Source organism: Zonotrichia leucophrys, chromosome 1A, assembly GCF_028769735.1.
Source record: "Zonotrichia leucophrys gambelii isolate GWCS_2022_RI chromosome 1A, RI_Zleu_2.0, whole genome shotgun sequence".
Lineage (NCBI taxonomy): Eukaryota > Metazoa > Chordata > Aves > Passeriformes > Passerellidae > Zonotrichia > Zonotrichia leucophrys.
The window spans coordinates 43,707,891-44,115,166 of record NC_088170.1 but is presented as its reverse complement, the minus strand read 5'-3'; the positions used below and the strand labels follow the sequence as shown (position 1 = coordinate 44,115,166).

Genomic DNA, 407,276 nt, shown 5'->3' with positions numbered 1-407,276 from the left:
CACATTGTTTTACTCTATTCATTGCATTATCAATTAAAAAAAACCTTCCCAGGAGGACAACACAGACCTAATCCTGCCTGAAGACATTTGTGGCAGTTGCTGATTATAATGCCAGCAGACTGGGACTGAGTTGCTTGTGGAGGGTGCATACAGCAGAGGTATGAAATAATTGCTTTCCTCTATAAAATATTTATTTTCTAAATGTTGTGCTATTTTTATGAATCTCTTCTTTTTTTTTGTTTTTGTTTTTGTTTGTCATTGTAATGTCCCAATCTTTGCACCACAAGCCCTTTCTGGGTAACTTTAAAAGTCACAAAGGAGTTCCTAAATTTTCATTTTTGCCATGCTGCACTCCTGGACAACACAGAGGCACAGGAGAACCTTGAACCTAACTTCTCTCCTGTAATGTGTATCAGGGGAGTTTATTTGTCAAACCCTGGTCTATTTAACTTTGCAATGAACTCAATAAAGCTGGCTTTCATTCCAGCTTGATTGAATCTACCCAAGAGCCAGGGAAGTTGTGATCCCAGCTGACATCTCTCAGAGCCTCACCTGCGAGGCTGGGGAAGCCTTTGCCCTCCTTTGCCGCCCTCCTTTGCCACAGCTGAGATTTGTTGTGGGATTCCTCTGTACCTCCCTGAAGACACTTCTGTAGGGAGGCAGAAGCTACAACAGGGAATAAAGCATGACTGAAGCATCAATTTGCCAGAGAATGGGGTTTGTTTGGCATTTGTCCAGGGAATGACAGGCAAAGGTTTCCTGGGAAAAATCATCATCCCTCCTTCTGGGAACTCTTCCTTGTAAGCAGCAGTAGCAAGCAGGCTCACTCCATTGTGCTGTGCCAGTAAATGAGACAAAAAGAGAGGTCTGTGTTTTCAGCAGAAGGAGAAATAACCACTAGGGCCTGCTTTTTCCTCCACTGAAGCTGCTACCCCGCAACACATGCACTAGAGACAGCTCTGCACATCCATCTGCACATCAGGGATTAGCTTTCATCAGCTTGAAATCTCCTTACCTTGGTAGCTCAGCGCCTTTCAGTTGTGCTCAGAGATCTTTGATTTTCTCATGTATGGTTAATGAAATTTAGCAGCTACACATTCTTATGGAAACCATTAAAGCACATGTGGAAATTCTAATTTTCTATATAATTTTGATTGGTTTGCAATATCTCAAAAGAGCTAAAAGAGTAAGTGAGCATTTAGCTGGAATAATTTTTTAAACCAACTAAATTAATTTTAGTGCTGCATGTTCTGTTTACTCCTTTCTCTGTGTAAAATTTCTGTCCTTGTTCTTTTTTTTTTGGATCAAGCACAACTGGCTGAGCTTAGAAGGTATGCTAAAGACCTGAACAACATGACTGACTTGTTTAAATCCAGTCCTCAAACTCTAAAAACATCTTTCTTCTTCTTGGGGCTGCTCAGGTTTCCAGGTCCTTCTGGAAAGATGGGCAGGGGCCTCTGAGCAACAGCTCTGGCCAGTGTACACCAAGATGCCTCCCACATCCCCCTCAGACAATAGCTGGAAATGGGAGGAATGCAGGATTTTTTCTGTCACTGTATTGGTCAATGTCCCCCCAGTCTGTCACAAGAGCAAATAAATTTGGTGGATTCTTTTTATTTTAATTGCTCTGAGTTTCAGATCACAACTCCAACTCCCAGGGGACTCAGCAGGGTGCTGACCATTGCTATTGTTGTGAGGAATTGCAGTAGTGATGAGCAGCAGCTTTCCCCCTTGGAAAGTCAGCAGCACTAGGAGAAAGAGAAAGGGAGGGCAATGGAATGCTCATGCAAAGAGGAGACAGTGAGTCAGGAGACACAGCTTTCAGGCACTGCTGGGCTGCTGTGGGCAGGCTGACACTGCCCAGACATGGCTGCTCCCCTTCTGGGAGGCACAGAGGGTGCATTGCCCTGGCCAAGCTAAAACGTCTGTCTTTCTGCTCTGTCCTTCCTAAAATGTCCCTTAAACTGAGATTACCTGCTACCTAACTGAATGTGCAGGGTTCCGGACATGGGATGGATGGGAAATAGCCTCCCCAGGTGAGAAAGGACTTCTAGCAGCCAAAGTCCTTGCAAAAAGACAGTGCTTTCCCCAGCCAAAATTGCTTGCTTCTCTCCAGCTAGGCAAGCACATCCTCTGCAGCTCCACGCACGGTCCCGTGAGCTGAAAGCCAGCTTTTCCAGCGGTGACACAGTGGGGACCCAGGAATCTGAAATTGACTAAGGCCTCAAATTGGCTCATTAATTTGTAGGATGATGTCAGCAAACCCTGTTTATGCCTACTGAGAGAAATCAGACACCTACCAACTAAAGGAACAGCTAAGCAATGCTTTTTTGAAGATAGCAGTGGCGCCTAACTGGTGGGATCAGGCACCTACATAGCTTTGAGGTACTTGGCCAAGGAGATCAAGTGACTTGCCCACGGTCACACAGGAAATCTATGGCAGAGCCAAGAACTGATCCAACTTTCAAATTACTTAACCACAAGATTATCATTCTTCCATGTATTAAATTATTAATTCTGATGCTTGTCAGGAAGCCTGAGGCATAGGACGGGTGCTTATTAATTGGAGCCAGACACATAAACATGCACATTGATTTATGTATTCATATATTTAAAACTGGATGAAAGAACTATCTGGTATCTCATTTAGGATCTCTCTTTAGTTGCTCACCTCCTGGTTTACATAGAGTTGAGGATGCACTGGAGAACAACCAGTTTCCTCCCATATACGGAGCACTTGCTTATGGGCCTATACATGCGGTAGGATTCATTGGAAGTCGGGGAGTTTGTCTTTACTGTGTATCATCCATGTATCATCCCAGTCTTTCAGATTTAGACATTGCTGTCACACATTCCTGGCCAGGGCTTGTTTCTCCATTAAGCCAATGTGGCAACAGTCTATTTTCTCTAGTCTGGGTTTAGTTCAAGTGCTTGTAGTACCTGCAGTTCTTTCACTATTTTTTATTCCCTTAAGAAATTGAAATAGAAAATATCCAGCAAAGATGGAAAACAGTAACACTGACAAGGTTTATGCACTCAACTGGGATACCTGCATGGAGAAATAAGTCTCCCTCTCCTCCTTCAGAGCCAGGGGATGAGGGTAACACCTCTGGGGGTGACTCAGAGAGGAGCCTTGGATATACGCTCTGACTTGCCCGCTGGGGGAGACGCTCTGTCTGCACCGACTATCAAGGGAGGCCAGGGAGGCAAGGCTGGCAAATGCAGGCATTTAGGCATTCAAATATATATGCTTTTAATACATTCCTCACACCCTGCACACCTCCTACTTATGCTTGAGGTACAGTGCTGAGCACTGTGGAAATACTGGATTTCCATGAGATGTTGTACTGTGAGCTGATACGCAGATAGAGGGGGATAAGCCAGCAAGATTAAACTTACCTGTAATTATGTTCTTGTGAACAGCTAGAGGTACATTCCTGTTCTGGTCTCAAGAAAAAGAGGACAGTCTAGGCCTTGGTAGCATCTAACCAGAGCCTCTCCCATCGACTCCCAGCAAAGAGCAGAACACCAGCCACGTGCTGGGCAGGGAAGGGTGGTGGCAGTGGGAGAATTCCTGATGTGGAAGGTATTAAGGAAAGCAAAGGTCAGGTGCGTGAAACCAGAGCTGAACTTATATCTTACACTACAGGGACTGTAAACTTCTGCCAGCAGCAGTTCACTGTGTCACAGTCCACTCCACAGCACATCCTAACAAGCAACCAGGAGTTGTATGTGGTCTTGAGGTAACATCAGACACTGATCTTAAAATATCCAGAGGCAACACATTTTGGGGTTAAGTTATATTTTCATCAGATTATAGTAATCAGATAAGTAGGTTTGGTAAACCAGGTTGGTGACTTTTAACTTGTGTAACCTGGTAACGAGTTACATATCTGGGTGTTTGTCATTAGTGTTTTACAATGGTATGGAAGCACTTCACCATGTGTAATGGATTTCAACCTGCAACAGTTCAGTAATGCAAGGAATTAGAATTATTATTCCTCATAGATAAGGGCCTGAAAGACTTAAAAGCATGGGAATTACTTCTAAAAGATGGAGATTGTATTTTGTTTTCCCTTACACAGAAGGATAAGAAAAAGTACCTCTAATATACACATTGCATAGAATATCTCTTCCTTGTGCAGCTGGCCAACAAAACACAACAGGCTCATGCTTCAGCATCTGGACTATTTGAATAACACTGTGTGGCAAACACAAACATGATATGCAGAAGGAATGAGTAATCTATAGATACAGTGACAAGAAGCAACAAATAGTGACTGAGGAAAATGAATTTAATCACCTTTCACATTCAAAGCTGTGTAATCTTGCCTTTTTTGTGTCTGTCTCTCTTACTGGAGTTTGTATTAAATACAGCCACAATCAGACAATAATTCTCTTGGTCTCGGCGATGTTTGCTGGGTACTTGATCCTTCTGAAATTTAAGCTACTTACACAGGAACCCAGCTTTTGGTTTCTCTTCTAGACACTCTTCTCTTTCACCTATCTGTAATGTTACTGGCGGGTATTTTCAGATATCAGGTCTGCATATACATACTAAATCTTGATTTTGGGTGTCTGTTCAGACACTTTTGGGTGCTAGCTAACTACTCTACAACCATCACTTCTGCAGAAGTTTCTAAGGGAGATCTTTGGAAAAGTGAGAAGGGAAAGGGCTCAAATTTGGGAACTTTTTCAAAAGCAAGCAGCACAGCTGTTAAAGAAGAACCTGGAGATTAGTTTTGGGAAAAAAAATGTTCCTAAGAGCCAGGACGGAGAGAAGCACTAGGTTGTGGCACTGGTCTAGTATTTAGCAGTAAAACTGAGACAGGAAGTTAAAGTAGTGGAAAAGCAGAAAATGGCTGTCAGAAAAGGGCATGGTCAAAGCTTTCCTTTTTGGAGAAATTTTAACATTTTTCAGAACCTTGAAAGTCCAAATCCACCTCCCTTCTAATTGATAATGACATAATTTTATTCTGGAAAATCCTAGTCTTTAACCAATTCATCCAATTTATCGACCAGTGTGGTGTGTAAGGAGCAATTTTGCCCAGGCCCATAGACACTGATGCAGACTAACCTGGCATTCCCAATCCCCTCAGGCTGGTCATATGTAACCCAGGTTTGGACTGAGAGCTCTCATCACAGCTGCCTTTAAGTATGAGCACAGTGCCAGGCTAACACAGCTCTGTAGCACTTGCCTGTGCTTTCCTGTCAGGTCACTGTGGACAGCAGAGGTCACACTTGCCTGCCCACTGGGTGGCCAAACCTTTCAGGTCCTGGTGCTGTGATAGCTCCTCTCAGAAGAGTCATTCCCAATGCTCAATGACTTCAGACTTGTTTCTAAATAGTCTTCTCATTTTCTGATCTACTTGCAAAATCCTTTGGGTTTTCTATGTGCATGTGTGTTTTTTTTCTTTCCTTCCTCAATTTCTTGTGCTTTTCCCTATGAGTACCAGCTCTCTGTGTTTATCCTTACTTGGCAGCTGCCCAAAATGCTGCTGTCAAAACAAATCTGTAGAGTAAGTGGTGATTTTTTTAAAGGAATGTAAACAGACAATAAATTGTTATGGGTTTTGCCCACAGAATCCATGCATCTTTGATTGTTAGTACTTGTTTTATTTTATTTAATTTGTTGTTGGAAATGTCTTGGTTTAGTTTTTGCCATGTAACTGTTGGGCGCCCCACAGAATGAGTATGACAATGTAAGAGGCAGTTTTGGGTTACTTCAGGCAAAACTTCAGGGCTGCTGAGAAAGTCCTAAAGGCAGCAAACAGGTCAAGACAGGTTGATCTCTGCTTTTGGCTTCATTATGTGTGCCCACAAAAGTGTCACAGCAGATTCAGGCATGCAGATCCACTAAGAAATCTTGTGGTTTCTTCCACGTGGATTTCTGTAAAGGTGGGACAATTCACTCTTGCTAGGACCTTAGTGTTACTGACAGAGAGAGCAGGCTGCCTACCCAAAGAGTGACAGAGAGAGGAAGGAAGTGCTGAACCCCTGCTGGTGGTGGCCACTACTAAAGGAAGATTGCAGAAGGCAGGGAGGGAAGCAGAGGACACTGGAGGGACTCCAGCCACAATCTTCTCCATAATGCAGAGGAGTCATTTGTTCAGCTGCAGCTGTTACAGGTTCATTCAGATGAAGACAAGTGTATAATCTCATTCTGTGATCGTTCAGCTGTAAAAGGTGCTGTAAAGGCTGCACACTGTGACACAGTAGCCTGACTAAACCTTTGCAATGGACTTGTGCCACAGGCTGTCCACACTCAGTCATACACTCATTGGATCTACAGCTGTAAATTATGTGGTCACTGAGGCTGGACAAGTGGCTGAAGGCCATTCACAATGTGCCCCTGGTTTCAAAAAACAATTCATTAATCACAGTGGTCCAGCACAGGCTGGACTTTGATGCCATGACAGCCCCTACCAGGCCCTTGCTGAGTCCCTTCAACACCAGCAGAGTAATCCACCCACCAGCTGTGGCCAGCAGCCTTCATGTGCTCCCTGCAGCATATATTTGCTTGGCTAATTGAAAATTATTTTTTCATGAGAATCAAATGAGAATCATATCTGTGGGAAACTGCCCTCTTCCATCTTAATAATGCTGGTGGTAGTGCTCAGATAGTTGATCGCTATGGAGTATGAGACAGCATGTGTCTTTCCTCAGAGACACTTAAGGTGGGACAGGGAATATTTGCCCACAGAAAACACTTGATTAGAAAACTATGGTAAGAATCTTGCTCTCCTTTAGCTGCAGCCATACCCTTCTAGGAAAAGAGCCAAATTCTTAAATTTCTGTTGACAGGCTGAGGAAATTCAGATGTGTAACTGAGTGCTTTGGGTAATATAATGAAATACAAGAGAAGTGGGGAAAAGACCACTTCAGAACATGCACGAAGGTCAAATTTTTGCCGCCCCTTATTCTGCTATGTGTTTCCTGTTTCTGACTGGATGCATACCTTTGGAAGATGAAAAAAAGCAGACATTTGAGAGGCTTGCTCTCACTGCTGTGCTATAGGTCTTTCTTCTCCACCTGACATGAAATAATGGTGTGTTAGAAATATGTTTGTTTCCAACCAGTTGTTGACATAAAACTGGATTATTTTTCTTTTGCTGGTGCCTAAGGGCAAGACAGAGATTGCAACACATGAAGCAGACAGCTACAACAGGCAGAAAGAGATATCTGGCAGGAAAATCTAGACCACCTAAGTAAGACACAGATTTCCTACTCATGGAAAGATTTCTGCCTTAAAATCTTGATCGAGAAAGCTTTATATGTCAAGCAGGGATCAGAGAGAGCAACCATCAAGATATGATAGACATAGATGCACACCTGAATTTCTGCCACTGTTTTGCTCTGAAATTGTGCAGTGCCTACTTCAGGGCTGTGTTCTGTTCCTCTGTCCATGGAATGTGGAGGCTTTCAGGTTCATGACAGGGTTAATGGTCTTCTATGGGAGGAGAAGTGCTGATGTTGCTGGTGGTATCACCTTCTTCCTCAGATAGGATCTGATCTGCAACCTCTCTTAGAAAGAGTATCTGGATAATTTCTGTCTCCTAAGGGATTCTATGCCTCTTTTTAACCACCAGGCAGCAAAATATCCTCAAGAGGAGGCACAGGGAAGGATTGAGATCCCATGCTCCTGCTGATAGGAACATAAGGCTCATGGACCAGGAAAATAGCAAGTGATAGGGAGCCTGATCCCAAAGGCAGGGTCCCAGGGTGAGCTGGGGTGACACTGCTGTCCCTTAGTCACCCTCAGCCAAGGGGCAGGCAGTGGGACTCCTCTCAGAGGAATCTCCTTCCGTCCCCAGGGAGTGGGCAGGCACCGAGATAGCTCCTCTGTGCAGGAGCTGCACACAAAAGAACTGCAAGAGCAGCAAGAGCTCACCTCTCCTGGACTCAGCTCGAAATGGTAATTACACAGAAGAAAGACCCACTCTTCATCTATGGCCAGTGCCAAGCCTATATCCTACTACAACAAGGAGCTCCCAAGGAGAGACCTGGTGCTCTCCTCCACACCCAGCCAAGCCCAGATTATTGAGAAATTTTCCATGTAGCTGCAGAGCACCTGCAGAGCTGCACAATCCCTCCCGAGACGTGGATTCACCCAGACTGGGTCCGATAGGCCGGCCAGACCAGGACAGAGGTGAGTCTGATAAACAGGGTGGGGGGGGTCATAATGTCTGTTTGTCCCTCAGGAAAACCAAAGCTGTCCCAGGATGACCTCTGAAACATTTCTGGTCTCTGCTTGCAGATGGGCTGGCAGAAACCTTTTTGGGAAAGGTGATTTTGCTTATGTGGAATTTGTGTGCTTGTGCACCATCTTACCATCCTGCTTTTCTCCTTGCTGAGGCAGAAGGGAGAAGCAAGTGCACAGTGCTACACCTAGGTAGCAGAAGAAACATTTTTCAGAATATCATCTGCTGCAGGGCCAGCATGGGTGCTTTTGGATGTGGATGAGGAGGTGGAGGCTGGAGGTTGGAGGTTGGTGGTGCTTCCTGAACCTCCTTGGTGTGCCTGAGCAGAGTGCTGGCCACCAGGGTGCCCTGTGCATCCCCAATGCTGTCACAGGCCAATGCACCACTTCACTGATGCTGTTTTCTGAATACAGGTTTCAGCATTTATTCTGCAAAATATATCAGAACTACTCTTTCACCTTCCAGCCCTTTTCTGTCTCAATTCAGATCTCTCTCTCAGCTGGTTGGTGTGCACACCAAATGCCCTAAACAGGAAGAGAGACCAATTAAGTGACAATCTGCACAGGAAGATGTCAAACAGGACGCAGGACATGTAAAGAATTCTGCCTCCTCTTGCAGTGCATCAAAAGGTTAAAATAAAAAATTTTACAATAGCGGATGTGAGGAAGAGTTTGAATATTAACAACAGTCTAACAACTCCCCTTCTTGGGGTCCAACATCTGTAAATAGAAATACTCAGAAATAATCAGTAGTTTAAGCAATCTGCACCTGCGTGTCACATTCAGGCTCAGATTTGCCTCTTGATATCCTTTGAGCTTAAGGGTCAATAATTTTCCCTGTAGAAAATTTCTGTAAGACTTCTACCACAAATTATATCAAGTTCCATACAAACTAAAGCACATAAGTTCATATATTCCCTTCAGGAGTACCATTGCCTTACTCTTGCTTTCCTGGGTTGGTAGGGTTGGACCCACAGGCATTACAGCAATGCGGTTTATTCAGGTAAATGGAGACCTTCAGACTTATTTATGAGGACCATCCATCTTAAAAGTCTTTAAAATATTTTCAGCACTAGGTTTAGTTTCCAATTGGTCATATGAAAAAAAATGTGGTATTCCCTAGTTTTTCTGAGCCATTTCTCATTTTCTTTGTTGTGGTTTCAGGATCTGTGTATAATATGACATTTTTACTGTGATTTATGGCTTTAGATGAACAATATGCTGTATGTGGTCTTAATTGCAGTGGATGGAATCCAGAGGCATTAAAATGCTCATCTTCCTTCTGTGCTAATGAGCTTTGATTTCTAACCTGTCAGCAGGGATTATGTATTAGAGCATCATATTCATGATTCTTCACAGCAGCTCCAGTGTCAACACTGTCATCCAAGCACCCTCCATTCCCTCCTCCCCAGACTAGTTTTGACAAAAGGGAAAAATTGATTTGTGCTGAAACTTGGCTTAGACAGTGTCTGAATGTAGTAAGGGTAAAATGGAAATAAATACAGGAGCTCAGGAAAGGGTTCCAAGAGAACAACTGGTCAGTTTGGGAAAAAATGCACCTTTTAATGATATTCCATTCCAGAGAATAAGATATTAAGTATTTTCTTTGAAGTGGATGGGATAATTCTGTCTATAGATTTGAGCATGTGGTAATACAGATCTCCTAACAGCTAATAATAGAACTGAAGGAGTTTCCTTCTCTGGATTTATGGGAACCAAACAATCTCCCTACTTGAGCTTCCCATTTCTTAAACAGGGCTCAACGCTTCTTACTTCTCTCAGGGAAGAATAAGTTAATGTATTATTATCAATGGAAGAGACACACTAGATAAACTCATGTAGTGTCTTTCAGAAGACTGGATTTCCTTCTCAGTTAGTTAAAAAAAAAGAAAAAAATAGCTTTGACTTTTTCTGATCAATTTTGGCAGTACCTCACACAAGTCTATCTGATATTTCACAGTATTTCTATTAAACATTTCCATCACAATTGAAAACAATATATATATATATATATATATATTGTTTTCAATATATATATATATTCTCTGAAAAGAAACTGAAAGCCTAAATTAGTATGTCAATGTGCTAAGACTTCAAAAATTAAATAGTAAGACAGAAAGTGTCTTGCCGTTTAAAGAAAGAAAATATAATAAATGTAAATTCATCTGTCAAATGTTTCTGATGACATGCACTTGATATCATCAGATGCTATATGTTCTGCTGCACATGTAACTGGAAAAACAGGAATAAACAAATATTAATGATCAAGGCAGCTGCATCAGTGTTTCATCTGGTTCCTTATAGCATAGCTGATATAAAACTTTAGGACTGTTTTCTTATTTTTTTTTAATTATCTGGTTAATCCAGTAAGTCTTTCCTATTTTTTGAAAGCCTGAATATTTGTGTTTCCTACATTTTCATTTTTTTAATTCTCTAGCTACAATGTTGTCTTTTTAACAGGTCTTTTTATTTAATTGCCATGTTTGTTTTGAATTAAAACCAACCTGTCTGCACTTAATAATGCAAACAAATTAAATATTCTCAGCAAGATTCTCACTGTGCCAGCTGAGCGTCCTCAGAAGATTTTCTTAACTGCTTTATGTGTTGCTTTTAATTACATTCCTTTCCCAAACGATTATATCCCCATATAAGCCCCATTCCTGCAAGCTATCCTGGCACAGAAACAGAGAGTTAAAGACAGAAGAGTACTGGTAAGGACTGCTGGGGAAAAAAGGCCTTTTGGTCAAAGCTGAGGGCTGCCAGGAGCACTGTAAGCCTTGCAAATGCCTCTCTCTGGTAAAAAAAGCCAAAGGAAAAGTCAAGTTGTTTTGGAGGCATGAGGAAGCAGCAGTCTCTAGTTACCCACCTAGGGAACCTCCAGGAGGACCCAGGAGGAGATGCAAAGTACAGGAGGAGTCTTCCTTTTGGGAAAGTGTGTGCCTGATGCTGGGCCCCCTGAATTTCTTTTTTTTTTTTTTTAGCTCAAGTCTTGCTTGAGGAGAGAGGGGTGAAGGTGGCATGGTGACCCCAGGAGACACTTTGCAGAGAGGAACTGTGGTGTCCTGGAAGAGCCAGCACACATCACTGGCTGTGAGGCTGTGACTTGGAAAGAAAGCAAGGCTGGCAGTGTCACCCAGATTTTTCCTTAGAGGGAATAAAACTGCTGTAACCAGGTCCTACTCCATGCCAGGACTAAGTGTTGTGAGTATTTGAGGACCTGTTTCAGCAGAAAGAAACAGCTCAGGAGTTCTGGCCCCAAGTGTATCTTTTTTTAATGGCACCCCAATGCAGGCCTTGATCTCTGTGTTTTAGAAACACCAGCTGGCTCTAGTGGTTTGATTCACAAAAAACCTTCCAGGTTACAAGATTCAGGAGAGACACAGCTGACATACAGCTGACAAAACTGTAGCTGACAGCTGGCAAAACTGATTAATTACCAGCTAACAAAGAGGATGAACTTCCGTTATCCTACTGGCTGGAGCCAAGAAACCAAAGATGGACAGCTCCAAAACTTTAGAGCTAGTGGGACTATCCCAGTGTACTCACCATCTACAGACATACATAAACCAAGTCAATCCAGCCTGTTTGCTGCAGTAGTCTTCATTTCTCAAGTGCAAACTGAAGACAGAAACTCCCTTGGTAACAAAATTGTATCTTCGTATTAGAAACTGTCTTAATTTTAGCTACTCCTTGTTGCTGCATTTTCTAAAATTATTTTTTTTTTCTGTTTGGTGTATAGCAAGCATGGCAGGTCCAAGCATGATGATACTTACTTAAAACAAGGTTTATGTTTTCAGATCTTTTCCCTAGCAATCAGAACTGAGCAGCAATAGGATTGTTCACCTTTTAATACAAGTTGCAATTCTGACATGACTGCATGATGCTGGGAGGCCAGGCAAAGGCAGCTGACCATTGAGTTATTAATTTTTAAGACAATATGCTATTTAAAAACATTCTCATTCATTCCTGTCTTCCAGTTGGAGTTTCTACTTATTCAGCTAGACCTTAGTAATAGAAAGAGTTAATTTCAATTCTGCACAAATGCAGGGTGAAATCAGGATGAGCCTTGCATTAGGAAAGTATGATTAGCTCCCTCCTACTGATGACCCTTAAGTCCTTAACGTAGTTATTGATTTCCAAAACACAATCACCCTTCTGTAACCATGACCTACATTCTTATGTCAAGGTTAATGGCATTATGTTAACCATATGCAAGTGTGCGTGGTTCAAAGGAACACAGCTTATCAAGCAATCCAGATTGCTCCCAAGTGTCACCTCTTTATTTAAAGCTAGCAGTCATAATTGATTTTTTGTAATATTTTTAAAGCAAAGCTTCCTCATAAGCACTAATGGTCTTGGCTGAAAGTGGATATGAGAGTATACAAGGAAGAAAATTATGCAAATTTTAATTCTGTCTTTCTTAAATTCCTCCTTTGACTTTTAGTAGATGAAAAATAGTTCTTACCAGGTGAGATGGTGTTGCCTTTATGGAAATAATTCTTGGAGGATCTCCTTGGCATAATTTGTCCACCTCTTAATCAAGTTTTTCAACGAGTAGAGCCAGTGTTGTGATGATGGCTGTCTCAGGTTTAGTGTCTAGAAGGTAAAAAAGAAACCAAAATGAGCTGAGTTTTCTCGTACTGCAGTGGTTTTCTCCCCACTCAGTGGTTCAGTGAAGAGACAGACACTTTTGATTTCTTCAAGAGCTCAGTTCCTCTGCTAGAGCAAACATTAGCAAAAGTGCAGAGCTGCTGCACAGTATTAGAAATGGGGAAACAAATTTATTTTCTGCTAGTTGTTTACCACGAGAAAGAAAAGCTGTAGCACATGAATCTAAATGTGTGCAATCCAGGTCTGAAAGCTGAGGCAGATGCACCTCTTTCTTTATCAAAAGGTACAGGAGAGTTCAGGTCCCCATTCTGTGATGGCATGTGAGGGCCAAGGCAATGCTTCTAATAAAAGCTTTTTCTGAAGGAGTGAACACCAGTAAACAGAAGTAGAAGAGACTTGTCCTTATCACAACTGTTTTGACAGAAATGATGTAAAGTCTGTTTTTTCCATAGTGTCACTGTAATATGAACACAAGAATACATTGTTATTTCTTTATTCCAGTACACTAAGGCATCTTTAAAACAAGAATTTTATGAGTTGACATGGATGACGGGCATAGCTATTTATGTATCTATACCATGCAATAGTTGAATATATGCACCTACAAAAAAAGCATGCTTTGTATCTGGCTTCCACATTCCTTTTTACCCTTCCACATTGCTATTAGTTGTATGTGCTGTCTGCAGCAATAAGAGGAGAAAAACAGCTGAGTTGTTGCACCCAGCAGGTTTGTGATGCTGGGAACTCAAAAATGGAGATAACAGAAGTGTATTGGAGCAGAATCCTGAAAAAAATAAGCCCATGACAAACAATTCAAAGGCTATGTTTAGTTTCTGTGCTGAATCATGTATTTACCACACATTAATGCATAAAGAGTCAAAACAGGGAAAAGCAGGTCCCCCTGCATCCACTTGTATATGAATTGTTTTTTGTGCTGAATATATATGTCCTTTAGCCACATAAAAAATCGGGATGGGATATCTTATGTTTATAGCCTTTGGACTGTGCAGCAGTCAAGATTTTTAATTTTCTTCATTTGACTACGATTCCCAGACTGAAAAAGTTTCCCCTTGTAAATAATTCAGCTCCTCTTCCTGTGACTGCAACAGAAGCCTGCTTTTATACCTGCCATCACTTATGTGTGCAGCACAGTATGCAAAAGAATGCCCAAATTAAAAGATTTATTAAAATTTTTTGCTATGAGAAACTTATAATGCTGTGGGCACATCTTTGTTGCAAATGTCCTTCCATAACTTTATTTTGAAGACACTTTTTGTCCAACACAAGTCATCCATAAAGCTACAAAACAGACACTCACTGGCACTCAGCTTCTGCTTGTCTGGTGTTATCCAGAGTGAAAACACAACCCAGGGGGGACTCCAGGACAGCCACTTGGCAGGGCAGTGCAGGGAGTCACATATTGCTTTGTGGAAGGGCTGGCTTGCCCCAGGGAGCCCCAGGAGTGCACCCTGGGGTGGGTGGGTGCTCACAGCCCCCCTGGCAGTGCCCTGTCCCTCTGTCCTCTCTTGGGGACTGAGGGTGTAAATGTGCAGCCCAGAGCAGTCTCAGTTTCTGAATACAAGCGGCCAAAGACAGACAGGAGCACTCTGCAGGAGTCTATTGGAGAGCCACGGGAGCTGATGGGACAGTTCAAGTATGGAGTATGTCGTTTTGCTACAAATAAACTTCTCACTTTTTTTAGAGTAAAAGGAGGCAACTCCTATCCCAACTTCTCCTGCCTTCTCCTTTTGAAAGGAGCCAGTCCTGTAAGACATAATACTCCTCCAGCAGACAGAAGTGCTGCAGGGGTGCTGTGAGTGAGAACAGCTCTGTGGGATGGGGATCAATAGTCAATAGGAGACTGTGGTGGGGATGTAGCAGCAGCAAGTTTCAGAGGAGGAGTGCCAGAGGCACTGGTGTTGCAGGGCTGGTTAGCAGGTGAGGAAGAGCAGCTTTGGTGGTGGCAAATGGCTGAGTTTAACTAAGGCCATGAAGAACAGGAAGAAGCCATGGAAAGCATATTTAGAGACAGAGCTGATTGTGTGGGTCTTGTATCTAGAAACAGATGTGAATGCTTTAGCCAAATGTAGTAACAGACCTCATGTATTTCATATCCTTTGAGAAAGAGATCCTAAATCTCTAATAGGCACTGAGCTGTGAGTGACACAAAAACATATCTAACTGCTGCCTCACTGAAAGAAGCTGAAAGAAGCATTTCAGGGCTACTGCCAATACAGGTTGGAACAACAGTGTTTCACCTTGTGACACTTTTTCAGATTTTTCTAATTGATTGTTAAATTATTATTCTTTCCCAAATAAAAACTAAAAAAAAGAGACCTATTTACTTAAATCTTGCTTTCTAAACCTATTTTTTTCTACCCAAGAAATATCACTTATTCTTCATCCCTAATTTGGCTTGGTTATCTACATTTAAGCAACATGAGGAAGAATTTCAGTGTTTTTGAAATTAGGTTCTCTAGAAAAATGAGCCTGGCACGTTTGCTGTCTGACACTGCCTGGCATACATTCAGCTGCAAGGATACAAAAGGTTTTATCCTAGTGCTAGTAAAGTAGATCTCAATCCTTTGTCTCACTGAGCAGACACTGGGATTTGTCTTCATGAAGTTATTGGGAAAATATGGGGAACACATTTTAACAGATCTCTGACAAGACCTCTAATCTTGATGTTAATTGAATGTTTTTTCCAGGATATATTTTCAATGTTGCTTTTCTCTGCTTGTCCAATTTGTATACTCCCGAGAACAGGGAGATGACAGGAATTAATGCCTGTTTGCATTAACCCAAACTTTATTCTCACTTAATTAACTATGATTAATGTCAGGAGGCAAAGGAGCAGCATAGAGGTATTTTCAACAGCTCGGTCTGTACTGATGAGTTCAGGAAACAAAAAAAAAAAACCCAACCATCAAGTAGTGCCATTGAAATGTTGATTACAAAAAAACCCAGACAAAAAGATGAATTGTTTTAAAGGCAAGGTTTGTTCTTCAGCCTCAAACAATATCCTGGTAAGCTGAGAGTAACTATAAAACTTTGAAACCTCAGTTAAGAAGCATGAATCAAAAATACAAGCATTTCCCCCGAAACTAAAAACAAAGGAAAAAATATTACCCAGAATTTCTTAGTAATCATGAATCTGTGTAAACTGTATTTGAGTAATACATTCTCAGTGATTTCAGAGAAACAAGAGCTCAGTTTTTTATTGGCACTATTCCTTAATAATCTCACAAACTTAATATACAATTCTTATCCAGTGCCAAAAATAAATCACAGGTAGATTAGGACATCAGCTAGGTCTCACAAAGGAGAGCAAACAGCTGTAGGCTAGTGGGAAAGGCAGCAAATATGGCAGGCCTAGCGTTTGAACGATTTACTAGAAACATCCAAGCTCTCTAAGAGCTCTTTTTCACGTCATTGCAACGGTTTAAAAAGAAAGATGCTAAAATCAAGATGGATATTGTAAATTTCCTGAGCTCTTCATTGGAAACCTGGGATGCGCAAGAGCAGGGTGAGCTCCTGGAGGCTGCCTGTGCCAGGTGATGATCTAATCTGAAGAACTAAAGTAAATGGAGTGATTTGAAAATAGACAGAAAACTGATGAATTATTTTCTCCAGTGGATGTAACTGTGCAATATTTCTAAAGGTTGAGGGCAAACCACATCTGTTCTTCTTTTGCTAGAAGGGAGTGTTTCCTTTTCTTGATGTTCTTATGGTCTGGGACCTCCATGAGGGATCTCTTATTCCCTTATTCCTCACCTACAGGGATGAGGAAGGAATTAAGATTTTGTAAGCTGCAAGCCTTTGAATGGAAGCAGCACAAGGCAACAGCTAGGTGGGAGTTCTACTTTTCCCTGTTTCCCACAGGAGTTTGTTTTCTAAAGTGTTCCTGTCTCCCTTCTGTGGTAGGGAGAAGACATTAGCTCATGGCTCCTCACCAGCAGAGGAGGAATAGAAAAAATGACACAAAATGTAGCAGGTACAGATGACAAAGGAGAGGGATAGAGAATTGGAAAGAAGAACTGGGCATGTTGAAGACTGGAACAAGGATGGTCAGGGACTGGTACAGGGAAAGGCCAAACAATTAGAAGACAAGAAGCAAATACTAAAATCCTTGAGAAAATGGAAGAGGAATGGGAAAAATTTGAATGAGTAAAGGAAAGCAGAAATTTGTAGGCATGATTTCCTGGATCTGTGTTTCTAGACTGTATTTAAGCTAGTAGGTTGTGAGGTTTTTTTGACATTGAAAATGTTTGCTCTTGGTTTTTTGTTGCTTGTTTTCTTCTTTTTTTACCTTGCCTTTTTAAAACTGTCTAGGTGGCCTTGCAATACACTGAGAACTGGCTATTCAAAAACAATTTTTTGTTTATGGAGAAGACATTTTTACAAACACATTATAGGCTGATATTTTCATTCTAACATGGAATGGGGAGCAAAAGAAGAGACAAACTAATCAGGAAGGCTGATCTTTTCCAGCCAGTAAAACTAGCAGTTTGTGCTCTCCTTTTGTCCTCATTTGCCCTAATTCTTTCACATACAATAAGAAATTATTTTGCTGAAGAATCCATGCCATAACATTAATCTTGCTATGAATAAATCCTTCGAGGAATTTTGTTGTTTACTCAAGGAGTGTAAGTTCTAGTTTTAGAAAAGCTTCCCCTGGCCTATTCATTTCAAATGGAGTTTTATGCAAGGAAAGAAAACTTTTTCCTTGCAGTTGAAGTGATAGGAAATGGCTGAAGGAATAAAATTGTCATGGGTGACCACTCACTGATGTCACTCAGGCATTCAGCAGAGCAATCATTTTAGGGAGAAACAACTGGCAAGTAGCACTGTGTTTTAACTGGACTAGGGCCCTGCCACTTGTAATCTCTAGGTATGGTCTTTGGTTAGGAGGTCTACTGCCCTTGGTGGGTTTCAGTGGAGTCCAACAGGCTCCTTACATAGGCTTTCAGAGCATTCCAAGCTTGCCCACATAATTATAGTGTGCTTTGTCTTCTGGCCAGCCTGGGGAGAGTAGCTGGTATGAGTCATGTGGATTAGAACTTGATATTTCATAATAACATTGGTGGGTTCCAAACAAATTTCTCTCTTTCCCTCTTCCTCTCCCTCTCCCTTTGAATACTCTGTCAACCAGTTTTTCTTTTCCTGAAGATGAAGCAGTCTGTCATCCCTCTCAGTCCCCAGTATGGGTGTGGAAACCATTGCACAACATTGTAGTGGAGAGAAAAGGTCTCATCTGAGCATGTGGCGTGGCTTTGTGCAATTCTTAAACGCAACAGAAGGAAATTGTATTGCTTACTCAGCATTTATTTAACTATTTGGAAAATTATATCCTTGGTCAAATGATTTCTAATTTAATGATCTTATAAAATTTTAAACCCTCATTCTAAATAATTTTGCTGTTGTAAATATGTCCTTTCTTCGTCTATTAAAAAAAATTAAATAAAATACTGTGCATGCAAAAGTCTGAAATAACAAAATAGGACATTCAAATTTTATCTTTGGCAAACAAATACAAATATTAACACCAATAATTTTAATCTACTGAGCAAATCTTTGTCCCCAAGGCTTTCAAAGCCTCATTTTTCTTTCCAAAGTAAAGCAAACTGTGTTCTCAAGAAATGAGACAGTCAGACATATGTCACAGAAGCTAGGCTAGATTTAATTCAGGACTAACAAAAATTGTCAAAACTAACATGTAGTGCTAGCATTACACGTTTTAATGTGTCTGCATCTAAGCCGACTCAAAACATGATATATCAAATGGGACAAAACCACTAAGATTTCCCTCTCCTATATATATTTCAATATGTGACTGACAAAGGTGCTACACTTCCTCTGGCATCCTGGGGTATTTATTTTCATCTATTTCATGGCAGAGCCTGATATAAGGCTTCCCAAGACAGTTATTGTGAAAAACAAGAACAACATTTGTGGACAGGTATTGAGTGGACCACTGGCTGAAAGCACAGATACCTAAACAAGAAAGATGAAACTACATATCAGTAACTGGGCAAAGCAATCTTTTGATCCAGAATACCTTTTTTGCCTTTTTTTTTTTTTTTATTCTATGGTAATGAAATTCAGACGTTTTTTGGGCCTGCTTATCTCAAAGTGCCTACAACTTCATCCAAAACCTAACCCAGAGTATTCCTGGGCTACCATAGAAGTGGATAAGGCCCAACATGTTTTCTTCCCAGTTACAGGTTTTATAATATAAACAATGCTTTGAGTAACATTTGTTAATTATGAATGCAATTAGTCTCTAGATGTTTGTGTAGATGTGTTGTATTTACAAATATAATTTCTGTCACGGGTACTTCTGTAAAGTTTGTTTCACACATGCTGTGTTTCAGTTTGCAGTTATGTCTGGGTGCCTATTCAAGCCTGGATTAGGCTAGTTTAATGTCACACAAAAAACAAAACCCACAAAATGTGGTTTTCCCCTCAGTTAAAACATCTTAAGGTGTAATGCAAAGAAAATTATGGCAGTTTGGCCATTCTAACTTGATAATATTTTACTGTGTTCCCATTGTCATTGTTCTGCTCCAAGCTTATGAAAGCATCTTCCTTGTGGATCACAAATGTACTGTTTTAGAGACATCATTGCAAATGCCTGAGGAATAAAGATTGTAGAAAAAATGTCATTTTTGCATAATAATAATGATCTATGCTAGCCATTCATGTTTGTTTCTAAAGACACAGTAATTTTTCACATTCTTTTTCAGAAAAAGTTCCTTGCAGGCCGTAAATTGATGAGCACAACTTTTTTCCAAGAAATTTTGACTCCATAACATGAAACGTTCTTGAGAAGCCATGAATTATTATTACAAAACTCTTTCTTTGTCAATCATGTGCAAATAGAGCATATTTGCTTTTCACCATTTATAAATGGCCAGGTCCTCAAAGAGGCTAAATTGCCTTAAAATTAGGGCCTCTGCTGCAGAATCCAAAATCCTGTAGTGCCTGTGTTACTCCTATGGCGCATGGGGAAGACCAAACTCCCCACAAAGGACTTTGAGATAACCAGTAGAGCACACAAGAAGGTGATGCAATTACACACACACACCTTTGTTCTGGATTACCAGGGGGAAAAGTGTGCTGGCCAAAGCACCATGACAGCAGAGCTGTTTGGGATCCTGAAGGACAAACCCCATTGGGCATCTGCTAAGAGTAAAGTAATTTGTCTGCAGATGTGTTCTGGAGAAAATACAACAATCAGTTGTGGAACAAAAAGTGAACAAAACTTCCACAGGCCAGTACAACACAGCATTAGAAGAGCTGTCACATTTTCCTACCTAGGCCTCTGCTGTCCTTGCAGGACAGTCAGTCTCTCCATTAGAAGGAAGAGGGAAGACTTCTGGAGTGAGAAAAATTTGATCTAGCACATAAGCTGTTTCTGCTCAGGAATCAGTCAATCAGCAAGAAAATACCTAATACATAGATAAAAGAATTTCTGTGCATTGAAATGTATCTTAAATCTGGCATTTATGCTGCCACTAGAACAACCTGGTTGGCCTTTGCAGCCATTAACACTCTGTTACAAGGAGGCATCATGCATTATTATTCTTCCTCCCTTTCTTGGTACTACTTTAGAGTGATGAGAAAATAAAAGGCTCATCCAAATTTCTCCTAAAAACTTGCAGTCGTATGGCTGGTCTTCTTAAAGAGTGCCCTCACCCCCATTTGTTGGAGGTCCTAAGACCCAGACAGAGTCTGTTTTTCTATTGAAGCTGAAGACAAGGTCAGACTAATCTCATCCTTACTGGAACAAAAAAGAGGGATTCATTATATCTTGTGTTGCTGAAATCATTCACTTGAATAATTGCATTTTTTTCAAACAGTCTTGGGAAAAGCTAAAAATCCAAGGCACCTGAAGAACTCTAGTACCTACAGGGTATGAAGGGTCTTGGCATGGCAGTTTTGCAGTTGTGTTTATAAACTCACACTAAATGTCTGTGTGCTGCTTTCTGGGGCATTGTCATCTCAGCAGGGGCCTTTCACAATTCCATCTGGAACAAGGGAAACCTTTCACTGGAGACCCAGTCCCACATCAGTGGAAGCAGCAGCTCTTACTCATGTTCATGAGGAGACAAAGTGTTTGTATGTTTATGTTTCATGAGCTTTAGTTGTGCTGGTGGTATAACGGGGAGCTGGCCAGGTGGTCCCATGAAAGGAGGAAGAAGTCATAAATTCCTGGGGATTTGTGATTAGTGAAATCCAACTGAAATACAAAGCATGGACCAAATGCCAGGCATAATGCATGCACTGTTTCTGGCAGGCTTATCTTAGATGTATAATCCAGATATTGAAGATTTTTTTCAATTCTGATTTCTATTTTTTTTTTTCAGCTCAAATTTCCTTACATGGAAATCAGTCAAGTGGCTTCAATGTGAGTGAATGCAAATTCTAGTCCTTTGGACTGTATGATTCTGTTTATTTCTGCTTCATTGTCTACTCTGCAAAGCTCCTTAATACTTCTTTGTTTCTGCTTCTGACTGTGCTTTTATCAAATTTGCCTGCCATATAAAAATGTGGCTTTTGTCTGGACCTCATCCAAAGGCCACTGAAATCAGCAGGTTCACAAAAGTTTCGGAGCCAGCTGTCACTGGCGCTGCTTCCATCCATGTTCTTTTCATGTAGCATGTTTTGCTTTTATAGTGCTTTTCTCTTTCACCAGTACTAAAACAAAACCTCCATCACAGTCCAGTCTATTTAATATTCATATTTTGATTTTCCTTTTAATAAGTAACAGTTTTTCACAGCATTCCTTACCCACCTGGGATGGTATGTCAATCCAGTAGGTCTAATGATAAATTGCCAAGCACAAAAGGAACTTAACTTCTCAATGTCACTGACAAATGTTTTTCTGCTTAAATAAATATTACTGTGAAATGATTTACTAAATCTGTACTAAAATAGATGAGAAATGCTTTTCTGATAGCAATAAAAATGTAGTCAATCCATTCTCTTGGATGTAGGGAAACAGCATTCAGAGTGAATATATGTTTGGTTCATCCTATCATTAGACTTCATTGTTTTGAAACAGAATTGTAAAAACTTTGATTTAACTTCATTAAATGAGTAAAGGGAATTCTCCCATGCAAGATTTTTTCCCCTTGCCTTTAATCTTTGCATCTAAACCTAAGAACTAAATCTGCTCAATGTCTCATTTGAGGTTGCTGTTGAAGTTCCCTATTCCTCATTGCACTCTTCAGCTCCCACCTCTTACAAGCCATCATTCAAAACATTCTGCACTTAATGTACTAAACAAGTGGACTCTACTTCCTTCTGCTCCATTCAAAGGGAAGATGCCAAGCAAACCCATCTCCTGAACAGCCCTTCAGGGCTCTCCACATTTCCAGTATTTCACAAGAGCTTCAAATTTTACGGGACACAATGGGACAAAGACTATAGCCCATATGTCGCAAGAGCAGGCAGATACCCGGGGGGATGCCAGTACCACAGTGCACTGGCACTGGCTGCTGGGAGCAACATCAGGGCCAGCAACAGCTGTGTCCATCACAGGACATCCAAAACAGCCTCATTGTGCCCAGAGATCTGAGACCTCCCCATGCTGAACCTGGGTTTGCCTGTAGATCCCTGGGCTCCCACTGAAGTCTTCCCATTTGAAGCAACAACCAGTTAAAGCTGTGGAATTTTAAAAACACTTCTATCTTTTTTTTATGTACACAAGTCTACAAACCCCCAAACATTTTCATCTGCTTACTAGCCTTTAATTATACTAACTGCCAATAGGTTTTATTACTTGTCCAAAAAAAATGCTGCCTGTTGTGTAATTTTTTAACTGTGATTTATGAAGCATATTTGTGTAACATTAGGTCATGTTTGTCAGAGTTTAACTTCTTATTTGGCAACTACACCATTAATTAGCAATATTGCTGATAACCTCCATTTTGTATAACCAGCAAGCTCTTTTTCTGTATGAGCTGGCAGTGGAAAACAAGAAAAGGATTTTTTCATGGTGCCACAAGTCTGGGTAAGAATGACCAGAGAAATACACACAATATTCTATGGGATTACTGTCAAACATTCTTTATTTTTTGACAGGCATTATCTTCTTATATGTTCTTATTGTGATTTCCTTTCTTTTCAGCATTGCGGTACACTCTTTTTCATCTCTTTTTTGAATGCCCTCTGAGTTTGCATTGAGGCCAGTAGCATATTCCTGAGGTTGCACATTTCCTGTTGCAATACCCCACTTTTAGCTTCTCACAACTCTTCCAAACTTTTGGATGCAATTTTCCATCTAACTTCCATCTAACTTATTTTATTTTTCCGGAGCATATTTCTGAATATTTGGGAAAGCTAGAACTGTAGTGCCAGTGTTTTGGGGATAAAGAATATACTTCTACCTGTCTCAGAACTTAACACCTTCTTTTACTTTAAATGTAGTTTCTTTTAAGATTTAGTGCTATGATACAAAGTTTCACAAAAGGGTAAACCTTATAGTATAAGCTTATCTTTTACTGTCACTGCAAAAATTCAGTTTTGGTCCAAGAGACAGCCCTTTGAAATACCACATTTCTCTGGAGAAGTTCAAAACATCTCTGTAGAAAGTGGTTGTGATTCGCCAGTGAAAGCTCCCAGAGATGTGACTTCTCCCTGCCAGAGCTTCCAGAGCACATCCAAGGACCTTGCAGCCCTAAGCAGGCAGATGCTGTTCAGCTTGACATTAGTCACTCTGCACTGCACTTACTAACCTGGAACATGGGAAAAACACTAAGTCCATGTCTCAGAGGGCTTTGTGAAGCCAGGTTACAACTTACAACGAAGCACACACATGCTGCAATGAAAGGCACTGTAAAGAGCTCTTGAGGATGTGAATAACCCTACTTTCACAACACAGCTTCATGGAGAAGAAAGACAGCTTGGCCTGTTGCTGTGTTTTAACTCCAGACAGTTTGCTCACCTTCACACACCCTCAGTGGAATCAGGAGGATTGGAAAAATAAAGCCTGTGGGATTAGATAAAAAGAGTTTAATAATTGAAATAAAATATAATAATGATGATAATAATAATATTGAAAGGGAAGAGAACAAAAAGAGACAGAGAAATAAACCCATGAGAAACAAGTGATGTGCAATCCAGTTACTCACCACTCAATGAACAATGCTCAGCCTCTCCCAAAGCAGTGAGCGGTGCTTCCTAGATAGATCCCCCCAGTTTATGTACTTGGCATGATGTTCTATGGCATGGCCATACCCCTTTACCCAGATCAGATCAGCTGTGCTGGCCATGCCCTCTCCCAGTTTCTTGTGCAGTTCCTCCCTGTCAGGGCATGGGAAACTGGAAACTCCTTAATTCAGGGTAAGCAGTGCTTCATAATAACTAAAACATCACTGTGTTATCAACATTATTCTCATAATGATTCCAAAAACCACAGCACTGTACCAGCTGCTAGAAAGAAAATTAATCTCTATCCCAGATGAAACCTGGACAGCCTTGCACTGAACAATGGAAGGAAAATAACATTGTGTTGTTACTCATTAATTGAGAACAGTCAGGGTTCTGCACTAAGAAAGAACCCATGGAAAGGAAAAAACAACATGAGCACGGGATGAAAGATGGCATCCTAGGACATGTACACTGCCTTGCTGTTTCAAAGTTCCTGGTTATCATTCATTTTCTAACTCCTGAATTCTCAGTAATGGTCTTAACCTAGTCTCTGTTACCTACCTCCCAGCTAATAGGTGAAGAGAATGTCTTTGTAGATAAAGTGCTGACCTGGGACCTGGGAAGAGTAATCTCCTTTTTTGGATTCCACCATATGTTTTTAGGTGTTTAGAGTAGAAACCAAATCTATAAAATAAGTATGATTTATAAAAATATATAAATTTATACTTATAAATGGGAAGTTGATTTGCCTGTTGTCTATCACTTTCAGAACCTTTTGGAGAGTTCTTGACTCTTATTCAGTATTTCTCAGTCTCAGCAGAGGCCTCTAGCTGTTGTTTTAATAGTAACTTCATAAGCTCTGTTCAAAGCTCATTGAAACTTAAGAAAGCTTTTCCAGAGAATACAGGGGTGTTCACGATGTCTGTGGGAGCAAACCTCCAGCACTGCAAAAGCTCTTCTCAAAAAACATAGGACAAGAAATTGATCTCTTTATCCCAAGATGTAGTTAAGAGGTTCAAAGTAAATTAGATGTGCAGTCATCAGTGGATTGATTACATGATTACATTACAAAATACACTAAGGACATTTGCAAGGGACTGCCAGGCTTGGCTGCAGGCACCTGGGAACCTGCACTCTCTGGTGTGAGAGACAGACAAGGAACCAAGTGGGACATGGCAGGGTGGGCAAGAGGCACTAGATGCCTGTATTCAGGAAGTTTGGTTTGTTCTGTGCTTCTAAGATAGCATTTATTATGGATCCTTCTGTGCATTGTTGATGCACTAATGTTGAGTCTGCTGTGGCTTTTTGATGTAATAGGAAGCAAACTCAAAACTTTGTCTCGGAATGTAACTTTGTACTGGTGCACAAGGTTTTGCTAGTGAAAAACGATTGCAGTCCCAGAGATAAAATAGTTGCATTCATATTGTAGACCTAAACCAAAAAAAGTTTCTCCTCGTTTTCAGCTCCCCAGTTTATCAATTCTAGCTGTGAGAATTAGAGCAAAAAGCAGAAAGAGAGGAGTGTGAACAAGACAATAATAGTTATACAGAGATTCATTTAGAGTCTGACTTTAAGCAAAATTCCCCAGCAGCTTCAGCTTCTGCCCAGAAATCAGCCTTCTGACAGATACACCAGAAAGACTTTCTTGCAGCCCAGGTACTTATGAGAATGCTTTGCTCCCAAAAGCAAGGGAATTAAATCACTGAGGCAGGAGAAGGAGATGTGTTTTGATTAGGCACAAAGCCTTCCTCTGGCAGCTTTGAAGCTTTGAAGGCCTCCAGTCTAGGAGGCGGCAACCTAACAAGCAGATTTGCGTTTCTCTTAAGTTGCCTGATAAATTTGGTGCCCTTTGGTTTTGACTGTGTGAGATTTTCACGAACCATTATTTATTTTCCTTATACTGTTTTTATGCCTACTTCCTTTTACAAACTGTTCTTTATTTCTCCTCAGGTTCACTGCCTGTTTGTGCGAGGAGCAGGGCCAGAAGCCACCTTACGGCCCAGGTGGAGCAAGCAGTGTCTGAGGTCAGAGGCACAAAGTTGTGCCGCAGCACTGCTGAAGTGTGGGGCACTGTCACCACTGTGCAGAGCTGAGGCCTTGGCTCAGCCTCCTGCAGCCCCAGCACCCACCCTGGGCCCTGCTCTGTTTGCATGACTTCAGCAGGCATTTCAGTGTGCTCTGGTGGCAGTGCCTGTGCCCTCAGAATGATGGGAATTGCCTGGTGGTGGTGGATTCTGTGTGTGGATAGTGTTCTCTGTCTTTTGTTCTGGGCATGGACAGGTTTGTAGGGGGACACAATAGAAGAAAATAAAGGTGGTATGAAAAGTAATCTTACCCCCTAAAGAGCTGCAGCTGAGCCAATTATTAGAGAGTGGAAGCAGACCTGACTTTAACAGGCCGCAGCTGTAACCAATAAGCAGAGTGTTATAAAAGAGTGCATTGGTTGGTTGAGGGGAACTGGAGTCAGTTGGCTGCTGTGAGGACAAGGAAGAGTCAGTGCCTAGAGGAGATGCCTACAAGAAACACCAAGGAGGTGTGCAACTCTTATAATATGGAACCTTTCCAATGTAATGACAATAGAATTCTTGCCATGTAACTACAACACAGGTTTTCTTAAATTTTCTTTGAACATTTGGGTTAACACAGGAGAATGCCATCCCTGTCTCTCACTCTTTTTTTGAGTGACTGATACACATGTTTAAGATTCAGTTGGTGGCCTTTGGTTGATTCCTGCAAATGGTACTGAGGATGCAAGTATGTCACCCTCTTTAAAAAAAAAGTAGGAAAGCTTTTTCAAAATGTTGAGAGGGTGACATTTCTGAAATATACCCATAACAAAGAAAGATAGATGTAAATCTTCTCCATGATCTAGAAAATAAGGAAAAAAAAGAAGTTTAGCTTGAGGTTCCAGAAAACAGTAATCAAATTCCAGATAAATAATGTAATTATTTTTACTGCAAAAGCATTGTTTTATTATGATTTTATTGTAAACATGAATTTAAAAAGATTTGAAACAGGAGGCCTTTTTCAGGAGGTATACAGTACAGAAAGGAGAATGATTCATAGGAAGGGAGAACCAGATAAACAGCAAGTGTTAGGGTATCTGTCACATGCACTTGACAAACATTCCCTTGCACAGCAGTCCCAGCAGCACTGTGAGTTACAGGAGAAAGAAGTAGATAGTATCTTACCTTCAAATTTTGGTTTACAGCTCAGCACTGATGACAGGAGTTCTCTTTGCTTAAGCAGATGAGCCAGTAAAAATATGTTGTCTGTTATTTACAGACTATCTATTGCAGCAGTGAGACAGTGTCATTTATTGATAAGAAGAAAAAGTCTCTGATGGGAAAAATTCCTTTGTTTCTCCTTTTGGGAAAGAGCAGCAGGAGGCTGTCACTGGTTAAGCAGAGGTACGGTTCTGTTGACTTCAGCACAAGCTCGCTCATGCCTCTGTGTCAGACCATTTTTGTTGTGACTTGATGGTGCTGAGACACCTCTCATCAGCTATTCTGAGGATTTCTCGTTGTAATCCTTCACATACACCTCCTCCTTCTGCACACCCTTTTTGCTTTATGTAGCAGTTTTTGTCAGTGCAAAGGGGGCAGAAAGGAGGAGGTATGGCAGCATAGAGCAGCACGTCTCTCTTCTTTTGGGATACAGCCTTGTCAGGAAACAGTGGGGTGGTGTGCCATGCCAGGAGATCCACTGCAGCAGTTACATTTTTGGGAGAAATTATGCCTCTGTACTTCCTCAGTATGAAGTGGGGACATAAAGGTTTATCTTCCCCTGGTCCTTGGGGCTGCCTGTCTGCTGCCTACCATGCACAGCTGATTTTCCACTTGCACACCTGTCCCAAGGGCATGCTGAGGAAGCCTCCCTGAGCCTGTGAAGGCTTCTGACAGGGACAGCACAAAGGGCTCTTTTCCCATCCACGTCCATCCAAAAGACAGGAGCACATCAGGCTGGTATTTCTGAATACTTTATTGAAATATTTTCCTAATTCTCCTAGAAATCAAGAAGCTTGGACTTGTTCCCAACAAAACCAACGGCAAATCCTTATGAAAATAAAGTGAAAAGAGCAGTCCCTAAATAGGTGTCCATCTTCATTTCCGAAAGGAAAGGTGCAGATTGCCTTTGACAGTTTTTCAACTAAAATGAATGCTCATTTCAACTTATGTCTGAATGATTTAAAATGCAGCAACATCCCTTCACTCTATTGTAGTCAGACATTCAAGATCCCAGCAAAATATTTATTTTGGATAGTCTCTATATCCAATTCCTCTTTTTATCAATAGAACAATATTTACAGAGGTCAGGCTGCCAACTTTGCCAGACAGACGCCCTTAGCATTCAAGAGAAAACATGATTCATTGTAGGATCAGGATTTCAGCTGCAAATTAAAACTTTTCTTTGATAGACTGAAAGAGACAAGTCAATAAAGGAAAATTCTTGATAGCTGAAAAGGAATGTCTTCTTTGAGACTGCCAATATTCAGTTCTGATCGCTAATATCTTCAATGATGGATGAGATTTTTTTTCTTTATCTAATTATATCCCAGAGGCAATGTTTAAAAAAAAATCGAAAGATAGCTATAAACAACTGTGCTGTATGACACTGTCAGATTCTTTTTGTTACCTCTTTGAGACTGAAAATATCTTGTAATTTATTTGTACAGCACACAGGACAAAAGTGAGCAAGAGCAAGCTCTGACCCAAATCTGTGATTCTCCAGAAATTGCATATAATAAGTATTAAGCACAGTAAAAAAATAGTAACAATGAAAAAGTCAGAGATAAACTTACAGACTTGTGCCTTGTTAGTTTTCAGTGCCCAATCGTATCACATGTACGAAAATAGACTTATTCTAGTAGCCACAGTGTGTGACACAGTAGGAGAAGTAACTTCTATGCTGGATGAAAGACCAGAAGTTTTAGGTTAGTTAGTTAGTTAGTTTTTAGTGAACCTTGTTTTTCAGAGCTGTTACTCATGGTCTTTACTGCAGATATCCCACAAAGTTATTTCTTGACACTCATTGAAAATATGTAATATATTTTTCATCATGTTCCCTTTTAATGATGATTAAATATCACAACCCTACCTTTCAACTAATTGTAATGGTCTTGTTATTCTTGGTTTTGCCTGACTATGATTTCAAACTAATGATCATTAGTAGCAATAACAGTCCTGTACCCTTTTATCATGCCTCACATCTGTGGGACTCTGTGTTAAGCATTACTGCGTGCATTACACCAGTGCTTACTCTGAGTCACGGAGGTTAATTAACTTAATAAAGATCCTAAGGCATGTCAGAGGCAGAATCAGGGATAAGGAAAGTCAGCCCTGAGCTCTGATCCCTCTGGCCTTGACAATGTGACAGTTGTTACTAAAGGGTTAGACAGACTACAAAATGCTATTAATCTCTAAAAGCTGGATTTCTTTAGGAACAGATTATTTGTGTGGGAAGGAAAGGAGGGAATCACTTTGTTGCTAAAATGTAGCTGAAAGTGAGACTAATGGAAAAAGAAGCTCCTGCTTGTCTGAATCACACTGCTTGAAGGGTATTGCAGACAGCTGGTGCTATTTGTCAGGCTGTCTTGTTCATAAAACCAGCCTGAAGAGTGGGGTACTAAAATTCAGTTCCCAAACAGTACAAAATCAGATTTCAATGTCATTTTGCTAACCTCACTGAAGGTCCTCAATTGAGAACCTGAGAATAGGGGAGTTCTTAATATGCAGGCTGCCAAAGGATCATGTTCATCTAACTTTTGCCTAAGAGGAAAAGATTGCCACTTCTGGACTCAGTCCTAGTCAGCAGTGAATCACTGTTTGCTCAAACACAAAGCTGGATAAATTGTGATGTTGTAAAGAGTAAGAAACTTGGAAAGTTTTAAGTCTGATTACTACAGAAAAAAGTAGTAATCCTCTTTCCAACCACCATGGTGCTTTATTTTAAAGTGAGAATGTTTCACAGAAGCTGTTAATGCTGCTTCAGAGTCTCGTGGGATGGAGACTGGAATCAGTGAATTTAAAGTGCCATTTTATAATGATGGCATATTAATATGTATGATCTAGGAAGGACTTCAGCTTTTACTACAGTTTGAATCACCACTAATTTTGGAAAATTTTCTGGCCTTAAAATGAGATGTAATAAATTTCAAACCCTGCCTCTGCGTATAACAGATAACACACTTGCCATCTAAGTTTTCCCATTTAAGGTGAACTGCTAAATTGTCCCAAACCTCAGCTTATGTTTCTCTTTAAAAGAGAAAATCATGATAGCAAAATATAAAATTAATATAGAACATCTTGCTGTGCCTTGATTAATTTTAGAACATAAGCAAGGGCCGAATCCAGCTCACTTAAGTGGGGAGCCTCTCAAAAGTTAATATCAGACGCTTACACTACATTGTATGTTATTGATCTGAATCTTTGGTGATACAAGCAGAAACTGATGCATCCATAAACACCTCCAGCATGAAGGGTGGAAACATCCTAAAATACATCTGAGTGGGCTGAACAGGACAATATTAATAGGTATGAATAAAAGCATGTTCATCCTATCTAAAAACGCACCTGATTTGGACCTGTTTATTTCCTGTTGATGTCACTGAAGCATCCTGCTGCTCAGCATTTCTAAAACTCAGGCTTCTTTTCTGAAAACCTTTATAGGTTAAAAAAATAGCAATGAGGAAATACAGCAGGGAGGAGCTGCATTAGGACATTGACAAAACACTCCATAACAAGACTATCAGGCTGTACATGTCAATCCTCAGTGCAGCAGTGGGTAGTCATTAGAAAGTTGCATTAGTACACCAGAATTAACATTCATGAATCCATGATGATAGGCAGTTTAGGAAAAATGTAGATTTAATTTGTCCAAATATGCTTCAATGATCTCATCTCTGATCTTTCAGGTCTGAGTGTCTCAAAAAGAGAAGTAGATGTTGTTGGTCAAACTCAAAATATTTTTTAAATGTTTTGAAGCATCAGAAAGTTATTTCTCTTTTTTGTCCATTTTTGGGCTTGTGATGATAGAAACTATTAAACCACATAGCTGAAAATTTCTAATTCAGCACTCTTGGCATTTCTAGAAACAGTAGAGATCTGCTTCATTTGAGAGCATTCTTCCAGGAGATGTTCAGCTAAACTGCACTCCCTCAAGTGCTAAGATAATCAGCCACAAGATCTTTACTGTGGCTTTACCTGTACAGGCTGTTGCTTAGTTTGGTCTGTAAGAAAAGATCTGGCATTGGCCTTATCTGTGTGCATGCATATCTGTTTGGGTACCCTCTTTAATTATGCTTAAACTCCTCATTTCTTTCAACCACATCTTGCCAATATGTAGGAGACAGGAAGATCCTAGAAGTTAAATTAAACCTGGCAAACTGCTAGGGGAGAAAGCCCTTCCCTTGGGCCTTCCCACCAAAGGACACAACAACATGAACCCCACTGTCACTGAACATCAGAAAAACCAGACATGATCCATAACTCTTGGGAAAACCATGTTCATCTGTTCTGCCAAATCTTCTGGCAATCTTCTGTCAGCCTGGGGATGCCCTCCCTGCGTGAGAACACCAGGATGCCACATCTGTCTTTACTCTGACAGCTCCCAGGCACCACAGTTAAAGGCCCACCGTGCCCCTTTGCCTGGCTTGGGAAAGAGAGAGGGAAGGGAACAGAAAGCATGGAGGCATCAATAGTGGAGGCTGATCTGAGCTCCCTGCAGCTCCTTTAGTGCTGTGCCTTGCAGGTGTTACCCAAAATGCTTTAAAAAGTCACCATCTGTCAGAGGTCATGGTTTCCAGCCTTGCTGAGAGCAGAGAGGGAGGACCTGTGTGAAATAACAGCAGTTCTCACACACCTACAAGGAAAAAAAATCACAAACTGTAGCAAGTTCTCTCTACTTTTAGTGAGGGTGGCAAACAAGACGTTCTGATAGAAAGAATGAGATGTGTTTTTAGAATAACTAGTCAAGGTGGTCTTCCACATAAGACAAATACAATAAATTCTGTTTATAAGTTAAATAAAATACAAACCATTGAAATGATTTAAGTCTACTTGTGGAATAAGCAATTGTATGCATTTTAATTCAGACTCATTAATAGGTCATTTCTGAAAGCATAACTTCAGAAAAACAGGACTCAGAAGAAAAATAAGGCTAAAAAGATGAAGAGCTGGAAAAACTACAAAATCCAAACTCATTCTTTCTCCTTGCTCATAATATTTTCTTCTATATTGTGCTGACATTTCTAAAGATTAACTACTATAAATCATTACTGCATATTATTTCTACTGTCAAATGCAATCACGAAACTTCAATGTTGTAAATGTCTCATGGACAAAGTAAAATATACCTAGGAATCACGTTTGCTAGTGCACTAGAATACTTAATTACATGAGCAAATCTTTTTTACCACTGCATTATTTGTGTAAATGTAAGCTGAATCTCAAAGGAACTGACCTTGGGGTCAATTAAATATTTGGAGTATCACAGCTTTCATATTTGAGGAACACCAACAGAGTAAAGTGCTCCTTGGCTATTTCTGTTTAACCTATTTTGTGGATTTAAGAGGGTATTCTACACTGCATAAATTACAGTTTGTGTAACAAACAAATAGAACGTATAGAATCAGAAGCATATTCTTATATGCTTATCTTGTGGCCATATCAACAAGATATTTTTCATTTCATTTCCATTTTTTCTATTGCTTCCATATTTCTAACCTATTTTTTTTTCTTTTTTTCTTTTTTTCTTTTTTTTTTTTTTTTTTTTGTACTATATCATGCAAGACTTTAACACTGAAACACTGCATGGATTCCCATATTCCCATGCACTGATTACCATTGGCTTCTTTCATTTATGACTGTTTTTTTTTGACTTACTAATCGCTTTTTCCAATCTGTGTCATTTTAAAATGCATAAAGTAATCAAAATTCTCTGCGCACACTTCCTAGCCTGTTCACCGGGTTTAGACTAAGACCAGCCACATTCTGGTGGCAATGATATTTAATTTTAATTTCAAAGGCTTAAATTCAGGTATTGTTAAAATAAAAGTTCTGAAAATCCTACCACAAAATTCCCACATTTATTTATTTTTAGTTTGCTATATTTCACTCTGAACTTTCCACATATATGTTTAAATTTTTTACTTGTCTCGCCAGTTGATGGGTAAGTTAATACTACAAAAAATGCTTAGGAAAAGGCAGTTTTCTAAAGGCTGTGCAAAGTGACACTGGAAAGAAACATGGAAAAGGGTAGAAATACCCTGAACAATTAATTTTACTCTGAACAGCTGTCAAAGCCTTCACTGAGACATGCTGAGTTGGAAACTGAGGTTCTGCTTCTATTCCAGTTTGTGGTACCTTATTTTACTAATACTGGGGTGACTGTTTTTCCATCTTAGGTGTTTATGTTATTTTGCTTTGTGAAAAGGAAGCCCTAGGAACAGCCACTGGGTGTTTGCTGGTTGATCAAGTACTGCAAGGGCAAGAGGACTTAGCCCTTCTCAGGAGGGACTGTCATCAGCAATGAGGCGATCCCTTTCCAGTCCAGTCTCATAAGATTAGTGAGTGGCTCTTCTCAGTGACAGCAGCTGATGAGACTCCATAATGTGAAAAATTATCTTTTTTCCCTTGAGCTAATGGGTGCTAAAATAGAAAGCTTTTTGTATCTGCATACCATTAGGGAGCAGCTCTGTGCAGAAAGGAGATGTCTGCAGCAAGTGCACCGTGGACTGGCTCTGCAGGGACAAATTTAAAACCCGTGACGTCTGCAGGTTGCAACAGTTGGATTGGGAAAGGGAAATGAGGTAGAAATGCCCAAGGCAAGGCTCTGCTGTTCCCTTACCTTGATAGCCATGGCAGCAGCCCCACGGTGAGCAGGGCAGGGCAGGAGTGCTGGGCAGGGCTGGGCAGCCAGCACAGCCGGGCTGCGGGAGGGGGCACAGAGCTGGCAAGTAGCTGATGTTGAACACTGAACAAGAGAGAGGGGGAAAGGTAAAGGGGAATCAAGAAAAAGCAGTCTCAACACTCAAACTGTATTGATATAGGTCAAGTGCATAGCCTTCTCTGCCTGGGCTTCCAGTTTAGGAGATGGCTCTGCCTTGCTCATAGTCTGCTAAAGAGAAAGAGAAATCCCAGTTTCCTGTTCAGGCACATATTTCCAGTTTATGTGAATAATTCTGACCCAGAATCTAAAGAATTTAATTATCTACCTCCTCATCCACCAAATACGTGTAGGAGCTATTTCCTCCTTCAAATTTGTTTACTATTAAAATGTTCTGCTAAAAAGTACTATGAAAAAATCACATTGAAGTGCTCATATCTACCTTTGACTTGTACCAAGGACTCCAGTAGAAATGTAGTACTGAAAAAAACCCTGTTCAGCTGCTGGAGGTGTCCAAAGTTGATAGCATAGTTAATTTCTACCAGGTAAGTTCCTAAAGGGCTGAACAGGCATGCTTAGGAGCACTTGGCTTTTACAGTACTGGGCAGATTGACTCTAGATCACACACAGTCTCGCTGCTCCTTGAATTCCTCTCTCTGCAAGGTTCACACCTCAAGGGTGTGACTGCAGAGCACACCTCCCAGGCCAGGTACGTCCTGGAAGGTGCTTTTATCCACCTGTTCTTTTGGAAGGTGCATATTTCAGTCCTGACTGCCCTGAGGTGCCCTAGTGAGGCATCTTTATTAGCTATGGGAATTGTATAGGGACTTGACTGCTGTGAATTCTGCTGGGTAGCATTAGCAGTAAGTGAATAGAAAAGTGAAAAGCTGCTTCAGGACTTGCTTATGGCCACTTAGAGGCTGAAAGAGGTGGGTCAAAAATATAGACCTCCCATTTACTGATTTTTAAGACTTGTTCTCATTTTCCCAGTGGCCAGAGTAGATTGTTGGTTTATTTGATGTCATACATAGTTACACAAACATGGAGATCATACAGTGTCTTTGTGCTGGTGAATAGCATAGATTACAAATGTTTTCTCGATGTAATCTTTTTCACTGAATGTGTGCAGCTTAATTGAATTTTCTTTCCTTAACTGATGAATGCAAATACTTGCTCAGCTTTCAGCAAATATCTGTTCACTCTCATGCTTGGACACTTCCTCAAACACTTTTACTGTGCTCAGTGATAAACTGTAGTACAGAAAAATTGCTTGCTGACTTTGTAAACTTTCTGAGGCAATTATTTTCAATAAAACATTAGTAATATTGTCTAATTTTATGCTTATAATATTTTTCCAAAGTGCAGTGACAAAAATTATTTGCAGACTTCTGCTATTAAAATCTGATAACAGATTTTAATTTTAATAGCAAAGGCTCAAATCTAAGTTCTTATCTCAGTGTGAAATTGCTGAGTCTTCCTAACTCTAGATTAGTTACTGCATTTTACTAGTGTGAGTGGAAAAAGAACCTTGTTGTGAAATCCTATGGGTGAATAATAGGCAAAAATTTTTATGAAAATGAGGGGGGAAGTACAAAAATACATATTCCCACAGAAGGGAGTTGAAAGTTCACAGGATTTTCCCCTTTGACTTCAGTGGAGCCTGGAGCCTTACAGTTACCTTCAGTGTTTCAGAGCAGTAATTCTTACTTTCTTGTGATATTTTCATCAGAAGACTTGGAAACAGCTGTATAATTAATCCTTTAAACTGTAGATCCTCTTAGGATGAGAAAAGAGCTATGGGCAGATATGACCCTCTACTTAGAAATAGCTCTTCCTCCTGGCTCTGATGATCAGGAGCAGCTGGGTTTGTGTGCTGGTAAAGAATTCCCTCAGGGAAGTTACCCCCACCAAAATCCTCCCCCAAAGAGGGTGTGTGTGTCTGGGTACCTGTGACTAAGGAAGCAAATGCTTTCTTATCTCAAGTTACTTTTTCTGCCTTACCAAACACAGCCAAATGAATGTATTAGAAGCTGTTGAAGACATGGACTGACTGGGAGACAAGGCACTGCACATTTATTTGATCTGTGACTGGGTTCAGTCCCAGTGTGGTGCTATCCCAGCTGTCCCCAGTGTTCAGGAGAGCACTGCTGCTCCTATGCTCCTCAGCCTCTCACCATCTCCCTAAATCTGCATTTCCCTCTTTGACCACCTCCGTGAACCAGTTACTGGAGCGGCTATATAAAACTTGGAGCTGCAGGTGCTGAGACCTTGGAGAAGCAAAAAAAAAATTATAATTATGTTGTCTCTTTAAGAATATTTCAGGACAATATGAGGATTGTGTTTTTTGTTTCCTGATTACATCAGAACTAAGAGGACTAATTGTAGGAATCATCCTTTGTAAGCACATTGGTAACATTTGCATGTATTTATCCACGTGTATCCATTTCCATGGAGGTCTGGTATGCTGACAGCTGTTATCTTTAGATGAGTTTAGTATATTTGTCTGTATTACAGGTTCCTGCACTGGCAAATTGCTTCTGCTATAAACCCAGTTGCCTGTGCTTCCATCTGTGCTGACATCATGGCAAAGAAAGATAATTTCTTAGTCCAGAACAGACAAAGAAAATGTCAACTTCCTGGAACTGTTTTGCCAGTGCATTGACATTATATCAATGCCCAAAGTGGGCCAGAAAGGACAGAGCTGTTTTTTTCAAGTGTGCTTACCACAGGAATCCCAAACCATTGTTTAATTAATCACCTATCTAAAGAGAGGCAAAAGACTCCAAGGCTCAAACCTGGCTACCTCATTCCTATGACTGCATTGATACTGGTGAATAAAATGTGCCAGGGATTCCAGCAGGACTTACAGCCTTGCCCCTAAGCCTCCCCCTCCCAAAGAGGGCAGCCACCTCAAACTGTCCCTTGGCACTTGCCCCTGCAAGGCTAATGCTGTGTCCAGCTGTGGCTTGGGAGGCTGCTCACACGTCTCAGCCAAAACCATTTCAAGCATCACACTAACAGAAGCAATACCAGCTTAACAGGTAATGAACCAATGTCAGGGCCTTTTCTCTGCCCAGTTTAATTTAGGAATGAAGACATTACTGCTTGTGCTCAGGCCTGAAGTTCTGGGCCATGTATAATGAGATCAAAGAGATAATTGGGAGCCTGGGAGACAGAAGAGGACATAAACAAATAATGAGGCCAAATTAATAGTTAAATTAAAAAATGGAGAGGAGGACACTATTTAAAAATAATTTTCTCTAACATTTTGGATGACACTGATTTGACTCCATGAGCAAAGCAATTAAAATCAATGGATAGATGATTAAAACCAGTATGAATAGCACAATTAGTTACTCAAGGTGTCTGATTTTCTTTTTCATGTGGTAGAATGTGATTTTGATCTGCATTGAGATATTGGATGGTAGTGCATTCTCTTTGAGATGAGACACTATTTGATGGTGCAGTTCATTTTCTTATGTATTTCATGGCTGTGGTAATCCAACAAAAATGATGGGTTTCTCTTTGGCAAGTCAGAAAGAGTAGATTGGTGCTTCTCAACAATATTTGTGTTTGTAGATGTTCTGTGAGGCATTGCAAATCTTTTTTAAAGTATACATGAGTATACATAACAGATCTGCTATCCCAGATTCAGTTCTAGGGGCAGAAATGTGCAGAGTTTTCCTTCTGGCTTTGGGGGGGTGGAAAAGTCTCTACTGTATTGTCCTCATGATGTCTTTTTAGCCATAGAAATTAACCATTCATTAGTGGGTCTCAAAAGCTCCATGGCTTTCCCAGAGGGATGCTCCTGAGATTCAGAGTTTGAAGTAGAAATTGCAGACTGGTGAGGACACACCCTGACTCTACCTCAGAAGTTCTCAGCCCAGGAAATAGCCTGAGATCGAGCCTGGACAGACCAAACCTGTCATCCTTTCCAAAAAGGATGGTGTCTGATCCACACATGAAGGAGTCCACTGAAGAAACTCCTCAGAGTGCTCCATCCCTCTCTGCTCTGGGAGGTTTTCCACAGGGCTGGGGGCAGCAATCTGGCCTGTGTTTTCAATAGTGAAGTTATGTGGGGAATGTGTTAGGGGTTTCATGTTTCAGTGTATGTTGTGGGTTGTGCAGCAATGAAGGGGTAGAATCCAGGCAGCTATTGATCCTAACTAGGCTTTTCCAGATTTTGCTGTGTTTTAGCTTTTCTTTAAACGGAAGTGCTGTTTATACATATGCTGTAGTTTGAAGGAGCTCAACAAGTAATTTTCTTACCCTTATTTCCTTTATTGTGTGGCAACAAAGAGAGTGCTAGCACTAGGGATTTCAGGATTCTGTTCCCTAACGGATATCCCAAAACGGGAGGAAAAAAGAGGAAGACTTTTGGAGAGACATGAACCAGTCGTGCTCACACGTGCGCGTTATTTACCTGCACAAGTGTGCATCAGTCAGAGCCTGAGCGATTCGCTGTCCCGCAGCCTTTCAACTCCCTCCGTCCGTCCGCGGCCATCGCCAGCCCCGAGTGTCCCGCCGGGGACACAGCTCTCCGCCGGGACAGTGCCCGTGTAGGGAGGGCGGTGGGCTCGGGCTGGCGGCGCCGCGTCCCCGCACCTCGGTCCTCGCCCCGCCGCGCAGCGAGGGTGCCCCGGGAGGGCGGAGGTGGTGCCGGGGCTGGGCGTGGGGCGGCAGCGCCGCGGAGAGGGAGCTGATGCGAGAGGGAGGGGAGAGCCGCCGGGATCTCCGTCTGGGCGCTGCCGCCCGCCTCTCCCGGCGCAGCCCCGCTCTCAGCCCGCCCCTCGCCGCCGCCCGCCGGGAGCGGCTCCAGCGGCGCCGGGGCCGGGCCGGGGTCGCGGCGCCCCAAGTTTGGCGGTGCCCGGCCGCAACATGGGCTTCGACCCGTCGCGGTTCGCGGGGCCGGTGGCGGCGGAGCTGCAGTGCGGGCTGTGCGGGCGGGTGCTGGAGGAGCCGCTGTCCACTCCGTGCGGGCACGTCTTCTGCGCCGGCTGCCTGCTGCCCTGGGCGGCGCGGCGCCGCCGCTGCCCGCTGCGCTGCCGGCCGCTGGCGGCCGCCGAGCTGCGCCCCGTCCTGCCCCTCCGCAGCCTCGTCCAGGAGCTAGAGGTCAAGTGCGACTACAGCCCGCGGGGCTGCGGCAGCACCGTGCGGCTGCGGGAGCTGCCCGCGCACCTGGCGGCGTGCCGCTACGGCCCGCCCGGCCCCGCCGAGCCGCAGCCCCCTGCCGGGCTCCCCTCGGGCCGCTCGCCGGGCAGCGCGGCGGGGCAGCCGCGGGCGGGCGGGCACCGCTGCCTGCGGGCGCTGCGGGGTGGCGGCGCCCCGGAGCCGGGGCAGGAGCTGAAGAGGGAGGCCCTGCGCTGGAGCAGGAGGGAGAAGTCGCTGCTGGCGCAGCTGTCGGCGCTGCAGAGCGAGGTGCAGCTGACGGCGCGGCGGTACCAGGCCAAGTTCGGCCAGTACATGAGCCACATCAGCAGCATCGCCCGGGACCTGGCGGGCGGCCAGCCCGGCAAGGTGAGTGCGGCGGCAGGGATCGGCGGGGCAGCGCGCCCCGGTCCGCGCCCCTCCGGCTGTGCCCTCCTCCAGCCTGCTTTGCTTCTCCCTTTTCCGTGCCCGGCTTGTGAACCATCGGCCTAGTGAACTACGGGGCGGGCTGTGCCCCCGGGGCCGGCAGTCACCACCACAGCGGTTCGGGACCCAGCCCGATCCTGCTGTCCATCCCCCGGGCAGTGCGCCTCCTCTTTCAGGGAGATAGAGCCGCCGGACCCTGTTGCCAGATGAAGAGTTTTATTTTTACTGATTTTTGTAACACCTCCACTGGGGACACGCTTCTTGCCTATCCCACTTCGGTAGCCGGAACCCCGTTCTGCGGTGAGCCCAGCAGTGCTTGGCAGAGGCTGCGACCGAGCGCTTGCTCGGCCGGAGGGGATGGGGAAGGGGCGGGAGGGGAGATGGCTTCGCTGCTGGGCCGGCAGCTGGCAAACGGGTCCTGGCTCTCCGGTCAGGGTGTCCACATCAGACCGCTCCGCCTCCAGGCACCCAGCTGCTCCTGCTGCTGGTTTTGCTCCAGCTGGTACTGGTGGCAGCTCAGGGGCGTGGAGCTGGCTTTTAACTTTTATTTGAGCAGATGAGAAGTTGTCTTAAAAAACTTGAGTGTAAAATTATTGTCGACTGTGGAAAGGATGTCGAAAGGACAGCAAAGCTTTGGTAGAACGGTGTGACAGCTACCGCCGATGATAAGCAGAGGCTGGAGCAGTGCTGCGCCCTCCCCTCGGATCTGAGGGCATTGCCCAGAGACTGACACGCTCCTTAGGCAAAACAAACCATGCGAGAGTTGCGGTGAGCTGGCTTCACTTGCTGTGATGGAACTGGTTGGTTTTTGATTCCTGCCTGGGAGCTCACTAGCAGGCTCAGACATTGCTGATTGCAGCCTTGGTGAGAAGTATTTTAATGCAAAGAGTTGTTCTTTCTACCTAAATCTACGTGGGCTCTTGGGAAGCAAAATCCCAGGTGGAAAAGGTCTGAGCAGTGAAACTTACACCCGAAGCAGCAATGTAGTGTGCTAGGCATATGCCTGCTGCATGGAAAATGGGAAACAGGATGTTGTTCACAGGACACCAGAATGCCTCAGAATACAGGTCACAGGTCTTCGTGGCATTGAGGAACTCTGAAAACTTGAGTATTTTTTTTTTTTTAAGGTTCTTCTGGTTAGCTAGTCCATGAGGTTTAGAGAGGTGTGCTCATACACTTGCTTCATCTCTTGGAGATAAGGTCATGTGGAGAGGGCCAGCAGTGACTCCTAGGGTGGGGTGTGGGGGAAAGCGGTGGCAGAAGAAGGAAGGGGAGGTGTCGGGACTGGCGGTGAGGACCTGGAGCTGGTGCTTCGCTGGCCGAGGTGCGGGGCAGGCCGGAGCGCCGCTCCCCCCGCCGCCGGGAGGGGGCGCTGTGGGCGCTGCCGCCCGGGCATCGCCGCTCAGAGCCGGGGAGGAAAACGATCCGTGCAGTAAAAACACACGGAATTAAATTCACATCTATCGTCGGGGCATAAAACACCTCACACAATAAAATGTGTGTTTCAGAGTAAAAGTGCTGTGCTAAAGCCTCCAATTTTTATTTTTTTAAAAAAATTAAATTATTCACCTGGTGCACTGAAAGAAAAGATTTTTCTTTTTTCATTTTTGACTTTTACTCCGTTTATGCTTCTCAGTGTCTGCTTTATATTTTAAGCCTTTTTTCCAGAATACAACCTATATTTTTACAGATGTTTTGGATTCTTTTTGGAGAGAAAAAGTTTGGGATAAAGAGTTGTTTTTCAGCTTCTCTGTGTTCTTTGAAAGTTGCTTTAAAATGTGTACTGGTAGGACTTTGGGGTCTGAAAATTAGAATTTTGTGTATTTTAATCTGTATGTTTAATGTGTTAACACTTATAGCCATTTTATGTTTATAGAGACTTCCAGACATCTGGAGCTCTGACTTTTCAGTGGTGCCAAGCATTCCTCACACCCAAAACCTGTCCTTTTTTTCTGCTCAGCTGAAGATAACTGGAGATAATCAGGTGTTACCTGCTAACTTTTCAGTGAATCATGACTTTTCCTTTGTTTTTTTTTTTTTTCCTGTGCCAAGTCTTTCCAGCCTATTTTCCTTCAAGCCTTATCTTAATATATTCTCCAGCTAAAAATCTTCCATGCAGTAATGTTTTCATTTAATAACTTCTTGAGACTGTGTTCTTTATCAGTGTTTAATTTCTTGCTTCTTAGGGAGGAGTCCGCAAACCACTCATGATCATGCTACACCGAGAAAATGACACTTTGGGCTTCAATATTATAGGAGGACGACCCAATCAGGTAATGCAAAAAGTAACTCTAGGTGACACTGTTAATTAAGAGTAACTTTTGATCACAGTAGGTATGGAATCTGTTCTTCAGATAGAAGTACTGTTTATCATCAGGTATACCTGGAGTAATTGTTTGGAGGATGTTATCTCATGAGAATTGTGTTATTCTCATTTTTTGGAAGAGCATTCATAGTGTTTTTTTAGGCTGGTTTGCACTCAGTTCCCATGTGAATAATATGTATTCATGCAAACTGTTCAATGGAAATACTTGTAAAAGTCGTTGTTACAGGATTAAGCCTTTGGAATTTTGTGAAACAGCTTGCCTTTTTTTTATTTTTTTCATTTACAGGAGAGAAGAAAGTTTGCTTCTGTGGCTCAGATAGTTTAAGCACATCCTGTTCTCACATGCCTGCTTTCAATTTTTCTTTATGAACTGAAACGGTTTTCACCAATACTGAATCTTAATCTCATCAGTCTAGGTTTAGAAAGTTCATTGCAAACCATAGAACATGCATAAGGATCACTAGCCTCCACTTAGGAGGCTAGTACACATGAATATGCTTGCTTTTTTTTTTTTTACTTCACCTTTCCAAAAGTATTAATCAGGACTGTCATTGCATATGAAGGGTAAAGAAACCTGTTAAACTGGAAAATTAATAGTTGATTAAAAAGGGTTGGTAATAATTATGTACTGATCAGGTTCTTGTTAGGGGGAGAATTGTAGCCTTCTAGCGTTGTTGAGGAGGGGAGTAGGACCCTGTGTATTAGCTCGGCAATCTTCTGCTCTGAAGCTGTATTTAGTGGTGCCAAAGAGTCTGTTCCCATCAGTCCGCTCTCTGTGCTGCAGTTACTGTTCCCTCTGGGTAAATATCAAGACCAGCAGTTATCAGATGATGGGGCTGTAAATCCAAAGCAGGAGTTTCTTAGATTTTTCTAGTGGAAGGATGAGACAACAGGTGGCTGCAAGTTAAAACACACATGCCATGATTATGTTCATATTTGAGTATAGCAGTAACAAAATTCAGACAATCTTTAGTTTGGATTGCATTGTGATGTCTCTTTTTGGCATCTCTAGGAGAACAGCAGGGAAAAGGGAACATGTGTTCAGTTTTCTTGGGATGGCAACTGAGCTTCTTTAAAGGACTTAGATGCTGACAGTGCATACTGCAACAGTGATATGTATCACAAACTCACTTAATATTTTGTAGTTTTAAGGAGTAAATAATAAACATATGAAGGTCTGTACCACTGTGTGTTGAGATCACTGCCAAACAGAGAAAGGGAAATTAATTTCTATTATCACTCATATTTGGAGACAGATGGGTGAGGTTGTGAGGCAGGGGTGGATCTCAGGTGGTTTTGAGTCTTTGAAGTTCAGTTTGGAAATTCTTTTGTGTTTTTTTCTTATTTTAACAAATGTGACTACCACAGGCTTTTGATTGGCATTTCCAGGTATCAGAGTGAGACTCAGTGTATCTGGAGCTGAGGAAAGAACAGGAAAAAATGCTTAAGTTGATTCAAATAATGAAAACACCAAGTTCTGCTGGAAAGCTTAAATAGTGGAGTTGTTCACAAGACAAAAAGAGTTCATGAAGGTTCTCTGTACATTCAGGCTGTCCAGAGAAAAAGTGCTCTTCTTTGAAACATTAGCTCTTGCAGCAGAAGAGCCAAACAGCGATGTCTCTGTATTAGTCATCTGCTTGGGGGTGTGTTCTCCATCACATTGTGTTTTACAAGTGCAATGCACCTTTTTTCCATTGGAAAGCAGGTGACTCTTGATGAGTTGAGTAATGCATACTTTCTGTATGCATTTGGCTGTGTTTATTTTCAGCCCATAACAGGCATCACCACTGTTTGCCTTCTACCTAAAGGAAGGAGGAGAGGAAGGGAATAACTCATCATAGGATCATCTTTTATTTTGTCAGAAAGGAGCTTGCCTCTCATGAGTGTGCTCCTGAGAGGTGATTCATGATTCTGAGGGAGCAAGGCTGCTTTGATGGGCCCCAGCTCTGTCTGGCTGGGGGGATGCTTCCCTGAGGAGGGCACATCAAAGCCAGGCTGCAGGGAGGTGTGCTGCAGGCACAGGTGCTGCACAGCCCCTGGGCTGCCTGACAGTGCTGGAGCTCAGTGTGCCTTGTGCTGCTTTCCTGGCAGGAGTGGTGGGTACCAGGACATGCAACTGATGGGGACCAAAAACCAGACTGAAGTACCCTTTTATTTAAACAGGTCATAGATTGCTTTTGAAAAAGTCAATGAAATTTCTGATGGAAAGAAATACATTTTTATGTGGGTGAAGGTGCTATAATCTAGCTTTTTGTTTTCTCAGGTTAAAACCAAACGACGTCCCTCTTGTATTTTCACTAATGGCTATTATGCTTCTTTTATCAGTTTCATTTCTCACTGCTTAGATGGGAAATCAGTGGAAATCTATTTGCTGTAATTTCAAAATATTGCTAGAACTGTTACTGTGTTTCCCTTTTGCTTCTTCCCTGACATGTATGAGTCTCTGTGAAAAAGGGGGAAAAAAGGAATTTATGAAAACATAGTCTGACTAATATTTTGCTGAACAAATATTTATTGACCTTAAATCTACCTGGGTCAAGTCTCCATAGGAATGTTGCCACATTGTGTAAAGTATGTTTTACATGTCTTCACAGTTTCCTTAATAGAAAAAGTTATAAAGCATTTTCCCCATGAGTGTATAGGATCTAGACCTGTGCACATGTGAACTGTGCTATTGGTCAGGGATTCACCAGTCACAGAAGGAAAATAAGCATCATATAAACTGCTATCCAAAACATAAATCGGCTGGAAAAAGATTGCTTCAGTTATTGCTAGCTAGGTTATTATTTGTATAAACATTTAAAACCCTGTAAGTAGGCAGTGTCTGCTTGACATTAGTTATTTATTAATAATTATTTTAAAATACTTTTAATTATCGTGTGATGAAATAAAGTAATTCCAACATGCACTACAACATCAGTTATATTGTTGCAGCTGTGGTAGATAATTTGGTTTAAATTTGATCTCATGTGAGTTGTACTTAGTGTTGCATAGAGAGCAGCTGGAGATGGATTCTCTTTTTGTCCACAGCTCGTCTGTGTGGATTTCATAGTTGAGCAAGTTCTCAATCTCCCATGTGAACAGGATTTATGAGGTTAACCAGTTCCAGCCAAATCCTCTCACTGTTACGTGCCAGCTATCTCATGTCACTTTGTTCCTTGGAACTTTATTTTCAAATGCAGTAAGGCAGTTTGCAAGCAGCAGTACTGCAGGGGCCCTTTTCCTTCTGAGAGAAACACTTGTGCATCCATTTTTATGAGTGTCTTCCACTGTGCATTTATGTGCTAGTCACTGGCTGCTGTGTAGTCTGAGGTTTGCTCCAAGTATTTCAACTGGGATCAGATTACTGTTGCACACTGTGTCTCATTTAGACTAAAATAACCGGAAGTAAATGGATAATCTTATAAAAATTGCTGGAATAGTTCATTAATTCTGTCCTTTTGATTAATAGCTACTTTGTGTTAAGCAAGTTAAAAAAATCTCAAGGAGCTTAATTCTTAATTCAAGGAGCTAAAAAAATGAGCTGCATGTTTCAGATGGATTTACATTTTTTAATGCTGCTGATTTTAGTACTCTCTCAATGTTTGTACTAATGTGGACCTTTTTGCAATTACCCTGTTGCCTGATACAGAACAACCAGGAGGAATCTGCTGAGGGAATTTATGTGTCAAAGATTTTGGAAAATGGACCTGCAGACAAAGCAGAAGGCCTGCAAATTCATGACAGGATTATTGAGGTAAGAAAGAACCCACACCAATGGATTAGTCTGTCATATTATCAGATTAATAAAGGATTTTATGGTTTTCACCCTAAGAAGGTTGTAATTTTCCTCTTTTGCTGTGTCTGAACATGATTCTTGTACACTGAACTGCTTGAACATTTCTTAGAATTAAAGAACAAGATGGATTTTTCCAACAAGTAATAAATTTACTGGTATGGGGATTAAGCTGATCTAGGTGAATCAAAGGTGTCAACACTTAAATAGCAAGCGATAGAAGCATTTTGTGTTTCTTTTCATTAAGTTGAGAAAGAAGATGAATGGCTGAAAATTCACATGTTTAGTGAAACTGATTTTGTCCTGTGTAGGGACTATTATTTTCATGACTCTGGGACAAGGCAGAGAAGTTGGCTTGCTAATCACTGCTGTGAAACCTCTTTAGCAATTAGAGGAAGCACTTCCTGCTGTATGATCAGAAGGAGATCATCTGTTGTTCTCATCTGAATCACTAAAGCACTTTCATGGTCATGTAATATGCTAGCATAGAATTTTCGGTTTGCTCCTGCATTGTAAGCAGTTTTTCTCATAAAATAACTACAAATAATAAATAAGTAAGTCAGTTGGAAGAATAGGGTGATGTCTAGCCTGAATAGGGTGTAGCTAGCCCTGTAAGAAATCTCAGAGGAGCAGTTTCCAAGGGTGACTGAAATGGGATCCTTGGGGATTTCCCATCCCAGCTCTGACCCAGCTCACAGTGACCACACATTCTGCTGGCTGCTGGGTTTATTTAGGCCATTTCACTCCAGCTCTGCAAGTTCAGAGAAGGCTTAGAAGCATGGTGTGAACTTGCAGTGGGATGGGTGTTTGAACAAAGACACATTAAATAAGTGGATTGGAAGACAAATGCAGAATTCTGCTGCTGATTTCTTGTGTTCTGTACCTGCTAAGGACTAAAAGCATAAGCTAAGAGTGTTTGAATGCTGGCATTGCTTTTAATGCTGGGAGCCCAGAGCAGTGTGTGAAATCAAATGAATATATTTTCTTGGAAGAATAAAGCTTATGCTCTTGGCTGGCAGATATAGATGTATCTCTAGGAGACACCAAGTGGGAGCAGAACTGAACTTGCAAGATATCTCTTTCCCTAAGGTATACAAAAGCTTTGAGATCCATTTTTTTTTTTTTTAGAACAGCAGCCTTATGCTGTAAAGAACTATTTTCTTCTGACATTACTATTTCACTTACCACATTGTGTTTTGGGCTTTTTTTTAGAGACTGACCAGCTATGTAGTTTCATGCATTTGCTCAACTCTTCCTACTTTAATTTAATGTGCTTTTATAGTGCTTTGTTTTTTAAGACAAAATGAAGAGTTTTTGGAAGAAGGAAGAATAAAGTCACAAAGCAGCATTTATTATATGTGAGGTCAAATCTCAAAATTTCACCATAATTGATACTTGATTTTTACTTGTTGAAAAATTTTGGCTACATAAAATCATACTGAAACAGATTTTGGTTCTGTGTGATGTTATAGGTCCAATCTAGCATAAGTATTCATACAGCTCTAAATGGAGCACCATATTAATGTGCAACAGCTTTGTATATAATTCTTGTATTCAGTCAAGCCTTTAAAAATGTTTTGGGTTAGGCCAAAATTTCTAGTATATGTTTCAGTGTTTCAAAATTTATTAGACCAAAATAAACAGAGGAGGAGAAAAGAAGTAATTATTCCTCCATGCTAGATGCAGGAAACATCTGGAGTCAGAACATTGAATTTTTCATTGCCCATGCATAGCTATCAATGTCTTCTTGCACTGGGATGCCCTGCCAGCTCTGATGTGGTTTGTTGTGAAAGATCATTCTGAAAACTTTTGCTGTGAGGAAACAATCAGGGTGGCGTAACTATTTCAGAAATATTGGCAGGTATATGGAATATGAGTTTTGGTGAAAAGTTGATAGGAAGTGGGACTTCTTATTGTTTGCTATTCATTTTGTTTTGGTACTCTGATCTAATGGATGATATTTTATGAGGCCATTCTTCAATAATCAAGAGCAGAAGGGACTGATGTTATTTGAAGAGCCTTTGATAGCTTAAGTCATTTGTTTGGCAATGGGATGCCCAGGGTCCTTCTAGCAATGTGTATCTAATGGGATAATGGACAGAACTATCCCCTTAAACTAGAAAATCTGTTCTCAAGGCATATTGCTAAATAAAGAAGGTAATTTGTTTCAGTGGTTTATCACATGTTTAACAATAATTCACTGCACATGGCTGACTGTGGTGAGTTTTGCACATTTCAAATGACCATCTCGTGGGCAACCTAGTGCAGCAAATGGATTTCACAGTCCTATGGCACTGGCAGATAGAATTGAGAGCAAAGGCTGGTAAAAATAAGTAATGTTGCCTTTTATTTTATATATATCATTATCTATGCAGCAACATTGCCAAATAATTAAGGTATTTGAAAGAATGCCAAGAGAAGGAATCAGATTTCTTCCTTGAGGTATTTATTCTAAGTGTAGAAGTGCCACACGAATGACTGGAGTTGCTGGAAGTTTTTGAGATCCATATGCCCAGGATATAGACCCTCTGACACTTTCATTTGAAGAGGGTTGGTGTTTATTTGGGCTTTACCCTCAGGGGAGCATATTTTGTGCATGAGGACCTGAAAGCTGAAACAGATGCCTGTGTGCTGGCAGCGTGGTGGTGCTTGAGAGTGACAGGGTGAGAGCCCCAGATCCCCTGTGTCAAGGGACTGCATGGGGGACTGTCATAGGAGCCTTGCTGATTGTTTTCACTGTTCTGCTGAAGAACAGCTTTCAAGCACAGCATTACCCTCTTTATTAAAAGTTCAACTGTTTGTGAAAAAAATTACTTGTTTATGCAGTGTAAAGCTGACCTGCGACAGTGATGTGCACTTTGAGATATATATGTATATATTTCCAGGAATCCTATTATAAGCCCCAAATGATCATTACTACTTCATCAAGAATTAACCCTTATGAATTACTTCTATGTAGCAGGTTCCTGCAGATGTCATGGTCTTCTGATGCTTTCAGAAGTTTATATCCAAAAATCTAGTTCCCTTAAATTGACACTGCATCATGTTTTCAAGGACTACAACTGTTCACCTTCTGTAAAATGCATCTCATAAATCTAGATGCAGCACTGATATCTGTGACTCCCAACATGAAACCCTTGGATATGAGCAAATAACCGAACTCTACCTTTTGGATCTCTGCCTTCTTCCTTTCCACCCTGCCTCTGAATCCTGTCAGGAGGAGACAAGCAGCAAGCAGTGCACAGGGCTGTTTATTAGTCTGTGCTAGTTCAAAGAATTCTGTTTGCATCTAGGAGAAAATTATATTATTAAAGTATGTTTAGAATGGTTCTCATTTATATAGCTCAGCATCACTTTACCTCCCCTTTACTGCATGGTAATCAAACCTGCTGAGTAAATTGAAACACACAAATGTTTCACCTGCTGTTTTCTTATCTGTACTTATAGTTCTGAGCAGTTAATGATGAAAGCAGCTCTTTCCATATGGAGGAAAACTTGTACCTCAATTTGCAGACAGTTCAGCCTCACGTAAATCTGGCACCACACTGGCCAGGTCTCCAAGCACAATACTTAAAGCCTAGTTACCAGGCTAGTCAGAACTAGTTCTTTGAGTTGGTTTTTTTGTTTGTATGATACTGATTTTACAGATATTGGTGTGTGGTGTCCTCTCTTTTTAAGCCCAGCTTTAGAATAAAAAACAACCCCATGATTGTTTTTCTCACAGTCTTCCATTCTGTAAGTCACAGTGTCTTGCAGAATATTCTTTAATCACTTCAATGTTGTACATAAAATATATGACCAGGACAAAATTTACAATCCAGATAGAATTTCTAATGGTTTGGTTTTTTGTTTTTTTTCTTTAAAGGAACTTTTCTTCATCAATTTGAGGGAAAGGAGCAATTAACATTGCTCCTTTTTATTTAACTTTGCTCCTTGTTAATTAACATTGCCAAAGCAGGTTTGCCATATGACAAAACAGCAATGAAAAACTTTGTATGCAAATAAAAAGGGCTAGGTTGAAATTCAGAATATTAATATGTGGAACTGTAAGCACATCATCAACTGTAAGGCTCAAGTCTTTTTCTGTTCCTTGCACTGCAAGGAAAAGACTTCTGTTCTTTAACTGTCAAGTGAAACTCTCAAGTCCTGAATTTTAGTCAGTTGATTCTCATGAATTAAGCAGGCGTGATGGAGAAGAAGGGAAAGGAAAGCATTTTTAGTCTGGGATCTTTAAGTCTGAAAATAAGACAGATGCATTTATATATCATGACTGTGTATTTTGTTCATGCAGCCTGAGCTCCATAAGTGGATGATAAATAAGGCTTCATCCTGTATGCCATGTTTCCCTTTGTTCTTTCCAGTTTTTTGGAGAGTATTCACACAATGGCTTTGAAGCACATGTCAGCAAAGCCAGTTTCAATAAAGATGAAGTCTTAAGGCTTATCCTGGCAGAAGTAACTTACATCTGCTAAGTGCCTACACAGAGACTTTTTTAACTATTGCCAGACTGCTGACTGTGCTGTGTGTCAGTCTTGTGATGTTTTATCTTCTGCGTGTTTCTGTCATTACACTCACTATGTTGCTCAAGCAAAATCTTTGATACTAGTCATGTTTATTTGGCTAAGAATCTTCAGTGTCAGATTATGTCTGTAGAAGTAGTGAGTCTTAAAATGTCTTGCTGGGATCAGAGCCAGAAGATTGGGATGACTTTGAAATAAAGCTGCACAAGATGTGGCCAGTAAAATCTGTATGGTAGCTGAGAAAGCTTAATATAATAACTAATTTTAGTGGTGTAGCTTTCAGTGCATCAAAATATGCCTTAGCTATATTAATTTCTCTTAAATCTGTAACACACTCATAACATTATGTTGCAGGTAACCAGTTTTGGCACCTGCAATCATTAGATAACTCCTAATTAGTGTGGAAGATCCCTGGCATAATAAATTATTGAAACCACAGGCTTAGAAATGTCTGTAGAATCTTTTCACCTCTACCTCACCTGTTGAGATACAGGATTTTGGACACCTGTAATCCTTCATCTGTCTGAGTAAATATTTTAAGTCGGGTGTGACCTGGTCTGCATAACTTCAGTAGAATTGGAGCTACTGCCCCCACTGGCTTTTTTACTTAACAGAAAGCCTCCAAAAAGCAAGAGATCCTGGTTGTGGTCTCTCCCTGAAAGGGACTGAATTTACCTCTCCAGGAAATTACTCTTTTTGCTAAGGCAGAGGCTCTCCTGTGTTAGACCAGCATCCACCCATCCTCCTCAAACGGAGCTTGGTGCCAGCAGGTGTTTAGAGAGTCAGGATTATCCCGTGGTGATCTGGTGTGAAGTAGCCACTAGTTCAGGGAGCTGTATCTGTACACTCGTCCTGCCCTTTTCCAGGTAAGTGCTTGTGACAATACACACGAATTTCCCTCTTTCTTCCACAGTCTTGTGTCTTACATGACACTTTGTTTAATGATACTTGCATTTCTAACTTTACAGTGCCTTGACTTTGGGAGGGCAGGTAGCAAATGCTGATAACCAGGAAATCCTCTACCTAGGATACTTATTTTAAAATGTGATAGATGGGGTTCCCTGATTGAATTAATACCAGTACTTTAGGGTTTTCCTTCTCTGTGTTTTAACTCAAGCTGCAAGTGTTAGCTGGAAGATGGTTACTGCTGCTGGTGCCCTCTATCAAAAGGCCATGAGGGCTGGATCTCTTGTAGATGGAGGAATTTAGTGTTCGAGGTACAGTCTGTTCTGAAGTTGACTGTGGTTGTCCTGGAATGCCTGAATTCTGTAATTTGTTGCCTCAGTTCACAGTAGTCTGCATTTGACTGGACTTGCTACAGGTCTTTAGAGGTAGCTGCATTCCTCTCTATTCTGAACTAAAATTCATTTAGAGAAAAAGATTATGTTCCTTCCAAAAAAGCACTTAAAATTCTAGAAATTCACTGTGTTTAAAAAAAAAACACTTCTATTTTTCTGTGACCTAAAATATCTTGGGATTTTTTTGGTGAAGTATATTAGTCTTACTAAGACTTCACAAAATGCTTTCTGTCCCAAAGAACTGGAAGAAATAAAACAAATTATATTTAAGAAGTGGTGAAATTTGTCCAATATAAATAGTGAATGACAAGAATGCATGAACAGAAATTCACTATTTGATCTCTTAGTTGATTGAATGAAGTCTTGCATCCATGAAGAGGCAAAATATTATTTGATACTTTTTGATACTTGTGTAACACAGCATCATGAAAAAATTCTAAAATGCCTTGTTTTCTAAGAGGTGGGGTCTTTTCAGCTGACATACAAACTGAGAACTTGCTGTGAATGCAGCTTTAGAGGGGGCCAAGCCTGTAGGAGCGTTTTCCATCTTGTATTTGCTTGGTCTTGTACTCACAGAGAAACCAGGCACATGTGCAAGTATAATGCTGCATTTTTTATGTGAAAATATGTATGCTCACAGTGCTTTTATCTAAATAATGAGGGAAATGCCAAACGTGGTTGGAATATGACCATCAGATGAACTCCCCAACTAGTTTATTTGCAGAGCTGGTGTATTTGACAGATAAGGCAGTGTTGTCCTTTTCTGTAAGTCTGTTCAGATTGTGAATCATGGATCTTGGTCAGCAAGGTGCTCCCAGTAGCAAAGAAAATCAATGCTGTGGTGGCTGGAATGGCATGAAGCAGAAGTAACAGTGGGAGAGTATTTCTGAAATGTGACCCAGCATGAGGGAAGTCAAGAGAGGATGTGAAGTGGAAGCGGTGAAAATCATCTTCTACCCTGTTTTTTTATGCTACTTCTACCATGCTGGGTGTTTGTTTAGGCAACTTAGGTTAGGCATGATGAACAAGGCTTCAGGATCTTGCATGCACATGAATGTGCATAACCCCTGCTCTCCCATGAGATTTTTCTATTTTGCTCTGACTGTGGGGGATCTCTACAACAGATGGGTCACTGTAGGAGCAGAAGAGAAAGAGTGAAGTAGAATGTGTAAGAAAAAGGAAAAATGGAAATCTTTACAATTAAAGAGTACAAAGCACCAACCTCAATTTTCCACAGAAGTACTTTCTAGTGCTTGCTCATAAATAGGAAGTGTGGAAGAAATGGATGGCATGTAGGAATAGGGGCCACTGAATTGTCAAGTTAGATCATCTATACACACTGTCATGAACTCTGGTGGGTAAATGAGGGGGAACAGTACTGGAGCAGAACTATGATAACTGTACTGGGTCTGCAGAGTTAGGCAGTTGCTAAATGGGCAACTCAGAAATGCTGTTTGGTAGGAAGGATTTTGGTTAACCTGTGGAACAGCTGAGTAATGTAAGAACCTTCAAGATCCCATAAATGGTGTTGCTACCATGGGCCACAGATCCCTCGGCATCATGTGAAGGCCTGGTCACACCCATCTCCTTCAGAAAGTGTCTGATCTCACCCCTCTGGTATAATGTGTCAGAAATTTGGCAAGTTGAAGCTTAGCATCTTCCTAGATGCCCTGTTTGATCTTGACTTTGCTGTATGTCATCTTTCTCTTCCTTTCCATGAGTATTTTTGGGATTTCTTAATGGTTTTAGGTAAACCTTGCAGAACAACAAGACCTGGGCATCCTTCCCTCTTGCCCAGCAGCCAGAGCAATGCAGTTTTATATGTAGCTGAGGCAGTAGGTTTAGAGGAAATTTTGTTTGTGTGAGGTGTTCATTAAACACTTTCAGGAATGCATTAAACAACTTGTCTAACAGCTGTCAAATGCTGTTGCTTTCATCCCCTTCCCAGGAAGAGAAGGGCATATGCAGGGGAGTGTTTTGTTTAGGAATTTTCCAAATATTTGCATACACATATTTACATGTCAGTGTCTATTTATGTTAGAGAAGACAAGATCATAGAAATGTATCTTTATTGCTGAAGGTGCAAGGTTTTGTGTGAAAACCCTTCTCTTGGATCTTTGCCCTGGGGATGATCGTGGGCAGTCCTGAAGGAAGTGCTTTCTCATCCATTGATAAACCAAATCTCCACGACAACTGGGCTGTAGGTTGTGTACCATTGCCTTGGTCTTGCTCCAAGTCTGTCTTAGAGATGTGGTGAGCTTGATGGTTGCTGTGGAGCTAGGTACTCTAACCTGGTAAGCTATGGAAATCTGAGAGCAGGAAAGGCATTTTCCAGTGACTTTCCTTAACCTTGTAAATCACATAGAAAGCAGAAAAGGTCAGAAACTTCAGAGAGGACTTTAGGAGGTGTCAGGGAGATCTAACCCTTTGAGGCTCACGTGATCAAGACGAAGGGGAATAATTGATGGCAAGCCCAGCCATGGAAAGCTCTGATAAGTCTGAGACCATGCTGAGTTTGGTGCTTAGAGCTGAAGGATGTGTGAGGAAGCCACGTCTCTCACAGCACATGCTGCTGGCACCCAGAAGCTCTTGGCATTTTCAGAAAGTGAAAAGAGCCTTCTTCTGCCTTTCATGAAGGTTTCTCTTTATTGTGGTTGAGACAACTTCACAGTCAGAGGAGCTGACAGCTTACATGTGTTGTGTGAATGCAGAATCTTCTTAAGTCACTGAACTGATTGTTGCAATCCCAAGAATATGAGCTCCAAGGGCTTTGATCTCTTCTATTTCTTAATCAGCTAGTTATATTTTTAAGGAGTAGGTAATCACTGTTGTCTGTAATTGGAGGTTGAATGAAAAAAGCCTTTAGTGTCTTCCAGTGCTGAAATGCTCTAAATGAAGTAATTATTCAAGGATTTGCATAAAAAATTAATGATCCAGTTTTTAAGCTGTGAAATACAGCAGTGTGTTGAATGGGAGAATGTTCCTTCTTAGAACTTTTGAATAGGAGTAGTAAGAAGCATGTACAGCACTGTGCTTTCCAAATGCATCGAAAATAAAAGTGATAATGTTAAAAAAAAATATTTCTTTGGTAACTTCTCTCCAAAATTGAACATCCAAAACTTCTCTCTAAAAATTCTGCAGCATTTAAAGCCATACTGTTATAGAAAAACCAATTTTCCAATTGGCAAGAGCAGATGTGGTCACTTCAAATCATCACCAAAGACTATACTTAGTAAAATCAAATATGCTAAGCAAAGTAGATTTGTTACTAATACACAGACATTTTGGTAAATATATCTCTTGTTTGGAATTGCAAATGCAATGCAATTTTACAACGTTGTATGTAGACCCAACTTGATTGAATCACAGCTGCCACAGGAAAGGAGTGCAGAATGACTCAACACCGTTTCTTAATTCAAATTGTTTTGGAAGGCATTTTCTTTATGAACTATTGTTGACAAAATAAGTCATGGCTCCTATGTTTATTTACATAGAAAGTTTATGCATGTTATTTACAGGATATGTTTTTACATATTTTTTTCTTTGAGGAAAATATTTGTCTTTCAAGTAGCAAGACTGGGAAATAGAGAGGGAATGGGAGAAATGACAGGAAAAAAAATTAGAACTGTTAACATCCTGCTGATTTCTACTTAGTTAAGTATGGAAACCTTATTTGAAGTTCACTGTATTCCAAACTCCTGTTAAATGGTTTAACAACTTTAAAATTGGATGACTTCTGATTATCTGTGTCTAGAACACATCACCCAATGTGGGAGAAGTTCTGAAATGGGTTGCTAGAGAATATGAGGGTCTTTCCCTTTTTCTGTCTTTCCCTCCCTATTTGGAGCATCCAACATTTGAGAGACCCAGAGGCTCAGAGTTTGCTCATCTGTTTCCAAGTACAGTCTCTCAATCTTGCATTTGTTTTTTTAACCACGCTGATTGAGGGTAAATATCTGAAGTCCTTCCAGCAGTTTGTGGGAAGAAGGCATGCTATTTTAAATGGAAGGGATTTGCTGTCTTGAGTGAATTAAAACATCTGGATCCCTACACTTCTCTGTGGCAGTCTGATTGATTTAGGCTAGTCTTTGGCACATGGCAAACATGGAGCCACATGGTCTTCATGCTGTCAGCAAGATTTTTGAGCGCATACCTCTCTCTGCCTGGCCCCCAGCTTTCTCTGGTAGCTGCTACTGTGACCTAAAAGATAAATGCTTCAGGAGCTTTCAGGCTGTTGTGCCCCTCTTGAGCAGATTAGCTGCATTTTTTTGAGGCACACAATGTCCAGCATTTGGACTAGAAAGCTGAATCCTTCACTTCCCCTGCAGTGCTCAGAGCCCTGATCCAAATCAGATGCCTTATGCTGGTGCCAGATGTGTAGCAGCACTTTCTGCCTTACACTTTAAGTCTATAACTTACACTTCTAACTTGCACTTGCGTGTTGTTTTTTTAAATTTCTCCATAAAATCTCCGAGTGCTCAGCACAACTGCTTTTTGGTATGCTCTAAGTGTGTGATTATATGGAAAACTGGCTGTTATGAGAAATTTTTAAACAGAAATTTACTTTCTGGTAACCAAGAGAATGGTGTTAAAGCCATTATGCTCTTTCTAGCACACGTTTTAATTTTTTTTTTCTTTGAGTGGTAGGCAGAATAAATATGATATTTTTCAAAAATATATAGGCTCTTCTCTGTTTCCAAATACTCAAAATACCTTATTTTTTTTTTTAACAACTCTTTTTAATGATTTGTCTATTTTTCATTTTTATTTAAAAATATTGCTGGGAGAGTCTGAGTACTAGAAAGAATATTTCTATTTTTTTCAATATAAGAAGAAAATGGAAGAAGGAAAAATGGTTCATATAATAATTTTTCAAAAGAACTTTTATTACTGCTAGAATTTCTCATTAAATAAATGTAGACCACTGTTTTCAGCCTTCTTTTCTAAGTCACTTAAATACTGTGCCCTTGTACTAAGAGTGTGGGATTTTTCTGTATTTTTTGTTTCTTTCCTGCTATGGGGTAATGGAAATCTAAAGGATCACTATTCATCACTGAGCCCAGAGATTGAATCTTCTAATTAGCACTAACCACAGACAATATTTTAAAGATTAAAGAACACAATGACGTTTCAGAATACTTTTCACAGAGTTAACTGTTCAGACAGTGCTGTTAATACCTTAGCAGAGCAACTTAAGAACAAAGTTTTCATCCAATCCCTTAAACTCATTTTATGTTGGTCAGAGCCCTGCAGTCCATTACAGCCATTCTGCTGAGCGCATTACCAAGTGTTTCAGGGAGTTTTAGTAGAAAATGAAAAAATCTATGGGTACATTATTGACTTCTTGCATTGCATTTGTCTCTCTCTTTTTATGTACTTTAAAACAAAAAATAACAACTTCTGCTTTCTTAATCAGAGCTGCTACTTAGTGGATAAATACCCTGTCCTCTCAAAGAACTTTCTATTCAGCTTTAAGCCTTTAAAGATCTGTTCTGACAGGAGAAGCCTGAACTCCATAATCCAGTTGCTAAGTTTTTCCTTTGATTCATCCACTAAAAAATGAAATGAGACTTAAGAGACTAATGGATTGGATAGAGAAATGTGTGGTACAAAACAGTGGTGTCCAATTATAAATTGCAAGCACCATCATTTGTGCTACTTTTTCCAGTTTTAAATGAGTTGTTTTCCCTGAATTCATGTATTGTGCATTTTACCAATAAATGATTGGCCAAACCATGATTAATCCATGTTACTAAGTAGGAGAAAAAATAAAAGTGATGTTCACCAACTTGTGTCAAGCTATCTGCCTGATGTTTACTTGTTTGAGTGCTGATCATGTGTTCAAAGCACTGCAAAAAGCCCAACAAATTGATCTAAAATTGGAACCTATAGCGCGCAGGACACTTAAGTTGAGATTCATACTGCCTATGGATAAATATCTCAACATTTTCTCATTCTCCAAGTATTGAAAATGAGTTAGAAATATATTTTTTAGCAAACGTGATTAGTTCAACCTGAAATATTTCACTTAGTGATGTTTGAGTTAGGAAGAGATTCACCTGAAGCAAGTGTTTGATTAATCTTAAACTTTCTGGAATTTTCTCATGAACCAACATATTTTTAGTGCTTTTTAGTGCTTTTGAGGTTAGATTGTTGGGATAATGCTCTTTGTACAGAGGTCTTCACTATTTAAAGTCAGAACAAACTTTACTGAATCTTGTTTTGTTCCAGAATGAATAAAATTAAAGAAGAAATAATATAATTTAGTTTATTCTTCTTTATATGTTTTTTCTCACGTGGGTCTGATATTCCATTCTTCTGGAATTATATAATTCACTAATTAAATGGAAACTCATATGTAAAATGCCAACATAAGTACAAAGAGAGAAATTCAGGTACAAAACTGGGCTTAGAATCTACTTCCTATGCTGTGGTACTGTTTGAGGTGGCCTGCTCCAACTCAATAGTCCTAATGTTACATTTCTCAATGTTACATTTTTCATTAAACTAACCAAGCAAAATAGGCGTACAACAACAAGATCAAGATTTATTCCATGTTTCAGATATTTCAATTACTAAATTTTGAACATTGTTACTCAAAATCTGGCAGGAATTAGCTTGAAAAAGGATGCAACTTGAAATGCTCCAGTTAAACCCTCCCTATTTAGGGACTAGCTTTGAAATCACTTGACATATGGTTTCATGTCGTATCCAGTCCTGTTAATCTCTACATCTTTACTACTGGAGTGAAGTAAAGCCGAGTGCAGGACGGCAGTCTGTGTCCCCTGAGGGGATGGTTGGTGCACCTCTGGTTAGCTGGCTCTGCTGGAGCAGAACGAGCCCCTGTGTAGGCTGAGGGCGTGTGCCGGATCCCAGTTTTGACTGTTCCCTCTGCCTTCGTGGGAGTCAGCAAACTCTGACACCAGCAGCTTGTGGAGGAGTCTGAATGGGTGTTTGTGGAGCCTTGGTGATGGGATTTAGCAAGTGAAGGTGCAGATGTGTGTTTGAAATGGCTCAGGGCAGCAGCCGTCGAAAGCAGCAGAGCAATGCTCCATTTTTCAGCAGTCTTCAGAGAGATGGAGTTTGTTCAGAGAAACAGACTGTGCAAAGATTGAGAGGATGGTACTGAGATTGAGAGTCCTTTTGGCAAGAGAACAATAAAAACTATTGCTCAAAATAAGAAATTTTTATCTGCACTTTTGTTGCTTTTGGGTTTAATAATTTGTATAGAGGTCTAACTTACAAAAGGGAAGAAAGGCGGCATCTTTTATCAAACTAAGACAGTTGTAAAATTTTGGAAGGCTTTTGGGCAATTGTTTTTTTTATTAAAACTGTTATAGAGAGGTTTATTATGTATTTTTACTTAAGATAATTTTATCTGACTTTTTGGTGTGTTTTTTTTTGTTTGTTTGTTGGTTTTTGGGTTTTGTTTTGAATTATTTTGGGGTTTTCTTTAGACCAGCACTGACAAAATAAGAGATGTGGGGATTCCTTCCTGCAAAATAATATTTCCTTTTCGTAGTTGTCTTCATTGATTTTTGTATCCAGAGTTTATTCTGGAGTTTCATGGTTGCGTGTTTCCACTCAGTTTCAACAAGCATATTTGAGCACTGAATGAGCATATCAGGTTTTAGGATACACACATGGGAGATGCATTGGTCCTGAGAATGCCTCTGTGGGGAGGCATTAAAAACTACATTTGGAAGATGTTGGCTGTACAAGTACCTTAGAGCATTTGAAAGCTACAGAGAAAACAGGGAATGCTTCACAGCAAAAGCAAAAACACCAGTGTAAACTATGATCATGAAATAGCAATCTAAAAATGAGTCAGACTAAAAGAAAGGTACAAATGTTTAATGTTCAGTGTCAATATTTAATGTTCAGTATCAATTTCATATAATACTTTTTAATGGTAGGTCCTGTAGCATTTTATTTGATACAGTTCAGATATTAATGGACTAGCATGTCAGACACAAGGGAATAATATAAAAGCAACAGCTGAAGTTTTATCTATTAAACAGACTTTCCCAGTCTGATTTTCTTTTCTTTACATGGTTTTTCAGATGTGCACTCTGGATATTATTTAACTTCCCTTGCAACTGTTTTCCAGCTTCAGTCATTGTATGACTGTAAAACTGTGCTTTGGGCATGGGACTTAAAATTCCTTTTTAGAATTTGTGAGTTGTACCTTTCTGTGTACAGAAGGCAGCTGCTATTGTTTTTCAACTACTGTTTCACGTGTGAGGGTTTGGAAGTGTTTAAGATCCAAAGGCACTGTAAGTAACAAACTAGAATAGAATAGATTATTTTCAGTAGGAAGGGACCTACTGCAATCATCTAGTCCAACAGCCTGACCAATTCAGAGCTGAACAAAACCTAAAGCATGTAATTATTAGATTCTCTTTCTCAAAGTGTAAAACTGTAACCACTTTAAAGGATTTCTTTTTTTTTTTCAAGTGCCAGTGTTTGCATGAATACTGCAACACAACTTTCAGTCTGCATAAGGAGTGGTGGGGAGCAAAAGGGAGTGAATTAAATGCATGAACTCATTATTTCCTCCAGCAACTCTTCACAAAGTTGTGAGGTTTTTAAACTGCTTTGTAGAGTTCTGGTAATGTCTTGTCTTATTGCTCCAAACTGAGATAGTAATGCAGTGGTTAGAACTCTTCTCTTTGTGGATAACCAAGAAAATGTACGTGTTCTCCTGAGGTTACAGGTCTGTGTTGGTCTTTGAAAAGTTTTCTGGAGAGTCTGTGTGCATTTTGGTGTTGGGGACTTGCATAGAGAAGCAAACTGCAGTGAAATCATCTGCAAGTGTGTACCTTGAGGTGAATCAGCCACACTTTAACAATTATTTAAAATATTTCAATTGCTTTATCCATAATGACATGTAAATATACAACAGATGGATGTTTATATGTGTATATGTAGTTATCTAAAATCACCTGTGAGCTGAGGAAGTTCAGTCTGGCATGAATATTTACATTTACTTTTAAAGTTTATTAAAAATTGTTTCCAGGCAATTTGTGTATTAGGTGAAAGGGGTTTTTTTTTGTCGTCTTGTTAATTTTTTTTTCAAAAAATAACAATCAGTGCTTTTTATATCTTAAATAACATTGGTCTGTTAAACACAAATGCTTTATACTAATTGAAAGCCGTGGGCAAATGCAAAGAATAGTAGACCTATGTGTTTTCTTCTTACTTCATGCTTTTATCTGAAATCTTACTGGAGGAAATATTTCTTACTTGATTTTGAGAATAGAGAAAATATGTTCAGTATTTCTTCATAAAATCCTGCCGAAAATATTTCAACAACTTTGATTTCTTCTTGCACATCTGTAATCACTTCTGTTTTTCACATAATGCTCAGACCACTGCATGTTAATGACAGCTAGTTGAACTGAAGAAATAGTGACACTTTCATTGTATTTCTCTTTATTTCCTGGAGATTAACTCTGTTTTTCTTCCCTTCTGCTCATGCATCTGGCATATTTTCTCATGTTCTTGGTGCAGAAGCCTTCAGCTCTGAGTGAGGGACCACAATCATCTGAAAGAAACAATTCTTATCTCTTCTTATTTTTATGCACTTGTTTGCTGCTGTTTGCAAAGGCTGTTAGAGAAGGTATTACAAGTCAAGGGCCACATGAGTGAAGCCATGGGCTGCTCTCAGTAAGGTCAGTAGGGAGAGGAAGAAAGGTGGTCATGTTCCTGTGTGCAGAGTGGGGCAGGAAATGCTAGGAGGGACTGTGCAACAGCAATTGGAGAAGAGTCCAGCACTCTCCAGTCTTGTTATCAGCAGCTTTATGTAGTTAATTAATGACTTTAATTCTTGTCATCTCCTTATCTTCTGTGATCTTAGTTGTTTGGCAAAGACTTTGTTTAACTGTGTCAGGGTTTTGCATTGAGAACCTGGTTCATTTGCTTTTTACCATATTGTTTTCTCCCTTTTTACATAAAAAAAGTCAAAGTACAATTGAAAAAGGCTTCACAGCATTGCCAGGTGGAGAGGTCTTGGGTAGTTCCTGATATTTGAGTTGCTCTGTTAGTATAGAGGCAGGTTGAAGAGCAGCTGTTGGAGTCTGTGTCATGTAAACTTGTTCTGACATGATTCCTCTGAAGGAAACCCAATTGATTGGGACCTGGGCCCAAACAGTTGGAGTTGAAAGGCTGGATCAATGGATAAGTAACAGTACTGTGGAGTAGAGCCCTGGCTACTCCCACTGACTAGCTGGGTATTCTATTAGTGACTCTGTCCACAGAATGCTCATTTGTTCAAAATAGTCACACACAATCCTTGCTGTACCTGAAAAGATGCATTAAGAAACAGAGGCAATCAGCAAGATGAGGACTGTTGCAGGATCTGCCTCCTTTTTCCTCAGTGCTGTGGTACACACTGCTGCTTAAAGATATATAATATACTGGGTGCTCAGAGGCTACTGCTTATGAAAACATTTGCAATAGTTGGGAAGGTGATTCTATAAAACTGTTCTTGGCTCATTGTAGAGTTCAAAATTTGGTTGATCATTGCACAAGTTGACTTATGATAAAATGTTAGGTGGCTATAATAGTATATTTCAGTCATTCTGTTTCCTCATTTTGAATTATTAAAATAAATAAATAACGAATAAACAGATAGATAAATACTTTAGTATGATGAACGAATTTGCCCTTTCAGTAGGAGGCATTTATACTATTAGTAATTTTATTACCATCAAGGAACTCCAAAGGAAATATAAATATTTCTGCAGACATTGCTGTTTGATTTTCTATAAATAAGACTTGTAAGTTTATTTTTTTGTAGAAGCTTTGTTGAATTCAGAGACTTGTTTTAAAAATTATGACAAAAGTAACAACCTCCTCCTTCAAACAAACCAGTGTGCATAATTAATTGAATGCGTGTATTTGTATACACAGGCAAGCTGTATTATGTACCTTAGTTTTCATACCTGATTTTGATGTAGACCACCCCATTTCATGGGAAGTTGGTTGAGGTCTGTGTCATTTCACATTAGGTGCTGAGTGTTACAAATGACTGCCCTGCAGGAACTGCCTGGAGGTGGAAATGGAGCTGCTGTGGTGGAAGAGCTGGAAGCTGCTGTGGTTCTCTGTGGCAGCACCCATTGCCATCAGCGTCATTGCCTTTAGAGTCAGTCTGTGCTTGCTCCCAAGGCACTTGTATGGACAGACAAATCAAAATGTACAGATCCTTTGGTTTAGATATATAAACAGATTTGAGACTGGTAAAAGACCGTAAAAATAGAGAAGCTTGGTTAATGCACAAAACAATACTATTCAGATTGTAGTGAATAGTATCCTCTGATTTCATGTGCTGGGCTGCAGCTCTGGTAACCAAAGGATGATGGCTCTTTGCTCTGGCCTCCCATGCTTAGGTGTGGAGTGTAGCTCGCCTGCTAAATCTACTTTTGCAAGTGCTGAAACTCCTTGGGAGGCAGTGCTGTAACTTATGCCTTCCTGTGAGTCTGTTACTGATTAATTATTGCTGCTCTTTGTGTCTAATCAGAGCTTTCACTCCATGGATTTTGTCATTAATGAGTTCAGGGAGTTTTCAGAAGCAAGATCTTCAAGCCATGGTGCATAATGCTAATTCAACAAGATTGTGACTTCCTCACAATGCAAACATGCCTCCCTACCTCCTCTTTTTTGATTTACTTCATTCAATAATGTTAGCTGCCGGTGATGTTTAATTAGTTTAATTACTGTTGTTGATCCTGTCAGGAAGTTTCCTTGGGTTGATGCGGACAATTTCTAATCCAACTGCTTAATATTGGCTTATGGTTGATTATAAATTTGAAAATATTGTAAGAGTCTGGGAAATCCAGATAATAACACTTGATAATAGTTTTAATGCTTAATCAAGCTGATTATTTTAATTTACATATATTTCCTGAAAAGCCAGCACTGATTGAGAATGACAAGGGTAACTATCAGATCCTAGAGGTCCTTTGAAAATTAGGAAACAATTGACTTCTCTGGGAGTGAGCATCCAAAAAACTGGGAGACAAAGCTATGCTACTGAGTCGTTCAGTGAATCACATTTACCCACTGATAAGAAATGGGTTAATGAATGTGTTTTAACAAAAAGGACATGGGGAGCAAGGTGAGAGAATTTATCAAGTCAAAACCTCAGCTGCCTTCCCTCCAGCTGCATCAGCCTGCCATCAGTCAGAGGCCTTAGCTGGGTTTTCAGGGCTACTACCTGCAGTGTCTGACCTACATGGTTTGCCTGCAGCTAGTCTGCATCTGCAGGTTGGTGTGCAGCATACCAGAGTCCCACTGCTGGGCTGATCCGCTGCTCCTGGCCAGGGCTGTCAGTTGCTGGGAATGTGCCATTTGTCCAACCTTTAAATAGCTCTCATTTTGTGGAGGAAGCCCTGGAGTGCTCCTCTCCAGGGCTGTGCAGTCAGCTCTGCCTGCTGCCCTTGGCCTTGCCTGCTTCTCCTGAGCCAGGAACCCTGACACCTTCTCGGGGCCCATTCTCTGCCCAGCCTGTTCCTGTGCTTGTGCTTGCCCTGACCAGGGCCTTGCACTTGGCCTTGTGGAGCTTGATGAGGTGTGCACAGACCCCCGTCAATCCTGTGCGGGTCCCTCTGGGTGTCAGCCCTTCCCTGCCCCATGTTGAGCACAGCACAGCTTGGTGTCACCAGCAAACCCGCTCAGGTGCACTGGGTGCCACTGTCCATGTCACCAAAGGCATTAAACAGTGCTGGTCCCAGGACAAACACTTGAGGGTGTGTATTCACAATATACTGCATACGCACAGAACTTGTTATAAAACATGTGTGTATATGTATATGTATGTATATTAACATTTCTGGATCTGCCATGTAGAATCATTGTGAAAACTATGCAGTGTTAAACCTGTTATTGCTGATTGGCTAAATTCTGGCCTGTAAATGAGATTAAGAGTTTTAACAATAATTGTAGCTACTTTGAGACTTCAGCCTGTGCTTGTTTGTTAATATACTTCTAATCTACTTACTCATGTATAGCTTTTGAAATTAGGTAAGTGAAATTATAGTATTAGGACATGAACAATCTCAGTGTTAAATATTTCCACAGGATTTCTTTTTGCAAAGTCAGGCTGCCAAGCATCATTACAAATGATCTGGTAATGAAATGCCACCTTAAAAAAGATTAGTTTTAGGAAGGACAAATATGATTGGTCACTTTGTTCCTTCTGAAGATTAATAATTAAGTCTAAAGTTCTAATCACAGGCAAGCATATATGTCTCTTCTTTCTATTTGGAAATAGCAATATCTATTTCTCTTTTTTATTGAAAGACTGAAAGTGTTGTGGACTTTCCTCAGTTTTCATTTGAAGTAAATATTTTTTTAACCTGTACATTTTCCTTTTGGTCTGGTTATCCAAAATTTCAAGATTTCTGGAAGTTCAAAAAACCCCACAAAGAAACCAAGCTGCATCTTCAAAAATTGAATCTGAATACATTATATTTTCACAGTTGTTTCCAAGAAAGTCATTGAGCAAAACAGATCAGAAAAGAGCTGCTATATTTAAGATAAAGAAACCCAGAGAATAATAATGCATGGAAAAAGCTCCTCAGATCTTTTAAATATCAGAATAAAAAATAGATGAAATTGATTATTTGAATGTGATTTTTAAATTTCACTAGTTAGTTTTTACAAGCTTCCACCTATTGTGATTAGGCTTTACATTACCCGTTATAGTGAGAGAAAAGATTTTTACTAATGTACTTGAAAAACAAGATGATATCAATATCTTATGTATAGGTACCCTTCAGAATGTATTTTTGACTTTTATAATTGCAATTTAGTGAAATGTATTCTTGTGAACCATTCAGTAGGTTATTAATGGCACTTTTTTCTTGTAAAATGAGCCACAATCATATGTCTGAAATTTGTTTTCCTTTTTTTCATTAATGTTGTAAGAATAGACAATAGCCTGGACTGAAACAGAAATAACGGCATGGAACCAGAGAGAATGAATCCTGTGTTTGAGAGTGATATGAAAGGTTATTATCCACCCTTTCCTTAATCTGCCTCTACAGAGAGCACGGAGCGTTTTCAAGGTCTCTTCTCTCTCTGGAACAGTGGCAGGTCATCATGATCCTGCCATTTACTTTTCATAATAAGGGTCTTGCAATACATTAAGGAAATTCATAGTATGATGAATTTGCTTTTGGGTTAACTTTAATTACACTATATTGATGGGTCAAAAGTTTGACGGCATGCTTATAAAATAAACATTTTGAAAATATATGGTAACAAAAAGAAGTCATTATCTGAAGATCTTTATAATTTGTCTGATAATGGAACAAAAGATACATGCTGGATTTTTACATGCAGTGACATCTTCTAGCTGTCTGCACCTGGGAATGTGATTTAAGTTCCTAATTAACATGAAAAAAAGTTTTTTTGTTTTTGTTTTTTTCCTGAAATGTCTTTGCCTTCATCCAGACACACATATAGACTGCCTTTACCTGTCACATATAAGTTTCCATTTCATGACTTAAAAGTAAAAACTTTGCTTCTTTTAAAGTTTCTCAGTCTCAAGTGAAAATAAATACTAGAGAAAATAAATACTTCAGAATAATTGATTACAATTGGATAAATTGAATATTTGATTACAATTGGATAATTGATTATCAGAATAATTGATTATCAGAATAATTGATTACAAATGGATAAATATCTCAGTATTTATGTCATTTTGGAATGCATAGAGGATCTAAAGGCATACTAAAAATATTACTTGAAAGTTAATTTTCTTGAGGAAGAAAAACAGTACCCCACAAAACTAACCCTTAGCAATTTCCAGACCATTATATGTAAATTGATAGATGGGACCATAACCAGTGTGGAAAGAAGAGTGTGGACTTCTGTTTATGTCAGTAGTGGTTAAATCTGTGTTTTGACATGCAAAATGTAATTTGTAGTGAACATCTGTATTTTGAGGAAAAACATTCTAGCCATTTAGTGAGAAATATGAAGTGTTTCCCAGTAATCCTTCAGCTGAAAGAAGCAGGGAACTGAGTTTTGGTAAGGAAAACCTGAGGAGAGTTGGAATTTTGTTCTGCTGTGTCTGCAGTATCAAACATTACCTGGGAAGTTAGAGATGGAATTTTCTGTGCTAGTACTTGCAAATAAGACCTCTGATTTCTCCATGTCACTATTTCCTATTTTTCACCTACAGCATTTCTTGAGAAAAGAAGCTGCTGTGAGCACCTTGCCTGGCCTGAGACCATGACACTTGGTCATGAATGGACAGAAAGTGCTTTACAATTCTCTGTTTATAGAGTCTGCTTGTGTTGGAGATAGTTGCAATATTTTTTCGTGTTCATTTACTTTGCCTTTGAGCAGTGGATTCAGAGGAGCATTTTTCTGATAGCCTAAAAAGATAAATTTTCTTCAAACTCAGTGTTAAACTAGTGTTCCTAGGGAGGAAGAAGCACTGTCTTGGAAATTGTCTTTTATAAATAAAACCTAAACAACTCATAAATATAAGGACTAGTGACAATCAGATCCAAGTTCTTGTTTTGTCAGCACAGTATTGTAATCCATGTTTTGTCTGCGTTTTAACCTGTTGTGCCAAATGGTTCTTTTGCCCCACACTATATTGCTGTATGGAGCCACTTAATCTGTTTTGTGATTTGAAGTTCTATACCAAACTATAAAATTTAATCTTAGAAACACCAAAGACATTGTCTAGAATAAAACCAAAATTTCATTCCAGCCTTTTTCAAAACCACCATGATAAATTCCTTACTATGTTTAATTTCACTTGATATAAATGGAAAAGAAATTAACAGAGTAATAGAGTAAAACACCCTCAAAGGCTGTGATCTCCACTGTGAGCCTCTTCCCAGCAGAAGCTGGGAGAGCTGACTGGGAAGGAATGTGTTTGCTCTACTCTGACTTTTTGCCCTGCTCTGGATACTGATCAGCTGCAGAAAGGACCTTGAACTTGATGGTCCTTTGGCTTCAGTCAGTGTAGTGCAATCCTTATGGGAGGATTTTGTGTTTGCTGGGGTTTTGGTCAAGTCACGCTCATTAGCAGTCCGAGCTGCTGCCCAGGGTGTGTCTGCATCAGAGCCCAACATCCTCCTCTGGCAGCTGGGCTTCCTGCCCAGTGATCACAGTCAAACCCAAATGTCTGTTTTCCTTTTGTAAACCTATGATAACCTTGAAAAAAATCCGTGTTTTCTGTAGGCCACTCTTTTCAGTGCCAATGACTTAAATTTTTCTAGGGAAACCCGCATGATATCTACGTGGATGTTTGTTTGCTTTTTTGTTTTAAGTTGGCTAAAAAAAATACAGAAACATTTTCTCTCTTGGGGTGTTACTGAAAATATTAAAATGAGTTTGTGCTTTTTTTCTACTCTATCATGTTTGATAAAACTTCTTTTTAAGGCTTGCTGATTAACATATCCTCTTCTGAGGTTTTTGTGGGTTTTGTGTTTTGGTTTGTTTTTGGTTTTGTTTTGTTTTGTTTTTTTCTGGGTGAGTCTCCTGATTTTTTTGTGTGTTTTTTGTTATGTTTTAGTAGGGTCCATAGCATATTTCAGATAAACCAGGCACAGTGACTTTCTTCTGTTGAGAAGGCTACACTCAAATGATACTTTACATTCTGCTGAGCCAAATGTGCCAAAATGATTTAATGCATAATTGCTCTGTAACTTACTCCTAAAATCTTTACTGCAGATACTGATATTAAAGTAGATGTAAGGGAATTTTGTCTGGTGATAACTGAGAATGATGAGCAGTGGCAAAGATCTCTTATATATAAAACACCTGTTGACTTTGGAAGCTATCTTTGAAAGAGCCCAAGAGGCTCTGATTCTATGCCTGCTGACTTCAGCACACTTATTAAGGCTGATGTTTCACTGATACCATAGGCAAAACTTATAGAAGAAGGAGGAAAGCCAAAGGGGCTGCCATCCTGCAGCACCAGCCACTTTGCAGTGTGCACTGGAAAAGTTTGAGAAGGCACAAAAAATGCATAAGCAATGTACTGTTCACTCATGGGGAGTGATAGAAAAAGAGCAATGACACTGATTAACAATGAGGCTGATATTACTTTGTGTCTTAGGCAGGTGTATAATTTGTCATTAAATAAAAAAATCCTGGGAAACAGTTTATAAATTATGCCCTCAGATTCACTGGAAATGTTTTCCTCTGCTCCAAAACCCCTAAGTGTTTATGATGTGTTATTCTCACAGCTCCTGGTTAAAAATGGTATGTATACACTTCAGTGAAATGTGAGTATCAGGATCTGAATGGATGGCAAGATGTCTGTATTACAGAGCTAAGAGCATTTGTGTCTGTACTGGGATATCCAAGCTATTATGTCACTTAAGGTATGGAAACTTAGACTGATGGGAAAGTGCACAGTGAGTAGAAACACTGAAATATCATTAAGAAGAGACAGGCAAGTGGATGGTTTTAGGGACACATATCCTAACTCACCAGACTTGTGTGGTAAACATTTGTTAGAATTGCTATCTGAAGGCCTTCAGAATGGCTCAGTAGCCAAACACGTTATCAGATTTATGATGTTTCCTAAAGTTAGAAAAACATGTATTTCTATCTTGTAAGCAATAATTAATGATAGTCTACAGCAGTTAAAGCATTCTTCAACTTTCTTTTTCTAAAATAACATTTTGTGATTATAGGTTTTTAAGAAGTAGAAAAGAATGCTTACTATTTGCAACTCTCACAATAATAAATATTATTCTCCTTCTATGTCTATTGAAACTCAGGTTAAGTTCTGCTTGCCATTACCTTGGAAATGACTAAAAAAAAAAAAAGACCTTTTGAAAGTCTTGATTGGTTCAGGGCTCTAGTTTGCAGTTCATGGAATCTGCTGAAATCGGAGATGATTATTTAACCCTGTGACAGATGGAGCCAGGATGTCTGTATCATCAAAGAGAGGAAAAATGAAATGTGAGGGAGTAGAGAAGTCAGTAAATATGAGAATAATTGGAGTGGGCATGCAGAGGGGGTAAGGAAGGATACATTGCTGACACTTTTTTTTAGAAATCAGCTTTGAAACCAGCTGCTGGTCTGTGTAAGTGACCTTTACAGCCTAAGCCAAAAGAGGTTAGATAAATGCCCAGTTCTGTGTAAACTTTTCAGGAACACCTATCTAGAGCATTTTTTACAATGACAAGACAATTGTGCTTCTTACAGAGGATGAACTAAATTGTCTGAATTTGTCTTTTACAATTTGACCTTGGTAATATGCTGGAGTTTTTAATATTCTTTGAGGATTTCCTCTGGCTTTTGTTAGTAAGTACACTCATCTGGTTAGGGAAAAAAAAAACCCTCTTGGTAAAATTAAATTATGTATCTTTGAAATGCTGAATGTTGTTCATTATTGGAAACATGAGGGAGCTAAGACAGCCATGGACTCTACTCAGGCAGTCAGGTTATAACATCCTTTTAAACTATTGGAGATGGTGCCTAAAACTAATTACCTAGTCTACAATGCTCCCACTACAAACCCGTTCCTTGTTTTGTTGGTATGGTGGTCATGGATGGTATACCAGTTTCCCAAGTGATTTTATAGCCATTATTGTCAGTATAAGCCTTTTGGAGTAAATGATTGCTGTCTTTCTAGAGTTTGTTGCTACAAAGTAGTTTTTAACACTCAGAGCTTTTCTTGATGTTGGTGCATCAAACAAAGCAGGTTCTTCTGTTCTTCCTGCAAAATTTAGAGTTGGGTCTTTGTCTAGGCAAGAAATTTGGGCTACAGTAAAGCATAATGTTGAATTAGAGCAGGATATATAGGACAAGCTGAGTGAGATGTACTGGGAGCTGCCTTCTGCATGGTATAGCCTCTTCATCATCTATCCAACCTCCCTCCTTTCTGGTGTTTGGAGAAGACAGAGGATTCTGTGTCTTTCCATGACATGCGTGTCAGTACCTGTCTGTGAAGCCTCACAGTGGAGTGTTTCTGTTGCCCTCCTGATAATGCTATGGTGCTCAACAGCCTCCACTTGTCTTCAGCTAATCTTAATGAAAAAGATTAGTGTAATCAATCTAAAAATCACTGCTGCTAGTTACTGTGAAATACATGATACTAGATGATAGACTTTGAAGTAAGGTGGTCTTCAATTTCTTTTTAAACTTTTATTGTACCTGTTTTATACATTATTTATACTGAGAAAAGATGAGGGAAGGAAGTTGAAAACTCAAGTAGCCAGGAGTTAATTAATTGTCAGACTTCTAAATTCTGTGTGTGAACATGCAGCATAATTTGGCCTTTAGTTATAGGAGTAGAGCTGTGAGATTTTGGAGAAAAGGGCTTTTTGTCTGTAGAGTTGAACAGATTATGCTAGATTTCAAATTCATTTGAAAACAGAGAACTACTAAATTGAAGCTTTTTTGGACTGGTTTGGTTTTTTGAGCAGATGTTGTGTGTTTGTCCCTTGGAATATTTGCTTCAAAGTTTGCACCATATCTTGAGATTGCATAAAATACATCTTGAGAAACATCTGAGGGGACAGTCTTTTACCTAATTAGCAGAGCTGTTTTTGTTGGTTCGTATAATGACTTTCCAGTTTTTCCATTTAAATTGTCTGCTTCCAGACACCATCTTCAGTTTGTTGTGGAATTGGTATAATGTTGCTTTGGAGAGCACAAGGGATCTGGGAGAGACTGGTCATGGATGTAGTGTGGAAGGTGTGGTGTAGACCAACAGCAGGTGCCAGAGATCCTCCTGGGGCCATGATTTAGAGTTTGCTGCACCTTTTCCACTGCAGCAAGTTGGCTGAGTCACCTGCCTGTGTGTACAAGAGTTATATGAATATAGATGGTAATGTTTGTAAAGATGAAGTAGGCAAATTGCCTAAAGAGGTCTGGTAAAGGAAGAAGAATCTGGCAGCAGGTGGGAGGCTAGGCTACCTGGAACCACTTGTGAAGGAAAATGTTTTCTCCCCTCCCTATCCCAGCACATTAAAAATATGCAGTGACCATGTGCTGTCCCTGTTCACATCCTCTGTACCTCCCCCTATAAACATGTATTTAGGAAGATGGTTCCCTGCACAGCCTCTGCCCTCCTGATTTGAGGACTAGAGGTGCTCACAGGGGCTTAGTCAGTGGGCAGGTTCTCTGTCCTGCAGATGTCTTTCAGCTGCCTATCTGCACTTGTTTGGCTACTGCTGTTTTGATTAGCAGAAGAACGTTGCCTAAAATCAGGGCTTCCATTAGAAGTCAAAATTGATTAATGTTTCAAGAGCTAGTCAATAAAAAAGGAGCAAAAAATCAACTAGAAGGCTTGGCTGAATCACACAACTTTCACATAGATAGCTTTGCTCATGATGAACTGAAAAAATAGTTCCCTTAAGGTATCACAGAAGGTAAAGCTTGAGGGCTTTATTTTTCTTTTCAACAGTCAATCTTGAGTCTTTAAAGTTATCTTGAAAGAATGCATTTATTTTTCTTGTAGAACTTTAAATCTTCTCTACTAAACAAACATATTGAACAAGGCTACTTACATCGTAAACTTCTTGAATTACCAGCAGAGCAGCATGAAAGAGCTTCGTTCCTGCCCTGATAACACTGATAGATGTGAGAGACCCTAAAGAAAAGCCCATTATCTATCTTCCTCTTTTTATCAAAGAAGCAGAGTGCTCCGGGTCAATTCTGGAAGCTAAAAAAAGAGCAAAAAGCAATTAAGTATTCATTACTCATGTTTGAAAAAATAATGTGCAATATTTTTGTCAAAAGAAAAATGTTTTTGAAAACCATGCTCAGAAACAGGACCAGTTGCTGTGTATTATATTTACTAGTTTTAGGGAGGGAACTAAAGGGAAATATAGACTTTTTTCTTGGTTTTTTTTTTTCTGTATGTCTGTATGAGTATAAATGGTTATATTATTTCACAGAAAAATATATTGCCATGTAATCTTTGATTAATCAATATAGATTTATAAAGATAGAATTAAGTAAGTGAGAATTTTTGACTGCCATAAAAGCAGTGAAGGGAGGACCTGGCTATTGCATTAATTGCCATTTGAATTGGAACATTTATCAAGAAATATGTAATATATTTTTTAAATTCAGTGCATTTTTGGGGATTTTGTAATCACAGTAACATTTTGCAAAAGGCTAAAAGTCCAGCCAAGTAATGCTTAAGCTAACATGTAGCAGTAGCACTAGTGAACTCTTTTAATGAGTTTTCCATAAGCTGCTTCTTGATTTTTTGTGGTCATTGTAACTGCAGAATTTCTTCCCAGCATCCATTTTATTTTGAATAAGCGTCTTTAAATACTGATGAGTCAGTAGCAGAATTGTTTTAACCTCAGCAGTGATACACTTTCACTCAGGGGATCAAAAGGTCAGGAAAGCAAAAACTGTATTAAAACCAATCAAATAACACATGACTCTGCTGAATCTCTGAAAAAGCTAAAAGTGCTTGTAAGGGAAATGTACCCTTGAAATGATTTGCCAAGATCATTTCTTTCTCTGTTAAATGGATTTTATCATAGCTAGCCACCTCAAAAAAATTTAGTTTTTATGAAAATGAGATATGGTATCTGACTTTCATGGATTAGGTGAGACCACAGCTTTTGAATTTAAAGAACTGGTAACTGACCTAGGGCTACACTGGTAGAAGGCAAGCGTGCAAAGACACGTTTAAGTTTTAAGGTTCTGAATGGTATTTGAACTCTGTAAACATTTCCCACCATCTGAGCTGGATACAACTTCTGACTAGCAGCAATGTTGTAAAGTGAGACTAAAGATGGTCCAAATTAACTAATTCTGCCAATTCTAATTTTTCAACTTAGCACACAATTTTTGCCTTTTGACTGAGGAGACGAGCTGCTCTGAATTGATACCTTGCAGTTGCATGACACCAAGGAAGGGCAGGAATACATCCAGTAGAAGTGACAAGGGATTTCGGAACCTTTTAGCTTGCTGTTACAGACAGTTCAGGCTTATCTTCAACTGTTGCTTGACAAACTTAATTCCCTGTTCTAATGACAATCTTCTTCCCTCCTCTTTTATGATAATCTTGAAGGTTGGGCTTCTGTTTTTAAATAGAGGAGCTTGAATGGAGGTACCGTGAGTTATGGGTAAAAACATGAGTGTTATTTTCATCCTACAAGACTGTGTTTGAATTATTCTTTTCAGTGTTGGAAGAGATCCCTTTGAGACCCTGATGTAGACTAGAGCTGTGGATCTGCCCTCAAAGAAGGAAAGGAGACAGTCTCCATGTCCTGCAGTGTCTGAAGGTGCTTTGCCAGACATACAGACAGTGATGTTTTGCAGTCCCTACTGATATGTATTTATTTCACATTTGGTAGCTGTGAAAGGAGCAAATAGCATCCTGGACTCATAAAGCTTCAAAAATTTTAGCAGCCAAAAAAGGTCAGGAGAATTTAGATTTATGAAACACTGTTACTTCTCCTGAATCTCTGCCCTTTATTAAAGATTAATCTTTCATGAACCCTGGATATTACATTCTCATACCTTTAAGTCAGTGCTGCAGCTGCATCTGAAGAACTCTTTCTGAAAGTGAAATGATTTTTTTTTACCTTAGGTATTTTATAGATCTCTGGCATTCTCATTTTCCAGAGACTTGAAAGAAAAACTTTTCCTTCTGACACAAAATTTTTCCTGTCTAGAGCCTTCACTTTTTTAGGGTAGCTGAATCAGAACCCTTGTGCATATAATGGGCTGTAGTTATGCTGAGTAGCAGGTGCTCAGGGAGGGAGGGCAGCATCCCTATCACTAGATGGTGCAGAGGGCACCTTCACAGAGCTGCCAGTAATCTGGGCAGCCCATATGAACTGCAATTACAACCAATAGACAAATCCCTTGGACACTGTTGAGGCATGTGCAGTGTTACCTGAATGCACCATGAATAAATTGGGTGCAGGAGAGCAGCTGGGGACCACACATTTCTCATTTCAAGGGAAGGGAAGGGGCATGAATATGGGTTATTTGACACAGAAGAAACCTGCTAATGAGGCACTAAAATCTCTATGGGCTCTAGCCCATCTTTCTGCTAGGAAATTCATGCCTGTGGCAATAATTTGAAGGATCCTGGGATCAGATAGCAGCTGGAAAGTGAGCTGCCTTTTCCTGTACTGTCATTGTTGACTGTATTTTTGTGCCCTGTGCCATAAGGGGGGGTGGGGCCTGAGATGTCCTGCTATGTCTTGGCTCTTTTCATAAATTTTCTTCATATTTGGATGTTTTCAATGTGGTTTGCTGCTTTTGCAACTTTTTCATAACTCAGCGGCTAATTTTTCTTCATCTGTGCTTGTGTGGTAATCAGTTTCTTGATGCACCCATAGAAAAGGCTGAGCTCATATCTTTTGCAGTTGATTGACGACCCTTATTTTTTTCCTTAGGACTAATCCTGTTCTTTAATGAGTTGCCAGAGGATGTTTTAAGCACTCCTTGTGCCAATTTCTAATAACACCATGTGTTCTTTACTTGCAACAGCAAGTAAGCTTATCTTAATTAGTCATGAAAAAGTTAGAAATGTCCTAGAAATTAATTCCTACTAATACTCATCCTGCCTCTCCACCTTATTGTAGCGCTCTGAGTGTGCCTGTTCAGCCTATTCAGTTATTGCACAAGCTGCAAAAAGACACAGACTCTCACAGTATAGCACCATAATTATTATCAAAACCTGTCTAGGAATACGAGGGGGGTCTGTAGGATGGTAAACATAATGTTCATAAATCAGTGCTTGACTTAGCATTGTTGATATTAGCAATAATGTTCTCTACAGCTTCTTATGCTGTTCCCATGTTGTCTACATATTCCTCCATGAAGAAGATGAGAGGCAAACAAGAGATTTCAGTATTGTCTGCACACATCTGCATCTCTGCTCCAACATGATAATGCAACGTGTTGAAACACAGAAGTTATCCATGCTCCTATTTGTCAGTATCATGTAGTCACAGATCTATCTGTTTATTTTTAACTCCTGAAGTAGTGAGTTGAAAATACTTTGCAATTAGTGAAAATAACATACAATAATATCTTTTCATTCTTAATTTATGTTGATTTTTTGGGGTTCAAAATGTTCTAAAGGTTTGGAATGGTCTGCCTGCAGAAGTGGTGGAGTAACCATCCCTGGATGTGTTTAAAAAAAGACTGGATGTGGCACTCAGTGCCATGGTTTAGTGGAGATGTTAGGACATGGCTTGGACACGATGATCTTTAAGGTCTCTTCTAACCTAGTGATTCTGTGAAATCTTGGGTGTGAAGTGTAGCAGTCAATAGTGAAGAGTTTCTGCTATGGTTGGCTATGGTCAAAAGAACTTACAGGTCAGCTTTTAGGTACCACAATGCAGAGGATTAATGGTTTGGTTACAAAGAACATGTAATTAAACTACTAGAATGTTTATAGGAATCTATAAAGAAAGCACTGACATAGCACTTGTGTGTTTCTGGTGCTAACCCTGCTTGAAGGTCAGGGAGTACATTTTTTTTCCTCTTTTCTCAGTTCCTGTTACAGAAATTCCTGATTTAGTTTTTGTTACTTACTCCTCTCTTTTGTTACTCTCTCCTCTCTCTACACAATTGTGTAATGCGGCCTGCTTATTTTTCATCCCTGCTGTGAAGTTTTCCATGCCATAAAAGTTTCCAGGTGAAGACAGCAGCATATTGTCTCTCTACAGAGCCACAAAAAGTGCTTTCCGACTGGGGCCAGAAGTTGGTATCTGTGACTTGCTGTTACTTTTGAAAATCAAGGGATTGAACAGCCTGCTGGAGTAGGAGCTTTAGCAGAGTGTCCACCAGGACCATGACCCTGCCCTGCACCCACTCCCCACTTTTGTGGTTTCATTTAATACCTGTTGCTTTACTGTCTCTTCTAAAATGTCAGCACTGTTATGTTATTTTACGTAGTTTTCTGACCTCACACTGGAAAAATCTATTAATCTCCTGGTTATTATTATGCCCTGCCAGCTGCTAACTCACAGCAATTTAGGATATTGCTAAATCCTGATGCTTTACACACCCTCTGGACTCTTTTGTCTTGTTGTTGACCACTTCTAAAGGTGCTGGCTTCTTTCCCACTCCTCCCTTTTTGAGGGAGCGTTGATTTAGCTTCTCATCCACAAACATTGAACGGCTTCTCATCCACAGACAATCTTCCTTACTATTCTACTTGCTAGTAGCGTAGTTATATATATATATAACTGTTGCTATTTTACATCATGAGTTAGCATTTGAAAATCTGCAGGACATCTGTCATTCATGTCTTTGTTTTGGTTTTGTAATTAATTTTTTGTTGTAATATCCAGAAGCACCTCCAGCATGGTGGGGATTCCATGGCAAGGTGCGTAGAGAGTGTATCTGCCCACTCGTCAGCAAGGAGAGTTTTTCTTTCTGTATTCGTACAAGATCTTCCTGGCACTTTTTTCAACACCCAGTTGAAAACGGGTGTTGAATGGGTGAACTTTTACTGACTATTATATGAGAGGGAAGAAAGAGGGACCCCAAGATGTGGACTAGGAAAGAGAAGTTCCTGGAGCTGTGGGAATGGTTTTACTGTCTTCCCCTCTTTATGGTGTACAGTTTGACTGCGTGTGCTGGTGGAATCCAGCAGGTGACCCCAGCTGGGATGTGTCTGCTTATGGTACCCTCCTCCTGGCACAAAAATATATGATCATACTTTTCCTTCTCTCTTCTGTTTTTAACTTAAAGGTGCCAAACTAATGCAAATTGCTTTGGGCAAGGCACAGCATTTTGTGTCGGAGGGGGATGCAAGAAAGGAAAGACTATATTGGCATTCAGTATGTCATCTGTGATAAAGACCTCTGGCACATGCTGCTTGATCTGCAGCTGTGTTTCGAATGCCAGTGGCTGGGATGGGAGATATGGCAGAAGCACTTTGTCAGGATGTGACCCTACCTCTTTCTAGATGGTGTCTCTATGTGCTTGTTTCTTCTTTATCCTAATTATGTAAATGCAGTTGTGCAGGACAGGGAGCATTGGAGCTTCTTCTGCTCTCGCTCTCTGCCTCTTCTTCGTAGGGTTTTTCAGACTAATCCTTTGATCTAATACTGCTTGGATACTTTAGAAAGAAATCCACAAGAAAATCTCTGATTTTTCTCAAGGGCTCTGTGACATTTCAGGCTATTTTATCTTGAACTAGTCCCCTGTCTTCTGAGGATTCTTCACCCACATTCATTATTATCCATCATGTAGCACTAACCCTACTTCCTACCCACCTTGGTTCTCATGCTGTCACAAACAACTTTTGAGGAAAAAAATCCAAAGAATTTCTTAAACACTCTGATAATTTTATCCAGTTTTCATCTAATGAATGAGTTTCTTTTTTTTCCATTTTAAAGTCTTTTGCAATTATAAAAATGATCATGCAAAGTTCTCTACTCAACAGTGACGAGATTTTTTCCAAATCTTACTGAACTACTCAGATATTTTTCCTCAGAACAATACAGCAATAAATCTCTTACTTCACCACCTACCAGATGAAAATCTCATTGTACTTGAATGAAATAACAAAAGGTCCCTGCGTGATAGGTTGGTGTTTTTCTTCTGTCGGAGTTTGGAGACAGGCAAGCAGGATACATGGGGTTTCTGTTGTCTGCAATGAGCAATTAAGCTGTTGGCCTGCTCATGAGAGTAAAGGCTGTCTGACAAGTTTAGCTCTTCCCCAGCAGCCTTTGGAGGAGCATTGCTGGTTCAAGCTGGGGACATGGAGGGGCCGCAGCTGTGGCTGGAAATCATCTGGTTGAGCTGCACATCTCCAAGCCAAAGTAACCTTTTCTCTGCACCTGCAAAGGGCCTCTGGTTGGTCTTCATGAGCCTTTTTGGCCAGGACAAGGGGAGGGAGACAAACTGATGTGTTCTACAGCAGATATTCCCCTACTTTTACGGGTCAGGCAGGCCCTCTCAACCTTCATGTACTTGGAACACTTAAGGGTGTGTGCTGTGCTTTGTGTAACCTGTGTCGCGTCATCTGGCAAGTAAACAGCTGAGCTGAGCATTCTGGACTTTTGCAACTATCCTGTGCTGTAATTGCTGCTCATCACCGTGCCTTTCATTACTGGCCAAATCTGTAGCTTAAATCCCTGGTGCAGTATTTCTGGCTCAATTTTAATAACTTCATCTTTCTCTGTGAGTGTGAATCCATGGTCTTGTAGAGACTTTGAGGCTCTTGCAACAGTCGTCTTAAAGCCTAAAATGATTATCCTCAGTGCTACAAGTAGATGTTTTTCGTCATATATTGAGCAATGTGCCTGAGTCCTCCACATTCATACCAAGTCCTTTATGTGATATAATGCTGTTCCACATGGTAACTCTAGGACAATGCTTGTCTGGGCCCTGGAGAAGCCCTTGGAAAACAGCAGGTTCAGAAACTTGACTTTTCCATCTTGTTCTCTCTCACACATACTAATAGCCCTACAGCTTCTGCCTGGGTTTCTCTTGAAGTATCAAGAACAAGATGTTTTGTAATGTTACATTTTTTTCCTCATTGCTGAGCTAATTCCTAAGAGCAGATATGCAAATAGGAACTGGTCAGGAATTAAGTAAGCCTTTCTATTGCTTTATTTTATATAAATTGTTAAGGACTAGGGGCTATTTCCAGTACAGTGAGACTCTTGTGGGTTTTTGGTTTTTTTCAAGGAAATGGCATGTAATTAGAGTTTTGTTCACTGAAAATGTAGCTTCAACATGATTAACTCAGAGAGTTAATCTTACTGTAATTAAAATGTACTGTTGTTTTTCTTTTTTTAATCCAAAGTAATTTTGTAATTAATAGCATTGACCTCTGGCTATGTACAGGTTAAATGAAGGAGAAAAGTACCATAATCCTTGTAAAGAAACCAAGAACTAAGGATGCATTAGAGGAAGAAACAGTAACTCTTGTGCTGGCAGAAACTCTCAGGGAAAGGAATTGTTTTGTAACCCCTGGCAGAAAGAAGACTGCAGCTCAGGAGGTTTTACAGAGCTTGAACCATCTCTGGATATTTCAGCTGCATGAGAGGTTGGCATTTATCCATTTGCTAAAAGATTTTACAGATGTGAGCTACACAGACTGTTGTTTTAGGCAGCCAGGAAATGACCTGTATGGAACAGGCAGTTAAAGAAGAAAGATGTGAGTGAGCTACACTTCTCTGGGACAGCTGAGGGGCTGTAATTCTAAAAGTTAGACTTATCCTGGTAAAGTTAAGCAGATCGTCCATCTAGCGTTTGTATATGATACTGTGGAATTCTTGCAAAATCCTTTGAAAGTTGTCATAAGTGTAACTTTAAGCTGGATGAAATCTAAGAAGAGCTGGGTGATGTCACAGTGTTTAGATGAAATCTCTCTACAAAGACAGAGGTGCAGTAGGTGTGCATGCATTGTAGTGTACTCAGGGTGTAGGGAAAGTTGTACTGTGATACTGCTAGTCTATGACTAGACTTGACACATTTTAGCAAGCCCTGAAAATATTGTTCTGTATGTGTGTATAAATGCATACAGATGTTCAGGATGGAACAGCGAAAATGTAGCATTTTTTATAAATGGGCTAAAATAGTCTTAAGCAAGAGTAGATCCAACATTAAATTTATCACTGCCAATTTAGACTTTTTTTTTGTTGTTTTATACCATTAAATACCTAGAGATGATGAAAGCAGGTTGTGTTAAGGAGTGCAATGTGCACTTTTTTGATGACTGAAATGAGCTATAACACTTGATAAGCAATAATTAGCTGGAGATGGAAGAAAGTCTAAATTTTAACTGAAAGGCAGATCATAAACAGAGCAGAGACCACTAGAGTACTGTAAGGAAGGTATATGTCTATTCAGAGTTAAAAAATTTGGGGAAGTATAGCATAAGTGGCTAATATAGTGTAAAACTGTCCTCTGCAGGTTGATTTTCATCTTGTCAGTGGTAAACCTAACAAGAATTACATTCATTGGATAATGGTCAGGAAGTTTTTATAAGCCACAGTTTAAATACAGGGGGTGTGTTTACTCATGTGTTTTCTGGGAATATTTTGAAACATTTAAGTAATGTTAAAGTAGAAAAGGTGTTTTGCTGTAGGCTTTTTTGCATTCTTATCCCACATGACAAATTCTTTGATCACTTGATACCAGTAGAAATGATCTGCTCCATAAGGTGGGATGAGAGGGTACAATCTCATTGTCGTATTTAGAATGCACCTCAGCGATATCTCACCTTCCTTCATCAATAGTTTGCTCATAAGAAAAGCTGCTTTAGAGAGAGTGAGAGCATCAAGGCCATAAACAGATCTGTCACATGGAGTCCATAAAGCAGTGTTTGTCGCTTGCTTTAACTGACAGATTTGCTAAGTTTGGTGGTCTGACAGTTGTCAGTGTGATGCCTTCATACTCTGTCATGTTGCAGCATTGAAACTGAGCTAACGGCACAGGTTTTGTATCTTTTTTTTTTTTGTCTTTTTTTATTTACAGGAGAGAAATAAATGATCCAAGTTAAAATTTAAAATTCCTCTTTAAAGTATTTCCAGAAGTACAGAATACTAATTTTCTAACAGGAAAGGCTAACTAAAGGATTTCCTGCCAAGTAGGTAGCAAATTTTCTGCCTTGATTCAGTAATCCAAGGTAAACAAGGGATGTGCTACTCCCCCTGCATTAATTCAATGGATTTAGCAAATGTACCATTAAGAGTTGGTTGTGCTCTCTGTACCAGCTGTGTGGGTGCTCCCAGACTTCAGTAACTGCTTTTCTAGACAACCTCATGTGCTGCCTGCTTCTGCTGCAAGGCTTACCTTGGCTGAATTGCATCTGTTTGATCACTAACTGTGTGCCCCAGTTATTTTTTTTGTTGCTGGGCCTGTGTTCCAGAATTTAATTTGTTTCTCTAAATAGAGGGTCCCCCCCAAAGTCAGGGTCAGCACACCCTGGCAGCAGTTGCCAGAGCTTGGCTCATTATCAGTACTCTTACCTACAATGTGTATTTTCATAATTATGGCAGTCAATTAGTTATAGATACATCCTGTTAAATAGCTTGAGGAAATCCATGCTGTGGGCTTTAACTCAGAAACCATAATATGTTTTCACTTTAATGAGCATTTTTGGAATATGTTATGAAGACAGTAATAAATTAAGGTTTGTTAGTTTATAATTTATTTTTATTAGCCATTAGTTTTTATTAACTTATTTTTTGCACTTTACTACAGGAAAAATATTGTGTTTTAAATGCATTATGAGCAATTTAGACAGTATTATTAGTCCAGAATTAAGTAGTTTGGATTCATCAAGATATAAAATATGTGATGGTGTTTTGGTTGGTTTTTGTTTGTGGTTTGGTTTGGTTTTATTTTTTGCACATTTTAAGATGAAACTCTCTCTTAATTCCTAATTGGAATTCCTAATTGGAGCCTCTGGTCGCATTTTCTGCCGACTGTATGAAAGAAGTAACAACCAATTTGTGTCTTCTGTGTATCTGGTGGGAGTCTAGCCACATCAGGGGGCCCTGTTTGTCACCACAGTTTCATATCACTGAAGTTCAAAGAAAAATCAGTTAATCAAATCCCAGACCCCTGACTTAGAACTACTGTGTTCGATTTCCATCAGTATTTATGGTTATGCCATTTCAGTGGCATAGTGTTTCTTACAGCTATTGCACATTTTCCCAGTATTCAGTTACTGCAGTGACACTGGAGGTCAGCAGATAACCTTTCACTTATGTTCTCTAAATTGAGAAAACAAATAAGAGAAAGGGTTTCTCTCACTGGAATTGGAACATGCAAGAACACGTTGAATTAATTATGATATTATTATTTTATAACCTTAATAATGGGATTTGCCTTCATTAATTTTTCGTGAGACTCTCATGGCAATGGTTTTGTGGATGCAGGGAAAGTAGTTTAAGAAACAAGAAGTTGATGCCCCCTTGGGCAGTAAGTCTTATGGTCCCATGGTTGGGGTGGACTTAAGCTATCAGGCTAGATTTACTGGACTTAAGCTATCAGGCTAGATTTAAATGACAAATTCACTTCATATTTTCAATTCTATCTTAAATATTGTGCAAGGTTCTTACTTATAAAATGAGGCAAAATCCAACATGAGCATTTTTAAAAAGTCTTGCTGGGTTTCAAAAATATACTCAGGTAAGTGTACACAGGTGTGTGTTTTTTCTGATTTTCAGTTCCTTCTATTTGCAATGTTAAAGAACACATGTAGACATTTATTGGCTTTTATTTTTTTTGTTGTTGGGGCTTTTTGGGGAGAGAGAAGGCTGTGGTGCCTTTTGGGTTTTTTTCCCTCCAGAATTTACTTACAACATGACATTTCATCTATGCATAATAGCAAGTCTGAAATTCCAGAGAGATTGGAGGGTTAAGCCATGGCCCACATAAACAAACACACCACCTCTTCAGTTTCATGGCTATAAGTCATGCTGTCAGGTGTCTTATTTGCTATCTGAAATCACTTGCTCTTTATAGCATATGATGCCAGAAAAACGGCTGATATTCATGGCCAGAAATTGAAGCTGACAGAGTTTGTGAAGAAGGAGTGACACAAGCCAGGATAAGCCATTATAATGTGTTGTATTTGTCAATACTGCATTTGAAAGAAATATTTTTGCAGCCTGGTGACATGGATGATGAATGAGTGTTTGCTGCATTGTACCGCATGATCTTGATGAACTGACGCATCATTGGGAATTTGTATCCTTGGGGCAAGCTGCTAAGGAAAACAAAGTTGTTGAATGAAAGTGCTCCAGACAGTCAAGACAGTCACATCTTTTCATATGTGATTTGAAGTTTTCTTAAAGTGCTGACAAAACCAAAATGATAAAGTGACTGCAGTGTCTCAGTATTTGTGTTTCAGGGGTGTGTCTAAAAAGAGATATTTCCAAGAGTGTCTGAAGGTGGGACTGATTACTGCTAACTGATTTCATCATGGAAAAGCTATTCACAGCCAAGTAATTTCAAGACTTATCTCCTGCATACAAGAGATAACCTATATTAAGAAGCTGCAATGAGTAATGATACAGTGCTGTCGAAATCCAGCAACAGTCCACCTGGTCTTCTGTCTCCTCTTTAGCAATGAGATGTGGTGGGTGTAAGGTCCCTTTGGTTGACATGTAGTAGGAGGCATTTTTCTTCACTACACCAATTTTGTGAATTAATTTTTATTAATATTTTCAGAATTATTGCCAGGAACACTATCACCTGTAGAAGTATCTTAATTAATTTAATCAGCATATGCTCACTGACCTGTACCATTTTGGAAAAAATCCCAACTTGATTTATCAAGTGATTTCCTCAGAGTGAAACAGGCTTTCCTGATTTACTGCCAGTGGCCTTTTTATTGGAAAGGTCTTTTTGCAGGAGATTTAGGGTGTGTTTCTCAGAGTAGCAAGGGAGTGTATCTTCTGCACTTCTGAAGGTTAATGTGAGACAGCGTGAAGTTGCTCAAGATTCAACTTTGTATTGAATTCAGGTTTCAGTTCAAGTTGGTTTTGTGTTATAATGCTTTGTTGAGAAGAGCAGTGTTTTCTCTGTTGAGAAGAATATTTTCTGTAAAACTTTGTAACTAAATGAAAACAAATGAGAAAATATTATCAGAGGGAATTTGAAAGCTTTTTTTCTGTGTTCTGATTTAGATAAGTAGAAGAGTTTTGACTAGAGATTTTACAGCTTCTCTCCAAATCTCTCATTATCTCTTTGAACCTCAGGGTCAAAACCTGCCTGCAGCTATTTTGTTTTGTTTTGGGGTTTTTTTTTTGCTGCTTTGCAGTGCCTTCAGCAGCACTTCAGGTATAGGGCTTACATCAGAAACAATCCTTGCCTTGCTCGTGGCTGGTTAGACAGTCATTGTACCTGTCCTTGTCTCATGAGAGTATTGAGCACCTTCACGTCTCAAAAAAGACAAACCCCAAATCTGTCATGTCAACTTTAACTTTTACCAGAGGAAAACATTAATAGAAAGCTGATTTTTTTTTTTACTATAGTAAATACTGCAGGTCCACAGTAAATATGGACCCTGACTGATGTTAGCGCTTTCAGGGATAGTAAATGCATTAACACTTCTTCATTGTCACTAACAAAACACACCTGCTGAGGAACATCTCAGCTTGTGAGCTGTATGGTGCCTTTACTGGGAGGATTAAGTACCTTCAGTGTGGGGAGGCTTACATTAGGAACCACAACTTCTTCCATCAGATGTATGTATCTGCTTGCTCCTTCTTCCTTTGTATTTCATTGGGATAAATAATAAAAAAATACTTAAAAATCCAGGAAGCTTAAGATTAAGAAAACCCCAACAATTTTTCCCTATTGAAAAATGGACATTTTCTTCCTGGTTGTGTCATGTTTGCCCACTTAAACATGATTTCACCCAAAGGAAATCTCTGCATGCTTGCGTTACTTATTCAAATGTCTGAGAACTGTCTAAATGCAACTTCATTGTGGTTTTTCATGATAGACTGATACTTGATGGCAGTGAATTTACATCTTCATTGTATGTTTTATGCAGTTGTTGCTGAAATTCAAAGTTGTCTTTACTTTTCTGTAAGAAGTAGCTGTAATAGTTTGGGAAAATAGAAGTATTTTTCTTAATTGTTAGGGTTACTGCCTCTGATTTTCATTTGCTAAGCCTGAATTAGTGGGAGAAAAATCCTTACATACTATAAAATTAAATAAAACCTCTTAGTATTTATTACTGTCATTTATTGGAGCTAAAATGATGATTAACACTGTTGGGCTTGGCAATGCAAATGCAGAGCAAAAATATTATTTCAACTTGCAATTCAGGCATAAGCCAAATTACAGAGGATAAAAATGTTGAAGCACAGTGAAATAGATAATTTTAGGCTAGACATCTTACTCTAACTTTTGTGCTTTTTTTGTTTGTTTCTGTTTTAAGTGAGAGTTTTAAAGAGCAATTTAGAGAAAAAACCCAAATGCAGTGGGGTTGGAGAAAATACTGAAGCAAAAAGAAAGGAGAGAACATTTCTCCTCACTGGAAATAAATACAGCAAGCAGAAATTTAATTAGACTGATGCCATGGTTAGTTATATGTGACTTGTTCAATGCAAAACAAGTAATTCAAAAAGATTGTTCACAAAGCCAGCTTCTCTGGCTGAGGGTCCACACTTGCTGTGCATATACTTGTTGACACTTCCAGAATTGTAAGAGTTCATGCCCTTGGAACTGGCTAAAAAGCAAAAAAAAAAAAAAGAAAAAAAAAAAAGAAAAAAAGGTATTTCTATATACTTTAATATATTAGAGTCCAGAAGGTGTAATAAGCTTTTAACCAAAGCATTCCAATTTAAAAATAGTGATGTGCCTAAAAAAGACTTCCTTTCAAGCTTCATTGTCAACAGCTTCTAACACTTCTCTCCACCTCACAAATATGCTCAGATTTTTATTTCCTTTTAAATTTCCTGGCAGCCCTTTACAGGTATATACTTCTGTTGGCTCTCTCTTCTTTTCCTATAATTTATCTTTCATCACCTGATGATGTAGCTTTGTATCTTTGCCTGACACTTGCAAGAATTAGTGCCAGAACCGTAAGATGCTCCTTCCTATTCAGATACATTTCTTAGTTCCTAGGAATTGCATGACTGCAATATAATTTGTGGTCACTAATATTCACCTGTCTTGTAAAGATGCTCCAAGCTCATCAGCTGATTGAAGAGATAGTCCTTTCCCTTGCCCAGTCAGAACAGAGTGGCTGAGGTGAAACCAAATCAGATGTTCGCTCCCGCCCAGAGCAAGCCTTTGTTCTGTAGCACCCTCTTATGTCATCCCCAGTTTAACCCACAGGGATGCTGAAGCAATGGTTTGTTGGATCCATTAGATACAGATCTGGAAATGAGGTGGAAGAAATGTAGGAATGCATTTCTAACAGGAGAAAGCTAATGCACCCTGAACAAAATCTCAGAGATGGTATCTTCAACCCACATGTGGTGCAATTAGTAGTTTAGTTGAACACCTAGTTATTCTGCAGAGTAATTGCTTTTTCTGATAGAGCTTGGTGAGGAGAACTGTGACTTGCTAGTCATGCAATCTGCTTAACTTCCAGGCTGGGTTTTTTCCCCCCAAGTTACAATTTCCATCCTTAAGGCATTCACCCCTGTTTTCCTCAAAATGAGCATGTTGGGTTAAGAAATTAATTAGAATTTGTTCCCAGATTCTAATGGTGTGTCTAGTTTATTTTGGAGAAGAAAAATTATCTTTAGACTGTACTGCATATTCTCATTAATAAAATAGATATACAATTTCTGTCATCCCAAAACTGAACCAGATTCCATAGTAATCCATAATGGTTTCAAAAATGCTGTCTTTAGTTTGGAAGAAATATCATTAGGAGAAGTGAAGTCTACTGCTTAGAAAAAAAGACAAAAGGTGCTATAACCAAAAGACAATAGAGTAAAAATACTCCCTTGATCTGTTTACTTTATTTGCCAGTACTTCTTATGTCATGGTGTTTTGCTATTTCCCATGGAGTCAGACAGCTTCCTCTACTGTTTTCAGAGTAAACATTTCTGCTTCCTATTGGTCTAGGAAAGGCCTAGGCAATCCCTTTTTTTTTTTCCCCTTTTGGTATTTTCTTTTAAATAATAACAAGAAGGCTGAGAGACAGACACCTTTCTGCAGCGTTTTTAGAGCAGGTCATGTAATCTTTCCTGCTTTGTTTTGCAAAACACAGAGTCACAACCATGAGGTGACATGTCAGTTAGCATTGTGATACTTTTTTTCTCCTTTTCTTTACACTTCTCTGCCCTCTCTGAAGTTTGTACTAAACAATACCTTTCGTAGAATGGTTTGAGTTGAAAGGAACCTTAAAGATCACCTGGCTTCATGTCCCCTGCCATGGACAGGGATACCTTCCACTACACCTGGTTGCTCAAAACCCTCTTGTTTGCTCTCTTCGCATCTCTCCCTTTATAGTGAGTAGTCTGGTTTAGGGTTTGAGACGGGGTTTCAAACATTTTGCTGAAAAAGCTGACTGAGTTCTGTGTTTGAGATTCTCTCTTCACTATGGGGTTTTTCTACTCCTGATCGTAAACATACTTTGAAGATAGCTGTTTGGAACTGGCAAGTCAGCATTTATAACTTCTTCACACAGATTGGTTTTCTATGCTTGACAATATATTCTTTGAGCCTTTGAATATCCCTGAATAGAGATACCTGACGCCCAGCAAATTTTTTTCTTCATTAATTTTAAATACTTGTTTTTCTTCACAAGAGTAGAAATTTTTGCTTATGTTTGCTTTATAGGAATGGGGTTTAAAGGTTGTTTTTTCCCCAACTGCTTTTCATCTTAACCTCCCTGAATGACACTTTCCTTAGAGTAAATGTATTTTTGAGTGCTTGGATGTGGAAATATATATTGTACTCAGAACTTCAGTCGCTATTTCTGCTCTAGTCAGACAGTCAGATGCTGGGTGGTCTGGGTGGTAAAAATTGTTTCTGTGTGCAGATGCCAGGAGTCATTGTATTCAGGAGTATAAATTAGACCCAGTTTCATAGGTGCAAATGTCATAGCCAGTTTAGTGGACTTCTCTTCCATTTTTGTTTGTTTTAAATATGATCGCTCAAATCTCAGTTCAACCAGAAGAGGACGAGAATCATTACTTGAAATTACACAGCTTTGCTAAAGATGCTTAGCCTTTATAAGCTTTAGAGAACGAATTCCAAAGTGAGTGATTAGAGCTTTCGCTAGAAAGCTCTGTCCCACGGCACACTGGTTGGATATTATCAGAAAGCCTTATTTGTTTGTTTGTCTGTACATATATGTGTTTTCAGACTGAACTAACTTGCACCTCATTTTAAGAACAAAGGAAAATGTAATTTTCTCTGATATCATCAAAATCAAATAACTCTTGCAGCAAAAGAAACATAATTACTCAAACGCCTTTAATCCACAGTTTTTGCTACGACTTGTTTTAGTTTCATTATGTAGATCTAAGCTGATATTTTGTTCTTCCACTGTTGGGTGCTGACACTTCTGTGTATGTTGCTTTTACTTCATGAATTTAGCAATCCAGAAATGTCTCTTCTCTCCTTGAACCCCCTTTGTCCTGTTACTCCCAGAAAGGAGATCTCTGATTGAATCCTAACTTTCAGAAATTCGAGTTTCCATTTCTTTTGTGTTTATCAAATTTGATTCCCCATAGTTTAAAGATAAATGGTTTTAATTTACAGGTGATGGTTCTGGTGGTTTTAAGGATAAAGCTAGGCAGTGACAGGATGATGATTACAGTTGCTATGCTTAAATTTGTGTAGTCTTGCTCTTTGAATGAATTTAATATAGCATTAGTTTGAAATTTACTTGACATTTATTTGGGTTTTTTAAATTGGTGACATACACAATGAGTATTTAGAATTTTGAGAATTATGATAATTAAAAATTATTACTGGAGCAGCATTAAGATGCATTAAGCTACCAACACCAGCAGCAGCACCACCACCACAAAAAATTATCTTGCCTTTTACTTTAAACTGCAAATGCTATCTAGTGTAAATCCACATGCCTATTTTCTTTGGACATGACTTTTAGATATAGTTAGATGTCTTCACAAAGTTTTAGTTTTTTTGTAAAATATAGTTGTTTTCCATCTGGAAGAGATAAGCACTTTCTGGGGAGAAGAAAGAAAAGGGCAGAAAGGCAGATAGTTGTGCTGATGTCACCTTGCTGAGGCAGGAGGACATTGGTGGAGTTGAGAAATTTAATGTCTGACATGGGGTAGGTAAATTAGTTCAAAAGTTGAGTTGGAGTAGATGAAATTTTCTTCGAAAATCCTATGCTAGATCAGCCTCTTTTTTAATAAAGAGTTCTTTTACTTTAGATTTCAAATTCAACTTCAAGACCTCCAGCACATATTTCGAGGCTGAATACACTAAAAGGTTGAAAATTAAAATTTTTCATATTTTAATTCAAATATAAAAAAGATAATTAAACAGGAGCTGGAACAAAACAACTTTACTTTTCCCATTTCTCATGCAACCTTTTTTGCTTATTCAGGACTTTGAAAAGGAAAATAGGCCTGTGCAGTTGTGCAGGTAATCCGTTAGAGGGCAATGTAATATTGCACTGGAAAGAAAATGAGGCACCAGAGACCAGGGGAGATACAACAGCTCTGAGTTTGATAAGGTTGAACTTAGTCTTCTGTTTAAAATTAAGCTGGTGTAATTGTTGGATTAGCTCAGTAGTAGAATGAGGAAAATAATTTCCTTGATATTGTTAGGGCATTTTAGTGGATGCAATGGATTTGTTTTTATAAGAAAACTTCCTTAAAATATTCCTAGTTAGGGAAGTCGCAAAAGGATTTATTAAAGGAAATTCCATCAAGTTTACTTGCCAAATTTCTCAGGCAAGAATTTTTTAACCTTTTTGAGGAAAAGCTAAAAATATAAATGCTCTTTAAATAAGTAACTTCAGGTAAAAATTCTACTGAAATTGGAGCACTCACACTGTGTTTTCAACAGCTCAGACATATACTACCTTTGTTCTTTCAGATTTTAGAAAGATAGTAAATCAGAAATCCTCAGAATTATCTTTCCAATTTTAACACTTAAACAAAATATTGTCCCATAAACACAGTGCTATAAAAGCAGTGTCACTGCCTGCACTGTAAATGGAAATGGTTTCTAAACTTCACACATCTTGATCTCTCTGTAATCTCCTGATAACCACTTGAAAGTGTGACGTGTGCCAGCAAAAACACTGCTTTATATTTTCTCTATTTCTTAGCACGTGTTAGCAACACTGATGAAAAAAGAACCCTGATTTGGATCAGCTTTTGGACTGACACAACATGGTTTCTCTTATGCTGAGATAATCACATGAACTTTGTTTCCTATTTTCATTTTCATATTAGAGACCTATATTTTTGTTCCTAGATAGAACAGTGATTAACTTAATTGAAGTCAGTGGATTGGGATTATTCCTATGCAGGTTCAAAAGTGCAAATGTGATTATCAGACTTCAAAGGCAGTTCTGGAGAAGCTTTAGGTTGATAAATTCCCTAGGTGTGAATGTGAATATTTAGAAAGATTTGCAAGGCATCTATTACAAGGGAGCAGGCACAGACACGGCCAATGGTGTACTGCTCAGTGGTAATTGTATCATTTCATATTTCAGGGAAACATTTTATTGTCTGTTAATAAATTCAGTTTACGTGTTAGGCTTAAATGCAATATTTTCCATTTGGTAGTTCAGTAAAAATAATCTATCTATGCCCACAAATTTAAATATTTTTAACTATTAAATTTTCCTTTGCAAATATGAAACAAATCAGTAGTAGTGGTTATTATTACCCTAAATATGTATGTATGTATGTTTGTTTCTACAGCAAGTGGTGCTTGTTCCCTGTGGAGTGACACTTCAGAGCTGCTTTATTTTGCTCTGAAGTACTGAAGGGCATCCATCCAAAAGCCATGCTTGAATGATCCAGCGTTTTATTAATTGTACTCAGACGAAGAACTTACCCTCTCTCACATTCCTTTTTTTTCTAACTGCCTTTTTTTCCAGAGCTGCACAGAGACAACCCATATAAATAGTCCCAAAGCTTTTAACTTTCTCATCCATGCTATTTTTGTCCGTGGCCTCTGATTAGTGCTGGTTCCATTATGAAAATACTTGCCTGTATTTCCCAGAGGGTTTACATACTTAGAAAGAAGCATGCAGCTCTGGTGTTACCTTGTGAATATGGCTAAATATTCAACTAAAGGTAACATGTGTTTGGTTTTTTCTCCCTCAATTTTACACACACACCCCCACACCCTCTGCAGGACTGCTGCACAGGAGTGCTTTCTCTGATGAGAAATGTGAAAAGAATACTGAAATGTGAAAATAATGCTTTCTCTGTGGGTGAACTGGCTGTCTGACAGTGTCCCACCCTTTGTTTCCTGCGGGTTTAGGAGAGGAACTGCTCCCAGAAACACAGGTAGGAGAGCAGAGCTCTCATTCCAGGTTGGAAGGCCTGCTGCAGAGGGAGCTTTTTGTGCAGTTTTGCTTTTAAATAGATGAAACAGGAAAATAAAAAAAATATGTTTTGAACATTCAGTTGGCTGTTCAGAAAAGATCTGTTAACAGGGCATTTTGCTTTAGATTTTTGTTTGCCTTGAGATTTTTTACAAGATATGACTAGCTAGTTTGTATGTGAAACAGAGAATTTCATCTTAACAAAATAAACCACATTCATAACCAACTCAGCTTTTACAGTGGAAAATACTGTTTTTGGTGAGCTGTCAGAGGTTTCTAGTATGATTGATGAGCTGAGTTTAAGTATCTGAAAGTTAAAAAACTGCTATGTAAGATATGTTAGTTGTTTAGTTTTATGGCCCCTTTTCATTTCCATAAGTCCAGGCAATGCTGAGTTGTGAGCAAGGTTTAGTGGCTGCTGGTGGCATTGAACTTTGCAGAGCACAAGACAGGCCCCACTGCTGCCTGCCCTGAGCAAGGCTCCAGCACGTCCCTGTGATGCAATTTGGAGAGAAGCACAGCAGAGGCAGTAACTCAGAGCCTGGCGTTGGTGCTGTTTCCCTGCCATTCAGCAGTCAGTGGTTACCCCTTGAGACTGATGATATCACGAATGGGCTCCATCTTCTGCTTCAAAGTGGGTGGCCTACTTGGCTTGCTACTGGGGCCACCCCTGGGAATGGTTTTCTGAATGAGTGACTTTTCCAGCTGAGGAGAAGCTAGGGGTGGAGAGGGGAAATCTGTGGTGAATGACTGGCTCAGACTCAGACTGGGGCTTTGTTTTAGACAGCTATCGTGATGATTGCTGCTTTGGAAAAAAAAAAAAAAAAAATCTGAAGTATGATATGAAAGCTGCAGCGTACAGGAAAAAACTAAGTTCTTCCAGGAGAACACATCCAGATTATTATTTAAAGTAAGATAAATGTGTAATACACATAGCAGACTTTTTCCCCTCTGTTCGTTCAGTCATTCTGTTCTTCCCCACCCTTTTTCCTCAAAACAACTAAGGGAGGGGGGAAGGCAATTCTTGTGAAATGCACTCATGCTTGCTAAGTACCAAGCTTGATTTTCCAACCCTTCCCTCTTCCTGGGGATTATGGAGTGGGAAAATTGAAATTTGACAGTAGGGCAGCTTTCTGTAAGGAGTTACCTGTCCACACCATCGCTTTGCTTGGAGGACTCCACAATGCCACAATTAGAAAATGCATCTGGAAGGGTACAGTTGTTCATGTTTCTGGTTTCCTGGTCTACAGTAAACAAAATTGAGTGTGCAAAAAATGGCGACATTCAATCTAAAAGTAACTACCTACCAACTCTATAGACACTCTCAATATAGCAGGCCATAGAAGAAACTTGCTTCTCTAACTACAGAAAATACTTCTCTAACTACAGAGACACACATTTCACAGGTGTGCTTTTTTCCTTCTTTTTGATGGTTGAAAGTCATTAAAATTACTCGGGATAATGTTCTCAAGTTAGTGATTGCTTAATGGTTATACTCTTCAGGTAATCTGTTGATGTAAAAACTTACCTCTCTGGTCACATCGATAAAGTGGCTGTTTAATCTAAATTTTAAAATGATTACAACCAATTCACGCTTGAGAAAGAGCTACTGCATACTCATCACCTACAACAGTGAAGGGGGCTGGAACTACCAAATTTTGGTCTTGTACAGGCTGCCTTCTGCAAGACAGATTGCAGTTGCCAGGTCTGGTATCAGACTCTTGAGGGTCTTCTGAAAATTGTACAATTTATGTACCACGTAAGTTGTTAATGCTGTCTATGTTTTCTGTGTTAATGTCAAATAAGTTTTATAAGCATTTCCATTGTAATTACAAGACTGAAAAAAAAAAAGAAGTGCATTTGATCTTTTAAGCATGGCTTCATGGAGGGAAGTGCTGCTTAAAGTGTTGCAGCAGAGATTGTGGGTTTGTGGCAGGTGTGGCTTGGTGACAGCCCAGTGTGTGCTCCTGAACATGTTCTCTCTTCTGCTGCATGTCCTGCTAGACAGGTATAAGTGATATTCTGTGTGTCCACTGGGAAGCCTGAGGTATGTAGTGCAGGTCTCCTCCTCCTGTGGAAACTCAGAGATAGGTAGTGCACATCATAAACCATTTAGTTTTAAAATGTCTTTCCCAGCTGAATGGAGAAAAATAATTACTTCAATATCCGTTAATTCTTGCTTTGAAACCTACCCATTTCAGGCTTTTTGTTCTTGTTTCTATTTGCCCTACTTTTCTATATATGGGCATTGTGGGCACAGAATGAATGCAACTCATGATCATCTGGCTTATGCAAATCTTTTTTAAAAAGGCAGTTGTTTGGTAATTGTGTTATATACTGCAGATGAAAAGTAAGCAGGGCAGAGAGGTAAATATGTCAATGTCTAAATATCTGTCTAGGTAATGGAATACCAAGATTCTGTAAGGTATTTTGTCTCTTGTTTTTTTTTTCTTCTTTTCCCCTTGTGTAGTTTAATAGGCTTCCAGTTTTTTCACTGCTCAAAGCTTCTACTTATTTATTCGGAGAAATCTGCTTGTGTTTAAACTCTAATTGCTTGGTAAGATGTAATGACATAAAAACTTATCTAAAACTGACTTTTTACTGTTTCCAAGTCAGTATCATTTAATCATTAGCTTGTCTTACAAATTCATTCATGTCAACATTCAGCTGTATACAGCAATATGGTAATTCCTATATAATTTGCATCAGCATATCTAAAGGAAGGCAAGATGCAGATTAAAATGAAAGATTCCAAACAAGTCTTACAATCTGTTTTGACACAAGGTATTAGCTGCATTATCAAGAGGGGTGTGGCAGTACTGATTGAACTTACCCAACATTACTTTGCCATTTGCCAATGAAATTCGAGGTCGCTCCATCCTCTGCATGCTGCAGAGAAAAGTGTGCAATGTTTAGACAGATCAAACCAGTGAAGTGCTGAGCCTATGAAAAAGATGGTACTACAGAGCTGGTCCTTTCTTCATGGTGGTAAGAAAATTGCCTAGCTTCTAGGAAGTTTACACCATGGCTTATGTTTTGGTTGTCTAGGTTGAACAAATTAATGAATGATCAGCATTTTTCTGTAATGTACTTTTGTTGTCCTCTTTGATCATACAGTTGGTATCTTAGAGAGCCAAAGATTTGGATGTATGCGTCTATAGAAGTTAATAATTGCCATTAATGAATACCATTAAATGTCTTTTTTTTCCTTAAAAAAATTGAATGGCATTCTCCCCTGCTTCCATGGTAACTTCAATGAGAATTTTAAACCTTTGCTTCAGCCAGTGGTTACACTTGCAATTAGCAAAATGAGAACTGTGGCAATCCTGCAGTAACATTAATTTAATTGGTTCTTGTGTGCAGCCACCTCTGAAGAGCTGGAACCTTGGAAATGCCTTCGCTGTGCTTCTAAGTGTTTGGTTTCTCCTCTCTCAAAAACGTAAAGATTTTTCAACGTGTGGTTTGTTTGCTTGTTTGTTTGTAGGGTTTTGTATTTATGATATGCCCTACTTCTTTAACTCTTTGTTTCTTTTTTCTCATTCCAAACCAGCATCTCTTTTTCCATATTCTTCTAGTTGGATTGCAAATGCCAATTGTGATTCATCCTGTTCACAAACTGCAGCCTGGAGCTCAGGTCTGGGCTTACCTGCCTTTGCTGCTGTGATTAATGAACGTTCATTAGGGGTGACACAATCAGCTGGGATGCAGGTCAGGTGAAGATGACAGAACAGGGGGATCTGCTCTCTGTTTTTTAGTTGCATTGGAAACAAATTGAGATAAAATACTCCGAACCAATTTTTGCAGCCTGATGTATAAGATCAGTATATGTGATGCACTAAAGTTGATCAGTTTTTGTTGCTGAGAAGAAATAAAAGTGTGTTCGAAAGGTGATTTTAGGAACTTGATCAGCGGTGTGTCTGTTTTTGCTGGCAACTGAAAGATTGAAGATAAAATGAGTTCTGTTCAAATGTTAGTTTATATTATGCTGGGACAAAACCATGGGATATAAGCTGATTTCTTTTTAAGAAGGGCTCCACTGGGTTTACCTTTACTCTCATGACTGATATTAAGCATGGATTGATGAAATACTTACAGCAACATTGTTCTGGGATTTTGCAGGCTGAAGGTCATCTTAGACTAAAGACTACATGCATTATGATTTTTATAGCTGAGCTTTGTCTGTACAGCTCTTCCAGCTAAGAATTTAAGCTCATTATTTTGCAGTAAGATTGTTTGCTTTCTGACCCTCTAACCTGATTTACAATGCAGGCTATTAGCAGTCTGTTCCTTCTTAATGAATATAATCAGGCTGAAGGCACATGAAACACAATTGACAAATACTGTGTATTGATTTTAAGCCTGGCCTGATTGACATGCTAGAAGAATAGCCAATTTGCCAATAATAGGCTATTTGTCTACCAAAATAAATGTTAAATCTTGACAACTATTTGAAATTACATTAAGGGGTCACTGCTCTAAGTGCCTCTTAAAGAGGATCACTTACAAAAATCTATGCATCCCCTTATCACTCATATGCACATCTCCAAACATGTAAAGGAACTGTTACAAGACATGGAATGAGGGCAAGTATAGAAGAAAGCAAATGTCCATCTTGGGAACAGGAGTTAGCACTGAGTTCTGGCACCCTCCTCTTGGACATAGTTACTTCACTTCCACTGCCCAAAATTCACTTTCACTATCCAAAATTTGTTCAATGCAAAAAAATTCTAATTAAACACTTGGAGGTTCACATATATACAATGTATTAGAAAGTCACTGTGGGAAATACTTTGTGCACGTTGGTTCTTGTTTGAATTATTTCTTACTTATTGTTAAAGGTCCTGCTTGCAGTTCAAAGAACAGAGCATTCAAGCATTTTAAACTAGTCACTCAGTGAAAGTGTGATACTCTTTGTGTGTGTGGTATTTTTAGTTTCAAGAATTGATGAGATCAGTTTGTCTCGAGTAGCACTGGCCACCCGAGTGAGCGAAGTTGCAATTGTTTTCTGGTCTGCTTTTATACTGAACTTACTTGCAGACTGCATTTCTTCATCACTTTAAGCTTCATCTGTTAAGTTGCTCTTTTCCCCTATGATGTATTTATCTATAGATGCTTTATTTGTCTTCTTTTCGTTCTTGGTAACCTCTTATTGCCTACTGCTGGCAGCTCTTTCAAGTGTGATTTGAAGTAACTGAAAAATGCACAATTGCTTAGCACAACTTCAGCATATTCCCTTTGAAATACATTTCAACTGTTTACTTGCACTTAGAGTTTTGTGTATGTTTAAGCTTGGCACTTAAGCAGCCTTTCCTTTAAGCCATCAGGGGAGAGGGAAGCACACTGCTATTAGATATGCAACTTCACATGTTCTGTGTAAAACTGAACAGGGGACTGCAATGGTGATTAGTTCAGCAGCTTTCTCTGGACCATAGGCATCATTCCCAGTATCCTGGCTGGCTTCCAGCTCAAGCAGTTGTGCTCTGCTCAGCTCCTTATTTCCACTGAATCCAATATTTGAGTCCACTTTGCTTTTTACGCTGTTATTGTGTTACTCCCCAGTGCAACCTAAACTATTTTTTCCCTTAGTTGGCAGCCTTTCTGGGTGGATATGAGGTAATCACTATGAATAAATCTGTTTATAGTAGACTTGTTAAGTGGTTGAGGTTCTCTGGTAGCCAGGTTATTTGTAACATATTATGTGTATATGCATTATTTCCTCTTGAAGGTTAATAGAGGAGTGTGCATATTTACAGGCATAGCCCATAATATTTAATGGTGCATTCTTCTGAATAGACTAGTATTTTAAGAAGTATTCGAAATAACAGGACTATTTTAATATCCTGCCTTCCCTGATGTAGGCAGAAAGATTTGTGTGCCTTTTAGAGGTTTTTATTAAGCTAGAAGGAACCTATGTATATGCTCAGTCAGTCAACTGAGAACTCTGGTGTCACCTTGCTCTTTACATGACTGTTGCATTCTTCATTGATTATAAATTGTGCTTTTGCTGCTGCAGTGGGAAAGGTCTGTGTGTGTGTTTTGTTCAGTCTCAAAATTTTTTTGTAATTAGGAAAGTGCTAAGCCAACAATTTTTAATAGATTGGCATGTAGAGATAGTGTGCTTTTTTTCATATTGCAGTTTTTGGGACGAGTTTGTTAAATAAAACTGTTTAGGTTAGGAACTGTGTTCCTCTCTGCCTCACCCAACCAGCTTTCTGACTGCAAAATACTCCTGGACAAGTAGGTAGCATATTGGTGTGCTCTTTTCTCCCTGGGTTTTCCCCTTGCTCCTCATGCTCCATGCCTCTCCAGGCAGTGAGGCAGGGTGAATAACCTCCCTGCAGTGCTGTAACATCCATGAGTATCCCAGAGCTTGCTCCACTCAATTATTTCAGGGTGGCATGTGTGTTACCTGGCCTGCTGAGTTACAGCTGCCTTCAATGAGCCTGGAAGCATCTATTTGCAGACTTGCAGCACTGAGTGAGTACCTCAGCCACCCAGGGCTCCATGCCTGTAGCTGGCATTGTGTTGGAGTAAGCTAGAGTGGCCCATTGCTGTTTGTGTCAGCTCTGAGGGTCACAAGCTAGAAATGAAGCTCTTGGAGATAATTCAGTGGCACTAAGGATATTGCAGCCTGGCTGGTCTGGAGCTAGGAAGCTGTAATAAAGTTGCCTCGCTCCTGTCAATACAAGTAATCTGTATATACTGTCTTCAAATATATTTTCTGCTTTTGTTTCCAAGACTTTTTTGGGGGCCACTGGGGTGGGTGTGTCCCCTCCTTCCTTTTTGGTAGTTTTCTCAAACGTTTTTACTTGAAATTTGCTTGAAAAGAATTACAATGCTCAGATTCTTGTGAAACCTCTTGAATCCAGCATCTGGGGTTTTAACTGAAACACAGTCTACCCCCTAGCCCCCAAAAATACCAAAACATTTGGAATAAGTTTCTAAAAATAGGGAAACTGTTGATAGTTACAGAGTGGGAGTTTATCACCAAATCTTTCTAGATTACTGGAATTTTGAAATGTTCCTTTTATTATTTAAGTAATCAAAAAATTCAAGTTTGCATGAATTATTGTGTCTGTTAAAATTAACAGTGTTGATATTTCTAGAAGAAAATAATATGTTATTTTATAAAATGATGCATACCTGGAGTAGATCCTGGCAAACAAATATGTCTTCAAAGTCCATACAATAGTACATATTTCACAAATAAACTCTGTGACATGCAGAATGATTTGCACATTTTTCATAAGTTTATTTGGCGGATTTTAAAAGTCTATAATTACATATGTAGTGATAAAGGGGTTGCAGAGCTGCAGCAAACCATCTGCTCCCAGCAGATGGCAGGATATCCCAGTTTATCCCATCCAGCCACATACTGGGTGCAGCCCAGGCTGCCTTCTGTGCATTTATGCTTCTGATACAGTCTTTGATTTAATGTAGTGTATTTCCAATTTGAGCAGGTGCCTTTAAGGCCATTGAGTATTTCTGTTTGTTGCTTCAATGAAACTTTGAAGAGTGACCTTACTTGGGAATATTCTGAGTCTCAGACCTTTGTGCCAGGTTGAGGTGAGGCTTTTGGGAGCAGATGGTGCCCAGGCTCCTTCAGTGGAGAGAGGGTACTCTGTGCAGGTGGGTGGTCACAGACCTGCCAGGGCCACCTTGGCTGTGCCAGGTGTCAGAGGATGGCTGTGAGGTGAAAGAGATCCTGGTTCTCCAGATGCTGCTGAGACTTCCAAAGAGCTGAAGGTCACACCATGTGCCAGGGCTGTGTCCATGCCCAGTGCTGGTTAAAGGAAATCCATTTCCCCTTTAATGATTTAAACAACTGGCTGAGCTCAAGGTGAAAATTCCTCTTCATTCAGGGAGAGAGCCCGTTTTTTTAGAAAGACTGTTCTGTAAAAAGTGAGTAGTAGTTGGATATTTTAGCCTGCTGCTGGGATTTAAGGCAAGCAACCCTTCATCTGCTCCAGAGCCAATTATGTTAATGGTGTCGTAGATCTAAAAGCTGTGGCTGTGTGTCAGGCATGGTCCCCTCACACAGAATGTGTGTGTGCAGATAAAAGGCTGCCTGACATCCGAGATGTGCCTGCCACAGATTAAAGTCGTACGCTTTCCCTTGCATTTGTGCTGTGATCACTCAGCAAATATTAGCAACGTTTTAATGAATATTAGTAGCACTTTAATGAAGTAGCAGAGAACTGAATTGCAATGGTATTGATAGTTTTTGTTTCAAGTTGAAATCAAAAGAGAATAGTATAAAGGGTAGGGAATATTACAATTTAAGCCTTCCAAAAGAGAGTATAGGTTATGAACTACAGGGTTTTGGTATTTACAAAATCTGGGATTTTTTAAGTTAATAGTTTAGAAGGATTATACTCGTGTCTGCTTTATGTCTTATGTTATTAATCAATAGTTTTACAAAAATCTCACAGATCTCATGGTACCTTAGTATCTTTAGGGCTATCCCTGTTACCTACATTCTGTAGAAGGCACTAACGTCAATGAATGGTGCTAACATAAGGTCAAGACTGATGCAAAAAAATTAATAACAGGCAGATAATTCAACTTACATCTATCTATCAGTATAGACTATGCATTTGAAAATAACTGAATGAGTTTGAGTGAAGGGTGTATTTTCAGATTTTATAATATTTTTAGTGAGATGGTTTCATTATCAGGGCTGATGAGCAGTGGTGGAGGGTGCTCTCTGTGCTGTGTGCTCATGTTACCTGCAGGTGAGGAGGAAGAATTGGAAATCAGCCAGACAGGGAAGCTGAAATAACCTTTGTTTTAACCCCACCTGCATCTCTAGTTGTATAACTCATTAGCATCTGAATTAGCCACATTAGAAATTAAACTCATCTTGATCTAGGAAGTGATATTTATTTTTTGGAGCCACTCAGCTGGCAGAAATCTACCTTTGAAGTGAAAATTGAATACTCCTTTCTACTTTTGATGGCTTTTTTAATCCATTGTATTGTTCCATTCCTTGGCACACCTCAGTTCTGGTGGCACTGATTTTTACTTAGCCTTCTCTAAATATTAAACCACAAAAAATTAATGAAGTGGAGAGGTAGCTGTGAGTGGGAGCAACCTTTGCAGCCCTTTTGTTTCATCTCTGTTGAGGTGAACGTGTCAACAGTTGTCAGCAATAATGCTTATTTCTTCTACAGCAATGTGATGGATTGATATGTGTACCAATATATGTTAGAAATTGAAATAAAATATGCATTTTTTTATAATTTATCAGCATTATGATGGCACAAAAAAGCCAGTCTTATGAATAATACAGAGATCTGCAGAGGGCATTATGTACTGTAGGTAATAAATGCAACATCTCTCCTAGTCTACCAGGAGAGTTGTAAAGCAGAACACATTAGTTCTGCTATGTGATAATAAATCACTTTAGTTTGTCAGAAGGCTCTGGCTAACTTTTACTCCTGAGGTATGAAAGAGTGCAGTGCCATACGGCTCTGGATGGTTTCTGAAGTGTTTAGGCTGGCTCTGAATCTCCTGGGGAATGTTTGGAGTGAGCGATACGGTTAGATAACAAGTGGCAGTATTTCTCAGGTATCGATGTTGTGATGGCTCCCGTTGTTTTATTGCCTAGAGTGGCTGATTTTGTCCTAATTGGAACTGTAGCTCTTCTCTGATGTTTCGTGTCTCTATTTGCGACGTGGCCTCTGTGTCTCTCTGGAGAGTGTGTGAGAACACTGAGTGACAGCGTGCTCTGCTCCTCGGGCATTTTTTGGAGGGGGCAAATGTCAATTACCCTTTTATTTTCATTTTATATGCCTAAGCATTGTTGTAGGCCCTCACAGTAAAAAGCTACATTTCGCTATGCTAGCATGCATATCAGCTGATCATTTCTGCAAACAGCCCAGATGATGGCAACACAGAGTAGTAGAAGCAGACCTGGGCTGATTATGCAAGATTAGAGGAAAAACTACTTGTGTAAACTTAGTAGTTTACACAAGTGTGAGTTAGTGAGTTATCTTGAGTTCATTCATTTTTGTTTAATTTTCAGAGCATTATGTGCTGTGGTCTTCTTAGGAAAGATAGTCTTTCTAATCCACGCTTTCATAATTTGCACAATTCATTACTTAGATTTAAAATGATGGAGTCTTCCATTTCCTAGCCAAGAAATAACATCAGAAAGTATAGCAAAATGTCATTAAAAAGTTTTATCAGATGAACAAAATATGCTACAGTGTGTGTGTAGCATGTTACAAAGCATTATTATTAAATGTTACAAGATTATTATTAAAATTATTAAAATCTAAACTGCCTAATATTATGTGGAATGTGACTGTACTCTCTGCTATTTTGTATGCTTCCTACTTGAAGAAACATTTAGAAATTACTGGCTATAAAATACAATTTTTTGTTGTGTTTACAAAGCTCTGATGGATTTTGTAATCTCGAGTGATTACAAGACCAGTCCCATATTTCTGGCTATACCTTACAAAATTTTGGGGGGAGATTGGTAAGATGTGAATTTTGAGACACCTCAAATGAAGTTCCTGTTGCACAGGAGCAGCCTAGTAGCTGCTGCAGATACTCACATCTGCCACTGGCATTCTGACCACAACCTCCTTTCCCTTTTCCTGTTGTCAGCAAGAGGGAGTGAGATCTTCCATCTGCAAAGTGCTGGGTTTCCAGAGTGATCTTTTCCATTCTTCCTCATCCTTGCATGGGTCCTTTCATGGCATGTGATTCTCCATCGCAGAGTTTGCTTTGGAGACCTTGGTATCAAGCCTAGAGAGCTGTGTTTTACCCACTGTTGCTGCTGCAGTATGCCTAGGATGCTGCAGTGGCACCTGGTACCTGCCTGGTGGTCAGTGACACCGCAGGGGGACTCGGGTGTTTGCTTGGCCCTGTGTGTGGTGCCTCACACAAACCATCACTGCTCTGCTGTCAGCGGAGACAACAGAGTTTCTGCAGGGGCTGCACAGAGCATCAGCTCTTTCTGCTGTCTGTAGAAAGGTGGGAGGAGCAGGAAGCTCCCTGTGTTTACATGAAGACTTGGTGGTTCCTTTTGCCTTGCCCATGGTACTCCAGATGTTTCCCTGATCCAGGATACAACACTGTTCTTGGAGTACTCCTCAGTGCCAGTGGCCTCTGAGCCCATAGGGGTAGCTTGGCTCTGTACTCCATGGAGAGCAGCATCTTTTCTATGGGTTGGTACAATCAAACACACCATTCTGTGTTCTGTCTTCTCTTCTGATATTACATTGCCTCAGCTGAAATTTTCCCTGGCAGATTTTGTGAGTCTTGAATTACATCCATTTGGAATAATTGTTCTGTGCTTTCAGGGCTCTGAATGGTGTAATTAGTCTCCTATTTATGGTAACTGATCTCTAAACCTTCCATCTTCAAATAATGTAGTGACTTTTTTACTCTGGAATTCTTCACAGAAAGTATTGTGCACTTTAAAAGAGTGACAATATCTTTAAAAATATTGCTCTGCAAATTATTCAATGTTGTGACTAATATTCTTTTTGTTGCTAAGAAGTTAAATAATAATGAGCAGCACCATTACTGTATTTAACAAACAGTTGTGTGCCTTGTCTCAAAGAAAAGCAATCAAAATAAGGTACCTTTGCTATAACTCTTACTTTGCCTTTCACTCTTTTAACTTCTGGTACTGTGCTCTGATTCCTGTATTTTTCTCACCTTTGCCCCAGTCACTGGCTGTTTCCACAGTCCTATATTGGAATTTTATTTGAGGAGTCAAATGCTTAAACTGAAGTTCTTATTTCTATGTGGTCGGTGTAATTTTCAGAGGAGACTCTTATAGAATCAGTGAAATGTTGTAGCCTGTCTTGTCTGATACTGGAAATGAAGAATTTGCAGAGCAAACTTTGTTACTTCTTGCTGTGTGGAGGAGCTTCCTCTGAAAATAAAGAGAAGCTGATGTGCAGAAAAATTGAATGGTATTGCAAATTTTAATGATTATGTCAATAACTGTCAATCATAATTTCCCTCTTCTTGAGGAGATGTCCCTGAAGCCTCTAGACTCTGAACAATCCTTTGTTTCATTTTGATTTATCCTCATTCCAAACAAACATTAATTTCCTTGTTAACTGGGTCTGGGAAATGATGCAAGCAAGCTGTATTTGGGTTGGTTGAGAGAGCTGTGGGGACCATGTCGCTGTATCCTCCGTGTAGCAGCCTGGTGTGCACAGTCCAGTGTGCAAAGGTGCTTGTTGGCAGAGCCCCTGTGTCTGATGGCAATGTTGAGGTCCTGCCTGCACCAGCTGGTTCACTGCAGATCACGGCATCACTGAGCCTGCTTTGAAGCATTCATTAACTTCCTTAGAAACTTTGGCCACAGTATTTTGCATGACAGTTTCTAATTTTACTTTTTGGGACAACTTTTTATACTTTCTATGTAACTAATACATTGTGAAGTCTTTGGTTATGGCTGTGGGATTTTGGTGGAACAATAATTGATCTTTAAAATCAAGCTGACTTTATCATACATCACAAAGTGTAAGAACTGCTTCATCCCTGCCTGAAAGAAGTTGCTTTAGAAATTACAGCGGAATCTGACACAGACCATTTGATCTCATGGCTGAGTGTGCTTTCAACAATATATGATGTAGAGTCTGTCCTTTGATCTCATTTGTCCTCTTCAAGCACGTTTCTGGAGTGTTTAATGTACAGAATTCATTTTGTACAGAATAATGCAGTGCTGCAGAAACGAAGGCAGTAACATAAGTTTTAATACTGAAAACTGAAGCTGCAGAGCATTATCGCACATGAACAGCTTTATCACAGACAGACCTGTTCTTACAGGTGCTTTGCAAAGCTGTCATTGAGAATAAAACACACAGAATCTTCAAATCAGATCTTGAGGAGTTTGGCACTTGAATGCATTTGGTTTTTTCCTGGTGTCTGTATGGCATTTCAGCTTTTCTTTGTCAGGCTATACATTCTCTACTTGCTGTATATAGTCTTTACAAGTGTGAGAGGGAAGCAATAAGCACAAATAAAACCAGGGTCTTTCTATATGTCTTACTAAGACATCAAGTGTATTTGCTGTCACTGATGAGATTTTTCATTCCAGGAACTGCATTAATGCATTAGCTTACAGAAGCTCCTCTGAAAGCAGAAAAAATAACTCCTCCTCAAATTTAAGAGTATAACAGTGAATCATTAAGTGAATGAAGTGTCTGTTTGAAAGTTAAGGGGGGAGGGATCAAATCAAGGAATCCAAATACATACAAAGCTTCCATGTCCTGTTGTAAGTGGGAGAAATAACTAGTTTTACTCAGTAAAGTTTTCTGTTCATGCTACATACATGGAGGGGGAAAAAAGAAGCATCAGTCAGGAAGGAGGTTGGAGAGAAGGTGCTAGATTAGATAGTGTAAAGTGACAGAGACCGGGTTTATGTCAAAGTGAGGAAGAAAGAAGACCATGAGCAGGTACATAAAGTCAGTAAGGATTAATGAGAAACAACAGGGAACCGAGGCAGGTGCAGAGCCAGAACTTGGGCTGAGCTCCATTACACCAGGGGTTGCTGTAGTCTCCAGCTCAGTGCTGAAGGCAGGTTCACACACACAGAGCTTTCTTCATAGGATCCATAGCTGACAAAACCCACTGACTCTTAGCAGGTAAAAATGAAATGAACAAATAGAAAGAAAACTCCCCCCATGGCCAGCGATGATATTTAAACTCAATTTCAGAGTAATTTCATGGAAAATATTTTATCTATAGAGACTATTGTAAATTATTTCAGAATATTTCAGAGCACAACAAGAATGATGAATAGAGGATCTTAATGCTACAAAATCTGCCTTGCAACTTACCTTTCACAGCTTAAATGTAAATCTGGGCTTTGACAATGACAAATGCCCACTTCTGGCTTCCTGCTATTTATTTTCAGTTGGTCAAAGTTGTTTGTTTTATGATCTACTAGCCCCCTTCCTGCCTTGGAATTTTGTCCTTAAGCTTTCCATACAAGTTACCTGATAGTTATTTCCATGATAAAAAGTACCCAAAAATGTAAAACACACATGTCAAAATAAAGATATGCAACACATTCCCAACAGTGCTCTTTTGTAAACATTTGCTTTGTGTTGGACTAGACTGAGAGGAATTATATTGTGTGAGTACAATAAATATTTCCTTATTCCTAAACACTTCTAAATCTTCAGCAGGATCTTGGGAACGTTTCTATATAGCAATATATTAGTCAAAGTTTTAGTATAGAAAGTTGGTGCACTGTTGCCCAAACTACATGCACAGATGCAAGACTTCTTTGGGGGCTGTTCCTTCAATGGCATTTGCAGATAGGTAATTCAAAGTTTATCCTCTTTCATGTGCATGTTTACTAATACTTTAACATAGCTTCTTTTATCTAAGTGCTAGTTGATAGTTTATAGCCCACAAAGGGTCTGTTCTAGGCACCATTGATAGTAGAGAAAAATCAGATCCAAGATGGTTCTTGAAATTCTTGTTTGTTCCAATATTTTGGGTTCAAACTCTGAAAATTAAAAAATAACTTAGTTTTTTACAAGGTTAAATTTGCTCGCTGTTAGTTTACTGTTTCCTTTTCTTGCAAATGTATCCAGCTTATTTATGAAAGTGAATTAAATCACTACACAACTGGAGTACATATTTTGGATTTCTCTCTGAACTGCTGATTTCTGGCTATAGGTAAAAGGAGATTGACCTACAGGTGAAAACATTAAAGTCAATTTTGGCTTTAGGTTTTCTTGATTCCTGTGCAGATGGAGTTTTCTGGAAAAAGACATAATAATTACAGTATCTTTATATGTTCACTGCTATGATTCATTCTTCACAAGGTGCTTCCTGTTTCCTGTAAAGAATAATTAATTGTCCCAGTCCTCTTTCAAATATGTGGGTTTAAATCTTCTTCCATTTCTTTGGGTAAAGCCATTTTTAAAATCTTTGGAATTATTTCAAGATTCATAAATGTATCATACCACAAAAAAGAGCTTGCCCTGTAGTTTTATGATTAATTTCTGCAGCCAGATATATTCTTCCTTTTTCCTCCTAGTTCCACATTCTCTGTACTCTCTTGCTCCAAACTGTTTCACAAAGGCAGCACTGCCTTTGTGAAAACAGTGACCCAACAACCATGGCTGGAATTGTGTGTAAGTAGGGGGTAACAGGAGTTTCTTAAAGCTTTTCTTCATGTGAGACCCTTAAAAATGGAGTAGCATTGTTTATGTATATTTTGTATTTTGATAATAGATTTTTCTTAGGCTGAAAATGCCAGAGTATTATGACCTAAATTTCTGTGTAACTATGTTTAAAAACTCTGTGCTCAAAGGATTAATTCTTTGTAGTATACACAGTGTAGGGATTTTAAAATGAATGGCAGAAAATGCTGCTACAAAAAGAAGACTTTTCCATTTAAGATGTGTAACAAATAGAGATTAGACTAATTTTCGTTTCCTATATCTGTCAAAACATGTAATTTGACTATTTTTTATATTAGAGAAATGGACAGTTCTATATAGAGCCTTTTCACTTAAGACATTTTTTTATATTTTCATGTGTAAACAAAAAGTCTATGTTGCCAACTATAGGTGTAAGAACATTAATTCTAAATCATTTGGTCCTATCTGGTCTTGGTTCCAGTGTGGACATAGGCTCCTGAAATGGTTCAACTTGCTCTTATGTTTAAACTTCCCTGTTATCCTATTAGCCAAACCATCCTTTTTATTAGGAGCTTATTTGAGTTCTTGGGACATTTCAGTATTGCCAGGCCTGCAGGTGTTGAAGTTGTGCCCATAATGGCAGGAGTTCAAAGTCAGAGACTTAATTCTGTAACAAAAACAATCTCTTCTAACAGTGCTCAACATGGACAGTGAGCTGTCAATTGGTGAATCTATTATCAATGCCCACATGAAAAATATGGACATTTCTGCTTAGCCTGGTCCATCACAACCAGTTCATTTCAAATGGTTCAATTCTGCAAGGTAGCCAGAGCCTTGAGTGTCCACCTTCTCTGTGCAGACATGGGGACACATTCTTTGTCTTCAAAGATCTTGAAAGGAAAAGCTTCACGCATCTAAGTTTCAGCTCCAAAGGGCTAAACCAAATAACCACTGAGATGACTTCTGGGAATGTAAAGAATAAAAAACATGCATTGTTTACAAGGTCATGGTCTCTGTCATTTTTATTTTTTTTATTTTTAAACTGTGGCTATTAGCAGTATTTATCTGGTTGTCGTTCTGTTGGATTTGCAACTCAGCCATGCATAAGGTCAGCAGTTTTTATTGTTAGAGACCATTTAGGAGCTCTTATTTATTGATACCTTGCATAATTTATGTTTTCTGTCTCCAGATAGGAATAGACAATGTAGGAGATTGTATAGGTTTCTATTGATGTGGTGAGGGGGAAGCTGTGCAGAACAATGGGTTGATATTATATTAGCAAATGTAATGACTGGATGTGTATCTTTGTTTAATCGTTGAGCTGTTTGTTGTGACCCACCACTGACCTCTTTAAGAACAATTTCCTTTGCATATATATACATTTGGATGGAATAATACCTTTCCTAGGTAATTATGCCTCATGTAGATAGTATCTTTGCCAGGGAGATGGATGAATTGTGACTTGACTCCCTAGTTTCCAAAACCAGCAATCAGTTTTTAGTGAATGTTTAGAATTAAAATGATTCTCTAACTGGAATAGGAGATCTAGAAAACATTTAATCAAAATAAAAATCTATTATACACCCTTTCTGGTATGCAATATTTCCTTGCCTCGGGGAAACACCAAGAGACTTCTACTTTTCACAGTGATCATTAGGACTTCTTTGAAAATGACCCCCTAGAAAGATTCATTCAGCCAGGACCCATATTAAGAATATGAGGGGGTGGGAGGGGAAGTCATTAAAAAAAAGTTCAGAACCTATTAGGAGTCCCCATGAGCTCATACCTAATACCAGAAGGTATTTCCAGTAGTCAAAAACTACTGACCAAATAATGCCCCTTTTCCCCTAAGATCCAAAAGGCAATCATATTCACAGTGAGAGATAAAACACAGGATGCTGAACATGGGTTTACAGTGGTTTAACTGAACCTGTTTATTTAAACAGGTAAAAACTTGTGTGTGGGGAAAATCTTCCTAAACTGGAACATTTTACTTCATATTTGGAATAGTTTGCCTTTCCATCTGCTCATGTTTAATTTGAAAACTGGTCCCTGGGTACATTGAGAAATCATTACTTGATAATGTGCCTTCAGCTTATACTTGCAGTTTCACTGATGCTGATGTTAAGCAGATAAAATTAACACTTCTATTTTTCCCTGTATGTGCTGCTCCTTGGCTAGAATGGATATTATCAGGGTTGTGCACTATGCAAATTTCTTTGCACCAAATATTTCACAACTAAAGGAGAGTTTCTCCTGTTTTCATGAAAAGTAGGATCTCTTTGCAACTTACTGACTGCTTGTGATGGTTTGACCTTGGCTGGTTGCCATGTACCCACCAAAAGCAACTCTATCTCTCCCTTCTGCAGCTGGGCAGGGGAAAGAAAATACAATGAAAGGCTGATGAGTTAAGATAAAGACAAGGAGTCATCACTCAGTGATTACTGTCACAGAAACACTCTTGACTTGGGGAAATTAACAGAATTTATTACCAATCAAAATCAGATTGGTAATAAATTCAGTTAATTTATTTAAATTCAGCAGGATAATGAGAAGTAAAATAAACCTTCCCATCACATCTTCGGCCTTCCCAAGCTCTATCTGCTCCTGCCCAGTGGAGCAGAGAGACGGTGAATGGGGGTTACAGTCAGTTATGACATGTTTTTTCTGCTGCTGCTTCCAGCTCAGGGAAAAGAAACTTGTCCTGCTCCAGCATGGGATCCCTCCCACAGGAGATAGTACTCCATGGACTTGTCCATTCTGAGTCCCTTCCAGGAGCTACAGTTCATCATGAACTGTTCCAATGTGGGTCCCTTTCCACAGGGTTGGTCCTTCAGGAACAGATTGCTCCAGCGTGGGTCACAAGTCCTAAAGCTGCTCCAGGGTGGGCTTCTCTCTCCACGCAGCCACAGGTCCTGCCAGGAGCCTGCTCCGTTGCAGCCTTCCCACAGGTCAGCCTGCAGGCATCCACCTGCTCTGGTGTGCTCTCCTCCACTGGCTGCAGGGGGATCTCCATGGCTGCAGGGGTGCTGCTGCCTCACCATGGCCTGTAGGAGGATAGAATATAAGAAAATAAAGGTAGTGTAGAAAGTAATCTTACCCCTAAGGAGTTGCAGCTGAGCCAATTACCAAAAACCAGGAACAGGCCTGACTTTAACAGGCCACAGCTGTAGCTAATGAAAAGAGTGTTATAAAAGAGTGGATTGGTTAGTTGAGAGGGGAACTGGAGTCGGTTGGCTACTGTGAGAAGAAGGGAGAGTTAGTGCTTAGAGGTGCTGCCTGTGAGAAGCATCAAGGAGGTATGAAACTCTTGCAATAAGGAGACAGCAATATGGAACCTTTGCAATACAATGACAACAATGGCCAGTACCATGGACTGCAGGTGAATCTCAGCTCTGGTGCCTCCTTCCCCTCCTCCGCTGACCTTGGTCTCTGAAGAGTTGTTCCTCTCACTTATTCTCACTCCTCTCTTCTCTGGTCAAAATTACTTCTACGCAGTAACTTTTTCCCTTTTTGAATTGTTATCCCAGAGGCACTACTGCCATTGCTGGTTGGCTCAGCCTTGGCCAGTGGCAGTTGTGTCTTGGAGCCTCCTGGCATTGGCTCTGTGGACAGAGCAGTTTACAGGAGCTTCTCATAGGAGCCATCTCTCAGAAGACCTTGCTCCAAAATCTGAGCATGCAAACCCAATACGTGCTGTGAGGTGTATAGTGAAAGACAGTGCACTTTCAATTTTTTTCTTCTTTAGTTCTTTTCTCACTTCTTTCAAATGGTATTTGTGCTTACACAAGTTCCTTATAAATATTAAAACCGTCACAGTAGTAAAACTGTTGCAGTGTATAAATTAGTGTATTAGCACAGTTTAAATAAATGTGAGCAACCTCCAAATTTTGCCCTTGTTTAGCTGAATTGTTTTAAAACTTCACAGTCAGTTAATACCTCTTGGTTAAATTGGCATTACATTACATATATAAGAATATTAATACCTTCTTACAATTTCTTCATAAGACATTAAAGAAATTGGGATGGTAAAATATGAAGGGAATGCAGAAGAAAAGTGCAATTATCTTCTCCTGTGAATTTTTTTCACAAAGTAAATCTGACCTTGTGGATTGACCCACATCTTTATTCTGCAAATTCTATCTGGTAACCTACAGCAAAGGTGGCCAGTGATACTGGGTATGTGAAGCAAATTGTCTCAGGATCACATCAGCCTTTTGAAGATTATCAGCTTGTTTGACATTGTTTTGTGTGTCACTTCACTTGCAGATGCAGTGTGCTCACTGAATTTCATCTGAAATTCAGGATTCCTCCTGCCCATTATTCCATGTCAGTCACCTTTACTCTGGAATGTGACTGTGGATTACTCTAAATTCAGATTTGTGGCTTAATAGAAGATTTGCACTTTTTAAAGGTTTTCTTTTTAAGGGTTTGACTGTTAATCTGTCTGTAGTACTTATCATGTGGGATTTTCAAGTATTATAATCTATGGTGTATTGCAGAGAATGATCAAAATTACCTGTATAATTATTCCTTCATATCTTACAGTTAATGAATTAACAGCATCACACCTGTCAGTAAACTTGCAGGAAACCCTTCATTTCTTAATCACAGTTTGTTTTCTGTATAATTAATGCTGTTTGCTGCTGTTTTACTGCATTCTCTACTAAGACAGCAGACAGATGAGTGTTGCCAGGTCTCAATGTCTGCTCTCTCCCTACTATCACATTAAATGAAAGCTTTCAAACTCTATATTAATTAAAGCAACTGAAGCTTGAATTTAGTTCAACTCTTGCTAATACCCTGCTAAGTACTTAAGTCAATCTAGAGATTGCTTACTAAGTCTAATTACACTCTTAGGAATATATGGGACTGAAAGGTCATCTCTTGTTGACTATAGCTATAGACAAAGTGACATCATGGATCTTTAACAGATCTAGTTTATCTTTTGCGGTATTATCAAGTATGGTGTGATGTTGGATCAGGCTGATTAATATGCAAAGTTTAACAAAAAAATTAAAGGGAAGATGGTATTGCATGGTAAATGCAAATGCTTAAGGGTATATGTGAGTGTGGCAGAGGATGCAGCTGGATTTTAGGTACATGAACATTTTTTAAGTTGCATTTTACTCTTTATGAAGATAATCTTATTTGATAGGGACTATGGAATGTAATTTTGAAATCCCGTGGAATGTATTTAAATTGCAAATCTAAAATTTGCCTGCTTATGTCACTGAAGGAGGTGATGGGATTCACATATGCAGCAGAACTGCATAGGATCACTTGAGCAATTGTGTTTAAACTGTCAACCTGATTGGTTTTCCAGCAGCTAGCCCATGAAATTTTATGACAAAACCACTTAAAACATTGAAATAGAAGGAACTGCAGTTTTAAAACACAAATTATTTTTTCTTTACTTTGGTAAGAAAGAAAGCCAGAATTTTTTTGCTGTAAGCTCAGTTTCAGAATACAGTGTGTGCTCTGATGGCTGATGCATGTGGGTGTGGAAGTATGGTCATAAAAAGCAGGACCCAGTTGAGCTGCACGTATGAACTGCATTACTCTCTGTGCTATAATCTCTCCAGCAAAAGTCAGTATGACTTCAAGTCTGAAAACAGTGCCCTGTAATAATGCTGATATGACTGAAAACAGAAGCAGGGTAAGAAAGAGACAAAAGCAGGTTAGTTGGATGAAAACTTTTTCAATTTTACACATGGATTTAAGGCATTTTTCATGGGGAAAAAGAAAATAAACCTCAAATGTGCGTCATAAAATCTCCAGAGAATTACTCCTTAAAATCACCTTCTAAATTATGTTGCATCATATTTCACTGAAGTAACAATCAGCTAGAGGTTTATTGATTTATTGTCCAATTTCAACTAAGTCAGAAAATAGTGCGATATTGTGGCAGCTGTCATAAATGTATTAAGTCCTTTCCCTCAGTTCCTTGTTTTTCAGTATGTATCGATATTCCATTGTAAAACTACCCTGACAGGGAAAAGCTGTCTCCCCCACTCCCTGTAAAAAAGAACATTATTCTGGCAGGTGAGCGGCTCTTTGCATGTGGCTAGTGCAAGGTCAGTCTCACAAGCTGTTTGTTCAGAGTATAGTTTTATCCATCACAGAACTGATAAACACCCTGATGTTCCACTGTCAACATATTTATTATCTGGATACAAGAAGTTAACATAGATATTGTCATCTGAAAAAAACCCACAGTGCAATGCATGAATGTTGTGCCATAAGCTTTCACGTAAATTTTATGGAAGAATTCTTCTAGAAGCTTCAATCTGATACCCATGAAATCAAAGCCTTTTTCTAAGGATATGGTGAGTAGAGAAATACTGCAAGCTTCATTTAATTTCCTTGCTGACTTTGTACTTATTCTCTGTTGAAGGATTTTTGTGTATTTTCTTTGATTCTGCAGTCAAGTCTATTCATCCCCTCTTAATGCAAACCCACAACTCCTGATCTTCCAGACAGTTTTAACAAGTGACCACTGTGTTTTCTGGTGTTCTCTTGTGCTTAAACAGTGAACCTCTACTAACAGCTAAAATGGAATGAAGGTGCACATATAAATGGAACTTCTATTGTCTTGATTGGTTTTTACTAGCTTGTGGAGGGAAAGAGAAATAAATAAATAAGGATGACGATGATGCATACCCAATGTAAATGAAAGCCTAGTCAAAGAACAGCCATAGATAAATGTATGTTCTTACTTTTGCAAGACATTAGGATATGAAATCTGAGAAGAAGCCTCAAGATCTATTCTCATTCAAATCTGTTCTACAGGATGAGACTCATGACCATCCTTAACAGATGCTAAGTAATATGGAAAACCTCCTGTGTTGGTATTTTCCCAATCTCAAAAGACTAAAAAGCACTGGAAAGAATTGTATTATAGCTGTGGGTTTGTGTTTTGGTTTGTTTTCTTTTTTTACCAGTCCGTTCTCACAGAGCAGATTAGGATGATTGCAACTCTCTCTTATTCTCAGTGAACACAGAAAGCAATTAATGGTCACCTGGCTGTAACAATTTCCCATACTGGAAGGCTATTATTGTCTCTCTTGTTCTTCTGGTAAAATGCTATCACTGCAAACTTCTTGTCCTATTGGTGTCTAGTCAGTTGTTCCCAATATATTTATGTGCTTGTGCATTGTCCAGTCCAGATTTTTCAAAGTTGGTCTTAAAATTGCAAAAAATTTGTCCACACAGTGACATCTGCAGGGTTTATACACATACAAACTATTTTCATCTAAGCCATTCATAAAAATGGCAGGTTTTCCAGGACCTGAGACAAGTAATTGCAGATTTTCTTTATGCCTTTTCTCAGCTTGATGGAGAAGAGCTGATAAATCCTTTAAATTGAGTGCAAGTCTATCTTGACCATATTTCTCTCTTCTGCTTCTGGCAATGTCACGTGTGACAGCATCAACAGCTTCAGTGGTCAGGCTATATCACATCTACTGCCTGTTCCTTATCCAATACAGCAGTTGGTCCGTCAGAGAAGAAAATGAGATTGGCCTGAGTTCTTCTTGGAAAACCCAAATTGTGCGTTCCTTATCACATTATCCTTAAGGTCTTTAAAAATCGATTGTTTAATAATTTGTTTTATTGTCTTTCAAGTTATTGAAGGAGAGGACTGCTTTTCACTTCTTTCTGACTGCTTCTTCCATTTTTAAGGACAGATGCTATGCTTGATCTCTTGTCTCCAAATCCTTCATTCTCTCTAAATTCTCAATGTACTTCAGTTGTTTCATTATATACTGTTCAGTGGCCAACCTGAGAGCATATTACCTAGTAACATTATTTGACTTTTTTTGCCCTGAATAATATGAAGTCTATACAGCTACGCTGATTTTCTTTTCCTCTTTTGTGCCAATAATCTGCTACTTTGAAGGTGGTGTGGAGGGGTTTATCTAAAAAAAAAAAATTGTATTATAGCCCATTGAAGATGTTTTACTTAGATGCACTGTGAATTGCTACTAGTAATAAAACTAAAATTGACTATAAATCAAGCTTACAACAAGTTTAGGTTCTATTGAGGAATGATTCCTTTTGCATGGCTTCACAAGCCAAATTGAGGCATTATAGTTTTGAAATGTGTTTAAACCAGGCTCTGTGTAAAGTCTCTAAGGCAATGGCCATCTCTGCCAGAGCACTGTATTTGAGGTAAAAAACAAAAGGATCTCGAGAGATGCCTGTGTGTCCCCAGAGAGACTACCTGTGAAGTCTAGATGAGTATGTTTAGATACCTAAATGATAAAGGTTACACTGGAGGAATGGAGGTGTTTAGGGCAGGTGTCAAATGATGTGCTGGTACTGAGGGGCAGCTAGGTCATCTGTGATGTGTGTTCATTTCTTTGTATGCCAAAGAACTTTAAAACTAGGTAAGATTTTTGTGAGCCCCACTGTGATTGTATTAATGTAGCCAGTATGGCCTGAGCCCTGTGACATTTATTTTTTGAATGCTACATATACCTTCACTACATATATTATTACAGGGCACAACTTTGGCTTATATGAATTACCAGTTTCTCAGACCATCTCATTCATGAAGTAGGGCTTGGCCCCAGGAGTGGTGAATGAAGCCACTCTTTGGGGGATGGAGTGCATTTTTTGGATCTGAGCTGAGCCATCCATGCTCTTCATAATGAGGTGGAAGTGTGGGTCTGGGGTTTTTTTTAGTTGGTTTTAGTTGTATTTGGGGTTTGGGGGGCATGTGCATGTGGGGGTTTTTTGTTGTGTTGGTTGGTTTGGTTTGATTTGTTTGGGGTGTTTTTTTATGATATGTTTGTGGCCACAGCTGGCTTCACAGGGAGCAGCAGGCACAACCTTCCCAGGATTTCTCCTGGGGAAGGCAGTGAGAAAGCTCAGAGAAGGAGATGAAAACAATTCTTATCTCTATTTGCTGCTCTTGCTATTTGGCACATGAAGAATGTGTCATGGAGATTATTTACAAAAAAAGTGATTTGTTAATTGGACTCTGGTGATGGTTGTTTTGATTGATTGACCAATTGGATCAAAGCTGTGTGGTGACTTTCTGAAAAGGGTCATAGGTTTTTCTTTAGTATAGTTTAGTATAGAGTATAGTATTAGTATGTAGTGTAATACAGTATAGCATAATAAAGCAATTGTTCAGCCTTCTGAATCATGGAGTCAATGCAAGTTATTCCTTAGCTGGGGGTTGCCTTGAGACAGTCTGTGTTTCAGATATAGATGGTGAAGTTTGGGTCTTAGATTTGACTGCTGTTCATGCACTTTTGTAAATGCTGCCCTTTTGTCACATTTTACAACGAAATAAGTACCTTTTTGATGGAAATTATATCCTCATGATGTAGACTGGTCTGCTTTGTGAAATATCTCATTAAAAGACTTGGGCTGTATTGCATGCTAATAGCATGGAAGATGGTTACTTGGTAATCATTGGTTATGTTGATATTTTTACTGAGAAGTAATATAAAGTAGGGAAATACATTAGAGATGTTTATTACTTTGCTCTTCACCACAGAAAACCAGTTTAAAACTTGATGTTAAATAAGAAAATAGAATGGAAAAAAAAATTGGCCTCAGCAACATTTAATGCAGCACAGAGGACCAGTGGTCAGTGAAACCTTGTATTAACTTGTTCTTTTAAAGGGTATCTATTCAATCTTTACCAGGCCTTCCAGCCTTGCAGAGAAGCATTGGGCTGGAAGGGAATGTTGCTCCATTTGAAACAGCTATCTACAGAGTGTAAGTACATTATAACTGCATTGATAGTTCCATTATCACAGTGTGAGTCTATCAGCCTCGGTGAGGTTGCTAAGTAATCAGTCAATTGCAGGTCTTTCTTAAGCAGGGCTCTTGAAAATAAAAGGAATGCTGTATGGAAAAGTATTTCTCTTGGTGTTTATTTCCAGTGGTAGAACTTATTTTAGTAAAATACTGGCATATTTTATTCCAAGATGGAACTGTATGGCAAATCCACACTTACAACACTGATGCTTTAATGTGAGGCTCTGCCATACTGAATAGCACTAATGCACAAGGTTGCCTCGAGATGCAAAAGAAAAATGGATAAGAAGAAAATAGAGATGCAAATCTGATGGGCATGAGAGAATGATATCTATCACATTTGAAGCAGATCATCTGTAGCAATAAACTGCTAGTTTCAAAACTGGTACCTTTACAGATATAATGATGGCTCAGAAAATAGCCACCATATCAAACAGGAGTCAGATTGTCCATTACTGCAACAGCAGGATCACCTTTACAATTGCCTGTTGCAAGGTGTCATTAAAAAGATTAGTTGAATCGTTGGGCAATCTGAACACTGATTCCAACATGTGAAAAATGCAATCTAGAGCAATTTTATTTCCCCTGGAGTATTTCTGGTCTTAATATCACCAGACATTTGCAGTTTGGAAAGCTGGATTTCAAGCCTGTCTGGTAAATCTTAATTTCTTAAGTTTTTATTAGAATTTTTGAAGTATTCCTTTGTGTTGAATCTTAAGACAACAGAAAAACCTGGTAAATCTCTTAGTCCTATCTTTGCTAACCTTAATTTAATCTAAAAAAGTACAACGTAGACTGAAAGAGCTACCCAAGTGTGAGGAAAAAATAATCGAGTCAAAAGAATTGAGAAAGCAAATATTCTAAATGATATCCCTCTAAGATTTTTCTATTTAAGCTAATTAAACCTCTTAAAATAATGTCAGCTTTTTATTTGGTTATATGCACTCATCTGCAAGAACCTAAGACTTGCTAGCAGAAACTCCTTAGGGAACAAGGGGATCCAAGAAGTGAGGGTTTCTGTGGCCTTGGTCTGCTAAGATACTTGTAGTTTACTCACTTAATGGTCTGTTCAAGCTACAGTAATATCTATTTAATTGCATATTTACAATGGGTATTCACCAAGTAAGATTGATCTTTGTAGCTTCTCTCCACAGTGAGGAGATGGAGATCATCTCCTCCAGAAGATGTGTTAGAGGAGCTAAGTTTATCCTTCTCCTTGACCTTTTTAGGGGGACTCAGGAGACACATGCTCTAACAGCAGAATTGCTGGGACAGGTTCCTTCTCCATTTCAGCAGTAAGTGCTTGGTGTTGTTTGAGTCTGAGTGAACAGGGAGCTGTATTTGCCATTTTAGAAATATTGATTATTCTTAGAGTGGGTTATGGGAAGAGCATGTTTTCCCCATGTTTCTATAGCATTTGAGTGTGGACATCAGGAGCAGAACTGTGACTGAGATTTTTGATTTGCAACTGCATTTTTGCCACAACTGGTAGTGCAGACTCAGTCTTCAACAGTCTCTGTGCATCTTGATCAAGACAAAGATGTGTATGAACATCTCTGCCTTTGGTTCTCTGACTACACATAACCTTCCTGTAGCCCTGCTGCTGTATCCTTAAGAGATAAAAGTTCCAGGAGGTAAAGCTGCAGCACACTGGGAAGTTGAGTGTGTGGTGTTTTCTTTCAAGTGCCTCAAGAATCCAAGGTAGTTCTGAATCCCGAGCTGCTTCCCATTGTCCAAGCACAGACTTGTGAAGAACATGAGTATGGGCAGTTCAGGTGCCTTTTTGAGTGGACTGCCTGTGTTTCTGCCTTTCTAAACTGTCTGTGGATCTTATGGCATATGCTGGAACTTGCAATGAGAACGGTGGCTTAATAAAAACTGGTAGTGTGATTCTTCCAGCTATCCCTGAAAGGATATTTAGGGGCCTCATATTCCTAGACAAACACCAAATTAATCACAGTACTAAACTAGAAGTAAATCCCATGTGAAGTTTGCTTATTTTTTTCATAATTAAAAAAAAAATCAGTGTGCAGAATTGCTAGTGGTAGCCTCTGTTTACACTTGTGATCTAAGTTAATAGTGTATATCTATTTTTAATACAGCTCTACAACAATGTTTACTGCTTTAAAAAGAAAGGGAAAATGTGAAATTAAAAACCACTGAAGGAATTCATAAAGATAAATGCTGCAATATGGTAGAGTTTTCAAGGGAGGTGAGTATAAGGATCAGCCTTTAAATCCATTTAAGGGTTTAGAAGAAATATACATATCAGACAATATTATTACTACTTCATAAAATTTGGCAGAAGCCCTGATGCATCTTTCTTGTATAAAAACACTTCACCGCCCTGCAGTTCAGATCATTTGGCTGCTATAAAATAAGTTCAAATAATTTGCCTCCTTTTTATTTTATTTGCATCTTTGCTTAGAATCAAGCTGTGCATGTGTGAAAAGAGGAGTTGAAGAGGATTGTGTCACTTTAAAATTCATTAATAAATAATGATGCATTGATATTTTATGAATAATCTCTCCCAGCAAATTTTTGGTACAGTATTGGGGAATTGCATACTCAAGTGTTTTAGTCTTAGACAGCAGGCTTAGTTAGTTCCACTTAAAAATACTTAAGGATATGTTGGCCTAAGATTTTTTTTTTCTGGCAGATACTGTAAGTTCTAATAGTTTACAGCCATATGTTAAAAAAGTGAACAAAATGTACTGCAACTTTCTGTTCATGTTCAGCAGCTGTCTTATACTGTTTTGATATCAAAAGAGCATCAAACCTAGAAGTGGTATTTTTCCTTGATATTGCTTATGGTAAAAATGTCCTCTGAATGTCAGTCCCTCACCTTGTGGACTCAAATACTTTGAATGTAAATATGTGTATTATTTCCTTGTACAGTGCAATTTTGAACTCTATCTGTCCTTATTCTCACACATTTATTTTATTACAGTGAGAGATTCCTGTGCTAGACAAATTATTTTTTCTACTTTCATGGCCATAACAGTGAAATAAGCAAACTGACATTTGCATTTCTCATTTCTCGCATTACGAAGTTTTGATCCACCCTGCAGGCATCTGCCTTTTGGGTTGGGTGAAAGATATTTCAAGACTCAGTTGCTAAAAGTAGACTTGTAAAACTCTTGCAATCAAACATGGAAGCTTCAATGCCCTGTCCAGAAGACATGAAATTTCCTAATTTATTGTTGATTTTTCTAATTGTATTGAAAATGCAACTAAACACAATAACAGAGAAGACATTAAAATATGCTGTTTATTGTCAAGTGGAACCCTAAAAAATATAAATTCACCTTCATCCATCAAAACAATCTCAAAAAGTCTTGTGGTTGCATTGCTAGTACTAGATGAGTATTTTGAGGAATTTTGCATGAATTAAAATCTAGGTAAATAAAAAGAATAGTAAATGAGTTCAAGAAGGTTGGTCTGGGGGCTTTATTTTATCTCTGGAACCGGTTTTGTAGGAAATTGTGAAAACTGAGAGTTTAATGTAAGTTCAAAGTTCATTTTTTTTATTTAAGTCACTACCCAAAATATTCAAGTTGCTACTAATTATGACAATATACACTTGTGGAGGGTATATTCAAACTATGTGCTATGTTCTTTGTTCCACTTTTTAACACTGGGGTAAGACCAGATATAGTAATGACTTACCAGTGATACTCTGTTCTCCTGAAAGACCTCTTTAACCCATCTAGTGCTGTCTCCTAGTAGAGGTGGGGATTAAATTTAGGAAGTCCTTGTGACAATCCTTATTTCATTTGTGGGTAAATGGATAACTGTAAGCCTGCATAAAACAACATCGTTTCTCCAAATCCATTCAGAAATTAGTTTTTTGCTAACAATATTCAAAAATTCCTACCATGAGTGATTGTCTTGTACAATGTACGTAGACTTAGAAATGTTTTTGCTGAGGATTATAGACTAGACATGATTTAGAGTAGATCAGCTACTCCTTGAGCCATTGTTTCCTATAAATAGTTACAAAATATAAGAAACTGTGTTTGTAATGTGATCTTACATATATTTAGGAAACAAAATACATGAAGATAAAAGATACTGTATTTAGACTGCATGTATGTAAATCATCATGGGTAGAGATTTTTTTATTTTAAAGGTTTAGTAATTTAACCTACAGAAAGCAGAAATGGAGTCTTAAATTCATTGGGAGTTCCAGTTCTTTAAAAGATTTCTTTACTGCCTCTGGAGCCAAAGAGCAACCTAGTTCTATTTTTAGATTTATCCATAGTAAGGATAGAAACACTACTCTGCATGTAACCTTCTAGTTGACTGCTACCATGTGTGTTTAGTAAAAGACATGTAAAATCATGTAAAAAGAGATCAAAGGTATGGTCAGAAATCTTAGCTGAAAGGCATTTTTAACACTGCATGGGTTCATTTCCTTTACTGTTGGTATCTTGCAGGTACTTAGCATTTATAGACATCATACCCTTGTAATTGAACTTGCATGAATCATTTATTTACTACACTGCACTTACGGGTAATATATGTCAAGGGAATTCATTTTTTATTATAGCTGATGGAGCCATTATGATGTCATAATATATACAAGGGTAGAGGTATAGCTTGGGCAGAACTTCTGTCTCCTACATCTAGGAAACAACACTGTCTACATTTTCTATTTTCAAAGCAGAAGTGCAAGTTTTGGTGTTGTAGTATTCTTCAAACCCTTCACATCAGCTTTTTGGGGCAGGTTAAAGATATATGGCAGTGATAGTATCTGCACTTAATTTGGTATGAAAAAGGGAAAAAAAAAGAGGAATGGGCACATTCATCGGGAATAAAGGGTTTGTTATCTAAGAGTAATATCTTTATGTTAGCCAATTCTCTGAAGAAGCATTTCCATAAGAACAGCACATACATCTCTAAGAATGCTTTTGAGAAGTTTATTTTTGAGTTGTGGCTATTCTGTCCAGAGTAGCCTAGTGCTACTTGAGTTGTTTAGTCAGATACATCCTTTCAGCACTCAAACTAAACAGCCAGAAAAAAACCTGTTTTCTTTTGTCTTCAAGAGAACTGTATTTCACAGTTTAGGATTTAATGACTCAAATTTAAAAGCATTTTTTCTAGACTAGCATAGAAGAAAATCTAAATAGGAACTCTTATCAGTAATATTATTTGAATAAACCTAGCTTTGAGCTCCATCTCGTTTTGGAGGAAAGTTTGCTGCTCTGTTTAGTTATTTAGTATTCTGTATTTCATTAAAATTTAAAGCTTACTAGGAACAAGATGCCAGTTTTAAACAAAAACTCTATATCTGCATTCCCAAGAATCTATGATGCTCATACCAGTGTAGAGGTGTCTGTGCTGTGAGATGTCACAGAAATATATCTATTTCTCTGTGCACATAGTGGTAACATCTTGGTGTCTGTTTCAAGTCTGTGGTTGTCTAATATCTTTTTTTATACAACCTATAATGTTTTCTACTAAACAGTAGCAAAAGAATTGAAAGCTATATAAATATATGTGTTTAACAGAGTGTTTTGGAGCAAGTCTAATAGGGAATCTGAACAGTGTTTATGGTGACTGTGTTACATTCCAAAAATGCATCTTCTCAGTAACAATAGTAGATTTTGAAGCAGAAGCAGACAATCCTTTTGGGAAGTTTTGATGAAAATAACAGTTTGATAAAATTCTGTGTATCTGGATAGGGAGTCTAATAAGAAAGAAATGTCTGGCTTCTTAGATTTAGAAGACACTCTTAGGCCTTTCACTTCTTTATTACACATATTACCAGAGCTTAACCCCAATAAATATGTAGAATTAAAAGAAATATTTTAGTGCTATTTTAAAAGGGAAAAATCTAAAAAATCCTTCAGCTCTGTTTTTCTTTTATATGTTAGTGAACCTACTAGGTATGCTAATAGTTTATAAGAAGGGGATTAACACATCATCTGAGAAGATGAGGTCAAGCAAGTAATTACTTGATTTCACTAACAATCAAATCAGGCCCACAGGATATTTATAACCATTATTTATTTCCAATATCAGGTTTGATGATTTTTTTCTTTTATTTATGGCAGCTGACTATGCTAAAATTTCACTGACGATGTGTCTGAAGGAAAAATAAAAGCTGCTTTTTCTCCAGAGGAAGGCTAAATCTCTTCTAAAATTTAAACCAGATCAATCATATGGTTCATCAATAAATATATGCCATCTTCTGCAGTGCTGCCTGTGACCCACAACTTCAGAAAGCATGAGCTCACTCTGAGGTAGACAAAACACATTTGAGTTATGTTCTCTTTTTAAAAGCAAAAATTACTTCTAATTTATTGAAGCAAGAGATAATTAATTCACAGATTCAATACAAGGACCCAAAGAATTCCAGTCTGTTTTTAGGTACCCAAAAAAGGCTTAAAACTAGAAACTAAGAAAGTAAGAGGGTTTTTGTAAACAAAATCAGACATATTCAAAAATGGTCTGCAGATGGTCTCTAGCTATCACGCTAACAAAAATATAACCATAAAAGAATTTCTCATTTCATTTTTTTTTCCACCCTCTAGGGGGAAAGCAGGAGCATAGTTTTTCTTTCTCTTCCTTCCTTTCAGTCTTAGGGGAACTAGAGTCTTCTAGGTGATGACACTGCCAAACTGTGTTTCCACATAGCTGAACATCTTGATTGCAAAACAGTGCGGCTCTTATGACTGCAAACTTCACACTTCTCTTTCCATCTGTCTTGTCTTTTTGCCTGCATCATTGCTACTGCATACCAGGTTCCTGTGTTGGTTTCTTTTATCAGCTTAATGGGATGTTGTAGTTGTAGTGCAGGCACTCTTAAGTCTCCAGACTAAAGGTAATTCCTCCTGCTGCCATTGTTTTCTGTAAGGTAGAAATATGCAGAGGTTGCTTCTGAATTGTGAGAACTAAGAAGCAAAGTCAACTAACAGATCTTTGCCAGGCTTGCAGTTCTAAAACACTTTTATAAGCCTGGAAAAGCAGACTTTAGACCTTTTTGGAGACTTGCCCTGCACAGAAACACCTTCCTAACTCCACATTTTCTTTGCACAACACTAGATGCATGTTTTCTGTGTCACTCATATTTCATTTTGATGGAACAACTGGATGAGGGAAAATACAGGGCTCAAGCTTGGCTGGAAAATCAAGGTCAGTAGTTCAAGGAAGGAATTTGCAGTATTCCTAGAAAACCTTATAACAGAAAATTGTCTTCTGTGTGTGGACCCAGATTGTTTGGCTAAGATCAAGGCTCCTTTTTGCCTCTTCTTTTGGCGTCCTTCTTGTTGATGTAAAGTGTAGGGAATAACAGTGTGCTTACAAATTTCTCTCAAATGGAGTGGTTGGCAAGTATGAAAAATTGTATGCAAACATCATCATTTCACTCTAATTTAAAAGGTGTTTCAAATAATATGCATAGCTTGCATAGTTTAACATGATTCTGAATTGAGCTTTTTGTGTAGGAACTGAAGTTTCATCAGGCTTCTGCATGTTAAATGTATATAGATCTCCTTCCTCTCCCCCATTTTTAATTACCCATCCAATTGTTTTTAGCAGTCAATTCTCTGTAGTTTATGGCAGTAAATTATATCGGCAGTCATTGTTTTGTTGTGCAATAAGCTATTGCTAATTGGCATTTCCTCTTTAATAGACTCTGTTAAGAATTATGTTAAAATAATTGCTGCCAGAAAGCACAGTACGGAACTCTTAATTACTGGCTAACAGTTCTGTCCTTCAGATCCTTCCTCCAAGCTATGCTTTCACAGAGCATGTGCTTTTAATTTGAATTCAGCTCCATAAGACTCAGGAGAATCTATTGTCTATCAAAGCCAAACTTGTAATAACGAAGGATTTGTCACAGCAGATCAGACACCAGGTCTCTGTAGTCTGGTGCCATGCCTCTGGCAGTGGCTATTTCTTGATATTTTAAAAGAAGGTAAATCTCTTCCCAAAAGGCTAATGCATGTTACCCCTTTGCGTGACATTGCACATTTCTTTCTAAACCTTGCAATTCATTGTCTCATACCCTGAAGCATAAGATTTGATTACCCTTATTGTCTTACCTGGCATAGCTACAAATGTTATTATCAGTCACAAAATTATGCAGTTCTTTTTAAAACGTAGCTATGGTTTTTATCTTGATGACCTGAATTGACAGCCAGTTCCATTGCTGTGTAAGAGAGATGTTTTTCTATGTTGCTTCTGCATTTGCTGTTCTTTCATTTAAAACTCCTTTCATTTTATGTAATAGAGAAAAAAGTGGAACCTGATCAGATTTTAATATATCCTATTTAATTATGAATATCTGCATGAAATCCTCTCTATGTATCATATAATTTTGGCAGCTATAAAATTCTGAAATTCGTTAGTTGTTTTATTCCCTTCCATTTATTGGTTCAGCCTTAGAACCAGTCAGTTGTTTTCCTGTGATATTTTTCTTTTTTTTAGTCCTGAACACACTAATAGACATTCAAATGTACCCAGTGTATGATATGAGACCTATATTTTTTAATTTCATATCACTCATTTTCCCTCATGGTGTGAAGAAATTTGGTAAAAGAAAAAGAATGGTCTTCTGAAGAATTTTGCTTTTAAGTTAATGACCATGGAATAATTGTAGATTTTAGACAGCTAAATTTGAAGATCTTTCAGTCTTTTCAACAGATCTTCAGAGTTTGAGTAATCAGGATCCGATATGTTATGGGAATGATATAGAGTGTTTATGGACTTTATTTTTAATTTGCATCACCTTGTATCTATTTAAACACAATTTAGTCAATCCTTGTGACAGATGATTTTTCTTAGATGTTTCCTAGAAAAAATGTAGTGTCATATATCTGGAGGCAAATGGAATAATTTTATGCTGTATAGTATATGCAAAAAAAAAAAACAAACCAACCTTGCCCAGTTGTCATAGAATATCCTGAGGTGGAAGGGACCCACAGAGTTGAGGCCAACTCCTGGCCTTGCACAGGACAATCCCAAGGGTTACACCATGTTTCCAAGAATATTATCCAAACTCTTCCTGAACTCGGTTGGGCAAGTACTGTGACCGCTTCCCTGGAGAGTCTGTTCCAGTGCCCAGCCACCCTTTGAGTGAAAAACCTTTTCCTAATGTTCAATCTAAACCTCTCCTGACACAACTTCAGGCTGTTCCCTCAGGTCCTGTTACCAAAGAGCGGATCAGTGCCTGCCCCTTCACTTGCTCTTGTGAGGAAGTTGTAGGCAGCCATGAGCTCCTCTTCTCCAGACTGAATCAGCCAGGTGACCTCAGTTGCTCCTCATATGGCTTCCCTTCTAGACCCTTCACCAGCTTTGTGGCCCTCCTTTGGACATGCTCTAATTTCTTTTTGTCCGTCTTATATTGTGGCTCCCAAAACTGCCCCAGCACTCGAGGTGAGGCTGCCCCAGAGCAGGACAATCCCCTCCCTTGCCTGGCTGGTGATGCTGTGCCTGATGCACCCCAGGACAGGGGTGGCCCTCCTGGCTGCCAGGGCACTGCTGACTCAAATTAAACTTCCCCTCAACCAGAACCCCCAGGTCCCTGTTGGCAGCCCTGCATTCCAGATCTCATTCCTCAGTCTGTACATTCAGGGTTGTCTTGTCCCAGGTGCAGAATCTGGTACTTGTTCTTGTTGAACTTCGTCTGGTTGGTGATTGCCCAGCCCTCTAATGTCTCTCTGCTGGTTCTCACTGCTTTCACTTTTCTGTTTCAAAAAACTCTCATGGTGCTGTAGTGTACACTGAAACAGAAATCTGTTTCCTCATATTTATTTTTTCATAATGAATTTTCATTTTACTACTTCTAGTATCATTGGAGGTGTTTTCTAGTATCATCTTGGTTCTTTAGCTACTTGAAGATTGTAGAATTTTCCAGAATTTAAAAACCCAGTAAACTTCTGCTACTGTGTCACCTAACTTGTTCAGTCCCATTTCCAAGTTGTTAATAAATAGTGCTCATCTAAATAGCAACCCCAGGAGCATTCACTCCTACATTTTCTTCATTTTGAGGGGCAGCCACTTGCCATTAATCATTGTTTCCTATCATTTAACAGTTTTTCAGTCAATTCTATGACTCTGTCCCTTGCCCTACAGTTATTTATTTTCCTTAAAAGACTCTAATGGAGGCAGTTTATGAAAAGCTCATTGGAAACTCAGGAAAATTAAGTGCCTTAGGTCATTTATTCTGCTATTTCAGCAACTGTTTCCAGAAGAGCTCAGAAAGCCGGTCTTTTTTTGTTGTTGCTAGTGAGCAACATGAAGATAGCTCGGGTTATGCCGAGTGCCCGAATCCCCGCCTGGGCGCGGGTGGCGGGCGCTGTCCGCGGTGCTGAACGGCCCTGCCCGGGAGGGACTGCGGGGTTGTGGTCCCGCGTGGCGTCCTGCGCTCCTGCTCGGTGCTTCTGCTTCCTTCCTGCACAGAAGGGCCAGCCCGGGCTGGCAGAAAGCTGGGCTAGCAGCAGAGTGCTACTTGAAGTTCAGCAGATGTGCCCATCAGCAGCAATTCATTTACAAATAAGGGGGGGTTGAGATGAAAGGTGTTAGCAGAGATATGGAAATAATCAGTTGTGGAGATCCAAACACTGAATAGGGAATAATTCTGCCTTGGATCAAGTCCTAACTCTAAGAAATTCTTTACATTTAACTTATTAATTTTAAAAACACAGCACTGGATTCTTTTTCTTTTAAAATCATCTTGACAGATATCTTTCTACATGCAGGTGAATTGATTATTTGGTGATATTTTTCTATGTTAAAGGGCAGCATCATTGCTGTGTTATCTTTGAATTGGTCTTTCTGCCCAAACTGATGGCTGGAACAATAGAGATCATTCTGGAGCAGGAACTTCTCTCAGAATCCAGGTCTTATCGCAGTTTTAACTGGCAAAGGCTGCTATTCATACTGTCATTCACTGATGCTACATAATAGATGGTGTCTGCCTTGCACACCATAGATAACTCACCAGATTAGGAGCTGGATTTAATTCCACACACTCAACTGACCACAAAACCACTCAGTCTCTCCAAACAGAACAAAAAATCCAACAACAGCAGAAGATAAGTGATAAGTTAGGTTGTCTGAAAGCGTGACTTTCTTTTTTGCATCAATTGTCATTGAGAAAGTGGCATACCCGCTTTTGATTAGGCTTTTTATAAAGCTTTTAAATACTGTTTCTCCAGAAAAAATTATGACAATGTAATCTTATCTGTCGTTTTACCACAAGGAAGTACTGAACATAACCACAATCTGTGTGCACTCACACACAGTGATTATTTTATATTGAGAAATAATTATTCCTGATTTTTATTCCCTTCATATGTGTGAAACATGATATAAATTAACAAAATATATGAATATACTTGTTACAAACATTGCATGGTTTATAATGGTTTATGATTTTTCATGAGTACCCTGTAGAAATAGTTTGAAAGTGGTGTCAGTGCTTTATGATATAATGACAGGAGAAGTTATACTGCCAATAATAACTGCCATTCAATTGTCATCTTAAATAAGCAGGAGACTCCCCTTGTTTACACCTTTAAATAAATCATATTTCCTTTGATTTTATTTTTGTAATGTAAAGTATTGAAACAAAGTAGGACATGTAAGGAGAGCAAGTCTTCAGTATGTGATTCAGAGCTTCTCCTCTGAGTCATTGGTATTTATTTAATTTTTTGTTTTTATCAGGAACCAAATTGCAAAAAAAGCTCCAGGGACACCATTTTGTAAGGCCAAGGAGACAGAATCTTCCTAATACTATTCCTTGTCCTGAGAATTGAAATCTTGGGTAAAGGGTTGCATGTAGTTCTCCATCCAGCTGGGCAGAAGAAGAGGGGCTGTTGTCATATGTAGCTTTTATTCCCTGCACCTGCCTCAATCCACCAGCTCATAGAAGAAAAGAGAAATACACTGCAGTCTCTATTTAGTTGCAATTAATTACTTCCTTCCGCTGTCACAGTAATGGAAAGAGTTCTGTATTTGAATCACAGTTCCTTCCTAGGACTCATCTAGGACTGATGCTATAGACTGTCTATTGTACACTTTGAGTAAAAGACGCTGAAGTTCTCCATTAATTCAGTTTGGACCTAAAGGATCTACTTTTTCCAGCAATAAAAATAGTGTATATGTGCATCATCTAAATAAAGCCTTAATATTTTGTGTGCATAAAAATTATCAGAAATGGTTTTTATGTGATATGCAAGTGGTAAAGGGGAATTTTGGGTACATATTAGATAATTCTCCATTGATCTTTTCAAGTTATTGCTCCACAGCTAAATAATACAAGTAATTTTTTTCTTCTCTGTGTTCAATTTAACTGTTGTTTAATTTAATCATTACAGTGGTGCCTTGATTGGTTGCAATGCTCTCTGACCATTCCTATACACATAAATATATAATTTTTGTTCTGATAAATACACACGAGTTTAAATGAAAGTGCAGTGGCAATTAGTTCCAGTGTCTCTTTCCCACAGGAATACAAAGCTCAGCCTTTCCCAGGGGTTACTCTGAAGCCTGTTGGGGGAGAATGGTTGCAGTTCTTCCTTTCTTTGCTGGAAAACAAAGAGAAGTTTTCTTTGTTTGCCACTTTGGGCAGTCATAGCTCCCTCTCAGCCCATCTGTTGCCTTGCCAAAGGCAAATGATATTCTGTTCTCTATTTCAGGCTACTCTTAAGTACTATTTCCTAGAGTCATATTCTAGGATGTTTTTTCCAAAATATCCCATCATAGTATTTCACAAAACTGCCCTGATCAGAAACACAAGGCCACAGTTCACTTCCTCCTGATGTTTTCCTGGTGTCATAGGGGCTTAGGGACAGGGTTGTGGCAGCGCAGGCCTTGTCTGACAGAGAGGGTAGTATGGCCCTAAACTTGCCTTGAACTCACAGGTTTTAACTTTGGGGTGTTTATTTGGTAAGGTTTTTTAGTGGGTTTTTTGGTTGTTGTTTTTGGGTCGTGGTGTTTTGGGGGAATTTTGTTTGTTAGTTGTTTGTTTCAGGGGTTTTGCTTGTTTTGGTTTTGTTGGCGTTTTGTTTTGGTTTGGGGTTTCTTTTTTTGTGTGTGTGTGTGTTATTTGAGACCCATGCCTAACAGTGCATGCAGTACAAGATGTTTGAAGTCCATAGAATAGGCATTTAGACTATATTGCAGCATATTTTTCAAGGCCTACAGTTTGATCTGGAAGGCATTCTAGAGGTCTGTAAGGCCATCTTACACTGCTGAAGGTGGCAAAATATTTAGCAGAGTAATAAAAAACGGGCAGCAATGGGAAGGGGACAGGAATGCTTTGGTAATGACCTGCAACACTTTGCTTATCTGACTTGAGAAGAGATAAAATATCTTCAGTACTTCACTGCAGCCATCTCAAGTTGGGAAGGCTGAAGATCAGGTAGTCTGGATGTGTTGTGCTGGAGGATGCAATCTGTATACAAAGTTCAGTGAGCCTTTTAGTTGTAAGTGGCACATTCTTTTTTACTGTTTGTAATAAGGGTCTTTCTTCAACTTCTCCTTAATTTTAATTTTTTCGTTTCTTCCTTAGTCTTCTCTGTCACTCCTAAACTCTCTCTGATTAATTTGTTTATACAGAGAGTTCATTCTTTCCAGAGGTGACAGTTCAGTGAGTTGCCCACTAACTGTTCCAGTTTTCCAGTTGATGTCAACTTGATGCATTTTTTGATCTACAGTGTTTTTTATTTTTTTAATATCAAAAATTTCATTTACTCTGCTACTTTTTGAAAACAATGGGAAGTCATGATGCAAAGAGTAAATATCCTTGTTAAAGAAATGGAACTGGATGTGTTTCTCAAGTGTAACTGCATTTAGTCTATAAGTATTAAAATACATGTTTCTTAATGTGATCAGCAAATGAAAGGGACAAAAAAATCCCTGGATGTTTCTGGATGTTAAACGGCTTCCAATTATGTTCTGTTTTATACAAACTGAAGTTATAATAGGATGATTTACTATATGGTTAAAAAATCTACTGGAGAAAAGATCTAACAACTTGAAGAAAAAAGGCCCATTTAGCCAGGAATCTTACAATCAACTGAACTATGAGGCATTATTTTTGAAAATAAATACTATTTTCATCTATTCCAAGATGAAAAAATATATATAGAAAGAAAGAATATATGTGTGCATATGTATGTATATATATATATGCACATACATATACATGCCAAGAGTAGTCTCCCTAGGCTCTTCCTTGCTTTAAAGATGGAAGTTGCGTTAAAATAAAAATCCAATTCAGAGTGTGATCTCTCCAGCTGCCTGTGCAGACCATTGGGTTGGCCTGGGAATTTTCTCATTACATGTACTGAAACAGTTAGTCAGTGATTGATGCTGTATTAATTCACAGCGCTGACACTTTCCCTTTGTTACCGAACATTAGACAAATTAGTTCTAACAAATTCATGTCCCACCTCCACTGCATCCAAGCTCCCCATCCTGGCTGGTTAGTATTGCTAATAACCTTCATTCAGAGCAAACCAAAGTTTCAGGAAGGAGGAGTTTGCTAAGGGAAGGGGCAGAGAATGGGCAGCAGCCACTGGGATCTAACAATACAGTCATTTGCTGGCAGAGCTTAGCTCAGTAATGACAAATGATCTTTTCATTGTCAGACCCCCCAAATTAATTTTCCCTCCCACTTCTCACGAGGCCGCATTCATCACACAGATTGCGTTAAATGTACTTTTGACAGGACAGAGAAAGATGAGTAGTAAAATAATTTGGTTCTAGTAGCTTCTTATCTGGGGAAGCTAACCAATGAGATGATACCTGCAAAGGTAAATATTTCTGTAAATGTTCCTGAGATAAATTTGTGTTAAGATTTTTCACAACATTTGGGCAGAGAGTTAAGCACAAATAAATGAGAGAGAAAGCAGTGGAAGGAAGGTGGAGTAATATCTTTAGCTGTTCCCACTGACCTCAGAGTTAAGCCCTGCTTTGTATAGGGGGCACGGCAGCTGAAATAGATGTGTACAATTTATGTTTGAATTTATGTTTGTAATATTCAGTATAGTATAAAATTGGGTTTTTTTATTCTCTTTGAAATTAATTAGTCAGAGATGGTTTTCAAGTACGCTTTTATAACTCCCCATTAAGTTTTTGCTGTACACTGTCTCTTTTTGGCCATTTAAAAATATGTAGGAAATTACATTGTATGAAGGAGAACCAAGAGATTTGTCAAGGTCAGCAGAAGCACTAGAGCACAAGGAGGCAGGGGAATCCCAGCACAATCTGGTTTTCTGAAATATTCTGCTTATGGCTGGATTAAGTCACATTAATTGAGCATAAAAGCAGAATGTTTAGTACTTAAAATGTGACTGGAATTAATGTAAAGATTTTTGTGCAGCGAAGAGCAGAAAGTGCTCACTGCCAACTTACCTCTAGTATTTTCAGTATATGATTGGCTCTCTGTATTTTGTTTGTGCTTCTTTAAAATAACCATGATCAACTGAACTGAGAACAGTAGCTGTCTGGTCACAGATTGTATTCAGTGCATGATACCTTACTGTTAGATGAGGTTCTATTCAAATCTGAGACTTCATTTCCAACAGCGCTGGCCTTTGTTAAAGACATCCAAGATGCCTTCCATATTGCATTTGTTCTTCCTTGATTCACATGGTCCAACACCTATGAACATTCCCTGGAAGTGTTCAAGACCAGGTTGGATGGATCTTCAAGGAATTTGATCTAATGGGAGATGTCCCTGCCTGTGTCAGGGGGCTTGGAAAAATGTGATCTTTGAGGTCCCTTCCAGCCTAAATCCCCATCATGTGATGAGTTTAATATTTTTCAGTTGGCTTCCTGATCTACTATTGATATCCAGCATAGTGGTGTTGCTTGTTATTCACCTTTTTGCTAGGGTCTGCTGCTGATTGCTCTTGAGCTATGCAGAATTTCAGGTGTTGAGCAAATGTGAATTAAATATACAGATGCACTTTTCTTCAGGGAAATACTGCTCCCAGGTTGCACTGCTTCACTCATCTCTCACTACTTTTGCTCCTATACCTAGATAGGAGCAAAATTCCACATGGAGTTCTTTGGCGTTTTATATAACATGTTGGTGGTAGCATGCTTTCATAATTAATACACACGCACACAACTGAAGTATGGATTATGTCAATGTTAACTTTACACTGGTTATTATTGACACCTGTAGCCAGGTTCTATGTCTCTGGTAAATCTTACATTTCTCTTCAATAATGGCATCTGTGCTGCGAGAAAGGTGGAAAAAGGTGGAGTAGAAAAGTTCTCATGTGCAGGTTCTGTTAATCACTGGATTGCTTAAAACCCAAAAACTTTAAACTCTCATAGCTTCCACTTTTTGTTCAGGTACATTTGGAAGGACTGTATTTGTTATGAAGACCGTTGTATTTAATGGGTAATTTAGAAAGTATGCATATTATATGTATTTCAGAGATCAAAAAGATTTTTTTTGTTCACTCTATTTTCCTCCAGAGTTAGAGGAGGAAAAATCTGTTTTATTGTCCTAGAAAAACATGTATTTCAACATTACTTCTGTATTCCATTTTTCTTTCAGTGGTGGCAACTAGATAATACCACATTAGTGAATGCAAAACATATGTTTACCTTTATGCAGAGCTACAATATTAGACAATAAAGCTGGAAGTCAAGGGAATGGAAATGAAAATAGCTTCCAGGGAAAATTAATAAAGGGATGGCAAAGCAGAATTAGAGTGAGTTGCTTGCTTGCTTTAAAGGTCATTGCCCATCTTCTTGCCAGAAAAGAAGTGCATTTAGGGTTTATTTTGAGGTAGGAGGGAGCCTTCTGATATCTGTCTTGGAGTTCTCCTGTTTACCTTTTTCTGTAATTAGGCAGAGCAGATTGGCATTTAGTCTTATTCTGACAACAGTAAATTAGGCTTAACTCTTTAATTACAATGAAAAGGAAATCACCTTTCTGATATTCTTCAATTAGCTGAAACAGCTGTTAAGTTATAATTAAAATTTCACATGGATCATTTGAGATTTTGGGATGTTTCCATTTAATATAGAAAAAACATTTACATATATGCATTTGCTTTTCAACAACCTTTTCTAATCTGTCAGGGCTATAGTAGGAATACTGATGCTATATTGAGCAATATATTTCTGGCTTTATGAATAGACAGCTGGTTCTAGGAAAATGAAAAAAGGGATATAGAAGAAGGTGAACAGAAAATATCAAAGCTCGGAGGTGCACTGGAGCTATCTCAAAAGTAAACTTCTTTGTTTTTCTCATCTGCTTTCTCATTTCTCTTTTCTCATGCTCTTTGAGATTCTAATATTATCTTTAAAATGGGAAGCATGTTTTGGAGATCAGCAATAACCTCAACACATACCCATAATTCTATATACAACCTCTTGTACCATTTGAGGACCCAGACTTGTAGATATTTTGATTGAAATAATCTGTCAATAAGTATTTCATATATCAAGGAGAAATATATTCTGATCTTCTGCAGTAAGAAGTCTTGAAATACTACAGTTTACTCAATGAAGAAAAGTTTTCTTTTGTAGCCCCTCTTGCTTCTGTCTGTATCTGGGTGCTCAGCTGGTGGTGAGGAACTCAGCAGCATGCAGAAATGAATCACATCAACAATGGCAAGCACTGGTAAAACCTTGCAGCAAAATATGTTGGGTGTTTGGAAGCGAGTTGCTCAGAAAGTGAATTGAGCTGCTCAGCACATTAAGATAAGAAAAGGTTTCCATACAATTTGTTTCTTCTTAGTTAGTTAGAGCAACAGTAAGTTCAGAGAACATGACAGGAAGAGATATTTGCCAAGTATGAGATAAACAGTTTTTGTGATCCTCCTTTTTTCTTCTCTGCAGTCTCAGTGCTTCACTAATAGTCTGGTTATCATGGACCTAAATGGACTGCAGGAGCACAGCTTCCTCACCATGGTCTTCACCATGGGCTGCAGGGAAACTGCTCCATTGCCTGGAGCACCTCCTCCACCTCCTTCTGCACTGACCTTGGTGTCTGCAGGACTGTTTCTCTCACATGTTCTCTCTCCCTGCTCTGGCTGCAAAATGCACAGGGCTTTTTGCCCCTGCTTAACTGTTACCCTGTGCTACCACAGCTGCTGATGGGCTTGGCCATGGCCACTGCTGGGTCTTTCTTGGAGGTGGCTGGCACAGGCTCTCTCAGACATGAGGGAAACTTCTGGCAGCTCCTCACAGAAGCCATCCCTGTAGCCTCCTGCTATCAAAACTTTGCCTCACAAACCCAATATATGGCTCTGCAAGGTCTTCATTGAGTCAGCAATCACCATCTGTTTTCTAAAGATTAGGTTTTTTCATTATTTCGTATCTAATATTGGTTTGTCCACATGTCTTTATAGATTGTTCATGTAATTTCTCCTATTTTCACCAAGTCATTCGAGAATTCAAGGTTTTGTTCTCTTGTAGGTATGCGCATTGGGGATGGGAGGCTTTAACTAAGTGGTTTTGCCTTTTTACTCCTCGATGGAAGCAAACTTCTTTGATAACCAGGCTTTTTCTGAGCCTGGTTATTAAGAATAGGGAAAGTTTAGTGGTCTGGCCGTATGTGCAGTAGCTTGCAGAATTCAGTTTTGTTGTGCACATTTTCAAGGTAAAAGTACAGGCAAGTGTTAAAGGATGAGATTACTAGAACATTTATTCCTTTAGTCAGTTTCATCTCTGTTTTTTCTTCACTTGTTTCTTCCTCTTCCTGCAGCAAATGCTGAGATTAGTACTGTCTTAATTTTCTTTGAACAAATTATTCTACCATGGGTTGCTTTTTATTATAACATACTAAAAATATATTGGTGGCTTGGGCCAAGTCACATATCATCAAGAACTTCTACTTTACCACAGACGATAAAATTTCTTATGCCTTGCTTCTAGAAATTGTGCGCTGTGATTTCAAATTAATATTTCAGCAGTTTTGTAGTTGCCATTGGCTTTTTCACCTTCAAATCAATGGCTTTTTAAACTTCAGATTTTTAATATGTTGTGATGGTGATCTTTCTGTGCCTCTATTTTATTTCTGTTTGCTTTATGATTTTATTGTCTTCTTGAGAGTGCCACATTTAGCTAACAGGATTTTCTGTTGCTGTTAGGTTAATTTTGTAAAACTGTTATTTAGTTGTTTTAAGAGTGTTTTTCTCTTCAAATATATTTTTCATGATTATATGTGTTAGATTTTCTTAAATTCCTGGATTTCTGGGAGATCTGCAGAGATGTATATAAAAGTGGGTGCAAAAGATGAATTGGGGTAGCTCTAGTACAATTTTCAGGACTATAGAGGAACTGTGTTAATAGTTTTCAATGGCATTTTGACATTATAGGAGAAGAGTTTTTCCCAGTTTTTTCCCTAGTATATCTGCCACCTTAATTGATATGAATTCTTGCTCTCTGTTTTTTACCCTTTTGTGGTTTGGCTTAATTGTTTCAGAACTGTTGAAAGATGCACAGGAAAGAACAATTTGGCATTTGACATGGCTGCTTTTATGAAGTCTTGCAATTTATTTTCAAACTTGGGTATGGGCTACTGTGTGTTTATCTACTCAAGTAAAGGAGGAAAGCATAACTTGGATATAAGTGCAGGTGTCTTATCTTCAAAAGCAAAGTTTCTTAGGTACAGTTATGAAGAACCCATTCCTGAATTTTAAGCGGGTGAATTGTTGTGCAGTTTCCAGCTGTCATTATTTGGGAAGGGGGGAAAAAAAACCCAAGAGTAAGGTCTGAGAGAGCAAATGTTATTCAGTGAAGCATGAAGCCTTCACACACAGCTTTTTCTTTCATTTATCTGTAGTTCAGTAAGTTTAGATATAGGCAGACCCTGCAGGTGCAGTAAAACTTTTCCTTGGATTTTCTTTTTTTTTTCCTTTGAGAGCAATGACATTTTACATCAACTACAAGGATTGCATGGTTCGCTTTAGAGACATCTGCTTTCTTAAGTATTCCTTAGAAGCTCTGAGTTGATTTATGTTTTTTCATTTTCAAGTTTTGTAATTTTTACTATATTAAACAGTAGATTTTTATGTCACCTGATGCTTCTCCAAAGCTGGTACCATGTAGGCTCTTATGGAAGAGGATGTTGCTGTCATTCTGTCTAAATTAACTTAAGAGAGCAGTGTCCTTACAGACATGCAGGCTGATGTGTAGGCAAAGCCCCCTATTACCACTGACTGCTTAACAGAAAGCAGCAAGGTTTTCCTATGGAGATTGAGCATTGCATTCCCAGATTTAGATTTTTTGATGTTGGTGCATAAAAAAATACTTTAATACTGGCACGTATCAGTTTTAGGGTGGTGTAACATCATTATGACAAATGACATTAAGATGGACTAGCACAATGGAAGACCAAATGTGATGTATTTTGTCTTATTTAGTAAAAACATGGGCATTTAAAAACACATTTATCATTGTAATTCAGGAGCACGCACTGAGACTTTGTCATATGTCCTAAGCAGGAGATAGTTGAAAATGGTCTGCGTGTATATTGTGTGATTAAAGATTTTTAAAGAGACTGATTACATCTCAGTAAAGATCACAAGTGAGTGTAAAACTGCATATCTTCATTTTTCAGTGCCTACATTGCATTGATTAGCAATACCATTTGCAATGTGCCACACAAACTGATGCAACTAAATTGACAGAAAGGACAAAACAACGTTAGCTGGTGTCTTGCCGTATTCCACCAGACAAGCTTTTATATTTCTGATATCCAGAGTTTTAAAGTATTTTGATAGAACCCTGGATTGTAATGAAATTTGAGAGCCAGACATAAGTAATTATGTCTTATATTTACGTTAAGTTGTCAAAAATGCTAATAAAACATATTTGTGGGTTTTCTCTTTAATGAGTCTAACAATAAAACAAAATAATTGCCCAAGTTTCCACTAGCTTTAAAGCCCTAAAAGAGGAGGTTCATCAGTGGCTTGATATCAAGCTTGTTTGCTGTGATTTATGGCCATTTTCTGCAATAAAATTTGTTTTGGTGGAAGAAATGGATTTGCAGGCCTAGTTTTATTAGTGTGACTAAATATTGTGGAACTAAAACAAGGAAATTCTTGCATACTGTCACAATTTGCATCCATATGGATCATAAACTCCTCTATGCATATTTCACTCAGACTTCCAGTGGCATTATCTCATCACAGAGGAGGGAGCAAGGAATGCACTTAAATTTAGAAATTGTCCTCGTTACTGAATGTCAGATAAAGGCAAAGCCTTTAAATAGGAGTCTCCCTGATTTACTACCTTTAATGTGCAGAGGAAGGGATGTGCAAAGCACATCATTAGTGTGACAGGGTGAAAGGGGCAACATGTTTCTTCTGTTACAATGGAAAGAGGATGAATCTGGCACAGCTCTGATGTCAGAACCTCCATCACCTTTCTCACAGATGATGTAGATTTTAATTGTACTCTAGGCTGATTCACATCGCACCGGCTCCTACGTGACATTGAGATAGATGAAGCCATTTGTTGGCATTATCAGAGCCAGCTGTGTGCTTGGCTGCAGCTACAGTAGGCATTATATCTCATGCATAATCCTCTCATTGAGAGAGGATCACAAGCATCTGAACCATATGGCAAATAATTTTATTATGATCAAAAAAAGGACTCTTGAAGCTAGTTAAACAGAAGAGTCCTTGAAATTCAATCAGAGGAGGTTTTTATTTTCATGTAGCATTATCATCTTAAATTAATTTTTAGCTCTGCCATTGTCTGTGAAATACAGGAATGTTATTTTTCCCCAAAAGTAAGAAATTAATGTTGTGATTACAAGAAACAGCAAGCAGACTTGCATAGCTTGATTTTTTGATGTTTGAAGAGTGCCTTGCAGATGTTAATGCCTTTTTTCACTAATTACACACTTGTATCACTCAGAAGCCCAAACAAGAAGTAGGAAGTGCCTGGAATTAAAAAAGCTGGTGAAGGGGAGAGAATTGTGCACATTAAGCTATGGGGGTGCTGTGTTGATGTCTTAATGCCTCAGTTCCTGAGTGCTGTTACGGTTTCCTAGGGATGAAAACATACAGCCGTAGTAAAAGCTCATAAGGCATTGCTCTTTAAATGAAAAAAAAAAAAAAAAAAAAAAAAAAAAAAAAAAAAAAAAAGAGGTGATGATAAGGAAGAAGAGAGAAGCTTCAGCTCTGCAAACTTACTACTGGGAAGCTGGGCCAGGGGCAGAATAAGTATGGGCATCAGAGACAGCAGCAGCCAAACTTTTTAGCCTAGGAATTGGTGATAACAACTCTCAGCAGGATAAGAGTATTGCTTAGGGGCCCGATCCTTTTTTCCTTTTGAGTATACAAGGAAAACTCTTGCTGGTATCTTTGGACACCCTTGGGCATACCAACACCATACCAAGAGGCAGGCAGAGCAAGTATTGCTTAGTACAGGGGTCAGTGGCTGCTGGAGGATGCTGTGTTAAAGGGGAGGCAGTGTCTGCTCTTTCTGAGGCAGAAAGCAATAACAGGAATCACACCACATGTGAATAGGCTGTGTGTGTGCTGGAAAAGATGTGTGCTGTTGAGGACTTGTCCCTTGGGACACAAGCATTTCTGTGGGCCACCTGGTAATAACATGCATGGCCTATCAGCAACTTACATGCTGCAAACTTACAGAACATAAATAAAAGCTCACTAGAGCCAAATAGCAACAGCTGCCTTATCTGGAGGATACCTTTTTTATTTGGTACTTTATTGACAAATAATAAAGCCTTTAATTGGGCTGTTGGAGGAATATAGCCATGTAATTTACAGAACCTTTAATTTTCTAGTGCTGCGTGCCTGAAACAGATTGTGGTTGTTATTGCAGCCTCCTGAGTTAAGCAGAGGTCCTGGCTGAACTGCTGAAATACTGTGAATTGTGCATCTTTATTCTTACATTTAGAAAGTGTCTATGTGTGCCTTGGGGTAAGAAGAGGAACAGGCGGAGGAATCCCTGTTTCTTCCTCAATAAAGTGGTGATTAAGAATTTGTGACTTCAGTTACTAACATAAGAGTCAGCGAAAAAACCCCAGCCAGTCTATTGCTCTGGTGGCTTTCCCTGCAAACCACCATCATTCTCAGCAGGATGTGAAGCAGAGCTGTGCTCATGGAGCAGGCTAACAGGAAAGAATTGCCTTTGCTGCAGCAGCTGCTGAACTGAGACTTTCTGGATCATGAATGTATGTAAATATGTCCAACTGTTTGCCCTTCACACTTCTTTGGCAAGTTTGGAGTAAAAAATACTGCACTGCTCCATTAGTTTGCTTGCCTATTACCACAGCAGATGCTGTTAAGAGCACTGAGATGTGTTTCTGAGTGAGCCTCCCTGTCTAAAATAGGATAAAGAAATAAAGGCTAGAGAGACCCCAGATAGCATCTTGAAATGAATATAAAGCAAGCTTTGGCAGCAGGGCATGCCCCAAAGTCCACTGCAAAGACATGGGGCTGTTAGCTCTTCAGTCTATTAAGCAAAGCAGAAAGCAGTTGTGGCTTCTGCATGTTTGTTCCTTTGTGAACACTCTCTCTCCAGCAGAGTAACAGCTATTTTGGAGAGTTTGTGCAGGTTTGATTCCTGACTGTATCTGCTGAGTGACTAAAATGGCTGCATTTGGATACCAAGCTATACTTCATAGAGATTTCACTGGCAGTGAAGGTTATGTATAAATAATGGATGAAGAAGGGCGACAGGACCTGAACACTTGTGGCTTGACAGATTATCTTGTGATGTATTACAATTAGATATGCGTCAGTGTCACTTCATTTATTCAACTAGTAAGGGTGTGTAACTCTTAGATTTATTTGAAGGTGGATTTATTAAGAGCCTTAGACATGTCCTCTCAAAGTTCAGAATTGATTTTTAAACATCTTTATTGGCTTTCTAAATCACTTTGCTCTTAACAAGTTCGTGATTTTTTTCTCATCTTTTTTAAGTACTTGGTATTTTATTAGCACATATAATATAGAAGTTTGTTTATTTTTTGAAATCATTTACTTTGCTCAAGGTATGTACTTGGAAGGCAAGAGACCACTTTTATATTAGCAGGTCAACAGATCAATTTGGCCTTTGGGAAGGAGTTGTCTGGGTTGTTTGTACAGGAAGCTGGTAGATAAGACGATCTAGCCACCATTAAATAACGTTACCTAGAACTGGAACATCTAGTGACTAGGAAATAAGATGGGCAAAGATTTTGTATACCTTTTTGCTTTTTAAATAGGAGTAATGAAAAAGCCTGTCACAGAAAGATGCGGAATAAAATGCTGCAGGAAATGTGAGAAATCAAATCTGACTCCATTGCAAATGGAGCCTCTCAGAGTGTCAGGTTAAAGCAGAAAAGGGATTAGTATAACAGTCACTGTGACTTTCTGAACTACCATAATGCTTTTACCCTTTTTTTCTTCCAGATGTGTTTCTTTCTGTCATAAACACAGATAAAGAACAATTTACAACAAATACCAGCAGTGTGCCCAGATTTTCTGGGCTCCCGTAGGCAGGACATTTTTTTTCCTGTGAAGTCATAATTTATAAAACAAACTCTGTTTTTCTGGTTTTGAGTATTTCTTAGCAAAGGGAGTGGGTGTAGGACAGCAGGTGGCCACAGAACCCAGCAGAAGCTACAATCCTGCAGATAATCAACAGTGTCTCCCCCGCTGCCTCCCTCCCCAGTGCATGCCAACCAACAAACATGTTACTCATTTCATAGCAGCCTCCTTGCTCTTCAGATAGGAACTTAACATGGTTTGGGGATAAATTGTGCTCATAGCAAAGCTGATCCAAGCCAACAAGGTTTCAGAGCATTTGCTCTGTCTTGTAATAGCAGATGATAATTGATGGATGACCAGCATGCAGGACCCTGACAGGCTGCTTGGCTGCCCTTTGCACTCTGCCAGTTCAAGCCTTACAAGTGTGAAATAGCCAATTACTGGGATACCTATTGAAAGTAATAGGCCAATGAGCAAATGGCTACTGTGGGATGTGGTGGCGGTGTAGGTGGAAGAACGCCAAGATAAAGTTCTGCTCTGAGCAGCTGCTCCCACCACAGCTTGGTAATGCTATTGGGTGACCAAATGATGAGAGAAAGGTATTTCCCCATTTGAACTGCAAGTGTCCTGCCTTGTATTGACTTAAAGTTTATGATGCATGATACCGTCTTGTTACCCAGATCCTAATTTGCAGAAATAAATCCTCCTTTTAAAAGGCAGTTAAATAGGTAATAGGGATAGTCACGGCCATGGATTTTGTGAAAAAGCATTAAATACAATTTTTGCTTGGAATGAAAAGTCATATAGTGTGCAGAGTGTTAATACTTGCCAGCCATTTGCTATTGACAGAACAATTTATCTTGATAAAGGACAGTGAAAAATTCCAATCTATTCACTGGCATCACATTATCAGCAGTAATATATGACTGCATCTAAATATAAGGTTCAGATCTGATACAGCTGAGGAGTTTCTGGTAATTTTCCCGTAAATATATTGTGTACTGGACAATGAAAAATGTCATTTTTGCCATGTAATTGGATGACCTATTTTTATGTGGGATTTAAAGTTTTACTGTGTTTAATGGAATAGACCATAATATTTCCTTTTTGAGTAACCTGTTTCTTTTTATAAGACTTTAGCAATATAATGGATATTACTAGATTTGACAGAGCAGAACTAGCAGACAAAGAAAGAGAGAAGCTTAAGTATTAGTCTGGTGAAAGGAAGATTCTGTGACCACACAAACTTGTCACAGGGGAAAAAAAAAATCTATCTGAAAATATTATCATGAAATTGTCTGCTGTCAGTCATTAACTTAATGTGGATAGTATGTCTTCTTTTTGCCAGGATAGAAATGCTTATGGGTAATTTTTAGGCATGTGCTTCTTGACTTTCTTAATAAAAATATATGATTCTTAATTTTAAATTGTATTAAGAACCTTTCTTATTTGTTTCAAAATATATTAGAAAGAAAAGTGGCAAGAAGCTTTGGAGGAAGAATTTTAAAATTGGTTGGCAAATTCTTTTATCTTTGCTTCTATAATTGAAAAGCAACCATGGTGTAAAGACCAGAAGTGTAAATGAAACCAGTGTCAGTGCTCTGTATAATCTGTGGGTTTTTTTATCTTCCCAGTCACTTGTTTGGTGGTGCAATGATAAATGACAAATGACGTTTTGCTCTTCTCCTTTGAATCTTCTATTAACAATTACCTAGTCCATTTTAGATAGAAAGAAGATTGATTCATTTGATACTCAACAGAGATCAGCCACAAAAATAAGATTATTGTTTAACTCAGGGCAAAATTTACAAATAAAAGAATGAGGTAAAGACACAGGTATTTTGATCATGATTGCTTTATTACCTTTAAAAATGTGGAAGTTTTTACTTAATACTTGAAACTTTAAGGGGAAAACTATTTTCCATTTGTATTTTTTCACATTTTGTTTTCTTCTGAGTGTATCTGATTGTAAAACCCCTGTGTGCGGTGCTCTGCTTGAGAAAAGAGAACCTCTCTGCGTATCTCCTGGAAGGACAGTAGATACAACTCACCTTGTGAAAATTTCCACCAGAGGCATTGGCACTGTCCTAAGATGCAAAAAAAAAAATTAGGCATGTGCTGGGCAAAGAAATAAAGGTTCTAATGATTGAAGCAGTGAAAAAGCTTGCTAAGGAAGGCCAAATCTGAAAAAGTCATTTCCATTTTAAGGAATAAGATGGGTTCAGAAGTTTCTATTAAGTTTTCATTTATGGACTCCTGCAAGGCTAAAGAAATTGTATGTTGTTAGCAGACTAGGGACAGTTAGTCCTACCATGGTTCCTGGGAGAGTGGGAAAATGTAGTTATTTTCTCTTTTTCTTCAATCCAACAACTTTCTTTTAATATTTTACTTTCCAACTACTTGACTGCCCTGAGAGGAGAAACAGTCTGGTGTTATACCTCAAGCCATTTGTCCTTCCCCAGTTACTGTGTCTGCTGAGCACTGTTTTATTGAGCAAGGCTAACATCCCCAAATTGGGGCAATCCTTCTGCCATTCCCTTGCTTGTTAACTCCTCTCTGTTGTTCCTCTGAGAAGTTGTGAGGAGGAGCAGAGGTATCTCACTCGCCTGACTGCAGATCCAGAGGTGAATAGAGGCTCACATTGGGAAGGTTGTCTGCCTGGCCATGAGAGAAGGGCTTGCTGTTCCTGGGGGCATCTTTTCCTCAGCAATTGATGGCCTGGCTCTCAGCAGCAAGAGCTGCATGTTCTCTGGCAAATGGGTAGTTGGAGAACACTGGGGGTTTAAGGGCTTTTGCTGTATGCCCTCCTGCTTCTCCATTTGTTAAATCTGTGTGGGAGTTCAGTGTCATTATCAGGACATGCAAGGAAAGGGATAAAGGCTGCTCCATGTTAGCAGTCCCGTTTAGTGTTAAGAGCAGAGAGGGAAAATCTCAAGAATTCTTCCTTCTTGCGATCTTTTTCATTGGGGATCATATAATTGTGTTTTTTTCTTTTTTTTAGCTTTCTGACACAGGCAAGATAAATGGTCTCTATATCCCTCAAATGAATGTCCAGGTATGACAAAACAGAGGTAGTTCCTTTTTTCCTGGTAAAACTCTCAGCTGCCATCAAAGAAAATACTTTTATGCCTGTCAGAGAGTGAGTTCTGTAAGAAACTTTATCTGAGGAAATGATGAAGAACAGACAAATGCTGCAGCTAGTGCTAAAGAAAAAATAATTCCTTCAGGATTTTTGACTGGAGGATGAGGGACACTGAAGCTATTAGACATGGATAAATGGAATATCCCAAGCTGTGCATTTATGTTCCTTTGAAGACTTAGTCCTGGTAGTTGTGTGCTGGTTTCTCCTCCTACATTTGTAATGTTTTCTTTCTTGGGTTTTTTATTTATTTCTTCCAACTTTGACTTGACAGTGTCCGACAATTTTATTGAAAAGAGGAAAGTAGCACAAAAGATGGAAGCAGATATGTCAGTATTGTGTCCTTTTTCCTTCATCTTTCACCAAAAACTGTCCATTTATTTTTGTAACCTGTGAAACTGCATTATTGCAGTGGGTTTTAGGCAGAGTGATACGAGTGATACAGGAGAACTTCCAATTAGTTCTTAATGGCACAACACTGGAGTTGCAAAGTGAAGGATAAGACTTCTCCTTTTCAACATGTGAACTGATGACACACATATTCCACTTATTTTGTTGGTTATCCATTGTGCAGGTTCCATCTCATGCCTGTTCCACCTGGTCTCTCAGCTTCCCCCTGCCTTCTGTTTGTGTAGCACCACACTGTCCTGTTAATGAGACGCAGCCAGTTATGTGTGGAGTATTATGCTGATGGTTTTAATTCAAGCTGTGGTAAAACAGTCACCTGCTGCTGCCAATGCTTAGTGCATCATGTTTTACAGGAACAGAGCATTGGATGACTCTTTCTTCTGCCCCATAAAGGTGCTTCTTTGAAAGGAAGCCTGGTCAGGGCAGTAGGGTGTCTCCCAGGGCCTGGCTCCCTCAGAGGCTGGGCCTTGGTGGTGGCTGTGAGGCAAGCTCTTTGCTGTAAGGCTGGCACTGACTCAGTCTAGCTGGAGAGGGCTCCCTCAGGACTGCATGTTTCCAAGGTGTGTGTGTCACATGTGGTTAGCCCCTTGTAGGGCTTATAAGGCCAGCATCCCTTGATTTCAAGCATCTGGTTTTAAGACGGTAATATAGCTTGGTCAAAGGCAGTTCAGCAAGGATATGATTCAATCACATAATTATTTAGATTGGAAATGACCTCTGGTATCACTGAGTCCAACCATTAACCCAGCACTGCCAAGGTCACCACTAAACCATGTCCCAAAGTGAGAAATATGTGCACCTTTGAAATAGCTCCAGGGTGGTGAACTCAGCAGCCTGTTCCAGTGCTTGACCACCATTTTAATGAAGATTTTTTTCCCTAATATCCAGTCTAAACCTCTCCTGATGCAACTTGAAGCCATTTCCTCTTGTCCTGTCAGTTGCTACCTGGGAAAACAGACTGACCTCCACCTGGCTACAACCTCATTCCAGGTAGCTGAGAGAGTGGTCAAGTTTCCCCTCCTTTTCTTAAGGTTTAACAACCCCAGCTCTCTCAGCTGCTCCTGACAGGATTTGTGAGAGCAAGAGGCTTTACTTGGCTTGACCAGGGATCAGGCCCTCGCTGGGGCACGTGGCTGCTTTGCTGCTGAGGAGGAAGCCGGCCATACCACCAGACCCTTGTGTGTCTGTTCTGCCTGCACCCTGAAGAGCCTTTGTGGCTTTGGGAGGAAGCAAGTTGCTTTCTGATACAGAACCAAATCTAAATTGGGATGCTTACAACACTGATTTGGATTGCTCTTCTCTTCCAGTGATCCATCTAGTAAGCTCACTAATAAAAAATCTGCTTGATTTTTGGCTTTGGGGCAATATTCTGTTCAAACCTACTGTAGCTGTCTGCTCGACTGGTTGAAACAAAATGCCAAAATACATGACACTAAACAAAAATAATCCCCAATATTTTTAATTTCTTCATGGTATTAAATGATACCATGTTGAAATAAATAATTGTTTCTCATTTCCATTTTTAGCAGTGGATTTGTTGTGCTGAGATAATTTTCAGATACTGTGTGTTGGTTGGTGAAATCACTTTAATAGACAAAAGGAGAAATCATTTGGGATGATCAGCTACTGCTAAGCTTCTGCCTGCCTTCGTTTTTTTTTTTTTTAAGCCACCAAACACTTACGAAAGAATCTAATGGGAGAGGGGAAAAGTACCTGAAAAAACTGTTAATGCTTGTGAATTTTACAATCTCATTTCTGATATTATGTAATGAAGTACCTGAGCACATGAATAACAAAGTAGGGGAGATATTTGAATGGAGAATATAAGGATTTAGTTCTACCTAAATAAGAAGCTGCAAAAATGTCTTGGTTGATTTAAACATGTGTAGATTGAGGGAAAAATGCAAACTACATCCATATTCTGCCTTTCACCCTAGTGGCTTAGAATCTTCCTTTCAGCCTGTGTGGGTGAACTGATCATTCTCAAGCTACTGCACTGTAGCTGTTCCAGGGAGTTTTGGTTTTAGTACTTTAAGAGGACAAAAGAAGCTCATCTCCTCCATTAAAAAATCAGAAGCAAGTTTTCAGTGTTTGAGATTGAAATATATTGGTTTATTGGAAACGAAGTGGAGGTTGTTATGATGTGAATGTGCACCAGTCAATCTCTAACAGTGATAAACATGGATTTTTGCACTCCTGTGTACCCAACATGCCAAATTTTCTGCTCTCACTCTGACTTCATTTGCAACACTAATTTTTAACATCTGTGTCAGAAGGATCTCACACACTTCTTTGCATTTGCCTCCTCTCAGCCGCAACTAATTTTACCATAGCTGCTTTTACTCTCATTTACTCCGTATTTTGCCTGTATTTTTCATTTCAGTCAGTTTCTTTGCATATTTGTGTTTTGGTTTTTTCCCACTTCATGGTATTTCAAACTTTCCACAATGGAGTTCTGTCTGCTTTGACATTTAAAGGGATTTTCATTCTTTTTCCCAATGCAAATAAAGATGCCACTTTAAAAAAAAGTGGATAAAATCCCGCAATACTTACTATATTTATTTTCTTATTTTGTTTCCTTTTCATGTCTTTTTGCCCTCATCCAGTTTTTTCATTACATGATGTTCAGACCAATTTCAACATATTCCAATCCTTTATGCTGGCACATCCTCAAATCCTGTGATTAGGCTCCCTTAGATAAGCAAGAATGACAAAACAATTAGGCTTTATGCTGTATATAGAATTAGAGCAGGTGTTCATCAGCTGTGCCTTGACTGACAGGCTGCTGTATCTTTGAATAGAAAGTCTCCACTTACAAATATTTGTTAATTTTTAATTAAATTAATTGCAAACATTCATTTGATACAGGATGATACAATTTCTTTCTCTGTGTGTGTGCATTCAGATATTTATCACCCCTTAATTCAATACTTGGCAACTGACATCTTTTAAGAAAAAAAGATGCTCATCTATGGGCTTTTGCAAAGAACAATGAAACCTGAAAGAAATGTTTCATTCTTCATGTGATGAAGTACTTTTCCAGTTAGGTAAAGCAGTATTTTCGTTAAAAAATCTATCTAAATGTGGCAATTAACTTTGCACACACAAAAATAGTTCTGAATTTTTAAGCATCTCTAGATGAAATAAAGCTGGAGTCTGCATTCAGTAGCCTGAACCTCAAAGTGGCCTTTTGAAAAAGCTAATGCCAGCAAGTAGCTGACTGTGCTGTTAATGGGGTTGGTTTGACTGTCTTTGGGACTGAAGTGACCTTTTTGGAAACTTTCAAGCAAGTCCATGAGTGTCTCGTCTCACTCCAGCACTATGGGCATGTGTGTTACAGTTACCTGTACCCTTAAAACTTGCTGGAAACAAGCAACCTTGGCAATCTTGCCTGAACAAGTGAGATGGTTCAAGAACTAATGTAGATATTGGAGATTTGGTTCCTTCTGCAATCAATGGGAGAAGAGAGGCTTGAAGTAGATGTTGGAAAAGGAGGAAATTTAATCTGTTAAGTGGCTCATTGGGTCTTTTAACAAAGCCCTTTATTTGGAAGAGCTGGGCATGGCAGATCATTAAAGTACAACAGAAGGTATCAAGTAATAAAGAATTAAAAAAGATTGAAGAAATCAAGTAATTTAGCAGTTTGCACATCAATTACAGAACAGGGGCAGTAAGGGTGGAATAAATGAGTGACATTAAAAGCCCTCTCCATAGTCCAAAGTTAATTTGAATAACACTAATTTACAGTTGACAAATTGTGTCTTTTCAGCATCGGTAATCCAACCATTCATTAAACTATAAAAGCAATGGCAATTAAGTGTTACTGTCCAGCAGTGTTACTATGGTTAGTTGCAGGAGGAATAGGTCTGAAATAACTTGCCTTACAATGTAAGAGAGAATGCAAATGTTTGCTCTCCTAGGGAGGAAGGCAGGAGTGGTGTGGTGTGGCCTTGTGGTCCTTGCCATCTGCAGCATATTTATTTTATTTTACCTATGGAGTCATTTCTCAGGGAAGTGAGAAAGGAGCTTGGGGGGGGGGACAGGTGAACAGGGTGGGTGCTCTGTCTTCTGCTTGCTGCTGACTGGAGCATAACAAAACTGCCCTTGCTGCTGACACCCCTTCATCTCTCCAGTGCCAAGGGGTGAGGGAAGCCAGGAGCCCTCTCTGGACATCCTGTCTGAGTCTTCATTCAGCCAGCACTAAAAAGAGGTCAGAAACAAACACTGAGTGATATTTGCTTCCCTTCCTCATGCTCCTGACAAAGTTATGTTGGCCTCTGACACGTGGCATCCCCAGCCAGTGGAGGTACAGTCCTGACCAGGTGTTCCACACTGCTTTTCTTACGTGAGCAATGGTGTCACCTCTTGCCACTGCCTTTTGCTATCATGTCACCCTGCATTCCTTGAAAATTCTGTCTCCCATGTGAAAATGAAGTATTGGGAGCAGTCATGGAGTGAAACCTCCTGTGTCCTGAGGAGCAGGGATGGTTTTGGGAAGGGAAGGATTTGCAGACAGACGTCCCTTGTCCTTGCAGACATTTGTGAGCTTTTTGAAGGAGCTGCTGCACCAGGATGCTGCTGGCCACATGGCAAGCATGCATTGTCTGAGCTGGAAATACTGCTGTGGGTCTTCTCATCAAAATACTTGGGCTGAGGACTGTGGTACTTGGCATAGCACTGAATCTGAGCCACAAAGTTCACATTTTTTCTGATCGGTTCTCAAAAGTGTAGTATTTCTGTGGTGAATAGTAAGTGTCTTCACTGGCGTGAGCTTTCTGAGGATTATGAGGTCAGGGCTTGGCTGAATGCTCAAGGAGTCCCATGCCAGAGCATGTCTCACATCCCTCACATGCTTCAGCCTCTCTTCTGGCCACTTTGGCTGTGGGGAGCAGGCATTTACTTTGCTGTCAAGGAGTGTACCAGCAGGGACGACCATCCTCCTGCTTATTTAAGAAGAATCTTGTTCTCTGAGCTGCTTTTCTGACCCCAAGTATGATTCCATAAATAGAAATAAAAATTCTGATATCAGTCTGAGTAGTAAAGAAAGTTCTGTAGTGGGCATTTATGACTTCCCCTGAGAATTACCCATGGGCTTTATGAGCAGTTTAAAGTGACAGGAATCAGTACTTTAATTTCCATCCCTTTTATGCCAGTGCAGAAGCCCCTGTCTCTCATTAAAATTCTGTGCTTGCCTGCTGCATATTTCTTAGACCCCCACCTGTTATGTCACCCAGACTTCTAATAGAAACTTATTTGGATAATGTCTGCAAGCAAAGAATTTTCCCTGAAAAGGTTGAAGATGGAGACACTCTGTCAGGACCTGACAGGTGTAAATTTCTTAATGTATGAGAAGTATATGAAAATACAAATCATCACTGAGAGCCAGCCTGAAGCAGACTGAGAAGCTGTCACAAGCAATTTTCAAAAAGTATGAGTTATTTGGTTCTCTTCCAGAAGGAACAACTCCACAGGCATAAATTTGTGAATGGTACTTGACAATTTTAACAATTCTTCCTCTCCCAGCACTGAGCATGTGACAGAGATGTGATAGGGACTGTGTGCTCCCCTCTCTTCATCAGCTGTGGAGGAGCTGCCATAATATTCATGGGATGAACCCTGCTTTCCTGAATGTGAACTGTTCCTTCTTTTGCTTCCTCCTGAGGCAAATTTCAGGGAGCTGATTAATCTGACAGTTAGGCCGTGCTGGAACTTATTTGCCAAAAGAGGTTTCATACCTTCTCTTATTTTCCATTTACTGAGAGCAATGGTAGGAAAGAAAATGGAAGATGCTTTGTGACAGACACCTTGGCTGTTTTGTAAGCTCCTTGGTTTTGTAGATTTTTACTTTGGGCGCGTGGAAAGATCATTGCTAACTGGATGGGCCTATGCACTGGTGTATGAAAATGGACTTTAGGAAGCGTTGTGCATGATTTGCAAATCAGTTCTAATTGAATAAATGTCAAGGTCAAAACAAACAAGTGATGAAGATGAGAAAGCCCTGGAGTGGTATCTGTTTCAAATCATATTAAAGGCTGTTCAGTAGTAAAGTGCTTCAGGGGGACTATGTGAAATTAAAGAGCAACGAACATGCTGCACACTTTTAAAACTGAAGGATCTCTTTCCTTAACTGGAATTGGAAGCTGGTGCTTAGGAAGTATCCTGGTTGAGGGGCAAAGTTTATTTCTGTCTTGCAGGTGGACTAGAGCAGGTGGAGTTACAGATTTCTGACAGGTAGGAGGGTGTGTGGCACAGCCCTGCCCAGCACGTTGCTCTGGGATAGAGTGGAGTGCCACAGTGGCCTTGTGTGCCTCGCTCCAACTGCAGTGACCTGCATGCAATTAGCATGATGAACATCAGATCATGGTAAATATGGACATGTATCTAATACTAAAAACTTGATGCAACATTATATGTAAGCACAGTCCTATATAAGGATCTAGATTATTTTATCCTAAGTCTTTGTGAAACTTGCATGTAAATAGGCTACAGGAAACATCCAAAGTTTTTTTATGATTCTTTTACATCCCCATTAATTTTGACTTATTATGGAGGCTACCTTTAAACTAGAAGTGCAGGTGAATATAAAGATGTACAATAAAGTGCCCAACAAACTCCCTTTGTCCATGTGACATACCTTGAATAAAGTTTTATATGCCACATTATGTCACTAAGTGCAGTGTGTGTTTTTCAATGTCAAATCTAAATACTGAATCATTGCTGAGAGGGGACAAGAGAAAACAGTATTTGTTTCAGGTAGAATATCAATTGTAATTTTAAAGTATTGGAATGTTGTTTTCTAGGTTACTATTGTAATTTTTAAGCAGCTAATTGTCGTGGTCTGATTTCAGGGTTATTGGGATGCTGGGAGATGTTTAAAGTTCAGGAGGAACTGGTCAGGTACTTGAGGAACTTAAAGTATGTTTCTGAACTTTAAAGAGCCTAACATCTTGAAAAGATTGTCTTCCACATACCCAGAGAGGTTCTGGGTTTTTTCTTACCTCCATTCTCCAGGTTTTGTTTTCGATTCTGGAGAAGATCAGCTACTAAAAGTCACAATACCAAAATAAAATTAGGTATGAATAATATCAGCCAGGTAATGTCTCAGTGGTGGTTGACGCTGAGTAAACCAAGCTATGGCCTTTGGAACTTTTACAGACCAAGTAGAAGAGTTACTTTGTTGCGATGGTGGCAATTACGTGAAAAGACCTGCCTGCTTCAATTGAAATAAATCAGTCATTAATCTGGTTTCTTGAGGTAGTGAAATGACCTGTTCAATCTTGACTTAATTGTTTTTAATTTATTTTCCTGAAGCCAGATTGGTACCTGTGTCCGTATGAGAAAATGAGATGAGTTTTACGGCATCCAATAATCTGACTTTAGGATTTTGTTTGACATTATTTTGTGTCTTTACACAAAACATTGAAAGTGAAACGTCATCATTTCTGTATGGTTCTCAAGGACAGGTGAGGTGCCACAGGAGTAGAATACATCAGTTGTCATGAAAGAATTGAATGTTTCCAAGTGATCCTGAGAAATGCAAATTTTACCCACCCACAGAGTTATCCAGGATATAAGAAATAGAACAGATGTAGGTGATCTGTTTTAAGGTATTTTTGCTTTATGCAGTCCTGTGTCCTGGCACACTGAAGGCCAGCTGCCCTGGGATGCCTTCTGAACCAGCTGAGCAACTCCTTATCCATTTGTGAAGGACTAGCAGGGCTTGTTATTCTCATGCAGCATTTGCTATTGCACGTTGTATTGAGCTTACTTTCAAAAAATGTACATGACACATATAAACTGGATTTTAGAGACCTTCACGTGAGCATCCCTGTGTGACATTGTAGAATAGTGATGCAAATCTGCTCAGGAGAGTAAAGATTTCTGAGGTTGATCATTCCTCTTTCATAGTGATATTTGGCCTTTGTTAGTAAAGTCTATTCGTTCAAAGTATGATATAGAGAAAAGATTGCCAGGTCTTAATTTAGATGTTATTATTATCATTCAAAGTAGTTTATATTTTCAAAACAAGCGATAAGCTGTTGCACCTATCTTGTTCCTGTTTTCAGGTATTTTTATGCCAGACCTGGTCACAAAGGAAAGCTCAGTTTGTTTTTCAAATGAGTGAAAATCACTGCCGATCCTACTGTACCCTTTGAAAGTAATTTCTACCACTGTAACAAGCCAGAATCAAAATGACTAATCAGTTATGAGCCAGTCCTCATTAACTCACACTAAATTATTTTCATTTGGTAGATAAAATAGTCACTTTTCCACCCTTAATTAGAATTTGGTCTAATAGGATTGACAAGTCAATCTGGGGGGGAAAAGCCCTTCTTAATTGCTTTTAAAACAGAGTAGTTTTCTTAACAGCAGATTGAATTTGCTATTTATGTTATAGGAAAATTCTGCCTCATGAGCAAATGTATTCTTTTTATTTTTAAAGCTTGCTGGTATTGCCCATTGCAAAATAAGGTTAACTAGTGTTATCTTTAAACAACTGTGTTTATACAGGATTGCACTGTGCTAAGACTGTAGTCAGGATTTTAAAACTGAAGTGTTTGGAGGAAGCATCCTTTCACTTTCTTCATTCACTTTTCAGAGTCTTAATCACATGAGATCATTTCAAACAACTTTCAGGGAAGCAAAAAAGAGATATTCCTTAGCACCCACTTTCCCAACTTAGTAGTAAATTTTTTTTTTCAATTTAACAGCTTCAGGAACACACTAAATTTCACTTTTGAAAGCCATTCTCTGTACATTTTTTGCTCCACTAACTTGGCCAAACACTATCAAATTACAGTTTTCTTTCACATCCTTGAAAATCTTACTTCTAAAAACTTAGCAAAGTGAGGGTAATTGGTGTGTATCCAGACAGCTTCAATAATATTCTTCCTGCTTCCTTCGGCCCATGAATGGCCCCAAAATTTCTCATCTTGACAGAAGCAACATGCTCCCTTCTACATGAAGCCAAGGGGCAGGTAGTACAGAGAATATAAGTTTTTGGAACAATTTTTCATCAGGATACCCTGATGACTAGCTGGCCACTGTTGTCTTTAGGAAAAAATGCTGGAGCTGATCCCCTACTTTCTAGGACACTGACTATGAGCTACCTGCACTGACTTCAGTTAAAGATACTAGTTAGGTTGATTTGTTTATGTTAAGTTTCATTTCAATGCTGTACTCTCTTATACTATTTTTGTAGCATAAATCAATAAAGCAGCAATTGTTTTCCTGGAGATCACACAAATAAGAAATATACTTTTTATAAGGATTCACAGATTTTCTCTTTTGTAGTTTCTTTTTTTTTTTTAACTACAGTTTGCCTCTTCTATTTTGGCAAACAGTATATAAAGGCAGTACAAAACCCAGAATGAATGTGCTTGTCACCTCCCTCCCACTCCAAAATACTGGTCTTTTATTTAAAGGGACTTGCTTCCACCTTGAAGTCTTTAAGATATTTTTTTGTTATATGAAAATTTATATGAGATAAAAAATTCTTGATAAGAATTGAAAGATTTAAGAACGATTTGGCTGCTTATGATAAGGTGGAGAACTCCTATCTTGTTCCTAGAACAATTTCAGTGAAATCAAGGATAGCTTATGTTTTTCTCTCTGTTACTCATCAATCCCAAAGTAGCCAAAGCTACTGAATTCTGATACTGAATACTGATTCTCATTCAGGACAACATATGCAGTCCCCAAGTCCACTCCATCCTTGGCCTCTTTGCTGACACTCCCAACAGTGTTATTGAAAGGAGTGGTGTGTTTTAATGATGCAGACACCTGCCCAGTAGCACCTTGGCTGAAACTGCTGGATTGTTTCAGATAGAACATTAAACAGCTGTGTGGTCATAGTAAAGTTTAGACACTACCAGCTGAGCTTGAAGACAAATTTATGACCTGCGGGTGAGGGAGTTTGTACCATTACCTGTGCCTTTAACCATCTAGTCATTTAAATGTCTTCAGAAGGGACATGTTTTGACAATTTAGTTGAAAAGAGAGAAGAGGAAAGGGTTTTACTAAAAAAAAACTATATTTTTTTTCCTATTGATAATTACATGCATTTGGTACTGATTTTGTATTTGCATGAGAAATTTGAGAAAATCCAGATGACATCAATTATGTCTATGAGCTAGGCACATCCTCAAAGTTAGATCACAGTGTACTCAGAGAGAATGCATGCTGTGCCATTGGATGCATCCTTTGTAGCCATTGTTGTGCCTTTGGATGCATCCTTTGTAGCTCAGTCTTCACATATTTGAATGTCTCTCTCTGTTTAAAAATAAGAGTATATTGACATATTGTCTTTGTTTTGTATAGATCCTGAATCTGCAATTTCGTAGCAGCTTTCCAGTCCCTATAGAGCATTTAACTTAGATTTGACAGTAACCACAGAATGATTTTGTAATGGATATTATCTGTGCTCCTGGTCCCTGGAATGCCTTTTAGATGGGCTAATATCAGCAAAATTTTAGTTTGTAGTCAGGGAATTATATAGAAAACATGTAATTGGACTTCATGAGAAATTGTTGACTAATACCCTTCTGATGGTACCTTGGAATCATCTATGGCTGAGTAATCTCTGTAAAGTGATTTGCATCACAGCCGAGTTAGTGTCAAGGGTATACTTTGGACAGAAGGCACACTTTAGAAATTAGGATCTTCATTTTTTTTTTTCCATGTGAAAATACATTACATATGCTCCCTGTTTTTCTCAGGGACTATCACAGAGCCCTAAAACATTTACAGCTTTGCTTATGCTAGAAGGAGGGTATGAAAGGAGAGAAAATATGACAGTGGGGGCTGATGGCAGCATGAAGCTGCAGCTTTCCATGTGCTTTCAGTACCTTGTTTATTGCTTTGTGCAGCACAGCCTCAATGAGGCTCATCAAGAGCCAACTCTAATTGAAGCTGTCCTATAAAAGTGCTGCTAGGAGCAGATGTGGCTGTACCAGGAATATTTTTTTTAATGCACTTACAAGTATTTTAAGATCTAAAGTATTTCTAGACAGAAACAAGAAAGTTGGCACAGACTGAACATTTAAGCTTCATTGCAGACACATACCTCACTTTTCTCATTCCATAACTAGTCTTCAGTTTCTCCTGGGAATCTCATCAGTACTTGCCCCAATTAATGGTGTGTGCTTTAAAGGTTTTTAGTTGTACTTTTCCATCTTGACAGAAACCACACCTTTTGGGATAGATTTTTATTGGGGATTGGAAGAGAAAAACCCTCTCACTTATTAAGGATATCAGGGAATACCTGGGCATATTTTTAACTTACATTTTCACAATGGGGCCTCCTTCCTTCTTTCCCAGGGGTACTTTTTCAAGTAGTGCACCTGGGGAGAGGTAACTTGATGCCTGTTGAAAATGTAAGTAGATTCAATAAATCTTTTCCTACCCACTTATTGTAACTCAAGCAATGGCAGCTGAGATGCTGCTCATCTCACCCAGGCTGGGAAGAAAGTACAGCAAAATTCATTGTGGACTGAGACAGAGTGGAAAAGGGTGGTAACTGTGTGTGGTGAAGAGTAGTTGCCATCCTGGGCAGCAAAGCCCAGGCACATGAGCCTTTCTGGCTGCAGCTTTATGGTAGTTTGCTGCAACCAGCCTGAGCTGTTCATGCTGTTCTTCAGTAATTCCCTCTCCTGTCATTGTCTTTCTGAAAAACCATCAAGTGAATTAAAAGGGGGTAAGCCCATTTAAATAACCTCTTATTGCGTGTAATTTTGGATTTTTGAAACAGCTTTTTTGGGAATCAGAAGCTCAAAGGAGAGCCGTTTTCTGAAATTATCAGAAAGTTTGAGCAAATATGACAGCACTTGGAGAAGGTGGGTAGCTGGGTTTTATTTTAAAGTGTTCAAGTATTGTCCTGCTAGTAGAAAAAAGGCTTAAAGAAACCTCCAAGCAAAGAAAGAGTCATGGCTGGAAGGTGAAGAATTTATTTAACTTTTAACTGTGCAAGACAATGGCTGATTTGTGAGCATGATTCCTTCTAGGCCTTCAGTTGTGTGTTCAGATGCAGAACCTGTGTTGCCAGTGGATTCAGGACTGACCGACTTAATATTTCAGCTTAGGAGAATAGACATTATCACAGGCAAAAGTGTCATGTCTCATCGTGGGTAGGTTGCTCTCCTGGAGGACTAAAGGCTGTCAGCAGTGCCATACCCTGGCTGGTGTTGGGACAGCCAACTGGAGGCACAAGCTGGGGAGGCACTAAGGAGATGCTGGATAAAGCCAGGGAGGATATGATAGGAAGCAAGGAGCTCTTTTGTAGCCGAATTCTGAGCAAAGACTTCTTTGTCATAAGCGCTGTCAAACAGCCTCGTTGCCACGGCAACACTGGCTGGATAGCCCATTTGGGAAAATACTTGTAGGACCTAACACTCTATCATCTGTCATCCAATAATTCCATGTTCATAATAACTAGGAAATCAATGGCCATCCTCTGAGACAGTTTGCTGAAAGGGTGAGTGCTCCGTGGCCGCGTGCGGCCCAGGCCGCTCTCAGCTCACCGCTCGCGCAGGACGCGGAGCGCGGCGCTCCCATGGACCTGCTCACACACCGGGGCTTGTCAGCTAATTAAACTGTGCTCTTGGCACCCATAAGAGGGAGAAAAAAATGGCAGATAAGGCAGTTTAAGTAGTGTGAGGAAACAAAGGTTTGGGTAGAATTAGCTTTTCATATTTTAAAATACCTAGAGAAACCATGTACTCCAGTTATCACATGGCCAGCATGAACAAATTCTGTAACTTAAAGGCTTTTTTTTCTTATCTTGGCTTTCTAATTAAACTGCTTATCATCATAAAGGCTTTGTTACCTTTATGTTACGTATTGAATATAAAGCAATCACAGAACAGTAATTAAAATTCTTAAACATGCACCCATTGACTTTACATACAATTAGTTTGCAGTAGTGTGCCATTCATTAATAACACAAGTTTTCAGTACTGAGACCTTGGTTGGCTTTGCAGGAAAAGATGTGTTTAGTAATTATTTTGGCAGTATTTATCTGTTTTGAAAAAAATGTGCTAATATGTATCTCTGGAAAGTAATTCTGTTGAAAAAAAAAAAACTTAAATTGAAGCTCAGGGAGAGAGGGTAAGTCCTTGCTGATAGGAGTATTACAAACATGAATAAAAGGTAATTCTTATCACTCTATTAACAGTATTTGAAGGATTCTCATTCTCATAATTCACAACAGGAGTTTCCTTTTCTTTTAAAAATTCTTTTGGAGCACAAAGATAAGTTGGCTCTTTTCCAACCGACTGTTTCAGCACATCCGTGGTTCAATTAGCACACAGCATAGGGCAGATGCACGCAGGGCCGCAGGCTGAAGCTTTCGGTAGTTTGTGCTGGGGAATGTGGTGAATAATCAGGTCAATTTTTATGGGTTTCTGTGAAAAACCACATGCCTTTTGACGAGAGATTTGTGGTTCATTTTGCAAATAGTGGTAATTACATGAAGTGATACCTTAGGTATTAGAATGGGAATGAGAAGGCACACTGTCCTTATTTTACACCCAGAGGTTGAACTGTAAGTACTCAGGGTGGTGACTTCAAACTCTCAGTTATTTGATGCCCTACTATGATTTCTTGAGGTAAGCACTTGCTCTCAGCTTTTGAGAGCTTGTTTGATTACAGCACATTCAGTTACAGGCTCAGTGTGTGTTCTCCATGAAAATATTTTCAGTTGTTCAAGTCATCAGAAATACTTGCAGGTCCTAATTTCTGGCTCTGAGTTGCTAGTAAAGTCTCTGAAATCATCCACTTGCTGTTTAAGTTTAGATTGTATTCCAGTAATATGTCAGGTTTGGGAACAAATTTCCTGGAATAGATCTATTTGAGGCCTGTTTCTTTGATGTTCTCTAACATGCTGAGTTCAGAGAAGACAGACATTCAGGAGGTTGCTGTTCACTATCTGTCGAGAAACTCAGAACTCAGTTTTAGCAGAGGAGGAGTCAAGATTTCATAGTGAGGCACCTGATGAAAAAGGAATCCTTGACAGAAAGAAATATTTGGAGATATAGGAATGAGATCCCACAAGAGGTTTGGCATAGAAAAAAAGGAGAATGTTTATGCCCAAGTTAAAGATCTTCATAAAGAGCAGAAGAGAGATGAAAGGGGAAGAATGTTATTTATATATTATTTTTTTAAAAATTAAGTAAAGATGAGTTACAAAAAAAAGTTAGGAAAGATAAGGTAAGGGCTATGTAAGCAGGGACAGTGATAGGAAAGAATGACGGATAAACTTTTAATATCTGGGTCTCTGGTGGTGAAGGTCAGCACCTTGAATAGGAAGTGATTAAAAATATGTTATCTCAGCAACACTACTCAAAATTGAAATATTCAATCAACAGCTGTCAGGATTGACAATAGCCAAGCTGTGCTGTGGTTCAACCTTCCTTTGACTTCATATGGCAAAACAGTCGTGTCTATATGGAGAAGGCCCTAAAGGAGTCAGCAATAGACCCACCATTGAATAGAACTGAGAAACTGTTGTTGAGAAAACTGCATCCAGATAAGAAGCTAAGAGAGAGTAAGAGCAGGTGGCTGGAGAGGAAACCAGTAGGTGCTTGAAGTGGTAGAACTTTTTACACCGGGTTCACATAGGGATCCTTTAGATGTTGTCTTTGTATAAGAAGTAATCTTCTCCCCTATGTGACATGACAAAGCCTTATTTCTTTGTGAGCATGTCTGCTGGGTACCTCCAGTGTGGCACTGCCACGGCAATGCTCCCACAGCCTCAGTGATTGCCTCCCTTCCCATCTGGGCACTTGACAAGGGAAAGGCTGGCTTGTGTTAGCAAATGAATGGGTTCTGCTGTGTCCCAGTTGGCAACTTTTATTCAGATTATTAAAGAAATGTAGAGAAGCATCACGAAAATTCATTTATTTGCCTTTCTGAAAGGAATTGGCAGCTTCCATGACTTCCTCTGGGGATTCTCATATTTACTTGGTTTAGACTTGAAGGAAAGTTTTAGAGATATAGATGCATATAATATTTATTGGTTAGGTCTCGTGCTTTCCCCCAGCATTTGTCAGTAACTGCTATTTTCTGTCACCCTCTGGAAGATGGAAAGGAAACGAATTTCAAGAGTGCCAAGGGAACACGAACTGTGACTGCTCTTCCATACTTAATGAGAGTGGATAAATACACGACATTAGTTTCCAGTGCCGGCACTCACTTCAGCTGTGCAAGTCCTCCTTCCATTCCTCCTTCCCCTCCTCTCCTAATAGAAGAGGAAAGCCAGGAGGAAGTTGTAACATGACATTCCCTGTGTGTTGCAAAGGATAAATATTGCATCCCCCAGTGCTGCTTTGATGAATCTGTGTTTAGTCAGAGGTCAGATCAGTAAAGCTTGCAGTGGAGAGTGTGAAATAGCATTGATCAGACTGACTGAAGCAGGGTGAAAGACAAAGAGAATCAATTAAACCTGTGGCCCTGGCATCATGGTTTATTTTGCTGTGCACTGGGAAAACAGGTGTGTAGCTGTTACTTCTTGTAATATCCAAGCTGGCAGTCATGGGCAGCAGCCCCAGGGGCACGTGTAGCTGAGCTCAGGCTACTCCAAAGGTTTTGGCTGCCTCCCCTCTCCTCTCCTCCCCTCGCCTCCCCTCCCCTCCCCTCCCCTCCCCTCTGTTATTTTAGAGTTCAGCTCTTGGGAAGTGCACAGGAGGAATAATGCTGGGGAAGTTCTGAAGCCAAGGGTAAAGAGAAGCAAAGTAGAGAGGAGCTGGGAAGGAGAAGGATGTGATGAACAAAAGCAGTGCACAGCAGCAGGGACCTGTTTGGAGTCATGGATGGGTGAATTGGGAGATGAATGCAGAGCTGTGGCAAGGCATGGAATTTATGCAGGGTGTAGGAAAAAGGAAATACAAAGCAGAATATGCAAAATTAAAATCTCACCATACAGTAAAGGAAGGAAGAAAAGAAAAAAATGTGGTAAAACTGCATAGGTTTGTGTTGCTGGCTGGAAGCTGATATGAGTTTTATATGTGTTCATTGCAGCCTATTCTAAGAGCTCCCTTCAAAGAGTTTTTCGTTCAAGGTTGGATTTAATATCGTACTGGTTTTGTTTCTTTGCAAAGTATATAAAAATCTCAAAATGGTTTTGTTATCCCAAACAGCTTATTGGATGCCATCCCCTGGTGTGTGCCATCACCTGCCTGGTGCTGGGCAGCTCCCTCACTATGGAGTTTCTTGGTACTTTTTACACTGGTGCTAAGTTTTGAAAATCATTTGTCATATTTCAATGTTATGCATTACCAGATTTCTTCATTATTCACACATTATAAAATGGGGATAGCTTTTTCTGATTTTATGAGATACTTTGATACCTCTGTATGAAAAATTCTGTGATAAACTTGACTTCTGTTATTATGCAAGTAGTTAACTCCCAGGATTTTAAATTTAATTATTTTTAAATTATCTCTTTTACTTGCATAGAATTGTTTGCTCTTCTTCTTGCACCTGAAGGAATAAAAAGTATTTTCAAACAGAAAATAGATCTTTATATAAATCTTCACCTACAATACAGAGAGGGTTTAAACAAACCAGCTAAGGATAGCAGTTTTTCAAGATCCTTGCTTCTCATTCTTATTTTATCACTTAACTTGCCATCAGGATAGCACATGTTCAGAAAAGCTCCTAAAAGATTCATTTTTTCAGTTGAATTGTAACCTTTTGTAAAATGTTTATACAGTGAACTACAGTAGGCAGTAGAGAGATGACACAATTGCCTTCTGCAGTCCTTCCTAGACATACAGAAACTTGAGCATTTCCCATGGTGATTTTGATCTGGTCATAGCTGAGTCTGCTGGTGATCAATATATGGATGTCATAACTTAAAAGACATTCTGTAATCACAGAAATTAACAGCTAAATAATAGTTTTTGATTATTTGGCCCATCCTCTGAGGTCAGTGAGAACACACTTGTTTATGAGTTTTGTTAAGAAAGCTGGGAGAAGCGAATCTAGTTTGAATTTCTGGTGGATTTCTGGGAGGAGTAAGCAGTGAAGCTGTCAGCTGGCTTATTGCAAAAGACTTGTAATTTTTGCAGCAAGGGTGAGCCTGTCCTGATGTAGGTTCTGAACACTTTGTGTCAGGAATGTCTCTCCAGTGTTTTGGTCTTTGTGCGGGAGAGCTCTTGGTGCATTGTCATGTCTTGTTAACAGGAATAGCTTTTACTAAATTCTCACTGGGGTTTACTCCATTTCTTTAAATGTATCCCTAATTTTCTGTTTTAGGTGTTCCAAACACAGTTTTGGACGAGAAGTGTGCTGAAATCACAGTGGTTTGGAATCACAGATTTTTTTCCTACAATTTTAATTTCAACCAAAAGTGGGAATGTTTCTCAAAAAAAACCTCAGTTTTTACATGACAGCCCATTTCTGAGGAAAATATAACATCCAAAATTTTTGGTAGCTAAAATACTTGCATTTCCATTTAGATCTGTAGCTTGAGACAGGACTCTTGTTTTCCCTGAGCTGACACTGTTGTTGCTCACTGCATGAGTTTCCTAATTTGTTTAACCATCACTATCTGGTCCCTAAAGCATTATAATAAATCCCCAACACATCTGCTGAAGGGGCAAATAACAACCTTAGGGCTTCTGGCTAGTCACTCCAGTGACAGGGTGAGGTCACTCTTGAAGGCAGTAACTTTTGAAGGAGACCACAGTGGGACAGAGAAATATGTTCTGTTATATGCAGATAATGCTTAACTAGAGAAATTCTTTTATCTTCTGCTAGAAGCCATTGGCTCAGAAAACTTGTGATTCAGGTGCTGGGGAAGGAAAGACATTGCTTGCCATAGCAACCTTAACATCCCCTTACAGTATGTGTGTCAGTTGTGCTAGGGCTAATTTATCATGTGAAGTGTATGCTATGTATGTCACATTTTACTGTGTGTTCATTTGTTTTGATAATCAAGATCTTGACAGATTTGTCCCACATGGTAGGATTTATAGTAAGGATTTTCTTATCACTGAATTAAGTTGATACATATAATCCTAGTGTCCTGCACAAGAACTGAATAAAAATGAAACATATTCAGACTAGATGCAAAGGTCTTGCAGAAAAAAACACTCACCCTTTCCCAATCAGTTATTCTTCTTGATTTTTTTCCCTTTTTTTTCTTTATTTTGCTGTGATTTGTTTCACATCTTTGCAGGAGGAATCATAGAGAAGAGAGTAGACATTGACTTTGAGAAGGTTAAATATTTCCTCTTCTATTAAAAGTCCTTTCTTTTTTATAAGATGCAAAGTTTATGTCTGTAAAAAACACATTGTGAGTTTTGGAAATGCACTGCTTTTACCTCCAGTGAGGAAAGGTGCTAAGCAGCTCTTCTTCAGAGCACAGTGATGGTTTTTATCTGCTTCAGGCGTAGCAAAATGAATGAGACCATTGCCTCTACAATTCTGGCTTCCCATCCGAAGGTTTCTTTTAAGTGATTTTGATGTTTATTGTTGTATTGCACTGAGTCATTGAGATTTTCAGTTTATATTGTTTCATATGTTTCATGCTAAATACAAATTGACTCACTGTGATTTGCACCATTCTTTGACTGTAATGTGATTGAATTATCTTCCTCCACTTTATATTGTCCTTTGGATATTTTAGGAAGCTATGTTAAAAAAGAGTTTTAATGCCCCTGTCCAGAGGGCTCAGATGATCCAGGAGTCCTGGCAAGCTGCTGGAAGTAAGGCTGAAGCCCAGCACAGGGGTGGCAGCAGCTAAGCAGGGGCTGGGTGGCAGTGGTGTCCCTGTGGCCAGGCAGCAAGGGCTGGGTGGGCAACTGCCCCTGCAAACCACTGATGTGTGACAAATCTCCCCTCTGAAGCTGACAAGATCTTCATTTTGGCTTTTTATTCCAGGAAAAAGGAGAGGGGTTCAGACTAAGGATCTAAAATTTCTTTCAGAGATAAAGCAGGATTTGCTATGCTAATTTCTTTTCCACAGGACATTAAAATAGAAGAGGCGTTGTTAATCAGATTTCATTTGTCTCCATCCATGTAGGTCTGCAGGAGTTTGGGGGTTTTTTTCTACATTTTTCTCCTAACTCTTTATACCTGACATTTCTACTTCTTGATTGGTGAGAGTTGCAGGGATCTGGGGTTTGGCAGGGCACACTGGCAAGGCTGAGCTGTGGTGTGCTGCGAGGGCTCCGGGCACCCTGACACGGGTGGGGCGGCTGGCATGGGGCTGGGACCAGGCTTGTGCCTAGGCAGCCTGCCAAACCAGCATCCAGCAGAAAGACCCCTGCACCTCCCTGACAGCTGCCACAGTAACCAAACACCAGCAATTTTCAGGGAAAGACACATCTAATAACATTAATTTTCTTCTGGAGCAGACGGTGAGGTAACTGAAGCCAGTTTGATTGGGCTTTGCTGGGATATTTACCTAATGATCTTGTAGAACGCAGATGCACTGGCTGTGATTTTAAACTTTAGAAAGCCCAAACAGTGTACAGAGTAAACCTTTGATGCTGTGGGGATTTTCAGGAAGAGGAAGCTGCATTCGTTTCAAATCATTACAAAGCATTTGCTGACAACAACAGAATTAATGATGCTGTTATGGTGGTCAGTTAGTGACTGTCAACAGAGTTGACTGTAGTTTACATTGTTATTTTAAATCAATCTCGCCAGTCTAAACCAAACTCAGCTAGTCTGACTAGCTGACAGACATGGGAGCAGTGTAGGCAGTTGCTCCTGCAGCACTGTGTTGCGTACTCCTGCATCCATCATTCTATCAAGTGTGTGTTGGAAGCCAGGTTTGAGATTCAATCACATTCACCACTAATACTGTCTTTAGGGTGATGAAGACATGATTAGTTACACCAAACATCCAACTCCCCTCTGTCTAACTTTTTCTTTAGAGACATAGGTCATGTCTATGTTAGAATTTTTTTTTTCTATAGTAATTTTAACATCTGACAGTTATATTAAAACATCTTTATACTTTGGTGGAGGAGAAAAGAGCTGTTTTTATGGCCTGATTCAATACAGTTTGTCTTTTCAGCTTTGATACCATGAAAATCCATTCAGGGCCATGAAAACTTCCCTAATCCTGGTGTATTTTTCTAGGGCACAGTAGGCCATTTATATGGGGTAAGACAGAATTATCTGTTTTATTGCTGTATCCCTCGACACCTTTTTCAGATTGCCACTTGTATGAGCTTTGAACGTGAGTAGTGGCGTGTCCATATTGGTAAATGTATCTCTGCACTGGTTGTGCCATATTCATGACAAACTGTTCTTCTCAGCATCTTCACTTTTGAAATATTTGGGTCTACTACTCTTGTAGATTTATTGAACTAATGGCACTTACACTCAAAGGGTCTTTTTTGTCATGAGTAATTTTTCATTTTATACTTCTATGTGGATTAGCTGTATAAAACTTAAAACTTTTAATTGAGAAACAACACAAGACATGTTAATTAATTTGAGTGCTGGTGACTGCAAGGGTGGCCTCAGCAGAGCTTGGGTGGGTGTAACGGTGCTCCATAACACATTCTTTGAAAAGCTCTGTAAAGTCTTAAAAAGCTTATTGAATTGATGCCCTTGCAAGGCTGATGTTACTTATTTTATAAGGATGTAAAAAGGAAGAGCTTTTCTAATGATGCAGGTATCAGAGGAAAGAACAGAGCCAAGGAGTTCCTCACCACTGCTCTTGTCCTCTGAACCAGTCCCTGCAGCTTCAGCCCTTGAATTAATTTTGTACTGTGAGTTCAGTTTCTCATTGAGGCTTTTCATTGATATTTGCCGTTGTTTGATCTGGGCCTGAACTTGGCATATCTCAGTTCCAAATGGTCTTTATTTCCCACGCAGGTATAAAAAAGCTCAGATAGAATCTTAAGCTGTTGAGGAAAATCCTTTTTTTTTTTTTTTTTTTTAATTTTGAAACAGATGTAACTTGAAAAGCTTTGAAACTGATCAGGACAACAATAAAATGTACTTTTATAGATGTGTTTGAAGTTCAAAGTGATGTGATCATTAATGCTGTTGGACTCTTATGTTGTATTAGCAGCTAACATTAGCCAAGGAACTTTCAGTTAAAGAGATATTCTAGCTTTTTGTGCAAGAACTGGTAAATTTGGAGCTTTAGAATTAAAACAGTAAAAGATCCTGTTGCCAATATTAGATTTTCAAAGAGAAAAATGATAAACACAGGCAAGCTATCAGCAAGAGGATCCATGGAGAGAAATCTCAGAGCTGTTCTATCTCTTATAGCTCCCAGGAGTTGGTGAATTCTGAGCTTGCTAGGCAGGTAGATGACTAGTGAACAGTTACCTGTTGTAAAGTTGTCTAATACCTTTTTGAACCCTTTTCTGCTTTTTGTTTCCTTGAAGGTAATGCATTCCACTGTCAAATTTCTTGAAAAAAAAAATCCAGACTTTCTTTTACTGTTTTAAATGTATCATCTTATTATTTCATCATGAAATGTGAGAAGGAATGCGTTCTGTATCAGGAGAATACATACAAAGATGGAAGATGCAGAGAAAGTGAACCGTTATCTGTATTTCTCATTTATGCTTCATAGCTCTTCTGTTTTCTTTAAATGATTTAGAGGTGGAAAGACCAGGACTGCTGGCTATATGGATAAAATATGGATATTTCTGGTGTTTGTGCAGTTTCAATAGTTCCTGTTCCATTGTTAGTCTTTTCCTCAGGCAATTGGAGGAAACTATCCACAACTCCAAACCTATTTTCTGAGTAGATATAATTACTTTAGAGACCATGACTGAATATTTTAGCAGTGTTCCCTAAGTGCATTATTTAATGTTTATTGACATGGGACTTCACATCTAAATTTATCTATAATCAGAGCATTTTCCCCAGAACTTTGTTCATACACTTTAATCACTATCCTGATTAATCCTTGTTTCCTTTAAATCATTTAAATCGCTTATTTATGAGTAATTCTACTTTGTGTACTCCATAGCATTAAAACTCTCCAGTGCCGTTGAGATCCATCAGCCTGGTTTCACATGATCATATGGTTTAAAAAGCATGAAGTTGTGTGAGATGGTTTCCTTGTAACTAACTGATGAGATAGAGAAAGTCAAGAGAAAGTCAAGGTCCTTCTAGAAGATGTCAACCAAGTCCTGACACTAATCTTTATGTATTGCTAAGGCCTTAAAGTTCAGTATTAGGCATCATTTGGTTTTCTGCAACAGTTCCCTAATTATTATGACACCAGTTTAAGGGTGATAAGGAAGCCACTCAGAGTAAAAAACCATGGGGAAAAAATATCCTGGATGATTCTTTGAGAAAGAGACAAAAAGTTTCTGAGCAGTCTGAAGTAGATGTGGTAAAGGAGTTGTGCTTTTCCCAAAGAATGCTAGCCAGCTCATTCACATTGTATTGATAGATAAATGGGTTAAAACAGAGGGGTTGTTTCCTTTTTTTCCTGTATAGAATAAAAAAAACAAGTAGAACTTGTATTGTAAGCAATCGTGGCAGAGAGTTTTCCTCATATGCTTGCTTTCCGTTTCCCTTTAGACAGGTATTTGCATTTTTGACAAGGAATCCCATAAATCCCATGGGATCCCATAGTTCCCGTGTCAATTTAATCATGGATGGGGAAAACAATCAATAGATATCAATAGACTGGGCTTGTGTAATATGATGTTATGGGTGCTCCCTGCCTTCCAGGGAGGAAGACAGGGATTTAGGCAATGGAAAATTCCACTTATGGAGCCACTTGATTTACAGTCAGGCAGAAATAAATAGTCTTCAGAGAAATTACAGTCCTCCTGGGAAATACAGAACATAGGAATTCCATGTTCTCCCTCTTCTCTTGCCACCTTTAATTTTGCTGTGACTTTGACCAGTGCATGAAATCTTGGTAGCTGTGGTAAAGGATATGAGATTAAACAAATGTCTTTCCTAACTTAACGTTCCAGAGAATATTACATTTTGTCATAGATACAAATTCTTAGTTTTTATGTTCATGTTTTTTCAAGTATGGTCTGATGACTGTAGAAAATATACAGCATTTTTACTTTGAGTAAGGTTTTCATGTATCTTGTAGGGATTGTGGTAATATTATATTTGCAAAAATCCATTTTATTGAAGCGTAAGCCCATTTCAGTGACTTTGTACTTCCATAGTTTGCACCTTAATTTATCCCATTGGTTCATATATGCATTATGTTATTTTAGAGTTCAAGCTAGCTAGCTTATATGCAAATTCTGAGTCTTTGGGTTATATTTATGCAAGGTTTTTAAGTTTTTCTATGCAATTATAGGTCTGGAAGTTTCCTTGTTTTTCTAATACGCAAACTGACTGATGCATAAGATCACCTGATTCCAACAGCTGAGGCTTCATTACAAACATTAAATATCCCAATGGACTAAAAGATCTACCCAAACTGAGGTTAAACTTTATGAGTTCAGGCCTTTGTTCAGAACAGTGGGGATATGCAAAAGCTTTCTCCAGTTTCATTTTTCTTGTGATACTTCTGTTTTACAGCTATGCAGCCCTTAGACTATAAACTGCATTGCCATCTGTTCTGTGAGCCAGTTTTCTGGGAATTCCTCAAAATTTGTATAGTAGATGCTGTGAGATTGGTACATCAGGAGGACAGTGTGAATTCAAGGGCTTGCAAAGAAAACTTGGAATTCCACATATACTTCCCTGGGTTTCGTCACTTCCTGAGTTTGGACCAACAGTTTCATTATCCTTACTTAAAATGAACGTTATATTTTATTATGTGTCTTTGAGTGTGTGATAAAGAAGATATTAAGGAGTGAGTGGCCTTTAATTTGTAGTGTCATTGTCTTGAATTTTTTGCAATGATAAAGATTCAAGCATGGGTGCCTATAATTAGGCATTGCTGTACCTCAATGAGGTAACTTTATACCAAATATAAGTAATCTCCTAGATACTTGAAATTAATTAGGGGATCTAAACAAGGGCATGTTGTTTGAAAATGTCAACAATTTTTGTTGTAACTCTCTTAAAATTAAACTCCATCCTTCTGCATTATTGATTGCTGTTTTGACTGTAAATTATGATTTTAGTTTTTATGGTAAGATTTAATTGTAGGAAATGATCATAGAGAACTCCAAAATTAAGAAAAGCATTGAATTATTGAAATATCTATGAATTACATATAAAATAAGAGTGACCTGATTATGTTTTTGTACCTTTTTGATTCCTTTAGCTACAAAATGTTGGAGGGCAATAAAAATGAAGAAGAGGGAAAGAAAGAAACTGTTTTCTTACCAATATCAAATTCTTCACATAACTTGACCAAAGTACTTCACATAATTCTTTTTAGTTTATAGTTCTAGCAAGTTTTGCCTTGAATATTGTAATACACTGCATAAAATTTTGTATTTTGACTACATAGATGATCAAAGTTGCATATTTTGATGGAGCTCAGGAACCTGGGAGTACCCCTTTCCTTCTCTAATAAATCTATTCAGCCCTTCAGACTGTGCCCATTAGTGGTTGCAGAAGCAGAAGACAGAACCTTTTTACTCTGTATGAGCAGAGGGCAGGCACTTGATAAATTAATGACCAAGCTTATGTTGTCTCCGGAGAAGTAGACAAAAGAATCAGAGAAAGAACAAAATAGACACTGTAAGGGGAAACTGCTGAAAGCTTAGCTGTGGCTTTCTATTGCTTATTTTGTCTGTTGGTTTTTGTTGTTGTTGTTGTTTCTTATATATAACTGGAATCCTGTAATAATATGTCCTTTTTCCCCTGATATTTTAAGAACTAATTTTAAGAAACTATCGAAAATATACCAAGGTAAATAATGTTTCCTTTCAAGAATGTAGTTTAGCTTTCAAACTGTGTATGTGTCAGAGAAGGAAGTTGTGTCAGTGGAAGAAGAGAACACTTTCGTCAAAAGATGGCATGGGTGTCCTTGCATGGCTGTTGTCTTGTTCATTGATCTGACTTTCTTAAGTTCAAAATTTACACATCTGAGAATCTTTCTGCACCTTACAATACAGAAACCTTCAAAGACTGAGTTGATGTTTGCTACATGGGTTTAAACCTCTCAGCATGAACAGCATTTCATGTGAATATGGAGGAGTGGAACAGAGGCTGATTCTTTCCAACAATGATGAACCATGATGATGGTTCGTCTTTGAAATCCTTGGACTTTGGAGGAATTTCATAACCAAATCTTCCTGCTCAGGTTCTTCCACCAAATGAAAATTAATCTTACTCTTCTGTTTCAGAGCACTGCTGGAAGCTGGTATGTGAAGAGCCTGCTCTGTTAATGGTCATTATTAGATTCATCCTGACTCCGCACTTTTATTAAAGGAGATGAAATTTAATTAAGATTTAGTCTCAACCTATTTATAATTTACCTAGAGGTTTTAGCAAACTTTACTACTATGCAGAGTTTGCAGCAATGGCCCAGTTTTTCCTGTATGTTTCTCTGCTTGGCTCTCATCCTGTCTATTAGGTAAAATTAGGGCCCAGAAAATCGGATTATTATATCCCAAGGGGCTGAACTGATAAGCAGCACATGATTGTTGATCTGCTTGCTACCCAGTGTTGCTGATGTTTGAGGTGCTGCTAGATGCAAAGCCAATTTCTTATCAATTAGTGCTCATTAGAATAATTTACTGTTATTGATTTTAAATATTTGACAAAGCACTTTTAGGGAACTAAACCCAAAAAAATAGTAGCTGTACATAATTTCTTAGTAAATAAAACTCTTTAGGGCCCAGTGCTAATCTTAACTAACTGAATTCATTGGTTTTAAAGTAATTATTTCTGCTTTGGATTCCACCTGCTATCCTCTCCAGATTAAAGATATTTTTAAATGAGCACTTGATATAGTTCTTAATGAGCAAAGTTGCTGAGAAAGTAAAGATAAAAAAGGAGCAACTTTTGCTTTTTCTATCCTGTTTTGTTATGGCTTGGGCTTTTTATTTTGCATAACTACCACTGGATTATATGATGTACAATACAGGAATTAATGTCAGCCTTGAATTAAGTGTTATTTCCATTGGTTTTAATATTTAAGCTGTGGGTTTAGTTTAATTTTAAATTTTCCTTTATACACACATTAAGAATTGTGGCACTATTAAAATCTAATTTACAAATGGTAGAATTGTATATAATGATATGTTAAAATAATAGTTTTGATACCTGGGAGTCTGAGAGGGTGTATCTGTTGAGTTTCTGAGAAATTTGGCCTATAGTTACAATTATTCTGTTATACATGCAAGAAAGAGACTGGAATATGAGAGTTTTTATTAAACAGTAAAATGTGTGTCTATATGTAAAAAGCACCAGGTCATGCACACCTGCACTTCCACATATCCAACATACGCATGATAAATTGTTATGGAATTATGCCTTTTATGAGTACAGTGGAATTTTGGCTAAATTTGGCAGTGTCAGAGTTGGAGCTATCAGTATAGCCATCTGGGTTAATTTTCTCTTCTGCCTTCTTTAGTTTAAATTTTTAGCAACATCAGCTCAGGTTTCACAAGCACTCTCCTAAAATGCTTACAAATATTTTAAATGCATTCTGTGATCCCTGTTGCACAAGGTGGAGACCTAACATAAGACTTGACTTGTGCTTTTCCCACCTCCATTAATGAATTAGTCTCACAATTACTGTAAAAATTGAGATGAGTGTGGATGAAATGCATGCAGCTTAGTCTCTCTAACCTTAATAAACAGAGTTGGTATTGACACAAGTGAATTTTGTTTAACCACAGTACATTTGCTTCTTAATTAGTGAATATTCATCTGTCATCAGCAGCAGCTATGACACCCCTCCCTGCTAACACGTTCTGTCATAAATAATCAATGAGACGCTATTAATATTCATGAGTGGGAATCTGTGTAGTCATGTGCACTGATGCAGAGACAGGGGGAGTGTTGCCATGAACTGAGTCGAAACTCTGTGTGTGTATACGTGAGTGTAAGATAGTTAGGGAAAGGGAAGAAGAGCATGCTGCTACGCGCTGCCCTGCCTTGTGCTCCCAGCTAACAGTGCCTGTGCGCCGGGGCTCGAGTGACTGATGAAAAACAGTAGACAAGTCTGGAGGGTGATTCCCCGTCAGTGCATTTGCCTTTCAGTGCTGGGGAAATTAGAGGCTTTGCTCTTGTGCTGCTTATTAGGATGGGCTGCAATCTGTGCACTTTTCAGAAGAGAGAGGAGCACTACAAACTGCTCTATGAAGTTTCACAGGTGAGTGCAGAGGATATTGCCAGCATCTCCAGAGTAAAAATGTGTGTGCTTTACAGACAGTAAGTAGAGATGCTTTTGTTTTGCTTTGCCTTTTTTCTGTCCTTTGCAAAATTGCTAGTGAAATTGTTTGGGGGGAGATTGGTAATTATTAGTATTTTGGGTGCCTGTTGTTTTCTGCTCGTATGCCACTCCCCCTTCAGATGACTTCCTGTGGGATTCTTTTAACATTTTTGTGCATCTTCTGCCAAGATGTCAGTCATATAGCAGCACTCTCATTGAACCATGTCAGTGATGTTTTAAGGGAGCCCTTGGCTTGGGTAATAAGACTGATTTCAGATAAATCGCTCTGCTGCCTCTGAAAGCCTTAGGTCTGTGATCTCAGGTATTTTTAAGTTAAGGAACGAAGTTTTTATGGTATGTCTGTGCTGGGTGAGAAGTGTGTTAAATTTTCAGATTAATTAATTAAAATTGGAATAATTCTGAAATGTGTTGTCACCTTTAAACAGGTACTGAGTACAACAGGGTTCCATGGGTAAGGAGTGCTGCTCGTTCATTCATTGCGTGTTTTCTGTATTCTGCTAAACAAAGATCATAATCCCTTTTAGGTATTTTGGTGTCTCTTTCAGCATCCTAACAGTGTAATGCACAGCAGAGTAGCAGTCTGCTGCTGCTCTGCTCCCAGCTCCCTCAGAATAAGATGAGAAAAGACAAAACAAGTACTTCCCCATAATAGCCCATAATTTTTGCTCAGATTCTATTGAATCAGTATTTGATTTGCAGCTTTTTGTTTGTTTTTTTTTTCCTCTTGGCGTAGCAGACTCACGCATACTAAAGTTTAGTGCCTTTCAGCATCTGTTCTCTCCCTCTCTATAATTTGTTCTGGCTTTGACACATTGCCTTTGATAGAGGCTGAGCACTGGCAGTTTTGGACTGCACTGCTGCTGACAGGCAGTGCAGGGGAGAAAAAACAGCTTAGAATGTTGGTGGTCTATTGGCACAGCAGCAGCTAAGTGCCCAGTGCCGACTGGTTCCCTCCGAGTTCCTCCTGACGTGATTCATTTCACAGTGGGCTAATTACAAAGTGGATTCTCTACACATGAAGCAGCCTCCTCAGTTGTGGTGTTAATGCACATTTTCATGGTAATGTGATCAGAGCCTCATTAGCCAGTTTCCAGAATGATCCTCTGCATTAATTAAATATAAAAATGACTCTTTTTATCACCATAGAGAGGAAGAAGAAGATTAACATTGTTAATTACTACTGGGGGCCATACCTCTGCATCATTTTTTACCACAGAACCAGCAAGTGTATTCAATCCTAAAAGAGTGTCTGTTTGCAGGTAGCATGCCCATTGCCTTGCCTGATGAAGATGGTCTCTAGGTGGAACACTTCCCTTTAGTTCAATATTTAGTTGTAATCCCATCATCATTTTTTCTTACAGCAACAGCACAGGGAGAAGCATAGCAGCAGCACATTTCCCTCTCTTCCCTTTCCCTCTCCCCAGCTCTGGATTGCCAAACTGATCTGAAAGTGTAAAATGGAGTAGAGTAGGTCAGTGTCTGCATTTCTGTGCCAGGGAATAAGAAATGCAGGTTCTGCTGTGAAAGGAATCAGACATTTCTTAAAGGGCTGCGTGTGAGTATGGGATAAAGACTGTGTCTGGTTTCCTTGCAGTAATGTTGTGAGGTGGGGTTTTTAAGAGATTCAAGAGAAATTCTTCCCTCTATCTGTTGTCTTTTCTGCTATTGAGTTGGAGTGTCAGTGGATGTGAGCACCCAAGGTACAAAATTAACTAATGCTTCCACTTTTTACTCTGGTGCTTGCCAGATAAAGTGTTATCCCTGGGAGGATCTCAGGGATGTTCCTTGGGGAGTTGAAATGCAGTGAGCCTGGTGCTGCATCTTGTGCTGTTAGGGAAATGTCACTGATAAGGTGCAGAAGGAGAGCAGAGAAATGACTTAGTGTGCTCACTGCCACATCCTGTGTTCATCTGTAAACTCATTCCTATCTTTGTTTCAGTGTGTGCAGGTCAGAGCCCAAAGGATACTGAGCATATTTTTAACCAGGTGCTGCAGTAAAGATCAGGTAGTGTCTCACACCGTAACTGCTTCTGTGTACAATTCTGATTTGCTGCTGGGAGGGGGATAGCAGCAGTAGAATATGATAAATTAAATTAAGCCAAGGCAGGCATTACTACTTGATTTGCAAATCCCTTTTTAACTCTCCAGTCCTGTAATTCCTATACCACAGGCTGGGCTCTTTCATCTACATGATTTCTGGAGAGCTTGGGACAAGTTAGCCTGTCAGGGACATGAATTGACTGAGGATGAGCTGCGGCTCACTAGCATATGTGGATCAGATAGATTAATTTTTATTCATATAAAGAAGCAATCCTAGCCTCCTCTGCCACCTTTCCCATGCTGGGCTACCTGATACTGTGGGTGGTCTGTGCACTCATACACTTAAAAATACAGTAAACAAAGGAAAGCATGTTTGCAGAGGAAAACCATGCAAATGCTTGCAGTGGAGCAGGTTTGCTGTGACTGTTTTTAGTGAGGTCAGATTCAGCATCACAGGGATTTTTATTGAAGAGCTGCTGGAAAAGGAAGGCATCATTAGAATATGTATAATTTCTCACTCTTCCCCCATTCCTTCACTCCAGACTTGTCTTTTGCTTGGTAGCAGTTCAGAGACCGTGGGGGCCATCTCCAAAACCATTATTTGCTGGTATGATGGATATGTTTATTTAGATAACTGTGTTCTGCATGTGCAGATTGGGATCAAAATAAAAAGTCAAATAGTCATATTTTAAGAAGGAAAGATTTTGAGATACCACTGTGCATTGGTGAAGTACCCTCATGCTTCTGAGTGCCTCTTCACCAGTCCTCAGCATGGCTCAGGTTTATTTCTTGGCTTCACTGGGGGAAGGTATCAGGCATACCCCCTTCAAGTCCTCTTCTCCATATACCAGTGCAGAAATGAAAGATGTCTGAATTTGAAATTTATGGCCCTACATACTACTTTGTGGAGCACTTTAATATTATTTCCTGTGTGCTGTATAAGCAGGATTGAGCTAATGAGTGTGTATCCAGGAAGTCTATGTCAAGTCACTTAGAGAGGGTGGGATCTGGTGTATGCTCATGTCCATTAAGAGCAGACCTCTGCCATACTCAGCTGATTTTTTTCTTCCACTGCAGGGGTTAAAGAAGCGAGTTAAAGTCATTTGTTAACAGCATGGTGAGGATTCTTCCCATTTAGCAAAAAGGATAACAGAAATATGGCTAGGATTGAAGGGAATCAGCAGTAATCTTCAATAGCCTTGTCTGAGACTCAAGAAAATGCAGGTTTTCTTCAGAATATTGTGGCTGTCATAAAACCATTTCTGTTTGCTTGAATTTTTGTGCTTTGTTTTCAAAATGTGGAGTTAACCCAGGAAAAGTGGGGAAAGCTGGAGAGAGAACACTGCTTTTAGAAGTAAACCAAAGAATGGTGCAAACCTCTTTTTTCAGTTGCATGTTGAGAAGCAGATCTAGTTCAGATGAGCATAGAATTGAAAGGGAGAAAGGAGAGAAGCCAGAAGGAAAAAGAGGAGCCATCTCAGATGGCTCACAAAGCCAGTGGTGGAGCTGGGATTAAAACTGGAACATTGTACATTTATGTTTCACATTTGACCTGGGATAATAGTAGAGCTTGCTCACAGCATTTTTAAATCCTCTGAAGACTGATTATGCTGTTTGCTTCTCATGTTGGTTTCCATAATTACTATAAAGTTCAAATTTTTATCATTTTAGAGTTCTGATTTTATGTTCATTTTGATATCCCTTGGGCTACTTGTACGGAGTTCTAGTGGTACAGCTCTCGAAACGCAAAGCTGCTCACAAAGAGAGACATCAAGGCTGCCCACTGAAACAGCAGAGGCATTTCTGCAAGTTTCAGGAGATGGTGCTTGCAGCTGGCATTGGAATATGGAGGACTGGGGCCAAGCAGTGTTCCCCAGCACTGGGACCTGCCTTCTCTGGTCTTGAGGAAGTTTGGGGTTGTTCCAAAGATGAATTGAGGAGCTGGATGATGCAATACTCATTTTCCCCCTTCAGCCACTAATATTCTCTTTTGGTCCTTATGCCATGTGAGGTATTTATATGACAACTCCTCAGTGTGGGAGTTGCCATTATCTCTCATTCTTTTCTGTAGACACCTGCCACAACTTTTGTGTACCTTTGTTTGCTGTATATCAATGCCACCTCCAAATGCCCCTCATGAATTTCACCAGCTATGGGAAAGTACCAGCTTGTGTTGCATTAGCAGAAACACATTTTTGGTTTCTATCTAAGCTCTCATTTTATGAGAAATTCTGTAGCAGTACAGTTTTACCTCTGGAGAATATGAAAGAAAAAAAAAACTGAATTTATTTGTCTGGAAATTAGCTGAATTATCTGAGTTTAATTAAATCAGTAGCAAAAGTAGATCTGGTTTGATCTTACTTCATTACCTTTCTTTTTCTTCTTGCTCCTCTAAATTTTTTAAACAAACAAGTGATAACCCCCTGAGTCTTTTTTTTTTTCTCTAAGTAGCTCATCTGAATATTCATTTATCTATTTGAAAAGTTCAAAAATAAAAGTCAACAAACTTGCAGGAGTACTGTTTAACTGAACAATTTCAGAGATCTGCTTTATGTAATTCCCCTCTAAAATGCACTGTCTCATAGTAGTAATGTAATATTAAGATGTAATCAAGCAAAGCTTGCCATACAATTCTAGCCGTGTCCTAAAAACTTTCTTGGCATTTCTTTAAAGAACCTCTGCTGAACTGAAAAGACTGAAAAATGAGTTTAAAAATTTGACTTCTCTTTTAGATAAGAAGTTATCTTTGTGGTTAGCAGGCACAGATTTCCTGGTTCTCGTGTTTCCTTGATTATTTCCTTTACACCAATAATTAAGCGGCATGAAACAATAGAAATTAAATCATAGAATAATCCCATTACCATAATGTTTCTGCAGGCTCAGGAAGAAACAGCAGTGTCACGACCTTGTTAAAAACCTGTTCCTGGTAGAGGAGCTCACTCTCCCTCACTGGATACTGTGCCACAGATGCAGGGAACATTGGCTGCAGCAGTAATTGTCCCCAGAGCCCTGGGCACCCACTCCTCAGCTCTGGGCTTTGGGTCACCACATGCCAGCTGCCTAAAAGAGAAGAGACACTTTCAGGTCGCCTCTTGTGTGACTTGGATCTTACCACAGAGCTCTGTTTGGATGTAAAGGCTCCCTGAGGAGTCCTGGAGGGTTGGGATTTGGGAACACACAGGCTGCCTGAAATGACCAGCTCTGGCTGTCTGGTTGGGTAGTGGCTGTAGAGAAGACATCCATGCATACAACTGCACATGTTAGGAGGTTGTCATCTGGTTCTCTAAAAACCTAAACCTGTTAGCAGGAGGTTTTTTGGTCATTCTTTTGAACATGACACCTTAATTACATGCCAAGTAGCTAAGTATTATTTTTTATCTTGAACCAAGAAATTATAAAAAACTTTTTTTTCTGGTAAAATCCAGCAAACTCTGAAGTGTTACTGCTGACTTCATTGAGGCCAAGTTTTCATTTTCTGTCCTTGTTTACTGTCTTGTAAAAGACTTATAGTTCCTGTGCATACCTCAAGAGGAAAGATAAAGAAAGAGTCATCCTGAGATAAGAAAGCAGACAATAGTATGTGAGATAAGAATTCAGGGGATGAGTACAACACAGGCCCTATAAAAAGCTATACTGAGATTATATCTGTAATCTGCAGGGATATTCTTTGATTCTGCAATTCCACATGCAATGCCATGAAAATTTTTAAAAAGAAGTGGTTCAGGTACTGAATAGCATGATTTTCTCTCTCATTTTACTGTTTGTTCCTTGCATCTTGAATTTAGCAATGGGGATTAAGGATTCTTCTAATTACCAGATTTTTGTACATTGTTACAGAGCCATCCTTTCTTGAGGCTTTCTTCCTGATGTGATTTGGTGTGGATATAATCCTTAGGCCTATGGCAAAATGTATCTTTATGTGAGTTCTATACATCAGTGATGTGATGAAGCCAGTCTTGCTACCTTGAGCATTCTGTCAAAAAAGAAGTATATTTTAGAGGTTCAGTTTTGGTTTTTATTTTTGTGGCTCATTGAAGAGGAAGGGCATTAAAATGTCAGCCAAACAATCCACCATGGATGTGGGGTTAACTGACAGTAGATTGTTTCACCAGGTTTCTCTCAAGATCTGAAAGTTTATTGGGGATGAATGCAGCAGGGCTTGGTGAAAACTAGCAGTTTTCCACCCCTAGGGATTTGTTGAGGTCTTATCAAAATAATTTTTAAAAAATACTGAAAAATTCTTGGATCTTTGGCTTTAAGACTATTTAGCTTCAGATTATGTTTGACATGTAATTTGAAATGGCATGAGCTTTTGTAATAGTATTTGCTTTTCTGTCAACCCTGTAACTTTGAACCCACTGGTAATTTCAATCACTAAGGCTTTTCTCCTCTTTTAGTTTAATGCAAAGTAGTTTGATGACACTCCTAAGTAGATTTTATTTTTCAAGTGCAGGAAGATTTCCAGGTTTGCTAACATCACCTCAAAATATCAAGACATGAAAGAATTTAAGAATTTCTGTGCTGATAACTCTTGATACCTTACTTTGTGGTTGCATTGAAGATAGTTTCTTTTCTATTTTTGTGCAATAAGTTTGTTTTTTGTTTTACTTTGCTCAATAACTATAACAAAACCGAGTCTGTTAAGAGAGGATATTAAATCAGCTGCTGTTCAGAGGTTATCTATAATATAATAAATAGTGGAAAAGAAAGAGAATTTTAAAAATACTTGTATGCTATTTCTAGGACTGGACCTAGAAATGGAATTATACTGTCTTTATATATGTAATGCACTGCAAAGTCTCCTCTTCAAGTGTTTGTATTTTAGTTTAAAATACTGATGTGGAGAGGCAGAGAGCAGGGTGACTATTTGGCCATTCCTGCATAAGAGGATCATGTAGACTTCCATGACTCCCACTGTTGTGAGTTTTTATTGTTTAACTTTTAGGAAGTTAGGACATTTTACATATTCTTCTCTCTGGTGGAAAAAATAATACATAATTTTCTTCTCCAGTATGACAGTTGGAGGTTTTGTTTGTTTGTTTATATGTTTAACTGAAAAAAACAAACCCTGATGATAAGCAAAGTGCAGCGAAACAAACATTAATTTTTTTGTTTTCTGAATGTTTATGGTAATAGTTATTCTCTAGAGGTTTTAGCCATGACATTTGACCTCTGAAACAACATAGGCACAGTAGAACAAGTAATCTTCCAAACCACATCACACAAGAATTCCTGTGCTTCAGGTATATTAATGTCAGAGTTGAACCTGAGAGGATTTAATCTGCAAAAAGCCTACAAGTGTCTTTAATTTGTCTAGATAAAACTTAGTTTTTGAGTTCTTCACCTAGCTGGAGAATTCTTTCTTTTTTATTTCATACTTTTCAGTATTTGGGAGGGGGAGTGTGGAGTGTTTGTTTGGGTTTTTTCCTAGTTCTTGAAATCATAATGTTTTGTAAAAACTACTTTTCATTAGTAGCACTATCATTTATGATCAGTGAGAAAAGCTTGTAAGTTCCAATCAGGTTTAATAATTCACTTTATGAAATTTGAAAGGAAATGGGATGAACTTAATAGATAATGTTTAGAACCAGTGTTACTCTGGTTTGATATTCTTCTGCATATCTGTGGTTGGCAGCATTGCTCTGTAATGTCAGAAATAGGTACTGCAGTGCCAGAACCTGTGTCCTGAGGACCACAGGGAGCATGGGAAGGGGTGGATTTGGCTACATCCTTATGAGGACTCAACAATTGATATAAGCAGAGAAACGGATTATTTTTGGTTACCTGTAATATAACAGAGTAATTTACTGACCTGTGTTATATGTTTGATTGTCTTTTTAATGCGCTTTTTGCATATTATAGTGATGAATTTGCAGGGAAAACTGCTCAGGGAACAATCATTATTCAGATCTTTGACTACTTCCCCATGGCTAGAATGTGAAATATTCAGATTCCTCATGATATCCCAGGTCATATGAACTGCCAGCTCAAAATAAATTTTAATGGAAGAAAAGGTTGATTATTAGTAAAAGTTCAGCCTTTGGAATGCATTCTCAGAAGTCAAGGTTGCTGAAAGTATTCCACTACAATATAGTCTTTCACTTGAATTTGTCATGTAGCCTAATATTACAGTTGGGAAAGACGAAGACAGATAAGTTTATAAGTGAAGAATACAGTAAGTGTGAGTGGTATCTACATTGTTTGTCGCTAAGGAATATAATTTCATCAAAATCAAAATGCTTCATTAAAAATTTAGATATTTCTTTGAAAATGGAGTTACAGAAAAAACATGGGGAAAAAATTTCCAGAAATTCATGGATGTTATGTATATATCATCATAATTGAATATTTAGGTTGAGTAACTTTTGAAACGTATACAAGACTTTGTGAAACAGTGTGTTATTTCATGTATGAAATTTGGAAGCCAAAAATGAGTCAAGTTTTTCCTTTATCTAAAATTATTTTGCTCTTCCTGGAGTTAGGTGTACTGTTTGAGAAATCTCAGAACTTCTCTTAATGTGGAATTTCCATTCTCTCTGGATTTCCCATTCTGAAATATGTGACTTACTGGGGGGAACTCCTGTCTATGTGAAATTGTATTGACCAGCACACACTTGTAGAGATTTGTTTGAAAGCAGTCTCTGTCTTGTGAGAGAGGAGGAAAGTGGCAAGAACAGATTTAGTAGCTGTAAGCAACTTCCAATAAGGTATTTGACAAAAAAAGAATGCACCACCCACCATCAATGCATATTGTGCTGCTAGAGAGGAATTTTGCCCTGTTTAAGAGAATTTGCCAAAATCTGTCTTTCTCCTTTCTGGATATTGCATACCACTGGAAGGGTGACTGGAGTAAATTGAGGTATAGTATATATATATATATATATATATATATATATATATATATATGTATATATGTATATGTATATATGTATATGTATATATATGTATACTTGGTGCAGCAGTGGGACTTGCAGGTCTGGCTCTAATTCCTTCTCTTGTGGGTATATGTTAAGAGGTTCTGGTTTCTCTTTTCCTGTTCTGGTGTAAAGTTCAGTATTATTTAAAGCTTAAAGATTACCTGTAGAGATCATGGCAAGTGACTAATGAAGACACTGACTTAGCATTGCCTAATAACGATGATAGTGATCACAACAACCTTAGTAAAGGGCTGAATGGAGCCACTTGGCATTTTTTGGTAAAGTTATAGCACAAGTGGATCATTACAGGAGAGTGTAGGCCTGCCTGCATTTCCAATGCTTCCTCAACATACAGAAAGGGGGTTTGATTAGGCTTGTTGGATGACTGTTTTTTCTTTCACTGTACATTAAACTTCAATTTTGATATGAATTTTCATTACAATTTTCCCAGAACTACTTCACAGGCAGCTAATGGGATGTGCTGGTTTTTTATTCGTGTATTTCGTTGTAGTATGCACATCAGAGGCTTTTTTAGTGTGAAAGAATTTCTAATTGTTAATTTGTTGGTATTGCTTTCTTCAGATCCTAGTAGAAACAGGGGGATTTTGGTATTTTTTCATCAGTAGTAAAGTCCTGTTGCTGTCAGTTCCACAATATATTTCATATTTCAGGTGTGAATCTTACTAAACCATTTAATACCTTCTTGACGAAGTAGTTTGAAGTTCTTAACATAGGAGGTCATTCCAATTTATCTCCAAATGACCTCTTTGTCCCCAGATTTATGTATTTCCCTGATTTAAAAATGTCATTTGGTCATGTTCAGAAGGAGAATGTCTTTGAAAGCCTGACTTGTAGGAATATGATGAATAGTGTCAGGGAAAGGATTTTGTCCAGAGAGAAAATACCAAATCATGTAGCACTGGAGTTTCACTTACTAAATATTGTCCAGGCTCTATTGTTGAACCCTATGCTGCCGGTGTCACTTTGTCAGGATGCTTTCTGTCCTGTGACTAGTGGCTTCAAATGTACTCATCCATCTTCTTGTCCCATTACATTTCATGTGACTGATGTTCTGCACCTATTAAAATTGATGGGAAAGAACAAAGAAGAAAAATGTGCCCTTCAACTGATTATGCCTTTGAAAGAGCAAATGAGACTCCACTGCTGTTTAGAGTAAATGGAACAGTTATTTCTAGGCTTATCGATATTACTTTATTTTAATATTAGCAGTGGATTCCTTATTTTGGGTTGGGTTTTTTTCCCAATATTATATTGAGAGTAGTAAGTTTGCATCAATATTTTCTCATTTAATTTTGTGACAATAGGTGAACATACAAACTCTCTTAGATTTATCAACTGCCTCTGGTAATCCTGCCTGCGAGATATTGCTGCCATGCCTGAATTGCCCTCTAAGGGAAGGATGGAGGCATGTTTGACTAGGCTGAGCCTTTCCTTTGAGGATCAACCCATTGCTTGCCCACAGTACAGGTGTGCTGGGAGAGCACTTTTGTGGGATGTCACAAGGTTCTGCTTGGTGGGAAGTGCTTGCTTACCTTAAGTTCTTCAGGGCAATTAATGGTGGACTAGAAATTCAAAAGACTTTGTAGTGTTGGCTTTATCTTTGTTTCCTGGATAGAGATGGCTTCACAAAGTGCTAGTCCAATGTTTCAGAGTTAGACAAGGGCCATTAGCCAGCTCGATGGAGAGGACACATGTCATAGTTACTGACAACTGAAGGCAACACACAGAGGGAATTCAGAAGGAAAAACTCTCAAGTGATCAGTATGTCTGATTATTTATAGAATTATGACAGCCTTCTCAGCATAGCAGCCAACAGTTCTTTCCCATTTGTGCATAGTAATGAGATTGTAATTTCTTTTTTTTTCAAATTTGAATTTTGACTATGGGTATTTGCATGCCCCCAAAATGCAACATAATGGACCCCTTTAGGCTCCCTTATGTTCTTGTAGAGATTTCAGCAAGTGCTGTATGCAGTTCTGTTCCCTTTCCTCGTGGTACTCAGATGCATTAAAGTTTATTTCCATGCAAAGCTCAAACATGTTCTGGATTCATATATTTCTGTGCAAGGAATTTGGGTTTCTTAGACTTTGTCTTGATATTAATCCTTTGTTAATTCAGACTTAGTAGGGTATTCTGTCTGAAGCTCAAAAAGTGAGCTTGGCTTGTGGGCTGGGAAATGCTTCAGAGAGTTGTGAGTATTGAAAGACTGTTTCTTACATCATAATGTGTAATTATTAAAGCTTGCTGATAGTCTTCAAGGCATATTGCTTTGTCCAACATTTTTCTCAGTGTGAAGATGGTGTACTGTGAAGTGGATAATACTTTTAGGATGGGAGTGGATTCACTTGGCTTACTATAAAGACAATTGTTCCCATCTAGAATTCCTGAAGAGGAATTTGATTAAGATTAAAATCGGGAAATAAGACTTTAAGAATCTTAATTTAATAATTTCTCTGTGAGGTCTCTTCTCTCTTTAGTTACTTACTTGACCTCCAGCTGAGAGTGGATTCATGATTTTACAATAACCTTTTTACAGATAATTAACTCCTGAAATGAGTAGAAGTTAAGCAAAAATACAGTGGACCTGCAGTCAGATACTACTTAGTACTCTAATATTGACAGGACAGCTTTAGACTATTCAAAGCACATTCTCACCCTTAGCCTTAGAGGCACTTGAACAAGTAACCCCAGGGGAATAAATTTTACATTGCCTCTCTTTTACTCTGTGCTAAGATGACTTATGGAAAAGGGATTGTGGAAGAATGCACCCTGCAGAAGTGTGCAGCAGGTAGCTGATGCTTTGAAATTTGCACCCCAAAAATGGTTTCCCATGCATGTGTCTTCAGTGGGATATGAAATAGGTCGGAAGTGGGAGAGAAATTTCCGTTTACCCATCTGGATTGCAGTGAATGCAGCAGCTGCTGGGACTAGGTCCCAATTAATTAATTCTGTTGCCAAGGAAAACCAGTTCTTAGCACTATACAGAAAGGTCATCATGCAAATAGTAGTGCTGTTGATTTCTAGTATGACTTGAGAAAGAATAGGTCTCAGCATTCCACTTCCCCATGCCTCAGGAGATTTTAGTTGGAATCCACTCTAGGTAACAGATTTTTAGAAAAGCTGCTATTCCCACACTTTTGATTTTGAAGACACTGAGAATTACTTATCTTTTTTTTTTTTCTTTTTGTAGTAAATCTGAATGCAAGAGTGGGGATGAGACAATTGGATTTCCTTTTATTGCACAGGAACACTGAACAACACTGACAGAATATTTACTCCTGTCTCTTCCTTCTAATTTGATTCTCTGACTACCATATCAATCTTTGTTCATTGGTGAAACAAAATTAGAGTACCACAGGTGTTGTTGCTTGGGCCTCTGCAACAACTAAAAGATGTTAAAGAATTAAAGATATGAGCCATTCTGTAAGATTTATTTACCAGTTCAATCACAATTAAATGTGCTAACTGTACAAAATGTCATGAAAATATTCCTCAAGCCATGTCAAGCCAAAGGTCTTTTATGGTTCCTGTTTTTCTTCCTCCAGAGAGAGATTTGCTATGTTTGGTATGGATGTGCTCAATACTGGTAACTATTGAATTCTGATTGACCAGCTTTCTTTCTACTCCCCAGCACACACATAGTCATTTGAATCATACCAATTAGACTGGCATTAGTAGCATATACACCATTCTGGAGAAAAAACTTTACTATCCTCAGTTATAGTACTGTGAATAATGTTCCAGGGGTAGGTTGTTCTTCCTAGTGGGCAGTTAGGTCTTTTACCTTGCTATTAGAGAAGAAAGCACAGCATTGCCTTGCCTTGCCCTGCATGGTTTTTGTTCAGCCCATGCAGAAGGAAGCCAGGATCACCCTGGCCTCTGCTGAGCCGGATGTGACACTGGCTGTGCTTTCTTTTTTTCTTGGGGGATCAGAGGGTGATCCATAAGCAAGCTACTCTCATGGTTACCTTTGTTCAATAGGTCTGTGTTGGTCATCCCTTTCCAGATATGCAACTGTAGGCAGAGTGAAGTCAAAGATGCATGTCCAGTTGCTGTAAGATATTTTTCTCTTTGTCCTTTCAGCTGTCTGCATGCTTACAGAAAACAATATGCAGAATTAAAACTTCCAGTAAGGATACTTCTATAAGTGTAGTGGAGTTTTATGTTTAGATCAGGAAAAAAGTTATCCTTGTTATAGATTGGCAGTATGTTGAGCCATTTGAAGAACAGAGGCAGAACTCCAGAGAATATTTTCCTAACATGCTGCTGGAATCACATGGTACAATTTTTTTCCTCTTCTTAGAAACAGGCCTGTAGTTTTAAATCTGTTTATAGATTTATAAACATTATTCTTATTCACAGAATACCTCACACACTCAAATCTTTATTAAGTGAATTGTAGGCTGTGAAAATAAGTTAGGAAGGAAATAATGTACAAGGGATGATCACCTGGCTAAAACTGCAGGGCAGCATTTTTGCTAGGACCTCTGAGAAAGTAAATTCATGGGAAGTACTTCAAATCTCCCCAGTTTATATTTCATTCACAACCAGCTTCTAGAAAATACTACTTGACACAGATCAGAGTAAGATGATGCTGAAAATTCAGAAATATGTTTACGGTTGCAAGTGTTACAACTTTCAAAGTTGAGAGTATATTCAGGAATATTGTCCATATGCCTCTATTGGCTGCAAAGTAATGCAGCTTGTGTTACTCCAAATGAACATTCGGGGATTGGAAACTTGCTGTTGCTTGAGAATTTAGACCTTACTTGCACCTTTCTACACAGTATAAACTTCTGATTGTCCTTTACAAGTACTTTAGCTCAAGAAGCATTTTTTAAAATTGTTGATACACACTGTGTTCACATTTGCAACTAAATAGTTGCAGTAGCTTAGATTGTATGGACATAGCAGGATTGACTTTCCTTATTTTTGTAAACTGCTATAAAAAAATCCAAACTTTTAGAGCTGTGGTTGTTTATTGAAGAATATAAGTCATTTTACAGAACAGGAAAATTCAATTAAATATTACATTTTATGCCTTACTATATGTAACTGATTGATACTGGGAAACTGAGAAAGCAAAGTCCTCCATCACCTATATCCAGGAATGTGGAGAAAATACTCATTAAATTAACATTAGTTTAAGAAAAATGAAACTTCTGAGCCAATTACAGTTTACTGTTTAGACTGAAACAAAAATATGACCTTTGTTACAGAATGTGTGACTTGAGCAGGCAGTTCCATATAAAATTGAGAAGCTGCAAATGCTCTCTACTTGAGTGATAGTGAACGTGTGATCTTAGTTCTGCTTCATTAGCCCCTAGTGAATGAGTGGTAAATTTCTCCTATTTATACATTTCTGTCAGGGGATCATAAACATAGCCTGACTAGTGCATATTTTCAGTGTGGCAATTTATTTTTTTCCTTTTTTTCCCCCAGCTTTGATGAATAGTTTATATTCCACTTGAATAAATTTTTCTTCTTTTCAGATATTCAGATAGGTATTAGCACTGGTTAATTATGCACTCAGTACCTTTTCTAATAGAACTATCTGTCATTATGGCAAGCTTTTATGTTGTATTTGAGGTATTCAGTCTTTTCAGTAAAATACTGCTTTTGCAGTATGCATGGGAACGATCAATTTTATTTTCTGCTGATTTGATAATTTTCTACTGAAATTTAATCTTCTGTGCTATGGAGTCTGTGGCAAATTGAAAGATTTTTTTCCTCTGCTAAGAGAAAAGCATTGCAGAAAGCACACCTTTAGATTTTTCTGCACTATAATATGTTTACATCTCATTTTAAGAGTTAAAATTTTGCAACTAGATTGTTTTATGTGTCACTTAATAATTCAGTATACCAGGGTTATAAGCAGCATTTCCTTTTTCCTAGATGTTTCTCCAGTGGTGATGTTTTCTGTAGAACGTGTAGTTTAAAAAGTCACTAAAGTTGGTACAGACATGATGAATATTGTACAAGTTGATAAGTAGTTTGTTCTAGTCAGTGTTTTTTTATACAAATGCAAAGTATGTTGTTGGCTTTGGATAGAGTAGGTTTTGTGTGCTTCTATACCTCTATATTGTTGCTTTTCCTGTTTTCAGGTCATTTTGTCCGGGATTTTCAAAGACCCTTATCCAGAGTTAGGTGTTTGTCACAATTGAATTTCAAGCAGTTTCAGCAATTTTCTTAGTGCTCTGTGGACAATTCAGTCTTAAACCCAGTTAGATGGAGCCAACCAAATTTAATTGGAAAGTGGTATCTTTGAGATACACCTGAGTGATCTTTCAGAAATGCTGTGCTAGTCCTGTGGCACCAGAATCAGCTGTAGGGATGAAGCCTGTCACGTCTCCAGCCCCTGGCAGCTGACTGAAGGTGACAGTGGGCATTTGACACTTTTTTCCTGATAATGGTCAATAGACATCCTAGAGAAAGAGCCTGAAAAAGTGTCTGAGCTTTGGAAGGTGTTCTACATGGTGGTGAATTTTCCATGACTGGAAAAAGATGAGAGGACAAAGAAAGAAACTCTGTAAAAATGCATAGCAGGGTTAACACAGGCATGCCTTAAAGGCTGTATTTTTTGTCATTATTGTAAATTGATTCTCTACTACATTAAAACTGCTTTCCTAATTATAATAAGATAAGATCATAAATGGGAACAAACTTAGTAATAACAGCAGATATTATCAAAGTCAAGGAGACACTTTTAGAAACTGATTGCTGATTCCTTAATATTGACTATTCATAAATTCATAGAAGCATTTAGGTTGGAAAAGATCTTTAAGATCATTGAATCCAACTGTAAGCTTAACACTGCCAAATTCATCACTAAACCATGTTCTCTGAATGACATAGCTCCACTTCTTTTAAATACCTCCAGGGGTGGTGACTCCACCACTTTCCTCAGCAGCTTATTCCAATGCTCAGTAACCTTTTCTGTGGAGATATTTTTCTAATATCCAATCTAAACCCCCAGGGCAAATTTGTTACTTGAACGAAAAGACCGATCCTCACATCACTACGGCCTCCTTTTAGGAAGTTGTAGAGAGCAAGAGGTCCCCCCCTGAGCCTCCTTTCCTCCAAGCTAAACACCTCCAGCTCCCCCAATCACTGCATGCAGCATTTGTGCTGCAGGCCCTTCACCAGCCTCCTTGCCTTTCTCTGAAAAAACTCCAGCGCCTCAATGTCTCTCTTGTAGTGAAGGGCCCAAAACTGATCACAGCATCTGACATGCATCACTGAGTACCAGGGGATGGTTGCTGCCCTAAGTCCTGCTGGCCAAACTATTGCTGAAAATGCCAGGGTGCCACTGGCCTTCTTGACAACCTGGGCACAGAAAATGCATAGAAAGTTTAAAAGAAGTTAGAGTAAACCTAATTTTAGTTACCATTAATGAAGACTCTCGCTCCATTCAAGAAGCTAAGAGGGCTCCTGAAAATTTGAGAGAACAGATGACCAGAAGCATAAAGGATTCCAGTGAAAACAATCTGCATCAGGGTATTAAATAGCTCCCATTTTCTTTATTGCACTGATAAATTCCTAGTATTCTGTTCCTGTTTTAGCCTTTAACTTCTTCAAATCTTTGTGCACTCTTCTTTTTCAACAAGAAGATTTAGGAACCTTGCACTTGGTTCATAAAGCAACTGTAAGTACATTACACAGGGCAGACAATACTATTCTAGTCACCCTGTTTATCCTAACTATAGTATGAAAGCATCCATCAGCCTAACAGAGTAATCTTGATCTGTGACAAGGAAGTACCAGGGGAAAAAAATGTATAGGAAAGTTTTGTTCAAGATTATATGTAGTGCCAAGAATATGAAATCAGTGCTTCTACCTCTTCCCCTCCACACTCCAAAATAAAAAAGAACAACTCTGCTGAAGATAAACAGGAAAATAGAATTGGATTTGTTTGGGAACAATTTCTTATGCCTTGTGTTGTTAGACCTGTTTTTTGGCTAGAGAAATTGTCTCTAACCTAGCTTTTCATGGAAGGGTAGGTGTATGTAAAAATAATTATGCTGGTATCAGCATCTTCTCAGGTTAACAATCAACTGCTGATTCTTGCAAAACAGAAAATCTGTTCTTATACAAACACTAATTATGGAATATCTGCAGAATCATTCCAAACTAGCTTAATTATACACAGGTTTTTATACCCTGCTTAATTGCATTTTACACTGAAGAAATGTCCAGACCAGTCCTCTTACTGCTCTGGATCTTTCTGCAGTGTAAAATGCAATTTTATACATAAGCTCTTTTTACATCTTTGCTTTACAGGTTAAACTGACTGTCCCAGATGCTTTGCTGTTGTGGCAGGCAATTTTTTGAGAGGCTCCCCAACCTCTATTAATTATCATTTTGGGATGAACCTCCTGTACCACATCAAACAGATTGCATCTGTTACATCCAATAAAATTGGTGCGTGGTGGTTATTGACGGGGCCTCAACCATCCCAGTTTTATTAAAACCACTTTTACACCTAGGTTACGAGTTAACAGTGCCATTATCTTTCCCCAAAATCCCTTGGCAGTTAGTACTGCCAGCAGCAGTAGAAATTACAGAGGGATTAATCTCTGGCTCCATCCCCCAAAAGCTTTTCTCTGGAGATACAGAATGGTATGCTGAACTGTGTTAAGCAGTGAAAGATTTAATGAAAAATAAGCCCCCAGTGTCTGCCTGCATGAGAGTCCGTGTCTGTCCCTTTCCAAACCTGTCAATACCATTTTCCATCTGTGCAAGCCTGTTGGGCTGCCATAATGCACACAGGGACTGGGGTGGTTTTGTTGCTATAGTTGTTTCTAAAAGCCCAACCCTGCAGAAAGTTGGTTGGTGCAGTCAATTTCAGAGGAGCTGGGGTAAAAGGAGGGAATTACCCATCTCTCCAGAGTCTCTTTCATTGCAAATCATCCTTTCTGCTGTGGGAGAGGGTCTGGCACAATGATCTGACCAGGGGGAGACAGATCCTGGATGAGGACAAAGAGCAACACTGGGCACAAAAGGGTGCGGGAAGGAGAGGGGACACAGTGACTTGGCAGGTCACTCGGGTGGCACCCTGCTCTGCCTGATAAGGGTGGGTTTTACAGCGGGATGCTGCTGTGGACACACCTCCGTGCACAATGCAGAGGCACTGGGCTTTGGGAAAGGAATGATAAGGAGCACAATGAATAACTAACAAAGCTCATTTGATGAATGCAGTCATTTGCATTACAGTGCCAAATAGCTTTGCTCCTGGTGGCTGAGTGTCATACCCGGCTACAAATATTAACGTTGTTTCAATGACATCTAAGGGTGGCAGTAGACTGTATGGGAGAAAGGTTGTTAGGAAATTTGAAGATTTGCAGAAGAAAACCTAAAGAATAATGAGCTGCCCATCTCTTGCTTTTATTTTCTTTGGGGAAGTTAATGGCAAGATTGCTAAAATAGGCTTCTTTGAGCTTTAAAGTGTGTCTACAAGTAAAGGAAAAATACAAGACAGAACCGACCTCATGGTATATATCATGCCTTCCTATTTACATTCTGTGAATTCTTTCAAGTGCCAAATGAAGGGCATGGTAATTAATGGCTTGTCTGCATAGGTAATGCCTGTAGGTGCAGCATCTACACATCATCAGACCAATCTTTGTAACATTCTTGAAGATGCAGTATAAAAAGTTAGCCCAAATCAGAGATTTTCTTGTGTCTGTTTTTTGTCTTTTTTTCCCTTTCCCACAAGCTCAATGTTTTCCAGTGAAATAAAACTGAGTGCACATTGTGCTATGTTTTGTTCTTCAGGCTTCATTCCCCAGGAAAAAAAAAAAATTACTTCTAATGTCTGAGAGAGATCATACAGGTAAAGCATATTTCATTCTTTTATGTACTACAAGCAAAGAATATAAAAATCCATGACCCACAGACAAATGCAGGCTTCACCTTCCACTGAAGTTATGATCTACCACCAGATCCCCAATCTATAGATCATCTACAGATCATACTTTTGCAATGGAAAAAAACACAGAACATAGAAGACTTGTAGCATATTCCTGAATGTTAGATCCATTTACAATGCGTGGTCTTGGTCTTCAGACACAGAAGACAAGAACACCCTGAATTAATGAATATCCTTTGCCTTCTTTAGTGTCCTTTTTTCTTCCTGGTGTTTATTTCCCTGCTCGTTTTCCTTGGACATTAAGTTTCCTGAACACATGTGTATGGCACTTTTTATATGTCTGGTTCATATGTGTTTATATGCTCTGTATTTCCACTAGCTGATAATAGCTGATGGCATTACAAAAAATTACGTGGTAAAGTGTAAAAAGGTGGAAGGGTGGTAAATATTAGTAGAGCACCTGGGTAACTGTTATAAGGGGTCCTTAATTTCTTACTCTCTTGGGGGTACTTTGTTGCTGGAATATTTCTGAAAATTACAAGTGGAAGTTGAGAGACAAGGGAACAACATTTGAAGAGAGCTGAGAAGCATTTAAGAGCCTTAGACCTAAGAATTTTCATGGCTTCATCTTTGCTAGGAAAGCTGGTGATTGCAGACAATTCCCAGCAGCATGTAAGACATGTTTGCACAGTGTGATGAAATGGCCAAAATTTGCATTATCAGATTATGGGTAACCTACAGCAATGACCAATCCTTCACACATTTCAGGATCAATACAATAATTTTCTGATTCCGGTTTTACTATTGTGTGATCGGGTTTTGTTATTGCTGCTATAAAAGTTAATTAATTATTTTCTCCTCATCACTTGCAGTTGCAAAATAAAGGTACAGAAGAGCAAGGGGTTTGGGGTTTGGTTTTTTGGTTGTTTTGAGTTGGATTTCTCCTGATCATTGAGCACATATAGTTTATGGTTTGGATATTCAGTTAATATGTATAAAATGATATCTGAATCCATATAAAGTCAGTTTCTAAATTCAGTGGGTGTTTTCTTAGCCTCCAGAAATACCTAATGGACATAGTTGCTGTAGAATTTCAGTACCTGGTAAAGGAAATTGGAAGCATCTGTAAGGAAGCAGGATATGCTTCAATCCAGTGTTTTGTAGTAATCTTATGTCTTCAGATTTTTGAAATTGCATCTTGCATATATTTTCAGTTCAGTGAGTCTCCCAGTCACAGATGGGAGCACAGTAAGGAAATAATAGCAAAGCAGCCAGAAAAATCTGAATTATCCCAATCCTTTAAGAAACACTTTTCCCTTGACATAGTCTAGTAAGAAGTTTGTTCATTAGTAGCACCTCTTTCCTTCCATTGCTGTAACTTATTCACAGGCTTTTGTGGGACTCTCCTAGAGCTTAGAAAGCTAAGTACATAGAGGCAATTTTTCATTGTGGAAATTTGTTCAGCAACAACTGTTTTACAGTATTTTTGCAAACTGAACCTCAGTCTTACAGTTTTCCAAGGTCCTCTAGTACTGGAGAGTAACCTGCTGTCACTTCCTTCAGTTTTCTTTGTCACCTCTGTGTCCTTTTGTACTTTAGTCTACTGCCAGTGTAAAACCAAAATTGAGGCATTCTTGGTTATTAATATATTATGAATACAGTGCACCTCCAACAGAGCTTAATCTCTCTCACTGACTCCTAGTCATCTTTCAGAAGTGTACAGAAAGTGAAAATGGGCCACTTGAAACATTTTAACCTGACTGGAAAAAATCTGCTCTCCTTATCCTTGCAGCTCCCTGGTTACAATTGTGCAGACTGCTGAGCAGAGTACGGATGCACAGTGCGTTGTTCAGATGACCACCCGTCACTTTGTGCTCATTGACAGACCTCAAAGGAGACTGCTGTGTGACTGACAGATGCAGAACAACACATGCTTCACTCTAATTTTGACTTTGTCAAAATAGTGAAATACCCGTTATTGCTAAGGTTATTCAGCATGGCTCAGTATACAGCTTCATAATTTATAGGAAGGGGAAAACAGAGGAAGGAGGAAGAATAAATGTGCACATAACTGAGAATTATAGGGTTTAACATATATTTTTGAAAATGCAGCTTTACAGAGTTTGATTGCAAGGCTCACTCTATAACTTACTACACAGGTTAAAGCGTATAAAGGAAGATCAAATTAGAAACAATTTGCAATGATTTACATGGAAGCTCAAAATGCAAAAGAGGGTAAGGGTGCAAAGGATATGGATACACAGATAAGGGTGCAAAAGGGTTTAGTAGCGCTTAATCACTGAGTGCTTTACCCTTTACAAAGCAGGTCAGTAGGGCCAACTACCAATTATAACAGTGCCTTAACTATGGATTTGAGATAGTAACATTGATGCCACAATCAGTTCATACACACACGGGTAAAATGTGTGAGGTGCCGTGGAATACTCACATCAAATTCCTTTGCATTTCCCAGCAGGCAAGGAGGGGTTGCACCTCAAGGAGCATGGAATTATGTGTTGGGAGTAGTATTATCCTGGGCCTCATCATCAGTGACAGTTTTAGTATCAAAAGCTGGAGGGTTCATGAGCTCTGAGAGGTGTCCCACTCAGAGGGAGCTGCTGCAGTCCAGGAGAGCTCAAAGGGCCTCACTTACAAGTGCTGTTTATAGGGTTGCAAGGGGATTTAATCTGGTCATCAGTAAGTTTCCATTCTGGCCGTGACCCAAGTCAGGAACTACTGAGCTTTTATCCCAAAGTGCAGTAAGATGGTACCATTCCACTTGAGCTACAATTCACAATGATGCTACACCACTTCGACTAGGGTTCAAGTAAAGGGACAAAGACCAAGGGACCAAAAAGGGTCTTGGTTAATCATTTTGCAGTCATCATAGTCCATCATGGTCTGCATTACCTTGAGGATAGAATCCATTTAAAATGTTATGTATTTAAGTAGAAATTTTCTCCCTCTTGGTGGACTTTAACTATGACGTTCTGTGATCACTCTGCAGCTGTAAAATTTTATTATTTTAATGTAGCAGCTGACTTAGACGTCTCTTTAAACAAATGGGTCTTCTATTTGCAAAATATTTTATACATGGTAGTTTTGTCCCCACCTGATGGGTATCATTTATTCCTTTGCACAAGTGAGTGTGTTAATGCTGTGGTTTGAAATGAACACAATGGTCTAATTGCTTGTCTTATTAGCCCACTGGAAATAATTGAAGACTATAGGATTGAATTGCCATTTAGCTACCACAGCCTTGTGTGTACATGGAGCATGGCATAGCAGAGTTAATTCATTTATTAACTCCTTAACAACATATATTTAATCAGTTTTCTGGCGCTTCAGACCTTGCAATCAATAAGTGTCTTTTACTTTCTTGCCCTTAATTAGTGTATATTTGTCGAGATTGGCTAATTTGTAAACTGCAAATGGTACATGGTAGTGAATTCTTTACATCATTAAATGAGGCAGTTGTGATTTTTTTGTCAGGATACCCTTGTAAGATAAAACAAAATGAATCTCATTGCTTGACATTAATCCAGTGGATTTTTTTTTTTTTTTTTACCAGTGAGGGAATTATTAGGTCTAAAATGGGGAAGGGACAAATGTCCTGTAATAAGACAGCATTCATGGGTATCACTGTAGTTTTGTTTCCCCATGTTCTTAAATTAAATTAAAAACCTGCTATATTGGTGCAGTCATCTGTTCATACAGAATACTCTGCACAGGTGTAGAGTTTCTTAGGGTTGTGCCCATGTTTGCATTAGAAATGCTGTCCGCTGAGGCCTGAAAACTGGTTCCTTGTATGGATTAGGCAAGAGCATTTGATAAAACCTCACATGAGCAGACGGATCTCTTACCAAGATCTAATTATACAATTTTAGTCAAATCTGAAACAGATGCCCTTCTGCTTACCTATTGTTGAAGCCATTTGGTACCATTCTAATATTACACTGACACGGGGCAGGAAGGCCCCTTGTATTCCCTGCAGGCTCACATGCCTTGGGTGCTGATGTAATAACTTCACAGTCCCAGAAACCAAAGGCTTTTTTGCAGGACACACATGTGCAAATCCCCCTGCAAGGTGAGCTTGCTGCCATGGGGAAGAGGATGCATTTATTTATGTCAGTAGTATATGAGAGGGGAATTGACAAGCAGGAGCACCTTAATGGCTTCAAACTACCTGTTAATGATCATGGCTCTGGTGCCTGCCTGGCAGCCTCAGTCTCCAATTAAGCATCTGCCCAAGCTGGAAGCAGGTCTCTTAATTGGAAAGAAACAGATTCAAAGCAGGTTGCATCTTCTGCCAAGACAGATTTATCAGCGAGGCCATGCCTTAATCCATTGTGTCTCCTTTCCCACCCCCACCTGGCTTTCCTGTCAATGTTCTGTACTGCTGCAGGCACAGCCCTAGAGCAGGACAGGTAGCATGGTTGGACGCTCAGGACCTGGGGGAGGTTTGATTCCCCCCTAACCTTTTGCTGACCTGGGGCCCAGTGATGGATGCTGTCCTAATTGCAGACCCTCGACAGCACACATACATTCATTAAGATATATTGCCTAGTACACATTCAGGAGATCTGTTTGCAGCTATTTTTTACATAGAACTGATTGTTTAATTGCAGATTAAAGATTAATGCAAGTATAATGATTCCATGAGGACACTTCAGACAAAAGCATCCTGCATCAGGCAGCCTGCATCCATTTTTCAATTTGACCATAAATTTGGCTGGGAATTAAATAGTAAGTAGCCGTGATTGCAACACTGGTCTCTGAAGGCACTCACGGGAATGAAAATAAATGAACAGGCTCTCACACAAAGCATGTTTCATTATGGTCATTAGTGGACAGATCCTCAGCAGGGACTGAAGGTAAAATTGTCTACAAGAAATGTTGGCACATGTCTGATGAATTGAAATAGTGAGGAAGTGAGTATGAAAACGTTCAGGTCATAGAGCCTACAGATGACAAACTTATTTTCCCTGAGCTGTGGCATAGCTACAGAAGGTGCAGTTGTGGGGAGACCCTGGTATGCATTTCAGCATAGCTGTGTCTTCTTTTACAGAGTTTGAACATACTGGGGCCAATGTTTGCAATGTTGTGAAAGCATAATTGTGTAAGTTGTTTATGTACAGAGAGTTACTACAATTCATTACCCTGCTGATTTTGATGAATTGTTAACATTTTGCTTTCTCTTATGTTTTTCAGGTAAGGCCACTTTTTTTCCCTTAAAATGCCCAGCTGGCTGGTAAGTTGTTTATTTCTCTTCCCTTGTGTACTCATGCTGTGTACAGATTCATTTAGAACTGTTTAGGTTGGAGGGGGCGGCCAGAGGCCACCAGCTACAGCTCCTTCCCACAGCAGAGCCAGTTTTGTGCAGGTCACTCAGGGCTTTCTCCAAGGATTGCATCTGCACAGCCTCTCCTGTGGAACCTGCCCCAGTGTTCCATCATCCTTGTGGCAAGGCTTTTTAGCTGATGTCTGCCTGGGATTCCACTGGGTTTGGCCTGCCCACTGAGGACAGCCTGGCTCTGTCCTCTCTGTACTGTTGGTGGCATCGCTAAGGCAACCCCTGTCTTGAGAGACTGGACTGACTTTTCGGCTCTGGATGTAGAACAAAGCACTGAAGTTACAATTTGTCTCAGCTCACTTTGCTTAAAACAGCCTTTGGAGGACTCCCTGATGGCTTGCACAGCTTTTATAAATCTCAGCAGAAGCCACTAATTTTAAGGGACAGAACTTCATATTCTTTTTGTGTAAATAGTCTTTGCAGGATAATTTGTGCTATTTTGAGACTAACTAGCAATCCTAAAGTTAAAATAACTTTTCTTCTGAAAAAACAATACATTGCAAGAAAGAATTTCCTTCTTTTCCCAAGTAAATGAAGGAATCCACATGGGGTTTACTGAAATGTAACAAAAGGAATCCATTTGGGGATTACTGATATGTGTTTGACTCAGTTTTGCAGAGTTTCATGTAATTAAAATCAAAATCAAAGTGCTGACATCTTCAAAGATGTTCAGTATTTGATATTTTGTTTGTTTTCCATTAGCTGAAGAGTCAGAAGCATTTGTTTGAAAATAAGGTCCAGTTTCCTCCAGTGTTTAGAAGGTTTTCACCTTTTGTTGCATCCTTGAAGTTGCACATAATTCCCTAAATCATTAAAGGGGCACTAATTATAGTCTTATAAAAGAGATGTGATTTAACATCAGTAGTAAGTTACAGAAAGATGATGACATAAATAGTATGCTGATATAGCAAATTTCACAGACTCATTGCCAATCTGTGTTCCTCTTTTTAGTTTATTTTTTGCTTTTTTGTTTATTTTGCTTATATACTGATATACAAACTCTTCTGGACACAGACTGTTGGTTATGCATTCATATTAAGAAAGCACTTCAGTTTCCTGATAAATCCTCCACATTGTGTAGCTGTTAACATGTTGACATGCATTAATAATACTAATCTGTGCTTCCTTATGAACATGTCCCTCCCTGTATGTGTACAAGAAAGCAAATACTTCTGGGCAGTAGTGTCTGAGTGGGAGTGCAAGCACTTTTGGGTTTTCTGCAGTCCTTGAGAATAAGATAAAACAAAAAGTGTTTGTAGCAACCTGCTATTGTCTCACTATCTATAGCATCAAGAGGAAAGCATACTTCATGCTCCTTTAACCTATTTCAGTGTTTGAAAGGGACCTCCTCAGCAAAGCCCCTGCTGGCCCGTTCAGCCCCATGCCTTGTTGTCAGACCATCCTGCTCTCAGCAGACTGGTCTGCTCCTGCCTGCAGGATGCTGTGCTGTACAAATCCTCCCCTTTAGGTGCCAAAAGGGCCACTTAGCTTAAGCTGCATCCATTTAACCATCCCATACATGATGAACTTGGATAGAGAAGTGATGATCATGACTAGGGTAAGACAAATTATGTACTGCCCAGTGTTTTGTCAAAACTCTTCAAAAATCAGGCATGAAGGACTTCTATCAGCAAGAGAGGATGTCTGCCACATTGCTGGGGAAGGCTTCTGTTGTGGCTTTACTTGTCCTGGAGAAAGCTTGAAGTCTTCTTTTATTTTGATATTCCCAGCAGCATTGGTGTGGGTTTTTTTTCTTGGCACTGGCAGTCACAATATTGACAGCTCCAGCTCTGAGTCTGCCTCTTTTGCATGAGCAATTGCAGAATAAGTAGTGGAAGCCACACTTGCATAATATTTGCTTGGATTACAGTTTACATATTTATTCTGAGTTTAGAAATGCTTTAAAGTTTGGGATGAATTATGTTACTTCTGTAAGGGCACAGCCCTGAAGTGTCTAGGAAGACTGTGAAATTAGGGCAGTTTCTGTGCCAGCGGTGTGTAAATACTGTTGTCCTACTACTGTTCTTCTGTAACTCTAAAAGCACCTGTAGCAATGTGGGTGTGATAAGGATTCCACCTCTGTAGTGGGATCCAGACTGGCATTTATTTGTAGACTCAGGGGTATGTAGAATAAAGAGAAAGGTATCTTCTATTGAAGAGACTGCTATGTGAGTTGAAAGAATGTAAAGCTTGCTGAGCCTGGGTTATGCTCTGGAGAAAATAAAATAAACAGTAAAATACAATTGGTAATACTTTGTTGAGTTTCTAAGCAACCAACATCATGACTTAGTGAAATATGAGATTTGTGACACCTGCTAGATTTGACTAATGCTGGCTTCAGAAAGCACAATCTGATGTGGCTTTGGAGAAAATAAGAATGACCTTATGAATTCATGTCAAATTTTTTATTTTGAGTATTCACCAATTCACTTCTGGTCAGAAAGCTTAGAGACGTTTGTTAATAATTGGAAATTAGAAAACCAGCTACTTCATTGGAGTATTAGCCTTTTTCTTTTATGTTCTACACATTTCTTTTCTTAAAGACAGTGGTTCTGGTAAAATTTTAGGGACCACCCATGTCTACCCCAAATTTGGTGGCTTATTCAGTGAGTAAAATTCAGCTCACCCTTTAGTAGAGCAAAGTAAAGCAGCAAGCAGAGAAGACTGATACATCAAGTACTAGTGCCCAATGGCATGAGAAATAGGGCCTAGATCCAGCAAACTATTTAGGATCTTGAGTATTTTTTAAATTTCACATTTTCTATTTTTTTAAGGCATTGGAAGACTTTGAACCAGAATCTAAGTGTTTTCCTTCTGAGGAAGGAAAAAGGGGTCTGTTTGCTAATTAATGCTACAATGAAGTATGGAAATTCCTTGTGAAATTAGAAATCAGCATACTAATGCTGAAATATAGGTTAGCAAAGCTAATTTCTCAGGTACTGTGACTTACCTTACCTGACCTAATTTATTTCTTTTTAATATTCAGATGCCTTTGCTGAATTAGGGCACTGTAATTTGTATTGCTAGATAATTTAACTGCATTTTTTCAAGGATTCTTTGTTTGTTAAAATTACTGGAAGAAAATATTTTAAAAGGAGCAAAAAAGCAATTTGTTACCCTATTTGCCAATTATTTATGATTAGTTTTTTCAGAGGCATAGGTATTGTAGGGTAAACTTATTAGGAGTGTCTATTTTGTCAGCTGAGATAATAAAGCCTAAGGAAGTACTCTTTTTACTTCAGGAGACCACCAGCTTCTTAAATATTGACTTTGGGCTTTTAGAGGGTAGCCTTACTATAAATAGGTTAGTACCATGCTTCTAGTAGTGAATTCAGAAAGAGGAAGAGAGAAAGAAGATTATTCACCCTAGGCACGTTTTATTTATCTACATGATTTATTATAAGGTTTTAACGATTCAGAGTTGTTAGTAATCTGTTTGTAATTGATCAATAATTCAAGTAGCATAGGCACAGGCTCTTCCAGTAAATGTCCATGCCTTTAATGCAGTCACCTTGTATCGATGTGCAAATACAGTTCTGATAAGGGATGTTTGCGTGGAAGTGCTGGTACTTCATGTACAGTGGTGCTGCACTTGGTGATAACTCTGGTGATGCATATACAGGGCGAGTTGTTAGTGCTGTGAGCAAGCAGAGGAAGGCATCTATCTTGTTTCATAGAGAATGCAAGACTCACTGAACTACTTTCAGAAATATCAGTCTCTCTTCCATCCAGTTATTTCTTCAAGAAGCTGGTTTGAATATCCAGAGTGAGCTTTCTGTAATTGGTAGGATATTTCTTTTGTGCTGAGCCACAGTCGAGATTTTATAGAGAAACCCATCAATCATAGTCCAGCATTGCTTCAAGATAATTTACTTAGAATGGATTATTAAAGAAAGATTAAGGATGTGCTAAAATAGTTTATTTGATATTAATAGCACACCTGAAATATGTGTGGTCATTCCAAGGTGCTCCCATAGTCCATTTGTGTGAAACAAATGAACTCTCTGTAGTGCATCCATTACAATCGAACACGTGGAGATACAGAGGTCACAGAGGGAGTTCCTTGGACAAGAGATGGTGTGTTAGCTTGGGAGAAGAGATGGAGTTAGGACAAAAAAGTGCATAAAACGAAATATTAAAAAGGTGTGCAAGAGAAACATCTGCAGTTATTCTGGTTCTTGCAATCAGTGGGTGGAAGAGAAAATCTTCATTATGAGAATACTGAGGAGAGAAATTGTAATTTTTCAGCACGGGACAAAAACATCAGCAGTCCTGCTCTGGGTGGATATTGCTGAGTGAGAGGGATTAAGAGCAGTGTTGCCCAACCAGGTACTTGGTTTGCTGTTGATCCCAAATAGGATCTCAGCAGCAGCCTTCACAGTCTGCAGGAACTAAAGGAAATACTCCCTTTTCTATTGATGGCATCAAGAACTAATTGATGAGCGAGTAGCTATTGAATGGTCAGTGTACCTAGATTAGCTGTCCTAGTGTACCCTACCAGAGCATCTATGTGTAAACATTTAAATGGGATGGCTTTCACTACCTAGAAACTGCTTTCTGTGATTTTTCTCCCAGATGCATTTCTCCTTTACTGCTCTAAACCAACTCCTCAGGGCACAGGAAAGAGGACATGACTCCACTCTGGAATCAGTGTTGCTCAGGGGCTGCAGAGACTGAACAAGTCTCATACACAAGTTTCCTATGACCTCTGAGTCCACTTAATTCCCCTTGTGGTGCATGTGATCTGAGAGAGATACACGGGAAGTGGTTACTAGCTCCAGGAATGCTTTTGTGAAACTTCTGGCAGTTTTTAATTTATCATGTGCTGTGTGTAATCAAAACAGAAATTGCTCAGACGCTGAAAGATTGGTAGATACCAATTTAATTTGTGACAGGAAATACTTCTAGCTCTGATCTGGTGTTTGCAATGTGTGAGGAAGAGAAATCTGTTCTTGTGGGGTCTTTTATTAATTTTGTTTTCAAGAGCTGGAACAATCTGTCTCTGTGCTTATTTAATTAATGTGATGTCAACAGCAATAATGTGTTAAATAATATAGAATTAGTTGTAAACAAAGCAGGATTTGAATCTTCCAAATCAACCAAAAGTAATTGGCCAACCTCAGGGGATATTGTAGTGCTGAACCTTCTTCTAGAGCTTTGTTTCCTTTGGTAGGATGAGTGAATTGGTTTCCGTTTTGAAGCATCCTGAAATAATACTGGTTTTGTTGTCTCACTTTGAAAAATAGCTCACACTCATTCTCAAAAGAGAAAAGGGGAAAGAAAAGAAAAATAAAAGCCCTTGTGACTGAGGCATAGAGCCAAATCCTGAGTTCAAAATCTGTCTGAAGCGAGACTGGAAGTGGTCCTGTGTGAACAGTGACAGTATTTATATTAAGCCATTAAAACACTGATCTTAATTAGCAAGCATTTAGTTAGCAAAAAGGACATGGAAGTAAGACTACATGAATGAAAACTTCTGGTGGATTGTTAGTTAAGCTATTTTTATTTAATTATGCACTTGCTGGATTATTAATTGTATATTTTCCTCTCCATGGAGGCTGATGCCCATTTGCTCACCAGATGAAATAGTAACTCATAGTAACTGAGATCAACAGCCAAGCTGTCAATAAATGAGTGATGCTTGAATAAGATTAATTTTCCTTATTTCAACCATGTGTCTGTACTTGTGAAAAACAGGGTAAGAAACAAGCACCATGAGAGAGCAGCTAGCAGAGCTTAGCAGAGTTTAAATAGATCAGATGCATTGGCTTGAAGCTGCTCTCTTCCCCACAGACTTCAAAGGCGGCCTGCAGCCACATAGACATACAGCTTCAGATATCTTAAAGGCAGGTGAGGGGGATGCTATCCTGTGGTTTTGTAGTAGTACAAGTCTATAGTGGAATAAACCTGCCAGTCCTTCCGGCAGGAGGGACCTGGTGGCCCGAAGGAACCCTCTTTGCCCCCAAGCCTTTCTTATGCTTATTTATTTGACATAAACACTGCTATTGCCTTAATAATGAACACTGAGACCTGTACTCATGTTGAATTTTTCCTCTGCTTTGTGCCTGCATGGGCACATTTAGCCTCTGTTTATGCTGCCATGTTTCTGTTTTACTGCTCTGAAGCAACTGCAGACAAGAAATTAAGGAGAATGGGAAAAATTCTGTTTAATTGTACATTAATCTGGGGGTTCATCCATTCTGACTATCATTGGAGAAGAAAATTCCAGAACTCCTGAAACCTTCAGAGAAAGAAAGAAGGCACCCTTTGTTTTTATTTTTTTTTTCATTTTACTGTGAAAGAGTAGTCAATCTGTAAGATTAGTCCAAAAGGTACAAAGGAAATATGAAAGCCATCTGTGAGCTGGGCCTTTTTGTGTTGCTTTTTTTCTCAAATTTCTACTGTATGACAGGCTTGCAAAAGAGTGCAGAAACCCTCACATCTCACTGTCTTAGATAACAGTGGAGACAACAAAAAGACTTTTTTTCCTTTAGAGAGTTTAGGTGCAATACATAGAACAGATGTATGACATGCTGTTCCCTTGTGAAAGTACTAAGAATATTAAAATAGTCCCATTATCAGTGCTTAGCCCCAAGCTTCCTTTAATGATCCTACCACATCTTGTAAGAACTAGAACTAAATTGAGTATGTGACTTCAGAAGGAAGCTACACAGTGACAATTAATGGTTCTTGTCAAAGTCCTGCACAATCAGTATCCATGAATTATGACATCTAACTACTAGCCTTTTAATCTTGACTAAAGGTTTTCATGTTCCTTATTAAAGTATCAATCTGTGGCTCTGATGTGTTCCCTCAAAAGGAAAAATAAACAACTAATCAAGTAGACAGTGTTCTTTGTGGTTTAATTCAAAGGCTGCTGGTGTACATATATTGCATTTATATGCTAATATCAGTTCATCAGACATTTAGGCATGTATTCTTTTCATCTATATTTTGTGTCCTCATTATTATGTCAGTCTGCTGTTGAACTTTCCCCCATTCTCCATTCAGGGAAAGTGGCTAATACAGTCAGCTAAGCAGATGAAAGAGTTACAGAGATAGGAGTTGGATCCTGCTGTTCTTGTTTTACTCACCAATAAAAGTCGTGCAACTCTTAACAAAGATGTGAACACCAAAAAAAGACCTTGTAAGTGGTCTATAGCAAGAATGAACAAGCTTTGCCTTTCTCTACAGGGTTTCTTTTTTAATGTACTGTATCTGATCCTGGTGTCTTATCTAATTTAGAGAATAACTACAGATGTGCTTGAAACTTGTGAGACTTAAAAGCTGAAACACGTTTATTCCTGGATTTCATTTGAAGAAGAAAACCTAAAAGTTTGCTTCCCATTGCTCTCCATTGCCCTGCCTATGTACCAGCCAGGACATAGGCACCAGGGCAGGTGGTAGCAGGAGCTGGAAGTAGATCTTGTTCTAACATGTGCTATGCCCTGCTTTTTAAGTATTCCTCTGTCTTGATGAAATCCCAGTCATGGCAGATTTGAAGTTTGGGATACTTAGCCTGTTTTTTCAAGTGTGACTTGTAAAACTGATGCAGTGAATCCCTTGTCTTTTCTCTTTGACTAAAAAATGGGCTCACTGTGGTCCTGAGGGACAGATAAAATTGACTTGAAACCTTTTCCCTGGTGCAAGACTGTCATGAAGTTGTAGCAGATGCTTTGGTTGTTTTCATCTCTTTCCTTTCCCTTCACGCAAATCCCCCTTCAGCAGCATGATGGTACTTCTAGCCTTGACTCCCTCTACTGGATCTAATGGTGATTAATTCTGGATGATTTCAAGGCCTGGGTCTGCAGTTCATTATTTTTAAAACTTTTTTTATGAATGACAAAAGACTGATTATGCCCAGTAATTTCAATAGTGATCTACTTACTGTCTTTGGCAGAGGACATCTCCTAAGTATGGGACACAAGCTTCTATGAGCAAGACTTCTGTACAATAACTGGTGATAAAAAGCTAATACATCCTAAGCAGTAAATATGTAGAGGGTGAGATTTTCAGACATATCCTAAAAAGCTTTAAATTCCTTATAAGTTCCGAAAATTCAGTTCAACTCTAAATCCAAAGAATGCTTATGATGTTTTTGCTTCTCCAGTTTATCTGAGTGGGTACATTCCTAAACTAAGACAGGAAATTTCTCAAACTCAGGCATGAACATGTGATTTACAGTCTTTGTCATGTACTTGTGGAAAAAATGCATTGATACTCCAGAACTGAAAAGATGAATAATTTCTTAAAAAGTAAAATATGGAAACTCCTCTGCATAGATAAGGGAAGATTAAAGCAGTTCACCCTTCAATTCCTGATCTAATTTTAGCATCCTAATTAGAGGATTAATTAATTAATTAGAGGATTAATTATCTCTGTATACTTTGTTCAAGTTTTGCAGTTTTCTCTATTCTTAATTGGTGATGTGATTTGACATCACCTTGTGCCAATGTAGCCAATATTATTTTAGAACTTGTTAAATCCAGCTTTAATTGATATTGTCCTGTAACAGCAGCAGATTCTCTTTTTTTCCCATTTCATTTACACAGAAACTTCATTTTTAGAGTCTTAGAGGAAGAGTATCTAATTTTTGTTCCATTTTAATAATGAATCCAATCTCCATCAATTAAAAAAAACAACTACTATGATAGCTTGTTCTGCAAATACAATAAAATCTGTTGTAGAACTAGACCTGGAAAACGGGAAGCTCTGCATAGGAGATGGACAAATGTCAGTCATACCCCAAATAATGAACTAGATAGAGAAATTTGAGCATATCGTATTATTATCTCATCCTCTACATCTGACTGAGGTAGCCCTTCACTGTTCCAACCTGCTGATCCCTTGTTCTTCTCTCTGGGCTCCTCGCTTTCATCACCTCTTGCTCTACATGGGCTAACCACACTTTTGTCAGCCCTTGTATAATTAATACAGCTGTGTTTGAATCAGAGCAACTACTCCAATCCTCATTTCATTTAAAGTTGCTGGGCCTGTTTTGGATGAGGAGAGGCTTTCCTGGCCAAATTCCATGTATATTCCCTTTCTCTCTTGGGCTGAAATTCAGTGATGCAGTAAATGCTGCTCCAAGGCTCATAAATACAAGAGGGAAAATTCTGTGACTGCATCTCACATACCATTGACTGTGTTAAAGTTCATCTTTCAGTTTTGTGGAAAAAAATGTTGATTGGCTAATTTCCTAACAGCAGGCTTATGCTTAATACCAAATCAGATATGATCTGTCTGCACCATGATAAATTTATGCTGGTTCAACTTTTGTCTGTTCTCCCACAATGTCATGTAATTGGCAATGTGCCATAAACTTGCTATCGTGCACGCTGGCAATACGTCAGAAATGTGATTATAATGCAGTGTGATACAACTGTACATATATTTAGGATCAGCAAATTGTGGAAGTGCTGCATGACCTTTTCTTGTACAAGATACATTATCACATTCTATGTATTTTGCTCTGATGTCTTTAGATAATAGTAGCAATAACACCATGACTAGCATTGTGTTGGGTGTCACTGAAACAGAAAAATGCTCTATTATTAGATCATTTATTGAAAACAATAGAGATGAGATCAAGTACAACTTACTTTGTTACAGTAGAAATTAGACACTCCATATTCTGACCTACTGTGTATACGTGTTTTGTTTTGATTTTTTTTCTAATGATCAGTTGTTCTTGTATCTTCTTAAAGCAGATCCTGAAGGTATGTATCAGCAAAAGGACCTATAAAGCAGCATTTTGATTAGTTTTGGTCATCAATCAGATTACCACTTTTACTGTCTTGATGCACTTATATTTTTACTAAGACTTAGGTACAAAATTTACTCAGAGCAGAATAGATGAATGGTTTCTGCTGCAATAATGCCTATGAAAGCAAGAGCAATCCAATCTTTTTAATAGTTCCATTTATTAAGCACTCCTCTTTCCAGTCTCCTTCCCATGAAATATGCAGAGGGAAACAATTGTGTAAAGGAACAGAAGGCAATGCTCAAGGACATCCATAGTAAGTGTTACAGATATGAAGCTTTCTATCATTTCAGGATGTGAAATGTTATTGATACCATGTGTAGGTGAACATACTGTCTCATCTGTCTTTATTGCTCTTCTTAAATGCACAGTTGTTGAGCAATACAGCTAATTTTGACTACTTCAAAATATCATCCTTATCTTCTGATCAGTTCTAAGGTATTACAATTTGGCATAAGTGTCTTGTCCCGGAGGATTCACTGGTAGAAATGAAGGGTTTTATCCTTCAAATTCTGTGGTTATGATTGATTCTTGTTCAACGTCTGTCTTTTCTACAAAGACATTTCTGGCCTTTATTGTTTATAGAACAAACTGCCAGAGTAAGGCTAACATATCCTTGGGGTGACATCTAAAAATAGGGCTGGATGGAAAATACTAGGAAAGCCTGTCATCAAGATGGAGCCCAAATATGACTTGTTGTGCTTTTTTCTGCACATTCTTGGTGTGCAGAACAGACATATGTATTTATGTCTTTATTCCAAAGATATCCACTATCATATAATTGGACAATGTCTGGAAAAATAGTGATGATATGTTGGGCAGTGGAAAGTCCCAAACAAAGTGCAGCTAGCAACAGTGAGATCCAACAGAATGAAGAAACGTGGCTGGATACTGAGAATGGCTTGCTATTAGGAAATGCTGGTTACAAGGTAAATATGAGAGTAAGTTCCTTGGTAATTAGTTTGAAGAATCCTTTAGAGATTGTTTTGCTTGGACAAGAACAAAAGTAATGAGCTAGTTGATAATGACTAGGACTATTTGCTATGGAAAAAAGGCTTAGCTGTCGGTCTAGGAAGGCAATAAGAGCATTTCTACTTGTGTGTTTCTACTTGTGCATTTCTAAATGTGTTTCACACTTTTACTGAAGTCATTTAAATGCTATACCTTTGCAGTAGGTACTTTAGACAAAGTAAATCTGAGATGTAAACACTTTAGACAAAGTACTACTGAGATGTAAAGATGCCTTAAGAGATGCGTTTCAACTGCTTGACTGCATCACCAAAGTTTTTTGATGTATTGCTAGAAGAGCAGGCCATGAAAGTGAGGTCCTTGGGAAAGGCTTTCAAGAAGATTTCTGCTGCCAACTCAACAACTTAAATCTGTGCTACATGCTGATAAAGACTGCACTTGCATCAGTGCCATCAGGAAGAGCAGGTTTTGATTCTTAGATAAGAAAGGGAGAGAATATACTTGTAATATACACATAAAGTAGAAAAGAAGACAACAAAAGAGAACTGCAGCAATAGGTTTTACTACAGGCAAAACACTTAGAGCTAGTCTCCCTATAACATCTCTCCCAAAATCTATGCAGATCAGCTGTACTGACACATGTTTATAGTAAAGCAAGGATCTATAACTTTACTGCAATTCAGTCCTAATGGCCAGAGGTTGCAGTGTGTGCATATACACATAATATGTATTATAAATGAAACATTCATTTTCATTTCAACACTAATTCCCAATAAGCAGGTATTCATCAATACATATTTGCTAGCAGATCAATACCTAATCTGTTTGCCAATTTAATTGTATCAGGAGGATGCATCAGACCAATAATTTTCTAGTCAGTCTCTTGTGTTAACTGAAAAAAAATGGTAAGAAAGTATTTTGACAACTACAAATGAATGAAATATTTCAATGCAGGAAAAATGTTTTGTATTCTGACCCATCTAAGAAAGCAGAGAGTCAAAGCTGTAATTTATTTTAAAACATTAGGCATTTTAGGAGCAGAAGATGCATCATGTTATATTAATGTAGCTATTTTATTTAAATTTGCATCTACCCAGTATAAAGGAGTGGATATAATTCAGTGCAGGACCACATGAAAAACATGTTACAGCAGCGCAACTGGGAATTTGTATCATATAAATGAAAGGAAGTCTCTAGTAGAAAAGATGCTGTAGCAGCTCTTGGCTGTCACTGTGTAAGTAGATGGATGAGTGTTTTTGTGACTTGCAAAGCTGGAAGGTTTATATTGTATTAATGGGGCTGTTTTCATCTGATTGCATGGATCAAATCCAGCATTTGGCCAGGCTGGCTAGAGCTGGAAATCTGCCAGCTATTATACTGTGCTATGTAGAAACAAAGTCAAAAAGGCTGTTTTTCAGGTTCTCTGTGCAACTGACATTTTAAAGGATGGTCTGTAAGATTCTGTGAGTGCCTGGGAGGATGCATGGGGATGGGTTGCCAAAGTAGCTGCCTCATGTGGGGCCTCCCTCTGAACAGCATTTGCCACTGCCATCACTGGAAGTGAGCTGCGCTGGTGGCTGGTCTGAGCCTCTGGGACATTTCTTGCATTCTCTCCATGGTTCACTGGAAAAGTCAGCCTCATTCAAAATTACTGTCACCTTAGATTATTTTCCCTCTTCTGGAGGAACCCAAGGCACTTTGGGTCATCTTTTTCAGAAATTGCTGTTATGGCATAATATTTAAAGCTGATTTCAAAATAGTCTTACATATTTAAAAGGAAAGCAACCTGCTCTCTGAAGGTTGGAATTGCAATGATCTCTTTTCTGCATGTATCTTCTGTACGAATGAAACTTTGCAAATTATTTATTCTGTTTCACAGAATTACTCTATTTATTACCAGACGAAAACAGATTTTTATTACAGCCAAAGGCTGCTTTGATTAAATATAAAATTATTAGCTATGCTAAGCCCATCCCAAAGCTCCCAATATTTTCAGCTGGATGGTTTTTCTAGAACTTTTAATTAAAATTGTTCTAAAAAGCCACAAGTTAGCTGCATGTGTACTTAAACTGAAGTTAGCTCTTCAGTTTTGCTGGTTGCTGTATGCCATCTAATTAATCTGTAGTGATTAAATGTACATAAAATCATCTGAAATACAAGGTAATTTGTGCAGATATGGAACAGTGAAGAGCTTTTACTAGTCCTTGACATAATTGTTTTATCTTTGGAAAATAATTTCGAAAGGCTGCAGATGATAATTGTTTTGATGAAGCAAATGTGGAAAACAGCATAGCAACCACACATGGTGAAAAAGCAGCAGCGGAGACTTACAGAGATGGAGGTGTTTGCTTTTCAGTGTGCAGCTTGTCTTTTTTTCCAGAGGTACAAGCTCTTGTTGGCTGTCCTCAAAAGCTTGGGAATCTCTCTGTGCTGTCTGGCAGTTTGCATCCCACTCCTGTTTTGTTGAACTGACTGTTGTGTGGCTAAGAGGTGGCTTGGGGCTATGTTTTCTTTCATGATTTATGAAAAAATTTAGGGCTGAGTGTCTGCCATCAGTATTCTTGAAACTGCTCTTTCTCATTCCTGCTGAATTCTCAGCAAAAATCTTTGAGGGATTAATTTGTAGATGGTAAAACATTCCTTAGAGGGGACAGCTTGTCTTTTAAAGTAGAAATGCCTGTGATTTTTGGCAATTCCATGCATTTGCTTGGTCATGCAGGGGGGTCACAGACCCTTTATGTCTCAGTAGTGATAAGTTAAACAAATGAAGCCTGGTGTTGGGTCAGGGCTGCATTGTCACTGGCTGGAGCACCTGTCATTCCAGAGACAGGAAAGGCAGCCCCGCAGGTCCTGGTGGTGAGCCAGGAGGGAATTAGAGCACACACCCAAGGGCACTTTGCTCAGAGTGGTGTCTCTCACTTTGCTCATCTCATGTCACTCACCAGCCAATTGCCCTTTTCCTCTGGTGGCAGCAGAGCTGCCCAGAGCACGCTACCTCATGGCCCTGTGGTTAGAGCAGGTCCCACAGAGGCCTCAGCCCTCCAGGGCCTGGAGGGTCTCCTCAGGTTGTCTGTTCCTGGTTGCCATTCCAGCCATTGTATCAGACCATGCACCTCAGGTGGGTGTGCTCACTTTTCACTAGGTGTGTGAGCCACAGGTAACAGTCTTTTGCTTTGATGTTCATAGTTTATTTTAATTCTCAGTTGGTTTTTTCCTGTGGCTTCCCACTAATGAGATGGGGCAAAGTTGCGAGTGATTTTTTAATACTGAATATATCGATTATCAAAAAGGTCAGAGAGACATTACAAGGGAGGTAGGCAAAGTCAGCATGGAAGAAAATTTTATTTTGTAGCTGCAAGTGGAGAAAAACAGTGTAAAGGCAATCTCCATGTTGTCTGACTAAAGCTGAGTTTATGATTCTGGGATATAAGTTTCTTTTCCATCTTAATCTTTCTTTTTCCTTCTCTATGGCTTCAAGATTCCTCCAATTCCTCTCTGTGGCTTCAAGAAGCTGCTACAAGGTTAGGAATACAAGATCTGTCTTAGGGAAGAGCTGTTCATCATAACAAAATTATATATACTGACTCCAGAAGTAGTGCCTCACCTCTCATTAGGCCCCATGTCTTTGGGTTCTTTTTACCAACTGTTAGTTCTTTTCACAAAAATGAAAGAGTATCTTGGCTTGGAGTAATATTAGTATTCAGAAGGCTCATCCTAAATACGCCACAGGAGAAGCAGCAAGTTGCTTTCCAAGATCCTGGCTGGATGCTGGATCATCCCTATCATATCTGCACAGTTAGTTTGTCATAGCACAGTCTGTGTCCTAACCTCATGATTGTAATGTATATGAGCCTCTAGCTCTTAATGGTACATTAGCTTAATTTGTACTTGACAAAAACAATGTTCCAGTTTTGCACATTTTGGTCTGTAAATATCATTCTACTTCAGGCAACAATACTCTGGCCTCCTACCAAATACCCCTCTAGCTTTTTTTCACAAAACTTCTTTTTTTAAAATTAAGATTAATTTTGCATTCACCATCCTTGTTAAATGCGCATTCCAGGGGGCTAATCAGTGTATACAACTACATATATTCTAGTTTTTTCTATTTATCCTGAGGACTTCTCCACTTTACTATTTTGACACAAAAAGGAATTTCTGAATGTGTCAAACATCCTGTGAATGGTGGTTTAAAAGCCTCTCTCATGCCATCTGACAAAGAACAGACTCCAGGCACAAACAGGCATATGCTACACGTCACAAGTGAAAAGCAATCCGGTGTAGCAGTGTCCTGACCCAGCTGTACACAGAGACCCCAGCTTTGTGGTTAACTGTGCCTGTATCCACTGTGTTCCTGAAGCTGAGAGGCAAAAACCTGAGGGCAGATCTGGGGTTGGTGCCAGCCTGCTGCCAAGCAATGTGCCAGAGGCAGAGCTGGATGGAGCCAGGCACAGGGCTTGCAGTGGGAGCTGTTCTTTGCAGTCATCACATTTTCCAGGAGCTCTACCTGCGAGCCATTTACATCTGCATCTGCCAACTGAAGTGCACACCTTAAATGGAGTCCTTCAGCTGTCAAATGGATGGGAAATCCAGATATTCTGGCACAAGGACTGTCCTATTTCTCCTAACACTCCTGTGATTCCCCTCTTCGTACCAGTGTTAAACACTGGTGGCATTTGGAGATACATGAATGAGGGTCAGATATCAGTCATGACTTTTGCCTGGTTTTGCTTTGTGCTGTTGCTGCAGCTGTTATCAAATTTCAACATCTGTCCTTATTACAATTTGCTTTGTGAATATCCTCTTTGAAGTTCAGAAGTGCTTTGCAAACATGAGCTCAGTCACACTGCATTTCTGAGGTGTGATGCAAGAAGCATACATCATGTTTGGGGATGGTTGTCTGCAAATATGGAAAAATAATTATATTCTAGATTAAAAAAATATTAAACCATTTATTACTGAAGTCAGAGTAGAAGTCAACAATCTTCAGCATAACAGCAGCCAGGGAGAAATTTAAAATACAGCAAAGTATTAAAATGCAGTTAAGCAAGGTTAAGTTACTGTACAGCAGGGCTATGCCAGTCATAAAGGCAGAACTCAGACAATTCCAGTTCTGCCCCATCCAATTCACAGCTCTGCTTCCACCTTTTTTAACATAACTTTTAAATGAAAAAGCATTTATTGTCTGAGTGCAAGACCTGGCACAAGACATATCTCCACCATAGCTGTTCCAAACTTCAGTATTCAGTACCTTACACCTTTACAGTCTCTTTCAAACCCAGTTCATTATGATCTTTGTGTAAGTCTTTCTAAATTCACAGATAATTGACAAGACAGGCTCTAAGGGGGTTAGAGTGAACTATGTTAGTGAGGCTGCTTCAGGAAGTTCTAGTGCAGAGAAGACTAATATATTATGGGAGAAAAAATGATTGCCCATGCACAGCAACAGATGTAATAAATGAAATACCTCAATTGATTTCTATTTTATTTTTTCACAAAATACCCAAAGGCAATAATCCACTTTCTAGATTAACAGCCTGTAAAATATCACTCTAAAAAATAAAGCCATCTTTGAGCTAACTTACACCAACACAGAAGGCATCAAGAGGCAGCAGAGTCTCCGCTGTGTTGTACTTGTGTAGCTTGAAACCATGCTGAGTGAAAGATTTTTTCTGTTTTTGTAAGACATGAGAAGAATAATTTCTGTCCAAGACTATAAATCTGACCTCATCCTGGGAAATAGCTTTACAACACCCTGAATATTGCTATTTATAGAGGTGTTCTCCCTGGATTAACAAATGCCATAATAGTAAATCTTTATAATTTTTCAGCATTTTGAATTGTTCTCTCCCTGTCTTTCACTGATTTTATTTTCATATCTGATTTTTTTTTTCCTTTAAGAGACCTCCAAAACTGAGGTAATGTCATTTAGTAAATTGAAAGCACATTCACACAAATGTGAGTTATTTAGTACTAAAGAGCCATTCCTGTCCTCCTTTTCAACCTGAGGATCTGCCTGGCTCTGCTGCATATTCCCTGTACCTTGTGTCCAGGAAAGCAGTCATTTTATCACAGTCTGACCATTTTGAAGATTTTCTACCTTTCGGGGAGTTACAATATGTGTCAAGCAGAAAGGTTTAAAACCTCTCAGAAAGATTTGCACAGGTACATGTTTTGAGTGCGTGGGAAAAGCACCTGAAGAGTGAAGGGGTAGGAGAGAGGATTTGAGGGAAACATGGATAATGTGGAAGGAGAAGGCAATTGTCTGTAGGGTAAATAACACTAACGTTTTAATTGAGATGATTTTCAAAGCAGGATCTTTCAGTGATTCAATTTTTAGGGTAACCTCCAGAAGTAGTTATGCTGGCAAGACTATGAGGCAAGAGGTTCTCAAGTGTTGAGAGAACAGTAGTGAGGACAAATAAGAAGATTTGTTAATCTAGTCTAGCATGGAGAAGCTCATGGAATACAATTAAATGGTATACCTGTGCTTAGGATCATTATGGGATTTGCCAGTCTTTAGGTTCAGAATACATAGTGTGAAGGTGTTAAAGTACAATTTGAAGAAAAGGATGATTGCACTTAGGGAAGGCAAAGGGTAAGTGCAGCATAATGAATCACAGACTAAGCAGGTTGCAAAGCCAGGCTAACATGATAGTCTTTTTGATTAGCAAATGCCTTATCTTGATGAAGAGTCTGTGGTAGGTCCTCTTTATCTGGACTAAGATAAACAAAAATATCTGATCTGATACTATAAAGAAAAATACTAGCTAAATTGGAAGAGAAGCACTTAGACCTGGAGCTGACTCTGCAGGTATATCTAACTACATGTAGTGCTAAAAGGGAAATTGAAAGGCTGAGGAGGGGTTACTGCTGGGACTCCAGAAGACTTTGTCTTTGCAGTGATCTTATTTAATACTTTTATTGGTGTCATTTGTAGAAATATCAGCAAACTTCACCTGCCAATTCCTAATGACATGCTTAATGTCTTTTAAAATACAGACAGCTTCAGCAGGACTGGGAGGTTTACGTGGGAACCCTGGGGGGAGAAAGGAGAGGAGGAGGGGAGAAGGCTAAATGGTGAAGCAAGAAGGTGGAGAAAAAAAGAGACATGCCATAATGAGGATGAGACATGCCATGTTTTATGGAAGTACAGTAATCAGAGTGCAGTAAAGAGAATAAAGAGGCTCAGACTAGACCCATTATTTCTCCAGTTTTTTCCATTACTGGCAGATTTCAAAACATAGCTGTTGTACCTATTGGACTGGGATGGTGTAAGCATTTCAGAAGAGTAACCTCCATCTAACCACATACTTAACTCCTTAAACCCAGCCCTATTTGATAAGTGGTTAGATTATATTTTAAATTAAAGCTTCAGATAGCAATGTGTAATTTCTTACATTTCAGAATGTTCGGTAACCTGATGAAAAGATTGCCTTGCAGAGAGAAAGGTGTGATTTCATACAGTTATGCTGAGTTCCTTTTTTCCAGTTTTTTTCCAGGCAAATAACTTATTTGTAAGGTTAATGTGTCAATATGCAGCTGCTACTGCTCCCTATCCATACTGTCCTCATTTTTTAAGGGAGAGGGTAAGTATTGTGTTCTATTAGTTGACTTAGCTTTTTAAGAAGTCTGACCGTCCTGGGCCTGGAATAGAAGCATAGACCTAATGGGGAGATATGTCTGCTTACCTGCAAAGCTTTGATGGCAGCTCCAAAAGCACCTTTTGAGTTTGCTTCCAACCTGTTGGGCACAGTGGCTCTTGGCTTGCCCCATGGACCACATGCAATTCCTGCTGACACGCCTGGAGGGACCCTGTGCTTCCTCCTACCCAAATAATTCAGGGTGAAATGAGGACACCGATAACTTTTGGTACCTGTGCACCTTGGCTGCTGATCATGCATGAGGATGTCAGATGGGATGGCATTGCCCTCTGAGATCACAGTATCACAATCTGCTCCAGGTAATCCTTCTCGCTCAGGAGAGCTGTGCAATGTACAGGATGTGATGGCTGCCCTGCAGCTTATTCCCACTGACTGAGATGTCAGCAGGGGGAAGCTGGAGATTAAGATTGCATGGCTGGGTACCTGACCTCACATTTTCTGGGTTACTCTAAGGCTAGGGTTTGGAGAGGTAGGAGCGGGGATAAAAATGTATGTTCTGAATATCTGTGACCACTGGCTACTTTAGCTATGTTTTGGTGAGACTTACGCACTAACATCTCAAGAATATGATGATATTTCTGTTTGGTATTAATGAAGGCACTCAAGGCCAGTATGCAAATTCTTTCCCACAAAAATCTCTCAGAATCTCCATTAAGAGCAGATTTTTTCTCCAATGTATGTAAATATTGAATTTTCACAGAATTTTCACTAATTAGAAACCTGCAGTTCCTTTTCTCAGATGTTTCCTCTGTTGTCTAACAATGTAAATAATTAACTGCAAAGTAGCCAGAGTGAGAAACAGAATCATGAATGTTTACTTGACAGGTTTATTTTTAAACTGTCTGCCTGAAAAGCAACCTTACCATTTCAGTATTTCCCATCTCTTATATGAACAGTGAATCAAGAATTTGCTTTATTGTGGCAGACCTGAAACACAGTGGACAAAGCCGTTTTTGCTTGGAACACAAAGAAAAGCAATAGAAGGGTTGGAGACCTGCAGTCGGGTGGTTCACTCTCAGATGTGGAGGCTGGCCAAATTTCCCCGGTGGCCTGGCCTTTCTGCCATGGTTCTACATCAGCAACTGAGCCCAACAAGTGTCAGGATGAATTCAAATAGCAGAATTGATTGCTGGGAATGGTTTATGCCTGTCTGCCTCTCCTTAGGTGGGGAAGGTTTGTTTAAATTTTGCCCTGCCATTTTGGCTTCAGACATTTCTCAATTTATTGGAAGTCTCTGCTTTGCAGATGCGGTTCTTTTCACCAATAACTTTGTGCTATGACATTTTACTTTACTAGCTTGTAAAGCCAGCTTACCATGAAAGTTTAAAGAAACACGACTGTCTTAAAGAATATATCTATCAGCAGTAACAAGAAAGCTGCTCTCCAGTCCTACATGATGTGGGTTTTGAAATAGGAGCCCACTTGACTTTAAATTTAAGGGGGAAAATACACTTTTCGTCAACTGAGCCATTCTAAAACATAACCTTTTCAATAAATAAGCCAAGAAGAAACCTTTGAATCCAAGTACATCTGAGCTGTTAGAACACACAGGACTTGGTTGAAATTTGCACTTCACTACAATTTATCGATCCAGTTGCAAGCTTATGCTGCTCCCTGCCTGCCTCCTATTTAAAGAACAAAAATTTTACAAGCTGTGATGTTGCAACATCATTTTTTGTTTCTGTGAGAATAGACTAGAATAGAATAAATATTTACAGTTGGAGGGGACCTACTATGATCATCTAGCCCAACTGCCTGACCGCTTCAGGGCTGACCAAAAATTTAAGCATGTTGTTAAGGGCATTCCTCTAATGTTTCCTAAATGTGGACAGGCATGGGGCATGCCACACCTCTTTAGGAAGCCTGTTCCTGTGTCTGACCACATCTCAGGAAAGAAGCCTCCTGTGGTGCAGCTTTGCACAATTGCCATGTGTCCTGCCACTGCATGTGAGGGAGATGAACACTGCCCTGTCCCCTTGCCCTTCTCAGGGAGCTGTAGAGAGCAATGAGGTTAGCACACATCCTCCTTTCCTCCAAAACTGCTTCTCATAGGACATTTCTTCCAGCACTTCCACCGCCTTTGTTGCCATCCTGTAACACATGCAGGTACCTTCACTTCCTTTTCAAGTGCTGGGTCCCAGAGCTGCACACAGGTACCCAGGTGAGGCTGCACCAGCTGTGAATACAGCAGGATAATCCTGTCCCATGACAGGCTGTTGATGCTGTGTTTGAGGCACCCCAGGATGGGGTTTGCCCTCTTGGCACAATGCTGCTCTCACTGAGCCTGCTGTCAGCCAGCATGCCCAGGTCTCTTCAGCTGGGCTGCTCATCAGCCACTCTTCTCCTAGTCCATGCTTGTGCATAGCATAGGTATTTCTTCTTTTACCACAGTTCCTTGCCTCCTGCTGAAGAAAGTTGCCAAAGTTAGTGTAAACAAACGCTTCAATGCAGGAGTCATGGTAAGATGACAAATATGACATCTGAAAATCTGTGAGGTTTAGTTAAGTTCAGCTGAGAAGCATTTCAATGTTGTTGATTTTGGTGAAATGTCTTCATTTGCTCAGGAATTTTGTTTTTACAAACACTTTTATAACTTACTAAAAGCATTCCTAGATAATCTACTCATAATAATTCTATTATAAGCACATACAGAATTTATATCTCCCTTTATAAATTATCCTCTGTATATAATCTGTATATTGCTATGAGGAATTCATGTGCATCTTTTCTGATATATAATCTAGAAAAGAAGGGGTCTTATTTCTTCTTTCAGTGGTATCTATCTTTTTATGATATGAAATGTCCTATAAACTGCGAAAAGAAACCCTCATTTTTAAAAGGTCTTTCTTCCTGAGACAAAACAAAGATGCCACTGCCCTTGTCTTGATATCCCCCAGTGTGCCATGATTAAAGTATTTTCATTGTCTAGGCCATAAACTTTATTTTAAAGCATGTCTATTTTAATTCATGTCCCCTTATAATTCATTGTCTAAATTCTCAGCACAGATGTATAATCATTATTTTTACTACAGCAATATCTAGAAGGCTCTACTTACTCTGGGGCTCTGTGGTGCTTGATGCTATACACCAAAGACAGTCCTCCCCTAGGCAGTATTTTTCCAAATACGTAAGTATAGTAGGTTGCCATATTCTTTTTGGTGTTTTAATTAAGTTGCTTGTGCTGCTTTTAAGATAATCAAAAGCCTGTCAGATAATTTCATTTCATATTTGAGTACAATTCTGTTTCTCTGAGCAGGAAGAATTAGTCTGTTCCTGATAATTAAAGGTCTTTTCTGTGCTAAACTTCACCATCTGATGTGGGTGCATGGCAATTGAAACCAACAAGAACTGCCCACATGTGTCCAAAGGCCAGCTTTTTTCCTGAAGAGTTAACACAAGAGATTCTTCAAAATCTGTTTGTATTTCAGTGATATTTGTGATATTGCAAGGCAATGGTGCAATGTATTCAGTGACCAGTCAGCAGCACAGCCTTGGCTACCAGCAGTGCATAAGCTCACTGATGTATTTTTCTGCCATTTGAGCCTTAACAGCCTTGATGTGCCTTGGAGAGCTGAAATGGCAGCTCTGATATCCTTGCAATACACCTGGAATTGCATGGGAAAAGAAAATTGATGAGCAGTACATAAAGTTCCTCAGAAAATGCCCTTGCTGATTTTTGGAGAGTCCATTGGAGGAATGAGTCAGCTACTTCATTCTCTCCTAAAGCCTGTAAGAGGGGACATCCTGTAGACTTCATTCAGGGAAAGATTCCCTTTGCAGGTGTTAAATACTAAAGCCATACAGGAGCAGTTGCTGCTGCTTCTAACACTGCAGAGACCAAATCCCAGAAAATAAAGGGAGTCAAAGGAGCGAGTGAAAAATATGGGAGGGAAGCCAAAAAGGCAACTGGAATAAAACACAGGAAGGAAGTGGTGAAGGAAGGCAGAGATAGGGAGAGAGGAAGGAACAAGGCTTCAGAAGGAGGAATAGAGTTGGAAAAACAGGGACAGAAATAGCAGCTGTAATTGATTTTTAGCAGAAAAGGAGCTGCAGCTCTTAGTACAGAAAATGTGTACACAGTCATGGTGCTGTCTAAATAAGATAGAATTAAGCTGGTACTAATATTCACATCCTTTACAATTTTTTTCTGCTAAGAAGGAATGCAACAAATAAACTTTAGGAAGAAGCAACTTAAAATATTTCTGTGTCAGCACAGCAAGCCCTCATCACTCAGTAGAAAACTGAAGTAATCCTACATGAATAAATAGTCTTTAAAAGAGGATCAAAGTAGGAGAAAGAGAAACAAAAGGGAAGAAACAGTCACAATTATGTTTCATCAGATTCCTTTTCTATGCCTCTGCACATAGTTTCTTTTGTGTTTATTGTGTGTAGCCACAAGTTTACAGCTGCTTTCTCGATGTTCAATAAAAATTATTGCTAAGCCTTCCTAAAAGCTATGAGGAACTTTCTGGTACAAAAGCATCTGATGAACTTTTGAATAGCAGGTAAGGCCCCATTACTTGCATTGTTTTATCAAGTGAGTTGTTCCTCTGAATTCATTTTCATCTTTGAAAAAGAGGTCTAGGAAGTTGCCATGTTCCAGAGGCAGGATGAAGTTAATGTATCTGTTGTTTTGTCAGCCCATATGACTGAGAAAATCTAAATACATGTGAGCTTGTCTAAATTATTTTTTAAATATTTAGTCCTGTAAAACGTTGGAATGAATTTTTGAAAGTACTGTTATGCCAGAAAAATTTACCAATATGCTTGTTCTGGAGTAAAGCCATGAAAATCAATGGAGAACAACAGTGTCAGATTAGTTTCAAGACAGCATGAGAGAAGAATGAGAAAATAATGAAAGAGACTCTGCAAATTTTGCTTCCAAAGAGCAGGAACCTTTTCTGTTTCTTCAAGATAAAATTAAAACAAATGCTCAGTAAGAAATTAATATTAAAACAGAGATGGTCTATTGTACCTTCATTAAAAAAGCGAGTGCAGGTGCATTTAGGGGTCACTCTAACCTTAGCACCTCATGTGTGTGGCGCCCCAGTGGGGCATTGGGTTGCGCTAGATGTGTGGCAGAGCCCAGGAACTGACCAGGGTATCAGCCAGGGTCCAGGCCAGGCTCAGGGCTGTGATGTTGGGTTTCATGTCTCTGCAGTGTTGCAGTGTGCAGTGCTGGCTCTCAGAGCACCCTCCTGGCCAGGCCAAGCTCAGGTCAGCTGGAGGCGATGGGCTGCTCCTCCCTGCAGGGACACAGCAGCTGGCCCAGTGTACTGGTGCTTGCTGGTGAACGTGCTGGCTTGAAGGAGCTCCCTGGCAGGGGTGAGGAGCGCTGTGGCGCACAGGATGCAGGCTCCTGGTGCCAGCAGTGCTGTCAGAAGCAGGGTGGTGAGACCCAGCCAGCTGCCTGCACTTCCACAGCCATCTGTCCTGCTCCTGCACAGCTGGAGCGGCCGGGAGTTAGTCCTCCACGCTGGGAGAGATACAGGTCTTGCTGTGCTACCTTAAATTGAATTTAAAAATAAAAAAAAATAAAGTCTGCCTTGGGCTTAACTGCATGCCTTAAATGGGGAGTTTTAATAATGGGCCAACAGCAGCAGTTTGAAGTATCTTACTGAGGAAAAGGTCACTGTGCCCATAAGTTATCCCAGCATTTGATCAGCGGAGTCTTTTCCAAAGACTTTAAGACTCATTATTCACTGCTTATAAAGTCACTTGAGATATAATAAGTCTTTTTATAGTAATGAAAGAACTCCCACAATTAGCCAGAAGGCAGCCATCTATCTTTTTAAACTACTCGGTTCAGAGGAGACCAGGAGTTTCAGTCGTCTGTGTGTGGATGAATTGTTATGACAGTGATAAGTGTAACATTCATGTGGCGATGCCAGCCGTGACTGGGGTTTTTTTCTGTTAGTGAAATGTGGAGTATGACTCCCTAAAAGGAAAAAAGTGACTACATGTTATTTAGAGTCCTAAAATCTGCCATTTAGCCTCTTCCATTATTCTTTGGGAACTGCAGATGATTAAAGAATGTCATTAATTTGGTCTCCTAAAACTTTAATGGCGGTTACATTTGAAGAGCCTCTTCTCTGAGAAAAGTACATATCTTGTAAGAGAAATTGGAGAGTGAGCTCGTGGTGGAGCAGAGACACCATGAAGTTCACAGAAGACTATAGCATTCAGTGCAAAGGCTTAGAGATAAAAAATGTTCGTTCTGAGCACGCAGGCTGGCCTTTGATTGTATTTTTCCCATCATCAAAGGATTACTGCATGTGGTAGATCTCTTGAGAGATTTATTCAATGCCCTATCCCCAAACAGGAAAAGTTTGCAATGATTAATGTAATGAATGATGTTCTAATTATATCAAGAAGTAACACACGTATTTTATGCATGCCACAGCTAGTTTAGTCTTTATTGCCCTCAGGCAGAATCTTAATATCATCAAAAAAACTGTTTGTCAATATTAAAAGCAATTTGCATAGTAAATATACCCCAGCCTTGCAACACTACCATCTGGGTTAGCTGAGCATTCGTGTTGGTACCAGGAGGTGCTGGTGAAGGCAGACCTCATGAGTGCTCAGCTTTCCAGCTGTCACCCTGGGAGGATGACAAGTTCCCAGCCTGTGGGGAGGGGACAGGTTCAGTGAGAGGGCAGTGGGAGGTCTTTGTAGAGAAGAGTTCAGGAAAGGAAAGATGGAAGGTTTGGGAATCAGCAGGCGTGAGAGTCCTAGGGAGTAAAGAAGGGCCTGCACTGAAAGAAAAAGGCAGAGTGAGAACAGCCAACAGACTAAGAGAGAGAACAGAGGCAGCAAAGGGAAAGAAGAATGAGGCTGGGAATACAAACTGGAAGAGCATGCAAGAAAGATGGTGATTGCAGCTAATCACAGGTCTGCTGGGTAGATTAAGGGAGTTGGAAAAAGACAACAGCAGTTGATCACAAATACTTGTCTACCAGCAGTTGTCTCCAGGCAGCTCACTCTGAAACTAATGCAGTAATTCTTGAATTTAATTTGGTGATTTCATTTCACTCACACGGCAAATGCAGATAACACAAACCAAGAGAATTGCAGATAATTGTTATGTTCACTCTTTCAAAACTTAAATGAATTTTTCTGAGCTCTTGTACTTTTTGAGCTGAACTTTCTGAGCTGTTCTGATGTTGTTGGACATCAACATTAAAGGACTTGAAAGGATCTTTGTGAGATGTGCATTGTTCTAAAAGACAGTGATGATTTGGAGGAAATATTCTCCAGTTGCACCGACTGCCAAGCCTCATGCTATGAAGTGCAGAAATTAAGTTTGCATTTTGGCTACAAATTAAAGCTGCTGAGTAATGATTAAAAACTTGTTGGAGCAGTGATAGTTATCCTAGAGATGAGAATTGTAGCATCCAAGTCGTTTTTAAGAGATGTCCCAAGGTGAGGGCCCAGAACCACAAACAGTCTTTAGGAATGGAAATGTCCCTTGCAGTGTTAGGGAGATTGAAATGCTCAAAGGCATTTGTAGTGAATGATCACTGTACCTCACCCAGCCAGCTAGAAGCAGGCTGTAGGCACGCACCTTAAACACAATCAATTTCTTGTACTCTATACCATAAATGCATTTAGGCAGTCGATACGTCTGGGATTTAAAACCCCAAAACCTCCTCCCAAAGTTGGGGGGATCTTCAATGATTGCTTTGCTCGCAACAGACTTGAATGTTTTTTCAAAACATGGAGCATGATTCTGTGCACAATTTTGGGAGATGCTTCTAGCAGTGCTTTTGTTTTATTTAGAGGCGACTGAGTAGAGAAGACAAAATCACAAAGAAAAAAGATACTGAGTTTCTATTTGTTGGAGAGCCAAAGTTTCACAAGCACAAGGTATTAGTTACGTTGCTCACTAGTTTGCTGTATTAACTGCAGATGTGATGAGGACTATTTGTCCATTCTCTGTACATCTGCCTGGGACAATTTTTTCCATTCCAGTCTGAAAATCTTCTGAATTCCCTAGGACATCTTGTTGGGCAATACTTCCAGGCAGTGTCCAGCTTTTTGCTGGGGTCTTTCCAAAATATGTCATGTCTGTCCATCATAGAGAGAAATTCTAGCTGTCAGACCTGCCCTCGGATGCACTGATCTCAGTGAACAGCTCTGACAAAATGAAGTATCATCTTGAGGTCAGTTGAAAGGAGGGTGCTTTTCTTCTGACAATTGCTGTTTAAAATTATCAAAATTGCCTAGAAGTCACTGGGTTGTCTCGCTCTGAGAGGAAATTTTACAGAGTGGAAATAGGTACATTTTTATGTTTTCCCAGTTTTTGTAACCTTTATTTTGTCTTGCTCAGATAAAGACTTACCCACTGGCTTTTCAACCACAGTAGATTTCTGCTAATTACTGGGAAATAGAGGTGGTGTGCTGGTTACACACAGAGATGCACGGAAGGCTGTAGTACTGGGTGTTGCCTGAGCCTATCCAGTATCGTTGAACCAGCTATACAAACCAGCTATCAAACAGCACAAACCTCAGCTCTACAGGTAATAGAGATGTAATTCTTGTTATAAGCCTGTGGTTCAGCTTGAGGGAAGCAGCCGGAACCTGCATGTTCAGCAGCTTGTGTGGCTTTTAGGAAAGATGACAAGATTTCACAGTCAGGGCAGCAAAGGATCAAATTGGAACAAGAGTCGCTTAACTCATCTGGCCAAGGAAGAGAAAATGTCATTAACCAGCATAATATAAGTTGTCCCTTTACTGAGCTTGCATGAACTCTGACTGAGGTAGTGGTATTGGATAATGGCTGAATTTGCTGTCTTTCAGATTAACTTGCTGAAGAAATGCGGCTTAGTACTAAACTGTAACCTAAAATGTCAGTGTGTCAAATGCCCTTTCTGTAGATGAGCTATCACACGAGTGTTAGCAGAAGACTCAGTGTCCTCTGCAGCATGGGTGTCACTGGGAGCAGCTGACAGGCTGGCACTGTGACATGTGCAATGCCAGCCTGTCCTGCCCAGGGAGCCTCGCAGCTGTTGGCCCTCAGCAGTAGAAGTTTCCTAGAGTTTCTGTATGCCAAAAGCTGTAAATCTGGAAGGAAGCTGAGATGTTTTTGTTCTTTTTTCTCTGTTGCCTGCAGTTAGGAAAGGCTCAGATTCCTGTCCTAAAGAAGGACTGGTCAAACTTAAGGACAGTGTTCGATCTTTGTGCCAGTCTGCTGTCCAAGGATGCACCCAGGGAATGGTAGCCTGGGTGTATTTAGGGTGAGAGACTGAAGGTGGGGAGACTGCTGTGATGAGAGCAGATTTAGCACCTGTCAGATCAGGGGCATCTTCTGCGTGGGTGTTGAAATCTCCTAGGACAGTGAGCCTTGTGTGAAACTCCATCATCGTGTCAGACAGCATCTCTGTCATTTAGCTAGGAAAGCTGTGTGTCTAGACATCTCTGCTCTTGCAGAACACTTCAGTTATTCTTCCCATTGCCTCTGCTGAATAAATGAAGTGTCTCAAAGGATTTTACTTCAGCAGAGGTGATCTTAAATTTAAACTTTCATATGCCAGATATTTGCTGAGGGTAGGAGGTTATCTCATGAGCTACTTATGATTTTGTGATGATTGTATTCACATGACTATAAATACTTTTTCCTTTTTTTCCCTTTTTTCTGCTATTTTCCTTTTTCTCTTAATATGGAAAAAGTAAAAACTACTGAAAACATTTACGTTTCTGGCTATTTTCTTTCAAAAATTCTGCCCAGCATGAAATCAAGATCAAGAGCAGAAAAGTGTTAGAAGACAGACAAGGCAGTTTAAATTTTCAGTCACAGGCACTTAAGTCCTGGAAGCAGTCTTCATTGAAGGACTGATTTTTCTTCACCTTTTCTTTAGCACTCATAACATTAAGATAACTTAACAACCATTTTTCTACATATTTCATAGTCACTGTTTTGTTATTTAGTCCTGTCCTTCTCTGCTGCCCACCTTCCTGTGTGGGAACAGCCTGTGTACACTGGTGCTGGCATTAGAAGTGGCAGTTGGCCAATGTCATTTGATGTTTGCATGAAAGACAAAGCCCATTTCCTTGTTTATTTTCTGATGCTGATGAAGTTTTGCATGTGGCTGGGTTTAGAGCAAGAATCCAAAGGGGATGGCAAGGATCCAGGCAGTGGCCACTAGTCACTCTGGGGGAGATGTTGACAAGTGGCCCAGACTTTGCAGTGTGTCCAATAGCCGGGGATGGGGGAGAGAGCTTTCATTAAACAAAAGCTTAATCAAAGAGGGCAGGAGGATGGTTTACATGAGAAAAGATATATTCTTTACTTAACATTCACAACTAGCTTGTGGATTAATTAGCCCATCTGCTACAACAAATGTATTCCCTTGTCTTTGTGTTGACTGTTAAAAGTGACTGATTTCTCTATCCACTTAAAATAGTACCCTGGATTCCACTGAAAGTAACCTTTCAGAGGCGAGGAATTTATTTAATCGTCCGCTAAGAACCTGTAAATGGCTTGTTGTAAATAAGTGCTCAGCTGTCTTTAACTCCCAGGGTAACTGTGTGTGAGAGTTAAGTTGGGGGATAATGCAGGAAGAAGATCCTTAAAGAACCTGCAGGGAAAGTGCTTCCAACCCCATATGTAGTACTGGCTTCAGGGTTTTAAAAAATTCTCCTCCGCCCCAAGTGGGCAGGACAGCTGCCAGCATAGAGTAATTCAGCTATATATTTTCTTCTGAAAAAGGAGGCATTTGTAAATTATGTGACCTTTGTGCAGATCGACAAAGTGTGTTGATGAACTTCAAGTGACAGTTTAAACAAGTATTGAGTCCACTGTGCTTGTGTTTCATAAGAAACCAAATAAAGGACAGAATGTGTTTGAAGTCATCAAATTAAATAGGCATTTAAATGAAAATAGAGATCAGACATAGGTTCCCAGGATAAATGAAAATGTGTATCTTTTGTGATTTTTCACATTCATGTGATTTTAAAATATTATTATTCTTTAGAAATAAAATTTGCATGTAAATGGCATTATTGTGAATTTATGTCTATTTCCTCAGAATAAGTGATAAGTGTTGACTGATGTGAATAGACAGAGCTTCTGGTTTTCAAAAAAAAAAAAGGGTTTTGTATGCTATCCAAATGTCTTTTAGATTGTTGATATGGATCTGTGATCAAATGGTTATCTTGTGCCAATATCCACATGGTTCAGCTGGGATACAGAAGGATTGCATGTTTTATTCTTGAATAGAGGAAAAGAATTGATACATTGCTATGTGGTGTTTATTCTCAAACATGTACTTTTAGGAGAAACACCATATAGTTGTCTGAAGCTGAAAAAGTATTGAAAGGGACTGGGGAGCCAGGAAAGTAATTTTTCTATTCTTAGGGCCTTAGGTATGAGCGTCCCTCAGACAGCCTAGCCTATAGGCCACTCTTTTTATAAAAGTCACAGACACTGAAAAACTGTGACCTTGATAGGATCTGAGTTAGAAACAAGAATGAAGCAGAGACTGAAGAGTGTCAGGAAGACCCAGGCTTGAAGCTTTATCTCGAATTGCCTCCATTAGATGACGCTGAGTCTGAACACCCTGGCAGTGTCACTTGTGTTAGCAGGGAGGGTTTGCAGAAGTTCTCTTCTGGGGGAAATTTCTTTGGTTTTCTTATAACTTAATTTTTTCTTTGACAGCTCTGGCTTTTCCTCTTAGATACAACTGATATTTTCCCATGCAAATGAAATGATAATTAATTATGATTTTATGGATGATAGTCTAAATGATAAAATTATAGCATTAAATCTTAATTTTTCTGCTTCAGTTATCAGACAGACCAGAGATATGCATTGATCTTAGGTGACCAGCCTAGCTGCCATTTGAATTACCTGGTCACAGTCTAGGCTGCAGTGGTGTGGTACTTTTGGGTGCCCCAGGCACTCAGCATAAAGAGTTTTGAGCTTTTATATGTACAGAAATGTGTTCAAAATTTGTAGGCTTCTCATCAGTGCATCAGGTCCAGCTAGAAAGATCAGCTGACTTTTACATTGGTGGCTACATCACAGTGCATTTATTTGGCATGTCCTTGTGAGTGACATGGGTGTGAAAGGGCTGATTCTTTGGAAATTAAGTCAGAGGAAAGATGATGCTACCTTGTACTTTTGCATATACTCTGGAAATGTACTGAATTGATATATACTTGAAATTAATGGTAAGCAGTATGCTAGCCATACACATAAATATGATAGGACTATGGTTGCACAAGTTTCTTCAAAATGTTGCTGAAGGCTGCTGAGTTATTGAGGCTCTTTTGAGTTTGCTGACATTGTTCCTGTTTGCCTTTGTCCTTTTTGGCAAGAAATTTCCAAGAGTTTCTTGAATGAAGGAGTGATGTGGCAGAGAAATTTTCATTTCCACCGCTATTTGCAAACATTGTGGAAAAGTAATTTATGGGTCTGTCCCATTTCTGGGGAGGGTTCATTAAGTTTTATGAAGTTTTTATGACACATTGTCCATACAAAGAAGATAATTTGAGCATGACCTTGTGGCAGACTCCTATTTCTGATTTGCTGGCAGTGTAGAAGTTTTCCTGGGAATATAAATTTTAAGCAGGTTTTGGTGCCTTCAGGTATTCACATTTCTTACTAGAAAACCCTGCCTTTCTACCCCAGCACAGGATCATCTCATTTCCACAATATCTCACAACAGTTAGGTCCTGTGTAGCAGTCAACAGGGGCCCCACTGCTCTGGAACCAGTGGAATAGTATTTTCTCTGAAAGGATGTTGCACAGCCCTGTGTTCAAGGGCTTAGCTACTGACTGCCATTGAGCAATTACCCTTCGCATTTTTTAGTGGGCTGATGCTTGCAAATCTTGCCCCAAGCACCTGAATTTGTATAAATTTAGCATAATCAAACCTTGCAGTTACATTATTTTAGGTCTCATCTAGACCAGGAGGAATTTGCTGCTTTGCCTGTAGCAGAAAGAAATCTTGGCACAGTCTTTTAGTTTTGCCAAGCTATGCTACATTTGCAATGTAATTTTCTCTGGTTGATTATTTGTCTGTTCATAGCAAATTATTTATTGAGTAAGTTCTCTTTCCTTGAAAGACCAGCAGCTGACTGTGCTAGTTCAATCTTCCTATCTGTGGTCTTAATGGTTGTATAATGGCCGTAGCAGATAAGTGACAAAACATTGAAAATTGGCCTTGTTTCTTTTTAGACATCAGAGACATGTTTATTGACATCTGCATTAATAACAGTGCTATGCCAGAAATCCTTTAAAACAATTGCATACCACAGAAAATGCTGAAATTCAAAATTAAAGGCACCCTTCCTATTTTAGCTGTATTTTACAAAGTTAATAAAATAGGATAAGAGGAAATAATTTAAATTACTTTCTAAATATTGGGGGTTTTTTGCTGTGTTTGGATTCCATTGGGTGGGACACTTATGGAAGACTTCAAACCATTTCTAATTTCTAGGAAAGATTAAAGAACTTATTTCTCCTTCCATCTGTATATTCCCTCTTGCATGGATACCAAAATATGCTCATTGATGTCATCAGGTGACTTGATGTGCTGCACAAATAATTCATCCCCCTATATTTTACACCCATGTTTTTATGCTGCCTTTTCTCTCACCCTGGCTGTGTTCCCTGTTTTCCCTAGGTCAATGGGAAGGACCTGTCCAAGGCCACTCACGAGGAGGCCGTGGAAGCTTTCCGCAATGCCAAGGAGCCCATCGTGGTTCAGGTGCTACGACGAGCCCCAGCTGCCAAGGCTCACAGTGGCTCTCAGGATGTTCGGCTCATGGATGCCAGCACTCAGACTGACATCACTTTTGAGCACATCATGGCTCTGGCCAAGCTAAGGCCTTCCACACCACCAGTTCCAGATATCTGCCCTTTTCTCCTTTCAGATAGGTATGGTTTATCTTTTTCTGCTGTTTACCTGCGGGATTGAGGCATTGCAGGGATGATCTTTTAGCCTTCTCCTGAAAAATCTCAGGAACATTTTAAATAAATAATAAATGTTGTTGATAACCATTATCCCATACAGGCTTCAGTGACAGCTTTCCTAAACTCTGCTTGTAGATTAGGGCTACAGGGAGGAATCTCAGACATGTTTACTTTGTGTTTATGTATCCGTTCATCCAAAGCTAAGCCCTAGTCAAGAAGAAAAACACTTCTGTGTTCCAAAGTACCAAAAAGTCTTCTTCAGACCTAGAAAGAGCTTGTCTTGTTTTCTTTTCTTCCAATTTTTTTTACAAAAACAAATCAAGGAAACAAGTGATTTAATATAAAGTTCCCCTTATCAAAAGCAAAACAATTCCAAAAATATAGATATGAAAAAGTACCTTTTCATCTGTCATATGGCAAAATATATTAATTAAATTTTCTCTCCTTGAAACTGAATTGGATGCAAACTCCAGCAGGTGGTGCTTATACATAAATAGGGTGTAGGGTTCTTCCTCTTTTAACCCCACCTCATAAATAACATCATGTTGTGGGTGACCTCAGATGACCCTACAGACCCTCTGTAGCCTGCCAAAAAATATCATAGCCCTAGAGCCTTTTCACTGCTTTGCTGGCATGTTGTGTGGAGTTGCAGAATTGATGCTAATGCAGAACATGACACTTTTAACTTTGATGTAGGTCCATTTTTGGAAATTCTGGGCAAGATGGATTTGACTTACTGCTGACTGCTGCACAGCAAGGAACAGGATACATGTATTTCTGAGTTTTTACTGGGTATTTCTAAACTCTGGGCTACTGTGATTGAAGTTCCTGTGCCCTCAGAATGGGGAAGAGTTTTCAACCTCTGCTGAAATAGGTCCACCGTGGATACTACATGGTTGGGATCCAGCCTTGGGTCTAAAGATGCTGTAAAGACCTCATTCTTTGTGTTCCAAACCCATTTAACAGTACAGTATACTAACATTTGTAATTGTGCAGTTGCTCAAGTGCGCTTCACCATGTTGTTACCACTTTAACACAAGTGGATAATGCAAGTTATTTTACATAAATTCTTGAGCAGTTTGTGAGCCTGATATGGCCTGTAGATTAAGACTATGACAAGATAATTAATGAGTTTCCCCCCAGCCATGACACAGCACCTGAATCTGGAGTTATGTACCTTTATGGGTGTAAGAAATCCAAAATGTCACAGTGAAGCAGTTTGGTTCAAACCAGATCCTTATAAGAAATCACCCTGTGTAAATATGCCTAAAGATGAATCCAGCAAAATGAACTCAACCAGAGTATGAGCTTTTCAGGGAAAGCAGCCTGTGCTGCTTCTTGGTACTGGCTCTTTCAGGTACTTGGTTCTTTCAGGCTGTCCAGCCGTTCAGACAAGCATTTCTGAGATGAGAAAACTATGAAGTGAGACTGGGTTGGCAGCAGGGGGAGGAGGTGACAGTGGAGGGGGGTGAGGTGGGACCTTTTAATTAAAAAAAAACCCATATTTTCTCATCTATTGTTATTGTACTGCTTTGTTCCACATAGCTGCCATTCTCTTCACCCAGTGGAGCATGAATTTTATGAAGGCAATGAGTATCTTTCCAGCCTGCCTGCTGATGCAGATAGAGCAGAGGACTTTGAGTATGAGGTAAGATCATGGGCACACTTCACCCTCTCTTTCTGTTATTACAGATATGACATTTACACAGCTGATAGCAGGCTCCTCTGAGAAAAAGAAGAGTGGGAATACTTCTTAAAAATCATCACAAAAGGCAGTTTTGTGTTATACTTGTGTGATGTCACAGGATTTACTGGGGTTAGGCTAGGGTTAAGCTAAAGATGTGAAATTTGAAAGCAGAATTCTGCAGTCTAGGAGGCTTGTTTAACATGTTCTGTCTTTCTGCAGTGGAGGCTGTAACTCAAATGCTTCTCTTTAGTAGATTTAACACTTTAAAGCACCTTTCCACAAATGGTTACTGGAAGCTTTATTGCTTTCCTCCTCCTGCCTCTAATTTTAAGAATCAATTGTCCTTGTATTTCATGCATTAGAAATCAGTCTTCTAGATATTTGGGTGTGTGCCTGAGTGTTTTTAAGATCATGCTTCAAATTGGACAATGAATATAGTTTTTATTACTTGCTCTTTGATATTTGACATTGTAAGTATTGCAATTATAAGAGATTGTGCTCTGTACCACAAATCTCCCTTTGCTGCTAATGTATTGCACTGTCTGGTGACAAGGGTGGATGTTTTTCTGAGTCACTGGAAAATCATTATGTGAAGCTTCCCAAAATGATAACATATGATTAGTGATGTTGCTCTTCATTAGATTTTCATTTCAATATCTAAATAATCTACTTGTCAGTCAGTCATTAGCTTTCATGTTTTCCACTGTCATCTAGTAACAAAATATTTATAGGAACAGGCACAAGAAGCAGATGGTTCTTTTTATTATTAAAGTGCTGAGTCTTTTCATAAGTTCAAGTTACTCTGTTTTAAATAAGAATGATTATAAATAATTTAAAATCTTTAATACAAGATTAAAAACTTCCCACCCTCCTGTTTGCTCTACTTTAAGAAACCCTATAAAGGTTTCATATGACTGGATGGCATTTGGAAATTAAATGAAAGGCAAGAGCCTTGGCAAATACTCAGTGAGTTCACTTTTATTGTGTCTTTAGCATCTAAGACGCTCAACTGCACGTTCAGCCCATTGCTCTTCCAGCAGACAGGGGAATCTGGAAAATCAAATAACGTCTACTCAGTGGATCTTATCAGAACAAGCAAACTTTTATTTGAACTCCTCAAAAAATCATTGCTATGGATGAGTGAAATTATTATTTCTTCCCAGTTGGATTTTGGTGTAGGGTCTCACAGCATCAGAGTCTCAGACTTCAAGTTTTATTTTGGCTTCCCCTGTGTAATACAGTATTAAATTTCTCTGTCAAGTGTGTTTGTTCATGATGCTTGTTCCTGAAATGTAATAGAAACGATTTTTTTCTGGTAGTATGTAATTTAATTAGTAATGTAAGCATCTAGATTTTTTTTAATGGTAAAACAGAAATAATTTTCAACATTTATATATTACTATCAGTGACACTTTTTAAAGGGTCTACCTGGTGGAATCAAGTCCTCTTTGTGGCCATTATTTATCCCCAGTAAAGACTGGCATAAATGCTGTGACTACAGTAAATGTTTGGACAGGTTCTCAGTTGCCTGTGTTCTCTGCTAATCACAACATCATAGTCATTAATTTGCTGTTAGCTGTGATTCAGTTGCCTAGGGCATATTCACTGAGTGACTGAAATAAAGTGTTTGATGTGAAATTTAAATGGGAAAGAAACTGTCTAGACTCCTTTGAGAAGAATGTTTTCTACTAAATATGTGCGTTTTTAGGAGGAACAAGAATATCTCACAGCCTTTAATTAGCAGAGCTCTAAACATTAAAGATATTCCCAAAGTTTAAGCCCATATGGTAATATTATGGTTTAGGTTACTCACTGGGTGTATTATTTGCTATTTCAGGTCCCTGTAAGAGCTTATTAAGCTCCCTTGCCATTACCAGGGATCTGGAAAAACTGAGAGCATTGTCCTCAGAGTTATACATCTCTATCCCAAAAAAGAGTCTCAGAGTCAAAAAGAAATTCCCAGCTCCTGTTGCCAGTCCTGGGGAGAAGCAGCAGGGCAGGGGTGGAGTAGAGGCTATGCTCCAATGCTAAACTTACAAAACTGTATTCACCCTATGTGATGTGGGCATTTTTCCTCACTTTCCTTTGGAGATCTCCAATTAAAGACCAGCTTTTATATTACTTCCTGTATTAAATTGTCTCAAAAGTGTGTTGCTTTGTTTCTGGATTTTGAACACATCATATCCACCATCTTAGGGTGAAAGCAGCATGGAGAAGGGTGCAGAAGCCCTGCTCATGCCACCCCTCAGTCTGCAGGCTGGATGGAAGAGCCACAGAGTGTTCTCTATCTCACATTGATTGATTTGTCCTGTGTTTAGGGGAAAGAGGTTTATTGTTTTTACTGTGCTTTATTTAGAAGGATGATTTTATCAGTGTTCCTTGATTTTATAGTTGTTTTTTCATTTGTGACAACTTTCTGATTGAACTTTAGCTAATCACACACAGCGAAAAACTTGTCTGCTGTCAAGAGCATGGTTCTGTTTCCAAAATGCACATTAATTTTCCCATTGTACAAAAGGATGGAAACAAGTAGCTCGCAGGTCTCCATGGCAAAAATTTTAAATGGATTAAAATCCAAACGTGGAGATTTCAGAAAGGAATTGAAACAAGATAGTGAGCAGAAAAAGATCTACAACAACACCTCATTATTTCCAAGAAATGGTTTGTAAATGAAGAATGCATCAGTTCTGAGACACAAACACAAAATATATGGCCACATTAGGAAGTAAGGAAATAAGATCATTAGCAAAGGGGGTGCTGGAAACAAAAATGTTTTCCAAGAACGGGAAAGACCTGAAAAACTCTAATCGCTTTGGTTCTTGCTTACAGATATGTGCTAGTGTTTAAGTACCTGAGCTACCACCATGAGACACCAAGAGGAGGATCATATATGATGGCCAGCACTGGGGCTATGGACTTACACTTGCAGTGGTAGGATTAGACACTTATAAGACTCTTCTACTCCAGCTGTAAGCTAGAAAAACCCTGTGGGCTGTGGTCAGATTGTCACACTGCAATGAAGTTAAGTATGAGCCAATTGTCTTGGAAGGATGCACTCCCAGGGAGGCTCATTAGGCTCCATACAGTACCATACTTTAAACAAATGGCTGGGAAGATGATGAAGCTGGGGGATTTTCATCTGCCAGCTTGTGCATTCTTGTGTTGTTACTGCAAAAATTGTCCGAAAAGAAATCTGAAAGAAATCTGAATTGCTGGTAGATGGTAAGGCAGAGCCCACATCAGTCAGTGTTGGCAGAAAGCATCAAAAGATTTGCAATTCTTGCATAGCCAGATACTCATGAGGACTTTTAAGAAGCAGGAATGGACTGATGTGTAAGTGCTCCATTGGACTTGTAATCAATATCACTGAAAGAGAGCCAGAGATATTCAGAACAAACCCACCCAGCCTGACTATGAGTGGCTTTCTGCTGGACAAGTGAGTTTAGATTATAGATCCCACTTGCTGGTTCCAATGAGGTGAAATGACTAAAAACATCACAGTCCCCAGTAAATCTGTGTTAAACTTTGCTCTAAAATTTGTCCTTGTAAGAATAGAGGCTACAGGTACTAGGGAGAAATAAGTAAGCTAATGGTGCACGCTTAATAATATTTCTAAACCTACTATCCAGGAGAGGGAAACTTTGTATACTTGTTTCAGAGCATTAACAGTAATACAGAAATCAAGGGGACAGAGTCATTGAAATGGTGGGACTGTTACAAAAATAGGTAGAAAAAAGATAACCAACAAAGAATGTTGTAAAGACAGAGCTGGTCAAAAGAAAATATAACTGATATCTGTCCTGTGCAATCAAGTCTAATGAGACAAGAAAATAAGATGTTACAAGCAGGCTGGTAGTGCTGTTTAGTCACCAGGTCCTTATCCATGGGCAGAGACCTTCACACTATGTATGTACTGAAGTGGCTTTTGAGCACAAGCAGAATGGGAGGTGATTGCTTTCTGCTGGGGGATTACACCTTTTAAAACCTCATATATCTCAGATAGGAAAAGCTGAGGATTTCCAGCTGAATGCTTCTTCCAAACAGCAAAAGCAGACATCCCTGAGAAGGAATAGAAGTGGTTTGCATTTTCTGTTGTTGCATATCTGAGGAAGACTATACTTAAATTTGCTGTCAACATTGAGGTGGTGTTTTTTGGAGGAAGGTTGGGTGTTAGTCAATGTGGATGCACAAAAGAAACCAGAATAATTGCCTAAAATACTTTATAGCTCTGATTATTTTCATTTCTAAGCACAAGTGATTGTTTCAGCTTTCAGGAGCCTGGAAAATTATATCAACAGTCCATCATACCAGGAGGGAAACATTTCAGAGTGGAAAAGGGAGAATGGCAGCCATTGTGTTAGCCCACCTGAGTCTGATGACTTTAGTTCTAATGCACACCAATGCTAGGCCTGATAGATTGGGAGAGTTTTAAGACCAGTACCTCTGAAAAGTTGCTTAGGATAGAGTTGACCTTATATGAAATTATGAGGTATTCTGATGCTCTTCATTTAAAAACCATTGAGCAGCTTTATGTTACTTTTTTGCTCCATTACTTTTTTGTGCATATCAGTAAGCATGCAGAGAGCCACATGAATCATGTGCAGGTAAAATATTTCTGTGGTCGTGTTTTATGGAGCCTTTTGTGTCCAGGCAATGAAAGGATAAGAGTTCTTGGAGGAAAGAGCATGGTATTTTGAGAAAAAACCGTGTGAGAAAAAAAAAACATTTTGAGAAAAAACCATGTGATACTTTTCCCACTTGGAGCATGAGCTGGAAACTACACACATGCTGTGTGGATTCTTCCCATCCTATAGAAAATAGGACTTCTGGAAATTAGAATATTCATATGCAAGTTGCTATACTGCATCATCCTCCTCCTGAGCACAGCAGTACATAGTGCTCTGAGGGTTGGCTAATACTTCAGGGCAAAAATTATTACTCTTAAGATCATGTTCTGATTTGTAGACCCAAGGGACAGATTTTTCCGTCAGAATACAGAAATAAATGTTGAATGCAAATGCTAATTTATGGTTATGCACAGCCATTCCTTTAAATGTTTTGATAAGTATTTGCACTCATAAATCTGTTAACTGTAAATTTAGATTAGTCCATCAAATTTACTATTGGTCTGATCCAAACCTGCTGAAATTCCTAAGGTTTTGTATTGACCTGAGCATTTCTGGATCAGATGCTGCCAGCTCTTTTCACAAACAACTAAAAATGGGTCTAGAATAGAGATGAACTAGAAACCTTTTGGAATTGGCCATAAGTATTTGTTTAGACATCTTTCCACTGAACATAGGGGAAACTTTTACCCTGCTCTTCTTATTCTTCTACTGTATCTGAGCATTGCAGTAGATACAGTGCAGCAGTAACACACTGGTTCCCTCTTCCAGTAATACTCATCCCATTGTGATGAGCAAAGGTATTTCAGGAGCAAATTCAAATTTATCAGTTCTGTGACATTACACTTTTGAAGAGATTGATTTTTATTGGCATTTTTTGCCTTAGAAGTAAAGGAGTCATTTCAGATTAGCAGTCTGAGTGAGGCTGTTTTTCTGAATAAAGTTACTTGAACACCTATAAGTATTTATGGGTTGAGGCTCTCGTGGGCCACTGAAGAGTGGTCTCAGTAATATTCATTCTCAGTGAACAGCCCACCACTGCTGTAATAGTCCAGGAGAGACCTGCCTGCCTGGTGAATTCCTATTTAAGACCTTTTCAACACATGGATTACTTAAACAATAAAATAAATAGATCTGTCTATCTTGTGAATACATATTTAGGGCCTTTTTAACATGAAGATTAGTGAGCTGATAGCCTGTAACAGCTCCCTCCAGAGCTCTGACACTCTGCAAACACCCCTGTGTGAGCATTACAGGAGCTTGCAGCAACACAACTGGAACTCCTCCTCAATTGCTAGCACCTGAACAAACAGGTTTTTATGGAAACAGCTTCTGTGCACACAACTGCCAGAGCTGCTGATTGCTGCTGTCAGGCTCTTTTGTTTTGTTACTTGATGAGTGTTTCTGCACAATGAAGCTAGATATCAGGTTGTGCTTCCTTTTTCACTTTATTTCCTACTGTGACTGGAATCTTTATATTTTGTCCTGAACTTCTTAAAATTGGAGATAAATCACAAAATGCACCTCTAGGAAATAAAAGCAATTTTTGAATTCTGCAACCACCAAACATAATTTAAAAGAGGAGGCTTCAAGAAATATGAATCCTTATAGAGATAGGAGTGTTGTAGTTTAGAAGAGCTGAAATGGTGGAGAAGATTGTGTCTTTCCAGTGTCATCAGACCTGACTGGTATGGTAGGAGAAATAGGAACAAACTTGCTGTGCTGTAGATTTACAATGGAAAAAGCAGATGCTTCTCACCTCACAACAAAAAAAGCAAATGCTTCTCACAACAAGCATGTGTGTGCCTGTAGCTTGTGGTTTTGGCTGCTTAGGAAGGTCTGGTTTGTGGGAACTTGGGGTGATTTCCCCATTCCACCTGTTCTATCTTACAAATATAAAGAGGAAAAAATGGACTCTGTTTTAAAGCTATCTTGTGAAGAATTCTCCTGGATTAGTAAATAGATTATTAGAGTTGTTTCAGCTGGACCTAAGGAAGCACTTATAATGGTCAGGGCTTCTAAAACCTTTCCTTGTGATTTCCTCCTGTTAACTCTGAAGAGTTCTGGGTAGGAAATGCCCGGCCTGTGACCCAGCTATTGACTAAAAATAGAAAGGTCACAGTTGAAACAAAAAAGGGGAAAGTAGCACTGGAATATTTTTTGCTTTATTTCTCTTAATAACACTGGATAATAATTAAAAGAAAACTGAGCATGCATTTGGCATAAAACAGCATAAGATTATGTATTTTTAAAATACCCTTGAATTTACATCAGTATAATTTACCCATAGACAATAATGAACATGGAATTTCTCCCTAGCTGTGGTCGATTGTACACTGTAAATGAGCAAAGGATTGATAAAAGGAGCAGCCCTTTTCTTTCAGTTTTTCATTAGTCTTTCAAGTATTGAGGTCACTTTTCAGGTATAAATAAATTCAACAAAACCATTCTATTGAGGTTCTGCAGTGTTATGAATGTCCTGTATTGCTACATGAATTCACAAGCGGGTGAACTAAGGACAGTTGTATTGAGAGACTTGCCAAATCAATCAGTGGCAGAACTGGCAATAAAAGCCAGAAGCCTTTAATTGTAATGCATCTCTTTTTTTGGCCATTAAATCACTCTTCTTCCTTGCTAGTCATTGGGTCATTTAGATACCAGGCAATGTCAGGGTAATTTCTGCCACAGTTGTTCGCTGATTTTGAGTGTATTGCTGTATATTATCACAAAATCCTGACATTCAAAGTGAATGAATTTGCTGTCATCTCACTTCCTCTAAGTAACAAATATGCCAATTTAGGGATTTGAATTGTGTCCATGACTGCAGAGGATCATGAGAGAATGGGAAGAAAAAGACAGAAAACTGGCATGGACAAATTTATCAAGGTTATTACCATTTATTGTGTTTTAAACAGGTGAAAATATATATCAAGTCAGTGATATTCATTCTGTTTCATGATTTCATAAAACAAGCTCAGGGTTACTCCTTATTTCACCTGGAAGCTAATAAAAATTCTTCCTGTTGTCAGAGCTTATGTTGTTCCAGGAAAATGAAGAAAATTGACTTTAGTTCAGCAACACTTTATTGCTGGGCAACATAACAATGTATGGAATGTGCTTTTCAGTCAGTGAAGGAAGAGAAAGGTGCTGGTAATATTTTCATATTTATGGAAATCTGTGGATTATAAATCTTCTGTTTTGGAGAAATTCTTTGTTTAGACAGTTCTTACATTATTATCCCGCATACTTCCATGTATGCTTTACAGTCAAAATGTTTCTAAGGGTTTTATTAATGCTATTTTTCATATGCCTTCTACTTGAATGTTCATGTAGTCTGTCTTGGAAACATGAAATCTAGCTATACAGACAAAATATGAGAGGTAATAATTTATTTCACATATTCTTTTAAAAGAAGCCTCAGTCATGTTAAGTAGTTTATTATAATATGTTGCTATTTTAAAGCTTAGATCCTAGGAAATCCTGGAGCACAGGAAGCATGGGCTGAGTCACCCTAGCAAGAGGGAACCTTTTACAATAAACTGGGCTTAAAACAAGGTTTCAGTATTATTCATGCTGGGCTTTCAGAGGAGAAATCAAAAAAAAAAGCGGGAGAGGCCTTTTCTCTGGGAGTTTGCTTTTTTATTTAATGAGGGATCTCTTCAAAGAGAATGTGATAGTCATTCCTAGAGGGCATGGTTTGGTGAGCTGGAATACAGGTGAAACTGTATTGTGCATCAAAAAGCAGAAGATGAGCTTGCTTTGTATTTCATCTCATGATTTTATCAATCTGCACAAGTGTGTGTTAGGGGGTAGAGGGCATTCCATGTGCAACAGAAGTTTGAACAGCTGAAACTCAGCATGGATGTGGTGCCCATAGACCTCACTTTGGTGCCAGGAAATCAAAATATGTTTTGAAAGTAATTTCTTATTGCTTCATGTGCTTGATTTATAGGCACATTTATGTGATTAAAGTGTGCATATTTTAACTGTACATATTTTAATGTGTGTGTACCTCAAGGTAAACAAAACCATAGATGGGATGGAATTGTAATAGTGCTTTCTAAGAATTTCTAAGTTCAACTTAAAAATTAGCTTTTTCATAGTATTTTGCCTTTACTGTGTTTGAAAGGCATAAACTGAATTACAGGAAGGTATATTTCTCACAAATGTAATTGAAAAACTACATTTTCACTTGATTTCAATTAATATCCCAAAATAGCCTTCACACAGTTGTAGATCTAGGCTGTCCATACACATGGAGTTCTAACTGGGTAAGAGTTTGAATCTGCAGCTATGTGTTCCACTGTCCAGATAAATGCTTGCTGCAGCAGATGTTGGCACATCTGTTATGCCTCCCCGTTTCGATTGGCTGCCTGGGTGTTTAGAAAGTGCTGATGAGGCAGATAAATCTTCTGACACATTTCAGGCCCAAAGCAGGCAGGCAGCAGTAACAATGATGTTTACAGAGCCAAGTACTCAGCAGTAGCATTTCAAACATCAGCAAATATAAAGTATGATTTTACCTGCACTAGGTGAAATTTATTGTATTGCATTGGTTTAATTTATTATTTCATTTACTATATTGTGAAAGCTAATTATTCTAAGTGATTTTCAGCTGAACTGCAGCTATGACGCCCCTTAAATCTCTGGACTTTGTGTATCTAAGGTATATTGTCTAGAAGAAGGTGCTTGCTACAGTTTAGAAAGAACAATAAGCTATGAAGATGTTCTTTCTTAGACTTAAGGGAATGGGCAACCAGAAACAGCTGGGGTAGATGGGTTTTTTGGAAGGGGAGCAGCTATCATCTGGGGACCTGAAGTTCCTGGCCTTATCAGAATTCTTACTTTCAACAGGTTTTCTTCTGCCCAATGAAGTGTGTCAGATTTGAATGTTTTTATACCATTAGGGCGTGGAAAACTCCAGAGTATCAAAGAGGACATTCATGGACACAGGGCATATATCTGACAGTCTCTGGTGTGGAGACTGCTTTCCAAGTACAGAGAGCTTTTGCACGTCTTGGATCCCTTCCAGACCTTAATCTCCAACACAATGAATGATAAACAGAAATGTAGAAGTCACTGTAAAGATTTTAGCACTGATGTCATGAGCTAAGATTGTTTCATTCCCTTCTGTAGACATTACCACTAAATTTTCCAAATGGCCTTCAATTACCCCTATTTGAGGCAAATCCAGAAATTTCAGTGAACCTGTTGTAGAGGAGCAAAGAATTGGATGCTGATTATACAGCTGATATAGTTATAGTCTATAACTTGTAGTTGTAGTTACAGTCTACTGCTTCTTAGGACAACTTTTCCAGTCTTTGACTATCCTCATAGTAAGAAGCACTTCCCTAAATATCTAACTGGAATTTCCCAAGTAACAGCTGATGTCTGTTGTCTCATGTGGCTGTCACAATGCATCTCAAAGAGTCTGGTTCTGACTTCTCTGGACTCTTGCATTTGATGTCTGAAGGAAGCAACAATATCTCCTTATTGAGTAGGGTGAGTTCTCTTCAAAAGTCTAATCAAATGCAGTTCTCCCAGCTTTCCCTTTTTGGAGATGTAATCCAGCCCTCTAATTAGGTAATGGACTTCTAGTCAGATATGGAGTGCTGTATTCCTACCTGAAAACCAAGAGGAGGTCCATTATAACATTTTACATCAGAGCCATTTCTATTGGAAAACAGATGTGGGAGCAAATTCTGGAAATCCCCAAAAAGAAAAGAAAATTGAACTGGTTAAGTTTGTTGGGTTTGTTTCCCCCACCCTCAAGGAGCAAAAACCAATGTGACAGGTTAGCATGTTCACACACACTGCACAATAGAATAGCTACTACTCCAATCTCCTTATCTTATTTTAACATAAGGTTCACTTTCTGCCTTGTCTGTGCCATTCCCACCTACTTTGTTTAATGAGAAGAAAGTGACAATGTAGGATCTGAGATCAGTGAAAAAGAAACACTTCACTGCATATTATCAGTTAGCTCATTATATTTTAACCTCCTCTTGTATCCTTGCAAATTCACATTTCTATTGAGGAAAACACCAATAGCAAGGACCAAAGTTGACTCCTGAAAAATACTGCATATAGCATTTCATCATGGATCTCTCTGCTCAGAAAGATGTTGCGATATCTGGGTTGTTGCGATGATGAAAGATGTTGCGATATTCATGGTTTTCCCAGATACGCAACATACTAGAAGGGATGTTGGGTCTCAAGCAGGGGAAAATATATATACATTCTTATCACAGGAAAATATAGGTATGTAGTTAAGTATCTCTAATAAGTTAGCATTCATACTGCACCATGGGAAAGGACAGAAGTAAAGAGGACAAATAGGAAGGTGGAAGAATCAGGGAGAAAAGTAAGATCATGGCTTGCTTGAAAGAAGACAGTGGATATTTTACTTTCCAGTAAGTGATCATCCAGACAATAGGGGAAAATTGTTTTTCAATAGCATTTAGAGTATTTTAGGCTTAATATTTCTCATAAGTGTTGATTTTTTGGATTTGTCATTTTGGAATGTGAAGATTTGGTATCATGCACACTAGCTAAGCTTCAAGGGAAGGTTTGTGATTTCCTGGAGGATACACTGTCAGCTGTTGACCCTTTAACAGCCAGGAAGCCTGTAATTGGTAAAGGATTTTTTTGCTTCTTTGACTTCCATATGACATACACTCACTCCAAAGTCCGCCATGTGTCTTTAAGCTAAAATATCCTTTAAATGCAAGTCAGACAGGCCACACAAGGTCTGCCAGGCCCACAGACTTAAAGGTGTTCATCTCATCCTCATATGCTCCAGACCCTTCCTCCCACTGCAACACTGAATTTGTTCATAGCACAGTGATCACAGGCTTCTCATATTTGTAGTCCAGCTCCATCATTCCTCCAGCCCAACCAGTTGCCCCATCTGCTCCATGACTGCTATCCCCCCATTCCTCACTCCAAGAGAGTCCAGCTAACACCAGGGTGTTCTCCTCCTCCCACTCATGGCCAGCAGGCTGTTACTGGTCATCACACATCAGACTGCTGAATACTCACTGGCAGGCCTACCATGCCTTAAGTTCATCCATTGTTTGATCTTTCACACAGAAGTGTAATGCACACCAAAAATTTTCACTCCAGAGCTGCAGGGTGAGAGTGAATTCCCACATCCATTGGAGTTTCTTTATTATCAAAGGATTCAGCAGCAGCAGGGCCAAATTCTGCTCCCCCAGAACAATGATATTTAATTAATAGGTGGCTATATTTAAGCATATTAATTCTGGGGTTTTCTGCTAGTTTTTTCTTTTTCTCCTTTTGTTCTCTTTTGTTTTGTTTTCTAACACTGGTATCATTGTCTACAGCATCCTGCCATCCCAGAGCATTCTTTGTCTGGACACAAAAGAGCATGTGGCTCTAAGAGTAGCTATAAAGCAGGGATCAGTAGGAAAGTGGGTTTATTTTTAAGTATTTCTCATACTACATTGTGTTTGGGTTTGGATTATGCATTTGAAAAATGCTTGCTGATATTTCTACTTTCTGCTTTGATGTAAACAAATCTTGTGGCAGAGATTCTTAAATCTAAACCAGACTTTAAAAAATGAGGATTATATGAGACATCAGCCTATAAGGTAAAGCCCCCACTCCTTGGACTGAGCATTGTTTTTCCCCACCATGTGGAATGGAGATAACCCTCTGTTTCTTTGTGGTAAGCTGCCAACCAAATCCATTCTGGCAAATCTGACACCCAATGTGATTTGTCCTTTTCGATGCTGTTTATGAGAAGTCAGGACGGTCTTCTGTCAAAATTGATAAGTGGGAAGACACCAGGGAATGCAATTTTATTTGTAACAGCACAGCTGCCAGCAGTTCCAACTTGTTTACATCTAGGCTGGCTCTGTTTTGCTCCATAGCTTTTCTATTTCCATCCAAATAGCCCCCAAGTACATCGTGGATGTGCCGGTCTGTGTGAAAGCTGAATAACAGAACATACTGGGACTGTTAGAGGGAGGAAAAATAATTTATTTCTTTAGGTTATTTTTACAACTTGAGAATGTCAGTGATTTTAAAAGTGAAACACTGAACTCGAGCAAATCTCCATAGACATTTACAGAATGGGTTCTAAAACTGATGTATAATGTGCAAAAATCCTGCAGTGTTTGTAACCTTCCATGGCGAAGATAGCAGAGCAGTTAAGAGCTTTGCTTTTCTGACAGAGGAATTGTTTTTCTGGTAAAAGTGGCTAGTGTTTGTAAATTAAATCCTCTGCAAGCTTTTAAATACAAGTTTATTCATTGTGGAAAGAATGTGATAGGACCCTGCAGTGACCTGTGAAGGGGAGGGCTGTTTCATTGCACTCTGTTTCACACTGAATACTTCTGGAACATAGCCTTCAATTAGCCTGTGTTACAAAGACATTAATGTATTTCCTGGAAAATCCCTTTGACAGGAGAGCATAACTCTTGCTGATGTTAGGATAGTTCTGAGGTCTAGGATGCCTTTGTTTGCCTGCAGTATTGCTTGCCTGCTGTCTGGAAGCCCCAGAATCCCAGGCGGTTTTGATCTTTTTTTATTGGCACACTTAAGAAAGCTGCAGTGATAGGCAGTTCCTCTATACAGGCTCTCCTGTGAGCTGTTTCTTTAGAGCAGCTCACCCTAAACACTCAGTTGTCATGGAGGTAAAGTGAGAGAAGGGCTTTATGTTAGACTGATCTGTCTTATGACAGAAGAGCTTTTCTAGAAACTGAAAATTCTTGTTTCCTTTTGCCATTTCTTTTTGCATTTATGAATAAATAGGTAGTCTATGTGGTTTGTCATTAAAAGTTAGTGAAATCCAGAGATGGCTGCAAATGTCATTACTCTGATTATGAGGATTGTGGGGTGATCTGACATTTTCACCTTCTCATTATAAGCATATACCCTGTCACTGTGTTTTCAAGATTTGTAATCATGCTCTTAAATTAACTGTTAGATGATTGCCAGGAAAGATTTTCTGCAGTGTAACTGGCCTGCCTGGCATGCATTTGCATACAGATATATAAGCACTGCACAGGTGTAGAAGTACTGCAGTGCCTATATAGTCATATACCAAAGTTTGTACACATAGACACATGCACATGCAGGTAAAGAATTAAATATTCAACATCCACCCCAACCCTGAAAGTGAAATAGCTACCTTAGTGTGAAATTATTTTGTTAAATATACAGCAGAGGCATCACAGACTCTCTTCATCTAAACAAAGATAGGTAGTCCATAGAAAAAAGATCACAGTAAAATAGGTTGTTTTGATGAATTCTACCAATGCTAGGATTTACATCTCTTTTTTCTGAGTTTCTTCAGATTACTTCTGGTCACCATTGAAGATATAACCTCTAAAAAAAGCCATGCTCAGTGTTGTAAGCGTGATTTGGGTTATGAGACACAATACCTGTTTGAAACACTGTCTGTTTAAAGTGTGTATCTTACCCATTGTGCACACCCTGATCATTTGTACATGACACTCACAGCTCCTGCACAGTACAAATTTGAGATGAAATAAACTGTGCTTTAAAGTGAAGTCTAAAGAATCACATTTATTCTGCTGCTGATGTTTCTTTTGCTACAAGCCCTCTGTTTTATACCCTCTCATTTGCAATGCATGATTTTATGTGACATGTAATACCATTATCATCTCTTTTGAATTTGAGATGAATTTTTTCTATTTAGTAGTTCCACTGTTAGCCCTCCTAGGGCTTCATTAGATTGAACTGTTCCTGTATGAAGAGTTAAGGTTCTGTTTGTATTATTTTTATTTCATGAGCAGAATTACTTGCCAGTGATGATGAGTGTGTGGCATTATGAAAATTAAATATAATACAAAGTAGCAAAGTAAATGACCGGTGATTTAGCAGCCTGGAAAAGGTAAATCCTTCAGGTCAGGTGGAGGAAAAGACCAAGAAAGTGAATGCTATTAGCAAAATCTGCCAGGTTCCTGGCTCTTTGAAGCCCTGTCTGATAATGATCCCAATGCTTGCATCATTGAGATGCAAGATAAGTGATGAGACAAGAACTGCAGAGTTGGAATTACTAAACACTTTTATGAGACTGAGACTGACCTTTTCTTAGTTTCCATAGTTTACAGAAACTAACAAGAAGCTGAAAAAAATTGTCTTACTTACAGAAACTTCATATAGTAACTGTGACAGAAAGTGTGAAAAGCAGCCAAAATTCAGCTGGCGGTTGGTCTCACCCATAAAGGTGCAGAATCAAGATGATACTGCAGAATGAATCTTAATTTTAAGGTGTGTAATCCACATAGTCCCTTAGCTCTTCTGTTTGAGGCCTCAGAAGACTGGCACTAGCTCAGACAGATGAGGATTTTTTTTCAGTGTAACTAATTTATTAAAATAAGTCTGACTTTAATGCACTTTCTCAGTTAATTCCTTATTGAGCTATTCTGTAAGTACTCTGATCTCGGCCTTTTGTGCTTCCTTCATTCAATTACTCATTCTGTCAATTATACCATTAGCAAGATGAACAGTAAAAGCAGCTTGTCAGCAATTGCTACAGGTAACAAGGAAAAGCAAAGACACAAGTAACTATTCTTTTCTTATTTTGCTTTATTATTTTGGTGTTGTTTTTTCTTAAAATGTGCACTAGACACTATGCTTCTCCACTTTGGATCATCAGATATTGGGCCCCTTGTTCCATTCAGTAAGCCTTGATTTCTTCTGAAAGGGCTGTGGCACAGCATAACTTGCCTGACACAAGACACTGCTTTACAGGTAAACAAGGACATAATCAAAAAACCTGTAAGCTAAACCTTTGTGTATTTTAACATTTCCAGACTCTTAGGTCATCTCACCATGAGGTAAATTGTATAAAGAGTTTGGAGCTCTGCCTGGTGGTGGACTATTAAGGGGTAAAACATAAAGGTGGTTTATTTCATGGGATTGTTTCAGAATCTGCACATGACCGCTTACTTAGCTGTGGGCAGTAACTCACTTATTAGTGGTAAGTGCATCGTTCTGGGTGGCTACAAAGATAATATTTTCTTTTCTGGGTTTTTTTTTCCCTTGATATTGCAATAATATCAGCTAGTAAGAATTATAATCTGGGTTTGATCCAAAAGGTACCAATAATCCTTCACTGATACAGAAAAATTGCTGAACCCACAGACATGTCCATAGAGTGCGTCTGTTGGAATTCTTTTGCCTTAAAACACCATTACATTACTGTGGGCTTTGTAAATTGAACTTGACAGCCATATTTCAAACATTTTAGAATTAAGATAAAGCGTCACTGAACTGCATTGTTTGTTTCACCACACAAGGTTTTTCAGATTGGCAGCACTTTTTCTTTCTGCTGATGGAGTAGGAATCCTTCTGCAATATGCTGTGGTGATTTCCTTTTCTAAAGCCTGTGTGTGTCCTGCTGTGTTGGCTCTTAATTTAAAACCTGTTTTTTTCATACTTGTAAACAGCAAAGTTTCCCTTCTCACTCCTGTCTTTTTTTCTTCCCCTCTATTTAGGAGTGTTGTTTGAACTGGAGAGGGAAGAAAGAGGAAAGAGTCTTTAGGTTTTATAGGCTAGACTATACTGATCTTTTCCTCTAAAGACAATGGAGCTAAATAGAATGAATAGATTCTAGTTAATGCTTAGAAATGAAATAGTTGACTGTATCACAAACTGAAAATATTTAGGATCTTCTGTTTTGCCACGTCACAAAAATATAGACTTTGAACTATGAGTAACAGGTTTTGTTACACTGAGGAGTAACACTAATTAAAATTAATTTGTTTTTTGACTATTAATTTTTTTGTCTCAATGGCAAGATAATATTCTCATTGTAATGAGGAGTTTAATGTTAACTGATCACACAATGTCCATTTAGGAAAAATACTGTTGTGTTTGGATTTGATGCTGTCCCTTCTAGTGGCAGAGTTCATTGGACCCATTACTCTGCATACTTTATGGGTGAGGAAAGCTCAGTAGCTGTGACAGTTTTGATAGTCTGTCTCAGTCTTTTGAATGGGTTCAGCAATTGCTGGAAAGGCAGATGGGGATTTTTTAGAAGGATGTAGAATATTTGTAGTATTCCTACAGTGCTTTTCAAATGCTCTGCAATCATTCATTCTTTAATGTGCAGCTACTCTGGTAGTGTTTTTCTGCTTATAGATAAGGAAAAAATTTATGGCAAAACACTTTCAAGTATTGTCTTTACTGTGAAAATTCACTGAATTTTTGTTCTGGCCACTCAGAGAAAAAAAAAGCAGCAAGGTAGCCATTTGGCATTGATTTCTGTCACTTGGCAGCAAAGTACTCTTCAAAGTGTTGAGAGGTGCTGCCCCCAGTGTGCCCAAAGAGGGGAAGGCTGTCATCTCCTGAGCTCTTCCTGAGCTTCAGTCCCTCTCCTCCCACCATCTGTCTGTCAGCAATATTCATGAATGTCCAAATACTATTTCTCATAGATTTTGAAAATGCTGAGTCTTGAACACTGGCAGTTCAGTCCCTACATGCACACAGAGAAAAGCCAAAGAGAAAGCGACTGTGTGTGTGTGCGTGCGCACATGCATGCATATTTCAAAAAATATTTCAGAGAAGAAAATTATTTGCAAATTCATTACTGCTGCCAAACATACTGTTTCTTCTGTTGAAAACCAGTTGTGAGGAGAAAAACTCCACAGCACTATAAAGCATCTGTTGCAAATTACTATGTCAAATGTATTTGACTGTGATAGTTCTGATTCTCTAGTGTTTCACTTGCTGCTCTTCCATTGAAATTGTTTCATACATGCTTATTACTCAGACTTAGCAGATTAGTGGGCTTTTGCTCTGAAAGATGATTTACTATTTCATGCAAAGTGGTTTTAAATTTTCCTAAAGTATGTTTCAACTCTGGTTTGTTAGCTTGTGGCCAGGATGAATAGTGTTTCCTGTAAAAAAAAGAGATGCCATAGATGCTAGTAGTGCAGATGAGCCATGGGCCAAAGGAAGTTACCTGGAATGACTTCCAGTGCAAAGCAACAGACCTTACTCACCTTCTCCCTCATGCTGAATGAGATATCACTTGAGTATGTACTTGAGTATGGCATCTATACTGAAAAACAAGAAATGGTTGTTGGGGACTTAGTATTACTAAGTGCCAGGATCTCAGTTGTAGGTATCTACAGCTTCTCTGCAGCCACAGCCATGTGCAGTCATCAGAGTACACCCCATATAATCATTTAGGAAAGAGATAGTCCAGGACTACCAAGTACTAACCTCAGCTCTCAGATCTGTTACTGGGCAGAGAAATGAAAGCTGTGGTAGCTCAGGTACTGTGTGCAGCCAGGGCTATTGCAGCCCGGCCAGAGGACATTAGTCACTGTTACTTGTCATCAGCTGCTTCCCTGAGCTGGTTTTGGCAAATCTCTTGTACACACAGGATGAAGCCTCTAGGCTCATCCTCATTTTCCTTTGCCCTTTCATGCCCTAAATGGTTGATTTTTTCTACTCATTGAGACAGCACACTAAGAGAATCCGGCCTGAAATATTGGTACAGTTTTGTAGCAGTATTTTGAGTCGAAACATCCACGAGAATTTTAAGGTCATTCACATCTGAAGAAATTGTGTTCAGAGCAGTCCTTGGGGCCCCTGTCCACCCTCAGCTTGGGGATACAAGAGGTTATGCCAGCAGGACAATGAAAGTTAATGGATTTCAGCTTGTGCACAGCTCCCTGTTTGCCTTGATTTAAAGGTCCCAGTTTCAATCCTTTATGGTGTATTTAGGTTTCCTTATAGGCCTCCAAGGGACCACAAACTTCTTTATTCCTTAAAAGTATACCTTGTTGTTGTAATTGAAACCATTTTGTTACTGTAATTTCTCCCTAATATTACAGTTCTAGTCAAGTGGTCTTTCCCTCTGGAGGCATCAATTACTATGGGTTTTGAATAGGCCTCCTTCCAGTACACATCCTTTTGCTCCCAATGCCAAAATCAGGTCACTGCAATTCTCTTCCCTAATAAAACATGCTTCTGTGTTTCTTCCTTCAAACCCAATGTGTAATGTGTACAAATGAATAAGTCCACTCCTTACCACCCTATGTAGAACTCCTGCCATATGTAAGAAAAACTAAATACTACAGAATTCATGAGTCTTTTCTACATTTTTTATTTGTTTTCATGAAGACACTGAATATCCAAAGTCCAGAGAGAAGCTTCTAGGATTTGTACAGGTAGTGAACCTGTGTAGATTCGAATTCTCATGGGGGAGTAGGGGAACAAGCCATAGCAGTGCACTTTGTAAAAGATCTTCAGCTGAAATGAAAATATCACGAGGCTCGTTGGCTAACCCATGTGTGTGAAATACGCGTTTTTCTGTAAGTTGTGCTTTTTTGACAACTGGGCCCTACAACTTACTGGATTCAGTAGTGGATCCTCACTGCTGTGCACCCAATGCCTTTTTGTAGATTAGTCTGTATGACATGTCTGGGAATGGGGGGGAACAGGCTTTGTATCACAGAGAACTCTGTAGCTGAGAACTGAAGCAAAGGTTGGTCTCTCTCTCCTTTTATTGCATAGCCACAGAAGCAGAAGTTGTCAGGGTCCAAATGTGACCTAAAGACTCTCTTTACGTACAAACACCAACCAAAGATTCCTACTTGAAACCAAGCTAATACTCTGTGTTATTGGGTTCATCCTGCTTTATTACAATGATCTGTTTCACAGTGTTCAAACCAAGTGCAGCTTTGCCTTTTTGTGAATGGTCCCCCTATGAAACTCTAAAGATGCTTAACTCAGATTGGTGTATGTAATAGTTATCACTCTACCATCTGCCCAAAAACTTGCACTTTTCATGAGATGGCACTGCTGGGACATCTGGCACTAAAAATATGTTTTTTGCATCATCTCACAATCGAGGAAGATGCCACTGCTGTTTAGCTCCACAGGAGATTCCTTGAAGCATCTTTCTGTTATCTAACAGCTTCTGCAATGAAGCACCAGTACACTGGCCAGGGAAGGAATTATACCATTAATGGAAGCCTGTACTTCTGCTTTATGGCTTGGATTGCTGTCAGAAGGGAGTGGCACTTCTGTGATGGATTGATTGATGGTATCCAGTCTGTCTTACATGCTATAAATCAGGTATTGTGATGTGACTAGAAGGACTATGTAATCTATTATAAGTCAGCTTCTATTACCCAGAAGTCAAAGGCCTGCAAAATCAATGCACAGCTATATTTCTCAAAGTTTGGCATGTCTTACCAAACAGTTTCTGTATAGCTTGAACTTGCATTGTGCTGGGATTTCCTTCTTAATTAATGGAATAATTTCTTCCTTAAAGATCCATCTGTAACATTGTGTCTCAAGATTGAGCAGGATGAGTAGGTCATACCCCATGAATATCTCAGCAGCTTGGTGCTCCCTTGTGCTGTGCAGTTCTTTCCACCCTTGGCAAGAGCCGCCACAAATCCTGTGAATTTTCTTGTAGGAGGTGGAGCTGTGCCGCATTGGCAGCCAGGAGAAGCTGGGGCTGACTGTCTGCTACAGAACCGATGATGAGGAGGACACGGGAATCTATGTCAGTGAGGTAAGGACATGGCACTGGGAGCAGCATGGGAGAGGTTCATGGAGGGCTACACGTGCCAGGGAATCAACGTAAAAGTGCTCTTAGACAGGAGCACAGAAGTGTTGGTCATCGACCAGCTCATGTCACTCTCAATTCATTTAGATTATCATGTTGCCCAAGCAGAGTAATAATTACTAGTGGGCTTCTTTAGTGTGCCTTCAACTACAACATTGTAGTTAGTAAAGCAGTCTGAGAATGGTCTGAATCTTAAAAGAAATGTGCCCTTATGATGGAGATCGGGCAGAGCTTTTGAGGAGAAAAGTGCCTTCTCGACAGCCCTGCTTGCATTCTCCCTCTGCCACAGCCTCAGTAATACTAAAAGTGGTCAATCATTATTGTATTATTTTTGTGTATGTTACAATTGTGGTACACACAGACATACCAGAGATGGGTAGAGGGAGTAGCTTGAGAGATTAATAATATGCTAGAAAACCAAAATATAGAATTCTAAATATTGAGGTGGGATGAATCCTCAGGTTTTCTCTGGCTCCACTCAGAAAACTTGGCACCCTGCACAGATTGTTAGCATTGCACACAGTCAGTCCACAAGACTTCCAAGAGCACCATCTCTGTTTGAGTCTCCAGTCATTCAAAGATGTTTTTTTCTCTGTGTAAAACAAAACTCTTCTGAGTCCAAGGTCACTGCTGATTATTCTGCATGAGCTGTGATCCCAGATGGTCACTTTTTTGACATGTTGAACCAAATTTTGACATTAAGGAAAGGTTCTTCACTAAAAGGGTAGTTTGTTCCTGGAATAAGGCTGTGCGAGGGTGCGGTCACAGCACCAAGCCTGTCACAATTAAAGGAGCAACTAGACAAAACTTTTAGTCATATGGTGGGTTTTTTTAGGTAGTCCTTTGAGGAGGAGGTTGTTGGATTTAATGGGGGCCATATGGGTCAATTCCACCTTGAGACATTCTGTGATTCTGAATTCTTAGTGGAGCTCATGGATGGAGAAATATAAAATACAGAATTCTCCTATGTATCAGTGAATGGGATGAAGGCAAGATTACACATAAAGAGGCCAGTAGCAATGTTAAATAAGCTGAAAAGCAAAGCCTTGGAACAAGAATGAGGAATTAATATAAATTACCTACAAATATATCTTCCACCAGTTGTATAAGCTGTCGTTTGACCTTGTGAGGGCAAAGAAAGTTCAGGAATCTCTTAAGACATTCCAGGATTATATCTGAAATGTTCTGTTTATCCTGCATGATAAAATTTTCTCAGACCTTTGAAAGTGAATGTATTGATATTTTCTTTTGTACTTGATTAAGGACTTCGGATTCATTGTTTTTTTTTATGACAATGCAAAAGAAGAAAATAGTATCTAGCACATAGAAGATGTATCCCGCAAACTCAATGCCCAACTCAAAATTTTGGTTTGAAAAAAGAACTTATATCATGATGAGGCAAAATAAATGTTTTAAGATAACCATCAAGTGAAAGGTGATAGATTGAATTGTCCTGCAACAAACAGTAGGTCATTACTCAGGGATGAGCTGTAGTGTCTTTGATAAACTATCACTGGAGCCCTAAATATCTGTTTAGGTTAAATTAACTTATATTTAAAATTAACTTATATTTAACTGGTTCAGACTAGGCATGATTTACAGGACCTGTGAGTGATCCATACAATATGGATCCTTCAGATTTTTTTGATGTTTCCTTGTGAACAGATTGATTACTAAGATAATAATTTAATAGTAAATGTTTCCATGGAAGAAAAAGGATCATGCCCAAAGACAGGCCCATTTGTATGGAGGTATCAACTGCTGCAGAAGCTTCTCAGTCCATGGTGAACTTCCAGAGAAAAGGGTGTTTCATTGATTTTTAATGCTCTGACAGCTGAAGGTTAATGCCTGACAGTGACAAAGCATTAATTTGAAAATCATATGTTCCCAACCCTTTCTGTCTTGAGGCTTTTTCTGAAACAGGCTCATATATGATCCTTTAAAGAACTCCTTCATTTTTGTTACTCTAAAGGAAACTTCAGCTTGCCTCTGTACTGTTTCAAAATTACACTTTTTCAACTCTTGCAATTGTGCAGCTCTTAAAATTTCCCATAAAAGTCTTTTCATGTTCAGTTCCTGGTTGTTGTCCTGTGCAGGTTGATCCAAACAGCATTGCTGCCAGAGATGGACGGATCCGTGAAGGAGACCGCATTTTGCAAGTATGTGATGAGAGACTCTTCCTTAAACTCTTTCTTCAGACAAACATGCAGTGCCATCTTCTCTGTGGACTGTTAATGAGGGAAGATGGTTCTCTTTGTTACTGTGATCAATGAGAAAATCCATGTCTGTCTGTTTTTTAACACAATAGCTGGGAGCTAGAGTGTGTGTACTGAAAAATGAGACTGACAAACTCGTTCTGGCTCATGCACTTACATCCCATGTCTTTTTTTTTTCCATATTTATTAGAAAATCTCATTTCCACTATGTTCATCTCAGTGTCAAATTCTAAACAGAATCCTGCAGACATAAATATAAGTGTCAAAGACATGCTGATCATTAACCAATTGCATAAATTTGAGTAAAACTCTTTTATGGTAAGCATAGATAATAAGAGTTTTCACACAAAAAATGTGTTGTTTAGAGAAGGACGATCTTGAACGAACTTAAGGAGGGAGTTCATTAGGTTTTTGTTAATATTTTATTTCCTTCCCCAATAATACATTGCTTTTCTGAATTTTTTTCTAATCCACCACCTTGGCATTTTTTTCTCCCTTTTTTGCTGTTGATCCACTTGCTTAAAGAGCTACCCCAAAGAAAGGTTTGTGTGTTAGAGCATAGGTTTGTGTGTTACAGTTATCAGTGGGTGGCTGGCTGCTGCACAGGGCAGGGTACCTGAACAGTGAGGGAAACAGTGAGAATGGCAGTGGGTTTCCATTTTCAAGCAGTGCATTTTTCACCACTGTGCAAAATCATGAAACAGCTACCAAAAATCACTTGACTGGAAACTTTTTGCTGTATTGTATAATTTTAATTCCAGTTCCAAGTTGATTTGCCTTGTATTTTTGCCTTTTTTCACTGAAGCCCCAGAAGAAACTCCTGGTGATGACAGGTTGGTTTTCTGTAACATGTTCCATAATTGCCCTTCATTAATTTAAGCAGATGAGCTTTCAGGTTTTCACAAGATCAGTCTGTTCCTTCCTTCCAGTCTTTTCATTTCTGCATGAAATATCTTTGCTGAAACTTTCCACTCCTTTCCTTTTTGTAAAATTCCTGGGTGGACAGCCTACAGCAGTTCAGGCAAATGTTCTCCAGTTCCTAATGAAATTCAATTCATTTCAATTTTGAGTTAAGACTCCAGGGGTGAGAGAAAACATAGATAATTCTGGCATCCTCTTGTGGACTGGAGCATTACTTTAATGTCAGTGCTGATATATTGCTATGAATTTTATCATTAAAGTTAACACCCGGAGAGTTATGTGGGGTTTACTTTCATATCTGAAAACACATTGACCCTCTATCTCCTCTTATTGATGAGATAGCTCAGAGAAATAGAAGGTGACGGTGCCATTAGGGGTGGATTACACTGAGGCTGGGAGAGATACAGATCCTTGAGCATAGGGGTGTTTTCTGTGGGTGGCAGGCAGCATTGGTTAAGGCTATGGGGGGAATGTTGTTCTGTGTACTCCTCACAAAATGACAGCAGGTTTTGTCTCATTTTTGAGGTTGTAACTGCCCGCTTTTCATTCTCAGAAACCATCAGTCTTTACAGTCTAAGCATCTGAAAACTGCCTGAGTATTTTAAATAAAATGTTACAATGTCAAGGGAAAGTTTTAAGAGGGCAGTCCTTGTGGTAGTTGCCTGAACTTCTGATGTTTTTAGCAGTGAACCTGCAGGCTGAGCACAGCCCATGGGGCAGGCTGAATGACAGTGCACCTGAGATGGGGTGGCCACCTTCAGGTAGTGTGGGGACAGCCCGGCTGCCTCCTCTGGGGCCATGGTGAGCAGTTACTCAGCTGATAGGAGTTATTGGAGGAGCCACCATGTCTGGGGATGTTTAGTACAGACTGCAGATCTGCTCCCAAGTCTCTCTGTGGCTGCATCTCTGCTTTTCATCTTAGGACAGCTCCATGTTACCTGGTCTCCCACAAACCACAACTATCCCATCATGTAAGCTTTGAAGAGTCTCAGACATTTTGCTCACTGCCAGTTAGGTATTCAGGTATTTTCTTTAATCTGAATTAAAGCTATACTTTTGAATCAGGGCTTTCAGGCCGAACATATGTACAAAAATGCAACTTTCTCTTTGATTTTCAACAAGTTCAAATGGACTTGAAATGGAAATGAAATTACAACTGCTGCTTCGAAATGGAACTATTAGATTTTTTTCCCAACAAAAATATTCAGGTATTTCTACCATCCAGTTTTGTTTTCACTCTCTTTGAAATAGACCGAATTTGGAGGTTTTGTTGCCACAATGAGAATAATCCACTTCTTGTGCTGTGAATTGGACAAAACTGAATTCTTATGGGAAATAAGATTTCTATTTGATTCCTTCATAAATGGTTTTTGGACAATGAAAATTGTGTTTGTTACCATGTAGTCATTGATGTCGTTGTTTTAATGGGGTTGCAGAATAGAAGAAAGGTAGCAAGAAAAGACGGGTTTCATTGAAGAACCACTTTTATTTTGATTATCCCCTTGTAAGGGGGATACATATGTTTTGTGTGGTACCAGCTACTAAGCTGTCCGCACAAATATGAAATGATTAAATGGAGCAGCAACAAGCAGTGGCCTGAAAGTATTGCCTGGTGAGAGATAATACTGTAGCTCTCTAATTGGCTCTCTACCAGCATTCAGTGTGACTGATTTCAGCTGTAGCATTACCAGTCTTCTTCCACCAGCACTATTATCTCAGAGTGACACTTCCATTACTCTGAACGGAGAAAGATGAACGTCACCTGTCAGGGGCTGGTTAATTGTGTTGCTAGATGTATGTTGCCAGGGCGCAGGTTGGACATTTATGAACATAACTGCTTCCTCTGATGTCCACCATCCTTCAACGATCAATACAGCTCTTACAGTAAGCGCATAATTGAGTGAAGGCACTTACCACCGAGGGGCTGAAGATGAGCCCGTTGCGCAATTTTCATTGTCCGTACATTCAGCACAAATGAGCTGATATCTGCCCTTTATTGTGTGTTGCTTTGTGGAAATAGAAACTAATGTGCCACTTTCATTTGTTTCCTAGATAAATGGCCAAGATGTCCAGAATAGGGAAGAGGCAGTGGCGTTGCTCTCCAGCGAAGAATGCAGGAAAATTGTGTTGCTGGTGGCGAGGCCGGAGATGCAGGTTAGACTAAACAGATGCACTGAGCCAGAACCTGGGTTATACCATGCATTCACTGTCACTGCAAGTAATGAGCTGCCCAGAAATGGGAATGCCAAAGTTACTGACAAAAGGAGCAAACACTTAATTGCACAGCTTTGCTCTTTTTTTATCCAACAAAGAAAATAGTATGATATTACTAGGGCATGTTTTCCCCAAACTAAACAAGTTTTTTTCCAGCAGAGTGAGCAGGTACATAAATAAAGCTGGCAGCACCAATATGATATTAGTAAAATATGAAGTAGAACTTGAAAACTATGCATTACTCATTAGGGGATTCTCCTTTGTTCAGGGGATAAATTTCCCATACTTAACGTTTATCAGTTTTATCTTTTATATGAAGTTTATAATTTATATGAACTTACACAAAGCAGTAGCTTGTCATTTCTGAGGGGTTGTTTTATGCTGCATGGTTATAACCAGGCATGTAAACTATTAATGTGTGTATAAATTATGGGACTTTCTCCACAGTCTCATTCAGCAAATGGAAATCTAATTGTTTTAACAGCACCCTGGTCACAAATATGTGCCTTCATTTTGGGAGATGCATTTTCAAAAGCTTTTAGAATCATTTTTATGATTTTAAAAATAAAATTATTCCAATACCAAGAATCTTGCTGTTCCTAGAATTTTTAATATCATTGAAGGGAACACATGTTAGATTGATTATCAGATAAAGAAGGGGTATAGTGGTAGAAGACTGCTGGTTTTATATCCCTTTATATTCTATTTGTAGGCCTTTGCAAAGCAAAAGGACATTATATTGTCGCTGTTCTATCTGCAAATAATTCAGAGTTGGTTAAGGTGCCGTTTGTCTCTCATGCTATTGTTCTGATATTTTCAGTCTCACTAGCTGCATATTCTGTATAAATTAAATTAAAATGTGATTCAGTGCCACTTGGAATCTCTACTTAAATACTGTAGTTATAAAAGAGTCACAATGTCAGCATTCATATCCTTTATGTTTTTCAGGAAGCTAAATGATTCTTATAAAACCAGTGACAAAGTATAGCAAAAATAGGTGTGCCTCACTTTATACTGCAAAATTATAGTCCTCAGTTGCTGAAATTTTGAAAGAGATTTTTCAATATTATTCTCACTGTTCTTCATTAGGATTCTGTTTTTCTCTAGGGTACAGAAACTCACCCACTATAAGAAATACATGCCCAAAGAAAGTTCAGTCTCTGTATTTGTTTAGACTGGTCAACATGAAATTAGGAGTCAATATTATAAGATTAATATAAGGAGTTACTTATCTGTACCAATGTAGCTTTCCACATGAATACGCCTTAAAATAATAAGTGGGGTTTGGTTTAGGTTTGGGTCTTTGGTGCTGGATTTTTGTGTTCAGTTTATGTGTTTTAAGCACATACTCATACAAAACTGATAAAAAAGCCAGAGTAGGTCAGAGATCAGGCTGTCAGCTGATTTCTGCTAGTTGTGTTGCTTTGACTTGCCAGAAACCAGCAGCATTAGGCAGGCTTTCATTTCTACATAGAAAATTGTAATGGCAGTGCTGCAGCCTTGAAGGGTAACTGCTGAGCACATTCCCTCAGTAACAGGGAAGAAAACCCCTCTGCCCATATGTATGCGCAATGAATTATGAAGTTTTGAAACAGAGCACCAGAGGATCACACCACACACAGACATTCTCATGTGTGAATGTGTACGCAGTGTAAGTAATGCACGTGTATGCTAAGGCATGTATTAGTTTTCTTTCAAAAGCAGTAACATAACATAAGTGTTCTTATTACTTATATAATGGGACTGCCACAATCAAATGAGCAGATTTGCCCAAGTGAGATTCATCCTTCATCCCCCAAAGTTGTTCATCTCTGCAATTTTCTCACCTGAGGTGAATTAAACTGTGTCCTTTACATCAGAGGAAGGCTGTGCTCATGCTTTCCTTGGGGTGAAAAAAGTAAACAAGACAAGTAAACAAAACTACCCAATGTTTCACAGAACAGTTTGAAATTCCCATTGAGGACAAACATAAAAATTATATGTCCTCAAGGAAGAAAGTCTCCTCCTAATCCCAAACCGTACGTGGCTGGCTTTACCAGAGGAAATGATGAAAGGCTTCTTTATAAGAGGACCGAATTTGTTGACATGGGCAAAACCACATCAGAGTTTATTAAGGAAACAGTGATGTTCTACCACTATTCCATTAGAAATACTGCACAGCATCAGTCACTCCTTGTGTAACTTTGAACTACAACTACTGCTGCTGCTGCTGCTACTAGTTTAGTGTAACTTTTCGGACTGATGTCTGTGACCAGACATATCCTGACTTGGAGGCAGTGGTAATTCTGCTCTAGTAGTTGGCCTGTGCTACATTTCTCTTGCTATCTTGGGACATGAGTACTTGGTGTTCTTGTAATTGTCTTATGCTGAGGCTTTTCCTTTTAGCATGTTTTTGTCACCATTGTCCTGTGGTTCCTTCATCAATGACAAAATAATCAGTGTTTCCTTCTGCTACAATCCTGTCATTATAACCAAGAGTGCCACTGACCAGTGTTTTTCTTTTTGATGCAGTGTGCCATCTGGCAAGGGATTGCAGGTACAAAGGATCATTATGCTCATGTGCACACATGAGCATAATGAACAAAATTGAAAGAACAGCGTTTTAGACCAAGGTGCCTGTTTTATCAGTTTTGAAAGATGTGAAGATGTGAAATGGGTTCAAGAAGAGATATGTACTTGACAGAAAACATGGCATCCCCTCCTGTCCTTTTGCAACACTGTGTTCACCAAATGTCAATGTACTATTTTATACTTGGCAAGAAAAAAACCAAGCAAACAGATAAACCTTGCTTCCAGACACACCGGGAGAACTAAAATTGCCTCCCTTCAAGTCACCTCATCTTTCTATCACCCTGTTCTGTTTATTTGTTTACCTGGAAGATCAATGGGAAGATAGTGACAGAAACACAGCATAAGGTTTCCATTGAGGTGGTGGCAGCAGGGCTGGAATGGAGGCTGTTAGAGAGAAGAGCCCAGTTGCCTCCTGGCCCTATTAGTGACACTGCCATTCTTGCCGTGCGAGGTCTCTCAGTAGTAATGAACATGACAGCTTCAGGACTGTGCGCAGTGCCTTTCATACCTTTTGAAAGGAAATAATGTCTGTGCTGTGCAGTCTCCTTCATTATGAGAGAAAACCAGTCATACTGTTTTACGAAGGGATAAAAGACATGAATCCCATCTTTTTATCCTTTTTCTTTTCTATTTTTTTTGAGACGTGAACTTGAACTCCTACCGCCTGGCTTTCTGAAGAGAATCATTAGAATAAAAAGAACTAGTCAAGCATTGCCATTTGGGTTTACTCTATTTTAGCATGTGTCCTTGCTAATATAAAATAACATACCGATGTATTCTTTTCAGCTGGAGGAAGGGTGGCTGGATGATGAAAGGAATGAATTCTTAGAGGAGTTAAACTTGGAAATGTTGGAAGAGCAGCATAATGAAGCGATGCAGTACACAGCCAATGAGGTGGAGCAGGTACGACCACTACTAAACATATAATTTGAAATTTTTCTAGGTATACTTTTTTATTAATAGAGAATGAAACAGTGTGCTGTAAAATGGAGTCAAAGGCTTTGATAGAGTTCTTTCTCCAAATGCTGTGATCTCTGGCACACTGTGTAAGGAAAAAGAGAACAATACATGCTTAGACCCAGTATATCAAGTTAATAAACAATGTAATAGGGTGTGATAAGTGCACATTTCTCCTTTTCTCCGAACTCTCAGAGTAATATTGCTTTTCTTCAATTAATTTCCTTAATTCTGAAGTGTTTGGGATTTATGATGTTAAACTTCATGTCAGTTTTTTTTTACTGGTGCTAATAACATCAAGGTCATGGGTTAAATCTCCATATGGGGGATTTAACTTTAGAGCTGGACTTGTTGATGCTTTTGGGATGCATGCAATATATGAGCCAGCCTTGCAGCAGAGCTTGCAAAACAAGATGGAAGACATGTTTAAATAAACAACAGGTGTTTTGTTAATGTGAGTGTATTTCTCGTGCACCGACAGCGCACAGCTCAGCATTTGTTTTGTTAATGGAGACAAATAAGCTATTGTTAGCATAGTCTCAGCTTGCTCCTATCCTGACTTTTACCTGCCCATATGTTCTGTAGGCTGTGTGACTGTGGCAAACATACCCTACAGTTTCATCAAGTGGTCTTCTCAGATGTACGTTGTTGTGAAAGGTGTAAGTACCCACTCCTGGATCAGATGATCTGCCAGTATGCACACCTGTGTGGAGCCAAAGAAATAAAATTCAACTTCTCCTGGCTTCTGGATTTATGCAGCTGGGAAGAAACTGTTTTTACACCCACAGAACTTTGTGACTTACAATTTTTTCCCCATTCTGAATTGGTCAGAAAGAGAGCCTGTGGCATTTTTCTTTGGAGAGGGAGAAGGACTATGAGAGCCTTCTCTTTTCTGGAAACCAGGGAGCTTCTTTGACTTCAAATGCCTCAGTGCTTGGTCCACACTGGGAGGCCTGAATGTGAATTTAGTCTGTTTTCTCCTGACCTCCCCTTCAGCCTTGACACGGGGTCAATGAGTAGGTGATAGCTCATAGTAAAGCTCTTCCCTGTATATCAATGAAATATTCATTGGGACACAGACACTGACAGAATAATTAAGTCAATTCTCTGAAAAATGACAGATCAGATTACAAATATTTGATCTTATAAGCATTTAATTATTTACACCAAGTGCAATAACTCCAGGGCTAGGGGGAAGGGAGCCTTGCAACAGGATTTTTACCAGCCTTTTAGATGTGACTCTCCTTTCCAGGCAGTGAGCCAAGCCTCAGTTTCCCAGGTTAAATGTGCTAACTGCTGCACTGCTAGCTACTTTCAGCTGATATATGGCATCTTGTTTACTGTTTTAGCCAAAATTTTATCTTGGATACCAAATACTTGCTGTCAGAAAAACCACCTGCTCTTTGCAAAACAATTTCATTTGCATGGTGACATTTTCACACAAACGTCCAGTTCTGGTAGAAATTCTTGAAGAAGTCTGTCTATCAACTCCTACTAGGCACTGACATTATATGTTGGGACCTCTGCAATCACTTCACCATTGTGACCTTCCACTGCAAAGTTCTTGTCAAACTTTGGCTTGGATGAATTTGGGTTGTGGAGAGTGTTATGAGTAAACAGTGATATTCTGTGATGTGCTTTCACAGAACCCATTGAATTTGTTTATTCCCTGTTAGAATCTTTTACCAAGCATAATTTTTGCCATATTGAGATTTTATATTGCTGTAAAGAACAGTACACTGGGAAAAAAATTGTGGTCAGTTGTGATCTGTCAGTATCTGACATTGCATTGCTTGAAGTAATTCTAGGACAGCCAGACATTTCTTTGCCCTTCTGATGAGTAATTGAATCAACCAAATGCAGCTTGGTGTGTAATGGGGCATCAGTAATTTGTGACAGCTGCTGTCTCTCTAGACTCTATGCAATGACTCGTCAAGTCAGAAAACTGGTTCTTTACTCCTTGTTAGGCTGGGAAATCTAGCAGTTTCCTGAGGGGAATCACACCATCCATTGGAGCTATGAAACCACTCTGATTGCAGCTGCCAGTGGCCAATCTGAGTATCTCCAAGCTCCCTGGCTGGCCATGGAGACCAGCCTTGATTTTTGTGAACAAAAACATAGTCCTCTGGCTTCATAATCTTCTGTCATCATGAATCTCGAGAGCTGCAGGAATGAATACACTCTCTATCAGAATATCCCTCCAAATACAAGTCTGTTTTACAGAATGCCATTTTAACATTTAATGTGAACTGTCACAAAAAAATTTGCTACAGTTTGTAATAGAAAAGTCAAGTAGATAGTCATGTCTTTTCTGTATGTTTTTTACCTACTCTGTGGAATTCAATCAATAATTGTATCTTCTCTGTATGGAATAATCCAAAAAGCCTCAAGGAAAGATGTAATTCTCCATTTTTTATAACTCATTGTGTTCCTTTCCCTTTACGACATCATGGTTCATTGTGCAGCAGAGATAATTTTCAGAAGACTGCCATACATTTGCCATGCAGAAATTCATATTGGTATCATGTAATATATCAGAACCTATTAAGAAGAAGAAGAAAGAATCAGATAAAAAGAATTATTCTGGTTCATTCAAAGCTTAAATACAGAGAAAATATCTGGGGAAAAATGCTTTTTTTTTTTGAGAGAAGCCTATTTTAAAAAACAGCATTGTTGGCAGAAGAGCATTTTCGCTTTTAGTGAACCACTGAAATAAATTCCAAATTTCCCTCATGGCTAGCCTGCTACTGGAGATTCCTCTCCCTGTGACATGTCTCCCTCTCACTGTCAGAGGCTGACCAGAGAGTCCAGCAGGGTTTGTTAGAGGCTTCAGGTGAATTATACTGCATTCAGACTTTAGTAGCAGCCTGGGTTTTGAGTCCCAATATACATTATAAATTGTAAAAGGATAGGACAGTGCCTGAATTCCTGCAAGATTAGCCATTTTATAGGCAGGAATTCTTGCTGGAGCTGAAATGCAGAATCTTTTGATGTTCATTTATTGCTTGATTGTACACACCGCTGGGTTTACCTTCTCATTAGCTGAGTTCTCACTGCAAAGATGAGGCCTAAGGAGCCCTTTGGTATTTCAAACAGAAATAATTGTGGAAGAGATTGACAATGTATGTTTGAAAACAAACACTTTGTTTTAAATAGATAGCAGATAACACCAGAAAAAGCAACACACTGAAAATTGTGGATTCTCTCTTGTTTTTCAGAAGAGATGTAATGTGGAATTAGACTTGTTATCTTTCAAAATAAAATTAAAATTATCTCATGCTGTAAAAGACTGCACAGTCTGCACATGTTTAGGAGCTCTGGCAAGCATGAAATGTCCAGGTCAAAAATGCCAGGGGCTACCTTACTTTAGTCACAATGGATTTTTTTAAATAAAATGTATCTCAAAAACATGCAGTACAATAAATATCTGTATTACTTTCCATTTTCTTAATTGACTTAGCTGTAAGTATCCACATACTGCGGAAAAATTTAATGTGATATGGATGTCACATATCTGAATGTATAGGCACTTGTTTTTCCCTGAGGGAACCCAAAGCCATTATCTGACATTTAGATGTCTGTACTATAGACACTTATATTTCATCAGATCAATCCCATTCATCTAGTTTCTACTTGACTCAAAAGACGGACTTTGCTTTGTTTACATCTTTTGTGTGTGCATGTTAATTCCCGATAGTGTAACTTCAGTAGGTGGCAGAGTGTTATATTCAGTCAGTATAAATCAAGTTGAAGAAGCAAAGCTTAAATTATTGATAAAAGGGGTGTGGAAAGCAAGAGCTACCAGTTCTGAAAGTGTTGATTGCATGGGCCTCGACTGTAAAGTCTCTTCCCAACACCTATACAAATAGCCTCATTAAGTGGTTTCTTTCAGAAGTGCTCAAATATATGCTTTGGGTGGTGTAATACCATGCAGAAGACATCAGAGGAAGTATCATAAAGCTCTGCTCCTGTAAGCTGTCTAGCTGGGCTAACACATAAACCACCCTCTTTGGAGTTTTTAGTCATGTGGATGCAAATTGTGTAATTCCACTCATGCCCAGAGTCAAATAGCAGATCCTGACCATCCTCGTTTGGTCATGTGAATGGAGCCCTGCCTTTGGAACAGGCATCCAGATCCTGCCTGCTCTGCAGCACTGCCCTCCTGTTGTCTGGTGGAGCTGTTCTCCCTCCTGTCGGCAGTTAGATATTTTCCAGAGCAGTGAGAAATATGGATTGCCTACTGCAGTGCAATGGCTGGGGTGAAGTGTAAGCTGCCCAGGTTGGAGTCACTTCTCTGCTGAAAGGTTTGGGGGCAGAGAAGGTCAAGACAAGCTCAGCACTCCAAAGCAGGTGAGAGAAGGGAAGAGAATAGCCTGTGTAGCAGCACTCACCAGGAGGAGGTGAACTAGAAGGATACTAAATGAAACCTAGATCTCCTAAGGCATCTTTTCAGAAATTTTTAACTGGTTTGTCACAGACTCCAAATTCTCCTGGTGTGTTTCTTTCAATATCTGCTTTATTCCACTCTAACACTGAGTTGGGGGTGGAGGTTATTTTTGTTTTTCTGACCCTAGGCCATTATTTTTTCATAACAGTTGAAGAGACACATTTTCATCCTGTTTTACTGTTTGTCAAACTAGATAAAAAGGGAATTATGACAGTGGCCTCTTTAAGTTTGTTTCCTTTCACTGGGTGCACGGTACCTTTTTTCTCTCCTGATTATTACAGTCATTATACATAATTACGCAATTATACCTCCTAAAAGAGACATGATGTTGGTACTGTATGTAGTTAGGTGCTTGGTCATACAAATTGCACTCTACATGATTCTTCGCTTATCTGGTTTGAAAAGTAAAGTGTCTGTCTCTTCAGACAGGTATTATCTCTGGATAGTATTCTATGGAATATAAATAGGTTGAGAATATAAATAGGTGAGGTACAATGAGTAGAGTGCTAATCAGCAGTCAAAAAGCTTGACATTATATCCATGGCAAAGCATTCAGTGTTGTTCTGCGCTTAATATTGAAAGGCTGTTTTTATTTTTAAGGAACATAAAGTCTAACAATGGAACAAAATGAGTTTTCAAAAAGTTTCCAGGGATGAAACAGACTGAGGTCTTTCTGAGCAGAATCCTAGAATCTGAAATGAACGCTTTTTCAGAAAAAGGCTACTGAGCACAAGAAGTGTAGGAGAAGGCTATGGAAGGTGTAATGAAGCAAACAAAAGTTCACTGTTTAAAAAAAGCAACAGTAGTCTTTTTGCACCCTATTAGGTTGTGCTAGTCATTGCTTCATTGGCTGCTTGCTCCGTTTGTTTGAAGGGATACCAGTACTGAAGCTTTCTCTCAAGTTTGAGAAGATTTCAGTTCCACCAGTGGAGCTATAATGCAGAATCAAAATCAGCTCACCAACTGGTGATCATTATCTTTAGCATTGTGAAGAGATGGCTTAGCTAGAGAGGGAAGTATTTCTTTACAGACTTAAGAAGCTATGTCACTAGTACTGTAATTCACTTACTTTGCTTAGTATGGAAACCACAGCATGGCTCTCAGAAATTTTTAAAAGCTATGAGCAGCAGGACTGCTATATAGTGATCTGTTTTAATTGAGCTTAAATCAGATCCCAGCTGCTTAAGCAAATCAGAACTGGAAAATAATTGTTCTATATTATCTGCATTTGATAATCCTTTTGGTTTACTCATATTTTTTTAGCCAAAGAAACATGAAGAGGAAGATGGCACTACAGACACTGCAACGTCATCATCCAACAATCATGAGAAGGACAGTGGGGTGGGACCTACAGATGAAAGTCTTCGCAACGATGAGAGCTCAGAGCAAGAAAATGCAGCTGAGGAGCAGAACGGTGCTACCCTGCAGGGCAAACGGGATCTGGGCCACAGCCAGGACACTTTAGGCAGTGTTGAGCTCCAGTGCAATGAAAGCTTTGTGTCTGGGGAATACATTGAATCTGATTTCATAGGAAACCCAGAGGAGGAATGTGAAAGGTTTCGACAGCTGTTGGAACTGAAGTGCAAGATTCGAAACCATGGAGAGTATGATCTTTATTACTCAAGCAGCATGATAGAATGCAACAGAAGAGACCAAGATGGAGTGGAGCATGAGCTGCAGCTACTCAATGAGGAACTGAGGAACATTGAACTTGAATGCCAGAACATTATGCAAGCTCACCGGCTCCAAAAGGTGAGAGACCAGTATGGAGACATTTGGTCTTTACATGATGAAAGTTTCAGGAATTATAACACCAGCACAGATGTACAAAGAGGCAAACTGGATGACATCATGGAGCACCCTGAGAAGTCTGACAAGGACAGCTCCAGTGCCTACAACACTGCTGAAAGCTGCAGGAGCACTCCACTGACTGTGGAGCGATCCCCGGATAACTCTCTCCAGAGGGTAATCAGCATAACCAACAGGAAAAACCTGAGGACCACAATTGTTGCTAATCAGTCATCCTCAGGACAAAGCAACAGGGAGACAACTTCAGCCAAAACCAAACCCACTGAGCAAAACAGTGCTGCTGAGAATGCAGTGCTGGCATCAGAAAGCAGCAAATTCACAGACCAGGACAGGCAAGGCAGCGAGCACATTCCCTATTTGTCTCCATATCACAGTTCTTCTTACAGGTACGGGAACATCCCTGCCCATGCAAAGCATTATCAGAGCTATATGCAGCTGATCCAGCAGAAGTCTGCTGTGGAGTATGCCCAGAGCCAGCTCAGCCTGGTGAGCATGTGCAAAGATTCGCAGAAGTGCGCGGAGCCCAAGATGGAATGGAAAGTGAAAATAAGAAGTGATGGGACGAGGTACATCACAAAGAGACCAGTTCGAGACAGAATCCTGAAGGAACGTGCCTTAAAAATTAAAGAGGAGCGCAGTGGGATGACGACAGATGATGACACGATGAGCGAGATGAAGATGGGTCGCTACTGGAGCAAAGAGGAGCGGAAGCAGCATTTGGTGCGTGCCAAGGAGCAGAGGAGGCGGCGGGAGTTCATGATGAGGAGCAGGCTGGAGTGTCTCAAGGAAAGTCCACAGAGTGGCAGCGAGGGCAAAAAAGAAATCAACATTATTGAACTGAGTCACAAAAAGATGATGAAAAAGAGAAACAAGAAAATCTTGGACAACTGGATGACAATACAAGAACTGATGACACATGGTGCTAAATCCCCAGACGGCACAAGAGTGCACAATGCCTTTTTATCAGTTACTACTGTATGAACACAACTTCTAACAGAGAGTATACTACCAGTTTAGGTAGAGTACAATTGCCTCGTTCAATGTGGCATTTTTATATATTTTGTGACTGTTTATAGTTTGATCTTTTTGTAAGCAAAATGACCTGGTATTTTTCATTTGTTTTTCATATAACAGTACCTTCTTTATCTGGCAGTCTTTCTTTATCCTGCAATATATTCATATTATTCATTTGTAAAAAAAAATAGAAAAGTAAAGCAAAAAATTTCTTAACCTAACACATATCCTGTAACTTGAGATCTGGATTTATTTCTCTAATTTTGCTTTTTCTACTTTAGTAACAATACAATACCAAATCCAAATGCTTTATACTGTATCCTTGGCTTAACAGTTTTAAAGTTTTACATCTTAGATTGAATCTGTTCATAAAACATATGCCACATCCCATCATATAGATAAGAATGACATTTTTCCAACTGCATATTTTACAGTACATTTAATCTGTAAATTGTAATTGTACTTGTCCAAGTAAAGTGTAGGTGAGCAATTCTCCTGTGTTATGTAGTGGCATTGGTCTTGTAGCTGCACAGTATGTGATAATTGTGAAGATGAAAGAGAAATAAATTATTGCTTATCTTTAAGAAATAAACAAAATCCAAGCATTGTTTTATTTAGATTGAGAATTTTCCTTTGACTATAAGCCATTTCACTCTGCATGGTATTTACAGCATACAGAGATTTCAAGAACAAAGGACATGATTCCATAGGACATTTCTTATGAATTAGCTTTTCATTTTGCAGAACACATAGAATGAGTGGGTCTTTCTGGCTTTTCCTTACCTGCTATTATTAGTTAATTAAATGATTCATTGATGTATTTCTTTGTTGTAAGATGTTAGGTAACTGCCATGAGTCCTCTCCCTGGCTGAGCTTGCTGTTTGTTCTACACATACAAAACATAAGCACAGCATATGCCTAACTTTGAGCCAAATCTCATGCAAGAAAAACTAGCAGTGACATTTTCATAGAACGTGAGTTAAGGAAAAACAGAGAATGAAAAGCAACTAATTGAGTTAAGGGTGTAAAATTATTGTTGAGGAGCATCCAAGTCATTTAGAGCTCAGTGGGAGCTGGTTGGAGCTCAGGAGCAATGGCAATTTGCTGTCTGGGTGCCTGATGGGACTCCCTGACTCTCCATGCAGCAGAGGCCCCTCGGCTGCCACTGGGGAATCTTGTGAGCTGCTGCTGCTGGCAGCCCAGTGAGACAGAGCAAGCTGAAATGACTAGTCTGGGGCAGTCTGTGGGGTTGAAGAAATGGCCTAATGGCTCCATTTTCATTGTCCCTGTGCTTGACTCACACAAGTTCCTAACTGATTGTAGTACTTTCCATAGCAGAATTAGGTTCTGAAGTCACATGGCATCTGGCTTTAAAATATATGCTTAACATTGCAGAAAGGCACATAATGGTATTTCTAAACTACCAAATTCTGGGAATCATTCATTTGTTTTTAAACATTTTTGGCATTAGTTCACATTGGCAGTACTCTTTGCATCTCTAGGCGTATACATACTGTAGGAGCACTGCTCTCCAAGTACTTAGGAAAATTATGCCACTGAGAGTTCACAGTCTGATAATCAGAAAATTCTCACTTCAAGACTCAGGGAGACATCACACTAAATCCTCAGCAAACATACAGCTGTTCAGGCTCATTGAAAAACACCTCCACTGTTTTCTTTTAAATTAAAAAGAGTATGGAATCCCTGACCAGAAAGGATCATAGGGTCACATAGTATTGCTTTCAAGGGGCTGTACCAGACTCTCTCTCCAGGTGAGCCTAGGAATCGTCTTTGACCAACCTAAGGCATCTAGAAAGGTGCATATTCTTCTGGAGACATCACAGCCCAGAGGTTTGGCCGTTTCCCTTATTGCATTCCAGAAATCACACTTAAACAAGATCTCTTTCCTAATCTGAGTACAGCTGCTATCAGCTCAAGACAATGGCTGCTCTTATGTCTTTCCCTTAGACACAGTACTTACTGATTTTCTCCCATTACTAAATCATGACTCGGAGTTTTCCCATCAACCTAGTGTGACACTCATATTCAGAGAACAACATGAATCTTCAGAAAATGTAATATTTCATTACTGAGAAATAAAAGTAGGAAAATCCACATCTAATTAGAGAAAAGTCCTAACTGGAGGATGGTGGGGTGGAAAGTCCAACTGGAGGGGAGGAGAGGAGCTAAGCAATAGATAATAATTAGAGAAACAAATAAAGAATGAACAATACTTATAGTGCACTAATAGGCTGTAAGTGGAAATATTTCCAAATCTAGGGAGATCTGTCAAAATCTAGTACGACAAAAGAGAAAACCAAGAGGTGATACAGAGATACTGTTGGTAGTGCACCTGACACGATTTCTAGCTCAGCACACGCCTGCCAGAGCCCAGCTACCTTCTCCTTTCTTCTTCACCTGCTGAAATACCATGTCCCTACCTAATCCTTAATCTGGGCAGTTTCCAGCAGCCCACAGTTTTCTCTCCTTTCTTCTAAACTACAGTTATTAAGTGTCATTTTCCTTTTTCTCTGGGCAGCTTTGGGGAGAAGCATTCATTTCTGCCTGATGAAATGCCTTGATCGTTGCTGCTAGCATAAAAATAACCACGCAGCCCCCGAGCAGGGCCACGCAGGGTGGTGGTGTGCAGGGGCTGGATGGCAGGTGAGTGCTTTACTGCTCACTGCTCTCAGCTGGTTTCTCTGCAGGGCAGGACTCAGCACTGCACTCCCTCATTCCAGCAATTTTGTGTCAGTGAAATCCAATGCTGACATCCCACATGTGGTTTATTCCTGCATATATTTTTTTTCAAATGTCGTTAGTTTTACTGAGGACAATAACATTTTAGCACTAAGGCAAATTAAAAGAGAAGGAACAAAATGCTTTTTATGTTGTCATAAATCTTTAAAAACTTTGTCTGCTGAGAACTCTTTTCATATGAAGGAACATAAAACTGCTTTCCAACTGGAACAAGACCAGATCTTGTTTAGCAGGATTGCTCTGAGATAAAGTGCAAAAGTCAGGGAAGAGTAGCTGCATGGATATGTTACCATCGCCACATCACTGCTGGAATAGGAGTTCATGTCCCACTCATCTTCCCCCCAACACTGATACCCAGCTGAGACCAGTGGGAGGTAATTTTTCCTATGAAACCAACAAAATGGCCTTGTAAAAAGCCTTGTTCCTCTTGACAACTATATTGCCAACTGATTTAGCAGCACTGCTCACCATAAGTAAGGTTAAAATCTGTGGGATCCCTGAATCATCCTTTCAATGTAAGTATCCTAAAAGGAAAAAGGGTATGATCATGGCAATAAACTAAACCTGCATCTGATTTTTTTTTTTTTTAAGAAAGAGACTGGTAACAGTATTTGAATTGAACACAAGCAGTCAGAGATGAAATCTAGTCTGTGCTTGATACATTGCCCCGTGAGACTGAGCAAGGACCTTACAAGAGATGATACAACAACTTTAGTGTTACACTTTCTGGACTCACAGGGGTTTAATTATTTATTACTACCATGATGCTTGACTTTTTCATTTGTTTTTGTTAAACTAATATTCATTTGTACCTCTTGGTACAAATTATAGAATAGCACCCTTTTTTCATGATGTGGCATTGATGCTAAGATATTTCCTGGTTCAAAGCTGGAATTGCCACAGGTTCTTAACCTTTAAGCTGTTGATCACAAACATATATGTGCTGAGTGCTCTATTAATATCTATTTCATGCACCCACTGCTAATTTAAGAGTATTAAATTCTCTTCAGGAATGAGGATAAAATGAAGGTTATAGGAGCTTGCGTTTGGCTGCAGGAGCACAAAGCAGCTGTCAGAAACCTGGTGATGTTACTCTCAGAGAGACCAGTTGGCTGATACCTGCAGGAGGAGAAAGAATATTGCAGAGGGATCATGAGCAGGTTTTATTATCTCTAAGTGCCTTGGCTCTGAAACGTTTCTCAGTTTAAAGAGCATTCCACATGCTTGGATGGCAATTGCTGCATTTATAAGAATTGTATAGATTTTCCACAGGTTTTCAGATGTTGCTAATTTTGCTGTAATGTCAGCTACTGCATGAATGACGGAGTGGTTTTGGATGATACCTCTGAGAGAAGGTGCAGCCTGGGATTTGGGATGCACCTGTCAAGGCAGCAAGCTCAAGTATAAAGTCCCTGGGCCCTTCCAGGGGAGAGCAGGTTCCTGTCCTTCCAGGAGGAGTCTCCACCTCTCACTGTCAGAGCCTTCAGCCATGTCCAGCTTTTCCTGCTCCTGGCAACTAGTTGGAAGGGATCTTGCCTTCCCTTGCCCAATTCATCTGGTTCTGAGCCAGGAAAAAATGGCATTTGTGTAGAGGTTCAGAACCTCAACATCTGTGTGGTTATGAAGTGAAATTACTCTACTATAAGGATTGCTTAGATGGAGCTCAAAGGAAGGAAGGATTATCTTGTATACTCAGATACCAGCCTAGCTGTGGGTAGTGGGGCTGAGCTACAGGCAATATTGCTTGCAGCTGATAGGAACCATAAAGTGAAATGTATGTGCTGCTTTTCACAGGCACTAGACCATGGGGAGGGACTGAGTCCTTACTCTCTAATTAGTCTGTCTCGTGCCAATATTCCCTACTGGTAGCTTCTTTCTTCAGTCAATGTGCAAGATGTCCCAAAACAAAGATGTCCTTCTGGCCTACAAAAATCTATAATTTGAGTGTCATCCAGGAGATTGCAATGTGTTCTGGGATACACTCAGGTACCAGGGAAGGGCATCAGCAATGTTTCAAAAACATGCTGGCCTCCTCATCCAGACTAGTTCATGGTGTAGGTATGAACTTCTGACTTTTCTTTTTCTTCATTTTTCTTTTATTTTTCCTTCTTTTTTTCTTTTGCATTTGGATTTTAAATTTTGGTTTGAAATTTTGATTTCCTGGGTCTCTAAGATCAAATTGAACTCTTAACCAAGCCCTTCCCTTCCCTTCCCTTCCCTTCCCTTCCCTTCCCTTCCCTTCCCTTCCCTTCCCTTCCCTTCCCTTCCCTTCCTTCCCTTCCCTTCCCTTCCCTTCCCTTCCCTTCCCTTCCCTTCCCTTCCCTTCCCTTCCCTTCCCTTTTTCTCTCATTTCCTCTTTCTTCTGGAAGAAAGACCTCTGAAATTGAGAGGTAGTAAATGTTGAAGGGCAGGCTTCACTAAAAGAAGCAATTTTTTTTTTTCATAGGTCAGCTTATCAGCACAAATTGAGACCCTTGTCTGACTGTAAGTTTTCCACTGTAGTCAATTTAGGTGGTTTGGTTCATTTGGCACATTTCCTATGCCACTTGAAGTACATTCTACTGAAGTGCTACAAATGTCTTTGGAGATGGCTCAGTACAGAGTGCATTTTTAAATGCTAGAGGAAAGGAAGACCTTTTAAAACATATGCTCACTTATTTGTGATATACATACAAAAATGCATATTAACCCAAATGCTTTCACAATTAAGAGATTAGCTACAGATAGTAAATTGTGTTAATCTGTGGATATATATAAAAAGAGGTATTTCACTTGCTGTTGAATTTTAAGGACCTCCAATGCCCAAAACTCAATTTGAGAAGTAAGACATTGGTTGTATGTATTGTTGACTGGATTTTAAACAATTCAGTCCCTATTTTTTCTGCACTTAGACTAAACCAGAATGATGCTAAAGTCTTTTTGGCCTAGGAACAAAGCAGTAAACTTCAATTAGTGCAGTGTCTATGTTAGGCATTTATTGAGATTGGGTGCTGGTCATCAAATCCCATAGCTTTAATACTTGTCATCCCTTGGGAGCATCTGCACCACAATAAGCATTAGAGATACTGTGGTATTTGTTATTCCAATACATTCCCCAACTTATTCCAGAGCACTAGGAGCAAATCAAAGCCGATGTCTGGCTCCAGTGACAAAAAAAAAAAAAAAAAAAAAAAAAAAAAAAAGAAGAAGCACACAGAATTTTAAGTATGAAGTGAATATAGGAAACTCTCATCTTGACAGTGAAGAAGAAGCCAAAAGATTGAAATTAAAATTGCATGATTAAAGATGAAAAGGTTGAAGCCACTGTTTTGCTGTTTTGACTACTGGACTTTGCAAGAAAGATATTTGGAGAAAGACTGAAAGAAAGAGTTAAGTGGGTGAATAGCACATAAAATTTACCAGTGATGAAAATATTACTTTCTTTATACATCAAAGGCAATCCTCTTATTTTCATAAGTTATTTAACCCCATTGGCAATCTCTGCAATGTATAAATCTTTCTGATGGAATGAAAAGTATCTTCTTAATGGTGTATAGACACTATATGGAGAGCAGGTTGAACAGTGTAAATATTCATATGAGCAAAGATGCTGTCAAACTCCTGACTTGACATGATATCTAAAATGAAAATATAACAAAGATATTATGATTTTCATCTTCTTTTTCTCCCCAAATTTGGGACCTGGCTGCATAGTCAGGGTAAAGAAATGCACCTGGAAGATGTGTTTTGTTTAGGTACAGGGAATTCAAATGAAAGCTCCTCAAACTCGACAGTTTAATTTACTTCTCTTAAGCTCTTTAATACCAAACTTATCAGTTCTCTCTGTTAGGCATTAACTTGTTAAATGAGTCTTAATTATACATAAGCAGATGGAGATTTGAATTAAAATTACCTTACACTCGAGTGGCTTTAGTTCATTATAACATATCTTCCTCTTAATCATTTAGGCAGTCTCATCATCTTTCATATATGAAGTTATTAAAGTATTCCAATTTCCATATTTCTTCAGATACATCCACTATTAAATGGCACATAATACACATTAGTTGGTGACTTATACCGTTCAATATTTAGTGAATTATTCATGTCAGTAACAATTTTTACACTTTTATGTTATCTGTATTATTTTATTTTAAAGGGTTTATATTTACAGAATGTCTCATTTTTTTCCTCATCTCAATTTTCAGTGCAAATTTGAATGCTTCTCCATTTCTACTGGTATGAAAAAAATTAACATCCACTGCTGGTTTTGCACTCCCATTGTCTGAGGAATGGAAGTGGATCCAAAGGGGCTCCCAATACCAAACAAGTGTGGGCTTCCTGGGAGGTTTGGGAGTGAGATAAAAGGAGTCAGCATTATTCTTTTATTTTTTTCTTGTTTTTGCACTGTTATAATCCCTGGATTCTGTAAAACCAAGATGTTCCTTAAAATGTGCCTGTCCTGCAAAATTAAAAGGGAGAAAATGCCTAAGGAAAAAAAAAAAAATTGAAAGCTTTTGCAAGCTTTGGTGGGTATCACCTCACCTGAGTGTAATGACCTCAAAACTGGGATACTAGTTAAATTTGCCATCTAGGTTAAGAGTTTAAGTTAGTTTCAGGAATACAGAAGAGACTCCTCCAAAAGACAGCTGATTTCTCTCTTTAGGAAGGATGTCCTGTGGAGGACATTTGTTCAAATACTTCAAGCTGGACCTCTAACTTTTGTATAGCTTTAGCAAAGTAAAACAAAGGTCTGTCTTAAAGTATGTTAATGCTTTCAAAAAAAGGATACAAAGCAGGTAACTGTGTATAAAATGCTCCTCTTTCACCTGTGTTAAAAGAATCCTTAATTCATATGCTGAGAGATTCATGTGTCTGTCTTAGACAGAAAAAAGCACCAAGTGGTTTAATCAACTGGTTCTATGTACCTCGTGGGTAAAATCAAGAAAGAATTGGACAAAAATTGTCATTTTAGTTCCAGTAAGCAATTTACAGCCATTCACAATGGAAAGGCCAGTGGGACTTCTCAAAGACAAAAGCATCCAATATTACCCGCTAAAGGCAGCACACTATTCTCAGTATCCCTTTAGCTAATGTATTAACCAGGTATCCTCAGTGTCAAATAATGGGTCTGTAATACAGCAATCACTGTGTTAGCTGCATGATGGAGAATGACAACTCAGTCAAAAGGCTGAGTTTGCAAACACTGCAGCCATCATCGAGCACAGGGATGGGCTAAGAGAGGCTTTTGCAAAAAGAGGATACTGACATTTACCTGAATGTTTGTAGAAGGAAAGGAGACTCACTGCGTCCTGGAAGCCTCAGCAAGACACTTTAACCATGTGGCTATTTCACTCCACAGTTCCTCTGAAAACACTGGTGCCCTATAAGATGTGGATTTTTTTATGGGTAATCTCAATGAATTCCAGGTTCTACTTCCTGGAGAGAGAGAGAATGCTGCTGCTTGCCTAGCAGGAGATTTATGGGGAAAAAAAAACAAAACAAACAAACCCAAACAAACAAACAAACAAAACCAACAAAACATGTGAGACTCTGAGGTGTTGGGGAAAAGAGATATTAGTCAGAAGGGACGTACAGCCATCATCTAGGCCAGCTGACCGACCAATCCAGGGCTGACCAAAAGTTAAAGCATGCTATTTAGAGCATTATTCAAATGATTGAGGCATGGACCACGTCTCTAGGACGCCTAGTGCCTGACCATCCTCTCAGTAAATAATTGATCCCTGATGCCCAGTCTCAACTTCCCCTGGTGCAGCGTTGCGCCATTGCCACGTGTCCCATAACTGGATCCCAGGGAGATGAGGTCACCACCTCCATCTCCACCTTCTCTCATGAAGCTGTAGAGAGCAAGGAGGTCACAGCTCTGCCTTCTTTTCTCCAAACTAGACAAACCCAAAGCCTTTAGCCATGCCTCACAGTACTTTCCTTCCAGCCCTTTCACCAGCTTTGTTGCTTTCCTTTGGACACATGTGAGTACCTTCACCTTATTCTTGAATTGTGGAGTCCAGCACACACACTCCAGGTGAGGTCACACCAACGCTGAATACAATGGGATAATCACCTCTTTTGACCAGCTGGTGATGCTGTGCTTGATGCACCACCAGGAAGGAGTTTGTCCTCCTGACTGTCAGAGGACTCTGCTAATTTATGTCAAGCCTGTTGCCAAACAGCACAGCCCAGATCCCTGTCTGCAGGGCTGCTCACCAGCCACCTCCTCTCCCTTCAGCAGGATGCCCCAGCGCAGAGATGTTCAGTTGTGAACATGGCAGCAAAACAGAGCTGAAATACAAAGCTCCTTATGAACATGGCCTAAGAACTTTTAAATTAAAAAATCAGCTTAGCTTTCATGAACTGCTAAGGTCAGGGCATGAGGAGTAAGAAGGATGAGAAGGAGTAGCAGATGCTGTGGTGGTCTCTTTTCCTCATGGTGACAATGAAGAATAAACATTGTGCAATGTTCTGCAGCTGGAAGATGGAAGTGGTGATTTCAGCACTTAAGGATAAAGAAGGAAATTTCTTGTATCCTCTACCACATAGTTGGTGCGCACAGCTTAGTACCAAAGCACCAGTTTGCAGGAGGCTGTATTTGTACAGAAGCAACAGTGCTTACAGCCCCTGCACAGACTCACATCCACAGCAGCTCCTCACCATGCCACAGTGAGGCCTACTGTAACTGCAGCAGTTTTTTGCTGCAACATGTTAAGATATAAAATGTCAAAGATAAACAAAACATATCATATATCCTATAAATACACTGCTTTATGTCCACTGGCAAAAGTACTGTTCAAGGCAAAATGAGATTCTTTAACTAAACTCTTCTAAACTGTTACAGGTCAGTGTGTTATTGTGTTTATTTCTACTCATCTTGATGGGTGAGTCACCAAGGACACAATAATCCATGAAAGAGAAGAGGAAAAGGCGCCCTCTGAGCAAGAGGATATTTTCATTATCCCATTCAGAGTGCAGGAGAGATGGACAAAAGGTCCCTTCTTGCTTGCAGAAAAAGACCAATGAAATTGACTGCTCACTTTTCATCGCCAGTCATACACCTACATGGGTTCATGGACCTGGAAAGTCCAGTGGATTGGCATTCAACAGAGCATCAATCAGCATCCAGGCAGGGTGAGGTCAACTAGATTTGTGGCTTTGAAGAGTATAGTGACAAAAGCCATAAAGTCATTTAGCCATTTCCCCCACCTCCTCTGCTCCTCTGACCAGTGTGGCAGAGTGCACCCTCAGCAAGTTTAATAACACAAAACTGGAAAGAGTTGCTGGCAGGTGCTTGTGCTACCATCCAGAGGTACCTGGGCAGGCTAGAGAGATGGACCAACAGGCATATCCTGAAGGTCAATAAAGGGGAATGAAAAGCTGAACATGAGCCAGAAACATGCCCTGTCCATGTCAGTGGAGAGTGCCATATCCAGTCCTGGGTTCCCCCCACAAGACATACATGGACATGCTAAACTGGGTCAAGTTAAGACCCACACACATGTTTAAGGGACTGGAGCACCTCTCAGAAAAGGACAGGCTGAGACAGCTTTGTCAATTCAGCATGGGAAGAGAAGTCTCAGGAGGATCTAATCAATGTATATAAATACTTGATGAGGGAAGACAATGGAGTCAGAATGTTCTCAATAGGGATCACCAAAAGAAAAACAGGCAGTGAAAAAAATCCTGAAATACTGAAAAACCTGATTAAACAGAAAAAACTTTTCTTTGATGTGCATAGTCAAACACAGTCACAGGATATCCAGAGAGGCTGGAGAGTCTCCAGCCTTGGAGATATTCGAAACCTAATTAAATATACACATTCCTGATCAAACGACTCTAACTGACCCTGCTTTGAGGAGGGTGTTGGATGTGGAGATCTCCAGATGTGCAATCCAGCCTCAGTGGTTCTGTGGTTCTGTGATCAACTAAGTTGCAAGCACAAAGCTTTTGAAAGCAGGGGAGGACAATGAGAGCTGATCAGTCACATGGGCTGTGTTAAGTCATCAAGTGCTTTGCTTTCTGACTGAAGCCCACAGAGAGCTCTAGGCACATTTTATACATAAAATCCAGCCCATTCCCTGCAAATGATGAAATTTGGCAATATCTTAAAGGACACCAGCAGAACCATTCCGGAGGATGTGATCTCACAAACAAGCAAAGCCCACCAGTTCACATCTGCATGAGGGTTCCCAAACCCACATTCCTGGGTTTCTGGAACAAAACAATGTATTTTTACTAGCTGGGGTTTTCCCCCCAACTATTGAAGATAGCTATCTGCAGGCAGTCTGCAACCAGGATGTGAATGTAATGTTAAATTCTAATTGCATCATATTAGCAGTTTGACATTGCATCTTACTAATGCTTGTTTTTCCAGGATATAGTGGAGAAATGTAATCATATTAACACTGTGAAAGCAAACACAGAGGTAGTATAAATTGTTAATGCAATCTCCTTTCAAGCAGCTTGTTTGAACAGTGCACTGGTGTATGAGAAAATGCCAGCCTTTCAGTCTTCCCAAATAGTGCAGTGCTTGCAGTCCGCTGCAGAATAAACATATACATTCTGTTTAAGGTAACAGATGTTCGTTTGCTCTATGTTCCCATGAGCACCCAATCTTTTGCCTGCATTCTGCTACCATTTGTCTGAGACCCACCTGTGAGCCAGCACAGCAGTTTCTTAGACACGAGGTTGCCTCACTGATATGTCATGTACAAAAATGGTGGGGTTTGTAGAAGGATATTCTTGTAAGTCTTTCTCTGTTTTTCCTTCCTATAAGTGGCATTGTTAATTCTTCTGACTTGCATCATCAGTCTGAAAATGGCAGTCTCCATGCATAAACGCTGTAAACTGTTTGGATTCTTCAAACTCTGAAGATCAGCCTTTAAACCAACTAATTAAGTTTTCTGCTTGGTGCCATTGAAAGACTCAGTCAGATATAATTAAAACTGAGCAGCAGATGACAGCAGTGGCATTTGTCGGAATCATCCAGTGGTTCAAATACCACTTCTGACAGAAATGTCAGAATGATAACACTCCCATCTTCCCCATGCATGCCAGGAAAAGCAGGAAGAACTTTTATTATAAAGGCCTTACTGATAACCTTTATGAATCCCAGATCACCAAACACAACACACAAAATTTCATTTTTCCAAGAGAGGGTGCTCATTTCCAGGGAAGTACGTCCTGCAGCTCATTGGGCTTCCTTGCAGTGTCTGTGTCTGTTGGGACACCCATTCAGAAATTTGAAGAGAAAAAAAGCCCTGATCCTGAAGCATGGGAGATTCCAGCCTTGCAGACAGCTAAGCTGGAAGAGATTGCTTAGAGAGTTAATGAGCTGAAACCAAATCAACATATTCCTCATCTGGAAAGGGCACAGCCATAACATGGCTGTGTAAGCTATCCTTGAGCTGTACAGGAAGGTGAGAAGGCAGAGTCCTTTCTGCACAGAGTTTAAATGGAACTGTTATTGCTAAAGAACACAAAACAGCAGAGTAAACAGCAGAGACAGCCAAGAACAAATGAATAGGGGAAAACTACTTTTAGAAACACTTTGAGATTACATTTGCTGCAGCTTCATACACAGGTTTTTCCTATTTTGTCTCATCAGTTTTGCCAACAGATTTATAACAGGCTCTTTCTTCTTCCCACTCTGTCGTCCTTGCTTGAGTGTTTGGGTATTTTCTTCTTGTTTCTTTTTCTGTTTAGGTTTGTTTTTAAATAAATGGAGAGCAGAAAGGAGAATAAGTAAGAAAGGGAATCAGTGGCACTTTGAGACGACAATGGCATCACCGCTGCTGCTTCAAAGTCCCTCGGTTCTGCTCTTGCCTGTAGCAATAACATGTCACCTGCGTGCTGCCAGAAATCTGCCGTCACCACAGCAAGCCCAAGGGGAGGGGACATGCTGGCTGTGCCTTTTTGGCAGTCCCCAGGGGAAGCCCCTGGCACTGGGTGGCTCAGCGTGGCTCAAGGTGCTGAGCTGGGACAGAGGGATGAGCAGGGAGCAGCACTGCTGCTTATGGTTCATCTTGGCTGCAGAGGAGGAATAGCATCAGAGCAGAGGTGCCTATTGCAAATGCCTGAGTCAGGGTTTTTATTTATATCACTGAGATGCAAAGACATGACAAACCATTAAAAATAATAATAATTGGATGCACCTATTGAGCAATAATTAGACCATGGCCAAAAAAGGAACCACCAGCTCTAATATAATTTTTGAAATGTTGTGTTTGTAGGGGTGAACTTAATCACTTACTTTCCCACTTTACTACTCTGTCTTATCATCAAGAAAAACACTTCTCCTGGGCATAGTCAGACCTGAGGCTGTGTTTTGCCCTAATTATCCCGAGAGATTTTCCTGATGGGGTTGAGCAAATATTACTATTATATTGCTTTTTTGTATGGTTGAGAAGGACACAAGTATCTCTTCTACTGCAGGAGTACTTGTATTGCATTATTGCCCTACTTCTGCAGTAGTTTAGATTGCAGATGAAGGTGTGTGACCTGACCAGGAGCAGCATTACTCTTTTTCTCTCCAACTCAGCAGACCACATCACACTATATTGTGCACTGAATGCAAGAACACCATCTTCTGTCTGAGCTCTTTTCTTTTTAGTAAGAAATCAAAGAACATTTACACTTTTCTTTCTTTTGACCTTTATTAGATAAGTAAGCACCTTAATCAGGATGTTTTTAGGTGAGAATGAAGTCTGGAAGGATTGTATTCTGGGATGTAAAGGTCTCAGGGATCACTCTTAGTGTTTTTGGCAGAACTGCATTGAAATTAACATATTACAACAGATTGTGTCAGACTGAATTGCAAACCTTGCTGAAGCAGGGTGAACAGAAAGGTCACATTCCTCATCAGCTCATCTATCAGGCTGCATGAGCGTATCCGAAGAGGTTAAATTCTTCTTCCAGGAAATAAAATCAGAATTTCCCATTTTCAGGTCCCAACTCTGCCTCTGAATTTCCATTTACTTTGAACAAGAGCTAGCTTCATTACATAGGTGTATTGTTTTGGTTTCAGAAAGGATCCTTGTTTAAATTATAACATGCAATTAGCAAAGATCCTTTTGTAGTGACTGCAATAATACAGAGTTCTTTTCTGTCTTACCTCTGCACAAGTGCATATATTGTACCCTTTGTATTCTGTCAACTGAAGAACCTTCAGAATGATCTTCTGCTCCCAAAATTGATGTAACACCTTTTGCTATTATGCAAATAAAAGGGGAAAAATAGGTTCCTGATTTCTTTTGACGGGCTGAAGCTGGCAGCTTTGGACTGCTTACTCAGGTGGGAGCATATAATGGGAAATGGCTGCACGCCGGAGTCTGTCAGGCTGCACAAAGGGAGAGCAGCCGAGCACTGCAGCACCCATCCCTGCTCAGAGCTGGGATAATGGCATTGCAGCTCGAGTGCAAGGATCAGCCTGCCCCTGCTTCATGCCTCAGCGTGCTATTGAAGTGACAGGCAATTTTCCATTGGTGGTCTGAAAGACTTTTTATTTTAATAATCCTTTTGTCAAGTAACAAAACCAGAGTCTTTTCTTCTGTTAAACACTGCTGCAAAACCCATAGCTCTCAGTGACTTTGGGCAAGCCTGGCAAATAGCTGGGCTCCATTCCCCTCATGGCCAGCTTTGCTCCATGTGCCTGGGCCAGTGAGCAGCATCAGCCAGATGAGAATGTCAGGGCACAGCTTTGGAGAGGCAGCCTGTTCCTGTGGAAAGAGAGGTGACCAGCTTAACTCATGCAAGAGATGTGCACGAGCGTCTGCCATGCTTCACGGCACTGTGAACAATGCATGGTTATCACCAAAAGCCAATGAATTCTTTTCAGAAGTTATCTTCTCCCTAGGACGTGTCCCATAGAACTGCAGCCCAGTCCTAGATAAAATACCACATTTTAATATTTTTTCCTTTTCATTTCGTCTCTATCCCTTTTTTCTTTTTTTTCTTCTTTTTCCTTTTTTATAAAAGCATGCTGTCTTTCAATTAACATAGTAATGACCTATTGTCACCTGTTACCATGCTAATCCTGAGCTGGTGTGAAATTACTTTATAATAAACACTATGCAGTTCTGACTTTCAATTAATTTTTCCCATGCTGTGCTAAATCAGATTAAGTGTACCCCACCCTTTTGACCACAGACATAATTCCTTCCTTATAATGAAATAGAGGATTAATTTATATGAAGCATATCTATACACATTTGCAAATAAATGTAAAGATAGACTTTGTACCATATTTGCACTGTTCACAGTGTCAGGTTGAATACAGACTCTGAGATTATTAATTTTTATGTCCACCAGGGTGGCAAAGGATATTGCTGCTTTATTATTATTATTATTTTCACTTAATGTCTACAACTAAGAATGGATAAACAAATTGAGTACTAAGGGACTGGTACCTTCCACAGGGAATTACACCTAGTAATGTACAGCAATATGATGATCTCAAAAAAAGTAAATACTGCAAAATGAACCCAATCACCATTAATTTACTAAATTGCCTGTCATCCTTCTTGGGTGAACATACTTACAATGTGGCCAAATTTAATAAATGCAACTGTGTTGTCTTTTTAATAGTCATTAACATTATGAAGATGGTTGATATCTTGAGCGAAACCTTTCAAAACATTTATATTTGTATAGGGAAACTGTATAAGGCAAATTTTTAAAACAGCTCCATCTTCAGTGCAGAAAAAGCTTTCTAAAATTTTTTCTGGTCTTGCTAACTTCCAGGATGCAGTACATTGCTGTGCCATTTCATAATCAAAAGTAATAGAAACACAGAGTTGACTCTTTATTTTTGTTGCATAATCATTTTCTCTCTCTTGCCTAATTTTGAAGTCCAAAGACAGAGAATTATTGCAGATATAAATCTTCTCCTTGGAAAAGTAAAAACAAAGATGAAAATGAGGTATTTCTACAAGTTCATGGAGGCCTATACTTCCTTCTGCTTGCTGCTCATTTGATTCAGCTCAGCATGCCTAGCTGGTCCAAAATCTGAAGGTTTTCATACAAATTTAGCTCTTGAGAACCATATTGACAAATTCTGAGGCCAAACCCCAACTCAACCAGTTGCTTTTTACTTTATTCTTCACTATCTGCATTGTACTAGACAGTTCAGAGCTAGACTTCTAGGCTGGAGCACCCTGCACCCAGCTGAACCACTCTGACTCCTGCATCCAACATCAGGAGCAGCATCAGAACTATGCCAGAAGTTCAGATTTACCTCTCATTCACAATTACTCATTTCTGGAGCAGCCTGTCAACCACCTTTTGCTGATTCAGCAGCTAATCCAGAGGAAAAGTCAGGGGCATCCTTTGCATTAGTAAGGGTGACTGTGCTGTCCAGTGGTCCGCCTTTGAGACAGTGAATGACTGACTTCAGACAGACAAGACCAGGACTAGCTGAGATTAAATACAGTTTTATTTTGTGTCTCCTATTGATTCTTTGAAACAGTACCACTGCTGTAGACAAAAAAAAATTCATTACATATTCAGTGTTTATTGGCTTAGTACTGAAATTTCAATGCATTCACCTGATTGCTTTTTGCATACTATTTGTGAAGTCCAAGTGTAAAATAATAAAGCAGAAAACCATATGCATACCTGGAGGGATAAGGACCTACAGGATGCAAGAGCTGGGTATTCTTGCCAGTGTGGTGTGGATTATATAAATAAAGTGAACATAGTGGCATTAGCATTTGGAGTAATGCATTCCAGGAACAACAAAGTGAGCTAAACCTAGTTAGATCAGGTCAAACAAGCACAATCTCCACAAGGGGATTAAGGAGGTTGGAAGACATCAAATTATTTTTTCATTTTTCTTAGAACTTTCTATTTCACATCAGTAATGAAAGGTCTTATCTCTCTTTTTTACTATGTAGCTTTTTAACTGTACATATGATCTGACTTGGACTGATTCCAGCCTTGTTATTACTGAAAATCTGCTTTCAAATGCAAACACAAAAACACCAATGCAATGGCCATTACTCTGTTTACAATGACAGTACTAAATGAATGAGCCATTAACAGCTTTTTAATGTTATTACTTCAAATATTTTACCAAATATCCATAAAACCATTACCACTTACACCCAGCTGCAACTACCATATCAGCACATGTATGAACTGGTTACAAGCCTTAGCCACATTAATATAATCTCTCACGCACACACATTTCTTTAAACTATCTTCTTTGCTTTGAAGAAAGCAAAGAGAGCAGAGACCACATAAAATTATCCTGCCATTATAGCTGAGAGAGGATAAATGCTTTCAGTTATGGTATTCCAGTCAGCAAAGTTCACTCCAGTTTCCCAGATGTTAAAGTATTGACAGCTTCTGCCTATTCAAGCGCTGCAAATCAACATGTCCAAAAAACAAACTGGTGGACAACAGTACTCCTCTCACCTAGTAAAGCAGGCCACCAGCTCTCTTCTCCCATGGTATTGCCTATCTGCTTTAGTAGACAGTACATTAATTAAAGTGCCAGGGGGAAGTAAAAGCTATAGAGTTTCACTTTGAAGGGGTTGGTAAGCACTGATGATCTTTCTTCTTATGCCTGCTTACTTTCTACATCTTTGATCATATGCAGTGATGCAGAGGGGTGATGCTGAGCTGCTGTGCCCAGCACCAGGCAGAAGCACAGTGATGGGCAGTGAGTTCTACCATTCCATGCTCATCCACCATGAGAGGTGGGGTGGGGGAGTGTTGCTGAACACATGCATGGGACCTCTTCACCAAATAAAAGTGTAACTATGTTACCTTCTCCAACGGAGCCTACTGCAGATTTATGTTTGCTGTGAGATTTATATTTGTTGTGATTCCCATGCCTGCCTGACTCTAGACTCTGCTCTGCTCTTTTGGAAAGCAGGTCCATGCAAAGAGGTGAGGGCACAGAAGTGAGGGCACAGAACAGAGGACCTGTCTTCCAGCCATGCAGCACTGAGAGGAGTAGATAATAAAGCCCAGCTGCTGTGGACAAAGAGGAAGAAAAACAGTAGGGGGATCAAATCCTGGGCTGCAATAAAAGGCATTAAAATTAAAGAGACATGAGTAATTTATCTTGGAAAAAAGAGAAAAAATGTATTTTCATTGAGAATAGGGTCATGAGTTTTACTGATGATGGGTAAAGACAAGTCTCTGAGTTTCAAATATCATGCAGAACTGCTCTGGACAATAAGTTCCTGTGAAGCATCACTGAAGATCGTGAAAAATATCCAAAAGTAACATGAAAATATTCTTCAGAAAGTAGGACAGAAGGAAGCATCTTCTTGAATAATATACAACTGCACTTTGCAAAATATATTAAAAAGGAGAAAGATACCATTGAACAGTCTTCTGGTGGGTGTTGTATTGTTGGAAAAAAATCAATTTTTCACAGTGAATATGCAAGTGAAGAAAAAACTGGCTGAGTACCAGCTCCTTTCTCAGGTATCCACGCATAGGTACATTGCTCATTAATGACATGTAGTGAATATAAAACCACCCTCCCAAACCAGGAGATGCTGTCAGATGCTGTGCCTCAACAACAGAAGAAACACTTCATTACAAGCTGTAGAAAATGAATGTGTTCTCTTCTGTCTAGATTAACACCCAGGACAGACGTAATTCAGCTGGCAATTTTTGTGCTTAGGACATTTGAATATAAAAGCAGCAATTCCACTGACACTGTCAATGAAGAAGAGAGCAAGGGAACAGGTATCTTGAATGAGTTCAAGAAGTCATTAACAGAAAGAATGATAATAGAATTGGTTTCTGCAACAACAGATGGAAGCCCAGGTATAACTGGATCCAAAGCTTTGCTGCTTATAATCATCAGCAAGCACTCTGTGGAAATGTGAATGACTTTTAACATTATGAGAGCAGCAGTAAAAACAAAAAAACCCTCCACCTCCATTAACTCCATTTGAGTCAGAAGCCTTTGTGTTTCAAAGGCTGCTTGATTAAGCTGTTGCAGCTTGTAATGATCTGATTTTACACACTGAGATGAATGAGCAAAGATATGGTTTTGCTGTGGCTTTTCCACTGCTTAAGATCAGAAGTCTTTCAATCAGGAAATGAAAACTCTCTTATGATCCTTCTGAAGAGTTTACTCTTCATTTCTCATTTCTGAGTGACTTGGCTACAAGGCAAATGAACATAAAAGTTGCCAGAAAATGGGATAATATTATTGATGCTCTGTGCAGTGAGTAGATTCAAACCTGACTGAATGAAGAGCTCAGAAAGCAAATACTGCAGTGTTTCACGGCTGTGTGAGGAATCTCAGAGGACTGGGAAGGCAAAAGTAAGTGGAAATGCTGAGAGGAATCGTGACTCTTTCACTCATACTGCTGGGGCAGCTCTGTCTTTGGCTGTCCTTGAGTGTGGCAGTGCAAGAGCAGAAGGACTAGAAAAGAAAAGAGAAACCTCATCCAGTCCTACACACCAGGCTTGTGCTTTGTGATGCCAGACCTGCACTGTTTCATGCAGAACTCAGATGTCAGGAGGTGGCCCTGTCTGCAAGTCTATGGCACAGAAATCTAACTCAGGTCTACAAGACAGAATCAGCATTTAAGGGGAACAGGCTTTGGAAAAAAAAAAAAATCCGTTTTTCCCTGTGAGGTCAGGTAAGCCTGGCCTGGGAGTGAGGAGCTTCCCTGCTGTAGGAGATGCACTAGAAAAACCTTCAGTGGAGCCTGCACAAGGTGGGAGTGCTCCAGAGATTCTGCTACACAGCGTTTTGCCAAGGTTTGTGATCTCAGCTGGGGTCTCTGATGGCTGCAATAATTAATTGCACCTCCAAAAACTAGGGAAGATATTTCAGGACCAGTTCAGAAAGAGAATGCTCTCCTTGCCCTTCAGGGACAAAAGAAGTGCAGGTAATCAACTGAGGTGGCTCCTGGCTCAGTGCTATCATGTTCCATACTGGCAGGTTTTGAGCTTCTACCCCATTAAAAGTTCAAATGCTTGGATTTAGGTTCAGTGGGGAATCAGGGTGGGGTGTTAGGAGTTATGTGTTCCAGGTAGGATGTGGGTTAAAGAACCGACCTCTATAACTCACTCACTGGTATCTTGTGGGTTTTGTTGCTGTACTCTCCCAGTGACACTGGTGCAGGATAAAAAGGTTCTGGGAGGTCAGTTTGCCTGAGGTGCAGCTTTGCTATAAACAAATCTTTATGACAAGATAATCTGCTGCAGATGGAGACACAGCAACAAGCCCTTCTGCTCCAGCAGCATCTTCTACATTGATTTCCTGACTCCTGCTTTGTTCTCCCACACCGGAGAGCTGCCTTTCCACACAAATATCTTTCCCTGAGAAAACCTCTGGGGAATAACCCAGTATTTTTCAACGAAGTTGAGGTTACCCTTTTACCATTGCTGTCTTTCTCCTGTAAATACTTTTCAGCTGCTCTTTTTGTTTTCTTACTTCCAGGAATGGTGAATTTTTACAACATGGATGCTCTGTATAGAAATAATATTTGGAGCAGTTTGCAAAAGACATCTAAAGTACATTAGATTTTTAGAAGTTTAAACTTTTTTTTCCCTAGGAATTAAGCATGCAATTCAAAAGAACATTTTCTATCTCAGATGCTTTCATGTACCATAGCACACACAGTGGTCCAGGCAGAGAAGTTTTATTGGTCCACTTCTAGAACCCACAAGTAGAGAAGAAAAGTTAGGTCAGTTCTTTTATGTGTGCTGTTCAAAACCAGAAAACTACTCATTTGCTGTTACAAAAATTAATCTAACAAGCAAACTAACCAATCTTAATTCAATGGAAGCATTTACATCTGCTAATGTGCCATTTAATGTGCTGTGTAATACAATTCTGCATTCCTAATTGAAGAAAATTTTACGTGTGCTATATCAAATGTCTCATTGGTTGCATTTCAAATGTCTCCCCAAGACTAATTATGCACCTACATCGGGGGGGGGGGGGGGGGGGGGAAGAAAAATAAGAAAATTAATTATAACTAATTCCTGTTGTCTAAAGTGAAATAACAGCTACCATGGACGTGATCTGAAATGTTCAGAACCTGAAAGAAAAACTCCTGGTGAGTTCAGTGGGCCTTGGCTTCAGTCTTGTGTTAACACTCTTGTGACCATACCTGTGCTCCACCAGCATTGTAAAAACAGGTGGAGGGAGCCCAAAGTATTTTGGAATGCACAGGCCTAAGGGCAATATTAAAAATGCCATAGACAGCTGATAATCCCTCCATAGATGTCTCTTAGCCTCACCACAAATGAACACAGCTTTTGAGCCAGCAGGGAGAAGATACATAGACAACATGCTTGCAAAATGCATTAGGACTGTTTTGATGAGAAACTCAAGTTACTGAGCTGTTTGTGGCTGTGAGAAAGATTATTAGATACTGTCAGTTTCAGTGAGAATTTTTTTCCTTATGGTTCTTACAGCATTCTCAGTAAAACAGCTCTCAAGCAATAGGATTTTCAAAAGGCTTATGCTAACTACAGTGTGATGCATTTTGACTATGAAAAAGGTTGTATCACTTTATAGATATTTACCTCTGGTGCACTGAGATACTCCAGTTGCCAGTAAAAAGTGGATAGGAATCCTTTGTCTGTTCCCTTCAGCTGTATTGCCTCACTGCTAACACCTTACAAGTCTCTATCTTACTGGATATGGAAATAAGTGCGAGGATGGTGTGAGTATCAACAAAAAAAAAGTCCAGTTTACCTATATTATCAAGCATACAAACAAGTAGGCAAAGCTTGTGGAGACACTTACTTCTCAAATAAAGACTTACTTCTCAAAAAGAGAGGCCCAGGTGCAAGCTAACCTTGATTTCTTACAGTACATTCCCTTGCATGAGTTGTAACATACAATTAGGAAATCCTGCCCTTGTGGACAGTTTTACTGAAATAGAGAACCTACACAGTGAGTTCTGCAATCTTCAAGCCCTCCTCCTCTTTCAGCCTTCAGTGGCAGAATGTTTGTCAGCTGTAGAAGATGTACATCATACTTAACTCCAAAAATAGTGGGTTTAAAGCATCTATTTTTCTAAGCAATATTCTTCTTTCTGAATCCCAGCTTCTATATACTGCAAAACCAATGCATTGTGGCAGCAAAAATGTGAAACTGTTCACAAGCTAGTTTGATACATTCCTGGATAAAAGAAGAACCCACTGTCTTCTGCTGAAGAAGGATTCGTGCTTTCTGTAAAAAAGAAGCTGTACCAAAGAAGGGATGAAAATTAATGTTGTTACCTCTGAGAGGGAAGCTGTAACCTTCACAGAGACTTTCTTTCCAGCTGTGTTCAAAGGCGCTGTAATGACTTCAGAGAACTGCAGTGACTCATTTTAGTTGATGACTATATAACTATTCATTTACCCTTAATGAGTTTATTCCATCAGGTATTGGACGAATTCTAAACAAATAATGCCACTGAATCATATACATCAATAAATTTGAGCACTAAACTGATTCTGGGCAACAAAGGTAATGATAGACAGAGCGGAAGAAAAGCTGCTTCCAATTAATGAAAATGCCCTCTGTATTTTCTAATAGCTCAGACATTAATTTGAAAATGGCTTTCTTGGCAATAATTTACAGACAACCACTTCATAATGGGGAAACAATTCAAATTTATGTGCACTCAAATGGTGATGATCTGATTAACTTATTAAATTCTTGTTGATTCTACAGTCCAGATGAAGTGTACCATTCTTCATGGGTTTCATACCTTGCAGTTTTAAGTTCTCACATTATCAGACTTCAGGCTTCAGTTGCTAGTGAAGGTCTTTTCTCTGGGACATCCTCTGGTGCAAAGTGGACAGAACCAAGATCCCAGGGATTGATTTCATTTGTCTCTTTCCATTAATTCCAAAAATATATTCTCTTCCACATTGAAGGAGCACTTGATTAAATTTAGCACTAGAATTCACATAGTCCTCAGCTGCTGTGGAGTATAATTGAAATGGTGTGAAATATTAGATACACACAATTCAAGTCAAAGCTGATTCAGTCAGGGGATATCCATGCTGGATTTAAGTTCAAGAAGCTTAGCTTGAACCATGTCAAGCTTAATGTCCTTCAAAGGAAGCGAGTTAGCTTTTGAAGCAAGAGAAGATAAAAAATTATCCATGGGAAAAGACAAAAGAACACAGTCAAATCAGTCTGCCAAATCTAGTGTCCAGTGGCTTTAAACAATGATCAGTAATACCAACTTATCTGTAATGTATTTGTCAGCTGGAGCTACCCCAGCTTTAATCACCATCCCCTTGGAATTTTTGTACACCCTAGATAATTCCAAGGACAGTACAAATTTGTTCAGACCCTCAGATATTGTGTAGAAAAGACTACTGAGGCACCATGAATTAGCATAAATTATTGTAAATAAATATGTAACTATCTCCAGCATCTGTTTCACCATAAAAGAGAGGTTTTCTGTGCCCATGCAGTGTAGCACACAAAAAAGTTGTGCATATTGGTATTGAGTAAACATGAGCCCTAAAACAACCAGCCCTTCATTTACCACTGTTTCTCATGGTACCCTTGCCACTTATTCCCTGTCCTGATTCCACCTTGGGCCATTCCAGCCATGCACAGTGTTATCAGTGTAGTCCAACATTGTTCAGACAGAAGATGCTCTTGAAGCATAACCATATTTTCAGGTGTGACTTTTGTGTCACGATTCTCTCATGCACATCCCCCTGAGGCTGTAATTGCCTATATTCAAGAAAGAGAGAATTGTTTAAAAACATCCAAATATTTTAGCCTGTTTTAGTCAAAACTTAAACTCCTTTCTCCAAAACTGCCCTGAGTCTTGTCCAGTGCATGCAGATTCTGAATAAGCCTAGTTTGTTTATGGGATGAGAACATACACTTTTCCTATTCATTGAACATTTATCTTGCTTTTTATGAGTACAAAATTCCAGCTTTGTCCATTTACTATATTTACCTGGTAACATTATCAACCCCAGTATTTAAGTGCATCATCTCACTTGTTACTTCCAATCATTCTTACGCTGACTCTGGGAGTCCTTCCCATTCACCCAAAAGAATATCTTCTCTTTTTGGAGACCAGGATCTGAAGTCTGATCAGTCCTTCCTTAAAGTTCCTTCGAAACTTAGAAAGTTTGATTCTTTATCTGAGTAGAGCTTAAATGAAAAGAAGTGTCAGCTTGACAGAAGTTACCTGCAGAAATCCAGCTTAACTCACTAGCTGTGTTCACTAGGGTTCCTCTGCACAAGGCCACCTTGAAGAGGTGAGGCACATGAGCTAAATATGTAAGGTCAGCACTATTACATTGAGTGTCTTCTAGAAGTTATCCACAGCCAGTAAAGGACATTTCATTTCCAAGTGAAAACAGCCACTAGTAGTTTAATGCTCTGTAACTTACTCCTGTTGTCTTCCCCTCTTTCCTTGCTCCACTTCTACTTCCATGACCATTTCCCCTTTTCTGTTTGTCCACAGGTTCTTTAAAATGCTGTCTTGTTGTGGCTGAAGCAAATGTCAATTTTGTCTATCTTTATTAGAATTCTTGCCATAGCAAAAGTGAAATTCCTAACTGATACAGATGTCTATTCTATGTTTCAGGCAGAACAATTCTTTTAAGTGCGCCACATAAAACACAGCCAGAAACAGCACCAAATAAATGAAGTAAAGTCAAGTCAAATTCCATGAGCACAGACTAATTCTACCTTCATACAGGAGAGACCGTAAAAACCTATATATAGGAAAGACCATTATTCTTGTCGCTAAATATGTCACCACCATTAACATTTTTCCTGTCAGCCTGGGACGGGGTTAATCATGGCTCAGCTTTTTATTCTAGTGCTCAGTGACACTGTATTGTCAGGATGTCTGTATTGTGCTTTTTGTCTCTGGTTTTCTGGCATGAAAGAAAGGCAGACACCTTTTTTCATAGCTGCATGCATGCTCCTCTGTATTCCCTGCACTGCTGGGAACTCTTGCTGAAACATAGTCCAACAAAATTTTATCCAAGTCACTAAGGCATGTTCATTCTTTGCACATGTAGAATTTTAAAAATCAGCTATTTGAGATGGGAAGGCTTTCTTTGGTTAAATGAGTCTGCTTATTGGCTCAAATCTCATAATACAGGTTGCAGCCCAAAGCACATTTTTATGACCACATTACAGTGTTAAAAAAGTTCCCATGGCCTCTTGAAAATACAGTATCTCTGACAGCATTGCTGCCACAGTCTTAACTAAAGCAGTATAAATGCATAAATAGAAGGGACAGGGTGAAGACCTTCAGGGCATTCCCCTAAAATAGTAACAGGTCTCTAACTAGGTATTTCAAGTGAATTTTCCCCTAATAGGAGAATATATAGCCAAAACTAGCTGTCATTTCAACCAGGTGACAAGAGAGCAGTATCCTCTTATCAGCTGACTGAAATTATCACACAGAAAAAAGCCCATTTTTCTTCCTTAATTCAGGTTGCAAGCATATATCTGTGTTTTTCCAGAAAACTCTCTACAGAGAGACCTCCATTCAGTCTTCCTTTGGCAGAGCCTGGTGAGTTTTAACTCTGGTGGTTAGCACTGGGCTTTCACTGAGCACAACACAGCATCCACAGAGCCAGAGGTGAGCCTGGGACAGAGGTCAGTGGCAAATAAAGTCGTGTAGCTCTTGTGCATTGCTTAATGCAAGTCACTAATTTTACCTATCCCATTAATTTTAATGGTCTGATCACATCAGGATGACGTAGACTGCTAAACTTCCATTATCCAGTAATGCTGAGGCGTGAGGAGCTACCCCTTGCAGGGTGGAGAGGGTCACTTTTACCTAGCCTAGCCATCACTGGGAGCTAAGGTTGTGTGTGCAGGCTATAAATTACCTGTTGCAGCAGCCTGAATCACTTATATAGCACTTCAGGAGCCATATGTCAGTGTATATCAAAATAGCAATATATCAACAACTGTCTGAGGTGCAGGATGTGAGATAAAAAGAAAATGGGGTAACTAAAAAAAAAAAGGATTGGGCAAATACGAGTTGTTGATGAACAGCTTCAGAAGTCATTGCTCATGTGCCAGCATTTGCTAAAATCAGCTGTGGTACCACTGTAGGCAAGGAGAGGGAGAAGAAGTGATGGTCCTGAGTAGAGCATGGAGGCCCTTCAGCTCTAGCAGCTTGAGCTGGCCCTTGGTCTGGCCTTGTGCCATATCATTGAGAGGTAATTAGTTCAGGGTCATTTAAAATGTGCTCATTTGACCAAATGCAGTGCGTACCTTGACGAAATGAGAGGGATTTACATCAGTCTCACCATCTGTATTGAGGCTGACACTAGCGGTAATGTGAGCTATATATTTATAGATGCTCCCAGAAAGATTTGCTCTGTCATGTACTGCCTGATAAACAAGAGAATGAGATTTTGATACCTCATGAAACAAAAAAAGGGGGAAAGGAGATGAGGAATGTCATTTGATGGACACTGATAGGCATTTATTCACCATGACCTAATTCACCACTCGTTTCGGGAGCCCAGGGCAATGAATAACATATTAAGTAATATTAACATGAAATATGGTTTCTGCTACAACAGCAATATTAGGAAAGAACCTGCCATTATATGTAAAAAACATACACAACCCTTCACTTTCTCCCAGAATCCTTTCCTCAGCTGCAGACTGTGGCAATATGGCTAGGTACATTAATTCTAATATTATTACAGACTCCAAAGCCTGGGACTTTTCTAGTTGCTTCACAAAACAGCCTCAGTCTTCTAATCCCATTTCTTTTTGTTCCTAAGTACCTTCCAACCCCTTTTTCATGTCTGAATGAAGCAGGAAGGCCACTTACATTTTTATGTCTCTCAGCACTTTTAAAGATATTAACCAAAGCTGCTTATCCCCTCACTCTGTAGAAAAGCAGAAGCTTGGAAGCAACTCTTTATTTTCTAAAATCCTGGAAACAGGAGTGCATGTTCACAGGTGTATTTGATGTAATATTTTATATCACTATCCTCATTTCTTTCATGAGGAAAGCAGCAAGCAGATGAAACTGGGAAGCATTAGTAAGAAAAAGCAAAAAAACCCCACATGAAATATGATATAAAATTGCAGCAATAGTATTTATGTTCTTTTACATACATTCCCATGAAGGATAAATCAGGATAATGCTGAGATTATACTCCTTTCCCTCTTAAGTGGAAGAAGAAATGCAAATACTCTAGATATTACAATTCATTTCTTGCCTCTCTTAGAAACATATGTATCACAGAGAGGAGTTTTTTTTTTTATTATGTGATTGACTTGTAGCTGAAAATAAAATATCTGCACTAAAATAAGGAAAAATTTGTGCATTAACAATGGGAAACCTCAAAATTAAGCAAACAAATAAATAAGCCCTTTAAGTTTAATGCCTGTTAAACATGGAGGCAATGTTCACTACATTTTTTCTAGGTGTGAGATATAAGTACCTGAAGTATAAAAAGGTTTCAAAACATCAATATTTTAAAGAAAATCTTACTATGTTTCTTAATGAATTTTTGATTTCTTTTAATCAGGCTTTGCTAATCTGACAAGCTGAGATAAACCTGATTGTGTTTAGTTAGTGTGTTTATTAGTTAGTTAGTGTTATTTAGTTAATTAGTTATATAGTGTGTCAACCCCACTAGTAGGTGACAGTGTCAGCTTTCCTCACATAAAGGCTGTCTAAAAGGGACTCCCCTTGCTGTAAGGCTTTGGCACAGGAGCCTGCTTGCCCCAAGGTCCTTGTATTCCCAGTGGAGAGAGAGGAGCCTCTCCAGGAGTGAATTGGGTTCTCTGCATTGACAGGATACCATGCTGGTATCCTCACCCTTCATGGCACAGCTGGGCTTCTTCTCCACAGGCAGCTGAGGAGAAAAATGGGTGAATGAGCATGTCCTGGCTTTCTGTGGAGGAAAACCTGGATGCATGGTAAGGGAGAAAGCTACACCACTCTCACAGAGAGCTGGTGTGAATTGTGGGCTGCACCACACACCTCATCTGTATTACCAGGTAGGTCCAGACTCAGGACAAGGCTGTGGGGTGCAGTTTCTCTAAGTCAGAGCAACGGTACCTAAGATTTAAGTTTTAGCTCCAGATGTAGGTCTAGGCTTCATCCATCTTGTTTTGGCTTATATATATTTGGCTATACCCTCACCAGCAGCTCTGTTTGCAAAGCATGTCCTTGATCATCACTGTAAAATCCTCAGGACACGGAACTGGAAGTTCCTTGCATTGACACCTGTGCAGGAGACAGATCCATGACTGCTTGGACAAAAAGCAGTGGTGTGGCCATTGTCCTTTGCAAAGTGGTTTGCTTAGTAGAAAGACAAACTCAAACATCACCCCAAGCATAAAAACCCTGCATCTGGCTGTGATGGGGATCCAACCCAGGCTACAAAATTGTGCTCAGTTTTATGAGATAAGGAGAAAAAAACCCAAAGTGCTCAATACCCCATAAGAACAGGGAAACAAAGTTATTTACTTTTGAGAGTTGAAAAACAACCATGCTAAAAACAAACCAATTTAGAAAAGCAATTTTTACAGCAGAGAAAATATTGAGAATCTTTGCAAATAATTAAGCAGTGTAATTGTAGATTATCTTTACTTAATAGAAAGAAAGGTTAGGCATCTCCAGAGCTTTAGAAGACTGTTCTGTTATTATGTCACAATTGATAGGAATTTAATTGTTACACTTGAGGATTATTTGCCTCTCATCCTCATGATTATATCCTTTTGGCTCACAAATCAAAACTAGTTATGCGCAAAAGTTATTAATTTGTCTTAAACAGAGAGTTTTCTTTTGAGATCTTGTGCTGAGACACTAGTCCTGAATACCTTTCTTCTGTAATTTATAGAGAATGGCTGGTTTTCATCTCAAATTTACTCCGGTTATGTATTCTTTACCACAGGCTAATGGTTTAATCCATCTCAGAGGAGCACAAAAGCTCTTAAATTTAAAAAAGTAAAAGTCATTTCCTTTCCCTGAAAAGGTAACTTGGTTGAAAGAATACAAGAGGTCTCTTGGTTTAGCAAAAAGTTGCAAATGGGATAGATGTCCCTAGATAGCTCTAAAAACCTTGAGCTTCATGTTCTGATTGGGAATCACCTGCAATCCACATGCCACTGTAGCCTCAGGCACTGATGTTCATCATTCCTACTTCAATGGTCACAAAGGGATCAAGACATCAGCTGTATCGAATTGAAGCATATATGTGTGTACATCTAGCATGTGCACTGTGGTTTTTTATTTGCATTAACTTTAATTGTCTTTTAACAAGAGAATCATTACATTCCAGACTTTAATGGCAAATACAAGGCTCCTATAATCACACAAAAAGCAGCCAACTCTGTGCTTGATCAAGAATAGGATTACCTTTGTTTTCATGCTCTTCATTTCCCCCCAACCTGTATTGTGCTTTTTAGCATAATACAAGCCTAAAATGATCCTGTGCTTGCCAATTGGTGGCCCGCCATGAGAGCCAATTTAAGCAGTTAGCAAAAGCCCCCATCTGGTATCTGGACTTCCAGTGTATGTCCTGCACATTAACACAGCTGAGCTTCCAGCTGAGACCCTCTGTGCATTTCCACCAGGTGAGCCAAAATACTAAGCCAGGAGGTGCTTTACTAAACCTGTCTCAGCTGGAAGCTGGTCCCTGCAATATTTTTCAGTGTTATTAAATTAGTTCATTCCATTCACAGATTCAGATGCTATTTTTGAACAGTTTTACTCTTTTCCCCAGGCAACCTGTTTTTTTATTACAAGCTATTTTTATATGAATCTTGTTCTGCAGATTTCTTGGAAGAAAGAAAAATGGTCTCTGAGCCTAAGGTGTGCTCAGTGCCTGCTGTTCTCTGATTTATTATGTGAATTTGGCATGATACCTTTTTTCTTTTGTTCAACTCTTATGTTGATCCCTGAAAGCTTTGTTAAAAAGACCAATACCCAGGAAACATAGTACCTGTGATTTTTATGGAATATATTGTGTAGTTAAAGATTCTTGAAGTGTGCTGTTTTTTTCAGATATAATCTTATTATTGCTTCTCAAGTATTTTCCCTGACTGACGAGAGGTGGCAATAATATCCATCATGAACATATCTGAAATGTCTCTGGGTCATATCACTATACCCAGTCTCATCTCCTTTATTTACAATGTGTTTGTTATTTGTAGGCCTAATTCCTCCCACCTTTGGACACATAAAGGTATCTTCAGAGTCTAATTTAAAACCATTGTCAATAGGAAAGAATAAACACATTCATTTACCTTTGGGCACACTTTGTTATCACCTGTCAAAAGTTTTTGAAGCCACTGCCCGTTTTTAGAAGAGAGAAGGGACAGTTGCATTGTCAGAGAGATCTTAAGCGATGATTGTGTAGGAAAGGGGCTTATGAAGACAATTACGAAGGGTAAACAGAGGGAGTTCAGCCCTGATGGTTTTATTTGGTTTGCCTAGCAGCCAAAAGTCTGCCAGCTGTTCATGCACATGGCCCATCACATCCTGGCCAAGGTCACAGCCTCTGCCTATCAGCAAGCAAAGCACATTTGGTAGAAGACATGGCAGATGACAACCTCTGTGTGGAGGTGCAAGATATGTATATTCAATGTTAAAAGTACTTTGAGCAGGTGAATGTGGTATGGCTCAGAGCTGTTCATACTGGAGAACACATTGGGGTCAGTGAAGAAAGCTATTGGTTAATTCCTCTTAAAAAGAAGGAAAGCTGTTTTACTGTGAGGGTGGACACAGGCTGGCCAGAGGGATTGTGGAGTTCCCCCCCTGGAGGTATTCAAACCCTAACCAGCCATGACCCTGAGTATGACTCTGCTTGGGCAAGGTGGGTCAGACTGGAGATAGCCAGTTGTTCTTCCAATTTCTGCAATTCTGTGATTTAGTGAAGTATAAGGCACATGGAAGTGATGAGGATAACCTATTAATTGGGGAATGCCAGAAACACGGAACACGCTGAAGGATGATGTTGAAGGCCATAAGGGACATGGAACAGGGGTGGAGAAATGAGGCTGTTGTCAGGGGATTGTTAGGGTACTGTGGGCTGTAAGAAGGGTGATAAGAGTCCCCACAAGACCATGGGGTTAGCAGCGTGGATGGAACTTGAAGTACTGAAGAGGGAATGTAACAGATGATGGAGGTGGGATTCACAAGAACCAGATGGATATATTACCAGAGAAGATGAGGAGCATAGAGAATCCCTAGGAAATCTCTAGAGAATCTTTTAGTCTTGATTAGTTCCATGGTCCTGAGAGGCTTCCTATTTTTCAGCATGTTTTCAGTTCCTCAAATGTTTTCTATGCCTTTATGCAGAATCTTCACTACTAGTTTGGTTTTTCCCAATTGTTGTTATTGGGGTTTGAGGCTTCTTCCTCCATAATTTTTGTTTTAATATCATACATGTCAGTGAGACTATTTCTCACTTTCTTGAGTTAATTGTAGGTAAGAGGTGGAACCTGCTTGCCATATGTTACTTTTTAATGAATTCTTTCTTTTTGCATGCTACTCTTTGATTTGAATTACTTAGTTTGGCTCTTTTATTTTGGTTACAGGGTGCTAATGCACTTCTAGCATAGGAGTCATTTCTATCAGAAGGGTTTAGCTTTGATCATGCTTTTCCTGTTATCCGTGTTGATTACCACTATTTGCATATTACTTGATTCCCCAGGTTTGTGATCTGTCATTTGGTCTGGTTCCATCCTCTCCTGTCTCTCCAGGTTCCTTGTTTGCTTTGCTTTCCTGCTTTGCTCTGCTTTGGTGTAAGAGATATTTCAAAACTCATTAATTTCAAAGGCGAAGGTTTGTTTTACACATTTGCTTTTTTAACTTTTGGCAGTTTCAGTTTATTTCTTTACAAATGAGCCTTTGATATTCATCAGAGATCCTGTGGTGAATTGTTTGCTATTAAATACCTGGTTGAAATGGGAAGGTAAAATGACACTGCTTCAAAGAATTGGTGCTGAGAAAATGAGGAAAGCAGTAACTTCAGTAGCAAGGTTTTGTCATGGCCAGGTGTGCTTCCACATTCATTTTCTGTACAGGTGTCACACTTCTGTCTGCATGAAAGTTTGCAGTCAGCTTCTAAACTCACACAGTGAGAAGTGCCTAGTTTTTATGGTGCTTTTATGGGACCGTGAAGGTCATTTCACCTATTTTCCTGTGTCTCCCCTGTCGAGCCATACATTCACCACTCTGTTTTGTAATTTCCAGGATGCTCCTCATTATGTTAACTGCCTGTGAACCTGCTTATTGGGTAAATGAAGTATTGATAAATGGGAGCTAAAGTTATAGCCAATTATGAATGATAGTGCAAGTTTCATGTCTGTGCCTGTCATCTTCCTCTAGTGTTCTCCTTAGTGCTGAGTGGATTGATTCATTTGGTTTTATTTATAATTCTCAAATTTACTTTTTCTTCTGCTGCATATGCATGCTCTGAGGCTCATGCCTCCTTCTCATGGATGTTTCTCTTTGGATTGGCTGCCATCCCATATCAAACCCCGTACCTCCAGAGCTGATTTTTCAGGATTGCCCTTGAAGTTATCTCTGCTTCCCTCACCATGGTCACTGACATGACTTTCTCTCACCTCTCTGAGACATCACTTATTAACCTCTGCCACCTATTCTTCCAGATGAGCCAAATTGTTGCTGTCACATTTCCTGTTGCCTCACCTCTGAGTCTCCTCCTTGGGTCCCATGAGTATACAAAATTCAGAATCCTTGCTTTCAAGTCTTTATATGAATTGAGACTATTTTTATCTTTATAGTTGCCCCAAAAATATTGTTCATACCCCTTTTCCTACTTACAGGGATATTTCTCAATGTGATTATTCATTTAAAATATAGTTGAATCTTCTTAATGGCCGGGGATGGATTAGGAATTCTACAATTTATTTGCTTTCTTTAAGCTCGCCTACGTCAGTGATTATTCAGTAGGATGAAGAGTAAGGTGGAACATAAGCACAGCACCAGCCATGACCTGCACCCTTTACCTTGTGAGAGGGTATTTTTGCTGCTGCTCCAGATCAAATCATCCATAGGGTGAGAAGGTTGAGTTTAGTGAGACAGATCCAGTCTAACTGAGTTCACAGTGCTCAAGCTCTGCCTTTCCAGAAAGTTGTAGGCTGCAATCCATATGATCCATATATGATTTTTATATATCCTGTGTAAGTGATAAGCAAATAAGGGTCATTTCAGCTTCCTCTTATTTTCCTCCAGTACCCTTTTCTTTCCAATACCTTTTTTTCCATGATCTTTATAAACTTGGTCAGGCTGGTGCTGTTCTGGTACCTGACCCCCGTCTGGGTGAAGAACCTTTTCCTGATATCCAACCTAAACTTCCCCTGACTCAGCTTCCAGCCATTCCCTTGGGTCCTGTCACTGGTCATGAGTGTGAATAGATCAGTGCCTGCCCCTCCTCTTCCTCTCACGAGGAAGCTGTAACTGCAGTGAGGTCTCCCCTCAGTCTCCTCTTCTCCAGGCTGAGCAGACCAAGTGCCCTTGGCTGCTCCTCAAGGGCTTTCCCTCAAGGCCCTTCACATGCGCAGATGCGCAAACACACAGGCCAAGAATACATTCAGGAATCTTTAAACAATCCTGTATTATTGGTGCAAAGAAACACTTTGAAGCATAAAATGTGGTTTTTTGTTTATAAGTATAAAATACACACATGGAAGAAAAGGCAGAGCCATAAATCTTATTATTAGAGAGTTTCACTCTACTTTTGTTATTTTTGTAATTTTGGAGGCTTTCTCCTGAGCCAACAGGATATAATTTTTTAATGAGACAATAATGTCTTTATTCAAGCATGAAGTATTCTGTGTTCATTTTTGCAGCCTTAGTTCTGCTGGAATCAGGTATAATAAGGAACCCAGTGCCTTTCTCTTTAGAAGAAGCTCACAGCGCACACAGGAAGATTATCATTTTTGTAAGCAATGAGAAATCTTTCAAGTAATCTATGTAGATGTTATCTTTCCTGATATGGTAGTTTTCACATTTTTGTGGGAAACAAAGTTAGCTTTTTTTATGGAGCCAACGACGAGGCTTGAGAGTATAATCTCAGTACAAAGCCAAACTAGAAAAATTATTTACACTTTTGGCTCACTAACACCTGAATAAAACATTTTTAATTATTTCTGAAAGACTGCCTGCAAATTTGTCACTGTTTGGATGACTCCTACATATTATCAAGTATTTGAAAATTATTTTTTTAACATGCTAAAGGTTTTATAGCAGTTGGTTGTTATAACTGAGATGTGGTTATAAAATAAAAAAAAATCAAAATAATTTACTGGTTTGAAAGGAATGTTTACTATTCATATGAACTGAGAATACTCAGTGCATAATGAATATAATTCCTTTTCAGAGGAGTTTAGAGAGATACATTTTGAATTTGCAAATATCAAACATGCTAACATGAGCCCACATCTTTTTGATGAAAATCAAATGCACAGATTTCTTTGAGAAACAGGGTCTTTATTTTCTTTTCTGGAGAACAGTTTTAACAAGTAGATCCCTGGAGAAAGTGAAATATCTTGGAGGAATCATGAGAAAATGGGGGAAAAAAGAAAAATGGGAGAAGACAAGAAATAGGGGGGAAAAAAAGATAAAAAGAAATTGGTGTTGGGCATAAGGAAGATTAAGGACAGCATTCTGACTAGGGGCTTCAATTTGCAATGCAAAGTCTGTATTCCAGAGAAAACATATTAGGCTTATCCCCAGACTGAACCAGACTGAAAAACTGTGTTTTCTGGTCCTGAGTGTTTCCCATAAAGTAGCATTGTGCAATGGAAACTGCCACAGTCTTCCTGTTTATCATCCCAGGATTTTTGTGAAAACTGCAGTATCAGCCCTTTGTAAGATAGGGTCATGAGATAGGGAAATTGTTATTTCATTTCAACAATTTTACTACTTTTCTTTATATAATCTAATAGTGTGTTATAGCCATAGCCTTCTCTGCCAAGTAAGCACAAAAGATTGCCCTTTGCCTACTTTCTGTATTTTTCTGTACCTGGCAAGCAAGAAAAATTCATGAATTTTACTAGTTCTTAATAAATACTCAACATTGATATGAAGCAGCAGGGGAGATGCAAAAGGAATAATAATTCTATTAAATGAAAAGGAGTCCGATTAAGTCAGTTCATTTATGTTCAGGAAGCAGAAGGAATATGCTTACATATGATAAAAATAAACTGATGAAATTTCTAATATTTATAGAATATTGCTCAAAAATAATCTCAATGTGAGTAATGCATTGCCTTTAATCTTCCCATCTGAGCCAGGCTTACCTTCAAGTCTGCACTCTTACCCCATTTCTTTTGTGGGAACTCCTCCCAGTTTCTGCAGGAGGGAGAAGACAGGGCATTAGGGGATGGGCCATTCTTGGGGCTGGAAAGGCATCAATACAAAATACATTACTCTAATTCATTGTATTTCTGGAGCTGTAGTAGGGAAGCATCTCTAATCAGAATGCCATCTTAAGGGAGCGGCCCATGCTGCCATCATGACCCTGAAAAGTCCCAGGGGCCAAGCAGCAAAAAACTGCTCTGAGGAGATTGATGCAGCTGTCCATGCTCCTCAGGTAAGCAAAGATCCACTGGACACAGTGAAAATATTTACATTTCATCCACAGTTTAACAATAAAGAATAACGTCCCACTCCCTGCCAAGCAGAACCAGACATCAGTTGTTTTAGTACCAGCATCACTGTTGGGTCATTTTTGGGGAACTAGAAGAAGATCGTTTGCTACAGAGTGGTACAAGTCACAGCTCTTGTTAGTGGTGCAGTGCTGCAGCAAACCTCTAAGAGCTGGGATTTTCTGGATGCACAGCCCACATCATAGCTCTCCACTTCTCTGTGCCACTATTTCAGATTCTGACGTTGGATCATACTTAACTGTGTCTGAAGCCAGCATAGAAACTTGTCATTTTGTACTAAGTTTCCCTCCAAAATGTCCATCTGCTGTTCCACTCATCAACACACAGTTGTTATTCCAGCAGGAAAAAGGCTACTTTTAGACACTTGGCCACACTTCAGCTCCAGTTTTGTCATTTGGCTTTGGCTGAAACACATTTCAGTGCTGCCTGAAAGGTGAATGCTCAGAATGGGATAGGTGCTTTCTGAGCTGGCTCCAGCTGGCCTGGCCACACCATCTCCTCTTCACCACACCCACTTCATGCCTGCTCAGCACTGATGCTTGCGCACACCCATGTCACCAACTTTCCTTTGTATTTTACATGGTAACAGCCTGAAGCACACAAAACCTGATGTGCCTGAGTCTTATTTGATATAGTCAGAGTGATTAATCCTTGTTAAAACGCTTTTCATAGTGTTTACAGGTTGGATTGTAGATGAGGTAAAGAGCATGAAATAACTCTCATAATCACAGGTCCCAGTTAAACCCAGGTACTGTTAACTTGGTGATCAGAGCTGTTATTTCCTCACCAATGCATACATAAAGCTAGGATGGGTTGAAGGCAAATGTACATGGGGGAGCAGCCATTACCACAGGAATAGAAAAAAAAGGAAAGGAACGAGTTGGACACAGGAATGGAGGAGGAGGAACAGAAGACTGTAGGGATACAGTTTGGATTGGTGCAGGTTATAAGGCATTTGGTACCCACAGGGTTTCTCAGCTAAACCTTCCCATTGCACAGTGTACTTGCGGGTGGTGAAAGAGCACTCCTACTCTCAGATTAACCTTGTCCATGGATTTTCAGGGAGGCCACCTCCCAGCCTCCATCTATCTAAAAATTCTTCAATGACTCAGAGGAAATCCGGGCAATGTTTATTATGATTATGTCACAGATCATAAAATAAAAATTCTTCTTGACTTCCAGAAAATCATACATAATCCTCTGGTGTAACACCTGCTCTAAACAGGGACTGTCCTCCAGAGCTGGCTGCTCAAGCAAAACAGCACTGTCCTCACAGGGGAGATATCGATATGCCCAGCTAAGGTATATGGAAATGGAGTCCATTACAAATTGAGGCAGCCTGTTAAACTGGTCTTTTGGCATTGTGCTAATAGGCTCCTGAGCAGTGATGTCACTGATGTCATTTCTCTGCACTATAGCAGCTGCTGTGGAATCTGCTTTCCATATCCTAGTGCCTCACTTCACTCTTCTTAGTGTCACAATACTACTGGTCTCTTGAAGGAGCAAAAAGATGAGAATTCTTCACTTTTCTGTTAAATTACCCTAAGACTGAAAGAGTAATATCTGGGAAAAAACCTGAAAATTGTCTATTCATACACAGTTATGTTCAGGACCTATCACTGGTTATGTTTTGATATTTCCATCTCTCCCCTAATTTCACTTTTTTAATTGCTTCACCTTCTGTCATTAGTCTCTCATGGATCACCATCATTTGCACATTTCCACGCTGCATTCCCATGGTCTGCAACCAGCTTGCTAAATGGAGGGCAGTGGGTCCAGCACCCTGCTGGGCTCTTTCAGAGCCAGCCCTGGAGTTGCCAGGCTGAGCTCCTGGGAGGCTGGGCAGCTACCTGCCTGCTCTGCCTTCAGGTGGGCAGGAGCTGCATCAAACAGGCAGGAGATCCCCCTGGACTGTGCTTGCCAGCTGTCCAAAGCTCCTTCCAGTTGGGGCGTGCTGCTAACTTACAGGGCAGAGTCAGGTGTGGGAATAGATGGGGTGACCCATGGCAAGGGCAATTCATTCTTTCATTCAGAGGTGAGGGAGACAAAATGCAGAACACAGCATGCTGTCTGTATTCACTCCTAGAATGTATAATTTGTCAAAATAATGCTCTTTTAATACCCAATTAGACTTTCTCATCAGCCTGAGGCACTGGTACTTCTTATGGTTAATCAAGACCCCTGTTGCCAGGGTAAGTTCTCCTGTGCAGCAGCCACGTTCTCCCATTTCAATGAGTAGGGAAAAAAGAGCTTGATTTTGAGTCAGTTGTTTTTACAGGATATCCCTGGTACCTTCTGGAAGAAATTTGTGAAATACTGAATAAGTTATGTTATGATTTTAGAGATTATTCAAACACCCTATGGAAAAGCTTTACAGAAAAACCTGTGTCAGTAGCTAAATAAATAATGTGTAGGGAGCAGATATAAATTTGGGCTGTAGTGAGGAAGGAAAAGTTGGAAAAGAGGGTGAGGCAATGCAGCACCACTTTAGTTCAGTCTTCTGCAGTCAAACAAAAGCAGGTTTTAGATTCACATTCAGTAATTTAAATCTGCTGACCTTTAATTCTGACTTAGAATCTATAAAACAGTGTGAAATCCATATTTCAGGTAAATATGTGACCTTGTTCCAGAAGAGGCTTGGTAAGCTAGAGACTGAGGGGATGTGGCAAGGAATAGGGCATTAAATAAAGCTGTGGTATGAAGGACATTCCCTTTAATACAAATATTTCACCTCTTGATATTTACTGTGCAGGTAGTGGCTGTGAAATCGTTCCCTTTGTGCATGGACATTTTTGCAGTCCCCATTTTCATTTTTTCTGTATGCTCTTATTAAAATTCACATCACACCACAGTTCAGTTCTATAGAAAAAAAATCCCACTGTATTCTTTCTCTGATACATTCCTGTGTGCAGTTTGGGTAGCACTTACTTCCATTGATATTGTTAAAGTTTCATAGCAAGCCTTCACACAGCTCTGCTTTTGTGTAATATTTATAGTAATAGGGCTAATTCAATAATATTCACACTGCCAAGTGAAGAAGCCCGTAACGTAAAACTCAATTACCTTTTCCATTCCTTTTCTCAGTTGCTCTTCTGCTGTGCTTAGTCTTTTATCTTCTTCACTGTAAACAGGTAGCTTATTTAAATTTAATAGACACCACTGCCTTCCTCGTTTCGGTTTTTCCCTTTGAACCTTCTAGACACTCTCATGAGATGCTCATTCACCTTTGTGTAATACCACAGTAATAGCAATACAGGGGAAAAAAATGTAATGATTGCATAAAAGCTACAGTAAATGCCTAATGAACACTTTGTTTATGGAGAATTTTGCTTGGTTTCCTAACTGCACTTTGGTAAATTATGCAAATTAAATATTCATTACTTTGTACTTCATTAGTTCACATTTGGAACATTTTTTTCTTCTTTATAGTAGCCTGGGGTAAAGGTTTTTTAATATGGTTTATTCTGATATTTTTTCAGAAAATCTTTAGTTAAAATGCTAGAGGAAAGTTGTATTTATTCCACAACAGCCCAGAATATCCATATATTCCAGAGACTATTTTCTTCCACAAGAATATTATGTATGTTCAAAAATTGTTCAGAGTTCTTATTTCAAAAACCAAAGTAACTAAATATTTAAGCTGATTTTTGCAGTAAGTGTGCTTGCTGATCATATCCCCACTCAGAGAGAATTACAGTTCCATTAGCACGATCTGTGTCTGACAAATGGGGAAGCACAAAGCGTGTGTTCTGCACTGCTGCCTTGCATTGCTCACATCAGCCCTGGCTGTGACCCCTCAAGCAGGTTTATTGCTGCAGGAGGCAGGTGCTGCTCACCAGCCTGGAGGAAGTGGAAGGAGTTACAAGGAAGGTGGAAGTTGGGGCCCAGCAGCCCTGGTTGCCCCCTGAGGGAAGGTGGCCATGGGATTGTGCCTGCCCACAAGACCCTGCCCAACACACTGAATTTGCTCTTGCTGCTATTTGAAATGTTGGAAGGATGTTAACTGAATGAAATCTCTTGAAAGGTTTAGTGCCTCTGATTTGCTTTCTTCACATATTCCTTCATCCTCAGACGTGGTATCTGGGGATACAGTCCATCTCCAGAAAATCTCCTCACAAGCTGTGCAATGCTTTAAAGAAGAAAAGCATTCTCTAAATGTTTATGGGCAGCAAGCCATGTCAGACTTTGTGGCTCAGACTTGAAACTAGGGAGGCTGGCAATTGCAGCTGAATTTCAGATGCACTGCAGGGAGAGGATTCATTAAAATAAAATCTTAAAAGAGTTTGGGTTTAGTGTGTTGACCACACAGTGAATAGATGTACAGGAGAGATTCCTGATCTGGTGTTTACTAACAACACAGAGAGAAACAATTTGTTCTGAAAATCAGCTGTCATATTGCTCCTTGCCAGTAGAAATATTATTTTAATTCTCTTTCCAAGTAGTCCTAGGCAATAGGATGTGTTTGCATGGGTGATGGGATGAGGTGAGTGCGTTGGCCTATCCATACTCAGTCACTAAGGCTGCAGAGTGCTGAGCTGCATATTGGATGCTCAAGACACAGTGTAGGGTCAAGGGCAAAGCCAAGCCACTGGTGGCTTGGGGACAATATTAATCCAGGGTTGCAAACCATGCTTCGTGTCATTTCACTGAGGTTACACAGAGAACCCTTGGAAGAACCATGAAGAGTTAGTGTCTTATGATTACTTGTCTTCTCTTTCAACAATTTTTGTCTGTTCTGCTGAGACTCTGTGTTGAAATAAAATGTGATGCTTTTAGTTGCTGCTAAAGGATGCAGTAATAACAGAGTAAACTCGTGTTTAAATGAGATTGTGACTACTTGAGGGCCTTATCCCTACCCAGCCAGCAGGCACTGTGCACTTTTTGGCAAGCCAGCTATTCTTGCTGTGCCTCTGGCAGTGCAAGTGGAAAACTGGGGAGAGAATAGGACATTGCTGAAAAGAAATAGTTGCATCTGTACTGGGTTAATAAATCAGAAACAGGCAAACATTAAATCTGAACAGTGTCCAGCTCTCTGTGTGCCTGCATTTTACTGCATACTAATTTTCTCATTTTTTGTGAGAACTGTGTCAAACACGGATCGAGTTTTGCCTCAGAGGCTGCATGAAAATCAAATCACATGTGGATCTTCTTTTATTTGCTGGGAGCAGGCATCTCCAGACTATGTTTAAATCTTCTAGGGCATGCAGGAGAAGAGATACAAATCAAGGTAAGATGCCTTACTGCTAGTCACTTTCTGAACAGGTAGTTGTTTTAACAGCAATAAATAAACATTACTTGAAAAGTATAAGGCATTAACCAAGAATGGATCAGATCTGCATCCTTGGTCTTTGTTTTATTGAGCATGATCCACCAAATAGTTATTTCCAGTTTAGCTGGACAGATTGCTATGTTAGGAGCCAGCCCATTAGGGCCCTGTAGCCTAGAGTTTCTTTACTTCTTGCAAAAAGCTTCTTTTAAAATATGTGCTGCTGTGTTGTTGGCATCCTGTCACATTGTACACACACATGCAGATCTGAAGCCTAGGCAGAGAGCTCCCTCACCAGTCAGAGGATCCAGCTCTCCTTCCTTGTGTCCTCTGCTTTAATAGACTGTAGCACTGGTTTGTTGCTGGTAGCCTTTCCCTAGACTTTCAATCCTCAGAACCAATGTCTATTTTCTTATTCACTAACTAACTTGAGTACAACTCTCTCCAAAATATGCCCATATTAGTCCTCATTTAAGTCTTGTCTATTAGTTTTCATTTGCACACATCTGTGTGTGCTTATTGGGGTGAGGACTCTGGCACACATTATCCTCTGATCTTTGTCCAGGTTTGCATCTCAACAGACCTACCTTGTTTGTTCTGATTCAGCAGTGCTGGGTTAATTTCCAGGCATGCAGTGAAATATCTGAGGTATTCTGGGCTCCTCAGTGGAGTCAACAAGGCTGACCATATGGTAGTTCTCTGGAATTACAGTTTTCTACTTCAGGAAGGAAGACAAAAGCAGCTTAGGCACAGGAGCACATATACACACCAGGGTTCTAAAACATGCTTCTTCACTGAGGTCTTCTTCTTCTAACTGGTCCTGAGGAGTCCTGGCTGAGCTCTCTTGAGGGTGTTTGAGGAAGACATTTGCCTCAAATGAGATGATGTCTCACTTTATATCCATCGGTGCCACAGGAATCATCAACATGAACACAGATTTCTCCAACAAAGCAGTGACTAGTTATGAACTTTGTAGAAATAAAAGTGACCAAACACGACTTACAGAGATGGCTTCTCTAGTAGAAGTAAGATGATTGTATATTTAATGCAAGAAACACAGAGAAATATACTTCTAAATATAGTGAGCAAATTAACATGGTCCCAATCTATAAATAAAAACATCTTATGACACAAACATAAACATACAAGATTAATACCTTCTGCAAGGCACTTACACAGCTTGAAGCACAACTCAGGATGGTTAACGAACCCCCTTGTGAATATTATCCAACAAGAAGACCTATGTCATCAAATATTTTTATTGTTAGTTGAGACTGCCTACACTCTATAATGCAGCCATAACCGAACTGAGAGCTCAATTTGTGATTTCTATTGCATTGTCTCCAAGTAAAACAAAATCCTAATCTAATACTGCACTTATATCTAATCCAAATCATGCAGAGCCATATGAATTCTGTGCTTGGTTCACTATGCTTTTAGCATGCTTGAAATTATGTGGTTAGGAGAGGTCTTGTACTTCATGACTGTTCAGGGAAGATGGGAATAATGACATGGCACCATGGGCTGGAAGAGTTTCACTGTACTTGTTCTTAAGTGTCCTTGCATTGCTAATCATCAAACAAACAAACAAATAAATATCATCAGTAATGCAGACCCATTTCAGAAACATAAAAAGAATGAGATAGATGATAGCTATCCCATTGGTGACAGAGACATCAAATGCAGAAAATATTCAGCATTAATTCAGAGTCCATTTTGATTCATTGCAGCTGGACAGGAAATGAGGTTTGAGTGACAACTTTATTTACTAAATCAAGCTGCTGAAAATTTGAAACATCCATGCAAAACAGTGGAGCTTTCCATTAAGAAGGCTTGATAAGACAAAGTGAAAATATGAGTAATTTTCATTAGCTATTTTTCAATAAAAGGCATGGAAAATAAATTATATTAAAACCCTGCTCTGCATAATTTTGTGTTTGCAGAAGAAACCTTATCACAACACCTTTTAATAATATGGAACAACTATTGCAGAATTTGTTGTTTTATCCATTTTCTTCCAGAGATACTAATGGTTCTCTTCATTTTGCCTTCAGCCAAAGCTCCCATTTGTGATTTAGAGCCATAGCTTCCCCAGTTCTCTTACATCAGTGGTGCCTATGAAATATTTGGCAGTTTAATTGCTGTGGACACTGATTTAACCAAAGGTGCATTTTCAGATGCAGACTCTCAACTGCTTTCAGAAAAGCTGGTGTGTGTGCAGTGGCTTGTGTGCCCTGCAAGGACATTCATATTGTACCTAATGCTGAATTAAAACCAGCAGAAAGAGTCAGAGATAAAAAAGGTGAGGACAGTGCACAGTCCCAAGGCACTGAAATGAATACTATTCTCATGGAAGATGTCATTATTGCTGGCATTTGAGATTGAAAATAGGAGAAGTTACAATAAACCTCTCATAATGATAGTAATAACAATGCTTTAGAATAATTTTTAAATTAACCTTATTAGTAAACCCATTTAGGTTTAGTCTTTCCCTAGTTCCCAGAAGAGGAATTCTTTAGAGGACTAACACAAGCTATGTGTTTCCTCCTCTTCTGTCAGCTTTCCTTGAACTCTACACAGAAATCAATTTACCTCCTCAATATTCATACAGGTGGCAGCTTCTACATAGAAATATTCCTTTAAACGAAAGCCAATTAAAGGTCTGGCAAACTGTTTTCAGAAAATAAAGCTGAGGGTTCCAAAGCACTGAAAAACAGAGCCTACTACAGAGAAAAAAAAACCAACCTATTTTCTTTTTCCAGTTTAAAAGCAGACCTATCCTGGTGCAGGATTTTTCTAAGTGACATGGCACTAAAGGAACACACTGTAGTTAAATATAGAAGAATCATCATTTTCCTTTGCTTTCTGAAGTAGCACAGAAATATCTGTGACTAATGCCACAGTGAGCAGGACACTTTATAAAACCCAAACAACTGTCACATATAGGTTATAAGGTCTTTTCTCATACATAAGGTAAGCTGGAAATCCATCCCATGGATGCAATCTGAGAAAATGTTATGAAGTTTCCCACAAAATAAAAAATGAGTTTCACATGTTATTTTATTTCTCAAGGGAATTTTGCTAAACATATGCACACATTCTCACAGCTTACCCTCAGAAAAAAAAAAAAAGAAAGAAATCAGTATCATAGGGATTTAAAAGATGAAGTGTTCTTTAATTGCATGGTATTTTATTTTTTATTATATATACAATGAAAATGTATGATTATACACTAATGCAGCTCATTGTGTATTTCACTGGTTTTTCCTGATTGTATTCAAGACACTGAAGGTAAATGTTATTATTTCCTCGTGGAGGATAAAACTGAAACATGGAGTTCATGTCAAAGGCCATAAGATTTATCTCTTGTTTCCTAAATGAAGCACCCAAATCCAAGCTGCAATGAGTGTGTAACTGGGCTTCAAGTAAAATATTCTTCTGCAGACCAGCATGTGGCTGCTGCCATCTTTGTCTTTTGAGCTCAGCAGAGGCTGTAGGTGTTCAGCATCTCTGAAAACCAAAATTTCCTGATCCACCTTGTAGGCAATCAAATTCAAGCCTCTTGTTTTAAATTAATTTCTTAAAATTTTCTGGGGGAGTGACTGAACAAGGCCACTTCTTCAGCCACTGTCTAAGGGCATGCACAGCAGCCTGTGAGGCAAAGGGTCCCTTGGTAGCAGTTTCTCCAGGGGCTGCCCTCACTTCCAGAGACCTACATCATAATGGCACTGCCCTGCTGGTAGCTGCCACCATCCAGCTGAACATACAAAGCCAAGTTTTCACCAAAATTATTGGCTTCCTACTTACACTTACTCCCATGGCGACTGTGGCCTCTACTCATGATAAAGGAAAATATAGCCTGGGGCCTGAATGTCTTGGATTCCACCTTCCACCTCATGCTCACCCCTGGCAACTGGGGCCATGCAGAATGCTAGTACTAATAATCCTCATATTTCAGTGGCTCCTCTGCAAAAGAACCCCCTGCATTTAGAGGCAACCTCAATTCAGATGCTTTTCCAGGACATGGGATGTGAGATAATTCTGTTCTCTGAGATGGGGAGGAGGAGTTGGCAGGGATCTCCATTCCAATCATCTGTCTTTTGCAATTAAAAGGAGACAGACAGATCTTCGTGCATTTTATTAAATTGCACTGAAGGAAGTCAATAGAGCATCTTTAGTTGATCTAAAAATAAATAAAGTAAAACTTGCTTTGAAGAGGCTGTCAGAACTCCAGCCAAGCATAGATCTGATCCCAAATAGTATTTGGCTTGAAGTACTTTGCAGCACAGATTTGAATCTTCTCAGAGGTGAGAGAGGGAAACCCCCTTCACACACGGCACTTGTTTGGCAGCCAGAGCAGCCAGGCTGCCCCTGGTGCAGGCCTCTCCTCCCCGTGTTCCCCACAGAGGGTCACTGAGAGCCCTGCTACCATATCACCCCTCGCTGTAGCATCGTCCTGACTTTGCAGTGCAGGATTCAATAAAGGAAAATGTCCTGCTGGAGAAAGAGCAATGGGCAGAGCAGACACCCTAAAAAGGGTAACTGACTGCAGGAGGAACGAGCCCTCAGCTCCACTGCCCAAAAGCTCTGGGTCATGCAGCTGCAAATGGAAGACAGAGGTCCATGGGAAACCCAATTTCCTTGTAGGATGAGAATATAGGATGCATAATGTAGGATGTATAATGTGACACAACTTATCAAGCATTCTGTCTGTGTGCCATGTCTATCTTTAGGAGTGCAAGCAGTAGAAGGAGAGGGGGGCAAAAGGGCTTTAAAATATGAAGGGACAGAGCCCCATGTCTGCAATTCCCTTGGCCCCACACCTTGCCACAGCTGCTCTGGGCTCCAGACCATTGATACCTGTAAAACCCTGGAGTGGAAACCAAAGCATGAGTAATAGGACTTTTCCAGCACTGTAGTGTTTCAGACACCCACATAAAACACACACCATGAATGACTGCCAGGATCAGTGAACAGATCTTGCCATGGTCTCCATGACCAAGAGGGCAGAGCAGAAACTTCCTGTGCCCTTGGGCACTCCCATTTTGATTAAACATCTGAGAAATTTCCCAGAAGACTATTACATTCAATCAATATGACATTGCTTCAACTAATGAAATTCTTTTAACATCCAACATCCTTTGAATTGTGGATTAGAGAGGGCAGGTTGGTTCAGATACTGAACTACATTTTAAATTACATAATTATCTAGTAATATCACTGTATATATTAGAACACCTATTTTCAATGAAAAACCCCAATGTTCTTGAAATTCTGTTTTAAAAACTGTAAGAACTGATTATTTTAGTATTTTGAAATATTTTGAAAGCTTACACAAGCTTTCAGGCTTGTTAATGTCATTCCAAGTAAATTGCATATTCTTTAACATAGGGAAATAAATGAATACGCCATGTAATTATTACTAAGATCTAAAACTCTTGAAGATAAGGCAGTCAAAAGCATAGCTACTTATGTGACTGTATTTATCGCTGGATTGTGGACATTTTATTGTTAGGAAAATATTTATCTATCCTGTGAAACATATGTATTTCATGATATAACACACTTTTCTAAAGGAAATTTTTTGAAGGCAAATAGTTAATAAATTATCCAGTCTTGATTTTTCTTGTTTAGATTGCCATAAAGCTTACCTTGGGTTTTGTTACTGTATTAACTATTCACATATTTAATGTTTTATTTTATTTTTCCTGTGTGTCAATTAAAATGTTCTGGCTTACTGCAATGGGGTAGATATTATACTGATAAGACACTGCCAAATATTTTCACAAAAAGTTTCATGCAAAACTCTAGCATGTAAAATTCTTTTTACATTGTAGCCTATCACAGTTACATTTACAAATGCACTTTAGTCCAAGTCCTTCACAACTAGTCTTACATTTGAAATTAGTAGGTTATGTCATTGACTGAGGTACTGTTTTTCTGTGAAACTGAAATAGGTCAGACTTTTTTTGAGTAAAATCTTAAAAGATCTCAGGACTATGGGATTAGGTTTGGGCTAGGCTTTTGTTTGTTTGTTTGTTTGGGAGTGCAGTGTTCTAAAATAAAGAAAACAAGCAGACACAAGACAATGAAGCTGAGCTCAGGTTTTGCAGGTGCAGTGAGTATGGACATTTCCCATCCCATTTATATTACAGAATTGCTGAATGGATAAAGTTGGAAGGGCCCACAGTGGATCATCTGGTCTGACCTCCCTGCTCAGGGTCATCCCTGACCACAATGCACAGGGCTGTGTCCAGGCAGTTCCAGAATATCTTCAGTGTGGGAGACTCTACAACTTCTCTGAGCGATCTGTTCCATTGCAGAGTAAAGAAGTTCTTCCTCACATTTAGGGGGAAATTCCTGTGCATCAGTTTCTGCCTGTTGCCTAATAAGTATAACAAGACTGCCACAGGCAAAAAATAAAAGAGTTTTATAATAAAATTATTATATGTGCATTTAAATTTCAATAATTTTTAGGATGAGATTGAGATGAGATGAGATGAGATGAGATGAGATGAGATGAGATGAGATGAGATGAGATGAGATGAGAGAGATGAGATGAGATGAGATGGAAGAATATTTGGGGCTATGCCTTATTTTTCAGCTGTGTCAATTCAGAGGAACTGTAGAGAGAAGGCTGGGAATTGAATGGCAGATCTGACAACTCTTTTGGGGAAGCTCCCTGAAGAGGTGAAGGAAAAGGAAGAGGAAAACTCTTAGATGTTCAAATCAAAGGGATTTTTCTGCCTGAAAAAAAAAGTCAATGTGAGCATACAGATTATTTTCATGAATTAAAATGCAAGCAGACCTGATTTGATCATGCGATCATTGAATTCAAACCCTTTTGACCCTTACATTAAATGAACCACAAGGAAAAAGCAGTACCTTTTCTCTAATTACAGTTCCAGCATAAGTTGATTGCTATTTTTTGTAGGACAGTGTCAGTTATAACTTGCCACGTACAAAAAATATTCTCTAAAAAAAAGAATGCAAGCCTGTATCAGGGAACTGTAAAGATCACAACTTGGCTGTCAGCCTAGACCTAATCTATAGATATATCCAATTCTTCTCACGGGAAGGTATTTTATGTCATGTCAAATTTTGTCTGGCCTTGTACAAGGATAAATGTATAACCCAGGAAGAACTGTACTTCAAATTTAATTTCTTTCATGGAGCTAGGTAAAAGACTACTTCACCAATAAACAGCACTTCCCAGCTGTCTTGGACCACATAAGACAACCTCATGCACCAGATTCTTGCTGGACTTTCAGTCACAGCAGTGTCTCTCCACGTCCCTGAAGACTGCAGTGAGCATGAACCATGAATGTTTATTTTAACAATGAATACTCTAAAAATCTTGGCTTGAGGAAATAGAGGAGTGAAGAACAAAAGGGTCATCAGAACAATAAGGTGATGAAGACATGATAAAATAGATAAAAACATGTAAATAGGAACCAGGCAAAATGTCATATTAAACTTCTTCAGCAAAGTCAATAGCAGGATGATCTGTTCATCACAGGAACGCAGCTATAAAGCCTTTGTAGAGCGCTCACCAGCTGAAATTTAAGGGGCATCTCATCATTGGTTTAGCTCCACCACATGGAATTTGCTAGCATTGTGTAGGACATCTGTTCAATGAATACATTTTCTGCTTTTCTCCATCCAAATTGCCTGTGCCCAAAGCCAAAGTTACTTCATTGTGGACTGTGACTGAGGGGTCTTTGAGAAACGTCTTCTGCAGGTTGGACTTGGCACAGCAGGAACACAAAACCTTACAGGTCTCAGAACTTTTGCAGCTCTTTCTTCTAAAAAGCTGTATTACCTTAGTTCTAATATTTTCCCTTTCTTACCTATTCAAATGCCTCAGATCAGTGCCTTTTCCTCCATTGGCAGAGACTGAAACTGCAAGGACTAGGAAAAGTGGGACCTTTAAGACTGGGATACTAAGCAAGACCAAGGACATCTATTTCTCACTATTGGATGATGCAGAAGACTGCAGGGATGAAACAATATCCTTTAATGCAGGTGATAAAAGGCATGAAGGAAACTGCACAAGAATATGAGGGAAAAACATCTGGTTTTTCTGGGCAGCTGAGTAATCAGTCTCCTGTTTAAACAAGTTTTTCCTCATAACACTACAGTTTTCCATTATAAAACATATTCTTCAGTGACTCAGTTTTCCCAGATGTCACATCAAGAATTTCAGTTTGCATGAGAAGCATGGCTGGTAAATACACCTGTAAAAAAAAAGCATCCCTGGAGCACTAAATAGGTTATCAGGTCACTGTTATGTTTAATTCTCATTTGTCCTTTCCCTTCTCAAAATTTCACTTAGAAGTTTCTATTAACTGACCAGATTTTTTTTTTTCAGTATAATGACTTAATTTATTTAACATTTATAGTTCTAAGGCTTTTAGTGGAATAACTTTAAAATGTGCTTTCAGGGTCACTTTTTCTCTATTAAGTTTTTAAAATAGATTATGTCCAGGGTCTTTGCTTTCTGAGCACAAAAGCAGATTTTGCCTCTGAAGCCAAAAACAATTTAAAACATATGAAATGCAGTAGAATTAATCTTTCCAGAACCAAAAGAAAGACTGTATTTATAGCAGCTGATTTATTTGTTTGATATACAGTGTGTGCTCTGGTTTATAATTTTTAAGGTGTGTGAAAAGGTCACATTATATATTACAAAAATAGCAAGGCAATGATTTACAAGACTTCACATTGTGCCTATTGACCCTCTCAATAAGAGAGGTTGGTGATTGTAACAGCACTGAAAAATTAAACCCATGGGAGTCAATTTAATGTGGTATAAACTCTTTAACAACCAGCAAAATAGCCATATCAGCTGGTTTCATCCTTAGATTATGTTTCAGTTGTAAAGTGCAGTTTTTAATAAAAAGTGCACAAGCTTTCTTTATTCTACAAAGCTCCTGTTTCCTCCTCCATGGAAACAGCTGCTCCCTACTTTTTTTGTGGCAAAAAAGGAAGTATTGTGTTATCACTAGTCCCCTCAGTGGGAGAAGAAAGAACACAGAGAAAGAAACTGCTTAACAGCAGTGCAAATCATTTTGTCTAGTTTCCTTCTTAAAATTAATCTCCGAGCTCTGAAGAAAAGATGTACATCTGTTTGTCCTTTGTTGTGGACAAATACATTAGTCTGTCCACAAGGAAAACAATATTAGTCCATGTACAGCTTGAAATAATCAATATCTAGACTTAAAAATTGGGTAATGCTTCATGTTAACTCACTGTGAAAATGAGCAGTTAGGGGCAAGAAATCTCTTTTAATTATCAGAGCTGTGTTTGTGAACATTCCAGAAATAATGGTATCTAAACACATCTAAGGCATTGTCAGGAAAAGGAAAGACAAAAAACCATTGAAATTGTGATGTTCTTCGCGACTGACCCCATTTTTTGCAGAATTATCTAGCTGCCTTATAATTTGCACAAATGAAAGCTGGAAAGAAAGGGTGTTTTCCTATCTCTGGTTTATCATCTCTAGGATATTCAGCTCATCCTCTTTTTGCAAAGAATAAAACAAAAATCATCTTAGAGGTACACAGAGATGGTCAAAGCTATGTGTTAGTAGCCACTGTTTTCTATAATAAAATGAAAGCTATCAGCAAAATAAAGTAGCTAACATATCAGGCATTCTGATTCTGGCTTATACATTAGGAGGGGGCTCCCAGAGTGAAAGTTAATGGCAGACACACAATACTGGAGACAGAGCTAGCACCTTTGGGCTGTAGGAAGAGTGTAGTTTTAGTCCTTTAAGAAAAGAAAGCCTTTTTCATGGCTGCTATTCTGATTTTGTGAAATGCGGAATCTCACTGAAGGTTCGTGCATTATACTAGAATTTATTTTACTGACTAGGGTGGCAAATGGCAAGACAGTTGAGGGCAAGAAGACTGGTGTTTGTGCAGAAGCATATGACAGACATGAATAAGGCAATCTGCATAATGCATGCTGGTGGGAGTTTTTTTCAATTTAACTCATCTGTGTGGGAAGTTCATTATGGTATTTCCTTTAAAACTTATTTTTCTTACAGAGTAGCAGAATAAAACAGTTGATGGTGTAGCAGTAAACATCTTTTTTCCATCTTCTTGTGAAAGATCGATAAACATTCTGCCTCTAATTCTCATTCCAGTTCCATATTACATATGAAAAGGAGAGATCTCTTCAGAGTATGTTTTAAGTCACAGTGTGATGTGCTGTGTACTGTGGCAATCTGCACACATACATTTTAAAAGTCCCACTCGATCTGTTGATTATAATGCCCTGGAGAGAAAAAATGGATTAATATTTCAGCACTGTGCCTATTAATGGTTAGCAATTTCATTGGAACATGATATTCCCATCCTGATAGTAGATGAGCTAAAGTAGCAGGGTTGATTGTATTAGCTTGTCAAAAAAGATATAGACATAGTTAGTGAAGCTTTGATATTAGATAAAATTAAGGAAGTACCATAAAGTAATAGATGTCTCTTTGTGCTTTTCCTGATTCTAAGATATTTGTCAGATCTGAGAAAAACCCATAAAAGACAGGTGAAAATATCTGTTACAACCAGACAGTGTTAGCAACAGTAGAGCAGATTGCTGGGACATGAGGAAAGCAAATAAAGATTTAAAAATTTCAGATTACTAAGGGTGTTTTCCTAAAATATACAAAATATGTTTTTCCTCCAAGGCTCCTGTTTCGTTTTGTTATGGAAACCCAAATGAAACAAAACTAAGTTAATGCTAGCGACATAGACAGTGGTTTCAGCACTAGCTTTGAAGAAGTGCACATGACAGTCTCAAAGAAGAGTGGAAGTAGATTCTCAAGTTCTTTACCACAATGTTAAATATTATTTTAAGACACAGAAAGAAGCATTTTCCCTTCCCCTTCTTTGTTGTTTGCTCAGAATTTACAAAGTGTTCAGTGGGTATCTGAACCTTTAGAAAGTGGAATCAACCACTGTATCAGTAGCGTTGTCTGGAGTCAAGGGGCCAATGAAAGAGATCATATTTCTCCTTTGGTTTGAAAGGACTTTCTGAAGAGGTAGGTTTCTAACCCCCCTTCTGAGTTCCCTAGGTTGCACACACCTAAATATAACTCCCCACAACCTATGAGAAAGGCATCCCAAGCTTTCAATCTGAACTGCTTGGGTCAAAAATTAAAGAGAAAAAACAGGGTAAAAGCAACAACAAAAGAGTTGTATTTAAAGTCCTTGTATAGCTGACCATATGGCTGGTGGAGATAGAGGATTTCTAATCATTTACTGTCCTGTCGCCACAGGACGCTCATGCTGGGCCCTCTGAAGTTTCACAAATCACTGCAAACTAATAATCATGTAGAAGGTCACGTAAGAAATGTTCAATAATGAAGCAACTGGGACAGTATCTTGACATTTGTGATAATAAATATTATCAATAACATCAGCTAGAGTTCAGAGAAACACCTGAATTTCACATGTCAAAACTGCTGGTGAGAAGTATTGGAAAACCTTTTAGACTGACATTTTCCTGGGAGAGGTGATCAGCTCCAGAAATCCTTGTGCCTCAGGCATAATTCAATTCCTTCTCTATCCTTCGTCTCCTTGATCACAGAAATTAGAGCTGGAGGAGACTCCCAGGTCACCAGACTGCTATATTTTTTCAAGCCTTTCCCAGTGGTCATTTAATGAGAGAAAATCCATTCAATAACACTTGTACCATTTCTTTCAGGAGACCATTTCACATCTTTACAGGAGGGAAATAACCCCTCTGGTAGATTCTTCAGTGCCCCTAACAGCAGTATCTGGTAAAATGTTGCTGTACTGTGAGCTGGAAGCCAATTACATCTGCTTTGCAATTTCCAGTGGTGTAACTGAAGTGCACACAATGTGGAGTGACATAGAATCTGGCCCTTAGGATTTCACTTAAGAAAAGTGCTGTAGTAGTTGAATATCTCCACTCTTTTGCTTTTTCTTTTCACTTCTTCTATAGATCCTGTCCATTTGTGAAGCCTTAAAGTCCTTGCAGTATCTGTAGTCATGTACCACATGAGCCATTGTGCAGAGGGAGAAGTCTCAAGCCTGTTTTGACTAATATTTCCAAGCACTGGTTTCTTAAAGGACTTAGCAAACAAATACATTAAAGTGATAAATATACAGGAATGGAAAATCAAATAACAAAATCACTTTAGATCTACTAATAGCCATCTACAAGCCTATAGTAGCAAACCTCCTGAGCTCAGATAAGACCAAGATAAAGAACTCAAAACAGAGGGGGGGAAGAGCTGATGCTCAACATTGTAGCTCATGAGAATCAGCTTAATAAATGACCTCATGTTTGTGTTCTCTATTGTATTGCCCGTGTCCCTGAAGCCATAAACAATTCAGTTTATGGACATGGAAATCCTATTCAAATTTTCAAATTACTTCAGCTCTCCTAATTTCAAAGCTTACCTCTTTCTTGTGAAGCTCTTTTGGCACAAAAAGCTGCACTAAATATCAGATATGAGAAGATAGCCAAGCTATAGAGACTCAAGCAGCTTAGTCTCTATAGTCAATTTCCATAGGTTTCCACTTGTCATTGAGTTGGAATGGCTTGATATATGTGTATATGTCACCTAATCCATATGTGGAACAAAAAAGCATTAGCTTAAAACATTGCAAAGGTCACAGTTGCTATTTTGTGTAAGTAGCACTGAGATAAGGGTTAATGAAATAAAGTATTTCTTTCTAGTACAAACCACCTCCATTATTTTAGCTAACACATTTTACTTCTCACTTGTAGCAGACAAGGAACATTTATGCAAATAGATAGCACAGCTCATCTGCCAGCTGGTAACTCCTTACATCTCACTGATTTGGTTGCTAGCAATAGTCCTTGTATATCCATGGTTTGGAAGAAGCAGAAGGCAGGCTTCCCAGAAAATAAATCCTATGAAATCTTTCCAAAAAGAGAGAATGGGCATGGAGCATTTCTTGTTCTCCTTTAATGTGGCACATCTTTCCAGGCCAGTGCTCTCACATAAGGGAATGAATCCCATGCCAAGCAAGAGGGGTCAGCCAGCACCAACGCGGCTTGATCACATGTAGCTTAATGCCATGAACACAAAAGTATGTCTGGTTTCTTTATTTATACATCAGTGAAGGTATGCTAGGTGCCAAATAAAGCCAAATACAGCTTCAGAGCCAAATAAAACCTGCTGGGTTTATAGACTGTCATTACTGGCTGAAGCTTTCTCATTTTACTTTGAAACACTGAAGCAAGATAGCTTTAGTGATGACTTTCATGCTACAGTGCAAACTAAGATCTGGTATAGGCAGCAGTTGAAAAAATACACATTCTGCATTAAATAATTGTTATAAAAGCCTTGAGGCTTAAAAATATTTTTTGAGATGTTGTAAATAATTTGGCAGGATTTAAGTGCAATTTGATCTGTCTGTTCTGCTGGAGGTTTTTGCATGTAGCCTGGCCCCAGGTCTTTTTGCAGGTCTGCTCTTCAGTCAGTGTTAGCCACAAAAGCAACAGTACCTGCATGCACAATATACAAACATCTGGGTCAACCTCAGGTCAAAGCTCAACTAAAGGAGGCAGCATGCAATAAATATAAATGGAGTATATTACTATGATAAATAAAAGCGGGCTACACTAATGCAAACAAGCTTGACTGATAGCGAGTACATTTCCAAGACACAGGGTCAAGCTTGGTGCATCAGTGAGGCTGAGGAGCTGAATGAGATGTATTGCTGCAAGCAACTTAGAGATAAAAATCCCCACATAGTCTATAATAGAGTCATCCTGTCAGTAGATGTTCTGTTCCTATTTTCAAATCTTTGCTGTCACTGTCAAAGAAAGTGCTATTTTTTTTCCTGCTACAACTTTTTTTCCACGAGCACCTGAAATTGGTAGGTTTTGTTAGGTTTCATCATTGGGGCTTGCTCTTCTATTTCATTCTTTCTTCTCTGGAATACTTCCTGCCAGGCAAATGATCTTTAAAAAAAAAAAAAAAACATTTCTTTAGCCATGGTATACAAGTATTTGATGTTTTTATTTAGAAGACACATACTTTGGAAAAATACAGCCGGAGTAATTTCTGATGGAACCTGGACATTTTGAAATTTTGTGTGCAGTTTGCATCCAGTGGTGGGCTGAGTTCTAATAAGAGCTAAGTCCATATAGCGTAACTCTGTGTCTACAGGGAGCAGTTCATTCATGAACATACCTGCTGGGTAGGTTTTCAGTGCGGGTCCCTGGAGTACTGTGAAAACAGAGCCACTGGGCAAAATGTGGACAAACTTTGTGCTTGAGCATTTGGGATATTGCTGAAGGACTCAACACTAAGCTGAGTATCCAGAATTGCGCTCTGGGCATTGTGGTGCAGAGAAACACAGTGGGGAAAACTTGGACCAGACTAGACAAAAGAAAACAAATAAATAAACAAACTCAACAACAACTGCAAAAGGGGGGGAAAAACCACAAGAGGGACAAGTCAAAAGATTATGGACAAAGTCCTAGAGAAAGGAGTGGGAGGCACAGTTTGTACCATATCTGATTTCTTTTCCTATCATTTAATGGAAGTCTGGAGAATGAGGTAAGTGGGATGAAATGGTAAGCAGCAACACACAAGTCTTCTGTATTTGGAGTGCAAATGACTTGTGACATAGGATGTTCTGTTAAATGATGTCCATGAAAAGCAAGCACATGGTGAATAATTTATCCACTCAGGTTTGCAAAAAGACTGTTGCAGAACTCATCTCTGGGCTGATATCATTGCTATTTAATGTAGTTTCTAGTAAGCCATTTATCATATTTATGGCTACATCTAATCCTTTTTACTGTGTTCTTTTTTCAAAAGTTCTCCTGGAGAAAGGCTGTTCCACAGCTTTATGAAGCTATGAACTGGAGAATAACACATGACCAAAAGCAAATGGAGGTGAATGATGCCCACATTATACTGGGTATCCAGACCTGTCAAAGAATGCCAATGCATCAAGAACTATTGACCAACTTTGCCATGCCTACAGATTTTAGAATAAGTAATAAAATGTCATTGAAGGTGTGTGGACAAAGTTCCCTTCATGTTATCCTGCATAAATATTCTCAGCAAATATATATACTTGTGTCACTTTTTGAAAAGAGTCTCATCCTCATCTGTGCATGAGTTCTTGGCTTTTCAACAACAGAAAAAGACCACTGCCTAACCCTTCTGAATAACCATTTCCTCAGAGACTGCTCTTTAAAAAATTATTCAGAGCTTGTGAAGAGTGTTGCTGGCTTTCAGAATACTAAATGTATTTCAATAATTTGGATTGTTGAATAAAATCCAAACACTGAGTAGCAGCTGCTGGACCACACACCACAAGAAAGAAAGAAAGAAAGAAAGAAAGAAAGAAAGAAAGAAAGAAAGAAAGAAAGAAAGAAAGAAAGAAAGAAAGAAAGAAAGAAGAAGAAAGAAAGAAAAAAAGAAAGAAAAGAAAGAAAGAAAGAAAAAAAGAAAAGAAAGAAAGAAAGAAAGAAAAAAAAAAAGAAAGAAAGAAAGAAAGAAAGAAAGAAAGAAAGAAAGAAAGAAAGAAAGAAAGAAAGAAAGAAAGAAAGAAAGAAAGAAAGAAAGAAAGAAAGAAAGAAAGAAAGAAAGAAAGAAGAAAGAAAAAAAAAAAGAAAAAAAGAAAGAAAAAAGAGAAAGAAAAAAGAAAAAAGAAAGAAAAAAAGAAAGAAAAAAGAAAGAGAAAGAAAGAAAGAAAGAAAGAAAGAAAGAAAGAAAGAAAGAAAGAAAGAAAGAAAGAAAGAAAGAAAGAAAGAAAGAAAGAAAGAAAGAAAGAAAGAAAGAAAGAAAGAAAGAATGTTTTTGTTGAGAGATTTCTCAGGAGTTTCATAGCATGCAAATCCTTCTGCTTCAGCTAAATCCCTGGAGTATGTAATCCTGATATAGTTAAACTGTCTTGGATGGTTTACTTCCCAAGAACCTTACTTTGCTGCATGCTTGGTGTGCAATTAGTTATGAGGAAAGCCCTGTCCCTTTGCAAAGCAGAAAACAGCTTGTGGTATCTCAGCTGGCACCTGATCTGCATTTCTTTTTTTAGAAGTAAAATTCATTGAAATATTACATAGATACTCTGAGGACATAACAAGAAGTTTGGATTGCTTCTATTAGATTACACTGAGTGTTCATTTCCCCCTGTATCTTGAAAAAGCAGGAATATAACAGTAAGGGAAGAGTCCAGTGATGCTTCCTCAGTTTCTTGAATTTCCTGAGCCTCAACAGCAGAGACGGGGCTGTGGTTAATTAATGGTCTCTTTCATTAATGTTTCCAATTGATTTGAAAACTCATTGATATTTTGGCATCTGCTACATTTTGTGGCAATTAATTTTAGCCAAGAAATGAACCTCTTCAGTTCTCTTTAATGACTGCAAACTTAGAGAAAATTCAAACTTTTCTGGATTGGATCCTTAGGCTTCATGTGGTTTTGCTTTCCTCTTCCTCAAAATTTATATATTGACACTCACTCATCTGTCTCACTGGTATGAGTCATTCTACAGTAATTTTATTAACATTTGTTAGTGAGACCGGTTGATTCAATAGCATGTGTTACTCTGAACCGATGACATTTAGGTAAGGTGTTACTCATTTCTTGATTTTCTTTTAAATTAGAATTTGTTCATGACAGCTAAAGTTGTATGAGCTTTTAGTACATGTTACTACATGCAAAACATTTCCTCTTGCTGGCCAGTTTCTAAAAGCCATTGATGAATTCCACATATTAGTGGAGAGGGAGAAATTGTGAAAGATTATTGCTTTAAATTTTTACACAAACTGTATTTTTTAATTAGAAGTTAAGCTTGTGGAAATACTATGCTACCACCTATACTTTTCTGAGTTTCTGGTATCTTTGTTCAATATACTTTTAGTATTAGAGATGTGCCAGAACATTTTATACATTATACCTCTCATTTGAATTTTATAGCTGCATATGTCTAGTATGGCTTAGTCCAAGATCTTACTGGAATAAAGAATTTGCAGAATTCACAGAATCATTTGGTTGGAAGAGATCTTCAAGACCATAGAATCCAACCCAGCCCCAGCACCTCAACTAAACCATGGCACCAAGTCATATCTGATCATAACCCTCACTCCCTCTCTCCCTGCAAGGCTGGGGTATGAGATGGAGTTGAGAAGAGGGGCAGGGCAGAAGAAAAGTGGTTTTGAGATTTTATTTTTCATTGTCCTGATTATCCTGATTCTGTTAATAATATATTCAATTAATGGCTCTATATTGAGTCTGTTTTGCTGCTGATGGTATTTGGTGAGTGGTCTTTGCCTGTCCTCCTCTCAACCCATGAACTCTGCTATATTTTCTCTCCCCTGTCCAACTGTGGAGAGGAGCAATAGAGAGGCTTTGGTGGGTGCCTGGCATGCAGCCAGGGTCATCCCAGCTGGTTTTTCTTTTCTAGTACAGCTGGAATGAGACCACAGCAGCTGATGGCATCTTCCCTTTCTCATGGGGACCTGGAGCTCAGCCTAAACTAGCTGCGGGAGATGGGGCTAAACTCCTTGCTGTGTCTCATTTAGACCTACGACTCCCTGCCCCCAATTCTACAGAAATCCCCCATTCCAGTCTCCTTATGAAACTCTTCCATCTGCAAAAAAAAAGCCAAAACCAAACCAACCAGACAAAATCAAACCAAAAAAAACCCCAAACCAAACAAAACTAAACCAACAAAACCAAAACAAACAAAACCCCACCAAATAAACAAACAAAACCCAAAAACAAACCAACCAACCCCAAAAAAAACCCAAACCAAACTAAACAAACAAAAATCCAAAAAAACAAAAACAAAACCACAAAAACCACAAACACCTTCAAAATATGAGAGCAAGGAAGAAGGATAAAAACCCCAAGTTTACTCAAGATGTACTATGTGCCAGTCCTGGGCTCTAGTTCTTGATCTGTACTGCCCATCCATTTTTCCTAGTGGCTCATCATAGCTTGCAATCAAGTTAGCACAATGCAGCTATCCTGCCTTCTGGCCCTGGAATTTTTGCAGTCTTCACCAAATTACATGATAGTTTAATCAACAGAGTTTGAATATGCCTTTTAGATATCCTATGTTGGCTTGTTGGGGTTTAAGTAACGCCTAAGAAATTACTGAGAAATTACAGAATTGAGTCTTCCTATCTGGGAGACAGGGTACCTGCATCTCTTATCTTGATTGATAGAATGAATCCTGATAAGGTTTAAAGAGCAGCCCTCTACCCTACCACACAGAAGACCTTCAAAAAGAACAGGCTGCTGACTTTTCTTTTTTTGTTTTGCCTATCCTGGGAAGGGGAGCAGAGGGCACACAGCAAGCACTTTTACAATTTGTTCATTGCTTAGGATGGAGGATGATATATTCTGAGCAGTGCTTTGGGATAGGCACATGAAAAAACAAGGAGACTGTAGATTTAAAACTTTAGTCACAGTTATTGTGGTACCTCTAACAGTCTTTAAATCTGCCTTTTGTATTTTGTTCGTAATTTCATATTTTCTGTTACACCTGTTTTGGGGGTGGTCAAGCCAATCATTATGTTAGTCAACATTTTGTCAGTGGTGGCATTTTTGTTTGTTTCTGTGCCAATGAATGACACAAGATTCTGTAAAACATCTGCATTCATAGATGATTATTGGTGCCAAGTTGCACATGTCTGTCTATTAGCGCGACTTTAATCCATTTAATGCACACTTCATTGATGTTGTGTGGGGGCATTAATTGTGGCAGGCAGTAATAAGACAAATGCCTTACAAAAGCCTGCTTAACCAAACCAAAAAAATTAATTATTCCCATTGAGATTATTAGAAAATCATATCTTTTGTCATAATTAACTGAATCCTGTCTTGGTTTACTGCTATTTTGTCTAGGTCTGATTGCCTAAAGATTACCTGTACTAGAGACACCTGGATAGTCTCACAACTCTTTTAAGATCAGTTTGCTGGAATCTTTAGTTATAAGTTACTCAGGCCTGCTGATTACAAGCAATGATCCCCCATACAAGCATTGGATTTTTTTAAATATCTTTTTCAACTCTTAACTGAGAACTTCATAATCTTCATGTGAAAGAAATTCCTCTAGTTTAATTTCAAAAACAGAACAGGGATTTATTTATTGTACACGCCTTCATTTCCTTTTCCTGTCTCATTATTAATAGCATTATCATTTCTAGTTATGAGTTTGTATTATTGCTGAGATTTCATTTGTTCCTACTATACTTTTAAAAAGCTTCCCATTATATGTTTCCCAGAGACATGTTATTAGCCTCTCTTATCAATTATGTTCACTTCACAAAATATATTGGTTATTATCTGTTTATTTCTGTTCTCTTTTGTTCCATTCTGTTGGATTTCTCCCATTTGTGGTAGCTTCTTTCAATTCACCCCTGCAAAAAAAAGCATCTAGGGACAAAGTTTCTTCTCTCTTGACTGTGAATTCATTGATATCTTGCTATATAACAAACCTTCTTGAAATCTAAATTATTTTTCCTAGTTGTCTCTGTTGTCTTTTGACTCCTTCAAAAATACCAGACATGTATAGTCCAGATTGCCGTACTCTTTGGCCACAATAAATGTAATCATCACAATTTTGGTCTCTATACAGGCACTTTCTTCCAGACCAGTGATTTATTTACCTTCACATCTGACAATAAAACTGAAAATAAATTCACTTTGCAATGTCTTCTGAATTAGAATATTTTAAATTTGGGGTTTTGGTAACTTTAGTGATCTTTTACAACTGATAGAAGGAAACCCTTAGAGTCCATGTCCCCATGCTACCACCTACCAGCCTTCCTCATGCTGCTTCAATTTAATGCTCCCTTGGCTGTGCCATGTAGTCCTTATATTAAAAAGAAAAAATCCCCTCGCAGGTGTAGGATTACACTTCTTACAATTATTATTAAAATTATTAGGTTATTAGTGGAGAGTGAGGGCAAGACTGAAGAGCAGATGGAGGAACGAGCAATGCCACTGTAGCACTAGGGCAGTGCCCTCTCCTCTGCCGTCCTTCCCACCCAGCCCTGCTCCTGTGGGAGCAGTGGGGCGCAGAGCTGCCTATGAGGGGTGATGGGTAAGCAGACCCCATTGATCCCCCTGGGCTTGTGTGCACACAGAATGGTGATCTCTGTAAATACAAACCATTCCTAATGAGTAAATAATGCAGTTAGTCTAAAAACATTTAAAAATTGGGAGGTCTTATCTGTTGCAAGATCTGTGAACTCAATTATCTATGGTTGGTCTACCTTTGCCTGAGGTCACTGTGTGTAGCTTCACAAGAAAGCTTTAGAAGATTTTTTAATGAAGTTTCCTTTTAAACAAGTGAGGCTTTATTTGTTGTATACAAGCAGGAAATAAATGCCATTCTGGCATATTTATTTGTTTTATGCCAGACCTTTGAGCAAAAGCTATTAGTGATTTGGAACCAAATGTTCTTTGTCTTTGGCCTGAAGCAGGGGAACATGATGATCTTGAAGTCCAAAATTACATTACTGTAATCTAAATCAGAATTTTGATGATGTTGAGTAAACAAATTATAACATGTAAGATAAGATTAGCATGTGACAGTATGGGCAGTGGTATGGGAACATAGCCCACTCCTTTTTCCCCTATAGCCTTGGAGGAATAGCCTTTGCTGGAAAAAATATGCCACACCAATATTCAGCTGGCTATAATTTTAGATTTAATATGGTCCTGTATTTTTAGGTGTTGCCTGTTGCTAGAAGCAGTTTCATTTGGATGCATTCCTGCAGGAGCAAGAAAATTAGGACAATTCAGCCTTTGTTGTTTTAGCATTTCCTCAGGGATCCTGGACCTTGATTACAGCAAGTGGAAAGCAGGCATGGTCTTTCACAGGATCATAAAATACCAGCTTGGAAGGGACCTTAAGGATCATCTGGTCAAACCTTTCTTGGCAAAAATCACAGTCTAGACAAGATTGCCCAAGAGTCTGTCCAGCTGAATCTGCCACTTCCTTGGGGAGGTTATTCCAATGCCTGTCTATCCTCATTGTGAAAAATGTTCCTCTTGTGCTGTTACAGTCCAGTTCTTAAAATTATTAGAGATGCCTCTGCCCAAATTAAGGTGCAAATGAGGCCACAGCCAAAGTCAGTAGTACAGATCTTATTTAATAGTAAATAATGAGAGAGAAAGAGCAACAGAGAGAAAAAAGAAAGAGAAAGAAAGAGAAAAGAGGAAGGGGGAAGTAACAGAGACATTAAAGGAAATATCACCACTCTGTGAATCCCACTCTGTGAATCCCACCTGGGCGTCCTAATCCTCTCCAACTGGTCTGCTTGGTGGTGAGGGTCCCCCAAAAAACAAAGAATGCAATTGATTAATATATATTCAGGCCAGATAGGAGCACCCAGGTACCTCTCCTGTAGGGGGGATGGAGGGGGCAAGTTTGATACCGTCCCTGGCAGCAGCCCCTGGATCTGCTGCATCATTTACATCACTTGCAGTCCTGTGTAGCTTGGCCTCAGGAGTAGGTCCGGGGAGCACTTCCAGGCATGTTTGATGGATGATGACACCTCCTCATCTGTCATCTGCTTCTCACTTGAATGTCACTTCTCACATGAATGTCACTTCTCACATGGATCCTTCCTGGGGTTGGGGGTCTCATACATGAGCCAGTTTGTGTAAGGCAGGATGAGTGCTAACCTGGCCTCTGTGGGCTATGGCCTACCCCACCACAACCCCAGCCAGGGATGATTTTCTGCTGGGTCTGGCTTTCATGTGGATGCATTCCTTTCCCTTAGCCTTGTTTACTTCTCTCTTGACAGATGATTGAACAATAGTGTTCCCTTTATCTTCTCTAGGCAGTTTAACTCACAATCCAAAGTTCCAGTCTTCAAGGAGGGTTGGGCCATGGTGCTTGTAGCCTCTTTATACAGTTTTGTTACAATGAGCCAAAATCCTTTATAACAATATTTAAGGCATGAACCATTTCAGTCTCTGACATGAGCCTTACTGGAATGTCCCCAGAAATAACCCATTACCCCTCATCTTTTCCATGTGATTCCTTGGAAAAAAGGGTCTCTATCTTTTCTATAGCCATCCTTTAAATACTGGAACGTAGTGCTAAGATCTCCTTTAAGCCTTCTCTTCTTGAGGCCTTCTTGAGGCTCAGCTTCTCCTTACACCAAGCGTTGCAGTCCTTTTCCATCCTCTTCTCTGGATGGTCTTCAGCCTGTCCACATCTTCTTGTGTAGCACAGACCAAAATTGAACATGGTATTCCTGATATGGCCTGACAAGCATTAAGTAGAGTGGGATAATGACTTTTTTATAATGTCATAAGGGCTGGCAATGCCCTTGATGCAGCCCCACTGGGCTGCTCCTCAGCTGGGTAGATCCCAGCTTGTGCTGCAGTCATGGATTATGTTTTCCCAGGTGCAAGACCTTACACTTGTTCTTGTTGGACTTCATAATGTTTTTGTTAGCCCAGTCTTCTAGTCCATCCAGATCTTTCTGCAGGCTGACTCCCCCTACTGAAGTGTCCACTTCCCACTCAATTTGGTGTCGCATATGAAAATCTGAAACAGCGTCAGGCACAATATCAGTCCCTGAGAGAACCAACTTGTGGCAGGTTGCCAGTTGTACCAGTTACCACTATCCTCTGGGTACAGCCTGGCAGCCAGTTCCCCATCCACTGCACAGACCATTTATCTAGAGCCTCATGTATCAGTGTCTTCAGGAGGAGACTGTGGGAAACAGCATCAAAAGCATCAGAAAAATCCAGGTAGACATTCATACTTAATTACTCTTTACTGGCAATGTTCACCACTTGCTCCACATCAACCAAGCAGGTTACTTTGCCCTAGAAGGCAATCAGGTTTGTTAGGTGTGATTTGCCCATAGTGAATCCAAGCTGGCTTTTCCCAGTCACGTGCTTCAGCTAACTTGTAATAGCACTCTCTGCCTTGGACTATCTGCTGATACAAATATTACCATACTAATGAAAGTATCCCTGTAAATCTCTTCAGGCCAACTGTATGGTCAAAGTGAGTATAACCTTTCATCCCTTCTCTACTTGTAGCAAAATGTCAGATAATTATTGTCTTAAACTGTGTACTAGTCTGTAACTGTTAACCCAGATAATGTGCCTCACATTATGTTATTATATCAATGCAAACAAAAGAGGGCACCTTGGGGTAGCCATGAGAAAAGAAGGAGTCATACGTCTCTAATGCTTATTCTTGTAGGATTTTCTTCTGCTCTGTCTTCACATTATAACATCAGAAATCCTTCTTTTGTTATCTTTAACATTAATTGCCATGTTACATTAACCATCACTTTAACCACTATACCATTTCTCCTGTATCCATGTATGGATAAAATTTATTTTCTGCCGTTTTCTGGCTTTGATATGAATAAAACTGATCCATTAACTCATCATAACTTCAGTCCCCAAAACAGGCTTGTGGGATGCAGATAAGTTAAAGAGAGACTCTCCAACGCTGAAAGATGCATGTACAATTAAGTGTCTTATTTATTCAATGGCTGTCTTCTTTTGTGTAGAATATAGCCTATTATCTTTTTTATGGGTATTTTATGTAGCTTTACAGTTAGATGGAAGAGTAAGATCCCCTTCTTGCCCAGACTGTCTGTGACATCCCTTGGTTAAAGTATTTTGAATACTAATTAGGTTTTCACTGCCCCTCTCTGTAGCATCTGCTAGAAGTTCACTCCCATCCAGTAACCACCTTGAAGTTACCATAGATCTTGCTAATTATCTGTTTGCCCATAATTCCAATGGGTAAGAACCTGTCCAATTTGTGACAAAGAGGCTTAAATTATGCAGTAAGTGCCCTGGATTCTCTGACTTTCTAACACAGCAAACTGCAAATACTGCAGCTTCAGGTGAATTTTAAAGAATGAAATTATTATTGCATTCAACTGCAATAATAAATGTATAAAATGAATAATCCATGAAAGATATCTCTTGCATTATTTGCCACAGTAAATTAAGCTTGTTTTACCCTGCACCTGCATTTCTGCACTGATTCTGAAATGTAAGGGAAATGAAGAGCTGAGAGTGAAAAAATTATCAGACTCAATGACAACAGTTATGCTGGCTAGAAGGTAATTTGAGATTTGGGGCATGAAGGAAGCCCTGAGAAATTATTTGAGATTCAGGATTTAGAACTTGTTGTGAATGCTTTGGCTTTAAAGATAAGCCAGTAAAAAGCTTATTTGGTTAACACCTTAAATGGCATGAAAGAAGTAGTTTCAGCCTGTCTGCAAATGGGAAAACAATGCCGAGCTGCTTGTACTTGTAATAAAGATTTGGTAGAATTTCACTATCCAGAAAGCAACAGTTTTACAGCCAGATCCACATGGGGACCATTAATGTTGCATAGCTTCAATTTTAGGATGGAAGGATGTGTCTCAAATAGTTAAGAGGAAAGACTGACTAGAGAGTGTGTCTTAAAGGTGACACTTTCCCTTCCAGTCGCGCAGGGACAGAGATGGATCAAGATGTCTCCCCACTCCCAGGGCCAGCTGGTGCTTTTGCCTAAGGGACTGTGGCTCCCACCTCAACTGCTCTCCCAAAGCCACTGCTCCTGTCATCAGGCTGGCAGCAGCCTCAGGATGGAAGGGAGGAAGGAATACTGTCCTCTCTAGCAGCACTTGGTGGCTGACTCCCATCACAGAAGTGTGAGGTTCTCTGTTTTCAGTCCACATCAATAACTTTGCAGCTGAAACTGGCGGCTCACCACCCTTGCTGCCGAATGCAGTGAAATGCCTCTTGTGATTCAGCCCTCCTCTTCCCATCATGCAGATGGGAACAGTACATATTCTGTTCATTGGGACAAGGAAAAGACATGTGAAGCACAGAGGGCTGTGATGCCTCTCCACTAAAATGTTTCTGCAGCCACACGTGACAATAGGAGCAGTAGTGTCCAGGGAGAACTCTTGATCCAAGACAAGGCTGCTTGTTTTTGTGAGTCCTGATAATTGGTGAGCTCATGGATCAGACTGCAGGCATGAGACATGCTGTCTTTAGAAATGCTGCATGGACAGCTTGGCTTTGTGCCCATCTGCCTCTCATTTTGGAGGTACAGCAGTGTCCCTGCTTGGAAAACATTCCTCTCTTTACAAAATCTTAAGTATTTGTCTTTTTTGTTGTTTTGTTCTGGTCTTGATTTTATTGATTACACACACAATAGTCCAAATATTTCCATACTGTTTTTTGGCCTGCCCTCCAGGACTCACTGAGGAGATGTTTAGAGCCCAGTTACATCCATACTTAATTACTCTTTACTGGCATCGATGACATAAATAAAAAAAAGGACGATCATGTTTAAGACTGCCTTTCAGCACTCTCATTCTGTTAAAGCATTAGCTGGTACAGGAACAGATGTATAAATTGCCTAAGCTGTCTGGTACTGGGGTCTTTTCCACAGGGATGTGTTATGATCCAGCTGCACTCACAGGTGAAGGATTAATGCTCCAGATACTTTTGTTCTTCTTCTCAGTTCTGCTCTACATTAAATACTTGACTTGAAGATGGCATACTGCTCTGCTTAAATGATAGCTAAAATGGAGGACTACAAGTCCTCTGCAAGTGAATAAGGAGAGACAGTGGAAGAGTCTGAAATAATACCCATGGTGAAAAGATTAATTTATTTCTTTCTAGCAGTTCACAGTATTATTGGCTTGTTCCTTTGTATTAAATCTTTTCCACTTTTTTTTTCTGGTATAGAAATGTAATTTGCATTGTATCTTTTTCCCAGGAGGCAGATGGTAGAAACTCCTTAGGAACTGATTAAGATTTTTCTTTCACATTTGTCATATAATGATTTGTGAGTAGCCTTACTTGTTTGAAATACTAATGCTAGAAGTTTGGTTTAATTTACCAAGTCCTGGATTTTCTATAACTTCTGAATTCTTTCCTAATTTCTTTCATTACAGTGGCCTGCAATGAAGTGGGTCAGCAATCATCATTAAAATGTAATTTATATTTTGTGTAACTTCATTTTCCAAACCTGCTAAATATTGCAAGATGGAATTTTTATGCTAACTTCTGCAAAAGTGACAAGACTTTCACAGAAAAGAAGTATATGCTGAAAACACAAAGAATTGTGGTTAACTTTGACTCCAGTCAAAGGAGCTTTATAATGGAACCATGTGTATTGATCTAATATTTGTGATGCTTCTCCATTATTCATGCAATCCAAGACTCTTCTCTAAATCACTTAATTCAGGTCCTTTTAGGACTTCCTTTGCATCACTGTGCAATGGCATACTTTTTATACAATTGCAGTTCTTTGTATATTACCTACTAATTATTGCCCTTGGACACAGTTTCTCTGCTTTGCACTAACTAATCAGGCAGAGTCCAGCCCATTAGCCATTAGTGCATTGGTGAATATCTCAATGTCAGTATAGAACAAGTAGACAAGGCTTTGAGAGGCAAAATCAAATTTGTCTTCGTTAGGTTTCAAGTCAGTTAAAGATAGGCTTCTATTGATTTTGAAATTTGCTGGGATGCCAGGAAACTTAACAGAGCTGCAAGTCAACCCCTTACCCTGTTTAATGCTTCTGCAAGGCTCTTCCTCCTGCTCTTTTTAGGAAATCATCTATGATTTCCTCACATATTCCTTCACATTTACTTCTGTTAAACTCTCCTAGCTGTTTTTCACCCAGGGTCTGAACTACTTCAATATCATCTGTTAATCTTAGCGTGTGAGCTTTTGAAACTACTTTATCCATCAGTTTTGCCTAGATAGGAATAACTAATTGCAAATTAAATACACTTTGTGCTTACACCTCTGTGGTATGCCCTGTTTAACACCCATCAAAATACTCTTCTAAGTGCAGGAAATGGTGATTTCTTCAGTTTTACTGAAGGTGGAGGGTGGTAATGGAACAGTTAGGATCAGGAAGGATTTTAAGCTGCTAAAATCCAAAAATCTTCCTAAACCTAGAAAGAACTTACTGAAAACAACACAATACCGCAATTCAAGTAGTCTCTGTGTAAGTATACCTTGGGTCAACTAAAGTATTTTTAAAATTATTTACATTGGTGTAAATTATTATTGGCATGTAAGCCAGATGTCTCACTGCCCAGACCCTTAGAAGCAGATATTCTCATAACAACAGAATTACATGTTTCATAAAAGAGAAATCTTCCAAACCTTTTCTGTCAGAAATGCAATAGATCTTAATGTGTCTTGACCTAATGGCTGTCACATTCTCAGAGGAAAAGGGAAACCTGCTCAACTTTTCCTTCTGTCCCAGTGGATTCAGATCTCCTTCAAATCTCAGGATTTATGGAGCCAGAGAAAAGGATGAAGAAGGAACACACCTGTATCCTAAAATTACCTGCACTTGTTCAGGAGTGAAGAGGCTAACATTTTAATCACTGCTCCTGGGACCATGACTTTTTAATAGAAAATTGAAAAGCAGTGCTGGGAATGGTGCTTCTGGGTGGGAAAAGTGAGGTAGAAATACCTCATGTCTCCTCATTTGTGGGCAGATATGGTTGGACATGATGTCTTCCTCTTTCTCTACTCTCAGCTGTCATACTTTTGCACGAAGAAATGAGCCATGCTTGGTGCTATCAAAAAGAACAAGTGTGTGTCTGTCCTGAAGAGCTGGCTGTGGGCTCCCAGGTAAAACAGAGGTAGGGAACTCATGGCCCAGGACTGCAGCATGACACTCAGCTCCCCTGCCTTCCATGGCAGTTCAGTGTCCTGGCTCTTTGGACTTGCCACTTTGTGTCACTCAAGTCCTGGGCATCCTATTTCTCTAATCAATGCTTCCCCTCTTACTCTGCTGAACTCTGTGCTCATTTGTCATAGATTCTAAGTGGGATTATAATTTTTCACAGTTTAATAATTCCTGTTGAGTGTTATCTTTTCACTGGTATGGTCTGGTATACAGCATTGTGCAAACGCCAGTGATACTGGAGCAAAAGCCCATAGCTCTCTACAGTGTGTATGAGGTATCCCACCCACACATATCCAGAATCTCTCTCGCTCCAAAATTCCTTTTGCAGGAATTTAACACTTTTTTGAAGAGTTCCTCCTTCTTTATGTCAGTTAGGTCTGGGATTTCTTTCAACCCAGTGTTATTTCTTCTCCCTCAATTCCCCAAATTATCTATTTTTCAGGTCTTTGCTTTCAAGATCCTGAAGTCTCTTATCTCTATCGGTAACTGTATCTGAATGCCTGTTTAAGCCTGCCTCAACTTCAGTCACTCTACCTTTTATTGTAATTCCCTGAAAGAGGCTTGCATCAAAGCCTCCATTGATGTTAGCTCAGACAGTAATTCTCTAATGTCTGCCAATCTTCCTCTGCTGTACTTTGTTTGCAGCACAACACTGGGCCTCCGGGACCTCCCAGCGCCCCTCTTTGGCTGCCTGCTAAGGCATCCTTAATACCAGCATTGCACCTGTGTACAAGTGTGCGTAAGGGATCACCAAATATTTTAGGAGGGGCTTTGGGATATTTTGCATTTTTTCAAAATAATTGAAAATGACATATTGATGGCTGCTTTGAATAACTGCTACAGTCTTCAAGACATGTCTATTGCTCTGAATAGCCTCTGCTATCCACTTTATCTCTTATATTCCTGCACTTTTCAGACTGTAGCAAAGGGTAAGATTAGCCTCTCCATTCCAATTTGGGACACATCACTCATGACTGTGCCTTCATGACATTTTCACATGCAGATAATATAGAATTACTCAGGAAAATGTGTCATAAGTCCTAACCCCACTTACCATGTAAAAATGGTTGCCCAGCCTCAGATTCTCAGGTTCAAGCTTCTCCTTTTGCCAAAAAGCAAATTTATGTGATTAAGCATATTACTCAATGATGCCTTTCCTGCCATATGAATATGGCAAGGGACCTTACGCTGAATTCTGCATTTATTTGAATATGGTCTGTACCTTCTTCCTAGCTGTCATGATGCTAATGCAGAGAAGAGGAAATACCTTCTTTTTCCTCCTCTCCCTTTTCTACACCATGTTCTAGCTACCACTGAAAAAGTTATGTGTTAAATCCCTGAACTAGTTGTGCTCAGCCTGAAATTGTTCTCTCCTCAGCTCCTTTTACAGCCAGGACCTGTCCAGACTGAAATCAAATACTCCATCCAGTGATGAGGCTGCCTGAGGTGCTCTCCCTGGCCAAGTGAAAAAGTGTACATCTAGTTATCCAGTGCTCAGGAAAATATGCTGTAAAATGAGTGAATAGGAAATTCTGAGGAGATGAATCCTAAACATTGTCTTCCTCTGGACCTCTCATGTCTTTGTGTGAGCTACACAGAGCTCAGAGGGGATTAATTTCCCAAAACACTTATCTGAAAATAGATATCTACAGAGTGCAAGAGGACACCACAGGACCTGCTGTTAAAACCATGCTGGAAAATATCACAGTTGTTATCTGCTATAAATTTACACTTTGGTAACCAGCCCCCCTTGCACTGAAGCAACTCTGACACCAAGGATACAAAGCCCAGGAAGGCACTCAGGTAGGGCAGAGAGACTTGTAACAGGAAGAGCTCCCCACACTGTGCTTTGTGTGAGAGCCCAAACTCACACACAGATCTCAGCTCACACAGCTTTTTGGGTGGCTTAACAGCTTAGCTGTGCTCACTAAAAACACAGCAAAGCAGGCAGCAGCCCAAGCAGCATCTGCTGTAGCAACCGCCTTTGACCTGGTGGAATCACCACGTGCTTCATCCCAGCCCTGACTGCGGCTGTGAAGGTCCTTGCTTTCCCCTGGGAGTGTGTCTGTAAGAGTACTGCAATGAGTCCTACAGCTGCTGTGTTCCCCGTCACAGGAACTGCAGACACAGCCTAAAGGAGAGAATCCTGCACAGGCGATATTATTCCCCTCTAAAGTAAAACATGGAAACCCCTTATCCCTTTCTCTGGAGATGAAGAAATCAATCAGCAATCCTCAACCTCCAAGAGCAGAAATGTATGATGTCGCAGACATCTTTTTGTGAAAATCCTTTATTTAGGATTTTCCCTTCTGGGAAGCTAAGGCCCCAGAAAAAGAATGTAAACAATGGTAATCTGCTGCTGTGGAATGCAACAGGTGGATCTTTGATTGGGCCATCTTGAATGTTTATAATTAATGGCCAATCAAGACGGAGCCATCTCGTACAGAGTCCGAGAGAGCTGCCTTTGTTATCATTCTTGTCTAGTCTATTCTTAGCTTAGCTTAGCCTTCTGAGGAACCTTTTCCTTTTTATTTCTTTTCAGTAAAGTTATAATGTAATATATATTTATCATAAAATAATAAATCAAGCCTTCTGATCATGGAGTCAATATTCTCGTCTCTTCCCTCATTCAAGAACCCCTGTGACCACGGTCACAGTATGAAACTGTTTCCTTTGCTTTAATCTGCAAGGCATTCTGCTCTTGCTTTTTTTTGTTCGGTTTTCTCCTGGTCCAAAATCTCATAACCCTGATTTAGGTGCTAATACACTGCAGAGAGTTGCAATCCCCAGGCAGCTTCATCATCTCCAAGCTGTGCAGACTTAAACCCTTAACCTGTCATAATACCATGATTAAGATCCATCATACATTTGAACAGTTTGAAAGCCCATGTCTGCTTCCTCACCAGACACTCTCACTCTCCAGTGAAAGGCAAAATCAATTGCACCCCACAGGAAAAAGAGGGAAGCCAAGTGGGTATTTTAGACAGCCATTTGCAGCATTATAGCCCAGCTCCCTGGCCAGGTGTATTCTAAACTTCTACTGTTCACAGCCTTGCTGGTCTTTGTGGATGAAACAGAATAATAATCTCCTTCACACTGCTGATATTCCCAAGTGACTTTAAATGACCATAAGCTTACATTGGAGTATTAAATATGTCTTATCAATTTAGATCAAAATGTAGCACTTTGCACTACTTGTGTAAGTCAAAGGTCTTCCCAATGCACTATTTGTGATTTGGGTACTCCTAAAATGGCCCCATTTCTAACAGCAATCATAAGGATTGAATGGCTACGTAGCATCTAGTTTAAGGTAAGTGATGATGAGCCACGAGCCCATGAAATCTCACAGGCATGTTATGGGTAGCACTGCCCTGCTCGCAGAAAGGACTTCTTGCTTTGTGCCCTGCAGTCTCAGAGGGTGTATTCATACGTGTTAGTTACCTCCTACTTCCCTTTAGAGTAGAATAAAAAGTTGAACTGGATGCTCAATGCCAGAAAACTTCTTGAATCAAATCAAAATAGGAAAGCCATGCTTCTGCACATCTCCACAGATGGTAGATATGCTAAAGCAGAGTATTTACAGCAGCCAAACTAAAATAATTCTATATGTAAAAAGCCTCTTTTTTTCCCCCAGTTCACATATTAGTCCAATTTCTACATTGCCTTCGGTGATCAGGAAGAAAATAACTCTTATTGTTTAGTGACATTTCTGAATATTTATAGTTCTCTGGTAGTAACCTTTGGTTTGGTAGATAGCCGAGTTTGCACTGTATGTTGAGTATGTCATTAAACATTTGCTTGAAGACTTGAGTGTTAGCATCAGTGACACAGTTTCCTAAACATGTCACTTTTCTTTGGCTGTCATGAAAAATTATAGCTACTGTGCCTCACACTTTAATAGCAGCTATTTGTGATACTTTAACCTAATGTACAGCCCCAGAGGAGAAACAAGAGACAGAATAAAGCATCTGCCACCGACTTGCTTGAATGGAGGGATTCCTAGCATTATTAGGATGCCAAATTAAAGAGAAAAGGCTCTTGTGTCAAATGTCAAAGGGTCTTGGTCTTTGTTAACTTTGCTGTAATTTATTTCTTATCTCTGAAAGCATATAAAGCAAAAATAAAATAAAATATTCCTTTGCTCTCTGGTGTCTCTTTCTCTGTACTTAGCTGCATAAGTTCTTTGATAGAAAGGGTTAAATATTTTTATAAAAACCCACACAATTAATCATGAAACTTTTTAACAATTAAATACATAATGGAAATATGCACTATCATCTAGTGTAACTTATTTTTTCAATATAAATTTTAAAAAGTTAAAAAATCAATTGAACCATATGGGTGTTATGGGTGCCAAATGGAAAAAAAACATTTGTGATGTATTCCTCCATATTTTCTCTAAAACATATTGCTCTTTTCTGCAAGAGAAAGCCAAAGAAATGAGTATTTCAGGTGTCTGTAACTTGGAAACTGTTCTCTTCCTGTTTATCCGCAATCTTTCCCTATTTCTGTCAAAACTTCTTCTGCCATCCTAACATACATCAAGAAACCTATTCATGTCCTAATTAGTCCATGTGTAAATAAGAATAGAAACACTTGCCTCCCTCTAAGTTAAATTCAGCCTTTTTTGGAAATGTTTTAAGAACTTGAAGAAAAGATAAAATAGGGCACAAGTGCACAAATTGGTTTCTATAAATTCAGAGATTTAACCCACATGATTAGGATGACAATGCCAAAAGCCAAGCCCTGGAGGAAACACAAACAATTGTCACTGATAACAGCCAGCTAACAGATTTTCCCAAGATGGAGCTCTTGAAATCTATTCTAAGAGCAAAGATTAATACATCATTCTGCACCAATATCATCAGCCACCTAGAAATCTTCACCCTGGAGTAAAAGAACTCTTTAGGCTTTATAACAAAGGACAAAACTCTGCAATCCTGTGTCTGGCTTCACTGTATATCATTTTATTACCTCACAGGAAAAAAAATCCATGAAAAAAATCTATGAAATGTGATGTTGTTTTTGCTTGTCTTCATGGACGTTCAGTAAATCAGGCCACCGTACAGCAGCTATGTTCACATTTCAACATAAAACCCTGATATCACCTAAGCAGCTTTGTGAAATATGTTCTCAATAAACAGGACTGAAAAGTGAAGCTGTTATATGAATTAAAGAACAAAACATTCTTCAGGAAGTTTGAATTCCCTTTTCAGACTTTATCATCCAACGTATTGTATCTGTTTGGGTGGTACCTGCAAGTTTATAAAATTTTATCAGGTATTTGTAGATTGCACATTTGAGCAAGGCAAACCTAATCATGATTTTCAGGAAACCAGAAGTCTGACTGACATCCTCTTTCTAAATTTCCACAGCCTGCATTTTTTATTTTCATTGACTGCACTCACCCCTCTGAAACAAATCTTGTGTTTCTATCAGATGTACTGGCACAAGTTCATCCATCACTATGGGCCTTAACTTTGCACTCTAATGCAGCCCAAATCCCTCCTCACAGCATCACCAACATATATTTCTGGCCAATAACATATAGTTGGGTGGAATTATCATACATTACTTTTTGTGAGAGGATTATGAAGACAGAGCAAAAGTTTTTTATTGTAGTTTGACACCAAGGAAGATGCATGAATGTTGCATTTCTCTCCTCAAAATTTAAATTAAATTTTTTACTAGACATAAGGATTGCGGCTGTCATGCATTGTTAAAAAATCAGAGACAGAACTAAGACTTGGAACCCTACTAAGATTATCTTTTCAAATGAAGATTGCGAAAAAGGAAAGAATACAATCTCTGTGACAATTCTCTTCAAAACAGGTTTTTCAACACTTTGTAAAAGGATGAAGATTCTACACTAATCCAAATGGACACAAATTGAACATACAGCCCAGGAAAACAGAAGCTGTCCTTGTGTAGGACCCCACTTTTTGTCCCAGTCCCAATGAGAAGTGGTATTAGCAGTTATAATCTGCAATGCAATCTTTCACTGGTTATTGCTTAGACTAGGATCCCATCCATGACAAAGTCTACAAAGTTCTTCAGAAGACACCATCAGTGTGGTCTTGCACTCACACACAGTACATCCACCTCGCTGGGATTCAGGCATTTTAGAAACAAAGATCATCTAGCTCTCTTTGCTACTGGTATGTAGACCAGTAGCAAAGCATCATTTCAATGTGAGTTATTATTGATCAAAAATTTCCCCTGAAATGGGCATTTCCCTGTCCAGAATGAAGAGACTTAGCACAACACTCAGAACATTCTATAAACTATGCTTTTGCTTTTATAACACATTCAAATGTTGTGAGAAAGTAGTGGAGGTAAGCTAAATTCTTACTGAAGGACAGAGAAAGGGGGAGAAGGAGGGAGGGAGGTTACAGAAGGAAAAGCAATCTACAAGGTGGAAGGAAACATAAACCATCCTGATTTATACTTTTTCTCCACCCCTTCTGTTGATTGCTTTTCCTTCTAGAGACACATCTTCTCTCTTCTTCTGCAAGGTGTGAAGTGAACTGATTTACGACTGCCTTTCCAGCAGATAGTTAAGCCACCCTCCTATTCAAGAAAAAAAACATTAAAAAATTAATAAAATGTACCTTGTTCAGATGGCTTGATTTGTCTTCACTGGCTGTTTTGGTTTTTTTTATTTAATGAAAATCAGACATGTTAAGAAGATATAAAATACCACCTTAATTGTTACTTTAACTAGTTATAATAATAATAATAAGTATGCCATATTGGCTTAAGTGAACCATTCAGTAAGTCCTTGGAAAACATCAGATGCCAGTGAGCCTTGAATTATTCTGTGTATCCACTGTGCAATGGGTAAATATGTATAGCACCTAGAAGTCAATTTATACCCTCTTTAGCAATTCTGATGATCTAAACTCTATTCTTTCTTGTAGCAGCTGCCCAATGGGTGGAGTTGGCATTAAGAAGCAAACTGCTCTCACAAAGTTGCCCCATCCTTGTCCCCACATGGTGTTAAGGTCAGTCTGAAGGCAGATATATGGGAAAACCCGCAACCTTACAGGGAACAGTTGAGTTCTCCTCTGCAAAGGACTTCAGCCAGCCCTGGGACCCACAGTGCAGGAAAAGCACACAGGTGGTCATGGCCAGGATGTAGAATGAACCAAAAGGAGGTCAGTTTTTCAAATGTAAGGTTCATTCTCATGTTTGAATGAGAGTCTAAAGTTCACTCTCATGTTTTCTTTGCAACAGACAGTTTAAATAACTCTTAATGTAAACATTTCAACAATACAAGTGATGACTGCTTGTGACTTACTCAAGAAAGAAGCTTCCAAATGTAGAGACAAAACATTGTCTTTCCACAAGGATCACATCTGGAAAATGATCCAAAGTAGGACAAAAAAAAGCATTATTATCTTTCAACCAAAATTTTCTGAAAAATTCACCAGTTGCATATTAACTTTTCAATACAGCACCACCATTTGAGAAGCCCAGGTGTTATGAAAGGCAAATTAGAGTAGGTCAGAGTTTCCAGTAGTGAATTACCATCAGGTTCAGTTTCTCCACCAGCTCCTCTGAGGTTTCAGATCTGACAGCAGATGTGAAGCATAGGATATGAACCTGCAGCTCCTGTTTTTATGGTACTGGAAACAGCAGTTTCCCCTTAGCACTGATGAGGCTGCCAGGTTGATGTATCTTTTAGTAGGAACCTGGAGCCCTGCTGCTGTAGGTAGTGATGCAGTGGCATTCCTGACTTAGCTGCCTGTCTGCAGATCACCCACATTGGTGATCTTGCCAATTTTTTGAACTACCAAGGCCTCATGTGTGTATAGCAGAGCCTCTGCCTACTGCTGTTGGTAGAAGAAAGCATCTAGACAGGTCTTATTTCAGTCACAGTACGTACAGCAGCATTTTTTCACATCACCTCCTATGTCCCATTGGCCTTTTAGTGTGAGGTCCTTTTGGGCAGTAATCTTTGTTACAGAGATTGAATAAGGCACCTGTTTGACAGAGCTGCACTGCCTGCTGGGGGCCTCCAGGAATACTAAAGCTTAAGAGCACATGGAAACAAAGACAGCTTTTCAAAGGTCTCTCTATAGCCTCTGCCAAAGTGACCTGTCAGGGCTTCATCTCAACCTGACGTTTTGACAGAGCTCTTCAAGTAAGAACTGAGAAAACTGGATTTTGTCAGAACTTGACTTGAAAGGATTTTCAACAGTTCCATTTCTTATTTATTCCCTTCTGGCAAGAGAAGTTTTACATGTGAGAATCTCATGAAGCAGAAAATCCAGCTTTTAAATGGCATTCCCTCTTGGTTACAGAGGATACTAGAGTGACTAAGTCCATATCATAGCCTCAACATGGTTTGGCTGCTCATGCTCCCTGCAGGAAAGTTGTGTAATTTCTCAGGGTTTTATCTAGATGACATATTTTTTAAAAAGTTGCATTCTGTGCCTGCATAAAACTTCCATCATCACTTTCTAGTACAAGTAGCATATTTCTAATACAAACAGACCCTTCAGCTGGGGTCTTAGGTAAGTGACACAGTATGAAGTAAATAATGTAATATTTCTTTTGTGTTCTACATTTTAGCACAAGATATTAGAAACGATGCTCTGGCACTGTAGTGCTGACACCTCTGAAAATGGTTTTGTGCTGGCTCACTCACCATATTTGCTTCCCATGGAAGAAAAATATTATGAAGCCACTTAGGAGTAAATGACTTCTGGAGGTAGTTAATCACTACCTGTGCAAGTGCAAGGTGTGGGATGCGAGATAGGATTCACAGGCAGCAAACAGCAGGCAAGACACTGAGAGAATGGATATTCCAAGTGCCATTAATTTGCATTGAGTACATGGGGCTAGAAGAAGTGGTCTGGTTAATTAAACCATATCACTGAAATGGATTCAAAACAGTTTTGGTTTAGCATTAAAATCAGCTTTAGCCTACATTCCACTTAGTTTACATTGAGATAATTTATTCTGTACCTGAAGAAGTTCAGATATAGACTGTGCAATAACACTGCCTTTGCAGAGCAGAGTTGCTTGTGAAAACATTCCTCAATATCTGTAAGCCATTCCTCTCACTTCACTCATTTGAAAATATCTGTTCAGACAAAAAATTAAAGGCTGAGATCCATGGAAGGCTGATTGTTACAAGAGACAAAAGTAACGTGCCCTGCTTTTCACCTCTTAGCATCTGTAATGAAAACCACTGGAGTTTGATTCTGTCTATTTAGTCCTTTGTGTTCACCCAGTAAATCACAATGCAAGCCAGTAGGACTAGCTCAGACTTAAAATATTAGCAGTGATGCATGTCTGTGTTGATGAACACTGATGAGACAGATAGAAGAAATCAGACTAAAATAACATCTGTTTGATCAGCACCTGTCTCTATTCACTTTTATTATCTTCATCACATTCCCCAAACAATAAAATGGGTGTTATTTGCGTAGATAATACATAAGGGAAAGGAGTCCACTATATTCACAGATGGTAGTCCTTCATTTCAAATTAAAATTATCATCTTTTGGTAGCCCAAAATTTGCTTAAATGAAAGCAATAAAGCCCACAAGAGTTCAAGGAACAACCTTATTGTGGTATGAGTACCCTACTTTTTAGAAAATGAAAGATTGTCTTTGATTTAAATATTTTTTAAATTTTAATTTGATCTGAGGTTTTACCATCTGTGTGTCTACTGAATTCCTCCCTGTGCTCTTAGTAAGGTTCTCAGTTTCTCAATTTAGGACTAGAAGTAAGACAGGCTGGAGAGTTGTTCCACAGAGCTTATCAAAATTGACTTAAAAAGAAAACTTTGATACCTGGAAAGTTACAGAACTATTCAATGTGAAGTGCATACACTCAAATTTTCTATTTTCTGAAATATTCCATTAAAGAAGAATGAATAACAGAAGTACACTAGAAAAGTTGTCAATAATTCCATGAATTTTTAGAGAAGAATATGGCTCACTGGAAGCACTACTGAATATCTAAAAGCTTGAGCTTACAGTCAGATTTATGATCAAGGGAGAGATCATCTTTTCACTCCCCAGAACAGTTCTGCTGCTGTGACCTGGAAGCATTCAGGACAAGAAGATTGATCTTATAAGGGTTTATAGGACCAGCTCCTGAGAAACCATAGCCATAGAAGAACAGAAGGTATCCAAGCCACACAATGCAAAGACAGTTAATTTTGTACTTAGGTAAAAACCCTGTATGGAGCTGTTTTCTCACTCCTGTACTCAGTGTGTGAGGCAGTACAGGGACAAGAAGGAATTAGGCGTTGGTATTGAAAGTGCCTGTTACAGAAAAGTTGCTTTGTGTCCTATTCCTCAGCAAAAGAGCGGCAAGCACAGAGAGCAATGGACACCCAGAAACTCTGACAAAATTGAAGTCTGAGGATATTTAGTAATCACATCAAATGTTTATCACACCCTCCACACTTTCTGTCTCCTAGCCTTTCAGCTTCCTTTCTTTCCACCAGTTATAATTGTAGGTCCTTTGTGAGCAATATGGTGTATACAAATTATAAGCTAAAAAAACCATGGCTTCAACAAGGTAAACCATGGTAAAACAAGGCTCCTAAACAGGATATGACAAAACAATTGGTGAAAATGGAATATTGTGAAAGAAATGGTCAAAAAGAGGTGATTTATAAAACATTGATTTAAAATAAATATTTTAAATTTCTATCTACTAACCTCTCCCAAAAACATGCATTGCTTTTCAGTATGCAGTTACAACATGAAATTTCAAAGCACATAAAATGCCTAATAAGAAGCCATATACTAATAAGAGACAAGTAAATTGAGATACAAGCTAGCTGACAGGCCACAAAATGCAAAACACCAAGAAAATAAGCACCTATTTCACACTCTTTGTAATTTCTCCTTCATTTGTAATAACTGGTTTTAGTATCCTGCAACAGACAGTAAAATAGATACCTACAAAACTGACTGCAGATAGGTGAAATATCATTAATTAAGAGATAATACCCCTTGAAATCAGACATTGCCAGCAGTTTTCAGTTATGATCCATTAATATTTTAACTAGCAAGTCATTAATAGTGGTAATAACCAATTCTAAAGAGATTATTGCTTGAATAAAGTATTTTAATGATTTTAAATATTCTGAAAAGCTTGGTCTGTCTTAACTTTAAATTTTGATCCTTTTTAATGCCGGTGTAGGAAGAGCTGTTTCTATTCACACTGAAATAGAAGCATTTCTATGAGTGCATAACACAGTCTTGCATGGAATTCGTTCACAAGGTGCACAGCAAAAGGTCTCTCCTGCCTGTATTATTATATCTGTGATGTTGATAGACAGTCATGCCTTCTGTCATCTGCCTTCTTTCTTTTCTGATGGCTGCTGTATAGTTTGCCTTGATCAGGGAAGCCTGAAATGCTTCAGTCACAGGCTCTAATCCAATCTCTTGCATCAAACTGCGGCTCTCTTTTGATTTAGCTGGGTATGTACAATTACTCTCAGATGAGCTTCTGAGGGGCAAAGAGATATAGTTTACTCCAGGCAACATTATTTTGTGCCTGTGCACAGAGTAAGCCTAATATTTAGGCTCTGTCCCTCTGTATCTATTAAAATACTGGAATTTATTTTACAGGTATCTCCTCAACAAGGTTAAATCATATAACTCTGGAGAAATAAGTTGACACAAAAATGTATATTTCATGAGAATGGTCCCAGGCCTATATCATGTTCATACAAATATAGCTAGAGATAGGAAAGACAGATAAGAAAGATAAGACATAAAGAGCCTCTTACCCCTCTGGAAAGCAGAGATCACTTTCCCACAGGAGACAGTATTTCCCAACTTTGATCCTATCGGGTTAGCCAGGAAGGAAATGGTATCTGTTTTATGACACTCCCAAGTTCCCATCTCTAAACCTCTACAGGAAATACAGCTTTTTAAGCAGTCAACCCTTTCCTTGAATCAACAAAGGTATCAAAAATGTACAGACAAAATCTTGGCCTCTTGTATTATAGACAAGATAAAACAGGATCTAACACTGCCCAGAAAGCAGATCCAGGAGCAGGCAGATAGCATCAATCCAAAGACTATCAGATTTTCTCATATTTTCCTATTTTCATTTTCTCATTCTCATTAAATTATAGTCTGGCTTTATAAATGGCCATTTTTAGCGAAGATACATACAGAAGTTAAGTCTTTGTAACAATTTTCTGTTTCTATAGAGATAACAATGCCTCCATTCTGATTTGACAATTATTTGGCATTGTCAAGAACAATAAATCTTCTGGTGGGCAGGTGCTCTATTGAGGCTCCATCCCACAATGTTTCAGCAATAGAAGTCTCCTGTGTTGGGCCTGGGAGCTCCTGAGGGTAGAAATGCTGTCAAACACAGACCAGCAGCACTGTGAGAGGGATTCTGCTGAGGAGTCAGTCAAATAATCTCAGTCACTTTAGCATCTCATAGGGGATGATTTCACACAAAAATGTGAGAATGCATGAGATCTCTTCCACAAATAATGAATATACAATCAATTGGCACCATCTGCCCCTCAAAGCAATGCCTGTGTGCATTATGACTATACTATCCAAGAAAATAAAAGCATGAATGAACCAGTATATTTGATCTTTGGAGACAGAATTGGCACTGAACACAAACAATACAAATATCTCCACAGGCCCTTTTTGTGATTCCTCAGAAGCCCAGGTAATTGCAATGTCTGCCAGGAAACCCACAACTTTACTGTGTCCAGGTTTTGATGCTTTGCTTCTTCCTAAAGATGCGTTAGTAACACATATCTTACAGGTTCAGACTGTCCCAAACCACTACATTTGTTCCCAATTACCTTCTCCTTTCTCCAATTCCTTCTCTAGCTGTCCTTTTTAAGAAAGCTTTTTGCAAAGATTGATGGCTTAACATTTAGCTTTCATATTTTCCAGATTCTGTACTGCACTAGTACACAACTCTGAACTTCATACAAAGTCCTAGCAAGTTCTCTTCACAGTTTAGTCAGACAAAACAACCCTTTTCCAGCCCAAGAACCAAACACATCATTGCAGCTTCAGGCCCAAAAAGTGTAAACAGTGAATTGGGGAGAGCAATCTGGGAGGATGGGACTGCCTAACCTGAAGCTTTAATTGGACAACTAACTCCAATTTGTAAATGGACCAAAACTTATAAAAGTGTGAAAAGGTGTGACCCAGCACCCATCTTGGGTGCAGCCACAGCCAGGCTCTGGTACTGCCCAAGGTGTGTCCTTTGGAGGCCTTTTAATAAACACCTACTTTATTCCTTTAACTCTCCCTAGCCTCTGTTCTGGGCAGCCTCTCAAAGCATCAAGATGCTTGTTCCATCCATGTATGAAATGTTCCATTTTCATACAGGAAAAACAATCATTCATAGAAAGACGTTCACAGATAACAGACAATGTTTGAGAGGTTTATAAATGAACTGAGTATGGTAATTATTACACTGGGGGAGGGTACTGGTAATATGACAAGGAATCTCACTTCAAGTCTGTTCGATATGATCCTTCCAAGTCAATAGAGACTGAAGGATGTTACCTTGTCCTGTTTGGACAAGTTGTTTGGCAGCTTGTGAGGAAGTGTTGACAGGCAGTGGGTGGCAGACTTACACATACAGAAGTGGAAAAAAATACAGAAGAATTTCTTCATTCTTCCCTCTTCTGCTAGGAAATACCAAAGCACATTCCATTCACATGCATCTAGTTTTCTGCTTTTTAAAAGGAAGTACTTTATGGCAAAAAGCCTTTGTTTTCAAACCTAGAAACTTTATCACTGAGAAGAAGCCATGGTTTCTGGATGAGTAAGGAGAAGTCTGGGCTTGGCACTTGCCATAGGACAGGCTGTGGTTTCACCTCATGGTCTGTGTGCGTCTCATTGAAATGCTAATCCAAGACTGAGCTGGCAACACAGCAAACACAACAAAGTATAGAACTGGGAAACCTCACTGCCAGAGTTCATTCCTCCAGGTTATGGTGAAGCAGGAGATATAAGGGTAAATGTGTTAGGCTCAAAATGGAAAACTTAAACCTGTTGCACTGGGGAGGACAGAAACCAGGAAAGTGAGGGCAGGGTAAGAGTGAAGTTGTCTTCTGTCCTTTCCCTGTTTTTGCTGGGTAGAAGAGGATTTTAGTTGCCATGGCTGCCAAGAGCAGTGATGCAAATCACTAAAAATAACTCTCACTGCTCAGAAAGATACAGACCTTACAGATCAGGCAAAAATGAAGTCATTCCTTCTGTTATTTACTCACTTTCTGCCTCCTCCTCCAGAAATACTCCCAAAATGGAAGGAGGACATTAAAGCAGCAGACAGTTTTGTGATGATTTATACCTGACCACCATCAGGCACACTCGTAGATTTGCAGTTTCCCATGCCCAGACCTGTGGAAACAGGACACAGTTCTATGACAAATACCTGCAACCCACTCTGAGGTCCATCCTCCAGAAGTCATTCTCAACTCACCTAGTCGGAAAAAGCATTACATGTTTGATGGGAAAGGATCAGGACTTACCTCAGGATGATAAGTAGGGATGAATAAGAAATAAGATTTAAAATGTATATGTGATAGAGTGAATCTTGTCCTGTATCAATCTGCTCAAGGCCAATTTGCACAGCAACAAAACAGCAATGCTAAACACCAGCTGCTCCTGCAAGATAGGTTGAGATCTGGAGAGAAAAGACCTGTCTGTGGTGCAGCATGATCTCATTGTGAGCTTCTCTGCGAGACTGCATAGCTGGGGCACTTAGTGCATAGTGGTGAAGTAAGCAGCGTTTCCAATTTTCTTTTTAGCTCGTCTTTACTATGATGCTGTCAACTGGAAATGAAGAAGGAAGGAGGCAATGAAGCAAGAATATTCAGCCACAGCTGAGAACAAAAAAAGTTGAGGTAAATGCCAGCTACAGGTATAGAGGAAAAGAAAAGAACATTTATAAATATGTCAATGAAAAAAAAAAAAAAAGGAGGGAGAGAAAGCAAAATAGAAAAAGATGTTTTAAAAAAAAACAGGCACAAAAATGTCTAGAGACTGAAATATGCTGCTGAGGTTTAATCTATTTTTCACAACAGAATAATAGGTAGGAAAGTCGAATAGCTACACAGGCATAAAATTCCGCAGGATTTTTATACTTTCTACTAGTCATGAGTACTTGGTTGATGCAAAACTCTGCACCACAGTTAGAGGGTGACTGGGGACTGATTATTTTGGGGGTAGTACCTAGAAATTTATCTGTGCATAATTGAATATAATCTCTGAGTAAATTGCCTTTATTAAAATTTCACTTACTAGGAAAGGGAAGACATTAGTTACTAAGTACTTGAACTATGTTTGCCTTTGGAAGACCTAGCAGATAGCTTCAAGCTAAAACTACTGCCTGATCATGCTGCTATCTGCAGGCCTCAAATTAGTCTGTGATTATGAGCAACCTGATCTAGTGGGTGGCATCCCCTATGGTGGCGGAGATTGGGACTAGATGGTATCCTCAAGGGCCTTTCCAATCCATGATTCCATGATTTTATGACATTGATCTATTTTGTAGAGGAGGTTGTGTGATGTGCAGAGGGCATGGCCATGGGCTGGGGCTTTGCAGAAAACTGGAAGATGTAAACTAGTGACCCATCTTCTAGATCACCTTTTTTCTGGCTTTCATCCCAATTTCTTCTTTCTTTTGTGCTTTCCACAGCTTTAAAATGGCATGATCCTACTACTGGTAACTGGACCAGAAGCAGCTCTCATTGCTGATAATACTTATATCACCATATATTTATTACTCATTCTCTCTTTTCCTTCTGTTATTGGCCTAAATATCTGGTATATATTTGTTGAGATAAAAAGTTGCTAAGTACCTATTAATCTTGAATAAAGCCTTCTTTGAAAGACATGTCTTATGTAAAAGGAAAAAAACCCAAAAAATATTTTCCCCTTCAATCTTCTGCTATAACCTCTATGAACCCTCTGAGGACAATTTCTGTAAAACCAGTTTACTTTGCCAGTGAATTTCCATGTACGATTGGATTCTATGCTGCTTAGTGAGATGGCTTTTCAGTCATGATAGCAAACCATGTCAGCAAAGTCACACTCAAACAAGGAATTCCTACTGGCTGTTCACCCCTTGCTGTGGAGCAATATCAAGATGCCTGTTCTTGATAGAATGAGTGTCCAGATGATGGGGGCTACCCTTAAGGTAACAGCCTTACAGATGATGTGGTCTACTTGAATCCACACTAAAAACTGCCTTCTATGTATAGAGGGGAAAATATCCCACATGCTTATCAAAACCAATCCGAAGTCAAAATTTGGTTGACACTTGTTTCAAGACATGCGGTGCACTACCATGATCTAATGCAAGTATTGCAAGAGAGTTGGGTAGCAGACCTATCAGACATAACTCATCACTCCATTCTGTGATGTTTCCTCAGCCTCTGGATGTCTGAAGTACTGTCTATATTACAGATATGGATTTTGGTGAACCTGTTATATAGCAAATTAACATACAGACTAGATTTATGTGGAAGTCCACAAAGGAGAGAGTACTGCCAGGCACTGCAGCCCAGAGAGTCTGAGGGGCAGGGGAATCAGGCATGGATGTGAAGGGGGAAGTGCAGAGCCACAGAGACCTAAAGTAGGACCAATATTTACTTTACCACCTTTATTGACAGTCATGAAGATTGCAAAATAAAACCACATTAATTAAATTTGCAGATGATGCTAAATTGGGAGACATTATACAAGTCAGGATCAAGAAATGTAATATAGAGCAGCTCAGAGAAATACAGGCTGAGAATACCAAAGTGAGATTCAGCTTGTTAAGATGCAAGCTAATGCATGCCACAAGAGAAGAATAACTTGGGCTGGGGGAAGCCACAAATTCAATAGAAGGCAAAAGCCTCAAGGTAACAAAGGGCAACAAATGGTATAGGAGCATTCCCAACAGGATGGGTGCAGAGGGTAGCACGGCTGTGGGCTGAAAATGCAGAGGCACTGGCTCATAAGCAGAGAGATTCAAGCCATCAGGTTTTATGAGGGATACCAATTTAGCTCCAAGAAAAATTTACGTGACACCCGCCTAACTCAGATGTATTTGTGGGGTGAAATTGCTGCAGATAGCTTCTGGTGTGTAAATTGTCTCTGGCATTTGGGATACAGAATCTGAAAGCAGGCAAAGTAGAGTGAGCTCAGAGAAAACAACACATTCAAGGATGGGAGAAAGTGACAAAGGACAATTCCATAACCTATGTATGCCACAGCAAAGAAAGTCCTACAAATGCCTGAAAAAAAGAGCAGTTCAATCCTGCAAAAGAAACACATGTAGTCCTGTTGTCATCTTTATTAAGATACAAGAACAAAAAAAATTAATATTTACTAGTGTAAACTAGTCATAATATCTGGACGATCTTACTTGTGGAATGTTTTTTTGAGCAGGGGCCATGAGCAAGATAACTTTGGAGAAGCAGCCCTGCATTGATAGGATGGTGATGACAGAAAAAACCTTTTCCTTCTTTGATACCCATATTAAGTTTACAAGATCTGTGTCTCAGCTGTGTGTGCTTCCATGAAGCAGACAGAGATTCAGGAAAATAAAAACAAAAGCAATAAAAGAAGAAGAAACTTCTATGGAATCAGTTTCAAAGTACAGGAGCAATGTTTAAAAGACTAATAATAAGCAGTGAACTAAAAAAGAACCTATTTGACCTCATGTTCTCAACTGCAACTAAAGTGAACCAATCATAATAATAACAATAAAGATGTTGAATTGTTTCAGAGTTCATTCTGGATAAAAATCAGGAAGCTGTGGGGAGGATACACAGGGGAATGTGATCAAAGATGGATTAATATCCTGCATGCCCAAAGGTTGCATATGCCATCCCACAATAGATACAGCAAGAGTGAAAATGGCCACTGGGGATAAAAGGGAATTACTAAAACAGACGGACATTCAGAATCATAAATTATGCTATATGAAAAACTGTATGACAAAATCTGTAAGACACTTAATATATGTTCAGTTCAACAACATGGATTACTACAGAATGCTAAATAAAAAAAAAAAAATGAATGTTTATGAAATCCTTTTGTTTCTAACCAAGCTAATCAGGTACATGACAAAACAGTAAGATTTTTTTTCTGGAGCTTTCAATTTTATTCAGGTTAAGAGTTCCAACGGAGATGAACAAAGACTGTAAAACAAATTGCAAGCATGAGTGAGTGTGTTCTTGATTTGGCTGACATTATTTACACCTTGTTTAACTATTTCTGCACTCAGAAGTGAATGGAAGCACATTCCATGTTATGAAAAAAATGTCCCCAAGCAAATCTCAGATGGTAAAACTTATAAGCATTTTGTCTCAAACAATCTTGGATGCTAGATTTGAAATTTTAATTTGAAAATTCAAGCCACTAGCACATCTGTGCTCGGTGGAATGGGTATGTGATCCTTGGGGTTGATTCTTAACTTCATGCCTGAAGTTAAGAATCAGGCCCAAGTGGTGCCTTTGCTTCAGCTCCAAAGGGAACTCACAGGAGCTCCTGGCAGTGGGTGGAACAGAACTGAGGAGCATTCTCTGTCAGGTCAGAGTAGGACCCAGCCCACAGTGAGACCATGCTGGCCCTCCCGGTCCTCAGGTACATTTCACAGTCAGGTAGGGCCTTTCCAAATGCAGTTCATGATCAAAAGCTGCCCCTGGGGGAAAACAAATCAAGCTTTTATGTATTTTTCAGATAGTTAGAGGCAGTTCAGTCTTGTTAAACAATGGAAAGAATTTCTGCAGAATTCATCAAATATGAAATGCATTACATGAGAATGAAAATTTAATTGATTTCTAGAGGTTACTTCGTTTTCCCTACTGTTTCCTCACAGAATAAGGCAGCAAAGAGCTGCAAGCTACCACACCTTTTGTATGTCCTCAGTGAAATATTTGCTAAGATCAGGCAGAAAACCACTGACATTAAGGGAGCTGCAGGGGTGTCAATGAGAGCACAATTATAAGTCAGTGTGTTACACAGCCATCTCAGGGGGACTCATTTGGCCTGCAGGTCTTTATTACTGCTGATGGCAGGCAAAATGGGGGGAAGCTAACAGCTGACAGTAAAAGCCCACGGTGACTTTGCAGGAATGGTAGATACAAAAGCCATCTTTTTGTTTGTGAACTATGCCTGTTTGATGAAATGACAATAAACATGGAGCTATTTTCACAAGGTCACTTTTTTTTTCAGAACAGAGGTGAATTTAGCTATACCTCACACAAAACTCCTTGCAAAATCTCCCAGGTTTCTGTTCCTGCAGGGAATCTTTTTGAAGCCAGGCTATAACTTTGATCTTTCTCGTTATAGCCATGAGTAAGGGTCAGTTATAACTAAGAGCTTTAGAGACCCTCCTGCACTAGGATGTGACTTTAGATGGTTTCTAGAGAAAAGATAACTGAGATTTATGATTCAGTAATTTGATTACAGCATCATCCAAAACCTTAACATAGAGGTACACAAGGAGACACTGGGCAGGGTAGAAAGTACATAGAAGGAGAAACTGTTTGAGAAGATTGCAGCAGGACAAGGAAGAAGACATAGAAACGGGCTTATGTTCCTCTCCACACAAGTGGTGCATGTCATATATATATATATCAAATGTATAAATCCCGATTGTTCATCTAGGGGCTTATGGTATAGAGGCTTTTAGAGCTCAGATCCCACAGTGCTGAAGCCCGGTGTGCTCCCACATCAGCTGTGTGCAAACCTGAACTCAGACTCCATATAAATCTCCTACCTATCTCTCTTGCTCTGCTCAGGACTCCCCCGGGAAGAACATTGAAATATTTACTTTGTCCCACATCAGCTGATATGTTATTTGGAAATGGGCAGGAGAAAGACAGAAAGTCACAGGAGGAGTCTACTCAGCCCATAAGTGTGCCCTTGGGTATGTTATGAAGCACAACCTGTGGATGTTCCAAGCATTTCAGAAGAGTGGCTAGAGAGTCAGAATCCAAGTTACTTCAGCTGGAAAGTCACAAGGTTTGAAAGATGACCTTGGGCTGGCTATACCCTGGTTGAGAAAGGTATCCCTTTAAAAAGTGCAGGACCTAGAAACTATAACTTGGCAGACTTCTTATCTAACCTCATCTTCTTTTCCATAATAAGGAAGGGGCAAAGATTCCCACAGGCAAGCACAATTCAGAGCCTTCAACAACAGAAAGAGAGGTTCTCATTAGCTTCAAGAGAATCAAGTGCTTTAATACAGTCTGAGATTACTAACAGTTCTCTTTATCATTCTAATCTTATGGATAAATTTATGTACAAATCTCCAATTCAAGAGCAATTAATGATGCCATGCAAATATGACCTCTATGCATTAGCATAATTCAGAGAGAGAGGGACAAGTCCTAAGCAAGAAGGATGTGATTCTGTTTTCCTATAGTTAAAATTGCTGTTTCTTTTGCTTTCCCTGTTAAAATTATAAGGGTTACTTTTTTTTATTGATACTCCTATTTTATGATTTGGAAACAGAAAAAACTAATGTCATGCTCTCCACGTAGAAATGCAAAGGAGTTGTTGGAAATAATGACAAAATAGTGTTTCTGTTTCTTGTATCTTTTCCTATGGCAATACTGGGACACATTGGATTGCACTTGGACCTATAAAAGGAGCTTACGGAGTAAGATAATCCATTAAAACAGGGACAGCGGGAGGGAGAGGATGAGAGAGACAAAATCCTGTTCCTTCAAATTTGAAAGTTACTTCTTTCTTTTTACAGGATGACACACCAGAATGAAGATCAATCACAGCCTTCTTTACGGGTACTTTTCCACCTTAATGAAGTGGGTTCATCATGACTTGTTATGACAATACCTCATTTTTACCCACTGTTCCACTCCTTTTTTGACTCTTTTCATCAAAAGGATTGTTCTGCAGTGTCCCAGGTGGTATCTGTATTAGTTAGGGTAAGTAGCTGATCTATTACCACAGGATAATACAGTTTGAAGGCAGTAATAGGGGCTGGCAGATTTCAATATTATTAGAGGGTCATAGAGTGTCTGACATTTCAATTTGTTACCAGACCACTCATATCACTAGGGCAATCATTAAACATAGATTCTAATAAGGTTTCTGCTTTGTAGGGTCATTCATTATTGACAAGGAGAAAAGAAATAAATACCTTCCCAGGGGCAGCCTCAGTATGTAATACAGTAAAAATCATCTGAGTCTGGAACGATATTTCTAGATTTCCTGGCAAATCAAGCATTACATTTTCCAACTAAACCAAATGAAGGACTACAGATAAAAATATGAATACTTAAATTCTGTCATTACATGCTGTCAGAACACTCATTATAATCCCATCCATATATTTTAAAAATTGATAATTAGGTCAAGTTGGCTTATTTTACCACTGTGATGGGAGCTAATAATGCACTTGTGTTGTCTTCAGCTTTATGAGGTCTGTACGCCTGGGACAAACTTTGCATATTGTAATTAATCATCATATATCAAATAGCTCCAATAGCTATTTAACAGATGAGCCATCTTCAGCATTCAACTAGGTAGGCCTGTGATTTAGCCTGGAAATGAAAGGAATATGTTCTTCATAAAGGCTTATTAATATTTTCTTCTTCTGATTAATGTTTGGTTTATTTGGGTTATGCTTTAAAGTTATGTTTTAATTTCAGATTTTCCCTAAATGACCTTAAGTCCATGTTCCTTTCCCACATCTTTTAAAAATTTAGTGTATTGTACTTTAAACACAAATTGAGAAGAAGAGAAAAAATAGTTTAGAAGAAGGTGAAATATATCATTAAAACCACAACTAAAAGGATTTGGACAGACCTATTTAATTCTGAAAACTTTGAAGAAAAATTAATTTGTGTGATTTTTTTTTCTGTTTCTTGGGAAGAAGTATAAATTATACAGAAAATAGGGTTGTTAGGATGCACTACAGCAATTGGTTAAGAAAGAGCAGTGTTGCACCAATGAATACAAGCCAGAAAGGGGCTAATCCTGTCTTAAGAGCTCCCACTGGCCTGATCAGGATCCATTCAGAACAACAGAACTTTTAACCTGATTTTTGAATCAGGTAGACTGGGCCCAAAAGAGCAGTTTAGGAGACAATCAAGCTCAAGAAGAAATAAGCTGTTTTCATTAACTGATAAAACAGATGAACTGCAGCGTCTGTGGTGATAGTGAATTAGTTTATAAAATTTCTTCTAGATTTAATAATATAAGGCATTATTAATAACCCAGGTAAAAAAATGTCTCCCACAATTCAATAAGGTGATCCTTTCTTTTAAATTCATGAAAAGAACCTTAATTGGATCAAAAGAGCAACTAACAGACAAATAAACTGACAACATAATTTAATTCAGCCAGTGTAGTGAGAAGGAATTTTTACTGCAATTTGTTTATTAATTCCTGGGTACCAGCTTAGTCAACTCCAACATGACAGCTTCTATCTGGCTGGTCTTTGGAAGTCCCCCAGAAATAACCACTTAAATCTTAACAGTGCAGTCCTTGGCTCAGTGGAGCAAGTTGTTCTCATCACATTTCCCAGCTCCCTGATCAGGGAAAGCAATGGCCATTTAGTCAAGCAAGACATGCTGAACTAAGAAACTGCTCTGCCTACAAGCTGTCACTAAATACTGCAGGAGAGGTAGAAAGGGGTGAGTGTAGCCAAGATGGCTTGAACATGTATAGAAGGACTCTATGTTAAAGTGGAAATGAGTAAGAGAGACTTCCTGGAACGAATAAAGAGATTCAGTTATACAGAGAGATTAAAGACTTATCAACAACATCTGAGATTGTCCAACTTAGAAGCTGATAGCCCTAACAGCATTCACATATGTTGAGGTACTTAAAATGCGACAATGATGCTAAATATACCACTGTCTTCTATAGCCAGTCTGTCACAAGCATACCTTATATTAAACTCATATTTCTGCAGAACATTGTGCATTCTATCAGAGACTCCTGCAATATCAGGAAATGAAGTTTTATGCTATTGATCATAATGTAGACAAGGTATTTCTTTGGAACCATGATTCATATGTTCATTTAGTCACTGTTTTCTTCAAAATAATTTACCATACATCTAACAAATATAACAACTATAGTTATATTTTTGTCTGGTGCAAAACAATTGCAGCCCAGAATTCCCTTACCCTTCCTTACTTCAAGACTATATTGCTGGCTTGCATCCAAACTGGTGTGCACCAGACCCCAGGTGCTTTTTGGCCAACCTACTTCCCAGCCAGTCTGCTCCCAGCCAGTCTTCTCCCAGCCAGTCTGTATTGGTGGCTGAGGTTATTCCTCACCATGTGCAGGACTTTGCATTTCTATTTTCTGTCCTTCAGGAGGTTCCTGCTGTCACATTTCTCTAACCTGTCCCTGGCCCTCTGAATGTCAGCACAGACATCTATCTGGTCTATCTATCACTCCTCTGAGCTTTGCTAATATGTTGAAAGGGAGCTCTGCTCCATCATCCAGATCATTAATGGAGCTGTTAAAGAGCACTGATCTCAACAGCCACCCCTAGGGTCTCACGGCTAGGGACTGGACACGTACAGCTGAATACAGTTCTTTGAGCATGGCAGTTCAGCCAGTTTTCAGCCCAGCTTGCTGTCCATTTATCCTGTTTTTGTAGGAAGATCTTATGGCAGACAGTGCAGAAAGCTTTGATGAAGTCAAGATAAGCAACCGAGCTACCTCATAACAGAAATCTATCAAGTTAATCAGGCATGATTTCTCCTTCATAAATTTGTGCTGATTATTCACAATCAGCTTCTAATCCTCCATACATTTGAAAACAGTTTCTGGAATTATATTTTCCATTACTTTAGTACAAGAAAAAGAAACTCTTAAAGATAAAAATATATACCCACTTGAAAATACTTAGAAAATAGAAAAATGTACTTATAAAAACAGAGAAATGCGAAGACAGTATTGTTAGATGCTTTGTTGTCCCTTTAGTGGCTGAGAGACTTATTAACAAGTTTGAGAGCAAAGCCCTAAAAGTGATTTGGGATGCTCCCTGACTGGACTCAGTCTGAAGGGAGCTGTTGCAGGCCCAGGAGACACAAAAGTTCTTTTTAGACAGAAGAGGTAGCATATGTATAGTCAAATGAGTTCCCACTTCTAATTGTGGCACAGAAAGAAAGGACAGATGAAACAAAAGCAGGGAGTAGAAGTCAATTTAAATTCAAAATCACCAGGATTCCATTGATTTTTCTAGAGGCAGGATTGGGCCCATGAGGTTTAATTGTCTTGTGTTCCTTTACAGAAATGTAGGAAACGTGCAATTGTTTTTGCAGTTAGATGATCTTGGTTTTCCCATTTGGTTAGCCAAGAAATGATAATACAGAGCACTATCTGTTCAAGCGTGAATCCAGTTTCTATGAACACAGACAACCTAAGAGCAGCAGACCCTCTCACTGTTGAGAAAACAGCAATCCAAAGGCACCATGAAAGGGGTAGCTGTCAGATCTCAGCAGAAAAATTAGCACAGCTTGTACATTTTAGAAAGAGGAAAGAATTCTGCAGAAAAATTAATATAAATTTATGTGCCTAATTTAATTTACACAAATCAGAAGGAGAAAGGACAAGTAGTTAACATCTTAGCATTACCTGTCATCTGCAGCACGATTACTGTTGCAAAACATAAGGAGTATTGGAGACCATAAAAGTTTTTACATTAGCAGCTACTAATTTACAAGGAAAAGCAAACTGCTTCAGAGCTGCTAGCTTCAGTTGAAAATAGCATCTCCTCATGCTTGTTTGATTTGAATTTATTTGTTAAGATGTTTCAGAAAGAGAATAGGTATTTTTATTAATATGGTTATAAAATATTTCCATAGTAGCAGCAGTTCTAAATTCCTAGAATCCAAACAGTAGCCAGACTAATTATCATCAATATCACTGGAATATCATTACTGTTAGTTTTATGGTTCATCCTGCATAATCTTCTGTAACCTAACCCATCACACTCACTTCTCTTGGCCTTTCTCTCCCTGCACCTTTGCCTCCATTACACCCCAGAACTTCTATCAATAGCAGGGGTGCTGCTGCCTATCTGCTTCTGCTTCATCTCTGGGGAAAGGAAGGGACTGGAAGTGGATTATGTCTAGTTTCCTGGGGTTATTTCCTCCAGCCAAGATAACTCTATTTCCTTTGCAATAACGTGAGGGAGCAGCACCACCTCCCAGGTATGATCCATATGATGTAAGGGTCTAAGAAAAATGGATGAGAAAAATCAATGCTGGGACAAATGGTGATCTGAGTGCTCTAGCACAACATCCTCCACTGTAAGATGAGTTCTCTCACAGTAGTGTATTTGTAAAGGGATAGAACTGTCCCATAGTAGACCAAAATGTCTTAACAGAGTCAAGATGTTTGAAGGCTTCATGATCCTTCTTGATATCTGTCTCTTAAATTCTGACAGAATAATCTGCTTGGGTTTTATCCATTGAAGTATAAACATCTCTAGGAGTACTCTAATCTTCTTATAATAATCATAGAAAAACATATTCTATGGTGCATATTTCACAAGAGAAGGAGGCTAAAACAGTCTGTAAGATAAACACCATAGCCATAGCAGTTCAACTGGTTAATCTTTCCTGATGTAAACAGACAACCATCAGAGACATTCTCATGTGAAACCCCCGCAGACACTTCAAAGAGAGAAATGGCCCAAGCTGATCTAAGGGATATCCAGCCTGGGAGAGGAATCTGGATATGTGCAGGCAATGTCTAGGATGTCTGCACAGGCCCAGGGCCTGAATTTGGCACTGTCTGGGCACTTAACGAATGCAAGTCAGTTTTCTCTACTTCACTGCCAAAATGGGTCAAACTAAATTGAATTAGAGCTGTTTTAATGTTGAATGAGAATGTCTATAATGAGGATCAATGCAGTTTAACAAGCCCATTTTAACCAATACTATTATTTCATTCAAATGTACTTTTCTAGCTCTTCTTACACATAGGAGCTCTCAGGGAATGGTACATCATGAAAAAACATTTTGGACACCATCAGTGCCTAAAGGGTGGTTATGTACAAAACTCTTCCAGATGAGTGGTGCGTGTCAAGGTCTTCAGCCCCACTGTTACACATCTATAACACATATTTCATTGGATCTGAAATGCAGTCCTTTGGTATTTGAGAGGAACAAATTTGTGTAGGAGATTACTACACAGTGTAAACCTTCCATCACATCCACAGCAGTGCCACAACTAGCTGTGGTTGCTGGAGTAGGGATGAAAAACAGTAAAAACTACTCGTCAGGGTTTCCTCAGTCTCCTTCCCTCATCCCATCCCACACAGACGCAGCTTCTTGTTGTACAAAGTCTGTCACATCTGAGAGAATGTGCAATTTGTTGCTGTAGCAGTACAGTAGCTGTTGATGAGAACATGAAACTGGCTTATGAACCATGCTTTCAAAGATCTACCTTATGTCTGACTTTCTGGTTCTTAGCCAAAAATGTGAACATTTTTGAACAGGAAGAATTCAGAAGTGTGGAGAACTTGGAAGGATCATGTATTGAGAATTAACATTAAAAAAAAAATCCCAACCAAAAAAAGCCCCCAAACAACCAGAACCTAAATATACACACATGTGCACACACACATTATAGATTGAAATCAGTAACATTTTTTATTCACAAGTAGGAGATTCATTTTGGAGATAGCAATACCAAAATAATATAGGAATCAGTTTAATGTTTTCTCCCTGAACAGCATTGACGCTTCTTGATTCTCCACATTACCTCAGAAGTTAAGTATCTCAAAGAAATGTGATTAAATGGAGACACTTACAAAGAATCTCTGTGGAGGTCAAGTGGGAGATCTGAATTCTGTTGGAGATGTATGGGAAGAAATATGTTGAGTGGTATGCAGAAACCACTCTGACAATGGAAAGACCTTTCGATGAACTACAGCTATTCAGCAGCCCAGATGACATTCACCTGTGCAGCCCAACCACTGGGAGCTCTAATGCACACACATCTATTTAGCAGTCTTCTGCTGGTAAAAATGGATGTGGTTTTTTCACTCATTTAATCACCAGCCACCTTCCCATAACTAACACTTTACTTATGAGCATGTTAACTAGGGCTGATCAGAGCCGTGAGCAGGAAATGTAATTTTGTTCTCCAATTGCCCTATTCATTATCCTCCTCAGCATTTACATTCTGCACATTAGGATGCTGCATATAATGTGATCATTTACTGTGTGGCTGTGACTGCCAAATACAATGAACAAAATAGAGTCTTCTGAGAGAGTTATTCTACATACAGGGAAAACACAGCTTGTTTTAATGGGATCTAAAAGTGATCAAGTGTAGAGCAATGTTTCTGTAATACATAGTCTTTGTTATCAGTTTTCTTTTATACATAGCATAAAGCTGGTTAATGCGTACATAAGTCAAATGATTTACGAAGCAATATATCACCTCTCAGACCAGTGCAGGTCAGGATGTAGCATGTACCAAATTGCTCTGTTTTTAATAGACCCAGGGGTAGGCAAAAAGAAAAGGGCATTTTTGCTCTCCTATTCAGATGATTTTAGATATAAAAATGTTATTAGGCTCTCAGGACTGGGGAAACACAAAATTATTGTGTTCGCCTCCCACCCCACCCCAAAAGGCTGCTAGATCCAGCCCAGGCAGAAGAGTGAAGAAAATATTTATGGAGTCTTGAAGCAAGATTTCAGAGGAGCTCTGGCTTACCAAGATTCTTTCTCTTACCATTCCTTCTCTGGCTTACCAAGCTTCTTTCTCTTGCTATTCCTTCTCTTACTTCACTTTTCCACCCTCCCTGCCTCCCTCTTTGCAAGGGTTGGTGTCAAGATCTAGAAACTTTAAAACTCAAGACTGATTGATGCACTATATTTTTCGAAATATTTTTTTTTTCTGAAGATATTCTTTCATGTAGAAGAGACATGGGACCATGGAGATAAAATTCAGGTTAGAAAAGGTATTTTCAAAAGAGTCTGTGTATTTTCTTGAACAGCTACATTTTTTTTCTGCAGTGTTCACCTGCATAGCTGAAATTATACAGAGAAATGAATTATGTTCATGGGGGGAAAAATTCACAATTAAGCTGCTTTTTATGTAAGGGATTTTCCTACTAAAAAGTAGATATTAAATGACCAGTGTCATATAAATGGTATAAGACATATGAGAAATTTAGTTTTCACAGCCTAGTCAGAGGCACTCAATTCTGTACATCATGTACACCTGAATTATTCATCCATTACCTGGCCTTTCATCTGAGGTTTTTTATGCTTGGAAACAGTCCTTGTATAGATCTCCTGCACAGCTCTTTTACATGTAGGAGAGGTTAGATCTAGTGCCTCCAGCTCATAAGCAAACAGAGCTTGCTTTGACACTGGCACTGCTCTACTCCAGTAAAACCCATGCTTCTAACTTGAGTACAAATTCATGCAGGAAACTTTGAAATGTGTATATTTTAATTAAAAATTACTGGGCATTTTTGGGGAAAGAGTACTCTCAGGGACTAATGTGCTAACTTCTGACAAATTTTTTTAATTTGTGTGGCTGTCTATGGACCTGTAGTCTACTGTAAAGCATATAGTGTTGTATTGCCTATTTAATGATGATGATGATATTACAATTTACAGATGATATTACAATTTTGAAACACTTTGGATTATCATGGGTATGAAATGTGCCTTTCAGTAAACACAACTTGCAAATGTTATGTTGTTGCAGAACACCAAATGCAAATCAAGTCACAGGTAAGTCACTACTCAATACAAAATCCCTGGTAATGCACCAATGCAGAGTTTCTGTGGACTGCTTTCAGGGGAAATAACAATAAAGAATAACATTTCCATGTGTATCTTCTTTCAATAAGGAGAAAAGACCAACCATGGGAAAGGGAAACTTCTTTCTGTGGAGATGTATAATGGAATATCCTATAAAAATGTGCTGTGATAGGTCAGTAAATGAGGCCTTGCCTATGCAGAGTATGTTTTTTTCATACAGAGTGAGATAAGGCCCCAGTGTGACATTGTGCTACCAGAATAAATTATCCTATCACTTGTTTGGACACACAGACAGTCTTACTCTGCCACAGTCAGAGGAGAGCTGAGTCTTGGATTAGGGAAACTGGAGTGAGTGCAGTACTGCTACCAGGTACTGAGAGACGTGAATGAAAAGTGTCCCACCTCTCAGGCCATCCAAAGCAGGTCCTGCTTTCGTCATTTTTTCTCTGCATTGGCTGGCAAATCTATTTTTGTTATTTTGATAGCAAGCAGGGCTAATCTCATCTAGCTCTACATAAAGACTTAGGTATGTTGATTTAGATGATAGAGATATAGCATAGACATAGATAATGGGTATCTGAATACATATAGAAATAAGAATAGACAAATACACATATAGATATAGAGGCAGATGCGAGCATAAGCACAGCTCTGCTTTGTTTACCCTCTGCCCCCTTCCCCAGCACCCTGACACAACACCATCATTAGCAACTAGATTAGCACCTCAAGCACCCAATAGCTGGGTTTAATTCCAAGAGCAATAAAGACAAAAGTAAAGCAGAAGGTGGTTAACCACCACAACTGAGCTGGGCATAGGTCTGTTTGGGGGCTTGAAGGACCACAAAACTGTGGATCAGAGAATCAGGAAAATACTGAAGCTGTTTTCTTTCAGTTCACCTCTCCCATGTTTTCTTTCCAAGTTTTCAGCTTCCCTTTGCTCTTGTGCCCTGTGCTGGTGTGATTTCATGTTCTGCAGTGAAAGAGCAGGCTGCAGATGTGCCTTGAGAGAAGTGACACAGACTTCTTTTTTGAAATGACAAAGACACAGTGAGGATCTCTGAAGCATAGAGAACAAATGCTACTCCTGTTTTTTCAGTCTGTAAACACATAAGTTTGACTGCTGCTTTCTCTGTTATCAACCTTGTGATCTTTTTCCAATGACTTTATCTCTCCTTTTTTCTCCCTACCTTCTGCCTCTTGGAAAAGATCTATTGGCAGATTAAACTTGCATTGTAAATATATTTGAAAAATTAAATTATTGTTGTATCAAAGGTTAGGAGTTCTCCTTTAAATATTGCATGAATTTGTGTCTGGTTAGAAATAGATAAAGAGATAGCAGGACTCTTTAACATTGCATGCAAGTAGCACCTTAGTGCAATCTAATTGCTTTCCTTTATCTTGCTCACTCCATTTGCTCTCCAAACACACACAGAACATGGAACATATTGCAAACTCTGCTTCTGGGGAGAAAACAGTTTAGCTAGAGGCTCCCAGGCCTTGCCAGGGATTTAGGGACTTGGGCTCAGGGCCGTGCCTAACCACATAAGCAGCTCAGTCCATGGCATCGAGTGACAGGAGCATCACAGGGGCTCCCCAGAGTGCAACATGTGGGATCCCCCCAGGCCTGTTTGTTCACAGCTGTCCCCACAGTCTCAGTCTGCCACCAGCTCACTGCTTGGGACAGCTTGCCAGCATCATTCTCCTGCCTCCCTCGGCACAGGCAGTCAGCTTGGGGCTGGCACAACTGATTCAGTATCAGCTTTAACCACTGCCCTTCAAACACTGGGGTTTACGAGTTTTTCTCTTCTGTGGAAGTAATTAAAGTCCCAAATTGTGTCTTGGAGATTTCACAAGATAAAACCGAGGAACACACACCAGTAAAGCTTTTCTCAAATAGGGGAAGAGATTGGCTCCAGCACCAAGCAGCAGTATGACATTAAGCAAGGCAAATGGCCAAGCCCCTTCCCCAGGTTCACAGGATTTGCCTCTCCTCTCCTAGAGAGACAGCACTTCAGGTCCTGAACACTCATGGACAATCAGTGCTGGGAGCTCTGAAAAGATTGGTTCAAGCCCTTGTCCTCCAAAACCACAGACAAAGCCTCTGAGATCACTGCACACAATCAGGTTCCTTTTGCCTAACCAGATGCTGTGTGTCTGATGAGAAATGATATGTGACTGGATGCACACTCTTAGGCCACTTCATCTGCAATGTAAAATGCACGAGCTTAAAATCCCTACAAAATGAAATGGTGAACCTCATAATTTCAAAATTTTCCCACAGAAAGAAACACTAGAAATGGATGAGTTGTCATGGAGTGTTTCAGTGGGAATGGAATTGATCTCTGAGAAAAGACTGTTCATCAACCTGTTTTTGTCCAGTTCTGTCAAAGCAGGCTTTGACAGAAAATGTTCTGTGGGGTTTTTTTTACCCAAAGGCAAATGAAAGAGACAAATCTATAGTAGTCTGATGGTGTCTGCCAGATAACTTCTAATGATTTGTTTGCTCCATGTGGCAAGAACTTACAAAGCTTATTGTGTGATGGCAGCTAAAATATAGGGATATTCTTAAGCTATCATTTAAATTTAGTCCATTACAGCAGAATCTGTATGACCAAATTCCAAGAAAAATATGAGATATGGAATAAGTAATCTGAAAAAATTATGAAGCAAGAAATTACAGCTTTGAAACATGAAAGGAAGAAAGTTTTTAACACTTGATCATTTATTTAATTAGCACTTAAAGTTTTCGGGAACTAGAAAAAATGGTATCTGGGCTTATTTTTTACTTTCACCTTTCAAAGAGTAAGAATATGTCATCCTAGAAGAAGGAAACATTTCCCAATACAATATAACTTTCATTCTCCAATATTGGAAATAATAACAAAAAGGCATTTATTTATTTTTTTAAAGGCACAAACCAATGACAATTCTGTGCTGAACAAAAAAGCACTATAAAATCTCAAAAGGAAAATGTGGCTCCATAATCAAATACCAAAATGATTTGAAAGATCTAATAATCTGCCATATCCCAGCAATAAATAATATATCCTGCAAACACAAACTTAGAAGGAAAAATGCCTTTAATCACAGTAATAGTTCTCCTGCTGCCCAGTATATCAAATTACCTTTTCCTTTTCAAAACAATATATCTTCCCAATCCCATTTATTCCTATAGCCTCTGGGCCAGGTTCTGATCTCAGATACACTGTTCAAATCCAGAGTAACTAAACTGAAATAATTCCTTTCAATTGGGACATTTTCTCTGGGTTAAATAGAAATTATTGACCAATGGAGCTGCACAAACAGATTACACAGAGATCAGTTTCATGTTTCAATCCATGCTCTCTTTACTGAACACAACACATAGCATTGGCTTACCTGAGCATTTGCCTAGCCAGACCAATTGCTATACTGTTTTAAATGTTGTCCTTCTTTGTGTGGAATACAGTTTATTTCCTGTTTTGGTTTCAATGTTATTTAAATACAAGGAAGTGGGACTGCAAGGAAGAGTCCTGTGAAAAAATAAACCCTCTCATCCTTCCCAGACAAATACATGTCTGAATCATCCAATAGCTTTCAAAACCCCGCCTGGTCTGAATGATCCCCAGAAGCCCATGACTACCCTTTCTACCACTAACCACACTATCCTGGCATGGCTGTGTGTCTCCTGCTGCCCTGGGAGACATTGGTGCTCTCCTCCTGCCTGCAGAGCTGGGTGCTGTGCTAAGGCACTGGCTCATACTGCTGCTCCTTTATGGTACAAAGAGACAAGGTGTAGTAATTCCACAGTCTCTCTGGGTGGTATATTCAGTGCTGTGATGTTCTCCTGATGTTTCTCACAATGTCCAGACCAGACCAGACCACTGTCCAAACCACAGTGAGCTGTGGTTTGTGGCCACTGCCCCGTATTGCATCATTAACCATTTCATGAGGAAATCATCATCATTCTTGAAACTGGCTTCAAGTATTGGCAGGGCAGCTGTTGGGCTGTCTCAGCACCTCATCAGACTTGACCAGCCTGGCAGAGTCTCCCAGGGCAGAGCTAAGAAGGCGCTATGGGGTAGCAGTAGCTGAAAAGGTGGAGTAGGCATCACACAGTGTTTAGAGATAGGAAGCTCTGAGTGAAAACTATGCAATGTTCACTACAGTACAAGTACATTAAATATATTAAATCAGCATGCTTATGGTGCAAAATAAAATAGCTGATGTTCAGTCTAAGAATGCGCCTCTTACTATTGCCAGGCTTCTTCCTTGGGCACCTACAAAGGAGTTCTCTGCTCCTTGAAACCTTCAGGTTTAAAAATGAAACAAAGAGGGAGGCTGGAATATGGAGAAGAGGGGGAAGGGTGTTTGCTAAATGAATTGAAGGCAGCCTCCAAACCTAGTTCTGATTACAAGCGTCAAGCCTTTAGTGAAATATCTCAGAAGAGTGGAAGGCTGGACAGATTTATGGGTATGCATACTCCACTGATTTTTATTTTGCAGGTGTATATATATGAGCAAAGATTAAAAGCCAAAACAAATGTTTAAATCATTGTATATTGGTGGTACAGTGGAATAAATATAGCATAGACCTCAAGATTCTAAGTAATGCTGATTGTAAAAGATAATTTCATCTTTGCATTCACCTCACTGAGACACAGGAAAAAAATGTCATAAGAATTATGACAACAATTTTCTAAGTACTTCTACCTCCTCTCTGTTCTTAAAGTGTTCATTTTCTATTTTGATGTGGATCCCATTAAAAAAAGAATGCGTTATAGACTTGAAAGTGGTTTTATTTAATATAATATAGCAACAGAAGGTGATCATATTGCGTGTAAGAAGTCAGAACTTTCTGAAATGGTAATACCACTCCCCTAAAAAAACATAAACAGTTATAAAAATACTGCCTTTTGTTATTGAAGTACCTCCCATCTGACAGGTCCCAAACTGCTACATGTACAGAAATCTTCTGATTATTATCAAAATACTTGGGACAGCTGGAACAAAAATATCGCCACAGAATTTTTAAGGAGAATGTTGGGAAATAATTTAGAAAACTGTGATCATGAAAGGTACAGTTAAGGCAGGCCACTTGGAAAACCAAGGAGAAACTTACATCAGCAGATTTATAAAAAATGGTCCTTTAGTGACCACAAATAGGGGGGATCATATTTTACATCTACTCCAATTGACATAGGTTGGATTCCTGCATATAAAAAATATCCAATGTCTAAGGCATCACTTGTATGAATTATAGACATAAATAAAATCAGCCAATATCATCCTTCTATAAAGAGAATTAACCCTATAAAATCTGACTTTTTAATTTACTCCTTGCTGAGAAACAAAGATTTAGTGCACCCATGTGCATTTTGAGTAACTTGGTCAACAAACACATATACCAACATGTGCAGGAAGAACCAGTATGAATTTAGCTGGATTTTGTACAGCTTCATCACACAACAGAAGCATAAAAAAAAGAGATGGTTCTGCAGCTAATCAATATCTAGAGGCAATGTCTGTGATTATATTTGTAACTGCACTAGGATCTCAACAAATATTCCTGAACTTTACAACAATCCAGAGAAAATGCCAAGCATCAATAACATCCAATTTATGAGTTTAGAATTTACCATCAGAGCTTGTTTCCTGTAATCTGGCAGGCACTGTATATCCTTTACAAATAACAGTTTTATCTGACTAATCTCCACGTGATCAGCAGAAAAGGACCTGGGGTTTCTGGTTGACAGCAGCTGAACACGAGCCAGCAGAGTGCCCATGTGGCCAAGAAGGCCAAGAGCATCCTGGCCTGTACCGAAATGATGCTGCCAGCAGGGCCAGAGGAGTGATTGTCCCTCTGTGCTCGGCACTGGTGAGCCCACACCTTGAGTTCTGTGTCCACTTCTGAGCTGCCTCACTAAAAGAAGGACATTGAGGTGCTGGAGCATGTCCAGAGAAGGGCAGTGGAGCTGGTGAAGGGTCTAGAGAGCCAGTCATATTAGGAGTGGCTGGAGGTGCTGAGGTTACTTAGCCTGGAGAAGAGGAAGCTCAGGGGAGACCACATCACCCTCTACAACTCCCTGAAAGGAGCGTGCAACAAGGTGGGGGTCCCAAGTAGCAACAGGACAAGAGGAAGTGGCCTCAGACTGTGACAGGGAAGACTCAAGTTGGACATCAGAAAGAAAATCTTCACTGAAAGGGTTGTCAAGCATTGGAACCGGCTGCCCAAGGAAACAGTGGAGTCATCGTCCCTGCAAGTATTTAAGAATTGACTGGACGTGGCACTTAGTGCTATGGTCTAGTTGACATGCTGGTGTTTGCTCACAGGCTGGATTTGATTCTCTTGGAGATCTTTTCCAACCTTAATAATCCTATGATGATTCTGTGACTGACCTGATCACACACCTGGCCATGCATAACTGAAATATTCTAACCAAAGTCCTTTCTTGTAGACTATGATGCCTATATCACAAGGTCTGTGAGAATCTTTAGACCTTAGCATTCTCTCTCCATATAACTGAAGTTTAAATAAAAGATTTTTAAAGCTCCTGGAGTTTATTTGGTCCCCCAGGAGTGTCCAGTAGAGTTATCCATTAAGAACACTTCCTTATTTCCTATAATATTACTAATGTATGTCTGTAAAACCAGTGGAGTTATATTAACAAATGCCTGATTTGAGAGGATTGAAAAGCATGTACAAAGGAGATTTGGATTTGGTTCTTCTAATCCTGCTTCAGACTTGGGAGCTGGAAAATGTGATGTGACCAAATTTTAAGCATTAGCAGTATTTTCTAGATCTGATGCATTTCTGACTTCTCAGAAAAGTCAGGTCCTTCCATCAACACAAGAGGACATCAGTGGAGTCCATGTTTATATATATATTTTTTAGATTCTTTATTATTTAAAAGTGATCTCAGCCGAAGAGAAATATTTTGCTTGTTCGATCAAGAATTTTGTGCAAGTAGATATGATAAACAGAAAGTTTTCTCCTTAGGAGTATAATGTCTTCTAGTGCTGATTATAGAAGATAAAAGACATATTCTACCGACATTTCTTAGGATCATAAACCACTAAATTGTAAGCTTCACTTGCCTTACAAATTTTGATAACAACATGAATAGAATTAGGAGCTTATCTGCCTCACCAGGAGATTGTTAAAAACAGAAGCTGCAACAACATGAGAAAAAAAATTAAAAAGATGGAAAGACATCTGTTTTTATAGCCAAACCTGGTTGTATTTCTTATGTTTGATGTAAGGCAGCAATTGTTGTTTTCTCTTGTTCTGCAAGATTATACAAACCTTTTTAAAACAATGGAAGAAATTCTACCCATTATGGCATGCTTGTCTGGATTTCATGCATAATTAAAGCTGGACAAAGGCAGTCTCTGATCAGACACTAACAAGCAAATTCGAAAAAGTCCAGCAGCAACCTGGTGCTGATAAACAGGAATTCTGAAGGGCTGATAAGCAAAGAGCCATTGTTATAGAGGAGAGGATTTACTAGCCTCTGTTTGGTTTGTTTGCTGGCTTCAGGGCAGGATCCTCTTCTGTAAAAATATTGAGCTTTAATTGCTCTTTAGTACGTCCAGGTTCAATGAGCTTTGAAGACAGTCAGATTTCCATCAGTTTCAGTGGGGCTGAGATCACACTTGAGATGTAAGAAATACCTTGCATCTTTTCTCTTTCCATCCCTGCCTTTGTGCAACCTTCAAGTGAAACGTGTTCCAAATTTATCCTTGCATTGCTTTACCACCCCTGCATTTAAAAAAGAAATAAATTTGAATTTTACCACTTCTGTGCAAAACCACAGTGTGGTATGCAGTAGTCTCTGAAACTGTGAAGAATTGTGGATAAAATGGCTACTCTCAGTCTGGCTACATGAAAGCAAAGTAGGATTTAGAAGCTCCAACGAAAATAACTCATGCTGGCTCTGTATGTTGAAGTGTGAGGAAGTTAGTGAGAAAGGTGACATTTTCTCCCAGGCTGCACAGAAGCAGCAGCTATTCTGGAAGCATTAGAGTATCTCACACAGCTGATGTGCATCTCCTGACAGCATACAGACCAGTTAGATCAGCAATCCCAAGGATGCCATCCCACCCCTAGAAGATGTCCTTTTTCTTAGTGAGCAACAGTATTGTTGAATGAAGAACCTGCACATCTCACATGCATATTTCTAGTACCCAGCAAGCTCCTGCAGCCTTCTCAGCTGGCCTCAGCCTGACAGACATCATCTTCTGACACCTGGAACAGGGAGGAGAGGAGAACTAGGCACATTAAGTAATAGTAAGGTTATTGCTGGTGTTGGTGCTCATAAGACTCTCACAGTGCTGGTTGGATGCGGAACTGGATGTGGAAGAATTGAAGCCGTGAAAGACAAATTGTCTTAAAAGACATTTGCACCTAATAGGTATTGATGGGCCAATTTGTACATCTAAACTGAGTACAGAAATATTATGCTTTTGAGGTAAAACTGTGCCTTTTCTAAGTACCTCCTGCTTGACTTAACTTGATCTCCTTTCATGGCCAGGTGATCCACCTAGTGAACGACCGAAAAGCTGTGGGTGTTGTCTACTTGAACTTCAGTGAAGCTAAACATGAACCAGCAGGGTGACCAGGGACCAATTGCACCCAGGACTATGAGGAGTGTCTGAGGGAACTCAGATTGTTTAGTTTGGAGAAAAGGAAGATCAGGAGTGACTTTATTTCTCTCTACAACCACCTGTCATGAATGAGGTTTTAGGTTGTTCAAAGAATCACCAGCAAAAGTATCGGCAAAGCAGGCTTGATATAAAAGTGAAAGTGTGATAAGATTTCTTGGCAAAGTTCACTCTTCTAATTACTAGATGGTCAAAGCTACAGAGAAAAATTGGACTAAAATCTAAAATCAATCAATCAATTTAAAACTAAAATCAATCAAAAATTATATACATGGAGGCTGGGAATAGAAAAAGATAACAATGTGAAAAGAGTGAGGATAAAAAGAAATAAGGGAGACACTCCTGTTGAGTCACAAGATTCAGGGTGAATCTTCTTGCCAAACATATCTTTGGACTTGACAGGGTTTAACAGCACTTAGACTAAACATTTAATCAACAGCCTAATTGAAATGTAACTAAAGTTTCTATAGATTTCACTGTAAGCACACTGTAAGCACAACAGTAACTCACAAATCTTATGTATGTATGTATGTGTGTCTGTGAGGACACGGGCAGTTGTACTGCCTGAAAGGATGTTGTGGTAAGGTGGGGCTCAGTCTCTTCCCCCAGATAACAAGCAGTAGGACAAGAGGCAATGGCCTCAAGTTGCACCAAGGGAGACTCAGTTTGGATATTAGGAAAAAAATTCTGCAGTGAAATAGTGGTTAAGAATTAAACGGAACAGGCTGCCTAGTGAAGTGGTGGACTCGCCATTCCTGAAAGTGTTCAAAAACTGAGTAGATGTGGCACTTTACAGTATAGTTTAGTGGGCATGGGTGGTCAAAGGTTGGACTTCACGATCTTGGAGGTTTCCTCCAGCCTTAATGATTCTATGATCTCAAAGTACACTATAAGTGGTCAAATGAGCAAAGAGCACGTTCTGGGGCAAGGAATGGGAAGCATTTGTTTGTGCCTTGGACATGTAAATTCCTTTTGAAGTCCCTGGAGATTTAGCCAGGAGATCCTGGGAGTCTGGAGACTGATTCAGTTTGCTCTAGACACCCCATAAGTTCAGGGACTATTTGACAGAAACTGAACCCAAGAGAGAGAGCCTCTCTGGTACCTTTCCTAGTGCGGATGAGGACTGCCTGAGTTCCCTGTCCGCAGTGTCTGGTGGTGCCTGACATGGCCTGAGTTATCCCTGCTCCCCACAAGTGTGTGTCGCCAGCAGGCTCTGTCACAGGTGCCATCTTGAGCAAATGCCTGTGGCACCGAGGGCACCTCAAGATGTCTGTGATCACACAATTGAATTGACTCATGTTTCAGAGGATCCCTAGGAACTAAAAACAAACACAGAAGCAGCATTTCATGAGGGCTTTTACTCAGTGCCACTCTCAGGTACATGCCAGAAAAGGACTTTGCACAACTAACATTGTCTCTGTAGGGGCAGCAGTGGTCAGATCACAAACCCAGCTCATTTACAAAAACTGAATTTATGAAATCCCTTAGGATATCACCTCACAATTGGATGGAGTGGAGAAAGTCTAAAAACCAGACGTCTACCAGACCCAGGAGGCCTCAAGATCTTGACCTAACCAAAGGTACTATCTGTCATCCAGTCCAACATCTGAAAGAAAGGAAGCAAAGATCTCTGAATGTTAGCTCCTCTGAATGGAGTTAGGACAAGGCTTGCATACCACAGGTTCCTTTGGAAGAGAGGGAGATTGCCAAGGCAAAAGTTGAAGTTAGTTATCTTTTAAGCGATTTTTATATAAGCGTCTTTGTCTGGGGGATTAATAGAAAATTAATAGAAGCCTGATTGATCACTCTTGCCATGTGTGATTAAAAAATTTCTCCACAGTTTTAAATCAACCTGGAGTAACAAGAGCCTGGAATTTTAACAGCAAAATGAAAAATAATATTAATTTTTTTAACTTGCTGCAAAGACACGTGCATAGTTCTAAAAGAACTATGACAATTCATAAGCTGCAGGAGGTAACTAATTCAGTAAATATTGCTAAGTATTAACATTTGAAACAACAAGATATAACATTTAGGGATACCTAATCTCTGGTTGTCATCATAGGGTGTGTGAGTCGTTACAATGCAAGCACAATTTATGCACTAGACTCCCCAGTGTTAGGTTCATCCAGAAAAAAATATTTTTAGATAGTTTTCTGCTCCTCTTTGTAGTTATTGAATTTTAATGGCTGGATGAAAATCAAAACTTAGAACTAAAATATTACACCAAAATAAATTTCAAAGGTTTTAGTCTGTGTTCTGAAATATTTTCTCTTTTTCTTGATCATTAAAATTACTTCCTGGAGCCAATTTCACACAGCTCACAGTTCTGAAAACTTCATTCTGATTTGTTAAAATACAAATTCCCAGTCTATGGAGTGAAATCTTATAATCTGCCTTAGAAGCTTTTCTTCAGCTTGAGGGCTCATGTGAGTAAAACAAGAAAGATTTGGCGATATTTTGATTTTGAAGTAAGCCTACTTGGAGGAAATTTGTTTCTAATCTAGCTTTATTTCTGAATTGTCAACTATCAACAAAGATTTCTTAAATAGCATTTGTTATCTTTGTTATTGTATATTTTTATCATATTAATGCCTAAAGACTTTTACAAGGTTTGCAATTCTATTATAGTAGATGGTGAATAAATAGGAAAAGAAAAAGATAATGTGTGCCCTGGAGGCCTTACAGTTGATAAATATTTGCTTAGTTGTTTAAATAAATAATATTCTGCACTTGTGTATGGCTATTTATTTCAGCTGTCCACTGCAAGTGTTACCCTGTGTCCTCTTATTTTGTTCCCTAACTGGATGACAAACCTTTTAAGCAATAGAAAGATGAATGGTGAACAGTAAATAGTACATTTCCTAGAGGAATTTTTGGGCAAATGACCACCTGCGCTAAAAGCAGTGAAACACTGAGGACTCATAAATATTCACAAAAACATTTGACAGTTCTCCAAATGTTTGCAAATTAGCAACATAACTCTACAAATAAAGATGACACCATACATTTCTGGAAAAAAAAATTAGAATATATAGATGCACTGTTCAATTTTACACGTGTCCAGGTGCTTTCTGCTAACAAACCTTCTCCCTTTTGAATGATTTTTTCATCTCACTTCTTAAAATAAATACTACCACATATGCCACTGTCAAACACATTCCTGAAAACAGCAGCAGCATTTGGCTCGAGACAGAGTTTTTCAGTTTGCCACCATACATTTCAAAGAGAGTACTAAGCACAAGAAATATGGCCAGGGCAGCATCTTTATAGAGATCTCCAACAGAGATGGTCTGGAATAGAAATTCTTCTCAGGAGGGCAGTAATTCCAAAGAATGTTGTTGTAAACCTGCTGACATCCATTCCTATTGAGGGGAAACATGCATTAAAATTCTTTCCCCTTCTGGAAACATCTGTACACAGACACCCATTTTTTCTCAACATGTCCAGAAAACAGCAGTAGCCAACACAGACCCTTGTGTATCCAAGCAATTAAACCACTGCAATTAGAAATAGGCCATTTAAGATAATAGCATTTTCAAGAGATGAAGAAAAGCCACAGGTGGTAAATCATACACTGAAAAGATTTGCTAAACACACCAGAAGACCAAAAATGTGTAATTGTATACTTTGTTGATTGAACAGTAGGGATATAAGCACATCTTCTTCAAAAGTACTCAACCAAACAGGCAAAGAATAATCTGAGATGGTAGGATAACACAAACCCATCTCTGAATAGAGTGATTCAGCCAAAGTAATAAACCATACAAGTAAAAGAGTGTTGTAATCTTCGCTACAGCGTTGTTCTCGCTCTCTCTGCTGGGGCTCTTCTCCATTCTCTGTGGCACAGTCCTTTCTATCTTCTCAGGGGCTCCTCTTGGGCTCTCAACCCACCCCTATTTATCTCAGCTACCTTCACGAGCTGCAGCTGCTGCCCAACTAAGGGCCCCGCAGCTGCAGCTCGTTTGGAGCAACTCAGACCCACACAGGTCTTACAATACAACATATATTCAGGCCCCCACATTTCCCCCCTTTTCTTTTAACAATTATACAATTACAATACGCATACAGGCCCAGCTCTCAGCTGTCTTAGATACATACATAGAATATATGCATATCCCTATACAGTCCCAGCTCTCAGGCTGCCACAGCTCTCGGCTGTCTTTCAATGTTCCAAGGCTCTTTTCTTTAAAGGCCATATTCTTCCAGCTTTCTGCTGCTACAGCTCCTTAATTCAAAGGCCATATTATATTCTACAGTCCCAGCTCTCAGGCTGCCACAGCTCTCAGCTGTCCTATCTTCTATAGTCCCAGCTCTCTGGCTGATATTCCAAAGTCCCAGCTCTCAGGCTGCCACAGCTCTCGGCTGTCCGGGGGATTCCATACCTTCTTTCAATGTTTGGTTGCAGTGTTCTTCCTCACACGGGGCACCAGTTGTTGTAATCTTCGCTGCAGCGTTGTTCTTGCCTCTCTGCTGGGGCTCTTCTCCATTCTCTGCATCACAGTCCTTCCTGTCTTCTCAGGGGCTCCTCTTGGGCTCTCGACCCACCCCTGTTTATTTCAGTTACCTTCACGAGCTACAGCTGCTGCCCAAGTAAGGACCCCGCAGCTGCAGCTCGTTTGGAGCAACTCGGACCCACACAGGTCTTACAATACAACATATATTCAGGCCCCCACATTTCCCCCCTTTTCTTTTAACAATTATACAATTACAATACGCATACAGGCCCAGCTCTCAGGCTGCCACTGCTCTCGGCTGTCTTAGATACAACCATAGAATATATACATATCCCTATACAGCCCCAGCTCTCAGGCTGCCACAGCTCTCGGCTGTCTTTCGATGTTCCAAGGCTCTTTTCCTTAAAGGCCATATTCTTCCAGCTTTCTGCTGCTACAGCTCCTTAATTCAAAGGCCATATTATATTCTACAGTCCCAGCTCTCAGGCTGCCACAGCTCTCGGCTGTCCGGGGGATTCCATACCTTCTTTCAATGTTTGGTTGTGTGTTCGTCTTCACACGGGGTCATCAGTTGTTGCAATCTTCGCTGCAATGTTTTTCTTGCCTCTCTGCAGCACAGTCCTTCCTGTCTTCTCAGGGGTTCCTCTTGGGCTCTTGACCCACCCCTATTTATCTCAGCTACCTTCACGAGCTACAGCTGCTGCCCAACTAAGGACCCTGCAGCTGCAGCTCGTTTGGAGCAACTGGGACCCACACAGGTCTTACAATACAACATATATTCAGGCCCCCACATTTCCCCCCTTTTCTTTTAACAATTATACAATTACAATACACATACAGTTCCAGCTCTCAGGCTGCCACAGCTCTCGGCTGTCTTTAGATACATACATAGAATATATACATATCCCTATACAGTCCCAGCTCTCAGGCTGCCACAGCTCTCGGCTGTCCTATCTTCTATAGTCCCAGCTCTCTGGCTGATATTCCAAAGTCCCAGCTCTCAGGCTGCCACAGCTCTCGGCTGTCCGGGGCATTCCATACCTTCTTTTGATGTTTGGCTGCATGTTCTTCCTCACACGGGGTCACCAGTTGTTGTAATCTTCGCTACAGCGTTGTTCTTGCTCTCTCTGCTGGGGCTCTTCTCCATTCTCTGTGGCACAGTCCTTTCTATCTTCTCAGGGGCTCCTCTTGGGCTCTCAACCCACCCCTATTTATCTCAGCTACCTTCACGAGCTACAGCTGCTGCCCAACTAAGGGCCCCGCAGCTGCAGCTCGTTTGGAGCAACTCGGACCCACACAGGTCTTACAATACAACATATATTCAGGCCCCCACAAAAGAGGAAATAACTTGTGTGATTACAATATATTACTAATAATAACAAAGCAGGAATAAGTCAGTGAAAAGAAACTTTTTAAATGTTTCTAAAAACAGAAAAAAAAAAAAGTTGAAACACAGAATGTCAGCCCTTCCTAAATGTAGTTCCACCTCAGAAGCAGAAAGAGTGCACACTATTTATATGACATCACAGAAGTGCATGGCTTCTTTTCTGTGACATATAAACAATTTTTGACTTTAAAGAACTCACAGTGTAAGCATCAGATTTCTCAAATGGTACCACCAATCACAAAGCTTAGTATCCTGAGTACTCTTTTTCTGAAACTAATCTTTCACTCACCTACTGCTCCTGTTGTGTTAGTGCCCATGGAAAAATATGACATACAGAGCATTTTCAGATTGATGCTATGATTTTACAATGGACACCACTCTATGCTAGAAATTAAATAATCAGTACTGTTCCCCAATTAGAAGTGAGATTGGCAGAGCAGGCTGGTAAAACATACATCAAACTATAGACTAAAATATTAATTGCCTATCTAATGACCCCTTCAGTAATGTTTCTTTTTTAAATGTACTAGAAGACGTTTTTTCTCCCCTTACATATTGCTGGGAGCTTCTTAGGACTTTGTAACCCTGATTTTACCAGAGTGGAAAAAACCCACAGGTGTATTTCTGATACAAAACCCCAATGAAAGTTGTGACACAGAGAGCAATCTCTCCTGTGTTTTACATGAAAAGGAAATGAGATTTTCCAATGTAGTAGCATTCCAGTTCACACTGTTAGCTGCATCAGAGAATGCTGGAAACTTGAAAAATGAGGAGGATAAACAAACAGAGAAATCAATAGGAATTCTTGCTTGTGAAAAAAAATCAAATTACTGGATGTTGCGGTCAATCAGATATTACTTGAATTTTATAGATGAATTGGACACTGAAAGTTAATTCAGTACACAGAAGAGTTGCATCTGCAGCCTTTGACTGACTGCTGTCACACCCCATCTTCCCAGGGCTCCTTAGAGTTTTTTCTACTGCTATTCATTCCTTCCTTATCTGCATTTAATTTTCTTCTCTTTTTTTTTCCCAAATGAAGTTTCATATAATTTTGTCTTTGAGAAAGGCCAGCAACTGGCTTTTTAAGGAAGAACCATCCATGGACGTGAGGATATGTACCCCAGGGGAGCTGAAAAACAAGTCACCTGAACAAGGATTTGAATTCAGTCCACTTATGAAGGAATGCTGATATTATCTACTTCTTGAAAAGACTGTTCTGTGCAGACCAGAAAGTGAAGGAAGTAGAAAGCTTTCTGACTACTAAATGTTTCCTATTTTTCGTGGTTTCTGTGATATCCTGGCAGAGATTGATTTTTATAAAGCCAGTGGTCCTTAGTAGTTGCTAGGAAACAGTGCTCTGCACTCCATCTGCACATGAGGGGATGTGCAGCTAGAAACTGTGGTTTCTAATGGAGGCATTCTTCTGACTTCAGCCTTGCACAGAGAAATATCATTGCATGGTTTGCCCAGAACAACACAAGTAAGTTTTAGTCCTGTGTGCATATATTGTGGCTAAAACCAAGCTCAGCTAAATGAAGACCTTAATAACTTTGTTCCCCAGGTCAAAAGACCTGGTGCAGATTCCAAGTACAGAATTTATTCATTACAGAAATTTAGGAAATCCAGGGATAAGCTGGTGGGGGGGGAATCCTGGGTCATATATCCAGTCCTTTGATATTTCTGGCTATCTACATAGTCACCTCCTCACATTTGTCAAGCTCCATTATAAAAAAATACGACAGGATTTCGTAAAACACAAATACCCCTGGTAAAGAGTAGCCCTCTTTCAATGTGTAGCATAAATGTATTTATGGATTTTTTGGGGGGCTGGGGGTTGTGAACATTTTCATTTCAGCTAAACAGCTTTCTTGGCGTTTTTTTAACACATCAATGCATTTATAGACAGTGGTCTTATCTCCTTAACTCTGCTTTTGTTTGACTAATCAAACCAAACAAAAGCCCCTTACTCCTGTGTGGTGAGTTCTTTTCCTGATATATTGTGATGCAGCACCTTTCTGTACCTTGAATTTTTCTTTCTTGAATGTTGGTGAACATGAACGTGCACAGTGATTCCAAGTAACATATGACTGCATGGGTGCTTTCCCCTCTCAACTGGAAACACTTCTCCTGATACTGCCTAGTGTATGGTGGGGTTTTAGGGGTTTTTGGGGTTTTTGTATTTTTGGGGATTTTTTTTTTTGTTTTTGGGTTTTTTTGATCACATCAGTGGCTCAGAGACATCCTGTGGCTGAAAATAGAAACCCATCTTTTTTCCTTCCCATTCTCAGTAGGTAGAAACCATTCTTGTTATTCCTTCTTTAAAGAATCACCTTGGTTTTTAATTTCAGTCTATAATTGCTGGCATCAAGTTAACCAGATTTCTACTGAATTTTCCCTGTTGATATGCTTTGTACCTTCAACAAATTTAATTATTGAACATTGACTTCTTGATCACTAATAAAAGTAATTAAGGAACATCTTTTGGAATCTGGTTTTAGAGTGCTAGTTTCTCTTTCAGCATAATCCATCACTGTCTGCCCTTTGAGGAGGAATTTGTACTAATTCTCATGTCAAGGAATCTGAACCACTATATGAAATATTTTACTGAAGAACAGGTAGTCTACAGCTACTCTGTTGCTATTTTTTCCTTGGGGGGAAAAAAATTAGTCTTTAAAGAAGCCTAAAACTTAGTCCCCATTAGTAAGCTGTTATTGTATTTTAGGAAATTGTCTGTTACTACCCATGGCTTTCATTTTCCCTAAAATATTGTATATTAGAAGAGTTGGTCTGTGGCTGCTGAGTTTGCCCTTTAGCATGTTTTTGTAACTGACTCATGCTGACTTCCATTCAGATGGGCATAACAACTTCATCAGCGTGGGGAGTTCTGAGCCAGCTTTTGTGGAGCCATTTCCATTTTCTATTATCCTGTTTCCCATAAACAGTCCTGCTGTCACAATTCTGTTCCACCTGCTTGTCTTCAGAGGTAGAGAAAAAGTACTATTTGTTGGGGACCATCCCTACACTAGCCTTAGATAGTGTCCTTACTTTTGTTTTGTAGCTCTTTATCTATTACGACTGAAGAATCTATAACTCTTACTTCTGATTTCTTTAGGTCTAAATTATCCCTGCAGTTCACAGTTCACATTCTGGTCTTTCACTTTCAATCCTCCAAGCTCTGGTTTCTTTTTCTGAGCTAATCTCTTCTGACTCTGGTCTCAAACATCTCTTGACAAATTTCAGCAGATATTTTAGGATTATTTTTCTAGGGAGGCCTGGAGTTCCATTGCCTAAGAATACAAATTTCAGACCAGCACTCTACTCCAATTCAGAGTCTTTGCTGTTCAGAGTGAATTATTATAATATAGTTTTAGAGCCTTTACAGCCTAACACCACAACTACCAACTTGTCTGTGAATACTGCTATTTCATTTAAATTGGAATTGGGTCAGTACTGTCAGCACCTGATAGTGCATTAATTTCTCTATTACTTTCTGCATAATAACTTTGCAACTTGCCCATCACCAACTTAAAATACTATAAACTCTTAGCAGTTCCATTAGTTTCTTCAAATAAGAGTTTCTAATCTCCACTCAGAAAAATTACTAGATTGTTCTGTGGATGTAACATCCATTCTCCAGTCTATAAATGTGGAATTTAAACTCTCCTGTAATGATACAATCACCAGGTAACTTTACTTCTCTCATGATGCTAAAGTAACCCAAGTTCAACATTCATTGTAGAACCCATTCCCATTCCCACTACAGCTCCCTTTCCCAAAACATTTTGATATAAGATGATCCTGTCTTTTCCATAATATTAATTAACATTTCTTTACTGCCAGTCATATTCTTAATGTATAATGCTACCACATTATCTTTCAATTTCTCCTGCATTCCTTTCACAGTGTGCACCCTATAGTACTTGCACTCCAGTTGCAATTAGTATTCTATCATGTTTCTGTTATCCCTCTGATATCCTGTTTCACGTCATGCATCAATAAGCCTTACTTCTTCCATCTTTGTGTTCAGGCAGCTTTGCTGCCTCTGTTACTGCCCTCTCCCTTCACCTGGTTTTGTAGCTTCCCTACCCAGAGCACTGGAAAGAGCTCCCCAGCCTGTTGTGTACCGTTTTGGAGGTGTCAGCCAGGAGCAAGTGCAGATCATAATCAGGGAACAGAAAGCCAAATTGTGTCTTTTAATGCTGGGGAAATACAAGCTGACAGAGGATATCATGCCTCTCTGCAAGCACATCCAATATGAAAGCACCAGGGAAAGGAAAAGCTCGTTAGTCTAAAAGCCAATGCTGGCACAAGTACAAATAGACCCAAACTGGCTATGAATACATTTTTACTGGGCATTTTCAGAAAATGTCCAATCCCCAAAGCAGTGAGTATCTGAAACAGTCACTGAGAAGGCTGTTTGAATGAAAACCTCTGAGTCTCTTCAAGCTGAATTCAGTCCTTTTATTAACAGTGATCTAACATCACTGTTCAAGAGAACAAAAACTTGACTCATGTCCCACAAGGTTGGTCCCAATTCCTAAATAATAATATTAATAAATCAACATTTTCTCTTCAAAAACTGACTGTTTAAACAACTTTTCAAGCAGTGCTATGATTTCTTCTTAGAAGAGAGTATGCTGTGGTGAGGAGCTTGATCAGCTCAGTCCTGCATCTCATCTCAGAAAAACCTTTAAACCTAAGGTGTTATGACAAAATAAATTTGCAAGCATCATTGACTTATATTTAGAAATATCTGTATATAAACAAGAACATGCCTGTAACCCCTTGAAAGTATTCTGAACAAAGATAAGCATATGTTTACACAGACTTTGGCATGTAAACTGTTCAGGGCAAGGAGTCTGCCTGTACATTTATCTTGCTTTAAAGCAAAGTACACATCTATACAAGTAACTACAATTTTAGATTATTACTTTTGATGGCCAGCTGACAGTTACTTTATTAACCTCAGATGTGCAAGAGATTACGAGCAAGTACTCAGACCTTTCTCAACAGTGAGAAATCTGAAATACTGTGCACTGGGCCTATTTCTCACACCCACAGCAGGGGTGTAAATATTCACAGTCATTTGAGCATCACTTTAGCAACAGCAATAAAGACCTTGGGCATTTTGTGAGAATTAACGACTGCTGACAGTGTTAATAGCCTGAGGTGGAACTTTGGGCCATTAAACCCAACTGGCCATTGAACTTCAAGAGAGGTCCAAGGCTGAGGTAATTATGACAGTTACAAATTCTAGGGGAGAAGGTATTTTTATATATTCTGATTAAAGAGTATTTAATCAGTATTTTTGTAGATCAAAGCTAAAGATTGGGTAGGGTAAAGAAACTACAGATCTCTAGGTGCTGGTGAAAACCAGCAACCCTTCTTCACCTCAAAGGAAAGGATTGAAAATCTCAACATATCAGAAAATTCACAGCCAGGTTGAAAATGTGTTTAGCATTTGTAAAACAGTCACAAAATCAAGGAGGTACTTCTAAAATTTTCATTAAATAAACCCTTGAGAGCCAATCCAGATTTCTCCCTTACAATCAAAGACTTTTTATGTATAATTCCAGATACAAGGTAGGAGAAGGAATGTGAGGTGCATATAGACACTAAAAGGGGTGAAATTCACCCTGATCCAGCACCTAGCTCTTCTTGAAGTCCCAGATGTATCTTGATGGTACTGAATGCACAGGACACTTGCCAGCTTCTAGACCCATATGTAGCTTACACACCATGCATTTCTGGCAGTGCACAGCTCTGCCACACAAATGAGAGACAGGATGAGAACTCTTGAGTGCTGAGGAGGGGCAGCACTCACAGCAGCTCAGGAGCTGCCCCCCACATGCAGGGTTGCGGGTCAGAAGAGACCTGAGAGGAGCATCACACCCAGAGCACAGACCTCAGGTCTCAAGCAGCTAGCTAAAAAAGGACACATAGCTAAGGACATCCAGATACTCCTTATACAAATGCATGAGTTAAGAGCAGTGAAAATGCCTTTATTTGTACTGAATGGTGCTGCTTCATGGGTCATTGGAGCTGCCATTATGGCTAGGGGCCTCTCAGAGAGCATCCCTAATACCCCACTTATTTACTCTCCAACTCCTGATTTTGTGTCTTGAACTTTTTAGATGCCTCTGTAAGACCATTCAGCTCACTAAACTGACAGAAACCTGGATGACAGGGAGTACTGTCCCTTTTCTGGTGTATTTATTTGGGAATCCATAGGACAGCATACCCTGAAACCAGGAAATGGGGACAGAGAGACACCAACCATTTAGATCAGCTCACCCTAAGTGACACACCATTACACACAGCCAGAAAGAAGTATCCAGCTACAGTGATTTGAAAAGCTTATCAAACAGGGCAGAAAAGTCCCATGGAGAAATCTGTCTCCATGAAAGACAATGGCAGAATTCCCACCAGCTTCACTGGAGACAGGAGCTCCCAGGCGTTCTTTGCCATGTCTTGAGAAAGATTTCCTGCTAATTTCTAGGGGAGAACAGACAAGTACTAAACAGCTTTAGAAAGACAAATAAAAATAAAAAAGCGCCAAGTAAATGTATTACTTTCACTTATTTGGAACAATTAAAATGTAGAAATAAGGAGCATTTCAGATACACACATGCCCACTAAAGAGAAAAACTGCTCACAATATATCTAATTCCCCAACTGTTTTAGCCATAGCAGTATTAGAAACCAGGCATGAAGTAGACTGCTGGCAAGGAGCCAGAGCATTCCTGGATTGCACATATGTTACATGTGCCTGTGCAAGAGCACCTCTGCAGTCAAGGGTCAGTGAGTATTTCTATATAAACAAAGAAGTCAAGGCTCTAATAGCTTTCTTATTTCAGAAATCTAAGTAAAAAACACAAAAAAACCCAGATGTGTAGAGAAAAGCTTCACAAAGAATGATATCAGACAATTTTAGTTCAGATATCTTCCAACCTCAATTTTTTAAGAGCCTGTGGAAAAAAATAGCCTGTAAATTGTTTGTAAAGCTTTTTGTTTGCTGGCAGCTCTGGAGGTAGTACACATTTTTTCATCTGTGTGTTCAGCCCATGAAGAATTGTGGCATCCTTACGCTCTCTGCCCTTGCTTCTCATCTTATACAGAAATCACAGAGCACAGCTGCACATTCAGAGCAAGAGGTTATGGCTCACACTTTCTGGAAAGGACTGGGAAAGGTTAATGCACCTGTCAGACACATCCTGATAGACAAACTTCATTTTGGCTTCAGAGGTCAACAAGCTACCTTTCTACCAACAGCATGTTAAACTGAGATTCTGCAATGCCCACACAGCCATGGGCAGACAGATATTTAAGTCCTGGATAGTTTCTAATAAAATCAGCATTCTCTGAGTGAGCCACCGTGGTCTCAGGCCCATGCCAGCAGTGGCAGGGTCTCTCCCCAGCTGGAGCTCTGGGAGTCAGGTGGTCTCCAGTGTGTGCTGTGCCAAAGCCTGTTAGGAGTGGGGCTTACAAAGCACAACTAATTGTTCATGATAAAAGAATGATTATTGGTGTGTGCCACTTGCACCAAAGGTAACAGGTAACTCATATTATGCCTGTGCCTTGATTTTAGTGAGAGCAGTCTTTCTTTGCATCTAAAAACTGAACAGGGAAGAACCCAACAGTGTTCTTGGGCCAGATATGACTGTAGTGGTGACTTTGAAACTGCTATGACAGCTGCCCATTTGAAGTAACAAAACATGATTTTATCATTTATAAGCCTTCTTTCTCACAAAAGCATTTACCCAAATTGTTACTAGGAATAGAAGAAATACCATCACTCTGCTAATAGGCTCTTGTGGTGTTGTTATCATATTACTAGAGTCCCATACCCTCTGGGTGATTTTCTTGCACCCAGCTCTTCACAGCAGTGTAGCTCCTGCTTCTTCATCAGAACTCCTCAAAGGCTCTTCCTGACTGGCCAACCCACCCCCTTTTATCCCAGTTATCTTCATTAGCCACAGCTGCCACCCAGTTAAGGACATCACAGCTGCAGCCCATTTAAAACAACTAGGATTGGGGCAAGGCCACTTATACAATACATATATTTCACTATAGCTCAAAGGCCACCTATGCTCTTGTAGACCCAGCATCATGCTGCTCAAAAAGCCATGCTTTCTGGGATATTTATGAACAGATCTAAAGTACTGGCACACCCACAGTAGATGGGAATTCATATCTCAAAGAATGAGCCAAACACCAAAGCATTCCCTTTTTCAAGGAAAGGACAGGAGCAGAACAGTTGCTGTGCAGCCTCTTCTGTTAACAAGAGTATCCACCAGTTCCACCTGTGCTAAGGGGCACTGCCTTCAGAAGGGCAGGTTTCTAGAACATGTCATGTGGGTGTACTAAGCAAGAACCATTAGCACACCCTTAAATTCTAGCTGAGACAGTGCAAACACCTGCTCTCCGAGGACAGGTCATGGCCAGAAGAGAAGGAATGGATTCAAAAGTTCCCATCTGCCCTCACCATGAAGAAAGGCTGTAGATAATGGCCTGTGGTTTGCAGTTATCTACTCCTAGTTTTGTACAATCAGGGGGATGCCACATATGCCACAAGCTGAGTGCAAGATGAAGCAATTAAAGCAGATACTTAAAAGCAGGCTAAGTACACTTTGCTTGGAGCCATCCATTACAACAAGCAATATATCAGACACCCTTCATTATCAGGAATCTGTCCTGCAGGTACTGGAATTTCTCCCGCTTGCTTTATATTGGGCAAGAAGGTGAATTTTTCCCTATAGTCCCATACAAAGGATCTTACACTAGTTCCCACTGAGACTCATAAGCATCCACTGTGAGACCAGGATCTGAACTTTGAGTAAGATTTATGGATATGTTCAGGCACTCTAGCTAAGTGTAATGGTGAGTGACCTCATGTAGATAACTAACTACTGCTTACAGCAACTCTCCCATTCCTATTAGCTGGTATCAACTTCTGGCTACCTTTTACTTGGACAATATTTTTAACACCATGTCACTGCATAATATATGCATAATAATGTAAGAAGCCACCAGTGTGGTAAGAGATTTTTATACTATATTTGCTTTACTTTGATCTGCCCACATTGCCTCTGATGCAGCACACACCTTCCTTTTATGTTGGAGTCCCTGGACCAAAATCAGGTGTCAGAGCTTGAGGCTGTGACAGTCTCTCTCTTTGAAGAGTCAGTTTGGTTTTCTTCTCTATGTCCTCTCTGTGGTGCAATAAATTTGAAGATTTAGAATCTAGATCAGAAGAAATACTATTGTTCCAGGACTAAATCTAGGAAAGTTCAAGGCATTGAGTGATCTTTAGTTTGGGGGCTTTTTCAGTAGATTCTTCAAGGAGAATAAGTATTTGCTGTGAAAATGCTACTCCTTACCCCTTTTTGTGTGTTTTGTGTCTAGGAGTAAGTTGTCTCTGAGGAGGCTTATATTCATGCACTAAAAAAATCTATTCTCCTTAACAAGTGTAAATCTCATCATTACCTTCCATAACTTCAAGATCCTGCTCTGTTTATTTCTTATTGAACACTCCTTGGTTTCCCCTTCCTGCTTTAGCTCTGTGCTGCTGGGAGTACAGGAAGGTCTCACGCAAAATCCAAGCTGGCACCTTTAGGAGGGCTTTAGACTGAAATAAATTGAAGTGCCTTTACTTTTCTCTCTTCCTTGGTTTTAATAAATATTCTTTCCATGACAGTTCCCATCCTCAAATTTGGGTTATCATGGCTCTTTGGATGTGATTCTAGTCCTTTATATCCCTTCCAAACTGAAGCATGGGTGGGAGTGTGGGTGTTCCTGTCAAATTAAGGAAGATTTCCCTGTGAGAGCACCATTGTGGAGCTGGAGTGCACACGCATCAACTCTTTAGGGTTTGATCCCTACACACCCCACCCCAGGAGCACATCCTTCAAGGATGAGCTTCAGCAATACGGAGTGAAAAATTTTCTGCTTTGGAGATGAAAGTAAAAGTTCACATGTGGTGCCCAAGCTGGGCACTGCTGATTGTTGCTTAGCAATGAAATGTGCAGCACATGGTGATGGTGCAAAGATACCAGAGAATTTTTTTGAAAAGGAAAAAGGAACAGGATAAAAAGGTCACACTAATAATCATGAGAGAAATGGGAACATTATCAGATGCAGCAGCTAGAGAGGAGGTCATACTCCCAAGCCTGTCTGTGAAATATTCTTTTCTCATTTACCTCCAACTCTGAGGGACAAAAGCAGAGGCAAATTCAAAGTGTTTTGTTCCCAGTCTTGCCTTACTGTTAGCAATCCCATTCCATTTCAACACACTGGAATAGGATCTTCTTTGTGTTTTTTTTCAATGTAGGCTTGCTCCTGGGTTAAAGTGAAAAAGGCAGAGAATCTGCCACATTACACTGAAATAATGGCTTTAGAAAGAAAAACATTTACTAGTGTAGATGAAAACACAAATACTATTTTCAGGCTAGAGCAAGACATCCCATTAATAATGTTCTAGCAAGGATCCCAGAGGCAGCTAAATAAAACAGGAAGGCCAGGCTGAGCTCAGCAAGCAGCTTATGATCACAGCTATACTCCAGCCCCAGTAGAAAAGAATTAAAGAAAGCGAACTGACATCTTTCACAAAGCAGAGTACAGAAGAAATGTGACTTGTGGCCTTTTGTTAATACAGTATCAACTTTAATTGAACCTTCAGGCTTTGATTCAAGTCAATATATCTGAAGCTTCCTCGAACAATAAATCATGATGTTAACCACAGTAGAGGTCAATCTCTGTCTAATATATGCTTTGCAATGCATTTAAAGTGGAGCTATAGTATGTAGATGGTGAATTATTCATAGACACAAACTGTTAATGAATAAGTCAATATACAGATAAGATTCAGGGCCCTTAATATTACTGAGAGGAATTAGCTCTGCAAGAACACAGATTCCCAAAGACAGTTTGATGCCATGACTCACCTGTGCACTCATTCTGTTTGTTTTTACCTCATTTATTTTTACCTCATCTGAGTCCATTTTTAGACTGAAAATTTGCATTCTGACAATTAGAACCTGGGAACGTCCCTCTCCCGTGTCTCACACCAGCTGTGGGGAGAGACTGAGACACCTACCCATGGCTTGGAGGAAGCTGTGCCTTCCAGAGTCGCCCTGCCTGGGGAGACAATGCATTCCTGACAAGGCTCTATCTCACCCAACCTCCCACACCTCTCTTTGTCTCTGTGGCAATGGCAGCAAACTCTGGTGGTTCTTGCATTCCCCCGTCACCCCAAGCAGCTGGATGGAGGACTGGAGCTGAAGCTGCCCATCCTTTCCTCCTCCTGCCAGGTGTGGGAGGGAAGAAGGCAGACCCCAAGGACCACAGGCACTGCAGCCACTAGAGAGGAGGCTCATTTCATATCCTGAAGCTTATCTGGGCCTACTGGGCTCACAATTCAAAGATGCTCCATAAATCATGGTACTGACGGGCATGACTGCTTGGCTCATTGGGTGTGAGTGGGACAGAGATTACAGCCTGCCTCAAACAGGAGACTGGACTATGGGATGGTGGGCAACTCCCAGGAATGAGGTGCCAGTTTATAATGTAGTCTGGTGGCTCAGCATAGCAAACCATTAGCCTCAAAATTAAGGGTCATATAAAAAAACATGGCTACAATTCAACCTTTTGAAAGCAAAAAAAGCCACCTCCAATTCCTCTGGGATCACGGTCAGTCCAGTCAATCTCTGCTCATACATACTGCTAGAGAATATTACACAGCTATCTTTGAGACACCCTTATGACAAGAAGAGCACTGAAGCAATTTTATGAAAACTGAATTAGTAATGTTTAACCTACAGTGCAAGAAAAGAAAAAGCAAGGAAACCTAGTGAGATACAACTTCAGGCATGATACCTGAGCAACCCAGTCACAGTTTGTCAGTGCAGAAGAGATGGGCAAGCCTGTGGCTCTTGGCTGCAAGATGTGTTTGAATACGTGCAACAAGAATGGAGCTTCTGCCTTAAATGAGATATGTCTTTTTTCATTCCTCAGTGAGCACATATCTTTTCCAATAACATTCAAGGAAGTTAGTAAGCCCATCAATAAGAAAATGTGTCAGTGTTTGCCAAGTGTCATTCAGATGTGAGAGAGATTTAACTGTTTAGCACAGCTCCCCTGTCCCACTCAATCATTGGACTGGATTGCTACAGCTGACAGATTCTGAACAAATGTCTTGGCAGAAGGATTCCCACTAGTACTGCTGCTCAGTGCTTTATCAAAGGTGAAAAAAAATTAGGGATGCAAACTTTATTTCTCAGACAGCAAGAACTTGCTGTGGTAAATAGCAGCTATAAACGTCTACTTGTGTCTTTGCTAAATTTAAGCAATCTATAGTAATTTCACTCAAATACAAATATGTTATTTTTGTAATGTAATCTGATTTTCCTGTAATGCAATCTAACCTACTCTCTGTGAAAAGCAATCAAAGAGATCAAACAGAGGAATCACCGCTTTGATTTCTTGGAAAAAGTATTTTTTCAAATCCTAGCACTGCTCTTTGGTGTGTTGGGCCACTAAAGTGGCACCAATGGCGGGGGGGGGACAGCTTCTTGCAAATTTCTGTCTGTAGTCCTCCTGTCATGGAAAACAACTTTCAAACAGAGGAGCTTTGCTCTTCTTCTCTTCCCTCTCAAATGTGCCTCTGTCTAAAGCTCCCACCACATCCAGCTTGAAGGATTTGTCCGGATAGTTGCAAGGATCATTTCTGTAGTTTTTTGCTCATGACAGCAACTTATATCTTTCTGTGTAAAAAATACATAATCACAGTCATCCAGAAGAATAAACTATGTAGAAAGAGTTGGAAAACATCAATAAAATAAAAATCTGGGTTTGCTGCCAATTCTGCTCCCTTCAGCTGAATTCTAGAGACAGATTTTATGTTCTGATTTAACCATTGTTCCTGAAAACCCCAAGGGACAAAAACACTGTTGTGTATCAGCAACAGACTTCTCTGGGTGTCAGCACAGGTATTGTGTGGGAAGAGGAGGGGCAGACACTGATCTCTTCGCTGTGCTGATCAGTGACAGGACATGAGGGAATGGCCTGAAGTTGTGTGAGGAAGGTTTATGTTGGATATCAGGAAAAGATTCTTCACCAAGAAGGTGTTTGGGCACTGGAACAGGCTCCCCAGGGAAGTGGTCACAGCACCAGATTGACAGAGTGCAAGAAGTGTTTGAAGAACACTCTGAGGCACCATGGTGTGACTCTTGGTCATGGTCCTGTGCTGGACCAGGAGTTGGACTCAATGATCCTTGTGGGTCCCTTCCATCTCAGCCTTAATTTGTGATTCTGCAAATGTGACTTCTTGATATATGCAGCTACGGTGAAGAGCATAACTTTTCAAGCAATTCAACAATATTTGGACTTCTCATTTCAAAAAATTACCATTTTTAATTTTGTGTTAGAGAAAAGAAGGAAGAGGATGAGCTTTGTGCAGCTGTGACACAAAACAGACTGTGGCATTCACATTCCCTGAACAGAGAGATAGTTAATTCTCTCTCCCAGGTTTTTTCCTGGAGAAGCACAAAGGAAAAGAAAACAATTCTTATCTCTACTTGCAACTCCTGTTATTTTTGCACATGTGGAATGTGTTAGGAAGATTGTTTACCTGAAGTGATTTGTCAATTGGATTCAGCTGAAAATTGTTTTGTTTCCATAGCCAATTAGAAAAAGCTGTGTCCTGACTGTCGGGAGACAGTCACAAGTTTTCTTTAGTATGTAATGTAATGTAATGTAATGTAATGTAATGTATGGTATGGTATGGTATGGTATGACATAGTGTAATCTTTTTAATATAGTATAACATTAATGTAATACAGCGTAGTTTAATAAAGCAATTGTTCAGCCTTCTGAATCAGTAGAGTCAGATGCCAATAATTTCCTTCATCAGGGGTGCCCTGATTTTACAATAGCAGACCACCTTCCATACCACTTACATACCAACTGCTCTACTCAGTAACCTTAAAACTGATTGTCAGTGCCAGCTTCCCACTTCCTAATTTTTCACTATCAACTTTAACACTACTGATATGGAAGAAAAATGGGAGAAAAAACCATCTTCATTCGCATCCCTTTTCTTATTCCTTAAAAATATTTTTATCAATAATTCTTGACAAAGCAGTCATTATCAGCAGTCTTTTGTCAGGATATCTAGAGCTAAGAAAATTTGTCACAGCTTTGTAATGATTTCACTAGCCAGCCATTATCCAAACTAACCACCAGCTTAATGGCTATTATTGTTACTGAAATATGGAACTTGAGCTTTGAGCCATTTGACTTATAAGACAGTGTATTTGATAAAGTCATAAATTCATAGAGTGAAATGAGAGGGACAGGGAGTATTTGCTGTTTCAGGCAAGAAGCAGATGTTTAAAGGCTTCATGCGTTTATGGGAATACTGGAGCACAGGTCTGCAAAAGATCACACAGATCATTGAGTCAAGCTCCCAGCAATCAAGAGCAATACAGAATAATTACTGAGTGCATAGAACAAATGTATAGGATTATAGAAAGCTTCTAGTCTTTCTAGGTCTGTTGTTCCTGGAATATCTGTCTCACAAAGCCTTGCTCACCAGAGACAACAAATTATTTCTCAGCACTCTGTGTCAAACTAAAACTCTGTAATCAAACTAAAGACTAAAAGACCAGAGGCATATGAATGCACCAAAGGTAAATACAAGGGAAGATCACTGATAAAAATATCCAAAGTCCCAAATGGAAGCCCCTAATAATGCTATGGAGTAGACTGGAAACAATGAGTAGACTCCTGTGCAAATTATAAGCAAGACAAATTGCTTGATATTACAACGATGTTGGTAAATTTTTCTGAATGCTCTTAACCTAATAACAACTCACGTCAAAATTCCGTCTCAACAGCTTTCAGGAGTAAACTATAAATGGATTTTCCTTTGAAGTTTAGGAACACTGTAATCTTGAGGGATTTGGAAAGTCACTCCTTATTAGAATTATGTAGAATTAGGCACCCTACCCTCTGGAAGGCTTTGAAAGATTTACATTGAAAATCCTCAGTTCCCTCTTTAATCAGTATGCCAAAGCAAATAGTGTACCATCCCAGCCTGACCTCTGCATCTCTCCTTGGGTTGAGTTAGGGTCTGGCTGAGGAGGATAACTGTCCCAGATGGAGGGATGCTTCATCTACTTGATGAAGTGTGATGCTGATCCTGCACTATTAGCTCTTGATTTATTTGTGCTTGCCTATCCATGTGAGAGTATGGTTATGCATACAATGTCCACCAGAGCAATAAGAGCAAGGGTCACCTTGAGGAGTGCAAAAGCACTTAAACTTAAGTTCAGTAGTTGACATATAATCAAATATATTATGTATTGAAAATTGTTGGTGTGCAATGGCTTTACTGTGGCCTCCTGGTATGTGAAATGATCAGATGGTTCTCCAGCCTAGATCCTGTTGGTGAGGGTTGTGGATCCCTGGAAGTAGCTTGGCCTTTGTCAGTCAGACCTGCTCGGAGTCAGTAGAGGTCTGAAAATTACTAATGTCTCCTTCTTTGACTCACTCTGTAAAAATAGATATGCTAGCTGGGTCTTTCAGGGAAAATTAATTTTCTCCTAAAGCTGGCTGTGATATCATGTCAATGGGTTTGCAGAGCAATGCTTCCAGGTGCAAGTGATTCTGCAAACCTGTGTTTGTGTGCTAGGGAAAACTTGGGGTTTTGAAAGGACACTGTAAGCTCCCAAGCTCAGTTTGTTTCTCTCAGAAATTAGTAGGAGGCCAGTGTTGCAGCACCCCAGACACACAAAGCATGTTAGAGCTGGTGGTGCCCTCCTCCATGTCCCGTGCACTTTATGCTGCAGTTTCTGCTGAACACTTCCCCCAGCTGAGCTGACAGAGCTCGGGCTGTTTGCTCTCAGCTGGATACAATGACTGAAGAAAATGGTGACGATTTTTCTAGGCATTGCAGACAGGTTCTTACTCTACTTGTGCATTTTATCTGACTGTGTCATGCAGTCCCTCACAGCATTCCCACCTCTCCCATTGCAGTGAAGATTTAGTTTTCCTGGCTGCCTGTGCCAAGCAGCCTGCTGACAGACACAGGTCAGTGGGTGAGATAACTAGCTACTCCTTGCTGAGACAGAGGCAAAGAGAAAGACCTGATGAGCTATACATATGTATCTACATGCCAGGCATATTATGCCACTCTGTAGGTTTCCTACTTTAGCCTCTGAACCTCTCTTTTCCCTTTTGCTGGCACCTGCCTCTGTTGTTTCCATAGATCTTACCTGGAGGTTTGCTATATAAATCTTTTCACAAATGAATTGTTAAAAATTATATAACTGTTAATCAAATAGTACAAAGCTTTGTTATAGATATGTTTTCTACCTCTTGACAAGAAGACCCTTGGATTCCCACATCTCTGAAAAAGGACAAACTATGTCCTTATGCTCCTCTCCACATTCCTCTTTTAGTCTGATTCCTCCCAATAACTATAATCTTACTTTTCATAATTTGCTCTTGTCTTGAGCTTTCCTTTCTTGGATGCATGGTACCTGGAACAGCATTTCTGCCATCCTCACACAGCAGGTACCAGTCCAGTTTCACTGGCTTCAGAGGTTCAATTTTTTCCTGGTTCAATTTTTTCCTGCTTCCAGAGCAGTAACACAAACAGTCTCCCTTTCCTACTTCAATCCTCATTATTATCTATGCCACATAAGTATCCTTTTTTTTTTATCACCTTCCCAGCTGAAAACAGGATCCCTTAACATAAAATACCTTTATTACCAAACACAGCTCAGCCAGTGATTGAGAGACCTATTGGAGTTTGTGTCCAGCTTCTGAAGAGTTTGCAAAAGGTGATTAAGAAAAGTTAAACTTTACTTATTATAGAAGGGGCTGTATATGAGAAATGTCTACAGAGGTTCACACATCTAGTCAGTCTGCACCTTTAAAGAGTTGAGGACCACTAGAAGGGGCAAAAGGAAAACCATGATGTCCAAAAGATGTCTGTTCACAGACTTTTTCCATATCTCCAGTGTCAAGGATTACTTTCCAATCATAGTTCATCTAGGCTTTAACAATGAAAATTAACTATTCAGTGTCATCTCACAGATTTCCACCTAGAATTAAACTCCTTTTTAAATATGACTGCAAAGACGAAAGCAGAGAATCTGCAGAGCAATCCTGAAGCCACCTTCCTCAGATAACACCCAAGCCACCAGCTCAGTCAATACAGTTAATTCACCTTTGGGCAAAGCCTACACTGAGCACTACAGTGGGTTCTTTACTAATGAAACCTTTCTGATGGTGGCAAACTCTTCCTGAAGAAAATTACCTGCAAATAACCAACTGCTGAGTGCATTAACAGTGATCAACAAGCAGCTGCTGAACTGTTGTGTCCTTCTGGCTGTAGAGAACTGAAATTCTGCAGTTATTTGCCATATGTTTACTCTGGATCTTGAAAGAACAGTTCCACCTTTAATATAAGAACAGTGAGCTTAGTACAACAGTAAAGTTATTTATTTTTTCTGGGGGTTTGTTGTTGGTGCTGTTGTTAGTTTTACTGTAGTAAGTCATGTGGAAATACCTTTGATATTATAAACCAAAAATTGGAAATCAGATATCTAGTTTAGAAGATAAGCAGAACCTGAAATGATCCTGACAACACAGGTGAATAATGCAAAAACTTCTTCATCATCTCCTTCAACCTCAGACCAGATTGCCCACAAATTGCTTCTGGTTTTGGGGGCCTCCATATTCTTCAAACTTTCTGAGTACACTACTTCAGTGGTAAAATGTCCATGTTGCCTTGATTAAGAGGAAGACTACGTGTTTTCTAACAGATACATGGCTAGAACTGGGAATTTATGCACAGGTCTCATGTTTTTCTAGAGCATTTTGCTTGACTGAAAGTAGCTCAACTTGTTTATATAATCTGCTTAGAAGTTTACAAGCTAAACTCTTAGATATTGTGTGTTATTTTTGAGACAGATTAAACTGAGCTATTCAGAGAGTATTTAGGAATCATAAGCTTCAATGTCAAATGAGGAATTATTTATTAAAGAGTAAAAGATGGACATTAATATGAGATTTCTACATTGCATAGCTAACTAGCAGAAGGAGAGATGATCCTGTTTGTAATGGGAAAATTAAATCCTGGGCTGGAAGGATTCTTATGCATGAACAAGATGCAGGGGGAAAAAAAGGTACACTGCTAAAATTTGCCGAGGCATTGTTTGCAGAGAAGATCCAGAGTGGAGTGTCATACAGGGGCTGTGTAACCTTGAAGACTTCAGTAATGCAGAGAATTTAATAAAAGACAAGAAAGGTCATGCCTGCAAAGATATTATATTACAGAAAAAGTTTCTGTTAAAAGCTGGGATCACCCCTATTAGAAATATGAGAAAATAGATAAATGTGGATATACTAGGTGAGTGCATGGTGACTGTGAAGTGACAGTATATTATGGCAATAAAAAGACCCCAGAAGAATCTGAGGATATACCAGTCTTTCCAGCAAGGTCAACCTCCAGTAAGGAAAATTCGTCCTGGTGGACTAAGACTAGTGCCTTTCTCCACAGACACAAGGCTGACCCAGGACTAAATGTCTATACACTTACCTGAACAAACATGCAGAAATTAAAAGGCCTCTAACTGTGAGAGGAGTGGATTTCTGGTATCACCTCTGAGTGAAAGAAGGGGAAATAATAAACACCTCAGTTATTTTTAAGATGCAATGACCACTTCTACAGCAGGATTATTCAGAGCTCTGTAAGGTCAGCAATCAGAGGGGATTAGGCTCAATACCAGATGTTTGTCTGTATCCTCTACCCCTTGGTCTATACATCATTACACACACTTACAACTGCTGCCTCCTGCTGCCTTCAATCCTGTTGCACTTGGAACACCCTGCAGAAGTGATCTTGTCCTCAAATTCAAGGCTGAGATAGTTTCATCAGCTCTCATTTTCCACACCCCCTGTATTTCACCAGAGATAGGAGGACACTGAGAAAAAGAATCATCAGAGCTACACAAGAAATTGACATTGGTAGGACTGGATCAGGAGCACAGGATTCCCTTGGTGCACAACCTCTGGCATTAGCTCAGTTTGTCAGAGCATGTCAATAACACCAAGGCTGTGGTTTGATCCTGTATGGGCCATTCACTGGAGAGGTGGACTGGATCATTCTTGTGGGGCCCTTCCAGCTCAGAATATTCTGTGATTCTGAGATCCCTGTTAGTGTTTAGCACAGATCAGTAACACATCCATGAAGTGAACCTCCTGACTGCACCAATTTAGAAGTGTTTGTGTGCAGAGCTGTACAGACATGAACTGGATTAATTTCAGATAAAACTAACCCAGAGGATGCAATCAAGAAGTACATGGACCCTCACCCATCATAACCACTGCTGTGTCCTTGAGACCAGAAGAGCCAGACACAAACTAATCTGCAGCAAATCTCCAAAATGTCAAGAGTGGGGCTGGGCTGCTGGATCCACAGCATCAACTGATTTGCTTTGTAGATTTATTTCTGTTGCACCACAGTACTGCTTATGTAGATAAAACTGCTTATTCTTATCAGATAGAAATTGCCATGTCCTTCATAACACAAAATCTATGTAAAACTGCTTTTTTTAGTCCTTTCTTAGCAGTTCTTTACTATGCCTACTACAAATATCCTGCAAAGTGTTAATAAAGTCCTTACTATCAAGTCTATTGAAAATTGTTCTTTTTAATTTTATTTTGTGTGAAGAGTTTAGATAAGAAAGCTTGATGGAGCATGCAAATAGGGATTCCATGGGAACAGACTTTTGTCAAATGCATTTCAAAACCCTCGTCTGAAAACCTCAATATGTGAATTTCAGATCAGTTTGCAGTCTTACAGGGTTTGTGTTCACAGATCTGATGTTTAGATCTACAAATGTTCTTATCAGACAGTGCTGTCTGATTTCTGCTGTTTCTTATTTCTTCTAACCTGCCTCCTTTTGGAACTGAAAAGTCAGGAACAAAACAACAACAAATATATTTTATACACTGTTGGCTTTGGCAATTCAGAGGTATTATTCCACATATCAGACAGTTTCTGACTGCAGGCTCTGATCTTCCAGTTGATAGGGTCTAAAATTAGGGTGAATTCCATAATGCTCAAAATGGGCAAACATATTTACCCTGGGTCATTTGTTATTTCTGCCTGATGCTGTGGAATCACCAGGAGATGACTGCACAGTATGCATTGCTGAATTATGCAGATAACACATGAATTTAGGGTAGGGGCTGCCTTAAGCAAACACTATCTTGCTATTGTGAATTTAATATTACAACTATTTTGGCACTTTTCTGTCTTTCATCTGCTTACTTTAAAAGCAGCAGTATTTGTTTGCACTGACATTGTAATACCCTCATAATCTTAAACCATAATGCCAATAAACCACCACTGACAGTGTAATGATTCACATTACCATATCATTATAGATGTAAAAGTCAGTCCCACATACTTCCTACAGCATCAGTATTGGTGAGGCAGCCATTAAGATGTCAGTGGTAGAGCAGAGAATCACCATTACAAGCTTAGTCAAGATAATAAAACATTGCTAAAGGTAGCTACAGGGCCATGCTCAGCAGCTGTTTGCAAATATAACTTCACAGCAGTTTAAAAATAAATTTTAAATTAGTCAACTGCTTGAATCCACATTAAGAACTGATGTTTATATCAGCAAAAAGAAAAAAAGTCCTATTTAAGATGGTCAGAGTTTGGGGATTTCTTTAATGCCTATTGTGAAAAGGTGTATTTAAAAATAATTTCAGCATATTTTAAATGAGTGAAAAATTGAGGGACAAAAAATTTACTCACCTCTACTGTAAACATCTTGTCCCTTTGTTGACAGCAATGGGAAAGCTGTGCTTAAAATGAGAATGCACCCAGGCTGTATATAAGTTACTCAAGCTGAATCCAGTGGTGAAATATTTGCACATAAGGATTTATATTCTAGAGCATACACAATATAGTCAGGCCTTTTGTCGCCATAAGTATAATTCAAAGTCATATCAGAATAATCTTTTGCATGAGTGTTTTTAAAGCAATATAATACCAGGTAGCCTAATGATACGTAATTAATAAAGATCCTGGCAAAAAGAAGTTACTTTAATTTGGAAAGCATAGAGATGAAGATTGGCAGGCTCAAATGGGAGTAAGGAAATAGAAAACACACAGCAACAGAAATATACTAAAATAAGAGCATTCACTTCAACAGCAGCTCACATTTACGGATATTGCCTTCATGAACGTGTTTATATTATGTTATACAAACATAATAATATTGCCACACTTCTTTATATCTTGTACATAAAAATCAAAGATGACTCTTCTTAAGTGATTTTTAACCATCAGAGATGGTGTGCAAAACAAGTACATTATCATAAAATTCAGATAACACAGAAGAAAGCTTTGCTTCCTCTCTGTTTTTTAATGAGTCTTCAGGACTAGATCATGGAGCTCTCGTCTTTACTGCTCAGCCTGTACTGAGGCAGGAAGCACCCTGGTTTCATTCACATTTCTTAGAGGGGTACGTCCTTAACGGCAAAGAAGTTCTTGAAATTGACCCTTTATTGACAGCATGCAATAAGGTCAGCATGAAGCACCATTAATACAGAACACTCAGAGCTACACTTTTACAAAAGATTTTGTTGTCCAATGGGAGTTTTAACAAAGCCACATTTTTAACTCCCTTTGAAAATTCTTCATAAACAATGGAAACTCTGTTGGAAATATTTTTTCAAATAACTTTTCCAACACCCACAGTAAAACTGGAGTGATTAATTTTGAAATGTTTCATGGATTGGCCAGTTTACCAGTGAGGGTAGAGGAGAAAACAGAAGTAATTTTGATCCTGTATCTCAGATGATACAATTTTTGTGCTTTATAAAATGTGTCATAACTATTGTTTTCAACATGATCTCAGTTCTGTGCAGGAGCATGTAGTCCTCTCTTCAGATGCATGACAGTCCTGACCTTGACTCGGGATATAAGAATGGAAGATGGTTGTCTTTGATCATACCTGAGCACACACTTGTGTATATGACCATCTGTAAGGTCATGTATGCTGCTAAATGCATATTCAGGGGAAAAAAAAAAATCAAAAAAGACATTGGGGTTAATTATTTATCTATAAGAAGCAGAAAAGTTGTATTGGTCAGACATTTATATGCACTATTTTATTTTTGTTATCTTGGAAATAATACCTAAACTGCCATTAACATACAGTGCTCAAAGTAGGTTATTCTTTTTCAACTCCAAGCATCTAAACTTTCACCAGTATTGAACTGATAAATTTCTCAGTTCAATCACTGCCACCATTGGAGGCACTGCAACATTTGCCTTCCTCCTTGCAATGGGCTGACGCTGGCTGGGTGCAAAGTGCCTGCCAAAAGTGCTCTATCACTGCCCTCCTCAGCTGGACCAGGGAGAGAAAACAAAATGAAAGGTTTGTGGGTCAGGATAAGGAAATGGAGGGATCACTCAGCAACTGGCATCACAGGCAAAATGGACTTAATTTTGGGAAATTAATTTAATTTATAGAATTATAGTAGAATAATGAGAAATAAAACTAAATCTTAAAATATCTCCCCCACACCAACTCCTCCTTCTTGGGGTCATCTTCACTCCCAAAGGCTCTCCCTTCTCTCCTCAATGGTGTAAGGGGACAGGGAATGAGGGCTGAGATCAGTTCATCACACATTGTCTCTGCTGTTCCTTGACTCCTCACACTCCCTGCTTCAGAATGGGGTCCCTCCCACAGGAGACAGCCTTCCACAAACTTTTCCAACATGAATCCTTCCTACAGTCTGCAGCTCTTCATTAATTACTCCATTGTGAGTCCCTTCAATGGAGTGCAGTCCTTCAGGAACAGGCTGCTCCAGCATGGGCCCCCTCTGGATCACAAATCCTGCCAGAAAACCTGCTTCAGCATGGGCTCCTCTCTCCACATAGCCAGAGGTCCAGCCAGGAGCCTGCTCTGGTGTGGGCTTCCCATGGGGTCACAGCCTCTGCTGGGCACCCACCTGCTCTGTGTGGGGCCCCCAGGGGTGCAGGTGGATCACTACTCTGCCATGGGCTGCAGAAGGACAGCCTGACTCAGTGGTCTCCTCCTTAGGCTGCAGGGGAATCTCTGCTCTGAGCCCTGGAGCATCTCCTCCCCCTCCTTCTCCACTGACCCTGGTGCCTGCACAGTTGTTTCTGTGAAATATTCTCAGTACTCTCTTTGGGGGCAGCTAGCCTTGTGCAGGAACTTTCTCCCCATCCTAACTCTGTAATTCCAGTGGCACTACCACCATGGCTGGTGGGCTCAGTCCTGGTCAGCAGTGGATCCATTTGGAGCCGACTGCCATTGGCTCTCTCTGGCATGGGGAAGATTCTGGCAGCTTCTCACAGAAGCCACCCCATAGCCCACACACACATCAAAACGTGGCTAAGCAAACCCAACACCCTCCTTCAGTCAGGGATCCCCTTTACACACAAGGGCCTTCAGACACTGCATTGTGAAGGGCAATTGAGCACTGAAGGTCGAACAGATTCGAATACAGGGTCCAGCTCTTCCATGCTATCTTTCCAAAAGATAAAATGTTTAAACACTTTTCTCAAGTGTTTTGCAAATTATTTAAGACTTAACAGCATGAAGTCCAAGTTTCTGCAGATACCAGGCATATAAACTGTATTTATAAATCATATTATCTGAAGGATGACCTTAGGAAAGTCAGCCTTTCATTTAAGAATTCATAAAATTTGAGACAATTCAAAACTATGAAGAATGGTTTTTGCATCTTTGACAGGTGGAATATGAGTACCTTGGAGAGAGACTCCTTTTTAATGTATTACTAAATTTTATGTATGAATCAAATAAACTACCTGGTATCTCTCAGAAAGTTCTGACAGGACTTTTTATCTATATTTTATTAGATGTCTGAATGCTCAGGAAATATACCCACAAAGTTTTAACACTTGGATAACTGTGATCATCTGCTAAAGTAGTAGTTAAAAGGATTTAGTACCTTTCAGGAGACATTGCGATGAAGTGGTGCTAGATTCTGGAGGAGGTGGTTATGAGCCATCCCAACCCTGCCAGCCCTGGGGCAGCACAGGATCTTCCTGTTTGTGAAGACCGAGGATGCTGAAGGTTTCTATAGGTCAGCAGTGGACTTAGTTGACATGAGATAATGGAAATGGATGTTGGAAGAAAAATCAGTGTAGCTGAGAAAGGCTACAGCAACAGTAGAGAGCACCAAGTTCATCTGTTGCTGGCACTCATCCAGTAATGGCAAAGGGTCCCCTTCCCTCCTCAGATGTCTTCACAGCTATTTTTTTAACTAGGCAGGATTTTATCAGCTTTTCCACTCTTTGAACAGTGTCAGTTAGTGCTAGCCAGACTTCACAGTTAATTGTATTCTAATCTACCCAATTACTCCCCTATTCCCACAAAGACTTACACATGTGGTTAATTTAAAGTTTCACGCAAGTGTGAAACTCTTCTGTGCCTGAGCCTGCCTGCTTCTAATGAGTGCAAAACCAAATGCTTTTCTTTCTGAAATCCCTCCTCAAGAGCCACAGCTTTCTCTTGGCCTTTCATCATTAATCTCAGCTCTAGTGTTTTATGCTATCTCACCCATGCCTGATCATTAAACCTAATAAAACAAAGTGAAAACAAATCCAAAATAAAAGCCAAATGGAATCAAATTACCTGATGGTCATGCTTTGTAAATAATGAGTATTTCATGAAACAAATTCCCTTTCTTTTGCTTTCTGTTGTTTCCTTTCCCCTTTCACCCCGCTGTGACTCTTCTTAACCAATGTAATTCATTGTTTTGTCTGTTTTGTGAGCATCCCAGGGCAGGGATCTTGTAATCTCTACACTCTGCACAGCACCATGCACCTCAGAGGAGTGTGTAAATATTAATCAACACACATTCACATTCAATCAAATCAAAAGCCTAATTTTATGAATCAATAACACTGTCTCACTGGGTATGAAGCAGTAGTAATCCATGGGCACAAAATTTAATCCTTCTGAAAAGTGGTTTCAAATGGAACTTTCATGAGCAGTATGAAAAATACATGCAAACAAACAAAGATGCAGACAACTAGTAAAGCACTGGTTTGCTATATGAGCAGTGTTTATGGACTTCCACCCACAAAAAAAAAAATCCTGCTGTCCACTGTTGGTCCTCAATCTGCTCCCAATGATGTTAAACTCTGTTTGTAAAATTTTCTTAAATGACCTTTCCAATCTTTTCGATACTCTTAGTCTATCATTTCTCCCCTTCTCTGCCATTCCCTTAGTGGTGTTAAAACATTAGAATAATGTTTTAACAAAAAAACTTGTAGAAATTAGAAAACAAGAGATTTATGATACTTCTGTGCAACCTTAGTTTATCCTTGCTCCTGCCTGTGTTTCATGCTGCAAGCTTCAATTGCAAGACCTTGTTCTATGATTTTTTCCAACTCCTGGAAGCCAAGAGGAGTTTTACAGATCAATCAACCAGCGAGTGCAGACAAGGTGTTGAAGCTGACAGTAAGGATCATACCTGCATTACAGGATGTCTAGCATGACCAGACTAACAAATGAACCACAGCCCTTTCAGGCAAAATGTATATTCTTTCTTGCCTTGATTCACTATTATCCTCTGCACTGCATGGACTCGGGGCCTTCTGGAAAAAGCCCTGCTTCTGACTGTGTCATTGTTAGCCTAAGCTGTTAGCAAGTTTTCAAGGGTTTGGTGGATTGTTTCTCTTAGGAGCAGAAGAAATTAAAGAGGAGAAAAGATATTTGTCTAAGTGTCTCTAACAAGAAAGAAAAATACTTCTGTCCTATTTTGTCTTATGCATGATCAAACATATATTCCAGCCTGCTTTCCACTCTGCAATGTGTTCCCTAAATATCACGGCTAATTTTATACCACAGTCATATAGTGTTTTACTGGTTGACACCTAACTTGTCTTTTTTTTCCTTTGTGGGGACATTCTTTGAGCTGGGCATAGTGGGGTCCATCCATTCCTATTCCTGGTGCAGCCCTGCCCCTGGCACTGAGCAGGAACAACTCTGAGCGCAGCCCACAGGAGCTGGAAGTACATGGCATCTCCACACCAGTTCTCTGCAGGGCTTCCCAGCTGTTCCCAAAGCTACTCAGACAGTCACAAGGGAGCCCAGGCAGTAAAAGCAGTACATAAGAGAAAAGGAAAATTCCCAGTGCCCATGTGCTCAGGCTGGTGAAGTGTGTGATGGGAATTTTTTGTACAATTGGGTGCTTTCACTCTTCTTTATGCTAAAACTGAATGAAACAGGTCTTTCATATTGACCCCCAAGTTAGATAAATGTGCAAAAGAGCCACTGTGCTCTGGTGTGTCCAGGCAGTAGCTGATAAGAGAGATTTCACTAGTTACTCAAGCTCACAAAGACAACCATAGAACACCTGCAAAGCAGCACACAAGAGAAAATTGGAAGGCTATACACAACATTATTGCCATTTTTTCTGGTTTTGAACACGTAGCACACAATTAGTTTCCTTTTCTTAGTTTTATCTTTGCAGTGAGCAATCTGTCCTGTTCTTATTTTGTACTGTATTGTTCACTCAAGCCTTCATTATGCACTCTCAGCATTCACCAAAGTCTGCTACAAAAATTTCTGTTGAGAATACTGGGCACATTAACTAAAAAACACTGGAATAAACACCGTTTGTATGTATAAAGCACACATATTTTTTTCACCTGTCTTTCATAAATCCCTTCCCCTGAAATAGTAAACTGTAAAACAGAAGATGTTCTTGCAAGTGTGGTACCATATATGAGATTATATTGTACAGATCAGCTGTATTTGATTATTTTCTGAAAATTTTAGTAGGAAGAATTTGAGGAAGGAAAGAGATTGTTGCATTTGCTGGACTTCCAGGTATATGGCAACTTATGGGATGCCCACACAGTAGCTTCATCTGACTAGCCAGAAATCTGGCAGCCCCAGGGTCTACCAAATTAATGACATATGTGGTACACAGATGGTTCATGTACATACAGTAAGTATGATGTGAACTGAAAGTGTCAGAGTAACCATGCACAGATTTAGTCCATGAAATCCCTCAGACACAGAGCAGCCACATTTGAGATGCTCTGGCTCAATGTTTGCCAGATTTGAAGGTAGCATTGAGCTCTGGGGTACAACAGTATTGTCTCCTCTATTTATTCCACTAAGGACGGGATCATTTTTCTTCTTTTTTTTTTTTTCCTGAATTAATAAGGCTTCAGTAAGGCTTTTCACACTCCCAGCATAATACAATTAAACATCATGTCATACTGTAACAGGTCTGCCCCAAGGGAAGTTAACTTTCTTCTTAGCCTGTATGGTGCAAAACTTTGGATTTGTAGCTAAAAAATGTCCAGAACTCACCAATGTTTAGACTATTACTGAGGAGTGCTTACACAGCATCAAGGCCATCTCTTTCCTGCTCTGCCCTCTCATTACCCTGCAGAGGTAGGCTGAAGAATTTGGGAAGGGATGTGGCTGTGATAGCTCACCCCAACTGGCCAAAGGGATGTTCCATGCCGTGCAAGATCATGCTGTAATGGGTTGGAGTAAAAAAGAGGTGCAGGGGCTTTGGCTTCCAAGGCTGAGGTTGTTCAGAGACTGGCTGGGCATCGGTCTGCTGGTGCGAGGTGATGAGTGATTATTGCCTTTGCATCATGTGGTTTTGCTGGGGTTTTTTCACTTATTAAATGTCTTCATCTCTGAGCTTTCTTGCTTTTTCTCTTCTGTTCTCTCCCCTGCCCTCCTGGGAAAGGAGGGTGGGTGAGCAGTTTTGTGGGGGCTTTCCTTCTGGCCAGGGTCAGCCCTCAGTGCACGTGTGTGTGCACAGGCAGCATGGTGGATGGAACACAGCTTGTCAAGAGTGCCACCTCTCACACTTCAGGGGGATGTGAATGTGCAATCATCAGCTCAGGCTTGTACTTGCTTTCCCAGCTAGATTGCCTCCTTCATGAGTTTGGCATCTGTGTGTTCATTGTCTTGTAATACTCAGAGCAGGGCCTTGGGTCCCATCTATTTCCAGGCCCTGCTTCCCCACACCCTCACAAGCCCATTGTCCTGCTAATACCCACAGGCCCTGGCTTACACTTACTCACTGTCATCCTTGTCCTTCAGGATCTCATGTGCACATCCTGCTTGTCCAGGTGCCTTGTTCCAGGACCTGCTCCTCATGAGGGACCTGGTTCCCCCTATCCCAGTCCATAGTCCTCCTCCTCCTCCCCAGAGCCAGGCATCAGCTCTGGGAGCAGAGAAGCAATGCTCCTACTCCCTTCCTGCACCCAGGAACACAACTGAAAGCACATGCTAAATGAGTTACCTGTGGGTTTGTGACCTGCCAGCCATCACAATTTTATCACTAGTTTAAAAGTGTTAGTTCTTCATGCTGTTGCTAGGAAGTAAATTCCTTATTTCTGTAGGATAAGCAAGTTTATAGTGTTCTTGTGTGAGGGGAACATTCTCAGCAGGTAACTATGTGAGTCTGAAGAGCTCCAGTGCCAGAAGATGACTGCCTCTAAGGCATGTATTATTTATTTATTTACTTTTAAAATTCCCAGGATCTTTAAGTTCACCTGATTTTCTTTGTGATCTGAATCATGAAATAAGTTTTTATTCAAGATTGTGTCCAGGATCAATCAACATGTCGTTTACTAGGGGATTCCTACTGAAACTTTTTGTTTAGTAGCACTAAACATACCATCACTTTTTAGAGTGGAAATGATTCTCTATGAAGGCAGCAGGAGTTTTGTCATTTATTTCAACAGTATAGCTTTCTGTCTTTTCATATAAAAGAAGCACTTACTGCAGAAAGGGACTGAGATGCTGAGGCTTGGTTTGGATCCTGACTGATCTCCAAATCCCTCGTGCAATCACCCATGCAGCAGAGCTCTACTGCCAGTCCAGGAATGAGGATAAATTCCACTCACCTCCAAAAGAGAGCAAGGATAAAGAAAATGCTTGGAAGATTTAAAGTCTTTAGGCACCAGAAGAGTTCATTCTTCTTATTTCCCTTAGCTGCTATTGTAAGGTTTCCTTCACTGTGAGGCTGATCCAATTGCCACTGAATTTCACTAGGAAAACTGCAAGTGACTTGTTAGCCAGAACACTCTGAAAGGTTATTGTTGTTATCATTACATGGTACAGAAATGAATTTTGAAGAACTTTTTGAAAAAGATGCGTTCCCTCTGGACTGTCACCTAGTCTGAAGAAGTTCCAGCTTTCAGCAAATAACACAGAATGACAGCTTCAGAAGTGTCTTACTAGCTCCCATTTCAAGGGATGTCAATTTTGCCTTCACCATGCCTGTTAATATGCCCTGACTTCAATGGGCTTTGCACATATCTTTGTGGTGATAAAAGCAGTCCTACCACCAATAAAACACCACAGAGAGAGCTTAGTGACAGCATGTAGGAGAAGTTCACTGTTACTAATTAAACCCACATTTTCAGTGTTGGGGCCTTGCTGCCTCACCAAGTAGGACTGTCTGGAGCAAGAAATCACAAAGAAAAATATTTAATTGGGATTTGCCAAAAGCTCCTCCAGCATACAATTTTTCAGAGAATTACTCAAAACCAAGAAATAACTGAAGGTTTGAAGGGCATTTGTTCTTGGACAATAGTGCTAGTGCATTGCATGCTGGCAGTAACTATGTAAGGGCAACAGGTTTTCACTTTCCCTGCCCCATGTCAGTTCAGTGTACAAGAAGAAAGAGATTT

The 407,276-nt window shown here is 39.4% G+C and overlaps 1 protein-coding gene and 1 long non-coding RNA gene across 3 annotated transcripts; one reads left to right on the top strand and one right to left on the bottom strand.

Annotated features, from left to right (window-relative positions):
* Positions 1-38,731: 38,731 nt before the first annotated feature.
* Positions 38,732-266,592, top strand: PDZRN4 (PDZ domain containing ring finger 4). Of its 2 annotated transcripts, XM_064702588.1 has the most exons (10): positions 38,732-39,370; positions 41,614-41,700; positions 45,385-45,489; positions 227,637-227,890; positions 229,472-229,574; positions 249,672-249,770; positions 251,921-251,983; positions 255,014-255,115; positions 258,533-258,649; positions 264,414-266,592. In XM_064702588.1, the coding sequence occupies exons 1-10, from the start codon at positions 38,732-38,734 to the stop codon at positions 265,938-265,940; spliced, it is 3,096 nt and encodes a 1,031-aa protein (XP_064558658.1). In that variant the 3' UTR covers positions 265,941-266,592. The 2 variants fall into 2 exon arrangements, with proteins under 2 accessions (XP_064558658.1, XP_064558659.1); XM_064702589.1 differs by lacking the exons at positions 38,732-39,370; positions 41,614-41,700; positions 45,385-45,489 and adding an exon at positions 171,009-171,332.
* A 73,269-nt stretch (positions 266,593-339,861) lies between these two features.
* On the bottom strand, positions 339,862-341,866 carry LOC135457686 (uncharacterized). The gene is made up of 3 exons (XR_010442754.1): positions 341,803-341,866; positions 341,573-341,630; positions 339,862-340,842 (listed from the first exon to the last, which is right to left on the bottom strand). It is a non-coding gene; the product is annotated as an uncharacterized LOC135457686 (long non-coding RNA).
* Between the last annotated feature and the right edge of the window lie 65,410 nt (positions 341,867-407,276).

Excerpts from the sequence above, each read along its gene's own strand:
- PDZRN4 (XM_064702588.1), top strand. The coding sequence starts at position 38,732 with ATGGGCTTCGACCCGTCGCGGTTCGCGGGGCCGGTGGCGGCGGAGCTG. Across the intron at positions 251,984-255,013 it reads AAGGAGACCGCATTTTGCAA|ATAAATGGCCAAGATGTCCA; the intron begins GTATGTGATGAG and ends TTTGTTTCCTAG. Across the intron at positions 258,650-264,413 it reads CAGCCAATGAGGTGGAGCAG|CCAAAGAAACATGAAGAGGA; the intron begins GTACGACCACTA and ends ATATTTTTTTAG.